The sequence below is a fragment of the Eretmochelys imbricata genome, chromosome 1 (genome assembly GCF_965152235.1).
Source record: "Eretmochelys imbricata isolate rEreImb1 chromosome 1, rEreImb1.hap1, whole genome shotgun sequence".
NCBI classification, from domain to species: Eukaryota; Metazoa; Chordata; order Testudines; family Cheloniidae; genus Eretmochelys; species Eretmochelys imbricata.
Genome location: NC_135572.1, coordinates 259,992,613 through 260,468,687, shown reverse-complemented (window position 1 = coordinate 260,468,687; position 476,075 = coordinate 259,992,613). Strand labels below are relative to the sequence as shown.

Here is a 476,075-nt window from a genome sequence, read left to right as displayed (position 1 = left end):
TATTGGTTTAACAGTAGAAGGTCTGCCGCAGCTCCCCACAGCCGCCCGCCTAGCTCTTACCATGGCCAGGCTCCAGCTCCGAGCTACCCCAAGCCGAGTCGGAGAGAGCCACGCTGGCAGTTGTGGGGAGCCTGGGTCCCTCCACCTGCCCTGGGTGGGGAGCAGGGACACGAACCGGAGGCTGCTCGGGCTCCCCACCCAGGGCAGGTAGCAGATCTGTCGCGGCTCCCCACTGCTGCCAGCGCGGCTCTCTCCAGCCCAGCTTTGGCTGGCGAGGGAGGGGCGAGGGGGAAGGGCAGAGGGTGTGGCTTGGAGCCACAGCCAAGCCAGGGTAAGAGCCAGGCGGGCAGCTGTGGGGAGCCATGATGGACCCTCCACCTGCCTGCAGTGCAGGATGGGACTGAGAGCAGCCTCCGGCCATGTTGCCGACACCCAGGCTCCCTGCCTGGCTGAGGGCAGGTGGAGGGTCCGCGACTCTGTGTATCTGTGCAGGGCTCTAGTTGTAACTGTAGGGGTCCTGACCCAAAGGAGGTTGTGTAGGCGGTGTCACTGGGTTATTGTAGGGGGGTTGTGATACTGCTACCCTTACTTCTGCACTGCTGCCTTCAGAGCTGGGCCCTTGGCCAGCTGCCACCGCTTTCAGGCCACCCAGCTCTGAAGGCAGCAGCGCAGAAGTCAGGGTGGCATGGTATGGTATTGCCACCCTGACTTCTGCACTGCTGCTGGTGGGGTGCTGCCTTCAGAGCTTTGCACCTGGCCAGTAGCGGCCGTTCTCCAGGCACCCAACTCTGAAGGCAGCATGGAAGTTAAGATGACAATACCATGACCCCTCCCCCCCCGCCCAACCCATTTTTGGGTCAGGACCCCCAGTTTGAGGAACACTGGTCTCCCCTGTGAAATCTGTATAGTATAGGAGGGTAAAAGTATACAAAAGACCAGATTTTACAGGGGAGACCAGTTTTCATGTATTTTTCACAGCTGTGAATTTGGTAGGGTGTTACTGATACTACACTACAACTTGTGTGTGAAATGTTTTTGTACCTCCCCATAATTAATCCATTTTTGTCAAATAATGTCATTATTCTTCTTCATTATTTGGTTTACTGTAGCACCCAGAAGTCTCAGTCATGGCCCAGGATCCTGTTGTGCTAGGTGCTGTACAAACAGAACCAAAATACTCCTGCCTCAAAGAGTTTACACGTTAAGTATAAAACAAGAGACAACAGATGGATAAAGACAGACTACTGGGGGGAACAGCAGGAACCAATGAGACAATATTGGTCAGTAAGACAGCCAATAGTCTCAGCACACCAGCAGCCTAACTGGTGTAAGTTTCTTGTAGGTTCAGTATTATGTAATTGTGGAATAAAATACCACATAGTCTAGGTTCCACAATTATTTGTCCACATATGGATAAATCTCTGTGGAACCTAGGCTATGCAGGATCAAGGCATCTTTAGAAACATAGAATATCAGGGTTGGAAGGGACCTCAGGAGGTCATCTAGTCCAACCCCCTGCTCAAAGCAGGACCAATGCCCAACTAAATCATCCCAGCCAGGGCTTTGTCAAGCCTGACTTGGAAAACCTCTAGGGAAGGAGATTCCACCACCTCGCTAGGTAACCCATTCCAGTGCTTCACCACCCTCCTAGTGAAAAAGTTTTTCCTAACCTCCAACCTAAACCTCCCTCACTGCAACTTGAGACCATTACTCCTTGTTCTGCCATCTGGTACCACTGAGAACAGTCTAGATCCATCCTCTTTCGAACTCCCCTTTAGGTAGTTGAAAGTAGCTATCAAATCCCACCTCACTCTTCTCTTCTGCAGAATAAACAATTCCAGTTCTCTCAGCCTCTCCTCATAAGTCATGTGCTCCAGCCCCCTAATTATTTTTGTTGCCCTCCGCTGGACTCTCTCCAATTTTTCCACATCCTTCTTGTTGTGTGGGGCCCAAAACTGGACACAGTACTCCAGCTGACGCCTCATCAATGTTGAACAGAGGGGAATGATCATGTCCCTCGATCTGCTGGCAATGCCCCTACTTATACAGCCCAAAATGCCGTTAGCCTTCTTGACAACAAGGGCACACTGTTGACTCGTATCCAGCTTCTCGTCCACCATAACCCCTAGGTCCTTTTCCGCAGAACTGCTGCCTAGCTATTCGGTCCCTAGTCTGTAGCAGTGCATGGGATTCTTCTGTCCTAAGTGCAGGACTCTGCACTTGTTCTTGTTGAACCTCATCAGATTTCTTTTGGTCCAGTCCTCTAATTTGTCTAGGTCCCTCTGTATCCTATCCCTACCCTCCAGCATATCTACCACTCCTCCCAGTTTAGTGTCATCTGCAAACTTGCTGAGGGTGCAGTCCAGGCCATCCTCCAAATCTTAGGAGAAAGAATTAAAGATGATAAAGGAGTGAGTTGGAAGAGAGACAGAGAACAGAAATTTAGGCAATCTCATCTAGTAATTTTCTGATTTATAGCTGTATAAATCAGATATTGATGTATTTTAATATTACATGAATTTATTGCATTCATTGTTAACTTTATATTATATTAGGTCACAGTGTCTTGTATAAGATATTATAGTGATCTGGGATTCAAATTTATCCAGGTACTGCTGAATGAAATACCTACTCCGAGGCCCAGATTAACCACTGTGCACTTCCACTGGGCCTGCATCTGAGAAGGCCCCTTGACTACCAGGAAACCCCTCCTCCCCCACATACACAACATAAAATAATAATGATTTTAAAAACTCTTAAAACGTACATGGCACGGGCCGGGACAGGGCATTGGAGGGGAAGGCCCCACCTGCATGCTGACACTATGTCGATACTGCACTTTCGTTGGTAAAACTTTTGTTGGTTAGGGGTGTGAAAAAAACACACTCCTGACTGACAAAAGTTTTACCGACAAAAAGCACCGTTGTGGACAGCACTATGTTGTCGGGAGACGCTCTCCCACCAACAAAGCTACTTCCCCTTGTTGGGGGTCGTTTTATTTTGTTGGCAGGAGAGCTCTTACAGACAAAGAGCGGCTACATGTCGTACCTTACAGCGACACAGCTGTGGTGTGCAGTGTAGACATAGCCTAAGGCAAGAGATATCAGGTCGGAACAGGGAGCCAGGCCAGCCCTGTAGGAAAGGAATCGCTGTGGGGTGAGTGGATGGACTCCCTTACAACCCCATGCCCTGGACCCTCTCACACCCCTTTGGGGGAAGGATCTGTCCACCCCCCTGGACCTCCCGCCCCAGGGAAGATGGGAGGCCCCCAATTTCCATAGTGCATGGGCCCCAAAATTCTTTAATGTGACTCTGAAAATTAATTACAGTATACAACTCTTGTAATTTTAGATTAAACTCTTCTAGTATACAGTTTTAAACAGATCAATCTCTAACGCAATCTGAATATTTCAAAGACACATGACTGGTAATCCAAACATAATTAAGTATACAGAAAAAGAAAGAGGTTTTAATTCTTATGAGTCTCCTGGTATTCTAAGCGAGCAATTTTAAAGGGGTGTAGTACAAAATTCCCTGATGGAAGTTATGTATTTCAATCAGCTTTATTGTACCTGAGTACTGCCTCAGAACTTTATAATAAACCATTGTTTTTTAAACAGTAATCTATAAAAATAGATTACAGTGAGTATATTTCTTTAGCTCACTGGGGAACCCAGCTGTTTTACCACTCCAAATCCAGAGTTTCTACCAAGATTTCAGGAAAGCGTAGTGGCAAATAAACAAATGATCTCACTGTGCACGTCAAAAGTGGAGGAAGCTTGGAAATCAAATACATACAGTTTTCATAGTTTAATATAACACCAAACTAAGCAAATAAAGATGAAACAGTATTTCAGGAAAAGGAATAAAGGATAGAATAGAGCCATTAATGTTTCATTCTTTGGGTTGTACATTACCCCAGGTTTGCAGGTGGTGGTCCCATCAATGTCATTTTAGAAAGTAACATATAGCCCTCTAGGCTCATGTAAATCAGAAGTTAGAAATATGAGGAAAGGGAAGGAAAAAAGCAACAAAAAGCAAAACATGTTTGGTATGCATTTCTGTGATTCTTTGGCATGAAAAATTCATCATTTTTAGAAGAATTTCAGTATTAAACTAAGTGGCTAACTGTGCTGGAAAGCTTAGCAGCCAGGTGACTAGCTACTATTTTTTGAAACCTTTCCTATGTTAATTGTCAAAATCTGGCAAGTGAATCTGACATTAAATTTTGGCCCCTGAGAGAGCTAAATTATCTTTTGGAAAAGCAACTCACGCGCTTGCCAACTTTAATTGACTCTGGCCAACCTGTTATACAGGATTTGCTCTGCAATTTTTATTGCTGTCTAGCTATTACAATTTAAACCTTGAAAACTGTAAAGAGGGATTGGATCGTTCAAGGGATTGGCAATGGGATGTGGACATTTTACTTCTAGATCACTCAGGCCAGTCCAGTCCAGTCAGTCATGACAACATGTAGTTAACCCTCTAAATGCTGTATAGTAGTTTATGTGAAATGTGGTTTCTGTTCAATTTCTAGTGGATACATGTTCAGATCACACACACACACAACAACTCATAGAATTAAGGGACTCAGTCCTTAACTTTTCTACTAACTTGGAGAACTGTCTTCTCCTCCCTAAAAGTGTTCCCTCAAGATCAGGGACTGACCAAAGCAGGGGAAGCTTCCACTGCTACTGCCACCCGTGCTTGACCTCTGTATATTCCACAGTTCTGTAGCCACTGAATTTACTGCAGAATTCACTCTTTTCCATACAGTTGTGCTCCAGAATCTCAATTTTCATTTACAAATATATATAGCTATCTCTCATGACTGTGAAAATAACTTGGATAGCATGGACCAGGTGTAAGTCTTTCTGAATTTTGCAAATGGCCTAAACATTAGGTCTAAAAGGTGTATACTGTCCCATTCATCTCAGTAGCATGTTCACTCTAAAAACTAATTATGGTGACATGAATGTCAACACTGTTAACTAGTTCAGTGCAAATGATTTTGGCCCTGATCCTGTGAAACACCTGCCAACATACTTAACTTTAAACTTTTATACACATGCTCACAGTATTTAGCTCCAACTTGTTGCAAATACTTGGTGCTTTGGGCACGCTGTGTATGTTCTGTGAATTAGACAGGGAAAAACAGGTTCCAGAGTTGTCACCCTGACAGATTTCATCATTACTAAATTCATGTATAGATTTTTTTAAAAAGTTTTTCCACTTCAGGTTTCTCCATTGCTATGAAGTACATAGCATCAATGTAGGAAGTACTCTTTTAGAAAATAACAGCACATGTTTTCAAAGTGTTGTACAAATGTAAACAAACTAACTGTAAAAATTAGTAATTTTAAATTTAATATTTATGTTTATCAGCACAAAAGAAATTAGTTGAACTTCACCTCTCTATATCTACTTTAACAAATAATCCACATCTGTATCGTAGTTAGACTCTGAACCTGCATGTGCTTAATTTTACATGCATGAGTACATTGAGGCTACTCAGAGGGTATGTCTACACTACGGAATAAGGTCGAATTTACAGAAGTCGTTTTTTTAGAAATCGGTTTTATATATTCGAGTGTGTGTGTCCCCACAGAAAATGCTCTAAGTGCATTAAGTGCATTAACTCGGCGGAGTGCTTCCACAGTACCGAGGCTAGAGTCGACTTCCGGAGCATTGCACTGTGGATAGCTATCCCACAGTTCCCGCAGTCTCCGCTGCCCATTGGAATTCTGGGTTGAGATCCCAATGCCTGATGAGGCTAAAACATTGTCACGGGTGGTTCTGGGTACATATCGTCAAGCCCCCGTTCCCTCCCTCCCTCCGTGAAAGCAAGGGCAGACAATCGTTTCGCGCCTTTTTTCCTGAGTTACCTGTGCAGACGCCATACCACAGCAAGCATGGAGCCTGCTCAGGTAACCGTCACCCTATGTCTCCTGGGTGCTGGCAGACGCGGTACGGCATTGCTACACAGTAGCAGCAACCCCTTGCCTTGTGGCAGCAGACGGTACAGTACGACTGGTAGCCGTCATCGTCATGTCCGAGGTGCTCCTGGCCACGTCGGCTGGGAGCGCCTGGACAGACATGGGCGCAGGGACTAAATTTGGAGTGACTTGACCAGGTCATTCTCTTTAGTCCTGCAGTCAGTCCTATTGAACCATCTTATGGTGAGCAGGCAGGCAATACGGATTGCTAGCAGTCGTACCGTACCATCTTCTGCCGGGCAGGCAAGAGATGAGGATGGCTAGCAGTCGTACTGTACCATCTTCTGCCGAGCAGCCATGAGATGTGGATGGCATGCAGTCCTTCTGCACCGTCTGCTGCCAGCCAAAGATGTAAAAGATAGATGGAGTGGATCAAAACCAGAAATAGACCAGATTTGTTCTGTATTCATTTGCTTCCCCCCCTCCCCCGTCTAGGGGACTCATTCTTCTAGGTCACACTGCAGTCACTCACAGAGAAGGTGCAGCGAGGTAAATCTAGCCATGTATCAATCAGAGGCCAGGCTAACCTCCTCGTTCCAATAAGAACAATAACTTAGGTGCACCATTTCTTATTGGAACCCTCCGTGAAGTCCTGCCTGAAATACTCCTTGATGTAAAGACACCCCCTTTGTTGATTTTAGCTCCCTGAAGCCAACCCTGTAAGCCGTGTCGTCAGTCGCCCCTCCTTCCGTCAGAGCAACGGCAGACAATCTTTCCGCGCCTTTTTTCTGTGCGGACGCCATACCAAGGCAAGCATGGAGGCCGCTCAGCTCACTTTGGCAATTAGGAGCACATTAAACACCACACGCATTATCCAGCAGTATATACAGCACCAGAACCGGGCAAAGCAATACCGGGCGAGGAGGCGATGTCAGCACGGTCATGTGAGTGATCAGGACATGGACACAGATTTCTCTGAAAGCATGGGCCCTGCCAATGCATGCATCATGGTGCTAATGGGGCAGGTTCATGCTGTGGAACGCCGATTCTGGGCTCGGGAAACAAGCACAGACTGGTGGGACCGCATAGTGTTGCAGGTCTGGGACGATTCCCAGTGGCTGCGAAACTTTCGCATGCGTAAGGGTACTTTCATGGAACTTTGTGACTTGCTTTCTCCTGCCCTGAGGCGCATGAATACCAAGATGAGAGCAGCCCTCACAGTTGAGAAGCGAATGGCGATAGCCCTGTGGAAGCTTGCAACGCCAGACAGCTACCGGTCAGCTGGGAATCAATTTGGAGTGGGCAAATCTACTGTTGGGGCTGCTGTGATGCAAGTAGCCCACGCAATCAAAGATCTGCTGATATCAAGGATAGTGACCCTGGGAAATGTGCAGGTCATAGTGGATGGCATTGCTGCAATGGGATTCCCTAACTGTGGTGGGGCCATAGACGGAACCCATATCCCTATCTTGGCACCGGAGCACCAAGCCGCTGAGTACATAAACCGCAAGGGGTACTCTTCGATAGTGCTGCAAGCTCTGGTGGATCACAAGGGACGTTTCACCAGCATCAACGTGGGATGGCCGGGAAAGGTACATGACGCTCGCATCTTCAGGAACTCTGATCTGTTTCAAAAGCTGCAGGAAGGGACTTTATTCCCAGACCAGAAAATAACTGTTGGGGATGTTGAAATGCCTATATGTATCCTTGGGGACCCAGCCTACCCCTTAATGCCATGGCTAATGAAGCCGTACACAGACAGCCTGGACAGTAGTCAGGAGCTGTTCAACTACAGGCTGAGCAAGGGCAGAATGGTGGTAGAATGTGCATTTGGACGTTTAAAGGCGCGCTGGCGCAGTTTACTGACTCGCTTAGACCTCAGCGAAACCAATATTCCCACTGTTATTACTGCTTGGTGTGTGCTCCACAATATCTGTGAGAGTAAGGGGGAGACGTTTATGGCAGGGTGGGAGGTTGAGGCAAATTGCCTGGCTGCTGGTTACACGCAGCCAGACACCAGGGCGGTTAGAAGAACACAGGAGGGCGCGGTACACATCAGAGAAGCTTTGAAAACCAGTTTCATGACTGGCCAGGCTACGGTGTGAAAGTTCTGTTTGTTTCTCCTTGATGAAACCCCCCGCCCCTTGGTTCACTCTACTTCCCTGTAAGCTAACCACCCGCCCCTCCTCCCTTCAATCACCGCTTGCAGAGGCAATAAAGTCATTGTTGCTTCACATTCATGCATTCTTTATTCATTCATCACACAAATAGGGGGATGACTACCAAGGTAGCCCAGGAGGGGTGGTGGAGGAGGGAAGGAAAATGCCACACAGCACTTTAAGCACAGCACTTTAAAAGTTTACAACTTTAAAATTTATTGAATGACAGCCTTCTTTTTTCGGGGCAATCCTCTGTGGTGGAGTGGCTGGTTGGCCGGAGGCCCCCCCCCCGCGTTCTTGGGTGTCTGGGTGCGGAGGCTATGGAACTTGGGGAGGAGGGCGGTTGGTTACAGAGGGGCTGCAGTGGCAGTCTGTGCTCCAGGTGCCTTTGCTGCAGCTCAACCATACACTGGAGCATACTGGTTTGGTCCTCCAGCAGCCTCAGCATTGAATCCTGCCTCCTCTCATCATGCTGCCGCCACATTTGAGCTTCAGCCCTCTCTTCAGCCCGCCACTTACTCTCTTCAGCCCGCCACCTCTCCTCCCGGTCATTTTGTGCTTTCCTGCACTCTGACATTATTTGCCTCCACGCATTCGTCTGTGCTCTGTCAGTGTGGGAGGACAGCATGAGCTCGGAGAACATTTCATCGCGAGTGCGTTTTTTTTTCTTTCTAAGCTTCACTAGCTTCTGGGAAGGAGAAGATCCTGTGATCATTGAAACACATGCAGCTGGTGGAGAAAAAAAAAAGGGACAGCGGAATTTAAAAAGACACATTTTATAAAACAGTGGCTACACTCTTTCAGGGTAAACTTGCTGTTAACATTACATACATAGCACATGTGCTTTCGTTACAAGGTCGCATTTTGCCTCCCCCCACCGCGTGGCTACCCCCTCAACCTTCCCCCCTCCCTGTGGCTAACAGTGGGGAACATTTCTGTTTAGCCACAGGCAAACAGCCCAGCAGGAATGGGCTCCTCCGAGTGTCCCCTGAAGAAAAGCACTCTATTTCAACCAGGTGACCATGAATTATATCTCACTCTCCTGAGGATAACACAGAGAGATAAAAAACGGATGTTGTTTGAATGCCAGCAAACATACACTGCAATGCTTTGTTCTACAATGATTCCCGAGTACGTGTTACTGGCCTGGAGTGGTAAAGTGTCCTACCATGAAGGACGCAATAAGGCTGCCCTCCCCAGAAACCTTTTGCAAAGGCTTTGGGAGTACATCCAGGAGAACCGCGAATGCCAGGGCAAAGTAATCCTTTCACATGCTTGCTTTTAAACCATGTATAGTATTTTAAAAGGTACACTCACCAGAGGTCCTTTCTCCGCCTGCTGGGTCCAGGAGGCAGCCTTGGGTGGGTTCGGGGGGTACTGGCTCCAGGTCCAGGGTGAGAAACAGTTCCTGGCTGTCAGGAAAACCGGTTTCTCCACTTGCTTGCTGTGAGCTATCTACAACCTCATCATCATCATCATCTTCTTCGTCCCCAAAACCTGCTTCCGTATTGCCTCCATCTCCATTGAAGGAGTCAAACAACACGGCTGGGGTAGTGGTGGCTGAACCCCCTAAAATGGCATGCAGCTCATCATAGAAGCTGCATGTTTGGGGCTCTGACCCGGAGTGGCCTTTCGCCTCTCTGGTTTTCTGGTAGGCTTGCCTCAGCTCCTTCAGTTTCACGTGGCACTGCTTCGGGTCCCTGTTACGGCTTCTGTCCTTCATGCCCTGGGAGATTTTGACAAAGGTTTTGGCATTTCGAAAACTGGAACGGAGTTCTGATAGCACGGATTCCTCTCCCCAAACAGCGATCAGATCCCGTACCTCCCGTCTGGTCCATGCTGGAGCTCTTTTGCGATTCTGGGACTCCATCATGGTCACCTCTGCTGATGAGCTCTGCATGGTCACCTGCAGCTTGCCACGCTGGCCAAACAGGAAATGAGATTCAAAAGTTCACGGTTCTTTTTCTGTCTACCTGGCCAGTGCATCTGAGTTGAGAGTGCTGTCCAGAGCGGTAACAATGGAGCACTCTGGGATAGCTCCCGGAGGCCAATACCGTCGAATTGTGTCCACAGTATTCCAAATTTGAGCCAGCAAGGCCGATTTAAGCGCTAATCCACTTGTCAGGGGTGGAGTAAGGAAATCGATTTTAAGAGCCCTTTAAGTCGAAATAAAGGGCTTCATCGTGTGGACGGGTGCAGGTTTACATCGATTTAATGCTGCTAAATTCGACCTAAAGTCCTAGTGTAGACCAGGGCAGAGTGTGTAAAGTTAAGCCCATGTGTAAGTCTTTACAGGATCAGGACCTTATATTATTAAAGCTTTCTGGGCATATCACAGAGTACTTGGGCAAGGACAATTAAAAAATCAGCCCATCTAAAGAGAAAAGTTTTCAAACAGCAGTATACATTTTTTATTTCATTGAACCAATTAATGAAATCAGTTGACTTCTTAATGAAATTATTTTCAATCAAGCTAAAAGAAAGAAAGTGTTCAAGTGCATTCTGTACAAGATTCTCAAATAAGTAAAAATTGTTGAGTCTTGTGTTTTGTTGCCAATAAAGCTTTTACAAGTGAATGCAAAAGCATTGCCAGGAATACATTTGGTGCTTACTCTGCTTTCCATCCTTTTTTGATTTTCATACATTGCAAATCTATAGCGTGGTTGGTCAAAACAGAGAAGGCCACCTACCCACTTTTAATCAACGAAAAACCAGCACTTGTGAAATCAGTATTGGAAATGTGAAAACAGGAAGAGAACAGCGTGTCATTGGCAAGTCGAACTGTGGGGCAAGGTTTAGCAAGTTCATCTCTAACTTTCCCTCAGAGCACACAGTACCTCATGAACTCACTCACTAGACCTGCACACAGTAAATAACTTGGAACTCCATTTATCTATCTGGAAGGGATGAAGAATTGAACCAGAACTGCTGGGATTTAAAATTATGCTTCCTGGAGTCTAGGTAATTCAAACCAGAGACTTTCCTGGAGGTTTTTTTTTTTTTTTTAAATACAGCATTGAATTGCAAACTGGATGGTAATTATGTGTGACTTCTAGACCGGGCTGGTTTAAATTATTTTCAGGATTGATTGGGCATCTTTCATTGTGGTGTGGAGGCAGGACTGCACCAAATGGAAACTTTTTTTTTTTAAAAGGTCACCTTGCTAGAAAACTATTCGGTTTTTCTGAGGGGATAATTGGGGTGGGAGCTTTCTCTGTGCCTGTAGCTTTCCCTTTGCTGCTCTTCAGGGTGCTGGGGAAGGAAATTGTCATCACTCTGATCCTGCCCTTCCCCCTTTGGCGTGTGTGTGTTAAAGTTCTCCTTAACCTTCCTCTATTCCTTCCACTAGGATCTCTGGGTGTATGTGCGTGTGGGATCACTGCCCCTCTTGTACAGCCCCTTCCCCATAGGGAAGCTCTCCCTAGCCTCACCCCATCCGCTCTTTGTGTGTCTGTGGGAAATGTTTCACTGCTCCCTCCCACCCCCCGTTTGTGGGGGATGTAGGGAGTATCACACCCCAGCCCTAACCCGTCCCCCTTAGGGCTGGAGGCATCAGTCATTAGGTGACCCCCGTACGCCCCCCCACCATACGGCCGTGACCAAGTAACCGCCCCCCTCAGCCTCTCCTCTACAGCCCCCTATGCCCGAGGGGAGGGGGCTGCTGGGGAGAACAGCGGAGCGTTCCCCTCCCCTGTGCTTAATGCGCGCAGCTTACAACATAGCCCCCCCGGGCTGGCTGCGGGTGCTTGGAGCCCGCGATGACGGTTGGCGGCAGCTCCTCGCGCTCAGCCCCTTCCGCTGGGGGTTCCCCGCGAGCCGAGCTCACCAGCAGGTCAGCCAGCGGCTGCTGCGCGCTCACATCACCGGCCACATCATCAAGGGGCTGCCCCGCCCCTCCCCTCCGCGCGGGCGCTGCGCCTGCTCAGTGCGGGCGCCGCCGCCGCCGCCGCTCACCCTGCACGGGAGCTGTCAGCGCTGCAGCCGGGCTGGTCCGTGCGAAGAGCGGGCAGCGGTCCCGGGCGGCGAGCGGCCATGGCGAGGGGCGGCGGGCTGCCGGCGCCATCATCGCCCAGGTAAGGGTGGGGCAGGGTCCCTGAGGGGCAGGAACGGAGCCGAGCACTGGCAGGAGATGCCCGGGACCCGCCGCGGGGAGGGAGGCGCTGCCGGGATCGGGGCCCGGGGAGGATGCTCCGAGCAGGAAAGTTTCTAAATAAGTGATTGAGAAGAATAACACAACGCCCCAGACCCCCATCTGCTCCCCCCCCCACCGCCCCCTCCGCTGCCCATCTACTTCCCCCACCGCCCCTCCTCATCCGTCACTCATCTACTCCACCCACCGCTGCCCATCTGCTGCCCATCTACTTCCCCCACCGCCCCTCAACTCCCCAGTCTCCCCCAACCCTCTCCCCATCCACCGCTCATCTGCTCCCCTCCCCACACTGCCTCCTCCCCCATCGGCTGCCCATCTACTTCCCCCACCGCCCCTCCTCATGCGCCGCTCATCTACTCCCCCCACCACCCCATCTACTCCCCAGTCTCCCCCCACACCCCCTCCCCCATCCACTGCTCATCTACTCCTCCCACAGCTGCCTCGCCCAGCCACTGCTCATCTGCCGCCCCATCCACCACCCATCTACTTCCCCCCTCATAACCCTCTCCCCACCCATGGCTCATCTACTCCCCCATAGTCCCTCCCCCATCCACCACCCCTCTAGCTCTGTTAGCCCCTCCTCCATCTACCACCTGTCTACCCCCACAGCGTCCTCTTCCCCACACAGCCTGTCTACCCCCCACTCTCCCATATCCTCCACCGTCTACTCCACCTTGTCCCCCACATCCACTGCCCATCTACCCAACACAGCCTCCTCCCCTCATCCACCGTCCCCTCCCCTCATGTACTACTCGTTTTAAACCAAAGTATTGTTTAATACTAATAGTAGGAATAAGCCATAGGAGAAAGGATTTTGAAACAACAAAAAGTCTGTTTGCATGTCTGCTTTACCTAGAGTCCTACCATTCTCACAGATGCCCTAAGCTGGCCTTGCTCTCCCACTCACCCCAAACCTCTGAGCTCTGGGTGTCAGTCTGTTTCCCTTAACTCTCTTTCCCCCTGCTTGCAGGAGTGTGCCTTTTAAAAACTAGTCCAAGTTCTTTGTTCTCTCAGTTTGCAGACTTTTTGGCTGCACTAGTCCAAAACCAGGTTGGTAGACTCAGTGGGAAGTTGAGCCTATTCCCTCAGGGTCAATTGCTCTCCCATTGTCCTGTAACAACCCTCAAGTGTTTGTTGGGGTGGGAGGGTCTTACTTAAAGTCATTGTTTTCACCTTCCTGTCCGTTTTCCAACAGTCCTGTTGATTTAACCCAATGTCCTCTTACAGTAAACATCCCAATAGACAGGTCATGACACATAACAATTTACAAGCCTTCCAGTCGTTAGTATGATTGCTATATATACAAAAGCACAAAACAAATAGAAATACATGCATACAATCTGCTTGATCTTCTGACTCCTACAAAAATATGGGCCTAGTGAGTTTAAGGACTGTTGCATTACTTAGTGTATGAACAGGGGATCACTTTCACTTTCTAATATTATACTTGCTATAACTTAGCTTTGATCTCATAATGAAATCAAACAATTTTTATGATATTTGTCTTTAGCCGTGGAAATGACCATATGGTTGTATGCAGTGTTGTTGTAGCCAGGTGGGTTCCAGAATAGGTGAGAGACAAGGTAGGTGAGATAATATCTTTTATTGAACTAACTTCTGTTTGTGTAAGAGAAAAGCTTGCAAGCTATACAAAGCTCTTCCTCAGGTCTGGGAAAGGTAACCAATGTGTCTGTGTTAAATACAAGGTGGGATGAATTGTTAAGCATAAGGGGTCACACATGCTGTAGGGCAGTGGTTCTCAACCAGGGGTCTGGGCCCACTGAAGGGCAGGTTTAGGGGGTCCGGTCTGCCAAGCAGGGCTGGCGTTAGACTCACTGGGGCCCAAGGCAGAAAGCTGAAGCCCCACTGCATGGGGCTGAAGCCCGGGGCCCTGAGCCCCGCCACCTGAGGCTGAAGCCTGAGCAGGGGCTTCTGTTGCATGGGGCCCCGGGCAATTGCCCTGCTTGCTATTCCGTAATGCCAACCCTGGCTTTTATATGCAGAAACCAGTTGTTGTGGCACACAGGTGGGCTGAGGAGTTTTTATAGCATGTTGAGCGGGAGGGGTCTCAGAAAGAAAAAGGTTGAGAATTCCTCGTGTAGGAAACCATTTAAAATGAAGTGGGCAATTAAGGGTTAGCAGATAATAAGGTGTATTACAAATTGTTGTAATGATCCATAAAACCAGTCTCTGTTAAGTCTGTGGTTTTTAGTATTCCACAAAGTTAATAATTTAAGTTCACAGGCTTATCTTTTGACGGTATTATGGAGGTTTCCTTTGATGACAGAACTAAGAAGTCAGAGATGGAACGATCACTTTGTGAAGTGTTCGCCGACAAGTGATATGGAGTTTTTGTCTTCTGTCATTTTTCTGTGTGAGTTCATTTGAGAGTGTAGTGATTGTCTGTTTTCTCCCACATAGTTGTTGCTGGGGCATGTGATGCACTGGATGAGGTACACTGCATGTTGGGATAGGCATGTGTACGACCCCTGGATCTTGGGGTTATTGATCATTGTAGCAGTGGAGATATGTCTGCATGTTTTGCATCTGTTGTTCTGGCAGGATCTCATGCCTCTTTGAGTTGGGGTGTGTCCTGGCCTGTGGGGAGCTTGCTTCTAATGATAAGCTTGGTGAGGTTGAGGGGTTGTTTGAAGACCAGAAGAGGGGGGAAACTGTCCTTACCAAATGTAAGAGGCCAGTGTTTACTACATGGAAAACAATACACAGTAAACAACATACCCTGATTCTCATCAAACTAACTGATCCTTTTTAAGACTGGCAAATTAAACCCTAATTTAGGATAGCTTTATACTTTGGCAAAAATACTAAAATTAAACTTTTCTTTTGTGGGTCCCATATGTAATATTTAGATACACTTACATAGGCTAGATTTTGTGGTTTGCCGTGGTAGAGTTTCTTAGATAGGTATGTTTACATTACTGTGTTTATCCTCTTGTATGTTATTTATTGTTGTGTTACAAAGCACATTCAAAGAATATATACTGTAAGAGTAATACAAACATGTAGTATAAAAGTACTTACTTTGTGATCTGACCATTACTTTTAAATTACCTGTAAACTTTATTTTAAAAAATTGGGCCTGTATCCATCTTCGATTTTTTTAAACGATGGCTCAAGAGAGACTGATTCTAAATTTAAAATGTTAAAAAAAATGTAATTTAGGCCCTGATTTATCAAAGTCCTTTCAGAACAAGTTAAAATACTTTGAGGAATAGGGGTCTTAATGCCTTATGTATTACCTGTAATACAGATAAGTTTAATATTCTTATTTTACCAATGGGAAACTGAGGCATGGAAAAGTTAAAGGCTGATCTGTCCTTGGTGGTCATACACGGGTAAAATGCCTTCGAGAGGCATGCTAAGTGTGAACTCCTTGAAACACAGTGCAGTCAGAAAGGCTTGTGGAGAACATTGTATACTATTTACAAGGCTATATTATTAGATCTACTCCTTTGCATTTATTTGCCAAAAACTATCCTCCTGAAAATTGGAAGGCTTGCTTCTAAGTGCCGGAGTCAACACAAATCTCATATTTCAGAGTAACAGCCGTGTTAGTCTGTATTCGCAAAAAGAAAAGGAGTACTTGTGGCACCTTAGAGACTAACGAATTTATTTGAGCATGAGCTTTCGTGAAGTGAGCTGTAGCTCACGAAAGCTCATGCTCAAATAAATTCGTTAGTCTCTAAGGTGCCACAAGTACTCCTTTTCTTTTTACAAATCTCATAGTTACACTAAATCTCCACTTTTATTTTGTGTCAGAGAAATATTTTAAAAGCAGCAGGTTAGTATATGGCAATATGATGCATTCTTATGAACTGGTTTGTAAAGTGGCTCTACAAGTTTCCCTCCTTTCCAATATGAAGTAGTCTGGGCACTTTCTGATAGATGAAAATGTATCAGGTTCTGGCATAAGTGAGTTTGTCTGAGCTGTGAAGAGGTGACTGCTACAAAAGTCCAGAAGATCATTCAATATGTGGTCTTTTAATTTTTATTAGCCAGACACTGAAAAGGACTGGTATTTTAATTTATCATAGTCTTTGAGTTTGAAAAATATTTGTGTTAATGTGTTATACTCCATGGGATCTACAATTGTTTCTTATATTGTGAGCCCCCATTTGGTGGACCCTCATTTAAAAAAAGATTAAAAAATAGTTAAAATTACATGGCAGTTTGATTTCCAGATGTCTTCTGGATTTCTTCAAGGCTTTAAAAAAATCACCAGATCACCACCAACTAGACAGAGGGATAAACTTCTTAGCTATAGGGGTCTGCATGAAAAATTAACATGGGAGGCTCTCTGGTAAGGTGCAGGTGCAGCACTGGCTTTCAGTTAGCTTCTGGATATATTTTAAGGTGTTGATAATGACGTACAATTACTTCATTGCTTTGGGACCTGGTAGTCTGAGAAATCACCAGAAATAAAGGTATGACTTACAGGAGTGTTTGTAAAAGTCAGATTTTGTTCATTGCCCCGGGGCACATGACGTTTACAAAAGTTAATACCCCTGCCATATGGCAGGGATCGGTCTAGGCACTAATTCCTGTAGCTCTTGTTATAACTCTTCCTCTACTTTTTTTAATTATATGCAAATAAAATGTTAACAAAAACAACTGCTAAACAATACCATCAATTAATAAGAGACTCAATAAATACAATATCAATTAAGACAAATAAGACATCAATTAATAAAAGACTCAAATAGAGACTTGAGGTAAGGGTAGCTTGAACCCCTTGACAGATAAGAGGATTCTTCTTCTCACTGGATATCTGTCAGTAACTCTCTCTGAACCTCAGTGGCTTTCTGATCACATTGCCACTTCAAAACAGTACCTTTTTTAGTGGTCTGTTGGAGGAGAATTATCAAAATGAGCCATTTGTATTGTGGTCTATTATTTGTTAACCCATCTGGAATTTCATGGTGAGCAAAGTGACTTACAGTATGTTGCTACTCAATGTGCTGTGCATAAATTTAGGTTAAAAATGTTTAGTAGCCCACTTATAAGAGAGATTTTGTCTCATTTAGTTCAAATAGTTCTGCACCAAGTTGGGATCTGTTACTCTACCTTTTACCCACCCCCTAGCGTTTCTTCTCCTTTTTTAGTTTCCAGTTAATGTTTTTAAACAACACCTACATAGTGGTACTGTTTGACTAAAAGTTTGAGATGTGCTGGTTTAGTATTCTGTCCTTCATCATTAGTGCAGCCTTCATTACAAAAGGCCAAGTATTTTGTTAGGATAAAGGTCTGCGAATATTATCCAAACTATTTCACAAAAGTTATTTAAGCTCTTAGCCATCCCAGCCAGACTCTTGTCCTTACCCTCTGTTTCCCATTGGTCATCTGGATTCATATTTCTGGTACTCTTCCATACCATTTTAATTTCTAGTTGCATTAACACTTTACTCTATGAAATAAAATAACTCCCTCCCTCATATAACAGTCTCTTACATAACAAAACAAAAACATACAGAAGTAAAAAGGAAAAATTATGTGGTTTGAAAAAAAATTTAATCAAAGTTCTAGAGCTGTGAATCATTTTCATGAATCATCATCATCGTTTCTTCACATTTGTACTTGTGGTAATATGTTTGAATCATGTAATTAAAATACATGCCGGAGAAACCACAACCTTATTCTGTCCCACTGTAGCAGCTGGGAAGTTTCATTATTAATTTCATTGGAAGGCTGATAAAACCTTTTATTTTTCAGACCCTTGTAACTTAGTGGTAGTGCTTATGGCCTTTTCCAGTGTTCACTTTCCATCATGATTATTTTGTTAATCTCAATAATTAATTTAGTATAAAATGTGTAGGCAAATAGTTTCCCAGGTTTTCTAATTATATTAAAATTGGATGGAGAGATCAGTTACATAACTGAGCCTGAAAACATGTATTTTATCAAAATAAACTACAGATGTTCTGGTCTGAATTGACTTGTACCTCTAGAGATAATGGCTACAGTGAAAGTGAATCCAAAACTTAATGTGGGTAGAATTCTGCAAGTGTGTGTGCTCATGAGGCTGTAGACATTAATATTTAATTTAGTGGCAGACATTGATCATGAGCTATGGTCATCTTTAGACGTGATGCATTCCACTATTCAGCAAATAACAGTACTTTGCTTCTGGATCAGCCAGGAGCTCTGTGACTAGCATGTGGTATGCTTTGTTTGTTTTGTGATCTTGTCCATCTGCCACTCTTCCTTGTCTCTCACCACATTCCTCTTCTATATCATAGCATCTGTCTTCCTCCTTTCCCTTCCCCCCCACCAGCTCCATTTGCCCATGCTAGTGCTCTCACCCCGTACAGTAAAAGTTCCCACCATCTAATCTCCTTTTCCCCTTTCCACCCTGATCGTCTCCCCCCTTCCTCCCATTCGTACATTTTATGTTCCACATCTGCAGCATTCTCCTCACCTCTGAAATTGGGCCCCCTCCCCCCACGCCATTCCACCTACCACACCCTTCCCATCATGATTCCTACCCTCACACCCATGCCCCTCCCTCCTCACTCTCCTCCTTTTGCTATCTCTGGAATTCCCACTCCATCTCCAAAGATCATAGCCATCCATAACCTCTGTATATCTCACTCCCTCCAGCTCCTGGCTCTCACAGAGACCTTGATTCCTTCATCCGACACTGCCTCTGCAGCTGCCCTCTCTTATGGAGGTCTCTCCTTCACTCATACTTCCTGCCCTGGATCAGACGGTGGTGGGGGTGTAAGGCTTCCCCTCTCCCATTCCTGCCCCTGCTAATCCCTTCTTCCTTCCTCTTATCACTCTTTCTCCTCCTTTGAACAGCACTGCACCCAACTCTTCTCTCCTCTCTTCCTCCATGTTGCTTTCATCTTCTGTCCACCCAACTCCTTCCTATTAGCTTTCCTCTCTGATTTCAACTCCTGGCTCTCTCTTCTCACATCACAATCTCCCATACTCATCCTTGGTGACTTCAGCTTCCACGTTGATGACTCACCTGACTCCTTAGTTACACATTTCCTCAACCTCACCCCTTCATTCGACCTGAATCTCTGGTTCCGTTCTCCCACTCACCGAAAGAGTCGTTCACTTGACTTGGTCTTCACCAAACATAGCTCTCTTGCTATTTCTGTTGATGAGCTCCCCCTCTCCAACCGTCCCTTGGTCTCTTTCAGCATCACACATCAGCCATCCTCCCCACCACCTTTCACTTGGCTATTCCGTCACTTCTAGTCCATCAGTGCTGATGACTTCTCATCTATGCTCAGCTCTCTTTTTCCTTTCTGCCATTGATATGGTTGTTGATTCTTTCCATATTTCACTGTTCATCCTTGACTCTTTTGCCTCATTCACATCTCAAGGATCATACTGCCAGCCCCTGGGATCACCTCCAATGTCTGCTACCTCAACTCCTGCTTTTGCATGGCAGAACATCTCTATAGAAATCCTGTAACCACGTTGACTTCCTCTTCTACTACAAACTCATTCTCCTTCAGTTCCGCCATCTTTCTTGCTAAACAACTTTACGTCTCCAACTTAATTGAATCCCACACTTGCAATCCCCACTGCTTTCTCACCACCTTTGACTCACTCGTCAAACCCTCCTCTTTCTGCTCCACCCTTTCTCAGTACAGAATCTCACCAATTTCTTCCAAAAGAAAATGGATAAAATACAACATGTCTTTCCTCCTCCCCTTGGCTTGCCTTCTTTTCCTACAACTCTATCTCCTACTCTTCCCCTGTCACATTCTCCTCTAACCCTTCCACTTGCCCCAGTGACCCTCTCCCTTGTTCCCACTCTTATTTCCTGCCTTACTCTTCTACTCAACCGCTCACTCTCTTCTGACTCCCCATAAGTATATGCATGCTTTAGACGCTCTCATTTTAAAAAAACCAGAAAACTCCCCAAACCTAGCCTTGACCCCACTTGCCTCTCTAATTACTGGCCCAACTCCTGTCTCCCTTTCATCTCCAAGCTCACTAAACACACTGTTTACAATCACTGGCTGGAGTTATTCTTCTAAATCTGTCCTAGATCCTTTCTAATCTGAATTCTGACCCTTGATCTCCACTGAAACTGCTCTCATTAAGGTCTCTAATGAACACTTCCTATCAATATTTCAGAACCAGTATTCCATGCTCCTCCTCCTATATCTCTCAGCCACCTTCAGTGTAGTGCACCATGATCATCATTTTCTTGATATCTTTCCTGGCCTGGCTTCCCTGACTCTGTAGTTTCCTGGTTCTCCTCCTATGTCTCTAATCACTCTTTCAGTGTGTCCTTGAGAGGATCTTCCCACTCCCCGCCCACCTCCAGCTTTCTGTGTGGGGTTCCTCAGGGCTTCCTTCTCTTCTCCCTCTACATCTTATCTATGGGTAATCTCATCTGCAAACACAAATTCAACCACCATCTTTATGCTGAATTCTCTCGGATCTCTCTCTATTCCAGACCTGTCTCTTCTATCCAAACTAAAAATCTCATCCAGTCTCTCTGACATCTCCTTGTGGATGTCTAGCACCAGCTCTTTCTCCCATGCTGCCCCTCACAGTTGGGAGCTGTTCCCCATAAAGCTCATTATCCTCCTTTAAATTTCTCCTTCAAACTCTCCTTTGTCATCATGCCTACAGAAAATTTGACAATCGGTATGCTGCTGGTGTGCTGAGACTACAGCCTAGCATGCTCTCTCATTGTTTCCTTGTAGTCCCTCATTTTTCTGTATCCATTGGTTGTCTCTTATCTTATATTTAGATCATAAGCTCTTTGGAGTAGGGACTGTATTTTTGTTCTGTATTTGTACAGCACCTAGCACAATGGGGTCCTGGTCCATGATTATGTAGGTGCTACAGTAGTAATAATTATTTAATTGCAAATATTGCCACAGAAGCCAGTTATAGTGCCTAGACATTTTTACATATGTGGTGTGAAGTGTACAGCTTAGTATGGCTGACATGACAAAAACAGCAGAGTATATTAGCAAGTATATTATTGTTGTTACTACCTTCGCACCTAGGTAATCATGGATCAGGATCCCACTCAGCTAGGTGCTGTACAAATACAGAACAAAAATACATTCCCTGCTTCAAGAACTTACAATCTAAGTATAAGACGAGAGACAACTGATGGATACAGACAGACAACAGAGTACAAAGAAACAGTGAGAGAATATTGGTCAGCATGATAGGCTGCAGTTTCAGCGCACCATCATTTAAGTGAAAATATTTCTTCTCACAGAACCTCAGCTCTTCTTAGGTACTGAAGTATCTGACTCAACTGTTGTTGTCTTGGCAAGAGCCACCTTGCATCATAGAATCATAGGGTTAGAAGGGACCACAAGTGTCATCTAGTCTAACCTCCTGCCAAGATGCAGGATTTGAAGCAGTTAGAGAGACAATCCTAAATTTGAGTATGACCTGCCCTCTCACCCCTGATAAAACACCCCAACAAATCCAATCTGCTCCCACTTCCCTGTACTCTGTAAAAACATAGTTTTTGTCCCCCTGTTATTGACATAATGTCTTGATGCTGTAGAACTGCATATGTAGAACTCAATAGCTCTTTGGGATAAAGAGCTGTTTTCTAACAGTCAGGATATGTTGGAGATGGCTAGAAAGACTCTGGAAACATCTGGTCTCTGATGTTTCTGTGATCAGAAAACCTGATTCCTTATCCCAGGTTCCTATGGAGGAATTGAAATTATTTCTGTACCTCAGAGTCATTCAAAGTTTCTGCTCCAAGTGAGAAATCTACAGCTAAGAAGGTGACTTTGGCCCTTGGGGTTCTAGAGTCCCAGTAATTGAATTTGTTTGGATCCAAGGAACATATCTGGCTTTGAGAGGCAGTTATGTCAAGGTATAACTTCAATCTGGTTATAAGATGGCGGAGGGGGAAGGGGCAGAGAGAGGGGAGTGCACTTCTGGTGAAATTTTTTTTTTTAAGTTTACAATCTCATACCCTCCCATCTGGGAGTCTAGTGAGCCTTGAGACTTGCATTTGATATGAACAAAACTCATGGAATATCCCTTGAGAGTTTGCACTTCTCACTGAAGGCCTCATTTCTGGTGACCATTATTTCAGCCAGGAGGGTTTCAGAGCTTCAGACCCTGATGGCCTTTCCAATTTATATTATACTCCAGAAAGACAAGGTGGCACTTAGGCCTGTCTTGCCCCCCACCACCTCAAATTTCTGACAAAAGTAGTATCAGATTTTCATTTTGATTAGCCAGTACAACTGCCTGTCTTTTAGACAAATCTCCATAGTCATCCTGAAAAGATTAGTTTACATACCTTTGATGTTAAGAGCTGTTTAGAAAGTTAGTATTTGTGGGATCTGGAGAAACATTTAAGGGTGAAGTCATCTTGGCTCAAAGGATGTATAAGTGTCATGTCATAATATGACTGCTGATGACCTTGTGTTTGAGTGTCCAAAGGCTCACTCTACTAATGGCGTGCTGGCCTCAATAGCATCTATTTGCACTGTGACCTTATTTTAACCGGTAGGGCTATAACATGAGGTTGGTTCATACTTTTATGAACTACAATTTTCTCAACTTCATCAGGAGCAGATGCTGGTTTTTGGAAGTAAATGCTTCAATTACTGTTGAACTAGGTGAGCTCATTTGCATTCCTCATCATGGGGATGTCTAAAGGAATTCAGTGTAGCCAGGTTTATGGTTTGTATATTAAATGTGTAACTGATCCCTTTGTGTTGTCAACAATGTCAGAAAAATTACAATGTAAAAATCACATCCCTGTAATTGCTCTGCTTATATATAAGAACCATATAGTCTTACTCCTTTTAACACTACATAGTCATTATAAAACTACAATATGGAAGAGTTAGTTGAATTTTTTGTTTTTTTATGTCTTGTGCATAATCAACAGAATTGTTAACTAGTTTCCAACAGCAGAATCTGTTTATTGGTGAGGCTTGAATTAGAAGTTAGAAGAAAAATTAAGCTGTGTTCTAACCTGAAGTAAAGCTTACAGTTGTCAATTAGAATATCATCTGGTAATCTCAGAGAATTTCCACTATCCTCAAATTATACAATGATTAGTTGCCACTGATTTACAGTGAATAAAATAAGAAGATTCAAAATGCCAAGATCTTATCAGTATCTGCTGGAGATTCTTTCTGGGTTTCACTGTTACTGGTTATACATTAATCTTTTTTTAACTGTATCTAATTATATGTATGGATGATTAAACAAATCTTAAAAAGGTAAATATAGAAATGTTGGTATGAATATTGTATGAGTGCTTTTGACTAGAGAGAAATATGAGTCCCCAAAGCTATGGGAGACACAGCACTCAGGTCTCCAGAGGGTACTGGCTGCTTTGAGTGCAGCTGGAGGTTATGATTGTATTTTGCACTTCCGCAGTGGCTTTCATGAGACCATCTCTAAGTGATTGACAAAGATAAGTATTATTGCAGTTTGACAGATTGGGTAACTGAGGTACACAGATGTTAAGGCCCAAACTTTAAAAAGTGTCTGATTCCAGTTGTAGTTAGTGAGAGGTACCGGTGCTCAGTAGCTCTGAGACTAAGGTCCTAAGTGTTTTAAGTTAGGCAAAACTTTGGCCTAAGTGATGTGTCAAGATTAGACAAGAAGTCAGTAGCTGAGTTGGTAATAGAACTTGTAAGGGGAAAGGAGATATAACTGTAAAATGTGCAGCCTCCTTTGTAAATATCTTACAGATGAAGAGAAGTAATATGGAAAAAAAGAGGCATGAGATGTTAGTTTCTTCTCTCTTTTTCCCTGTTCCTCACCCCTCAAAAAAGAGAGCGGGGAGGTAGAATAGGATTTTTAACCTTTCTCTTAATTTTTTATAAACTGCATGGTGAAGTACACTTACTGGAGATTTTTTAATCAGAAAACTAGATTGCCTCGTTGACTGCAAAAGTGACTTTCCATTGTAATAGTACCCAAAGCCATTAATCTTCAACAATAAGTATTCTAAAATCAGGCTGAGCTGCAGTTTGGTTGATGCATAACACTGGTAACATTTGTAATTTTTCTGACCATAAGGACACTCTAAAGAATGGCTTATGTTGCTTCTGAATATAGCAACATTTGTTTGCATAGCTGTTTGTTAAGCTGCAAACGAGAACTAAACTTGTTGCTCTGTTTTAGATCCAGTTGTTGTTACTGGCATATATGTTCAGTTAAACTGTTACAAAGCAAAGTCTGCAACTTTCTTTAAAAAGATCTTCTCTTATAATACATATACTGTACATCTAACATTATGAAAATATGTACCATACACTTACTTATGCATAAAAACATTGAATTATACCTATCTTAATCTGTGTGTTTGGCTAATAATAACTTCAGTAAGTCAGGTTTTAAATGAGCATTGTGTTAAATTTTAGAAATCGATAGTGGTTTGTCATTTTGGCATAGTGGTGTGGACAATCAACTGATAAGGCCTCCCAACTCAAAATGTTTTCTTGAGGCTTACCACCTGAAAATAAGGATCCTTATGGGCTGAACAGCTAGGTCAGGAACTTGGGTTTATCCTCCTGGCTTCATAAAAATCCATATTTTCCCCAACATCATTTCCCTCTCAAGGACCTGCAAACACTGATGATCCCTGCTATTTCTCTCTGATCTTCCTCAATCTCATGTTTGGCCAGGTGAGGCAGGCATGGCCTAGCTTCATTCAGAGCTGCTTGTTGTTATATCTGTGTCAGCCAGAAGGATCACCAGAGGTAGATTCAAGCCATTTGCTTCCCAGAAACAAAGGACCAGGCTAGATATCAAAAATAAAATTTTCCTATATGATAGTTCCTTGACCCACTACTAAATCACTGGGCTGGCCATTTTCCTTCTTCTCCAACTCCTGGTTCATTCTTGTACAAGGTGCAGCACAAGCCATCTACCAGGTATATATCCCTGCTCATCTTTCCACCAGGATGTTGACATAGCTTCTTTTGACGACACAAACCTTCAGCAGGACTGCTTCCCACCCAGCTCAATCAGGCACCATTATAGTAACAGTTCCATGCAATCCAAGAATTTAGAGGTTTATCCTAACCTCTTCCTTCTCATCAGAGGCGACATGTGGGAGGGAGGCATGCGGGGTCATATGTCCCCCCAGATTTCTGCTAGGGTGAGAGTCTGGCTGAGTGCGGCTGAGGGGGACATGCCTGGGAAAGGCACCTGCACCTAGTGCTCCCACTGAGCCCCTCTGTGAGGCACCCAGAGCAGGGAAGTGAGATGGGGCTGGCAGCACAGCTCTGCCAGAGAGAGTGTGGGGAAGCCCTCTGAGTTCCATCCCTTCCTCGCCTGCAGCCTCAGTTACCTGCTCGGTAGTAGGTGTCCAGAGCCCACTCTGGCCAACACCTGCAGTGGGGAGGCGATGGGCGAAGTGAGGAAGGAGCTATGAGGGGAGTAGGGGCAAGGTGGTGCTGGCTTGGACCGGGTGTGGGAGGTTCAGGGGGAGTGGGAAAGGGGCCAGAGATGATGTATGGGGCAGTCACATGCCCCCCCCCCCCAAGAGTTTTGAGTCATCTCTGCTTCTTAGCCTATGAAGGACCAAGCTGGATTCAAATTCCTTCATGTCACTGCCCTATATGATACAGTAGTAACATGAGAATGTAGGCTTTGATATATCTTTTCTATTTGTTTTAATAATAATAATAATAGATACATACACACAATCAAACTACTGAATTTTTTTTTTTCCAGATCCAAACTCGGTTGTGGAATTGCTCAAGATCTAAGATCCATGAAAAGAACATTTTCTACATAACATTTTCCACATTTGATTTATTTGATTTTAAAATCAATGATTGTGTGGCTGTTGTTGACTCATCAGCTGTGTTTCTTCACTGAAGTTTAGAGAACAGTGATCTTCCCCGTAGTATTTTTGTAACACTATGACTAACTGTAAAGGAAGATCTACCACTACCAAAATAAATGGTAAAGCTTATGGTGGAGAAAGTTTTGTAAATTGGACTATAAATCTTAATACAATTCAGTCTGACAAGTTTCTGAACCTGCTGTTGAGTATGGTTCCAATTGTTTACCACAAAAAGCAGGAAGAGCGACATAAAAAAGTGAATGGTGTCTGGCAAGATGGATTACAACACACAGGACACAATTTTAATGTTAGATCGGATCAACACATGGAGTACCATCGCTTCTCAGAACCAGCTTTTCATGGTAGTAACGGACACAGTCCATCTAGCTGTAGTCCAAAGTATGATGACTTTGCCAGTTATAATTATTGTGATGGGATGGACACGTCAGAAACAGATGCCATATTGCAGGATGACAACTTGTCTAGTGATGGTGATGAAGATGCCATTGTGGAAAGGAGCAGAAAGCAGCCAAAGGAGTCCAGTAGTATTATGGCATTACAGATACTTGTACCATTTTTGTTAGCAGGATTTGGAACTGTTTCTGCTGGTATGGTTTTGGATATTGTGCAGGTTGGTATTCACTTTACATGGTTTTTGTTAGATAATTGAAGAAATTTTCCTAATGCATTCTAGTATGGCAGTACATACTGCTTTATTTTGTAGTCACTGACATTCAGCCAATTCTGAGTAGGAAGAGAGTAATACAGTATTACAAATGTTTAACAGCTCTTGTGCTTTAATAGAAAGTGATAGAAATTTGAATTTTGCCAGGGGTATGGTCACTAGGTCACAGCTGTCTGGAGACAACCTATTTATTAGTATTTTTATTTATTTGTATTGCAATAACACCTACGAGTCCTAGTCATGGGACAGGATCTTATTATGCAAGGTGCTGTACAAATGCAGATATTGGTTGAATCATAAAGGTTTTAAAAATTATTTAATGCATCTTGTGACAATCAGGGTCCAGACACCCCAAGGGAAGAACAGGAGATCTGAACCCAATGTAAGCAATTGAATCAACTGGTTGCATACAATGTTGTTTGTACAAATATGTCAAGTCGTGTCTTTTATGATAGTGTGTGGTGTTCTGAACTTGGTGGTCATTGTGAGATATGTATACACACTGTGCTTATTTATGTATATAGAAAACCGTGCTCATAATTTGCGCTGCAGCATTCAGCTCCACCTCACAACAGGGCGCTGGTCAACTAGGCAGGGAGGGGTTGCCTCCCTAACCAGGGGGGAATAACTCAAAGCACATAACATTGTAAAACCCAGGAAAAGAAAGATGGTGGTCCATAAAATTTCTCCACTTTAAATAACCATGAGTAGTTTGACTATACTTCCATTTTTGGTCGGGACAGTCCCTTTTTTAAGCCTTGTCCCAGCCGTCCTGACTTTTTTGGCAAAAGTGTGTGTTTATCCCATTTGCTCTTGCCAAAAGAGTTTGCATCATTTTTTTGCCCCAAAAGTGGGGTGCACACCCCTAGCGGGGCACAGAGGAATGTACAGGTGGGCAAGTGGTAATGCCAGCCCTGTGGGGTGGGGAGAAACAGGGCTCCAGTGAGCAGCGATGCCAGCCATCTGGTGAGAGTCAGGGTTTGAGAACGCAGCAACACCAGCTGCACAGGGGGCAGGCAGGGTTTGAGTCATCAGCGATGCCAGCCCCACATAGCGAGTAGGCTGGGCTTGTACGAGAGCTCTGGGCATGGGGGAAGCAGGGCTCAGGCCAGCGACTCAGATCAGCCCCATGTGTGTGGGAGGGGGGGGGCAGGGCACGAGCCAGCCCATGTGCCGGCGGAATAGAGGGAGCTGGGAATGGGCCAGCCCCACGCGCAGAGTGGGGAGATGGGGCAGGGCTTGGGAAAGCAGCTCGTGCCTGCCCTGTGTGGTGTCTCATTTTCCCTTTGGGAAATGTGGTCACTCTAACTATGCGTCACCATGCTGGAAGAGAGGAGGGGGAAGAAAAAAAGGGAGAAAGTCCTTTTTAAAAGGAGGCTTCAAACAGAAGTCTTCATCCAAAAGAGAGGGACAATCTTGAAGGCTGAGGGTTGTCTGTGAATGCTGGATCCCCTCTGTGGCAGAGTGGAAGCAAAGGTTAGCTAAATATTGCAGCTCGGATTATGAGCAGAGTTTATATATAAATAAAGACATAAGCACAGAGTGTATACATATCTCATCATGATCACTAAGTTCAGAACATCATAAAATTTTATAAAAGACATTACTCGACATAAACACAATAACATTGTATACAACCAGTTGATTCAATTGCTTATTTTTTGGGATTCAGACTTCCTGTTCTCCCGTTAGGTTGTGTAGACTGTGATTGTCCACATGGGCATTGGTTCAAAATTCTCTTGGTATTGATGTATGTTTGCACGTATAGCTGAGTGGAAATTCTCATTCAGTGTTTGAATGCTCAGTGTTCCCATAGGCTCTGTATGTATGCATGGTAGTAAAGTTGAGTAGAAATTTCTCACTTTACCTAGCTTTATTGTATGACCCACATCAATATATGTGAGATTATGTGGAATATGATCTGTGAGGATATATGGTATGTAGAGATCAGTATTAAAGCCCTGCTTCATTTCATACAATCTATAAAGGTACATATGGAATGATACGGATCTCGTTCCAGGGCTCTTTAGAGCAATGGTTCTCAACCAGGGGTACGCATACCCCTGGGGTATTCAGAGGTCTTCCAGGGGGTACATCAACTCATCTAAATATTTGGCTAATTTTACAACAGGCTACACCAAAAGCACTAGCAAAGTCAGTGCAAAATAGAATTTCATATTGACAAAATGAGAAAGTAAGCAGTTTTTCAGTAATAGTTAAAGCTACGTTTTAGGCATGGGTATTTTTAGTAAAAGTAATGGACTGGTCATGGGCAGTAAACAAAAATTCACGGACCATGACCTGTCCATGATTTTGTTCTATATATCCTTTACTAAATCTTGGGTGCTCTGGGGCGGGGGGCAGCCCAAGGGCGCTGCGGGTGCTGGCGAGGAGCGGGAGGCAGGGGGTGGCCTGGGACCCCCGCAGCTGCTGGGGTGGAGAGGCTGTGGTGCATGGCCCGGGACCCCCACTGCTGCTGAGGGAGGGGTTTGGTGGGGCAGGTAGGCTCCCTACCTGGCTCTGTGCAGCTCCCTGTGAGTGGTGACATGTCCCTCAGCTCCTAGGCAGTGGCGCGGCTAGGGGGGCTCTGCATGCTACCCTCACCCCAAGGCCAGCTCCGCAGCTCTCATTGGCTAGGAACTGCCTGGCCACACCTCTGCCTAGGAGCCAAGGGACATGTTGCCGTTTCCAGTTGCCCCCCGAGGTAAGCGCTGACCGGACACTTCACCCCCTCACATGCCCCAACCCTGAGCCTCCTCCCGTACACAAATTCCTGCTGCTGTTGGGGGAGGCGAGACGTGATGGCCTGAGCAATGGCCAGTGCGACTGGCCCTTGGGCTGCCTGAGCTGCTCAGGCAGCCGCCGGGCCAGCCCCCCTGGCCGCTGCAGAAGTCACGGAGGTCCCAGAAAGTCACAGAATCCGTGACTTCTGTGACCTCTGTGAGAGACTCACAGCTTTAGTAATAGTGACTGTGACACTTGTGTATTGTCTAATTTTGTAAGCAGTAGTTTTTAAGTGAGGTGAAACTTGGAGTACTCAAGACAAATCAGACTCCTGAAAGGGGTACAGTTAGGGTGACCAGATGTCCTGATTTTATAAGGACAGTCCCAATTTTTGGAGCTTTTTCTTACATAGGCACCTATTACCCCTCACCCCGTTCCGATTTTTCACACTTTCTATCTGGTCACCCTAGGTACAGTAGTCTGGAGAGGTTGAGAACCACTGCTTTAGAGTATTTGAAGTATGTGGAGGTGAGTGTATGGTTCTTAAGTAATCTATTATTGTGTGCCTGTATCAAAACTACACACTAACTTTAATAGTATAGACAGGGCCGAAGATTACACCTCTAGTACTCTGCACTTGATGGAATTATATCAGGATTAACCAGGGCTAGATCCCACTGATTTGAGGAAAGAGCCCCAACTGATGGTGGGTGTTCAGACTAAGATAAAATAGACTGACTCTCAGTTTTGAAAGCTGAATTTCCACATAGCTTCAGGCTCCTAATCTGAAGTATTCTTGTAATTGATGATTACTGAAATAGATGAAGGTTGTAAGACTGAACCTTAGTTTTGCTCTTGAGTTGAAGATGTCACCAGCAGCACTTCAGTGGAATTATAGTCATGTGGTTCACAGCTAACTGTTTGTGCAATGTTTCTTTGTACATTAATATTTGAAAAAAGTTCACTGGAAGCTAAAACCTAAGAAAGGACTAGCTCAGTTCCTTGTCTTCTCCTCTTTCCTTAAGGACTATTTTGTTTTATTTTCTGTCGAGTTTCTTTGCGATAGAGTTTCAGAAATTCTTTATAAATAAAAATGTAACCACTTCCCTCTCTTGCTCTCTCTCTGTGCAATTAGAGTTCACAGAAATCTGTTTTAACAGATATGAATCCACTGAATTCCTTACCTCCAAGGGAAAATATAGGTTTATTTGTATTTGAAACTAAGTGTTGTTTGAGAATCTAGAAAGTGCACATAATGACAAAGAAAAGGATACTCTGTTGTTCAGGGTCTCAAAAATTAGAGTAAATAAAGCTGAGAATCAAAAGTTCAGTCAGGATGTAATTACACTAAAGAAAATGACAGTCTTGTAAACCAGTAAAAGGAAACCAAAACTGGTATGCAAATACTATTGCTTCCTTATACTGTGTCACTGCAATATATAGTTTAAACTCAGTCAAGTCGTTTTTAAGTAGAGAACACATTTTCAAAACAAAATTTATACCAGAAAAAAAGACTAAATCTTTGCAAGATCAGGGGTCTAATCTTAAGGAAGGCATTGTAGATATCTGAGTTTAAACAAAATTTAAACATGTACGTAACTCCACGCACATATGTAGTCTTAGTGTTGTCTAAACACAAAAGTAGCCTTAGTTTAATTAAAATTGTACCAATTTAGCTAAATGGATTTAAAAAAAACAAAGCCCTCTCTGGACACACACAAATCAGTTTACAATTGGTTTATGTTGATTTAGCTCAAATAAGTATATGAACTGGTTTAAATACATGGATTTAAAAACCAAATTTAGTTAAACTGGTACAACTTCCTTGTGCAGACAAGGCCCAAGAATACTCATTTGCATAAAATTATGCACACAGCTTGAGTCTTTGTCAGACTGGAATCTGAGTGACTTAAAAGGATGTCATAACTGAAAAGTTATGCTTCAGGCTGAATATTATACTTATTGTTATGAACCATACCTAAGATTACTATAATTGACAGAGATTAGAGGATAATTTTTTTTCAGTTTCAGAGTAGCAGCCATGTTAGTCTGTATTCACAAAAAGAAAAGGAGTACTTGTGGTACCTTAGAGACTAACAAAAGCTTTTGTGAGCTACAGCTCACTTCATCGGATGCTTATGCTCAAATAAATTTGTTAGTCTCTAAGGTGCCACAAGTACTCCTTTTCTTTTTTTCAGTTGTATACTTGGTGCACTTGATGGCACTTTCTAATTCATTAAGTTCACAAAGAACAGGACAGACAGAATGTTCTAATTACTTCAGTTCAACCTTTATTTTTTTAAAAATGAGAAGACAATGTATCAGGCTCCAGGTGGTGCTTACCTTAAGCAGTTCCCGGAAGCAGCGGCATGTCCCCACTCTGGCTCCTACGCGGAGGCACAGGCTGCTTGGCGTGCTGACCCTTCCGCAGGTGCTGCCCCTGCAGCTCCCATTGGCCATGGTTCCCAGCCAATGGGAGCTGCGGGGGATCATGGACACCAGGTTTATATAATTTTTGGTGGTGCCCAGAATAGGTCCAAGCAGAGCTGTGCCATCCATAGGACAGACCGGGGCAACCGCCCCAGGCCCTGTGCTTTGGGAAGCCCCATGTTACAGGGCTATGCGGGGTCCAGGGCAGCCTGCGAGGTTAGTGGGGGACCTGGTGCCAGCAGCAGCGAGCAACCCGGCCCCAGCCCGCCCACCGCCGGCTCCTAGCGTTGCTTGGGGGAGGGGGCAGAAGCCGGAAACAGGTGGAGCGGGGATTTGGGGCAAGGAGTGGAGTGGAGGTGGGGCGGGGTCAGAGCTGGAGCGGGAAGAGGCGGGGCGGGCTGGGGCTGGCACCCTCACTGCTGCTGGAGCCAGGCCCCTCACAACTCCCCCCCAGATGCCCCTGAAGCGTGGGGCCCCGAGAGCATGGGGCCTGGGGCGGTTGCCCTGGCCCATCCTATGGACGGGACGGCTCTGAAAATATAAGCCCAAACATTGGTGGAGCCGGGCCTACATTCCTGAATATTGGTGGAGCATGGGCACCAGAGGTCCATATAACTCGCCGCCTATGGCAGGGGTGGTGCTTGGGGTGGGGGCAGCATGCAGAGCCCCTGGCTGCCCTACAGATAGGAACCAGAGGGGGGATATGCCCCTGCTTCCGGGACCTGCATGGAGCCACAGCACGCGTGGAGTGGGGCAAGTCCCTGGCTGGCTCGCCGGAGTGGGGCAAGCCCCGGATCCCACTCCCCAGCGGGAGCTCGAGGGATGGATTAAAACGTCTGAAGGGCCGGATGCGGCTACTGGGCCATAGTTTGCCCACCCTTGCATTAGCATCTCCTTTGGGTATATTTGTAAATCTTAATACTCACGAGTAAAGTTACTTAAATTGTTGAATGACCTCAGTTTAGTTTATTTTGTACATCCTGTTATATCTTTAATTTGATGATCTCATAAAGCTTTACAAACATTAATTCATCAACCCTCACAACACTCTTTAAGGGAGACTGATATTTTTCAGATGAGTTAGGTGACTTTCCCAACATTATATAATATGTCAGTGGCAGAGCCAGAAATAGAATGTAGGCTCCCAATCCCCTTCTGTAATCACTAGACACACTTCACTGAAAGATCAGCTTTGCCTTTCCCCGACTATATTAAGGCAACTCAGAACCGATAAAGGGAGACAGACCTTGATTTTTTGTTTTATTATTTATTATTATTATTTTATGTTGTTATTACTTCAATGCCTTTCATTAAAAGATCTTGATTGGCTTTCAGACACTAACTGAATTACTATTTGGCCAACGTAAGGTTTTACACCCTTAATCCTACAATAAGAGTATGTCTACACTATGAAATTAGGTCGAATTTATAGAAGTCGGTTTTTTAGAAATTGTTTTTATACAGTCGATTGTGTGTGTCCCCACACAAAATGCTCTAAGTGCATTAACTTGGTGGAGTGCTTCCACAGTACCGAGGCTAGAGTAGACTTCTGGAGCATTGCACTGTGGGTAGCTATCCCACAGTTCCCGCAGTCTCCACCGCCCATTGGAATTCTGGGTTGAGATCCCAATGCCTAAGGGGGCAAAAACATTGTTGTGGGTGGTTCTGCGTACATGTTGTCAGGCCCTTCCACCGTGAAAGCAATGGCAGGCAATCGTTTTGCACTTTTTTTCCTGGGTTACCTGTGCAGACACCATACCATGGCAAGCATGGAGCCCGCTCAGATCACTTTGGCAATTAGGAGCACATTAAACACCACGCGCATTATCCAAGAGTATATGCAGCACCAGAACCTGGCAAAGCGAAACTGGGCGAGTAGGCAACGTCAGCGCGGTGATGAGTGATGAGGACATGGACACAGGCTTCTCTCAAAGCACGGGCCCTGGTAATGTGGGCATCATGGTGCTAATGGGGCAGGTTCACACCGTGAAACGCCGATTATGGGCTCGGGAAACTAGCACAGACTAGTGGGACCGCATAGTGTTGCAGGTCTGGGACGATTCCCAGTGGCTGCGAAACTTTCGCATGTGTAAGGGCACTTTCATGGAACTTTGTGACTTGCTTTCCCCTGCCCTGAGGCGCAAGAATACCAAGATGAGAGCAGCCCTCACAGTTGAGAAGCGAATGGCAATAGCCTTGTGGATGCTTGCAACGCCAGATAGCTACCGGTCAGTCAGGAATCAATTTGGAGTGGGCAAATCTACTGAGGGGACTGCTGTGATGCAATAGCCCACGCAATCAAAGATCTGCTGATATCAAGGGTAGTGACCCTGGGAAATGTGCAGGTCATAGTGGATGGCTTTGCTGCAATAGGATTCCCTAACTGTGGTGGGGCCATAGACGGAACCCATATCCCTATCTTGGCACCGGAGCACCAAGCCGGCGAGTACATAAACCGCGAGGGGTACTTTTCAATAGTGCTGCAAGCACTGGTGGATCACAAGGGACGTTTCACCAACATCAACGTGGGATGGCCGGGAAAGGTATATGACGCTCGCACCTTCAGGAACTCTGGTCTGTTTCAAAAGCTGCAGGAAGGGACTTTCTTCCCAGACCAGAAAATAACTGTTGGGGATGTTGAAAAGCCTATAGTTATCCTTGGGGACCCAGCCTACCCCTTAATGCCATGGCTCATGAAGCCATACACAGACAGCCTGGACAGTAGTCAGGAGCTGAACTACAGGCTGAGCAAGTGCAGAATGGTGGTAGAATGTGCATTTGGATGTTTAAAAGTGCGCTGGCGCAGTTTACTGACTCGCTTAGACCTCAGCGAAACCAATATTCCCACTGTTATTACTGCTTGCTGTGCGCTCCACAATATCTGTGAGAGTAAGGGGGAGACGTTTATGGCAGGGTGGGAGGTTGAGGCAAATCGCCTGGCTGCTGGTTACGTGCAGCCAGACACCAGGGTGGTTAGAAGAGCACAGGAGGGTGTGGTATGCAAAAGAGAAGCTTTGAAAACCAGTTTCATGACTGGCCAGGCTACGGTGTGAAAGTTCTGTTTGTTTCTCCTTGATGAAACCTCCCCCACGCCTTGGTTCACTCTTTCACTCTACTTCCCTGTAAGCTAACCACCCTCCCCTCCCCCCTTCAATCACTGCTGTCAGAGGCAATAAAGTCATTGTTGCTTCAAATTCATGCATTCTTTATTAATTCATCACACAAATGGAAGGATAACTGCCAACGTAGCCCGGGAGGGTTGGTGGAGAAGGGAATAACCGCGTGGGGTGGTGGAGGAGGGAAGGACAAGGCCACACAGCACTTTAAAACTTATTGAATGCCAGCCTTCTGTTGCTTGGGCAATCCTCTGGGGTGGAGTGGCTGGGTGGCCGGAGGCCCCCCCACCGCATTCTTGGGCATCTGGGTGAGGAGGCTTTGGAACTTGGGGAGGAGGGTGGTTGGTTACACAGGGGCTGTAGCAGCCGTCTGTGCTACAGCTGCCTTTCCTGCAGCTCAACCATACACTGGAGCATATTAGTTTGATCCTCCAGCAGCCTCAGCATTGAATCCGCCTCCTCTCATCTTCAGCCCACCACTTACTCTCTTCAGCCCGCCACCTCTTCTCGCATTCATTTTGTGCTTTCCTGCACTCTGACATTGTCTGCCTCGACGCATTCGTCTGTGCTCTGTCAGTGTGGGAGGACAGCATGAGCTCAGAGAACGTTTCATCATGAGTGCGTTTTTTTCGCCTTCTGATCTTCGCTAGCCTCTGGGAAGGAGAAGATCCTGTGATCCTTGAAACACATGTAGCTGGTGGAGAGAAAAAAAGGGTACAGTGGTATTTAAAAAGACACATTTGATAGAACAATGGGTACACTCTCTCACGGTAAACCTTGCTGTTAACAGTACATACATAGCACATGTGCTTTCGTTACAAGGTCGCATTTTGCCTCCCCTCAGTGCGTGGCTAATCCCTCCCCCATTCCTCCTCCCCCCACCACGTGGCTAACAGCAGGGAACATTTCTCTTCAGCCACAGGCAAACAGCCCCGGGGGAACGGGCACCTCTGAATGTCCCCTTAAGAAAAGCACCTTATTTCAACCAGGTGACCATGAATGATACTCTCCTGAGGATAACATAGAGAGATAAAGAATGGATGTTGTTTGAACGCCAGCAAACATACACTGCAATGCTTTGTTCTACAATGATTCCCGAGTACGTGCTACTGGCCTGACGTGGTAAAGTGTCCTACCATGGTGGACGGAATAAGGCTGCCCTCCCCAGAAACCTTTTGCAAAGGCTTTGGGAGTACATCCAGGAGAACTTTATGGAGATTCCATGGAGGATTTCCGCTCCATCCCCAGACATGTTAACAGACTTTTCCTGTAGCTGTACTGGCCGCAAATGCCAAGGCAAATTAATCATTAAACAATCTTGCTTTTAAACCATGTATACTATTTAAACAGGTACACTCACCAGAGGTCCATTCTCCACCTGGCGGGTCCGGGAGGCAGCCGTGGGTTGGTTCAGGGGGTACTGGCTCCAGGTCCAGGGTGAGAAACAGTTCCTGGCTGTCGGGAAAACCGGTTTCTCCACTTGCTTGCTGTGAGCTATCTACAACCTCCTCCTCCTCATCTTCCTCATCCCCAAAACCTGCTTCCATGTTGCCTCCCTCTCCCTTGAAGGAGTCAAACAACACGGTTGGGGTAGTGGTGGCTGAACCCCTTAAAATGGCATGCAGCTCATCATAGAAGCGGCATATTTGGGGTGCTGACCCGGAGCGGCCGTTTGCCTCTGGTTTTCTGGTGGGCTTGCCTCAGCTCCTTAAGTTTCATGTGGCACTACTTTGGGTCCCTGTTATGGCCGCTGTCCTTCATGCCCTGGGAGATTTTGACAAATGTTTTGGCGTTTCGAAAACTGGAACGTAGTTCTGATAGCATGGATTCCTCTCCCCATACAGTGATCAGATCCCATACCTCCCATTCGGTCCATGCTGGAGCTCTTTTGTGATTCTGGGACTCCATCATGGTCACCTCTGCTGATGAGGTCTTCATGGTCACCTCTGCTGATGAGCTCTGCACTCACCTGCAGCTTGCCACGCTGGCCAAACAGGAAATGAGATTCAAAAGTTTGTGGGCCTTTTCCTGTCTACCTGGCCAGTGTATCTGAGTTGAGAGTGCTGTTCAGAGCGGTCACAATGGAGCAGTCTGGGATAGCTCCTGGAGGCCAGTACTGTTGAATTGCGTCCACACTACCCCAAATTCGACCTGGCAAGGCCGATTTCAGCGCTAATCCCCTTGTTCGCGGTGGAGAAAAGAAATCAATTTTAAGAGCCCTTTAAGTTGAAAAAAAGGGCTTCGTCGTGTGGATGGGTGCAGGGTTAAATCGATTTAACGCTGCTAAATTCGACCTCAACTCCTAGTGTAGACCAGGGCTAAGTTGATGCATGCTTTAATGATAAGACGTAGCGAGGAACTCAGATTTGTCTCATCCAAAAGACAGCAGCAGAGAACCCTCAACCTCATAAAAGAAAGCTGGTTCTGTACTCATTCAGAGAAAAGGGTATCATTATCTGAACTGCCAACACTTATCCTGAGTTTTTAGTGGAGGTCTCTTATCCCAAGTACTAACCTAGGAAAAGTTTCCAAATGGTGGTTGACTTTCAATGAGACTTAGGTGCCTGTCATTTTTGGAAATGGGACTTAGATACTTTTGTTAACTTTACCTCTGGTATTCTGAAATCTGTTGAGATCAGACTACTATACCACCCTTAAAACAGTGTTGTGGAATGTGAAGGGATCCTTTTTTTTTTTTAACTATTTTTTTTCTTTACCTGTATTTTAAATAGCACTGGGAAGTGTTCAGAAATGTTACTGAAGTTTTTATCTTGGTTCCTGCACTACTTGGTCTCAAAGGTAATTTGGAAATGACCTTGGCATCTAGACTATCAACTGCAGTAAGTAATCTTATTTTTTCCCCTCTTCTCACATGTCTTGTAATATAAAAAGGACAACATTATTTTTCTGTAATAGAGCCTGGCTTAGTTTATTTACCTGTTGCAGGAGGTCCCCATAGCAAGGGTTGAATTAGTGAGGGGAAAAATTGTTACTCTTCCAAACTCCATCCACAAAATAATCTTTACCATGTGAGTCACCAAAATTAGACACTGCTCACAGATTGAGTAGTGTTCCAGATATGATCATGCATGTTCTGTGCTCTACTGGGATCCTTGACCTTGGCTCCCCTTTGGTGGGGTTTGAATATGCCAGTGGGTTCTCATAGGTTTCATGAGGGGGGAGGATGGGAAAATGTGTTGGTATCTCCTGAACATCACCCGTTCCTGGTACCAAAAAAAACATCACTCAAAGTAAATTATGCAGATCTATGATCCTCTCTCTCTTCTTATGTGAAGAATGAAATAGTTAACAATGTCAACATTTAAAGTATCATTGGGCATCTGAATTATTATCTCACTGAGTTTTATGGGACAGTTGAGACCTCTCAGAGCAATTTGTTGCAGGCTCTCCGTAGACTCACCAGGCCCTCTTTGCATTGGTTACACTTAGTTTATATTTTGGAAGCTTTCTTCACAACCATAACAGCTAGAGACTGACATTATAAAAATATTAAAGCTAAGATTCTGGAGAACAAGATAGGAGCTTCAGAAAGGTACCTGAATATTGTACCTTTGTATACTGACCCAATCCAAGCTCTGGCTGGCAGAATATAGTCATTTAGGAGACTGATTCAGAGAAGTGCTGAGAACCCAAAATTCAATGTGAAGTCAAAGGAAGGTGACTTAGGATATGTCTACAGAGAAAAAAATAAATAAATAAACCTCTTTAGCAGTGAGTCTCAGGGCTCACACTGTGGGCTAAAAATAGCAGTGTAGATGTTCGGGCCCAGGTTTCAGAGCCCGGGCTCCAGTGCAAACCCAAACATCTGCAGTGCCATTTTTAGCCCTACAGCACGAGAGGAAGTCAGTTGATCTGGGCTCTGAGACTCTCCACCATGGGTCTTTTTCGCTGTGTAGATGTACCCTTAAGCTCTTAATACTTTCTCTGGTTTACGTGTGTAATGTTGGACTTGAGAGGTAGTGGAAGGATTCTTCCACTGATAATTTGAAAACACACCGAAAAACCCCCAAACAGGCTGAAACAGGAGACTTTTTTTTAAGCATATTATTTCAGGTCCTCTAAAATCTGAGTAGATTTCACCTCCACTTCATCACTTGGCAGTATTCAGGCTAACTAGATCTAAGGCCATGTCTACACTAAAGCTTTTGCCGGCATAGCTCTGTCAGTGGGTGTGGATGAAGTGTGATTTGTGATTGACATAGCTATGCTGGCAGTAGTCCCTAGGGTTTTGCCAGTGTAGTTTATTCCATCAAACCACCCTCCTTCTCCTCTCCCCAAGTGAAATAAGCTGTACCAGTAAATGTGCAGTTTTGCTAGTATAAGCTGTTCCCACACTAAGAACACTTTTTCAGCATAGTGTACTGGTAGAGCCATACTGTTAAGTGTAGACCTGGACTAAATATAGCTAGGGTTCTGCATTAGAACACAAGATTCTAGGGAAAACACCTATATTAATTAAAACTGCTAGAGGATGTTAATGTCCACTCAGACAAACCTTGGTGTTTTTTAAGGACTCCTACTAAGGAAGAAACTCCTCATGTTTTACCAATAACTCATTATACAGCTGGTTTAGCAGAGGTATTTATTAAGAATGCCAATAAGAAATAATTGGGAGCTCTACTTCTCTATGGGATTATTTATGATGTTTGTTGCGTGCACTTTGAACACTAACGTATTTACTTTGTATTGTAGGTAGTGATAAAGTACGTTATAATTAACTTTTAGTGAGTTTAGCTCGGTGTTCCCTCTGATCTACAACATTCCTCCTAAACCTAAAGCAAGCAGCATAATAGCAAAATAGAAAAGAAACAGCACTAAGAACTTAAAAAACATTCTGCTGGGAAAACCAAACAGCAGGGCTTTAATTTATTTAGAAATTTTTGTGATATTTTATCCCATGTATATAAATTAATGAACTTCAAAAAAAGTTTAAGCAGCATAGTATCTTTGCTAGAAAACATGACCTTCTGGCCAGTTTGCTCAAAAGTCTTTAAAAATGTCCTCAGATAGTGTTCAGTGATTGCATGAGTCCTTTTGCTCTGACCAAAAAAAATAAATATTAAAGAAATATGAAGTATATTGTGAAAGATCCTGTATGAAGGGATTTGTTGTTTTTTTTTAAAAAAAGTTTCATTTGAAATATATTGGATATTCTCAAGTCCCAGCCTCAGAACTGGATTGTGAAATTATTTACAGCAATGTAGTTGCATTGGTGTAAATCCAGAGCTGGGAGGTCAAATTCTGCTCTTAATTATAGAACCTGATTTTGTAAATGTATTTGTATTCATTTAGGTAGTTCTGTTGAAGGGAAGTTGCATGCATAAATGTTTACATTATGAGGCCCATGGAGTGTAAGCTCTTGGGGGTATTTTAGACTGACTTTGTCCTTAAACATTAAACACTGACACAGTTCTTTTTTCTGCCAACTGATCTGATAGCTGGCGTATTTGGGCATGTTCGTGGCAATTAAATAGCATTCACTATGTAATTGGCTAAAAAGTGTGTGAGAAACACTTAATTGGCAAGACTTTTGTTCATCAAACCCCATCAGTTTAGGGTAGTTTTGTAGATGCTATTTTAACTGAACAGCAGCCGCATCACTATATAAATATGGTTAATTTTTAATTCTTTTAAAATAGCTGAATTTAGGCATTAATCCTCTTGAAAAACTTTTCAAGTAAAATATTGTTCGTATCTTATATCTTATTACCAATTGTGTTCAGTGAAATTATACAGGCATATTATTGACTTGTATTAATCTAAAGACTAGGTACTGTTTTTCTAGTATGACAACTGAATGATCATACACATCTTATGATAGAGGGGATATGATAGAGGTCTATAAAATCATGACTGGTGTGGAGAAAGTAAATAAGGAAGAGTTATTTACTCCTTCTCATAACACAAGAACTAGGGGTCACCAAATGAAATTAATAGGCAGCAGGTTTAAAACAAACAAGAGGAAGTATTTCTTTACACAACGCACAGTCAACCTGTGGAACTCCTTGCCAGAGCATGTTGTGAAGGCCAAGGCTATAACAGGGTTCAACAAAGAACTAGATAAGTTCATGGAGGATAGGTCCATCAATGTCTACTAACCAGGGTGGGCAGGGATGGTGTCCCTAGCCTCTGTTTGCCAGAAGCTGGGAATGGGCGACAGGGGATGGATCACTTGATGATTACCTGTTCTGTTCATTCCCTCTAAAGCACCTGGCATTGGCCACTGTCGGAAGATGGGATACTGGGCTAGATGGACCTTTGGTCTGACCCAGTATGGCTGTTCTTATGTTCTTACCTTTACTTTACTACTAAACCTTAAAGTTAATAAATGGTACCATAAATTTAAATCCAAATGTCTAAAATTCACTTTTCTCATTTAAAGGTAAATGTTGGGAAAATGGATTCTCCCATTGAGAAGTGGAACCTAATAATTGGCAATTTGGCCTTAAAACAGGTAAGTACAATATAATCATTTTGGCATACTCTCGCAAGAACAGTTACTTAAAATTCTCAGCACAAATTTTGATGCTAACAATAGAAAAATAGAGGATACAACACTGCAACACTCAGTCAGTTCAGAGTTAACTTACTTCACTTTAATTCATAATTTCAGTATACAGTCTGTTTTTAAAGTAATACAGACTTGTAGCAGAAATAGGGCGGTTTTATCAATAAAAGGTATAGTACAGGTAACATCTGTGTAAATTTTCCCATCCTGCCTTGTCAAATATATCTCATCTCTTTTTTTGAAAGAGACTTTCTAGGGATGATTAAAAAATAGCTCCATCGCCAGTAAAGTCCATTTAATCTTGACCTCTCAAATGCTTTCTATACTGTACTTTCATGGGTTAGAATATTTAAATAACTTTGAAGTGACTGCTAGTCACTTTAATACTATTTATTGTCTATAACATTTGAGTAAATGACTGCCTTTAAATCCAGAACAGCTGCTCCTTAACTAGATTTTGAATAACTGCTTCATATTTATACATACATACAGTGCTAAGAACGTGTATAAAATACCCATGTTTTGACTCATTTATTTAAGTATTAGATGTAGTCTACCACCCGCCTTCAGACATAGCTTTGTTGTGTATGTCTTTTTAGGCTCCTGAGAATCCCCCAATTTTTTTTTGTTATGACTAGGGCTGTCGATTACTCACAGTTAGCTTACATGATTAACTCAAAAAAATTAATCATGATTTAAAAAATTAATCGCGATTCATCGCAGTTGTAATCGCACTGTTAAACAACAGAATACCATTTGAAATGTATTAAATATTTTTGGATGTTTTTCTACATTTTCAAATATATTGGTTTCAATTACAACACAGTATACAAAGTTGACAGTGCTCATTTTATATTATTACACCTCTACCCTGATATAACGCTGTTCTTGGGAGCCAAAACATCTTACGGCATTATAGGTGAAACCGCGTTATATCGAACTTGCTTTGATCCACTGGAGCGTGCAGTCCCACCCCTCCCCCGGAGTACTGCTTTACCGCATTATATACGAATTCGTGTTATATCGGGTCGCGTTATATCGGGGTAGAGGTGTATTTATTTTTTTACAAATATTTGCCCGGTAAAAATGGCAAACAAAAGAAATAGTATTTTTCAATTCACCTCATACACGTACTGTAGTGCAGTCTCTTTATGGTGTAAGTGCAACTTACAAATGTAGACTTTTTTGTTACGTAACTGCAATCAAAAATGGAACAGTGTAAAACTTTAGCGCCTACAAGTCCACTCAGTCCTACTTCTTGTTCAGCCAATCGTTCAGACAAATATGTCTGTTTGCATTTATGGGAGAGAATGCTGCCCACTTCTTAATTACAATGTCACCTGAAAGTTAGAAGAACCATTTGAATGGCACTTTTGTATCTGGCATTGCAAAGTATTTTCATGCCAGTTATGCTAAACATTTGTATGCCCCTTTGTGCTCCATTCCAGAAGACATGTTTCCATTCTGATTATGCTCGTTAAAAAAATAATGCATTAATTAAATTTGGGACTGAATTCTTTGGGGGAGAATTGTATATCTCCTACTCTGTTTTATCCACATTCTGCCATACATTTTGTGTTATAGCAGTCTCGGATGATGACCCAGCACATGTTGTTCATTTTAAAATACTTTCACTGCAGATTTGGCAAAACACAAAGAAAGTACCAATGTGAGATTTGTAAAGATAGCTACATCACTCAACCCATGGTTTAAGAATCTGAAGCACCTTCCAAAATCTGAGAGGGACTACGTGTGGAGAATGCTTTAAGGTGTCTTAAAAGAGCCTCACTCTGATGTGGAAACTCCAGCACCTGAACTACCAAAAAAGAAAATCAGTCTTCTGCTGGTGGCATCTGACTCAGATGATGAAAAGGAACTTGCTTCGATCTCCACTGCTTTGGATGGTTATCGACCAGAACCCATTATCAGCATGGATGCATGTCCTTTGTCATGGTGGTTGAAGCATGAAGGGAAGGGACATATGAATCTTCAGTGCATCTAGCACAAAAATATCTTGCGACGCCAGCTACCACAGTGCCATATGAATGCCTCTTCTCACTTTCAGGTGATATTGTGGACAAGAAGTGGGCAGCATTATCTCCTGCAAATGTAAACAAACTTGTTTGTCTGAGCGACTGGCTGAACAAGAAGTAGGACTAAGTGGACTTGTAGGCTCTAAAATTTTACTTTGTTTTATTTTTGAATGCAGTTTTTTTTGTACATAATTCTACATTTGTAAGGTCAACTTTCATGATAAAGAGATTGCACTACAGTACTTGTATTAGGTGAATTGAAAAATACTATTTCTTTTGTTTTTTACAGTGCAAATATTTGTAATAAAAAATAATATGAAGTGAGCAATGTACACTTTTTGTATTCTGTATCGTAATTGAAATCAGTATATTTGAAAATGTAGAAAGTCCAAAATTATTTGAATAAATGGTATTCTATTGTTTAACAGTGCGATTAATGGCAATTTTTAATTTTTTTAATCGCTTGACAGCCTTAGTTATTACTTTCACGATCTTTGAGGCGTTGAATCATTGTTAAAGCCTTTCTTATAGAAGAAGAGTGAACAGTTCTTCCTTCAGACTCCATAAGTTCTGCTTCTTAATCATCCAGGGAGATCACAATTGAGCTATACAAATTCTCCCTTTCCATAGTGGCTGAGCGTACTTTCTCTGATGCCTCCCAGATATGAGACATGAGAGACAGGGAATGGTGGCAGTTGGTTTATGTCTAACAATTATTTTAAGTTGGTAAAGTTTTCTGATATTAATGAACTCTTGTTTTGCTCTCCTAGGTCCAGGCGACGGTAGTTGGTTTTCTAGCAGCAGTGGCGGCAGTCACACTGGGCTGGATTCCAGAGGGCAAATATCGCCTTGATCATTCAGTCCTTTTGTGTTCTAGCAGTGTAGCAACTGCCTTCATAGCATCTCTTCTACAGGGTAAAAAATATATTTGTAATGTTCTACAGTGACTATGAAATGTGCATATGTGTCACAATGTTACTTAAGATATAAATCCCAGGAGAGTACAATCTGTCTGAAGCAGACAGATGGCAGTTGGATGCCCTTTGCACTCTTCAGGCTAAAAACTAGAATCATAGTAACGAAATTGGATCAAAAAAAGAACCTAGGCATAGATTTTCCTGGATATCCGTCTTTTCCAAGATGTTTAATTTGTGGCGAAACAGCTGTGTTGAAATTTGCTCCCTCTGTTTATTATTGCTAAACTGGTTTTGAATTATGACCACAATTCTGGCCCACTTCTTCATTATACTTGCCCATAGCTTGTCATATCCTTTAAAGGAGTTTTAAATAAAACCTTACACCATATCCAATTACCCATCTAGCATTTATACCTTTTATTGAATCTCTTAATGGAGCCATGTTTAAGTTTAAGTTTGAAAAAGTATGGTGCTAATTGTGTCCACAGCAAAAGAAACATTTAAAAAAACAAATCCTAGAGGGCTTTAAGTCAGACAGTGTGATGGGATATGATATCCAATCACATGGCACTACGGTCATGATTCTCTGTGAACAGAAAGAGTTGGTTTTAGATTCTAAGCTCTTAAGATGGGAGATGTCTTTATTTTTTAATTTACCACTGTACAATATACATTGTCAGTTCTTATTTGTGACTGAGTGACCAATATTAGCCTTAATAACACACACTGAGGTGGGTTTCCAGCAAAATGCCAAGCCTGAGACAGCTTTCTTAGACTTATATGCCACCTACAAAGCTGTATGGAGAAACAGCCTTTTCCCGAAAGCCAATACAATTATCCCATGCACTGTGACAATAATCTTCTTCAGAGAAGTTCTGATCAATCATAGATTTCACCTTTTCTTGGGTGACCCGTTCAGTAGATCACACGCTCTGTACGGTAGCCCACTACAGCGATCAGTCTTAGCGCTGATCCTGTTTAATATGTACCTTCCCCAAACATAATTACAGAAATTTGTCTTTGCTGATGACATTGCTCTAACTACACAGGCAGAAAATTTATCTATCAAAGAACAAATCCTAACTAAGGACCTGAATACCAGGAAAGAATATTGGTGGCTAAAACCAGACCCCACCAAGACTGTTGTGCCAACACTTCATCTAAATAATCAAAAGGCTAGGGTGGAACTGCATGTGGACTTCTGTGACCAGCAGATAACACACGATACCATCCTGAAATATCTTGGTGTGACATCTGACCAAAGCCTCACATACATCCAGCACCTAAAAAATATTCATGACAAAATAAAGATGTGTGTAAATCTCATTCAGAAACTGGGAGGAATGACCTGGGGAGCTGTTGCAAAAACTCTATGGAACGCTTCATTGGCCCCTTTTTATTCTACCACAGAATACTGCTCAACCATATGGATACATAGCTTCCACATATCACTTGTCGGCTTTCAGCACTGCCACTCGCATCATTACGGTACAGTAAAATCAACACCACAGCTGTGGCTTCCAGAAGTGGCGTACATCCAACCCCCAAAATTTATTGCGATGTGAGAATCCTTCAGAAATCGTATCATATTCAAGGAAGCAAGGATCTTCCAGTATATGAAGTCCTAAATAACATATCGAGATTCTGACTCAAATCCAGAAAATCCTTTTTTGGCTTGCAATGCAAGAGTTTGAAGACTCAGACTGAAGTTCAATGGCAAGCAAGGTGGAAGGATACCAAAATCCCAAGCAAACATCTCATCAGGGACCCAACCAGAGAGAGGCCAGTGGTTTTTCATTCCCACAGAAAATATGGTCCACTTTTGAACCACATCTGCACATCACAAAGCAGATGGGCCTACCTCCTTCATAAATGGGAACTGAGACAAAATCCTACTTATGACTGTGGAACAGCGTGGATAAAAATCAATGATTTAAAAAAAAAAATTAAAAAATCAGATTTTTTTAATTTAAATAGGTTTTTTCCTCAAAAAGCATTTTATCAAAAAAATCCTATCTAAAAAGATAGTTTTAATAGAGATACATTATAGCTCAAAGATATCTCATCATGGAATAGGGATTATAAGTTCTAATTCTTTAGTATGAGACAATATATTCATGTAATGTTTAAGAAAAGTTTTGTAAATGAGTTCCAATAGTTCATGGATTTAGGGACCCAATCTTATGGGATTCCAGGGGCTTCTGTATAGATTATTTAGGTTAATCTTTCTACCTACCCAATGGGACTCAGTGCTGAGTCTAGAAGATACCATCAGAGATGCTTAGTTTTGCAGTTCTCAAACTGTGAATTTGTGTCTCCAGAGATAACATGCTTGTTAACAGCAAAAATATTTTTAAACAAATAAATAATATATAGAGGTGAGAAATAACAGACCTCAACCCTATTGTCCCTCTGCAAATGTGTGTACACAGAGTCAGTCCCTTACCTCTCTCCAAAAGTGCAAAGTTTCAAAAAGTTCAATGAATAGAAGATTGTTGGGGGCAGAATAGATCTGGACAAGGAGAAGAAGTCTGGAGATAAATGTGAGAAGGGAGGGACAGGCAGTAGAAACAAAAGTGAAACTGTTTGAGCAGCATATTCCAGAAGTCTTGAGGTCTTTCAGAGTAGCCTTCATTGATTTGAGATCTACCCTACCATTCTCTCACTAGAAGGGAAAACCTATAACGGCAGCAGGCTGTAAAAGAGACCCAGTATGGGAGTATTTTAATGAAGTTCCTCTATCTGTGGGTAAGACAGGCATGCGTGTAAAATGCAAACAGTGCAACAAAGAAATGCAAGGCCTGGTTGCCTAAATGAAACAACATCATGAGAAGTGTTCCTTCTCAGGAGGAAGCTGCATTGAAGATGATGAAAGGAACATGTCTGAACATGCAGAATCTTCAGGTTGGTAAACTTTATTTCATACTTCTGTCTTAAGGACTGCCTGTCTTCCTTCTGAACTATTCTTGAATTCTCATGTTTGAGCAAAAAATATGGTTTCTCTATGGTACTATCATTTTAGATGCAGTTGTGATAAACAATAAATGGCTAAAATAGGCAGATCTTCCTTTTACAATTTCACCTTTAAAGTAGTACTGAGTGTCAGTGAATGCAATGAGTAATACTAAACGAGCAGTGTGGTAATAATAATTAAATAACTGCATTGGCTTATTTTGTTTAGGAGAATTCATCCTCAACATACAGGATTCTGAAGACTATCCACCTTCAAGTTCACCATCATTTTCTATAGTTTCAGAGTTGTCTGCCAATGATAGTGTTTCAGTCACATCATGTATGTCACATAGCCACAGTCTGTCACCTGTAGCAAAAAGAAAAAAAAATCTCCATCATCCAGAAACAACCATAGATAAGTTTGTGATAAGAACCAGCAGATTACAAAAAGAGATAATTGATGAAAAAATTGCCTGGTTTGTTTATGCAACAAACTCTCCTTTCCGTATGATTGAGAACCCACACTTCATTAACATGGTTCAGTCATTAAGACCAGGATACAGTCCACACAACGGAGCAGATGTCGCAGGCAAATTGCTGGAAAAAGCATATGAAAGAGAAATTGAGCAGTGTGCAAAAGGTCTAGAGGATCAAGTTGTTAACCTGAGTCTTGATGGGTGGAGCAATCTCCACAATGATCCTGTTGTATGTGCTTATGTGACAACAGAAGAAGGGAATGTCTTTCTTACAGAAACAATTGCTACATCAGGAAATGCACACACTGCAGAATACTTACAAGAAGTACCAGGAAAAACTATAACAAACTGTGGAAAAAAATTCAAATATCTAGTATGCAGCTTGGTCACAGACAATTCTGCAAATGTATCCAAGATGAGAAGAAATTATTTAGAAGAGAGTGAAGAGAGTCCCAAGCTAATAACATACGGTTGCAGTGCTCATTTGACGCACCTCCAAGCTAAAGACTTCAGTGTTCCAGAAATAAAGGCTAATGTTGTTGAAATTGCAAAATACTTCCATAACAACCACTTTGCAGCAGCTGCTCTGAAAAAAATGGGAGGAACCAACCTAACTCTCCCACAAGATGTGTGATGGAACTCAGTAGTGGACTGTTTTGAGCACTATATCAAGAATTGGCCTAATCTGATGACCGTTTGTGAACAAAATCGTGAAAAAATAGATGGCACTGTCACAGCCAAAGTTCTCAACATTGGGCTTAAGAGAAGTGTTGAACACATGCTGAGTACCCTGAAGCCTATTTCTGTAGCCTTGAACAAAATGCAGGGAAATAGCTGTTTTATTGCTGACGCTGTTGAAATTCGGAAGGGACGGAGTGAGATCTTAAAAAGAGAAATGTGCAATTACAGAGTTAAATTACAAGCATTAAAAAAATGAACGGGACAAGCACTGTCTCCAGCTCATTTTCTTGCAAATATTCTCAATGCTCAGAACCAGGGTCAAACCTTAACTGCTGTAGAAGAAGAGTTGGCTATGACATGGACATCCAGCAATCATTCCTCCATAATGCCAACTATAATAAACTTCAGAGCTAAGGGTGAAGCATTCAAGAAATATATGTTTGCTGATAGGGTGACCTGATGTCCGATTTTATAGGGACAGTCCCAGTTTTGGGGTCATTTTCTTATATAGGCTCCTATTATCCCCCCCCGCCCCGTCCCGATTTTTCACACTTGCTGTCTGGTCACCCTATTTGCTGATGATGTTTTAAAGAAAGTAACACCAGTGAACTGGTGGAAGTCACTTAAGCACTTGGATTCAGAGACTGTTGAAGTGATAACCTCACTTTTAACAGCAGTATCTTCTTCTGCTGGTGTAGAAAGAATATTTTCTTCCTTTGGACTAATTCATTCCAAATTGAGAAATCGTTTGGGACCTGAAAAAACAGGAAAGCTTGTTTTTCTTTTCCAGATTATGTACAAACAGGAAAATGAAGGTGAAGACGACTGAGTTAGCTGCAGAAGCCAATATTTTAAGTTTCTCATGTTGACCTGGCTGACATAGTCAATTTTAATTTTTGTTTTTTTTTTTTTAAAATTTCATTTAACTATTTTAGTTAAAAACAATTTTAACAAAAACAAACCTGATTTTAAAAAACTTGAAAGTTTAACTAAATTCAAAAAATTCGTATGCTTGTTTTGTTAAAATACTATATGTTTGCTGTTGAAGAAAAAAAATCCAGAATACATGATGTTGTTGTTTTAGTTAAATAAAACAATTTAAATGTCTGTCTGGTGGTGATCTCCTCCTAATACAGCATGGCAAGAAAATCCTCCAAATATTAATGATTAACCTGTTGGAATTGGAGATAGTTCACCTCCCAGTGACTTCATAAATATCTGCTTCAATTATCTTTGGTAAATGAAATAATCAAACAATCATTCATTTTCTGATATAGCTATAAAACTCATCTGAAGAATCTTCAAAATAAATCACTTAAAAATTTATAGTATGTACCTTCTAAAAATGAAACCTACGTCTGTCTGAGTTGTGAAGAATATGTATTAAGGTTATAACTACCAACAAGAATGTATTATTATGTAGAAATCCATGATTAAATTGAGCCTTCCTGACTAGTGATTTAAGGAGTAGTAGAAATTAATTTCAAAAATATGTAAATAATGTTAAAAATAATAGAATAAACACATTTGAAATCTCTTCAGAGCTTCTCTTCTCTCTTAGGTCTACTGGATGATGAGAGGGAAAATTCTTTTCAGTACCAAATAATATGCTAATGTAACACTGTGAATAACATTCTTGACAGGCATTTGAATACTATAGGGAAATTACTCTTAAAAAGAATTTCGGTGTTGCTGTTTTTAGAATGCATACTAACTGTTGACCTCTGTGTAAAGTGTTGTTTTGATTGACTGTGTATCTAATAATGAATTTTTTTTTAAATTACACAGTTCAGTGACTTGTGGCCAAGTTTCTGGTAGGACATCCTGAAAAAAATGTGTGCATCTGATAATAGCTAATGCATATTTATTGAGTGATGAAATCTTTAACAGTTCATTCAGCTAGACCAGGGGTTGGCAACCTTTGGCACGCAGCCCATCAGGGTAATCTGCTGGCAGGCCGTGAGACATTTTGTTTACGTTGACCATCCTCAGGCACAGCCCCCCACGGCTACCAGTGGCCACGGTTCGCCGTTCCCAGCCAATGGGAGCTGTGGGAAGCAGCGCAGGCCACAGGGACATGCTGGCCACCACTTCCCACAGCTCCCATTGGCCAGGAACAGTGAACTGCAGCCCCTGGGAGCTGTGGGCGGCCTTGCCTGCAGACAGTCAACATAAACAAAATGTCTTGTGGCTCACCAGCAGATTACCCTGATTGGCTGCATGCCGAAGGTTGACGACCCCTGTACTATACCTAATTAAATAACCTCATTTGAAAAAAAAAAAAGAAGAAATAAAATAAATGTTGTTGAGTCAAGTGGGAGGAAGCATGATCTTAGGAAAAAGGCACAAGCTTGTAGTTGTCAGGAGCTCTGGTTTTGATTTCCAGTTTTTCCATAGATTTCCTGTGGGATTACGATGTAGATAAAGATTGACATGTTTTCTTCTTACCTTCAATCTAGGCATAATAATGGTTGGAGTTATTGTTGGATCAAAGAAGACGGGCATAAATCCTGACAATGTTGCTACACCTATTGCAGCGAGTTTTGGAGACCTTATCACTCTTGCTATACTAGCTTGGATAAGTCAGGGTCTTTATGATTGCCTTGGTAAGTATGTTCCTAACTACATGTGCCTTTGAGAAGCTCTTCTTTTGTTGTTGTTAAACATTTAAATAGATAGACATTCTTTTTGACACCAAATGATAGATCTTTGGTTGAAACATTAGGCCACAGCTATTTATTCTTTTGAAGATAAACAGTATCTCAAGCCACTAGCTGCAATCAGTTGAAGTCCCTATTTTTCCCCTTCCCAATATATGTTACTATACTAACCAGTCCAAAAGTGTCCCAGTCACTCAGCACATGTACTTGTCACTGAAACTCCTGAACTAGCTCCTCTTCCTGTGAAAAAGAATCTGGCTTTGTTAGAGTTTCTGAATGTCCACTTTCAAATCAAATCTTAACCCTCTCCAGACCATTGTTTGACTTGTCACATCTGCTCTGGTAGTTACTTGTTTCTTTGTTGACTAGCTGTTTTTGGGTATGTCTACAGTGGCAGAGTTGCAGCGCTGGCCGTTACAGTGCCACTCAGAGAGCGCTGAAGGGAAACCGCTGTTGTGTGTTCACACTGTCAGCTTCCTGCACAATAGCGCATACACACTTGCGGCACTTGCAGCGGTATTCGGAGCGTTGCACTCTGGGGAGCTATCCCACAGAGCATCTCTTCCTCTTCTGCCACTAAGAGTTGTGGGCAGGTGGAGGGGAGGTCCTGTCCCAATGCCCCATGATGCATTGTTTCGCATCTTAGCAATGCCTGTGCTTCCATCCGCATTTGGTGCCGTCTTTCAACGGTTTGTGTACTGCGCACTCTGCCTCTTTGGTCTGCAGGAATGGATCCTGAACAGTAGACCAGTATGCTGCTCGCTCTGACTAACACATTATGAGTGGCAGTGGAGTTATTCCTTAAACTACAAAGGCAAGAGGAGTGCGACATTGATCTTGCTATGCATAGTAGCTATGTCACGAGATTGCCTGTGGCATTAACAGAGGTGCTGACCACAATGGAACGCTGCTTTTGGGCTCAGAAAACAAGCACGAGTGGTGTGATCACATCGTCATGCATGTCTGGGGTGACAAACAGTGGCTGCAGAACTTTTGGATGAAGAAAGCCACATTCGTGGGACTGTGTGATGAGCTTGCCCCAGCCCTGCGGCAAATGGACATGAGTGAGAGCTGCCCTGTCCCTGGAGAAGTGCGTGGCAATTGAACTGTGGAAGCTGGCTACTCCAGACTTCTACCGATCGGCCACTAACCGATCGATAGAGCGGAGTGGGAAAGTTGATTGTTGGACTCGTTGATGGAAGTGTGCAGGGCCATTAATCGCATCCTGCTCCAAAAGACCATGACTCTAGGCAACATGCATGACATTGTGGATGGCTTTGCACAAATGGGCTTCCCTAACTGAGGAGGGGTGATAGATGGCATGCATATTCCAATTCTGGCCCCAGACCACCTAGCCACCGAGTACATTAATCGGAAGGGATATTCCTCTATGATTCTCCAGGCGCTTGTGGATGACCGTGCGCGTTTCACAGACCTTAACGCAGGCTGGTCCAGAAAGGTGCATGATGCACACATCTTTCGGAACACTGACCTGTTCAGGAAGCTGCAAGCAGGGACTTTCTTCCCGGACCAGAAGATCACCGTAGAGGAAGTCAAAATGCCTGTTGTGATCCTGGGAGACCCTGCATACCCCTTAATGGCCTGGCTTATGTAGCCATACACGGGGCACTTTGACAGCAGCAAGGAGTGGTTCAACAACAGGCTGAGCAAATACAGAATGACTGTTGGGTGTGCTTTTGGCCATTTAAAGGCCTGTAGGCACTGCCTATATGGGAAACTGGACCTGGCCAATGACAATATTCCTATGCTTATAGCCGCGTGCTGTATGCTACATAATATTTGTGAAGGGAAAGGTGAAAGCTTCTCTCTGGGCTGGACCACTGAGGCTCAGCTCCTGGAGGCTGAATTTGAACAGCTAGAGACTAGGGGTATTAGAGGGGCGCAGCATGGTGCCATAAGGATCAGGGATGCCTTGAGACAGCAATTTGAAGCTGAAAGCCACTAATATTTGTTGCTATGTTCGGGAGTGCAGTGCTTGTAATGCTAGGAAGTGATTGTGATTGGTGCAGACGATGCACTATGAAGGTTTAAGATAGTAGTGTGTTGCTTTGAAGGGCTGTTTGCTTTCAATTAAAAGAATAAAGATTGCTTTCAAACCAACACAATTCTTTTAATAAAAAAATAACAACCGGAGGAGAGAGACAAACAAAAAAAACCACATCAGCACTGAGGGGGATGGGGGAAGGGAAGGTTCCAGGAGGATGGGGGGGTCCCGGGACGCTTAAAGATTTGTGTATGTCCAGGGATCATATCCAACCTTCTCCTTTGAAGTACAATGCAGTGGGCACTGTACTTGGGAAGGGCTAATCTGCAGAGGGATGGGTGTTGAGTGCAGTGGGTACTGGGAGTCCGCAGTGCTGGAGTGTGACAGGGGAGGAGTGGAATGCCGCGGGTACAGACTGGAGCCAGGAGGTTGATAAGAGTGTGTTGGCAGTGTCTGCGGGGGGCATGGGAAAGAGTTTTGCGACAGAGGCTGCAAGGGAGGGTGGACTTGGAGATGCTTGGTTTGCAGTGCTTGTATCGCCTGGAGCGTGTCCGCTTGGCACTCCATAATGTTTAAGATCCGCTCCGTGGCTTCATTCTGGCGTGCTGCGTTCTCCTTTCAGTCCCTCTTCTCACTGTCCCATGACTCCTTCAGTTCCTGTTTTTCGGCCACGGAGTGCATCATAACCTCACACAGAAAGTCCTCCTTAGTTCTTCATGGCCACTTTCTAATTCTGCGCAGCTGTTCAGCCAGCGATAACAAAGAGGGAGGCTGGGCTTCCAAGGTCAACTCTGTGAAGCCAAAAGGCAACATTTTACAGAAGCAGTATTGTCTGAAACACACAGAACACTGATCCAGTGATTTAAAACACAGCCACTATTCACATACCTGTCACTAACTGGCTGTCCCCAGGCAAGCACATATGAGCCACAAGATCCCCAAAATGGTGAGTAGCTGCAGGGGCAGGGGAAATCAGTGTTCCCGGACCCTACTGTTCACTGGGCACGTGGCTCTTGGAGAGAACCAGCAGTGTAGGGGTGGCCTGGTAATCATTCCTGTCCCCACATTTTCCACAGGCTTTGTTCATTATGGAAGATATCTCGGTGCTGAGGGTAAGCAGGGAATCAAAGGAGGGTCTGCTCCAAGATTGCGGCTTCCATCCTGGCCCTTATGCAGCTCACCTGTGTGCAGCAATGGACCCCCCCCACCCAGTGTCTGCAGAGTGGTGCGGTAAAGTTACCCTTAATGGAGCAAGAAACAAAGCAACTCTGCCAAAGAACCTACAGCAGTGGATTGCCCAGTATCTCCATGAGATTTCCTGGAGATCTCTGAGGCAGATTCCTGTGAAGTGAGGGAGTCAATCAACAGCCTGTTCCGCCGCTCAGACTAGGCATGTGGTGGTACACACATCATACAGACACAAGCCTGCTTTCTGCAACCCTCCTGCCCCCAACAACTTACTTCAGTGATTCCCAAAATCAAATCCACTTACCAGGAGCCTCCTCTCCAGTTTGCGCTTCGCCAAGATCCAACAGCTGTGACTGGCTAGCCTCCTCTGGGGTAGAAAAGCATTCCTGGCTGCATGCATCTCTGACCTCCCAGTTGTCCTCTGCCTCTGGGTCCCCCTCCACATCCTTGTCCCAGATTTCCTCCTCCTGGCTCGGTCCACTCTCAAGTGGCACGCAAGCCACCCAAGTATCCTCAGTGGCCTTCGCAGTGGAGGTGGGGTCGCCACCGAGTATCGCATCCAGCTCTTTGTAGAACCAGCAGCTCGTGGGCGGAGCACCAGAGCAGCGGTTTGCCTCCCGCGCCTTATGGTAGGTGTTCTGCAGCTCCTTCACTTTGACCCTGCACTGCAGTGTGTCCTGGTCATGGCACCTTTCTGTCATGCATCGTGAAATCTGTCTGTAGGTATCATAATTCCTGCAGCTGGAGCACAGCTGGGACTGGACAGCCTCCTCTCCCTAAATGCTGATGAGGTCCAGCATCTCGACATTGCTCCAAGCGGGGGATTGCCTGGTGCGTGGAACACGCGTGGCAACCTGGAAAGATGCGCTGAGACCACTGCACGCATCACTGAGCAAACAGGAAGGAGACTTTCAAAATTCCCAAGGAATTTACGGGGTGGGGACGACGGTTGATCACCTGAGGGCAGGGCAGTAGAATTCAAACTGATGACCAGAGAGGCAAGAACAGGCATTCTGGGACACCTCCGGAGGCCAGTTGCAGCACTTGACCAGGGTGTCTACACTGGCACCGTGGCCCTGTACCCCGGGCGCAGAAAGCTGTATGCCTCTCATCAGGATGGTTTTTTACAGCACTGCAACTGTGCAGTTTCTGCGCACTGAGTGGCAGGTCAGTGTGTACACCTCGGAAGTTACAATGCAGAAAGCTGGTTTACTGTACAGAAACTTGCCAGTGTAGACAAGGTCTTTGTGTAGAGGTCTGCTTCTGTTTTTGAATGGTTTGTGGTTTTAATCATCATTAAAGTGCCTAGAGTCAAGGCTATATATTTATACATGCAAATCAAAATATCTTGATAAAATAAAGCTAAAAATAGCATAAACTGGAAAAATTAATCTATTGAAATAACAAAGGACTCTTGCTATTCCCCAAATTGCAACAAAATATTGGGCTTTTAAATTATAAACGAGCTAACTTGTGGGCATCATCAAACTGGTCTTAACTTTTTACTGCTTTTTCCTCTGGGAATCACCACTGCTCAACAGTAGTGATTGTTGCTAGCTGCTTCACAGAATGGTGCTACTCTTCCCTTGTTGTCTGTGTTTTGTCTGTCTCCTGAGGATAGAAAATTATTTTCTGAACCTAAACTCGTCGATTTTATAATAGCCCTGTACATGGCAGCAAGGACTGCTCAACCATAACACTGACTTTCTAATTCAATCTTAAAAGATGAAAAGTGGAGAACTACCATGAGATTAGACCCACCACATAAATGAGGTCTACAATGAGTCCTACTGACTACTAACCTCAAGTGGCAGTGTTTTAACACTGTCAGGTTGTTGGCCAGAGTTGCATTTTGTCTGGCTTCCCGGTGACCCTTTTTTTCCCCTCAGTCATCTAGGAGTTGAGATTAGTAGGCTATGAACATGTGAATCACACATCTATCTCTCCCAACTCACTTTGGTTGTGGACTGGTCATGTTTTTGCCTATTTTTCTACTTTTATGGCAGAACTAGGGTTTTTATGTTTGTATAGCTCTTGAAACTATTACTGTGGATTCTAGGACAGGGTCGGCAACCTTTGGCAAATGGCTCATCAGGGTAATGCACTGGCAGGTCATGAGACATTTTGTTTATGTTGACCATCCGCAGACATGGCCCCCTCACAGCTCCCAGTGACCGCGGTTTGCTGTTCCTGGCCAATGGGAGCTACAGGAAGCAGCGGCCAGCACCTCCCTGTGGCCCACGCTGCTTCCCACAGCTCCCATTGTCAGGGAATGGTGAATCGCAGCCACTGGGAGCTCTGGGGAGCTGTGCCTGCGGCCAGTCAACGTAAACAAAATGTCTTGCGTCCTGCCAGCGGATTACCCTGATGGGCCGAATGCTGAAGGTTGCCGGCCCGTGTTCTAGGACCTGGGCTGCCTGTTTGAGTGAGAGGAATAGAGTCAACTCATACTGAAGAAGGCTCAGTGTCATGATGTTCACCAGACTGCAGATTCCTTTTTACAGGAGCATGCTAATAGCTTAGCGTTAGATTCTTGCTGAGATGTACACAACCATGGCTTTTGAAGTTCTTCTGATTGTCATGTATGGCCAAGAATATAGCAGAACTCTGAAAAAGAAGAATCTTGGCCAAATTTAACTGTTCTTTCTCTGCTTCTGCAGCCATCCAAATCATTTGCTTACTGACATTGAGGAGTAAGCTGTGTACATAAATGCTTGAAAGGATGCTCTAGAATACTCAAATCGCATTTCGTCATTTCCATCTTTCCTTCCTTAGGGCCGCTTCAGAGATACTGCTCTTTTCATGGAACATATAATCTATCTGGCTACTTCTGAGATGACTGCATCTACCCTTGGGTTCTTTGTCATTGTCTTTGTGTTCTCCTTTTATAGGGGATATAGAGGGTTTTAATTTGCTGGTGAGGAATTCCTGTCTGGTACATCCCTCACACTGTTACTCTGTCTAATATGAGAATATACAATAAAGCCCTTGAAAGGATTGCTAGAGTTTAATTTCTCAAGAATAGTAATGTCTCGCTTCTTATAGTTTCAGGCTTTCAGATGTTTTTTTTGGTAGAGCTTTTCTTGAAAAGATTAAGTTCTCTTCTTTCATGGGACTGAGAATCAGGAATGTCTTGGCGTTCTTCATTTCCTATGATTTATTTGTCCACTACTAGCCTCCTGCCTTTTAGGAAATCTTCTCAACATCAGAGCAAGAAGAAGTAGGAGTGGTAACGTGGCCCATTGTAAAGAACCTCATACTCATCAAGGTATTAATAAAGCAGGGTGAATTCACTTCTCCATCTTCCTCTGAATATACTGTACTTCCCTACAAGGCTGACTGCAGAAATTTACTGAAGTGAGACTTAAATTCCTGGCCTCCATTAGCATAGGGAGAATTGCCTCAGGAGGAAGAGACTGTGAGGGGAGAAAGAACTAGTGGTGACTGCATACCTTTCTGTGGAAGGGTGTGGTCCCACTTTTGATTGATCATCCTGCTCTGTGATAGGAGGGACTAAACGTATGTTGTCTTTGCCACGGTGCTAGAGCAAGTGCCACCATGTTTTGGTCACACAATGGTGTTGTGAAGCATGATGAGAATGACAATACAATGCAGAACAAATATAGAGTTGGGTGAAGTCTTTTTGCTTGGAATGCTTCATGGAAACATAATAATAAGGGTGAATTTTTTTGCGTGTTTTTGTTTTCTGAGAATTAATAAACTGAAAAATCTACATGCTTTCAAGATTTCATGAGTTTTTAAGAGATGGACCCATCGACAATATATTTCAATATAAATCCTCTTATATTGGATTTTATGTAATAAAAAAGTTACATCTTCAGTTAATAAGAGGAAATATACCCGTGTGTCTAGACTGATATACAAGGACTTTAAGAGATAATTATCAGGTATTAAAATATCTCGTCAGATGCTTATGCTTGTTAAAGCATTTAATCAGCTTTGGGGTAGCCTTCAGGACCCTGCCACCTTAAATGCTTAGAACCCCTAAGCCTCCTAAGTCTTTGTCTACACTAGACAAATGAGTGGTGTTATAAAACACATTAACTAATATTTTAATTATTCATATGATCAGTTAAAGGTAGTTAAATAGTGCTGAAGATTCTGTGTTCTGCTGTAGAAGATGTACTACTTCACTTCTACTGACTACTAACAGGTTAGATTAGCTGCCTTGATCCTTGAAGTGTAATTTATTTCACATGAGTAGTAGCACTGCCTTTTGGAACACTAGAGGGCTCTGTAGGATCATAATTGGGAATAAAGTCTGTACTCTTTGACTACAAAAGTTTTAGTATGCAAAGGGTTTGAAATTCTAACACCTAATTTATTAAAGTGAAAAGTGTATCTGTGTTGTTGAAGCTCTGATAAAATCATTTTTCAGGATTTGGAAACTCAGTTTATAATCTTCAGAAAATAAGAATTTTCCTCACAGAACTTTGTGTTAATGCCAAAAAAATACATGTACATGTCCTGGTGCTGTTATGAACTTCAAAAACACTGGCTTTTCTTTTATTAAAGATAGAAAATTCAGTAATGTCTCTTAACCTTCCCAAATCTCTATTAAGAAGACAAATTATATTGGTCCCTATTATCCTATGAAGATTTTTAACTTTACTGAGAAGTATAGTATCTCCAATTCATATTTGTCTTCCAATAACGGTTGCATTTTTTTGAGTGGCATTAGATTTATTATTCAAGTCACTGTAGATGAACTGCACACTGGATAAATGTGAAGTGTATGTTTCTTGTAACGGAAGGCTGATTGAGATCACAGTTTTCATGGGGTCGATGAATGAATGCATAGAATAAATGAGGGTTCATATGAAACTTCTTTGGGGTCCTTGTACACCTTTCTTTAGCTAAGACTCATTTCACCATGTAATCTAAGTACTAGACAACTATTTTCTCTATTTACTGTGTGTTTCCTTTTTCTTCTTTCTCTCTGGTGGTGGTACTTTTTTTTCTCCCCCCCCCCGCCCCCGTGGATTGGCCATGCAGGGAAGATGGCACTGCTATAAAAGGGCCTCATAGAAGAAGTGGATCTTGAATTTAGTTCTGAACAAGGTCAGACTCTGTCTGAACTTTTCTAGTAAACTGTTTCATAGCTAGAGTCTCGCAAAGCTCAGAATATTCTGCTCTCCTATTTCCAAAAGTATAAATCTGGACCTGAGTGGCTGCATTGTCATTGTTAGAGCATCACAGACGTTCATTCATAATCCATCATGACAGTCTCTGAGATACTTTGTTCTAGCCTATGAAATGCCTTGTGTCTTTGGACTTCTTATTAAATGGATAGGTAGCCAGTGGAATTTAGAGTATTGGTAGTGGGCAGCCACTTGCTTTAATTTTTGGATGGTCTTTGCCTTTAAGCCCACGTAGGTGAGTTGTAGTAGTCTAGCCTAGAGCTTGAAAATTGACTAATATGAAGCTGAGACCACCTTATCATTTGCCCTTCCCATATTGCTAGGGTAGTCATGGCCTCCTGATGTTTGGTTGTGACCCCGTCCCTAAAGAGAGACTAATGACCTAATGCAGCTGTGAAGCAGAAATAAAAAGTTTTAGGCTGACTGTATGCTATACTAGACTTAATTTTCTTAGGAACTGATTGTATGGTCTTCTCCTTGGAAATTCCTTCCTTTGATGGTATGTATCCTAGTATTTAGTTTATCTACACAGTTCTGTTTATGCCTGGCTATTTATATGGAGTAGGCAAATGACGTTTCATATTTTTCCCCACTCTTCAAGGAATTGAAGTGTGTGTGAATACTAAAAGGTGGGGAGTAAGGGTAGGATTTAAAAAGCACTGGCCTAATTCTATTTCCTTTGAAGACTCACTCTTGACTTCAATGGCAGCAAAGTTAGGCCAGTTTTGAGCACCCTTCTGAAGTTTCATAATGCTTTTCGATTAATTGGATATAAACTTTACATGACAGCCTGTGTCGATTTGTATAGCTGTATATCAGTTCCATACAGTTGTTGTTAACTTCAAAGTTTACTCCGTTCAGCCTGTGAGAGCATTGATCGCCAGCTGTGGGTTAGTTTGGCTTCTTGAGATTTGTGAGGCAGCCCCTGCAGCTGGCTATTTACACAGCATTTTTGAAATATTACTGTCTTGTTGTGTTGCAGAGGGAATCTATATTTGTTTGAACTGTAGTTCATGAATCATTTTGTACAATAGCTTTGACTCTAACTCTAGAGTTTTTCTTTGTGTTGTCATTCAAAACTTGTTAGGGATAAATGTTTTGCCCAAATTCTGTACATGTGGGCAAAATACGGCTGATTGTTTAATACTAAAAAGTGCTTTATTTTTCATAAAATTAAGCATATGCAAAATAGTATTGGGGCATTACAATGTAATTTACATTTATTTGCCATTAAGTGACTTATACCATTATTTATGTTGTTGGTGCATTAGGAAATATAGCATCAATGGGACAACTTATGTGGGGAAGGACTGCAGGACTGAGTCCTAAACTCATTTATGGATGAAAACTGTACTCTTTCTGTGCAGACAGACTACAGTTTGTATAAGCAAATTCTGCTTTATAAATATATTACCTTACTGTGGAGTCCCTGTTCTCTGCTGTTTTTCTATGAATTATGATGCAATTTTGATGAAATTCCTGCTGTTGTATTTTTAAGCATTACACTGTGCAAGCTGGTTATATGTAATTTTAAAAATGAGCTACTCAAAGTAAAAACAAAAGGCATTTTGGTATTCTGCTCAGAACTGTCCTAAATATTTAAAACCTAGCATGAGTGATTCCTATTCATAATAATAAGCACTATGATTTAATCAGTTAAGGCTTGCTTTTTCTGTAGAGCTTACTTTGCAAGCTATTGTTGGGGGAGGAGGAAGACTGTGTTCTTATTTGTTTGTTTAAGTTGAATTAATAAATGAAAACTTGATTTCTACTTCTCTAAAAAAAATTAGAGATATGCATCACAAAGTTTGTTCTGTTTTCCAGGTCTTCTTTATCTTCTCTAACATAGATACACAGCGCAGTGTTTACACTTAACAAAAAAAAACCCCAAACCCCTCCCAAAACAAAACACTACACTGCACACATGATTTGTCCCCTGGGCAAAGGATGAAAGAAGGAATGTATGTGATATTAATCATGTCACGTAATGCTCTACTGGAAGACACTTGGATACTATGGTGATAAGGACAGTATAAAAATGGATAATATGTAGAACAGAATTCCATGTTAAAGTTTAAATTCATTGGGGGGAAATTTGTAGGAACCCCAAAAAGGCTAAATCAAAGTTTTGTTTTTTATTTTAGAGACATATTACTATATATCTCCTTTAGTTGGTGCCTTTTTCTTGGCTCTGACTCCTATGTGGATTGTAATAGCTGCCAAACATCCAGCTACAAGAACTGTTCTCTATTCAGGATGGGAGCCTGTTATAACTGCTATGCTTATAAGCAGGTAAGTAATTTTTTTTAATTGTTTCCTGGTGCTCCCCTATCTGAATCTACCTGTTATTCCTTGTCTTATTAAAAACCACAAAACTTCATTAATGCAGAGTTAAGATTGTCCAGTGATGCCTTGTGCCCTTCCAGAATGTGGAGAGTAGCTAAACTTAAACCTCTGAAAACCAGGATATACTGTACAGAGTTGAGGTACAACTCTCCCCTGCAATGTATACAACCTTAGCTCTGATCTCCTAGAGCTGGCAGTAGCCACTGAGAATGTTCAGTAAGGGTGGTATAAAGATTAAAAAATACTAAAGGAAATGGTGGATTTTTCCATCTCTCTAAGTCTTTAATTCAAGACTGGATGCCTTTCTGGAAAGTTTGCTTTAGTCAAATACAAGTTATTAGGCTCAAAACTTGAAATTCTATGGACTAGATAATCTAATGGTCCTTTCTGGCCTTAAAATCTATGAAGTCACAATTAGCAGAGAAGAGGAGGGACTAAGGGAATTGTGCCCATTGTTTATGTTGTGTTCCACAGATTTGGATTCCAGCAGTTATTTGCATGCATGCCCTTGCATTCACTTTGTTAGGTGTCGCTGTGTTGAATGGTAAAAGGATTAGTTGGAGCGGCTTGCAGATCTGTGACTGTGCTGTGAACAGAGGTACATATGTACCTTGAGGGAGGAAGTGTGCCTCATTTCAGCACTAAATTTTATGGGTTTTGTCAGTAGCAGTCTTCTTGCCATGGGGATTGTCAGCAGTTTGGTGGCATACATCAGTGGTTCTCAACCTGTTTTCATTTGCAGACCCCTAAAAAATTTTGAGTAGAGGTGTGGACTCCTTTGGAAATCTTAGACATAGTCTGAGGACCCCCCAAGGGTTTGCGGACTACAGACTGAGAACCAGTGGTATGCATGACAGTGGTCTCCAAGGCTTAGCGAAGGGCAGGGGTGGCGAGTTATACCTCCATGTGGTGCCTTAGCATCAGCAATATTCAGAGCCCAGGGGCCCAGCTCCACCAATATTTGGGGCCAGGTGTCCCGCCCGGCCCCACCTGCTGCCCTCCCGAGCAGAGCTCCTTGCCTCTGCCTCTTTCATGTGGCTCCATGCTGCCTCCCTGCAGCAACTGCTGCTGCAGGGTCCTAGTGCCCCCCATTTTAACTGCCAGGGCAGACTGAGCCTGCCCTTCCACCTCAGACCCTTTCCGTTTCCGGTGGGACCCTCCACCAGCACAGGGGGTCCCCCACCTGCAGTCACCGCTCCTGCCCCATACTGGGCAAGGAGGCAGCCCCATCCCCCACCCCCAGTGAGGCTACAGTTAGGGGCAACAGCAGGGGAGGAGGCACACGCAGCACCCCCTGGCACCCACCACGGGGGAGGCAAGGGAGATTCCTGGACCTGAGAGGGGCCCTAGGAACACATGCAGTGACAGTGGTGGGGGTGAGTGTGCTGCTGTGGGGGGGAGGGGAAGGGGGGCTCCTCCCCCAGAGCTCGCTGCTGCTGGCAGGGAAAGGGCTGGGGGGAGTCCTCCTCTCTGGCCCCTGTCCCGGAGCAGCCTGCCTGCACCCCAAACTCTGCCCCAGCCCTGCCCCAGCCCAGAGCCCACACCCCTAGCCAGAGCTTTCACCCCCACACCGCACCCTAACCCTCTGCCCCAGTCCTGAGCCCCCTCCAACACCACACACCCCTCATCTCCAGCCCCAGCCAGAGCCCTCATCCCCCCACACCCCAACCCTCTGCCCCAGCCCTGAGCCTCTCTAACTCCCCAAGCCCCCCAGCCCCAGAGAGAGCCCTCACCCCCACACTTCTACTCTCACCTTGAGCCCCTCCCACACCTCAAACCCCTCATTCTCAGCCCCAGACAGAGCCCTCACCCCTATACCCCTACTCTTGCCCTGAGCCCCTCCCATACCCCAACCCCTCATCTGCAGCCACACCCCACAGCCCTCACCCCTGCGCCCCCTCCCTCTGCACCCCCTCCCATCCCCAAATTCCCTCCCAGAGCCTGCACCCCAATCCCCTGCCCCAGCCTAGGGCCTGCACCCCAGACCTCCTCCCCCACCCAAACTCCCTCCCAGAGCCTTGGGCAGATGGGGGACGGAGTTTGGGCAGGGGCGGGTTCTGGGCACCACTAAAATGTCTACAAACCTGCCACCCCTGGTGAAGGGTAAATAAAGACAATGTTTCAGAAGGATTCACCTGGACAAGGGTGAAGGGGTGGTAACATTCAGCAAGACTGGGGTTGTTTGTGTGTTTTAGGCTCCCAGGTATATCTGTACTGTGGTTGAAGGTGTGATTGCATGTTGGGTAGGCCTAGCCAAGGTGAACTGCTAGCAAGGGTATAGGGCTGTTTAGCTGGTGGGTAAAATTGAAGTGCCAGGTCTTCACTAAAAGAAAAGGAGTACTTGTGGCACCTTAGAGACTAACCAATTTATTTGAGCATAAGCTTTCGTGAGCTACAGCTCACTTCATCGGATGCATACCGTGGAAACTGCAGAAGACATTATATACACAGAGACCATGAAACTGTGCTTTTACCTTGGGATAGTTCTACATGTTAGTTACCTCAAGTTAAAAAAAACCCTCATCTTTATTAGCAGTGAAGATAAAGCCTGAGCTGCACGGAACAAAAATAAATGGTGGGAGAGAGGAGGAGCAGCAGCAAAGGGGGGAAGGAGACTCCTTTTCAAGCCTGAGCTGTGGGGTCATGGTTGTAGAAATGGCAAGGGAGAAGGAGCTCAGTTGCCTCTGGTGAAATGGGTACAAACTCCCTCCTCAGGTCCTCCTACTTGTTGCTCTGGCCCTTTTGAACTGCAGCAATTATGGGCTGGATGTTTATGAAGAGGGAACTGAGGGCTGGAGGAAAGACTGTTCTGTGGGCCAAATGCTTGATAGCTCTGCAGGAACTTAAAATTTGCCAGGGATATAGTGCTCAGGTCAGAGGAGAGGATCTATTTTTGTCTACATCTGTGTATTGTATGCTTACAGTTGTGGAGGTGCAGCTTGTTTTGGGAGCATGTGGACTGTGACTGGAACATTCAGAAAATAAAGGGACAAGTCCTCACTGACTGGGCAGGGACTGTCTTATGCTATGTTTGTATGGTGCTGATCTCCATCGCTGCCTCTAGGCAGTCCTACAATACAAATAATAAACGATGCTGGTAATTCTAACGTGTGTGTTTAAAATAGTAATTCTCCATGACTTATAAATCTGCTAAATCTGAAAGGATTTTCACAAGGCCAGTGAAAGGTACCTTTTTGACATCAGGACCTCCCTCTTCCAAATATCAGGTTCCTATTTCAAACGTCTCAGGTGCAAAAGCTGTTTTTAAAAGGAACATTGATTAAACTGTGTGTTTTTCACTAATAATGTCCTCAGGAGCAGTGAAACTATATGCTCAAACTTTCCTTGAAAAAGTGGGGGCTGGCGGGATGGACAGTGAGAGAGCAACATTTTCAGGTCACTTTTTGAATAAGTGTTACTAAGAATTTTGAATACTTAAAGATTGATTGATAGAATTTGAAAAATAAATATTGGTGCACCTGTTCGCTTTCTTCTAAATGTTGTACTTTATATTTTTCAGCATTGGTGGCCTTATTCTGGACACAACTGTTTCTGATCCTAATTTGGTTGGGATTGTTGTTTATACTCCAGTAATCAATGGTAAGGCTGTAATATGATTATTTTATAATAAATATCAACAAATCTCTATACATGTTTTATAAAAGATTATAACACTAAAGTTCAGCTGCAGTGGGTGGGTATCTACTACATTAATTTCAAGTTGTAACTTTGGTGTCAGAAACAGGGTAATTTAAAATAATAGCAGTGACTCTTGGTTTTCTGTACCAGAAACATCGAAGTGCACGTGAGAGAGAGAGAGGAAAAACAGGAGGCTATTAGTACATATTTAAAGTTAGTGTAAGAAAGGGGGAAAGTTGAAAGAAATCATATACAAATACTGTTTTGAAATTATTATATCTGTTAAATATAGGATTCAAAGATGTAATTCTTCAAGGGTTTTCTCTTGGATATATGGGGCAAATTTTCAAAAACAGTCACTTAAACTCCATCTCCAAAATATGCAGGTGCAAGTATTAAGTGATAATAATGCAGGCAAAATATAGAAATCCTAGAGCAAGTTGGGTGTTGGTTCATATGCTTGCCTATATGTGCAACTGCATATACAAATCAAACACTTTGCAGCCATGCAGATATATATTTGTGAACATTAATTAGGTCCATTAATTAAATGTGGATATTTCCTAGATTTTGTCTCTGTGTTAATTCTTTAAGCATAGATGTGGAATGTTGGATTAATTTCTCAGCATATTAAACTATTTTTTAAAAATAAAATTGCTTGTAAGTCGAGCCCTGCGCAGATACAAAATTTGTATCCGCATCCAATCTGATCCGCAAACATGGTCTGCGGATGCGGATATCCACAGATTTGTACTCTATGTAGGTTCTACTTGTAAGAAATATATTTATTTTCTAGTTCTGATTTATTCTTCATTGGTCTACTTTGCAATATGCAGAAAGATCTCATGTAGAAATTAGACACAGGACTTTCTTATTTGCAGTAGGTTTTCTGCTTACTGTGTAGCAAGTGTGGAAGGTATAAAGAAACTTTCTCTAAATATAAATATTGTGTTAAATCTCTGCTCATTTCCATTCATAAAAATATACAAAAGGCTGCCTAAAAGTCTTAGGGCTGGTCTACACTACAAAATTAGGTCAGCTTAACTATGTCGGTCAGGGATGTGAAAAATTTCATGCCCTGTGCAATGTAGTTAAGCCAACCTAAGCCTGGTATAGACATCTCTAGGTTGATGGAAGAATTATTCTCAGAGAGTAAATCCTACAGCGATGGATAATGTTTCCTTTAATTTTTTCCATCTATGTGTGGAATGAATTTTTGTATGTGCACCAATATTGAGGTAATGTGTGGATGTGCGCCACCAGTAGAAATTAAAAACCTAGATATAATGTATATTTTTTAAAAGTTATCATAGGGATAATTACTCCAGCCAGGACAGGTTAGGCATTTTAGAACTCACTACTCAATGAATTAAGTTTAAGCATAAGAGAGAAATAAAATTATGAAATGCATGGACCAGACAAAAAAATAAAATAGCAGCACTTTGAAAGAATAAAATTACAGAGCATATATGTGCATTGCAGGAAGTACCAAGAAGTAAGAACAAAAACGATAATACAAGTTTGTGTTGGGAGGTGAGTGTGAAAGAGACTCTGTGTGTGTGTGTGTGTGTGTGTGTGTGTGTGTGTGTGTGTGAGAGAGAGAGTGTGTATGTTTGTGTGAGAGAGAGATAGTGTGTGTGAGACAGAATGTGTGTGTGTGTGTGTGAGTGAGAAAGAGAGAGAGTGTGTGTGCTGTCACTTTAAGCAGAGCGACACTCACCAGTCTGAAAGCTTGTTCAGACACAGCAGCAGCTGCCACCAGCTCCATCTCACTCCCTGGCGCTATTCCCCCACTCAGCCCCACCGCTCTGTGAGATAGGGTACATGGGGAGTGGAGGGGGACACCCTGACATCAGCACCCCTCCCTTCCTTCCCCACTCTGCACAGAAAGCGGGAGGCTCCCAGGAGCAACTGGCTAGGAGCTGCAAGACAGAGGGCAGGAGCAGCGCAGCAGCGGGGGAAAGGGCACCTGAACACAAGTCGCCATTGCTGAGGATGTGTATGACTGTAATAATCAAGTGTACGGCACTCAATGGACTGTTGTATGGCCGCACAGGCGTGCAGCTTAGAGGAAACACTGTCAATGGACGAACTTTTCTGTTGTTTTAGTAAGTGTTTATGCTACAGCACTGCAGTGCTGTACCATTTCTAGTGTAGACATACCCCTAGATGCCCTTGAATTAATAAACAAGTGAAAGTCAGCATCTATTCTAACCCAAAAAACACCCCAAAAAACTCTATCTTCAACACAACTACCCACCTGAATTTCAGTTCCCCTTACTCCTCAAAGTCTCAAATTAGTATGCTTTGCAGCATTCTGTGAGGGTCAGCAGACCTTAGCTATTTTTGACAAAAGATTGGGAGGAATTGGTTCCATAAACTGTTAGGGAAGCTAAACACTCAGTTACCACTACCAGGTAGTATGATCCTCCCATGTGTGGAACTGGCAGCCCTTTGTTTCTTGTTTTTAACCATTGATGGTGGAGATGTTCTTTGATGCATTAGTTATAAATGTTAGTTCTGAATTCACCTTTCCTCAAACCACTTAAGCTAGGGTTTTCAGAAGAGACTGATTGATACCGTCAAGGGAGCTGACTTTCAGAGGATCATTGCTCAGCATTTTTCTGAAAACCAGTTCTTTCTAAAGGTTTTTCAAGTTGGGCTTCCAAAATCACATCACTTCTGAAAATCTTGGCCTTAATTGCTTTTCCTGTGGTGTGTAGCTGGCAAGCTTCTTGATTCTGGAGCTTTATGCAACAAGATCCTGGAATTAATAAGCACCAGAGATGACAGATTTGTATAAGGCACCCACTGCTTACCGTAGTGGCTTGAAACTATAGTAGCTGAAGGCTTTGAGGCAACTGGACTATCAGCTAGAATTCTGATCAGTATAACAAAACATTTAAGATTCTCCTTGCAGACAGCCTTGTGTCAAGTGAAAGTCTTATTTCAAAGAACTAACATCCAGCTTCATCAAGCTTTCACAGTCTTTGCAAAAGTACTGATGGAATACTTCCAACTATCTGTGTAGGTCAGTGGTTGATTTTGGAATGGTGAGGTGGAAAACAGGCCATATTTTTGTCTTAGATACATCCTTGCACTGAAGTGGAACACTGCATCAAGACCGCCACAGATGAGTCCCTCCACTAATGTGTCTCTACACTGGGCAGAAATGCTAAAGAGCTGCTAACAGTGGTTGCCAGGACAACCTCTGTCAATGCATCAAAAGAACACTAAGAAGAAAGGCCAGTAGGTCCCCATGGCAACCTCTCGTGTATCGTGAGGAAGATTTGGCAAAGGTTTTTATGGCAGTTTCCCTCCTTTGGCAAATCAGTGTTCATTAAGGAGAAACATTGGCCTGACAAGAAACCAATGATTGTTTAAATTAGTACTGAAAGGCATTAGGTAGCAATTTTCTCATTCAGCCAATCTCTGAGACTTGAGCATACAGTGTTCCAGATGTGCGATGTGAACTGAAGTTTCCTGCAGCTGAGTTTCCAAGCTGAACAAAGTGTAATTGGGGAGTAACACAAGCTTTCATGGTGTCAAAGTGGCAACCTATATCTGAGATGCACTGGCAGGGAATCAGTCCAAAATAGTAAAATAAAAAGTGGATTTCTAAATTTCTCCGATTCGGAATTCAGCATCCAAGAATGTGTCCTCAGTGGTACTGTGGACACATACTAGGTGGGTTGATACATCACCATTGTTTGTATCAAGGGTGGCATCCCATTAAATGTCTTTTAAAGGCTATGGGCTGTCTAAGTAAAACTATGCGTCTATTTAAAATGGTACCTTCACACAAGTTGACTGTGTGAAACCTTCATTTCTTCATTTGCTTTTCCCCTTTTTAACATCCATGGAGTGGTGATTGGACTTCATAGAGCTTTTTAATTGCTAAGAATGAGTCTGTTATAACATCTCCCTTCAGAAAAAGATTATGTATAATTCTTGTTCTCCTGAAGATATTGGGTTCATTGATTTTCTCATCCACTTCCCCAAAGAGTTGGGGGAATATGTTTCTTAAAACTTTCTACCGCGTCCTCAAAAATAAATAAATAAATAAATAAATAATTACTACTACTACTGTTCACCAGTAGAAGTACCAAGGGCTGCTGGTTTCCCCTCCTCCCCCTTAACCAAGCAGTGGAGAACATAATATTTGCTGAGAGGGTATATGCTTGGCTACCCTCAAATTCTATAGCTAAGGGAATTTCTGCTATCCACATATGGGACACAGAAAGCTAAGAGCAGTGGTTCTCAAAGTTTTGTACTGGTGACCCCTTTCACAGAGCAAGCCTCTGAGTGCGACCTCCCTTATACATTAAAAACACTTCAAAATATTTAACACTATTATAAATGCTGGAGGTGAAGGGTATTTGAGATGGAGGCTGACAGCTCGTGACCCCCCCCCCCAATGTAATAACCTCACGACCTCCTGAGGGGTCTCAACCCCCAGTTTGAGAACCCCTGGCTAAGAATGTGGCTATATTATAATATGCTTTCTAAAAGAGGAAATTACAGGTAAGTAATTTGCTTTTATTCAATGTAGGCTCTCCTGTGCTTCATAGTTGCTCTGGTGCCTCTTGATTATTGCTGTTGTCAGTGTAAAGTATAAAATTGGAATTTAGAAAATCCTTTTACATAAACATATCTGCACATACCTTATTAATTATCAAAGATCCTACGTGTGAACTACCGAATAGGTAGCTTTTGAAATATCACTGTTGTTGACCAATCAAAAAACAAAACAAAACAAAAAAACACAAACTTCCCCTACCAGGGACTTTTCTTCTCTTGTCTTTTTCTGAAGATGGCAGGGCCCCGCATCAGAAAGTCTGACACTGCTTCAAAGTCTATCTTACGGCAGGCCCAAATAAGTAAAACCTAAAACTGCTAGCTTATCCTGCTCGCTCGGTATGGTACAAGAGAGAGACTGTGTGGGTATACCCAGCACCACCTGAATCAGCCCTACTGAGGGGATTTCCAGCCTTCCATACACTTGGAATTCTTATCTTGGGCCCTAAACAAGGACAGCAGCTGGGAGTTTCTCCCTCAAAATCCCAAAATGCTTCCAGGACCCCTTCCTCTTGCTCAGTCCTTGTCCCACAAGACTTTTCCCACAAAATCCCTCTGAATGTAGTAATGCTGACCCTGAAGGTTTTCCTTACCAGCTTTCAAGGGCTGGTATGTCTGGTACCTCATTATAAGTATTTGCCAAAAATAATATAATTATAATAATATAAGGAAGATAATAATCTGAACAGTTTGCTTCAGACTGTGCTGCAGATATGAAATAAAGTGAAGCTAATGGAAATAGATACTTTATGTTTAGGTTTTGGTATAATTCTCAAACAAAACATAATCTAGTATTTTAGAAATAGATGATGTGTAGAAGTGATTTTATATATAACAGCAGTGTATACGTAGATATTTTGTCCATTTTCTGTGTTATGCAAATGTTTCTACAAAATCTGGAAATTCCTGCAAATCACAAATGCTTTGCAGGATTAGTTAATAAAACTTTACTATCCAGATGGCATAAAACCATCCTCTTTAATAATAAAACAGAGCTATACTTCGTATATGCCACTAACTTGTTCTGCTCATTAGCTGGTTTGTTTTATTATAAGATGGTCAGATACCTGGGGAGAAAATTTAAGTAGGGATCAAAGTGACTGCGAAAAGGTTTGCAGAAATCAATATGAGAACCGTAATACAAAACTGTAATTGTATTTCTTTTGTCAAGGAGATGAAAACTAAGATCACATATATGGCATAAATATATATTTTCTTTCATATTAGTATGGTAAGTTGAACAACAGACCCTCTGTTTTTCCACAAATATTTTGTAAATGGCCATTGCCTGTTGTAAGCACTTGTTTTCAGGTGGGATGGTGGTGATGTGTATGTGTGGGGAATATATGAGGAAAATCCCCTGCAATCATTCCCCATTTTAAAAATGCAAAATATTCCCCATTAGAAGAGTAAAGTGTCTTAATAAATACATATATTGCTCTAAAATAGAGTAACTGTGCATGGAGCTCTCAGACAACACGAAAATGCTTTGGCTATTAGGTAGCCTCAGACTATTCAACAATGAAATCTGATGCCGCTATAAATCAGAAAGAAAATATATTCATAAGTTTGTATGGTAGCGGAGAGACTTGGTTGGGCAGCGAGTGGACTGTTTTGCATCCTCAATTGGAAGAAAGTGAATTGGCCTCAGAATGGCACCTATTCTGTATGCGTAAGTGCATAGTTCAATCTTTATTTTGGCATATATAGAGGTTGAGGATCCTGTTTATGGATATTTAATTCTGATATATTTTGGGTGATAGTTCTTACTTTTTCTTAGTTGTTACCTTGTACAAGTAAAATGGTGTGTGCTCTGTGCTGTTTTGAGTTTTCTAAAAGTCTTTCTTTTAAATTTTTTACAAGATTATTTCAGGATTTATTAGTTTCCACATCATAATTTGTTAATTATATCCAAAATATTCTCACAATTTTAGTAAAATGAACCAATTTTTAAAATACATTATTTTCCTGGCTACATGCGTTAGCCAAAACAAATATTGTTCCTATAAAAAAGTAATAACTTGCTCATACAATGTTGGCTCAAAATTGTTTCTGGAAAGACAGCTGTATAGGAGAACCTAATAGTTTATCTAATTCTGCCTATTTCCCCCCAAACACGAAACTTTTAATACAAATGCATACAACATGCATTTCTGAAGACAAGAAATTTGTAAGAAAGGACAATGCATGTAGGTACTAAGATAATAAGGGAGCTAATCTAAGCACTTCAGTTCTCTAAAATGTAAGTTTATGAGATCAGTGGTCAGATCTCCATGGCAGCATTTCAATTTGAAGTTTTGGAGAAATAATTTGGTTGTATTTTGTTAGTGGTGTCCCTTGTTATAGAGTCGTGGAGCTGCATTGACTATTGTAATTGAGAATATTTTTCTCCTTTTTGTGTCCTTGATGGTTATTTTTATTATAAAAACTGCATGAGAAATCAGACTATTTGGTTGAATGCCAGATGGACTAATCAGCACAATTCATTGTTTGGAACTGTGGATTGTGCTGATTTAAAATCACTGCTCAGAGGTCGGAATCTCCTCAGATCCTGTACATATTACCTTTATATTATTTTATACCCAAAATCACATTTCATTGGAGAATTGTGTTGAATTGGTTCTCTCCTTATTGTGTTGACTTCATTTAATCTTTGGCCTGTTGCACAAACTATATAGTAGGTATGACTATAATACCTCTCATACCCTGTGATTGGTTAACTCTTAGCTCAGAAATGTTCATAGATAGTATTGAAAATCTAAAATATTGTTCATCTAAGTATCATAAATATTAGGTTGCTTCTAGAAGGAGAAAAGTTGAGGTGAATTGTACATTACTTATATTCAGTATGCCTACTGCTACTAACTGATATTATAGGCAGAGCTGATAGGTACACCAGTAGTTAAGGTTGACTAATGCTTCCTATTATAAGGCTCTGTTTTCAGTTGCCTGTAACTTTGCCCAATTTTAGCCATTAGGCTGAAATTTTCCTTGCCAGGTGTCTGCTTTAGGCTTATCTGTTTTGGAAAGTTTCAGCTAAAATGGTTTGCCCATTTCTGAAGCAAGGAAAGTACTTTTTTTTTTTTTGGCCCATATTAGAAATTTTTTACAGTGATTTCGCTGAGAAGTTCTAGCACCTCCATGCAGTGGTGCAGGGACTCAGCATTTGGTGAGGGAGTTGTTCAAATGTCAGAGATGTGCTTTTTGCTGTCCCTGTTTAAAATCTGCTCAAATTTGGTCAAGTTGGTAACCGTCTGAAAATCTCAGTACATGTTCTATAAAGATTTGTTAAAGTTCTGCAGCTAAACATTCTGAGGGCTCCATCTGCATTGAGCATGCCTCATCCCCATACAGCTCCTATAAGCTGACCAGACTGCAAATGTGCTGTGTCCACAAAATGACCTGGCATGTTTCATCCCAGGCCTGCAGGGGCCGAGCAAATTTTTCCTTGCAATTTCTTCTCTTGGATGCTGGGGGCCACTGTGGCACTAGGCGCCACAAATGAGAGCAGGTGGGCTCTCTCTTGTGTTCTCAGGGTAGGTCTATCCAGCAAAGAAAAGCCTGTGGCTGGCCTGTGCCAGCCAACTTAGGCTTGCAGAGCTAGGTCTCCGGCACTGTTTCATTGCTGTGTGGACTTTCAGGCTTGGGTTGGAGCCCGAGCTCTGGAACCTTGTGAGGTGAGAGGGTTCTAGGGCTCGGACTGGAGCCTGAGCACCTGGGCAAGGCATTTGAACTAGACTTTCCATTGGTTGCCATTAATTATGTGTACCTTTATTTTTTCTGGGTATCCAACTGGAGACCCTGGAGTCTGATCTGCAGAAGTCCTGAGCATTCACAACTGAAACTGAAGTCAATGGGAGCTGTGCTTTGAACATATATCATGCTAAGTACTGTGAAAAATGTGGTCACAGGTGTCTCAAATTAGGCATCCAAAATTACTGGACACTTTTAACCTTAATCTCTCTGTGCCATCTGTAAAATGGGAATAACACAACTACCTCACCTCACAGGGGTGTTGTGAAAATAAATTTATGAATGTTTGTTAGGCATTCAGATACCATAGTGATGAGTACCTTAGAAAAGCCCATGAGGAAATTAATAATGCTGTATACTTTTAAGCTTTTGAATAGTGTCCTGTAAATAAGATATGGGGCACACATTGGACAATGAGAATAAAATGAAATATCGAATAGTTGCTCAGTTGGTGACCACAATTCATCCTGTGCACTGAATGAGGCAGGGAGGGGCCAATGGAAGAAATAGTATGTGATCATGTTAAAGACTGTATCATAATGGATACCAGCTCTACCTACAATAGGTATATGTTTTTGTATGTGTATATAAAAATTATCTGCTCTTGGGATTCATCGTAACAATGTACATATAACTTATTTCTCAAATTGTAGATTAAAAAGTTATTGCAGCCTTGATATAGCAAAAGTCATCAGCATTTGATTAGACATATTGGGTTGGGGAGATGTGCACACAACTAAAACTTTTTAAAAATATTGAACATCTTTATATAGGTGGAGTCAGATTCTACACTATGCTGAATGTCTTCTGTGAATTGCTAAATGGCCTCAACTCCCATTGACTTGCAGGTGGTGCTCCGTAGCTTGTAGGATCAGACCCTTGAAGGAGGGAGGTATATACATTAAGATTTCCCAACTCTTCCCTTTATAAGACTCTGTTTTCAGCTGTTTACAACATTGCCAAATGTAAACCATTTAAGCTGAAACTTTCCATGCCAGGTGTCTGTCTCTGGCTTCAAAGTTTTTGGAAAGTTTCAGCCAAAACAGTTCAGTCATTTCAGAGAATACTTGTGGGGAGGAAATACTTTGTTTTGCCATGTTAAAAATATTTTAAAATGGCTATTGAGAAGCTCTAGATCTCCATACTTTAGAGAAGGGATTTGAAATTTAGCAGAGGGGTGATGTTTGTGTCAGGTCTGTACCTTTTGCTCTTCCTATGGAAATCTGCCCAAATGTTCCAAGAAGCATTTGAAAAATCTGTTTGCACATGCTAAGTAGAGCCTTTAGACCTGCATGGCTAAAATCTTGGAAAATTCCATTCACGCTGAGCATGCACCAGTATCTCTCAAGTCCTGTGTATGTGGACTGTGCATACACCATCTGCATACAGCAGCTGAGTGTGTCCATTCCTAGGGTACAGAGGCTCAGCAGGACTTTCCCTGAACTTTCAGCTCTTGGCTGCTCTGGGCCGGGGTGGGACTGGACACCAGAACTGAGAGAGAGCAGAGAGACTATCTCCCTTGTGCTCTCAATATCCCCACCCCACTCCCTGCAGCTGGTGCTCAGGCAGCATGGAAGAAGAAGGTGCCTGACTCAGATACAGGGAGCCAAGAGCCAGACCAGGGTGAGGGAAGAGGAAGGAGTAGATTGGGAGAAGGAACCACAGTGGTTGGGGATGGGGGAAGACTGAGAGTGGACGCTGCGAGACAGAAGGGGAGGAAAACCTGTGACTGGGACCTGAGGGGTTGGCACTGGGAGACAGGAACTGGTTGGGCAAGATGGCTGGGGGGAACTGGGAAGCAGTTGGTGTGAAGGGTGAAACTGAGATTGAAGGAGGAGCTCAGGGAACTTGGACTTGCTAGGCAAGCAGCCTATAGTTGGGAATCAGTAAGGTGGATAGGGGGAAAAGCAAATCTGATGAGAAGCTGTGGTGCCTGGGAAGAACTGGGACAAGGAGCCGGTGACAGGGGCAGACAAATGGTGGAAATGACTGGAAGGGTGAGAGACAAGTTGGACCGGGGTGGCGGGAGGGAGGGAGCAACTTGGGTCTGGCTGAGTGCTTGACTTCACAATTTTAATATTCTTTTAACATAATCTCTGACTGTGCATGTGCACAATAAAATGATGATGGGTTGATGTAAAAATATATAATTCTCTCTCTCTCTCTCGCACGCACGCACAAACTAAATATATATATATATAATGTGCTGTAGAGCAACTTATTTTTTTGTAATCAAATACAGTGAATCTGAAGATGGGCAAATATATATTAGTACAACACGTCAAGTATACTTAAAACACCTCAAATACTTAGAACTATGCTATTAACAAGCATAGCCATAGCATAACATTGTTTCCATGATAAATTAGGACAGGTGTTTTTTCTTTGAGAAATGTTATATCCATGTTACATAGCCAAGCTAACAGACTAACTCAGTAAAGTCTGTAGCAAAGCTCCTTTAACACAGTTCTCAGAAAAAATTATTTCCAGTGCTAGACACTGAAATTATGTTAGCCACCATATTCACAGAGATAACTGGTGTGATTTTGGTTGTACCATGGACAGGGTCTTATGTGTTGAGAGTGTTTGTTAAATGACAATGAACAGGGCTGACAACCTTTCTGTAGAAATATTTATCCTAAGGAAAAGGGCTGTCTTTTAACTCTAGATTGGTTCAGTGAAGTGACATGTTTTTTTTTGGTATTTTTTAATAATGAAGTCAGGGATGGCATCCTTCTCTGCTAGAGAGCTTAACTTCTGTTATCCTTACTGACAATGTAGTATTCTTATGCAGAAGTTAAGCACATCTGCTTTTCTGTGAGGAATACAAGTCAATTTTTAAGATTTTTACTTTCAAAGAAAATGTCATTATATATTATGGTTCCCATGTGACTAAAAAGAAACTAGCAAAATTAGTCTTTATAATAACCAGAATGCTATAGCAAGATGACAGCAATAATTTTTTTTCACGAAACATATTTCTGATTTAAAATAAACATAAATTTGTGCTTTGAAGCAGTACATAGGTATACCTGCAGATAATTTCTTAATGCTATCAATTACAGGGCTTTTACAGCCTCAGGCACTAAAAAGGAGTCCATTCTAAAGCTAAGGATTCACACCAGTAATTTGGTGAATTGACAACCTGTTGTTTTTCTAATGTTGTTAATCTACACAATTGTATCTTTTAATGGTTTTCTGCTACCCTCGGTGATGTAATTAGTCTGGTACTGCCTGAGTAATTTCATGGGCATGGTAAAAAAAAGCAGCTATGAGAAGAAACAAATTGAATATTACTACAGAAAAATACCTTTCCATTTGGGAATGATACTCTTAAGGTATGAATAACTTTAAAATCCTTAACTCTGTAGCTGATGAGAATTTAGATAATTAAATCTGAAATATTTTCAAAACTGATAAATATGACTTGATGATCACCAGACAAATGGAAAGACTTTGTGACCAAAACCCCCACCTCTCATGTCCTGTTTGGTCCATCAGCTTCTCCCCCTTGTGTTTGCCTGAAGAAGCCTAATGACAACACAAGCCGCTGGGATAGGACACCTTTGTCCAGGTCCCTTGATCAAGACTGAGGAGGAGGTGTGTAGGTTCCAGAAACTTCTTCAGTACTTCTCCTTAGAGTTCACAGAGTTCTCTGCATAAAATTAACTATACATCAGTCATCTTAGCAAGATTTATTTAAAAACAGAGAAATAGTATTAAAATAAAAGAATTACTTTAACATCTAGTTTTGTATTTCTCAGAAGCTAACAAGATAAGACATTCTCAGCTTACTTGCAGAGAAAACAGAAAAGTGAACAGCTTACTTTTTTGAAAAGAGTCTCTGTCTAACCACTTTGGCCATACTGTCAGCTTTCCTTGATAACTGGATACCATTTCTTTGCTCTTTTCATTGTCCTGGGGGACTGTGTCAATTTATAGACTCATAGACTTTAAGGCCAGAAGGGACCATCATGATCATCTAGTCTGACCTACACATTCCTGGCCACAGAAGCTTACCCACTCACTCCTGTAATGGGCTCATAATCTCTGGCTGAGTTACTGAAGTTATCAAATCTTGATTTAAAGACTTCAAGTTACAGAGAATCCACTATTTATTAGTTCAAACTAGCAAGTGACTCAAGCCCCATGCTGCAGAGGAAGGCAAAAAATAAATCAAAACAGGGTCTCTACCAGGTTTCCCTTAATCAAAGGCCACTATTTCCTCTTTCAAACCAATTTTCTGTTTTCCTCTAAGACATGGCTCATGGAGGATGCAAAGACACTTGATGATGATAAATAGCCATCTTTCAAAGGCTTAACATCTGAGACCACATTTCACAAACCAGTCTGCATGTCTATCCCCTAGTCAGTTGTGTATTATCCTTCCAAAGAGGCAGAAAGTCATTTTCCTCAATATTAACCTTGGCCTTTCTCATTTTCCATTGTTATTAATTAGGGACAGAGCTTCAGACCCTCTATTACTCTTTCTTTTTAATAAATTTGTTGACGCAAGAGGCAATCAATCACAATGCAAGATTTTTATACCTTTCAGGAAGTTATTTATATCCATTTCCTGTGTCACCCTGGATTTTACATCTCTAGAAGCAGCAAGATAGAACTGCCTTTCAAAGGCTAGCTTAGATTTTTATTCACAGCAATCTTCAAGATGGCGGGGAGGGGAGGAGATTTTGAAGTCTTAAGCAGCCTCTCCGAACACACACTGTCTTCAGATGTTCCTCTCCTGTTCCCACTAAAAAGGTGTCTATAAATATTCCCGGAGAGTTTCCCAGCTCTTCATGTGGTCTCCAGAGATAAGCTTTTCTTCAGCCCTTAAGACCACTACAGCAACATCTTTAGCCTCTAAAGATCTAATTCTCTTCAGGTGCTCATTTTCTTTTTCACCCCTTGATTTCTACTGGCTCCTCCCAAAATGGGGAAATAGCCTCAAGCTCCAAGATGGGATTTTAAGCCTCAGGGACTCCCTGAAGGGTTTCTCCATAAATTTGGAATTACATTGCAGGAAACATTTTTCTTTGTAATGAAACATGAAGGTAAGAAAAGAAGAATTTCCAGGGCTTTTCCTGTTCCTGGATGAGGGCAGACAAGGGAATAACTTTGTTTATTTACTCCTCTGCTCACCAGATTATGGAACTGGCCTAACTCTAGAGATCAAACTCCTATATCTGCTCAGAAGCTCTACAGATTCCCTACAGAAATAGTTTGTCTCCTTCCAAGTGGATTCAGCAGTAATAGCCTGATTGAAAAACAAAACAAAAAAACAACAACCCTACCCTCGCTTTGGATGTGTCCTTGTGGAATCCCATTAACAGAAATTTGGAATTGGGGAAATAAGAACATTTCTGATTGATTAATTGCAGCTCAGTTTTCTGTTGTGTCTTGTCCTTTCTATCTCTATCCTGACATAACTTCTATCTTCCTATCAGAATTGTGAACATCATCTACATTTTTTGTTGTTTGCTTACAAACTATTATTTGAATTTAGAGCTTCAAAGAAACATCTTAGTTTTGAATGCTATCCAAACATTTTGAGGTTCTTTATTTAATTTCAGAAGAAGTCATTTTCTTTCCTATGACTCTTATTTCCATAGATTTATTTCAGAATACTTTTTTAAAAAACTATTTACCATTTTGAGGCTATGCTCTTGTGGTTTATTAACACCAGAATTGTTGCATAGAAATGTGGCATTATACTGGTATGGTGCAGCTACTTTGTTTTATACTGACAATATATATACACTGTACACTATTCTTATATATAGTGGCTTAACTTCAAATGTGTTCTATTTTAAAATATTTTGGCAAAATACTACTAATAAAATTAAGTTCAGAATAATCTTACAGAGGTGAGCCATGGGCCAGTCCAAAGAAGTAAAGTGTGTGCGCGTGGTTGGTTAGCCAAGAGGTTGATTGGTATCAGAGGCAGTACGGGGCAATGGTTGGAGTTCTCGCAGGGGTCAGTAACTGGAAGATCCAATCCAAGGGACTGGGTTAGCAGGTTACAGAGGCAAGGCAGCATGGCAACAAAGTGTCGTCAGACAAGACTGGGTGAGGCAGCAAGGCAGGGTCAGGTGAGGCAATCTAGGCAGCAGTGAGCAGGCAGTGGTTTGTTGCTCAGACAGCTTCCTCTTCCTCTTGGGGCCTTTGTATTATCCAGGCTCCCAATGAGAGGACTGCCTGTCCATCCAATCAGAGGCCTGTTGTTTGGTTGCTGTGGCTCTGTAGGCCTTTAGGACTAAAGCTGTTGGTCCACGGTAGTGTTTAAGTGCTCTGTCATGGTTCAACAGCTAAGTATGCTGCCTAAGAACCTCGAGAGTCTAGGTTCAGTATTGATATCCTAACAGTATTCCATGACAAAAATAACTACATTAAAATAGTTACGTCTGAAAGAACTTACAACTTAAGGGTGAAAAAATTTAGAGATGTTGTCTTCATCTCTAAACCAAGTACTGGAAATTCAGCATTAAGATTTCACTTAAAAGAATTCCAAACATGTTAAAGTACAGATATGCACAGTTAATGCAGCCAGACAACCTTAACGTCTGCCCAGTAGCAAAGCTATGCAGTAACCATCTGATTATGCTTAAGACATCTGGGGTGTGTGGTCCTAGATTAGATTAAGTGTTTTTTTAAATACAAGGTTTTTCTCATATTTTTCCCTTTATAGTGTCCTTAGCTCTTTAACTATTGTCCAGAGCCTCCACAATAAATACCACTCTCATCAGCTGCCTGCTGTTGGAATCAAACTCTCTGCCCCCTCCCTCATTTTTAGTTATTATCCTGAGCGGAGTGATCTTTGATGGTTTAAAGTGGTACATTCTACTCTATTGTCCAATACATTAATATATTTATAATAGTCAAGCTTTCATTCCTTAAGGGAAAAGTGATGAAAAATTAGATCATTTGGAAAAATTTAATATAAAGATGGATAATATAAAACTTCTCTATTTACCTATACCTGATTTCCAAAGACAATTATGGATTTAAAATTCTTGAATCCAGGCTTCCAGCAGATGAATAGTCAGAATTCTCTGACCATAGAATTCTGCAACCATTAAACTGCCTTACCAGCATGCAGTCCTTTTCATGCTTCTAAGGGTATCATGGCTCTCTTGCATTGGTTCCAAAAGCAATTTAGTCTTTAAATGAAGACCGGATATCTTTTTAGAGAGATGTGGTATAGCTTAAACTGAAGGTATGGGCTTGATATAGGAATTACTGGCTGAGGTTCTATGGCCTACGTTGTGCAAGAGGTCAGACTATATGATCATATCGGTCCCTTCTGGCCTTAAATATCTATGACTCCATGAAAATCAAATCTGGGCAAAAGCTGAGTTCAATTTTGTTCTGAGTCTTCCAGTCATATTGTGTTTAGTGTTGGCCTGAGTAGAAGCAGAATCATAAATTTCCATGGTGAAGATGTTTTCACCTTTTGACCTTTGTACCGTGTGATGGGTGTAATAGCAGTTGATAAAAGTTTGATAAATTGTTATCTGTCTGAGAAGAATCAGTGAAAGATGTCTTCTTTTTCCGTTTCAGGTATTGGTGGTAATTTAGTGGCAATTCAAGCTAGCAGAATTTCTACCTACCTCCATTTACATAGCATTCCTGGAGAGTTGCCAGAAGAAGCAAAGGGTTGCTATTACCCATGCAGAACCTATTATGGTACAGGTATGTGTTGGTGGTTGTTAATTGTTGCAACTAGATTGTTGCACTCTTTTTTGCTTCTGTAGACCGACCTGTACACCCAATGAAAGTAGGCACCATATTCAGCTGTTGCTGTGATAGGTAGACAGTAATGAAAGATTCCTCTATCTGTAACAATTGGGCGGTAGGGAGGTCGTGTATAGGGCTGGAGTGGGAGAAGTGTAACTGGGTTTGAGGGGCAGAGATGGAAGTCAAGAGGGGTTAAAGTCACTCCCCAAACTGCTGCACTCAGAGCTGCTTTGTCCTTTTATCCTCCAGTAACTCATTAACTTCTCTCCCATCCAACCTCAGAAGTTCACTCCCGTTCCCTACCAACACCCCGTTTACCCTCGCTGTCAAGTCCTGGCTGGGAGTCAACGCACATGCACACAGTGTCCTTCTCTTTCCAGTATTTGTGGAGAGTGTGCTGATTAAATACTGGGTTCATTATAAATAATCTCTGCTTTCTCTTCCCAAACCCACCCACTGACTCTCTTGGACCCTCTTCTCTGGGTCCTTCCTTCTTTATCACCACCACCACTCCCACTTCGTGATCCCTGCTTCCTCACCATGACCACTGCTCCCCTCTAGAATGCTTGCTTACCTCCCATTCCCAACTCCACTTCATCACCCACCCACTGGCCTTCAGGTGTCTGCTTCCCCCTCCATCCCCTAGTCCCCACCTTCCCCTCTCACCCCCCCCAAAAACCCTTCCCCCCATGCTTTCATGTCTGTTAGCCTCCTAGCTACTCAGTCTCCCCATACAGCAAGTTATGCTGTTTCCTCTGATATGTGTAGGCAGCAGCAGAGATTCCGTTGCCCACAGCACCAGGTAGTCCGACTTTCCTCTAAGCTGAGATTTTCTGGTTTTCCAGTTTTCCCCAAAAATCAATAAGGTTCTGTCCACTCCCTTAAATTTTGGAAATGATCAGATGTGGTATTATCACTTTATGTACAGAGAAGCAAAGAAATGCCATCAAGTTGAGTGTAGAGCCTTGCTTTGCTTGGCTAATAAGGAATTTCATTCATTCAAGTGTAAATTCTGTAATATGTCAGCCTATCCTGTAGGAATTGAATCATATTAAGACTTGATTCTCCCAGAACTTGTTTTGTTTCCCGACTCTCTCCACCCTCTTTACTACTAATTGGGAAAAGTATCCTTCAGCTATCTAGTACTGTTCTATAAACCAGCAGACAGTGTTGTAGCTGAAACTTTACCCTGATGCTGAGAACTTTTTATTTCCTGCTTCACATTGTTAGCCTAAGTCATAATGGTTTTATTCCATCCAGGTGATGATACTGTAATGGGAAGTTTCGAGTCATGTTGTTATCAACCACACAATGGTTGCTCTGACTTCCACAGTTTTTCCTTAAATTTAAAACAGAAGGTACCATTTGTAAATGTGTGATAGCTTTTGGTAAGAGTTGATTTTTGAGTAGCTTCTGTTGCTCTTTGATATTTATTAAATGTACTTCTAAATAATAAATAAAAAAATAGGTGAATGTGAAGTTACTGCTTAGCAATATAAAAAGTCCTCTGAGGGACTTATGTAAAAGGTAAAGGTAGCCAAAACTTTGCCTCTTCTGAGGGAACATATAGGGGCCTACTGCAATTAAAAGTGGGTGGTAATGTTTAGGTAAGGAACCCAGTCAAGGTGGCCAGGGGATGGTCTGATTCAGAGCAGACTGTCAGCAGCCTCTGCTGGCAGGGGTCCTGTTGATCCCCTGGCAGACACTAAACATAGAAGAAACTCTGAGGGAATTTGATGGTGAAAATCATGCATGCCCTACCAGAAGGGTACAATTTGCACCCCTTCTATTATTGATAAAAATATTTTCCAGCTTTCAAAGGGCTAAACTGCATTTTTTTTGTATTTACAGGAATAAATAACAAATCAGCCCAAGTTCTTCTCCTTTTGGTGATTCCTGGGCATTTAATTTTCTTGTACACCATCCATTTAATGAAAAGTGGTCATACCTCTTTGACTCCAATTTTTATAGCAGTATATTTGTTTGCAGCCCTGTTACAGGTAAGAATAAAAAATGGGTATAGTATGTTTTAGTTCTCAAAGAATACCGTGTTTGATACTTGCTTTTAGATATGTAAAGAGTAGAAGCAATAGGGAATGTGTGTCCATGTTATGGATTATCGGCACACACCCTCTTTGTAATAAATTATTCTCACATATACCCAACAGCTTCTACAACTGCATTTTGGGTGTTTCTCATCAGACACCTCACTGTATCATTTTCCCAAGTAAATGCTGTACTTTTTCTCTGTTTCTCATGTGTCAGCACCATTAAAGCCAGTAAGCATCATGTTAAACAATGGGAAAGGAATATGGCCTTTATTAATAGAAAGTAGGCCATGAAATTTCCTAAAAAAGGCTCTCATCTTGGTTTCATTCAAATAAAATGGATCACAGTCTTGGTTAACATAACCCACAGACGTAACAGTCTTACCTATATGCTTGTGTGCATCTCTTAAACACTCATTAAAGGTGAAGTCAGTTTAGCAGTAACCAGAATAATAATTAAGTGCATCCATTGTTTTTATTAAACATTTTTGCATCACTTTTGCTGGCTTTATTTAAGTCTCTAGCCCGAGCAATATCAGCAGTTGAAAGGAGCCTTTGAAATAGTCATAGCATAAGCTGAAGTCACTCCAAAAAAAGAAATTAGCTTATACATTTAATTGTTTCATTTACAGTCAAGTTTTAGTTAAAACTTTGCTGAGCTGAATAAAACATTTAGTTATATTTAAAAAGAAAAATGAAGGACATACTTGAAAGATCCATATGTGGAGTGTAGGTCTTACTTCTAAAATAACTATTACCAAGTTATCTTTAAAACTAACATCATCATAGTCAACAAATCTGTTACATGAAAAAAACTATAATTCAGTGTTCTGAACTCTGTTTTTCTGTGTTTATTGGAGTGGTGGTGTTTCAGTTTAATTGTAAATGGGTAAAAAAATCATCTGGATTGTGTATTTTAAATATACTAATTTTTTTGGATATGCTGAAGTTAGAAATTCAGTGATAAAAAGATGGATTTTGCAAACTGCTAGCATTTGAATTTTATATGAGAACCCCATTTTTCCACCTAGTATACAATTGGAAAACTCAAGGCCTTGCATATAACTGTGCCATTCCATTATTTTTAACTCTTTTCCTTCATACTTCTTGTTCTTTCCCATTATATCACTTTGATTTGTTTAATTTCTCCTTCTCCATCCCCTTCTCATGGACTTACTTTACATTGTCCTGATGCAGATTTCACTCAAAGCAATGGATATGTCAAGAACTGCTGGAAGAAATTGATTTTATATTTTTCTGTTATAATTATATTAATATAGTATTGGCATAGTTGCTATCATTTCCCTCAGTTTTGAATTGGCATTTTGGAAAGTCTCAGGTTTCTCTTGCTGCTACCTGCAGATGCTAAGAGGAGACAGGGCTTTTTAGAATGGCATGGTAGAAAAATCTTGATTGACATCAGCATAAGAATACATTTAAAGTCATGTTCAAAAATGCAAGAAAATTGCAAGGCCTGATTCACCTTTCACTTATGCCAGTTTTACAGTAGTAATATTCCACTGATATCTGTAGAGTCCATCCTGATTTTTAATCTGATATAAGCAAGGGGAGGCTGAAGCTTGCAGCTTTTCCTTTTGTGGATGATTTTCCCTTTACCACCATCTATCTCTGGCCATGACAGACGTTTTGCAGTTGTTCTTTAGTAGTTGAATCACAACTATTGCACACTATAATTTTTCAGGGGTCTTTTGCAAAGTTACAGTCATGAACCCCATATTTCTAGTCAACTTATGAAAATATTCCACTACATTGGTGGTTTCTTTTCTCTTCCTTTATTCCCTTTTTGTTATACCAGATATAATCACATTTTTATAATGCTGGTATATAGAAAGGTTTTGTATAGCTTTAATTAGCAGAATTCAGATTTTCATATAAATGACACTTCCCTGTCCCTTGAGTATGATTACATCTTCAATTATCTGTACCACCTTAATCAGTTATGCTGGTGCTCTTTCTTACTGCCTATTGGGACCTTAAGAGAGTGGGCCTCCCATGCAATTGCACATTTCTTAGTTTTCTTCTGTTTTAACATGAAACCACTTTGCTTCTTGCCTTTCATTTTCTGCTTAGCACCAGTGACATAATCTAGACACCTTGATAGTAATGAGAATAGTTTGAAATTACAAACTCAGTGCTTCTCTCTGGCCTTTCTTCAGAGATATGCATAGATCAACTCTAATCTTGTTGTAATTCTTTTTTTCCTTTGGGACTTTTATATTTTGTCCTCCTTCAACAGTTAGCCTTTTAAAGGATTTAGTGTTTTGCCTACATAGTAAGATTGGAAAATCTCACAGCTAATTACTGTCATTTCAGTTATCAACCAAATCACAATCTCTTGAGCAATGAAGAATCTGCAAGCTAGCCCCTAGTCCATACTGAATTACAGAACTTGTAGTTGTTTCCACTTTGTGTTTAAATCATCAGTATACATCTTGTTTTATGAAAGACCTACATTTTAACAGGCTAAAAGTGATTTTTTTTATATCTGAGGTAACAAATGAATATCGATAGCCAGAACGCAATAATACCCAAGGGCAATAATCAGTTATGGGTAGTCTAAACTGAGCAGGTTTGATATCCTATTGCTTTATTCATTATATTCGTTTAGGGCAAAAATCTGTTGTAGAATATTTGCATTTTCTTTCTGTTATGGTGATCATTGCCACATATTGGATCTATTTATAGTCCCTTTGGTATACTAAAATTCTGCTTAATAAATGAAAATGGATGACTTTTCTAGCTCTAAAAACCTCTTGACATTTTCAAGATGATGATTATAAAGGAGAACAGAGCTTTGATCGTGATGGGAACCGCCGGTTTAATGTAACTAATCTCTCTACAGCAACACCCCTGTATCTTCCACCGAGTAGCCCCCCAACAATACCTCATCAAATTGTCTTTTTATTCTTCTTCATCACCATTGTGATGTCTCTCTTCCTGTTTATCGCCCCTCCCTGGGTGTGATTCAAAGCCCACAGAATCAGTGGCTTCTGTTAAATTCAGTGGTCTTTGGAGCACTTCCATGGGGTGTTTTCTTTCCCTATCCTGATCCCCTGTTAATTTTGTCTTCATCCGTTCCTTTCTTTCTTATTTCTAATACCTTTATACTCTTTTCCACTGCTACTTTATTCAGTCCACTTCATATGTCTCTGCTACTTGCTCACTCCCAGATGTTCCATGCCTTCTCTGTGTAATATAGGTTAAAAGATTTATGGGAATGGAGTCATTATGATACGTTTACATTAGGGCTGTCAAGCCATTAAAAAAATTAATCACGATTAATCGCACTGTTAAACGATAAGAGAACACCATTTATTTAAATATTTTTGGACGTTTTCTACATTTTTCAAATATATTAATTTCAGTTACAACACAGAATACAAAGTGTGCAATGCTCACTTTTTATTTATTTTTTATTACAAGTATTTGCACTGTAAAAAACAAAATAAATAGTATTTTTTAGTTCACCTAATACAAGTACTGTATGCAATCTCTTTATCATGGAAATTGAACTTGTAAATGTAGAATTACATACAAAAAACTACATTCAAAAATAAAACAATGTAAAATTTTAGAGCCTGCAAGTCCACTCAGTCCTACTTCTTGTTCAGCCAGTTGCTCAGGTTAAACAAACTTGTTTGTATTTGCAGGAAATAATGCTGCCCGCTTCTTGTTTACAGTGTCACAAGTGTTCTCTTGGCACTGCTGTAGCTGGCGTCACAAGATATTTACATGCCAGATGTGCTAAAGATTCATATGTGCCTTCATGCTTCAACCACCATTCCAGGGAACATGCATCCATGCTAATGATGGTTTCTGCTCAATAACAATCCAAAGCAGTGCAGACCAACACATGTTCATTTTCGTTATCTGAGTCAGATGCCACCAGCAGAAGGTTGATTTTCTTTTTTGATGGTTCGGTTGCTGTAGTTTCCGCATCGGAGTGTTGCTTTTTTTAAGACTTCTGAAAACATGCGCCACCCCTCGTCCCTCTCAGATTTTGGAAGGCACTTCAGATTCTTAAACCTTGGGTCCAGTGCTGTAGCTATCATTAGAAATCTCATATTGGTACCTTTTTTGCGTTTTGTCAAATCTGCAGTGAAAGTGTTCTTAAAATGAACAACATGTGCTGGGTCATCATCCGAGCTGCCATAACAAGAAATATATGGCAGAATGCGAGTAAAATAGAGCAGGGGACATAAAATGCTCCCCCAAGGAGTTCAGTCACAAATTTAATTATGAGCGTCATCAGCATGGAAGCATGTCCTCCGTAATGATGGCCGAAGCATGAAGGGGCATATGAATGTTTAGCATATCTGGCAAATAAATACCTTTCAGTGCCAGCTACAAAAGTACCATGCAAATACCTGTTCTATCTTTCTGGCGACATTATAATTAAGAAGCAGGCAGCGTTATCTCCTGTAAATGTAAACAAACTTGTTTGTCTTGGTGAGTGGCTGAACAAGTAGGACTGAGTGGACTTATAGGCTCTGAAGTTTTACTTTGTTTTGTTTTTGAGTGCAGTTATGCAACAAAAAAAATCTACATTTGTAAGTTGCACTTTCATGACAAAGATTGCACTACAGTACTTGTATGAGGTCAGTTGAAAAATACGATTTCTTTTATCATTTTAACAGTGCAAATATTTGTAATCAAAAGTAATAAACACTTTGATTTCAATTACAACACAGACTAAAATATATTTGAAAATGTAGAAAAACATCCAAAATATTTAATAAATTTCATTTGGTATTCTATTGTTTAACAGTGCCATTAAACCTGCGATTAATCATGATTAATTTTTTTTTAGTCAATCGCTTGAGTTAACTGTGATTAATCAAGAGCCCTAGTTTACATAAATATAAATTAGTATTAATATAGATTTAGTTATTACTAATCAATAGTATGCTATGTGTATGTAGTAACAGAAAACTTGTAGAAAGTCACTGAATTTACAATCACTTTTTAAACATAGTCATTGACTTCTGTAAATACTGGGTTTGATTTTGAAAATAGTGTGAACTAGTCAGTATTATGGACTAATGATTATTTTATAAACAAAGCTGTTTTGATTTTGAAAAGATGAAAAAACCCAGCAAACAACTTTTGTTGTTCCTCTAACTGTAAATTACCATGTCTTTTAAACTAAATAAATTATTTGGATCTATTGCTTGAAATCTTGGCTCTGTTGAACTCAATGGCAAAACTTCTGCTAACATCAATGGGGTCAATATTTCAATCATTTTATTTACATTACATATGAGAAAATGTATACCAATTTTCATTCAGGGATACTTTTTTCAGATTGAGTGTAAAACCTCAGAAATAGTTTTATAATATAAAGTCTAGCACATACTTATGTATGGCACCATTCTCAGGTAATGCAAAATAAGTACTATAATTATGTCTACACTATGTACAAATACCTACTGAAACCTATACATTACTTCATTTTATGAAAAACACAAATAATACAGCATACATTGTCTGGGCAAACAATTGTATATTGCTGAAAATCAAACATGACAGCAGATTGATTTAAACATGGCTTGGGTTTGGTGTGTATTGTATTGTTGAGGGGGAACATATTTGTTTTCTGAAAACTATACAAAGCCAAGCTTTTGATACCTTCTTCATGAAGATACAGACTGGCTACGGACCAACAATGCATATATGATTGAATAGCTCAGGGACATGCAAAAGGGGGGCAAGCAGGGACACAGGGCTCCCCCTCCCCCAGTAATTGGCACAGAACTCCTCCAGCCCCAGGGCCGCAGCGGGGAGAGAGAGTGAGCTCCTCTGGCCCTGGCTGGAGGAGCTCTCTCCTTCTCTCCTCCGTGGCCCCAGGGCCAGAGGAGCTCTGTGACCCCACCACAGCCAAGTACTTGTAGATACATTTATTCAGAGGGCTCCATGGCGCATGGATTTTCGTTGAAATGGTGAGTGCACTGCTGTTTATTTCTATACATATAATTTATTTGTGTATATTGATGTGGTTTAATGCAGGGGTCACAGCCCATCAGAGTAATCCACTGGCGAGCCGTGAGATATTTTGTTTACATTGACCGTCCACAGGCATGGCTCCCCACAGCTCCCAGTGGCTGCAGTTTGCTGTTCCTGGCCAATGGGAGCTGTGGGAAGTGGTGCAGGCCGCTGGGATGTGCCGACCGCTGCTTCCCGCAGCTCCCATTGGCCAGGAACAGCGAACCATGGCCACTGGTAGCTGCGGGGGCATGTCTGCGGATGGTCAACGTGAACAAAATGTCTCGTGGCCCACCAGTGGATTACCTTGATGGGCTGCGTGCCGAAGGTTGCCGACCCCTGGTTTAATGTGTATGTGTTTGTTTAACGTGCCCCTCCAAAAGCGGTCAAATTTAAATTCCTCCACATGCCCTTGGAATAGCCATATGGTCGTCATCTCTTTTTTTTTTTTGAGGCACAGCGTGCTTTAACTATTTGCAGCTAGGCATAAAGAATAAGGTTCATTTTCAGCCTTGTCATCCAGCAATAAAATGAAGGCAAAACTGGAGTAATGAAACCATCAGTCTTACAGCAAACTGCTTTGAACATTCAAAGGCTGCCTCTGTGCTTCAGGTTCCTGCTGAGCCAATAAAGAGCCCTCTGAGGAATTTTCACACCTACCAACCAAATCTCAGCGTGCAGCTGTGTTATGGACTCTGGAAATAAACAAGTAATAGGAAACTCTAGAAGCCATCACCCAGTAAATTTGCCGTGATAAAATACAATTACTCGTATCAGTAAAAATCAGAACAGTATTCTTGTGGAGTGACATATTTTGAACGTTCCACAGTAGTTTTCTTTTTGACTGCAAACTGGAGAATTCAGTGGTGTTTTGATGACTCCTTTCTTTACAATGAAAAGGTGTCTTGGGCTCTACAATAGCCTGAGGCCATAAAGAACCTTATTTTTATCATTTGGAAATGTATACTAATGGCCCTATTCTGTACTAGTTACACAGGGGGAAAAATACCTCGTGAAGTTCAATGCAGTTTTTGTCTGAATAAGGATAATAGGTCTATATGGAAGGAGAATATTGCTGAATTTTAAAGACTGCTTTTTATATTATCCAAAGATGACTTCCAAAATCTACAGCATGTACTGATACCAGAAGTTCTCATGATTCAAGAAAATGTTAAAATAAATGCCCAATCCTGGCCCTGCTTCTGCCAGCTTTGTGCCACTCCAACAGCACAAAGAAGCTGGAAAGCCAGTTGTGGATTCCAGGTTTACATTGATATAAAGGTGTCCACACACAAAGTTGCACTTGTTTAACTAAATTGAAACATACCTTTAGTTAAACCAGTGCAACTTTGTGTTTAGACCAGGCCTTAGTTTTTGTCTGTCAAGGTTTTTATACCATACTCATCTAGATACTCGGATACCATGGTGATAAGCACTTTACATAAATATCATGTAATTATGCATGTTGCTTAGATACATTTTAAGAATTTTAAGGCCTGATCCTAGCAAACCCAGAAATCATCAAAGCACAAAGTAGTCTTAAGCAATGCCTCCTTTTTCTTGGCCTTGCTCCCGACATATTTTCTGTGCTGGGATTTGGGGGGGGGAGGGGCACATAATGCTGGTTATGCTGTCAATGCCACTTAGAGATTTTCCAACATTTATCTTGGTTTAGCTTATGCCTGTAAATTTACAGGTGCAGGTTAAACTGATATTATAACCAGTTTTAAACAGATATGATTATACATACACAGAGTCACACCAGTTTAACAAAATTAGGTTGATGCAACTTCTGTGTGTAGACCTAGCCTAAGTGTGTAATGTATCTGTTTGTTTACCACTTTGAATTTGGTCCAGAAGTAAACAAGGAGCAAGTGGAATATATCCATGCTGGTGTCTGTTGCTTAAGAGGCAGGTTGTTGAATGATGAATGCATTTTAGCTTGTGCGTTTGGTGTCCACATTCACCCCCAAGCAGTGTGAATTGCACTTTTCCAACATGGAAGTAACTATGGCATGGCTGACAGTGGCAAGGTCCTTCTTAGAGAAGAAAGGGGATAGTATTCTTTTGGAGAGCCAGAGGTGATAGAAATTCTTTCCATATTTGGTGGAGGCAGTGGTTTGATTCCTCTGGTTATGACATGGAAAGAACCAGGACTGTTCACATGGCCACCAGAGAAGACTGGTTTTTGTTTTGTTTTAAAATGTAATGGAACAGTCTACCTTTCTGGGAAAATGAGGTATCTGCAACCAGCAACTATATTCTCTGAGTATTCAGGGCCTATTTTGCAAGTAATTTGAATGCAGAATTTTCATTGCAGTCAATGGGAACTCCATGTGTGGAGGCTTACAGGATGAGACCATTATAGGTACTTTACAGTTACTATTCAGACAAGGCCCATAGGGATGCCACGAGGGGGAAAAATCTGAGAAACCTAATGTGTAATTAAAAATCATTTAAATCTCATCCTGGACCACAGACAACTAAAATGCTTTAATCATAATCCTGTGGTTATTGCATGACATCACTTACAGGTCAGAGTTGTGGTTGTTTTGGTGCCTTAATTGTGGATTTCTTATATTAACATGTTTGGATTTCTTAACTGTAAACTTAACTCTGAAGTTTCTGATTTATAATAGTTGGTTTTGAGATAATTACTACATTTTATCCAATATGACGCATACGACCTTAATTCTACCTTTCTCTCAGAATTCATACAGCATGCTAGAAGCACTGGATAATATGTTCATCGGATGCATTGAGTTGTAGCTCACAAAAGCTTATGCTCAAATAAATTGGTTAGTCTCTAAGGTGCCACAAGTACTCCTTTTCTTTTTGCGAATACAGACTAACACGGCTGTTACTCTGAAATCTTCCAGTTTTATGTTATATACACTTATGTATTATTTACTTCATGATCCCGCCTTTCCATCGTTAGTACAGTGTGTAGGCTGAACAAGATTTGTCTTCTCAACAGTCTCTTTTTGCCACCTCCATTATACTATTTCCCACTGTTCTATGTCCTCAGCTGCCAATATGTTTTTATCAAATTGAGTTTTACCAGCACCATCATACTTGCTAACTTTACATACTACTTTTTATAATGACGGGTTTCAGAGTAGCAGCCGTGTTAGTCTGTATCCGCAAAAAGAAAAGGAGGACTTGTGGCACCTTTAGTCTAACTGTAGCTCACGAAAGCTTATGTTCAAATAAATTTGTTAGTCTCTAAGGTACCACAAGTCCTCCTTTTCTTCATACTACTTTTTGTGACACTAAATACAAAAGCCTTCTTTAAGTCCAGGTTGATTATGTCTTCTGTTTCACTTCTGTCAGTTTCTTTTGTCAGTCACATCAAGAAATTAATCAGATTAATTCAGCCTGACCTTCCTTTTAAAATCTATATTGCATTCTTTAACCGTCTGATTCTTTCCAAGTATCATCTTATCTTTCCCCTGATCAATGACTGTAGAGTCTCTCAGTTCTGAGGTCAGTCCTTTTATGTATGCAGCTACTCAGTTACTTCTTTGACATTTCTGAAATACGTTGGTCAATTTATCCTCCCTTTAAGTCTTGTAGAATTCAAGGACTACTTTTCTCCCAAACCTACATCAGCCAGATATTTTAGAAATGGAAATATATAGGGACAATTTGGAGTTTTAAGTCTTTAATTTTAAAAAAGTCACATTCTACACTACAATTTAAATTTTACTGTGTATAGTATTTCTTATTAATCATGTGTCTCTTTTCAGAGTAAGTAATAATATTGTTCTTAAAAAGAGTTCCCACATCATTAGATTGATAAAATTGTATAACTATTGTCTTTTTAAGTTACGGAGTCTGGTATGTAGGGCCTGTAAGGGAATGTTTATGTACAGTATCTCTATATACAGACCTTTTTTGTCTGTGTTGGAAGAAGGAGCTGACTGAAAGAATCTGACATAATCTTCCAAAGAAAACATCTGCTTTTAAATATATTTGTTTGGATTCCAGTAAGCACACCTAGCACATGCATAATTAGCTTAAACTACAGAGTTGCCTATTGAGAGGATGTGTTTATTGAAATAAGTTATGCATATTTCATAAAGAGAAAACAGGGACAGTGTTTGGTAATTTTTTTTAAAATCCACAAGTTTAGATTTAAAATATGCTTTTGTAGTTTAAAGCATGAATTTTTTAATTTTTAAAAAACGAAGTGTTGAGAGGAAGTTTTATAATGTATTTAATCATTTTAGTATATTTAACATGGTTTTTTTCTAAACTTGGCTTTAATCTAGAGATCATTTTAAAAAAATCTTATGAGCACTGAAAATGTTCTAGCAACTGATAGCGTTTGGAAAGATAATGTATGCATTTAGTTTTAAATGTTCTAATTTAAAGAATTAATTCGGATCTTATTTTTTAACTTTTACCATTTTTCTATTACATATATTTTCTTTAATGTATATAGTAAATCTTCTTTTGTATGTTAGTAAGGTAAGAACTATCCTTAATTCAGACCTCATGTTATAAATCTTAATTCCTGAATATCTGATTAGCTAAAAAGACATTGGGGTGTATGAACATTTATTTCAGCCTAGGCAGTCCCATCCAAAGAGACAAGAAGAGATGGAGACTCAATTAGTATGCTTTTCCCCCCACTCACGCTATGCCATATGATTGAAGTGAGCCAGAAATTCTTATACAGCTGTGGAATATTCAAAAATGAATCCCTACTAGTACTGGATTACTCGTCACATGTACCTTCAGCATTAAATTCATATTTCTTAGGTGCTGAGACAGTCACAGCTGGGAATAAAGTCTGTAACACAGCACTTTGAAGCAAATTCAGACCTGGTTTTAAAAATGCAGATCTCATAATGCCCATGAGAATTGGGCCTGGGTTGAAATGGATACTTCATGGTTTCTAGGCCATTTACATTGGCTCCTGCTGTCTGGGTGAAATTATTTGAGATCTAACAAGTGCTCCTGTGCATCACACTAAACTTGGGTTTATTCAGTACTGCTCCCCTAAAGCCAATCTCCTCACTTACTCTCCCAATTTCAATCAAGTTATGTCTTGTGACGTTTGGTTATTTTGATAATAATTAACCCTCAACATTTCATTGTTTCTTATATTTTTGTTTTGAAAATATAATTGCACTGTAGGACAAAGTATTGGGAAAGAGTACTAGTGGTGTGGACACCAGGGAGACAGCTTTGGTTATTGGAAACTAGGAGGTAGTTGAGATTTTACATATTGGGGAGAGGATGTATCTTATCTTTCCTTCTAAAGGACATATCAAGTGGGGTCCCACAGGTATCAGTTCTGGGGCTGGTTCTGTTCAATATCTTCATCAATGATTTAGATAATGGCATAGAGAGTACACTTATAAAGTTGGCAGAGGATACCAAGCTAGGGGGAGTTGTAAGTGCTTTGGAAGATAGGATTAAAATTCATAATGATCTGGACAAACTGGAGAAATGGTCTGAAGTAAATGGGCTGAAATTCAATAAGGTCAAATGCAAAGTACTCCATTTAGGAAGGAACAATCAGTTGCACACGTACAAAATGGGAAATGATGCCTAGGAAGTAGTACTATGGAAAGGGATCTGGGGTCATAGTGGATCACAAGCTAAATATGAGTTAACAGTGTAACACTGTTGCAAAAAAAAGCAAACATCATTCTGGGATGTCTTAGCAAGGGTATTGTAAGCAATACATGGAAAGTAATTCTTCTGCTCTGATTAGTGCTGATTAGGCCTCAGCTGGAGTATTGTGTCCAGTTCTGGGCGCATTTCAGGAAAGATGTGGACAAATTGGAGAAAGTCCAGAGAAGAGCAACAAAAAATGATTAAAGGTCTAGAAAACATGACCTATGAGGGAAGATGGAAAAAAATTGGGTTTGTTTAGTCTGGAGAAGAGAAGACTGAGAGGGGACATAACAGTTTTCAAATACATAAAAGGTTGTTTCAAGGAGGAGGGAGGTAAATTGTTCTTGTTAACCTCTGAGGATAGGACAAGAAGCAATGGTCTTAAATTGCAGCAAGGATGGTTTAGGTTGGACATAAGGAAAAACTTCCTGTCAGGGTAGTTAAGCACTGGAATAAATTGCCTAGGGAGGCTGTGGAATCTCCATAATTGGAGATTTTTAAGAGCAGGTTAGACAAACACCTGTCAGGGATGGTCTAGATCAGTATTTCCCAAACTTGGGACACCGCTTGTGCAGGGAAAGCCCCTGGCGGGCTGGGCCTGTTTGTTTACCTGCCGCGTCTGCAGGTTCGGCCGATCACGGCTCCCACTGGCCGCGGTTTGCCACTCCAGGCCAAAGGGGGCTGCAGGAAGCAGCGGCTGGTACGTCCCTCAGCCTGCGCCGTTTCCCCCAGCCCCCATTGGCCTGCAGCGGCAAACCGTGGCCTGTGGGAGCTGCAATCGGCCGAACCGCCGGACGCGGCAGGTAAACAAACCGGCCTGGCCCACCAGGGGCTTTCCCTGGACAAGCGGTATCCCAAGTTTGGGAAACACTGGTCTAGATAATACTTCTGAGCACAGGGGACTGGACTAGATGACCTCTCGAGGCCCCTTCCAGTCCTACCATTCTGATATTCCACCTTTTAGGCAAGGATGAAAGCGATCTTGAGTTTTTGGGGAGAAGTGTTTGAATTCTTCATTCCCCACACTAGCAAGGCACTAACTGCTCCAGTTCACCCAGTTCTACCATTACACCCACCAATACACACGCAGTATGACTTCCAGAGTTGCTGAGCATCCACCATCTCCTGTTGAAGTTCAGTGGGCATCCCAGATGCTCAGCACATCTTAGAAATCAGGCCTGTTAGCTTAATGTTTCTGCTAAAATAATCAGCAGGGAAATAGATCAGTGTTAATGTTTAGGGTGGGATTTTCAAAAGTGCTCTAATTCCACTCCCACTGATTTTGGATTATTTTTTGTTTAATGTTCTGCCACAGGTGTTTACTTTGTTATGGATTGCTGACTGGATGGTGCACCACTTCTGGAAAAAAGGAAAAGATCCTGACAGTTTTTCTATCCCTTACCTTACTGCATTGGGAGATCTGCTTGGAACTGCCTTATTAGCTATGAGTTTTCACTTCCTATGGCTCATTGGTGATAGAGATGGGGATGTTGGAGACTAATCATTCAGATGGACATATTAATTGTTCCCAGTAAATTCAGAAGAAAAATAGGAGACAACTGCTTACCATTCCAGTCGAAGGATTTCAAAACAATTCTTCAATTTAGTATGGGTAATTAAGGTGGCACTGATATTAAATTACCTTAATTTTTTGTTTAAATGAAAGGTGGAACAGGAAGGATTTTATCTGATTTTTACCCTGAAAGTGAGGACTGTTGTCAGTTGAAAACATCTGACCAGATACAATGAAGTATAGGCTGATTGTTTGACAGGTGTTTTGTATTAGGAAAAAAATGGAGCATTTAAAAAAGGAAAATCACGGGATATAATATAAACCAGAGCTTTCTTTAATGACAATAAATGAACAGTGAAGAAGGGAGATGAAAACAGATCAGTGGCTTGTCTTAACTTTTTTGCCCTCACAAATTGGGTATGTATTTCAAATCACAATGCAAAAAGGGTTCATTGAGTCAAAATAGTTTCCTTCTCACAGACACAACTACTTAATTGATGATGTGTCTTTGCCATTTTTAGGATTTCTCCAGTTGCCACAAGCTGAATATCAATAATAATAATAATAATAATAATAATTTTAATGATTTGAGCCCTAATCCTTCAAACATTTTGACACATGCTTAACTTTACACACATCAGATGAACTATTTGCATATACTGTTAAGCTCTTCGAAAAGTATTTGCACGATTGGGCCCTACCACAGGGTAGCAAGAGAAGCAACCTACTTCTTTTGCCCTTGGTACCTATCTAAATCAATGGTGTAAGCCAGGGCTTCTCAAACTTCATTTCACCATGACCCCCTTTTGACAACAAAAATTACTACACAACTCCAGGAGGGGGGACTGAAGCCTGAGCCCACCTGAGCTGCCCTGCGCGTGGGGGCCAATTCCAAAACCTGCTGAGGCCAAAACTGAAGCCCAAAGGCTTCTGCCCCAGGCATGGGGGCCTGTAACCTGAGCTCCGCCATCCAGGGCTGAAGCCGTCAGGCTTGGGCTTTGACCCCAGGTTGTGGGACTTGGGCTTTGGCCCTGGCCGGTGGGGCTCAGGCTTTGGCACCGAGCCCCAGCAAGTCTAATGCCAGCCTTGGCAACCCCATTAAAACAGGGTCATGACCACCTTGGGGTCCCAACCCACAGTTTGAGAATCACTGGTGTAAGCAAACACATTTAGCATGATGCTGCACTAATCTATATTAATGAGGATAAGCTAGAATGAAGCTAGTTTTCTGTTGAAAAATGTACTTTTTGTTGGCAACTGGAGAGGCTTCTAGTATTAATATTAAAAGTACCATCACAGCATTGACATTTATTATGTACTTTAAGGTTGTGTCATTGTTTCCATTACAATCATCGGTTTTCAGGTATTTCAGTTGTAAATATTTACCCTGATCAAAATTTGGGGTGTATAAGATTATGTTGCTTCTTAGACTTCTAAAATGTATTTGAACTATTTGAAAGTTTATGTAAACTTTTAAAAATATAGGGCCAGAGTGTACCATCCACTTTTAAGCAGAAATCACCATTGTTGTTAATAAGGTTTTCTGTTTAAAAGCTGTGGCAGAATATGGCCTATAGAGAAAGAAATTACTGGCTGAATGCTTTCTTATATTTGTTTAACTCAAAGCTTGAACCATGAAGTTTGGCAAGTGATTAGTCTAATTAGTAATTTGAAAAAAATATATTAAATTGTACAGATGATATTTTGAAAATTGGCTACAATTCATGCACAGCAAATGTATCTAAAATTTAAAAATCCTGGTGGACATCCTAAATACATAATTACATGAATCATTCTGTTAATTGTGTAAATACTATAACCAAAAATTTCAAATTTGGAGACCTAAAATTAGACACCTAAATCCACAGATAGACTCCCAAGTCAATGTATTTCCTTATCCTGCAACCATTTATGTATGTGATTTTATGCATATGAGCAGTCTCTCTGGATTTAATGGGACTACTCAAATTCATGAAGTTACATTTGTGCATAAGTTTTTACAGAATTGAGGCATTAGACACTTTGCCTGACTTGCAAAGAGCTGCTGAGCATCCTCATCTCTGTGGAAAAACAGGGTGTTTGCACATCTAAAAATAAAGCCAGGTCCTTGGGTGCCTAGACATGGATTTCGATGCCTAACTTTAGGCACCCTCATTTGAAAATTTTTACTTGATCTTTTTTCTTAAAATTATGACTACCTAGTTGACAGATTGGAAAGGATCATAAACCTGTTATGTCTTCTACTTGTGTGGTAAAGATGAATATCACTTTAAGTTCCCTGACTTTTGATAGTTTGTATTAATGTTATTTAAATTAGTTTATTGTCATGTATATTGTGAGAAATATTATAAATTGTTTAAAAATGGGATGGTTATAATTCACTTTTTGTTTGACTTCTTTAAAATGCTATTTTTATTCTGTGCTATAGACCGAGAAATAATTACAGAATTTAATTCTGGTGGAACTACCTTGTTGAACTACATTGTCGTGGCAAACTTTTTTATTGGAGGAATTACTGGATTTTAAAATCCTAACAAATGAACTGCAAAGCTCTTTAAACAATAAAAAATAGTTTCTTCACTGCATTGAGATACCTGAGTGAATAGTACTTATATAATGTATGTTTGTACTGTAGTATTTATTATTTGCTGATGGTAGCACCCATGATGTACTAAGAGTTTTCCAGACAAACAAGAAGGAAAGATCCCTTCCCTGAAGAGTACACAGTCTAGGGAGACACAGAGAAGGTATGTATACATACCAGTCTGGGGAGACAGCCCTGTGCTAAAAACAGCAGTGTAAGTGTTGCAGCTGGCTCTCAAGTGGAGGGGGTTGGGTGATGAGGTAGGGTGTGTAGGTCAGAAGCAGTGAATGGACTTGGCAGGAGGGGAGCTGTGGAAGCAAAGATGGTGGAGGAACTCAAGCATGAAGGCAATGAAGAGGGAAGCTAGGGGATTTGAAGCGGAACTGAGAGAGACAGAGGAAGACTAGGTACGCTGACAGGGGAATTAGCTCAAGTGGTAGAGTGCATGCGAGAGGCAGCGGGATCAATGCCCACATTCTCCAGTGGCAAGGGAGCGACAGTACCTTCTCTTTGATTTAGTTGGGGATTGGCCCTGCTTTGAGCAGGGGGTTGGACTAGATGACCTCCTGAGGTCCCTTCCAACCCTGATATTCTGTGAGGGGTGGAGGGGAGGATATTGGGTTGATAGAGCAAAATGAGTATCTTGTGGAGGCAGTGAGTGCAAGGTCCAGAGAGGTGAGGTAGTGCCAAGGAGCAACAAAGCCCTTGCTGTAGTAAAAAAAAAAAAAAAAAAAAAAAAAAAAAAGGCAGGTATTTGCAGAAGAAGAAAAGTCTGGGGGAATAAATGGTGGGACCCCCTGCACTGTTTTCAAGAAAGAAAAAGGGAATGGGCTTGGAAGGGAAGACAGATGGAGGAGGAGAGAATGAGGGCATTGGGAGAAGAGGGAGTGGGGGATTTGGAGGGAGCATGAAGGGTGTAGGGTGAGATAGTAAGGGGGGACAGATGGGTGAGGAAAAATGAGGTCGTTAGGGGAAAGGGAGAGGAGAGTGAAGGGTTAAGAGATGTTTGTGCTGAGAGGGAGGAAAAGTTGGAGATCTGGAAGCAAGAGTGGGGGAGGAAGTGATTGTGGTGAATGGGAAGATGTACGAACCGGGTGGGGTGGGGTAAAACAATATATAGTGTGGGGGCCTCAGGCAAGCTTGTGGTAGTTTTCAGAAAGAATCTGTTTATCCCCATTCTCTGCTGCATGGGAGCAGTATGGAAGAAGAAACAAAGGAGTTGTCGGAGTCCATACCATCCTTCATCCACACAGGGACCGTATGCATGAGGTCCAATTTTGATTCTGGCATTGTTGAATTCTGTGGTAGGAAACTGACAGCTCTGCAGTACCCTACTATTACAGGCCCAACTGGCCACTCACTAGGCTGCTGTGAGGCAACCCAGCCACTGGGTCCACAGGTGTTTTAGGCTTCGGAGCCTGGATGGAGCACACCCAATGCCCCACTCTGGGGATCACTGGGCACAAGCTAGGGGTATAGACATTCGGTCTAGCACCCTTTCCTGAAGCACTATCCTGCTGCCTAGTCTCTGGGCTAAGTGCTGGCCCTTCAGACTCTCCCATGTCTTACACACACCCTCTTTTGGAATCCCACTGAAGGTGAATGCTCTCAGAAGGCATGTGGTAGCTGCAGCATATAGCACAGAAACGCTTTGCCTCGGATGCTAACACCATTGCTCTTTTACTTAACAGATGAAGACTACAGATTGTTTGGAAAGCCATAAACAATCCTAATACATGCCCCTCACTAGCTCACCCTTCCCTGGTGGGGGGACCATCTGTATTCAGATGCCTCATCTGGCTTTTAGGTGCTGGATTGTTCTCCCTCATCTTGAACTGGAGAAAAACAGCCAGGGAAGACCCCAAATAGAGCAGCTCCAGTCCTATAATCTTCCAGGAGATTCCTGGATCAGCTTTCCCAGGGGATCAGAGACCTCCAGTCGGTGACTTTGTTGCCAGGTGACTACTCCTCTGATAAACCAGTTTGGGATGGGAGTCAGTCAATTGTTCAGATCTGTTCCATTTCAATGGGAGAGCAATCCGGATTTAACAACCTGCTATAGTCTGTCCTGTACCACTACCCTGTTGGAATTTCAGGCCAATATGGAGGGAAACAGCCATTAAAGAAGGCCCAAGGGCTACACATTCAACTTGTAACTTGGTAAAGATACATTCAGAGAGTTCATAATCTCACACAATTCATAAATTGAACAGACAAGTCCCCTAAATCATCACACAACCAAACTTTTTGTTTAACCACAGCCCCATAATAGTCAAATAATTTTTTTAAAAGTATGATTTTTTGCTGCTACAGTCATCTTGTTTTTTATATAATTTAATATGGGTCTGTTTTCCACAACTACTTGCCTGCCAGCCAGTTCTCCTACCTCACCTCTTTCTCTCATCTGGCCTACAGAAAATACTTTGCTGTAGCTCCATTTGCCTGTCCTTTTTCCTCTTTCATTCTTCTGGCCTCTTACATAGCATAGCACTGCTTTGCTCTTGGTAGATGCTGCAGGTCACTCTAGTTTGGTAGAGGATTGAGCATTTCTTGAATGCCCAGAGAATTGTGGAGAGCCCTGTACACTTTATGGCTATATATGTACTCTGTTAAGTAACAGGTTTCAGAGTGGTAGTCGTGGTAATCTGAATCAGCAAAAACAATGAGGAGTCCTTATGGCACCTTAGAGATTAACAAATTTATTTGGGCATAAGCTTTTATGGGCTAGAACCCACTTCATTAGATGCATGGAGTGGAAAATACAGTAGCAGGATAAATACACAGCACATGAAAAGATGAGAGTTGCCTTACCAAGTGGGAGGTCAGCCTAACGAGACAATTCAATTATCAGTAGGATACCAAGGGAGGAAAAATCACTTTTGTAGTGGTAATGTGAGTGGCCCATTTCAAACAGTTGGGTCACGCTGGAGTCTGTTTTTGAAGTTTTTTTGTTGAAGAATTGCCACTTTTAGGTCTCTTATTGACTGACCAGGGAGGTTGAAGTGTTCTCCTACCAGTTTTTGAATGTTATAATTCCTGATGTCAGATTGTTTCCATTTATTCTTTTGTACCATCAGGGGCTCGTTCACCTGCACATGTACCAATGTGATATGTGCCAGCAATGCCCCTCTGCCATGTACATTGGCCAAACTGGACAGTCTCTATGCAAAAGAATAAATGGACACAAATCTGACATCAGGAATTATAACATTCAAAAACAAGTAGGAGAAAACTTCAATCTCCCTGGTCACTCAATAACAGACCTAAAAGTGGCAATTCTTCAACAAAAAAACTTCAAAAACAGACTCCAATGTGAAACTGCACAACTGGAATTAATTTGCAAACTGGACACCATCAAATTAGGCCTGAATAAAGAATGGGAGTGGTTGGGTCATTACAAAACCTAATTTTCCCCATACTAATTTCCCCCTACTGTTACTCACACGTTCTTGTCAATTGTTTGAAATAGGCCACTCTCATTACCACTACAAAAGTGATTTTTCCTCCCTTGGTATCATACTGTTGATTGAGTTGTCTCAGTAGACTGACCTCCCACTTGGTAGGGCAACTGCTATCTTTCCATGTGCTGTGTATTTATACCTGATACTGTATCTTCCACTCCATGCATCTGATGAAGTGGGTTCTAGCCCACAAAAGCTTATGCCCAAATAAATTTGTTAGTCTCTAAGGTGCCACAAGGACTCCTTGTTGTTTCTGTTAAGTAAAGGAATACAGATCTTTTATTTTCTAATTTTAGTTTATTTTGCAAAAGCAAAAATTAAAAAGTGGGATATTGCCCCTTCAAGTTACTTTCCTGTTGGTTTCTGTAATTCCCCATGCACTACTTGAAGTCACAGCTATTTGAAACTGCAGAGAATGCTGTCCTAGCAGGTTGAAGTTGTGTTATCAGTTGTGTAGTAAGCCTCAGTCAAATAAGTGAGTCCCACCTGGTTTTCTTTTTCATAAGGCAATATGATTCCCCTTCCAGGTGTCTGTATTTTTACTGACTCAGCTAAAACGCAGTATCAGTCAGCCATTCATTTTACTCAAACAGCTAAATCAATAAACCAAATGAGATGAAATTTTGTGTCAGTATCCTCCGGGGCCAGCTATTTTTTTTATTCCAATAAACTTTCATTTCCAGTCTTCCATATCCACTGATCATGTTATCAGGACCTATTTGTTTCTGCTGACAGGGTTAGAAGCACAGCTGCCCACTCTCAGCCTAATAAACCTGGGACAGAAGGAACACAGCTGTATTTCCTTAACCACTCCCAGTTGCCTGCACCTTTTCTGTAGATCTAAGTTATTCTTAGTTTAAAAAATAGGTGGATGGGTGCTCAACTGATGTGAGTATCGCTTGGAGCTTTGAAAGGGCTAAACTCTGCTGTCATATAACAGAATCTTGAACTCTGATGATCTTGGTAAGTAAAGGGAAAATATTTTGTTTTTAAATGTTAAATGTTTAAATATAGTTTCACATAACCAACTTTTGATTTTAATTTTCTACTATCGGGATTTACTTCTTTAAAGCTTATCCCTAAATACTTTTCAGGAATTGACTTGCTATTGTTTATTTTATGGTAATAATGTTAACTTTGTAATCATCTAGTTAGGTCAGTTCCATGTATTGTGCTACACTGAGACAGATTTTATGTTTTGACTTAGTTGGAACAGCCATCCCCTTTTGCCATCCTAGGTATGGGCTTTGTTTTTACTTCATGATGTTTTGTTTTATTATATTCCCCTTGTTTTCTCTTCCAAATTGATAATAAAATATTGTCCCATCTTTTGAAGTTAGTGTATTTAAAAGTATGAAAAGAGTGATTTTCTTGCTTTCATGTCATTTCACTACCTAGAACAAGCTGAATCTGTATTACAAGGATTAAAACTGCCACCATAGTGGAGGTTTGTAGGCTTGGGGCCCAAAATGGTAGCCAGTTTCTCAATTTAAGTGTATGTGTTGTTTAATCTAAATCCTGAAGATACTTGTATTAACTTAAATGAAATAAATGGGCTAAAAGTGTTAATGTAGTCCTGTCCACTGTCACAGTCCAAAATTCAACCATGCTAAAGGTCCAGAGATTGGCGCTTAATGCTATGGCAAGCACACAATCAAAAATCCTTTTAACCTTTTATTAAAGATACAAAAGAAGGAAAAACAGTTAAAGCGTTTGAAATGTAAAGCATTAAGTAAGGCTTTTATTTTAACATCCTTTGTTTCCTTTCCCTTTTTAGAAGGAAAAAACTCTCTTGTTTGACAGTCCCTTATATGGAATCAAAGATAGTAGTGACTGTCCTTTCGGGTAAAAGACAGTAAGTTAGTTGATGTGATCTGGAGCTGTTGTTGCAGCTGTTAAGGTCTGATTCTGCTTCATCTTCATCCTGGTGTTTGTATTCAGCTCGTAGGGGTGGTAATTTTATCTGGATCCCTCTCTCTGGCCTGGCCTGGTCAGGACATCTCTCAGGATCAGGATGACAGAGGCTCAGGGTCTCAGGAAACAGTGGGAGTGGCAGCAATGGTGGTGAAGCTCGCTCCAGTAGCCTTCGTCAGTTCTTCCCTTCTTTCTCCCCAAAGTATCTTTCTTTAAAAACCCAAAAAGGGAGTGAGGGATGGAATAGCCCATTCCCTCATTATTTTGTCGTCCAATTATGCTTAGTATTTGACACACCAATTTTGGTTCATTTATTTCCAGTCGTACATCTTCTGTTTTTATCAACCATGATTTCCATATAGTCCTTGAACCATATCAGTAGGCCATTTTTGCTTAGACTAATTTAGTTTTTCTGTCTCCTTTTCACATCAAGATTTGTAGGATATTGTGATGCTTTATGGACTTTAACATACTTTGTACAGCTGAGCTCACAATTAGAGTAAATTTGTATCACAACAGATAGTAACTGGTTCCCTATACTTAACATTTTAAAATACAGCACCTGGATGCATATATGTGAGAACTCTGAAATGGAGTATTTAAAAAAACCTTGTTATAAAGAAAAATTGCTCTTACAAAGAAGAGAGAGCATGTCACTGGAGGTAGGAAAAATTGATATAATACCTTAATTATTGAATGACTATATGGTTCAAAAGCTACAGCAGTGGTTTTAGAAAACAGCAAGTGCTATATATTTGTTAGTAATGCAAACTCTGTTGTGAAATGACTGTGCTTCTTTTTGCTGGTGTTATGTAACTGATGATTTTTGTATGTGGTTTTTTTTATAAATGAGATTGAGTTCTTTAAGTTCGAATGAAAACTAGTGTTTGCTCTCCAAGTGTCCTTTTGATTAGCAGTTACCCACACATGTTCAGAAAGCTACAAATCACTCTTCTGTAGTTATAAGTGGTGGGTACAAGATTTGAATCAGAATTGGTGCATTTCAGCATGAAGAGCTCTTATCTAATACTCATGGAGATCTTTTCATTGATTTAATGGGTGTTGGATCAGTCCAGTACTGTTCTGAACTGATGTTCTACTGTAAGATACAAGTAGAAAATACACTATTAAGATAAATGTGAAATGTCCTGTTACTTGTAATGGATAGGTTTCAGAGTAGCAGCCGTGTTAGTCTGTATTCGCAAAAAGAAAAGGAGTACTTGTACTCCTTTTCTTTTTGTAATGGATAGGTATACTATTAGCAGTGCTGATTAATAGTTAGTTAAGTAAGTGTGTGTTCTTTAAGTATGTCCTGGAATTATGATGTTCCAATATTTTTATCCCAAAGAAGCACATCTGCTCCGCACACTAAAGTTAGGAAATACACATCCCTAGGAAATTTGCAAATTGTAAGGGTATGAAATATTTTCTGTGATTTGAACTATAGCTATCAAGAACCACTTTGTTCAAATTGCATACCTTTTTAAGAAATGCCAGGCAAGAAAAAGCCCTGAATAGAGCCTGAGGATTGTTTTATTTACTATTTGACAAGGCTACTAAAAATAACTGTCCCTTTGGTCATGGCCTTTACTGTCCTTTTTGAATAAATAATATTAGGTTGCATATGGAAGGAAAATATTATGAATGCCGCTAGGACTGTTTTATGCAAATTATTGTTGAAAACCTCAACTGCATATAAAACAGCTAAAGGAAATCTAGCTGGTTAATAAGTGAAGTGGGAAGGAGCATATCTATTGGCTTCAATCATAAAATAGAGTGATCATTACTGATTATGAGTGCTTTGATTATATTTTTTTGATGAGTTGATTTAAAAAAAAAAAAAAGCAATAGCAAAATCTTAAGTATTGCAGTTTACCTCTGAGAACTGAGAAATACAGTAGAACCTCTGAATTACGAACACTTCAGGAATGGAGGTTATTCGTAATTCTGAACAAAACATTATGGCAAACTTTTGAAAGAACAACTTAACATTGACTTAATATAGCTTTGAAACTTTACTATGCAGAAGAAAAATGCTGCTTTTAACCATCTTAATTTAAATGAAACAAGCACAGAAACAGCTTTCTTACCTTGTCACATTTTTTTTTAATTTTCCCTTTATTTTTTAGTAATTTATGTTTAACACACAGTACTATACGGTATTTGCTTTTTTTGTCTCTGCTGCTGCCTGATTGTGTATTTCCAGTTCCAGCTAAGAAAATACTGTGGTTGACTGTCAATTCATAATTCTGAGGCTATACTGTATGAAGATGCACTAACGAATTCTGGATAACACCTTTTTTTTGGGGGGGAGGCATGGGAATGATGGCCGCTATGCATATTCCATGCTTGATAAATCTTAGAAGTACATGCAATAGCTCTTGACCATAGTTCACCATTTTCTCAGAATCCAGCTGTATGCTTGCCATCCTGTGATCTTAACTTTAATGGTTAGAGTTTTAAGTTGTAATTTATTTCCAAGCTGTAATTTACAACTCTTAAAAAAAAATCCTTTTCTGAGCTTTATAATGCATTTGTGTGGTGTAATTTTCTTGTAAAATATTATCTACTATGTAAATTTTATGACCAAGTTGCACCCTGAATTTTTACCTCTGCTGTATACGCAAAAAGAAAAGGAGTACTTGTGGCACCTTAGAGACTAACTCTGCTGTATAGTTAAGCTGCTATCTCATTTACTATAGTATTTCATTTTTTTTGTTTAGAAGTTTCACCTTGAAACATCCAAAACACATGTTCAGTTTCTCCTTTTGTTGAGGCAACCAGCTTTCTTTTATAGGATCCAAGTTATCACAGTAGAAGAAGACATTACATAGCAATTGTACAAAGACTGAGCCAATTTCCACTCAATTGTGTAAATCTGGAGTACAGTGAACATACACGCAAAATTAATTCCATTCTAAAGATGCTACTGATACTACTCCTGTTACATACAGGGAATAACTCTGAAACCTGGAATGTCTTTAAAAGAGGAATCAACCTTTTACATGTGCTGCTTTATCTCCACTTAAGTCAATGGAGTTACTCTGGATGATCTGAGGGTAGAATTTGGTTCCTTATTTACACCAATCATTAGGCAAGGCGGTATAGTGGGTAGGACACTGGATTGGAAAACACGATACCTCTTATCTATTGCCAGCCTTGCACTGACCTGCTGTGTGACCATAAGCAAGCTACTTCACTTCTCTGTGCCTTTCTTTCCCCTTTCACCCTCTGGTTTGTCAGTTTAAATTGTAAACTCTCTAGGCTGGGATTTTCACTTAGGTTGTAGCTTCACAGCTCATTGTGGCCTCTGGGTGCTACTGCAGTACAAATAATACCAGGCACATGCAATCTACATCCCTCTTATGGAACTGAAGCGAGGCAGTGTAAAGAATCTGGAAACACTTCTACAGCAATCAAGATAATGGAGGTCTTCCCTTTCAGGTTTCGTTGCCAAATGGCCTTTGAGTGCTGCTCTAGAATGCTGATTCACTTGTCTCTTTTACAAAGTCTTCTTAAAAGGCATTACAAGCATAACACGCCATGTAGCATTAAACTCTGCCCACTTACAATATCATGTCTGCTTGTGCCTGAAGGTATAGAGCAAGGGTGGTGATGAAAGGATTAAACTGAGCTATTACTATGTCCTACCGCTAGTATAGACTAAATCCTGGGCCTTGCACAAAGCTTGGAATAAACAGGCTTGGCACTAAGGAGGAGAAATGGAATTCTCCACCTTAGGCAACTGACCAGCTACTGCTATAGAATCAAGGCAGGGGCATTTATACCTATTATGTTTCTGGTATGGGGTCACTGGAGTCTGTTCCTGACTCCAGAGACCTCTTGTCTCCAGGCATAGCTATGGACAGAGAGTTCCTGTGGAGTTGTGCTCTACCACTGCTTGGGCTTTCCTATACTGTCTGCCTCCTCATGTGAGGGAGGGACACTGATCCCACCGCTTTCAGGGCTCTCCATATCCTCAAGTGCAGCGTCTTATTGGATGTAGTGAAAGGTGTTTAAATGTATGCTTGCAGTTTTGGTATTAAAACTGTATTTAAAATATTTATTAAGATGTGTAAATATTTAAAAACCTTTTCAACTAGGAGACCATTACATTACATGTTTAACAGCTATGGGATCTACACTCAGAGTGCTCATATCCATTACTATACCTTTTGGGATAATGCGTCATCTTCTGAACAGTAATGAAGCAGCTCTGAGCATTTCTGGCACCCATAAGCCCAGCAGCATGTATTTATTTTGTACAAATTAAACTAAGTGATAATTCAGCTAATCAGATGGCTGGTTGGCCGTTATTAATTGAGATCAGTGCTAACAATAATTCAGCCAGTCTAAACCCATCTTACATGCAGTACTGCAGAACTTGTGGCACCTTAGAGACTAACAAATTTATTTGAGCATAAGCTTTCGTGAGCTACAGCTCACTTCATCGGATGAACTGTAGTTATTAAGCTAGTCTCTGATTACATGACTTTCAGAGGTGTAGGGAACCTGTGAAAACTAGGATATGACCATCTGAGGCACTCAAATATGGTCTCAGACAGTCAAAATGAAGCTCTTCAGTATGGACCAAATCCTGTAGTCCTTACTCAGGGCCCATTCTTGTCTATGCAGTGACACTCAACATGAGGGAGAAGAAACTCCCTCAAATTTCCCTTAAATTCTTCTATTGGGAAGGCAGGGCTTGCAGCCGTGTGGATGGGGCTAGGGATCTTGCCTCTAAATCCAGAAAGGTCCACTGTCTCTGTCTCTCCACAGTGCTTTCTGCTGTCCCTGGACAGCTTGGATCCTTTCTACCCTTCTCTCACTCTATTCCCCAGAAGCTGGAGGAGATCTATGGTAATGTGGGTGGGAGGGGGCATACTTCAAACTCTAGTCTCAGTATATGGCCCAGTTTACCCAGTGGATTTTGGGGAGGAAGAGTGTAGCAGTTATAAGCTCCCCATGCCTTCCTCACCTGCAGATCTAGATACCTGGAGAGGGGCTTCCATAGAATCATATGACCTCTCAATGTCCCTTCCAGTCCTCTAGTCCAGTCCCCATGCATTTGGTGTGGAGAAGAGAGAGCATGCCACAGGGCCAGTCTTCTCCATACCAGCTTGACCACATTTTGATTCCTTTCATGGAAAAGATGAGAAATGTGTGGCCTTGACTCCTTCATCAAAATTGCTCTGAATTCAGTAGTTTGTCTGAGTATAAGGACTGTGGGATTGGGGCTGCTAATACAACAGTGAGCCACTCTTGCTCTGCTACACCTGTAACAGTCATCTGGTAATATGAAGTAGTTACAGAACTCTCACCTGCTTTTAAAATGATTCCCATCTGTGAAGCAGCTCTTGAAAATATGGAACATAGAATCATAGAATATCAGGTTGGAAGGGACCTCAGGAGGTCATCTAGTCCAACCCCTTCTCAAAGCAGGACCGATCCCCAATTAAATCATCCCAGCCAGGGCTTTGTCAAGCCTGACCTTAAAAACTTCTAGGGAAGGAGATTCCACCACCTCCCTAGGTAACGCATTCCAGTGTTTCACCACCTTCATAGTGAGAAAGTTTTTCCTAATATCCAACCTAAATCTCCCCCACTGCAACTTGAGACCATTACTCCTTGTTCTGTCATCTGCTACCACTGAGATCAGTCTAGAGCCATCCTCTTTGGAACCCCCTTTCAGGTAGTTGAAAGCAGCTATCAAATCCCCCCTCATTCTTCTCTTCCGCAGACTAAACATCCCCAGTTCCCTCAGCCTCTCCTCATAAGTCATGTGTTCCAGTCCCCTAATCATTTTTGTTCCCCTCTGCTGGACTCTTTCCAATTTTTCCACATCCTTCTTGTAGTGTGGGGCCCAAAACTGGACACAGTACTCCAGATGAGGCCTCACCAATGTCGAATAGAGGGGAATGATCACGTCCCTTGATCTGCTGGCAATGCCCCTACTTATACATCCCAAAATGCCATTGGCCTTCTTGGCAACAAGGGCACACTGTTGACTCATATCCAACTTCTCGTCCACTGTAACCCCTAGGTCCTTTTCTGCAGAACTGCTGCCGAGCCATTTGGTCCCTAGTCTGTAGCAGTGCATTGAATTCTTCCGTCCTAAGTGCAGGACTCTGCACTTGTCCTTGTTGAACCTCATCAGATTTCTTTTGGCCCAATCCTTCATTTGTCTAGGTCCCTCTGTATCCTATCCCTACCCTCCAGCGTATCTACCACTCCTCCCAGTTTCGTGTCATCTGCAAACTTGCTGAGGGTGCAATCCACACCATCCTCCAGATCATTTATGAAGATATTGAACAAAACTAGACCCAGGACCGACCCTTGGGGCACTCCACTTGATAAGGCCTTGTTACTAGACGTGGAGCCATTGATCACTACCCGTTGAGCACGACAATCTAGCCAGCTTTCTATCCACCTTATAGTCCATTCATCCAGCCCATACTTCTTTAACTTGCTGGCAAGAATATGCTTCATAACATGTTACTACACTGTCACTAGTATCCAAACCATGTGAGTAGGCTTTCTTTTTCAGATGTGGCATGAGGCTATTCGTTGTAACTACGTTCTTTTCAATTGGTATCTTCAGTTGTTCGGGGTTTTGTTGGTTTTTTGTTGTTGTGTTTTTTTTTGTTTTTTTTTAAATCTTCCTGCATTATCATCACTTATTTGTGGTTATCTAAATTTTTTTTTTATTTTATTTTAAAGCGTGAGTACACACGTGGTTGAACTGTTCTAGTGGAATGTTCTGCTGGAAGGCAAGTTATCCTTCCCCCACTGACTGGAAATCACCACGAACCCGAGAGGAGAGTAAGAGCACTTCAGAATTGTGGTGAGGGAGAAATGCCAATAATACCTAGTTGGTGCCTTTGGTTAGTACACAAGGGTCTGGCTATTGGTGTGGGGTTTTTTTTTAATTTATTTATTTATTTATTTTTCTCTAGAGATGCAGAGGACCCACAGCTCCTATTGACTTCACTTGGTCCCTTGACAACTGTGAAAAATCAAGCCCAGGAGCCCGCATCCTCGAAGTCATTTAATCATTCCCATGGGAGATACGTGCTTAAGTGCATTTTGAGAATCTGGGCTAAGGTGTCTTAAGTTGGGCACGCAAAATTAGTGAATGTGTTTAAAACATTGGCCCAAGTGACTTGCCCAAGGCCATACAGTGAATCTGTAGAACAGATATCTAGAACAGATGTCTGTTAATTGAAGACCTAGCCTACTCGGCTACTGAGCAGCTGCAAACCTAAGAAAGAGGCACTCTAGACAGTCTTCTTTAGCTAGAGTGACGGTAACTATTGCAACCCCCCTGAGCTGGAAGACTCTTATAATAGAGCATAGCTCTCTACCTGCCACAGGTATAGAGATACAGCTAGACTGGTGCTGAGCAGAGTAGTGCAGGGTGTTCCATCCCTGTGGATGAGGCCACATTGGGGAACACCCCCTAGGTGAAGGGGAAGCTGGAGACAGGGAGAGGCTTACATGGACCAGAAATGTGGGGATGGACAGTGGGTAATGTAGGGGAGCACCAGACTCAGGGCTAGGGGAAATCCAAGTAAGGGGAGCCAAAGATCAGGAGGGGGAGAAATTTGAGGGGGGGGAATATGGGGATGGGGGAACGAAGAGGAAACTCTCTCTCTAGCGGGCAATAACAGGTTTTGACAGGGAGGAGAAAGGGAATTAAAGGATTTCATAGGGATTTATGTAAACAAAGTAATGCATATTTAATATACAAATCAAGATATTGCACCACTTGCACAAACTGTCCAGCTTTCCAAATGCACCGACTGAAGAAGTATGGGACAGAACCCTGATGTCGTGACTCCTAGGCCCCTGCACTCGCCCCTCAACACTCTGCCTACTCTTCAGTCTCAAAATGCTTGTATTCCAATTAATAGTGCTTATAAATTTCCAATATGGCTGGAAAAAGACTCCTCGGGTGACCTACGACATGTTCTAAAGGTCAATGCATGATTATTCACTTCACTGTGTCCTGAAATGTTTTCTCTAGTCTTATTTTAAACCATCCAGTGATGAAGCTTCCAACACTTCTGATGGGAGACTTTCACAGTCTAATATTTCTCAGAGCTTGAAGGTTCTCCCACCTCCCCCTTATTATTCTAGTTAATTTTACTCGGTTGATTTTCTCTCTCTTGCTCCTGTTTCTAACCCATAGGCTGCGAACTTCAATTTAAAAAAATAATTGGGGACTTTTCATTAAGAAAAATAAAATTACAATGGGGAGTTAGAAGCATCTGCTATGGAAGTGATACAATTTGCATATAAAATTTACTGCATATATTGTAATAACACATTTATAGTCATGTATTAATGTACATCCTTTATTTAATGCATGATGGCTGAGCTGTTATATCCTTCCATCTGACTAAAGGCAAACATCTTAATCATGCATGGCTACATGAGAGAGCACCAAAAAAATCCTATTTGTAGACAGAGCTCATCGCTATGTGGCTGCACTATGCTTTCTGACTTGACTTTTTTTCCTGCATGTCTGCTTTTTTTTTTTTTTAATTTAGAAAAATAGCAAAAGTTAAACTGACTGCATTGATGGAACAAAGTAAATAGAAAATAAGAAACATACAAGTTTAAGCCTTGAACTACAAAGGACTATTCACTCGATCCACTAAGCTACAGTGTGTTTGGGTAATGTGTGGGTGAAATTCTTCCTGATGTAAAGGGCCAGCACTCTCCTTCATTTATGTTTTTACAGGATGTAGCACAAGAGGGCATTTTGTGGATTTGGGATTCTGGGTGCTACACTAATATAATTATCTAATAGCAACATGGGACCCCTCTTTCTAGTTAAACACCCCTGAATTCCCACAGTACAATGTTATTTTGTAAACACCAAATATAGCGGTGTTTGGTATAGTCTAGTGGATAGCTCAAATCCAAGTAATGTAGATGGTTTTATTTGAGCTGGGGGAAGGGGGCAAGGCATCCATGAATAAAGCTGGGTGAATATTTTTAGTGAATAGTAAATTTGCCCCAAAATGCACTTTGTGGGGCACCAAAACTATTTGTGAATTCAGTGACTAGTTCTGGCTGGTTTAAAAAGGTGGGTGAGATTTCAAAAAAGTAATGTTTTGGCCATAACAAAACATTCTGGCCTTTTCTTTATTTAAAAAAAAAATCAGCTAAATTTAAAGGGGGGGGGGTGTGTGTGTGTGTGTGTATTTGTGTGTAAAACATTCTAAAATGACCACACGTGAAAAACAAAAACATTTATTTTGGGTGCAGCTGACTTGTGGCGGGGGAAAGCGAATCTTTCAGTTCAGGGGCTAAACGTAAAAGTCAGTTATTCACTCAGCTTTGTTCACAAATGTTTCCTGAAATTATTTTCTGTTTGTTGTGATTTTTTTTAACTCAAATTTCATCAGAGTAAAAATTTCAGAAGTGTTTATTCCATTTTCAGTAGTGATATAGGTATTTAGGATCCTGCATCGCATTGTCAGTAAGATGTCTTTGAAAATTTTATCCCAGAGCTCTATTTGGCCAAAAAAATGAGGCAGAAGGAACAATTCATTTACTCTTTTCCTGACCTTTTCCAAATTTATTTTCAAAAAATTTATTGAAATGTCAAAAGTGAAAATATTTTGACACCTCTTGTTGAGTAAATACATTTCCATATTATTTATTCTCCTCAAGTGGATCATTATATTTTTCCACCCATATCTAAAAACATTCCACAATTAGCAAAACCAAACAAATTGTCAAAAAGTCAAGTCTAGCTTTCTCGAAATTGAGAGCAATAGAGCAACACAAAATATTTCCACTAAAAAGGGGGAGGCTATCATTGTTGGCGGGTTGTTTTGTTTTGTTTTTTATTTTCTTCCCATTTAAAAAATCTTGTTTTGATTCTCAAAAGCTGAAATCCTGAAACTTTCTGAAATTTAGTGTTTACCTTTGAAACCATTTTTTCTTTTTTGCCAATGAATTTAATAAACTGTCTATTTTCACATTTTCTTTTTAGAACTTTTTACTTTTGTAAGTTACTGCACATGAACTGAGACAATAAGAACTCCTAACACAGATGTTTATCCTTATTAACATTTACCTAATAAATTGACACTTCTATGTATTATAAATATCCATAATTACAAAATAATTCTTTTCATTTTACAATTCTCTGCTCTCACTTTTCATAATTTCTCTACCTTTTGGGAAAAGGGGAATTACACACACACACACACACACTCTTCTAGGTTATAGGCAGTGTGCCTAATGAACAGAGCACTGGACTGGCACGCAGGAGAGCTGGCTTGTTGGGAGCAAGTCGTGTCACTTCTCTGAGGACCATTTACAAACAGGTGAACTGAGGCAGCCTTCCTTTATAAAGTGCTGTGAGACCTGCTGATGACCAGCACTATATAAGGGTATTATTAAGAGTATTCCAGTATTATTACTAAACTTTGCCATTCGGTAATTTTTTTCAAAAGTTGAGAAATTATTGTAAAATTGCAAAGTTAGTTTCACCTTCCCTTTTTTCTACATCTTGAGGTTTTGAAAACCAACTTGAAATGAAATTTTTTTTTTTTTAGTCAAATTTTTGTTGGGAAGGAGAGGGGCTTTTGACTAGCTCGAGTGAGCATACACATATTCATATGAAGAAGAGAACGTGCTTTGTTTGAACTTTGCAGTATTTATATGTTGTTTAAATAACTTCAGATCCTGGTACTTATCAATGGGTGTAGCAGCCTCGGAATGGAGCAAAACCCCTATAGTTTTCACACTTCCTGGGCAGTGCCCCACATCCCTGCCTCATGGCAGTGCAGAAGAAAGGCTATGGAGATGGGAAGATCAGAGGAAGGCTCTGGCCAGTGGACTGATGACTAAGTAGAGCCACTAATCAAAACACTCCCCACCTGGGGCAGCAGCTGATATGCTGGAGTACTGACTGCCCGAGGGTATGCTGAGTGGAGGTTAAGTAGTGCATTGACCTACTGCTGGCCCTCGGCACAGGGGTGAATTGCACGCTATATGACAGTAAACGTGTTTAGCCATGAGGGGTTTTACAGAGTTTTCCTCTAATGAAACAAAAATGGAGAGACAAAGGGACAAATGCTCATCCCTGCTTCAGAAAAGCCTGGTTTACTTTGTCCTGCAATATCTTCATGGAAGTCCAGGGAGCAGAATCTGCTTTTCCTATTCACTGCATGGGAGCAAGACAGTCCACGTTCTAGCCCATGGGTTATAAGAGAGGCTATTCACATTATATGGGGAGTTTTGATCAGGGATCCACATAGCCAGGGGCATGTGTGGGGAAGCGGGGGCACCCCCCACAATCAGTAGGGGTACAGAACTCCTCCAGGGCTAGGGCAGGGAGAGTGAGTTCCTCAGCCCCTGGCTGAGGCAGGAGATGAAAGGTCTTCTGGCCCTGGGGAGGAGGAAGTGTAGGCCAGCGCCTAGCTCTTCTATAGCAGGGAGGGGGAGAGCAAGCTCCTCTGGCTGTGGGGGGCACAGAAAGTGCCCCTCCAAAAGCAGCCAAATTTTTATTCCTGTGCACACCCCTGCATGGAGAAGAAGGGTTTCAAATTGATGGCACGTGTTATTAATTCAGCATTATATCCTAGACTGCCCTATCAAGTTATGTCTTCCACAGATGACGATTGTTTTCCGAATTGCTACCCAAATCCTCACTATGTAGGGGATATAAAGCAAATTATGTCCTTAAACCAATGTACCAGACTGACAAAGTTAAATGAAGACTCAACAGGTGATCTAGCAGTCAGACACAGATCACCCTCTACATTATTAGTAACACGCAATTGAACTGCGCCTGTTTATTTTCTGTGTACGTATTGTCTCATCTGAGCTTGATACAGTGCAAATATTTTCCTACCTCTAGCTCTGTGTGATACTGCAATTTATCTTTGACTGCAGATGTTGAAAGTGATAGACACTTACAGAGCTGATTGGTGGTTTCTTTGACCTTTATACTGACAGGACACACAGATGCTTTGTTTTGTAATGTAATCCATGCCATTCTTAACTGCCAAGAGAGATTGGGCAAAGTACTTGGTATAGCAGCTAGAGCTTAGGTATAGTTTATTGTTACATTTTTCACAGATCAACTAGATCACCTTAATTATTTCTCTTCCTCACAGAGGCTGCAGCGAAATAGAATCGTGGTATTTTGCAAGTTCAGTATTAAAATTTGTAGTGCTACAGCTGGAGAATTATATTGCCATACTTCTGCTGTTAATGCAACTTTAAAAGGTGCACTAGAAAACTAAAATGAAAATTATTATAGGTCCCACTAACCAGGCTATGTGGGGTGGCATTCAGCATGGAAATTAGTTTTGAAGTTGCCTTTAAAAATTGTATAAAACCCATTTGGCACTTTCAGGTTTGCTAAAGTTATCTCTGAGTGCATCACCCTAGGATATTGCATCTATTTATTGTGTTTTTCTTTGAATGTATCAGTCATGGGCATGCTTTGGCCCTCACCTCTGAACAGTTCATAATACAGCCAATCAGATCTTGCTCCTTTTAACAACACCATAAGCGTAAGGTTGCCTCTTTCCTTAGTAAAAGAGGAACATTCAGTGATGCATAATAGGAAACAGTCTTTCACTCCTTTCACTGGTTCATGACCAAGAGCAACAAATGCCCACAACACTGTCTGTCATCCACATGGCCTTTCTCCGATCTGGAGCACAGATCCCTACTGCAGGCTCTACAGTCTTTCCACGTACATTACTATTTTTATTATAGTATTGCCAAAATGCTCTAATCTTTGTGTTTGGCATTATACATACATCTATTAAGAGGCAGTCCTTGCCCCAGGCACAGACAATGTAAATGACAAGACAGGCAAAGCATGAGGGGAAAGGAAGTACTATTATCCTCAACACACAGATGAGGAGCTGGAGTAAGAGACTTGCCCAACGTTCCACAGGAAGTTTGTAATGGAGGCGGAAATTGAATCCAGATCTCCTGAGTTCAGTGCCTTTAACCACAAGACCATCGTTACTCTGGTACAAAATTACTGTTGATGCCAATGGGAGTCCCATATGCAGAGTGACTGTAGAGCATACACAATAAAGATCTGCACTCAGAGTTCAGCTGCGTGGCATAGAGAAGATTTTACATGGCATTTATTGCTCTTTATCAGCCAGTTAAAGGATAGCCAGGTTGTTTTTTAAAAAGAAACACAGACATCTGGAAACTTCTGGATAGGATATTTTTTTCTTAGCTAAGCAAAGGCACTTTTTAGGCTTCTTGAGCTGTGTCCTTTGAAGTGCTAAAAACCAGAAAGTGCTTTCTAGTGGTTGAGGTGATTGTAATAGTACCATCCTGGTGACTGATATACCCAACACACACTCTCTCTCTTTCTCTCTCACTTAAATCTGGTGGGGCCTACAGTGATGGTTGCTATAAATACCTTCAGTGAACTCTTTGTGTTGGTTGAGCTCTTTAAAGCCCTTGTACCACAAGGTGGGGGGGGGGGAAAGGAGAGTGTGGTGGTCAGGCAGAGGTTATAGAGCTCCTCTGGGCAAAATCAGCCCCAACCTGATGCATCTGTGAGGCCTGTTGCACCTGGAGAGGGGTGGCTCCTTAAAAGGAAGGACCCAAGCCCAGAATGGGGGGGTACTCCGAGGGAAGCAGAGCTAGAGCTCCCTGCCCCCACAGAACAGGGGCTACTTACACAGATAGCTGCTTAAGAGTCTCTTCTGCTTTGGCCCTCTGGAGAGGGTAGAGGGACACCATATTTGCCTTGCATCTCACTGGGTACCCAGTCTGGGCCCACAAACACTCAAGGGGTTAGGAACCAAGCCCCCTTCACAGGAACTTTTTGCCTTTTGAAGAGCGTGCCCTTGCTTGGGGGGGGGGGGGCTGCAAGATTATTTTGTTTGCTTAGCTTTTGTTTTGGACTGCTGTTGTGCCTGAGGGGAGGTTATAGGCATAGACCATCTCCTCCTTCTATTTCTGCTTCAATGCCTGCCCCACTTACACATCCTGGGCATTCTAAGCAGGCATTTTGATAGGATGCTCAGGATGTACCAAGTCCTAAGATGCCAAACCCTGTTTTTCCTTTGTTTGCAAACTGCTTTTCCCATTTCCTCAGTGCTTGGTCCTGTATCACCATGCACCATTGGCTGTTCAGCACTGTAGAAGTGGAATACACCCTCCAATGTATTTCTCCTCAGGGACCTTCTCATGAAGAACTTCTGGTCCACAAGGTTCAATTTCCCCTTTAGATGGGAGCCGTAGAGGAAGTTCTGCAGAACTTAAGAGGGAAGTGTTTCTACTCCCATTATTTCCTAATCCAACAGAGATCTCAGGCTTATTTTAGATCTGCATTAGCTCAACAGCTCTCTCCAAAGTATAAAGTTTCTCATGGTCACTCCAGCATCCATTATTCCCTTTCTGGATCCTGGAGACTGATATGTTGCTCTTGTTTTAAAAGATGCCTATTTTCATGTATCAGTATACCAAGGACACAAAGTTCCTCTGATTTGTAGGAAAGAGCTCACGTTACCAATTCACAGTGCTTCCATTTGGGCTACCTGCAGCTCCTCTGGTGTTTACAAAATGTATGGCCATGGTAGCAGTGTTCCTCAAGAGACGAGGAGTGCAGCTATACCCTTATCTGCATGACTGGCTAATCAAGGGCCAGTCCAAAGCTCAGGTTATAACCAGTGTTCAGCTTCTTCAGCTTTCAAGGCCTTAGGACTACTGATCAATGCAGACAAGTCTGTCCTTTGCCCAGTACAGAGGATAGAGTTCATAAAGGCTGTGTTGGACTCTACCCAGGCCAGAGCATTCCTCACAGAGTTGAGATTCCAAATCTATTCAATCTCATGTGACAGACCTCAAGTTTCATCTGATCACAAAAACTTGAAACTGTATGAAGCTCCTAGGGCACATGGCTTCATGCACCTAGTACAACACACAAGGCTGCACCTCAGACCCCTTCAGACATGGCTGGCCTCAGCGTACTCCCCAAGCTATCTGCATCTGGATGCTGTGCTCTTGATACCTTCGCAGCTTCTAATTTCACTGAATTGGTGGTTGAATCCTCTCAATGTTTGCATAGATGTTCCCTTCTTCTGCCCTCAACCATCCATGACTCTGGTCTCAGATTCATCAGCTCTAGGGGGAGGAGCTCACCTGCAGCCCTCTAAACTCAGGGTCTTTGGTCCTCAACAGCATTTGTTCTTCATATCAGCATCACAGAGCTCGGGGCGATTCGTCTTGCCTGTCAGCCTTTTCTACCTCATAGCAGGAGGAGAAACCGGTTTGCAATTATGGATAATATCACAGTGAAGTTTTACCTCATCATGCAGGGACGAGCTTGATCATCCCTCCTGTGTCAGGAAGCAATTCACCTATGGGAATTTTGCATAGCCCATTCAATCAACCTTGAGGCCTCTTACCTTCTAAGGGTTTAGAACAAGGTAGCAGATCACCTGAGAGGTCTTTCTCTAGTCACCATGAGTGGTCTCTTTGCCCAGATATAGCCAGATGCATTTTCCAGTAGTAGGGGACTCCCAAAATAGACCTGTTTGCAAACAAGTACAACAGAAAATGTCACCAATTCTGCTGCCTGCAAGGCCACAGTCAGGGTTCCATCCCAGATGCCTTCCTGCTGCCCTGAATGAGAAAGCTATGTTATGCTTTTTCCCTAATCCCATTGCTACACATATTAAGGGGGGGCATGGCCCCACCAACACTGGTTCTCCACTCTTCTGGCTCACTCAGTGGTGACTCCAATCTCACTCCCATTACACCCATATTTGATCTCCTAGGACTGTAGTCAGGTGCTCCACCCAAACCTGCAATCCCTTCATTTAACAGCCTGGAAACTCCATGGTTAAATCCCAAGGAACAGGGTTGCTCAGAGCAAGTTCACCAGGTTTTTCTAGCTAGAAGAAAGCCATACATGAGGGCCACCTACCTGTTAAAATGGAAGTGGTTCCCTAACTGGGCTTGTCAAACTGGAGTCTCACCGATGCATTTGTCAGTCAAGTATTTGCTGGAAGATCTGCTGCATCAGCTACACCTTGCTGTTTCGATTTCCTCTATCAAGCTTCACCTGCAGCAGTATCAGATTTCCACCCTCATATGGATGGATAATTGTTTTTGTTTCTGTTTTGTTGCCGGCACCCAGTGCCGAGAGGCTGAACAACAGCTTGAGTTGGTTCGTTACCCGGTGTGCTACACCCAATAATCACAATGGAGTGGAGAAGCAGAAAAGTTTATTTGAAGCTTCAAAAAGGTACAGGGAGATTTGAATCTCAAATCCTGTACACAGAGCAGGAAGTTACACAGACTTTTATACATCCTTTTTCCCAGCATACTTATCCAATAGCAAGCTGCCCTAAGTATCCATATAGCCAGCCAATCCAGTTCCCAGCTAGTTCCCTGGTTCTCTGTATCATTTGTTAAACTATACATAAAGCTGCTTTATTCAGCATTGTTCTTCCATATCTCCCCTGTGTGGCCTTGCTTAGTTTCAGGCAGTCTGACTCTGCAACATAGTGTTGCAGATTCTCAGCATAACTGCTGTGTGTGGCTCTAGGCGGGGCGGCCAAGGACACTTGGGCCTAGTACGCAGAGCTGCTGTGAGTGCTTCCAGGCCGGGGGTGGGGGGGGATGCCAAGGACACCTGGGCCTAGTGCGAGGGGGCTTCATCAACACTCATGGTCTTCCATCTCCTCGAGTTACCTAGTGGCCATGCCCCAGTGTCCCCAACAGTTTCCTAATGACATAATTACTTTCCTTAGAGCCTGGAAAGATTGTACCCTCAACTACAGGAACCCGTTTCCCCTTGGGACTTGAACTTAGTTTTGCCTAAACTTATGAGACCACCATATGAGCTTTTGCTTCTTTCCTGGAAGGTGGCTTTCCTAAGTGCTGTCACTTCTTCTGCCAGACCAGTCTCTGAACTGCACACCCTCACATCTGAATCACCATACACAATCGTCTTTAAAAATAAGGTGGACTTATGGCCTCCTCTGAGGTTTCTCTCTAAGGTAGTTTCAGATTTTCATATTAATCAATTTACTTGCCTGTATTTTACTCCAAACCACACACACATAGGGATGAGCAATGGCTCCACACACTGGACATTAGACAAGCACTGGTGTCCTACATAGACAGGACCAAACCATTTCAGTGATCCACCCAATTGTTCATGGCCGTTGCAGGCAAAATGAAAGATCTTCCAATCTACACACAGAGAACTTCATCTTGGATAACTTCTTGTACCCACACATTATGATCTGGCAGACATGTCTCCTTCAGACAAGCTGCCTGCCCACTCTGCAAGTTCCCAAGTATCCTTAAAGGTATTCCTAGAGCAGATCCCTATTCTGGACAGTTACAAAGCAGCAGCCTGGTAGTTGGCGCACACTTTCTCTCCCATTACTCCACCACTTTGTATTCAAGAGAGGATGCCAAATTTGCCTGAGCTGTACCCCAATCTGTGTACAGGAACTCCAGTCGCTCTACCTATTTAACTGCTTGGGAGTCACCACAAGTGCATGTGCAATCGCTTGAAGAAGAAAAAAACTAGTTACTAACTGTTTGTAACAGTTGGTCTTTGAGGTGTGTTGCACATGTTCATTCCAGGACCCGCTGTCTTACCCCTCCGCAGCGGAGTTTCTGGAAAGAAGGCACTGAGGGGACTCTGGGTCGGCTGGGCCCTTTAGACCAACACTAATGGCAGCAGATGGCTCTTGAGCCACTCTGACAGGTGACACTGAGGGGGAAAAACATTTCTGGCACCACCAAGAGCGGAATGGACCTGTGCAACACATCTGACAGTACAACCGTTACGCAAGGTTAGTAACTGGTTTTCTTTTCTGCTCACCTGAACTCTTTAACTATTCATGGGAAATAGGCCCAATGGCCTGTGATGGGATGTTAGATGCGGTGGGATCTGAGTTACTGCAGAGAATTCTTTCCTGGGTATCTGGCTGGTGAATCTTACCCATATGCTCAGGGTTTAGCTGATCGCTGTATTTGGGGTCGGGAAGGAATTTTCCTCCAGGGCAGATTGGAAGAGGCCCTGGAGGTTTTTCGCCTTCCTCTGTAGCATGGGGCACGGGTCACTTGCTGGAGGATTCTCTGCTCCTTGAAGTCTTTAAACCATGATTTGAGGACTTCAATAGCTCAGACATAGGTGAGATGTTTATCGCAGGAGTGGGTGGGTGAAATTCTGTGGCCTGCGTTGTGCAGGAGGTCGGACTAGATGATCATAATGGTCCCTTCTGACCTTGATATCTATGAGTCTATAAACTCACCAAGAACTTTCAGTTGGACTGTTCTTCAGTGTTTTGCTCTAAAGGTAGGTGTTGTGTTGCCGTATGCTCTTAAACAGCTGCTGTGTTTCATCCTGGAAGTAGTTTTGTTTCAGTAGTGGAGTTAGCAATTCTTCTGTAAATATAGGGCCTGGGCCTGCTCCCAGTGAAGCAGGAGAGTTTTGCCAATGGGCTCAGAAGTAAACATACTTTGAGAGACTTCAGGATGAAGCATGGTCTATCACTGTAGAATGTTAATACATTTCAGACCCCCCCAGTGGTACTTCGAGAAACTAAACCAGTCCTGGAAACAGAGGAGGAAGTAGACTGTAGCAGAGGCGACTGAGCTATGGAGCTCAGTCAATACCTGCCTTCAATAGACTTTACCAGTCCTCATTTTAGCCCAGCCCCATGTGTGTCGGGCTATTTGTATTGATTATCATATGTTGCTTTTATTTATTCTCGGCAGTAACTTGTAATTAAAACATTTACTACTAGTTCATTAGGGCTAGAAATGTTAAATTGCAGGCGGTGTTATAATTATCATATTAAAGAAACCTAGCACTGATTTAAGTGGGGTGATGTAAAGCAGGGATGTGTTTGCGTGCATTTTCTATTCCTGATCCGGGCCCGCCAATCCTGTCCACATTGCATGTTGTGGGGATGGAGCCTGGCACTGAGCCCAGACATTTGCTGCATGTACTATCAGTGTAATCTGTCCTTGAGGTGATGTTGCTGGCTTCCATTCAGTGGCCAGACCCTTTGAATTAGAGAAGGAACTTGAAGAATAAATTTGGGAGAGTCAGTTAACTTTAAATAACTACTGGTGTGAATGCTAGTGCATTCCTGCAGCTAAAAGCCCTTGAGGGCTGAGGGGATGGGTCCATCCATACATTATCAGGAGGCTTAGTTGGATTTCTGATGAAAACTTGCCATACCTTAGGTTGACTCCATTATCTTTTAACACTGAAATGGCTCCCCTCCAGGGAATGTTGTCATGAAGAGGATGTGTGGAATTTATTAACATTAGTTGAAAGTACATTACGCAGTTCTTGTGTGTGCTGTTGGATAGCTACTGCTTTTCACCGCAGAAGTGAATTTAAGGCAGTGTGGCCCTCTGTGTATAGTGTAGCTTGTAGAGTGTTCTGAAATGTTCACATCGCTGATACGTTACCTGTGGTTAAGAAATGCACTTGCTTAATCCCCATTAGTGTTTTCTGTCTGGGTATATGTATTCCAGTGGTTCTCAAAGCTGGTCCGCCACTTGTTCAGCGAAAGCCCCTGGTAGGCCTGGCCGGTTTGTTTACCTGCCACATCCACAGGTTCAGCTGATCACGGCTCCCACTGGCAGCGGTTTGCCGTTCCAGGCCAATGGGAGCTGCAGGAAGCGTCACAGGCCGAGGGACATGCTGGCCGCCCCTCCCGCAGCCCCCATTGGCCTGGAGCAGCGAACTGCGGCCAGTGGGAGCTGCGATCGGCCGAACCTGTGGACGCAGCAGGTAAACAAACCAGTCCGGCCTGCCAGGGGCTTTCCCTGAATAAGCGGCGGACCGGCTTTGAGAACCACTGGTCTACACCACAATTAGATGCCCGGAGCTGGCCTATGCCAGCTAACTCAGGCTTGCAGGGCTCAGGCTGCAGGGCAGTTTCTGGAGGTAGCCCAAGCTCTGGGACCCTCCCATGCTACTGGCCAGGTCCTAGAACCCAGGCTCAAGCCAAGCCCAGAAGTCTACACTGCAATGAAACAGCCCCAGAGCCTGAGCCAGGTTTTTAATTGCAGTGTAGACATGCCTAATGAGTAGTTTCATTGTATGCCATTGCACAGTCTCTCAAATAGAATAGTTTTAGGAGGCTTTACATTTGGGCTGCTGGCACAGGGTCTTTAGCATACCATCTCTCCCCTCAGCAACGGATGATATAGACCAAAAGTGGGCCTAAGAACAAAGCATTGGCTAACTGTTATCTGAAATATTAGTCTTCAGGGTTTCTGTTGTTTAATTTTTCCTTTTATAGGTTTGGTTTGTTGTGTGCCTTTCCTTTCAGCTAGAAGCCCTGTGTGTTGGTTGAAATGTCAGGACTTTTATCCCCTTCCCACTGCTTTACATCCCTAGGGCCTTCTTCTGATTTAGACTAAGGCCATGTCTAATGTCTAACAATATAAACTTTTGCTGGCATAGCTGTGTCGGTTAGGGTGTGATCTGTGACCAACTCAGCTGTGCCAGCCAAAGAGCCTAGTACAGATGCAGTTATATCGGCCAAACTATGCATTTAGCAGTATAACTTGTTTTTCTTGGAGGAGCTGGTAAAAGCTTCGTTCACTATGCTACTGGCAAAGTACACTTTCCTGGTAAAGCACTCCTAGGGTAGGATTCAGGTACCAATCTAACTCCTACTGATTTTCTTTACACTGCCAGAATGGCGCAAAGGGCCTTAGTGAAAATGAGAACTGGGCCACGAGCGTGGATCCTTTGTAATGCAATCCCTGGTTTCAGAACCTGTCAGTGTCAAAAACATTGCAGTCCGGCTCTCCTCCCTGGGGGAATTACCTTCACATTACTCCTACCCCTAATTTAGGGGTGAAAACTAATTTAGGCCTTTGCCAACAGCAGCCCTATTTTCCATGCTGGAGACCAAAAGTCTACTTGCAATCTTGAAGGCCAGACTGCAGATCTTTCTAAGAGATTGGCTGTAGCCCAAACACAAGTTATGGGGTTGGTGCAGGAATTAGTGTGTGATTCTATGGTCCGTTATGCAAGAGATCTGACTGACTAGATGAGCATCATGGTCCTGTCTGGCATTACTATCTGATACAATTTGTTGCTTACCTCAAAGTGTGTGGGTGGGTGTTTTTTGTTTTTTTTTTTGCTTTAAAAACCCCACCCTAATCTGTATATTAGAATGCAAGACAGAAATAAAACACACAGAGAAACTCTTTCTTCAATTTAATTGAAGTTACTTAGAAAAATAATCAGGCTTGAATGGCTTTTTTTCTCTTCAGGGAAAGATTCATGAGCAGTTCACACTTTTGTTGGCAATGTATAAGTTAGCTTTTTTTTTTGTTTGTTTTATTAATAGTATATTCAGATATGAGGAGATACTTTTCTACAACAAGCCTTCTACTGCATACAAATAGGTAAAAAAAAAATCAAACTGCACATTGATGTTAAATTATATATACATGTATTGTGCATGCATGTAAGAAAATAACACTCTCTGTAACAAGAGTAATAGTAAGGACAGTCCCTTTTTGTACCTGAAAAGTGCAGCAGACTACAGTAAAACAGCAGGGGTCAATTTACTTCTAAAAGCTCTTTGCTGTTGCAGTGTGTAAGACTTGGTTAGACAGTCTCGGAAAAGGTCTCTCAAAAAGTTTCTTAGGAGGCTGAAGCATGGAGGAAGTCAGATTTCTGAGAACTCTAACTAGATGACATTTCATGATGTGGACTAAGTATAGTTTGGAGTCCACAGGCTTACAGGTTTGGATCCACTGTATCTATCAACACTGATAACTACTAGAGCATGAAGACATGGACTCAGGATTTGTATGTACTGTTTGGGATCAACATTGTGTACTTAGTTTTATACTCTCATTTTTCAGCTTTGGCCACTTTGCCCTGCTCCCTCCGAAAGTGCAAGCCTTGGGCAGGCATGGATTTTCTCGCCCCTGCCAATGGCCCTGTTGGCCTGACCGAAACTGCTTCCCCTCCACCAAAATATTTAAGTCAAACTACACTTATGGAACCTCTGTTCTGTGAAGTTTGCATTGGTCTTAACAAATATTAGTTGAGAGTGGTGTGGTAGTGGAATTAAGGATCAGAACAGTTGACAACTCTACTTTCACTGGTACCTTATGGAGGAACTAACAGCATTACTCTAAAAGGCTTCTTGAGACAAGATAAATGGTTGCGAGGCAAGGGCTAGGGGCCTAGTCCTAGTCCTAGCTCTGTCATATGGATGCTCTGAATTCCACTGCTGGACTCAATCTTTAACCTTGGGTTTGGGAAATTGTGGGAGAAAAAGAGAAATCTTGTTTTCTGGCAGTCTTTTCACTGTGAAAGGATGGTGCCTTTTTGACTATATAGGAAGATCCTCAGAGCCGTATCTCTATGGGTTCAGGCAAAAGCAAATTTGGCTCAGTCAAATCAATTCAGCCCATAGTTTTAAGTAGATCCTCTTGTTTAGTCCCAATTAGGAAGCAGGATGTTACCATAGTCTATTTGTCAATTGTTTTTTTAAAAACTTGTTCTACCTTATTTAAATCAACACCCTGTGATAATCTAGGCCCAAGACTTTCAAGAACAAAAAGCAATTCTGGGTGCCCCATGCAAGACACCTTTTATGAGGATTTTCAGAAGTGCTGAGCATCTGGCTTCTGAGATCAGGCTTTCTTAAAGTGCCTCAATTTAGGCATCTGAATCCCCAGCTGCAGTTGAAAATCTTGGTTCTTTAAATAGGATGCAATTTCCTCATTTTCCAGACTCCTTCACCAAGCGCTTTTTACCAAAAACCATGACATAAAACGTGTCCACAAAACAGTCAAATGAATGAGAATATATAAGAACAGATGAAATTGTGGTGATGACAAGGGATGAGTAAAAACAAAAAGACAGGGGGAAAGTGCATCATTCCTTAGTTTTTAAAAATGTACTGACCAGCATTTTCTCTTCCATGACAATTTTAAAATAACGTCCCGTAGAGGGGGGGGAAAAACACCCAATGGATGATAGAGAAAATTGGACCAAAATACTAATACTGCCAGGCACAACTCTGAGCAAGCAGATACAACCGATAAATAACTTGTAGAAAAAATCCACCATAAGTGTAGATGGGGTTTTAAAAAAGCAAATATATAACCATTGAACTACATAATAAAAGAAAGACAGGGCACACACTGTGATAGGCACTTGCACCAGATCCTCACACACACTGTCCAAGACAAAACTGCTTTCAAGTAAAAAATGAGTAGGCAGTCAGAAGCCACTTAGGAATTCATAAATTCAAACAGCCAATTGCATACTATCTAGCCCTGCTGCTATCCTCTCTCCCAAATAGTATCTGGATTTTATATATAGAATGTCCATTTTAGAATTGACGAGGGGGACTGGGTTTTTTAAAGGCCAAATTTCAGCTGTGGAAGTATGGTAGTTGCTTCTTGTTAGCTTTGTTACTTTGTCCTTTGTCTTTATCTGAGATTTTTGTCCAGCAATAGCTTTGCAAAATAAGACCAAGTCCTATTTCCTCGAAGGCCTAGTCACCTTTAAAAGTCAACAATGTCTGTGTGGGTCCTGGTGCCTGACAATTGTAAATCTGTGTAATTCCAGGGTCTAACCCAGAGACTGATAAATTGGATTAAGAGCAGCGCTGTTTTATCTAACCCTCCTCACAACTGTTTGAACGTTGGGAATTTGATTATAGTGAGAGATGGATATGGACAACTCGAAGTAAAAAAGCATCACATGTAGGCTCCTAAATCACATAGGCACCTCTGAAAGTTTTTTACCCATCACTTTGTTTTTTTGCAAAACAAAATGCCAGCCCAATGAATGTTTGCAAAAATCAATAGCAATCTTTGATTTTGTAAAATATTACCATAAAGGCTATAGAATCTAGGCTGCCACTTTGACAAGTAAAATGTACTTTATCAACACCTGATTCTGACAAATTCCTCTGTTCCATTTTCAGCTACAGGAAAATAAGCCAGAAGAAAGTGGTAAAGCAATGTATTGAATTAGTTCACTCTGCTGCCTCTCCAGGTCAAGACAGCTCGGTAGTGAGTACATAATATTTCATAAACAGCATGCCCACTGCCATCTTAGTTGTAGATCCCATTTACATCCAACGCAGATAAAATGAAACAAATTTTGCAGTTGGAGAAGTCTGTATTCTTCTCACTGAGTTTGCTGATAGGACTAGATTAGAATACCATTTTTTCTTATTTATAGTGACTAAATTATCCATACTTTGTTTATTTCGTTATCTGGAGAATGTTTTGAACAATCTCCTCCTCCTAGCACAATATGCCATTTCAACAAACATTATATACGGAGCAACTGCTACTGAAACATTCACCTTACATCAAAGGGTCATGTTCTCATACTAGACTTAGCTCAGGTGCAATATTAAATTGCTGGAAATTAGAAACACGCTCACCACTGGTGTTTAATATTGACTAATAAATGGAAAACAACGCTACCCCTGGAGGCGAGAGGCCATGAAACCAACATGTATTAAGGAAACAGGAGTTCTTTTATTGCCCCGTATGCTCAGATCAATACGAAGGTGATCTTTTTGGATGCCTATATAATATATACAAACTTATTATTGCCAAGATTCTCTGAAGTGCCTAGTGAGTTTGGGTGCCCAAAGTGAGATCGTTTAAAAGGGCCTGACATTTTAGGAAGTGTTAAGCACCCACTCGCTGAAATCAGGCCTCCATTAAGGTGGCTCAGGTTGGGCATTCAAAATCTCAAGTTAGTTTTGAAACTCTTGGCCCATATTTTGTTGGTATGTAATATGGACAAATCCCTGTCAGCATTCATTGGGCTGACAGGCTTGGAAATGCCAGGCACTGGGACACAAACAATATTGGTGATATTACCATGTCCAGATAAGAAAAATGTATGCTTGCTTTCTTCAAGGGATACATCCAATTTCTTTTAGTCCTGGATTTTAACTATTGTGTGTAACAAAACGTGTTTCATGTTTTTCTTTCAGGTATGGGAAGATAACTTTCTAATTTTGCTTTAAGTGCAGAATCACCTTGGAAGAAATTATTTCTACTAGGGTTTCCAAAACATCTGGCTAGTAACAATAAACTAATAAATTCAGCTGAGGAAAGCATAAACCAGATTCCCTTTGTCCAAATATTGTCGTATTTCTGCTGCTAAAGTGAAACCTACCAAGAGACCATGTTTTAAATAAGTATAAATAACATTAATTAGAATTTGTTGAATGCAAAGATAAATGAAATTCACCAGAACACAATTAACGTTTATAAACAGTGTAGCAGTAATATTCATTTCTAAAGCGAGATCGTCACCATCCTGTTACCCCGCAAAGAGAACTGTCCTTTCTTACAGATGATTTAAATAATTTCGACTGTGCTGCTCGCAGCATCATTCAAAAAGAAAATATTAATTTACAAAATAACAATTCTCCATATTTATTATGACAAATAAAAATCTTAAATAAAACAGGCTTTCTTTCCTCCTTCTCCCCCTCATTCCGGTTTCAGGTAGCTTGGCACTGAGTAATTGAACATTAAAAAATCAAGTTTGTAGACTTCGTACAGTTGTGTTTGGTGTTCCAAGCTGATGTTCTGGAAGAACTCTGTGGTCATTTCATCAGTAGTTCTCGTAGACTTTGCATAGGTGGGGAACTTCAGGTAGCTGCCTACTCCTGCAAGTTGAAGGATGTAATTGGAATCATCTTCAAGTGTCTCATACTTTCCTATGAGGTCATAATGGATATGGCAGGGGTGACAGAGGGAGTAGACAGTTTGCCAGTGCTCATTGAAAGGTTCTTCTCTTTGGGTATGTGGGTCAATGAGATATGCCACAAACTCCTCGAATTTCACGTCGTCACCTTTACGCAGAGCCTCCTGGGTGGCATTTTTCCTTTGGCGCCTCACGATTTTGGTACCGTATCTCTTGTGAAAGGAGGTGTTGTACTTCTGGGTGAACTTGTTCCTGTAGGCTGACACCAGTCTCTCAAAAGGCTCGCGGACAAACAGGAACTTCATGTAGCTTTTTAAACGGTGGTTGATCTCTGGAATGCTGTACTGGTTGAGGGTCTTCAGGTTTGAGGATATATGGGCTTCATTGGCTGGTATTTCCATGGGGTCACTGTATTTGCCCCTTCCTGTCAAGACCATCATGATTCTCTTCCAGTTTGTACAGGCCACTTTGGGCACATAACAATAGATCATTTCATTATCTTCATCCACCACCAAATGTTTGAGATCGTTGGGTGTCAGCACACGGCGTTTCCTGCTAGACATGCTGTTGGCTCGACATGTATCTGTGACTTGGTCTCTCCTAATCTGATGAAGGATTGCTGTATTAGACAACTCCAACTGGAAAGAAAACATAGATACAAATAATTCAGTACACATGGGAAATTCTTGTTGTTTTTTTACTTACTAGGTTAATCCCCACTGCTCCATTTGTAGAAAAACAGACCATTGCAAGCACCATATTTGAAAGACTTATTTCTTTGGCTGAATGCAGTAATTCCAAAGTTGCAGGATAACCTTTTACCTCCAAATTTCTTGATTTGAGCTGGTACCAATGTGGTCATTAATATTTTACTGCTTTCCCCTTCGGCAAGGGACTGTGCAATCCTATGTTTCTTGGCAGCACATTTATTTGCCATGCAATTTTCCTGAAATATCATTTTTTTCTTAGATATAGAAAAAGAATCTCTTCTGACCACTGCAGTCAGACTCATTTCTAGAGAAGTACAGAACCCAGCCTGACCTTTACTGCTAAGACATGGCTGGAGAACACCATTGTCAGACAGTTTGCCGAAACAAAAACAGCATGTGATCTTGTTGCAGATGTCTTTCACACTACAGAATTAATAATCTCAGCTCATTTCTTGGTTATAACCTTGTCATGTGAAATAAAACCCAGGGAGATTTCTGCTTTTCCAAGGAGAGTAGTCACTAAGTGGTATCTCGAGGAGCAGGAAGAGAATTCTAACTATAACTTCCCGCCTATTGATTTGTGTTTAGTAGAGAGTGGTGAAGAGTATGCAGCCTTTTAACACACTAGTACTGCGAACACGTTATCCTTTATTATTTTGTTAAGTTTCTTAATTTTTTAACTGTTGTGGGCAGAGTTTTGTTGTGGGTTGTTGATGGGGCTAGCTGCTATTGTCAATTAACTTATGTCATACACATAGAATGCTATTAGGTGCCTTTCTGGCATATTTAGAAGGAATATCCATCTGAAGATTTCATAGAGCTTTACAAATCCTAATTAACTGAGCCTCCCAATGCCCTCCCCTCCCCGCGCTGTACTGTAGTTAAGTATTAATATCTCTATTTTACAGATGGGAGAAATACGAGACACTTGGGTTAAGCACTGAAATCTCACCCAGCTCACAGGTGCCTAACTCCATTGACAGTCGGCACCTAATTCCCGTAGGTGCTTTAGAAAATCCCGCTCAGTGACATTAATGCTTTAGGGTATGTCTACATGGCAGTCAGGAGGTGTAACTGCAGCAGGCATTGACATACCCAAGCTAACTTGAATAATAGCGGTAGTAAAGCCATGGCAGAACAAGTGGCTGCACAGGCTAGCCCACCTGCCCACAACACAGGGCACAGGCTTGAGTGGCCACTGTCTGTGCATGTCTACGCATGCTGGAATCACAGCTCCCGATTGCAGTGTAGACATACTCTTAGTTCAACTAAACCAGTGCTAGTTTGGATCTATGTCAGTTTAACTAAATTGATGTAGCTGGTGCAATTCTCTTTAGGTTGGTTTAGGAGTGGGGCCTTTTTTTTTTTTTTTCTTTGCAGTTTAGTTCCTAGTCAATTTTATTATAGGTTGAACTAGGTTTGCTTTATCTGATCACCCTTACAGGTTAAAAATCACACCTTTCATTTAAACGGGTGCTGCTCTGCATAGTACAGCAGTGTTATCAATTCTTGCGACTTCACTATAACTTTTACAAACTTTGGTACTTATATTGACACCCTGGTTCCTGGCGTTATGCGTGAGATTCTCAGCTTTCATTAAAAACATATCTAGCCTTCATGGTCGGGGAGAAAAGGTTGAAAATGTGACCCAAATGCAACCTAAAGGTTAAAAAAAAAAATAATCAGAAGGCCAATAACTTGACTTTTGGCTGAATCATGAGAATATCTTTAACATTGAATATTTGGGGGTGGTGATACTGTTGTATACAAGGCCTAGCTGGTGAAACTCTCCCCAGTGCAGAAGGCCAGCACAAAGGACATAGTTAGGCTTCAGTGGTGCATAAGCTAAGTGGTGAATGGGCCTTATGCTAGCTCTCTGCAAAGGGGAGAATTTCCCTCCCTCTCAATTGCTGCAGGTTGGAGAGGAAACTGTCACAATCGGGACTGGAGCTCTGATTTGGTACGTCCCAAACTTTTTGCATTTAAGGCCCAGTTGAGCAAAGCATTCACATATTTGCTTAAGTCCCATTTAAGGTAGACAGACTCCTAAATAGAAGAACTATTTAAAAGTCCAACTAAACCTCCTGTTTTTGAAAAACTTGACCCACACTGTTAATGTGAGAAGGTCTGGCTCAATGTCCCTGGTTAAGCATGTGCTTAAGGGCTTTGTTGAACAGGAATGGATTTAAGCATCAGGGCCTAACTTTGGCACAAGTATATTTAGCCTCTGCAAATGTAAATACATAAGGAGAGAGAAAATTACTGCTTTTTGCTAGAAAGACCATCCTAGCTACTGCAGGACAAGGTAACTTTCTCAGAGTTTATCATGTCATTTGGGTGACCCTACACTGCAATTCCAGTTGATAGGACATTATTACATTTACACAGTGAATTTCACCCTGAAGGATCCCCAAGCACCACTGAAATGCTGTCACCTTTGCAACATGGGTGGTGGCAACAACAGGCATACGGCATGCTCCACAACAATGGGGAAAGGAGGGGCAACCTCCTCAGGCGACCCACGTGTTTCAAAAATAGGAGGTATGGATGGGCTTCTAAATCCCTATTTGGGCACCTTAAGTGGCCTGTTTTCCCCCCCAAGTGCTGAGCCACTGAGATTAGTGGGACCTGCTGGGTTCTTGCCGCTTTTGAAAAGCGGACCGCTCATTTAGTTGACTAAATTGCGATTTAGGAGCCTAACCTCCTACTTCTGCAAGGCTTGGCCCTGATTAATATGTCAATGTTTGAACATTTAAGTGCAGTTGGTGATCCACTTACAGAGTACTATGGAATCTTTAGCGTCTATGGAGAGGAGACAAGCTGGTTTTGTGATTCATTTAAAATATTAATGATCAAGCAAACAACTATTTAAATATTTCAATTGTTTTATTACAGGAAAAAATCCCGGCTTTGCAAAAAATTACAGAACTAGGTAGGAGACTGTTGTTCTAATCCTAGCCCTCCTAATCCACTGTGTGACTTGGGCAAGTCACTTCACTTCACTTCTCTGCACCTGTTTCTTCTCCTACCCTTTGTATTATCTGTTCAGATTTTCAGATGTCAGCCAGAGACTGTTCCTGGCCCCTGCCCTGTGTGTCTGGACAGTGCCTAGCACAATGGGTCTCTGATATTCATTGGGGTCACCAGGTATTACTGTAATACAAATAAAATGAAAACCAGCCATTCTACCTTCTTTGCCTCTTTCCCAGAGTTTTAATCCATACACAATGGCCTAACACAAGCAGTGTAGACAATCTGGATCATCTCCTGTGTGTGGCATTCCTCTGAATGTTGGCCAGGCGCATTTAAAGGGCAGTTTGATGTTACAGTCCTGGAGATGGGAAGAACAATCTACAGTTGGCTTCCCATGTCCTATGGAAGTCGACTAGCAGGGAATTTGTACGTAGGATGTCTAAATGCTGTTGTCCAGGATCACACTGCTGTTTGAAGAAAATGTCTTTTCTGAGGGTAGGGGGGAAAGAAATGAGAAATTCAACAGTTGAAATTGGTATTCTCTTCACAAAGCTACAGGAGCAACATTAAATTAACTGGAGTTACACAAGGGATTAATTTTGCCCATGGTACAGAACAAAACACTGCTCTTCATATGGGTAGAAACACCCCTGTTTTAGTTAATGGCAAAATTGACTTCCGTTGACAGCAGTAGGAGCAGGATAGGGCCCAGTACCTTATTTTACTTCCAGATTCAGAACAACTTCTAAAGTTTGCAATATTCTAATATGTGTGTTTTCTTGTGGCTCTGTTTTTGGACTATATAGAGGAATTACTGGGAGATGTTCCATGGCCTGTGTTATATAGGAAATCAGTGAAGATGATGTAGTGGTCTCTTCTGGCCTTAAAATTTATGAATGAATCTTTGCAGTGCTATACTTTGTACTTCCCCTTCCATATAATTAGTCCTAGAGTTTCTCCTCTCAGGGCATATGCACATTACCATTAATGGGAATTTCATCTATCCAGGCAAAAGAGAATAATGTCCCATTTTGGTTTGCAACTAAACTGGGTTGCCCACCATTGAATTCACTCTTTAAAGGGCACATTCCAAATTGGTGCTTATTGTGCCTTTTGCTCTTTCAATATGAAGAAACTACCTGGGCACAGTTAGGTCCCAATTACCACATAGACTAAAAAGACACAAATATGTCAGGCCTAGCTACATATATACCACTGCTCTGGGTCTGGCGGCTTCTAAACCACAGAATACAATGAGCACCACTAGAGGGCTCACTAACTATTTAAAAACCCACTCTATTTAAGAAAAAGAAAAGGAGGACTTGTGGCATCTTAGAGACTAACAAATTTATTTGAGCATAAGCTTTTGTGAGCTACAGCTCACTTCATCGGGTGCATTCCGTGGAAAATGATGAAGTGAGCTGTAGCTCACGAAAGCTTATGCTCAAATAAATTGGTTAGTCTGTATTTGCAAAAAGAAGAGGACTACTTGTGCCACCTTAGAGACTAACACGGCTGCTACTCTGAAACCACTCTATTTAGTATACACTCTACAGCACTTGAACTATTCAGCCATCCCCAGAGCATGGAAGACAATCAACACCAAGCAGGAGACCTGTGACTGGGAGCTTCACTCTAGACTTTTGCCTATTGGGTCAGATTTCTTGAAGAGCGCACTAACTTCACTGCTGTTGCAAGGTGGTGTAACTGCGGTGAAATCAATAGTTGTGCTACCTTTCATAGATATTAAGGTCAGAAGGGACCATTATGATCATCTAGTCTGACCTCCTGCACAATGCAGGCCACAGAATCTCACCCACCCACTCCTGCGATAAACCTCTCACCTATGTCTGAGCTATTGAAGTCCTCAAACCATGGTTTAAAGACTTCAAGGAGCAGAGAATCCCCCAGCAAGTGACCCATGCCCCATGCTACAGAGGAAGGCGAAAAACCTCCAGGGCCCCTTCTGTCTGCCCTGGAGGAAAATTCCTTCCCAACCCCAAATATGGTGATCAACTGAACCCTGAGCATATCAGCAAGATTCACCAGCCAGATACCGAAGAAAGAATTCTCTGTAGTAACTCAGATCCCACCCCATCTAACATCCCATCACCGGCCATTGGGCCTATTTAACAAGAATGTTTAAAGATCAATTAATTGCCAAAATCATGTTATCCCATCATACCATCTCCGTAAACCTATCGAGTTTAATCTTGAAGCCAGATAGGTCTTTTGCCCCCACTGCTTCCCTTGGAAGGCTATTCCAGAACTTCAGTCCTCTGATGGTTAGAAACATTCATCTAATTTCAAGTCTAAATTTCCCTATGGCCAGTTTATATCCATTTGTTCTTGTGTCCACATTGGTACTGAGCTTAAATAATTCCTCTCCCTCTCCGGTATTTATCCCTCTGATTTATTTATAGAGAACAATCATATCTCCCCTCAACCTTCTTTTGGTTAGGCTAAACAAGCCAAGCTCCTTGAGTCTCCTTTCATAAGACAGGTTTTCCATTCCTCGGATCATCCTAGTAGCCCTTCTCTGTACCTGTTCCAGTTTGAATTCATCCTTCTTAAACATGGGAGACCAAAACTGCACACATTATTCCAGATGAGGTCTCACCAGTGCCTTGTATAACAGTACTAAAACCTCCTTATCTCTACTGGAAATACCTCACTTGATGCATCCCAAGACCACATTAGCGTTTTTCATGGCCATATCACATTGGCAGGTCATAGTCATTCTGTGATCAACCAATACTCCAAAGTCCTTCTCCTCCTCCCTTACTTCTAATTGATGCGTCCCCAGCTTCTAACTAAAATTCTTGTTATTAATCCCTAAATGCATGACCTTACACTTCTCACTATTAAATTTCATCTTATTACTATTAGTCCAGTTTACAAGGTCATCCAGATCTTCCTGTATGATACCCCGGTCTCTCTAAATTGGCAATACCTCCCAGCTTAGTATCATCCGCAAACTTTATTAGCACACTCCCATTTTTTGTGCCAAGGTCAGTAATAAAAAGATTAAATAAGATTGGTCCCAAAATTGATCCCTGAGGAACTCCCTGAGGTAACCTCCCTCCAGCCTGACAGTTCACCTTTCAGTATGACCTGCTGTAGTCTCCCTGTTAACCAATTCCTTATCCATCTTTCAATATTCATATTGATCTCCATCTTTTCCAATTTAACTAATAATTCCCCCTGTGGCACGGTATCAAATGCCTTACTGAAATCTAGGTAAATTAGATCCACTGCGTTTCCTTTGTCTAAAAAATCTGTTACTTTCTCAAAGAAGGAGATCAGGTTGGTTTGGCACAATCTATCTTTTGTAAAACCATGTTGTATTTTGACCCATTTACCATTGACCTCAATATCCTTAACTACTTTCTCCTTCAAAAATTTTTTCCAAGACCTTGCATACTACAGATATCAAACTAACAGGCCTGTAGTTACCCGGATTACTTTTTTTCCCTTTCTTAAAAATAGGAACTATGTTAGCAATTCTCCAATCGTTCTGTACAATCCCTGAGTTTACAGATTTATTAAAAATTCTTGCTAATGGGCTTGCAATTTCATGTGCCAATTCCTTTAATATTCTTGGATGACTATTTAATATTCTTGGGCCCCCCGATTTAGTCCCATTAAGCTGTTTGAGTTTCACTTCTACCTCAGATATGGTAATATCTACCTCCATATCCTCATTCCCGTTTGTCATGCAACCATTATCCCCTAAGATCCTCATTAGCCTTATTAAAGACTGAGGCAAAGTGAAGCAGGTGCATTGTTCTTGGCATTTATAGGCAGGTTCGCTCCCCACTAGTAAAGCAAATGCTCTTCGATGGCTGACCCGCATATCAAATGAATCTTAGGAAGCAGCTGTCGTCTTCTCTATCCACAGGAAGAGCACACTGCTGGTATTCACCTAGTGATAAGAGGTGATTATAGGTCTCAAACTGAAGTGGAGGGAGACATCAAAGGACTCTCACGGTGCAGCCCAGAGGTCAGTTAAGGTAACGCAGCCACTGACTGAATTCATAGGGTGATACCAAGCAGTCTCCTGCCAAATTGACCTATACCCCAGGACTTATTAAAATTGCATGTATATTATCCTAAGTGTGCCCTGACTCTTATTTTAAAATAAGTATATTAAATATTAACTCTGAAGTTTCTTGTGCTGTGGCCCAGAACCAGCATTTCATTCTATATTCTGTGCAGGGACAAAGTCACTTATTGACTTCATTGGCTCAACGTGGAAAAGAGACGCAAATCTGCTGCTGATTCTGAAACTGCATCTTCTTAACTTAGGGATGAATTTGATCTTGCAGGTTTGTTTTTTCTAAAGCTGCACAGTTAGTCTCCTTTAAAGACATGCCTGTGATTCTAAGTTTAGCTATGTCAGTGCAAAGCAAAGGAAAATATACCCAGAGGCTATTTGAACAATTTACTCTGGGTGCTGAAATAACAAGTGGAATTGGATCTCACTCATGGATTGGGTGAGAGGCAAATCAAACAGCTAGTACGTGCTCATACTTCCCACTGAAGTCATTATATGCTGGGCTTCAGTAGCAGTTATGGAAATGTAACTGAAAGGATAACGTGGACCCTGTTCTTAGGTTTGGATAAATTCACTGCTAGAGTTAATTAATTGCAGCCTTGATTGAGGAAAGTACTTAAGCAAACACTTAAATCCATCCTTGGTTAGGATAGCACTTTAAGCATGTGTTTAAGTCCCACTGAAGTCAAGAGTGGGGATGGGGGGGGGTCAGCAGGAGAGGAAGACCAACACATGTTTTAGTTTATTCACTAAGTTAGGCCTTGATTCAGGAAAGTGCTTACAGTTTTTGAAGACATGCTAAAATGCATTTGTTTTACCCTAATGAGACTGACCCTCAGTCACAGTTTCTTTCCTGTTGGCGTGGTAACCTTTAAGACAGATAAAAGACCATATAAAAACGGAAAAGTTTCTCACTCTCCTGACGTGGCATCAGGGTGAAGCAGGACAACACACCACAAATAGTTTCTTCAGCTCTCAATCTCAGGTCCAGCAGCAACAAACAATTAGCCAACAGTCTGATACCAGAAATAGCTACTAATAGAGGTGCTGGCCTCATTTAGACCTCAGATGAAATACAAAGGAAAAGAGACCTGTTTGTTTTTTTAAGGGTTCTGCTCACCTGGGGATGTGTGTGTGTGTGTGTGTAACATAGATGGATCCTTTAATGTTTTGAGGGTTAACAAATCAGCTGCTTTCCATGCTATTGACTTCTGTAGAAACTGTCAGGTAGGGTACCTGTGCTGAATATTAGTTTTAGTTATCTTTAAGTGACATTAGATGGAATACCTAAAGCATGGCTAAATTCAAAGAAAAGAGAAACTGTGTGTTATTGCTAAGCTCATCCCGTGCCTTGCAATGTCAGGGCCTGATCCAGGGAGGGGCTGAGCTTCTCTTGCGAGTTGCTGATCATCATCCATTATTTTTCTTCAGGACACTCAGCTCTTTGCTGGATCATGCCTATAGCTAGGCATGTGTCATGGTTTTGTGCTGTTTCTCTGCAGGGGCTTATGCTACTGGGACCTGCATTTGCTGACAAATTGACAGCCATCAACCTTCAACACAGAGAACTACAGATTTATTGCTAGAGGATAAATTACAGTAATGAGCTGGGAGGTATTTTCTTCTGGCTACATAAGCACAGCAGGGTGAGCTAATCCTTGAGGGCCTTTCCTGGCTTCGTGGTCAAGCAGCATCTTCAGAATCTGACCTGCTAATTGAAAACATTTCCTTAAGTAGTGTGTTATACTTCAGGCTTTATGGGTATTTGGCTTGTTCCAGTTCATTTAGATATCTGCACTTAAGGCATTTCTCTAATGGGGGAGTGAGGAAATACCCGTATGTCACTAAAAAGAAAGAGATTTTCCTCAAATACCTCAGCATTGGTTAACCTCCCAATTTGCCCTTCACAAAAGAATATCTGTTGTAGTGAAGACTTTACGTTATTTTGGACCAGAAATGTGTACTGTAGGTCAATAATTTAGAACTGTGCCTTGAAATAAATTTAGCTGGGGGTTTGATTTTAAAGGTAACCCAATAGATTTGGAGATATTGTCAGAACTCTGCTTTATTTAGTCCCATGACAAATCTGTAAATATTAGACACTTAAAATCCATCTTTTGTAGCTAGACTACTAAGGTTTAGCTCTACTAAAGTCAAGGTTGAATTTGGCTGCAGCCTGAGTCTCTACAACAGGGTGGGCAAACTATGACCTGGGGGCTACACCCGGTCCTCCAGACGTTTTAATCTGGCCCTCGAGTTTCCGCTGGGGTCAGTGGCTTGCCCAACTCCGTGCAGCTCCCAGAAGCAGCAGCATGTCCCCCTCTCCAGCACCTACACGTAGGGGGACATGCTACACGTACCCACCCCAAGTGCTTCCCCCGCAGCTCCCATTGGCCAGGAACCGTGGCCAATGGGAGCTTCAGGGGCAGTACCTGCGGACAGGGCAGCGCACAGAGCTGCTTGGCTGCGCCTCCGCATAGGAGCTGGAGAGGGAACATGCTGCAGCTTCTGGGAGCTGCTTGAGGTAAGCGCTACCCGGAGCCTACCCCCCTGACTCTCTCCTGTGCCCCAACCCCCTGCCCTAGCCCTGATCTCCCTCCCATCCTCTGAACCCCTCGGTCCCAGCCTGGAGCACCCTCCCATAACCTGAACTCCTCATTTCTGGCCCCACCCCAGAGCCCGCGCCCCCCAGCCAGAGTCCTCACCCTCTTCCGCACCCCAACCCCTAATTTTGTGACCATTCATGACATGCTATACAATTTCCATACCCAGATGAGGCCCTTGGGCCAGAAAGTTTTCCCACCCCTGCTTTAAATACAACTTGGAAATAAGCATTCTGGCAGTATCCTAGACTGGCAACAACAGAGAACAATGGCGACAAAGGTGCGGTTAAAATAATCAATTTAAATACAGTATTTTTGGAGGACAGACGGGAGCCTCAGGAAGGACAAAGATCATGAACCCAGGATAATTTGAAGAGGAATATTAGTGCTGCAGCATTTCTTGGGACCTAACATACAGAAGGGAAACTTGGTGTCTCAGGTTGCATGTACTAAAAGCATGTTGTATAATATTTTCAGTGTTATAAAGTGGCTGGTAGAAAGGAAAAGAATTTAATTTGGCAGATTTCCAATTCATTGTCTCATAAAACAGTAGTGAAACCAAGGCAACCAAAGGCTAAACCCTTAGTGTAAACTGGTGTCGCTCTGTTGTAGGCAGTGGAGCTACACGCATTTATACCAACTGGAGATCTGGCTCCAAAAGTCTAACAATCATGTGACTTTGATCTGGTCCTTCTATGACAAAAAAAGACAGTATGTTTGATGAATTTGTCCACTTTTGGCTCATACCATCATAAATCACTGTTCATATTAAAAACTAAAAGTTCCTACCATTTACGAATTTAATTTAAAATGAAAAACCTTCCTGCTGTCTCACCTGCATTGCTCGAGGTCACCATACACTTTCAGTATCTGTTATGACACTGCTAACACATTGCTGATTTCCATAAAAAGGAAGAGGTTCTCAATGCGGTAACTGGAAAGAATCAAGGGGAATGCAGTTACGTTGCAATCTGCCTAGATTCATCCAAAGCTGTTCGCAGCAAGGGCTTGAGAGTTCCCATCATTTCACTTTGGGGAATATCCCCAGTAGCCACTGTATATTGCCCCCCTGATGGTATGACTGCCACATTGTTTCAGACATGCTGTGGACATCTATCACCAGTTCATGTCTATGGTACACTGCAATATGAGGAGTATGAGCATCCTGATACAGGAGTCAAATCCAGGACCTAATGGGTGAGTTAAAACAGACCTTTCAGTTTGATCTTGTAAACCCCCTGTGTGCAGAACTCTCACTAAGGTCTATGGTAATTTGACAGGTGGAGGGCTTGCAGAATTGGGCCTTGAGTCATTAGACACTGATCTACAAAAGCCACAAGCTTTTGAGCAGCTGACTTAATTTGCCTTGCAGCCCTCCCACTTATCTCTTAAATAACTATGAGTTATTATAAATTAATGTACAAAGCACTGATAAGTTCTTTGGGCTTGGGCTGACATGTTTTAAGATAACTACAGAGAAGAAAGGATGTGCTAGGACACCAAGCAGAGGGAGTAACCTGAAGTTTTGTTCTATGTTGTTAGCTCCCTACTGTAGCCTTTCTGAAAGAAAAGTGTCTTGAGAGTCTTGAATGAGGACTGGGAGGGGGCGAGGGAAAGTGGGTGTGGGTGAGCATTTCATATATAGCAACACCAAAAGCCCAAAATCCTGCTTTTTCACCTTCCTACTTAGGTAGCAAAAGAACAGTGTGACTCCACACGTTTAAAAAAATCTCCTATTAAAATGCTATCAGCCATTTATAAACTTAAAGACAATAGGACTTTCCAGCAAATATTTCTGCAGTAGAATCTACTTGCACAGCAATATCATTTACTAGGTTAGAGAGAAAAGTGGGCTTCCTCTACCTCTTTCTAACTTTTTGTTTTCTTCTGATTAAAGACAAATATCAGAGGTTCCGACCCAAAGCAGAGTTGGGGTTTCTCACACCTCTCAGGATGAGCCCCAAAGAGAGAGCAAGACAGGATAATGACAATATGCAATGAAGAGGGGTTGTAAATGAAATGAAAATTTCCCTCCAAGCCATCTCAGTTCCTGTGCACAAAGAGAAACCCACTGGCAGTAGTAAGCAGCAAACAACTCCACCGCAAGCTTCCTTAAGTAGCAGCTCTGATTGGCACAATGCTGTTGCAACTGCTTTCCTTCAGTGCCCCTTCCCATTAATGCCAGCACGAGACAGCAACAATGCCAAAAATACACAAGGTACCATTTTAATGCTCTGCAAATTTGACCACCAGGCACTTTCTGAAAAAGGCTGCATCTCCCTGGGTCTAAGCACAACAGGAAAACAATTGTCACACAAATTCCCAAATAACCATGTGAGAACTAATTCAGCGAGTTCCTTGTTACATTTTTAAGCCCCTTAAATTGCCACATAAAGCCTTCTGACATTAAAATCTATGGGAAATTTTAAAAATAATTCATATGAACTGTATAACATCTTGTTACCTTCCTGTCTGTCTGAGTTTTGTCTCACCTGATAACTGATATAATAGTTCATCTATTTTTAGGGCAGGGTGCAAAATTTTAATTTACAGTAAAATCAACAGATTTTTCCTTTTAAACTAGTTTAGGGTGTGTTTTTTTTTTTTTAAAAAAAACCTACTCGCTCCTTTCTATTTTTTCAAAGTTCTCACTCTTAGCTCATTTCCTTGGGAAAAGCTTACGGGGTGGGAAGGCACTCTTACGGTTTGCTTTCTGTTTGCTCCTGAATTGTCAGGCTGCAGCCTATGGCTGCTTGCCTTGCATTATGCTCCTTTCATGGATTCTGAACACTTGCCAGATTCTATTTTTTCCCCTCCACTGATCTGGTTAAAACGCTGACTCCCCTTTTGCTGCTTTCGCAGCCTTGTCCTGCTCCGCCGGCTGCCTGAAGACTCCATCAGGAATGGGAGGCAACAGAGCTCCAGCAATAAGTTTTTCAAATAAGTGCCAGGCTGTAGCTGTCAGGATGTAAACCCTTAAACAGCTAGGTCCTTCCTATCTCCTGGCATATTCCTTTTTACATTGCCTAGCTCCTGCTCACTGGCTCTGTGGGGTCATAGGATTTGGGAATGTTGCCCTCTCCCCATTCCCATGAAAACAGCAGGGCAGGACCCAAAAAGTGGTAGGAGAAGGGGCTAGCTACAATACAATGGCCCAAGAGAGGCACAGTCTGTAGCCAGGGGCAAGTCTAGACACTCAGCTGTGTGTATGGCTGGGGTCAACAGCATGCACTTGATGGAGGTGCACTTGCCTTCTTTATAATGGTGCAGCAAGGTATGCCTGGCATAGCCTCGAAGCTGCCCACCTTGAGCCAGCCTGCCCAGCCCAGGCATAATGGCTTCCATCCCAGATGAACAGCCAGCACCCTTCCCTTCATCCTCTGCGTGGTTCTCTAATGGGAGGGTGGTGCCTGTTGCCGTAAAGTGGTACCATCTGGAGCTTCTCCTTCAACGCAGGTGAGATTAGTATCATGTGGTTTAAACCCGCTGCACTTTCCCCCTACATTATAGCCTTGGAAAGGGACTAGGTTAAGAGATCCTTCAACATGACTATAATTCTATGCGTACGGAATGGGTTTTCTTTTTACTTGCTTGTCATTGTTTTACAAGGGAAACGGCTCTTTTTCTCTTGGTTTAACAAGGAATGCTAGTAACATGGAAAAGAATGAAATTCATACGCGATGGATAGGCTTTGAAAGAGCAGAAGACCATATTTCAGATCATGCCTAAGGACTGAGAGGGCAGGGAGGCTGACCTGCCTTCTCATGCCTGGAGATGGTCCTTCCAGGGCAGGACTGAAACACTTTGGTAGGGCAGGGTGGAGGCTGCACCGGTAAGGTGAGTGAATAGAAAATGTCCTTAGCTAGGGCTAGCAGTATGATACTTTAACCCAGCACTAAATTCACACACTACTTTACAAGATAAAAAGGGCAAACCGTGAAGACGTGGTCCATCTGCTAGCAGAGGCCACACTTTAAATTACTGGCTGCAGCTGGAGGACGTGTGCCTCTGTACCCTCCATGTAGGATTTCCAACCGCTGGATTCACATAAGTAAGGAGCCAGTGGCAACTTCTTCTGGCTCACTTGCACTGTCCCTCTCTGTGCTGCTGAGTGTGGGATCCCTCCTGCCCAGTACACAAGGAGGTGCAGAGGCCCAATGAAACCTCTGTAAGGGTCCCACAGAGTTGCTATGGCACAAAGCACGGTGAATTTCTAGGCGGCGGATTTGCCCTTTGAACACTGATGCTAATACATCTACTGTAAGGTGGCTGACCTAGCAATATAAAATAACAGGGGCATAAAATGCCTCAAGATACCTTTCATGTTTAATTTAAAATGCAAACAGATTTACTGGCAGGATGTTTATCCTTTCTTGTTTAAATTATTGATAGTGGTTTAGACTGGGTGACCCTATTACATTAAAATAAATGCATGAGCTTAGACCAGGAGTTACAATATCTTTCATTGCTAGAAAAAGAAGCCGAATGCATGCTTGTATCGGAGATGCAGCAGTTCCAGACCAAGGGGCTATTGTACAGTTAGTGAATTCTGTGAAGACACAGACTGTTTTAAAGACAGCAGCAGGGCAAGGCATCAATCCTTCCCTTTGCGAGCATTTCACAAATGGGGGTTGAGTCCAGTTGAGCTCTCTGTCGGTCGGACATCTCACGCTGTTGGTCTGGAGACACTTTGGATACTGTTTTGCTCACTTTCCGTTTTTGACTTAGGGCGAGATGAGACTGCTTACTCCCCACACGAAAGGTGGGGAGGGCACCAGGAGACTTCTCTTCATGCAACCAGACAAGAACCAGGCACAACAGCTCTCCAGCATGCCAGGGCTTCTATGCACCACTGTTGCTGCAGGAACTAGCAAACCCAGAAACATGGCTTTCCAGAGAGGCTGCCTTGTCTGCCCCTGGAGACATTGTACCGCAGGGCGGCACAAGCTTCCAGGAGTTCTAGCTAGGGAGGTGTGACTCTCTACCCCCAGTTCCCTTTGAGCCCTTAAAATATGGCTCCACATTCAAGAGAGACCAAGATGATGGCATTGGAAGGTTTCACCCATTGTCATGTCTCAATGTTTTCAAGAGCAAATATTCTCAGGTGACAAGTAGAAATAGCTAACCCCTACCCCTGACTTCCAGCCCTGCAAACTCCAGCTGGAGCTCTAAAAGTCACAGCTTGTTAGTTTTTCCATTTCATGCATTCTCACCAGCAAGAAGGGTTGTGCAGGCCAGATCCACCTCCTCTCAGCACTCCCAATGATTTGTTCATTTAAAAAACAAAAACAACCGTCCCCAAACCCCTTGTTTTCCTAGCTAACGTGAAATGTGTGCCGCATGTTCGGAATAGAAGAGCCTGCCCGCATTCCAAAGCTACAATGATACAAGTGTGGGAGCTTCACAGTATATGGACTCTGGTTTTTATTCATTTTTCTCTTTTCCCTCTCACTCTTTTCTTCACCCATCATCTTTTTGCCTTCACAAATAAAGCAGAAACACTGTATTGGTCCAAAGCACTTCCTCTCACATTAGCAATCCCACCGTGTTTTGGCTGCACTGGAAGAGCCCCAGCACTTCTGTCGGCAGAGGTTGGAGGCGTGCCCGGAGATCATTGGAATTCTATAGGATTTTGATAGTTTAAGGTTTGCATTTATTTTTCATTCTGCCTATTGTCTGCTCTGACTTTTTTCACTGTAGTGTCTCACTAGCTGTTCTCACTCTGGCCTCTGCTGCTCTTTTTTAAAACTTCTCCTGTGCAGAACTCTACCAGTCCTGGGTTCACAGTCCAGTTGAACTTTCAATCCCACAGTTCAAGAAGAAAAAAAGACGCAAACGCTTTCCAAGGAAGGCACAAATATTAAACAGAATGGATAAGAGGCTGCTCCAAAACATACATACTATTTAGAAGATTAAGATAAAGCAACTACCACACACTGCTACTTTAAACCTGATACAGAACATCTGCTCCTGTTTAGCTTTTAATGATTCACAGTCTCTTGCCTGCATCTACAATGAGAAAAGAAACACTTGAGTGGAGCTAAACAGCAGGTTAGTTTATCCCATTGCGAGGAAGAGAGAATCCTTGCCATGCTTAGCTGAGCCGAGATGAGCCACTAAACAGCCAGCCAGGAGACTTAAAGCCCACACATGGAGAAAAGGGATGCCCTTTTTTGCAGCTCAGAGTTGGCTCTTGCTGAATTTTCTTTTGACCCCTGCAGCCTATGGACCTAAATTAGTCTCCTCTTCACTCCACACAAACACTTTAGATGGAATTATTACCTCCCCCGCCACCCCTCATTGATTTTTCTATGCGAGAGTCGATTGTACCAATAATGCTTAAGAACCCAACTATGGGCCTGACCTAAAGCCCACTGAAGTCAATGGGAGTCTCTCCATGAATACAGTGCACCTTGGATCAGGCCCAAGAATGTTAAAATCTGGGCAGACAGTAGGTGTGAACTGCAATATTAGGGTCTGAGGTAGCAGATATATACACACACAATAGGAATAAATCCTAGTTGCAGTTTTAAATTCCAGTAAATAGACCTCTGGCAGGAAGCACAACAGGTGGTGACAGGATGGATTCCTCCTCCTGAAGCTGCATCTGCAGCCACTCTTGCAGACTGAGGGCTGGGATAAAAATAACACTTAGCTTTCATATGGTACTTTTCATCTGGAGACATCAAAGTCCTTGACACTTCCCCTGCTTCCAGATGTGGAAACTGAGCCACAGAACTAAGCCACAGTTCTTGTCAACTGTCTGAAATGGGCCACTCTGATTACCACTTCAAAAGTTATTTTTCCTCCCTTGGTATCCTGCTGTTAATTGAATTGTCTCGTTAGACTGACCTCACACTTGGTAAGGCAACTCACATCTTTTCATGTATTTATACCTGCTCCTGTATTTTCCACTCCATACATCTGATGAAGTGGGCTTTAGCCCACGAAAGCTTATGCCCAAACAAATGTGTTAGTCTCTAAGGTGCCACAAGGACTCCTCGTTGTTTTTGAGCCACAGAGAGGTGCTCTCACACTGCTGCACTCCCCCTCCTCTGCCAGCAGAGCCACACTGCCATAGTGCCACCCAGTCAAGCCCTGCCCCTAGCCTCTCTCTCCACACATGCCCAGCAGCACGGAAGAAGCCCCTACAGAGCACAGGTCTGCCTTGGGCAAGGCATGCTAACCCAGTGTGGCCCGCTCTCCCAACTTGGTTATCTGTCTTGACTCTGGGAGCTGGGACTGTAAGACAAAAACCATGTGTTTTGTGTGAGAATTTCAGCCTTTTTTTTGGGTGAGTTTCTAGCTCTCCTGCTTGATACACCCCAGAGACTGGGTCCTAACTCCTGATTATTGAACTCTTGGGATTGGCAGGACTGGCTGACCACCCGCAGGGGCTCCTCGCATGCTGCGACACACTCTGCACAGAGAAACTGTTCTACCGGTGGGGCTTGTCAGGCCCTCCACAGCAGCAGAGACTGGGGAGTGAGACCCTGGCAGGATTTGCCTTAAAACATTGCCAAGGCTGCTTCCACAGTATGGCCCCAATTCAGGACAGCACTTAAAGCACATGCTTAGAGTGCTGTTGAAATAAGTGGGTTTTAAGCACATGCTGAAATGCTTTCCCGAGTAGGGCTGCTTTAATGAATCAGAATCTGTGGTTGAAATGATGCTAGTTACATTGGGCCTATGATAGATGTGAGCAGGGTTTCAGTGGTCGTAGACAAGGGGCCAAAAGTTATTGCTTGGATGCACATCCTACCTTCATTGTCACTTGTTCATTTCTCACCACAGCTCTTGAGAACTCACCTCTGGGTTTAATTGCCAAGCTAAATCAGTGACACTGAAGAACTTAACAGGTCGGCAATTGGCATTATCTGTCTGTTAAAATGTACAGCGCCTATTCTAGCAGTACATATACCTGGTTTGATAGATCATAAACTTTCTGAATCACTGAGATCTGAGCAAACCCTTTAGTTCAGTGAAAGTCGTCAGTGCCCAGATGTTTTGCAATGGAAGAAAATCATGGAACCTTGTACGCACGAACAAAGAGCAGCTTCATGTTTGTTTGTTTAAATGTAAGAATTTAAATGAAGATTTAGCGCCTCACTGGAAATCAACCAGTACGTTACAGGGAAAATAACTGGCCCATGCATGTGTACTTACCAGGCTAAATGTAAAAGGTGGTGTTGTTTTCCTGGAAAAGTACTACATGTTTCGTAAGAAGCAGAGACACACAAGAGGGATACAGTTTCTGTGGAATAGTAGGGAGAAACATTGTGCCAAATGCGGCCAGCTTAGAGAACCAGTATTAATTATGAGAAACAAAGCATGTCGGTGGGTGAAGCCAAAATAAAATACTACCAACAGTCCAAATTAACATGCAGGTTTTTACTAATCCAGACACCAACATCTCTAAATGGGTTTAAGGCACGGTATGCATTGTAGGTGAGAAGGCGACAAAGTTATAGTGATCCAATTGCTCCCAGGCAGCCTGTAACTATCTGGCTTTAAATGGCAACTAGCCAAAAATGTCCTTTATGTCACTTTGATGCTGGCACATACCGTGAAATATTCTGAAATGCTGGCCTACTAGACAGGATTTGGTTAACTGATTAAAAAAGCATAGCAGTCCCCTCCAAGGAAGCAGGTGAACAAGAGCCTCAAAGGGCAGATGGATGGATGCATTAGAAAATGAAGGGAAAGAACCATAAAGAACCACAATAAATAACACGTGCAATAAAATATTGCTCCTTTATCTCTGGGCTGAACAGCTTCTTTTGAAAATGCTCATGCTTTTGATGGCAGAGAATGACATCTGTGTGTGACAAGAAAGCAGAAATGCCTGTGATAGATGTGAACTATTAAATAACAGGGAATATTTGGGGAATTAATATTTATGAAATGTAAAAGACTATGGTAAAATAAAAGCTGACACAAACTTATGAAAGGAGGATGATTTCAGTGAAGGCAGATGTAAAACCTGCAGTCTGTCTATTCTGTCAAGAAAGTGATTCCCCTCTCTGAGGTCTCTGCACCAAGCAATGTCAAACGAAGAAGAAAAAAATATATATTATAGGCCTGATCCAAAGTCAACAGAAAGATTCCTTGACTTCAGAGGGCTTTAGCTCCAACCCTATATGAATTTCAGCTTCTAATAGGATTTGGGGGCTAGCACTCTCCCCCATGCCCTCAGACAGATTGTCCACAGCCTGGATGCACAATACCTTTCCATAACGCCACAGATTCAGCTGACAGTAGTGAGCTGTAGCTCACAAAAGCTTATGCTGGCTGTTACTCTGAAACCTGTCAAATAAATGTGTTAGTCTCTAAGGTGCCACAAGTCCTCCTTTTCTTTGTGCGAATACAGACTAACAGGGCTGCTACTCTGAAAGTAGTGAAACAGGTACTTGTCTCAACAGAATGGAATCCTGATGGGTGGTGGGGGACCCTTGATAGTGTGAGAATGGATGCTTTAGAAGTGCTAATAGAATCACTGGGGGATTTTTTCAAAGGCACTCAACTTTCCATGGGAGTTAGGTGCCTAATTGCCCTTTATGCCTTTGAAAATCTCCCCCATAAGAGACGGAAAAAGCCCTGTTTGGTCACCCAGTCCAACTCCCTGCCATACCGCACTGCTCCCTGCACTACTGTACAATCTCTAGCATGCTGATTAGTCTTGTTTTCAAAAGTCCCACTACTTTTCTTGGGAGCTCATTTTACAGCCTAATACATCTCACTGCCAAGAGATTTTTTTCCCCAATATTCATCCTAAATGGGCTCTTTCCTAATTTATTTCCATTAAAGAGCGAGCTCTGTGGATAGAAGTTCTTAAATGCTGGAATGGCTCAGATAAAAAAGGGCTAAATCAAAACCACTGTGAGAGCCTCAGTTCTGAATTTGTTTCCTTGTGGGTGCATTTCTTGGATGTGACTTTAGTTTGAGGCAGGGTTATGTTTAGTTTCTAGACATGGTTTCCTCTTGTTTTGACCCTGCTGAATTGCAGCAGCATAATCATAAGGCTACTGTGAGAGAGCTGTATATATGGATGCTAAGGATCTCAAAACTTCAGCTGATGGATTACATTTCCTCCCTCACAAAACCTCACTGAGAAAAGCTTCTTGATAATGTCGTAGAAAATAGGTTCTCCAGACCCATGGCTCAAGGAACAATGTAAATCACTGTGTTCTCTGCACCAGAGCATAGATTTAGAAGAGTGTTTGATCTTCAAAGGGAAGAATGTGTTTCAGCCAAAGGATCCTGTCAGCACACACACTGGCAGCTGCTGCAGACAGGTTGAAATAGTTTCTTCTCTGCAACCCTTCCTCATGTGAGTAGTCCCTACTCTCACAAGCTGTCCCAGTGACTTCACTTGGACTAGTCTCGTGAGCAAGGGTTGCAGAATCCAGTTCAAAACTGTCTAAGGAACAATGGCATCCTTGTCTTTGTTTTCCTATCAGCTATTGCCCAGATTTCAGCCTATTCTCTAGTGGCGTAGGTGATTGCAATGCTAGTTACGTTTACTGGCTGACCAGCTGGTTTGCCTGGAAATGATCAATCTTTATTGCAATTCAGAATGAGCCCTTAGTCTGGGGACTGAGTCTGCACTTCACCCATCCCCAAATTGAACCAATCCAGTTATAACATGATACAGTTATAAACCTGCTTTGAAAAAAATATGCTTCTTCTCTAAGAAGAAAGACCCCCTCACGCAGCATCTCAGGCTTTTTAATATAAATTCAGAAGGAAAAAAAAATCCACACAGGGACACTAGCAATAACCAGGCGTTGGAGTACCAGGGAACGTGAATAAAACACAGCATTAAGCTGCAGCCATTCTGCTCAACCTCAGAACATAAAGTTTATTGAATGACTCCCAGAAGAGGGGGAAATGTATGTGGCCCTTAGTAATAAAGTCTATAATTAGTTTTTATAGAAAATCCACAAACTGTACTCAACTCCTCACCAAAGTGTTTTTTATTTGTTTTTTGGAGTTGGGTAATGAATGCTTTACACCTCTGCACACTGATAGGTGGACACCGAAATGAACGCTTAAGGCAGGTTTTGTTTCAGCTCACAGGCCTATCCATCTGGTCTAGCAAAGAAGGAGAAAGTTCTCAGTTATTCCTGTTTGGTCACAATTGGCCAGCTCCCACCACAGCTCCTTTGTGCCACTTTGGCTGCCCAGCCAGCTGAGAATTCCCATAGTGTGGCAATCCCTGATGGCCCTGAGTTAATTCCACCCCTCCTACTTTCACATATAGCATGTGGCTCAGGAGAGAGTATGACCAGATGCTGCTGCATGCTGGCGATCCCTGGCTGGTGTCACGGCCCCTTTAGGGCCACTCTCAGTCAATACAAGTTAGAACAATCCTGAGGCTGCTCTAACTTGAGCCAGAGGCTGAACTGGCCTCGAGCTAGCCACAGGATTGGCGGAATGGGGTGTAACAACTGATCCCTTCTCTTCAGCTAAATAGGAAGGACTAAATGCTGTGCAACCCCAGTAGTGTTCATGGAGAAAATCAGGGCAGAAATTGACTCACTCTCTCTTGCTCAGTTCTACCATCTGGCTTCTTCAGCTCCTGTCAATCTGACTATTTTGCTTCTGGGTCTGAAGTCTCCATATTAAACCAATTACTAAAAAAAATAAACAAATGTATGGGTGTGTAAATCTGTGTGACTGCAGATGGATAGATCATGTTTATTTGAGTTTTATAAGGTTCTTAAAACTCAGCACCATAGAATGTAAAGTTTAAATAAGTTCAGGACTAACACACTCTACAAGCACTATAACAAGCTGCTTGTCTGCAATAGTCAATGAAGCAAAGTTTTGGATGTTAAGGAAAAGTTAGCACATGGAGAGGAGGACACGGGAGTCATTCAACAAGTGACTTAGTTATTCTGGGTGCTACGAAGAACGGGATGTTATTTTGGGTGAGAGTCTGCACGAATTGACTTTAAAAACTTTCTGATAAGTTCATTTGACTTTTCATATGGTCCCTGTTTGCTGTTTATTTGTGGCTTTATTGAAGCTGGATGCAACATTCTGAAATGTCTTGTAAATCAGTTACTGCATGGACCTTTAAATAGCAACTGATTAAAACTAAAAGCAATCTCTAATTATATAAGAGAAACCACTCAACCGGTTATAGCTGTGGTCACCACACATGATGTAAATTCTCTTCCTCTGAGGCTCAACAAACTAGACAAACCACAGACTGTTCCCAGCATGGATCCTTAATAACACAATGCCACTCCACACAACACTCACTTACCCTAACACATCAATGTATTTATTTTTATAATTTCAGATTCTGGAAAAGACATCCTTCTAGTTAAGGAGTAGCACTCAGCATGGAAGTGGACGTTTCAGAAAAGAGTGTACCAATAAGAATAGAGCCAACTTCCACATAATCCAGTTTGCTCGTGTCTTTATATCATGCTTTCCACTCAAATATCTAAAAGCAACAGACATTCTATCAAGCAACGTATATGGTCCTCACCACTATGGTATCTCAGTGTCCCCGTGGAGTAGGTAAATACTATCCCCATTTTACAAATTGGAAAACTAATCCGAAGTGAAATTGACTTGGCCAAGCTCCCATGGTAAATTGGTGGCAGAGTCAGGGGCTGGTTCCATTGTTTTCTCACTTCTAGCAGTTTAAATCAAGAGTAACTTTACTGAAGTCAAAAAAGCTACACTGGCATAAAGTGACATGAGAATCAGACCTACGAGGTCCTACCTCCCCATCCTGTGATTTCACCGCAGGCCATACTCTTCGGTTTTCTTATCTAGCTTACCATTTAGCGTAACTCTTTGGTAGGGCTGGTCAAAAATCTTATGTCAAAATTATTTTTGACAGAAAAATTGGATTTTTCACCAAATGAAATTTTGCATGAAAAGTGTCCCCTAACTTCAGAACGTTAACTTGGTCAAAAACCTCACCGAACACCAGAAAACAGAAATGTTTATGCCCCATGAGGCAGCTCATAACTCCCCAAGAGGACAGACTGTGATGCATCATGGGAGATGTTGTCTAGGCAAAGAGTCTGCCCTATTGAGAACAATGGGAGCATGAAGTGCCTGAACTACAACTTCCATGAGGCGTCATGATAGCATTTCCGAACCAGAATATTTGAGTTTTCAGCCAAAGTGCCAAATATTCTGGGGAAGAAAAGCCCATTTTCTGAACAGTTCTACTCTTTGATCCACCTCCTTCCCTCACATGTGCACTTAATTCCCATTGAATTCAATACAGGGGGATGTTTACACATCCAGAAGTAGACTTTGGCCCTTTGTGTGGTAAACAAGCACTTCTTCCCTCACAGCTCATCTTCTCCTATTTCATCCTGCCATTAAATCATAATGCTAAATATATGACATCATGGAAAAGGTGGTGACAACAGATGATGCTTTCATTATCAAAAGGGGCCACACCTGGCATTTTTACTGAGACAAAACTCCCAGTGGCCTCATTAGGAGTTTTGTGTGAGTAAAGACTGAAGGGTTTGCTCACAGGATGTAATTTCACCACTGGATCAAGAAGATGATGGGTGAGATCCTTGCCCCATTCAAGTCAATGACAAAGCTCCTATTGACTTCTATGAGGTCAGGATTTTGCTGTCTGTGTGTGTGTGCGTGTGTACGCAATAGGGTGCTAATCCCTGACTGGTGCTCCTAGATGCAACTGCAATACAAATAATAAGTAAAGGAGAAGCTTGGTTGTGTAGACCCCAATTAAACAGCAAAGAAAATGAACAAGATAGACAAATACTGGCAATGTGCATTTCTTTTTGTGGAAATGTTTCCCTTTTAAGACTTGCTACAGGATGAAAATTCATTTCTAAAAGGCTTCAGCTTGTGCATCAGCAGTAGTTTGTGAGAACAGCCATAACTTTTGTAGTGCTGAAATACAAAGGGTGCTCTATTTTATCTACAGATCCTCCAAGACCATGTGCTTTGGCATAATTGCTTCATTTTATCATCGTTGCTCATATGATTGTTCTGTACATCTGATTAAAATGTTCCACTAGGATCTGGATTTGGAAGCTGTCTTTTTGCACCATACTCTGTAGTGCATGGTCAAACAGATGATCTCCTAACCTGAATGGAGAATGTAAGGTCAGAGGTATTTTTTTCTTGATTTATTGGGCAGTTTTCGTGCTGTTCAGAAGGATTTAAATGTCTGGGGAAAGGATTCTGCTTTCTAAAAGTGGGCCTAGTGCTGGAATTCTTATTCAGACAAAACTCATGTGAATTCAAATGGTGTTTTGCCTGAGTGAAGACTGCAGGGTTGTTTTTAAAAAAGTGATAATTTGTTCAACAGACTGACACTGATCCCTGAATGCATCTAGCTCAGCTGCAATTTCTTTTATTTTTTTTTTTTTCTTGGAAGATCTGAGTGCATGCAGGCAACATGCATACGCACGCACAGATTTCGATGGTCTGGCACATTTCTGAATAGAATATATTTTTCCATCCTCACGTGTCATTTTTTCTGTCTGCATGAGAACAAAGGGGACATCTGGGGTCAGCACAACATTTTTGTACCTGTGTCAACAACCCCATTTCTTTACCCAGCTATCTGGAGCGAGTCTGTATGGGGCTTTCATTTTGGGCGGTATGAGGGGATCCTCCCTCGCCCCAATTTATACCCCACTCTCCTAATTCTCCTAGTTGCCACAGACTTTTCTTTGACCAGGGATGGATGGGACTCCCTTTGGAGCTCTTCAGCACTGCTCCAAGGGTAGCCAGAAGACTTACTATAAAGCAAGAAGCGGCACCTTCCTTTCTCTACGCCCCCCCATCAGAAGCAGCGTGCTGTCTCCAGAACTGCTGTAGTTGATTATTTTGTATTAGACCCAGGACTGGAGTGCCATCGTAACAGGTGCTGTACAAACATAAGACGATACGTTTCCTGCCCCCAAAGAGTTTAGTCTAAAAATACAACTGACATAAAAGGCCGGGGGAGAAGGATAAAATTGATCAGGGTGCTACCATATCTGAGGATATCCTCAGTGAGTCTCCTTCCATTTACTTCAAAGGGACTAAGTACTCAATCTTGCGTCCCTCATATGGCCACGCAGACCTCTAATTATAGGGCAAGGAAGCCAACAACCCAATATGTTTTCGTTTTAAATCATTTATGCCCCGCCCCCCTTTAGCAGATTGACATGTGCTTTTAACTTACTGTTATAAGGTGGACATCTGGTAATGTAGTCGATTGCTATTTGTGTCACTGCACTTCATATACTTCAACGTAATTGATATACTGCAGCACCTTGTAAAATACCATTCGAAAGTATGCAATTTTTTTAAATTAAAAAGCAATTCTCTGGAACATTTTAATTTGGACTTTGGAGAAAATAATGTAAGTTGCTTGGCCTGTATATTTAGATTCAGATGAGACAGAGCACTTACACATTTTTTTAAAAAAGCAGACTCTTCAACATCCACAACACACAAGGAAAAAGCTGCATGGCTGGAAATGTCCATCTTATTACACATAATTTCTTGTTCTACGGATTATTGCCCTGGGCATCTCATCTAAGAATGTACAAATCAGTCTGGTCTTTGATGACCACATCACATCCACTGGATGGCTGATCAATGGCGAACCAGAATCAAAAGGCTATTGATTTTAACATGGGTTTTTATAAAGTCGTGTTATACTATCATATTTTCATAGCTACATATAGCCTTAGAATTTGAGGCAGCAATTACAGTCCAGGCAGCGTTCCCTCTGATGGGAAGGCCATTCAGACAGAAAAAGCTGTTTGAAAGGACAGCTGAAGCAACAACTAATTTCTGCATTTAGATTCATAACATACAGAATATCAGTGAGTATTAACAGGAATACCACCTGGGGAGTGAATACAGAATAAGGATGAGAGACTTGCACTTTCATTTGCAGTGCAGATCGGAGAATAGAATTTTGCCCTGACGTTTGAAAAGAACTTGATGAGAATGATTGGTTGATGCCATCATCAGTCTCTTTGCTGAATATTTCATAGTCGTGGGGCCTGATTTCAGTGGTTAGATCTGTGTCAAGTGCTACCAGATCAGAATGACAGCGTTTTATATACCCACTTTGCAAAGGCAGAAACTACTATACAAGGTGCAAAGCAATGAAAACTCAGGCCCAACCTGTATACTTGTATACAGTGATGAGCTGCCAAAAGCTGAAGAACCGGTTCCTTCAGTCGCTCCAGGTCTTTGGCGGCAGGTCCTTCACTTGCTCCGGGTCTTCGGCGGCACTGAAGGACCTGCCTCCGAAATGCTGTGGAAGACCCAGAGCGAATGAGGGGCCCACCGCCGAAATGCCGCCGAAGACCCGGAGCGCCACCGGGTGAGTAAAAATTAAAAACAGATTCTCAGGGGAGCCTCCCCAGCTGACAGCTCAGGCGGGCTGGACAGGACCGTCCCGTGGGCCGAATGTGGCCCTTGGGCCGGAGTTTGCTCACCCCTTTAACAACCGGTTCTAAACCGGCTTTAAAATTTAACAACTGGTTCGCTCGAACCGGCTCCAGCTCACCACTGCTTGTATATCTCTATTAAGTACATAAGATCCCTATTGCCAGATTACCCGAGTAGTTTGCATCATAGCAGCTAACGTATTAATAGGAAGTATGTAGACCTCACCTATGTATTATTTATATTAACACCCAACTGCAATGTTAAGAGGAGAGAGAATAAGTTAATATTACTGCCGTTAATATGACCAAAAATCTATTGAGCGGAAAAATCACCAGTGACTTCAATGACCTGTTATTAGCAATTCCTATCTTGCTCATATTACTTAGCAACAGGATTTACCGGCTGATTTATGTAGTCTTTAGAATATGCCATCTCTGTAGGCAAGATTTTCAAAAGTGCTCAGCATTGGCCTAAACTCTGCTCCCACTGAAGTCAATGGGATACTTACCATTCGCTTCAGTGGACGCAGTATTAATGCAGTGCTGAGCCCTTATGAAAATCCTACTCTCTCCCTTTTCGTAGGTTTGCTCCATTACCGTTTCAATTGAGGAAACCACGTATGTTGATCTTCAGCGATAATAAAGCAAGTCCAGGCAGCGTTCCCTCTGATGGGAAGGTCACGCAGACAGAAAAAGCTGTTTGAAAGGACAGCTGAAGCAACTAATAAATGCTGGACTTTTAATGCAATAGCTCATTGAGCTAGTGGCACGATTCATCTGATAGGACTGACCGCTTATTCCACTTCCACTCATTTGAATGGGGTCTGTAAACAAGTCCTTGGCAGATATGTAGCCTATTTGTTGATTTTTATTTTTGTTATAACAGTTAAAATCACACAGATTCATAACAACGTGGGTCTTCACTCCACTGCACAAATGGCTACCGCCCTCAAGCATCAGCACTTATTACCTTCCAATAATGCACTTAGCACTCGGCGTACAAAGTGTGTTTCCATCTATTTTTTTTTTTATTTGCACTTGAGGCACAGAGCATTTAGTCTTTGACTTTGTCAAACTATCTTGGCATTCACTGAATAAATATCCTGAATGAATAGTCAACAAACAAATATCTTGAATAAAATATTAGGAATCGTGAAACTCCTAATAAAAGACTGAGAAGGCAGGTCACAGTTTTATATTAAATGTGACATTTTCCACAATGCTTACCCTGCAAGGGATAATGACCTACATTTTCAAGAGTGACTAATGATTGTGTGTGTCTAACTTGAGTTATATTAAAGGGACTTGAGTTTCAAAAAGCACCCACTGTCCGAAAATCAGGCCCGTTAAGGTTGTCCCAAGTTCGATACCTAAAATTGAGGCATCACTTGTCACTTTTAAAAAGTTAGGTCAATGTGTCCAAGATTAAAATCTCTCTAGTCCATCTAAAACCCAAGCAACATTTAACAGTCAGTCTCATCTCCTGGGGGACTCAAGATCTAGTAAAAATATGAATCCAGCAGAAGTTGTCGGGTTCAAATGGCGAAAGCTAAATATAAATGTGCAGTCATTTCAGTTATCTAGACATATAGCAGACACAATTTTGATTATTTTAAGCAAAAACATGTTGGAATAGACACCAAACCATACTCCTGAGAGCACATATGCAACTCCTGCAAACGTTAATAGGAACTGTGTTTGCAAAAATCTCGTGAAACTGCTCCAACCCTGGTGCAACCAACACAGATGCAAAATCTATTCACCCACCGTTGACATGAGGACAATGAAAGGAAACACTAATTATATTTTGCTCAGCTGCCTAAAACATTACTTGCCAAAACAGGTAGGCAAACAGACATTTAAGTGAAGGTGGTTTTGGTAGGAAACTCAATTAATTTGCAAAGGGAAGAATGAGAAAAAACAAAAGATGAGAAACAGGCAAAAAAAGTGGAAATGGACTCCCTTAAATCCCTTTTTCTTTAGAGCCAAATAGGTCAACATTCAGTGGACCACAAGAAATTATTGAAACATCAGTGAGATGTGATGGCCATATTGCAATGTTTGTGTTCATTTATTTTTGTCTCCTTCTGGCTTAGGTTGCTGTGCCCTAAGTCTCCCCAGACTTAGCTTTGCTAGCTGTTTTTATCAGAGTCTTCTCACCAATATAACAAAATAAATCTGTCTGTCATACGGGTTTATACTGCTGCCCATCACTATAGGAACTGAGTGCCTGATCAAAAACTGAACTTTTCTTTCAACTTTTGATTCAAGACCACTTGTATTCATCGTGAATTTCAGCTGCTTGAGCACAATATTGAACGCTGTTTGTAACCGGTTACGTGTATGTTTTTAGTATAAATAGGTGGGTAGAATGCACACACTACATGCCTGTGATATTTCCTTATATTAAAATGATGCAGTAATATAAACAAAATTGAGATAAATGGAGAGTTACAAACCATTTTGCTCTTCCTATGAAAAGGAAAGAAAAAAAAATGGTTGGAAAGGTACTTCCTGACCAAAATGCCATATAATGCATGGCCACACCACAGGTATGCTAAAAGCATTACTGTTTTAAATATGGTAAAAGTTTGGTGGAGCTGTGTAATTCAGTAGATTAATGTATTAATCTTTCAGTTGTGGACCATTGGTTCAAATCCTGACTGAGTCACAATTTGGGTGGTCTCCGTTCCCTCTGGATACTTATCCACATGCCAAAGTGACCATTCTGTGTGGCAGGACTGGCAATCTTTGTTCACAAAAGGCCCAGGACTCTAACAGCAGGCACACTGTAGATCAGGCGTGCGGGACTTTGACCAAGGTGTGCAAGAGAACCTATGTAGTGCCTCCCACTGCAGTGAGTGGGGCAGCCCTTGCCTTATTAAGCACTAAGTGCACCAGAACAATTTTAAAAGTTTGTAAATAAATATCCAAATCTGCTCAGCTTGCTTTGTGTCGAAGTATAACATATAAAAATGATCTTGGATTCAAGCTCATTGGGAGTTGTAATCAAATTATTCCATGCATGGGTAAAGTATGCGGAATCTGCAAAAAGCAACTCGATTACTGGGTTAAGCTGACTGGACTGTTCTTGAATTTTTAAAAAGTAATTAATTTGGTTACAAAATAACTAGAGTTTACTGCAGGCTTTAGGCTCTGATTACCTCAGAATCCAGCAGGTTTCCACATGAATCCTGCTGGGAGACACGTCAGCTGCAGGAATGCAAGAGAAGTTTTTAACTTTTCTGCCTGCCTGCAAATGTCAGGTGTTAAGGAAATGGGTGGCAGGGAGTAAGTGAAGTATTATTGGAAGGCCTTTGAGGACATAGGACTGGAATGGCATGATTTATGGAGCATTGTGAATAAGTCATGGCTGTAAATCACTGCCGGTCACACTGCTGGGAATGATGTCAAGAGAGTTACTGAAGCATTACCTGGAATACTTCCCTGGTTCCAGCTAGTTAACCCCAGCATATCGCACTGGAATACAAACCCCAATGACTTATTATCCAAAGTCAATTTATCAAGTCTCAGCTTTTGAGAATTCTTAAATAAATGAGGTGCCCAGAGTCCTTTTTAAATCACAACCTCAAAATGCAAAATCAAAAATGCTGTTTGGACATGCTTGGGGAAGCTGGCATTAGCTAACTCAGACAGCATTTCTTTAGAAACAGAGTTGTAATAAAAATCTTTCCACACTGATGTGGAAAATTGGTACCTTGTGTCCATTTAGCTAACTTCAGAGGGGTCACTAAACACCAGTAACTGTGGTGTCACAACACTTATTTGAAATTAGAAACAACTTGAAAATGACATGCACTGTGCTGAACTCTGAAATAAATGCAGAGATGTTCCGGTGTAGCCATAAATGCAGCTCAGTTCTGATGTAGCCATATCAACTGAGATATCACTGATACTGTGAAACAAGGCATTCTTTTCTAAATATTACACTTGATCGCCTTGACAAAGACCTCTGACACATACAGCATGGAGAGGATTTCGCTGCACTCTTCATAACGCTGCAGCGTGATGAGGCTGGCTCACCGTGAGTGGCTCCAGTTTCACTTCTCAGATAGGAAAGCCCATTCATTTTGAGAGTGTATAATGTAATGGCATGAATGCAATAATTCCAGTATTTCATTAGGTGTCCATTTTGGGATTGCCTTGATTTGTCCTGCAAATCAACAATCAGTTTTTTAATTGGACACACATCAAAAAACGTGACCAAAATTACAACACACATTGGGAACTTTTAATGAACAGGCCAGGTACAAGCAACATGGTATTTAACTTCAACAAAATGTATTTGGGACTCTAGCTATATGTGGTTTAAAACTTGGGAAGCCCTCCATTTGAATTTGTTAGGCCTGGTCTAGCGGTTGGAGCACAGAACTGGTAGTCAGGATTATTCATGAGCTCTGAATCCTACTCTGATTGACTCCCTGTGTAGCTTCAGGCAAGTTATTTAACCTTTGGTCACAGTTTTTTTTTATGTATAAAATATAGTTAATGATTCCTACTTATTCAACACAGGAATTAATCAATGTTTGTCCAGCTCTTTGAAAATGAAAAACACGCTCTATAATTACTATTACAAATAGTTCTCAGTTGCTTTTTCTGTGGGCCACACAAAATTGTTAATCCTGTTTCAATGCCAGATTAAATAGTAAGGTTCTGATCCTGCAACTGGTTCCATGCAGGTAGGGCCCCGAGCCTCTGCAAAGCTCCGTTGACTCCATCAGATGTCCACTTGCACAGATGCAGTTGCAGGACTGAGGCCTGGGATGTTAAAAAGAATCCCATGTAGTAGGCAGTCAACAGTCTCTTGCACAGTGTGTTAATATGTAGTAGAATGTCTCAGCCCACTTAGTCAAGTCAGAGACTTCCCATGCTACTTGCATTAGATCTCTCACACAGATGTGACTTTGACTGCAGTGACCTTGTTACTGACTTGGACAAGCTGCCCTTGGGAAAAAAGTGTTGGGACATCTCACTGCACCGCCTAAGGCGCTACATGATATAATGATCCAGATCGGCTCATGTTGCTCTCTAGTCCCGGTTTATTTTAAAAACTGTCATGACCATCTGTATCAATCCATGACAGTTACATAACACTTGCTGACAGAGCACTCTCCTTTCTGAGTGCTCTTCCAAGCTCTGTTTCATCATTAAAAAATGCCTCAGCATTACCGCTTCCTTCTGTAGGCAGGTGGAAAAGCTAACCACTGACGTACTGCAATCGAGAAGCTGCAATTTACTGTATCCAAGGCTTACTCATGCCAGTGAATACCAACGAGGACTGATCCACAACTGCTGAATTGTAGCTTTCCACCATGAGTGTTTATTTTTAAACTAAGCAGAACAAAAGGCCTGGTTTTTGCTGCTTTCCTGAGTTTCATTGTGCCAGCTTGTCAAGGTTCCTTCCCCACTCTGAACTCTAGGGTACAGATGTAGGGACCTGCATGAAAACCTCCTAAGCTTACTTTTACCAGCTTAGGTTAAAACTTCCCCAAGGTACAAACTATTTTACTTTTTGCCCTTGGACTTTTGCTGCCACTACCAAACGTCTAACTGGTATTTATTATTATTAGGAAAGAGTTCGTTTGGAAACGTCTTTCCCCCCAAAATCCTCCCAAATCTTACCCCCTTTCTTCTGGGGAAGGCTTGATAAAAATCCTCACCAATTTGCATAGGTGAACACAGACCCAAACCCTTGGATCTTAAGAACAATGAAAAAAGCATTCAGTTTCTTAAAAGAAGAATTTTAATAGAAGTAAAAAAGAATCACTTCTGTAAAATCAGGATGGTAGATACCTTACATGGTAATCAGATTCAAAACATAGAGAATCCCTCTAGGCAAAACCTTAAGTTACAAAAAGACACAAAAACAGGAATATCCATTCCATTCAGCATGGCTTATTTTCTCAGCCATTTACACAAACAGAATCTAACGCATATCTAGCTAGATTACTTACTAAGTTCTAAGACTCCATTCCTGTTCTGTCCCCTGCAAAAGCATCACACAGACAGACCCAAACCCTTTGTTTCTCCCCCCTCCAGCTTTGAAAGTATCTTGTCTCCTCATTGGTCATTGTGGTCAGGTGACAGCGAGGTTATCCTAGCTTCTTAACCCTTTACCGGTGAAAGGGTTTTTCCTCTGGCCAGGAGGGATTTTAAAGGTGTTTACCCTTCCCTTTATATTTATGACACAGCTCATTCACTGCTCCTGGTTTGTCACCCCACTGTGATGTCTGATCATTCATATTCCTCCTGCGGAGTATCACAGAACTGACAGTAGCCCAGACCCTGAACCTGGTGAAAAGCCAGAGTTAAGTGGCTTTGCCCAGGGATTCTCTGCAGAAATAGGGAAGGGACAGAATCCTCCACCCCAAGTCATGGAGCATGAAGCAGTATCCACAGCCCACTACTATGTGCCTTGTCTGGCAAAATAATGCATGTGAAATGCTCCTGATCAAAATGGGTTCTTGTCCACAAAAAGAAATATTAAAATATATTGGCCAGTGTGAGAGCCCTGGATGGCTAATGGAGAGATCAGAAGGGGAAAGGGAGGAATCCTCTGTCATGCAGTAGCAGAGGACATGGTCACAGCCATTAGACCAGAGTAGCCCAAGGGCACCTCCCATCCACAAAGGTGAGAGAAGGCTGAAGGATGAAATAGTGGCATATTCTTCACACCTCGCCTCTAAACCTACTGTACAAGCAACATGCAGGGAGCCCCCTAGTACTGAGCACTGCCTCACATACGGAGAGGAACCTTTTGCATGGCTCCTAGATCTTACCCTCATGTGCAACAGTGTCTGTTCTTCTGCAACAAGGCCCTCCTTACCTATAGGATGGGGAGTAGTACTCGTCCCACTTCTGTACTGAAGCACCCCTGCTGCTCTGAGATAATTGAAGTGAAAAGAATGTAACAAGAAGTTTAGAACAACCTACTGGGTACAGCTTGGAAAAAATATACAGTCTACCATTATGTGCCTTGTCTGGCAAAATAACATATGAAATGCTCCCGTTCAAACTGGATTTTTGTCAACAAAATTTAAAAAATTGAATTTTTTCTTTTTAAATTGCCCTAATCACTGTAACATTTAGCATACTATATCAACCTTACAGACTAATCACTTTACAAGCTGTTTGTGTTTTTTCTGTTCCCAGGAAATCTCTGCAAATTGTAGACCAATCAGTACAAATTCCATCCAAGCCCTCACAGGGAAAGCAGCCATCACTCCAAGATTCAATCCTTTACTGCTTATGCTTCTGTTTCAGTCTTACTTACAAAGAGCAATTATAGATTTTCATTTAGAGTCTTTATCTGAAAGGTAAATTGTTTCAGTAACTACTGATTTAGAACCAAATCAGAGGCGCAGTCAGTCACACAGCTCCAGCTTAGACGTCCATTGCTCCAATTGGCATCACCCCATAAACTGAAAGAGACGTCTCCATTCATTCAGGAAAGAGAAGAGAGTTGTTTGTATGGATGGATTTTACAGGGTGAAGTCTGTTTCAGAACATGCCTCCAATGCTAGATGTTCAATTGATTTGAGGTATGGTTTGAACAGATCACATATTAAAAGAGTTTCTCATATACACCTATTTTATATAATGCATTCAGGCCCCAATTCAACCGACTAGCTTTATTCAGCAAAGCACTTAACAACATAGTTAATGTTAAATCCATGCTTAAGTACTTTGCAGAAATGAGGCTTTTTGCTTTTGAAACATCTGCTATATCTACACATAATATATTGAGCAAATAATATATTGGGAAAGTAAAGTTAGGACAGTATTTCATGAAGCTTTAGTTTCTTTTTAATGCCCCTTTAACAGCCAGAAACAAGGGCAAAGCCTGCACCACGTGACCAGCGAGCTCTCCATGGCTATTAGCAAGTGTTCCACAGATCAGTGGTGCTCTGTGGACCACAGATAGGGAGCCACTGCACTAGACAAAGCTGCTTTGTTAACAGCTGAGAGAGGAGCTGTGGCTGCCCCCCTGCCCACACAATTGAATTCTACATAGAAAAAAAATTCCAAGTTTAACACGAGAATTAATTTCCATATGTAGATCAAGAGTTAGCTTCCTCAGAGGGAAGGAAGCACAAGCAATGTTGTCAGTTTCAAACAGATACATGTTTCAGATGCGTTTATAGCTCACCAGTTTCTCTAATTTATAGTTAATCTTAGATTCATGCTTGTGGGCTCCGAAAGATACTGGATATGGATGAGATGGGGTAAAATTCTCAGTTATTAATGGGTTACCCTTGTCCTAAGGTTCTCCCTAAACACTAAACTTGCTTCATGCTTTACACATTATAAAAATAGGCCTTGTTGTTTATCTGGAGAAGGAGAAAGGGATAATGCTGGATGCTGTTTTCTACCCTCGCTGTTTGGCATCTTCTCAATACATTCAAGTACAATGGGGGCAGATTCTCAGGACCCACAAAGGGAGCAGACACCTCCCATAACTCCCCTGCAGGGGAGAGCCCAGACGTGGAGAAATGCCCACGAGGCGTACAGCTGGCAGGGCCAGGTCCCACAGCTCCCAGCGCAAGGGGGCACGTTGGAGGCCGGGAGGTAGAATAGCGGGAGCACATCATGTTCTGTTTAGCTCCCTAAACCATATGCTAGCTGGCTCAAGTTAGATCAGCCCCTGTTCTGCTCTCATCCCACAGCAAGCAGAGACACCTGATGTGGGACTAGAATCAAACGCCAGTACAGTGTGGGATGGCCAAAAATGGTACTGAAATGTCCGACTGTGGCTCCAGAAAGGAGCATCATCCCCTTAAGACTAGCACATGCTACACCCACACCCCGGGGCAGTATTCACACTAGCCTGATGGGGGCCTAACTATACTCCCCATCTGGAACGCTCCTTTTTGGGCTGGGGTGCACTGGCTAGGTAGCTGGTACACTTTGCAACTGAGCTCTCAAGAATTATAGCAATCCTGCCTGCCTTTTGCATGGGACAGTGGGTGAGTACGAGGGTCTCTGTCTCTGTGCTTTGTTCCCATGACTAACACACACACACATAGCACAGGGCAGGAGCTGGTCCTTAGAGAGAACAGACCAAATTAATGCCTAGTGCAACGGTACTGGCTTCAATCTAGTTATCTCAGGCACCGGTTTGGCTCAATGCAGTATCCTACGAGTCTGAGGGCATGTCTACACTGTCCCACAGTTCCGCCTACAGGGGCGTGAAGAGCAGTGCACACCAAAAGGCTATGCTGTAACTCCCCCAGGTGGATGCTGTGGGTGCAAAGTAAAAGGTTCCTACTTCATATGTACGTAATCCTGTTTGAAGAGGTTTCCATGAATGTGAACTAGGAACCTATTTGTTCACGCCCACAGTGATCACACGGGGGAGTTACAGTGCAGCACTCTCATGCACACTACTCACACCCCCATAATCCAAGTTGCCGGGGAGCATAGACAAGCCCAGAAAGAACTTTAAATAAAGCACTTGAAGAAATTACACAGAGACACACTTGAAATAAAGCACAGGCACAACCCTGCAGATCTTACCCAGGCAAACTTCCATGAACACAGAAGCCAATGAGAAATTTGCTGAATAACCATTGCAGGAGCAGGCTCTACACTGCCTCTGTGCATACCAAAGAAATGGTTCACTTCCTTTTTCTTCATTATAATTTCTTGGATGTTTTTTATGGTAGCCCGCTAAATGCCTCTTTGAATTTATATCACTGCCTTTGTGTGTCTTTTCTGTTATTCCACTGCAGTAAGACAATGAAAGCCCATGTGATTTATACCTCTAGTAAAAATGCTATAATCTGAAACACTTAACAGCAAAAAAGTTCAAAAAGAAACATGGCCCTTCTCTATGGGTGTTTCACTTCATAAGTTATATTCTAGCTTCCATGTTCAGAGCACTAGAGTGGGCTGCTTACTAAGGAAGATCACCAGGAAGTAGCCTCACTGGTAACTGTATTAAAATTATTTGAATTTTAAATGACTGTTTTTAGGTTACCGTGTATACAATATGGAATCATTCATCTAATATACATGACTCAATTTTCAAACTTGGGTACCTAAGTCAGACAAACAAATCATGTATATTGGTGTTTAAATCTACATGAAGGATACATCTTGCAGTTTTTACTCATGCAATATACCCCTCGACTTCAAAGGAACTTAGTCACATTGCACATATAATATGGAAACGTCCAAATTTGAAAAATTGGTCCCCCCCAAGTTAATAATTATTATAGCGTGAGTTGATAGCACTGCCTATTTTAAGACCCTGTTTTCAGTTGTTTATAGTATTGCCAAACTTCAACCATTTGAGCTGAAATTTCCATGCCAGGATGTCTGCTTCAGGCTGAATATTTTTGGAAAATTTCAGCTAAAACAATTCAGCCATTTCTGAGAACGAGGCTACGGAAAATACGTGGTTTTGCCCATATTCAAAACAATTCTAGAGACCCCATATTTTGGAGCAGGTACTTGAAATTGGAAGGGACATGGCCTTTGTGCCAGGGATACGCCATTTCCCATACCCATGAAAATTCACCCCAATTTAACACAGACTTTGAAAAACTGCAGTTCACACATGCTCAGTAGAGACTTCTTAGATTTTAGCAGCTAAAATTCCAGATTCCGACCCTACAGAGCATGCTCCAGCCAAAAGCTGAGCAGGACTTTCCCTGCAACTGCAGCTTGGGCTCCTGTGGATTGTGCTCAGTATGGAGCTTGCACTGGGATCAGGGAGCCTATCTTTCCTGTGCCCTCAATGAGCCCACTGCCTGTCCCAGGCAGCTTCCTCCTCCATGCTGCTTGATTGGAATGGAGAGGGAACAAGAATCAGACCTGTAGGGGAGAGAGAGAGAGGAATAGATTGGGACACGGAACCTTGGTGCAGGGAAGAGACTGACTGGAGGCTGGCAGTGGGCAAGACTGAAACTGGGACTGGGAGTCAGGGTGATGGGGAAACTGGGACTGGCTGGGCAAGGAGACAAACTAGAGGGCTGAGACTAGGACGTGCTGGGCGAGGAAACTGGGATTGGGCTGAGAGGCCTCAGGAATGGAGACTGGGACTGACAAGGTGAGGAGACTGGGACAAGGAGACAGGGGTGGGGAAAATGACACGAATGAAACCAGGATAGGTTGGAGAGGATGGGGCAGAAGGTTCTGTATCCCCCAGAGCACACGCCCCTCCAGAGCTTGCAGTGGAACCCAATATTCCTGAGTCCCACTATTCCTTTGCTGTTAGCAAATGGCTGTGAAACCCCCTGGCAAGGTGTTCTCTTCCCCTCTAGTGCTAATTCGCATAGAGGATGACAACCTCTGACAGCTATCTATTCTCTGTTAGCTCAAGTGGCAGAGGGCTGGGCAGTAGAACTAAAGTTTCTGAACCTGCTGATGACCCATGTAGGTTTCACTATGATGCCACATGATGGATCTTCTGCTTGTTCAGTTTGCTTTTTTAAAACCTAGGTAAATGACCCACAAAAACCCACTATGGTAAAGAACATCCCTAAGATTTCCTAACTTTTAAGTGCTTGGGTTGGCAATGCCAGAATTAAGTTTGCCCATGCACATGAATATTTCTAAAGAGCCCTCATTTTGTTGTTCTCTCTCAGTTGAGCTCACTGTGTTAGAGAGGTTGGAGACCACAGAGTAAATCTCCAGTTCAGTATGTGCATATGTTAAAGTGTTCAATGGAACATTTACCCGCTCTTTAGGAAAGGATCATCTCCATTGGAAGGTAGCAGGTGTTAAACTGCTTGGACTGCCCCTACAAGAGAATAATGTCTTTCCATGGGGCCTTGAACACACACAGGTTGGAGATCGTCGGGCTAGGCACAATATTACAGTCAGCAATAAAACCTAACCCAAGCAACAGAAACGGCACGGGTCATCAGTTCAGTGAGCCAACAAAGACATAAACCAAGAAAGGATTTTTAAAAAGAAAGCTGCTCCACACTGCCCCCACAGGAATGAACAACAACATGTGTCACAGAACGCAAGTACACAAAGTTACAGTGGGAAGCCTGAGCTATATTTATAGCATCATGGAGGATAGGTCCGTCAATGGCTATTAGCCAGGATGGGCAGGGATGGTGTCCCTAGCCTCTGTTTGCCAGAAGCTGGGAATGGGAGACAGGGGATGGATCACTTGATGATTCCCTGTTCTGTTCATTCCATCTGGGGCACCTGGCATTGGTCATTGTCAGAAAACAGGACACCGGGCTGGATGGACCTTTGGTCTGACCCAGTATGGCCATTCTTATTTGACTTCATATGTGGCATTTTTACTAAACAGCAGGCAATGGTTAAGAAAATAAAGCAGTAGCTAATGCATTCAGTCTCTAATGGTATGTCTTCACTGTACAGTTAATCAGCAGTAGGTGATGGGCACCAGGTGTGAGCACCTAGGTTAGTCTAGCCTAGGGGTGAGCAGCCACACTGCAAAGCCATGTCAGAGTTACTGTGTCCTCACTGTTGCGACACTCCCCCTCCCCCAAGTGCGTTGCTAGGACTTCTTGTGCTGCAGTAAGCAGAGCCTCTTGATGTCACTTTGTGGAAGAGCTTGTCTGTCTTTCTGGGTTCATGGCACGGGGTGTGGGGAGAGGAATAGTGGGAAGATGTTGGAAGACTATCAGCACTCAGTGGTTTAGCCTGTATCCTCATTGCAAAGTTGGTGCAAGTGAAAGCAGCACCCCAGCTCTAGCCTGTACCCCAGCCGAGCCTGCTAGCTTGGGTTTAAAGCACCACCCAACTTGGGTGAGATGGCTTTGTGTTTGGCCAACAGCAGGTGCTGGGTTAGGGCAACAGATGAGTAAGAGCCCGAGTTAACGGCACACTGAAGACATAACCTCAGCCTACAGTTTGTACCCTGCTTGCAGTTCTCGGTTACAGTAATTCAATGCCGAAAACACAGACGCAAGGATGATATCTCCCACGTAAATGGGGACTATTTAGTGCAGCTGGCAGGAGTTGTTAAGTGGCAGACGAGTAATTAAAAACTACATCTTATCCTGAGAAATTGGTTTTTCAGGGCAAGGTTGAGATCATAGTTAAGGACATCTCTCTGCATGTTCCTTCGCCTCAACACATGGACACAGTCAGTCTTGTAACTATGCTGCACAATGGTGCTGCGGAGTCATGATTTATAAGGCACTTGCCTTTCATATTTGGTAACAACTCTAGGGGAACTTAAATGTGTGTTAAATTAGACTGAAATGTAGGGAAAAAAAACCCCTCTGCTTACTGTTGAGATATCATCGAACGGAGGCAATAGATTAGCCTGGTTCTTCTGGACATAAAATGAGTTGGGTTCTGCTAGAGCATTTTACGGGTCCCACACTGCAAACATTTAATACTGACAGTAGTGCTTACTAGTGTAAGAAGTAAAATAAGAACATAGGGCCTGATCCAAAGCTCACTGAATTCAATGGAAAGACACTTATTGACTTCAGATCAGGCCCTTACAAAAGGCCAGATTTTGTTATCTATACTCACCTTGAATACCTCCTTATTCTGCTCTACTAATCATACTATTTTCAATCAGCCTACTCCTAGAGTAAGGTACTACTCAGTACACATAAGGTGGCAGAATCCACCCCTTAGCAAGAAATGGTGGCAAAGAGAGAAGAATCAGGAGTAGAAAAACTCAGAACCAGTTTGAACCAAGTCAGGCTTGCTGCTGGGACTGAGATGGGTCATTCTCCTTGATAGGTGCTCGACTCTGGCTTCTCTTCTCTTCTCTTGTTCAATTGCCAGATCCCGAGCTGACTGATGGAGCTTGTGCACCACTTTATGGTGGATGGGGTCAGGCTATGTTTCCTAAGCAGAGCCTGAGGAAGCCCTTTCTGAGTGCAGGGAGTGTCTATTGATGCTGCCAATTGCAGGGAGCCTGGCATCATTTGGTTGTTTGTTTTTAAGAAAGAAAGAAAGGAAAGAATTGTTGCAAAAGGAAGCCTGTTAATAAAATTAAAAATGGGACATACAGGAGCATGGTAGAGGTAGACATTGGCCATGGACAGTCTCCCTTCCCAATACATTACAGCCCCACTCCTGGCATTTCTCATGGACAGAAAGGGGTTGAAGTTATTCCCCACCTCCCATTTTCACATCAAGTGGTGAAAAAGAAAACAGCTCAGTAAGATGGGGAGTTCTAGTGAAGGAGATTGTGAGCTGGTGGGTTGGGCCATGTGATCCAACAGCAAAATTTTTTACCAAGTGAATTCCCTCCACCCTCCCAAGCTTTATTTTTGAGCTCTTTGACACACAGAAAGGGGGCAGAAGCATCTATGAAACCAGAGAAGCAAACAGAAGACTCCCAGCCCAGGCTACATCTTGGTCTTCAAACATGAGGATTTGGGGGCTCTGCCTCCTTAAAAGCTCTTGTCCTCTCTGGGAAATTCCTTTATGCAGCGACATTTTCAGATGCGCAAGAGATCAGCACATGACACATGCACCATTTAAGTCACACAACATAGGGCTTCTGTGGGTCTTAAATGGGCGTAGGCATTACCTGCACAAGGGGGGATTTCCCGCACTGAGTTTCCTGGCTTTCCTTTGAATACCTGATTGGTCTTCAGTCCCCATACCAGCTTAATTAATTATTCCTCTGCGGTATCAGGGCTGGGAATTAACTCCTCAGCTGCTGATTCACAGAGGGCCTCTGCAGCCTCACCCAGAGATATAATCCCCTAGCAAGGCAACAGTTCAGCTCCCTCAGCTTCAGACACATTTAACAAGGATGAACTTTTCAAACTTCAAAAGCGACTGATAGCATTCATTATAAATGTTGAGGTATGATTTTATTTCAAAGCCTAGAAAGGAGAGCAGAGAGGCCACGCTGCAGGGTGGTCATTTGCAAAGCAAACTCACTTTCATCAAGGCAAAGCAGAGAGGAACGCTACACACTACCAGTGCAACTCAGTGGGGCATTTGGGGAAGAAACAGGAAAATGCAGATGGCTATTTAACATACTTCCAAGGGATTCTCAAGGAATCTAACATTACATTGTGCCTATTCAGAAGGACTTATCAGGCAGAGGCAAAACAAATAGGTTTCAGATGATTTCTCTTCCTCAAGTGTTTGCTTTCTCCAGAATGAGAGGGATGGATCATTCATTTATAGAGTGTCTCCCCCGCCAACTGTCTGTCTCTCTCTCTCACATACACATAAAATTAAATGAATAATTTGATTGCATCACAGCAAGACAATGCTCCGAGCAGACTGTAACTACGATTTCTTCATAAAACGATAATTTTAGCTATATGTACATGGAAAGGCCATAGCACACTAAGTGACAGGCAAAGAAGAATTGTATCTATTGATTCTGCCTGGCTTCAGGAGTCAGACTGAGGGCTTGTCTACACTTGAAATGCTACAGCAGTACAGCTGCAGCTATGTCGCTGTAGCACTTCAGTGTAGACACTACCTATGCTGATGGGAGGAGTTCTCCCTCCGAAGACGTGGTAGCCAGGTTAATAGAAGAATTGTTCTGTTGACCTAGCACTGCTTACATGGGGACTTAGGTCAGCGTGACCGCATTGCTTAGAGGTGTGAATTTTTCACACCCCTGAGCAATGTAGCTGGGTTGATCTAATTTTCTAGTGTAGGCCAGTCCTGAGATGATACTTGATGTTACCTCTTATTAGTATCTTCTCAGGTGGCCACATCTGTTTCTGTAGGACTAAGTTTTCGTTTAAGAAACAAATAAAGCTATTAACCCATATGACTGGGCATAGTCTGTAGTTGCATCCATTGCTACCAATCTGTATTGTAACTCCCAGAAAGTTCAGATGCAGTGGTGGTGGAGGGTGTGTGTGTGTGTGTGTGAAGGTACTTAGCCAGCAATATTAGGATAACTTGATGTTTCTGCTTAAATTATTAGCAGTGACAATTACTATTCCTATTAATCTGCCATCATTATGTTTCAGAATCAACAACTCTATTCAAATAAGTAGAGGCAGTTCACAGTTTTCAGAGATATTTGCCAAATTCTCTTTAAGAACTATAAGTCCACCAAAGTCAATGGAATTGCAGCACAGATGAATGTGGGATATTGTTTCTGTCTGAGTATCAGCAGACAAGAAAACAAAGCTGCATCAGTTTCCATTCAGAGGGCTGAATGCTGCTCTGATTTATACCCCCTTGAGATGCCAGTCTGTAACAAGAAGAATGGGATATGTTAAGGAAGACCTATGTCTGCATTTTCTGCTTTGTGAGCCTGATCCAAAGCCCACTGAAGTCAATGGGAGTCTTTCCATTAGCATCAAGGACTTGGGATATGGCCCTTCATTGGCTTAAGTCTGAATCATAATACATTTTTAACATAGTTTTTCATACTTTGAGCAATATGCTATATGCAAATTTGTGGAGGAAAGCATAAAAAACCCTTAAAAGCCTCATGTAATGCTCTTGTGCATTGAATCCTTCACTCAGTGGCTCATCAATAGTAAGAAGCCATCATTATCTTACCACTTAGAACAGAGGTGGGCAAACTACAGCCATGGGACCGTGCTGCCCGGCCCCTGAGCTCTCGGCCGGGAATGCTAACCCCTGGCCCCTCCCCTGCTGTCCCCACTCCCCCACAGCCTCACCGCGACGCCAGCACTTTGGCCCGCCGCTCCTGCTGGGCAGCGAGCTCCTGCCGCTCTGAGCGGCATGGTGAGGGAGTGGGGAGCAGGTTGCATAAGGGGCAGGGGATCCCGGGGGGGGGGGCGTCAGGGGATAGGGAGCAGGGGGTGGAGGGCAGTCAGGGGATGGGGAACAGGGTGGGTTGGAAAGGTGTGGGAATCCCGGGGGGCCTGTCAGGGGTGGGGTGTGGATGGGGTCGGGGCAGTCAGGGGACAGGGAGCGCGGAGTGGGTTGGATAGGGGTGGGGTCCCAGGGAGCAGTTAGGGGCAGGGGTGTGGATAGGGGTCAGGGCATTCAGGGGACCAGGAGCAAGAGGGGTTGGATAGGCATGGGAGTCCCGGGGGGCCTGTCAGGGCATGGGGGGGTCCCGGAAGGGGGCGGTCAGGGGACAAGGAGCAGGGGGGTTGGATGGGTTGGGAATTCTAAGGGGGGCAGTCAGGGGGCGGGAAGTGGGAGGGGACAGGGGTTAGCAGGGGCCAGGCTGTTTGGGGAGGCACAGCCTTCCCTATCCTTTCGCAACCGTGATGTGGCCCTTGGGCCAAAAAGTTTGCCAACCCCTGACTTAGAAGATGAAAAATCTTACTTTTCTTTACTTTCTGATTCCTCCTTATTACTAGAGTATTATGAAGGAAATAACTAATATTCCCAACCAGCGCTAAGTTTCTTTCTATCTTAAAAAGAATATAATAGGCCCAATTCTCTCCTGCCGTAAACCCACCTGTGACATTACCGCAGCAAAGAATTTGGCCCAATAATTGTTCTGAAGCAAAGCTGTAAAAAGTCATTCAAAGCTGTAAAGCAATGCTCATTTGCCTCCTAGCATTTCATGTGCTCATGGCATCAGGCAGCTGCTTCTTAAATTATCCTCCATAAAATTAGCTCCTGGCTTGAAATGGCTGAAAATTAAATTATATCATTTCTTGAAGCATGTGATCCAGATGACTTGCTTAGACACAGAATCTTCTTAGATGGGGATAGGTACATATAGAGGCAAATCTGTTGCACTTTAATGGCTCTAACCCAAAGTCAACATGGAGAGAGTCAAAGACAAGGACTCTATATCCAGTTTCAGATTGACCTTAATTTTAAGGAGACAAGGATATATTTTTCTTTCGGGTTTATACAAAATTGTCTATACTGTGATGTGCATAGTCCAGGCTCTTTGCAAAAAGCAAATTATATTATACAGTACTTGTCTGTGTTTAATATCATTTCACTTGTCTAAGGAAAGCACCTCAAACTACACACGCTATTTGATAGAGAAATTAGAATAATCCACAATGCAACTGGGCCGTAGCCAAGAGCAAGAATTATACTTGAGATGCAGCTGGTACAAAACCAGAGCCGTTTACTAATTATACCTGGGGCAGACAGCTAAGTAGGTTTTAGCTGCAGCACAGATGACTGAGAAGCTATACTGGCCTGAAAGTATAGTCTATAGAATCACAAGAGTCTAGGAAGTGACGTGCTGCATTCCAAAGCCCAGGACTTGGACCTGAAGTGATGCTGAGAGAGCAAAAATAAAATAAAAAATGATGCACTAAGTAAAGTTAACTTTTTTTTTTTTTTAGAGATACAAAAATGTGCTGAAGGGAATGGAATATTTACTGCCCTACCTACGCTTTTTAAAAAACAGGTAGTGAAGTGTCTCACAAAATACAGTTTTGCAGGGATTACAAAAGAGGATAGAAGCTCAATTCGACCCTGTTGAAATGAAAGGTGTGGAATTTCACAGCTCTGATTTCTTCTCAGCTATATGTCTGCTGCAAGCTGCACAATGCTGTAAACAGTTTACAGAGCCATTGCTCTTATCTTTCAGCCTTATTCCACCCAAGGCTTGCTGCTGTCAATGGGAGCTACTTGGAAGTAAGAACATGGCATCAAACTGCAGCTCACAGAAGATTTAGAGAGATCAGATAGCTGATCAATTTACTTTGTTTCAGTGCCTTCTCTGCTGGGGTTTCATTTGTCTGTGTGTCACATCACTTTAGAACAGAATGGAAAAGCATTCAGAAAAGAGGATAAATGAAATATAATGCAAAAATTGGATCTAATTTTAATGCTAACACTTGATACATCTCCATGGAAAAAATGAACAGCTTTATGGTGGGCTAAGTATCAATTATCATCTTTTTACTGCATCACTGTAGCAACTCTGTAGTTATTCTCAATGAAGCACTTTCATACTATGGTGCTATTTTCAGAGGCTTTTAACTTTCTACAAGAATTACTCTTTGGGCTGCAATTGATCATGTTTGTTTCTCAGCCCAAGGGTGAATTTTAGTGTCACACCACACACACACACACACACACACACACACCCTACATTTTTCCCCCAGACATTTTTGCACTCTGTTAACTCAAAATATCCTAATTTTAATAGTTCAGCCCTGGCATGTCTCAATGAGGAATGAAAAATTAGCTTCTGGAAGTACGTAAAAAAAATAACAATCAACCACCAGAAAACTGGAAAATAAAGACATTTTTAACTAGTGGAAGACTTGGGGTGGAGGAAAAGGGTTGTTGGTTGAAGTGTCTGTGGTAGCCTAGGGTTGGGGAGGAAGTTCCTTGAGCCCAGAGTTAGGAGTTGAAGCGTGGAAATAGGCCTGGAATAGCATGCCTGTGTCCAGTGCTTATTACTATTAGCTCCACCTCTTTTGCCCTGTGCCATTAATCTTCCCTCTGCTCTGCCCCATGCAGGAGTCAGGCCAGCTCTGTTTTCAGCCTCAAGGGGCCCAAGCTGCATCTTGCACCCTGCATTTCTCTCCCAAAGGCCATAGCTATGCATACCGGGGGCAGGGGGGTGCAGGGGAAGGAGACACTTCAGTCAGCCAGTTCAGTTTACCCTGCTTGTTCTCTACCTCAGAACCAGGCGGTCTTGGACTCGAGTGGCTAGCCTGTGCTGCAATGTCCACGCTGCTATTTTTATGCTAGCGCGAGCCCGTCACTGCCTGCCCACCATAAGTTGAGGCTCACCCAAATTTACACTCCTAGCAATGGCACTGGTTTGAGATCTGATAAGACAGACTGAAATGGTTCTTTTATGGCACAGCATGTGACTGTATATATAGGCACACTCTAAAGAAAAATATTGATACGGTGAATTGTTGTAGCTAATTGGGTAGACACATGTCTAGGGCTACATGGCCAAGAGTTACAAAAGTGACTCAATGATTTTTACATACCTCATTTTTTTGGGGTGTCAAACTTGAGACACCTGAAAGGAGTCTGATTTTCATACTGTCTGAAAATCCATCCTCTTTAGGACATCTCTGGTTGAGTGGCCAAGAATTGAGCTACCCAAAGTCACTTGTTGCTTTTCCAAATCTTGGCCTTTCTGTTCCAGGCACGTAGGTGGGAGATGTAGAATTCAACATTTAGGAAGTTTTTAAAAAATGAATTTTATTTATCCAGCAAACAAGTGCAGACTGAGAGTGCCACATACATGCCCCAGGCTTGTAACACATAGTAAGAGCACAGAACTTATGCTATACTCGTATTCTCAGACATTAAGCACATGCAGTCCATAGTGATAGTGCAAATGGTATACAGGATATGGCAAACTGCACATAGACCTATTTGAGATTACAAATAAGCCCTCACTTCACTGTTATAAAGCTGTGATCTTGTGTCTACTGAAGTCAATGACAACCCTCCCATGGACTTCAATGGTGCAGGATCAGACTCTATCCTTAATGTCATTGTTGGACACAATGTAGATTTAGTTCACATATATATATTTGTATTTTTAAAAATTACACTTGTTGCCCATCACTAATAAACCTGGAATCTCTACATCAGTAAAAACAATCAACGATGAATCCCAGGCTCCCTTTCTGCTTGTAAAATTCTCTCAGTATCAATGATTTTAATGTTTTTTCACCCAAAACATCAGCATGTTGTGAGTCATTGCTTTCCAATTTTTGGTTTTTGAAGGATGAAGCAGTACCCTTGGTTTTGTACACATGTATGCTCAACAGATTTTTAATACCTTCTGGGGTTGCACACTGAATGTCATAGTTTGGATTTTTTTTTTTAAATGGAAACTTTACCTACTGAGCCCTTTGATGGGCTTAAACTGAATGACCTAAAAGTCCTTAATGTGATTTAAGCAAATACACTTTTATTATATTTTTCTGGGGATCTTTGAGAAAGGCTTAGAATTAAGGTCTAGAAATGTCCAGGTTTTAATGTGCAGCAACAACATTAAAATAGGATATTTCCCATATCTACTGCTCACTGAGCTAGACATACTGAAACTTGTTAACGGTTTGGGTGGAATTTTGTGTTTCTCTGATAAGACTGAAAACTGGTTGGGGGGCTAGGCGAATGCCTGATTTATACATAAAAGTGGTACCACTTTAATTATATTTGTCTTGGTATAAAGGCACTTTAAACTCCTAAAGCTATCCCCATACAGGAAGGGGAACAAACAATACCAGTAAGGCCCCTTTATATTGGTATAACTGCATCCATACGAGCAGGGCCATCCCTAGGGGGGTGCGGAGCCCGGGACAAATCAGCCTGTATGGGCCCCCCTTAACATTTTTTATACAGACGAAATCTGGTGTGGGAAGGGGACACGAGTGCTGGGGGGTGAGGGAAGATGGAGAGTCACAGGGTGGCATCTGTGCTAGGGAGCCCCTTCTGCTGGCAGGTCCTGGAAAAGGGAGGGGTCCAGGGTGGAAGGGAAATGGATGGAGTCAGCCTGGCGCTGGCGTGTTCCGGCGGCGCTAGGACGCTGGCAGCCGGTGTGGTGGCAGGCGACACCGGGAGCTGGCGGGGTGGGGCAGGCCGGGTTGCTGCTGCCGCTGCCGGAGCCTGAGCCTGAGCCCCACGATGCCAAGCAAGAAAAAGAAATACAATGCACGCTTCCGCAACTCCTTCTGCCAGCACCAGGCCCCCCGCTAACTGCCCGGGCCGGCCTGGCCCCTTGAATCCTTAACCCCAACCTCTCCTGGGCCGGTATAGCGCCCCCACACGACACATGCATGGGGGCCCCCCAAAGTGCAGGGCCTGTAGCGGTAGCCCCGATTCGCCATACCCAAGGGACGCTCTGCATACTAGGGGTTGCACTAGTAGAATAGTCTGATAAAACAAAACAAAACCAACACACCTCCCAACTGAAATAGTTATTACTGGTACAAAAACCAGTAACTAGACCAGACCTAAGTGTTCCATCTCTTTGGGTGCAGGGACTGTCTCTTTGTTCTGTGTTTGCACAGCAACTAGTACAATGGGGTCATAGTCCGTGTTTGTGGCCCGTAGGTGCTACCACAATACAAATAAATAGAATAGTACGATATTCACACAACATAGGCACCAAATTAAATTGCCAGGCATGCTGGGAAAAGTGGTAGAATTATTATCTGTCAAGCCCACACGGTGTGCTTGGCGCTATATAAAACCTAAAAGACGACAAGGCACATGCTCTGTTAATCCATATACAGTTTGCTTGAATTATTCCAAGGTGACCACAGAGCTGTTAACATTCTGACATATTTCAGCCCTCAAATCATAACATTTCTGCAGCACAGGGGGTTGCTGTGAAATATTAACAGTGCAGGGAAAAGGTTAAACATAAGTACCTGACCAAGCATCATTTATTCTGCCATGCTGTAAGAAGTGGACTAGGGGCACTGATCTGTATAAACGCAGGAACAATCTCCTATTCATATTGCTGAATCATACTCTTGTCCAAGGTGATAGTCTGTTTTGGGGCCTGAAAACATGTCCCAAGTCTCATGGTTTGCTTTCTCCTCCCCTTCCCCTCACTAAATAGGGCTTAAAGTTTAAACCCTTGGCAGAATAACAGTTATAATGTGCACTGCTGGTCATCAGAGCAGCGTTCCTTTACCCCCTTCTCCCCTGCCCAAGATTTGGTAGCAATCCAGAACTTCTCACCCTGCAAAGGAGCAGTCGTTTTGAGTGTTTTACAGCATTGTGAACTCTTACAAATTTTTCACAAGTATTGTGATATTTGATATTTTACTTAAAGCCTCAGCTCCAGGAGGCAAGTGATTATATGAGAATGTCAGCTTTCAGGGGGAAAAAAAAGGTTTCTAGCCCTCTTGGTTATAGAGAAAGGCCTGAAAGGGAGACCAGTGTGCACCCTAAAAGCTCAAAAAGTGTAAGGCAAAGAAAAACAACTCCACATTTATTATTTTAAATTTCATGGTTTTTAAGTCAGTCAATCTCAAGATTTCAGGGGCTTGACTCATGATTTGTGTGTGTCTGGGGTTGGCAATACTGGGTTTAACTCTGAACTTTAAACCACTAGTTAATTTTCCACTCATTCTGGTGCAATCTTTACATGAAATGGTACAATGCTGGATTTTCTGAAATAAGTACACTTAATAAATCTAATGGAAAACTTTCACTTATAGTGGGGGCAAAAGTGTCAGAAGTTATGGAATAGATGATTTTGTCATCTTGAGAATTATAAAACATTTCTTTTTTCAATGCTTAGCCTACAATGTTAGAACTGTCCTTCTAAAATGGTTAGTTTTTATCAATGGAAATAAAATGAAATAAGCAAGGCCCCATGTCCTATGCCATACAATAGACTTAAATTGAGCTGGTTGGAGAAAAAAGACAAGATACAATATTCACAGAAATTACATGCCTGAATTTTTGGGTGAAATTTTGAATTTCAATTTTTTTAAACCAGCTTCCCATCTAAATTATGAAGCAAGAAGCCCAGAATTATGTGGTACATCACCCACCACTCTCCCTTGCATCAGTCCACTACAATTTATATAGTATCCCTTGTTGCTTTTTATTTTCATATTAAATTCAATTTATTGCCCTCCACTCCACTTCAAAGCTTGCTGATTTTCATGCATCAGCATTTACACAAAATATCTTTCATGAGAGCTCTGAGCGTCTCTCTGCATGTACTATATACCTTTTCTTTTGTACACTCCACAAGAGGACAGTCACTCACTAAAACACAGATGAACCAGGGGTATTGGAATATCAATGTTTTATTCTTTTTAGCAAGCAGGTGGCATTTTTGTTTTTTTTTTAAAGGGAAAATATTTAAGTTTCTAATCTAAATAAATCAGGTCTTAAAAATGATGCAGTGCCTCCCCAGACACGCTTTGGAAACTCTTACAGCGCTAGGATTATTTAATCAACACTAAGGCCTGATCCTGTAGCTGGAGCTGTGCAGGTGGACCTCTCAGCTAATAGAGAGAACCACTGACTTCAGTGGGAATCTGGGTTGCACATATTGGCTGTTCATTGTTTTAAATCCACAGATGATAGAAAGGAAATGGTTCAAATCCATCTGTATCCTCTCATTAAAGAGAACAGCCTGGACTGGACACTGAACGCATTATACTTTCCAGGGAAACAGAAATGGCTTGAGAATTCCTAGTACGAGCTGCTCCAGACCTAATCTTCGGCAGTCACAAGTGAGTAACATTTCTAATTTAAGGTTTCTGAGCAGTCACTGGCTGGTGACAACATGCTGGTTTTTGTAATGCAGCCTACATCTTTCACACCTGCCAATATTTCGTAAACTAAAAATATAACTCTTTGGAGAGTAAAGCAGGGACATACCTTTTAACTCTAAGGACATACGTTTTAACTCTACTGGACTTTTTTTTTTTTTTTAAACAAGGGCAGAATGGAAAAGTGATGAGTGGATTTTAGGAGACAGGGATGTGTGGAAAGGCTCTTCTAAATAAACACAGTTGGTGTGTGTGGTAATTCTTAGGGCTTTGCTTATTGTTTCCTGTTCAGCAGGACTTTCCTCTTACATTTGTGTGTGTGCATATAAACAGCTATGACTCCATTTGAGGCAAAAGAGTTTTAAATTTCCCCCCATCAACAGCTACCCTCCCCTTCCAGGTCTTTTTCTTCTGGCTCCAGCCCAGCAAATCAGTTAAGCAGATCCTTAACTTTAAGCACGAGACTCGTCCCAGTGAAGTCCATGGTTAAGTGTCTTGCTGATTTCCTGGACTGAGGTACTAGAGCTTTTTGCGTTTGGTTTTCTTTCCTAACTTGTGGCCAGTTACCTCCTTCCAGAACTTCTTCATTTTTGCTTTTTTCCACTTGTAGGTAAGTGACTTTGATTAGCTAAGAATTCCTTGCAAAACACTTCCACAGAATTCAAATGCCTGGTCAAAGACTCTGGCCTTAAACTTAAAAATCTTAGCTAATAAGCAAGTGTCAAAAGAGAGGTTTGGCAACCCAGATGGTGCCCTAACACCAACGTAGAAATGCCCATTAACAACATACCAAACTACTTACATTCTATCGGCAGCTACTTGAGCTTCCCAACCTTTTCCCTGGAGTACTGTAGCTATGTTATCATCCCAATTTACAGCTGAGGAAACTGAAGCAGAGAGAGGGTAAATGCAGACGCGGGCATGGGCTACATAGTTTCGATCCACATGCCGATCCAAGCTCTCCAACATTTGAGGATAGTCAGATTTGGCCTGTATTAGAAAGGTTATCTATGTAGGCATGATTTCAGAGTAACAGCCGTGTTAGTCTGTCTTTGCAAAAAGAAAAGGAGTACTTGTGGTACCTTAGAGACTAACCAATTTATTTGAGCATGAGCTTTCGTGAGCTACAGCTCACTTCATCGGATGCATACCGTGGAAACTGCAGTAGACATTATATACACACAGAGACCATGAAACAATACCCCCTCCCACCACACTGTCCTGCTGGTAATAGCTTATCTAAAGTGATCATCAAGTTGGGCCATTTCCAGCACAAATCCAGGTTTTCTCACCCTCCGCCCCCCCCACACAAACTCACTCTCCTGCTGGTAATAGCCCATCCAAAGTGACCACTCTCTTCCAATGTGTATGATAATCAAGGTGGGTCATTTCCAGCACAAATCCAGGTTCTCTCACTCCCTCACCCCCCTCCAAAAACCCCCCACACAAGCTCATCTCCACGGTAACTGAGGACCTGAGAAAGGCCGGAGACATGATGTTTAGATGTGGATTTCCATTGAATCCAAAGAGGCATTCAGAAGTGATTCAGGCTCACCTTCAGGTAATTGCTTTGCCTGCAGTCACAGAGGGAGTCTATGTCAGAACCAGGGTTAGAACCTAGGGTTTCCTCCCTCCAAATGTTGGGCTTAGACCACTAGGCCATGCTTCCCTCTAGTCAGGTAACCTCAACTGGAAAAGAAATCCTGAGCTAAAAGCCAACCAGAATGTTTTTAAAAACTACCCAGTGTTACTGGAACAAAGATTAATATGGGTCGGTCAGCCCAAAAGTAACTTTCATTTGCTTTTTTGTTTCCCAGCTCTGCGAAGTGCAGCCCCCCCTACTCCACCCGCAGTCAGAGATCTCACTTTGCTCCATTGCCCCAGCGTGCACTGTGCTGGTGACAACTGAAGTCACCGTTAGTCCTAGAGAACGAAGTCTTGACATGGGGAAAGTCAGACCCTTTGATTTAAGCTACCTTTCCCCCACAAGCAGACCCCATGCTCCAGCAACACTGACCACAGTATAGAGGTCACTCATTTACCCAGCAGGGTAGATGCTAGGTCAGCTGAGTGGAGAAAAGATCTGCAAAGTTCTGCAGAGACAACGCAGGGCTGTGAGCTTTAAAGGGTTAAGCTTCAGGAGGAAGTTTGAAGTTGCCATGCAAAGCGGAACACTCTGTCCTGGGGCTCTCCCACACACCCAGACAGGGAACAGAAGACAGAGTACAGCCAGGCTTAGGGTGACCATACGTCCCATTTTGGCTGGGACAGTCCCTTTTTAAAGCCCTGTCTCAGCTGTCCTGACACCCCCCGCCCCTCCCAAAAAGGAGACATTTGTCCTTGATCAGTTGGCAAGAGTAATACGGGGCAAATGCCCACTTTTGTCAAAAAAAGTGGGGTGCAGTGCAGACGGGGTGAGCGGAAATGCCAGCCTCCTGTGGGGGGAGCAAAACTGGGGGAGGGAGGCAGCGTTACAGAATGCAGGGGGTCGGGGGTTCCCACAGGATTCCAGCCACGGGCAACAGCCTCCTGAGGTGGGAGGGGCCTTGGGCAAGCAGCTGGGGGTGTCCCGTTTTCTCTTTGGGAAATATGGTCACCCTAGTTCAATCGTTACAGCAATCTGTTTACTTTGCTATTTCTTGTTGTTAATTAAACAAGTAAGTTATTCTAAAACCTGCATCAATCATCAGCAAAAGCAAACAAACAATGTTTTACTTACAATATTAATGCTTTACATTCCTGTCACAGCCTCTGACCAAGCATCTCAAATCCCTTTAGCAAGCAATGATTTATTCTCAAATCACTCATGTGAGAATTTTTTTTAAAAAGTCTTTATTTTACAAAGGAGGGCAGTGTGGTCTAGTAGAAAATAGAACACTGGATTGGGACTCAGGAGATGAGTTCTAGTCCCAGCTCTGCCGCTGGCCTGCTGGGTGACTTTGGGCACGTGGCCTCTGTGCCTCAGTTTCCCCATCTGTAAAATGGGAATAATGGTGCTGACTTCCTTTGTGAAGTGCTTGCGATCTACAGATGAAAAAAGTGCTGTATAAAAGCTAGGCATTATTAATACTAACAATACAGTTAGACTATTCAAAAAGCTTCAAAGGCAAATAGAAGTATAAAAAAAACCAGACTATTTGGACACAATGTGGGGCCAATCCTCAACTGTTATAAATTGGCACAGTGCATCCATAAGAATGTACAAATGGCCATACCAAAGGTCCATCTAGTCCAGTCTTCCGACAGCGGCCAATGCCAGAAGATCCAGAGGGAATGAACAGAACAGGTAATCATCTAGTGATCCATCCCCTGTCATTAATGCAGCTATGTTACTTTACACTGACTGAGGACCTGGACCTGCAGATATCTATATTCAGTAGGCAGCTTTCAGTTTTGAACAACCATGAGGGAATTCTTTGTTATAGACTCCCCCCCTTCTGCCCCCCGCATTATAAAACAAAAAATGTATGTCTAATTCCTAGTGGAAACATTACATTACCTCGGAAAGCCTGATCAAACAGTCTTGCTCTTTATGCCCTGTCACTGTTGATAGGTACAGTAATATATCCTGCCTTTTTTAATATAAACTCCCTTCCAATAAACAGGTTTAATCCAGGGTGTTTAAAATGAAATACTGTTTGACATGGTTTCCACCCAGTGCCCCCTGTGTTTGCACCTATCACCTGGTCAGCTGAATAACTCTTTGTTTCCCCCGTCTCCATTTTTCTAAAGCAATTCTGTACATTTTCTGGCTTGCTTTCTGTAACCACTATTTACTCCTCCCGCTGAAGACTCGGTCATTTGTTTAACACAACACTCCCTAAAACAAAACCCTCATTCTTTGTTGTTTCATTACTATTTTTTGGCTAAGAGAGACTCTGAGGTGTACATGCTATATATTAGAAAGGCAGACTGAAGCTGCAATTCACAGGTCTTGCTCAGGAGAGGCATAAGAGGGGAATAGTAGGGATGTTGTAGGCAAAGCCTGAGGTGCTTTGGCTGAGCTGCGTGAGGAAATCTGCACAGCGCTTGCCAGCACTGTGCCTGGCTGTACTCAGTGCTACTAGATGCCCGCTTTCGTGAGCACTAAAATACATCCCTTTTAAAAAGAAGATAAATAAATAGAAGCAAGACTGTCTGAAATCTTTCTTCTCAGAGGATTTCAATGGGTCACTTGTTTGAATCCAAATGATCAGCAAATGCCACTCCATCAGCACCCAATACTCTGCAGTACATTCATGTTCTGATGCATCACTCTGTAGTGTCTGCAGCCCCATGAGAGCCTGATCCTGCAATGATATCCATGCAGGCAGACCCCTGAGCCTGCACTGAGCTCCACTGGCTTCAGCTGAGCTCTGTGCAGACACAGCAATCCTCTTGCAGAGGTGTAATTGCATGAACAGCCTCTAAATCCGTATTAAACCTCCCACTGACTTCAGTGGGTGCAAGATGGATCTCTGGTTCTCTGTTTCCTTGACCTTGTCTAGGGTTGCATACAGAATGTGTTTTTGTGTTTGGGGAATTAAAGATCCACCCATTTCAAACTGGGTCATTCTTTCACATAGCCTGTCCAGACCAAAAAATAAAACCAAATGTAACCCTCCTGAACTCAATACTGTTGCTGAAGCTCGCTGTGTGGATAGGTTCAGAAGAATAAGCTGTCGTAATTTAGCACCTAGAGCTGTGGGATTCCCTCTAAGTTCCAGCCGCAACAGACAGACTATTTCTCTCCCGGAACCAGTTCATACGTGCTCCTGAAGTCTGAGGAAGTTGGGTTTGAATTAATCATGCAAAATGCAAGTCTCACTCTGAATCCCTAAGTGATGGTCAGGTTCACACAGGGAACACAGCATTGCCAAATCTTGCGATTTATTGGCGAGTCTTGCAATATACCACATTTTCCTTATAGCCCCAGTGGCTGAGTTAAGTGATGACTTGAGTACTTCAGCTTTCATTAAAAAAAAAAAAAAATTTAGCCTTCGGGGTTGGAGTGAAAAGTTTGAAAGTGTGAAGAAAGAGCACCCTAAATGCTTAGAAACTAGAAGGCAAAGACAAAGAACACAACATTTATTTAAAAAAAAAATCTAATGATTTTTAAATCAATCATGATTTTTGAACACTTGGGTCTAACAAAGCTAGGAACGTGGAATGGGAAGCTGGAGTAAGAGGCTATCTTGGAAGAGACTGCTGGAAGGGCTGTTGGAAGATCAATAGAGAACCCTGGAAGAGGCAAGTCTCCTCATACCAATTACAGAATATTTTATGCAACAGATGCAATATGTGACTCTACAGTCTGCCCCTAACCTCCTTGTACCACAGCTTCTTGTTTTTTCAGAGCCAACAGAGCCTCAAAGTATATTTAGGCACCTCACTCTCATTGAAATCAGTGAGAGTGAGGTGCCTAAATATCTTTGAAGATCTGGGCCTGAGGTTACCTGACCCAAAGAAGAATTCAGCGGGCAAGGAGAGTTAGAAAGGGAACTCATGAGGGATTCTCCTTCCCACAACAGCCTTCTTTATGGTAAAACCTCTTCAGCTTGCTGGTGGAGAATTTCCCCAGCCCAGGCAATGCCTGGGACAGCTGTAGGCTGTCTTGCCCAACCCATACCCCTCTGCCCCCAGTAAGATCTGGTATAGGATGAAAGAGGAATGTCCCTACAGCATACACAGCTGCATGGATTCTCTGTTGTGGCTGTCTGCAAAGCAGCCCAGAGGAGCTCGGGGGGGGGGGGGGGTTGGGGGGGGGAAGAGGCCGGAAACTACCATAAATTAGGGCAGTTTCTGCAGCTACATTGGGGAAATGACTGTCCTATACAATAGGAATTCTGGCTTTTGGCTAGATGAGGATTGATTGTATAGTATTAAGACAGCATGAGGCTAATTTGTGTGCCAGACAGAAGGAGGCAAAGTGCTTGCTCACACTACACTTGACTCGAGCCAGCTATTAAAGCATAACTCCCAACAGCACTGAATTCACGTACAAACAGAGAAGGAGGCAGTAGGGAGTGATTCAAGAATGCTGCCGCACAGCTCATTTCCCCAGAGAGCAAGTGAACACTGGAGTGAGATAAATCTTCTATTGGTTTCACCTCTGGAGAGCTCCTGAGATGGGTACCCTAGGAGATGCTTACAGCACCTATTGTACATCTGCTACCACATCTCCTAATGCCAGAGCTGTGACAGCCTGGCTCAATCCACGTTTTATTACCGTCACAAAGTTAAGGTGTGTGGGGGGGGGAAGAGAAGCAGTAAAAGGAGAGGAGTACTAGTGGCACCTTAGAGACTAACAAATGTATTTGAGCATGAGCTGTAGCTCACGAAAGCTTGTGCTTAAATAAATTTGTTAGTCTCTAAGGTGCCACTAGTACTCCTTTTCTTTTTGCGAATACAGACTAACACGGCTGCTACTCTGAAACCAGTAAAAGGAGAAATGACCATTGTTACCATGCCAATATACACAAATCAGAACAACCGGATTGCTGCACTTCTCCAAGGAGCGGTTTAAAGTGGCCTTTGCCCAGAGCTAGTTTTGTACATGGCAACATGTTAACCAGAGAGAAAAGCTCGGGAACTGATAAATTTATCTGTAAGCATTTTGGGGCAGAGGCTGTTCACTATATATACCCTTGTGGTTAAAGGAAAGGACCAGGAGCCAGAAGCTTTGGGTTCTAATTTTTGGGTCAACCAGAATTTTCAGTGGGACTTGGGCTAGTCACAACCTCTGTGCTTCCATTTCCATAGCTATAGAATCATAACCTTTGCCTACCGCTTCATCATTCATCAATATGGGTACAACTCTTTCAACTCCTCTCATTATGGTGCTATATAAACGATATATAGCATTATTACTATAACATCCTACTGTCTGATTAAGAATCCACTAGGTGTTTTGCCAGTCTCAACCTACAGACCTTCCTGATTCTCACCAGTGATGAGAAACAATGTTACTTTCGAAATCGGAAAAAAAAAAACAAAACCATAAAACTTCATACAATTTGCTTGATAATGTATTGGGAAAGTCAATTTAAGACTTTCATAATAAAATAATACCTAGCACATACACAGAATCATAACATAGTTAAAGCTCAGAGGAGTAATACCTAGATAGCATCTTTCAATTTCAGAGAACTTCACAAACATTAATTTATTCTCACAACACTTCCGTTAAGTTAGATATTCTTATCCACATTTTACAGATAAAGAAACTGAGGCACAGAGATTGCTGCCCAAGGCCACACACACTAAAGTTACTGCTGGAGCTATGGTTAGAGATCAGAATTGGCGCAGATCACTAAACAGCAATGCCTCCCATGGGAAGAGACCTGTTACTCCCCTGCCGAGGAACTGTCGGATATTACACTGACATTGACCGAGATCTCAGGCAAAAGTACAGTCCCGCCCGGGGAGGCAGGGGGGCAGGGGCTAGTTTCCAACAGGGAGACCATGCTTCAGGACTGCTTCTGAGGACTTTTTCTAACGTGGCTTAAACAACTCTATCAAAACAGAAAGAGCGGACACAAATCCCAGAGAATTTCTAATATTTATTAGTCAGGGATAGATCTGGTAAACTGGAGGGATGCTGAAGTCCACAAATGAAGACAGCAAAGGACGTTTCCAGACTGCAGCTTTCAGTAGAGTTGGGCAGCCTGCCAGTGCCATTTTTGCCAACAGCAGCTAAACTCTGATTGCCCCCAGAGCAGCGGGTCAGTGAGATAAATGTTTGAACAAATCCCTGCAAAATCTGATGCCTGGCAGGCTTCAGTGACATTTCCAGACTACAAATGAGAGGCAATGACTTCTCAGTTCAACAGTTTCAATGGGAAAGCAAACAGGATAGTGCACAGGCTGAAGAGGAGGTAAAATATGGTATTAACAGAGTGGGAGAAGGTACTTCCAAAACTAAACCATTACTAATTAAAAGCAATGTGACTTTTAGAAAGGACAAACTGAAATGGTGGAAAAACCAAATAGCACATAGGTAGTTTGCAAATTCTTTGGCTGACCTTTGTTCTGTGCTTGCACAGTGCCGAACACAAGGAGATTCTGGTACATGACGGGATATGTAATATAAAGACTAAATTATATAGTCTGAGAACAACCAGGGGATACAAGCAGCAAAATAATTCCCAAGCCCTTTTAGCTTGTGGTAGATTTGTATGTTAAGCTACATGATTTCAAATGTGAAAGACTCTGAAACCTGATGCCAGTGATGGTTATTCACATAACAGTAGCCCCAAGAGGAACCGAACCATCATCAGAGCTCCATTGTGCTAGGTGCAGAATTCCCACTCATGAAAGAGGTTGTGGGATTTCAGAGTTGTGGTGAGAAGACACTCTCTCCCACTCACCACTCCGGTGACATACAGGGGCTGGAGCAGTATCCCCTTGGCACAGACACAGCATAGAGCTGTTGTGGGTAACTCTATACTGGCCACCACAGGAGGGCAGGGAGTGTCTCAGAAGTGGGACGGAGGTCTCCATGGTGCACACAACTATGGAGCTCCTAAGTTGCTCCAGACTGCCCAAGGCTGCACAAAAAGCTCCTGATCCAAAACCCACTGAAATCAATGGGGGAAAACAAGACTCCCATTAACATCAAGAGACTTTGGATCAGGCCTAAAATCAGTGTTAAATTCAGGACTAGGACCCAAGAGTTTCTGGCATCTAGTAATGTATTCAGACCACTAGGCCATGCTTCCGTACCAAACATATAGGACCTGATCCAAGGCCCACAGTAGAAAAACTCCCATTGACTTCAGTGGGCTTTGGATCAGACCTATAAAGAACATATAATGTTACAAAAGTAATAAACAGAAGAATAATCAAAAGTATTAGTGTATTCTGGCTAGATCAGAGAGCTGATGTAAAACCAATAAAATTTCATAGAAACAGAAGTACAGTACTTGAAAACCACACAGAACTTATGCATGAAATAAGTTTAATTATGGAATATTCTCAAAATCAAATTCCAAATACAGAGAAAAGAGCTACGCATAGAGTTTTACATGTCTATTTACTCACTGAAAAAAGAGACTACATGAAAGTGGTGATTTAACTGATGGCACAGTAAACAAGATTTCAGATAGCAATATTAACGTCATTTAGTGCCTTTACCAGAGAATTGATGATAAGCCATCTGCCACAAAAGGAAATTAAAAGAAAGAGGATTCAATTCCCTCTCACACATACATGGAAACACTTTTGCATTTCAAAGAAACTCAATCTTTAAAGATTAGCTTTCTGAGGTGAATGGTGGAGGGGGCAAGTGGTGGGTAAAAGGTTTGTTGAGACAAGGTCACTAGAGTTTGTCCAACAAACAGTTAAATATCGGCTGCAGTGTGGAAGCCATAGAAAGGGAAGACTGGCTCCAGTGAACAGAACAGGATTTTATTATTCTCAAATGTTTACGGCCAGATTGATTTTTCCACTGAAATCAACAGGGTTACTCCAGATTTATACTGGTAAAGTTGAGATCAGTATGTGACTCCCTAAGAAAAAAAAACTTAGTTCTTGGATCACGCAGTGGATCTCCACTCCAATATTTTGCTTTCTCCATGGCTCCAATCATGCAATGAGCTTGTGCAACTTCTGTGCCATGGAGAGCCCCATTGACTTAAACAGGGCTCCCTGCAGACACAGAGACCAGCACAGAGCTCACTTCATGATTGAGTCCGTGTTGTAGAACTGAGGACTGACAGTCCTGTACATGTTAGGAGAACAGAATATGGGATGCAAAAAGTCCTGTGTGAACCTTTCATCAGAACGTGCTCTGATCTCAGGTGAGCATTTCCAGATGCTGCACATTATGGTTACAGAAAAAAAGAGAGAATACATTTTTACACCTTTTTTAAATCTGAAAAAGGAAGCTGTCCCTTCAATTCCTTTCTAGTGACGTGCCTTACCCCAAGCAGATCAATAGATAAACAGACTGATCACTACAGAACAGGAGTGGAAGGAAAATTTCCTCATGTATAAACATTTTAAAAGGTTTCCAGGGTTGAGGTTTACATGCTCTAGTAGACAATGATTCATCTATCAGCTCCCTTTTACTGGTACTGCTTTTCCAGTGTTTGTGCTCTATTATACATTATAAATGAGTGCCAGATATTATTCACACAGTGGTTGCTTTTGTCAGCTTAGATGTGCACATGTCCTCCCATGGCTATACATCAAATGAGATCTCTTACTCAATGAGATGATTTCTCCATTTTCCTGTGACATGGTAGAGCATTTTATGAGGGCAACTTTAAAAACAATACAAGTGCAAAGCAGTTTCCAACAGTAGTAAAGCAAAAAGAAAAGGAGTACTTGTGGCACCTTAGAGACTAACCAATTTATTTGAGCATGAGCTTTCGTGAGCTACAGCTCACTTCATCAGATGCATACCGTGGATGAAGTGATGAAGTGAGCTGTAGCTCACGAAAGCTCATGCTCAAATAAATTGGTTAGTCTCTAAGGTGCCACAAGTACTCCTTTTCTTTTTGTGAATACAGACTAACACGGCTGTTACTCTGAAACCTGTCAAGTAGTAAAGCAGTGTTTTCTGACTGTAACATACTGTAAGTTACAGGATCTGATCCAAAGCACACTGAAGTCCATGCGATTTTTTTCAATGGATTTTAATGATCTTTGGATTAGGCCCATAGTGTGCTTCAGTTTATGGAGGGTGTCAGAAAGGCAACCAATGCAATATAGAGAAGTAAAAAGCACCAGCTCCTGTCTGATGTTAAACCAAAAGGTTTAAATGAAGCATAAAGTCATGAAAGTCATTCTGATGAGGAGTGAAGCTCTAACTTTCCAGTATGGACAAGCACCCAGACGTTAAACGGATTATCAGTTTCATATACGTTTCTTGAATGGACTTAGTTCTTGTGAGTGGTGCAGGGCTGGCTAGTCCTGGAGACCGAAACCCTCCAATTTCCTACAGTAGAGGCCCAAGAGCAATGCAGACTTCCCTGCACTACCAAGCCACTGTTTTTCTACCATCACCTGGAGGCATTAATTCTAGAAATAAGTGGGTAATTAAGTTTCCATACCTATTCAGTCCTTGGCCTCTCTGTGATTAACAATAAAAAAAGGTCACAATGGGTGTTTTAGTTACACACATTGAGATCAAAACTTCAGTTCTAAACCTCTCTAGACCACAAAGCTGCCAGTCATGCCAAATTCTGTAGCAGCTTTGGTTCGTGCACGAATGGTGACTAAATTGTAAATCCCAAGCTCATTTTCCTTGTGAGCCAAATCTGGATTTAAACTTGGTTTTCCTGAGGCAAAGGGCTTTACACCACGGTACTTTCCAACTCCCTAATTTTAGTACTGTATACAATACAGCTTTATCTGCTCAATGACAGTGCTTGCATAGCTAACTATTTTATTTGTGAGCGTCTTGCAAACTAAAAATCAGAGGTGACCTGCACCTTTTCTTGGCGTCATGCTCCTGACACGAGGGCAGTATGACCAAACGTATCTTTGAATCTTAATTCATGGTCCACAGCTGTCCTCGGTTAGTCACAACTGTGTTTGCATAAAGCAGTGATGAAAATTCCATTGCCACTTTTGCACCCAGAGGTGCAGATTGTGGGAGAATAGGGGGCTTGACCACCAGGAGATACAAATGACAGACTGAATCTACCAGCCCTAGAGGTAAAATGATATTTATTGCATACAGGCATTACTTTTAACATACTCCAATAGCAACTGTTTGCTGGTTCAGGAAGAAGGCCCTGAGCCTGTTTGGCTATTTATCCAAAAATCCTTTCTTTGTCTGTTGGCCAAAGCCGCAATATCGGGACAAATGGCCCGGTCAGGACGCAGGACAAAGACCTAAAAATCAGGACAGTCCTGATTTTATCGGGACGTCTGGTCACTCTAGGTAATGGAGGAATTATATTAGCATCTCCCTCTCTCCTCCTAGAGGACTTACATATAATTCCACAGTAACAGATACACAATTGCATTTTTAATACAATAGTCCCCAAAGGTGTTAAGCTAATTCTGTAAGGCTTAACTGAATTCAGTAAAGTTTATCTTAACTCCATAAGGTTTGTGCAGGATATGGCTGGATATTGTCAGTCTGTCACATTCTGCTTATGTGGTTTAACTCCTCCCTTTTAAGCCACTGTCCCTTATTGTGAAGGAAAGCAACTTTCGTACTGCATATATTCACAACTCCTGGATTTTGAGATCCACATTCTCAGCGATGGTTAGGGGTGCAAACCCTTCAGGATTCTCCTGGAGTCTCCAGGAATTGAAGATATAATCTTTAATTAAAGATTATGTCGTGTGATGAAACCTCCAGGAATACATCCAACCAAAATTGTCAACCCTAGCGATGGTAACAATGGGTGTGCAGGCAAATTCCTGCTTTTGCTTACCCAAGGTAGGTAACTTCATGCACTGTAGAGGTTGCAGTGACTGCAGCAGTGTAAATGAAGGAAGAAGTTAGTTTACACTGTATATACCTGATCAGCAAAGGAGGCCTATTTTGACACCCCATCAAGCTATTTAATATTCCAAATTTATACAAGTAAATTTTACAGATCTTGACTAATCCAAACAAGAAGCATCTTTTCCTTGGATTAAGCTAGGGTTGCCAACTTTCTATTTGCAGAAAACTGAACACTCTTGCCCTGCCCCTGCCCCGCCCCTTCTCTGAGGCTCACCCCAACTCACTCCATCCTCACTGTCCCTCACCCTCGCTGACTTTCACCAGACTGGGGCAGGGGTTTGGGGTGTGGGAGGTGGTGAGGGCTCCGGCTGGGGGTGCAGGCTCTAGGGCTCATGCTGGGACTGAGGGGTTTGGAGTGTGGGAGTGGGATCTGGGCTGGGGCAGGCAGTTGGGGTGTGTGAGGGGGTGCGGGGTGCAGGCTCTGGGAGGGAGCTTGGGTGCGGGAGGGCACTCGGGCTGGGGCAGAAGGTTGGGGCATGGGAGAGGGCTCGGGGTGCAGGCTCCAGGGGGTGCTTACCTCAGGCAGCTCTTGGGAAGCTGCTGGCATCTCGCTCTGGCTCCCAGGCGGAGGTACGGCCACGCAGTTCTGGGCCCTGGCCCTGCCAATGGGAACTGTGGTGCTGGCGTTCGGGGTGAGGGCAGCGCGCAGAGCCCCTGTGGCTGCCCCTATGCCTAGGAGCCAGAGGGAGATGCTGGTGGCTTCCCAGTAGCTGTGCGTAGCTGGGAAGGCACCCTGCCTGCCCTGCTGCAGGCGGCCAACCGGACTTTGAACAGCCTGGTCAGCAGTGCTGACCAGAACCGCCAGGGTCCCTTTTTGACTAGGCATTTCAGTCAAAAAACTGGATGCCTGGCAACCCTAGATTAAGCAACCATTTGCTGTATAAAAATAACCTAACCCCTTCCTCTACCCCCACCTCCCAAATGTTACTTGAAAAACCAAAAGGAAGAAAAAGAAACTAAAAAAACCAAGCAAACCTGCAAATAATGCTGAATATCTAAAATTACCAAGTTAATTTTAAAGATCACACACTGAACTTTTTCCGACTTAAAAACAAGCTCCTGATTGTGGGGGTTTAGTACCAGCCCATTAAAAAACGTAAAATGCGCCAGCAGCATAGGAACATTCAGCACAGCTGGCCTAATGTAAAAACAAAGTATGTAATTGTATGCCATTAACAAAATTGTGCCTTCAAGAGTGGCTAATTTATCTAAGGCTTGACTCTGAGTAGTGCTCAGCAGCTTAACAATTTCCACTTATCCAAAGCTTCTCATGCTGCAGAAAAGTTTCTAACAGTTTGGTTTCTTACATTGTTGTTCCAGGGTCAAATTTGTCACTTGGATGCATAAACTGGGCTCCTCTTTCAACCCTCTCGCCCTCCCGTTCACTGTCAGCCTGTTCTTTTCTCCTCTATCCCAGCTGTGAGCTACCTGCTTCCTAGGAAAGAGGGCCAGCAGATACCTAATGGCACAAAAACATTCCTCAGAACAGTTATGCAGTATGTGTTCTCTGTGTCATTTGAGAGCCATGACAAAGAAAACGACGTGCCCATGAAAAGTCATTAGAGACAGCTTAAACCCATGGAAGTGTCCAGAGGGGCCTTGCAACTGTAACAGAGGGCTAGGATGCGCAGAAATATGTGGTGGGGAATTTCAAGTTCCTTGAAATCTAGGATGAAAATCACAGTGTTTTCCAGTGGCATCTGCATTCAAAGCAGCCAGCAAGACATTTCAATAATGTACCACCAAGGGGTCAGTGTGGTTACCAATAGCAAATTACTGCTGCCTCTAACTTGTTGCCCTTTCTGTAATGAGTTACTTTGTATATAGCAACCTGGCTCTGATTTGGCTCATCCCATGTTCCCATAGGCCATACTCCCACTTTGTGCTGTTTACCAATCATCTGTCAGTTACAAGTATTGGAGGAAGCAGGAGGTTTGAGCCGGTGCTCACATGTTTGAGGCTGAATCTGTAGCAAATTGCTACATGTTTTGTCACTCACTTATGAAGCTCACAGAAGTACATACGCCTTAAGTCTGTTCCTTCCCACTCTTAAATCAATGGGAGCCCAATTTGCACATCCAAGGGCAGAATCTAGCCCTACCATAGGAATATGAGAAACCAGTTGCTCTGCGTAAATTGCTGGAAAGGGGATAATCATTAAGCAGCCAAGCCCTGCTCAGAAGAAATTGCCTTAGGTGAACTAAACGCTCCTCAAGGCATGATTATCTTAACCACATACAAATTGGCCAGCTGAAATCATGGGAGCCCTGCGCCTGTATAAGCAAGTGGATCTGGCCCTTGTTATTAATACAGAAACAAAGTTAACCATTCTTTATTCTGAGTGCTATAAAACTGCTTTCTAAAAAGATAAAGATGATATTCTGAATAAAGCAATTCTGGAACACAACTGTGACAAGACTGCTAGAAGATAAAGCATCCCCTAAAGATTAGGTAACTGAGTATCCAGCCAAAGTAACAGCTAGTCTTCCAGGTTCCGAAGAGTCAGAGACTTCAAGTAGGGTGACCAGACATCCCGTTTTGGCCGGGAGAGTTGCCCTTTTAAGCCCTGTCCCAGACATAATGATTTTTTTTTTTTTTTTGGCAAAAATGGGCATTTGTCCTGTTTCATAGTGAGGATCACGAGTTGGCAAGAGGAAATGGAACAAATACCCAGTTTTGTTAAAAAAGTGGGGTGTGCCCCCTGGCAGGCACAGAGGAACATTCGGGGGGGGGGGAGTGGCGACGCGAGGCACCGGATGGCAGAGCTTGAGCAGTCAGCCCCAGCCCTGGGGCAGCATGGGGCTCAGGCACTCAGTCCCAGCCCCGGGCAGCGCGGTGCTCAGGCGATGCTGGGGGGGCTCAGGTGAGCAGTGACACCAGGTGGCTCAGACCGGCCCTGCGCAGTATCCTGTTTTTACTTTGGGAAATATGGTCACCCTAATTTAAAGGTCAGTAAAGATCATTGTGATCACTTAGTTGACCTCCTGCAAAGCAGCGGGCACAGAATTTCACCAAGTGTTTCCTGCATTGGGTCCATCAACTTGTAGCTGTGTATTTTTACTTTAGACATGTCAGGTAGCCATATCCTCAGCTGATATAAATTGGCATAATGCCAATGAAGTTAGCTGAACTATGATAATTTATTTCTTTTGAGGATCTGGTGCTGTGTCCTTTCCAGTCTCATCTGCACAGAAAGTAAAAAGAGTAAGGGTATGTACACACTTTCTTTTTTTTTTTTTTTCTTTTGTAGCATTTGGCTTGTTTCAGAAAAAAATTCATTCTAACCCCCTATTTACTCTCACTCATAACTTTTGGAAAATTATCTTTTGAGGGTGAAACATACCAGGTTTGTTCCCTGAAAACAGTGGTGGTTTTTCAAGCTTGACTAATAAAGCATTCACTTAGTTGCGTACTATGACTGCATATGTTTTTCCCTTGCTATGAAAAAAATTCCAAATTTTTTCATGTGGATAACTCAAACTGCTGAACGTGATGTGCGATGTGAGAACGTTTCTGTCTTTAAAAAAAGCTGGTTGGAAATTACCAAAGCTGTGGACATTTCAAAACCACACAGCGAGAGCTCACAGTTCGACTTTCCCAGTATATCTGAGAGCTCACACTTGTATAGAGGTGTTCTGTGTGTGTGTGTATGCGTGTTTTCCCCTCCAGAAGCAAGCACTTTTCAGTGTTTTATAAGATATCAGGAGACACTAATGACCTGAAGTGGGTGAAGCACATATGCTGCATTACATCCTTAAAGTGCTATCAGTAGAAGTGTTCATCTCAATGAGTTCCTTCAACGTTTATCCATTATGACATGGTTGTTTTGCTTCATTGCTCAGTTAAAACTGTTCAGGTGTTAGAAACTTTATTTTTTCACGCATTAAGCTCCTGATCCCAAAGTCACCAAACAAGCAAAATTCCCACTAACGTCAATAGGAGTTGTGCATGCACAAGAAATGCAAAACTGGGTCCTTACAGAAGGATTTTCAAAGGAGTCAGAGAGAGAGGCACCCAAATCCAGTGGAAATTCAATAGGAATAAAGTGCCTAATTTCCTTCCGCACCTTTAAAAATCCCAACCTTAATCTTTATTTCATCATGATATTTGATAACGTCATCAGATATTAAAATGAAAAGCTCAACTTCAGTGAAACAAACTCAATTTATCCTGATCAGCAGAAACACCTCTTTATTGTCATTACTCCCCACCCCACCCCCCCAGGGAACAGTCTATTTTTGTAGTTGCTTTGGCTGTGGTTAGCATCAGCAGTATAGTATGCATCACATTAAATATATTAGTGGTTCCTGCATGGTCATTCTGGCACCACTGATGCTTTATACAATGCCTCCAGTTTTTCTGTTTAACCTAAATCGTTTATCAGTCATTCACCAATGCCAATAAATCACAGTGTCTGGGGACCCTTAAACAGGAGCTGTAAAAAATATTAGTGTAGCAATTAAAGACTCAAGTAGTAATAAACTCTACTGGCATTACACCTTTAGAAAGCCTTACTGAAATTGAACAAACATTGCATATCAACAATTTGAAAGGAGCTTTTTCTTCTAGTTTAGAATAGCTACTGGTTTAGCCAGTGCAGGGGAGATTCAGGGTTATTTTTAATTGATCGTATAGACTAGAGTAAAAGAAGAAGAATGTGGGGTGGGAGGGGGAAGAGTTGGGGGGAAATGTGAATTTAAAAAACTTTTTCTTCCAGCAGATTGAAAGATCACCCCCACGACTCCAAACAAAAAGGGTTCTCAAACTATTCAGCAGGTTAATGCCAAATTCTGTCTGAACTAGTGGTAATGCCATGCTTCAAGAGCAGCACAATGGCAGGTTACCTAAATGTAAGATGAGTTTAACATCTGGCATGTCCTCTGTTTTGTTAATGGTGGAATAATTTTTCGAAAGAACTGCTTGGAATTTCATGAATAGGGACATTTATATTTAGAGTGAAGGATGTACTAGAAGTTGTAGTGCAGGGAACAATCTTGCATTAGTAGGAAAAGGCCAGAGGCCACTTTAATGGAATAGTGTAACCCCAGTAATATAGCTCTTTAGAAGCCAATGGAGCTACGCTGGCGTACAGTGGAGAATCAGGGTCTAGATCTTACCCCATCTTTAAAGTTCTGTGGTTTTGTCCAGGGACTATACCTTGCAGGGGATGGTTTCTATGAAACATCTCAGAATCCCATTGTAACCCAGGCAGTTACTTTGAACTGTTGGCTAAGCTGGACTGCAGATACCATAGTTAACACTATCTCAGAACACCTTGGGAAGGGTCAGCTCATTCGCTCAGGTCCATACCTACTACTAGGAGGAGCCTTTATAGACATGTTGTCTACTAAACAGTGCCTCAAATCCCAGCATCTCCATCTGGTCTGGAAATGAACAAGCTTTACAGTGATTTTTCAGCCATCGCCAGCTGTTGTTCCCAAATCAAAGAGAATGAAGGATAAAAACAAACAACAGAGCTTTGCTACCTAATATTCTCCGTACCCTCAATGCTCCTCTCCCTAGGATTGGTAGTCTTCATCCCATCAATAGCAGCTCCTGGGAGCAGAGAACAACTCTGATACAATCTACAGAACACCAAAGGGTTTTCAATCACAGGCATTGCCTGTGTGGAGCCTGATGAGTCACAGAGGCTCCTGGGCTCAGTTCTGCAGATATTGGTTCACCCATGCAGAATGGCTGCCCTCTTTGCACTATTCTGAGCTTGACCCCGGGGGCTCAGCGGCCAAAGTACCACAGGGTCTTCTGCTGCTGTGTTTCTTGCACCTCAGCCAAGGAGCAGCCGCGAATGCTGTGCTGGTCAGCAACAGCTTCCAGGTAGACGCCTGCAGAGAAATCTGCCAGTTCCCTGGGGAGCATGACACCCTTGGCCCTGTGCTCATCGCGTAAAGAGAACTACACATGCCAAACCAGTGGAGCCCCATTTCATGCTGGACACTCTCTACCTTGTGTCATTTTAGCCTTTCTTCCCTTTGGCGTTTCGGCTCTTTTGCTCCACTCCATACCAGCCGCAGGTGGGCAGGACAGGACCCTGGGCAGGTAAATGTACTGGGTCGAACGCTAAAAAGCTCCTATTTTGTGTCGCTTATCCCAAGAGAAAACTATACTCCTGGTTTCTTGTATTTATCAACAACCCCCACAGCCTCCTGATTTTAAAGAAGAAACCACATAAATATTGACCATTTTTTAAAAAATTGCAGTGCAGAACAACATGCTTAAAGGCTGATACCTAGATGGGCTCATGGAACGAGTGGAAATTTCCTTCATGCTCTTTTTGCAACAGTATTCTCTTTCAGTCGTTTCCTCTCCACTATAAAGTGTTCTTTTATTATATCTGTGTTGAGCTGGCCCCAATGACGCACCGAAAATAGAAGAAACTACCACAGTGTGTTTTCCTCCCGCTAAACAGCAAGCTCCGCTGTCTGAGGCTGCAGCAGAGGCATCAAGACCATCCATTCAGCAAAGTGCTCACCTGTGCCAAACACAGGTACTGCCAACATCACCAAGAAAACGGGGCCAATAAATCCAAGCACACCGTGCACCCCATCTGTGCTCCGAGGAAGCACTCAAAGTTCAGGCACCTCCTTTCATACACAAAGATGTACAGCAGTGGGTAGTGAGCTATCTTGCAGAGCCCAGAGAAGCTGCCAATCCATGTGAGGAAGAAGAGCAGACTTAGCACCAAATGCCTTAGATCTGCAAAATTAAAACGAGTGCTTTAAGTAATTTGACGAATTAATTGTAATTGATGACAACTGCTACCTAAGAGAGACGATCAGATTCTCCATGGACTTCAGTGGAGTGACACCCATTTACACAAGCTGAAGATCTGGCCCAGAAACTGAAATTACATCACATATGCATCCAAACTCCCCACTGACATATAAAGATGCCTGGACAAGGAAAGGAGGTTAAGGTTACATACAGATCATTTGTACTAAGGTAAAGCAAATACAATGCTTGAGTCTGACAAATTGTGTCCTTTACACATTGCTGACCAGGGGACTCAATGTATGGCATAGCATGGAGACAAGCCTGGTAGCCACTCCCTAGCCTTATTTTCTTTAGATACTTGATTTTTTTTAAAAAGCTTACATCTCCTCTGCAGATTGCTCAGCCAATTCTGCCTGGGTGGAAAACTACCAATGGGGAGGTAGTCTGGTGTCAAAGAACACTGTTAACTTTGTTCCACCATTACCTTCCAAATCAGACTCTCCAAACTGAGGACGAAAGAAAGAATGTCTTTATTTTGCTACAGCCTCACTTGGATACTAAATGTTACCTTAAGCCAAAGCAGTCACAGATTGCTTATTGAGCAAGGTTCCCACACGTTTCCTACAGGTTACAGTGGAACCCTCCAGACCCTTGACCATGAATAAATATCTAAAAATCCCAAATAGCTGTTGAAACGTAATGGATGGCTAAATCTTCCTCAGTTACGTGGTGCGCTAATTAATACAGTGCATTTGAAACTTTACTTCGTTCTTTCCTAACATAAAACTGAACAGTATTGAGCCAGTTGTTTATGTCAGTTGTATCTCATGTATCTCTAACAGTATCACCCGTCAAAGAAGAACCTGTAAAATACTAGTAGGTGTTTGGGGCTCCTGTTAAATTACACAGGTTACTGTCTACACCAGCATCAAAGTGAGGATTGTGTCTCCAGCTACAACAGCTCGGTATCTCATTTATTCTTTATCACTGGAAACTGAGCACTATGGGGAATGTGTGTTAATGAATACTTCTCTCCTTTAACAGCTCTTTCCTCCTCTAATCAATCTCGCCATCCACACAGGAAAATTAGCTAAAACTCTTTAAAAATACATAGGTTTGATCACAGCACATCCGTTTTTTTTTTTTAAGATGATTTATGTAAATAAATAATTAAAAATAAATCCAAAGCAAAGAAGCTGTTGTGGGAGCTGCAGAGTGGACAGGTTCTCTCTCTGGGGGAGAGAAGAGAGGAGGGATGAAAGACTATCCCAAGAACGCTAAGTTATCTAAGGCTCTGCTCCATGCCTATCAAATGTCCCTCAGTTATAAGGAAGTTTCTCATTTGAGTCCCAAAATTACCCATGTTCCATGCAAATTGGGTGTCTTCTTACTTTACTGTTGAAATTATTTACACCAGAATCAAAGAAGAAAAAAAGCAATTTATTTACAGCTTCAAAAAGTTACTGACAACGAGGGAATGAATCCCACAGCATTTTAAATTTCCTGTATGTAGAATTGTCGTCATTTCCCTAATTTGGGGTCTTCACTCCTCGTTACTTCCAACATTCAGGCCTTGGAAGGTTGAGACATGCTCTGCCAGTAGCAGAGGCTTCATTGTGTAAGCCTTATACAAATAGACTAGCCACATGGAGAGTCCCAAGGGCATCAGTGGGGCTTCTAGTTTGAATAAGAATGAGAGCTGGGCGAAAGCGTTACCATAACAAAGATTGGGGGGGTGGGGGAGAAAAAGGGAAAGAAAGTGGAGGAAAAGGTACAGGGGAAAAAAAGTCTGCAGAAATTATGAGTAGTACTGGTGCCCACAAGGAGCCCTAGGAGGGCTGGAGCAGTGTAATTTGACAGCCCTGAAAGACTGAGCAACCCAGTATCTGGTGGGTGAAAGGACCTTACTTCCCACTTCTCCTGCATTGGGAGTTCTGTGCAGCACCTACCCCTCAGACCACAGAACTGAATCTCACCCCCAGATTCCAAGGATGTATGTGAAGCGTTGTGTCTAGTTTCTCACAGTAGTTGCTGTTGTTAGCTCTCCATACACATCCTCACTCTTGTGTGGGATGCAGAATACCCCGGCAAACTGAAATCCACTATATAAATTAAGCTTTTTAATAAGCTACGCTGATGGTCACAAGCTAAAGACAAAACCCACCTTTAAAAGAAGTAAAAGAAAAGGAAAAAAACATGGTGGGTACCTAAATATATTTAAAAATCAGGTCGTTAGGGATTGGGGGCTCACTGATTTGTCTAACATCACATTGTGGCAGAACTGAGAAAGGAACTTAGACTCCATTTTCTGATCTAACCATTAGATTACACCCTCCTCATGAAAATTCAGAGAGAGAAAGAAAAATGTAAACTTATTTTCACCTTCACAACATTTCCTAGCACTAAGCTTGCCACAGCCCAAACAAAGATGAAAAGGAGAGACCCAAGATAAACAGTGATGCAGGAAACTTTAAATGATGTAGCCTTTGTTAACATAAGTATTGCCTCATATCTCAGTTTTATTATATAACATTCGTTTTATTTACTATTTAACATTTCCAATACAAAGGCTATAAAGATTAAAAGAGACACATCAAGTATGCATGGGAAGGAGATAAATTTGGACTTAAAACAACTAACCTCACTTGTAAAAGTCACACCTAAGAAAAGTTATTGAATTTTTTTTCTTGAATTTTGACCTCTCTCCCCGCACCCCCACAAGAGTGTCAATGACATTAAGTGTCTTTTCCCTCTTTTTGACCATAACCACAGCTGAGAGATATGAATGCAACAGACAAAATTCTGCTCTGCCATCCACATTCCAGATCCCATCTGTGGTACTCTGTTTCTTCTGCATATTAAAAACCATCGCTATTAAAAAGAGTTCCACACACATGTGGGTGGAGAGAATATCCAAGTCAAGATCAACAAATTGGGTGGCTGAGATGTTGCCTGCAGTTTGTGCTTGCAGGGAAAGAAAAATACACCTGCCTTTTTTGGAATCTCAGGTATAAATCTTGACAGTTCCATTGTCTAGCTACCTGATTTGTGCCCGCACGCACACAAATCTTTATGGCCACTGAAAATTTGACCCTAAATGTAGCACAATCATGTACTCAAGTGCCTCCTGACTGTGCGGATTCATAACCTTGCTGAGAAGCAAGTTCCAGGAAAGCTGAAGCATTAAATAAAGAACATTTTCTGCAGTAAGGGGTGAGGTTAAAAGCACAAGAAATGTGAGGAGTTGTTTTTCCAGTTAATTTATTGTGTGGGCAAAGTAATAAACCCATTTGCATCAGAAAGATCTACAACATTGTGATGCAGATTGGTGATGCATTTGGTGATTTTCTTTGACCCCAGAGAAACTTATTGGCATGTTTTATGGGGATCCGGCTAGTAAAGCTACAGCATCTGTAGCACTCCAGGGGAGGCAGTCTCTCTAGCATTTTAGCAGACAGGAGAATAAAAGCAGCCTAAGCATTATTTCACATCTACCCACACACTGTGTTGAAACACAATACAAAATAAACTAAGTCCTATATTTATGTTTGTTGAGTGTATTGTTCCCAATACCATACAGGGCCTATTCTTCTCTTGCTAGGTTGTTTTCTATAAAATAATAGTAAACTCATTTTAAAAGAAGTTGTGCTCTACTGATGAGTTTGCACCTGATTTCTAGCTTGGTCAGAACTGGACTTCCATTTTTAATGGATGCAAACTAACGTGGCACAATTTAGGTTAGTTAGATGTCTAAGTACTTGATTTGGAGACACCTACAGGACCTGAATTCCACCTGCAATTACTGGTGCCCACAAAATACAGGAGCAAAAAACATGAGCACCATTTAAAAAATCTGACCCTAACTATGTATTTAAATGATCTTAAGAACAGGCACTTGATCCAAAGCCCATTAAGGTATATGGAAAGATTCTCATCAACTTCAGTAGGCTTTGTATCAGGCACTATCTGCTCAGCACTATTTTAAATCGTGAGTGCATAATTCTTTTGGCCTTCCAGCAAAACCTATTCAGAGCCTCCATTTACAAATGTGGGCCCCATAACAGGTCATTCAAATGCAACTAGCAGAATCTCAGCTCAGCACTTAGACTTGTAAAATATACATTTCGTTTGCCAAAGTGAGCATCCAGTTGCAGAATTTCTGTTCTATTACAGCAATTATATTTGAAAATTGGTCCCATGGTCTGTAAAATACAAAAATATGTCATTGCTTGTGACTGAAAAATGTCTGACACAGGGCAGGTACAATCAGAGAAAGGTGAATCAGAAGTAAAAGCTATGTGACCCCACTCCTTTGTACCTCACACTGCTCTCTGTATACCCTTGAAAATCAAAGCCTGTCTGTTTCAGAGAAAATGGCTGGCCGTTTTCCAGATAAATATGTCTGAGAATGAGACAGGAATTCATTCAGAGTCAAGGAAAAAAAAATCTAAGGTACACAACAAATGTTCAAGAATATGTGACAGCAGAAGACAGGAAAGAATTAAAAGATGTTTTATGAGGTGGAAGACAGTATAAAGAATCAGTGAGGGGCTATGTATTTAAAAAAGGAATTTGAGTATAGCAGTCAGAAAGTTGCTTACAATAAAGCAAGTTCTTTCATCCAGTACAAGAACTGACTTGAAGGAGAATCAGTTAAGGATCTTTGTGTCAACTAATCTGAAACATTTACTAGTTTCCCAAAATATCATTGAGATTTTGTACACACCGGTAATTTGCAATGCCTTTTCATGTTTCCTTTTGAGACTGAGTGCTTAAACAAGAACAGTGACAACACTATAGAAGGGTAAGGAAAGTGTAAGACTTTTAAAAAAAGATAGCTAACAAGAAGCTTTTATATTTAATGAAGAACCCAAATCACCTATAAAAAAAATCATGCCCGTGTAATCTGCCAAAACTATTGTCTCTCTTCCTTTTAAATAAGTGAGAATCAACGTTTAAAAGACTGAATCTGGCTAGCAACTGGTACAGGGTTTTCAGAACTTAAACAATACCAATTCAGGAAGTAGATGCTGCCCAGGTTCTACCCTCCTTTGGGGTTGTCAACCCTCCAGAATGTTCGTATTTTTCTCTTTCCTCAAAGGCCCTGGATTATGGAAATGTACCCTCCAGCAGAAGAGGGCTGTAGGCAGCTCCTTCCAACATCATTCCATCAGTAAGTCACTACAGAGCATAAGGAGGCACTTTATCCCCTGGATATGCATCAGTTGTGTTGTGCTGCCAGTCTCAGAGAGCCTGGAACATACACACTGTGAGCCCAGGTGCCAGATCTACCACTAGAATGGTGGATGAGGCCCACCTTCTCTATTTTAACAACAATTCATAGTTGTTAGAGCTGGAGAAGAACTATTACAACAGGGTAATGAACTCCACGCAAGTGCATTGCGTAGTTCCATACACAGAGGATGGATCAGACATTGAACAGTACTACGTCAGGTCTCAGACAGAAGGTGAAAACTTCCAGGGGCAGATCCTCAGCTAGTGAAAATCAGTATAACTCCACTGACTTCATTGGAGCTACGCTAATTTATATCAGATGAGGATCTGGCCAGCAGACTCTCCCAATGACCCTACAGCTGACTCTTGGCCAGGAGTGGTGCAGTGAAGCCACTGTGTAGCATTTTCATGATTCCCTAGCAAGCTGTTCAATTAAGGTAGCTGGAATTACTTAAATTTACATTACAGTAGTGCGAAAAGACCCACAATCTGGAAGGGATCTCATTGGGCTAAGAGCTGTACAAAAACATTACTACAATGACATCTTGGGTACTTGTTTTAAAACAGACTTTCAACCAGGACTGACCCTGTCCTTGACCTTGGTCATGAAAAGGAAAAAGATCGGGAACAAATTAAAAAATGAATCAGGAATTTCAGTCTCTCCCTGCCCTGCAAACATATTTGTATGGCAATACTCAAATACCTGCTGCATTGATACAAGAAAATCAGAAGGCATGTCCCCTCCACAAAGGGGAGGAGTTCCAAAAGACACATGACTAGCAAACCCCTACATTCTGCTGACTTAGTGCTGTGTCATTTCTATAGCTTGTTGCTGAATTCATAATGCAAACACAATGACTGAGATTATGCTCTACTTTCTCTGGCAGTGCATTTGTACTGGGTGGCTATGGATCACTGGAAACTGACAGGCATGACATAACCGAGGATACTCATTTGAGCATCTTTCTACAGTTTTTGGGCATAGGAACTCTATTTTCCATAGCATTCACTTGTTTTTAAAAAGAATACATTTATTATAATCCACTCCTTTTCCCTGTGGGGATTCTTTCTAGGACATCAGGAACTAACTTTCAAGGCACTGCATGGGCAATTTGGTCATTCAACACCCATTTAAATCAGTTAGACTTGCCCCACATATTGCTTTGAAAATTAACACATCAGTATATAACCTTCCCTTCCCCAGATGCATCATTCTATAGTTGCTCTGATAGGCCCCAATTCAGAAAAGCACTGAAGCATAGGCTTCAAGAGAAGCACCATGCTTAAGTCCCATGTAAGCCAATGGAATTTAAGTATGTATCTGAAGTTAAGCATGTGTTTAAGTTCTTTCCTGAATATGAATGGACTCAAGCACCTACTTACATGCTTTGTTGCGATTGGGTCCACAGATCTCAAGTCAGGCAGCAGTACACAACGGTGGTGTAAATCTCTTTGTATCGACCCAATCATGGGATTGCTCTTCGCATGCCCATCCCTTCTCTGATAGATTAGAGCATCCGAAGGGCTGTTCTAATTCACACCAACTTTTAGCAGCCAGGATTGTGGCTTTGATGAGTCCTGCTTGTGTCCGCTCTTCTGTAGCAACTCTCTCGTTTCCCTGCTATGCAGGCAGCAGGGAGTTGCACAAGTTGAGCTGGTGAGAAGACATTTTATTTTCTGTGATTTGTTTTTTAAGTTAGCCTTTTTGTTTTTGTCCAGTTTTTTTCCAGAAATGTTTTGGCTTTTTTTTACAAAACTTTGGGGGTGGGGTAGAGACGGGGGAGATGGTTCAGCTTTTGACAAAAGCCTGAAAATTTTTCCTGAAGATTTCTATTTAGTCCAAAACCCATTTTTAAATCAGAAAAAAGTTTGGAATCTCCCCCCCCCTCCCCCCAAACTAGTTCCAAGTGCCAATGTCAGCTCTGCAGCACTGCATGATCAGCATTTAATTAGGGTGATTCCACATTGGCTGGGTAAGGCCATTTTAGAGTCAGAATATGCCAGAGGTGCTGTACAAAGTAAAACTGTCTTGCCCACGTTGGTCAGTCTAGGGTGGAAAGAGAGTTACAGCTGCATCCATGAGTTTTTTCATCCCTTTCCGTCTTCCGACCCTCATCTCACTTCCCCAGCCAGGAGGATGAACAAACAGCTAGTCATTTAGCTGCTGTTCATGGTACTGGGTGGCCTTGCAGTGAGTGAAAAAGGTCTCCATTTTGGCTTTGGAGACTCTGCTTAGGTCCGTTCACACAGAAGGTGAGTGACCTGTTTTATTCTAACTGAAGATTCAGGATGGAAATCTGAACTTTCCAACTGTTTGGGCAGATTGGTGTTGGCCCTGCAGTTATACCCAATTTTGCTAGTAATTTCTCTGAAAATCCAGTGCACCGTATGGGCCAATTTTTGCCCTTAGATACACAAAGCCTGAAAAGTTTTTAAAGCTACCATGGGAAATTAGATGCACAACTTCCATTCATTTCAATGTGAACTGTCCAAATCCTCCCAGAATATCCAAGCCCAATGGGAACTGTATATCTGAGGTTAGAATTGGGTTCAGACTCTGGCACCACAGCTTTCCACAGAAAATAGAATCTGTTGTGGTCACCACCTCGCAAATAATTACAACTTTCCACACTAACTAAGCCAGGTGAATGGGCAGCTCGATGGTAGATGAACTTCAAAGTTTATTAACGTACGATAACATACAGTGGAAGAAATCGTTAGAACTATTCATACACAGGGCCTGGTTCCAAGGCAACTGGAGCTAATATGCAAGAAAAGACAAAAATTAGCCCAAACTGCAGTAGTTTAAATTGATTAATTTTAGCATTCATTTTTGTTCACTCATGTGGAAAGTATTCCTGAGCTAGAAAAATACCAAAGTATTTGGGCATTTTAGACTTCCATTATCACACATGATGTATGGTTTTTTAAAATTATTTTAATGGAGAAATCTGAACAAACAGGATGTTTTTAAACCCCAAATTTGTGATTCCTCCCCCCACCCCATGGAGATTTGACTCAAAAGGCATTCCTGTTCCTATTGCACTAAAACAGCGGCTCTCAAACTTTCCAGACTACTGTGCCCCTTCAGGAATCTGATTGGTTTTGCGTAGCTCCAAATTTCACCTCACTTAAAAACTACTTGCTTACAAAATCAGTGTCGGGAAAGAAAATCACATGGATACAAAAACAAAAAACCACAACATCCCATGACATACCAAGAAAAAATAAAAACAGTCACACCCCAAAAAAATCTCTTGGGATGTTGTCTTCTGAGAAAAACAGAAGATACAAACTGCAGAGACATAGTTTTGAATATTTCAAGAGATATTAGGAAAGCACATTGTGCCTTCAGCCCTCTAGTTTACATCAACCACCTACTGTATCTGGACAACTGAGAAATCCCACAATGTGGGACCACTGACTTCCTGGCATGTTTGCTATCAGAAGCAGCCATCACGACTATAAAGACTGTGAATCTGGTTTCCTAAATTCCTCAGTAACACATCAAGGGCCTGATCCAAAGCCCACTGAAGTCAGTAGGAGACTGTCTATAGACTTCAACCGGATTTACATCAAGCCTTTATTTTTTGTCACCAGGTTAAAAACCCTGCAGCTCTGGGTTATTCTCATTTATGCTTTTAGGGCCTGATCTTGCAAAATGCCAAGCTGACCTCTTGAGAAGCTAAGAAAATCCTTATCACCGGGGTCTCCTTGAGCAACCTGGTGTACCATGCTTCCTGACCTATTTGGGTGGCCTCCTATTCACAACATACACACAGTCTGTTCTTTTCCCCATGTGCTTTAGATTCCAAGCACTGCAGAACATAATACAGGCATATATGTTGGGATGAACCTTCTAGCCAGCTCTCTCTACTGCACCCAGCTCACTCCCTGAACTCCTCCTTTCCTTCCTATTCCTGCCAATTATATATCTTCCCCAACTGAGCTAATTATCTCATTAGCTCAATCATTACCTTCAAGTGTCAGCAATGCCCACCATTACCCTCCAAGTGTCAGCAATGCCCACCATTACAGGTTAACTGATTCCAGTTAAAGCCATGATTTTATCTGTTATGCAATTACCTAAATGACTAGGGTGCTACAGCTAGCACTGTCCCAAAGCCCAAACCAGGAGTTAAAGTTGCTGAGGCCCTCTCAGGATTTGCCTCTAGTTTCCTTTTCTGTCCTGCTTATTTTTGTATATTACCATTTGTGATAAATGAGAGGGGGGACAGCTCCCTTTTGTGGACACCCCGCCAGCCAGTTGGCTATAGAATCCCTCTTGGTGGTGGTTCTCTACTTGCTTTACCTGTAAAGGATTAACAAGCCCACATGTAAAAGGAAAGGAGTCGGCACCTGACCAAAAGAGCCAATGAGAGGGCTAGAACTTTTTTAAAATTGGGAAAAAAAGTCTTTCCCTTTGTGTTCTGTGGTTGTTCTCTGGAGAGAGAGAACAGAACAAAGTCAGGGCTGTGCTATGCTGTAAAAAGCTTTTTGCCAGGTATGGAAATCATCAGATTATACCTAGAGCTACCCAAAAATGTAAGTAGATCAGAAAATGTGTAGAAAGAAGCAATTACGTTTATTTCTTTTATTTTCTGTAAGGCTTGTGGACTCCTCTGTGCTAACCCCAAATGCTTTTTGTTTTGCTTGTAACCTTTAAGCTGGACCTCAGGAAGGTTATTCTTGATGTTTAAATTTTGTAAGGGTTTTTTTTAAATCTGGCAAAAGCCTACATTCCAGATGTATTTCCTTTCTTTTTGGTTTTAATAAAATTTACCTTTTTTAAGAATAGGAATGGCTTTTTGTGTCCTAAGAGGTTTGTGCACATTGTTTAATTTAGCTGGTGGCAATAGCTGATTTCCTTTGGTTTTGTTTTTTTCCCCTCAGCTCTCCCTTGGAAGGGGGGTGAAAGGGCTTGGGGGTACCCCACAGGAAGGAATTCCCAAGTGCACCTTCCTAGGCTCTCAAAGGGGTTCTGCACTTGGGTGGTGGCAGCATCTACCAATCCAAGGTCAGAGAAAAGCTGTAACCTTGGGAGTTTAATACCAGCCTGGAGTGGACAGTATTAATTTTTAAAATCCTTGTGGGCCCCCATCTTCTGCACTCAAAGTGCCAGAGTGGGGAATCAGCCTTGACCCCATTACTCTTCACTGACCTAGTCATACAAGAAGTGTATGTGTTTGAAAAACCAATACAAATTCATTAAGAACATACTGCATGTCTGATTTAAGATTTAAATTGAAACCATGAAAGTCAAGATTTTTAAAATGCTATGACCATGAAATTTACCAAAATGGACCATGAATTTGGTAGCATCCTACTTATCAGCCTCCCCTGTTCTTATATGCTAAGAAAAAGCCAGAGACACACAAGGGGACCTATCCCATAGCCCTAACACAGGCTATCTCCCTCTGAAATCAATTACTAAGTAGTGCCTAATGAAGCCCCAGCTGTAAGGATTACTCTTCATACAGGCAACAGATGATTCAGCCTTCCTGTTTCTTCTGTCCTAAATGTCTCTTTGGACAAGACTGCCGGTCATGCATGGAAATGACACACAGTGGAAAAGTTGAGTTTGAAGAGATGGCCCAGTGGGTATTGATTGAAAAGTCTCGGCTCTTTGCACCTAACAAGTCAATATGAAGTTATTATTTATATTATAGTAGTGCCTAGAGGCCAAAGTGAGAGCTGGGTCCTGTTGTGCTAGGCACTGTACAGTAAAAGATTTGTCTTGTAAAATTTTGGGGGCAGGGACTAACAACAGAAGTCTTAATCATCAACAGTTTACAGGTGGGAACTGAGGTACAGACATGCAAGAATCTGTAGCAAGGCCAAGAACTCAGCTCAACTCCTCTCTCCCAGCCCAGCTTTACCACAAGGCCATCCTACATCCTCATCAGCTGAGAAGTTAGAAGACTGCAGTTTTATTGGTGCATAATCCTCCTAAATTCATTCCTTCTTCAGTGCCAGACTAGAGATACCCACTTTGCAGTACAAACCTCTGCAAGCATAACAATGAAATGGTCTTCTAGAATCAATCCATCTTCAACTGACATGAGCTGTAGTACATTTTTTTTATTAGCATCATACATTATAAATGATTACATTTTATTATACTGACATTAATTGCCTTTTTTATTTGCCTTCTGGCGTGAATATCAGCCAATCCTGCTGGTGCCTACAGTAATATTTAAAAGACAGGACAATAAAATAGACCAAGTAGCCTATTAACATGTGTCACAAAAACACACTTAAAATCCAGCAGCCAGTTCCTCTCTTCACCCGCTCCCATAGCATCATCTTTATGAAATGCTAAATGCCAAACAATGGTGCCAGTTCACACAGATCGAGAATCAGACAATCCGAGTCTAGCCCCGGAGGGCTTGAAAGAAGTTGAAAACCCTCTCAAGTGACCAGAAGGGTGGTGTTGAGCCTCAGGGTATGTCTACACTGCAGTCTAAGGTATGGCTGCAGCGTGGGCAGACATACCAGCTCGGCTAAAAACAGCAGCATGATTATGGTGGCACAGGCTCCAGCACTGGCTGTCCAGGGAACTCTGGGTATCCCACACTGACAGCTGTGTCCCCCACGTCTCTACATTGCTATTTGCAGCTGTGCTAGGGTAGGTAAAGCTAGCAATAGGTATGCCTACCTGAGCTGCAATCACCCCTCAGATTCCAGTGCTGACATACCTTAAGTGGCATCATCCCCACAGTACCCACTAGCCTCACTGTTTGGTCAGGGCTTCTTGCCCTTTTTTTGGGGTGGGGGGAAGGGGGGAGGGAGAGGGAAGAGGGTGCATAGCCAGGGAAGAGCTGCTGTAGACTGCACTTGTACATGCTCTCATCATCCACCCACAAAGCCATAGGGAAATGACCTTCATTTATTCTCAGTCAGAACAACAGAAACATTCCATTCTCTTCCGTTGCTAGATGTAACATTTGTTGCCAACACAATTAGTTTTGTGTTCAGATACAGAAAGCCACTGAAGCATGGTTAATAAATTAGTAGTAACATTCATGCTATAATTGAATAAGGTGATAACTTCCGCATTTTCCCACTACATTGAATATAATTCTTCTCCCTCAACTATTTACTAAGCTCCTTAAAATAATTTCCATTTATTGTGTCTTTAAACATCTCACAGTTCTGTTTTCTCTTCTGGACATCCCTCCAAAGAGGAGGGGTTGGGAATGCTTTTGTACTGGTACATCATTTAGGATGCCACCACTTTTTTCTGATGCCTAATTAGAGATGAGGGACAGACTTGTGGTTAAAGCTCTGGGCTGAAACTCAGGCAACCTTGGTTCAGTCCCTAGCTTGCCACTGGCTTCCTGTGTGAGCTTGGGCAAGTCGCATAGTCTCTCTGTGCCTCATTTCCTTTATCTCGTCTACTCAGAAGGTAAGATCCTCAGGGCAGGGAATGTCTCTTAGGGTACCTTGACAAGGCAGCTGCAAGCATGCTACCCAGCATGAGTAGACAGACACACACTAGCTCTGCTTCAGCTAAAGCTCTAAAACTAGCACGGTGGCAGGAGTGGCGTGGGTGTAGAGCTCGGGCAAGCTGCCTGAGTACATACGCAGGGTGTGAGCTGGGACTGCACTCTGGCGGCTAACCCAACTGGCAGGGGCTGCTGCAGCAACCACATTGATTTGTTTGGAGCACTAGCATGAGCAGAGCTAGAGTGCGTCTGTCCACCCGCACTGGGAAACGTGCTCCCAGCTGCTGTATACTCTTAGGGCGGGTCTACACTTACCTCTGGAGCAATCGATTCAGCAGGGGTTGATTTATCGTGTCTAGTGAAGATGCGATAAATTGACTGCCAAGCACTCTCCCGTCGACTCTGGTACTCCACCAGAGCGAGAAGCGTAGGCGGAGTTGACAAGGGAGCATCAGCAGTCAACCTACCGCAGTGAAGACACCGCAGTAAATAGATCTAAGTACGTCGACTTCAGCTACGTTATTCACGTAGCCGAAGTTGCATAACTTAGATCAACCCTCCCCCTGAGTGTAGACCAGGCCTTAGTAAGGTGTGATGAGCTCTTAGCACAACAAGGCCCTGATCTCAGTTGATGCCTGGCTGCTGTTGTAATATAGAGAACAATACACAGATGAGCAAGTCCACAGCATAGGATCCATGTAGGTCTCTTCAAAGTCATCTTTACAGCTCAGTAACTTAGTTTAGACCAAAACGTGACCTTCACATCCTCTATATCCTTCCATTATCATCCCTGACCACCTTGGCGCTCACCATCTGCCTGCTTCTTCCACTCTATTCCTCACTCAGCCTACCACTTTGTAATGATCATCTGGTTTAATTGCCATTTTTGTCTGTTTCCTGGAGGGGAGGTTCTGATTTTCCCCTATAATTTTTGGGGTGGGGTAATGATGGAGTTAATTTGCATTTCTCCCCCTTATTTTCAAAAGGGACTGTTTGGGTTATTTTTCACTTTTAATTTTGTTTTATTATTGATCAGGGAAGAGGTAACCATGCTTACCAAATCTGATTATTTTTTCTTATTATTTTGGGAGACTAATTATCATTTTTATTTATGGTTTTTAATCTTTCCTAGGTTAGGGTGGGGGAAAGTGGTTGGATCTAGGACAGGTGCCTGTAATTTTTTTTGATCATTGTCCATTCCACCTGCTGCATTTCAGCCTCTACTAACTTTCAGGAAGACTTATAGGAACTTCTCCTTTTGAATGCCATAGCCTCAGGACATCTAAAAACCATGGACCCATTTTGCTCCCACTGAAGTCAACAGCAAAACTCCCATTGACTTCAGTGAAGGCAGGTTTCAGATTTATGTGGCTCTTCTGATCAAGAATATATGAGCAATCAATAATACAACTCTCAGCCAGGAAAAGCACGGCAGATTCCTGCTCTAGTGTCTCCTAAACAAGTGTTTAAATACATGAGTGGAGACCTAAAGCCAACCTTTTCTTCAGAGGCATGTTTTAGTCAAAATCAGACTTTTTCTATGTGCTCCCTTTGAGTTTTTATCCTATGGTTTTCTTATATGGTTGCTCTGAAGGGCAGTAAATGGTCACCCTCAACAGCAGATCTGGACAAAAATGAGAGAGGAGACTTTAAAAGTGCTTTGCGTTAACTCCTGCAGTTTTACCAGTGTCTATAAAGGCGCATATTAAAATGAAACAGCTGCCAGATAAACCAACAAGCACATGCTTGGACTAAATGTTTTACGCAAATTTAAGTTCAGCAAAATAGTTAAAGCCCAAATTTCAAAGAATCCTCTAAAATTTTGCCTGCCACATCACATGTGGAATTTGCTCTTGCCTAAACTCTGATTCACGTGTGTAATGCAACATTTTCCATGATTTGAGCATGTTTCTACCTGATTTCCATCTGAACATTTTAAGCACTAAACTATTATAATGTAACTATACCTTAATAATAAATCAATAAACAATAAAGAAGACAGGCAGACAGCTCATGTTAAATGCTCCAAGTTCAGGGATAGAGGAGAGTAGAACACGGTCTGGGGGAAATTTAACATAAAATCAGAAGTCAAATTCTGCATTCAGCTACACTTTGACTACAATGGAGCTACACTGATCTATGCCAGCTGAGCATGTGGTTCTTTATTCTTGACTCTTCTGTAATTCCACTGGAATAGGTTGTTGGTGGTTGCTGGACACACACGACCCTCATAGCAGGTGTTGATTGTGCTGGGAAGGAGTTAAGAGGAACTCCTAGGGGGTCTCATTACCCCACTTTGATATAAAGGCAATAGGAGCTGCTGTCTTTAGACAGCAGCAATGGCATGAGAACAATCCTCATGCTGGAGTAGGGCAAAGGCTTGAGCTGAGTTTTTATATTACGTTAATGTTTATCAAGAGAGAAATTAAGTCAAACCTCAGGAAGTGGGCGAGTTTTTGATTCTACACAGGGTGTGGAATTTGTTTTAGAACTGATTGGGGAAAAGCACCTGCTCCCAACAATGCACTGATACCCTGCCTTCTTAGAACCAATCCCGTGAAAGTAACAAAGTAGCATATGCTATGGATAGCAATAGGCCAATCAGGGGTTGAAACAATACACATTTGGAAACGGGTGGGCACCTCATTTGCTACTCACTGCATTTTCCAGAGCAAATAAGGGGCAGCCCTGTTTGGAAGCCCAGGAGAGGCATTCTTAATTCTTATGCTAAGAGAAACTGCAAGAACCCTTGCTACTATGTCTGTAGCAGCTACAGTGTTCCACAGTAGTGAGCCATTACATTCCATGTGACCTAACAGGATGAGTTTCCTGAAGCTGCCCCTTTTTCCTTCATGTTTAAAATCAGAAGAAAATAAAATCTCACATGATATAAAACAAAATCTACCTACTATTAAGCAACAGCCTTGAAGAACCCCAAGTTAAGCAAGTGTCTGGACTGGTTCCTAGCTGACATCTCTTGCCTTTATTTTCTTCCAATGCATTAGGAAAACCAGAATTCTGAGATGGGCATCCAACAACATGACTGAAGAACAGCACACCCCAGTGGCCATGCTTATTCTAACCAAAACAGCCTGCCTGCCTTTCCCTCTGCCCAATGTAGAGCATGTCTGATGCATGTCTGGCTGTTTTCCATTGGTTGGGATGAAATAACATGGCAGCAGTGTGAATTTTACTTCAGGGTCTAAGCCAGCGGTTCTCAACCAGCGGCCCAAATTAGCACAGAGCTGCAGCCCAGCTCAGCTGTGTGCTAACAGGCAGCCCGGGGTCCCACCAGGTTCTCGGCTGCCTGGCGCAGAGGGATCTGGGCTGCCACGCTGGCCAGTGCGGTGGGGGCAGGGCTGCCAGCCTGCCCCATGTGGTGAGAGTCTGGGGTTAGGGCTCCTGGCCCACCCCATGAGCTCCAGGACAGCCAGCTGGCCCCGCAAACTCCAGGGTCTGGGGCAACTGTGTGGCAGGGATCACACTCCAGGCTGCCGATGCCCTGCCACCTGGCCCCCAGGGCCCAGGTAACATATTATGGGCCGCAAATGCGGCCCAAACTGTGTAATAAATTCAGAACCACTGGTCTATGCTCTCCTCCTCTTTAAGCTGCTGCGATCTATATATTGGATAGGTGGTATGCCCCCAAACTTAGCATATGTTACCAACATATATTATGACTTCAGCACATATCCTGTACTTGTTCTACAGACAAAGCTCTCTCCCCTGACAGGAGTCTTGGCTACAGAACAAGTAATGGTATAGACCAGAGGTTTTCAAACTGTGGTCTGCGGATAATTCCCTCTAAGGCAGCCACACACGAGAGAATGAAGGGCCGTCCACCTAATTAGTGGAGCCGTGCAGGCGCGGCTGCACTAATTAGGTGCCTGGACCCTGGAGGAGATGCACATGTAAAGTGAGGTGGTGGCCTTGGTGAGAATAGAGGGTAGGTGGGAGGGGGCAGTGGGGTGAGAAGAGAGGGTGGGGGAAATTTGGGACATGCAGGGCTGTGGCAGCCAGAGAAAGAGGTGACTTTCCCCAGCTCCAGAGCTGTGGCTGCCGGGGAGAGACTCCCTCCTTCCCAGCCTGAGCTCGGGGGCTGCTGCGGCGGGGGAGAGATCCCCCTCCTTCCCAGCCCAGCTCGGGGGCTGCCACAGCAGGGGAGAGAGGGCACATCCACACATTAGAAATGTAAAACTACTGATATTAAAATATGAGTTGTGTGCTTTTATTTGTAGAACAAAAAATGGTTATTAAGTTTTTTTTGAATATAGCGCTTTTATCCAAAGCGCTTTACAATAGTTAGCTAACGGTACAAACAACGTTTGGAAAGATCATTAAGTGGTCCGCCGAGACCCTCAGCAATTTTCAAGAGGTCCACGAAAAAAACGTCTGAGAACCACTGGGACAGACCCTTTAATATTTACTCCTCACTAATGTATATTAGTTTAGCTACTGCAGTAACGCAATATAACTATGGGAGGATGAGGGGAGGCAATTCTGTCCTCACATGCACATGTGTTTCCATTGACATCAGGGGGACTCATACAAATGCATCCAAAAGGCAGAATTTGGCCCACAGTTTCCAGGAGATTACAAAACCCAGTGTTAAAGCAAGAGTCATGCATACGTGTGAAAGGAAAAATGATAACCCCTCCAGGCACTGTTTGGTTTTGCTGTGAAACCTCCACAATAAGGAGTTTTTATTAATGGTAATTTTATTTTACTTGTATCTGTTTTGGTGAGTAGCAGATTTATGCAAAACTGATGACAAAAATAGAACTACAGTGACTTGTACCTTTTACATTAAGGTTTGCCACTTACAAAGTGTTTGCTGGGGTTTCTTTCAGAACTCAAGGCAGCTGACGAACACATTTCATTTCAACTATTTTATTTACAATCACATTTTCCTTTCATGCACAAGACTTCCAGCACTGGAGGAAGGCAGTCATTGCATTCAGCTTCTGCTTCTATACTATACAAATCTGCTGTGATGGAACAGTTTGTGATGTCTTCATTTAATATTGTAGGAGGTTAAAAAAACAACAACACACAAACCCCAAACTCAGCACTGGGACATGAACAGGGTGACCAGACAGCAAGTGTGAAAAATTGGATTGGGGATAATAGGCGCCTAGAGAAGACAAAGCCCTGAATATCGGAACTATCCCTATAAAATCGGGACATCTGGCCACCCTAGACATGAATACCAATAGGACGTGATAGAACCCACATCCATAATTCCTGGTGAGCAAAATCCTGGTCCTTGCAGGCAGCCCATGTGAATGGGCGGCAGGGGGTGGCTGAACCAGGAAGTTTCACTGGGATTGGAGGGGACAGAATTGTCTCTATACTCAAGCTAAAGAGGGCTAGTGGAGCCACTATGGGGTCACCACTGCAGGTTTATGGCTACAGCAGGCACATTTTAAGGGAAGGATTTGGCCCTTGGAGCCTAATCCTGCAGTCCCCTTGACTTCAATAGGAATGAATGAAGAGTTGCAGAATTAACCCAACGAGTAACAGGAGGATCAGGCTGTTAGCCACAACCTCTTCAGAAAAGAAAACTATGAAGTAGTGATAGCTCCCGTGTGAAAATGGCAAACAAAAACTACAGGAAGTACTTGAACTTTCCTAGGTTATGAAAGCAGCGTGCGGGGAAGTGCAGAGACACATATAATAGCTGAATGCAGCACCCTTCTGATAGGAAAGTGACTGACATTTACAGTGAAGATTACTGACATTTTCACCATACCTATTTCATCAATCTCAGAAAGGGCTAGTGAGCAACAGGCATTTAATGAATCACTATATGCATCCCCTTGCAAACTGACTGTGGTCAACACCAAGAAGATGGGGATATATCTCAATAAATGTGACATCAGAAAGTATCTTATTTGATTAAGGCAACTCTAAGATTTGTATGAGAGTAGCATTTAAACTGTCATGCAACAGGGCACTGAGCAAAGGTTGCTGCAGAAAAAGGTGAGGCAGGAAGGGAAATAACAAGATGGCACATTCATTTGTACAATATGTGCCTCTAGAAGGAAAAACAGCAAGGGTCACCATAGAACGGAAGTAAAATGTCAGGTGGAGAGGCAGACAGATTATTCACCAAACTCTGCTCTCAATTAAGACTTCTGTAAATCCAGGGTACACTCTCCTGATGTCACTGGAATTAAACTAGTGTAAACCTGGATTCGATATAGCAGGCCAAATTCTATGCTGGGGTGAATGACCAAAACTCTATTGAACTGAACTCAGACAGTCCATATATAGTTTCTCACTGAAGTATGAGATTATAATCCAAACCTATCATTAGGCTATATGGCCCTTATCCAAAGGCCTCTGAAGTCCTTAGAACATTTCCCATTGACTTCTGTAGCTATTGGAACAGATCCTATATTCCCACATTACGTAATAATCAGATATTTAATAATCAGATATTTAATATTCAACGCTTTTTACAAACTTTAACTAATTAATCCACAAATCATTCATAGGGAGGGATGTAAATACAAATAGTCAGGCAGAGAGGTTATGACTTGCCCAATGCAATAAAGAGAAGAGAGGCAGTGACAGAGCCAGGATTAGAACTCAGGGACTTCTGGTTTCCAGACCTATTCTCTGCTACTGGATTATGCCCCTCCTGTGGCACACCAGAAATTAAATCCACACAACAGCCACATCCATTACAATGGAATGAGTAGCTCTTCTATAAGAAAAACCTGGATTAACTCCTCCAATACAAACTCCAGTTTTCAGGCTTTAATATCTCAGCTATAGTCATATCCTATCAGCTGCAGTTCAGCACTGTACCGTATATAAAACTGATCTAAATTGCAGGGATTTTTAATGGTTAGAATTTGCTGGGCTTCTTTCTCACCTGTGGATCTCATCTCAAAATATAGAAGTTGGATCCAGCTTTCTGGGCTTATTAGATGAGAAATGAATTCATTAGAATGACAGCAGGTATGGTGATTAAATGAGGAGACTATGAGCAAAGTCATGAGGCAGGTCTAAGTGAACCTTGTGGAGTCTCAGCTGGTGTAATTTACACCTTCTTCCGGCCCTCTCAACATGTAAATTACACTAACTGGATTCTCTTAGATTCAAATCTCACTTACAAGTGTGTAACATAAACCCCCTTATACATAACCTCTGAAATTGGTCCACTGGGCCTAACTGAGCCTAAGGGAATTTAAGATGGTGTAATTTACACACTGACAGGCTAGAAGAGAGGGGTGTAGGAGGAAAAACAATTAACAGGAAGGTGCAAGTGTAAGACTTTAAACTTAGAAATCTTTCTTTTTGGTCTTGAAGCTATTTTGAAGCTCCTCAGTTAACTGCATTTCCTCCTACACCCTTCTCCTCTAACCTCTGGTTTATAAATTACGCCCATTTAGATCCCATTGGACTTGGTTAGGGACAGTGGACCAGTTTCAGAAGTGATGTGCCAAGTGTGTAAATTACACATTGGTAAGTGGGATTTGAGTTTAAAGTGGAGTGGTTTATGTTAGCGTAACTTACGTCCTAGAAGAGGATATAAGTTACGCCACCTGAAACTCCTTTAGATGCACTTACTAAATGGATTTCAGCCTAAAGGAGCCAACCCACAACTGCTATACCCCGTGCAATCCCACTGTCGTCAGACACTGCACCAAAAGTATATCAGCCCAGAATTAGGTATAGGGGTGTTAATTCATTAATATTCAGAGAGCACTTAGAGATCCTCTGATATAAGATTGTAGAGAAATGTAAATAATTATTAAATGACTGAAACAACAGCTTCAATGAATATTGAAACTCAGCAAATTAAGGATGAAATACTTGATAGTTCAGTCACTCTAACCATTGCATCTTCGGCATTCACCCATACAGCCAGAGACTGGCAGACAGGACCTCTAACATTTTATGTAACAGATGGAACCTCAGAGGTATAGCATTCCCCTTCCAGGCCCAGACTCAGCAAGGAACTTAAGCATGTGCCTAACTTTAAGCATTTGCTTAAGTACTTAGCTGAATCAAGGTCCCATTGTACTGTACTACATTAGGTACAAATCAAAATATTTTTGAGGGAGGTTAATTTATAAGCACCAGTGCCCTCTGAATTCAGCTAAATGTTCAAAATGGACTGACTCAATTTCCTTGCTACTTGTTTCAGCTTAATACAGCATCATGTGTTTAACACAGGTACAGCACATTAGCCACAAATCTATCCCTTTTACACTTCATAGGACAACATTAAAATGCTGTGCTCTTTTTTTATAGACTGACACCTTTTTTTATTATTTACTGTGACAGAGTGCAGGGTGCAAACAGGGGAACCTGCACTCTGATCACTCTAATATTAATTAGTTCTCCTGAAGAATGCTGACGGAGGTAATTAGTCGATCAGGATGGCCGGCTGAGTCAATTACCCTATCAGCCCAGGTAGATAAGAGGCGGCACAGGAAGGCAATGCAAAGGGCAGAGAGAAAGAGAGGAACAGGGCTATCCCACTCCAGCCCAGCCCCGCCACACAGAGGCTCAGAGCAGGGAGATCTCTGTTCCCCTAAGGCCCTGATGAAAGGGCCAAAAAGTAGGTTAACATTGTAAACAGAATGCTGCACAGGAACTGTTGTGAAAGTGGTGGAGGGAATACATAATAAAAGGACATGGTAAAGGCACAACCATGGGAGTCTGTGCAGTTTTTGCAGCAAGAAGGCAAGAGAGGAGCCATGCCCCATGACACTTACACATTAATATAGATCACAATAGCTCTGTAGTGCACATACCTAATCACCTAGTGGCACATCTCCAAAACTTCTAATCTGTTAATATGCACCCAGGCTCTTGAAAGAACAGTAATTGCCAGTTGTCTTACAAGCAATCATCTCATCAAAAAAGGGGTCAAAAAAGAGACTTCAGGAAGCAGACAGCAGAAACAACACCTGGCAAATCGAATCCCATTTCTATAATGTGAAAAAACAAAACAGAAAATTACCACACTGCACGTTCAGAGCTTTCTTGACATTTGGTGGAGAGACATAACTATAAAACTTGTTTATGACTACAGCTGCCACAATGGATTCTTTTTTTAGGTTTTATTAATCCCTTTCTAGTCTCACTTTTAATGTGCAAGGATCTCAGCACTGCTGGTTTAATTTAAAAGTGATTTAGGATGAACAATTTATTGCAAACTGCTTAAATTTAGGGGGTTAGCTTGGTAGTCATTACTTACAGTAGCAGCTGCCAATGATAAAAGAAAGCTATTGTACTCCTGTGACATGGTGGCTGACAGCATAATACAATTTTTAGGAGTTCGATTTTATTTTTGCCAGGATGTCTGCAGTCCTGGGGGGGCAAAAAACAACACAGCCAATGACATGCAAAATGGTATCCAGCCAATGTTTTTACAAGGATTTTCATCAAAATTGTCATAATAGAGAACTCTAGATAAATCACACATTGCCAGATACATGTATTTAATAACCTACAAACATCACCAGATACCAGACAACAGTATTTGAGGTGCCACAATTATTTCATGTTCTGCAAGACAACACTGCAGTGTTTGATATCACTGTGAAGTAACAGTTGGTAAATGTAAGGCTCTTTAACTGTGATCACTGTATATCACCCCAATCATGGCAATATCTTGATGCATTTACAAAAAATAAAAGCAACCAATTCCTAGGGTAAGGTGTTCCCTTCTTTAAAATGTGCTGCTTCTATGCAAAGTGACTATGTAAATATGGCACATTATTATAAAACAGATCTGCTCATTGCATGTAGTCAAGATTTGCTGGCATTAGTGACAAGAAAATGCTTTTGCTGCTTTTTACTCCTGTTATCCCTGCGCATCCAGCACAGATAGAAAGAAACAAGCTGGATTCTAGTCCTCTTTTTTTTTTTTTTTTCCATCATCAGCTGAACTGTTCATGGAATTTCAGGGTTGAACAGTTGTACTTGTGCAAACACGCTGAAGGCAGTAAGTGCATAAGTGTCCCCGAGGTCATAATCTGAAGAGAATACTATCTCATGAGTGAAGCTAAAGGCATGATTTGAAGACAAGCGGGTTGTAGAGGTGTCACTGAGGAACTAGTTTTGCCCTGCTGGAATGTTGATTTCTGATTATGTCGAGGAGGAGGAGGAAAAAGAAGTAAAGAGACCAGCTTGATTGTCAGAGCTCAGGCTGAGTTTCAAGGATGACATATTTTTCTTTGTCAACTGAACTCAATGCCAGGGAACCCCACAATGCATTTTTACCGAGTCTCTTTTTCAGAGTAGAGCCACACTTTCATATTACACATTCCAGTCTTTCGGTTGGAGTATTGTTTGAGTAATCATACAAACATAGCTGGAAAAAGTGGTCAGGACCTTGGCTTTCTCACCTGAAACACAGCACTTGAAGCATCTCAGTGTTCTCCAATCCAGTGCTGGGACATTGGTTCAATATTGACTGGAATGTACAAAGAACAATGCCACCTGCTGAATCAACACCACCACCAGACATCTTTTTTCCTTGGAGGTTTCCCATCCAAACACAGATTAGCTCATGCCCTTTTTAGATTATAAAAGGAAAAAGATCATTGCCCAAAGAATAAGGGTGCAGCCATTAATGCTACAGACACTTGGGCCGGACAGAGTAATTTGCTGGATTTAAAAAAATTAAGCCGAGTGGTGCTAAAACTGTCATTGCTGACAAAACGCAGACCCTCCTTGCAAGCCTTAGCGCCATAGACTACATTTTCGCTGGCTGGTGCAAATCCCTGCAGCTTAGAACTTTTTAAAGTCTAGGGAGACCCAGATAATGGCAATTACAATGTGCTTTGGAACAGCAATACTTACCTAATGCATAAATCACTGTTACCACCTGCCTTCTTTTGTGTGCAAATGAGGGAGGGGATAGAAGGGAAGGGGGGGGGAAAGATGTTAGACTTTACAAACAAAAAATAAACACATTTGATGTAGCCACACAATTCATGAAATCAGCAGCAATAAACTCATGATGACTTTGCCACCAGGCCTGACCCTCCAGAAGCTGCAGAGGTTGAGAGAAAATGCTGCCATGAAAAAAATCATAAAAACATGTGGACAGTAATTATAGATGCGTCACAAACAACCTGCCACTGAAAACTCTCAAATTCGAAATCAGAGAGTTTAAAAAAATTGATATTAGCTTCCAAAACATAATTAGAAAAAATTATGTATTGCTTTTCGACTGATGCACAGCTCAGTATAATTTTTTGCTTGCTAAATAGCAGGTAGTTAAGACACATGTTCTGAGCCCTGAATTATTGCCATTCAATAATTATTTTATTATTATTTTGTTATTTTGCAGGGCAGACTTATGAATCACCATCAACAGTTCACTTATAAAAATTAAACCCTGGAGATTGTGGAATTGTGAAATATTTCTCCTCATTAAAAATAAAGATGTTGGTGCTGGATAGTCAATATTCAGATACAACAAGAAAAGGAGGAATATTTATGTGCCCCATTCATTTCTCTTAAGTTTTGTCTTATTTATAGATGGACTACGGTTTTGTACAATTCCATAACCTGCCCTCCTTAACCTACCCCTTCAAAGATTTATGCACCTATTCTACAAATTGCTCTGCGCAATAACTGTACTGTGTCCACATGAAGGACCATTGGCTTCAATAGGCCTCTGTGGTCCACCTGTTCAGAGCTCATTATACAACACGTAAAGGAGGTTTTACACAAACACACATTGTGCTAAAGCAACAGTTGCATAAAATCCCTCACAATTTGAACACAACACTTAACTAGAGAGAGAGAGAGAGAGAGAGAGAGATGCCACTTTCTTCCTGAGGTTTTTCTCCTGCTGTAAGTCATCCAAGACTTTCCAGATTTGAAGATATCTTTATTATCCTTAAAATGTTACTTCAGCTTTCTTGGGAGCTGTCAGCACTCAAGTGGGTTCATTCTGATGCAGCTGTCAATGGTTAAAATATAAAAAAGGATCTAGAATTCTTGATAGCAAAACCAAGAGGCCTACATGGCTCAGAGGAGTAGAAAGGCCTTGCACCTCATTACATCTTTAGGCCATCAGTTCCAGTCCACATCAACAGTTATCTTTTGAAAGCCACGCAGTGGCCTGTGTAAAATAAATTGGGCAGTTGCAATCCAGCTCCCAATGGACATGTGTCCCTATCACAGAAACAGAGCACTAACTGGCACCCTTTAAAACACTCCCAGAAAAGAAACCTAATTTTGAAAGAGGATGATGAGTGAATGGGTTTCTTTCCCCTGGCGGGGATCCCCATAGCACAGGAACATGTAGGGGGAAATTTGAACTGACACTATCCATTTTGAGGATAAATCCAGGGCTTCAGTTTCCAGTGCTGTCGAATCAGCACCTTTAACATAAAATTTGCTAACAGACAAAATAATCTTTGGAATTTAGGTGATAAAATAAATTCACACACAAAAATATCAGTGCGGACAGTTTGCTCATTCGTGTTTCATTCTTCCCCCCCAATGTGGATTTCTTCACAGTCCCACCCCCAAAATTACTCTGATCTGAGATGGAGTACAGGCAAACTTTAGTCCTGAACAAATGACGGGTTTAAGATCTGATACTTCATCAGGACTAGGAATTGGCACTTTAAATGACTGAAAGGGGAGATTTCTCAGCTTTCAAATGAGAACCACAGCACTTATTTCTAGCTCTGGCTGTTGCTGCAATATTGGACATCAAATTCCCAAATTTGCCATTTATGGACAAACTATTTTAGGTGATTTGTAGTTGTTTCTCACAATTTTATTAGTTATAATTTTTCTCTCCACCCCTCCAAGTCTCTACAGGTGAAACATTATTGACTTCAGTTGTGAGCAAAGTGGCAATCCCAACTCATGCTGACAAATCTTTATACCATTTAAATAGGTGGAGCAGTACAAGTCCAACACTTCCTCTTCTCCAATACCATCCCAAGAATGGTACATTAAAAATACATGTCTATACATGGCTTTATTTTGGAATACACAGTTTACCTTTTCCCTCACTTTCATAAATGCACGTGTTCAAACTAAAGATTAATACTATTGAATACATACAGCAAAATACAATTAATCATACCTTTATTTCCCAGGACTTCCATTATAAATATTTATATAGTTTGTTACTAAGAGATTAAACTACTTTCTTGTTTGGGTCTATTTACGCCAAAGCATTTTAATATCCTATTGTTTAGAACTATAACATTTTACATGTAGCACCTTTTATCCTAATTATCCATGCAAAATGACCTATGGCTAAGACACTATGTTAATAAACTAAACTTGAAAGTGTAATGACCCCCAAATGCTTTACAGATTCTTGTCTATGCACAGGGATTGCATCTACCTAGATATGGTTAAACTTCAACGGTAGGTGAACACAGCAACCAGTTAAACAGCATGTTGCAATACGTAAGAGTTTAGAATGGCAAGTGAGGAAGAATAATAAATTGAAATGGAAGAAGGAATTTAAGTAGACCGGGGTAGTAATCCAGACTGAAATTTAGCCAGGACATATGGGGTTAAATACCCATATTCTTGACAAAAGTACCACAGGCTCTTAAAATAACCACAGATAGTCAATAGCTCAGCTTCACATCGCATCCAGAGAGACAGCCCTACACCACAATGTAGAGATTTGCCGAGTAGTGACTCAGAGTGAAGAATGTAATCAACACTATTTGGTGCAGGTTGTCCTTGGAGTTCTTCCATTTAGGTACTCACCTTTTCCAATTCTACGTAGTATGTGGGAGCTTTCAAGGTCAACAGCTCAAGAGGATTTGGCTGAAACAGGCAACAACAGGAACTAATGTCTTCAGAGGACTAACCCTTTTTGCAAGTTACATTTGAAAATTTGGAAGAAATCCCTTTCTAAAAATGCTATTTCGGTACTCACTTTCAGCATGACTACTACTACTCAGTTCCTGTTAACATAAAATGACAGTTCTCTGGCTAATTCCTAAGCCATGTAATGAACTTATTTCTCTTACCATCTGGATTTGTACCATCTTGTAAGAGACACACTGAAGAGATCACAACTGAAGCACAGACCATTGAATAAGATCAAATCCCTGCATCCACCATGGATTTTGGAAGAAATCTTTATGTACAAATTATAACACATGTTGCACATCATTTTGATATTAGGTGGCTAATATCATAGATAAAAATATTAATGAAAATAGCTAATGGTTATAGGAGAACTAAATGATTCACTTAGTTCGCTCTCTATAGCTAATGTATTCTTCATATGGCAGGCATTTATTAGCTTTCACTGATGATTCCAGAGACCCTCTGCTATGCACAGAGAGTCTGTCAACACATTAAAACTTAATAGGCAAAGCAAGAATTATTGATGTTAGCTCTGTTCTAAAAGGGTGCTTTAGCAGGATTTTTACTGTCGTGCCTGTATTTTCTTTAGCTACTGAATATCACAGATTTTTAATTTTATCAGTAGCTAACAGTCCAAGCATATTTTAACATTCTCATAGTGTATTCACTCAAAACTGTTGTCTTTGTGTGTGAATTTTTTCATGTACCTGCAGGGGCATATTAAAATAAAGCATGTGTGATAGTTCAGATAATGAAACAGTCTTGAAATCTCAGTTATTACAGATACTCTTGTATCTTCTTATGCTTCTGGTTATTTGGATACAGAAAAGTAAATCTTAAAGGGCCTTTTGTTCTCTTCAAAGTTTTGGTGCTCATAAAAGCATCTAAATGTTGGTACTAACTAGAACCATGTGCCGTATCTGGCCAAACACTGCCCTCAATACACAGGTAGGTTTCCCATTGCTGTGGATCAATGACAGTACACGTACTATAGTATGGACATGTCCTATATACTCTACCCCCATACAGATCTGGCAAATATCTGAATCTTATCCTGCAACATCCCTGCTAGTTATGGGTCTCATCTAAGTAGACTGCTGCTAACTGTGCAAAATTATAGTGCTGGTTGTATATTGTTGTTGGGCATCATCAGGGACTATGCTGAGGCTAATGCATTAACGAACTCTGCCACTCAGATCCACTGAGTAAAATTTTCAAAAGCACTTAAATGACTCAGAATCCTAAGTCCCATTTACATAACTTAGTTACAGGTTTCAGAGTAGCAGCCCTGTTAGTCTGTATCCGCAAAAAGAATAGGAGTACTTAATTTGTTAGTCTCTAAGGTGCTGCAAGTACTCCTGTTCTTATAACTTAGTTAACTTAGGAGCCCCGGAATCATTGAAAGTCAACAGGTCTTGGGTGCTTTTGAAAAAATTATGCACTTCCCCTAGTTAAAGTTCTTAAACCCCAAAAAGATTTAATTTTTTTTCCCAGACCAGGCAGATGAGCCACAGACATCACATATAGCCATTTTATCATATTCAACTATTATAAATGGAGATTCCCTATTCTGTTCTATTCCATTCAGCTTCAAATTGATACTGTATATAAATGTCACCTAAGAGCTGTAAGGTGTGTGAGGTAATATCTTTTATTGGATCATCTTCTCAATAAAAAAGCTATTACCTCACCCACTTTGTCTCTCTAATCTCCTGGGACCAACACAGCTATAACCACCCTGAATACCTAAGGGCTACAGCATGTAGTGATGGGTCAAAAGCAAAACCCCAGATTCAAACACTTCAAACTCTGAAGACATGGACCCGATCCTCAGTTAGTGTAATCAGCATAACTCCACTGACCTCACTACCACATTTAACACCAGTTTAAGGATCTGACCCAATGTCTTTGGCTCTCCCACTGTTTTACACCTATGAACTCCTATGGATAACCTATCAACTCTGACGCTGAATCAGGATTACCTTACAGTTAGGTCCAACATTCTAAGAATGAATGTATCACTTTCCATTTCTGTACCTTTTCCAAACTCTTTATTAAAAAAATCCAAATTTTTTAGAATTATGGGTAAATTACTTACATCATTTTAATAGTTAAGCCACCTATAATCAAAATTCTTAATACTTCTTCCTGACAGTGAGGCATTGCAAATCCAGGATTAAAATATTACTATTGGGCTGCTCAAAGTTTAGTGCTCGTGTGATGATTTACTATGTTACCATGTGTCTATAGCAAACTACAAACTCCACTTTATTTTCTGAGGACCATTTTGATTCTAAGACTGGATCGCACCTTTCCTATTGTCTTTTTACCTCCATCTTGGACTAAAATTCCAAGGGATGTTGACACAGCGCATACAATGAAGGGTCATTATCTTTGAATGACTCTAATCTGGCAATACAACGTGTATGCTAAAGAGTGTGCCCAGAGCTGCAAGAAACCAGTTTTTCCAGCTTGGACTCCAGGTGGGCAGTACTTGGGTCTCCTGCACCCCAGGTGAGCACACTAACCACTAGGCTAACAGTTATGGGGTGTGTGTGGTGTGACAGATTTTCGTTACCAATCTGCCTGGGGCCACAGTTGATCAGGCTGGGGCCACAGGATCTTTTTTGGGGAGGAGATGACAAGGCATACTAAGTGTCTAAATTTTAAAGCTTTATTAATATAATAATAAAATAACAGCAGAGAGTGCTGGGAATGCTCCCACATCACTCAGGGGAAGAAAGAAAGCGTTAATGCCCCAAGCTCTAACCCACTTTCACACTCACGCACGCATGACCCAGACTGGACATGTCTGGGTGTAATGTCGGAAGAAGAGTGGGGGAGAAGGTGGACGGGAGTGCTGTCCTGGGCCCAGGTCGTCCAAGGATCCGCTGTTGATCTCCAAATTGCATCAGCTCACAGGAGGGTTTTAAGTCCTGGGCTCCTTGGGGGGGGGTGGGGGTAGGAGTGTGGGGGTATTCCACTCAGGGACCTCTGCTTCTGGTGCTTTTTGTGCCAGTCCAAACCAGCTTGCTGTAACCTCCTCTGTTTCCCAAAACATCCCGGCTCTGGAGACTTTGTTTTTCCTTCTACTGGCTTTTGCTGTCTCCGTCTTATTTGCTCTCACTGGTTTTGCTGCTATCTCTGCAGTTCTGCTCAACTTAGTTCTTCTCTTCTCACGGCTGGGCAGCTGTTGCTTTCTTGTCGAGCCCATGACCTTGGGCCGGGGCCAGTGTCTTATCTTCAAATGGAGCTAGCTGAAGTGTTGAGTTAACCCGTTCTCTGCTCTTCTTCTTTCTCTCCCCCCGGCCTCTCGTATTCTGCAAAGGAAACTTCCACTCTCCACTCACACACCTTTGACCCTCCCCGAAATGCTTTGCGATGCTTGCAATAGTGTTAGCCACATACAGTGCTGATCTGCCTTCCCCAGGGCAGCCTCTGGGGTTGTGACAGTGGGATGGGGAAGGGCAGCACCACCACTTCTTCTGGCCATTTTGTAAATGATTGAAATTATTTGTGTCAAAATTCACAGTTTCAAGATGACAAAATGCATTTTTCATCAAATAAACTATTCAACTGAAAAGTTTCACCCAGCTCTATCCAGGGCAGCCAGAATGCATGGTCCCATTCCCTTGAAGTGGCACTAGGCAGTCAGTGCCAGGAAAATGGGCCTGAGAGGCCAGAGCAAGAGATTGTGGCTGGTGCCACCTGATGGAGGGGAACTCAGAAGTACATGGATCCAGCTGCTGCCTGGTGAGCATTTACAAGGTGGAACTCAGCCAAGACTGTGACAGCCTGATTCTGCATTGGCCTGGACCATGGTAGAAGTCCTTTACACACCAGTGTAAAGTGAGTGCAAAGTGGATTCAAAATACCACCATTTGGATTTGGTCACATTTTACGCCCTTTTCCACAGGTTTAAATGACTACAACAAGACCTAGAACAATGGAGATTGGGTCCTAGTGTTTGAGCAGCTCAATAGTATTAGATGTGATTGAGCCTTCAGTTTCCTTTGACATGGATGCAGATAGAGGGGGAAACATTTTCAAAAGCGTTTAAAGGACTTAGTAGCCAAAGTCCATTTTCAAAAGTGACTTTTAAGTCCAAGTCTTACTGAAAATCACTTTCACTCCTAATTGCTTACATTACTGTTGAAAATGGAACATAGGCCCCTCAGTCATTTAAACTCTTTTGAAAATTTTACCCACGTCCTTATTCATATTTATAGTAAGACCCCTTTATATTGCCTTAATGTAAATGGTAATCCAGCTCATATGCTGTAATACCTTAAAGCGTATGTAATCTTTTATCTCTGCTTAAATGAAATTAAGGCAAGCACAAATAAGCCAATCATAACAGATTTTTATGTTTCATATCCAGTTTTATCACAAAAAAATAAATCAAGCACTTTTTTTCCTTTATGATCATTAAATAATGGTTCTAGATTGCCAACCATATTTAGGGTATCCCCTTTTTTGAAAATATTTTTGGGAAAAAGGAATAATTCGGTGAATGGAAATATTTGTTAATGAAATATTAATATATTTTTCAACAATAAAAATAAAAGAATGATATTCCAGCTAGTCATTTCTTCCCATTTTTATTACACAGATGTTGTTTGACTGCAATTTGGGGAAATGAACTGAAAGAATACATATAAAGCTTTTTGACTGGTAATCATTTGAGGGACGTTTTACAAGGTCAAGAAAGGTGGAAAGCAGGGTGTTCAAGGAAACACTGGAGACTGATATATGAACAGGGTATATTTGCACCCAGAGATACTAAACAAAGGATGACACAGAGAATATATCTCTTCAAAGCAAATTAAGATGATGTATATTCTATTTCAGAGACCTGTCAAAAGAGTCTGGGGAACTTTGTGCATTTGGTTTGAAAACGCAGGAAGATTGGAATATTATTGTCAGAAGTTTTCCAGTATAAGCAAGATTCAGTGGAAGGGTTGGGGCCCCACTGGCCAAAAAAAAGTCCTGTCCTTTGCTGGATTAAGAAGGCCAGTTTAAAAGCCCTTTCTTTATCTGTTGGTCTCTGGAAAACCCAGTCTGAACCCGTCTATGCAAGCCTCCTCTGGGAGTCCTACCTCCTGAGAGGTGTTTACAATCTGAATAATTCACCTTTGTTACACTCTCCCCTCCCCCACTGTTAGTTGCTGGTACAGCGAGGGCAACTCTACCCCTGCAGTTGAGTACAATCCCTGACCCAGAGTGACACACAAACTATTCATACTCTTCATACAATATGGTTCCAAAGATGCTGCATGAGGTGGCAATATGTCACAATTATTACTGTTAAAGAATAACAAATAATAATTACTAAAAACATTTGTGTTATGTCACCCATATTTTCAGTAATTTACAACAGCCTGCAAAGAAAATGTTTTGGAGTAGTATTGTCAGGAGCAAGAATACACAGAACGAGAGGAAAGGAAATATGTACCTTCAATGCAAAAAAGATAAAAAACATACTAGATGGTATTATTTATCAACTCAGAGCTCACCCAGCGACATGGAGAATGATACGAAGTCATATTTAACCTTAAATTTGATACAAGTTTCAATTGTAAATATAATAATTAGTTAGTGTTTATAGTGCAGTTGTTGTAAGAGAAGGTTACTCACCCTTTATAGTGCAGTAATTGTGGTTCTTCGAGATCTCTCTCCCTACAGGTGCTCCACTCTAGGTGCACTTGCACCCCATGTGCTTCAGATCGGTGATTTTAGGTAGCAGTATCCATTTGGCACCACCTGCAGCCTTGTGCCCTGCACTGCAGCTATATAGAGCTGTGTGGGCGAACCAGCCTCAGTTCTTCTCTAATGTGGAGCCCATTGTGAAGAACTTCAAGGCAGAGGGGAGGAGGCCGGGTAGCACAGCACCCATAGGACACTCATCTGGAAGAACTGCATAGGGTGAGTAACCTTCTCTTCTTTGAGTAGTGTCCCTATGGGTGTTCCACTCTATGTGACTATCTAGCAGTACTCTCTATGGAGGGTTGGGGCTTTGGAGTCAAGGCTAAGATTGAAGATTGATTAGGAGAGCCAAATATGGCATCAGAAACTGAGGCACAAGTGACTGCATAGTGTTCAGCAAATGTATGAATGGACATCCAAGTCACAATTCTACATATTTCCACGATGGGAATGTTCTTAAGAAAAGCTGTTGAAGCAGAGAGGGATCTCATGGAGTAAGTTAATACTCTGGGGAGGCTGAAGATCATGAGACTGATAGCAGTAGATAACGCAGCCAGATATCCGTCTAGAGAGTCTTTGCTTGGAAATTGGAGATCCCTAAGTTCTGTCCGCAATGGAGAGAAATAATCTAGGAGATTTCCTAATGGGCTCATTCCTGTCTAAGTAAAAGACTAATGCCCTCCTGACATTGAGTGTATGTAATGTCACACCTCCTTTATCTGGTGTGGCTTAGGGAAGAAAACTGGAAGGTCGATAGGTTGATTTATGTGCAAGTGGGAGACACATTTGGAAGGAACTGGGGATGCAATTGCAGCGTGACCTTATTCTTAAAGAAGACTGCAAAGGGGAGGTGTGCCATCAGAGCCCTTATCGCACCCACTCTTTGAGAAGAAGTAATGGCTTCTAGAAATGTAGTTTTCAAAGACAGGTGTAGAAGAGAACAGGTGGCCAAAAGTTCAAAGGGAGGCCTTTTAAGATATCGAAGTACGAAGTTGAGGTCCCATGTTTCCAGCACATAAATATGTTCTCATGTGAAGATCCATAATTGCACATATGCAAGATTCCCCCAAACTTCATGTGACCAAAATCTAATCCACCAGAATGCTCATGAACAGCAAATCAATGCAGTTCATTCATGCTGTTAAATCGATTTAACTGTTCTGTAGGGTCCCCCCCAAACACAAATCTGCAAATTTTGAAGGACTCAATTTGTTAGAATTTGGCAAATAAATAAAAATGTTTAAAAATTATTTTTAGAAGGAGAGAGAATGAAAGGGGTCCAATCCTGCTCTATTTACTCTGGAAAAATTTCCATTGATGTCAATGAAAGCTTTGCATGAATAAGGGGGGAAAATATTTCTTAGGTAACACCATTATATATTGCACAAGCTGTCTGCTGATCCTCCCTCTCTCTGTAGGCACAGAGCATAACCACACTGACCACAGATAGTCTATGATTCTACCATCAGCTGTTATATGGCAGTTGGGTTCCAGGTGAATTATGAGGTGCACAGGGGTAACTCTCCCCTCCCCACACAGCGTCAGAACTGGCTAACATTTCCAAACCATTTCCAATTTCACCTCCTTCTGAGCATCTAAGAGTCCCAACCACAGAGTAGCCAGAGTGTACTTAGATTAGGACAGTCTGATGTTCCCCTCCTTGAGAGTAAGAGATCTCTGTGGCACATAGGATTTGGCCCCAGGTGTTTTGATAAAGATTAATGAAACCAAAGATATAATACACTGGGGTTAATCCCCCAAGATGCCTAAGGCTACTGCTTTCAAGGCATGTTTCTCATTTTACAAATCAAACTGATTCAGTAACAGCTGCAATGTAGAAGAAAGCAACTAAGTGATCTTCTGTAACAAGTTTCTGAAACAGACATTTGAGCCCATTTTTCAAAAGTGACCTCTAATTTGGGGTGTATCAATGTTTAGGTGCCCAACTCTTGATTCTACAACCTGATTTAGAACCATCAGACATCCCTCTGAAAAATCAGAGCCTAAAAGTCTGTCTTCATGAGGCAAACTACTTTTCCTCCACCAAGATTATCCTCTGTGGCCACCGAAATCACAAGCCTCCATGCAAGATAAACATGAACAGGGCAGTCTCTTGGGCCCCAATTCAGGAGAGCACTTACGCATTTAAAGTTAAAGGCTGTTTTCCTGACTCAGGGCCTTAGCCATTAGTACTCTAATCTATAATCTCACAGCACCAGACATTTCCACATTTTGCTGAACAGTATCCAAGGGTTGAACAGCTGTCTCTTAACCTCACAAATAACACTACATACATTAATTAGCAAGTTTTAATAGAGCACGTATTACATTCACATTAATGAACAATTCATTTATGGTGATTAACATTATTGCACTTCATACCAAATGAATGAATATCGATTAGCCACTTAATTTTAAAATTGAGACAATTCTTCTCTCTTTTCAGAAGTATTTCTCCAGCTCAAAGCTGGATTGCTGGAGCACTACAAGAACAAAGCCAGCCTGTATACCCAGCCAGGTGATACGTGTTCTGTTGTTAAACAATGTCAGGCTCCATTTAACACACATTTTTGTGTATATATTAGAGCATTGTTTTTGACATTAGAACTAGACATTTTAACTAAAGGAGATGACAAAAATCAAAGGTAGATGAATACACTCAAAAACCTATTTATTTTAGGAACTTCATATCGCTTTACATCAACCTATGTCAGCACAAGCTGAGTAGAGGCTGCCAGGTTTCATTCAAGAATGTCCAACTTGTTGATATTTTCCAGTCTGGACACAAATGGTGCAAAACCTGTAGGTAGGTTGAGTGTATTCCCTTATATATCCAACTCTGTAGTGCTTGTCCAAGTCTTTAATAATCACAAGATTAATTTTGCCCGCCTCAGAATGTTACTTAGAATAACATTTATCTCAGCCTCTTCAGAGACTGATTGGTTGGTGCTATGACATTGTTATGTGTCCTAATATAGAAGAAGGCACCACTTGACATCTATTCATGATGCCAAGTCCCACATGTTTGGCCTTCATTCAGGCAAATAAGGTACTTAGAGACACACCCAGAGGGCAGTCAACTGTTGAGTTTTGGTACATATGCACTTTATACCCAGAACCATAATTAGACATGCATTTTAATAGTGCTTTCTAAGTTCAAAGCACCGTACAGACGTTAACTAATTAAATCTTCACTGCTCCCATGGGAGGCAGGTGAGTAAATAGTATTATCCTCATTTTACATACGGGGAAACAGACACAGGTGAAGTGACTTGATAAAGACCACAGAATGACTCAGAGGCAAAGCCAGCATTAGAATCTCATTCAGATCATCTAAATTGCCATTTGTGGAACCCAATCCCATGCAGTAATATCCCAGCTGAAATATTTTTAAAACCTCCTGACACAATTAAGGACAAATTGTTTTCTCTCTTCACCTCATTGTGTCATTTGTGAGTTTATTCAATTAATTTTCTCTATTAAGCCCTAAGACGAGATTTACACTTATTTATTCACAGTAACATTTTTGGTAATATCAATAACTGATGACAGCCATAATTAATAATAAGATGCATAACCGCACTGTACTCTGCTAAAAATGCTTTTATTATTATTACCATAGTTGAGAGTCAATTAAATCATTAACATTTCAATACTAAAGGATTTAGATTACATTACATATGACTAAACCTGAGTGAACGCCCATTAGTTCTTAAGGATCAATGCAGCAGCCATTATTACATTATAAATACAAACTACACAAATGGAAAACTTCCTCAGCTGTGATCATTTTGGGCGCAAAACCCATTTGAATCAATTGGAATCTTTCCAAGGACTTCAATGGCCTTTGCATAAAGCTCCTGTTGCACAAGGCATGAAGGGCCTGACCAGCATCCACTAAACTCAGAGGAAAGACCCTACTGACTTTCATAGGACTTTGGATCAGACCCAATGACCTATACCTTTGCCAGAATATAATTTAGCCTTCGTGCCTCACAGTGAAAACCTTCTAGTAGTGTAGTGTATGAGGAACAGGGTACTATCCCTTTAAATAGTTTGTGAGCCATCCGATGACGCTCACTGTTCTATGCTGTTGAAGCTGCCAGGATGTACAGACCATTACAGATATTTTTGTGATGCCTCTGAGACATTATCCAAAGGAAAGTCATTAATCAGCTCTCAGATGTAATTTGTAACATGCTGCACATTTAGTGCTGGTGGTACTGATAGTAATACATTTATAATTTGTTCCTAAATGAGCGGTTTACTGACAGTCCCAGTGGCAGCAGATTCCTTTTAGTTTCACTTGGCCTCTCCAGTCACTCTCTATTCCACTGCATTCCTGATTTAGCATCCCATCCTCATTGGCAAAACTCAGAGGTTTTCTGGCCTCTTTACACAACAAAAATAATAGCAAGAAACCATGCAGGCACAGTTGGGTCCCAATAACTATGGTTTCTAAAGATACACAAACATGCCAGGCCTAGCTCCATACATACTGCTGCTGCATACATTTCTGGTGATTTATACAACAGAGAACACAATGAGCATCACAGCAGTGCTCACAAACTATTTAAAGGGACAATACAGTATTCCTATACACTATCAGTATCATGGAATGGAAAGTACTCTCACCATCCTCTTCAAATCCCAAGCAGCTGAGGCCTCTTTAGGTCTTAGAATCTGATGTCACAAGCATGCTATATCCACAAGTTTTCGTTTGTTTTTCTTTAATTTCCATTATGCTAACAGAAGGTAATTTTAAACATGCTTTTAAAATAGCAATGACTGACTGACGTACAGGGCACTTTCCGGGGAGGAGTGACTGACTGAGCTTAATGACCCTCAGTAGCAACTCAAGCTGTCTAGTCCTCTGAACCAGTCATCAGTCTCTTGCAAATACCTTGCACAATAATCATTTTTGCTTGATTAGTCACATAAATATGGAGCTATACGTTGTGTCCTGAAGGACCTGACTGTACAAACTCATAGTCTAGAGCTATTATTCAACACAATTGTAATACATAGCTCCTGAACAGCCAACTACCCAAGACCTTAGTGAGTTTCTTTTGGGTTTCGTTAAGTTCTGCATTTTTGCATTCAAATAGCTGGATGCATATATGGATTTTTATTGCCTTATTTTTTGTGTCACATCAGCTTGTTAGCAAAAGATAGAATGTGAAGTTGCACATCAGTAGGCTAGTTCCTAATAACAAATGGCAGTATTTTGCCACTGGCTGTTTAGAGAGATTCAATATCTTAACAGAAGATAGAGAGTATCTTATCACTTCTTCAGCCACAAATTTAATTACATTGATAATGTCAGAAGGAGTAGGAATTAATAATTAATTAAACCTGACTAAGGATTCAGGTCTTTTTAGCCTGCGTATTTTGTTTCAAGATCATTTATGCTTCAGTAAGAAGGTAATTATTTTCTTTCACATCAATATTTTTTGTCCCTACTGACACAAATAGCCCAAATTAAAGTGGCACTGCCAGTCCTGGGCACTATGATTGTCAAAACAGGGCACAATCAGAGTGCCTGCAAAATTGTGAGTGTACCCAGCAAATGTAAAAAGAAGAAAGATGGGTTTGTGGAGAAAGAAGAGGACCGAGAGCCAGGTGTCCTGGAGTTTATTCACAATTCTGCCACAAGCTTCCCCTGTTTGACTTCGGTTAAGACTCTCTCCATGTGAAATTCACCCATCTTAAGAAAAAGACAGTGTAGTTGAACTTTGCCTAAGTGACTAAGCCAAGTTCAGGGTAGAATTCACCCCCTGAACTCATGTGACAGAACAGTTCTGTAGCCTGAAGCCACTCTCCCACATAAACATACGAGTTTGAGCTACTGGATTCACACAAGCACAGAGCCAAAAGCCCATCCATAAATCTACCCAATGTCCCCCTCCAAGCTGGCTTATTAAGGCTGATTCAGAAGGGTAAGGCAGTGTGAAGGACCTTGTGCAGGGGCCGCTTTGCCTCATTAACCTCATCCGCAAAATGAGGACGATAATAATGATCTACCACACAGTGGTGGTCTGATTCTCAATTCATTAACATGTCTAATCCCATTTGATTTCCTTAAATAGAACGCACTACACAAGCTCAACGTAGCTTCAGTAATACAGGAAAAAACTTGCATTTGCCCATGCAGTAATTGCAGTCATTTTCCCTTTTCTGGTATTTACACATAAGGGTCTGATCCAAAGCCCATTGGAGAAACATTGACTTGAGTGCGTTTTGGATCAGGCCCATAAATACCAAGTTCTATGTACAAACTCGTGTGCATGTTTGCAAACGTGGGGTCGTGTGGCCATAAGAGGGCTGCATACAGAACATGTGTTGTGTTGTGTTCTCTAACGTGCCTACATTTCCGCTCTCAAAACTGAGTGTTCAACAGCCACCTCCAAAATGTGGAGCAAAGTCACAAATTGTATGCAGGTCATTTTTCAAATTCCACTACATTTACGGAAAGGCAGGTATGATGGAATATACTCCTGTATTCACACCCTGCACACTGTAGTAATAACGTTTGTTCAATAAACTCATAATTTGCTAGTCGATATTGTCCCGATAAAATATGTGTGGCAATATTGTACTTGAAGTTACAAGATTCCCTTGTATGATGTTATTAACACATGTTCCAAACCCAACAGCCCTGCCCAGGCAGAAGTCAGGATTATCCTAAACAAAGGAAAAAAATGTGTGTTTGCCTTAATTTGCATTTAAGCAGTAAACAGAGTCATCAAGCAGGGAGGGAAAACAAAGGAAGTTCAAACAGGTGAAAAAAAACCAGCAGGGAATGTCCCTCTACACTGATTCTTTGTCTCCTGGTTCTCAGCTGGAAATGTTTTTCAAGAGGAGGACAAAACTATAAAAAAGAGGGACAAACACCTCAAGGCTCCCCTCTCACTCTCTCTCTGCCCACCTCATTCTCCACACCTGGGAAGACAAAAGGAAACAACCATTTGACTCTCGTGGGAGGGATCCTGACCTGAGAGTTTGGTCAGTGAAATGCTGGAGCATGGGGTGAGAATGTTTGCTTTGTAACTAAGATAGTTTCTTAAACAGATCCTAGTAAATGTTTTCATTTTTATTTTTCTTGTAACCATTTCTAACTTTTATGCCTCATAGCTTTTAAGTGAGTATAAAGTAATCTCTTTGTAATTAATAAACTTGCTTTACTGTTTTATCTAATCCAGTGTGTTTAAATTGAAGCGTCCAAGTAACTAATTAAGATAATAAAATGCCATATTATTCCCTTAAAGAAATAATAGACTTAATATATTTGTACAGTACAAGAGAGGGCTGGGCAGTACAGGACATACATTTCTAGGAAGGATCCACAACTGGGGGTGTGTTGGGGGTTACCCTGCAGCATAGCCAAGACTGGTGAGAGCCAGTGTGTAGCTGTCAGGCTGCAGTTACACACAGATACTCTGGGTGTAGCTCACCTGCTGGAAGGCTGTTTGTGAGCAGCCCAGCTGGGAACTGCTACAGCAAGGCATTGTAAAGCACCACAAGGTTGCAGGGCAGGGGTGACACAGCCCTTCACTAGTCTGAATTATAATCCTGGTATGTCACAGAGAGTCAAACTATAGTTAGATTCTTGGCATAATTTTTGCTAGATTCCCGGTAAAACCTACATCATTTTCCACAAGCCACAGGAAAGGAACAGGGGACAGAGAGTGGGGCAGAAAGAAAGTATGGTGCACAGCTCTATTTACGCAGCAGATACAATAAAAACTGTGTGTCTGGTTTGTTCTTGCACTGGTGGATTTTAAAAACCCAAGACCATCACATTAGAGAAGGACAATCCCCTCCTTCCCCTACTTGATTTGACATTGTCAAAAGTCACTCCCTCATTGGCTGCTTGAGTATTTTGATGATGTCCACCCTTATGCACAGCTGGCATCTCATTAGCGGCAAAAAATAAATACAAAAAAAAATCTACTCCTAGTAAGCTAAATGGTTGGAGAGAAAAAAGTTAGGGGCTGGGGACAATAACAGAGGCAGCGTTCAAAGTAGAGGGAAAGAGAGGCAGGGGCCAGAAGGAAAAAAAGTGACCTTTTTAACCTGTCCCCTGCCACAAAGCTGCCTATTCAACAACAGTCTGTGGCCTTCTTGCCTCTTTTAACGCACCATCTACTGCAATCACTACAGTCTAGCCCTCAGCTGTGTAGGTCAGTATAGCTCCATTGAAATCAGTGGGACTACTCCCATGCTTAGAGTTAAGCATTTGCTTAAGTTCTTTGTTGGGCACTAGCAGGGTATTTGTGTGTGTCTGATGTAACTTGGCCTTGCTCCTCATAATACACCAATAGCCTATTAGTGCAAACCCTGTTGTGGTTTATTAGGATGTTATTTACCCTTGAGAATGCCACCTGTAATACTCATATGCATTAACGCACAGACACACATCTATATGTACAAACCATTTATCTTTTACACACAATGTGGTGACACGTGTCAAAGGCAGGTGCTTGATAAGGCCTCTCCATCCTGCATTTGGGTTCTCACATAGGTAGCAAGCCATTTGTAAAATGGAAATATACATGGGAAAGGTCTGATGCGAGCATCCAAAAATATGGAATAAAACGATCTTATTAGGGTGCCCACGTTTGAAACATGGGATGGGGAAGGGTTTTTTGTTGCTTGGCTATAAATATGTGCACTGCAGAGAATGTTTAAAAGTGTCTGTTAGAGTGTATGAAAGTGTGCATGGGGTGACTTTTTTAGGTCCAAAGCGATGAAAATAAAATTATGCTCTTCCTATATAAGTGACTCAGAACAGTAAATTCTTAGTTATGATTTTATAGAGTGATGTCACTGGCAACGCAATCCATCAAAGACAGCAAAGCAGCAATTGTAGAACGAACTAATATTGCGTCTCACCTTCACCGCAGGGACCTTCATTCAATTTACATTAAGTAAGATGTTATACTTTGGAAATGTTCCACGGCTTTATCTTTCAATGTACCAGTCCAATGAAACATTTCTTTTCTCCCTCACCGGTGCTGATTATGAATATTTAATGTATCAAAACGAGCTGAAAGCTAACACTGTGCATCTGTTCTCTAGCATTCCATCCATCTACTGACATCAAGGCTTCAGTCCCAAAATATGACATTTAACCATATTGCTATGTAAATAGCCAACTGATGTTTCACAAGTAAAATATATGCATGGCAAAAGCCAAGCATGACTTGAATAGATGAAAAAGTCTTCTCCCAGATATAGAACTCAATTCTTGTTTCAGCAACTGATGTCAATTCCCCATGGCAGCCTGTGTATTTGTCTTTTATCATCTAATTGAATTAACACCCATTTCCTTTTACTTATCCCCAGATGCTTGTCCAAAATGATCTAAAGGTGGCATTCCGCATTTACAAGAAGGAGGAGATATATCTACAATAGGGTATCAATTTGCTAGTTAACTTCAGAGTCCTTGCCAATCTGCTGTGTGACTGTGCATTCCCTTAATGTAATTTTGGCTGCAGTAATACTGTATTTCTTTAAATGCATCCCAAAACTTGAACATAATGTTTTGATTTGCTGTGATGGACTTTAGTACTTTCCAGTCTGAATGTTGCTCAGAGGTGATTTAAAATTTGAAGGAAAGTAACACCCCTCTGTGTGTATTTCTAGTGCCTGGAAAAACCCATGACCGTCAGAGCATTGTAAATTGCCAACTCTTTGGTTTGGCTATAATAATCTGACTATGGGGAGGGGGTCTGGGAGCCTTTTCAGCATCAGAATTAAACTTTACAACATTTTCTAGTGCAACAGTATGTCATGAACTGTGAAAAAGAAAGGCAAAGTAACTGCTGTAATGAACACCCATTAGTCTTTAGTGTTATCATGTGTCAGATGGGAGATCCTGATTAGATTCTCTGGGTGAAAGGCTGGCCCCATTGAAGTTTTGCCACTGATTCAAGTGGGTGAGGATTTCACCCTCCATTCCTGTCTCCCTCTCACTATGATCTGAATAGACAAGTTGGGAAATTAAGGTTGCAACTTGACTGTCCCCCAATTAAAACATGGTCCTTCCTTGGAGTATACATGAGACTATCTTGTTTTAACAATGCCACTAAACTCCACTACTACCCTATTCTGTCCAACACTGTACCATAATTTGGTGACACAGATAAAACATGATTAGATCCCATCCCAGTATGGGACAGAACTGTGTTTTAAGCATGTTGGGGACAACAGTACTCTAACCAGGTGCCCTCCTGGTTGCTATTGTAGTATAGATGAACCTTTCATTTCAGTCAGCATTTGCAGAGGAACCATGTTTGAAAATCTTGCTAAATCGGGTTCACACATAGTAGAGATGGGCTAAAACTAGGTTGAAACAGATTTTTCATCTCACTTTTCTAGTTCACTAGGAATCTAGATCTGAAACTCACAAAGAACAATGGTTCTAACATGGTCCACGTTGACCCTGGAAACCTTGGTAGAACCTGTTTCAGTGGGAACAGCGTTTAAAATGACTGTCAGTTAAGTAACATGGAGTAACAGCTTCTGGCACCCCACTCTGGTTACTTCCCACCTCTTCGGTAGAACAGGCTGCTGGAAAGATGGGGATGGATAAATATGGAAAACAAGGTAATTGTTGTGTATTCCTCAAAGAAAATGATTCAGCAGTTTTAAAATGAAATCAATGAAAACAGACATCCTTCTGGATGCAGTCCACCCCAGACTGATACCACCTATTTCCATATGACAGTACTGCCAAATACACAGCAGCTTCTGCAGCCATGTAGTTTGTGGGGTCACTGACAACAACATTTTAGCTTGGTTGTGTCCACAGTGTTTACAAAGGAGTGGTCATATATTTAGCGCTTCACATTTACTGTAGAGATCTTGAGTCAGACACAGTTGGCTATATTACTGAGACAACTGATGTTTGAAAGAGCTAAGAAGTCTATCAATTAATCTGAAAGGTCAGCTCTCAGCCCCTGGGGTTGCACATTAGTTGTGACACATCTGTGAAAAAAAAAAGGGAATTGGGGAATCAGACATTGTGGACAAAACTGCAATTTTAACCTTTAATGTTTTTAATCTTTAATACCAAAATTCAGTTAGATAACTGCAAATTGCAAGTCTCAGTAGATAGTTTTTGAATGTCTTTCTTCCCTTGTTTTCTTAATAGGGCCTATTAGGACACATTACAGACCATTAGGGATAGGTAGTTTGTAGCTAGACTCCCTGGAGCTAGAGAGGATTGTTTTTCCTTGTTGCATGAGACTTATGAATTGGCAGCATAGAGTTAAAGCATCTGTCTAGCAAAACTACAGAAGATTGAAGATGTATTGACAAATGCAATTCATTTCCCGGATACCATGGAGAACATTGCCAGAAACAAACCAGGAGAGGTTATAGTATGAACAGTTAAGAGATCTGAGCTGGGAGATGGGCTTGGGATGCAGCCATTTGGCTGGCGGTACTGGAGCACTTATTACAGAGCAGAGAGGAGGATGTGACAAACACCTGTCTTCATGTCAGCAATTGGCAGCTTTTGTGTTTAGGACATTTGCAATAGTCCCAAAGGTAAATCAACCCAAGAACGGCCATACTGGGTCAGACCAATGGTCCATCTAGCCCAGTAGCCTGTCTTCCGACAGTGGCCAATGCCAGTTGCTTTAGAGGGAATGAACAGAACAGGGCAATTATCAAGTGATCCATCCCCTATCATCCAGTACCAGCATCTGGCAGTCAGAGGTTTAGGGACACCTAGAGCACAGGGTTGCGTTGCTGACCATCTTGGCTAATAGCCATTGATGGACCTATCATCCATGAACTTATCTAGGTTTTTTTTGAACTCTGTTAATGTCTTGGCCTTCACAACATCCTCTGGCAAGGAGTTCCACAGGCTGACTGTGAATTGTGTGAAGTACTTCCTTTTGTTTGTTTCAAGCCTGCTGCCTATTAATTTCATTGGGTGATTCCTGGTTCTTGTGTTATGTGAAGGGTAAATAACACTTCCTTATTCACTTTCTCCACACCATTCACGATTTTATAGACCTGTATCAGATCCTCTCTTAGTCGTCTCTTTCCCAAGATGAACAGTTCCAGCCTTTTTAATCCCTCCTCACATGGAAACTATTCCACACCCATAATCATTTTTGTTGCCCTTCTCTGTATCTTTTCCAATTCTAATATATCTGTTTTGAGAAGGGACAACCAGAACTACACGCAATATTCAAGGTGTGGGCATACCATGGACTTATATAGTGGCATTATGATATTTACAGTCTTATTATCTATCGCTTTCCTAAGGGATCCTAACATTGTTAGCCTTTTTGACAGCCACTGTGCATTGAGCAGATGTTTTCAGAGAATTATCCACAATGACTCCAAGATCTCTTTCTTGATTGGTAACAGCTAATTTAGACCCTATCGTTTTGTATGTATAGTTGTGATTGGACTGATAGAGGAGAAAGCCCAGGGATCCGGGCTGCAGATAAAGAGATGTTACAGAGGGCACTGAAAGAGACGCCTGTTGGATTTGTAGCACTGGAAGGAGTTTGTTTTTTATTTCAATATACAGACTATGTGAGACTCAGCCGGAGGGCTGAGTCGCTGAAGACTCACTGCTAGGCAGAGAGAAAGCACTGGCACATGTGCTCTGCCAAGGGGAGGTGTGTGCAAGAGGTGTGTGCCATTACACACACCCCCCCAGTGATTTCCCTAACTTCTAAAATGAGCTCTTATTTGTAATCTGTAATTAATAATAAAGTACTTTCACGAATGTTATGCTTATGCTAAGGTTAACATAGTATTTCATTGCCAGCCAGCTGTATTCTACTACTTGCAAGCATGACAGTAAGTAATATATTTGCATAAGGAGTCATCCTTGGAGTAAATCAATTAATTATTCTTTCATTGGTGGACATCTGCTACATCAGCACAGGATAATTAGATGTACTGCTATAATTTACCTGATGGTCTGTAGCGATAGGATTAAGCGACCAGCGTTTGGCATAGTATGCTGTCTGTTTTTATGAGCTCCCCATTCTTGCCCCGTGTTGAATTTTTATATGTTCTCTATCAACAATAGCTATTATGAGCTGCTTTCACCAAGTTACTGTTATTTGCAAGAGCAAATCTGCATGTAAAAACAGGAGTAAGAGGTTGTCCTGTGTCTTATGGGCACGCGTTGTGATTCTACTTACTAGCACTGTTGGTAAAAAGCAGGGCATATAAAAGCTTACACACAACAAATTCATGTGCACATTTACAACAATTTGTCTTTGAACCTATTGATGCGCAGCACCTAATTTCTTGGTTTTTAGCACACATTGGAACTTCTGTAATCTTCTGCATTGCACAGTACCCATCTCTGGGCTTTTATAATAAGATTTGACACACAGTTACCCATGGGGTGGAATATGGCAGCCAGCATGTGCACAGCACGCCATAGCCAAGTGAGGAGAGGAAAAATTTTGGCTGAGGGCATGGACACAACTCCATCCTCTCACCAAAAGTACCAAGAGATCTTTCAAATATCACAAGCACTTTGTGGGGTGGGGGGTTTCAGATTCCAAACCCTGCTTTTTAAGATCCCAAACTCATCACACACAGTAAACTACATAGGGTAACCAATGCATCTACGTCAGAAGTATGATGAGCTGAGTTGACATCGCTGGGATTTGAACCCGTAGTTCCAAGGCAACTTGGTATTACTAGAAATGAAGCTTCGATCACTAAGCTATCATCCATCCAGCAACAGGTATGAGTGCCCATGGAGTCACCTTATGGTGGGTGGGCCAGAGAAGAACAGAAAATTATCAACTCAGATGGAAGTGACTATGGCTGGTCTGGGTTGACATACACTGATCCTATGCAGAGAGCCAGATCCAGGGGTGATGATGTAGCACCTCCAGAAAGGGAACACTTGAGGTCTGAGGTAAGCGAGGCTGCATAATCACGGTATGGTCTCAAAGGCATCAGCTTGCTTTCTTTGGGCCATTGAGCAGGATGTGATAAAAAGAACAACAAAAAAGAAAAGAAATTGCTCATCTCTACCAGTAGTCCAACAAAATGTCAGGACACAAGGCAGTGTGGGGTCCACGTTGGGACCGCTGCATAGCTTCATCAGCTTTGGCTAATGGTTGGGCGCTCAGCTCAGGCCTCACCAAAACATAACCTCCTAGCAGTCCAGCTCTTTAATGGATGGACTCATCTTTTGAAAACAACAAAAATCACTGAAGGTTTGACCCATGGTTAACTAGACACGTGATTCTCAAATGAAAGTTGGGAGATTTAAGGTTAGAAATTGAAGCATGGAAATGTCCAGGACCTGATCCTGCAGCCTCTACGTAGACCAGTGCTTTTCTCTGTAGGTGAGGAGTAAAGAATAAATACCGATAGCGGGAGGAGATTATATGCAGGCCAAACTCCCTTAGAATTCAGTATGAATTTTTGCCTACACAAAAGTGCAAGATCATGGGCCCTATCTTGCATTTTCCCCTCAATTAACACTTTGTCCATTTTAGCTATTAATTGCTCACAATTTGGTACTGTTTTCAACTGGGCTGAACAGATCAGTGTCACCCACTGATGTGCTCAAGCCCAAATATGTTGTTGGCTCATTTTGAACTTTCAGTGACTTGAGCTCAATGGGCTGATCTGCAATTAACTGTTATTTTTAGAGCACTGGGGCTGGACAAAGTCATGTAATTACAAGACACTGTGGCATGTAACATTTTTCTAAGAATATGCTTTGCAAATATTTGTTTACCCATGTTTTTAAAAGTCCTGGGGTTTGAAATACAAAGAACAAGCTACAAAATGAGTTTATGCCACATTCATGCAAGGCTCTTAGTCCTTGTTCAGTTACGCCTATGTTTCCACCCCCACCCAGACACACTCATAGTGCAGCAACTTACTCCTGGGGGTATTCTGCACCAAAAAATTAAATTCTGCACACAATATTTTAAAATCCTGCATATTTTATTTGTCAAAGTAACACCTAATCATGCCAGTTGCAATTATTTTGGTAATTTGTTTCAAAATACCAGTTAGCAACTATATCTGTAATACAGACACACACAAAAAATTCCCCCAGGAGTAGAGAGTTAAACCCCTATGACAACTCAGTTCCTGTTTCTCTGCCCTTTTGCCCCCCACCAACAGAGCCCAGCTGGTGGGCCAGACACACACACCCTACATCTCAGAGCCCAGCCATGGGGCCCCACAGACAGACACTTGCACTCACTACCTCCCAGAGCCCTACTGTGAGCCCCGCAGCCCAAATACTTGCATCCCCTTATCACCCAGAGCCCAGGGATCCTGAGGGAGAAATAGCCTCATGCTGGGTTCCAGGCTTGTGTGGAGTTTCTTGCACACCACCTCCTTCCTTCAGGACATACCAGGAACTGCAGCTACCCGGAACCTCCAGCTCCATTTCCCTCCCCCCGAACAATGTCTTCTATTTATGAGCTGCGCTCTGCTGGGTCCAACAGCCTCTAGTGGTGACCAGCAGCACAGCAGCCCATTTTGGGGGCGGGGGGGGGGGAGAGGAAATTCTGCGCAGAACAATAATTTCTGCACAAATTCGGCATTGCGCAGTGGTGCAGAATTCCCCCAGGAGTATGCAATATCACTAGTCATCTGACGCTGGACCCTCTCCCTCTTCCCTTTGGAGCCATGTGACAGAATGAGTCTTTTCTGTTTTGTCAATTCATCAAAAGTTTGACTATACTGCCTTAATGTGGTACTCGTGAATGTGAAAGTCCTTCACTGAAAGCCCCCCAAAAATGAAGTCCTCTGTCCACAGAATACGTACAGCACAGGGAGGGCAAACTTCCCACATATAGCCCTCCTATTATACTTCAAACCTGACACCGAGGGACCATGTGTCGGGGCAAGAAGCCTGTTCCTATCTGTGGGATTGCGCAGTGGGACCAGTACAAGGCTGTGCACCCACTTAAGTAAGGCAAGCACTTTGAGCTGGTCCCTCTACTGAGTGGTGAATTTCATTCTATCTATATCCATTCAATCTTTTACTTTTCTTATGAAGCTATTAACAAAGGATGTCAATTAAAGCCCACTACGGTGGCGATCTTCTGTGATGAGGGCACCTATCCACTGAGCACTGGACTGAAACATCTAAACTCAGTTCGCGTAGGCCACTGGACATCCATTAGACAACAACAAAGTTTGGTCCCCTCTGGAGTTGAACCAGCAAGATAAAGATAAACTATTTTTACAATCATTTATTGAACTGAAAGATTCAACAGAAAACACAGCATCTGCTAGCAACTCCATAAAAGAAGAAAAGAGCAGACCAAATACACTGGTATATGTTTGAATAGCAGATACTACAGGCCAGACCCTCACCTGGTGTAAATCAATGCATCTCCATCGGGCTTTTTAAATACAATCTCTGTGCCAAACATATAACAAGAAAACTTTCTTGAGAATGGCATGATTGTATTAGCTACGGGAATATCACTCTCATGGATTATGATGCTATCTAAACCCAATAGTAAAGTTATCGCTCTTATTACCAGAGGGCTCAATCCTGCTTGCTTCTGTTTCCATTGACGACAGCATTCACACCAACTCTGAGAGCAGTACCAGGTACAATATTAGCTAACAGAGGCTGGAAAATTCTGAGAGCTGCACTTTAGCATTCTGTAGGTGAAGGCAGCAAACTAGCCAGTGGGTTTCTCTGATTATTAGAACATGCAGTTGTAATAAAAACATTAGTTGGACAAACTAAATATTTAAAGTTGCATACACTGAAAGAATTACAACCGTATCTAGCCAAAGCCAGACTGCTGCAGGGGCTCTTTCAGTGGTTTAGTCTGGTGTTTGAATTGAGTAGATTCCCTGGAGCTACAAGTACCTATAGCCCTTCATCTTACAAAGGTAGCTAAACTGAATACCAAACAGATTACTGTGGTTTTGTGTGCATGTGTGTGCCATTTTCTGGCTGAGCCCTTAACACCTGCAATCCTTTATGATATACTTGGACAGTATTAAACATCCAATGGTATTTTTCATAAGAGAACAAGGTTTGTTCTGCTGTCCTTGGCCAAAACTTTCTATTCCCCCAATTATCATGACTTCTGAGTTGTATGTCAAGTATCAGAGGGGTAGCTGTAAAAGTGGCAAAGAGTCCTGTGGCACCTTATAGACTAACAGAAGTATTGGAGCATAAGCTTTTGTGGGCGAATACCCACTTGTGAGTCACTGATCAGCAGAGGACTGGAGAGAAAGGATAAGAGTACGCTCATACTCCCCTGACAACGGTTGGGGGACCTCCTGGGGGATTCTGACCCACAGCTTGAGAACCGCTGCTCCAAACCATGATCTGCCTTCCTATCCTGCTACCTTCTAGGCAGTAGAGAGTATGTTTTTCCTTCTTATGGATACGAATGTAACTGTGACTTAAGGGGAGGGGGGGAGAGAGGGGTGCGTGTGTCAAAGAAATAAAATAAAATATTTCAGTGGAGACCCCCAAATCAGCTTGTTGTTAATATCTCCCCCTTCACCCACTGTCTCTTACTGTTATCATTTCCCTGAAATATATACATCTGCATGCTAACAGTAAAGTGTCTACTGGAATACTCTTGAACCATGTGCCGCACATAAAATCCAGTCCAAAAAGCAGTGGAATATTCTGCCTTTTTTACATGCTAAGAACAGAAGAGGCCAAAGTACTGATGGAAATTTTTTGCCTGTGAAAAACGTCATCGGCTTAGTTCAACACTGGCTGCAAGAAATGCTGAACTCATTCAGACGTTCACTTTTCGGGCTCCCTCCAAAAGAGAGATTGGGAAGGAATTCTAATGCTTGACAGAATTCTTGATCAAGACGTAGAAAGGAAGAGGGGGAGCTGCCAGCTGGGTTCACTGCTTGCAAAAGGTTAGAAAACCTGTAGTTCACCAAATTTGCAAGGCATCAGATTAACACCCTATGAGGTATTCCTCTGTTCTTTTCTTACGGGATGACCTCTGGCAATGGGACCATTAAATGGCAAGAAGATTTCAATTGCTGCACAGCAGACCCCAGACACAATAGACAAAACTTTCTTCTCCCCACTAGCCCTTTTGTAAAAGCTTTTCAAGAGTTTATTATTTTTCCTTTGCAGCATCTTTGTTCTTATGGAGCATGCACTTTCCATTTAGCACCATTGATTGTACATCACTTGTATCAAGCATTATTACAAAAATTGGTAAATTCGTGTTCTCTGCCACATGTAGAATTGAGATTTAATTAGGAAACTAATGTACGCTAATAAATACAAGATTATTGGATGCCTGCACTTTACTCCTTTGCATAACAGATATTGTATCTTTAGATTGTTGAGAATACTTTATAAATGTGTTAAAATAACTTGGCACTTATTTCGTGTACTGTATACCGATTCTTTTCGTAATCAACAAGTATTTGAAACATTTACTGCCTTGTTAAATCTAATGAGTTAACCTCACTTTCCTTAATAGCTAGCTCTCTTTTACAAAATGTATTAACTGGGGTATAAATATAAAATAGGCAGCTATTAAACCTTAATAAATACTGTATGCTTAAAAGTCAGCTGCCATTTTCTCGCAATGGCTGCACTTCCTCTCAGTTGCCAACAGGAAGTGCTGTGCTTGAATAAGCCAATTCAGCACGCACATGGGGACTAAGTGAGAAGCAGCAGAAATTGGAGACCTGAAATTGAGATGCTTTTTCGCTCTGGGTGTCACAGTGAGAAGAACTCCGGATATCCTTACTCACATTGAGTAGTCTCTTCCCTCACAAGTAGACTCAATGATTTCAGTGGGACTAATCATGGTATGACGTAGCATTCAGTGTAAAGATATCATGATCTGCTGCTCTATAAAATATTCAGCTTGTTTGGACTGCATACCTGCAACCAGCTGTGACTGAAAAGCCATCTGGGCTAGCTGGAAGTCCATCCACATTAGAACTCTAAAACAAAACTGTCTTACAGCAGTGCCATTGTAACCCACTGTCACCTGATCTACAGAGGACAAAACTCTGCTATAGCTTCCAGCTAGAAGACATAGTCCTTTAGCTCAAGCTGTGCAGGTCCCAGGGTCCACCCCTTCCCCTCCCTGCAAGATGAACACGATTATGCTGTGGGGAAGAAAAACCCGAAACTCTGCAAGTAAATACAGGCTGTGTTTGTTGGATGGGCTGCGAAGTTGATACACTCACCTGGATGGGACTGTACAGTTCCTGGAGCGGGCTTCTTGACCCCTTCCGACAACAGATGTCCATTCCAAATGGATTCCTACGTATTACTACAAGGTAAAATGGAAATTAATACAGGTTAGCAAAGGCTGAATTAAAACAAACAGACAAGAAAACAGAATACATATACGGAAGAGAGGGATTTCCAGAAATACCAGGGAATTCCAGAAATGATTCTGTGTTTCTTAAAACATCCATTTCGCCTGCCCTAGCAAAGATCTAAGAGCAGAGTGCAGCTGGAATATTCTGGGCTTGGATCCACGAAAACGGGGTTCATCCCTTTCCCTCCCCATCAAATAAAAGCGTCTGCCAACATTTCTCTGGGTGCCTAAAGTTAGGTTCTTAAACCCATATTTAGGCCCCTAAACTATTAGTCAAATAGAAGAAATAGTGTATGCCTTCACTATTCTACTTTCATTTATATTTATAATACAGGAGCAGAGGGGAAGGGAATGTTTCAATGTATCCAAGTGATCAGACTTTGATTAACCAGCGTTTGAGACACAGATTCTTTGTTCCAAAACCTTCATTCGCACTGGACAGAAAAAAAGTGCAGTGTGCTGTTCTTTAATTTATTACTTCATTTTTCATTTCCATTAATTATGGTTAACAGTAAAACACATGCAAGTCGCCCTGCCTGGTTCACTTAACAGGCAGATCTTAACACAGCAACGCCTTATAGGAAGCAGCAACAGTCATAAAGCTTACAAAAATTATTCACACATCATACAAGATTTGATTCCCAGATGCATACAAACAACCACAAAAAACTTTGCTCCCAAGAAACTGCTAAATGCCAGTGGGGTTTCAGCCACTGAAACCCATTAAATCTTTATTTTGCGAGTCCCAATATTATTTAATTGATTTATTTTTCCAATAAAGTCTTTAAACCGAGGCTGAGGAATTAGCACAGCAACGTGGCATCTTAAACACAGGGCTTAACTCCCTGTTTGTCAGTTTCAGTAACAGGACATGCTCATGCTGAGTGGGATTATATACACACCTGTTTACGCGCACCTTGGACATACCTGTTTGGGATTGGTCTTTCACATCTGAATCAACAATTCGCTTCATAAAATATTTCCTTTACCAAAAACAGAACACACACTTTTTGTAGACATGTCCCTACCAACTTTGGTAGGCTACTATGGGACTAAAATAAGCAATGTGCCTCCAATTTGGTGTCCCTTTCAATTTTATTGTTGAAAAATATTAACAACAGAAATAAAGAATGACAAAACTGAGCTTATAGAAAGAGTCCTTGGCACTAGAAGAAGAAATCCCCACTGGATTTTAAATTTTAATTTTGTGTGTCCCTGTGACCATATAAGCCTCCTAATGCCAGAGGCTCACTGGTATCATGTAATGAGTTTCATAGAATATCAGGGTTGGAAGGGACCTCAGGAGGTCATCTAGTCCAACCCCCTCCTCAAAGCAGGACCGATCCCCAATTAAATCATCCCAGCCAGGGCTTTGTCAAGCCTGACCTTAAAAACTTCTAAGGAAGGAGATTCCACTACCTCCCTAGGTAATGCATTCCAGTGTTTCACCACCCTCCGAGTGAAAAAGTTTTTCCTAATATCCAACCTAAATCTCCCCCATTGCAACTTGAGACCATTACTCCTTGTTCTGTCATCTGCTACCACTGAGAACAGTCTAGAGCCATCCTCTTTGGAACCCCCTTTCAGGTAGTTGAAAGGAGCTATCAAACCCCCCTCATTCTTCTCTTCTGCAGACTAAACATCCCCAGTTCCCTCAGCCTCTCCTCATAACTCATGTGTTCCAGTCCCCTAATCATTTTTGTTCCCCTCTGCTGGACTCTTTCCAATTTTTCCACATCTTTCTTGTAGTGTGGGGCCCAAAACTGGACACAGTACTCCAGATGAGGCCTCACCAGTGTCGAATAGAGGGGAACGATCATGTCCTTCGATCTGCTGGCAATGCCCCTACTTATACATCCCAAAATGCCATTGGCCTTCTTGGCAACAAGGGCACACTGTTGATTCATATCCAGCTTCTCGCCCATTGTCACCCCTAGGTCCTTTTCTGCAGAACTGCTGCAGGTCCCTAGTCTGTAGCGGTGCATGGGATTCTTCCATCCTAAGTGCAGGACTCTGCGCTTGTTCTTGCTGAACCTCATCAGATTTCTTTTGGCCCAATCCTCCAATTTGTCTAGGTCCCTCTGCATCTTATCTCTACCCTCCAGCGTATCTACCTCTCCTCCCAGTTTCGTGTCATCTGCAAACTTGCTGAGGGTGAAATCCACACCATCCTCCAGATCATTTATGAAGATATTGAACAAAACCGGCCACAGGACCGACCCTTGGGGCACTCCACTTGATACTGGCTGCCAACTAGACATGGAGCCATTGATCACTACCCGTTGAGCCCAACAATCTAGCCAGCTTTCTATCCACCTTATAGTCCATTCATCCAGCCCATACTTCTTTAACTTGCTTGCAAGAATACTGTGGGAGACCGTGTCAAAAGCTTTGCTAAAGTCAAAGAACAACACGTCCACTGCTTTCCCTTCATCCACAGAGCCAGTTATCTCGTCATAGAAGGAAATTAGATTAGTCAAGCATGACTTGCCCTTGGTGAATCCATGCTGACTGTTCCTGATCACTTTCCTCTCCTCTAAGTGCTTCAGAATTGATTCCTTGAGGACCTGCTCCATGATTTTTCCAGGGACTGAGGTGAGGCTGACTGGCCTGTAGTTCCCAGGATCCTCCTCCTTCCCTTTTTTAAAAGATGGGCACTACATTAGCCTTTTTCCAGTCGTCCGGGACTTCCCCCGATCGCCATGAGTTTTCAAAGATAATGGCCAATGGCTCTGCAATCACATCCGCCAACTCCTTTAGCACTCTCAGATGCAACGCATCCGGCCCCATGGACTTGTGCACGTCCAGCTTTTCTAAATAGTCCCGAACCACTTCTTTCTCCACAGAGGGCTGGTCACCTCCTCCCTATGCTGTGCTGTGCTGCCCAGTGCAGCAGTCTGGGAGCTGACCTTGTTCGTGAAGACAGAGGAAAAAAAAGCATTGAGTACATTAGATTTTTCCACATCCTCTGTCACTAGGTGGCCTCCCTCATTCAGTAAGGGGCCCACACTTTCCTTGACTTTCTTCTTGTTGCTAACATACCTGAAGAAACCCTTCTTGTTACTCTTAACATCTCTTGCTAGCTGCAACTCCAGGTGTGATTTGACCTTCCTGATTTCACTCCTGCATCCCTGAGCAATATTTTTATACTGATCCCTGGTCATTTGTCCAATCTTCCACTTCTTGTAAGCTTCTTTTTTGTGTTTAAGATCAGCAAGCATTTCACTGTTAAGCCAAGCTGGTCGCCTGCCATATTTACTATTCTTTCTACATATTGGGATCGTTTGTCCCTGTAACCTCAATAAGGATTCTTTAAAATACAGCCAACTCTCCTGGACTCCTTTCCCCTTCATGTTATTCTCCCAGGGGATCTTGCCCATCAGTTCCCTGAGGGAGTCAAAGTCTGCTTTTCTGAAGTCCAGGGTACGTATTCTGCTGCTTTCCTTTCTTCCTTGTGTCAGGATCCTGAACTCGACCATCTCATGGTCACTGCCTCCCAGGTTCCCATCTACTTTTGCTTCCCCTACTAATTCTTCCCGGTTTGTGAGCAGCAGGTCAAGAAAAGCTCTGCCCCTAGTTGGTTCCTCCAGCACTTGCACCAGGAAATTGTCCCCTACATTTTCCAAAAACTTCCTGGATTGTCTGTGCACCGCTGTATTGCTCTCCCAGCAGATATCAGGGTGATTGAAGTCTCCCATGAGAACCAGGGCGTGCGATCTAGTAACTTCTGCGAGTTGCTGGAAGAAAGCCTAGTCCACCTCATCCATCTGGTCCGGTGGTCTATAGTAGACTTCCACCATGACATCACCCTTGTTGCTCACACTTCTAAACTTAATCCAGAGACTCTCAGGTTTTTCTGCAGTTTCATACTTGAGCTCTGAGCAGTCATACTGCTCTCTTACATACAGTGCAACTCCCCCACCTTTTCTGCCCTGCCTGTCCTTCCTGAACAGCTTATATCCATCCATGACAGTACTCCAGTCATGTGAGTTACCCCACCAAGTCTCTGTTATTCCAATCACATCATAATTCCTTGACTTTGCCAGGACTTCCAGTTCTCCCTGCTTGTTTCCCAGGCTTCGTGCATTTGTGTATAGGCACTTGAGATAACCCGCTGATCGCCCCTCTTTCTCAGTATGAGGCAGGAGCCCTCCCCTCTCACACACTCCTGCTCGTGCTTCCTCCCGGTATCCCACTTACCTCAGGGCTTTGGTCTCCTTCCCCCAGTGAACCTAGTTTAAAGCCCTCCTCACTACGTTAGCCAGCCTGCTTGCGAAGATGCTCTTCCCTCTCTTCGTTAGGTGGAGCCCGTCTCTGCCTAGTACTCCTCCTTCTTGGAGCACCATCCCATGGTCAAAGAATCCAAAGCCTTCTCTCCGACACCACCTGCGTAGCCATTCGTTGACTTCCACGATTCGACGGTCTCTATCCAGGCCTTTTCCTTCCATGGGGAGGATGGACGAGAAGACCACTTGCGCCTCAAACTCCTTTATCCTTCTTCCCGGAGCCATGTAGTCTGCAGTGATCCGCTCAAGGTAATTCTTGGCAGTATCATTGGTGCCCACGTGGAGAAGCAGGAAGGGGTAGCGATCCCAGGGCTTGATGAGTCTCGGCAGTCTCTCCATCACATCGCGAATCTTAGCTCCTGGCAAGCAGCAGACTTCTCGGTTTTCCACTGGCCTGACCAGTTCAATATACCCCAATTCATTGATGTTAACATCTGTATCTAATATATAATTGGAAAACTAATAACTCACTGATTATTAACATCATTGTGTGATGTGTGTATGGGGTGTGCATTACGAGTTCTGGATATATGCTGTAATTATGACTAAAGTGTATTTAAACCAGGCATGTCAGGGGGAGTTGGCAATCAGGTCTGCCCTAGATAAAGGAATGTGTTTTGCTTCTCTGACTCAGGCAGAGACAAAGAAAGGTCTATTTACATATCAGGTCAACAAAGCTATCAAGCTAACAAGCATGGGAAGAGACAGTTTGGTGTCTACACTGCAGCAGGGAAGAGAAACTTTATCTAAGCTATAAAGACAGGGGATCTGAACTTCAAGTGATGAGCAACTGAATCAAATGATTGTATACAATATTCCTGTGTTATAAAAGTATAACGAATGTGATATTTTGTATCATTGTGAACTGTATGTATTAACACTGCATAAGGACAGGTTTCAGAGTAGCAGCCGTGTTAGTCTGTATCCGCAAAAAGAAAAGGAGTACTTGTGGCACCTTAGAGACTAACAAATTTATCTGAGCATAAGCTTTTGTGAGCTACAGCTCACTTCAATGGATTGTGGTGGGGGCAGCTTCACCACACAGGGAGAAGAAGGGGTTAAAAGCAGCACCAGGGAGGCTGCGCAGAACCCATGAATCAGAAAAGGGCTTATTGAGCCCACCAATAGAAGGAAGGTTTTCTGGAGCAACCAATCAGGGCCAGCGAGGGCCATATATAAAGGGCTGAGAGGTGCTAGGGCTATGGAGGAAGTGGCCCAGGGAAAATAGGCAGCAGGTTGGAGGAGGGCAGTAGGTGGCTGCCAGCTATAGGGTTCCTGGGTCGGGACCCAGAGTAATGGGCGGGCCTGGGTCCCCCCTCCCCTTGCACCCCACTTGCCAATGAAGAGAGTGGCCAGTATCCAGACTGCAGTTTGCCCCTGAGGTGAGGGGCTGGACCTTGGACTGCAGCTGGCTGCTGAGGCAAGTGGCGGGACTAAGGACTGCTGGTCCCCTGGAAGCGGGGAGATACCAGCGTGGAGGCACAGCCAGAGGACACTGCAGTCTGGGAAGTGATGCAGGTCCAAAGAGTGTAGACAGCAGTGACGGCAGGCATGACACCACTAGCTGAAGGTGCACTGGAATGGCCGAGAGCTAATTCCCAGGACAGCCAGAGGGAGGCGCTGGGTGGTGAGTTGAACCCTGTTACATGGATACTCATTAATATTATGCTTTACAGTCTTGTCTCCAAAGAAAGGGAAAAACAGGTCTCTCCCACACAGGAGAGAAAGCAGCTATCTGTCTGCCTCCAGTGAAATTAAGCAAGGTATGACCAAAAACAATAGAAGCCCTATTTACATTGAAATCAGCAAGAGGGTGGGAAGACCACAGGACAGCAGGAGGTCTTCCGGCCTCTTGAAACAAGGCCTGTACCTTGCTAGATTAAGTTTTAGACTTTTTAGATGGTTTCTCTCACCAATCATTCTTCTTCCCAATCACGTCTGACTTTCCCATAGTACGGACCTTCCACTGGAGTACAAGGTGCTGACCCAGATGAAAGATCTTTGCCTAAGCAGCTCCTCACCTATATGCAGTTCCTAGAGACATCAGAGCCCACCCCCCTCCACCCCGCCTTGGTTGAAGGACCCATCTTTCTGAGCTTGCAGGAGCTTTGGTTCCTTGCGTCTGTCTAGTGATGGATACCAAAATGTATGTCTGTCTAATTATATCTGAAAGTCCAATGGCTTTGATTGGGATTGCACCCCTGAAGTGTGACAGTACCCCCTCAGTTTAGGTCTTTGTCCCACATTTGGACAGTGGCAAAATGGGAGTTGCTCTTATAGCTACAAATATATTTAAAATGTTTCTTTTTCACACGAGGTGTATTTGTACCAAAAGCACAACAAGAAATTGGAAATATAAACATGGTTTACCCCAAGTTTAGCTGTTATCTCCCAAAGCAATCACCCCATCTATTACAGGACAAGTCCATCCCTGCTGTAGTTGGCACAACATGATCAAATACACATATCTACTACTGTGTATAACATTATAATTTCCTTGATGCAACATTTCTTATGATGTGTGTCAATCTCTTCAGGCCTATTCTCATTTACACTGTGGCCTCTTTACACAGCTCTGGAAGTGCAAAGGGGACTTAAATTGGGTTTAAATTTCTGTTACACCCTTTACAGTCGCAATAGTATAAAGAGGCCTTCGTGTAAATGAAAATAAGGCCCTTAATCTTTATCAGGTGTTTTGTTGATTTACTAGATATCTTTCTATAAACTGCACTAGTTACAGCTGGAAGCTCGGATTAACAAGCAAAAGCCGATTCAGTAGAAACTGATATCTCACAGTGCTCTAATAAAACACCAGATGAAGACAAAAAAAACTTGCCAACTGCCATAAAAAATACTAACCAAAGACAAACATTTTACACTGTAGAGTACGTAGCACATGGTTTACTCATGATTTTTATCCCAATGGTCTATTGCACTAACATTGTCCTCCCTTTCATCCTCCTATTAATGAGCCACAAGATAATTTAACAATAAATCCTCAAAACAAATTTCCACTTGCCCCTTCTACACAAAAAACAGCATTACTTTGTCCAGCATATTACATTAAAGAAAGCACTGTTGAATATCAAGCACCAGGCAAGCTAATGCATTTGTTCATAAGGTTGTAATTTTATCAGTATAACCCCAAATCTGCAAAGCATGTGCTAATTTTAAGCATATATTTAAATCCATCTCTATTCAGCAAAGCCCTTATGCACATGCTGAAATCTCACTGAACTTAATGAGACTTAAGCATGTGCTTTGCTGTTTAGGGGCCTCTAATTACAGATGGGTCCCAACTAAACCTCAGAACCAAAGCTTTGTGGAAATTCAACTCTTCATACACATTTTATAAGCTGTTTCACAAGAACAAGAACTGAAGAATGACCACAATGGGTCAAATCAGTGGTCTATCTAGCCCAGTATCCTGTCTTCTGACAGTGGCTGGTGCCAGATGCTTTACAGCAAAGGTCTCCAAACTTTATGAGATGAGGGCCATATTAGATTTTTGAAGGGGCTTCGTGGGCTGAAGCGACTGTGAAAGAAATTAAATATATGCAAATATATGCAAAATCATTAAAAAAAATGCTACTCTACTGTGTCAGTATTCCATTAAATTCTAAATCAGGCTCTCCTTTTTGGGTCTGCTCTTCTCCCTGTGCCTGCTAGGCGTGCCTGTTCTGCTGAAGAAAATGACAAAGGATTGAAAAAAGAAAAGGACTTGTGGCACCTTAGAGACTAACAAATTTATTTGAGCATAAGCTTTTGTGAGCTACAGCTCACTTCATTGGATGCAAGGATTGAAAGTTTGGCTGCACTTTGGTAAGAGAAGCTCCAGGTTCCCATTGTTGGTTGGGACTGCTTGGTTCTATTAGTGCTGTAGTTAAAATTTAACCATTATGAAATTGTTAATTTCCATCTTCTTTATTCCATTTATTGGAGATGTAATTAAGCATCTGGCTTGTTTTTTCACTCTAAGGCAGGGGTCCGTGCCTGCTCGGCTGCAGCAGCAACTCTCCCCTAAGTTGGCTCCCCTTTTGGGTGGGCACTGGCTCCCAGAGGCACTCACCCTTCTGCACAGCTCAGCTGTGCTGTTGCCCTGTGTGAGCTGCTGCCAACGGCCCCTCCCCCTGCCTGCTTGGCATACCTACTCAGCTGTTCGCTTCTCCCCTGTTGGTTGGAGGGCCGGACAAATGGAAGCCCTGGGCCAGATCCAGCCCGTGGGCCATAGTTTGGAGACCCCTGCCTTAGAGCCCTGAACAGAACATGGCTATTATCAAGTGATCCATCCCCTTGTCATTCAGTCCCAGCTTCTGGCAGTCTGAGATTTAGGGACACCAGAGCATGGGATTACATCCATGACCATCTTGTCTAATGGCCATTGATGGACAAATCCTTCACGAACTTATCTAATTCTTTTTTGAACCCAGTTTTACTTTTGGACTTCACAACATCCACTGGCAATGAGTTCCACAGGTTGACTATGCATTGTGTGAAGAAGTATTTCCTTATGTTTGTTTTAAACATGCTGCCTATTAATTTCATTGGATAACTCTTGGTTCTTGTGTTATGTGACGCGGTAAATAACACTTCCCTATTCACTAGCTCCACACCATTCAATTCCAGGCAAATTGGTTGAAACTATAGTAAAAAACAGAATCATCAGTCACCTAGATGAACACGATTTGTTGGGGAGGAGACAACATGGCTTTTGTAAAGGGAAATCACGCCTCACCAATCTATTAGAAGTGATTGAGGGTATCAACAAGCATCTGGCCAAGGGTGATCCAGATGAGAATGCATACTTGCTCATTCAGAAAGCATTTGACAAAGTCCCACACCAAAGGCTCTTAAGCAAAGTAAGCAGTCATGAGACAAGAGGGAAGGTCCTCTCATGGATGAATAACTGGTTAAAAGATAGCAAACAAAGGGTAGGAATAAGTGGTCAGTTTTTGCAATGGAAAAAGATAAATAGCAGGGTCCCCCAATGATCTGTACTGGGACAGTGCTATTCAACATAGTCTCTAATGATCCGGAGGTGGCAAAGTTCACTGAGGATACAACATTCTCAAGATAGTTAAGTCCAAAGCTGACTCTAAAGAGTTGCAAAGAGATTTCACAAAGCTGGTTGAACAACAGGACTAATGAAATTCAGCATGGGTAAGTGCAAAGTAATGCACATTGGAAAAAATAATTCTAGCATCACATATATAATGACAACTTCTAAATTAGCTGTAACCACTCAAGAAAGAGATCTTGGAATCATCGTGGATACTTCTCTGAAAACTTCAGCTCATTGTGCAGCATCAGCCAAAAAAAAGCAAACAGAATGTCAGGAACCATTAGGAAAGGGATAGACAATAAGACAGAAAATATCATAATGCCACTGTACAAATCCATGGTGTGCCCACACCTTAAATACTGTGCCCAGTTCTGGTTGTCCCATCCAAAAAGGATATTGTGGAACTGGAAAAGGTTCAGAGAAAGGCAACAAAGATTGACCAAGGATCTGGAATGGCTTCCACACGAGGCAAGATTAAAAAGACTGGGACTGGTCATCTTAGAAGAGAGATGAGTAAGGGGGGATATGACAGAGGCCCACAAAAACATGACTGGCGTGGAAAAAGTGAATAGAGAAGTATTATTTACCCTTTCCCAGAATACTAAAACCAGAGATCACCCAATGAAATTAACAGGCAGCAGGTTTAACCCAAACAAGTAGAAGTACTTTTTCCACACACAATGCACAATTAACCTGTGAAACTTGTTGCCATGGGGTGTTGTGATGGCCAAAAGTATAACTGGGTTCAAAACAGACCTAAATAAGTTAATGGAGGACAGATCCATCAATGGTTATTAGCCAAGATGGGCAGGGACGCCACCTGTTTGGGGCAACTCTAAACCTTTGACTGCCAGAGGCTGAGAGAGTGGATAACTCCAACTACCCTATTTTGTACACTCCCCCTGAAGCTCTGGTACTGGCCACTGTCAGAGACAGGACACTGGGCTAGATAGACCATTGCTCTGACCACTGTGGCAATTCTTATCTTCTCATAAACAAACCTTATCTCTGAGTTGAAAGAGCACCAGTACAATAATGACCCCAAAATAGTGTCTCCTTACATTATTTCAGACTAGGAGAATTCATTGATAGTTTCTAGGAAAATATATCCAGACATGTTGGTGTTAAAAGCAGCGATTTGATCTCAGATATCTCTCACTGAGCATATATAGATAGATAGTACTCCTCAGCGTACCAGCATGCTCTAGTATCTATGCAGAAAGCATGCAGATATTTAATGTAGCAAGGTTCTGCCAGAATGACTGGGAATTAAAATTTACATCCCTCAAATAAAAACACACTTTGGAAGACCGACTTAGGGAGAAGATTCAAAGCTTTGATATACCATGGTTCACATGCCAAGCCAGCTGTGGTCCTTGGACTTGCTCCTATAATCCTATAATTAATGCTTTTACCAGCCAGTCTCCTCCTCAAGTTGGAAGGGTGGCAATTTACTTTGCTTCCAAATTACTAGGCCACATGATCAGCTCTCAGCAGAGGGTGCTAAAAGCGCTCCAGGTAGTACCTTCGGTGGGAACCTAACTGTGTCGCCTCCAAGATGTATCCAATGTTCAATTAGCTCTGAAACAGCTGAACTTAAGAATGGTTAGATGAACATAGGGAGAAAATTGGCAGATACTTGGGTGAAGTAATACTTTTCTTTGCTTCATGCAATCTTCAGACATTTTGGAAAACTGAAAATTATTCATATTGAAGTATATGAAACTACTTAGAGTGTAAGCACTTCATGGGACCCCCCTGCCCCCAGCACTTTCCACAATACAAATGATGTGGAAATAAAACAAAAAGCCATGTCAACTCCAAATTTCACGCTTATGCATTTTAGAAAAGCTAGCAGAATCAGAAATGGCAGGTGGTGCCTTTCCAGAAAGACTACATGGCCTATAGGATGGAAGCCCAGAACTTCTGAGTTCTAATCCTACCTATGCCAGTAATTGGAATGACAAACAAAACGAGAGAGAAAGAAAATCTAGAGATGAAAAGAAAAATGATAAAAGGAAATGGAATAACAAGCATCTTAAAAATAAAATTAAAAGTCCACCTCCTTGTGAAATGTCAGAAAGATGGGTGAAAATAATGATGTGTATTTGTCAAAAGCCTTTTGCAGATCAGGTGATAGAAGGATACCATCGCAAAACAACTGAAAAAGATCATTACTGTTTCTACCATTGCAGTTATAGAAATGAGCAACTGACATTTCAAATAGTGTGCTCCTGCATTCAGAAGCCACTTATGTTGCCCCCATTATATAGTACTGTAAATGTCAAATGTTGGCATTCTCAAGACTTCTGTGGAGTACCAATTCTCATACTACTATCTAGTGACTTTTTTCTACTGAGTAATGTCTGAGTAATTTGTTTGCAACGTAAAGCAAAACAAATGTGAGGAAGTTATCACTATTTGAGGTTTCTTAAATTAAGTGAATCTCATATTACAAACATTTGAAAACAGTTCAACAAAATATTAATATTTAAATTTTCATTAAATTGGTTCAAAGTACAATGTCAAAATATCCTAAGACAGCATTGCTTAAAACTGATATGCATAATTCATTCACTTATTAAATCTGTATTGAATACAAGTTACTTCATCTAGTGAAGGAAAATTATTAAATCTAGTGTGATTATCTACAAGGGGAAAATGCATCCTCAACACAAGTTTGAATGAACAGCAAATAAGTGATGATTCAGTCTGATCCAAAGCCCATTGCAGACAATGGAAGTCTTTCAGTGGATCTGAAGAGGCTTTGGATCAGGTCCTACTGTCAGTTTTATAGGGAAATAATCAAGGTAGGCCAATTTGAAGGATTTCTTTACTGCATTGAACACTCTACAAATACTGAAAGTTAGCAGCACTTTTTATTTAGTAGCAAGGAGGTTCTCTTCCCAGCTATCATTACTGCCTTAGTCCCTTTTCTTCATGGTCAGCGTTAATGTCATTCTGTGGAACAGTCATTGACAGCTGCTGAAGAGAAGGTAGGTTAGTGTTTTAGCCCTGGAGATCAACTATCTGGATTACTGGATTTCTACCAGTCCAGGGGTTCAACTTGTTGTTCCTAATTTGGGCTTCACTAACCAGGGGCATTAAAATGTTTATAGGAATCAAGAAAGTAACTGAAGTTTTCAGCGGCACAATCTACATTTATTCATCAATTACTACCAGGTTAAACATTAAAAAAACCCAACACCCAAATTACACCAGCACTGATGGGTCAGGGAGGAAGGATGCTCTTGTGGTTAAGGCATGGAGCTGGTTTCTATTCCAAGTTCTGCCACAGGACTTCCACTGTGACCTTGAACAAGCCAAGGCAAGGTTTTCAAACTTGGATGGCTAAAGCAAGGTACTGAAATCCACATTCACCTACTGTATAGTGCCTTGCACAATGAGGTCCTGGTCCATGATTAGGGCTCCCAGGCGCTATTGTAATATTAATAATAATTAATACTAATAAGTAGACAGATTCTTAGATGCTGACCACCCACAACTTCCACAAGTCTCAGTCTCTCTCTTGGAAATGGTATTGACAACTCTGCTGTTCGGTTTACATTAACTGTTTTCAATACAGATTCAAGGGCCATCCATTTAGCTTCACAGTGTGCACAAAGTGATGAGTAGGGTTGCCAGGCGCCGTTTTTTGACTGGAATGCCCGGTTGAAAAGGGACACTGGTGGCTGCAGTCAACACAGCCGACCAGGCCATTAAAAGTCCAGTGAGTGGCGCAGCAGGGCTAAGGCAGGCTCCCTGCCTGCCCTGGCTCTGCGCAGCTCACGGAAGTGACTGACATGTCCCTGTGGCCCCTAGGCGCGATCAGGGAAGCTCCACGTGCTGCCCCCACCCCAAGCGCCACCTCCTCAGCTTCCATTGGCCGGGAACCGCAGCCAATGGGAGCTGCGGGGGAGGCACCTGCATGCAGAGCCACCTGGCCATGCCTCCACCTAGAGGCCAGACATAGCAGCTGCTTCCGGGAGCAGCATGGAGCCGGGGCAGGCAGGGAGCTTGCCTTAGCCCCGTTGCGCTGCCAACCAAGAGCTGCCTGAGGTAAGCACCACCCAGCCGGAGCCTGCATCCCAAACCCCTGCCCCAGGTCAGAACCCCATCCTGCACCCTAATGCCAAGCCCGCACCCCCAACTGGAGCCCTCACCCACTCCTGCATCCCAGCCCCCTCCCCAGTCCAGTGAAAGTGAGTGAGGGTGGGGGAGAGCAAGTGATGGAGTGAGAGGGGCTGGAGTGTGTGTGTGGGGGGGGGGCAGGGCCTCAGAAGGGGCGGGGCGGGAGTGTTTGGTTTTGTGCAGTTAGAAAGTTGGCAACCCTATCGATGGGGCTCAATCCTGCAGTACTCTGCATGCATAAGACCCATGACATTTGAAACTGCACAGCTGAAACTCAAAATGTTTGAAAAGAAGTCTCACAGGAACTGAAATTTTCCCAGAAAGTTTGTTAGAGCCTCAAGGGCTGAATATACTGCATTTTAGACAGTTCTGTAGATATCTTCTGTCTCTCAAATTAAAATTGTGCTGAACAAACGTGCCATTAGTAGCTGGCTCTCTGCTGCAGCAAAATACAAGTGTTCCCTAATAATTCACTAAACATGTCAAACTGTTCTGTAAGATTTCAGTCTAGTTGGTTGGTAGCCAACTATAAAGAATTTTCTGAAACTTACCAGTAAGGAAGTCAGGAGCTAACCAATACAAAGACCACCTTCATTTCAAGCTTTGTTACTTTCCCAGGGCCCACTTACAAACACATGATGTTAAGGATTGAACATTTTAAAGTGTTTATTTTGTAACAGGAATCTCAAGCATTGTGACCGAATGTATTAAGTATTGCTACTGCACATACATTTAATGCTTAAGGTAACATAGCTTTGTATTGTTTTTCCCCCACAATGAATTTGAGCACTTCATAATTCAGCAGTGGTTTGCTAAGATTTATTAACGATAAAATCTTGGGTCTTTGTGATTTGTTACATTTAATCACCGTTTTTAGTCAAAACTATTGGTCCTTGGTCTGGAAACTATAGCTGCTAGTATTTATGATTAAATGCCTGTCTAGCCGGTTTTTTTTTTTTTAAGGCAGTACTATAGTTGCTTCTTGGGGCTTGAGAGACGTATTTGTAGAGCAAAGCATTTTTTATTGTATGCATTGCATATAAAAGTGTTATAGGCATACAGTGAGTGTGACGGTGCCCCGATAAGGTTTTATGGAAACATGCTTATGAATATATATGACATAACTGGAATATATTCTATGCTACATATGTCATGCATCCAATGAAGTGAGCTGTAGCTCACGAAAGCTTATGCTCAAATAAATTGGTTAGTCTCTAAGGTGCCACAAGTACTCCTTTTCTTTTTGCGAATACAGACTAACACGGCTGCTACTCTGAAACCTGTCATTAGTTAAGGAACAATGCATCTTGAAATGCTCCAATCCACATAAGAAGTCTTTCTGGAGACATTCAAGATACTATGTGGGCAATGGCTTCTGCCTGTAAAAACTGTGAGTCATGCATGGGCATGTGACTTGCCCAGGTGACTCCAGAACTCCATCTTGGAGCTGGACTTTGCATAGGAGAGAAGAGGGGGTCTCCACCCACAAGAGAAAGTCTATTTAAGCCTGTGGGAGACCCCCCATTTTGTCTTCAGCTGGCTAAGGAGATAACCTCTCCACCCCCAAGGATACCTGAAAGACACTGGAACAAAAGACAATAACTACAGGGGGGGTGAGTGATTGCTGGACCCAGACTAGAAGGACATTAGTCTGTAAAAGGAAGCTTACTGATGAAGTGAGCTGTAGCTCATGAAAGCTTATGCTCAAATAAATTGGTTAGTCTCTAAGATGCCACAAGTACTCCTTTTCTTTTTGGAACTGGTGAGGTTTTGTCTGTATTCAGTTTTATTAAACATAGACTTGCAGGTTTTATTTTATTTTTCTTGGTAATTCACTTTGTTCTGTCTTTTACTACTTGGAAACACTTAAATGTTATTTTCTGTATTTAATAAATCACTTTTTACTTATTAATTAACCCAGAGTATGTATTAATACGGGGGGGCGGGGGGCAAACAGCTGTGCATATCTCTCTATCTGTGTTATAGAGGGCGAACAACTTACGAGTTTACCCTGTATAAGCTTTATACAGGATAAAATGGATTTATTTAGGGTTTGAACCCCATTGGGAGTTGGGCATCTGAGTATTAAAGACAGGCACACTTCTGTAAGCTGCTCTCAGTTAAGCCTACAGCTGTTAGGGGACGTGGTTCAGACCTAGGTCTGGGTTTGCAGCAGGCTAGCGGGTGTGGCTCAAACCAGGCAGGGCACTGAAGTCCTAAGCCGACAAAGTAGGAAAGTAGGAGCAGAAGTAGTCTTGGCACATCAGGTGGCAGCTCCCAAGGGGGTTTCTGTGATCCAACCCATCACAGTGAGTTTATACTTTTAATCTGCATTTATATAGAGACAGATTCTGCCATCCTTACTCACAATGAACAGTGATTTACCACCCAAGGAGTAAGGTACTACTTACTGTAAGAATGGGGGGCAAAAATATATCAAAGTACTGCCAACATTATTTATTATTATATGTATTGCAACAGTGCCTAGAGGCCCCAATTAGGGACCAACCCCCCTTGTGCTAGACACTGTACATCCATTTAACAAAAGAGACAATCTCAAGAGTCTACAATCTTAGTGTATGACAAAAGACAACAAAAATGAAGGAAGAAAAAGGAGTACAAGGTACTAGTGAAATAGTTATATTTGATATAAGTAGCAGGGTCATTAAGTTTGGTTTGCAACCTGTATATGAGAGGGGCATTTATTAACTCCAATTTATAGACTGGGAACTATGGGAAAGAGGTTAAGAGACTTGCCTAAGGTCATTCAGCAAGTAAGTCAAGTAGGCCCTGATTCTCAAAGGTATTTAAGTACCTAGCTGCCATGGAAATCAATAGGAATTAGCTGCCTAAATACCTTTGAGGATCTGAGCCCTATATACCCTATTAGCCTTGAGTGCCAGTTCTGACCACTTGCCAAAGAGCAAAGCATTGTTTAATTGCTTTTCACCCTCGCCGCTTTTCCAGAAATTAATTTGCATTTTATCCTGTGTTGTTCTAAGATTTGCATGGGGGTAGATTTATTTAGGCACAGTGGGAAAGTTCATTTCTATGGGTCAAATTATGCAGCTTTGCATGTGGTATAAATTAACACAGCATTTGTTGCTAAATGAACAATGACTCCTGAGTAAGTTTTCCAGTAATTTTTGACCACACACACACACACACACACACACAATGTTCAGATAGAAGAAGAGAGGGACCTAAAACAGTGCAACATTCAGGCTTTATTCCTGCCTCCACACATACAGTCCTCTCTTATTAGTCAGTCCTGAAAGTAGAGTTCTCTGAGTTCCTAATGGTTACCCTGTACATAAGCATACTATCATCCTATAAAGCCCTCTGTTGGGAAGCTATATATATATTATAGGCAGGGATGGTAACACTATTAAGGTTGTCTAATACATCCTGTTGTAAGACCTGTTTGCAGTTGCTTTTTATTTTGCCAAACTTAAATTGTTCAGGCTGAAGATTTTCCATGCCATGTGTCTGCCTTATGCTGATTTAATTTAATTTATTTATTTATTTGGAGGGGGGAAGTTTGAGCTAAAATGGTTTAGCCATTTTCAAGAATGAGCTTAGCAGAAAAAATGTTTTGCCCATATTAAAAAAACAAAAAAAAAATTTCAACTGTATTGTTCAGAAGCCCTAACGTCCCCATTCTGTGGAGCAGGGATTTGAAACTCTGCAGGGGGAGTGCTCTGGTGTCAAGAATGTGTCTTTTGCTGTCATCATAAAGAAACGGCCAAATTTGGACAAGTTACAGGCCTCAAAAGGTCTCAATTTGCACACAATTAGTAGAGACTTGTTTGAAAGTTTGGCAGCTAAATTCTCCAGAGATTCTGTCTGCACTGAGCATGCTCCATATCCTCACTGCTCCTATGAGCCACCTGGACTGCACATGCAGCATCGCCATAGAGCAAACAAGCATGCTCCAGCCCAAGACTTGAAGGGCAGAGCAGTTCTTTCCCTGTAATTGCTCCTCCTGGCCACCAGAGAACTACGAATAGAGAGAGTGTCAGAGCTCTCCCTGCTGGCACCCCGGCCGTGTGGAAGGGGAAGGAGGAAATAGCCTCACTTAAATGCTAAGGGGTCAGCAATGGGGGTAGGAGTGGGAAAACAGGTAGAGAGGATGCCTGGAGCCAAGTGATAGGTGGTGGATAGAAGTGGAAGGGGAGTGCACCAGCTTGGAGGGAGAGGGATGGATACAAGCAGAGTGGGAAGGAGGTAGGAGCTGAAGTGGAAGAATGGAAGGAGCAGAGGAAGGAGTAGGAGGTGGATAGAAATAGAGGACATGGGTAGGGAGCAGAATGGGACAGACACAGACTAGGGTAGTGGCTCTCAAACTGTGGGTCGGGACACAAAACCCCTTTTTAAAGGGGTTGCCAAGGCTGGTGTTAGACTTGCTGGGGTCCAGGGCTGAAGCCCCCCAAGCTTCACCACCCAGGGCTGAAGCCTGAGCATGAGCCCCATCACTCAAAGCTGAAGCCCAAGCCCTTGAGCTTCAGCCCTGGGTTGCCGGGCTCAGGATACAGGCCCTCCGCCTGGGGCTGAAGACCTTGGGCTTTGGCTTTGGGCCCCCCACTCCTGGGGTCGTGTAGCAATTTTTTTTGTCAGAAGGGGGTCATGGTGGAATAAAGTGTGAGAACTCCTGGACTAGGGCATAGGAACAGAAGGGTCTATACCACAGAGCAGACACATCCTACCTTAATTTGGACATTTACTAACTACTGAGTGCTTGACTTGGTCACAATGTTCTTCTAATGTAGTTTTTTGGATGTAACCTATATTAGAGCAGGTCACAAGTTTTCCCTTGTAAACACCAATTCATTGAAATCAACAGGTTTTGTGGGAACATGTCGACTTCATTTAAACTTTCAGAAACAGAAAACGGCCTGCTTTTCTGTCCACTCAACCACTAACATCCCCAACTTCTGTGGATGCTGCATCCTTGGGGCATAAGGCAGCGCAGAAGCAGACTGAAAATTTCTCTGTTTTCCCAAAACAAGTCAACTTTTTGACCTTTCGTCCCTGTTCAGGATAAAAGTTTTTTCAAAGATTCTATATTTTTCATGGCAGGGAAAAACTATTTTCCAGCTAGCTCTCATCTATATATTATACAGACAGACACAAAATTATACAAATTTGCAGTCAGAGTACTGCTGGTATATCAGAAGTATAAACTAAAATTCCCTTTCTGTTCCTTATAGTTTGTCTCCACTTGCTCAGTGCAAGCTAGCACAAGCCAATTTTTTGTTTTGTTTTTCTGCACAGAGGTCCAACAATACAGACAGGTATGAAAATTTCTATTGGAGACATATAGATTTCTACACATTTCTTTCTAAATTTCCCAGGTATGTTTTACTAGCAAATGCAGACAAAGGTGCCTGCAGAATCTTTTTACAACAAAGTGCTGAATATTTTGTTTTGTTCTTATCATCAGTGATATCCAGCAAGAGTTTTCAACTCCATAAAGAAACATTATACAGCATCTTGGCAACGTCAATTCCAAAAAACATTGTGAGCCAAGTTCTATGCTGGTGTAGGACAGAATTCATCTGAAATCGGTAGCGTTGTTGCACTCACTTTTACAACAGCTACATTTGGCCCCGGGTCTTTGAAAACACAGAGAGAAAGAGAGAGAGATAGTGTTTTGCAGGTTTCATTTCCCCCTTCCCCAGCAATCATTAATCACCATGAACTACCAGACTGGCTATAAAATATAATGAGTGGAGCTCACTTAAGAAGAGGGGAGGGAAACTTTAAAGGAAGAGGGTTTCTTTGGTGAAGTATAATTTTAAAAGCATTCATCCTGAAATGCGGTCCAAATGAGAAAGATGGCTGCTCCAGCTGCATCCTATTTGAGTTACTACATTGTGCTCTCTCTCAACAGATGTGAATCCAAGATGAAACCGGAAATCATCATATTTGACACGGTGATACTAAAAGGCCCAGCAGGGCTTCTCCTGAGTCAAAGAGAAAAGGGAATAAAGCTGCACTGGCAATTTTAAGCCAGAGCCAGGTCCTCAAACTTTTGGTTTTGGTAGGAGGTCCAGGGAGACAGGATCTCTAACCAAAGTGCACATACTGCTCATCGAACGTTATTGTAAAGCAAAACGAGAAATGGGGGCACTAGAGGTATCTTCAATAATAATGGCACACCCACAATGTATTCAGATATACAAAGGCATAGCAAACATAATGTTGTATCTCTGGTATTTTAGTGCACTCACACCTTTCCATGTTTTACTGTAGTAAAAAAATAATAATAATAATAATTTTCTTTTAAAACAATGAAACATTTCATGAGGCAGAAAGATAAAATATTAAATCCTATAGTAATCATTTCCAGAGCAATCATTCATTATGTCAAAGACGATTATGGCTGCAGCTTGGGGAATAAGCAGCAGGAGCAGATGAACTCTTAAGAAACAAGGATCCTATTTTCCTCGCTAATGTTAGAACCGAATGTAGATATCAAAGAATTAGAAGAGGGCCGCAGAAATTAAGATCCTGATCCTGTGAGATTCAGCACCTTCCATCTAGGAGTTTAAACCATGTTCAGCCCCATGGGATAGCTGAACACTTAAGAGGTGCTGAGCACAATCAACTTCCATTATCACCAAGGAGTCAATAGACAGTGAGAGACACTCGGCTCCTTGCAGGATCAAACCCTATATGAAGTGAAGACTGAACTTTTTTTCTATACAATGAGGCAGAATCTCAGTTGGTGTAGATCTGCATACTTCCATGGACTCAAAAATGGTGTTACATCTATTTACTCCAGCTGAGGGATTTGACTTAATATGCTTTTCTTTTCCCCCTTACAATACACCAGAAGCTCTTTAATTCCCTTAGTTTATTCCAGTAGATCCTGAAAATTCAGAATTTGAGATGAGGAAGATGTTTTTGCACTCTCCCCTGTCTGCTTTAACGTCCAGCCATATACAGAATGATATTGTTTTCATATGTAAGATCATGGATTCCCCCTCATGCAGTAGCTTTGAAATATTCCAAACCACAGATTCTACATATGAATAGCACATTGTCAACTTCCCTAGATTCACAGTGCACTTCAGTGCATAAAAGACTAAAATAGACATTAGCACTATAAAATTTCATCTCACTGAGCATAATTTGTATTTCCATTATGGGACACAGCCTTATAGCTGTACTTGGATGATGGAGTTAGCACTTAAGATCTGTTTTTCTGGGGGGGAGGGAACCCTGCAAAAAACACAGAAAAACCATTCAGAGCTACACCTTCCCAGACTGCATTAGCTTTCAGTGCCTGCTTATCTTTCAGCAATTCTATTTCCCTTCGTTATCTACCTCCCCTGCCCCCTTCATTTCAATGAGTTCAATTAAAATCTTGTGATGTGTTTCCTTCTGGACACAGATGCCACACTATCATATATCTTACAGGCACATAAATGGATGGGCCAAATACATCATTCTGTGTCCTGAAGGCACCACTGAGATTAAATAAATAAATGAATGAGATCTGAAAGCATTTCCAGCTATTTTCCTTTCAACGTGACCATTCACAAAAGCGGCCATCACGAAAGGCCCATTTTCTGCTATCAACCCCAGTTGGGTGCTGGATAGATTCTGAATTTGACACTGACGGAGGGCTCTATTCTGCACCTCAGATACATGCTATGTATCAAAGTTCCCCATGGTAATTTAGGCAAGGGAGTTGCTTAAATACAGTGGCTTCCTGTGCATTAAATAGCAACAGAGGAACCTCTCTGGGTTTTGGAGGCTCAGTTTGCTAATCACTAGAAAGTATGGGTACCAACCAACCCAAACCTCATTTGAATTACTCACATCTCATTATTAATATACTTTTGTCATGTTAACACACACAAAAAATCATTAAGTGCCTCCAACTTGTGAAACACCTCTTTGCTATGATGGTGGGGTGATGGATGACTTTGCTAGATCCAGGAATTACTAGAGGAGGTTCTATGGTCTGTTTTATGGAGGAGGTCAGACTCGATGATCATAATGGTCCCTTCTGACCTCAAAATCTAACTAGGCCAGATCACCTTTCTCTGATCCATATGTGGAAGAGGCCTTCAGATGTATGGCTCTCCCCCTTTGGCACTGAAAGAAGGCTCAGCCTCTTCTGCAACATCGCCTCTCCACCCACATGCCTGGACCCTTCAAGATGCCTCTCCGGGCATCTAGGATCCATGTATTGGCAGTGGGAGGAATGAGTGGATCTGGGACAGACTCGCATTGACCTCCATCCACCCCCATTAAAAAAAAAGTTTTTGGAAAAAATAGCACAGCTCTGCCCCTCATTAACCTTTCCATGGAGTTTCTGTTTCCCCATAGTGAATCCTGAAGCATTAAACTGCCAGGTGAGTCCCTGGCAATTTGACTCCAATGGAGCCACGCCACCAGGGGATTGAGTAAAGCTGCTGCTTTGCCAAACAGTCTCTGGGCAGATGATCCAAGCCTAGCCAGGATCCTTCAGGTTTGGGCCAGGCCCTCAGGCTTTTCCCATGGGGGGCAAACTCTACCTATTTAGTGTGAAAATGCTGGGGGGAGGGGAGGGTGGATGGGCGGAGGGGATCTCTGCAAGGAGATCCTTGGGGAGATTTCCTTCCAAAAAGGCCCTTCCTGTGGGTTTTCACAAGCAAAGGAATGATTTGGTTCATTATATATTCCTCACTCATCCAAAAGGATTACCCACCCCAGGCAAGCAGAATTTTGCAAAACTAACAGTAAGACATAGCACTTAAAATATAAATTGCTATATAAAAGTGTTGTATAAACTTTAACAAATAAATCCCATGGGAACAGGTGTGCATTCTCTCTCCTCCTCCCCTGTATAAGATTATCAGAAAGGACTCCTTGATCCCAGTCAAGCCAGATGTACTATGAGACTAGTCTCTCTTGTGACCTTCTTGCATTTTTTACATCCTGACAATATGCAGGAAGTGCACAGTGAATGAAAAACAGGGAGAGGAAAGGAAAGGAAACTCAATACTTTCAACCCTCAGGAAGGTTCACCTTGGGTTTTTTTTCATCTCAGCTGGTTCATCCGTCCTAAATTAAGTTAACACAGACATGAAGACCACTACAAGATAGTCTAGAATGCATGCAAGTCCAGATCCATATGTGTTGAGCCACTGCAGAAGAGAAAGGAGAGAACAGGTTCCCTAGAGGTATGTCTACATTGCAGCTGGGAGGTGGGATTCCCAGAATGGACAAACAGACCCGTGCTGGCTTAGCTCAAGCTACCACGCTAAAAAATACTAGTGTGGATGTTGCAGCACCCGCAGTGGCTTGGGCTAACCACCTGAGGTTGGACCCAGTGGGTCGGGCAGGCTTGGACTTGGATGGCTAGTCCAAGCTGCCACCCGTGCCACCACATCCATAATCGCTATTTTTAGCTCATTAGCTTGAGCTGAGCCAGTAAAAATCTTTCTACCAAAGCTGGAAATCATACCTCTAGCTGCAGCGTACAAGTTCCCCAAGTATAATTTTCCTATTACTTGGGATCATTTAAGTCAGCTTAGGATTGTGGGCTCAGTTCAACAATGCCATTCACCTTGTGTAGTCATGTAACCTGTGCAACATGCCTGTAAAACTACACCAAATCAGAAGGGGTAGCAGAGCAACAGTGATTTGGACTGTATCCATCCACCATGAGCACCTGTACACATCTGCCTGCCTTATTTCTTTCAACCTCACCTCTATCCTCACTTTAGTGGCTAAACAGTTGTATCCTGCTCCTCCTCACGCTTCTTCTTGCGTTTTCAGTGCTTGCCGAGCCACCTGACAGCAGCTTCATCAGCAGAATGAAGGGCCCTAAAGCCACCAGGAAGTCTGGCTAGGTGACACCCATTGACAACGTGCCCCATTGACTAAAGGAGGCCTCATTGACAAAGTGGATCTTCGAGCGGACCCCAGGTGCAGAGTTGGCTGCACTTAGTGTTGGCCAGTTTGGAACCTGTTCAGAAGAGCCTAAAGGAGATGTGACATGTCAAATGCCAGCGGTAGAACAGTCGGATCAGTGACAAGGAGTCCACAAAGAAGATCTCTCTGTCAGCCCAATCACTGCAAAGCCCTTAGCAGTTGCAAAGCCCTGTTTCTAAGTGTTTAAGTACATGCATTTGCCAGCTTCACTTTTGGTTTCTTAAAATACTTGCAGACTTCGAAATTTACCTTCCACAACCATTTACATTAACACTCAGCCATTCAACTATTCCAGAAACATTAACACAAAGAGGGATACAAACAAGGGAAAGGGGAATTCATTTTAAAATGTGAGTGAATACTGGGTGGAAAAAAATGTTTTGCACTATTTACCTGTCTCTAAATTTCCAAGTCTACTTATGCGTGGGCAGGATTTTCTCCTAAAATCTTATGTGGCATAAGAAAACCTTGCAGTGCTCTACACTGGGGCTGATTTTGTCCATAGCCCTTATGAGTTGAAATAAGAAAACTACATTTAATTTAATAGAAGTGTACAGTTTTATCTCCAATACATAAAACATAATAAAAATCACTCTTTAATTAGTGCTTTATGTCAGCCATTGACACGAATGGCAGGTATAAATGACCTTTGAATAGCAGTCTCATAAGTCTATCACTTCTGGGCAATCTTTACATTTTATGCTGAAAATTCCATTTGTCTTGATTAAATATTTATCAGTGGTTGTCAGGGAGACACATATGAAAGGCTGTGTTAGGCGTTATTTCTCAAATGAAAAAAATGTATTTGACTTCACATTATAAATTATGGACCAGATCCCCAGCTCATGTAAATCAGTATAGCTCCACTGAAGTAAATGGATCTCTGTTGGTTAAACAAAGACAATCCAGGCCAGATTCCCAATTTGTCAAAGGAGGGATCTGTTGAGATTTCCCACATAAGTCCTCAGCAGCAGCATGACTAACATTCACATTGGGAACGATAGCACACATGCTGATGTGTTGTTACAGTGGAAATTCTGAAGGGAATGTTGATATTATATTGACATTAACTTAACATAGTACCATATTTGTTTATTACCAGAGGCCAAAATTTTTAAAACTGATTAGTGATTTTGGATGCCTCAATTTCTGAGGCACCTTAAAGGGGGATTTTTTGGGGGCAGATGCTCAGCTTAAAAAGCTCAGGCCCCTTAAAAAATATCTAAAGATGAGTGCCCAAAATCACTAGTTACTTCTGAAAGTTTTGTCCAGAATATAATTCTGATTGAGTTAATATCTATTTCACCATAATATTTCTATCTGACAGCTGGTAAATACTACAACTTAAAGTGACACTTTAGTGAGAGATTTCCTTTTGAGTGGCATCCGTATATACCATAACATATTTTGTCTTGTCTATATATCTGAAATCAAACAATTGTATTTTATCATTCTATTTTTGCATCATTTTGAAATATACATTTTAATGGTCTCCTTTGTTTGTTCTCTCCCCCCCACACACTTCTTTCAGTGTATTTTATTGCAGCTTTTCCCAGGCTCTTTCACCTCTAACTGTTAGTACTCTAAAAAGGTCATGTTAATTTTTCCTCTAACACCTTTCTTTTTTCAGATACTCTTTCATTTCAGAACCCATTTCTTTTCCAATTCTTCCTCCCTCTTCAATTTAATAAAATTGTCACCATTTCTCTCCCCTCCCATCTCTAAACTTTTCTCCTATCTTTTTCTTCTCCATCCCCCAGTTCCTGAATTATTCCCCTTAATCCTCTGGTCCTACCCTTACACACACATACACCTGGACACACACCTCTATCTTTCCTCGGTTCTCTGCTGCTACCTCATGTTCCCTTGCACCTTGTTGTACTTCTGTTCCCTTCATCTACTTTCCTGATCACCATCCCCATCAAATCCCCCCTCCACCTAGCTCTCAAGAGTTTGGAGAACAAGGGTTGGGTGAGACTGGTTAGCTAGCATTGCCAGCAGTGTACCCAGTGCTAGAGAAGTAGAGAGCAGCACAATGGTCCAGGGGCCCATGCAAGGATGGCCATGCTAAAGGAAATGCTGGCTTCAGCTGTTCAACAGAGGCAACAAGTGGTGCTCTTCCATGCAAGCATCCAGAGGAAAAATGCCTCTCTCAGGCACTGCTACTCAGTGAACCACCTTCCTCCCCTCCCAACAACCTCATCCATGCTTAAACCCGAAATGAGATAGAACAGATGGAAAAAAGGACGAAGAACAAAAGGGTGAGAGAGGCAGCCGGGGAGGACAAGATACAGTACAGACACCATGGGACATGCCTATCGTTAGGTGTCTTGTTAGTGTTTAGTTGCTGCTTTGTTTTTATTTTAATTAACAAGGACTTGGGAAAGAGGACAGGGTTGGAGGTCAGTGATGGAAAATTTTGATGAGCATCACAATCACAAAGAGGTACGAATAGAATAGAGACAATGTGATATGGCAATAAAGTGGGGCCATTTGTTTTATTTCTCAAGAAGCTATATAAAAACTAAGGGGAGAAATTACATTTGGAAGATCATTTGCTATATAACTGTACAGCTTCTGTAGCCTTTGCTGAGTGTGTTAACCACAAACGTGAATCTAAATATTCATTAAAAACTTACATTGATCTCGACTACTGTGATAATCTTGAAGTCAGCGGTAGGCAGTGTATAATACAACTATCTAAACATCTTAACACATTGCAGACATTCTCATAAATATAAAAACAATCCCCCTCCATTACAAATAGACCAATTCAGGATCAACACTGCATTATTCTCGATTTAAATCAGGGTTGTCCTGCATCACTAGTGAGCGGGATGCTAACGAACCTGGGCTTGATTTAGCCCTGAAGTGCTATTACAAGCGTATACTGTGACAGGGTGCCAGATCCCATCCCTGGATTGACAGGGAAATTATTATTATTCTTCTGTCCAGAAAGAGCCACAGGTACCTGCACTCTGCACCCAGACACTCATGTGGAACATGTGACTGGTCGTACATACAAGGTAGGAAATAAAAAGCAGACCCTGTTGCTTTATCAAGGGAAAGTGGGGGGCTGGGGAAGTCTGGTGTGGGCTTCTCCACAGCACCATGCAAAAGGATCACTGCCTGCAATGGCAGGGTTCCCCGCTGAAAGGGAGCTAGACATGAGCCCAGGAAAACAGATTAGCAGTGGCCCTGATACAGGGGAGACGGGGGAGTCATGAGCAGAGGGTGAAGGGTTGAGCAGTCTGTGGCGTTTATTAATATACCTGAGGTGATTCTAGTTTTGAAACACCAGTTGTGTGGTGTGAGTGTCTCCACGGACACAGAAGGGGAGAAAAGTGAAGTGTGAAGAACTAGGGGCACAGGTGGGGTAAACTAATCCTAAAACAAGCAGGCAGATGCCTGAAGAAGTGACTTTTCTGGATGAAGCTAGCTAAGCTGCTGCTGACTGAGCTGGAGTTTCTTTAGCCAGTTTGAAGGGAGTTGGCTCTTGTGTGTGAACATTTGAGCAGCCCTCCTATTACAGAATTTTTTCAGCATAAACTCACTGGGCAGCTTGCAGAAAACTGACGTGGCGCCCACGGCAAAGAAGTGAGAAGCATCCTCTACTTCATTGCTTTGAGACAAAATGAGGTAGGAAAGGGACCAGAGTTTCAAAAATACCTTCCTTGTAGTTCGTGTTGGCCGTGAACCAGGGAGAATATTAATTTGCAATGCTAGCCAGAAACAGAATCAAGAACCTACTGCACTTGCTTCTGACTCTTCTCATGGACTGCACTCGAGTATCAGAAGGCAACGCCTTGACGGGGCTGTGCTGAGCTCAGCAGGTGGCAAGAGAGACCGAGGAAGTTTCTCTACTAGAAAGTAACATTCCACAGCAGAAGCTCCCTGGGCTACTTCGAAGGCAGGAGAAGGGTCCCTCACTGGCCCTGAGTCTCCTTCCAACACCAGTGACTAAAAATTTAGTCTTGCTGTAATTGGAGTGAGGTAGCAGGATATGAAGCCTCAGGTAGGGCTCTGCAGAGGCTTCATATGCTGTAGCACCGAGAAGGGATTCAGGGGCAGGGGAGAGGAGGGCAAGGCTGATAAACATGCCACTCAGCAGATCCCCACTGATGAAAGCAGGGGCAGTGCAGCAGCCACAGATCCTTTCTTCAGAACGGAGTTTGGTAACAGCTCTGCTGCTACTCTGAGGCGTAGGGGAGAAGATCCTTTCCTCCTCTTCCAGGACCTTCCTTGGTTACGGCCCATTTGCAAGAGCTGTGGCCAAGAACCCGGCTTTGGCCCCAAAATCATGGCAACAGTTTCATTGGCTAGATTGTCTCTATTTTTAGAAAACATATACTTGGGGGGGGGGGGCTTCCTTTGCAACAAATCAATATGCAGAACAGCCAAATCTCATCCACTCTTTACATGAAATACCATATCACTAACAAAACAGCAGTGAGTTTAAAACAGCAGCAAACACTCTTTATACTTCTGTAATGCCTTTCCTCCAGGAATCTCAAAGTATTTTACCAACATTAATTAGGAAAGCCACCACCCACACACCCCTTGAGGCAGGTTATTACAATTTTACTCATTTATATTACAGACATGTGTACAACAAACCAGGGACTGTATGTCTGGCATGTATAAAATACACTTTCAATTTATCTGCCTTCAAATAGTTCATACAAACTGATTCAGATATGGGCCATATTAATACCTATGCCTGGAGTATAGTACAGTTTAGGAGATTGTAATCAGTATTTCCACTACAATTTGACCACAGTAAAGCAAATCTGAAATCAAATCTTCATTTCATTCCTGAGGTATAAAATGATTCTCATAAGCTGATAAGTGACTCAGCCTAAATTGATCATCATACCTAACAGGAACCATTCCAACACAGATCTGAGATTTACAGGATTATGACTTTGTAATCAGCAGTGCCTTGACAGGGCAGATGCCTATGGAAGGGGCAAAAATTGTGATGACCAGCAGTAATCTCCATTGAATCACAGCAGTTGCTAGTAATGCACACAACTGCTAGAAGAAATAGGTATGCATTTTCCATTCTAAGCCCCTTTTTCAATTGTTCATAACCTTCTTAAACAAATTCTTTGCCTGCTGAAATAATGGACCTACCAGCCTTGATAGCACAATACCCAGTGTTCTGTGCATCACCTGCTGCAGACTCATTCTTCTCTTGGGATCGTATCTGTTTGTGTAACTTAAATGTCTTTATGGAACAGAGGCACCCTCACCAGACTATTTTAATTTGCTGAGTGATTCCCCTGTCTTTCAAATCCAGAGAAAGGCGAACACATGTAATGCGGTCTCATCAGCAAGGTTCTTTTTATTTCTTTAAAAAGTATTTGTCACAACTTTTCTGTAACTGTCAAATATTCAGATACTTAGCAAATTAATGAAAGGAGAGCACTGACAGGGCATAATTTTACTGCCAGAGAGATTAGTCAACCCCACTTTTAAAAAAATTGTTCCAAAAATAATAGAGAATACATAGGTGAGGATAAAACAGAATCTGAAAAATCTGTGTCTTCAAGCATAGCAAGTTAATTGTAATATGAGAACAGAGACGGTAACCAGTGATTGTATTTAGATGCTCCTACATGAACTGAATTATTTCCATGCTCCACAGATGTTCATTTTGTATTCTACTTATACTATGGGGAAATTAATGTGTAGGATGGCTTGCTATGTACTCTGCTCAATATGTCAAGACAGTTTAACTGTTTCTGTCTGACCTCAGCTACTTCATTCTAAAACACAGTAGAACAGCTTTGATGAGTTAGCATTCGGAGAGCTGTACCGCGAACATAAGTACTTCAGAGGCTTCATTTAACTTTTGTCTGGCTGAGGAATGTTCCTTTAAGAAATGCTTCCCCCCCCTGTTTCAAGTGGAGAAAGAGGTTATTTTAAAGCAGTGGTTCTCAACCAGGGGTACGGTACTCCTAGGAGTAGGCAGAGGTCTTCCAGGGGTACATCAACTCATCTAGATATTTGCCTAGTTTTACAATAGGCTACATAAAAAGCTCCAGGGAAGTCCATAGAAGCTAAAATTTCATCCAGACAATGACTTATTTATACTGCTCTGTATACTATACACTGAATTGGAAGTAGAATATTTATATTCCAATTGATTTATTTTATAATTATATGGTAAAAATGAGAAAGCAAGCCATTTGTCAGTAATAGTGGCTGTGACACTTTTGTACTTTTATGTTTAATTTTGTAAGCAAGTAGTTTTTAAGTGAGGTGAAACTTGGAGATATGCAAGACAGATCAGACTCCTGAAAGGCGTACAGTAGTCTGGAAAGCTTGAGAGCCACTGTTTTAAAGTTTCTGCTCTCCACACCTACCAGTCTTTACATTGCCTTACTGCCATCATCTTACCATGTGTGTAGCACTCTTACTATGGCCATCACCATACTATATGCATAGCACTGGTATTCAAATAAACTATCTCACCTTAAACATAGTTCAAGCCCCTGGAATTAACAAACAGTTACGTATTTGGTGTCAGTTTATCTGAATGTTTTCACTTGCTGTTTTCTTCTAATTTTGGAAATAAATATCATTGGATTGTCTTGCACTACTCAGGTTCTATTGTGTATGCATGGCATGTGCATTTCCCATTTTCATAGAATTTCAACAACAAAACCATTGTTGCTAAGCATCTGTCTAGCTGGATTGTGCAGAGTCAGCAGTCTTTTTCGCAGAACCTGCTTTTGCCTTTGAAAAGTCTCTCCGTTCTGCAAGAGCTGCATACCCGTGCAGCCCAACCCTGACAGGTGCAGAGAGGCCTCCAGGCCTCTACATGCCATTATGAGCATCAAGGCTTTCCGGAGCCTTTCTGAAGATGTGCAGCACCTCAGCAAAGTGAGCTTTAAGAGAAAAATATGAAAGAAAAGAGCTGGCCCAAATGAGGAAATCCCTAGTCAAATATATTTTGAACTAACCGTGTCTTTAGTTAAACTCTTCTGCTTTGTTATGCAGACGTTTCCTGATAAACAGCTTAGTCCCAAGCCACGGCATTGACTTTATATCTCCCAGATTGCAATGCACAGCTCACTTGGTCTGAGATCATTCAGGGGAGTGAAAGGAGTGACATGCCCAACTCCCATCACCAAGTCAACCCTACCAAAACACTTTGCTGATGGGGGAGACGGAAACAAAACAAAATATAATAAAAACTAACCAAGTGTAAGGAGCTCTCTCCTTCATCCTGGAGCCATTCTTACACCCAAGACATAAAAGTAAAGTTATACACATGAGTTAGTGTTTGCAGGAGAAGGGTTTTGCCAAATAATTTCCCTTCTCAAAAAACCAATCACCAACCAACCGGTTACATAATGGTTTTGTATAGCAATGACAGCGCTGGAAGAAAGCCACATGACTTTCAAAAGATTATGGGAGACAGTAAATAAGGAATAGTTACTGTTTCAAGTAATGTCTGTTTGCTCAACACAGACAAAAGCATAACAAACTTCTCCTTCCCTCCTTTAAACAAGAGGATAAAATATTCAGACAGATTTAATATTACCAAAGTGATGATACCAAACCCAAACAGTATTTTTCCAACCAACTGTGAAAGTGAATAGTTATTACCATGGGCGGCAGGGATAAGAGGCCAGGGAAGGCTTAAGCCTCCCCAAACAGCAAGCCCGCCGCCTTTGGAGTGTGCTGAAAGGGCACCGGGTCCATGGCCTCGCCCACACTCCACCCCAAGGCACCATTCCCTCTCATCCTCTTCCTCCCGAGGCCCACCCTCGCGCTGCGCTTCCCGTCTCCACTTTGCCCACGGGGAGCCTCAGGGGAGGGAGCAAAGAGGTGCAAGCAGCGGCCAAGTGGGACCTCGGGAAAAAGGGCATGAGAGGCTGGGGGAGAGGAAGGGGGTGCTCATGACGGGAGAATGGTCTGAGCATGCCCAGCCTCCCCAGTGGAGGAGTCACACACCACCCATGGTCATAACATGGAAATAGCTGAGCACCAATTATCCAAGCCAGGGAATCTCACTCCACAGAAACAGCCCCTTTGTTCTACCACACACTTCCAAAATAGCACGATTTCCATCCTAAAGACAGGTTGTGCAGGAAATAACAGGAAAAACTGTTTGAGGCACAAAATGGTTTGTACTGGCCACATCAAGTTCAACATACAAGGCAGAACTGATGATAAAAATAAGACCCACCACAGTTGCCCTTAGTGCCTATTGAAATGCATACCAAAGTAACCATGCGCTTCTTAAGATATTCATTGACTCCCCCACGTTTTTTCCCCCCAATGGGGGAAAAGAGGAAGAAAACCAGTTTAAAAAAAAAAGTGAGGACAAAAACATTGTATCCACTTATACTCCATTGATCCCATTGTTTTTCTTCTCACTTTTGTTTTAAACTAGTTTTTCTTCCTCTTTTCCCACACTGGGGAAAAAAGGGAGGGGGAGTACAAAAGCAAGAGAGAGAGGAAAAACAAGACAAAAATGTAAATATTACTATTCTAAGTGAAGACTTCTATGCCATTTCAAAAATTTCCATTCCTTCTGATTTTTTTGCCAAAATATAAACAAAAAGTAGCACCAAATTTTGAATGAAATGAAAACTTAAAAAAAAAAAGTTGTACACCTCCCCCCCCAAATTTCAACCAACTTTTTACTCTTTAAGGCAACTACTGTACTAAAGAATCACCCACTCTCCAGGATATTCTTTGTCACTTAGCTTTGTAAGTCACGGAAGTCATTGGACTGACATTATGCAAAGTCATTGAGTTTATCTGCAGTTGTACAAAGGAGGTTACCTTAGTTATCCAACTTGTCACCGAATGAAAGAGCCCTCCTCAGTTAGGAGCCAAATGCATGTCATCTGCAAAAATGAGGATGTCAATCCATATAGCAGCTTCAACAACAAGAGTGACAAAGAGGTACTGGGAGTACATATATACTCAACGCAGATTTTGAGTCCAGAGAAGATTTTATCTCTAGTCTTTCTTCGTTTTGAGTTACACTACAAATAAAAAAGTGCCAGTCCAATACCTTAGGTGCTTTGGACAAAAATGAAATGCATTTTCCTTTACAATACTCAACCTACTTTGATACAAGATGCTGTCAAAGTTCCACTTGGCTATGTTGACAAGTGGCATCCAACTGAATTGAAGAAGTAATTCTGTTGCTCTAAAATTCAATTACTTAGCAAGCAGCAGCAGCATGCAGGGTCTTCTGTCATATTATATACAGAGCCACAGTCTTTAAAGTGAAGGCATTTACTAGAGACAGTAGCAGAGAACAAAAGAAAACAAGCTGGCTTCTATCTTTGTCTGTTCCCAGAGACTACTCCCTTTTCCAGAATCCTTAAACACAGCACAGGGATAAGTAAGTACCAAAAGATCACTGCTGCAAACAAAGATTATCACAACTTTCCCTGAAGCTATGACATGCTTGAGTCAGTCGGCTTCATACAGAATAGGACCACTCAGATAATGAAGTGGGCCCAATGAAGCAGAGTCTGATAGGGACACGCAGTCTCACTGGGGAAAAACAATGAGTGCATGACACTGCAGCAATTGGGACTGTACGTGCCAAGGCAGCTACTGAGGGCACAGCCAAATTCCTTAGTGTCTGCAAATGTTCTTAGCCTTGTTCCAAAGAAACTGGTTGAATGCACAAATTATGTCTAGAATCTGACTCAGGGCCAAAGAAATCATTGCAAAGACCTGAGATGGCATTAAAAAAAAAACCATCACTTTTGGTGAGGGACGACATTTGTACAGAATGCAGGAGCAATTTACTTTGGTGAAAGTCATGATCAAACTTAGTCAGCACATTGATAAGTGAAAATGAAGATTAATTGGGTGAGCGTAAAATTACCTGTCAATTTGAAATAATTACATTCCTTAAAAAGTTACTTGTTGCAATAAGATTAATCCAAAAATCAAGATACCTTACAAAATTAGCGTGGGGGGTTACTTCTAGTAGCATAGGCAAAAGCACAGAACAGAAACCCACCACTAGGTATTTCTGGCTGTCCCTCTGATTTTTTGTGGGGGAGGATCACAACCTTTCTGTGCCTCATGGGAAAACCTAACTACATCACAAGGGGGCTGAGATGCCCAATTCACTGTTTGCAGAGTTCTTTGGGATCCTCAGATGGAAGGAACTGAAGAAGTATCAAATAACAGCAGCACTATTGTTATTTTACTTTCACACCTATTTAGATTACCCCAGCGAAACGATCATCGCTTCACTTTTTTCTTAGTCAAGTGAAATTAACACATTTTATTTTGTGTCAGTAGAATTTTGCAGTAAGTTACTCTATTGAAAAGTATCTATGAAGAGAGATTCCGGCATTTAAAAATATAAAAGAATATGGTTTGTTTTAACTCTGTTTAAATTGGAGTGTTCACGAGCAGCTTCAACAGCAGCAACTCACTTTAAAGCACTTTCCAGGTGTTCTATTTTTTAAAACAATTTTAATAAATTCCCCCCATCATTTGTCTGTTCTTTATTCCTACAGAAAAAATCCCGATACGTAAGGCAAGATTTAATGATGGAAGAAAAGGGGGAGAAAAAAAACCCAAACTTGTATGTTTGGCTGAATTAGAGTTAAACGTTTTATAAAAGATAAAAATGAATCCAGAGAATAACGTATAGTGATTTTAATCTGTACACATTTCTCCAAGAGTTAGTGGGCCTGATGCTCAAGGCAAAATTTCTACACAAGAAGAAAAGGCAATCTCATGATTAAGGTACTAGACTGAGACACAGGAGAGCTGAGGACTGTTGTGGGTTCTGCCACAAATTTCCCAGTTCAGCAAAGTACTTAAGCATGTGTTAATTTAAGAATATGAGTTGCCCTTAATGAAGTTAAATACAAGTATCTTGCTGAATCAAGATCTAAGTGAGTTATTCTGGGTCACCCAGCAAATCAGGGAGAAAACTGGAACCAGAACACAGATCTCCTGATTCCAAGTCTCGATTATTAACCACTAGACAATACTCACTTGAGCTAATACACAAAGTTATTAATCTGCAAGCAGCCAAGTCTCTGAATCAGGGGTGCTGGAACAATTTTTATAGTGGGGTGATGAGAGCCATTGAACCAAACTGTAAACCATGTATATGATGGAAACTACGTCAAGCCAGGGGGTGTGGTGGCACCCCCACAACCATTTACTTCCAGCACCCATGCTCTGAATCATCTGGTAAGGTTTATAATTTGTTTTAGTGCTGTCATTGTTTGTTACATTGTTGGCCAAAAGCTCATATTACAATTCCTAGCCTCTGCCCTCCATATCATTCAAAAGCACTGACTATAGGAACAAGTAATCAGATATGATGGACAACTGTAATTAGTTTAGTATACAAACCAGTGAGCTTACAGGAGAGAAAATATTTTAATGCAGAGAGTTAAAGTGAGAGAACAGGGATAATCAGGGAATAGAAGCTTTAGATAAATTGGATATGAAAATGTTAAGCCCAAATTGTGAGAAATGATCATGTTATGAAGCAATCGGCATTCCCTTTACATAAATGACCCATTTACATTTTTAAAATGCTATTTCATCCTCCACGGAAATAAATTTTTAATATCTGAACTTCTGTACCCTGACAAAAGCATTTGTACAATGCATTTAGCCCAGTCAGCCTTATTTTGCTCTCCCAGGTGAAGGCATGAGAGAATTGATGCAGACCAGCCAACGTAAGACAAACCACCTGACTCCTATCAGGGACCTTTGGTACGTTACCCATCGAAGTAAAATCACTTGCAGTGGGGGTAAAAGAAGATAGTCAGATGCCTTAAAGGGACTCTTGATAACAGCAACCAGTTATGAATTACATCACATTAGTACCACTTTTGTATTTTAAGGATTTTCTTTTACCAATATATGTGTCTATCTGCAGCCATTATTCACCATTAAGCAATCACTGGTCTCTTAGAAGGATGCCAACCTTCAGTATTTCTATCAAACAGACACTTCCCAAAGATACAAACAGTCCACATTTCTAATGATGCATTCCCTTCTGTGTGCACGACAGTATAAATTATTGCCAGCAATACCTACACAACTAACATAAGGGTCAGTGGACTACCCATATGCAAGAGAGACCAGCTGAAAAGTACAGTGAAAGGATGACAATAATCACTTCTTAGTACCTACTTGTAAAGGATGGAAACCACCCACTACAATTATGTATGTCTCATAGGTATGTCTGTTTCATTAGTAATAAATGAGGAGGTAGGTAGGTGGAGTTGTAGGGAAAAGATCTTGATTGAGTACAAATAGGGGCCTGCATTAGGTTGACCCTTTGGCCCAAGAAGTTAGCCAGTATTTGAGATCTTGCAAAGCTGTTTCTATAAGAAGAGATATGGAGGATTAAAGGTCTAGAAAACATGACCTGAGGGAAGGTTGAAAAAATTGGGTTTGTTTAGTCTGGAGAAGAGAAGACTGAGAGGGGAGATGATAACAGTTTTCAAGTATGTAAAATGTTGTTACAAGGAGGAGGAAGAAAAATTGTTTATCTTAACCTCTGAGGATAGGACAAGATGCAATGGGCTTAAATTGCAGCAAGGGAGGTTTAGGTTGGACATTAGGAAAAACTTCCTAATTGTCAGGGCGGTTAAGCACTGGCATAAATTGCCTAGGGAGGTGGTGGAATCTCCATCATTGGAGATTTTTAAGAGCAGATTAGACAGACACCTGTCAGGAATGGTCTAGATAATTAGTCCTGTCACGAGTGCAGGGACTGGACTAGATGACCTCTCGAGGTCCCTTCCAGTTCCATGATTCTATGACAAGCCACGTGTACTGTTGATGTAATCTTAATTATTTACAAAGAATGTACACAAAGTCCTCTTTCTCTGAACACAGCAGAATCAAACAGCAAGCAGTTTGCTGCTCAGAAATTCCCAAATATGCCTCTCCAGTGAGCTCTATTCCCAAGCAGCTCTGTCCCACTCCCTTTTGTCAACATCATGCTCATAATTGCTTGTCCAGGTTTTCTGCCTCTAACACACATAAGCAGCAAAACCAATATCCTAGCCCCTGTCTCAGCAATCAGAGAAACCTCTCAGCTCACACAGCTTATCTCTGAGCTCCCATTTGTCTTGCACCACTACACTGGGAAATTCATCAGCATAGCTATTCCAGAATAACTCCCTTGATAGATACTATTCTGGAATAAAGTCATATTTTGGAACAGTGACTCAGCATGAGGAGTTATTCTGGAAGAGCTATTGCAGAATAATTATTTTGCAGTAGCTATGCCAGTGAATTTCCAGTGTAGACAAGCCCTAAATCTGTGGATCAAAGACTCACCTGATTGCAGCCATTAGCCCCTTTCACCATAACAGTTACATTCCGAGAGGCCTGAGTTGGCAAAACTGTAGTATTTTCAAGTGTTCTAAATCAATGGCTAAAAGTTCACTACATCCTCGTATCTTTACACCCTTTGTAAAATCATATACAATAGGTATATAGTCTCATGCTGATATAGGTGTATGTTACTTACAGATTGTTTCAGAGCAACATATACCAAACCTATGTAAGCTTGGCTGATCTAGGAAAAACAATTTCTCCCTTGCAATATTGGTGTCGGCTAAATTTGCTTAGTGCACTAGCCTTCCAGCAAAAAAACATACTATAAATCTGCTTTGGTTTATACCCTGATCAACTCCACTGAAGTCAACAGCATAACATAAATAGTAAATCATGGCAGATTTCCCTTCCCCCATACCCATCTTGTTGAAATTTCTTTAGCAATACACCACCAAAGCAATGTGCATTTCATTAACACACATTGTGTAAGGGCTAGGAGATAGTGTTGGGAGCAGTGATCTGATAACGCTGCTCAGATGGTGTTTGTTAACCTCTCACTGGAGCAACCTTTGCTGAGTGACCTATGCTGCATCAACAGCCTTACTGGCAGCTTCAGGAAGAGCCATTTGCCAAGAGCTCTGCCATGATACTTGTTTAATGGAACAGCAGAGTAACTCCACTGGCAGGGTAATTCTGATCATCACTGCAGGGAGCAAAGAACTGTTTGAGCTTTCTGTATTTTTGGTCACTTTGGGCACCATGGGTCAACTGGGTTTCTGGCTGGTGAGTCTTGCCCACATGCTCAGGGTTTAGCTGATCGCCATATTTGGGGTCAGGAAGGAATTTTCCTCCAGGGCAGATTGGCAGAGGCCCTGAGGGTTTTTCGCCTTCCTCTGCAGCGTAGGGCACGGGTCACTTGCTGGAGGATTCTCTGCACCTCAAAGTCTTTAAACCACGATTTGAGGACTTCAGTAGCTCAGACATAGGTTAGGGGTTTGTTACAGGAGAGGGTGGGTGAGATTCTGTGGCCTGCGTTGTGCAGGAGGTCAGATTAGACGATCGTAATGGTCCCGTCTGACCTTAAAGTCTATGATTCTAACTGCAAGGAATTGTTTCCTTTTAATTAAAAAGTGAGCAAGTGCTTGTATTTGTGTAGGAAAAAAAGGATTTTTATTTTTAAATATTCCTTTCCAGGACTATCTAAAAACAAAGAGCATCTAAAAACATCCTCACTTCGTGTAAATCCCACTGACTTCAACACAGCTATATGGATTTACACCGAGGATCCACCCCCTAAATTTTAACAATTAAAAATTAACATTGTAATTTTTACATCCCATTTCAAAATCAGCCAGTACTGCTCCATGAAAATACTGTCCAGACTAACTTTCCTTTATTCTTACCCGAGTGTGATCAAAAGTATCCCTCCCCCTACTCCAACACGTACATCCATGTGTGATATGGCATAAGCAGACAAAATATTTATTACTAATCCCTTTCAATACTGACAACATATAGTTTGTGTATCTTATCTTGTGCCTACGTTTCCTTGGAAAATTCTAAAACATAAAATGAGAGAGAAGTTACATATGCACACAAGCCAATTAACATTAGTTTTTAGTGATTTTGGTGTTCCTGATGGCTGTGTAATCAAACACCTATCAGGATCAAACTCATCCATCCAACAAAGGAATAGCATGGCCAACAGAAGCATAAGCTTTCTACCTACCGCCCTGTGAAAAAACATTTCAGCCCTATCATTAAGAGGCCAATGTAGAGAGGAGGTAGTTCAGTCTCTATGCCCATTTCAACCTTGGACCCTCTGTTCAAGTTGTCAATTGTGGCAACTGGTGTGGTAAGAAGGATAGCTGTCAAACAGGAATTAGACTGAGGCCACCAACCTGTTTCTTGGGACTGCCTAAAAGCAGTAAAATGGAAATGATTTTCAGCTACTACATGGAGTTTAAACTGGTATCCTAGCATTAAGAGACTGGCAAAGATTTTCAAAACCCAGTGCCTATAGCTGGGTTCCTAAATGAATGGGTCAGACTTGCAAAGTGCTCAGCATCCACCAGCTCCTTTTATTCTCAGCAGGAGTTGCTGGGTGTTAGCACTTCTGAAAACCTAGCTACTTCACCTAGATGCCTAAAAGGGAGCTGAGCTCTCTTGGAAAAGTCTGGTCCTCTTGGGGCTTCTGAACACTTTTGAAAACCAGGACCTTAGAGCCCAATCTTAGGCAGCCAAATTTTGAAAACCTTGGCCTTTCTGCCCCATTACCAAGCCCACCCATCTAGCTTATAACATCTTTACTTAAATAATCCATTCGTTTCACACACTCTAAACAACCTGACTGTTATGCTAACATGAAAAACAAGCACACTGATGCCATCATTATGAGACAAACGGGCGATAGGTAGAATACATGACAATTGTCTTTAGAAAATATAACATACATCAGGATTTGGGTTTTTTTTTAAATTTGGAAGGCTGCAGAAACCACGATGACAGAACACACATGATAAGGCGAGGGTTGCACAGCTTCTCTTGGAAGTCCCACTGATTACTAAAGCTTCCAGTATGCAGTGTAAGTTGTAGTCACGTTGGTCCCAGAATATTAGAGAGATAAGGTGAGTGAGGTAATATCTTTTATTGGACCAACATCTATTGTGAAAGACAAGCTTGTCTCTCTCACCAACAGAACTTGGTTCAACAAAAGATATTCTCACCCACTTTGAAATTTCCAATTAATTTCCATAAATAGGATACCCACAGTGAATTAAACACCACAAAAAAAAAATGCCTCCAAAATAACACTAAGGTTGTAAGAAAGTGACAAAGGCAAAAGTTACAATTATAAACTTGTTCTTAATGCCAGCTTTCCTAGGTATTACAGCATCACACAGGTTATGTAAATCATGCTTTTATCAGGATACAGCGTAACAGTTGAAATCTAATCAATGAAAACACACATGTACAATGGAGGGTAGAACGGTCCTTCAAAAACTTATTTACGTTGGAATAAAATTCTGCCCACTCCTCACAGAGAGCTCATAGCACAGTGGAACTGCCGGGGTTCTGCTGAGCAGAGAGGTATAGGATGTTAGGAGACCTCTCATGGGGTGAACATCACCTGCATGGTGTGAAGCCCAGCTCCTGGAGGATCCTGGCACTGCCATACACAATAGTTCTTTGGGGATAGGGAAGGAGGGTAGGTTGCAGCAGGGATCCTCTGTACCTCCCCTTCCCCTCAGATGGGGTTCCAAGATCACAGAGCCATCAGGCTAGAGGTACAGCTACGGAGTAGTTCTACTTCCATCCAAAAGACTTGGGGTCAGGATTTTTTCCCCACGGAGGGAGTCTTGATCCAATGCTCAATGAAGTCAATGGGACCCATTCCGTGTGTGTTGGACAGATCTCACAGATATTGCCAGAACCCAGCTTAGTAAATCAGCCGAGGTGCTGGAGGCAGGATATATATCAATAATGTAGTTGGATAGGCTAATGGGACACTTAACTCAGATTTGGTCCAAAATTTAGATTCTCTGTAAACAAGCTTCTATAAAACCCAGGATCAACAAAAACGATCCACTTTGTTCCAAGACAAACACATTCTCCTTTAGCCTGCAAGCCAAACATGGAAGCACTACCAATTTGAAAAGGAAAATGACTAAGGCCTTCATTCAGTACAGCACTGAAATGTGTGCTTCAAGATAAGCGTGTGCTTAAATGTTGTCTACTCTTTTCAGTCAGGGCCTGAACAGAAAGAAACTGACTTTGTTGACTTCCAAAGCACAAACTGAGAGAAATGTAAAGAGTAAACCATAGCATAAGCAGCAAAAAATAAGATTTTTAAATTTCTTACAATTTTAATAATCTGAGATGTTACTAGTAATCTAGGTAGGAAAACTCGTGTATTAAAATACATGATTTTTAAATTTAATTTCTCTTGTCAAAATCTGCCATCATGTTCATACGGGTTGGGAAATAGAAATATGTAGGATTTTGCCTTCAGCATGTACATGATTGGAATTGGATTAAGCTTTTCCACAGAAATTGTCTGACTAGACACACGAGTCATTCAAGGAACTAGACCATGAAGGATCTGTAGCATTAACTAACTAATGAGTCAAGCTCTTTAGTGGTCTCTATTAAAAAGTCAGCTTTTACCAGAAACGTACTACTCCATAGCATGAGAGATACCATTGTTACTCATTTTGGCTTAACTGCAACTACTGTGAAAGAGTTTATGAAGAGAGTCCAGGAAGAACAAATGACAAGAGGCATCTCTTTCTCTCTCCCCCTAACTATTTTAAAGTCACAAGAAAGCCTGTGAGAAAGATGAAGCAAAAGAATGAAGGCACAGAAAAAGAGAAGACAACAGTCAAGGAGAATAAGATGGAGTTAGCTAGCATACAAGGAATGGACTGGACTGTAAATGTGAGCAAGTATGTCTTCAAATTGGTGAACAAAGCTTACAGTAGCAAAGAGAAGAGATGTCCACTGAGGTGTATGTAAAAAAAAAAAAAAAAAAAAAGGTAGGCAAGGACAAATTCAGTGAACATACAGAGATCAGAGAAAGGGAAAGTACGTTCAGTGTCTCTGAATCACAACCTTTGAACAGAAACAGGAAAAAATAACCATGGAAAAAAGCCCTCTGTCATTATGATGGAATGAAATGACATGTTGAGACATCACACCAGAGGAAGCAGAGTTTGAATGCACAGATGAAAAGGAGACAGGCAATAGACACACACACAGCTACAGTACAATAGTACAAAGGCAAAGGGGTCTGGGGAGCCTGATACTGTACATCAGGACAGAGGCTGTAAAGCAGAGATAAAGAGGAAGACTTCTATGATCCAAAAGGCCTTTGAAACTTCAAAAGAAGGCTTTTGAAGAAGAAAAGGACACTCACTAAGATTCAGATTGAGAATGTAATCTCAATCACTCATAATTATGGCAACCCATAACAGGGACAGGAGAGCTACACAAACATACAAATGACCCGCAAAATTGTGGCTATGGATATAGAATTTGCCATAGAAAAGCACATTATTAGTCCGCCCAATTGGATATCTGTGGCCAGCATCCGATGCTTCTGAAGAAGGTAAAGATATCCAATTATGCACCTTGCCAAATGGGCAATGCTGCACATTTCTAATGCTTCTCTAGCTCCCACCACAGTCTTTCAAAGCACAAGAACTGACTGACCTTATCATCTCAGCTTGCACAGCTACAGTTGTTTCTAGTGATCATAACAACCCTTTTAAAAATCTCGCAAAAGTATTTGACTACACAACCTCCCGGGACAGTGAATGCTAGAGATTACCCTTTAGAAATACTTCACATAAGATTTCTCTTTGCCAGGAGAAAAGTGACCAGCCTTCAATGTGACAGGTCACATTCATGATCTTTAATCAAGTTCTTTCTATTCCCAGGATTTTTTTTTAAAATTGCCCGTGCTCTCTCTTTCATTTGTATGTCCTGTCATACCTTTAAACCTCTTTGCTGACTCTCTCTTCCTCCGTCTCTGGATCATTTCTGTTTCTGCTGAAGTTTCTTACAAATCAGTGACAAGTGGACACACAGTGCTTGATATAATGTCACAATATTTTCTGTATTAAATTCTGCCCTCTTTAAAAAAAAAAAAGGGGGGGCGGAGGGGACACCCAAGCATCTTGCTTTGTTAACTGCTGCTTCACATTAGCCAGACATCTTTAGTGAGCTACTCACGATTTCCAAATCTTTCACTTCCCCCCAGATATTGCTGCAAGTTCAGAGCCTAATTGTATCCATGAGAAATTTAAATTATTTGTTGCCTGCAATCATTACTTTATCCCTGTTCAATTTAATCTACCATCATGATAGATACCATCCTTTGGGAAGCATTTATACCATTTCAGAATTTCTCACAATCCTCCAAAGTATTGACTAGCCAATCCAACTTTTTGCCATAAGCAAACCTGGCCATCTTGCTGTCTGCTTCCTATTTCAAATCTTTACTGTATCAGGGCATGACCCAGTTTCCATGAGAATAAATGGAAATATTCCCATTGACTCCAAAGGAAGCTGGATCAGACCTTTAATGAGCACTGGCCCGATATGGACCCCTATGGTAACCAACCATTAACATCCCTAGTTTGTTTGCTCATTATGACTTTAATCCCCTTATCACTTAAGCAATTCATAATCTATGACAAGTCTTTGCCTCTTTACCTGTGATTATTTATTTTCTGTAATAGCCTCTGCTCAGGGAGCTTTGCTTATATAAAGCTTTTTGAATATCCAAGTAAATTATGGCTACTGGGTCAATTTTAGCTATTTTATTAACTTTTTCAAATTAATCTTCCGGGTCTGAGAAGGGCTTTCAGAAGCTTTCAGACTGAGCAAGACTGTACACTTCTCTCAGGCTTCTGAGTGCATCCCAAGCCTGCACTCCTACTTAGCTGTGGGGAACACATACAAATAAACACTCATTTTAAATCATATTACAATGTTTTACTGATGGAAAAAATACATTCAATTCCTGAAGATAGAAACTGGTTTGAAGAATCAACTTTCCACTTGCAGCATATCTCCGTGGGGCTTTCACTCCCAACTTTGCCAGCTTGGCTAGAGTGAATATTTTGTTTTCCTTTCTCTTATAAAAAAAACTAGCAGTGTTTACACATCCACTTTGTTAACCCTAAAGGCCCTCCAGCCATAGACAGACTTAAAGCATGTCAAGCCCTTCTGCAGCATAGTCTCTCTAAAACAAAAACACATTGTCAGCCTCTCCTTCTGATCGTTTTTCTGGTAAAGAAATATCCCTGTTGTTTCCCCTTCAGTTTTCAAACACTCAGTCTCTGTCTCTACAGAACCGACACAATCATTACTCTATTTCTGCTCCTTCTGTCTTTTTTCCTCTCCTCTGATTCCTCAGCCCCTTCGTTTTAATCTCTTTTCCCTCTCTTCTCCCCTCTTGTTTGGCTGTTCTCCATTCATGGACAAAAGTGACTTTCAGATTAAATAAATGGGCTAAATCCTCAGATCATATAGGTCAACATAGCTCCACTGCTCACTATTTTTAGGAGGTGTATTCCTATTGCACAAAATAAATAGTCCTGAGACCACGAAGCAAACCCTTCCCATGCTGGGACAGTGCATCTGCGGTGTCTAGGCAATTTGTAGGTCTAGTTTTGGAGTTCTGAACAGATGATTGGCCTTCCCATTTACAGTGTGAAAGGATAAAATGAATAAGGAATGAAGAGGTATAAACAAGGTACAGCCAGGGTGATCACGCACGTCTGACAGAATTAAAGGCACTGATGATTGGGTGAGGTTTATTAATGGATTAAGACCTAAATTAAAGGTTATCAAGATACATTCTCTTTGTTTTGCTTGTACTAATAAATACCACCATTAGGAGTTCGGTGGATAAAGCCATTTGGAGAACCCATCAATCATTAGCAGACATTGGACCACAAAGAAAGGAAGCAGCCTATTGTACATGCCCTCTGGCAGAAACCCCCATTTTCAGAAGGGCCCCAAGTTTGTTCATTAAAAGAAAGCAAAGAGTGATTTTTTTTTTTCCTTCCACTCATATGTACTGAGGAGGATTAGAACTCTCAGAGTTAATCAATGGTTGCAAATTTTCCGTCTTCATCTCAAATGTTTGTAGCAGACTGATAACTAACCAGAAAAACGAATGCCGGACTCATTCTATCGGATACCAAACGAGTACCTCAGCCCCAATACAAAAAGTGTTATGCTCTGTTTGCCAGAAGCTGGGACTGGGTGACAGGGGATGGGTCACTTGATTGATTGCCTGTTCTGTTCATTCCCTCTGGGGCACCTGGCATTGGCCACTGTCGGCAGACAGGATACTGGGCTAGATGCACCTTTGGTCTGACCCAGTATGGCCTTTCTTATGTTCTCTGCTGACTACCTGGCAAGAATCTATACTTTGGTAATGCAAAGTGTTGTATGAAGCATACATATTACCAAAATATTGGCCATTTGGTTGCATTATACTATATACAGAATGTGTGTGTGTGTGTGTGTGTGTGTGTGTGTGTGTGTGTGTGTGTGTGTGTGTGTGTGTGTGTGTGTGTGTGTGTGTATTATAGAAGCATATACCTAAATATACATATAATATTTTATTATGGCAGTGAGTGACTAATGGCCAACCAAAGGAGAAACCCCATTGCAGTAGGCACTGTTCAAACAGAGTAGTAGACAATCTATGCAACGAAGCATCTAATCTAAGTAGTCATGAGGGACAAAGAGATAATATCTATTACATACACACGTTCATACACTCCAAATTTTTCTTTTAAGCGGAGATCTATCTGACTGACACCAGGTATCAAAAACCACCTCTGCTATGAGACTGTAGTACATAAAATGGTAGTATGCAGTGTATGAAAAGATAGGACCTCGTTAATAAAGCTGGGTGAACGCTGAAAAAAAATAATCCATGACAAACGTGCTTCGTCTGCATTCATTTTTCACAAATGTTCTCCTGAAGGAGATAACAGCACATTTTGAGGAGAATGCTGCAGAAATGCACAATCTGAATTCATAATCACAAGTATTTGCACCTGATTCTATTAATTAGGTCTGGACACAAACATATCATGTGATCTATCTGTCCAAACAAGACAGAACATCATAGTGACAGGAGAGCAGCCCTTTGGGCTACCACTCCCTTCTGTGCAGCTAGGGGCAGGGGAGGAGTGGCTTAGGAGACAAACAGGTGGGTGGAGCCTTGACAACCCGCAAATGTGCTAATCTGTGCAGATGAGCAAACATGTAGGGGAAGTAAATGTTGTCAGTTGGCTTGAACGGGGTGTTTTCTTTCCGGGTGCTGTCCCCAGCTCTGCACAGAGAGCTGGTTCAGCTGGAACATCCTTGGCTTGGTGGCGCTGTCTAGGCTGCTCAGTGCTTCTATCCTTTGAGTTTCAATGTTATTAGTAGCAAACAATGCAGCTTGCTCATTCAGCAGACTTCAATCTTACTCATAACACGAGACCACAGGCACGGTTCAGTGACAAAGGCACTCAGCCAGGTTAATTGCCCCCTAACCACAGTATTAGTGCCCTGGCTCTGTTGTTACAAGTACAATGACACATGAGCTCCTAGTAGCATGGAACGGCTCAGTCAGCAGCGGGAGTTTCTGCCGTCCCCAGGCCAGGCAAAGAATAAAGGCAAAGGACCCCTACATTTATAGACTAAAACAAACAAATTACATACCACCTTATGTATATCATGACATCTGTTTGTTACTTCCCCTTGTTCCTGATATCTTGGACAAAACATCCTTATTCATTGTGTTGTCAAACCATTTTATCTTGTACTAGATTGGGATGTATCTGTACTAGCTGTAATATTTTTACGTAAATATCGAGTGCCTAGTACACTAGCAACAACTTTGCCGAGTTCATGTACTGGACAGTGAACTTGTAAACAACTACTTGAATACATGGCCTGACTTTGGTTCACAGCCTCTGGTTCAGGCCTCAGATCTTGCACCAGGCCCAGTGCTCCAGGCTCTCTCTACTACAGTAATCTACACCATGAAAAGGGAAGGCACTGATAATTTGCCCCTGGAGTAAGAGAGGAGTCAGGGACCAAATTTCAACTGAGTTACAATTTGGTCCAGGTCTGCTCAGTGGATAGCACAAATACACACGGTCCCTTACTCAGAGCTAGTGATAAATCCACAATTTATCCCATTGTGTTCAGGGAAAATATGCACAGTGAGCCAAACTGACACACATGTTCTTTCTGCTCAGGAAGAGGAAGAACTAGTGTAATGGGATTTAATTTCTCAAGGAGACTTTCCTCACAGCTTTGCGCATGCTTCTATAATTCAACTCTAGCCATCTGGCTCAAGCAGCTCTCTCAGCTTTATAACCCTTACATTTAGGGTGAAAGGAAATTGAGATGTCTACGATATTTAGCACGGTGTAAATGAATCCTCATCATTTAACCAAATACCACATTTTGCCTTTTTACTTTTTTGGGTGAGGGCAAAAAGAAAAAAAAAGCAGTCAAGATAAATCGTTATGGGATCTGTAAAACAGAGTTGATCTTGGAAATCTTGTGCAGTGAAGTTCTGAAGACTTTATCCTGGAGAAATATGTGAAATTGTCTTTATTCCATCATGCCTCCCAATTCTGATACTGTACTTACAGACATTAAAAGAACACCACTGCTAAGAGGAATAGGCCAATTTATTATATTAATTATAATGAACTCGATCAGTGGTTCTCAAAGCCAGTCTGCTGCTTGTTCAGGGAAAGCCCCTGGCGGGCCGGGCCGGTTTGTTTACCTGCCACGTCCTCAGGTTCGGCCGACTGCGGCTCCCACTGGCTGCGGTTCGCCACTCTAGGCCAATGGGGGCTGCGGGAAGCAGCACGGGCCAAGGGACGTGCTGGCCGCCCTTCCCGCAGCCCCCATTGGCCTAGAGCGGTGAACTGCGGCCAGTGGGAGACGCGATCACCCGAACCTGTGGACGCGGCACGTAAACAAACCGGCCCGGTCTGGCCCACCAGGGCCTTTCCCTGAACAAGCGGCGGACCGGCTTTGAGAACCACTGAACTAGATGACATCAGTCTGACTTGTCCCTTTTTATTTTTAAAACTGCACGTTACCTGTTCAGATATAAACCCGTATCTGGTGGTTCTCACTTGGCATTAACGATACAGAGGAATGCAATGGAACCCACTGCAACATACTGGGTTTTTATTTTTAAAATGAAAACTTGATTTCTTTCCTTTTCCTCCTCCCCATCTGACTGAAAACCAAAAGCTTTAATCATGGTCTCATGTATTTCCATTGGAACAAGTCTTTCCTTGCTCTGTGGACTAGTTTTTCAGAATGCTCAGGTTCTTTTCCCTGTGTAGAAACATGGTGATTCTGAAGCGAAGAGCCACAACCTTCTAGTTACTTTTCTTTTTCTTGCATTTCCTAAATATTCTCTTTATCAGCAGAACTCTCACAGGTCTTGAACAGAGCTACAAATGCTCCTGTATAAGGAAGCGGCTTGGGAAGATTGAGGCAAATATGTAGTGTACAGGATCTGTACTTAGTCAGTCAGGGATAATTAATTTTGATTTCAGAGATTTTAGGGAGTATTATTCTGAAAGGAAAATGAAAGATTTCTCTTTTTCCATAGTTCAAAGTGCCCAGCTCATTACTTCAGCAGGGAACTGTTAATCATTATTTATACAGCACCATAAATATACATGGCACTGCATAAAACAGACAATATCCCTGCCCTGAACAACTTAAAATCTTTTAGCCTGATTCCACACCCTTTCCTAATGCTGAGTTACACTTTCTCATACAAGTAGTTCCACTGACTTCAGGGGGACTACTTGTATGAGTAAGTGCTACTTATCATGAATGCAGATGTAGACCTAGGCCTGTTAACATGAAGTCCTCCGGTAACATAGGCAGAAGTACTTGGAACATATACTCACTAGTTCTTCTGAAATGTGTGGCTCTTTTCTATGGAGATGAATGGTCTCTTCAGTTTCCTTAATGAGGACTTCACTCAACTCAATTAAGCATTTAAGCATACAATTCATCCTGATTATTCATGTGCTTAAAATTAGCTACATACTTAAGTCCTTTGCTGAACCAGGACCTTGAAGTTGTTTGTTTGTCAAGATTCACCAGCAAGAAAAGAAAACCTACATGCTCCATGCTGGCCACCCTCCAATTCAGAAATCCATCTCCCACCGAATACATGGTGAAATGGGTTGCCGATGCTCCCAAGGAGCAGGGAATGTATTTTTTTCCCTAGTCCCACCTACGCAACTTGAGGTTTTTCTAGCCCTGCCTCTCTCACTACCCTTTCCGGAGGGTGGCTTTGGGGCCCTACATTTTTGATCTACTTGGGTTACATCCAGCTTTAACCTGTGCTTGTTTGAATACTCCACGCTAAACATAAACATTAAAATCATTCTTAGCACAGAATAAATGTTTAATATCTTCTATCCAGAGATGAAGAACTGTGCTCCAAGCACTGTGTTATTTCTAGATCTCATGAACCAGGCTAAAGGGATAGATTGGGAAAAAGCACTCCAAGGTATGCTGATAGGAAATTGACAGTTTCAAGGAATCTGGAAGACACTATAGTGGGGGAGAGGAAGCTAAACCAAATTAAAACCACTTTTTTTAAACATTTTGTTTTTTAAAAACTCACTGCTGTCTCAAAGCAAAAAATGAACTGAATAAGTGAAAGCAGGAGGGCACTGAACTGCTGTTTCCATTCTGAATGCAGGCAGAACTTATGGTGGGAATTCCTGGAGGTGGGATCCTTTGTTCCACCAGCCCTAGATTGGCATCTCCCACACTCTTAGCAACTGTGCATGACACAGAATAAGATCTTTACAAAGGGTTTTCCGCCCTTTCATTATTTTTAATTTCTTCGCATCTGCTTCCTTAGATTCCACTCTCTTCGCCCTATAAATGGCTTCTCCCCATCTTTCAATACCTTATCAGAGGATCTGTGTGAGAACAACTGTAATGATGAGCTATTACAGATGCCTGCTTGCTGAAGGCAATAGGAGACACTGTACCTATCTTTCTGTCCTTCTAGTCCCCAGATTCATTTTCTCTTATTATTCTCCCAGTTGCTCTCCTATACAAAGAATCAAATACTGTACATTGAGTTAGGCTCGTAAATAGCTGTTGGAGATTGTGGTTCTCCATAAGCCTTTAAAAACAGGAACAATTTGTGCAACACTTCAACAGTCAGTTAAAGCTACCTAAATGCTTCCTTACAAAATAGTTTCAAACAACAATTTTCAGAGGAAGAGAAAATGCAGACTTCAGTGCTAAGCAACTAAATGCACTGATAAGATGCATTTGCATCTATTAGTATGTTAAGGGGAAAGCATTGTGAAAACTTAGGTTTTGTACATGTAAAATTAATGAAATCTTAGAGAAAGGTCCTTGCTGTCATGTATTAAGAACCATCATCTAAATAGTCCTTTAGAGTCATTTGTAATTTGAATGAAATGTTAGTGCTATGTTAAATCCACACAAATTTGGTACCCGCATCCCTCCTTGTTGAAGGTTGAAAATTATTTATGTCAGAAATAAAGGATCACGAAACTGATGTAATAGAATTATTTACACTTCAGGAATGAGTTTTGTTTTCTGCGTGTGTCATCGTTGTTGTCTCTCACACCCCATTAAGCTAATAGTGAATCTGATCCAGAGTCTCTGTCACACATTGTGTCCCACATTTAGGCCTTTGCAGGTTGAGAGGTATAGATGGATATAAGGGATGGGAAAAGAACTACTTCTAGTTTTCAGTCCATGTTACAAGAGAACTCTCGAACAACTATTTTACAGATTTACAAAGTGCCAGTAGATGGCACTCAAGAACACATAGCATAGTTCCTGTTATGGTAGACCCAATAAAAAGTATTGTACACTACCAATGGCTTCCTCTGTGTACCTTATTACCTAGCTTTTAACAAGCCACACACAAACATATACACACCATTTTGTAAAGCAATACATAAAGACCATGCTGAGAGCCAAAAAGTTCACACTTGTAACGATAATTCAGTTTTCATCTGGACTAATGTGTCCCACAAGGCTTCTGGCCACTGAACAGTATTTACTTTAATACGTGATGTGCAAGAGGAAAAAACTCAGTCACCGCCAAGGATTCTGACTTGTTCTACTGTTGTACCCTGCAACAGCTGGTTTATCTGAGCCCTGCAAGCCAAATTCTGTATGCCTTGCAACCCGACAATTAGCATCCAGCAAGGAACCAATGGAGGAAGCGTTCCACCCCCATCCTTGCTGCCTTAAAAACCCAACCTACAAGCCATCCACAACAGGAGGGGGCACTGCAGGGTTGGATGTAAGGGCCTGGAAACATGGTCCACATATTTTGGGACTTCAATGACCCAGCAATGTCACCTATAAATGCAACCTATTGTTTGTATATTTCGGGAATGAAATCAGGTAGCCATCTGCACAATCATTTAGGACAGGAATATTTTTTTCAACTGAAACTGCAGAGAAAATGTTTTTAGGCTGAATTTAATTTAAATCACCCTCATTAGACTTTGGCCAGTACACCAGGGTTAGTATGCTTCAGGCCCTGGGCAAGGCATTCTCCTATAAAGCACACCGTCTGATCTACAGTGTCCAGAGGAGCCACTCTAATGCACCTCGCTCATATTTTCTATAGTTAACTATTTGGGCTGAGATATTCAAAAATGCCTAACTGACTTAGGCATACAACTCCACTTGTCGCTCAATGGGACTTGTGCTCCTAAGTCACTAAGATGTTTCTGAACATCCAACCCTTGATAAGGTACAATCTGTGGCTAAGGTTTTCAAAAAGATGTACCTAGAGTTAGGCTCCTAAATATATATTTAGACATCTAAATAAAAGTGGCCTGATTTTCAAGAGTGCTGGGCAACCCAGCAGTTCCCACCTACTTTAAGTCTAAGTACAAGTCACTGCCATGGCTTCCATGGCTGCTCCTAAGGGATCAGCACTTTTGAAAAATCAAGCAGCTTTCAGGTAGGTGTCTGAATCATAGAAATGTAGGGCTGGAAGGCACCTCCAGAAGTCAGTCATCAAGTCCAGTCCCCTGTGCCTAAAGTTAGATTCCTAAATATACATGTGGATTTGGAAGCCAAATTTAGGCACCTATTTTTGAAAATCTTGGCCTACATATTTAGGAGTAGATAATGATAAACTGGAAGCAAGACTAACCAGAAACTAGTTGCCTGGGCTAAGAATAATTAAGAGCTAAAGCAAGAACACATTGGAGCGGGGGCAGGCGGGGGGGAATCAAGATAGACCAAAATACAATTAAATTGACAAAAATCTTCAGAATCAAAACATAGCCTGAGTTATGTCATTCAGTTCCTGTAGATTTTGCAGATCAAAATAGAAATTAAATAAATCCAATAAAAGGGATTGTAATCTAAATGTCCCTTTATGGGGGGGGGCGGGGGGCAGGCGGGCGTTTTGGTTTTAGTTTTTGCTGCTATCCAAAGCTGAATCCACTTAACCATTACTGAAGTGTCATCTTTATTATGATGGAATGTACCTGGAATTGTTAAAAACTGTATTTTTGTGATCATAATAGAAATTCAACCGAGCATTAAAATAGAAAAATTATAAACCTTACTATATTGGTACCTGGAAAAAAGGTTATTTGACAATAAGAAAAGGAGTACTTGTGGCACCTTAGAGACTAACCAATTTATTTGAGCATAAGCTTTCGTGAGCTACAGCTCACTTCATCGGATGCATACTGTGGAAAGTGTGGAAGATCTTTTTATACACACAAAGCATGAAAAAATACCTCCCCGCACCCCACTCTCCTGCTGGTAATAGCTTAGCTTTCATGCTTTGTGTGTATAAAAACATCTTCTACGCTTTCCACAGTATGCATCCGATGAAGTGAGCTGTAGCTCAAAAAGCTTATGCTCAAATCATAGAATCATAGAATATCAGGGTTGGAAGGGACCCCTGAAGGTCATCTAGTCCAACCCCCTGCTCGAAGCAGGACCAATTCCCAGTTAAATCATCCCAGCCAGGGCTTTGTCAAGCCTGACCTTAAAAACCTCCAAGGAAGGAGATTCTACCACCTCCCTAGGTAACGCATTCCAGTGTTTCACCACCCTCTTAGTGAAAAAGTTTTTCCTAATATCCAATCTAAACCTCCCCCACTGCAACTTGAGACCATTACTCCTCGTTCTGTCATCTGCTACCATTGAGAACAGTCTAGAGCCATCCTCTTTGGAACCCCCTTTCAGGTAGTTGAAAGCAGCTATCAAATCCCCCCTCATTCTTCTCTTCTGCAGGCTAAACAATCCCAGCTCCCTCAGCCTCTCCTCATAAGTCATGTGTTCTAGACCCCTAATCATTTTTGTTGCCCTTCGCTGGACTCTCTCCAATTTATCCACATCCTTCTTGTAGTGTGGGGCCCAAAACTGGACACAGTACTCCAGATGAGGCCTCACCAATGTCGAATAGAGGGGAACAATCACGTCCCTCGATCTGCTCGCTATGCCCCTACTTATACATCCCAAAATGCCATTGGCCTTCTTGGCAACAAGGGCACACTGCTGACTCATATCCAGCTTCTCGTCCACTGTCACCCCTAGGTCCTTTTCCGCAGAACTGCTGCCTAGCCATTCGGTCCCTAGTCTGTAGCGGTGCATTGGATTCTTCCATCCTAAGTGCAGGACCCTGCACTTATCCTTATTGAACCTCATCAGATTTCTTTTGGCCCAATCCTCCAATTTGTCTAGGTCCTTCTGTATCCTATCCCTCCCCTCCAGCGTATCTACCACTCCTCCCAGTTTAGTATCATCCGCAAATTTGCTGAGAGTGCAATCCACACCATCCTCCAGATCATTTATGAAGATATTGAACAAAACCGGCCGCAGGACCGACCCTTGGGGCACTCCACTTGATACCGGCTGCCAACTAGACATGGAGCCATTGATCACTACCCGTTGAGCCCGACAATCTAGCCAGCTTTCTACCCACCTTACAGTGCATTCATCCAGCCCATACTTCCTTAACTTGCTGACAAGAATACTGTGGGAGACCGTGTCAAAAGCTTTGCTAAAGTCAAGAAACAATACATCCACTGCTTTCCCTTCATCCACAGAACCAGTAATCTCATCATAAAAGGCAATTAGATTAGTCAGGCATGACCTTCCCTTGGTGAATCCATGCTGGCTGTTCCTGATCACTTTCCTCTCATGCAAGTGCATCAGGATTGATTCTTTGAGGACCTGCTCCATGATTTTTCCAGGGACTGAGGTGAGGCTGACTGGCCTGTAGTTCCCAGGATCCTCGTTCTTCCCTTTTTTAAAGATTGGCACTACATTAGCCTTTTTCCAGTCATCCGGGACTTCCCCGGTTCGCCATAAGTTTTCAAAGATAATGGCCAATGGCTCTGCAATCACAGCCGCCAATTCCTTCAGCACTCTCGGATGCAACTCGTCCGGCCCCATGGACTTGTGCACGTCCAGCTTTTCTAAATAGTCCCTAACCACCTCTATCTCCACAGAGGGCTGGCCACCTCTTCCCCATTTTGTGATGCCCAGCGCAGCAGTCTGGGAGCTGACCTTGTTAGTGAAAACAGAGGCAAAAAAAGCATTGAGTACATTAGCTTTTTCCACATCCTCTGTCACTAGGTTGCCTCCCTTCAGTAAGGGGCCCACACTTTCCTTGGCTTTCTTCTTGTTGCCAACATACCTGAAAAAACCCTTCTTGTTACTCTTGACATCTCTCGCTAGCTGCAGCTCCAGGTGCGATTTGGCCCTCCTGATTTCATTCCTACATGCCCGAGCAATATTTTTACACTCTTCCCTGGTCATATGTCCAACCTTCCACTTCTTGTAAGCTTCTTTTTTATGTTTAAGATCCGCTAGGATTTCACCATTAAGCCAAGCTGGTCGCCTGCCATATTTACTATTCTTTCGACTCATTGGGATGGTTTGTCCCTGTAACCTCAACAGGGATTCCTTGAAATACAGCCAGCTCTCCTGGACTCCTTTCCCCTTCAAGTTAGTCCCCCAGGGGATCCTGGCCACCCCTTCCCTGAGGGAGTCGAAGTCTGCTTTCCTGAAGTCCAGGGTCCGTATCCTGCTGCTTACCTTTCTTCCCTGCGTCAGGATCCTGAACTCAACCAACTCATGGTCACTGCCTCCCAGATTCCCATCCACTTTTGCTTCCCCCACTAATTCTACCCGGTTTGTGAGCAGCAGGTCAAGAAAAGCGCCCCCCCTAGTTGGCTCCTCTAGCACTTGCGCCAGGAAATTGTCCCCTACGCTTTCCAAAAACTTCCTGGATTGTCTATGCACCTCTGTATTGCTGTCCCAGCAGATAACAGGAAAATTAAAGTCACCCATGAGAATCAGGGCATGCGATCTAGTAGCTTCCGTGAGCTGCCGGAAGAAAGCCTCATCTACCTCCTCCCCCTGGTCCGGTGGTCTATAGCAGACTCCCACCACTACATCACTCTTGTTGCACACACTTCTAAACTTAATCCAGAGACACTCAGGATTAATTGGTTAGTCTCTAAGGTTCCACAAGTACTCCTTTTCTTTTTGCGAATACAGACTAACATGGCTGTTACTCTGAAACCTGTCATTATTTGACAATGTAGGTAAGGGGCCAGATCTTGCTCTCATTAAGGACAACAGGAATTTTGCTACTGACTTCCACAGGAATAGGATAGGTCCCATTTTGCTTATTTCACTGCACTACCAAAATAAGATGTAATTGTTGATTGAATAAACTGTACAAGCATAAAAACTGCCTGGTATTTTTATCTCTTGAACTTTGTTAACATGTCCTGTATGCACTGCTATTATATATTTACACAGCTAACAAATTATATCTGTAACGGATATAAAGTTACACAGACTAGCTCTCACAACCTATTCTATCACGACCAATCTCCATAAATATTAATTAATGTTCCATACTAAGCTACTTAATCTGCCACGGGGAATCATTTCATTTTCATTGAGCGATTTGCTTTACCCCTAAAATTTCCATGACAATTACCTTCCATGGTTTATGGAACAAATTAGTGCAGTTCCACAGAAGAAATATTGCTAATCATCTGAGCAGGAGTAAAAGACGCTATATTTTTCTCTCCCAGAGTTTACAAAAGGTCCTTGTTTTCATGACAAGGACGACATAACAGTTCATCTAGAAAAAGCAAATGCGTCTCTTTTAGGGGCAGATCTTGAGAGATGCTAAATGCTTCTCTGTATCTATCGGAGATACTTGCATGGTCCACGTTACTGTATCTGGCCATGGCAGCGCTTTAATGTTATTGCCCCTTTTGCACACACACCCCCACGTCGGCGGCCAGGGGATGTGTGTGCAAAAGAAGCAGCTGCCCCGCGGCTGGCGATTTAAAAGGGCCAGGAGCCCCAGGCCCTTTAAATTGCTGCTGGAGCCACAGGCAGTGAGGAAGGGCTGGCTGGGGGACACTGACCCCCCAGCCCCACCCCTTCTGCCCAAGACCCCTCCCCTTGGGGAGGGGGCATGGAGCTGGCTCCATACAGGTAACAGTACCATTTTACTTTCACTCCTGGCTTTGTTAATTATTCTCTTTCCCTCTTTTAAGAGGAATTGCCTTGACGTGTGAAGGAAGGTAAATGATATGGTCAGAGTACTATTGTATTTTATATAAGTTGTTCGCTCCGCCCAGAGGAGGGCATCAATATTAGTAGCTTGCTCTGAGACATTTATTTGAGACAAGAGAGGAAAAAAGCTTGATGATGAAAGTGATGTGGGTTAATTAAAAATAAAACAGTAAATTGGTTGCATATGGTTTTAGGACAATGAAAGTGACAGTCACATAATCCCTTCTTCACTAATTATTATTTAATATTTGTATAAAGCAACAGGTGTGCATGGAATTATTTACAGAGAAAAGAGACAGTTCCTGCCCTGAGGAATTGCCATTTTAATGAATGAGTCCCAATCCATTTTAATTTTTTGTGAGATAACAGCACCATACAAGAGTTTTCTCTCTAGATCATTAAACTCCAGACTCACTACTTCCACAATGAACCTATCAGATACGTCACCTCTTGCTGTGGGTGTTGGCTCTAGGCACTTCATTGTCTTCTCTAGCTGCATTGTAAAGGTGCTAGGGGATTGTTGGGCAGAAGCTTGCAATTTGGCCTTATGTTCTTCATAATTAGGAAAATATAGGGGGGAAATACTAGCATGTGACATCTCTGTCCCTGTATTTAGGCAGAGTTTCACAGAGGACACAACAGGTTAGCACAGAAAGTAAATAAAACCTTTACCAATGGAAGCTGCAGGGAGAATTTAGGTAAACCAAACGTAATCTGGAGCATGGCAGGGATACTCATTCTCTTACAAAAGCTACTATGAGATCTGACAAGGACTCAGTAAAGACAAAGGGGAATAAAAAGAATTTTTACCCCTTGGACACCTGTTACTTCAGCATCTAGGTGCTTCTTGGAAGGGTCTCCTCTCAGAATAGGACTCAAGAGAACCTTGCTTAACTTGGGAGACCTGACGTGATTACAGCAAAAGGCACTATGCATGCAGGCATATGGTAAAATTGTCAATGTTCAAATCAACTATTCTACAGAGTACGGTGAAGACCAAGCTGTTTCAACTAGCCTAAAATACCTTCAGCATCTAACAATGACTTGAGATGAGACCTTGGGCGGGCAAGCAAGCTCGGCCTCAACTATAAAACCCTAGCCTGGCCTACAAGACCATTAATCAACACAAGTTTAACACTTTTTTCTGTGCACCCAGGCAAGAAAAAAAAAGTGTTATATGCACCCCCAACTGTGGGCAACCATGAACTAGCCCAACGGTTCTCAATAGGGGCCCTGGCCCCCCTTGGGGGCCACCAGCAGGTTTCAAGGAATCTGCCAAAATAAACCAAAGAGCAGGGCTTGGGCCCAGGGCAGAAAGCCCAAGCCCCCCTGCCTGTGGCTGAAGCCGAAGCCCAAGCAACGTAGCTTCACAGGGCCCCCTGTAGCATGGGGCCCAGGCAATTGCCATGCTTGGTGCCCCCTAATGCAGGCTCCTGGATAGATGCAGAAAACCAGTTGCTGTGGCATAAGTGGGCCGTGGAATTTTTTTTTTTTTTTTTTAAACATGTTGCGGTAGCCTCAGAAAGAAAAAAATTGACAACCTCTGCACTAGCCTGCTTGTTTTGGTACTCTGTTAAAGGTGCGTGATTCGCTGTAAAATGGAAATATTTGCTTACCTACCTCACAACAATGTAGTGAGAAAGTACTTTGAAGATGTAAAGCACTGTATAAATGTATGTACAGCCTGTCTTCACAAAGCCAGTGAGAAGCAGAAATAATGACTAGCTAGAGAGGATGGAATCAGAGAGGAGCGCATATGCATTTTCTAGATTTTGGAATACAGAGATTTTAAGGCCAGAAATGACCAGGATGATCACCTAGTCTGGCCTCCTCCATAACACAAGCCACAGAATGTCATTCCCACATCAAGTCCAATAACCTGACACAGAACTGTGGTGTATCTTAAAAAAGGGATCCAATCTTGATTTAAAGCCAAGTGACAGAATTTACCACATCCCTTAGTAAGCTGATCCAGTAGTTAAGATTTTTTTTCCTTAAGGGGTTCTTCTGTTTGGTTGGTTTTTAAGGGAAAGTCCACATTTCCTTTCGTCTTTATGTGTAATTCCACAGGATAATGTGAACTGCTCCGCACATCCCAGAGACAGACAACCCTTCCGGGTGGTGTTGTAGTGTGTATTTGTTTTTATTTCTCTGCTTTCTCATTATGCACACATACTCCTTTTACTTCATATTCAAGTGTTTGGTTTCCTCCAGCAGCTGGCGTTTGATGTGCCTGTGTTTACTGTCTGACCTGTGGCTCTGATGTGTTTTCCAGGCTGGGCACTTGGCTGAACTATTGTTTATGCCTGTCATGGTTCTGAGAAAAGCAAGAAACAAAAACAAAAAATGGCATGGGGGAAAAAGTATTTAATAAAGAAGTATTAAGAAACTGCATATCACATGCATATAAGCCCCCATCACTAATTCTTCCTTTCCACAGATTCTGGGTCTGCTACAAAATCCATTATTACTGCAAATGAGTAATTTGACATAACCACCAACAAAACAAACAAACCAGACTTCTACATATAGACACAACAGGAGCAACAACCCTGGCAAGCATTGGGAATCATCCTCTAACTCCAAAAATCGTGGAAGTTAGGTGGGGATATATTAACCTAAGCTCTGGGCTTTAACAGATTCATCTCCTCTGTGGTTTGGGTACAGATGGAGACATGTACCACACATTGTACAAAGGATTACATTCTTCACCTGGACAGAGGTAGCTCATCCCCAGTGCCTAATACCCACAACAGTTCAAGTATGGGAGAGGCCCCCGCGTTTTGTGATGACTGCCATGGCTAGTGACTGAACTGGGGACTTCTGCAGCTAAAAGTAGGACCTCCTAAATTAGCACACAGAGTTCATGATAGAAAAGACTCGAACCTCTGATTAATCTAGTTCAGGGATAAATTCAGAGCTTATGTAAACTGGTGCAACTATGTTGGGGACAATGGAGTTACAGCCCTTCTGGCCTCAGTGTACACTAAGAGAAATACTTGGCCAAAACTGTAACCCTCAGTTACACCCATGCAAATTCCACTAGGGTCAGTGAAATTTGTACAGGTATCAATGAGGACAGAATGTGATCCAGTGTGTGTATTGTGTCAGACTTCTGAACCCTAATCCTCAATGTATTTATGGTAAAATAACCTCCGATGTTTATAACGTTTAACGTTCACATATTATCTGTATTGTGCTAGTGCCCAAAGACCCCACAGAGATTGTGACCTTATTGTATTGGGTGCTGTATAAAGAAAATCATAAGGCACAGTCCCTGTCCCAACGAGCTTACACTCTACATAGACAAGACAGACCAAGGAAGTATTGTTATCCACATTTCTCGGACAGGAAACTGAGGCAGAGAGATTATCTTGACCAAAGTGTCAAAGTTTGTGGAAAAGTCAGAAATTCAACCCATATCTCCTAAATCCAAGACCAGTGCCTTAACCACTAGCCTCTCTATTCTGCATTGACATATGCAGTATTGTATGCCTCAGTGCCCAGATGTAGTTCCCAATCTTATAGCAGCTGTTCCTGTAGAATTGCTGTGGAGCCTGTTCCAGTATAAATCTCACTGGCTTTAGTGGGGTTTGCATGGGTGTAACTGAGGGTTACATTTGGCCAAGTTTCTCTCACATTGTACTATATATATTTGTGTGTGTATACCATATACAAAAGTCAGTAAAAACTACACTGTTATACGAACAAAAGATCCAATCCTGCAGCCCCACATGAGGCACATAACTGATTTCAGTAGAAATTAAGCCTGAAGCAGCAACAGGATCAAGCCCAAGATTCAGCTACATGTAGCAAAGATTGTCAGAAGCTTGATTATTAAGGGTCTGTATCAGTGTTTTAAGAATTTTCTCCTTCTGTGTTCTAGGCTGTTGGATGTGTCTGAACAAGAGAGACTCTTTCACAGCAATTTTTAGATTATTACAGAAACTCTCTGTGGATCAGGGACCAGCTAGTCTGCTTTCTGTTCTGGTTGTAAGGTATGTGGCAAATTGCCAGCACTACTTTGATGGGTCTCGCACTTTCTCTTCTTGGGGAGGGTTCAGGGCACCGTTTCTCACCCCCTGAACTGGGGTATTAACTGCCCCACTAGCGTCCTAGAGGAGGGGAGTGGAGAGGGAGGGCCCCGGGCCCGCCCTCTACTCCAGGTCCCAGCCCAGGCGCCCTAGGGATAGCAGTAAACTGCTTGAACTAGCAGTTCCTTGCCCTGGGCTACTTCCCTCTCCTGCCCTTCAGCTTGTGGGGCTTCCTGCCCTCCCTCTACACAAACCAGGTGTCCCTTTACCTAGGGTCTTGGTCTTCTTAGCCCACTGCAGCACTTCTCCAAACTCTCCTCTGCTTCCCTCCCAACTGCTCTCTGCTCCTACACCAGTCCACTCTGCTTCAGCTCCTTCCCTTGTCTCATTGAAACAGGGGGGGGTTATCATGTGACTGGCTTCAGGTGCTCTAATTGGCTTCTGGTGCTTTAATTAATCTATAGCAAACTTTCTTTCCTCTACAGGGAATAAGGCTCCCTTCTAACACTCTCCTGCTGCCCTCTGGCCATGCTGTATCACAGGTATTAAATACTGACATATTATTCTCCTTCATCAAGAATAATCATTTCTACATCAGTGTAAACATATGCAGCAGTTATAATGTGTAAAATGAAAGCCATTTCCTGGCTTTTGAGAAAAAAATTAATAGTAAAGATTGTTTGGTGAAAACAAAAATAAAAATTAAGACTACAATTTTCAAAAATGGATGTCCACATTTAGAACTCCAAGTCCATATTTAGGCATCTGAAAGAAGGAACGTCACCTGGCTTTCAAAAGTTCTGAGTACACAACAGTTTGCATTGACTTCACTGAGAACTACAGATGTTCAAACATTTCTGAAAATCAGGCCACTTAGTTACCGAAATATAGACTTGGGGTTTCGTTGGTTTTTAAATTTTAACCTTTTGTAATAACACTTGAAGATAGTAGCATCCTTTGAGATTCTAGGGGCTGCATTGCCAGGTCTGTAGGTTTTTTGTTTTTTAAATAAAGATAAGAAAAAGATCACTATTACCGAACTGGTGCTGAATGTTCACTGATGACTTTGCCTTCCTAAAACATTACAGTTTAATTCATCAGTCTTGATGCATCCAGAACTCCAACAGAGTTCAAGATCTGCACCACTGGGCTCTTATACTTCAAAAAGAAAATAGCAGTTCTGTTGCAGTAACTCCACTCTCTGTGTGTGTTATACTTTACAAGTGTTTCAGCCTAAGTTACATTCAACTTTATCAGAGAGAGAGAGAGGCACTGATTCCTCAGGAGTCAGAAAAGTCACTGTAGAAAATAGTTAGGCTTCTGTAGCTCTGCTTTTCTTCTTGATTGATAAACAAGGTATCTTTAAGTATTTAAAAAGCCTGTCAAATCAATACAACTGATTAGTTCAGTAACAATACATGCAAACACTCACTGTACACTCCATGACTAAACACACATTTTTGCATATCCATGTTTATCTACTAAATGAAAGCAGCCTGATTATCAGAGATGCTGAGCACCCACTGAACTCAATGGCATCAATAAGTCCTCATGACCTTCAAAAAAATCAGACCACTGGTTTACCAGCAGGTGCCTCGCTTTACACACCCATACTTGAAAATTTTGGCCACAGCTTTTTGGACATAGCCCAGAAAAAATAAAAAATGTGTTATTTCACCAAACGGTCTTCAGAATGTTCCTGGAAAGGGAATGCATATGAAAATAGAAAATAAAACTATATATGCTAACCCTTCATCTTATAGCTATCTTTGGAACCTAGCATTCTAAGTATTTCAGACCAGAGGCTGCTATATTTTTCTCTGGGGGGAAAAAAAGGCATCTAAGTTTTGTTAGATTTGTTCAAACAATGTTCAAATACACTAGATCTAAACAAGGGGCCCAAATCTGAAATCTTTACTCATTCAAATACTCTAGTCACATTGACTTCAGTGGGACTACCCATGTGAGTAAGGACACCTTGCAAGAATTAGGAATAAGGGTCTAGTGGGTAAAGCACTTGACTGAGACTCAGCAGATCTGGGTTCAATTCCCAGCTCAGTCACATACTGCTTGTGTGGTCTTGGGCAAAAACATCTAATGCTCTCCCTGTGCCTCAGTTTACCCATCTATTAAAAAAAAAGGCTATAATACCCCCTCTCACACACAGGGTTAGTCTTGGTGATTGCTTAGGAGCCCCAGGCTTTGTCTGAAAAAAAACTACTTTCTACCGACCTTGAACATGATCACTTGGTATAATGTTGCTTGGAGAGCATGGGGGAGAAAATTCACACCAAAACAAAAGACATGTTTCTTCATGTTAAAGTTCTGGGGAAAAATCAGCTGATAAAAACAATTCTAGAAAATCACAATTTTTTTTTTTATGTTTTGGTTTTCCCCTTCACGCCCCACCCCCGGCCCAGCCAGGCCCCTTTTTTCTATTTTGTCACGGATATGGGGGGGGGGGGTGTGGAATGGAGAGAACAAATCAAAGCTTTTTGCTGTTTTTGTTAAAAAACAGGAAAAAAAAATATTTGTTCATTAAATTTTCATAGGGGGAGATTTTCAGCCCCCCCACAAAAAAGTATTCAAAAATTGTCTGCCAAAACTGTCATGGTTGCTAACTTCAGAACTGAAACTATTCTTCTATGAATGGAGCCAAACAGGTTGGTGTCATCTGAATGAGGGTAGGCCCTCCTAACTTGACATTGCTATTCTCTGCGGGTTGTGGCCCTCTTCTAGGCCCCAAACCTGCAAATGCTTAAACATGCACTTATCAAGCATGCGAATTATCCCACTGAGAGGAATGGGAAGCATGCATGGGAGGATCTGCAGGATTGGGTCCTAGCCTTCTGCTGAGTTCTTTTTTACTCTGAAATTTAGGCAGAGGACTGAAAGCCAGGGCAGACACAGTGTATATGCTGCCTGCTCTGGATCAGCCACTTCTCACTAGGCATGCCATTTCCATCACCCAGGATCATCATCACCATCAATGGAGTTTCCAGATTTACCACATTAACTGCCTTCACAGTCTGGGCAATCTGCTCAAGGCTGCCCTGAGCTGTAGCTGGTCTGATCATTAATAAATAAGCAGGCGTCAAGCAAGATAATCCCCCAGTACACTGCCACCTATCCCACAAGAAAAAAAGCAAAACCCAAACCCGTTTAGTTATATTCCTAGAAATCTCTGAGGCTAGGGAGGGGGCTTGGTGAAAGACCATTTGTTCAAACGTGACTAGCAAATTTTAATAATCTCAAAAGAATGTTAAAATGTTGTGGCTAAACTGTCTAGACCAGCTCTGAGTTGTAAAATATTCCATTCAGCTGAGAAAATGCACCTCAGAGCAACTACAGTCCTAAACAGAACAGCTTTCCACTGAATTGGGAGTACAAGAAATTACTTGTGTGTTTACAAGTGTTAACTTCAGTTTAGTCAATTTGTTATTTCCCTTAGCCTGTCTTTATTACCTTGTGCCTGTTCTCCTACATCAGCACATACCACTGAAGGACAGATCCTCAGAAGTTACACCTATGTGAGAATCTGGCCACCTATTTATTAGCCTTTCCCCTTAAACAAGAACATACTGGAGTTTGCAGGGGGAAACTGCACTGCTAGAGCCTGATCCAAAGCCCACTAAAGTCAGTCGGCTTCAGGAGCAGGCTGCTAGACGATGTCTCTATTGTCCTTTAGCCCTTTTCTGTTAACAAGCAGTTTTATCCTCATAAGATTCAGCTAAATGAAAAATCAGTAACAAGAACTGCTGCTGTGACTGGGGGGAAGAAAAGATTGATTTTAAAATTGGTTACAAACTTTCTTTTCCCCTAAACCACACAAACTAGACTGAATGCACCTGATTCAGACCTCACATACCCCAGCATAAATTGGGAGTAAGGCAATGAAATCAGTGGAGATACACCAGGGGAGAGGAAACCAAGATAAGGCTCAAAGTCTATTACTTTCAGAAACTCAATAATAGAGCTCAGGGAGGATAGGAATTTAGGACCACAATCCAGCAAAGTCTTATGCACATGCTTAACATTATACCCTGTGAGTAGTCTCCCTGACATTCATGGGACTATTCTTGGTGTGTAAAGTTAAGCATGTGCTTAGATCTTCATAGGATCAGGGCTCAAGACAACTGGGGCCCAATCCTACAGTTGTGACAAGGACAAAAACCAAGAGTTGCAGCTAACAGGAGTTTTGAGAAAGACAAGACTACAGGTTAAGGTCCAATGTGTGTAACGAGCTGGTTCTTCACTGCATGAATATAGACAGGAATAAGTCTATGACATTTAAATACATATAATCATAACAACTCATTAAGAAAAAAGAGATTTGCAGTATAAAGAATATCACGTTCACCATAATAAAATAAATAAATAAATAAATACCAACTCGCCATTATAGACATAGCACAGTCAGAGTAGGAGAGAAGTTGGAGTCAGGAAAGGATAAACATCACTACAAGGGCCAATAGTGTAAAGAAAGTTAAGCAAGTGTTGTACATTGTTAGCAAAGTGCTCACATGATCTTGACAAACTGATCCCTTGCTAGTACAGGACCAGACACTGATTGTTGATTACAACTGGAGTGACCAGATGTCCTGATTTTATAGGGACAGTCCTGATATTCGGGGCTGTGTCTTATGTATACGCTCATTACTCCCCACCCCCTTTAGCCCCATCCTGATTTTTCACACTTGCTATCTGGTCATCCTAATTGCAATCAATCATCTCAAAATGTGGAAAAAACAGCCTCTTTAATTTACACACACACACACACACACACACACACACACAGGCAGTGACTCCAAGCAAAGAGCAGGTGACAGGGAAAGGTTAGAGGATTTAAGGATGAATAGAAAATAAAAGACAGGAAGATTTTAACAAGGAAGAGGTAAGAAAGCAAACAAAAGAGTCAGTCTAAAAACAGTTCCCAAGGGGAAAATACTGATTCCTACAACAAATATCTGACAACTCCAAATTTGTTTGCTGTAAGTTTCTTGAGCAGAATTCTTAAAACTCTGCAGCATTTTAACACAGAGAAATATTTGGAATAAATTATGAACCCCACTACTAAGAACGCCCATTTTCCTTGGTGGTTAAGTAAGGAGACTTACTACAAGAAGAGCTTCAGAAAAGTGTTTTGGCAAAATGCCCATGCACACTACAGGAGGAAAATATTCTTTGTCATTTTCCAGACATGGACCCACTGACAGGTGGAGCTGCTTGAAAATTTTCCAACCGACATTTTTTCTGTCAGAAAATGCCAATTTGTCAAATTTCATTGAAATGTACCATGGGAACACACATTATTTCAATGAAATTTCATTTTGGAAAAAAAAATAAAAAAAACATAGCATTTCAATAATGTTTTAACCTTATCAGAATGGAATGTTTCCGGTTTTTCATCTTTTGTTCAAAACAATGTTTATTTTTATATTATAATTTAAACACAGACTAAATGTAATTTTAAAAATATAAAAAACAATCTAAATGAAGTGTTTGGATTGACCCAAAATGAAGTTTTTTCAGAAATTTCACTTTGTGGGAAGATTTGAAATTTTGACTTTTCTTTCTACTTCATAACGATGGTTTCCCCTCAAAATTTCAGAATTTCCTATGGAACAAAAATTCCATATTTCTTTGCTTCTGAGAGGGAAGCTGCAAGAGCAGTCATGCACCACTCCCTAGCAGTGCAGGTACATCGTTTCAGGCACCAGGAGCAGCCGGTGGAGAGGTAAATCACTGCAGGGCCGGGGACACCCCAGCTAGTGGCTCCTACCCTGAGCCGGGATCAGCTGCTAGTCCCAACTAGGCTGGAGGCAGAAGGGGACAGGACTTCCTCTTCCCTTGCAGGGAGTGGCTGGGGCTGTGTCAGACCCACCTCCACAAACCTCCCCCAGCTGCAGGAAGCTCAGCATCCTCCCTTGCTTCATGCCCCCATCGCTCCTCAGCTGTGAGGGGAGGGGTCACTATATGGGAACTGCTCCCCCATCTGCCCAAACCCAGTGCATCTAAACCTCCCATACCCAGACACTCCTGCCAAGCCTCACCAGGTACATCCAGAACCCCGCCAGCCCTCCATACCCAAACCCCACCCCACTGAACCTCAATCCCTGCATCTGGATCCCCCTGCACCCAGACTCCCTTCTTCTAGACCTCCACCCCTGCACCCCAGACCACCCCCTCACTGACCTCCCTGCACTCAAACCCCATCCTAATGAGCCCCACCCCCCTGCACTACCCTGAGCCCCCAAATCCAGACCCCCATGCCACTGACCCCCCAACTACCTGCACCAAGACCCCTACCCCACCAAGCCCCATTCCCTCAGCAGCCAGGCCCCGCTGCTAAGACCCACCACACCCACACTGCTGAGCCCCAACCACCTTCACCTGAAAGCCTCTGCAGAGACCCCTTGCCCCTGTACCTGGAACCCCCCACAATGAGCCTCTGTGCATCCAGATCCTCCCACACCTAGACCACCTACTGAGCTGCCTGCACCCAGATTGTCCCACACAGAATCCTCTCACCCCACACCTGGATCCCCTCCACAATTGAATCCTGCCTGGTTGAGCCTGCCTGCCCCACACCTGGAGCACCTGGTGCAGAGGGGCAGGGCCCCAGGGTGTTTCTGGGGAAGGCCCAGGCCTTGTACTGTGTCAGGGTCAGATGCAGGCTCACCGCTGAGTCAGTGTCCTGGGTGGGCTGCAGGGTGATCTCCCACCTTTGTGCAGCCAGTGGCCTGTGCTCCCCACTGCCATGCTGGAGCCTCTGCATTTATTGACAAATAAAACTTGCAGAATTTTAAAATATTGTGTGCAGAATTTCTAATTTTTGGTGCAGAATGCCCTCAGGAGTAATAATCAGCGTGTTTGTTTCCCTGAATTACTGACACTAGATGTCAGAGTCAGAAATTGAACACACACACACAAAAAGCCACTAGCATCATAAACCACAGTGACCGGGCAGACAGTGGTCGCAAGTGGAGGCTGAAAAGATTTCTGGCTTGTTCTTTGTGTTATCAGAATCTTGTTCTGTTCTTCCTAGAACCCAGAGGTTACCATAGCAGAACGGAGCACTGTAAATATCTGTCAATCAGATATTTCAACTAACCAGTGATGACCATGTTATATGTATATGTTAGGCCTCATTCATACAGGTAAATGAGGCTCCTCTCACACAGTTACTTGGTCAGATTTTATCTCAGTTGCACTGATGCAAAAGTGGTGTAAATCTAACAGCAACAGTGGAGACACTGGATTTATGTTGGCATCAGAGTAAACAACTTGGTTTATTTTCTTTAAATTGCAAAGAGATATATGCCTTCCTGGTGTAGTCAAACTTGGCTATAGACTGTTCACATTGGTACAACGACCGCAATATTTAGAGTTAGAAACGCTGCAGAGCACACAAATTATATTTGGGCCAACATGACACGCTTGGCCCTTAAGTGCAGTCTGATATTTTTTGTACTGTGACAGGCTGGCAGTGTTTCCTATCCTGTGAGACAATGTTCAGCCCACTGGGAAAAGAATTAAGTGGGTTCTGCTAATCACGGTTGCTGGTGGCTTTTTACCCTACTTGGGTATAATGAATGTGGGAGTGGTTCTCTAGAGGAGAGAGGATCTAGGCGGGGTGTGGACTGAGTAGTCATGAGGTAAGAGGTGTAACAGCAGCAGCTGTCACCACACCTGGGAAAAAGGAGATTTACTTCCTGTGTTAATAAAGTCAAACACCAGGAATGGGACGAGTTTTAAACTCTATATAGTGTGTGGACTTTCTTTTAGGAGGAGATTGAGACAGGCACTTGCTTGCACAAACCCCACATCAAATGCTGTATAGCAGAGAGCATCACACATGTTATTTCTAGATCTTGGTGACTATGGAAGCCTGCCAAAGAGCAGTAGACCAACTGTCCAGTGCCTGCAGGTCTGTTCAGATAACAAATGTCCTGCCATAAAACCTGCCACTGTTGCTAGCAGTGATCTCTTCAAAGGGGAGAATGCCCTCACTGATCACTACAATTTTCTAAGTTCAGTTTATTGCTTCCCAATTGCATTTTCATGCAGCACTGCAGATCTTGATGAATGAAGGTGTATCTATTTGGACCAAGCACTATGGGCCAACACTGCATGAGAGCAGGATGAAATCAGAAATATGACAAATGATTGTCTATTAAGAATGAGACTTACAGTGGGGAGTTTTGGGTAGCTTGTAATTTATATTCACGGACATCTAAGTAAACACACGTGACATGCAGATCTGCTGGTAATGTGGCTTACTGTGAGAAAATCTGACACTCACTGCTAATACAAGGGATACAAAGTCTTAATAGGAGATTAAAGAACAAATAGGCATGTCCAATATTGCTATGTCTGAAGCACTTATACTGTAAATGCAGAAAAGAAATGATTATTCTGAACCCTGGACTGTTGTTGCTAACTATGGGCCAGACAGAAATCTGTTTCAGCATGAAAACTGACTATCCATGGAGGAAGGTACCACCTATTGTAAGTAAGGCTCTCACTCTGACCCTATATGACTCACGGCCACTTAGGCACAATAAGCTGTAGCACAGCTGAGGCTAGAATGAATGCCAGACTGTTGAATCAAGGAAACAGCTAAATCTGCCTTAAAATCTATGTCAATCACATATTAGATTTGGAATACTCCTCACTTTTCTATTTTTAAACACACATTTCCCTCACAATTTTCTTTGTAAGTTTAGGACAAAAATCCAGCATGATTTTTATTTCACTGTAATAATATGCAGGCAAATGACAGCTCTAACAACATATGTTTTTTATTTTGCTTTTCAAAGGAAGTAAAATAAGGTTAATGTTCCAGAAAGGTGTTTCCTTTAACAGACACTAAAATTAAAATTGCAGTGCATTAAACTCATGAGCAAGTTGCGATGCAGCTTCCCATAACTTCTTAAAAAGTCTATAATGTGTAAAATAATAAAATATCAAGCTCTATGTAGAATTTAAATAGAAGTTAGTTCTTAGGGAGCCGAGCTCTTAAGAGACAGTTAAAGAAGCAGTGTGGTCTAGTGCACAGAGCACTAGACAGACTCAGGAAACCTGAGTTCTATTCCCGATTGGCACTGATCTACTGCATCCCCTTGGGCAGGTCACTTTCTCTCTCTGTGCTTGTTTCCTATCGCAGCCTCTTCTGTCTTGACTACTTAGACTGTAAGCTCTTTGGGTCAAGGACTGTCTCTGACTATGCATTTGGTACAATGCTAGCACAATGAGACCCCAATTTCTGTATTATAAGTCCCAATCACTAGCTCCACAGTAGTAAAGAGCACCGAGTCTACATAGTACCACATAAACTGGCTAGGTACTGGGACAACCACCAGTTTTAAACAGGTCAAGGATGGAACTGGGGTGCAATGCCTTTTAACTAAGGGTGAATAGGAAAATCATGCAAATGAGTTCCCCCTCCTAAAAAGCCATCTGCAGATCTTTGTTCCCCTCTCCCTGTTTTCTTTTTATTCATATGGGTCAAGAACCTTTTACTATTGGTTTTAATTCCCCTTGCAAGGTCCAACTCTGCCTGGCTTTTGGAGTTCTCACTTTGTCCCTACACTTTCTGACCTCCAAGAGGTAACTTTCCTTACTGATCCCTCCCGTCTTCCATTCCTTGTAGGATTTCTGCTCTCTTAATAACCTGTTTGAGATGCTTGAGAACTTGCCTGGTTACAACACTGCCAGCTGAAGCCAGAACCCCCACCCTCCACAAACCAGCCCACAGTGCATCCATGCCCTCAAGAGCAAATACAGTGCTGGGACACACGCAAGCTGGCCAGGCACTCACAAGCAAGAGAGACTGAAGAGCGTAGGACATGATCTCTAGCATGGGGAGTTGCTAGTCTGTAGTGCCAGCCCCAGCCTGAGGATTTGGAGTTTGGGTTTTTTTCAGGGCTGGGGAGGAGGTAAGAACCACAGATAAAGGAGAAGGAAATAATGAGGAAAAAAAATCCTGTCTGGCTGGTGGGTCTTGCCCACATGCTCAGAGTCCAACTTATTGCCACATTTAGGGTCAGGAAGGAATTTTCCTCCTTTCAGATTGGCAGAGATCTTGGGGGTTTTCACCTTCCTCTGCTGTATGGAGCACAGGTCATTTGCTAGTTTGAACTAGAGTAAATGGTGGATTCTCTGTAACTGGAAGTCTTGAAATCATGATTTGAGGACTCCAGTAACTCAGCCAGAGGTTTGGGGTCTATTACAGGAGTGGGTGGATGAGGTTCTGTGGCTTGTGATGTGCAGGAGGTCAGACCAGATGATCATGCTGGTCCCTTCTGGCCTTAAAGTCTATGAGTCTAGCACAGACCATGGTGTAATGCAATGTCATTTTTAACTTCTCCTTGATGCCCCAGAGTAGACTCTGTCAACTGAAAGTGACGCTATGAGTAATTCACGTCTCCTTCCCGTCTCCCATTACAAAGGGACTTTTCTGCCTCCAGCACAGCAAGCAATGACACTACATGACAGCCACTCACTTCAGCCTCCCGCTATGTAAAGAAGCGATTTAAAATGGATAATGTGCAAACTTGTAGATTTACGGCTCCGGAGGATTTCAGCCTCAGCGTTATTTCTTGAACATGGCTCAAAAATAACGACGGGGAGAAACGGAGCTCTCTTTCCCACGCACTCCATTTGGTCAGGCTGAGCGTAGAGCAGAGCCTAGCGGAGAGGCTGTCAGAAAGACGACATACGGTTTGTCACACTGAGAATCTGGGGGACTGGTACAATTAAAAAATAAATAAAATAAAATAAAGTTAAAGACAGACAGACAGACATTTCACTACATGTTGGGGTTCCTATTGGTTAGAACAGAACCCTGGGTCCTCTTCTCAGCTTTCTGTCCCGGTTACTATCTAAAGATGAGCCAGTTACTTTGTGCCTCTGTTTATCCATCTGTAAAATGGAGCCCGAACTACTTCCTCATTTCGCAGGGTTATTGTGAAAAGTGCTTTGAATTCCTCAGATGGAAGAGACTCTAAGGCTACAATTTTCAAAAGTGCTCAACACACCCAATCTAGGCCAGATTTTCAAGAGAGATCAGCTCCTATTTAGGCATCACAATAAGTGATCAGATTGTAAAAATAACTCATCATGCTAGGAGTTGCACTCTTTTGAGAATCTGATCCTTTTGAGAGAGGGAGAGACCTAAACAGGAGCTGAGCATTTTGAAAAATATGACTCCAGTTCTTGGTGCTGAACATGTCAAAATCTGGCTTAGAGTGCATTTGAAAAATTTGACCCCACATGTATTATGTATTATCGTATTTCCAACAACTATTATTTTGGATGTACTTTTCTCTGGAGATTAAGAAAAAAAGGAGGGTTAAGTTTTTCAATGGCAATTATAAATTAAAATGGATAAAAGCTGCACCTGAAACAAAGAAGATCTTACACCGATATGTGTTTAATTAAACAGAGAGAGACTCAAAAGAAAACTAACTCCTAGGTGAGTTTTGTGGGTGGGAGCGGTTCATTTCTAAATAAATGAACAAAAGCCCTTAAGAAAAAAGATCAGGATTAGTGAAATGATGCAAGGTTTATGTACGAAAACTCAAATTGAAAAACATTTAACTTTGTGAGAACTAATCTGACATGTAATAACCATGGAGTTATAAAAGTACTAAAGTCAATACCACATTACAAACCTTAAATAAATCAGCTATTGATTTGAAAACAAAATTCTGTCTGGATGAAGTGGACAAGAAAATTACTGCAAGTAAGGATCATCTATCTTTATTGCACAAACACTTTGTTTTGTAAGGTGGGAAAATACCCTATTCATATAATGAAAGAAAGTTAACGATCTAGGAAATAGTTTAAGGCACTCCAGTCTGAGAATCAGAGCCCTATGGAGTAGGAAGGGAAAGAGGTTTCAAAGCCAAGAGAGTCATCTTCACTGTGTCAACAAGCAGTCACAGTTCATAGATTGTTCCACTTCAGCACCTAATCAGAAGCAGCGCATCAACCTTCACAGCCTGAATGAAATCAGCCTATGCTATTTTACCTTGCAGTCTGTTCTGATCAAGTGGAAAAGTTGTTCCAGTTAGAAATCCTGATTTGTTAGAAGGTACAGGACCAGCATCCATGCTCCCCATTCCTGTTTAAAAAGGACAGTTCCTATTCTTTAGCAAAGTATTCACCATTTTCCACTCTAGCCTTCTCAAAGCTTCCTCTGTCTAGACCAGTGTATTTCAATGGAGCTAAAAGGTGTGGGGTAGACTGTCCCCTGCATTGCAGTTGCTTTGTGCCATGATGCTGGTGCAAAACAGTCCTAAAGACTTATTGGCCAGCTATGGGAGAAACAAACCAGCACAGGATGGTCCTCCAGCAGCAGAGCACCACAAACAGGCCATCATCAACCCTCCTACCAGCTGCCAGCCTTGGCAGGCAAAGCCAGGGGACAAAGGACATAGCCAGTCTTCCCTGTGCCCCAGAGTACTTTGATGCATGGTCAGGAATTTTTGACTAAACGGGGTGGGATTTTTTGTCCAAAAAATCCTGTTTTGTTGAGGCCAAAACTGTTAGCAAAACAGGGCTGACCTCACCAAATCTCCCAATTCAAGACATTTTCAATACAAGTTTAGGTCTTTCTAGTCGAAATGACTGTTTCAAAATGTTAGTGATTTTAGACTCAAAAAGGTTAAAAGAGGGGAAGAAAAACAGTCTAAAGCAAAACAAAATGTTTTGATCCACCCAAACCAAGATTTTTTTTTTCAGTTTGTCAGTCCATGAATCTTTTTGAGAGTTTGAATTTTTTTAATCCTGATTTGGGACAGGAAAATTAGTCAAATGCATTAAAATTCTTACAGGACAGGAAATCAGTTTCTTGACTAGCCCTAATTTCGACCCCAAGAGGTTAATGGCAGCCAAAACAAGCCCTCATAGACTCATAGATATTAAGGTCAGAAGGGACCATTATGATCATCTAGTCTGACCTCCTGCACAATACAGGCCACAGAATCTCACCCACCCACTCCTGCGATAAACCTCTCACCTATGTCTGAGCTATTGAAGTCCTCAAATCATGGTTTAAAGACTTCAAGGTGCAGAGAATCCTCCAGCAAGTGATCCGTGCCCCATGCTGCAGAGGAAGGTGAAAAATCTCCAGGGCCTCTTCCAATCTGCCCTGGAGGAAAATTCCTTCCGACCCCAAATATGGCAATCAGCTGAACCCTGAGCATGTGGGCAAGATTCACCAGCCAGATACCCAGGAAAGAATTCTCTGTAGTAACTCAGATCCCACCCCATCTAACATCCCATCACAGGCCATTGGGCCTATTTACCATGAATATTTAAACATCAATTAATTGCCAAAATCATGTTGTTATCTCATTATACCATCTCCTCCATAAATTTATCGAGTTTAATCTTGAAGCCAGATAGGTCTTTTGCCCCCACTGCTTCCCTTGGAAGGCTATTCCAGAACTTCACTCCCCTGACGGTTAGAAACCTTCGTCTAATTTCAAGTCTAAACTTCCCGATGGCCAGTTTATATTATTTGTTCTTGTGTCCACTTTGGTACTGAGCTTAAATAATTCCTCTCCCTCTCCAGTATTTTATAGAGAGCAATCATATCTCCTCTCAACCTTCTTTTGGTTAGGCTAAACAAACCAAGCTCCTTGACTCTCCTTTCATAAGAGAGGTTTTCCATTCCTCGGATCATCCTAGTAGCCCTTCTCTGTACCTATTCAAGTTTGAATTCATCCTTCTTAAACATGGGAGACCAGAACTGCACACAGTATTCCAGGTTTCCTCGAATGGCTCTAATTCATGTTGGGGCACCCACCCAGAACACAGGGCACCCAAAAGGGTCTTAAAGCCACCTTTGTGCACACCCTATGCTGAGCAGCACTCTGGGCCCCTTAACCACAGCTCAGCAACTGGGTCTGAGATTCCATTTTTCTCCCTAGATTCACCTATTTTTTTTTATAGCTTGCCAATAACAGCAGGTCCATGAAATGTGACAAACTGAAGACGACTAGATTGATTCCACCCATCTGGTTTATGTTGGTGTATATAAAATAAACAGTCATATGCATAAAGGGGAAGGATAGTCCAGTGGTTAGACTGAGATCCACGTTCGAGTCCCTGCTCTACCACAGACTTCTTGTGTGACCCCAATGTAATTTCCAGCTTGAGAAGATATACCCATGCTAGTTCTGATCAAGCTAGAGCGCAAACAGAGTGTTGCTGTGACAATGCGAGCCATGGGAGGGGCCAGCCACCCGAAACATGTTCCCATCCCAGCCACCAGGTAAAGACTCAGGGTGGCTACCCCTTCCTGTCGCTGTGGTTACACTTCTATTTTTAGCACGTTAGCTCAATCCGAACTAGTGCAAGTACGTCTCCTCAGGCTGGGAATTACACCCCCAGCTCCTAGTACAGACACACTCATGGTGTCTCTCTGTGCCTCTGTTCCCCATCTTTCCCATCGTGAGAACACCACTCCCCTAGCTCACAAGGGTGTTGCAAGGCTAAACACAACAAATATTGCAAGGCATAAACCAGCTCTCTGTGCTATTTGTTAGGTGAAAAAAGTAATGCTGGTTTTCTTTTTCTCAGTAATATAAGTAAAAGTGGGGTATATTGTGAGTCATTAGGAGGTAGATGAGTCAGTGTCTCCGCTGCTCTAGTGTTTTGATGACAAATGACAAACCTCTCTGCAATCTGAACTCTGGAGTCTCCTCAGCCTAGGCATGTAGCCTCCAGTATACAAGGCGAGATCCTGCAAGGTGCTAAGCAACTCTTAGTCCACTCAGATCCTAATGAAGCCTAAGAGTTCAGAGAGGATCCCAGAACCTCTAGGAATTGACTCAGAACCTAGTAGGACTGAACCCACAGTCACCATGATGAAATTATACACAGATCAAATTACATTCCATTTAAAGTGACAGGGCATGTCTGAAATCTCCTAATCTCACTGGAAAAAACTCCAAATTCGAATGCAAAGGACCCAAGCAGAGGAAGTGGGGTTATGAAAAGATGCTTACTTAGTTTTTACAAGAAGGGGGGCAATGAAATATATTGTCTATAACAAAATCTGATGTAGAGCAATCTGGAAAAAAAATTCATTGTTGGCTCTTTACATCCCTATTTTATGATATGTAATTCTGTGACTACATTTTTTTTAAATGAATTTCACTTTATTGAAATGTTTCAAAGATACACAGAACCGGTGACCATAAATAGGCAAGAAGGCTGTAACTGTAATTCAAGGACTAATAAACTGAAGTACAAGACTTAAAATATCCTGTTGTAGCATGAATTACATACTAGCTGTGTTGCCATATGGAAAGGGAAAGAAAGATGAACAGCAATTTAAAAAACTACTCTACTATGCTGCAGTCTCACAAGACTCAACTTCTTAAGCTCTATCATGCTGAAATGGCCAGTCACAGACAAGTTGACAGTGACATAAGATGGTCATGTATAAGCAGCTATTATGATCCAAGAAAACAGAGTAACTATAATTAAATTTAAAGAATAAAGATTCATCCCACCAAAAAGGCTGACTCCGGAAGTCCATCATTATTATTTGTATTGTGGTAGCACCTAAGCACCCCAGTCAGACCCGCACCAGGGCCACACAGGGCTAGGTGCTGTACAAAACCCAGAACAAAGAGACAGACCCTGCCCCAAAGAGCTTACATGCCAAGGATCAGAACTGAGAACTCACTGCAAAGCAGAGACTTTCAAAAGCAGCTTTTTAAAAATTAGGTCATTTTAACAATGTTAAAACCAAGTTTTATAGTTGAGAAGAAAATCAGTTCAACTGAACAATGTTGAAACCAACTGTGAAATTAACCAGTTTTAAACCTAAAATGCTTTCAAGTGGAATTTAAATTCTCGCAGTCCTACTTCTATTGAGAAGGACAATTCTCTGTTATTAAAACAACTGCCCATTGAGGACTAGACCAGACCCCTAGTCAATGGGAGTCTTTTGACTGACCAATTAGAAAGGGATCGAGGCCGTGAGACAGACAGAGAACACTAAATACAAACAACTAATAAATCCTTTTTTGAACTATCAGAGATAGTATTATATTTATTTCTTAGTAAGTATTTATTTAGCTATCTTTGTAGTAGCAAAGAATCATTGTTGTTTCCCTAATAGCCATTTGGAACCCAGGGCTTAAATTCTCAGAGTATTTCCTGGAGCCCCCCAGCAACATGCTATAAAAACTCGGGGGGGAGGTGGGGGGGTTGAAAATATTTACCGGAGCTCCACTCTGGACAGCTCCAGCTGAATTTAAGCCCTGGTGAAACCTACTGTTACAACCAGACCTCTGAAAAGAGCTTTGAGATTCTGGTATACTCCAAAATGTGCTTAAGTCCATACTCATGTTCTGCATCTCAGGGTATAGCTACACTGCAAACAAACAAACAAACAAACAAACAAACAAACAAAAACACAAAACCTACAGCAGCAAGTCTCAAAGTTAATGTCAACTGACTCAACTGACATAGGGCTTGCGCTACAGGTCTAAAAATAGCAACGTGCAAATGACTCCACTCAGGCTGGAGCCCAGGCTTTGAGACTCTCCCCTCTTGCCAGGTCTCAGAGCCTGGACTCCAGCCTGATCAGAAACTTCTACACTGCTATTTTTAGCCCTGTAACATGAACCCCGGGCATCTTAGTTGACCCAGGCTCTAAGACTCCGTCCACGGGGGTGTTTGTTTTTTGTTTTTATTTTTTGTTTTGAAGTGTAGACATATCCTCAGATGGCAGAACCCAGAAAGGAGCTCTGGTTTGGCCAAAGAAGGCCCCTTTCTGCAACGACCATGGACTCGTGCCAGCTTCTTGTAAAAGATCAGATTTTTAGGATGAGCACAATGGGTAACGTTTTCCTAAAAAAATTTAAACATCATGCGTGTAAGACCAAAAAAAGAACAGATTGCTTATCCAGAGTGAGTATTTTGTGGCATGCATGTTATAGGCATGGAACACATCTGCTTTTGGGATGCGGCACACCACAAGCTAGCAGTGATGTGGCATAGATTGACAGAATGCCAAGGCTGAAATACTGGCATGCAGACTGCATTTTCATTTCAGGTACATGCACACAAAATGATGCAATCCCTGCTGCTCGAATTTAGACTACAAATTAAGGTTGCCAACTCATGATTTTATTGTGAATCTCAATATTTGGGGGTGGGGGTGGAGGGTTCAGCTCCTTCAGTTACGTAATTATGTGAAAATCTGTGTGTACTCTAAAAAGTACATTTCTAGCCCTCATGGTTGCAGAGAAAAGGTTGAAAACTTGACATTAGTATAAGCTAGACACCAGAAGGCAAACATACAGAACAGAACTTTACCAATATTTTTTTAAATCTCACGATTGTTAAGCCGACCATGATTTTTGGAGCCTAACTAATGATTTTTGAACACCTGGGGTTGATACTACACCAAGTATGCCAGCCAGTTTTGCAGACTAGCAGCATAGAAGGGTCTGAATTAGTTAAAATTCTCTATTTGCTGCACACTGGTGCAGAGCAAAGAATTGCTAGCCAGTTGACCAAAGGCCAGCCACAAAAGGACGTGGGCCATCTTACTTAAAGCCAACACTGAGAAAGAGGCCTGGTCGACTTACATCAAGTAGTTCAATCCTTTTAAAGCAACCTGGTACGCAAAGGAGGCTGTCATTCTTTTCACTGAATTCTTTTTGAAAATCCACAGCTCTTCACGGTGCTTTTGGCTTGGGAAATGTAGAGCAGAGGCTTCCTCCCGTAGTTCCAGCTGGCTGCCCTTGGAAGAGCCAGTCAGCTCCGCCTTCACTGTCAGCCTTGGGAAAGCCAGCCAGCATATGCCTTCAATATGAGCAGGGATAACATGGCAACACTCAGATTGTAAATACTTGGGGCAAGGGCCATCTTTTCCTTATGCATGTATGGTGTCTAGCACAATGGGACGCCAATCTGATTGGGGCCTCCTAGCACAATCTCAATACAAATATTAAGCTATAAAATGCTCCAGGTTTGGGTGAACAAGGCGTAGTGAAAAGTCAAGACCTCCATGTATGCTAAGCTTTGGTTCAGCAACTGTTTTGTTCCACCAGTTTTTGGTAGACAGAGAGTTCTATTGCATTCCAAATGAGCAAGACACAAAGACAACAGAGATCCAGGTCCCATGAAACTAGGCTCTGCACATACAAATAGTAAAAGACTGTCCCAGCCCCAAAGAATTTAATCTAAATAGGCAAGACAGAATGGGCGTGGAAACAGAGAGATTGAAGGTGACATGGCTTGTCCAAGGTCACACAGCAGCAGGTTAGTAGCAACGCAGGGATTAGAACCAAGGTCTCCTGACTGTCAGCCCAGTGTTCTATCCTCTCCCATGCAGCCTCTCTGGAAGTCAATATAATATTCCTTGGATCAAATAGCAAGCTCTCTCTGTTCCTGCACCTGAGAATTCCCATATGCCTGGAACACATCCCTAAGTTTAGACAGAGTAGCAAGACTGATATCAAAAAAGTGTGCTCTCATCTGTGAGAAAAACCAAGTTACTGTTTCCTATTGCCCATCCCATCTCTCCCCACGTATTAGTTTCACCTTTAAATTAGTTGGTTCTCAAACTACATGGGGATGACATATAGTGCACAGATCCTCCGTTCACATAACTCTTATTATTACCTTCAAGCCAATCCAAATCTTTTTCATTTATTAAATCGGGAAAAAAAAAATGGTCTGCACTTTGGTATTTTTATTTCAACGGGAGCCTTTAAGAGTTCTGCTGACATTGTGGGAGATCCAAATGACCCAACATTTCAATGGAATGGCCTCATAAAGCAGTAATAGCAAAATACATTCCACTCCCTTTGCTATTAGGTTGCTCTCTTTTATAATGAGCTCTCGCCTATAACATAACAATAGTTCGTTGGCTGAAGATGTAAACACTGTGGTTGTGGTTATTAATGGTGGTGGCTGATCAATGAGTCTCCAGTAACACCTACAAGACCACAAGAAGAGCCAAATATAAAAGTGACAAAGTAAGACTCCTTAACAGCAGCTACTCTCATGAAAGGATGTCACCTGAGGGTGTAGGATACGAAGGAATAGGGCTGGGGAGACCTTTACAGTTAAAAGGTACCTGTCTTTCCATGCGGAATGGAAGTGGGCCCATAAATGAAAATACTATTGTGTTAAATATGCTGTTAAAATGTGAATCAGAATGTTTGCTCCCCAGCAATTAAGGGCCTAATCCAAACCCCAGTGAATTCAGTAGAAAGGTTTCCATTGACTTCAATGGGATTTGGATCAATCCTCAAACATATTGACTCTGTACTATGCTTGTTTCTCAATGTATACCTTCCCCACTCTGCTTAGGCTCCAAAATTAATTGGTACAGTGGGACCATCACTGTGATGGGCCCTTTGGTATAATCACACAAGGCTACTGGCTCCAGTATACCTCTCGCCTATATGACATGTACAGAAAGCTCCCAGAACTGTGCAGTTTTGTAGAAGTTACATTGATAGGAGACAGGTTTCAGAGCTGTAGCTCACAAAAGCTTATGCTCAAATAAATTGGTTAGTCTCTAAGGTGCCACAAGTACTCCTTTTCTTATTGATAGGAGAGCATGTAAAGGCGCTGTAGGCCCAATATGCTATAGGATGGTTAGGCTGGGGGTTATTTAGTTTTGCTTTTTTATATTATTTATCAACACACATATGTACACACACACACACACCACTTATATAAAGGGAGGTATTTTCCCCTCATTTTTTGATACAACCATTAAATAAAGGCTGAAAAATTAGTCACCTGCTGTTTTGAGAGTTCTGAAATAGTTCTAACAGGGCATGCTAAGGAGAGACCCTTTGTGTTGCATTCTGTTTCTTTGCCTGTATGTTTTGGGCCTAATCCTGCCATTCTTGTTCAAGAAAAGCTCTCATTGGCTTCAATGGAAGTTTTACTTGTATGGTAAGCAAGTAACTAGTCTCCAAAGAACACAAATGCCAGAGGGGTCGCCTGCCCAGCTGGATCCATTTACAGAGTGTGTGTTTGTTTTTTAAATAAAATAAACACCTTCCCTAAAATACATAAACATACACTGTTTATACTTTTGATTCAGCAGTACATAGTGTGCCTCCCTACTACTAATCATCCATCCCGGGAAGGATCGGACTCCAACAACTATTATAAGCATTCATCATAAGGATGAAGGATCCTCCAACGGAATCTGCAATCAATAGACTGGGAGGGCAGCATCCTGAAGAAATAGCCTTAGCACTGCTTATCAAGAAGTAAAGCAGAAACTAGACAGCATTTATTCCACAGGCTATTCTCAGAAATCATTTAGGAGATGAGGTTGTGGGGTTTTTTTTAAATTAAGATAATGCACCATTTCCGAGAGTTTATAGAGATATAGCACACAACACCATGAGCATAAGGACACACTCCCTTGCCTTCAATCTATCATAGGACAGGACTTTGCCACAGAGCTGTGGTAAGACTGCGCTCCCCAGTGCAATTCTAAGAGACCTACGGAGCAGCTTCCTTAACTATGAGGAAGCATCTATCAGTCTTTTAGCAGTGATACCCCAACAAGAGGTATGTCTACACCTCATGCCGGGGGAGCGATTCCCAGCTCAAGGACATATACTCACATTCACCCAGCGAGCATGCTAAAGATGTAGCCACAGTGGCACGAGTGGTGAGAGAGGCCAGCTACCCTGAGTACTTGAATTAGGGTGCCGGGGTCCAGTTTTCAACTGGAAAGTCTGGTCAAAAAGGGGACCTGACAGAGTAGGTCAGATCTGCTGACTAGACACCCGAAGTCTGGTTACTGCAGCCAAGTGAGTCCGGGAGGCGTGAGGTCATCACTCATGCCAGCCCCTAATCAGTCAGGGCCGCCTCCCACCTGCCCTGGGTGGATACAGCTCCCAGCCCGAGCTCTACCAGCAAGATTATCCTGACCCAGGCAAAGGGGAGGGAGCAGGAAGAGGGGAAATCAGAGAGCACCTATAGGAGGGGGGAGGAAGAGGAGCAAATGGAGGTGGAGAGTTGGGAGGAAGAGGCGGGGCAGAAAAATTTCTGGCACTCCTCCTGGAGTGTCCAGTTTTTAATTACAAAGTTGGCAAACTGGAGTACTTACCTAGTGTCTCAGATGGGTGCCTACTCAGGACAGCTAGCCCCACCTGGCACTTACACCTCCCCAGCTACCCTCTGCTTTTAGCATGCTTGTTTGATCAGAACGAGGGTGAATAAGTCTCCTTGAGCTGGGGATCACACCCCCAACTCAAAAGTACAGACATATCCTTAGTTGTAGCACCTGTGACAGTTTGGAGAGCTGCCTGTGTCAAATTATGAAAGCCATTTTGTTTGGTGAATGCCATTTGTGATCCACAATCTCTACTGCAGATTAGAGTATTCATTTTGTAGCAGGGTTTGACACCTAGTGGACTATGTCTGAGAAGCTGTGGCAGAGCCATCAAAGGTCATCAACAGTGAATGACTCTCCTCTACTGGAACAATGGGTTTTCCACCAGCAGGGCCACTGACTCTGAGAAGCCAACAGATATCAGGGAAAGGTGGAAGCCTAGACCTCCACCTAGCTTGCAGCACTTGGAAAGCAAGGGACAGAATATGTTTTAAAAGTGGTGCTTCTCTAAACAAAAGATGCTGACACAAACATCGGAAGGAAGGAGACCGGGCCAAGCAGGCAGGAAGAGCTAGAGCTCCTAAAAAACTCAGGCCACACCCAAGAATTTCCGGAGTGAGATCAGACCAGTGGATTGGATTTGCCACAGATCTGTAACTCTGCTTTGACTAACATGTTTGTAGACAAGAAATTATTTTGCTAAGCCTGGAGTTCCTTGCTTTCCTGCCATGTTGTCTCTCAAGGTGGGACCGTGGGGGAAACATATCCAGGCAACTGGGGACTCAGGAGGGCTGTGGCACCGGTTCTGGGGTGTGAGGTGGCTGAACTGTGGGGTCCACTGCCCCAGATGGGTGTCAGACATAGGTGTGCACCTGGGAGTACCCTGACAGTCACTATCCAGGATCAGGGGGCATAGAAGCATATGGGATCCAAAAGAAACATGGGTTAGGTCCACTCACTACAAATTGTTGTTCATCCAGAAAGCAGGACCAGGCCAGGCTGTGACTGCACCACCCAGGACTCTTTTAGGGCTTCAAGGGTTTGTGGAGGATTGTCTAACAAAACCCAACTATACCATGCACAGCTCCACATACCATGTGGCTGCCGAACATCTTTCTTTGTCAAGTACTTCTTTTTGTTTTAAGCGGAGGCTCAACTACAATCAAACTTGCAAATGACACCAAAATGGATACAGCAGCAAATACACACAAGAACCAAACTGCAAAGTGACTCAGAGTGATCACAGCAATGAGAATGGCAGGAAACAAGGGCAGATTTAGTACTCATATGTAAAATCTTAAATCCGTGGAGAGGAAATGATCAGTTCAAATACAAACAGGCATGTTCTTAACCAAGCACCCACAGCCATCACACTGAAGAGTTTATTTTCATCTTCTTTCCTGAACTTTGTCCTACACACTATAGATACTATGAGGCAGGCATGAAATTTGGAAACAAGCAGGGGGGTCCACATGGAGAACTTAATCTGATGTGGTCCAAAGTTTGAGAATCACTGCCACTGAGCAGTATAGATGTCCAGCATCCTGTTGATCCTATATAAAGGATTAAGTAAAAAATAATGAACTATTTTACTTAGTTCTGTGCTGTATCAGATATGGGAATTATTTGTAAGACCCAACAACAAAATTAACTTGCATCATATTTTAGTTCTTCATCACAACCTCATTCAATGTAATTTACTTTACTTATACTAAGATATTACATACTAGAGATTTAAAACAAAATGGAAGATATTACACACAAGAGTAAATTTACACACATGTGTAAGCATTTCTCGCATCAGGCCCTAATCTAGTAATTCCTAAGCACTCTGAATACCTATATGTACTCACTAATTTTACAACACCTAGGACTTACTGTCTGGACCTCATCAGCACCATTAGACATCTAACCCAATACTAATTTAAATTACTTCATTTAATTAATTACTTTGATCCGTTCCGTTTGTGATAAACATGTAAACAGGCTTCTGGCACTTTGGCAATTAAGTATTCAACATAAAGAGGAGTCCTGAATGCAAGTTCATATGTTTCTTCAGAGAATGGGTTCAGCATAGATTACATTGCGTCACAATGTGAATTTCACTAGTCCACTCCTAGTTTAACTTCTGCTGTGCCTAGCAACACAACACACATCCAGCAAAGGAGGCCAGTAAACGAATGGTTTTAAAAATGTTCACCATTTGTCCTGACAGTTCAATGTATTTCTTTAAAATTTTCTTTAAAATTCATGTAGCTAGATAGTAGAAAGGAATGGCACAGGGAAACTAATGGTCATCCCGGAGCCTAACACACTTGTCCATCACAAGTATGGGGGGGGGGGGGGGGAAGTATGAAGTTCTCAAATTTCTCCAAATACTCAAGCAACAGGCCATATTCTATCAAAGTTATATCCTTCTGATCCCACTGACGTCAACAAGAGAGCACCCATGATTTGGCCCATTGTGTAGAGAAAGAGAAAAATCAGAAGTGACCAGATGCCCTCCAACTAGGCATTTTCCCATGGCAGGCTGGTGACTTCCACAGGCTGCTGGATTGGCCTAATACTTCTGTCACAGCAGCCCCAGGGCCACGTGGCTGAGCAATGGTCAGTTTCTTCAGCCTAAGAAAAGGCCAAGAAGTTGGTCCAATAAAAGCTATTACCTCACCCGCTTTGTCTCTCTAATATCCTGAGATTGACACGGCTACAACACTGCGAACAAGAACAGGCCAGGAGGAGTGAGGTGAATACAGATCAGAGTGGGGGAAGGAGGGTAGAGAAAGGGAAGAATAATAAATATTGAAGAAAAAGTACTATGCAGGAAAAGACAAAGAAAAAGGCAGAGGAAAAGATGCAGCAAGATATATGTCATAAAGGAATAAAAGTGGAATAAAGGCAGAGGAGAGGAGGGAAGAACAAGCACAAGGGAGACTTGCTTTATTAACTAATAAAAGCTTTTGATGTCATGTTACAACAAAACACTCAAATATTATAGCTATTAAACAATACAACATACAAAGCTGCCCATTGTACTAACGTCCCTTTGTACTGCTGGAGAAATGCAAAGGGACCTTAAGTCTGACCTGCAGGGGATAATGAAAATTCCCTACTATCAACACATGGGATGTGTTGCAAGTAATGCATGGAGAGCATAAGATGGAGCCTAAGAAATGTGGAGTGCACTCCAACGATCTCTGGATTGCAGAACATTCCCTAGGAGGTTGTTCTAGTTGATGCAAGCAAAAGAGCTCTGTAGCTGCTCCAACTTGAGCCAGGAGTGGGTTTGGCCTCCAGCTTCCTACCCCCAACCTCCACCAGAATCGGGGGAGATGTACAGGTGACCCTTGTTTCCCCATTTCAGCTGCACTGAGTTCACGGCCAATATCTTTGCATAACCTACAGAATTCCAGGACTCTCCTCAATTTACTCGGGCCACTTCTGAGATACCTCTCTCTTCTCCCTCCCGCCCTTGCAAGAACACACAGTTCTCATAAATTGTGGAAGTGCTGGGATAATTTGGGTCACTCATCATGTTTCCTGGGCAATTTGAGCCTGCCAAGAATACATAAGGGAAAAAAAAAATCAATCTTTCACCCACAGCTGTTCCTTACCCTGAAATTTATAAACAATCCTTACTTTCTAATTAACCAATATGCAACATGCTTTGTTGTACTCCTCTAGTTTACAGTCAGCGTAAAGCTTCAAAGGAGACAATAACTGTCAGAATAAGTAAGAACCCCATTCTGAGAGATACCGGACACGCTCAACTTCCACTGCGGTCAATGGACTTCATTGAAAATGAAAAGGAGTATTGGTGGCACCTTAGAGACTAACCAATTTATTTGAGCATAAGCTTTCATGATGCATCCGATGAAGTGAGCGGTAGCTCACGAAAGCTTATGCTCAAGCAAATTGGTTAGTCTCTAAGGTGCCACCAATACTCCTTTTCTTTTTGCGAATACAGACTAACACGGCTGCTACTCTGAAGCCATTGAAAATAAAGGCGAGCATCTCACAGGATCAGCGCCTAACACGGAACTCCCCAGGGCAGGGACCTGTCTTATGTGCCTGTACAGCAAACTCTATGCACACACACTGTACATGGTGCTGTAGACATAAATATCACAAGATATTAATAATAAAGAGCAAGAGAAGGATAGAAAAAATGACCTAGGGTAAACATTTCCAAAAGCTCCTGAGTGACTTAGGCGCCTAAAACTTTTATAGTTTTACCCAGAGTTTACAAACAGATTTGTTTCTAAATAACAACAGTTAAGAGGTTCTGTATTGGATGCTCCTTGAGCATTTACTAGCTAAATTTCTTAGCTGTTACCCAGTTCTGGCAACAAGGTACGATATCCTTCAGTTTCTGCCAAAATACTCCCCTTTTTACTTCTCCTGTTCTTCTCTTAAATTCGCATCTGCTGTCTCCTCACAAGGGCCAACTAATTCTATCATAACACCCTTCTTACGTATTGAGACTATGCAGGCTAGCCTTACCTATAACTACTACCACTTCTAATTAAATATCCCTCTTCTTCAAGCTGTTCTCTTCTGACCCACGCACCCAGCTCCCCTGCCAATCTTTCACTGTTGCAAGAATTCTCTGTGGAACTTTACTCACTTCCTATTCCCATGAAGGTCTCTTGTTATAATGCTTATGGATATACATCCCCTTTTATCTTCTCTGGCAGTCTTTTTACACCTAAGACACATGGTGGGGGTTTTAAAACAATGCACTGGAAATGACCATTTGTGTAGATATCTGCTTTAGCTAGAATCTCAAATCTGAGTCCCAAAATGTCTAGAGAAGTGGGATTCAGATTCGAATCCCCAGATCCAAACATACAGGTCTGTTTTGGGGTTAGGTCCGAAACAACTGAAACCTATTTTCTGGATCTATTTCAGATGTGACCCAAGATGGCCAAAAAAACCATCTCCAGCAGTTCCCACTCTAAAAGAGGACATAAATCTTGCAAAGCCACATGCGTGTTCCTAATTTCTAGCATTCTGTGTCCCAATCACCCTGCAAGATTTCAGTGTTCACCCTAGCCCTGATTTGGCCTTCAGCCAGAACCCCAAATTCCAACCTAAACTTCTGAACCCCATAATCTCTGCCCATTTCTAGTTTGCAGGGATAACTATCTTGAGGCAGGCCCTCCAGGAACCTTGGGTGGAATCTTTTTTTATGCTACAGGATGATGAACAACAAGCAGTCTCTTCTTTACATGGGTAACAGAAAGGGGCGGCTCTACCAATTTTGCCGCCCCCAGCAGTCACTGCCGAATTGCCACCGCCGCAACACCGGCAGAGCTGTCGCCGAATTGCCGCCGCGCCCCTGCAGGATTATGACATGGACGAGGTCCATGTGAAGGGAAGTGCCAACCTGATAGCAGATGCCTTGTCCCAGAGAGAAGGCCCTGAACTTCCCAGGTCAACGGTCAGAGTGACCCCGCTTAGTTCAGTCTCGAAGTGGGGAGAGATGTGACGCAGTAGGGACGGGGGAGTGTTGACCTGGGAATGTGGCAGGGGAGTTTACAGGTTCTCAGGTATCCCATCCCCAGTGAACCTGAGCCAGGAGGGGGTGGGGGGAGGTAACACCTCTGCCTAGGAAACTGGACAAAGGCTGCAGGAGAACACTGGCTAGGGGGGTTTAGGTTTCAGGTTTTGTGCTGGGTGGTGGAACGCAGAGAACCCCAAGGCTGGGGTCTAAGCTCCCTGCCCCCCAGAAGGATTTGACTGAGGGGTCCTGGTTGTACCCACAAGCTCTGTTTTAGACTGTGTTCCTATTGTCCAATAACCCTTCTGTTTTACTGGCTGGCTGAGAGTCACGGTGAATCCCAGGAAGAGGGGTGCAGGGCCTGGACTCCCCCACACTCCGTGACAACGCGGCGGGAAGAGCGGCGGAGCTGCCGCCGAATTGCCGCCACAGGACACAGACTGCTGCCCCATTCTGAATGCCGCCCCAAGCACCTGCTTGGAAAGCTGGTGCCAGGAGCCGGCCCTAGTAACAGATACCTACTTTTGCTGCTCACCTCCCTTTGACACGACAGAGCTAGTATCTTCAGCAGATTGCAGTTGCCTCCTAGGCAAGTACTTCTCATCGCCAGGGCAGATGATGGCATATCATATAAAATAGCAGTGGTGTAGACAAAGTAGGGGACATCTTTTTGCAACAATTTTTGCAAAAAAAAACAAAAAACCAACCACCACCAACACACATCCCTTTTTTGGACCAGTCCCACTAGGTAAGAATCTCAGTCAAACAGACTCTCCTGCAAATTTTTGGTGCTCCCTGCTTTTGGATAAACTGAAAATAGCTTGAGAGCTGCCCATATTCCAGTATGTTGGTTCTTCCGTTTCTCTCCTCAAACGAGAAATACCAAGGCTATAACATGAAATGGGGGTAGGGGAAGAGATATCCAAAAAAAAAAATTAAACTCCAAGACTTGTGTTAGTTCTGATTTTTATCCAATCTTCCTTGCCTATCCTGACAAACAAGGCCATAGTGGTTCTTGGAAGCACCACAACTGCTGAGAACAGAAAGCTCCGACCGGTACAAATTGTAACCAAAATCCCAAAATACAATTAATTCTATGAAGTTCACTGCAACCCACTTATCTATCGAGATCAGACAATTTTAAAGATCAAAACAACTAGAATTTTATTAGTGACATAACCATTCGTATGTTTAAAGCAATTTAAAACAACTAAAACTTCCTCTTGAAAGAGTAAGACTGACTTAATTTAATGATCAAAATCAGGGTTTAAAATGTGTGTGTGTGGGGAGGGGGGGGGAAATCAGATTACAATTCCCACACAGTGAAATTCATCTCTGTTCTGTGGGCCAATACAAGCTCTGGAAAGCACTTACGTCCCACTTAAGGCCACAGTAACAGGGGATGTTAGTGGTTAACAAAGCATTTTCTGGCTCTCTGCACGGGGTGAATGTTATCCCTAGAACACAGGTAACTGCCATTGTAAATATAGTCTTTTAAAGAAAGAAAAAAAAAAGAAAGAAAAGAAAGAGGTCAGGTGCCAGCACAATAGAGTTTAGCCAGCATTTCATCCAAAACTTGCAGATTCAGAGAGAAGTGGAAAGTAAACGGTAACATACAAACAATAAGTAGTAAGATATTGTGAAATGAAATATCTAACAGTGGTGACTGGTCAGGTATACTTAACTGTGCATAATATGGAGGTTAATTATTTCCTTTATGATGTGATTTATGGTGAGCAATGTGGAACTTTTTCTTACCACTGGAAATCAATGTATTTAATCTCTCTTTGTACTATTGCCTCCAAATTTTATTTGAAGCATTTGTTAACACTGATAATCCAACATTAAGATTGGGACTGAAAGAGAGAAAAATCTGATAGACCGCCAACACTCCAAGCAGAGGGTATGGGATTACTATGCATCCTAATTAGTTACTAAGTTAAGTAAAAGGACATAAAACACAAATTATTGAAGATTTCACAACTTCTCTGTCGAGTACCCTAATACACCCAATGGATTCTGTTGGTGGTGAATTTGATAGGTCAGGGGGTCACCCTGACATACAAATAAAATCAAAATAGAAAATGTGGGGCTGATTAATATTCTTCCCTATTTCCCAGCTTAGACAAATACGATTCTCATGCTTTTAACCTTGTGTTTTGCACCATTATCCAAAGCCCTCACTGTACCCACCCTCAAGATTTTTAGTGTAAACCCATGTACATTTATTTAATGAAAGCATTTATATTACATTGCATTTTGCAAAAAGATGAACACATACCTCACCAAGTAACTTCAATGGGAACCACGTGTCTGCACATTAGGGCAGAAGTTACTTCACTGTATGTTCCAGGGATATAAGTCTTCATCTAGAGGACAGCAGTCGCAACTGTAGTGCATTTATTCTAAGGAGACTATTACCATTTAGCTTCTACCAAGGAATGTGTTCTCACTCTTCCTTAAAGGGAGTGGGGGTGGGGGGAGTTAACACACCTCCTTACTGTCATCTCTTTCCTAATTCCCTCACATAAATCAGGGTTTTACCCACTTCCATGACAATGACAGCGTCGTGCAATTCATTGGATTATGCCAACCAACTTTGCTTCCTCAGCTCTGCAGAAGCAACCATTCCACATACAGTGTTTACCACCAGCTTTAACAGCTGGAAATGTACTCCAGTGTTTCAGGACAAGGTCACCCATGTGTGCCTCTCAAACATCTTAACATTTAGCTGCCAAAAATGAGAGATTCTAAAAACACAGCAGATTAATGAAAATACCTTATTCTCAGAGAAAACCTGAAGCTGTGCAGTTGATGACATGTTTCTAGAAAAGATCATTTACACAGCACATTCCTTCCTGTTGTCCAATGTTCATCACCTTTAGATTCTTTTATAAGCACAAAGAGATGTACGGCGCCCTTCAAAAAAAAGTTTCCCTTTTTTCAAAAGCTGATGAATCACTGCTATACAAGTAAGATATATGGCGTTACAAACATAAGTTCCCCTAATATAAAAAATAAATGGAAACCAAGCCCAGACTAACTTATATCATGAACTTGTAAGGAACACATCAACCACCGCGAAATTCTGGCCAGGAAGTGAAAACTCTTTTGGCCCAAACATGAGCGAAAGCGAGAAAAACCCAGCTACCATGTTAACGATTTATCGCTCCAACGTAATCACAAACTAGAGTACAGGTTGGTCTCAATACTAATCTGCTTCAGATTCACAACAAGGTTTGTTCAACCTATCAAGCCTGGAGTGTTTCAGTCAAATAGAGTAGCTTTCAGGCAACATCAGCAGTCAGGGGGTGCTAACTACAGGAGGAAGGATGGTTTTGTGCTTCAAGCACAGGATTGGGGATACTGCCATACTGGCGAAGTGGGTTCAGTTCCCACCTCTGTCACAGGCTTCCTGTCAGGCCTTGGGCAAGTTGCTCAGCAGGGAAATCCACCCCTACATTTTGGCCACTTTGCTCCAGCTTAATTTAAATTGGCCACAGAGGGAAGTGTTGTGGTGTTCCAAGGCCCCCTGCCAGGAGCAGAGATGATGATACGGCTGTAGCACTGTTCTCCTCCCCACTCAGTTGACAGAGCTGGTCCCATTTGGGCCAGAGCTTGTATTCCACCCTGCAGTGGGTGTAACAGCTGCCCTGGTTTAACAGACAGATCCAATACCCCAGGGAGCAGCAGTGAAAAGTGCACCTCCACACCTGCCCCTCCCGAGGGTGGTGGTTAAAGCCACAGTTTAGCCATGGAGGCATAAAAAGAATACAGAATAATGTGCTTGCAGAATGTGACCCCATGCCGTATGATGTGAATAACTCTTCAGCGTCTGTGAATTCTTGCATCGCTTGGACACAAACTACAGAAGCTACAAGGAGTGATCAGGCTGATAACTGTTTAACATAGGAGAGGGAGGAAGGGACAGAATTCCAAACAGAAAAATAAAATAAATAAATAAATGTAGACCAGGAAGACAGCTGATGAAAACTTTCTGCCTTCCTTGAGCAAGGCTCTTCTCCACTAAACTCCTCCTTGCTTATTGAGCCTCCCAAAGAGGACAACAAGGGAGAATCCACCTCTGACTCTCTGCATTTAAAAATATGGGTTTTTTTGGGGGGGGGGTTGCCTTTGTTTTGGAGGGGGGAAGGTTTGTTGCTAAAAATGGTAAACCCACTTGCCCTGGGGCACAAGAACAGATGGAGAATGAAAAAGGCTACTACTTAAGCTAGAGGGGTAAACATCATTTATCTGCTCAAAAGCAACTCCTCTAATTTCCACATACACAGTGTTTGATGTGGCTGTAGGACAGTTTTTATATGCCATCACTTTAGAATGGCAGATCTACATTTTTCAAGTTTGCTATGTAACTATATAGCATTTACAAATGCCTGCAGCTACAAGAGAAGACAAACACGACACAACCCTGCTATTTTCAGCAAGTAAGTTTAAAAAAATCTCCATGTATTTTTAGGCAATAATTGAACATATGAAGTGGTCCATCTTGACCATTCAAATTGTAGCCATGGAATAATCCTAGTTGGAATTAAAGGATGAAAGAGCAAGGAACTGATAGCAGAAATGCAAGAGATCTATAGGCCCAGACCTATAAGAATAGCTTAAGCAGTTACCTTATAGCCTGAGCAGGAGCAGTTGCTGAATAAAGCTAGCATAAATAAGTAAACTAACAGTGACCTTAAGTCACAAGATGGCACAAGGCTTTGTTTATTATTTTGTAATAATCACAGGTGTTAAAAACTGCTGACAGGTGACCACAATCTGTACCAATTTACAATATTTGTGGAGGGGAACATCAGCAGATGCCTAACTGCAGGTAACCATGTTAATTCACTTGATGCATATAATGTAATTAACGTACTAACCTATAGGATAAAGGTGCCCTGACATTATGAGGGTGAGGAAGTTAAGATATGGTAAAGGAGGAAAGAGCTATGCATGTGTGTGCATGAGGGACACCAAGGCCTAATCAACAACATCTGGTCTCAGGTACAGTCATTGGAGTTCTTCGTGAGCATGCCAGAGTCAAACTGGGCTCCGTCTCGACCCTTAGAGCTCTCCCCAAGGATAGAGCGAGTAGAGCGTAATGGTGCTAGTCGCTCTCAGAACGCGGCATTATCTCACTTGACTCGTTTCACTTATTGGACTAATCACTGTAGTAATAAAAACTTTACAGTTACAAAAGGTCTTTCTGGAGTGTGAGTGTTGTCATTGCTGTGCCCTACAGAGCTCCCAAAGCAGTAATTCTGAGAATACTGGGCCTGATCTTGGGACAAGAACCTACCACATTTCAGAGTGTTAATTGGGAACATTTAATCAATATTGAATCAATAGATCATGCAACAAAATGCAACTACAATATACCGGCAATCCAGTATCAGCAACATCTCAAGACACTCAGAGCAAAGTTCTTCACGCTTCTGGGAAGAAGCCAACTGCTAACTGATAGGGGAGGAGTGTGGCTAGGAAAAAGCTTCTTTTCTAACAAGTTCTTCCACAGCTGCCCACTTCCCAGCTTCAGGGTTTCTTGCACCTTCTGCTGGCACACATGCAGAGGGTTTTTCAGCTGCCTTTTCAGGAATGAGGCCAAAAGGTTCTCCATTTGTCTCATTAGTTGTAATTATAATGATCAATTTCACATCTTGGAATGGCATTACCTGAAGTATAATTATGTTTCTGCTGAAGGCCAGTAAACTGAAAGATTTTTCCACAATACCCGATTTAATTTGTGTTGTTTTCAGCTGGTAAAAAAATGCATTAGCAACAAGGTATGTTAAGAATTTGTCTTAGCGCATCCGCTTAGAAAGCGCCAACATCTAAAACAAGCCAGAGAGGCAGATCTGGTGGGCACAGCTGGGAGAATGGAAGAATCTGTAAAAGCATCAGTCAAGTCTTTCACTCATAACATACTTAATTAATATTACCTGTCTGACATCAGCAAGTGCAACCTAGACAGGAGACTTTTGCTCTTAACTTGCAGAAAAGCTGAACTAGCAAAACTGCAGGGATTTTACAGCAACCTGTCATCCCGTATCAGGAATGTTTTAATTTATGGTTAAGTTATCTATTATGCCTGGCATGGTAATACACATAGTATTACAGAATCAGTAGCAAAGTGGTACTAGGAGATCAATTTCCTCAGGTCAAGTCTACACTTAATGGTTTCACTGTCTAGGGGTACCAATTTTTTTTTTTTAAATGAAATAGCTTTGATGCCAAAGCCCTAGTGCAGATGCAGTCATGCCACACAAAGAGTGTTTTTGCCAGCATAGTTTCTTCTACTTGCCAAATCAGTATAAGATAGAGTGGCAAAAGTACTTTTTTCTGGCATAACTGTTTACACTAGGAGGGTTTTGCCGATCTAGCTATACCAGCTGAGCTTTTAAGCATAGACAAGGCCCTAATCTCAATACACTTCCATTTCCCCATCAAGCCCTGCACATAGCAAAAGACACTGAAGAGTTTACCATCTAAATAGACAAGCCAGATAAAGGATGGAGAGGAAACAGCAGAAGTGAAATGACTTGGTCTAGGTCACACAGCCGATCACTGGCAGAGCTGGGACTACAGACCAGGTTTCCTAATTCCCAGGCCCATGTCAGATTCACTAGATCATGCTGCAGCTCCAGTAATAATGCACATGTAACTTTTTAAGTCTTTTGAAATCCTGAGATTAAAGGCACCATCATAAGTGAGATGTATTATTTGTACCCCCCTTGAAAAGATTGATATTTTGATGCTTAATTCTAAGCTTCTTTCATGGAACTTGACTTCTAGAAGACTCACTTTTTTTTTTTTCCTGTTCTGCATGAAGTTGTTACCTAAAAATCTACTGCTTCCAACTATTTAGAGAGCTAAAAGTCTTGATTTTTCAAGGGTAATGCTTACTTCTGATCCAAACAAACATATTTAATATTAGCCAGCATGCATACAAAACAGACCACAGTGGATTTGACTTTCAAAAACCCAAATGTAAATATCAAACAATGAAAAATTATGAACTAGAATGGTTGGTTTGTTTCCCTTCTCTACGACATGTTTAAGCAGTTTGTCCCAGTAGAAGGGGCACGGATTGAGACTCAGACAAGATCCTCATCCCTTCTCCAGCTCCTTTGTGTCAGAGCAGTGTAACAGGGTCCTAAAAGCCAGCCAGGGGAAGATTCTCCTGGCACAAACACTGCAGAAGACAGCCATCAGGCTGCCCTCCAAAGACCCCCTCACAAGGCCCTAGCAGAAGCAGTGTGCCAGAGGAGGCACAGCATTCAGCACTGCAGAGACTCCAGACAGCACTGGCCCACAGAAAGTTTTGACTCCAGGACTCCCTACTCCACCCATAGAGACATAGCACAGAATCTCACCCCAGGTTCTATTCCCAGTTCTGCCACTAGCCTACTGGGTGACCTTGGGCAAGTCATTTTTTCCTTTCTGTGCCACAGTTTCTCCATCTGTAGAAGGGAGTGATGGTACTTGTCTGCTTTATATAGTGGTTTGAGATCCATGGATGAAAAGACTAATTATTAATTATTATTAAAGAGCCAGATTGTTGTTCAGACTCAAGCAAAACTATCAGTGAGGATTTCTAAAATGGTTGCGTCCTTCTTAAATGGGCATGTTTTAGGACCAATGCCATGCAACAAGTGGCTACGAGAAGGGAATGAATTGGAATAGTCACTAATAAATACACGCATTGTATTACATGTAGCAACGTTTCCCAGCCTCATAGAAATACACTGGGGAGAAATCGTTTTGTAACAGCAAAATTGGTTGCAATAATAATCTTAATTAAAAGAGATTCTGTAGCTGGAAAGGGGGGGTTTAACAAGACACCTTCAGATTGTTTTCACACCATGCCCCAGTGAACGTGGAGGCATGCAAAGGGTCTGAAAGGGACAGAGAAAAGAAAGAAGAAAACTCAGTGCAGAGACTGGTGATTGGTAATGACCCAGGCTAGTGTGGACAAGCAAGAATTATTGCCTGTTCCCATAGGTGCCAAATCAGACAGAAAAGGGGACTAGGGCACATTTTTCGCTGTACAAAGAATTCTCACAGTAATGTGCTACCACATTGGCTATATGGCATTCTTTAGATAGTTCATTCTAAGTGACTTTCAGCCTCCTGTAGCGCATACACTTTGGGTATTACTAACTTGTTTAGACACAATGGCCTTGTGTATGTTTTTGTTTTGTTAAAAGTGCTGTTGCTAACGTTTGGCATCATCTGCAAAATTCTTCCTTCTCCACTCTGGAACGTTTTCGGAAAATGTTTAGAAAGCATGAAATAAGTATTGAAAGACTCACCAGAAAATCTGATGCATTCTGAAAACCAAAACAGGATCCAGACTGACAAATCAGAAACCTTGTTTTAATTAAGTCACATCTGTCTTACCATTCACCATTTCAGTCTATTTAATATTTTGAAATCGTAGCCTAGGAAGATTTTTTTGTAATTTTTGCTAAAAGGCAATTAAACTTTTGCTGTCATACCAGAAATATTAATAGCTTTTTCTGCTGGAGTGTGCAATTTTATGGCAGGACCAGTGGACTGTGATAATATGGATGGCCTGTGTGCAGACTTTATACATATTCTTAATCTATCAGTGTTATCTCCACCAAAATGAATAGAGGACAGTGCAACTTTCAGTACTTTAAAACACATACCTCTATGGAAAAAGCCACGGTTCACTTTAATGTAGAAGGGGTCTAATAAAAAGTATGTTGCTGAAAGCAAATTAAACAAGTCACTAGAGACGAAGCAGCAAGAACACAAAGGGACAAATTCTGCTCTCAGTTATAGTGGTGTTAGTCCAGAATCAATATACTGAAGTCACTGGAATTTTGCCATATTTACACCAGTGAAACAGAACAGAATTTGTCCCAGTCTTGCAGTTTACCCATTACAGTAGATATGTGCCCTATACATAATTTAGGAAACATTTATTCCATTCCCAAAGGCTTGACCCCATGCCCACAAAACTCAATGGGTGTCTTTCAATTGGACTTCACTAGGCAATAGTCACCACTCTAGCAAACTCAACCCTCCCATCAATATACCCCTTTCATGACAGCCCTAAAATCTTAGGCCCCTTTTGGGTGAAACTGTGCATAGGAGTGACAAAAAAATAAATCAAAACCATATAGCTGCAAACTGCTGGACAGAATGTGTCCAATCTATTTCTGTCTTCCAAACTCAGGGGGGCCACTTTGTAGTACCTCCACAACAGAGACTGGAAGGATGCGGAGGGGACATGTAGGATAAAGGTCAGCAGGCATGTTCTGCATGATTACCCCTGATCAGGCAATGGAGATTTTGTTCATACCCTGGAATATTATTTCTCTCCCCTGCAGGAATTATCTGTCAAAGGGAGTGATACATGGCAATGCTTAGAACCAGATCATATGTGAATATTAACACTGATTTTGTAACACATCTGTGCACGCATTTGAGATATTTTTCCACTTGTCCCTCCCCCTGCCCTATCTCCCCTACCCAAAAAACCCACTGTTCAGACTTTAGCCCCTAACTTAAATATAGTTTGATCCTCATCTAGAAACATACAAATCTAATTCATTTTTCAAAGCTAACCATGCATAACCAATACTGATTGCACTATTAAAAATGGCCCAGCTTTACCCTTTCATGCCTAAAACCCCAAAGCATGTAAGTTATTATTAATTATCATACTTAATATTTGAAACATTTCACACACACACACACACACACACACACACACACACACCCTTAGCTCATACAAAATTCTCCTCTCCCACATCCAGCAAGGGTTGTTTTAGTATGGATTATCAGAACGGTGTATAATCGCTTCCTAGTACTACAGTATGTGTGCACAACATGCAATTCCGTTTAGGTTTACAGACACAAAATTGGCCCAGTTGCATACCAATAAAAATTGGAGTACAATAGTGCAAACGGCATTTAAAGGATTTTAAATACCTAGAGCTCTTTGTTTTAAGATAAGGCATTATAGTAGATATTATCTGAGGGATCCTATTATAAATACCTTATTAATTATACCACTATCTTTCCATAATCCCCAAATCCCTACAAGTTAGTCATTTTAAAAGCACTAAATGCTTTCTGCCCACCTTACAGAATCCAGATTTGTTGGCAAAGATGAAGTATGTGAATTACCAGCTACAAAAGAATACCATCTGTTAAGGGAATTAAAACCCTTAAAAAAAAAAAAAAAAAAAAAAGTAACCCTTTCTAAAAAAATCCCAATTTTCATTGTTTAGAATAGATATATTTTAAGCACCAGTAATAGGACCTTTTATAAATGAATGGCAAATGCTAGTTTTTAAAAAAAAAAAAAAAAAAGTAAAAGAACATAGTTCTCTGCTTTGTATTGAACACAATGTGTTTGAGAAATGGATTAAAACCACAACAGAGCCTTTTATTCCTTGTATGAACTCTACAATTAAAACGATAGTCTCCCACAGCCCAGCTAAGTAACATAAAAAGGCACAATCTTTTGATATGAAGATTACGAAGAACAGCATCTTTCAGCCCGAGACAATGATTGCCAGCCTGTGCACAGGGTTCAAAGGAGAAGTGGTTTGTCTGCAGAACTAGCATGGCTGAGAAAGACTGAGCCCCTTTCTCACATCCTGGAGGAACCAGCCAAGGTGCTGCAAACACAAGCACACTTAACTTCAACCACATGAATATCCCATTGAAATCAATGGGACTACTCATCGGAGGAAAATTAAGAACAGACCTAAGCATCAGCAGAATCAGGACACGTCTATTCTTCCATGGCCACAGTCCAGTCCCCTTTACGCTACACTTTGGACACAGATACTGTCTCACAAAATATACCAGTGGATTCACAAAGCAGTGAGAAATTCTGCTCAAATATATTGTTTGCACTTTCCATTTCTCCCATTATGTGCTGCTCAGTTCCTTCACACAAGTGTGAAAACACAGCACCACTGATTGATGGCAGAAGGATGCGAATTCATCCTTCACTGTCTATAATGTGGCACAAACAACATTCATACTACCCTGAAAGACACCATCTCTTCTTGCTTAAGCTAATGTCATTTACAAAACTGCACTCTCATTTCTTGCCTTGGAAGAATTTATAAACACCTTTAATTTTTCTGAGCAGCTCATCTTCAAATATCTACATATGTTGAGATGGACTAGTTGAAATTTAGCTTAAAAGGAACATTGCTGAATAAATTTCTTTCAGTTAGTAAAATGGCAAGTCTAGTCAGATGTGACAAATATTTTTAAAATACAATACAACCAAAAACAACAGGATCTTACCAAAGAACAAACCAGCATAAAATAAACTCCATTTTCCCTGAACACCTCATGCCTGAACAATATTTGCTTCGTCGGGAGCCCTCCTAAAAAAGCGTGCACCTTGAAGGTTGGCAGATTGGGCTGCGTCGGCCCAAATTATAAATTTCATATGGAAAAAACGAACGAACAAACCCAACCTTTTACAAAAGATTAACTAGAATTGACAATTTCTGGATGTTTTTAACAATTCTGGTAAGGTTTTGTCATCAAAATTTCAAATTTCAGTGAAAAAAGGTCAACGTTTTCAACTATTTTTTTCCTTGCAAAAAACCAAAAACCCTCCAAACCATTTTGTCAGCCAGTTCTAATCTCAGCAGAAATATCATCAGGAAACTATTGTAAAATGTTCAATGGAAACAATGTATACAGTCATTCATGAATATTCCTTTCTGGTGCCTACAAGCTAAACATTACAGCCTCACGTTTGGGACATAAGAACCAGCCTACAAAAGTAACTAATAAAAGGTGAAAGTGAACTGATAGTCTGTTTTTATTGTCTAAGATGAGTGCAGTGCAAACAGCAAGCAAAAAGAGCTAAAGGGTAAAAGTAAGTGAGGTATTAAAAATTCTTTGCATGTTAATCTAAAGTAAGGACATTTGTTTATTTAACGCAGTAGAACGGCTCTGATTCACACAGACAAGCAGTTCATTTGTATATCAGAAAGTAAGGAGGCCATTCTCAAAGCCTTCCAGCCAACTCAAGCTCTGCCTTGGGGCAGTGTGGGATTAGTACCCCATTTAAGACCAGTGTAGGGGATGTGCAGAGAAAATGAGCTGGAGCTATCCTGTCTGCCTGTGTAACCCCGATATCCCCAGAAAGGGGCTCTATACCAGGCCTTCACTGAGTGGGCAGAATACCACAAAGAAGACCAACAGAGGGGGAGGACAGGGGATGAACATTTACATAGATCCAATGGCCCAAAACCCACTGCAACTGATGTGGTGACAGTACCCCAAGGCAGCACAGCAGCTGTAGGGGAACTGCATGTGGAGAGTGAGTTATATTTATAAATCAGTAGAATCAGGGCAGTTTATTAGCCTAAAGTCACTATAACCATTTTCATTAAGTTAAATCCTGTAACAAGTTTACAAAACAGAGCCCTGATCTAGAAAGCTTAGATTTAGCTTCAGTGGAAATGGGGAGCGGAGAGGAAGGAGAGGAGAGAGAATTGAAGTTGTTCGTACAGCAAGTCATACTGAATACTCATGTTAATGACTCTACAGTGGAGTTCTGATGTATTCATTAAGTCTTGGCTTTCAGATGCCAAAGTAAACAACTAACAATAAAAAGGGTCAGAGCATATCCCCCCATGGTTATATCCACAAAAAAGGGAACAGAGAACCCAGAACACTTGCTCTCTTCAGGGGTAGGAGTGGAGGAATGGTGCAGAAGTAACTGGGGTCTGAAGCCTTCCATCTGTCTGTTTTATCATCTACAACGTATACTGTGAGCTCTTTGTGGCATTTTTTCACTCAATGTGTGTACAGTGCCTAGAAAATGAGGCCATGATCTTTGACTAAATACAAATAAGAAGAAAACGGGAATCAGCCAAACCGCTGTAATCTGAATAGCCACCATAAAGGATGAAATCCACTCCACCCACAAAGAGACGGGACAGTTGAGCTACAAAAGGAACAGGAAAAAAAGACCGAGTACTTGTGGCACCTTAGAGACTAACAAATGTATTTGGGCATAAGCTTTTGTGGGCTAAAACCCCAGGGAATGTGTTTTCTAATGGACTTTATCCTTATAAATCAATGAAGTATCAAATCTAAACACCCTAGAAATGTCTGTTGGCCTTGAACCCTGGGATGATGATTTCCACAAACCTTTATTCTAATTAAAAAAAATATTTTTTTAGAGTCAGATTCAGCACCCAGTGAAGTCAATAAAAAGACTCTTTACCTATATGGGCTCTGGACAAGGCTCTTAAATTACATACACACTATTATGCTGTATACATAAAAAATATTCATGCTTAAGCTAATCAAATAAGAACCCAAACAACTGCCTTAAGCCATGTAAACTATCTACAAATAAAACTGTATCAAATTTAAGATGCTGTGTCTCCATCCCCAACCCCATCTTTCTATTTAAATGTCTCGGGATTACCTTCGAGTTGATACATAATACATATGTTTTAGCTCAAAAGACTTCAGAGAAAGGCAATCGTGATACTATTATAATGACATTCACACAAGGACGAATGAAGCGTCCTCATACACAGGGATCTGATACAGTATCTCAGGCTACATATAAAAATCAAGTTAAATACTGTACTGAAGTGCAGGCTTTGGGAAAGCCAACAGGGATCCAGCTTCTTCCACTTCTCTGAACTGCTTTTAAAGTTACATGTCTCATACAAGATAAGCCACTCTGTCACTGCGAAAAAGTAATGGAAACAATTTAAGCATTCAGAAAATATGCCCACCCAGCACAGACATGAAGTTGTTGACACACTGGTTACACTTAACCAAGCCTATAAATGTTTTTATACACTGCACTGTGCGTTTCTGTTTTAGACATCTATTTATATGTCTATTTCTTACAGAAAAAATAAAAGTTTAATGTGAATGGAATTTTTTTGTGTCTTGGAAAAAATGAGGTTTGAGCCAAATCTTGACAGGTTTAAGTCTGTAGTGCAGAGCATTAATACTATGAAAGTCAGCGCAAACTTCCACAATATTTATAAGGTGTTTTGCAAATGTCTGTACTAATGAGAGCTAACATTTTTAGACCATTAAAATTTTTTAAAACTTATACCATCTACCTTTTGGAAATAGTTATTATGGAGTAATAGATGTTCTGACCATTTAATGGAAAGTAGCCATGGGTGGTACCCTGTAAGTTTGGTTTCAACATTTCCAGAAATAACAGACAATTTTTTTGGGGGGAGGTTAAATAGGAAGTGTTTTTTCCAAAAAGCCATATTCATAGCCACATATATGAAAAAGTTACCCTCTAAAAAGTGAGGGCTAATATTAAAGAGGGAGATTCTCAAAAGGCACAAAGGACAATTAGGTGCCCAAGTCAGTGCATTCCCAGACTACAGGTGTTCTTGACACACAGGGTCAGCCTGACAAGCTTACTCGCATTGAGTAGTACTAAATTCTTCAAGTTGTCTCACTGAAGTCAATGGAATGGCTGAAGGAGCAGGGAGCTACTCAGTGTCTGAAATCCTGGCCCCACTGCAGTCAGTCAATGGAAGTTTTGTCACTGACTCCAATGGGGACAGGATTTCACTCCATGTGATTGCACTAGAATCTGACTCTTAATTAATATATGCCAGATAAACATGCTCCCCCAGTTGTTCTGACTACAAAATAGCCCAAGTAGAACAAAATCTGAGTCTCTCTGCAGAGTGGCACATTCCCATCCCTTCTACTGCTAGAGACCATCATGGACCTCATTCCACTTCAAAAGCAGGGGAGAAAAGAAAGAGGGACTATTGCACAACTGCTCAGAACCCACCATTGAAACCAGTGGTGAGTTTGGGATTTTTTTTAAAAAAGCTCTTAAGTCAGTCAATCAGTGGTACAGGGTGGGCCAGATTTTGACATTTAAAGAAGGAAAGACTGAGCATTTGTTCAAGCAAGAGACCAGTACCAACAGTAAAGTGTGACATTAATAACTGGGCAATTGGTGGTTCAGATACTATGGTGATGGGCAGCAGTAGAAAACCCTAAGATCAAAAGATAATACACAGACAGAGCTGCAATGAAATGCAGCAACCTCATGGTTAGAGAGCAAAAGTCAACCGACGTATAGTTCATTTAACAACAATAGAGAAAGGAGACATTTTTAAGAAGAAGGACACTCAAATAAACCCTAAACAGTTACAAAAGTGCCCTGTGATCTTCAATATCCATACAGAACAGTCAGGAGAGCAGACGGCTCTGCTACATAGAAAAATCCATGTAGGCAGTGGGAAATTTCCCAGATTTCCCCTCAGTTTCCATCAGATCATTCCATCAGGGACTGTAGTTTCCTCCCAGAGGAACAGGTAGTGGGTTCAACCTCCCTAGAAACCACACATGTCAGGAATCCTCCAGAAACCAGGGCCATCTGCATTTTTGCCTCCGCAATGCCCTACAATCCCCTGCAGCTATTCCCCAGCCATCAGTACTGCTCAGCTTCCCTGGCCAGCAGCTGCCCTGGGAAGCTTCATTAAAGGGCACGTTCCACAGCAAGGAGGGATTTTGTGCCGAAGTTAATAAAACCTTGAGTCACCATGTATTAACTTGGAGCAGTTTACTATTGACTTCCAAGGGTGGAGAGACCTATAGAGCAGAGAGTGATGAGTACAATGCACCCAGTTCCCCATGCACATGGGGACATGAACTGCATTCTTCCATGGACAAAAGAGACCAACCTACTTACCTAGGGTTTGTTTGTTGTTGTTTTAAAGCTCTTGTTACTGTGGTAGCTTTCACATACTCATCCTAGGCAAATGATCTGTCTCATGACCTTGATTTTTAAAATGTCTCATTCAAAACCTCCACAACTAAACATCACGGAATTCAATGTATCTATCTTGACAGCTTAAGGGCTGATTTTTCCTGCTGGGGTTTGGGCTTGTGGTTCCAGAAAATAGAGGTATTTGAGACCTGAAATTTAAACTCTATTTAAACTCAAAAAAGAAAAATTATATATGCTAGCCTTTGCTGAGTAATTGGAGACTATTATTGCTGTCACCCCTATACTTCCCCAGCCTCTTCTCCCTCTTTTGTATCACATCTAGAATTCCCTTGAAAGCCCCTTAGGATAAGGAATGTGTCTTTTAATATGTATTATGAGTTTGTGGGATAATGGGTTCCTTCTCTCCCACCCCCAGAAAATTTTGATATTGGGAAGATTTTGATGAAAACTCACAATTTCCATGGAAAGACATTTTTTGTGAAAAAATGGTATTTAGCTGAGAACCCAATTTTCCATTAAAAAAAATGTTTCGGTGGAAAATTTTTGACCAGCCCTAATTGTGAGGTCCCTAACATACCAACTGCTGTAATAATAAAATAAATAAATAAGTGACATGAGAGATGAACCATGGTGCAAAGAGACATGTCACTTTACTGTTGGCTTCTCGTTGCATGAACTCAGGCAGACGGACTTTCGCATAAAAAGAAAAACCTTGAAACAGAGAAAATGCCAAGACTTTGAAAGCTCCTAATACCTTCAGTCCCAACTCCCCACACATACTCTCCAGAGCCATGCTCTTTGAGGACTCCTTGAGCCAAAATTCATCCCTGGTGCAACTCCACTGAAACTCGCCTCATATCCGTATCTCTAGAATATGATATTTGTGTAATTACCCAATGCCCTTTTGCTTAACAAACCAAACTTGCTGGAGTTGAAAAACTCTCATCACAAGTTTATATAAGAACTCTAGGCTAGTATGCACATGTATCACAACATAGACATCTGGTTATGTTATGGTAAGGTAAGGTAACAAATAGATGGTAACTCTTGGAACAATAGATTTTTGCACATTACACTTTCATTTCTCTACACCTGGCTTGGAACCTAGTATATATGGTCCTAGTTTAAAGTCTATGAAAGTTCTAGAGTAGTTTACATCACAGAAATATACCACACAAAGTAGAACCAGTTGCACTCATAAAGGTACTTTAGAGCAGTGGCTTTCAACCTGCGGTCTGCGGACCCCTGGGAATCCACAGACTATGCTGAAGATTTCCAAAGGGGTCTGCACCTCTATTTGAAAATTTTTAGGGGTCCACAAATGAAAAAAAGGTTGAAAACCACTGCCTTGGAGACAGAAGGTTAAATTCCAATTGCACTTCTGCTCGTGTAAATCAGTGCAACTCCACTGATATTAATTCAGTTACAGCAGTCTAAACCTGTAAGAAACAGCAATCAGGTTCACATTATCCAATCAACAGTGATTCTACAATATGACTTTCTTCTATTAAGTCTCTAAATTAAATCCTTTGTACTGCTTTGAAATCTCAACTTAAATGTAGTTTTAAAAGAAGTTAGAATATAAACAGTAATCCTCAACAACTGTCCCTACAAAATGCATTTAGTACTTTTTGGAGGTATTCAAAAAATGCATTCCAGAAAGCATTTTCATCTCTGGCCTATAGAGTTCAGATTCCAGGTTTTGATACTATATTTTATTTGAAGCTCGGAAAAATAAATCTGTGACCAATTATCTTTGAATAAACCTACTAAATATACTGCCCACTGGATATAACCACTGCAAAAATTACATTTGTTGTGAATGACAGGCTACAGTGTATTCTGAAGCCTTCCAATACATGATTGGCAGTTGGGGTCCCAATTCTGCTATGTGCTGAGCACTCCCTGTGAAGTCAGTGGGAGTGGAGAGCACTGGGCGGATAGGAAAAAAATATGATACAATAAATTTGTATTAGTTAAGGGAGATTGGCGGGTATGAACCCAGATGGGCGAAGAAATGGAATACATTCAACAGGCAAATATCAAGTTTTGTGAAGCCAGCAGTTGAGTTTGGAGGTAGGGAGGTATTCAGGAGAACCAGGTATCACCACAAAAGCCGAGATCAACTGCATCATAAAATACTTATCAGTTCATAATGTAAAATGCTTAGTGACCCCAAGAGCCTTAATGAAGGTCATTTTGACCAACCTCAGTTTAGTGGCAATGTCAAAGGTGGGCGGGGGGGACGGGACGGGACGCTGAATGCATGTGTTTTCATTGAACTATCATTCAGTGATTCTTCTAAGTATTTTAATGTCAGCTTCCCCATCGTTTCTCATGCTGGGGGGGGGGGGAGGGAATCAGAGCACAGTGTGTGCAAGTGATGTTCTTCTGCCCGCCCCAGTCACTCTGCACGTAGGACGGTCACTGGAGCCAATGAAATGTCTGTTCCTGGAGCAGCTGCAGAGCCACACTCCGTACTAATGTCCGAGGGCTTGATCCTGCTTCCACTGAAATCGGTGGCAAAGCTCCCAATCGACTTCAGCGGGAGCAGGATCAGCCCCCTCGCCCCCCAACATACATCACATTCCTACACTTCACTGAAGGGTGCATTTTTACTGAGGGTTTCCACCAGACGCTTAACTACACAGAGCTGCAACACTTTGGACGTGCATTAGTTTCAAGGACCCTATCACCAAATTAAATAAAGTCAAGCCATTGTCCTGCAAACATTCCAGCCTCATCTAGAGCACTGATGACTTTCTCTTTCAGGTCCTGACCCAAACCTCAGCCCACTGAAATCGCTGGAAACCTTTCCGCCGACTGTCATCGACTTTGGATCCAGCCCCACGTACAGAGCATTTCACTCCTCCAGCCCGTAATCTCCAAAATACTCTTCTCACTGCGGAGTGAGAAGAGTAATTTGGAGTCAATCTCAAATACTTTTTTTCTGTACTGGAGCACGACCTGAAGTTAATTTTAAGTTTTTAGAATGTCAAGGCAAACACTTTCACTCCGCTATTTTAATCACAGGAGTACAAGCCCCATTTATAAGGCTATCTTGCAAGCTCTCTTTGCATTCAATAGCATTGGTTTGGCTACTTAATGGTCGCAGAAACACCAACACGTTACACATAAAGGGTTCAGGAGGACACAATCTATAGTCGAAAGAGGAAATCATTTCTCTTCATGTTCTAACAGCGGAACTTTCACTGTCAGTCCAAAATTCAAGCACCACGTCTTTCAATTCCTTGAAAATACATTTGTTCAACGAACTTTAAATTTATTTCCTTAAAGGATCCCCCCATATTAAGCGCCCCCCCCATCCTTCAGAGATTTAGGCAGGTACGTAACCTCAAATAGTGCTTAATTCCATTGATTTCAGTGGGACAATTCGCGTGTTTAGAATTAAACACCTGCCTACATTTTAATGGAATTGGATCATAAATTTTTTCTGCAGCTATTGACCAGATTCTGCATTCCTTGCTCAGGGAAAACCAATGGATCTACTGATGTATAGGCCAGAGATTATGTATGTCGCCCCAGTAAACCCTGCATCGAGAAAAGAAACTGGCAGATGAAAGAAAAGAAGGACTTGTGGCACCTTAGAGACTAACAAATTTATTTGAGCATACGCTTTCCTGAGCTACAGCTCACTTCATCAGATGCATTCAGTGGAAAATACAGTGGGGAGATTTATATACACAGAGAACATGAAACAATGGGTGTTACCATACACACTGTAACCACAGTGATCAGGTAAGGTGAGCTATTACCAGCAAGAGGGGAGGGGGAAACCTTTCGTAGTGATAATCAAGGTGGGCCATTTCCAGCAGTTGACAAGAACCTCTGAGTAACGGGGGGGTGGGGTCGATAAACTTGGAGAAATAGTTTTTCTTTGTGTAATGACCCATCCACTCCCAGTCTTTATTCAAGCCTAAATTAATTGTATCCAGTTTGCAAATTAATTCCAATTCAGCAGTCTCTCGTTGGAGTCTGTTTTTGAAGAATTGCCACTTTTAAGTCTGTAATCGAGTGACCAGAGAGATTAAAGTGTTCTCCGACTGGTTTTTGAATGTTATGATGAATAGATATGTGGACACAGTTGGCAACGGGCTTTGTTGCAAGGATAGGTTCCTGGGTTAGTGGTTCTGTTGTGTGGTGGCTGGTGCAATTCAGGGGACACCATCATAGGGCCTAATCACATCAGCCACACTATCAGAGGCTCATTCACCTGCACATCTACCAATGTAATATATGCCATCATGTGCCAGCAATGCCCCTCTGCCATGTACATTGGCCAAACTGGACATTCTCTACGCAAAAGAATAAGTGGACACAAATCAGACGTCAAGAATTATAACATTCAAAAACCAGTCGGAGAACACTTCAATCTCTCTGGTCACTCGATTACAGACCTAAAAGTGGCAATTCTTTAACAAAAAAAACTTCAGAAACAGACTCCAACCAGAGACTGCTGAATTGGAATTAATTTGCAAACTGGATACAATTAACTTAGGCTTGAATAAAGACTGGGAGTTGATGGGTCATTACACAAAGTATAACTATTTCCCCATGTTTATCCCCTGTTCCTCAGACTTTCTTGTCAACTGCTGGAAATGGCCCACCTTGATTATCACTACAAAAGGTTTTTCCCCCGCTCTCCTGCTGGTAATAGCTCACCTTACCTGATCACTCTGGTTACAGTGTGTATGGTAACACCCATTGTTTCATGTTCTCTGTGTATATAAATCTCCCCACTGTATTTTCCACTGAATGCATCCGATCCAGTGTAGCTCAGGCAAGCTTATGCTCAGATAAATTTTTTAGTCTCTAAGGTGCCACAAGTCCTCCTTTTCTTTTTGCGGATACAGACTAACACACTGCTGCTCTGAAACCTGGCAGATGAAAAGGACTCCACTCAAAACAACCGGTAAAGCGTCGATGAATAAAATACTGAGCCCGATCCTGCGCTCACCGAGCTACATTAGTAACACTTCCAGTTGACTTCAGCAGCAGGATCGGGCCGATTGACAGCACGGGACACTCAAGGGCTTTTCATATGCACATTATGCTATAACTTTTGTAATCCACTGTAGGATCTTCCCATCTGTTCGCTCCACTGTAGACAGGAGAGCGAGGATTAAACAGGGAAGCCTGTTTTACTTCACCAGTGTAGCACTAAACTGTTTACCTAAAACCCGGGGAGGGGGAACGGGAGGTGGCAGGCCGAGGGTAGCAATTATTTCTCAGGCTCCCCCAGTTCTGATGCGTGGCTGGGGGGAGCGGGGGATGTAGGCAGGCTGGGGGAGCCTTTCCGGAGCTCCGAGTGGAGGGAGACACGGACATGCTGGCTTCAGCGCTAGCAGGACATCTTGAGGGGGGTTGATGCCGCAGCGAAAGGCTCTGGAGAGGAAATCCCCGGCTCGCTCGGAGGGCAGCGGCTGGAAGTTCAGCGCGGGGGCGCCGCAGCCCCCGGGTGCCCCCGCGACCCAACCCCTGTACTCTTGACTACACGCCCTGCCCTGGGGTCACCGCCAGCCGCTCCACAGAGCAGGGCAGCATCGCTCCCACCCGCCCCTCTTCTTCCCCAGCCCCCGCCCCAGCGCTGCGGCTGCCGCACCCTGGGGATAGAAAGCGAGGGGCGAGGAGCGGCCGCAATTGCTGCGCCCCAGGCACGCGGCCCACCCGCGAGCGGCGCGCTGCCAGCGCCGGCCCCAGCTGCAAGAGCCGGCGGCGCGCCCATCCCGGAGCGCCCCGAGCCCCAGCGTAGGCTCGCCCCAGGGAAGCAGAAGCCAGGACCGGGGCTAGCAGCCTCAGAGCACACTCGGGAACAGCAAAACCTCGTCCCCGTCCCCGCCGCCCCAATCCTCGTGGGCTAAGGAGAAGCGGGGAGCGGGGCGCCCGGCCCCCCAAACAACAGTCCCGGTAGCACCTCAGCCCCCGAGGCAAGGCGGGAGCAGGGACCGCGATCCCGGCCCTTCTGCGGCAGCGCAACCCGGAGCTGCTTAACTCCCTGTATCCACATGGCAAGGATGGATCGGAAGCGGGGAGAGCGATTCGAGAGCCCGCGGGCCTGCAGCTCACCTTCCCGGGCTGAGAGGCAGCGCTGGACCCGGATTTCACAGCATCGGCGCCCGGCGCTGTACACAACCCGAGTTGATCCCCCAGACAGACCGACCAGCCCCACCCCCCCAGGCCTCTGTCACTCTCTCTCCAATCCCAAATAATCTCTCCTCCATCACAACCAGCGTCCACCCAATAGCTCAATCCTCAATAATGTCCCTCCTCTAATTCCCTAATAATCCCCCAATATCTCAATCCCCTAATATCACCCCTTTTGTAATCCCCTACTAATCCCCACCTCTCCCCCCCCATATCCCAATCCCCTACTAATCCCCCGTCCCCACCTCTCCCCGCAATATCCCAATCCCCTGCTAATCCCCCAGACCCCCCAAAATCCCAATCTCCTACTAATCCCCCGTCCCCACCTCTCCCCCAATATCCTAATCCCCAATCATCTCTCCTCAATATTTCAAACAGCCCTTTTCTCTAATCCGCTACCAATTCCCTCCCCACATCTCACCACCCCCCCCCCACCCCTCTCCTAGCAGCACCACTCTTCTCCCCCCCCCTTCCCTCTCAGACACAAAAAGAATAAGAACTATCGCCCATCCGGGCTGCAGGAAAGAGAGTCATTATTGCAGCTTGAATCCCGCGGCGGGGAGCGCACCGTCCGCCAGCCCGAGTCCCCCCGCCTGGCACAGCCGGCGGACCAGGAGAGCAAGTGACGGTGCCCTACCTGGATGCAACATACTTTGGAAATAGAAGATGACCAGGATAAAGGATCCGAAGCAAGTGACCAGGACCATCCTGCAAATCCTGTTCATCCTCATGACTTCCATCAGAGCCTGCTTCATGGCTTGGTCCCGGGGCTGCGGGGCAGGAGCACAGGGGATGGGGAGCCGGTTCGCGCTCTGCTCGGAGCTGGGGGTGTGGAAGGAGCTTGGAGCGCACGGAGATGCCTGGAAGCCGGCCGGCCGGCTGCCTGCCTGGCGCCTCCTCCCGCGGCTGCTCTGGGTGATGCCTGGGTAGCAGCGCACAAGGGCTACTTCATGGAGCTGGGTGATAGTCCTAGGCTGGGCTTTACCACTCTCCGCTCCAGGGCCGGGGAGGGCGGAGGAGTTGTCTGCGCAGAGGGAAGGAGAGAGCCGGAGCGTACTACCCTGCTAAGAACATGGTCGCTTCCAGCTGCTCCTTGGCAAGACTGCGGGCTCCCTCGCGGTCCTAAAGCCACTCCAATCTGCGCCTGCTCCATAGGGTTCAGGTCAGGTTCCAGGACAAGTTAAACAGGAGCCCGTTCCCCTACCTTTAAAGAGGGGCTTTTTTACCCTGAGGGCGGGGCAAATCAGCTTGACAAACACTTGGCAGCTTCTAGGGAGAGATTAAAGGATCTCCAGCGAGAGGGAATTTGGAGAGGAGGGGGAAGAAAAGGACGATTCGCTATGGGGAGTCCCTTATCACCCTAGAGTGGAAAGAGGAGACCCCCACATACGGAAAGGAAGTGGTTCCCTGCCCAGAGACCCGCTGCTCTTGGTGGAGCGGGAGGTAATGGGAAGATTCCTACTTAGGAGCTATTTGCCTTGACAGCTGATATGGGATAGTGCACTTGGATACACCTGCAAATAAATTCCCACCGCGACAGACAAGCTAAAGTGGAAATAAAATTCCAGGGTGTGGAATCCAGATACGATGATGATGGGCACCATACTGAGAGGGGGAGAGCGTTCCAGATTCACTACCCCTCCCTGAAAGAGGCCTTGCCATCTCTTCCCTGGACTTTCAGCAGTGCAGCCCCTAAAGACTTCAAGGGCAGGAAGGGAGGTAGGGCTAAGCATTACCCTTTGTTCCAGGCACTTCCTTTACAGTCTTTATTTTGATTAAAATTTCCTGGAAATGTATCAGATTATTACAAAAATTTAAAAAAGCAAAAAAGTGCAAAAAAATAACTAGAGTTTTCTTGGTAAATACCAGGATTAATAGTGACAGGTTTCAGAGTAACAGCCGTGTTAGTCTGTATTCGCAAAAAGAAAAGGAGTACTTGTGGCACCTTAGAGACTAACCAATTTATTTAAATAAATAAATTTAAATAAATTGGTTAGTCTCTAAGGTGCCACAAGTACTCCTTTTCTTTTGAGGATTAATAGTAGCAGACAGGAGGACAGAAAAAACATGTAGAAAAAAGTAAGAGTACTGAAAGTAAAGCAGTTTAATGCTGTGGTTTATTTCATGAACTGTACATTAACAGTCAGGACATACACATGTGTCTTCCCCTACATTGCCTTACTTTTTAAACCTATTTACACAGACTAACTTATTAACATAACACATCTACTTAATGTAATGGATCTGATTTCTTAAGGTAAGTGATATTTTCATGTACATGAGTGGTCTGAAATTTAGGTGTGAAAAAAAATCAGTAAAAACCAAATTGTAGCTTTTTTTTTTTGGTAAAGCCTGAACATTTTTCACTAAAAATCAGTAAACTGAAAATTAAGGGCCTCACCTCTGTTACATGCATGCACACTCATTGGCATTTGAAGAGGAAGGCACAAATCCTGCCCTCTGTTATACAGTGGCCCACTGAAATCAGTAGAAGTGAAGAAGTGCAACAGAGCAAAATTTATAACCTCTTCTATAGGAAGTGCAGCCAGCTGGGGTAGAATGTCAGATTATGTTTCAAACTGGATGCCCACGAACACAAAAATCACTCACTCACTTTTGGGGCTCTCTCACCAAAAAGATAAATTATTTTCTATCAGATATGGTTGAGGTACTCCTATTAGAAGTCCATTTTCTCCCAATGATTTATATTGTTTATTATTTCTTTATTAAGTGTTCAGTTACACAAATGAAAATAAAGTATTTTATCACCAATGATTGAGGCCTTTTTGTGCATGTGTGGGACGGGGGGCACTAGCTTTTTCTATTTTGTGACACAGATTTTCCCCCCCCTTTTTCCAAGCTTTTAGATCCAAGATAAAATGTAATCGAAATATCCTACAAAAACAAAGTACATCCTAATCTGCAATAGATCAAAATTACAAAACATGAAGTCAGCTAGCAAAAATTAAACCAAAGCTTTCAGGGTCCTGACTAAGCAGCTGCTTAACTCCATTGACTCCAATGGGGGGCCACTATGGTGCTAAAAAGTTAAGCAGGTACTGAAGTACCTTGCTGAATCAGGGCCAAAGTTCTCCAAGTTTAAGTGCTATTAACATGCTCTATGACAACATTTCCCAGCACCATCACCTCCCTGAAATTAGATCTGTAGGAAATAGAGATCAAAGCATTAGAAACAGATGGCTAAATTCTCAGTTATACCAGTGCAGCTCTATTGAAGTAATTGGAGGTTAACACAGATTCATGTGAGAGAGTTTCGGCCCAGCATGCTTTCCAGTTACCTAAATGTGAAGATCCATTGCCTATGCTTAGTTGCTTGGCTGATGTGGTTATGTTGAACATGCATTTGCACACTAGATAGCCACGCTCCAGGGCCCACCCACAGATTATTTTTGTGTGTTTGTTCATACACATTGTAGATTGCACAGGGCTACTTCTTGAAAACATGCCAGAGCCATGCCCTCAGAACAGAAGGAAGAAATTCATATTAAGATACTACAAATGGCCACAGCAAATAGCCAGTGTGGCTTTAAAATATGCACCTATCAGTACATGAGCTGCATTATGATATCAAGTACAGTACACTCACAGTGGGAGAATTGGACTGTGGCCAGGAACGTGGTGGGAGGAGGTAGCCCAACAGAGACACACTCTATGCTTTCTCCCAAAATTGAAAGCAAACCATATGGAAAGAGAGAAAATTAATGTGGCTAGAGGCAATGATAAATTGCTTTATGGGTCTTTAAAACCCCCATTCAGCGGGTAGGGTCCAACACACGCATCTGTTGGCAGGCAGCATGACAAGCTATGCTGCCAGTGCTGGGGGGCGGAGGGGGGGGGGGGGAGGACAGTGCACAGGCAAAGGAGACTCACTCATGCTAGGACTGTCACCACAAGATTTCAAATGCCTTTACCTATGTGTAAATTTCAAGCCTTGTCCATGATCCCTTCTGGCAAGAAGCCGGATGTACAATTATAGTGCAACAAGGCAGCGTAGTCTCTGGCTTTTGATGCCAAGGATCTCTTTGTGCTGGCGCTCTTACAGAAAAGCATATGGAAGGGGAGGGGGAGCCCATGGTCCCGAGTATGCAAATGAAACTGCACTTCCAGTTGGATTCAGTTACCTGTTGTGCCTGAGTTGCATATGCCCATCTTTTTGGAAATTTACCATATCATTAGGAAGGTTAACAAATGCAGAACAGCTAGAAGAGCTTGGGCTGCACTGTGGATGCTGAACACCCACCATTCACACAGAAAAGTACAGGCGCTAGAAGTGCTGAATACCTTTGAAAAATTAGACTAATGGCTTTAAGATGCTCAAGAAGATAGTAACCCAAGACATGATTCAAAGCCTACTGAAATCAGTGGGATTCCATAACAATCACCTCTTTGAACTACAATAAAAACCAAGATTCAGGGAAAAGGCCTAAAAATAAAACCACAGGTGAAAACCGAGAGACAAAACTCCACACAGATGGAAGTAAACTCACAGAATAGTCTACCACAGGCAACAGCAAAGCAGCTAATAGAGGCATATTCAACAAAAGCAAGGAAGGGTTATTAACACCATACAAATGTTTGATTAACAATAGATTAGAATTCTTTAGTTATAAATTAAGTTACTTGGCTTAGTATTTGTCAATCTCGCCTACCTTTCATGGCAGCTATTTAGGTCAATGGATTGGAAGGTCATTCTGTGCTAAAAATTGTTGTTTTATTTTGGGGGGCAGAAAGGGTGAACTTCCTCCAGCAATACTCCCCTGTAAATCAGAACAGACATCCTTCTGCTGCCTCAGCAATCATACATTAGTGAAGCCACGTCTCATTTTTTCCACTGACAGAAGTAAATCAGTGTTTAACCCAAGCCAGTCTCTGATCCCCCCCACCCCCAAATGCCCTATCAGAGCAATAATGAACGCAGTGTAAGATGAAAATGAAAATACACCTCTGTGCACTTCAATGGGTAATGTACTTTCCAGGGAAACCTTCCATACCCCCTCCCAGGCCCTCGATCCCTTTCCATGCCCTTTCTTTATGCCACCCAGTTCCCTGCACTCCCTTAATCCTGCATCCACACCCCACCAGTCTCCTGCCTACCCCAGAGATGCCCCTCATTCCAAAATTAGTAATCATGACTCCATTGTATTGCCCCATTATACATACCCAGCTCATCACCTTCCCAGTCCTCTGCTTCCCTCTCAGATTCCTGTTCTGTCCCCTACCCATGACACCTGCCCCACATTTCTCACTCAGTGCAGCAGATGCAGATTGCACCCTGGAATCCATGACAAGCCAATCATCAGCCCTACTCTGTATATGTGAGAAAACACCTCTTTACTGGGCCTGATCCCATTTCCACAGATGTCAGCTAGAGTTTTCCCATTGACTTCAGTAGTAGTTGGAGGGGGCCCCCTATATCTTTTAATTGAATTCCCCAATAACAATCCATCTGTATGAAATCCACTACGCCAACAACATTAAGCACATCTGGAGATTGTAAACTGGTTCCTTTTGGAGATATGACCACCCCAAAATGCTAGGAACACTTTCGAAACCTGAATAGACAGGCACATTTTTGAAACACCTTAACATTTGTATAACCTCTTTAAATACTGATCCTGCCAGGGATTCCACATGGGGTGCAGGGATCCATCACAGGATTAGGGCCTTGCTGATCTCTTCCCCAAACACACACATACTTCCCATTAAAGTTCTATCCTGGGATGAGATATGACAGGTAAAGTGTCCAGATGATGTTTCTTTTGGGAGAAGTTAGAAGGGTTGAAATTCAGGCTTATTACAGGAAGCTCAACCTCAATTATGGTGCAGCTACCATTGCTCCCACAGTGCATACTGCGCCTAATCTATGGCCTAGGCTTGGTCTGCATGGAAGAGTTACATCAATGTAGCTCTGTCGGTCAGGGGTGCGAAAAAAGCACAACCTTGACTAATGTAGCTATTCCAGACCACCCCACACACCCCAGTGTAGATGCAGCTGTGTCAATGGAAAAGAGCTTTTGTTAACATAGGTAACTGCGTTCAGGGAGCTGGTGTTCCTACACTGACAGGAAAATGCTTTCCGTTGGTGTAGGCAGCATCTGCGCTGCAGGGCTATGCTGGTATAGTCTTCATAGCGTAAACATATCCTTACTCTACACTAGAAAAGAGTATCTATACCAGTACACCCCCTAGCGTAGATGGAGTCACACTGCCAAAAAATGCTTTTGCTGCTATAGCTTATACCAGTTCTGCAAGCAAAATAAGCAATACCAGCAAAAGTGGGTTTTTTTGTTTTGTTTTTGCTGGTATCACTGCATCTACTCTAGGGCTTTTGCTGATGTCACAATATCATGGGCAGGGCTGGCCTTACCATGAGGTAAATGGAGGCAGCCGCCTCAGGTGCCAGACTGTGGGGGGGGGCGCCACTGGGACCCAGAGTGTAGAAAATTGTGTCTGCTGCTGGTGCATATGTATTCTCTCTGCTCTAGATGCACAGAGATGGTGGGGTGCTGTGCTGGAGGAAGGAGGGCACAAGAGACCTAACAGGCAGGCAGGAGAAAAGGTGAGAGGGAATAACAGAAAGCAGCAGGAGCTGCAGGGAGAGAGAGGAGGAGGAGGAGGAGGAGCCTCTTATGTACCTCTCTAGCACCCCCAGGAGCCTGGACTGATTAACACCAGCTTCTCAGGGAGCTTCCTGTTTCCTGCTGCTTCCCTGAACCCACTTGAGGGGAACAGGCAGTCAACTGAAGTAGTAGGAGCCAGTTAGGCCCTTAAGACACTGATATCTTCCCTCACTCAGACCCTGCTACCAGCCTGCTTTTTTGTCCCCTTCAATTGAGTGAAGAGAGCCACACTAACTGGCATAAAACAGCAGTCATGAGCGAAAGAAGAAAACACCCCTCTGGGGAAGCATTCAGGAAAAAGAAAGAAAGCTTTTCTATCTAAGCATGAAGGAGCTCTCCTGAGATACATAGACACAAATGTTCATGGTGAGCTTTCCGGCCCCAGTGAGGATGTGAGTGGTGAGGAGATGCCTGATCTTCCAATTAGTCAGAATGCAGGTGACTTGGCAGCTACTGCAGCATCCATATCTCCATCTCAAATGGATGTAACAATGCACATTTGTAAAGAAAAGCATAGATCAGAGAAGAGAGTGGTGGAGGCGCAAGAAACAGCTGCTGGTGAGTTTAGTTCCTTAAGTCTAGATGATCCAGGATTGTGGACCCACTTGAGCACTAGCAGTAGTCCCTGAGAGACTTCCTTGTACTGCATGGGCCACAGCAAGTGAAAAACTTCATGTTCCCCAAAGACAATGAAAATAGAAATTTCCATCCAACACATTACTGGCGTGAAACCCCCAATGGTGAGAAAGTGGAGAGGGCATGGCTTATGTACTCAAAAAACACAGAATGCTGCATACTGTTTTTGTTGAAAAAACTCTTCCAGTCTAATGTTCCAGCCACATTGGGTTATATGGGAACAAAAGGACTGGAAAAATCTGGCTAGAAATCTGGTATGCTCTGAGAAGGCAGCAAATCACCAGAGAGCATTCCATAGGTGGAAAGAGCTTGAGATGAGACTAAGGTTAAAGGCCACCATAGATGATCAGCATCAAGAGAAGATTGCGTCAGAGTCTCTTTACTGGCAAAATGTTCCGAAAAGGCTCATTGCCATTGTGAGAATGCTTGCTACCCAAAACCTAGCACTGTGTGGCACTTCTGATCAGCTGTATGTGCCAAACAATGGAAACTTCCTTAAACTTGTGGAGCTGATGGCTGAGTTTGATGCTGTACTCCAGGAGCATCTAAGAAGAATCACCACCCAAGAAATGTACGCACACCACTACCTTGGAAAAACAATTCAAAAATGAGATCATACAGTTACTGGCAACAAAAGTCAAACAGAAGATTGTGGCAGATCTGAAGTCAGCAAGATATTACTCAGTTATTCTGAACTGCACACCAGACATCAGCCATATGGAACAAATGACTTTAATGGTGCGTTTTGTAACAACAACAGAACATAGTGAAAATGTCCCTGCAATTGTGACTGTCAGAGCATTTTCTAGAATTTATTGACATTGATGATACTACAGGAGCTGGTATGATAAATGTACTTCTTAAAAAGCTGGAAGATATGGGAATTGCGATAGCTGACATGAGAGGTCAGGGCTACGATAACGGTGCCAACAGGAGAGGAAAGAACAGAGGAGTGCAGACACGGATCTGAGAGTTAAACCCTTGAGATTTTTTTGTCCCATGCAGTTCTCATTCATTGAACTTGGTGGTCAGCGATGCAGCATCAGCTTCTAGTGAGGCTGCTGAATTTTTTTAAAATGTAATTCAAAGCATCTATGTATTTTTCTCTCCATCAACTCATTGATGGCAAATTTTGAAGCAACATCTGGGAACATCCGCTCTGACACTGAAACCACTGAGTGCCACACGATGGGAAAGTCGAGTGGAGGTGATAAAGCCTATCAAACACCAAATTGGGAAGATAGATGATGCCATAGTTGCCATTATGGAGGATAATGCTATGACAGGAACTGTTCGTGGGAGAACAGTGCTAGAGGGAAATGGAATCACCAGAAACATACATAACTTCAAATTTCTGTGTGGCTTAGTGTTGTGGCATGACATACTGTTTGAAGTAAATGTTGTAAGCAAGAGACTCCAAGGTGTTGACCTTGATATATCTGGAGCAACGGAATAACTGGACAAAGCAAAGTCATACCTGCAGTCTTACTGGTCAGATGAGGGATTTCAAGATGTTCTGAAGAGTGCACAGAAGTTGGCAGAGGAACTTCACATTGAAGCTGTTTTCCCACCCATTCAAGCATACAAGAGTCACTGAAGACGACGACATTTTGATTACGAGGCACTGGATAATCCCATAAGAGACGCCAAACAACAATTCAAGGTTGAATTCTTTAACCAGGTGCTAGATTCTTCAACTGACTGTATTGCACAATGTTTCACGCAGCTCAAGGAACACAGCATTATATTTGGGATGTTGTATGATATTCCAAAACTCCTCACTATACCTGAAGAAGACCTACACCAGCAATGCAGGGCACTAGAGACATAATGACATGCGTGATATTGATGCGAGTAATTTAGGTGATGAACTGAAAGCCCTTTCAAGATACATTTCAGCAGGATCAACTCCAAAGGCTGTTCTGGAATATATATGCACAAATAAGATGACCACCCTCTTTCCAAATGCTTTCGTTGCTCTACGCATACTTCTAACACTTCTTGTAACAGTTGCCTGTGGAGAACGGAGCTTCTCCAAGCTGAAGTTAATAAAAACACATCTATGTTCCACAATGACACAGGAGAGGCTTGTCGGCCTTGCAACCATCTCAATAGAGAATGAGCTGGCCCAGACTGTGGACCTTCAGGAAGCAGTTCAAATCTTTGCAACCAAGAAGGCTTGAAAAGCACCACTTTGATTATTCAAACAGATAAAAATGCCAGTGTTTACTATTCAGACAAGAAAAGTTAACTTCAAACTCCTGAACAGAAAATGTAAGTGTTACTTAAAAATTTTGAACAAGGCATTTCAAGTTGTTAGTTCTCCTTTATTGGGGTAGGTAGCAGAGCAGTACCATGAGAGGAGCAGAACAGGAAGAAGGCAGAATTGAGACCTTTCAAAGTTTTGGCCCAAGCTAGGGGCCACGGGGACGTCATTTGAGCTCCTCGCCTCAGGTGCCAAAATGTTGTGGGCCAGCCCTGATCACGGGAGGGAGGAAACACACACACACCCACATGCCAGCAAGAATTTCTAGTGTAGACCTGGCCTATTTTAAGAGTGGCAGAAGGTTCGGTTTTCAAAGAAAGATATATATGGCAAGCATTGTATTCAAATGGTTTAAACAGACTCCTATGGGGGAAGAAGGAAAAACATAAAATAAATTATACAGATAATGTACTAATGCTAGAAAACCCAACATTGAACACCTGCAAGATTGTTAAAATATCACTTGCATGTTTATTAGTTTCAGGAGTAGGAGGAGAGGGGCACTGCAGTATTTTTAACCGGGCTTTGGTTGAGTTGTAGATTGCAAGGATACTTTAAAGCAGTGGTTCTCAACCAGGGGTCTGGCGCCCACTAGGGGGCCTCAAGCAGGTTTCAGGGGGGCTTCCAAGCAGGGCCAGCATTAGACTCGATGGGGCCAAGGGAAGTAAGCCGAAGCCCCACCACATGGGTCTGAAGCCCAGGTCCCTGAGCCCCGCCACCTGAGGCTGAAGCCAAAGCCTGAGCAATGTAGCTTTGTGGGGGCCCCTGTGGCATAGAGCCCCAGGCAATTGCCTGGCTTGCTACCCCCTAATGCCGGCCCTGGCTTTTATATGCAGAAAATCAGTTGTTGTGGCACACAGGTGGGCCATGGAGTTTTTAAATAGCATGTTGCGGGGGGCCTCAGAAAGAAAAAGGTTAAGAACTCTCTGCTTTAAAGGAAGTATAAAAATTTCAAATAGCCTGATTTTTCACACCCATAACTCTTTCCACTGTAGTCAATGGAAACATAGGAATTGCCACCAGTGGTCCATCTAGTCCAGTATCCTGGATCTGACAGTGACCTGTACCAGCTGCTTCAGAAGAAGGATCAAGAAACCCTGCAACAGGCGGTTATGGGATAGCCTGCTAGAAGGGTATCTTTACGACCCCATTACTTAGAGTTGTACTGCAGGACAGAAGCCAAAGTAGCTGCAGGTGGAAAGCACCTCTGAAAACCATGTCCAAGGAAAGTTTTGAAATGGCCAGATACCACAACTAAAGCCAGAGCAGCCAACACAAATTCCTGGGGCAGGGCAGAAACTAAAATATCTGCCAAGCTCTGTCACATTTCAGTTGCCTCTTACTTCATGTGCTGTGCTTTTGCCATTTTTCCATTGCCAATCCAGAACACCTTTTATAAAGTTAAATTGTTGGAGTAGAGCTTAACCAATGAGCATCTTTGTTGAAGGGGCCAAGCCAGTGCTCTGCAAGCTTTTCTGACCATGCCAGCTCCATTGTGCATTAAAATTACTTTTTTACAAGTGTGAATGCAACTAAAGTAACTCTCTTCCTGGTGATATTATTGTATCATCAACTGAACTTAAGTTCCAGGTCTGATTTCTCCACTAGCCATGGGCTGTTGCCATCTCCTGACTCTGAAAGCATATTCCATACTAAGGATGAATTATATCCGACTGCTCATCCTAATTTTACTCTCACTCAGCAGGGTTTACTCATGCTTTTTAGAATGTATCACTGATGTTTCATCCGTAGCGTTCTTTAGTCACTAAAGCAATATGCACCAGCCAGGAAGACAGGATGCTAATATCAATTGACTAGCAGGAGCAGCTCGCCACCAGAGCAGTGCAAAGCTCATTCCCATTACAAGAGCTAAACATTTTAATTCTTACACACCCAGATGAACAGAAGAACAAGTGTGATCATCCAAGAGTCAAAGTAAGATTTGTCTTCAAGAGTAGGGTGACTAGATGTCCCGATTTTATAGGGACAGTCTGGATATTTGGGGATTTTTATATATGTGCTCCCATTGCCCCCCACCCCATATCCTGATTTTTCACACTTGCTATCTGGTCACCCTATTCAAGAGTAATGAATTATATTTTACCCTTGGTTTATTCCCGTTCCATCTGAATCTTGATACGTTTACAAATTTTTAAAAAATTAAATATATTTATTGGGGATTGGTAGTGAAAGGTAAAATGGAGAACTTCCATTTTATTTTTTTCTGTTCTACTTAGTGAAGACATCCCTATTCAAGAAAGTACTTAACTTTGTATTTACATATGTACATTAAGTCCCATGGAAGTCAATGGGACTAAATGCTTGTTTGAAGTCAAGAATGTGCTTACGTGCTTTCCTGAATTAGGCCACAATGGGATGGATATGTGTGCGCGCATGTATGCATGCCAAGTTTAGTTGCCATTAATTAGTATTTTGTTGCTACGTGTAAACCAGAATGAAAGCTGCACAGAATATGTAATTTTTGTTTGACAAGGGACTTCCCGTTGTGACTATTGACTTCAATAGACTTCAAGTCCCTAGTAAAGTGACCTCTTTTTTCAGTGTTAGAAAAAATAGATTTCCTGGTAGAACGTGTGTATGTTTATGTACTGGATTAAAATCTACTACGACAATCCTGAGGCTCAGGTTAGGATTAAAAGTTATAACCCCAAATTTCTTACACTAATAAGAGTTACTCACCTGCGTTTCCCATTCCTACTTGCAATAGAAGCACTGGGAACCAGTATGAGACCAAATTGAGGATGGAGGGGAGAAAAAGAGGATAGGAATGACAGTAGGGAAAGTTTTTAGATAAAATTTCCCTCTATATGTCAGTGGGCCTGATCCAAAGTCCATTGGAAAGATTCCCATTGCCTTCAAAAAGAAAAGGAGGACTTGTGGCACCTTAGAAACTAACAAATTTATTTGAGCACAAGCTCTCATAAGCTACAGCTCACTTCATCGGATGCATTCCGTGGGCTTTGGATCAGCACCAGGATGTTTTATAGTACATTTTTAATCTCAGAATTATTCTAAACAATAAAAGAATGTGACTCACTTTTGGATTATAAGGTAGAAGACATAAAAACAGATGTGGTGATGCTTTTGAGACTCTCTCATATGACCGTCTCAAACAAACTAGGGAAATGCAACCTAGCTGGAGCTACTATAAGGTGGATGCATAAGTGGTTGGAAAACCATTCTCAGAGAGTAGTTATCTGCGGTTCACAGTCATGCTGGAAGGATGTAACGAGTAGGGTCCCGCAAGGATCAGTTTTGGGTCCGGTTCTGTTCAATATCTTCATCAATGATTTAGATAACGGCATAGAGAGTACACTTATAAAGTTTGTGGATGATACCAAGATGGGAGTGTTTGCAGTGCTTTGGAGGGTAGGATTAACATTCAGAAGGATCTGGACAACCTGGAGAAATGGTCTGAAGTAAATAGGATTAAATTCAATAAGGACAAATGCAAAGTACTCCATTTAGGAAGGAACAAATCAGTTGCACACGTTCAAAATGGGAAATGACTGCCTAGGAAGGAGTACCGTGGAATGGGATCTGGGGGGTCATAGTGGACCACAAGCTAAATATGATTCAGCAGTTTAATGCTGTTGCAAAACAAAAAGCGAACATCATTCTGGGATGTATTAGCCGGAGGGTTTTAAGCAAGACACGAGAAGTAATTCTTCCACTCTACTCCGCACTGATTAGGCCTCAAATGGAGTATTGTGTCGAGTTCTGGGCGCCACATTTCTGGAAAGATGTGGATAAATTGGAGAAAATCCAGAGAAGAGCATCAAAAATTATAAAAAGTCTAGAAAACATGACCTATGAAGGCAGATTGAAAGAAAAATGGGTTGGTTTAGTCTGGAGAAGAGAAGACAGAGGGGACATGATAATTTTCAAGTACATAAAAGGTTGTTACAAGGAGGAAGGAGAGAAATTGTTCTTCTTAACCTCTGAGGATAGGACAAGAAGCAATGAGCTTATATTGCAGCAAGGGAGGTTTAGGTTGGACTTTAGGAAAAACTTCCCAACTGTCAGGGTGGTTAAGCACTGGAATAAATTGCCTAGGGAGGTTGTGGAAATTCCATCATTGGAGATTTTTAAAAGCAGGTTAGACAAACGTGTCAGGAAGGGTCTAGATCAATGGTTTTCAGATTTTTTTTTCCTGGCAACCCAGTTGAAGAAAATTTGTTGATGCCCATGATCCAACAGAGCTGGGGATGAGGGGTGGGGCCAGGAATGGAGGGGTTCAGAGTGTGAGAGGGGCTCTGAGCTGGGACAGGGGGTTGGGGTGCAAGAGGGGATCAGGGCTCTGCGGACGGGGTGCAAGCTCTGGGGTGGGGCCTGGGATGAGGGGTGCGGGGGGGGGTGTCAGGCCTGGGGCAGGAGATTGGAGTGCGGGGTTGGGGTGTGGGCTTACCTCCGGCAGCTCCCAGCGAGCGGCATAGCCAGGGTGCAGAGGCAGGCTTCCTGCCTGTCCTGGCACAGTGGACCACGCAGCACCCTGGAAGCGGCCAGCAGCAGGTCCGGCTCCTAGGCAGAGGCGCACAACCGGCTTGCGTGGCTCTCACCTGCAGGCACTGCCACCCCCAGCTCCCATTGACCGGGAACTGGCCAATGGGTGTGCAGAGCACCACAGTGCTCAGAGCGGGGACAGCGCACAGAGCCCTGTGGGCTCCCCCCCCCCAGCTAGGAGCCGGACCTGCTGCTGGCTGCTTCTGGGGCACAGCGCGGTGTCAGAACAGGTCAGGACTAGCCTGCCTTAGCCAGGCAGCACTGCCAACGGGACTTTTAATGGCCCGGTCGGCGGTGCTGACCAGAGCCGCCACGACCCAGTGCCTTACATTCCGTGACCCAGTACTGGGTCACGACCTGAAGTTTGAAAACCACTGGAGCCTGCCTGCCTCCCTGTAGCCAACCAGTCTTTTAGCAGCCCAGTCAGCTATGGTGACCGTAGCCACCAGGGTCCCTTTTTGACTGGGCATTCCAGTCGACAACAGGATGCCTGGCAACCCTATGCCTTTGGGACCCCTTTATGATATCTCTAAGCAGAGTGCATTGGTGTAGATTATCTTCCTTTTGAAAGCCAACCAGAAGCTTCTGCTAGCACATAATGCAGAAACCCATGTTCTGAGTGGCATGGACCATTATGAGCACACCACACTAGTGTGCTCGAGTATCTCTGTTGGCCACCTATTCACTTCTGGATGCAGCTTAAGGCATGGGTTTAAAGTTTTTAAATGGGTTGGGTCTAGGGTTGCCAACCCTCTCGGATTGTACAGGAGTCCTAGATGCAGGGGCAGCCAGGAGATCTCTGCACACTGCCCCTGCCCTGGGCACCGACTCCACAGCTCCCATTGACTGGGAACCATGGGTAATGGGAGCTGCAGGGGCAGTGCCTGCAGGCATGGGCAGTGTGTAGAGCTACCTGACCAACACTGTGCGTAGGAGCCAAACATGCCAGTCGTTTCCAGAAGCTGTCCAAGGTAAGCGCCACCCAGCTGGGCCTACACCCCCTCCCACACCCCAACCCCCTTCTACAACCCTGAGCCCGGATTGCAACCCCCTGCCCCTGGACCGCAACCCGCTGCCCCAGCCCGGAGGCCCCCCCCACCCTACAAACCCCTCAGCCCCACCCCAGAGCCCACACCCCATCCTGCACCCCAACCCTCTGCCTGGGGGACGTGGGGGGGGGGGGCTGAGTGAGCAGGGCCTTGGAGAAGGGGCAGGGCAAGGGTGTTTGTGCGATTAGAAAGTTGGCAACCCTAGTTGGGTCCCAGATACTCGCTAAAGACCACCTCTCATCCTGTGGCAGCAGTGAAGGTTAGTATCAGATATTTAGGGTCCGGCTGACAGTTCCCTATTCTGAACTTTAAAGGACTGGTAGGAAAAGCTCTCTAGAAGGCTTCCCCTTTGCAACTCTTCTTCCATACCATGCCTCAGAACCCACGTGGGGTAGTGTTAAGAAACAAAAGGAATGCATCTGAAAACACATGGTGCTTGATTGTCCCCTTGATGGCATGGATTTTATGATATCGTGACTCCAGTGAAGTCACACTGAAGTAAAACTGGTGTAAGGGAAGGAGGGGGGCATGCGTGGCAGGAGGGGAATCAAAACAAAACAGGCCCATTATCTTGATACTGACAACAAACTGGCTGCAGATTCTTCCTCTAGCAGCACCTTTCGGGTTGACTTTTTAGAAGCGTTATGTTATTTTTTATAACTGGCTCTAGCTGTCTTCAGAATATCAGCAGGTGCTGAATATATTTTTATATCTCAAGATTGGGCTGACAAGTGATTTAAAAAAATGGCAATTACCGCCGATAGAAGAAATAAATGTGTTTGTCTGAGCGATTGGCTGACCAAGAAGTAGGACTGAGGGGACTTGAAGGCTCTAAAGTTTTACATTGTTTTGTTTGAGTGCAGTCATGTAACAAATAAAATAAATCTACATTTGTAAGTTGCACTTTCACCATAAAGAGATTGCACTACAGTACTTGTATGAGGTGAATTGCAAAATACTATCATTTAACAGTATAATCAAAAATATAAAGTGAGCACTGTGCACTTTGTATTCTATGTAGAAAAAACATCCAAAAAATATTTAATAACTTTCAAGTGTTATTCTATTGTTTAACAGTGCGATTAATTGCAATTAATTTTTTGTAATTGCGATTAATTTTTTTTTTAGTTAATTGTGGGATTAACTGTGATTAATCAACAGTTCACTTAGATGTAACAAGCTCAGTTTAATTTTCCATGCTGGAATATGAATAGCTGGAAGTGGATTGATATGACAGGGAGATAGCTGCTTTTACAGCAAGGCAATGACTGAAAGGATTTAAAAGTTATGCCAAACCTTTGTGACTTTTGAAGGATTTGACATGTCTCTCTGAGCCTGCTTGTTATACCTGGGTGACACTCGGATATTGAACAAGGACTGGTACCACTGACCATTTGTAAAGGTAAGGTTAAAGGCAGCTAATTTGGAACTGAACCCAAAGCATTTGAATTGAGCAGTTTCCAAAGCAGGTGACCTAACTAAGCCACTTAAACTGTGAGGAAAGAATTGCCACTTACAGATGTGGCTGTAACAAGTGTCATGGGCCCAGTCCTGCACTTCTTGACCACTCAGAACTCTCATGAGAATTGAGTGGGGCTGTCCCCTTCCATCACATGGAAGTGGGCAGCCAAAAAAAAAACAAAACCCAGAAGCCATCAAGAACCAGGAAGTGCACTCAATCAAGTAAAAACACAAATATTAGAAAGCCAGGGAAGCACAGTTACAGCAATTCCTTCCACACCACCTTAACTCTGCCCCATGGAGATGGCAATAGGGACCAGGTATCTAAACAGAGCCCTCATCCATCCTCAATAAAGCCTGCTCTTTTCTCAGTGCCCACCATAATTTCAAATCACCACTCTTATTCACGTACTCGCTAGCCGTCACTGGGCTCTGGATAGCAGTATTGATCTGGAGAGCATTTGCAGCTGGCTGCCAGGCACCGCTTTGCCACCACAGCAGGCCCAGAGCTAGAGCTCTGCACTTGGAGGAGGCTCGCATCCCCCATCGGGATGTCAACAGCAAATAGGAATATAACATTACCTTCCCACCACCACCGTCATTTTCTCTGTGCCCTCTATCATACTTCAGGGCCACAGCACCTGTATTTCCTCTGCCCCCACATGGTCCAGTAAGGGAACTCACACTAGGTTCCTGGCTCCTCAGCTGTCACCTCTCTTGGGTAGAGAGACAGACACACTCTCTCTCTCCTCCCAAGCTGGGTTTTTCCAGGCTGCACAGTTCCCCACCTACACTGTGATATCCCTAGCACAGTCAGACTACCTAACCAGGCCAGCATCTACACTTTGCTTTCTCTTTGAAGGCTTATGAACAGCATAATTGCCAACAGTTATAAATTATGACTACACTTTATAAACAAGTACATTTATTCTTAAGGTGAAAGCATTACAGAGAAAACAATAAAAGTTCTTATATACATGCTACAAGCTTACCAGAGATCCCATAAGGCTGATTGGTGGTCTCAGTAGGCCAAAATCCTTCCAACCTTTTCCAGGAAGTATTGGAGCCCTCTTTGGGCAGAAGGTCTTGTGCCTGTGCTGATCAGAAAGAAGGTCCTGAGCCAGTTTAAACTCAAGCTGTTTATCCAAAAGTCCTTTGTCTGTTGGTCCCAGTTTGAACTAGTATATGCAAGTCTCTCCAGGTGGTGGGAGCTCTCTGGAGGTGTTACAACCTGAGTGAGTCTGCCTAACCCCTCTCCCGCCCATCACTGTTCTTAGTTTCTGGAGGAGTTGTAATCACCTGCCCGCATGGAATTACATATACTCTCTGGCCTACAATACAGTATGATCTCCCAAAGATAATCACACCCCACACAACTCCAAGTCTGCATTCCCAGTCATATACTCCCAGGGTCCCTCACTGTGCTTAGTGCAGCACCATTGATCGAGGGTGGCAGACATCATCCAGGACAATAAGTCTGAGTGAAGGGTCAGGAAATACAATATCCTGGAGTCTCATTTGAGCAGGGACCAGAAGGTAAGGAATTGCAAAACAGTTCTCTGGCATTCAAATTGACCAGGGAAGGAAACAGATGAGGAGATGGTATTTCCTCAGTTATATAAAGGAAACAAATGTATTTGTGAGATCTGTTTTATTTGCTCAGGTCATCTGAATCCCAGAGAACTGTCTGAAACATCACAATCTTCCTAATACAGTGTCAAGACTCAGTGACAAACCCATGTTCACAGTTGCAAGAAACCCTGTGTCTATTTGGAAAAGTCACAGGTTAAACCTGAGCATAAATGGGAACTACCAAGATCTGATGGGAAGACAGTATTCCCTGAAAGGCAAAAAATGAGGAGATTTAGGTGAAATGTCAATTATGATGCCTCATGCATCCTGGGGATGGAAGTTTAAATAAAAGTGGTAAGGAGTAAATGTTGGCAAAGTTAAATCTTTATTCAACTGATCAATCAGAGCACGACAGATTCAGAAATGGCAGAGATAAGATTTTTGGATGCGCACGTATCAAAAGACACAGAAACCCAGGCTTAACAGGAAAGGAGGGGAGTGGTCACAATGAATTGCAGAATAGCCAAGTGAGTCTGGGAAGATTTCTGACACACCCCCAAGACCATTGTAAAAGACTCATTAAAGGTCATCAGCTGAAGAGAACAAGGAAGATAAATTTGGTATAGAATATAGCCCTATTTTAAAAAACTGTTAAGATTTTGAGTATGTTAATCACTGGCCTTACCTTAAGGGGAATGAGAGGGATATGGAGCACCCCCAGAATTTTATCTGTGGGGTATAGACAATGCAAAATTATTGTGTTACTTAACCTGGCAAAACAACAGTGGTAATTGGATACCATCTGAGTCTCAAATCTAATGGACCCTGACGGGCTGCATCTGGCCAGGTGACATTTTGAGAATCCCCGTGTGGAGATGTGTATTGGTATAACCACATGAAACAAACTAAAAGCGTTCTAGAGTTGGTACCATTCAACTTAAATTTCAACATAGAATGGTAATCAGTTGATACCACTGCAAATTGGTGCTTCAATGTCTGTAAAAAGTGAGTTCCCAGAAATGCCCCACAGTAAAGCCAGGACCAGAAAGTGGATTAAAAATCCCAGTCAGAAACAGAAATAGTGCACTATATCGTAATTGTTTCCATGTCCTCATGATTCTTAACATTTCCCAGTGGAATGCTGAACATACTGAAGTATGTAAGGGAAGCCAAGTAGGAAAAATTATATAGAGAAATTTATAAAGGAATTCTGAAATAGTCCAAAAATCTATGACAGCACTGGGGGAAAAGAATAGAAACTCTTCATGGACTCTTTAAATTAGGAATGTCCTTAATAAACCAGGGTAATTTTAAAAAATTATAAAAACCAATTAAAATAAAGGTTTGAATCAATAAACTTGAGTGTCTCAGACATGAGCATGTAGCTCTCTCACCTAATACAGAAGGGTCTCCTTTGAGCATGGACCAGAGTCTTAAACAGTTAAAATTACTTTAAAAGCTTCTGAGCTATTCTCTTCTTCATGCTTCTTGCTGACTTGCAAAGGTCTCAGAGTAGTACGGCAGCGTGATCTGTCTGAGCAGCAATGAAGGGGACAGAGTTAAATTTGTGTGGGTATGTGCTGTGGAAGGCATGATCTTAACTATACATTATCTAGCTTTCTAATGTTTGTGCTTTGTTTGCTTGAGTGTATTTCCTGTTCCTCTCACCATCTGGACCAGCACAAGGCACTGCTAATCAAGCTGACCTAACAAAAATTTTTGTTAGCAAATTAGAACTCACTCAAGAGTCCAACAAGTACTCTCTTATTGCTGGTGGTAAAAATGTGCAGAACCCTTTATTTGAAAATATGGAGGGGGGGGGGGAAACCAAAGAAGAGAATACAATCATTCCCATTTGATACCAATGGTTATTTTGTTGCTTGTAAAACATTTAAAAGCAAATACTTAAAAGCTCTTTAGTCAATTGCAATTCAGTTATTTTATTTAAATAAAAAGATAGATTTAACATACAAACCTACATGCAGCCAGAACTATTGATCGGTCTGCCAGTTTACACTAAACAGAAATGAAATAAGTATCAGTTTTATTATGTTTAATTGCTGTCTGGCATTTTAGTATAAAAACTTAAAGCACCACAGAGGAATACGTGAGGTGCAGAGCCTCCTTTCCCTGTGTGCATGCATACTGTATTGCTGAATCCGATACCAGTTCTGGTTAGTCTCTGGTCAGGCTGGAGAGTTGGTTCCTCATAACACAAGTAATTGGGCCCAAATCCTGAACGGTATTAAGGCACCTAAATACCTTTGAGGATCTTGGTGCTAGATCATGACTGCCCTAAGAGCAAGATGGTGCATCTGCACAAGGCAGGGCACAGAGTCTCTGCGTAGCCCGATTCCCCTCTCCTCCCATGACGCAGGTAGCCAGAGCAAAGGTGTAGGGGGTATTAAGATGGCATCTTTACTCTCTCTTGCCATCATCTAAAGCTTGGCCATGACTTGGCTCTTAACACTGTAAAAGGCTTTGGAATGCCATGTGGTGACACGTGGTTGTATAGCAAAAAGTAGCCTTTAATATGAGTTTTAATATATGTCACTTTTTCTACACAGTAAGCGAAAAGCCCTTTATGTAACCACAAGAGTTCAATTTGCCATTGGTAGAGCTAAAGGGATGCCTGGGATTATTGTTCATTTACCCTTGTTTTGATCCCCCGGTCCTATTAGACACAGATGTAAATGCTTGGGCCCATACAATGAAAAGGGCTAAAAAAGAGTTAGAGGCAAATGCCATGAAATGTGTGTGTTCTGCAGAATGCAATTATTGTGCCAAGGGAAAGGAATCCACTGGGTATTTTTATCATTATTTGTAAAGGAGTAAATTTATAACCCATTCATCTTTCTAATGGCTCTTTAGACGCAAGAATGCCAAGCAGTAGTTAGCTACACAAATTATAGGAATAGGATTTCAAGGTCAGACAGCTGGAGGAAAGGATGGTAGCACTGGTGCTTTGTCCAGGTTTCCCTGTTGGGACGACAATTGGAAACATTGCCCTAACATAGAAATGGTTGAGCAGGGTGAAGGAGTACGCTAATGAAGGAATGGCGCCTCCCCAAATGCTCAACATCAGAAGCAGTGCAAGCATCCCTCATTTCACCACTGGGACAGAGGCAGTATTGGACGAGTGGAAACAAATGGACGATACAGACATTAGAACAATATATGGCAAAGCCACATAGCAACCGCAAGGACACTAGAATATAGCATTCCCCAAAAATGCCATTAAAAAAACACCCACCACACACAACTTATGGACTCATTGGGCAAGAGTAGAATTTAAAACCTAGAGAGGAAGGACATAGGAGAAATCATCCCATGATTCTTGAATCAGATCATTGAAAAAGTAGTATTTAGATTATGCCAAGAGCTTAAAAACGATTGGATATTTTGGGTTGTGAAAATCTGAGATACACTAAAGGAGAACATTGGGAGAACAGAAGAGATGTAAAAGATTGGAGCAGAAAATATAATCCTTGAGTAGCAAGGTTGAGAAAGAGACAGCCTTCACCCAGGAAGAGCCACAAAGCAGCTGTATTTTATGGGATCATCCACAGAACACCTGGGTGTTCACATGTTCAGGCTTTTGTCAGAGACAAAAAGTCTTGCAGTCTATTCTTGTTGTTTATCATGGAGAAAGTGGTCTGACAGTCACCCAATAAAATATCAACTTTAAGTTGATGTTCTAATAAACCAACTCTTCTGGATTTAGGGTCCCAGCTCAGCTGCATACAGATCAGGGAAAAAACTCTGACTACAGAGTGTAACAGCAGGGTGAGATCCTAGACATCCACACCACCTCAGCACACCTTCTATGTGATGCAATGGTAGAAAGTTAAAAGTTCAAGCTGGCTACCTGTCTAAAACACCATCTAAAAATGGTATATTCCATTCTTTTTATAGCTTACAGAACACAAGTGAAAGAGTCCAAAATAGAGCTACCATTTATGTTTGGACATGAGCTGGGCAATTCTAGCACGTCTCTTGTTCAGAGCAGGAAACAAATCCGCAATGGAGAAACTGAAGAAATTTGATCATTTGGACTACTTTGAGTCTCCTTGATCCAACAGAGAATGAAAGACCACATACGTTTGCTAAGGACTTTGGGAGGGGGGAAGCTCCTGAAAAAGAGAAAAATGTGTGGATTTTTAAATACGCCAATCTTCTTGTACCTAGATTCTTTATGAGCCAACGTCACGTTGGAAACATTTTAAGAAAAGACTTGTGGTTTAGTTCTATAATTTCTGAAGAGAATGAAACTAAACCGGTGGGCGGGGGGGGAAGAATTAGATTGGCCGTATGCAGAATAGGAACAGGAATTCAAGGACACACCCAGAATTGGAAAGAAGCATGGTAGTGCAGAAGCATATAAAACTGCTCAAAACAATGAAGAGTATCAGCAGCCACTAGACAATGGACACTGACCCCTGTTTTATGACCTTTTGTAGCCCTGACCTCAGTCAGATAACTGGGCTATCAATTAAAATTCAATCTCATATCAGTACAATGTGTTACAACATTACTACTACTCAATAGCTTTATAGGCTAAAGGCGTGCTACTATAATACATTTAGGACCAGGTTCCTTCCTCCCCAAGAGCTCAACTCCCAGTGAGACACCTAAATGAAGCAGCTGGATTTTCAGCCCCCACCCATTGTCCTCAACAGGAGCAGAACACTTCTGAAAATTTGGCCACAGTGTTTAGGTGCCTACATTGAAGCTGTCGGCTGCACAGTGCCTTTGAAAATGTGGTTTTATATAGTACAGTACACACCTGTTACAATACACTTTGTGAATAGAGTCTTCCTACAAGGTGACAGATGTTAGATAATTAGTTGAATACTGCACAGAGTGCATGCCCTTTCAGGATTACAGGTGAAGCATAGGAATTAACTGGCCCAGAAATCATTTAGATCAGTACCTATTTGAACTATCTATTGAATAGGTACTTATGAGCCACAGACACACATACCATTACCAAAGTATCTAATCCTCTCACAAGGTTTAATGCATTTATCCTCACCTCTGAGAGGTAGGGAAGTGCTATTATCCCCCATTTTACAGAAGGGGCACTGATACACAGGCAAGGTAAGTTGCACAAGGTCACACAGAAAGTCTGTGGCAGAGTAGGGAATTGACCCCAGCTCTTAAATTTCAGGATAGCAGCCTAACCACTAGACCATCCTTCTTCTACTTACTGGAGCCAACAGTAAAGAGATGAATTTCTAAACTGGAATACAAATTAATGTTGATCTCTTTGGATATTTTAGGGAAAGGACTGCCTGCGTGGTTACCAAGTTGTTTCACTGAACTACCATAGAGGAACACACAAGAGATAGTTTTCAATCCATAAATATTTTAAGAAATACATTTTATTTCAATGTCAAGAATCACCATTACCTTCTAAAGAAGATCTTTATACAACATGTGACTACAGAAAATAATGGGCCAACTGATAAAGAGTAATGATCTGAATTGTTCTCCGAAGAGCCAACAACAGATTTGACTTTGATTTCAGATAAGCCACTGCACAAAGATATTGACAGTCTGAGTTGATAAACTGATTTTTCTGCATCTGTGTTTTGATAAGGAAACTCAATTTTGTAAAAAGTTTAATTGGCTGTTTATTTACATTTTTCTTTCAGGACTACTCATGTATTGTATTTGTTTGCAGGATTAGGACAGAAGAGGTATTAAATCAGTGGTGAATAAAGTGTTTGCAGGATCAGGCCCTTAAAGGCTAGTAAACATGTCATGATTTTTTTTTTTGTTTCCTCTGCCACTAGGCAAACACTGTGTTTCCTTCCCACTGTGATTAAAGGAAACTGAAATTAGAAAGTCATTAATAAATTCTAAATTCTTTACCAGAAACCTTTTCCACAACTTCTTATTTAAGAGGTACTGGAACAAATCCATTCAAAACTTTGCAAGCTTACCTTCACCTTTTCCATTAATGATTTCTCCTGTGCCAGACTCTACTAGCTTCTACTGTTGCAACACTTGTTCCCGTCTTTAGGATCAGTTACTTATCAAAAACATTTAGCAACCTAACAAGAAGGCTTTCCTGCTTCAGCTCAGTTCAACCATAAGGCCTCAGTCCTGCATGTGAGTAACTTTACACATACATAAAATTTCCAGTATTAAGATCCGGAATCTCACCCTATTCTACTGTTTCAAAGCAAGTTTTCTCCATTTTTCTTTTCTTTGCTGGAAAGTTACCCACACATGTAATTGTAATTATAGTTCCAACCCCCAAAGCTCAGGATAGTTTGCTCGCTGCAGATTACTTGCCTGCAAAGCATCTGTTTCACCTGGGTCATATCTTTAAAGGGGATTTCCCTAGGCTGAATTTGCAGTGCTCCCTTACTGACATTTCTTACATTGCTATTCTCTAATGAAATCCAGACTCCATATGAGTTCATCTGCTACAGTATAGCTGCTTCCTAGACATGCTGCTATGCCAGCAGTCCAGTTCTTACATCCAGTTTTCCCCACCTTGGCACCAGTTGTCACAGGTTCCATCTGAGATTAATTCAGTAGTTCAATTTTAGAACTCGTTACTCCCAGCAATGCTAGCAGATCTGGTCTAAGAACTGTGATTTTTTTGAGCAGGTTCTACAGTTACTGTGTGATTCATATTTTCAGCCTCATAGTCAAAAGCCAAATCCTTTTATTGATGTTTAAATGTCCAGACTTTAAAAAATGGGGCTACACTGCTTCACTCCAAACCTTCAGCTTGATGTCAGCCCATCTCTTCAAGGGCAAGGCACTACGGTCATATACTTGTAACACTGTTTTGTCTTTCTTAAAGAAGAGACAGTGTAATACAATGGGCAGGGCACTGGCCTGGGAGACTTCAGTTCTAGTCCCATCTCCACTATTAATTTGTTACTTAATCTCTGTGCCTCAGTTTCTCTATCTGGAAAATGGGGATAATAGGAATTGCCATACTGTATCAGACCCCAGGCCCATCTAACCCAATATCCTGTCTTCCCTCAGTGGCCAGTATCAGATGCTTCAGAGGAAGATGTGGGAACCCCCTGACATGCAGACACAGTATAATCTGTGCCCTCCCTCATTAAGTCTCAGACTGATTTTATAGGCAGGGAATGTCTTAAACCCAGAAACATGAGGTTCAATATCCCTTTAAAAAAAGTGTTATTATTGATAACTGAATGTTCTCTATATAACCCTAGTTCCCCTTTGTAAAACATTTTGAGACCTAGAGGCACTAGGTATTATTAACAACCATATGAGCAATCTTTGTTTGTGTAGCCAATCTCCTCACAATGGCATATTTAATGGAATTAGTGCCTTTCCTGTCTGTGCTATTGCTAACAGGGTTGGTTGTTTTACAACAATTAATAGTTATTTGTGTTGTGGTAGCATCTGGAGACCTTAAAGACAGATCCATGCCCCATTGTGCTTTGTACTGTACACATGTAATGAAAAGATGGTCCCTGTCCCAAGAAGCTTAGAATGTGAGTGTAGGACAGGAAACAATGGCTGGATACAGACAGATGAGGGAACAGTACAATTATTATGATTTGCAAACTGAATTTAATATTTTTTTCCAAACATGCCATGTTCCTGGTTAAATCCCTCTTTCTCCTCATGTGTATCAGACAGATTTATACATGCAAGATTCCAGATAGCATTGTCCCTATCTTCCTTGTGAGGACCTGCTTCTTCTGAGCACAGCTAAAGCTCTCTAACTGCTCACCACAAGGGAGGAGCTTGCAGCACCCACCAATGGTTAAAGAAGATTGAAACAGGAGTGGGAGTTCTGACCATACCAGCCATGGAGAAGGGGGAAATCTCCTATTTTTACCTGAAGAAGGGGAGCTGGGCTCCCCCAACCCCCCCATGATCTCCTAGTGACAGTTTGAGTAGTTTCCTACCCTCAGTTGCAAAATGGTATGTGGTTCTTTCAGAAATTGAGAAACCACTGACTGTTGGTTCCTGGACCTCAAAAGCCAACACTGAGCAACTGTAGGTGAAACCATAAATAACTGATGATCTTTAAGAAAGATAAGTGCTGAACTCCCAATCTTAGCAGTTGGTTTATCTTAATAAAGAGATCTTTGCAAGGAAACAGTCTAGAAATAAATAAAGGGGGGGGGGGAGGGCGAAGCAGGGGGAAAGCTCTGGCTTTTCTAAATCTCCCCCTCAGATTTGGGGATTTTGTAGGCCCCAGATGCCAGCTCTGCATGTAATGTGTGCAACTAAAGGAAACCAGAGAACTTTAAGATTAATAACGACAAAATAAGGCCCTAATCTTGCAACTGAATTTGTGTGGGAACCCCATTGAAGCACAGATATGAGTTGGCCTGCATAGAACCAATCACAGGATCAAGGTCCAAAAAAATCACAGCTCACCCTTTTGACGGCAACTAGTTGTTAGCTCCTCTGTCTCATGGTTAAGGAGGCAAGAAGATGTTTGAAACAGAAATTATAAACAAGCTGAGCTGAACCCACCCACAAATGGAGCCAAACACTACTGCTAAGGGCCTTTATTTAGTTTCTGTGTATCTACAATTAAGTTTAGAATTTCCCTCCTAGGCTAAATGCAGACTGAAATCCCCTCTTCATTTCATTCCTTAGCAATAACAATTGCTCTTTGGCTTGCATCTTTTCCCAGTTTGTAGTCCTCCTTTGGCCAGGGCCAGCTGACTGAGTAGATACCACAAAAGGACAGACACAATAAAGTCAGACTTCCCAGAGGAACCAGATAATAGACACCTCAGCTGGACAACAGGGGCAGATGTTTTAGTGGGAGGAGAAACTACTGCAGCTTTTTGCCTTGTTCACTGTTGCAGATAAAAGAGCAACCTCTGTGCCCTATTTGTTTGAGAGAGGTGTTCTTTATCCACCTTTCTCCTATTCCCACTGACTCTGTTCAGTGCAGCTTTCCTTTCTTTTGCTCACTACAAAATTTCCTCTCCTATGATATCCAAAGGAGCCTCAACACTCTTCCTTTTACAGTTCAGAGGCCTAGCTTCTCTGTTGCAGGTATTTAGGAAACACCAATCACTGTGATATCTAGGCACAAATCTGTCTCTCCACATAACTATAGATTTACAGTGGTTATCAGCACAGCACAAAAGATACTAGGCACCCTCTACAAGCATGTTATAAACATAACTGGAGGGGGAAATTTCCCCTTTCTTACTGACAGTTTATAGATATACACGGTTGTGCTCTCTGCATCAAGGCTAATGGGCCTCATTTAGGGCTCCTGTGAAGACTCAGCCTGACAGGTGAAAGTAGTAGAAACCTTGCAAACCTGAGGGGGACCATTCATCTGAACTCACTATGTGGCAGAACAGCTCTAATGTATGTTTGGCTGTTTATTTTTAGCACCATATGTTTCTCTTTAGAACAAGCCTCTCCTTTTAAGCTGATTTTTTTCCTAATTGAGCCTCCCACAGGGCAGAGAAGGAGCTAACCGTTTGTGGGTTACAGGTGAACAGGGGCATAATAGAAAACCCACAGGCTTCATGAATTTAATCTAATTTCTCATCTTTTTAATTGGATAAAGTCTGCAAAGATGGAGTGCAGTGTCCATCACGTTTTCTGTCAGAGACCCACTATCTCAGGAACAAAAAGTACATTTGGAGCGCCACCTGGTGGGAACATACATACAATATGCTTGTGCTAGATGAAGCAAGCTGGATTCTGAGGGAAAATGTACTTTTGTCTTTAATAGAAATATCTTTTCTCGATAATACTCTGATGCTGTATATACCTAGTAGAACTCGGCAACATTTTTGAGCCAAACTTCCCACCCTCTTCAAAAATAATGCAGATTCCAGTTCACTGGAACATTTTGCTTCTTCGTGTCAACTTTGGCTAATTGTTTTGGTTAAACTAAAAGAAAAGAACAAAAAAATCTTTATAAAAAATCAACATGTTTTGTTTCAGCATTTTAGAAACTCAATATTTTGACTTTTTGTTTGAAATGACTTTTTATTTGAAAATTTGTCAATTTTATTTAAAAAATTAAAAAACAACAAAACCACTTGTATTCAAAACATAATGTTTTGTCTGATTCGAACATTTCCTTCAACCCAAAATGAATTCTTTTGACTTTTTAATTAACCAAACATTTCAAAATAATTTGGGGTTGGGTTGAACTAAAAAAACACTTGTCCAGATTTTTTGCAACTGCTAGTGAACCAAAAAAAACCCCAAAAAGTCAGTTGTTTGCCCAGACCTAATACGTAGCAAAGGACGAATAACAGCTGTGAGTGTGCATGGGTTGGAAGGGTACATTTTTCTCTGGCCCTAGCTTCTTTGTCTTTCTTACATGTTGATTGATATAGAGCCTGATCCCAGGAGGTGTTGAGTACTTACAATGTCTGCCAAACTCAATATGCTCACCACTGTTCAGGCTCAGTGGGAGACTTTTGGTAATTTATTAGAGATGGGCTCTAGTGGCCAAGATCAGAGCTGAATTTCTAACACTCTAAAGTTATTATTAATAATAAACATTTATATTGCAGTAGCACTGAGGGGCCCCCTCCAGTCAGAGATCTATTGCACTCATCATTGTACTAACCATTGTACAAACATAGTAAATTACAGGCCCTGCCACAAACCTCAGTTGGGGGGCGGGGGGTTGTTTGTCTGAAAGGGAAAGGAGGGTTAAGTTGGTCCAGGGTTTTGAGTCAGCCCATTATAAAGAGAGGTAGATAGAGCTACACTATTTTTTGCATGCTAGCTTGATGAGATCAGAATCACACCCCCAATTTGAAGTGTAGTCATACCTCAAGAGGGAATATGACACAGACTGTGTCTATACTATGGAGCCTACGTCAGCCTATTATTAGGCCTTGGAAAAATTCATATTGTACACTCAGTTACCTGATCTGAAATTATATTAGGCAATTACTTAAATGAAGTAATATTTCAGTAGTTGTCTGCAACCTCTTGGCTATGTTCTAAGCTTAGAGAAATAGAAAGACCACTTCTTACTAAGTATCATCTCCATATAATGGTTATTCACACAAAGGGGGCCTGTTAATACTAGGTGGTTTTTTTTTCATTGCCTTACAAAGGGGGTCAATATCATCATCCCATTTTACAGATAGGGAAACTGAGATGAAGTGACTTGATCAAGGTCACCAGCAAGCTAATAGCAGAGTTGGGACAGGAACTTATATCTTCTAAATCCCAGGCCAGCATCCTAGTCATAAATCCACCCTGCCTCACCTAAGTCACTGGGTGCGTCTGTATTAGCTTCTATCCCAGGGTATGTGAGAGCAGCCTGGAGCCAATCTATTGGCAATGGTCTTCCAGCCACAACCCCAACATACCTCTCCTGATACCCCATACTGAGGGTAGGTGTGTGTGGGGGATGGCATAAGAGCCAGGTATGGTAGCTCTGCCCAAGCTGAGTGCTCCCCCACAGAAATGTAGTTCTCAGCTGGATAGATCCAGTTGGTTTCCAGACACTTTGCACTGCTAAAATAGCACAAAGGGATCAGAACACACCAGAGAATTGAGCCCATATTCTTTAATTCTACAGAAAATGCTAACTTCTGCTTGAAAAACAAAAGGAAAAGGAAATGTTTGGATTCTTATTTTTCACCATTCATTTAAAAACAAAAAACAGGTCCGGTCCTTAGCTGGCATAAACTGGCATATGGCCATTGGTTTCCTTTTTTTAATTGTTTCTATTATAGCAGCATCTAGAGACCACAACTGGCAAAGGCGTTCCCAACCTGGATACAGCAGCCGTGGCTGCCAAAAAAATCTATAAAAAACTCTTCTGCTGGTATGGCACTCCCCGAATTATCAGCTCTAAGCAGGGGGGAGGGCCATTGTCCTAGGCACTGTCCAAACACATAGTGAGAGCCAGTCCCAGCCCTGAAGATCTTGTAATCCATTTAAAAAGCAGACAAACAAATGATTATTATCCCCATTTTACAGATGGGGAATTGAAGCACAGAGAGTTTAAGGCCCTGATCCTCAAAGATAGTTAGTTGCTTATGTTGTTAGTCCAAGGTGACAGAGGATGGTTGTGACAGACCTGGAACTGAACCGAGATCTCCTCACTCTTAGACCAATGTCTGAATTCCAGGATCATCCTTCCTCTCCTGGCAGCTACACTGATTTACACCAGCTGAGGAGATGGCCCAAAAAGGTGTAAATGGGGATGTTTTCTGTGTAACTTTTAGGGTTCTCTGAGTGGAGGAAGTTAGATCTTGTCTAACATCTAGCCCATTGATAAATATGCCTATAATTGGTAAATAGGGCCTTAGATTAATGATCTACTTCTGAACGGAGATTAACTTCTGGTTCAGACATCCATCGTTCTTTATGACTTCAGCACCTTTTCTCTACTAGACATCAATGTTACAACCCCTTAGAGGTCTGTTATGCTCAGTCCTACATGGGTGTTTAAGGTAGGGAGGAAAGAGGGGTGAAAAAGAGGGCAAGCAAGCTCCTCCTACTCCCCTCTAGGTAATTATATGGCTTCCATCATTTATAGTGTCTGAGCACCTTGAACAGCAGCAAGATATATTGGCACTCCTTGCCAATGAATGTATGAGGGTGCCACTGCTGGCAATATCTCCCCAGAAATGATGCCACCTTCCACCCAGTACAGCCAACAAAGGTGACCCTGAATAAGGATGGTGCAGTAGCTGTGCTCCTCTAGGGATCCCGGATGCATTGTGCTTGCCTGAGACATGTCTGCAAGAGTCCTCTGCACTTCCCTTTGCCTACCTTAATGCCATAATTGAGCCCTTTATAGACTGTAACCCATAATATTTCATGGTTCCAAGAGGCTGTCTATACTACAGTTACAAATGTGTCAAGGACTAAGTTACAAGTCTTTGGATGCAGTTACACAACACTTACAACTGATTGGGTTAGGATTCTGTCTACCCTATTTACCAGCTAAATTAGAGCCTAGGTTTTAACCTGATTGACAGTTGTTAATAAATAACTACATACATACATACATACATACATGGCTCTTTTATGGTGTTTTTCCTCAGTTGATCTCAAAATGCGTCACAGTTTTTCATTTGTTTATCCTCACAACACCCCTGTGAAGTAAGACGTATTATTGTTCCCATTTTACAGAGTGGCAAAACTTTTAAAGGTCAACCTACCCCACAGCGTAACAGTGCTTTTAAACGTGGTTTTAACAACTACTGTCCTTGTCCATCATGACTGACTAAACCATTTCAGAAAGCTCTAAAGCTGGAATCATATTTAACCCCACTTCCTTAATCTGGTTTGAACCCCCGCATTGAGGGATCCAAAGAACCAGCTAGGAATCTGTAGGCCCTTGTCTAGATTAGCATTTTTCTTCTCGTCTCCCACTATTCCACAACCACAAATGCAGCTATAGTTAGACCTTGCCACAAACAATTGTGTTTAAACAGGCTTATACTGTACCTAGCACAGGTCTGTGCCCAGTGTGGACAGGATGTGAGCTTTCAACTTTAGTCCTCAGAGCTCAAGCTGCACTTTGCTACTGCTAAAAACAAAACAAACAATAACAAAAAAGTAATAGGCTCTGCTCTCTTCCCTAATGTTTGCATAAGTGATACAGTCAGGTGGATTATCACTGCAACCCGCTAAAACCACTTGAACTTGTTTATCTAATAAAACGAGGCCAGGCCTCTAATTAATTTTACAGCAAGCATTTTCCAGAAGGAAGTCAAACAAGCCTTTTCTGTTACATCCCATTTCTGTTTACAGAAATATATGTAGGAAGGAGGCAAAGGTATCTCCTAGCACTACATCTGTTAAGGAGAGCAATTGTAAATATTTCCGAGGGAGAAAAATATTCAAGAGAGGCACAGCCTTCACTATGGGTAAGCTCGGTCTCTTAAAAATGGGCTGGAAATAATCAAGGTAATTATATGAGGTCAATTTTGCCCTAAATGTGTGGCTGTCCAAGTCAAACAGAACTGCATGCATGTATCCAAGGTGCAGAATTGGCCCCTGTAAAGCCATATTTGCAGAGCTTGGTGCATCAGAAGTAGGCCTAATAGACTGCAAATCACATAAATGATGGCCCACATGTATATATAATTTCCCATTCAATAAGCACACACTGAAAAAGCCTTACCTATTTAGTATAGAACCACATTTGAGAAGGTATATCTAATAAGAACTGGCTTACACATCTGGTAGTTTGGTGTGTATTGTTCATAGGAAACCTGATTTTCAGAAGTGTTGAGCATCCAAAGTTTCCAGTGACGTCAGTTGAGTAGGCAGAATATCAAGGTGGCCACTAAAGGTTGGGTCACAGGCCCCAGGGTCAGAAATCACAATGGAGATGTTGGGTGCTTCATTAACTCTTCCATTAACTCCCACTAAGCAGGAGGGCAAGTTTGTGGCTGGGCACGTCATTTTTAATGGGCAAATGTTTGTCAGCACCTAGGTTTGTACATCTTTAAAACATTCACACAAAAATTAGAAGAAAGTGATAGAAACGGCAACTCCCTCTTTTGTTGTTTGTTTGCAATTGTCACTGTGAATTCTGAGGGCAGCTACTAGTATACAGTACTTAGGAAGGATGAAAGGTCGATAGAGTAATATTTAAATGCATGAAAAGTGCCAAGTTGATAAGCCTACGGACTCAAGTTCTCCCTCTAGCAGCAGAACAAGTACAGCAGCAATGCAAGCTTCAATTTATGGACTTCTGGAAAGCCAGCAACAAAGTATATGAGCACCTCCCAAGTGTTTAAAAATATAAATAATATTTTAATTCCCCTCCAGCCTGAGGAGAAATAGCTTCATTAACAAACAGCTTTTTTATGCGTTTGCTTGTTGTTCATGTGTATTTAGAAATCTGGGCCCCCTCTATTCATCTCCCCTCATGTACATTATTATCCTGAAGGGAGAACGGTGGAAGTCCACAGCTTGCATTGTAATAAACAAACCCAGCTCAGAATGGAGGGACAGGTAAAATGCCTATCAGCTTCTTCTGTCCTGGCTGCCTTCCCTCCACAGGGAGGGACGGGAAAGGAAAGCAGCACATCCTGTAATCAGATGTCCAGTTTGGCTCTCTTATTTGCCTAATAAATTCATATACACAGTTTAGGAAACTGGGATTGTAAAACAGATTTGCACAAGCCAAAGAAATTAAATTACATATGCCACATGAGAGGCAAGACTACTGCATTGGTAATTACTTTCGTGTCTCCTAATTCCACCATAACACATTCATTTCAATAGCTATTATACTCCAAAAATAGTTGCAGTGCAAAGGGAATTAGGGAATAGCACACATATCCATAATGTGATCACTGCCAATAAACCAGTGCATGAAAACAAATGAATGCATTTTCCCTCTAGTATCACACACTAAGAGCCCACATATCTAAACCATTTGACTCCAGACTTGTGAAGAAAAAAGCATTTTTTTTTTTTGAGGAATAGCATTAAGAGGCAGAAAAGCAGAAAGAAATAACCATATGATCACTTTTGGAATACAATAAAAAAATGTTCAAATATAAGCATTAATCTTACTAGCAAGGGCTGGTCCTTTACAAAGGTGAACTCCAAAGGAAAAATGTGTTAGGTTTCCCCATGCTATTTCTTTATTGTGTATATAGAGTCTCCATTTTTTTAAAATAGAATTCTGCCCTCGCTCCCCTGCTTGTTTTCTGTGCGAGAAATATTAAGCCTTGGCTGCTCACTCTTTGCTGGAGGACCCTGGCAAGCTCTTTGGAGCAGATAATCATGATGTCATATGGGCCTGTAACCTGAATGGCAGCTTTCCCCTCCCCATGAGCTTCAGGGAGGGAAGTGCTGAAATTTAGGGCCAGATTTTGGCCCCTTCGGCACAATGTGGGTTTAACCAGCTACCTCCGAATCCCATTTGTGAAAGGGGAATCCTGCGTGGCATAGAGCAGATATAGCAGCTCCCCCCCACACACCTCAAAACTCCCAACTTCTATGGAGTGGGAGTATCTAGGGAACACTGGGTGTAGCTGGGGTGCCGCATCTCTCAAAATATTCCGAGCTGAAACATTCACTCTTCCAAATCAGCTTGGACGTTCTGAACCCCAGATATAATGGAGGTTAACAAGCCATAAATTTTCTTTTCTTTTGAAAGCTGTAATAGCAGTAGCACAAAAGAAATCTCCTCTACTAGTCTCCTCTTCAAAGGGCCAAGTTGCAATGTACTTTCATGGAAGGTGCTCAGATACTATGGTATTGGGCAGCCTTCTAGAAACCTAGATAGGTAGGAACTAACCAACAGACGTGAAGATGACAAAATGTGGAGGGATAATGCTGGAGAGCTTGTCAAATCATACAAAGGCACAAGGGCAGAACTAGTTCATCTAGTGCAGAGAGGGCAAGTTCTAATGAGACCAGTATTTCACCATACATCCATCACTTCTGAGACCTCTAGACTCCCACTATATATGCCTCATCTCCACAGGGACATCTGATACCTCTGATCTCGATGCTCTACTTCGTGAGAGGAAAAAGCTGATGAGACTAAAACAAGTCAAATGGCAGAGTGGTGGCGCTGGGGGCATTTTCCCAGGAGAAGTTGCAATCTGCAATCTGCAAACTCAATCTGCAGTTTTAGGTTGGGTCCCCATCTATAAAACAGCGAACAGAATGTAAACCAATTTAAAATTATATCATTCCGTACTGAAGAAAGAGATTTGTCTGTTCTGCCTCAAAAAGAATTCTAAAATGTTCTTTGAAGAAAAAAAATTACATGATTATCTCTATACCACTGCATCATGCTGTAGTCTTACTGCCTGACTATTTTTGCTATGGCCAAGACATTTTTAGTGTGTCTTGATTGATGCCAAGTTAATGCACATTTAAAATCCTCCTCATGCCCTAAGGCCTCTTCTGACTGTTTCTGAGAGTAATTGAAGAATACCGTGGGTGGAACCTAAGCTTTGTGCTTTTCTTTTCTCTGATTCTCTCCCTCTGGTTAGTAGGTTTTCAGGAAAAAGAAAAGGAGTACTTGTGGCACCTTAGAGACTAACCAATTTATTTGAGCATGAGCTTTCGTGAGCTACAGCTCACTTCATCTGATGAAGTGAGCTGTAGCTCACGAAAGCTCATGCTCAAATAAATTGGTTAGTCTCTAAGGTGCCACAAGTACTCCTTTTCTTTTTGCGAATACAGACTAACACGGCTGTTACTCTGAAACCTGTCATAGGTTTTCAGGGTTTTCCACTGTGGAATTCAGTGTGGAAGCTTTATCCCCAGTGAAAATTCTCACTAATGCAAATCACTTCCTACACTGAGGCCAGTCTTCCATTAATTGCCTCATTACCATGCCTTATGTCTAGGATTTTCTGTAAGTCTCTGTCATCGGGGCAGGTCCAGTGAGCTTCAATGATAGACGTTCCTAGGCAAAATCCTGTCCTGGTTTTACTGAGGAGATAGGCCCCAGCAAACAAGTCTGGATCTGGATTTCAAAGCTCTAAGTCTATAGATGTTGTTCATAACTGGGGGTTTGGTTCATTTCTAGAGAGCAGCCAGCTGGGAAGTTCAAATCCAGATCCTGAAACTGCAATCCCCTCCAAAGCTCAGGGACAGAGGGACATTGGATCTGGGATTTTGGCTCAAACCCATCTCCCATTTCACCCATAAAACCCTATTGCCTTCAACTGGATTGCACAGGTGCATATGATGAATTTGGCCTGCTGTACAATTGTACATCATAATCCTGATACCAAAAAAGTAAGCAAGGTCACAGGCAGAGAAAAGGGGGACTTAAAACTGCCATTAAATGTCAAAGAAATAATCTGTCCTGATGCCAAGAACAGTGCCTCCAGGTATGTCCTGTGTGACCTTATTAATAGCTAACTAATTTGAATCCCTTTCTTCCAAGTCTAGTCCTGGAATGGGGGAATTTATGGAAGATGAGTTGGATCACAATGTACTTCGCTTGTGTCCTTGATTCATAACATTGGTTAGGAATCCACTTGTATAATGCCACAGTGGCAGCATTCAGTGTCAAAGGTAGGTTTTAGTATTTGTGACACCAGTCCTCATTCATCACTGAGGAGCAAATGAAAATATGCTAACGAGCAACATACTCCATAACCCTGGAGCTAATTACGCATCTTTCTTCTGAAAATGAGTGGAAAACATGAGCTTGGAAGACATCCTTGGAGCAATTAAAACATGCACTGTCAACATGTCACAAATACTGTGTTTTTACAGCTGAAATGAAAACACAAAATGCCATCTGCTCAAACTGCAGAATAATTAGCACATCATAGCACACATCCATGACATGAACCTGTCAACAGTCATCAGCATAGTAATGACATTTTTCATTCTGAATAGCAATCGCTTTTTTTTTCCTTTGAAGGCAGTTTGTGATACCGTTATTTAAAAAAATGCACACAAATAAGTCCTCTATGAAACAAGATTTAATTCTACTAAGTTAGCATTCCAGCTGAATTGGTTCATCCATTTTGTAGCAGAGCTCTAATCCCATGCCCAAGAGGAGGAAAGTCTTGTCCATGGGAAGTTGTTTTTAAAGAGGTATATGTACTATTTTGAATGGAGTACCGGTGAAAGATGCCTTATTGGCACCCCTGGGCACTGGTGGGAGCCAGATCCTCAGCTGAGGATTGACTTTAGTGGAGATACTCTGATTTACACTACCTGATCTGGCCTGCTCATTGCCTTCCCCCTCACTGCCTCACCAGTATGAGTGGGAGTTCTGTTGGAAGAGAAGGTATTTAGGCTGGTAGGGGCAGTGTGCTGAGAGAGAAGCTGAGCCCTGATTAGGGGGTGGGGCTTCTCTGACTAGGGGTCCTATAAAGGTAGCCAGCCAGTCATACAGCAGTACAGGAGCCAGCAAACAGAGCTGTAAGCAGGGGAGTTTGGGTGGGAAGACTAAAAGAGGCAGGCAGAGGATCAGACAAGCTAGTGAAGGGAGTGTGTGTGTGGTCTGGCAGTGTTTTGGTGCTTGTTGGGGGTTTGTTTTGCTGTGGGTGGCGGTGTTTTGGTTTGGGTTTCCCGGACTAACAGGATATAGGTGGGAAGGTGATGACAGATACAGAGGCAGCAGTGGGAGTGACCCAAGCAGTGGAAGATGCAATGAAGATGACTGGATGTAGAAGCTTTGGCATGTACATGATCCCGGAGGAGGTACCTGAAAAAAGTTTTGTCTGCATGAAGTGCCGTCTGATAGAGCTGATGGAAGAAAAGATCTGACGTGTGGAGATGCAGGTGGAAACTCTGGTTGAGTTTAGAAGGGGGTTCGAGCAGATGATGGAGCAAAGACATGAGGAAGTTGAAGGGAAAAGCTCAGACTTGCAGATGGAAGGAAGACCGAAGAACTCTGAGGGGAGACTGCTGGGTGAGGAAAGTGGACAGTGGAAGCATGTGATTAAGAGAACCAGGCAGAGGAAAAGATAGGCTAGTGATGGAGAAATAGAGCTCAGGAACAGGTTTGTGGAGTTGGAAAATGAAGAAGGGGCACAGCAAGTGGTCACTGAAGGTGAAAGGGCAAAGAAGAAGAGAAGAGCAGCTAGCCCTACAGTGGGGGGGGGGCAAACTTTTTGACCCGAGGGCCACATTGGGGTGCAAAACTGTATGGGGGACTGGGTAGGGAAGGGTGTGCCCCCCAAACAACCTGGCCCTGGTGCCATATTTATCCCCTCCTACTTCCTGCCCCTGACTGTCCCCCTCAGAACCCTTGACCCATCCAACCCCCCTGCTCCTTGTCCCCTGACTGCCCCTCCTGGGACCCCCCTGCCACAAACTACCCCTCCCCGGGATCCAACCCCCGCTGCTCCCTGTCCCCTGACTGCCCTGACCCCTATCCACACCCCTGCCCCCTGACAGGCCCCCTGGGACCAATGTTCCCTCTAATTTTTGACAGGCCGTGTGCACAAAAAATTTCTTCTGTGCAAATTTTTGTGCACGCGGTGTCTCGCTGTGTGCATGGGGTTTAGGATCTGTGTGCGTGCGCACAGCTTAGAGGGAACAGTGCCCGGGACTCGCATGCCCTATCCAACCCCTCTCACTCCCTGTCCCCTGACTGCCCCCCGGGACCCTCAAACCCCCCCCCCCAACGCGCCACCACCACCCCCTTACCATGCCACTCAGAGCAGCAGGAGCTCACAGCCTCGCTGCCCGCATGGCGGCATAGCTGCGGGAGGCGGGGGGGGAACAGCAGGGGAGGGGCCGGGACTAGCCTCCCAGGCCAGGAGCTCAGGGGCCAGGCAGGACAGTCCCGCAGGCCGTAGTTTTCCCACCTCTGTCCTATAGGAAGAGGGGAAGAGTCAATGGAGATAACAACACCAAATATGAGCCCCAGGAGGATACGGGATGGGTTGCAGAGGTTTGCAAGGGACAATAGGAATGGAGAGGACTTGCAGCCAGAGGGAACAGGGGATAGACCAGAGAATCGCACCATCACCAGGAAAAGGCAGGTCTACATGACTGGGGACTCCTTACTGAGAAGAATAGATAGGCTTGTAACCGGAGCTGATCCAGAGAACAGAAGGGTGTGCTGTTTGCAGATACTAAGATACAGGATGTGGACCTGAGGCTGAAGAGGATCCTAACAGGAGTGGGAAAGAATCCACTGATTGCCCTTCATGTGGGAACAAATGATATGGCTAGATTCTCGCTGCAATGTATCAAGGGAGACCAGAGGTGAAAGTAAGGCGGTATGCCCCAGTACAGAGTACTGGCAAGAGCCGGTGCGCAGTACCGGGACCGGCTTTCCTAGACAGCAATTTAAAGCCCTGGGGTAGCGGTGGTGGGGATTTAAAAGTCCCAGAGCTCCAGCTGCTGCTACCGCCCCAGCCCTTTAAATCCCCACCGGAGCCCTGCTGCCGAAGCCCTGGGGTAGCGGTGGCGGGGCTCCAAAGGGGATTTAAAGGGCCAGGGTGGTAGTGGCGGCTGGAGCCCCGGGGCCCTTTAAATTGCTGCCAAAGCCTGGCTGCTGCTACCCCAGGGCTCAGGCAGCAGGGCTCAGGTGGGGATTTAAAGGGCTCAGGGCTCCGGCAGCCGCTACCATAGCGAGCCGCAGGCCCTTTAAAGCTCTGCCAGAGCCTAGAGCTCTAGGGTAGCAGTGGCAGCCGGGAGTCCCCAGGGCTCCTCAGTGATTTAAAGGGCCCGGGGCTCCACTGCAGTAGTGGCAGCTGGAAACCCGGGTCCTTTAAATCTTGATTTAAAGGGCCCGGGGATTTAAGGTCATGCCTCTTCCAGTTGAGGCCACGCCCCCTGCTCAGGACTCTGGCGTACCGGTAAGTCCTTTAACTTACTGTCTCCCCTGAGGGAGACTATGCCAGACTGGGGGAAGATGCTTAAGGAAATCGAGGCTAAGGTGATCTTCAGTAGGATTCTGCCTTTTCCTAGAGAAGGGCAACAAAGGTGTGACAAAATTGTGATGATCAACAGATGGCTCAGGCAGTGGTACTATAAGGAGGGCTTTGGGATGTATGGCCACTGGGAGGCATTCATGGACAGAGGACTGTTCTCTCAGGATGGACTTCATCTGAGTAGGGAGGGAAATACAATTCTAGGATGGAGGCTGGCACAACTGATTAAGAGAGCTTTAAACTAGGAGTTTGGGAGATGTCTAGGTAATCTCCACACCGGATTTTAACATTGAGAGGGAAGAAAATGAAGTAAGAAAGGATACAGCTGTGGGTAGGAGAATGGACATAAGGAGGAAGGGTAGCGTAGATACTAGTCTAATAGGTGATACTGGCAGTAGAATGTCCGTGCCTAATCCGGTAAAGAATGTGAGAGACGCCAAACAGCAAAAGTTGATGTTTGTAAACTAATGCAAGGCGCCTAGGTAATAAAATGGAGAAACTAGAGCTACTGGTGCAGGAAGTGAAACCAGATATTATAGTGATAACAGAAACATGGTGGAACAGTAGTCATGACTGGAGTACAGGTATTGAAGAGTGCTGTTTAGGAAAGACAGAAATAAAGGTAAAGGTGGTGGAGTAGCATTGTATATCAATGATGAGGTAGACTGTAAAGAAATAAGTGATGGAATGGATAAGACAGAGTCTGTCTGGGCAAAAATCACATTGGGGAAGAAAGCTACAAGAGCCTCTCCTGGGATAGTGCTTGGGGTGTGCTATAGACCGCCGGGATCAGATTTGGATAAGGATAGAGACCTCTTTAATATTTTTAATGAAGTAAATACTAATGGGAATTGTGTGATCATGGGAGACTTTAACTTCCCAGACATAGACTGGAGGACAAGTGCTAGTAATAATAATAGGGCTCAGATTTTCCTGGATGCGATAGTTGATGGATTCCTTCACCAAGTAGTTGCTGAACCAAGAAGAGGGGATGCCATTTTAGATTGGGTTTTGGTGAGTAGTGAGGACCTCATAGAAGAAATGGTTGTAGGGGACAACCTTGGTTCGAGCTTAGAAGGAACACTGCAAGGAAACTTAACCTTTTTGATATTTCCAGTCTCATTATTATTGATGCATGATGTCCAGATAATTTGTATAAAGATCCAAATATTGTTGTGCTTATTGGAACTGAGGCCAAACATCCAAATGCTCACCAGCACTGATGATAGTGTCATACAGGGGACTGAGCATCACACAACTCAAAGCAGTTGGGCATGACAGCTGCCTTCCATTCAGGCTAAAAGAGGGAACAGTTAGATGCCCCTGTGTTTAGTGATAGCTGAAACAATGTAAAATCACCACCCAAGGATGAGACCACATGCAAGCCTGGGTCATGAGGTCCATAGAACTTCCTGGGGGACTGATAACAAACAGGGGCACAGGATTGATTGGATTGCAGGTATGAGTGTCTGGGGGTGGGAGAGAAGCACCAGACATACTATAGAAGGCAACAAGAAAGCCAACCCACAGACAGAGAAGCACTGGTAGGGTGACCCTGAGACAAGCTAAGAGAAAGAGGTAAAGCATTGGCTGGAAGGAGGATTGTGGCTGTGAGCAAAGAAACTGTCTCCTGCTGTGTTCAGGCAACCAGGAATTTGTACATTCTTGATAAATTAACAGCATTGCGTCAAAGAAATACCAGATTGCATCATCTGTGTCTCCTCCTAACACACAATCCCCTGAAAATTAGCTAGCCATTTGGGTCAAAAGGAGCAAGAATAGGTTACTGTCTGGCATGTCCTTCAACATGTTCAAGACTTGGACGGGGATTTTGAAAGGGTGCTGAGGGCACCAGTGAACACCTCTAATTGGATTTCAATGAGATTTGAACACCTGACTCCCTTAGGCTCCTTCAAAAATCTCAAACTTAATAACTGCCAATTAATCCTCTGAGATCCACAGTGGGTGAGGTAATATCTTTATTGGACTAACTTCTGATGGCAAAAGAAACAGGCTTTCAAATTCACACGGAGCTCTTCTCTTAATCCTCAACACAGCCAAAATTGAGGAGTTGTTGTTTTTTCAAAAGGGCAATGGCTCACATCACTGACTCAGCAGGATAACTTGCTGCCTTTGAATTAAGATACATAAAGAGAAACACACCGCAATCACAGTTTAGTCACAGGAATATTGGTTTAAGTATTTAAAAGAACTTTTTGAGAAGAGCAGTGGAGACAGTGAGTGACAAGCTAAGAATTCACATCTGCTAGCACATTCTTACTTGTGTATAACAGATTCCTTATTGCACTTCTGAGTAGAACTGTGTGAATAATCGATTTCTCAGTTTACTGGCAATTCCTGCAAGAGTCCTCTGCACTTCCCTTTGCCTACCTTAATGCCATAATTGAGCCCTTTATAGACTGTAACCCATAATATTTCATGGTTCCAAGAGGCTGTCTATGCTACAGTTACAAATGTGTCAAGGACTAAGTTACAAGTCTTTGGATGCAGTTACACAACACTTACAACTGATTGGGTTAGGATTCTGTCTACCCTATTTACCAGCTAAATTAGAGCCCAGGTTTTAACTTGATTGACAGTTGTTAATAAATAACTACATACATACATACATACATACATGGCTCTTTTATGGTATTTTTCCTCAGTTGATCTCAAACCGAAAACAAAATTTTTTGAATACTTGGAAAATTAAAAGTCAAAATAAAAAATTTGTTTCAGGTCAAAACAGATGTTTCATTGAATCAAACTACTAGCTTGTTTCAATTTCAGCCATTTTTACAGGTTTTTATTTAAAAAAAAAAACAAAGAAAATTTTGAAGCAAAAAGTTGTTTAAACAAAAAATGGAAACATTTAATTTTGAAAATGTCAAAATGAAACATTTAAACTTTTTTGGAAATGTTGTTGTTCCCCCTCCCTAACACACACAATTTGGAAAACAATACACATGTGTAAAACAGTTCTGTCACTGAATCAGTATTTTTCACTGGTTCCAGAGTTCTTCTGCATCTGTTTCAGAGCCCCAAGAATCCTTTTCATTTTTCCCTATCAAGAGAAGCTGTCAGAGGACAGACCTCCATTTACAGCCTATTATCATCATTTAGACCCTGCTTCAGGAAAGCTCTTACACACATACTCAAAAAGAAAAGGAGTACTTGGGGCACCTTAGAGACTAACAAATTTATTAGAGCATAAGCTTTCGTGAGCTACAGCTCACTTCATCAGATTCATTGATATGCATCCGATGAAGTGAGCTGTAGCTCACGAAAGCTTATGCTCTAATAAATGTATTAGTCTCTAAGATGCCCCAAGTACTCCTTTTCTTTTTGCAGATACAGACTAACACAGCTGCTATTCTGAAACACACACTCAAAGTTAGGCATGTACTTAAATGCTTTGCTAGATAGGGATGGACTTAATCATGTGCCTAGGCACTTTCCCGAATCAGGGCTTTAATCCAAAGGACTGATGTGGAGTAATACAAGATGCTCCCTTTCCCACTAAGATTTGCAAGAAGCTGCACTAGTAAAAATCTCTCTCTTATATGGCAATGCAGAACCACTACTAGGTCATACACTAGTAGTCAAATTCTGCCTTCTCTTATTTTGAAATCAGTGGGGTTACACAAGGACCAATTTTTGCCGGCTATACCTTGGTACATGTTCTCCATTTGTTGCCAGATTGTTTAGAATCACATTCACTCATTCTGATTTCTAAAAAGGCACATATTGAAAAATGTAAGCACCTGTACAAATAATATGCACAAATATATTTAACTCCAATTGGCCCAATGCCCACATTATAACCCTCTTGGCACACCAAGTGCTTCCTTTGAACAATGGAAAAATATATCTTTGCCAGATAAAAGTCTTTCAATTTTCTGAGACCTAATTTTTGTTTCTTTTCTAATATTCTCTTGCTTCTTTTTCCTGTTGGAGTAACGCTTACATAAAAGGGGGGGATCTGTAGAGAAAATTCACCAAATTAAACATCAGATGGGTCCGACACAGCCTGAGGAGAAACCAGCCCAGTCCAGCAAGATGCCTATAGTGTGCTCAGTGGTCAGTAAAGCTCATGATTTCCAACATCAATTGCCCTCTAGCATCTATTATTCTCCTTTTGTCACCTCTATAATTTAGGTGGATGACCAGGATAGATATGTGGAAGGACTTTTGCACAAATACAGCTGCATAAAAGGGGAGCTATACAACTATCTTGGCTATATGGTCTTACTCTGCTTGGACTTCAAACAATATTAGCCCCCTCCTCATTGGCTGGTAAAATGTAACAGGAAAAAAACAATTCTACAGAATAGACTGTGTGGCATGAATCTGTCTTTACACAATCCCAGTTTTTGTATGCCAATATAGGTAATCTAAATGATGATGTCACTGGTGGAGAATATCCATTTGTGTAATAACACACTCTCCATGATTGTACAGAGTGGTCCATTCAGTTGCTGCACAATATTAGACTGGGCCCTAAATCACCTGCAAGAGTAACTTAACCTCTGTTTAGAGAGGGATTCTTCATTAAAATGAAGTACCTTGTTCCAAAATGTTTCAGTCACTAGATAGTTTTAGAAAACGGAATGTTTTGTCTATATTCCATGTTGTACTGGTTTAACTAAGGTGTAATTTTAAAACGATTTAGTTCAGCTAACCCCAAACTCCCCTGTGGGCCCTCTGTTCAATTTAAACCTGATGTATTGACTTGGCTGAACACAAACACTGCTCCCTGAGAATTAAAATTGGCTCAGTAAGGGTGAGCCAAGACACAGGCTCAGCTGCGGTAGAACAAGGCCGATGGTGAGCTGGGGCAGTTGAAGCAGTCCCAAGGAGGAGGGCTGTGAAGTCACAGTACTGAGGTCAGAAAGAGTTGAGCTCAGGGACAGGGGCTAGGAAGAGACCTGAGGGGAGTGGAGGGGGTCTCTCCAGAGAAGACATGGAGTGTAGAGTGGGCCCAGCAGAGCTCCCCTGATCAGACAAGAAAGACACAGAGCTTGAAGCCCAGGCAGAGGAAGGAAGGATTTGAGCCTGGAAGGGCTAAAGGAACTGTGAATATATTTTGTAAGCACTTAATGAATTAGACCCCAAAAGGGTGGAATAATATATTATAAACTCCTGGCTGTGAAGGAGTTAATTAGAGAACCAAGATAGTGAGATGGGGTCACTGCAGTGTCATGCCAGGGTGCATGCTTGTCTGGGCCACACCCTGCAACGGTTTTCATGATCTCCCCAAATAATAGTCAAAAACCACCAAGGTTTTATTAAAAAGAAAGCAAGTTAGATTAAAACAAAAGAAATGAAACATATAACATATCTAGTCTTAAACTCTGCAAGGCAGATCTGTACCTTCCATGTTGTTGCTAGAAAATGAGTAATATCGTTCATTTCTAGAGTGTCTTTTCTTTCCTCTGATTCTTGGGAGGTAACATGCAATGACACAGCCTCCGTTTTTTCAATTGTCATAAATCAACTTCTGTGCTACCCTCACTCTCCACACGCCCTTTACTCTTTACCGGATACTTTGATTTGCCCACACCATGACCTCACCCTCAATGAGGGTGAGCAGGTCGGGTTGGATGGTTAGGAGGTTCTGGGGGTGGGGTGGTCAGGGGACGTTGGATAGCGCGTGGGAGTCCCGGGGAGCCTGTCACGGGGCAGAGGTGTGGATAGGGGTCGGGGCAGTCAGGGGACAGGGAGCAGGGGGGTTGGGTAGGGGGTGGGGTACTGGGGGTGATTAGGGATGGGGGCATCTCTGGAGGGGCGGTCACGGGACAAGGAGCAGGGGGGCTTAGATAGGGCGTGGGGTCTTGGGAGGGGTGGTTAGCGGACAAGGAGCTGGGGGGGTTGGATGGGTGGGGGGTTCTGAGAGGTCAGTCGGGGAGGGAAGTGACCATTAATAACGGAAATGCTCAAGGCCAAAGCAAGTTCGATGTAACGCGGTTTCACCTATAACGCAGTAAGATTTTTTGGCTCCTGAGGACCACGTTATATTGGGGTAGAGGTGTATTTAGATAGAGAAGAAACCCTGGTGACTGTGTTCCTGGTATGTAACACAGATCCATTCAGGATTTTAATCTTTGTTCTGGATATACGGTTTTAACTCCAATTTCCTATATCATCTTTACAATTTAAAAGGTGTGAAAACACACACTCTCTCTCTCTTCCCTGCCAACCTTTGCATCTCATGTCCTTGTTCTAGCCCAACCACTATGCTTTTACATGCTGGTGATCTGGAGGTGCTCTCTTGAAGCCAGCTGCTGTCTGTCTTCCATCTGAGCTTAAAGAACACAGAGCTCACATTTTTTCCTTGTTCTCTTTTAATATTATTTTGCACTACCACAAATATAAACTGACAGACTAATGCCAGTCTGTCACACATTACAAATAAGCACATTTAACCAGGTTAACAACATTCTGGCATTCCCTAACTGCAGTAAAAAGCCAGGGGAGGCAGCTATGGGGGAAGAAGTGTTCGTGGCAGTCCCCTTTGTAGAGTTTCTCCCACATTGCTCCTTCGCAAGGGGAGGCTTTTCCCATCCCCACCCCTCAAACAACTTCCCTCACGGCCCTCCTCCTAGAGTCTGTACTGGTAACTCAAGCCAGTTGTAGCCCTCAACAATTCCCAAGTTCAGCCCTCAAACCCTTAGCCACCCAGGGCAGAGTCATTCATGTGAAAACCCTTGTGCCAAGCAACCGTCCCCCAGGATTCCCTCCTTGTGGCACAGTGTGGCCACGCAGGTGTACTGTACTCTGCTCCCTCTGTCTGCCTCTTGTAAGAAGCTACTCCCAGGCCAGAACACTTGGAACTGAGATTGTCTCTGCGGGTACATCTACACAGGGATAAAATACCCGTGGCATGGCCGCAGGCAGCCAAGGTCTGCTGATTCAGGTTCATGAGGGCTAAGAGTCCCTGTGTAGACATTTGGGTTTGGGATTGTGAGTTACTTTTGGCAGACTCCCAGAGCACAAGTCTAGTGGGGCTGAGTCTACACTGCAAAGCAATAGAGCTTGAACCCTGGGTCCTGGCTTGACTCAAGCTCTGACCCCTACACACCCCGTAGGGTCCTGTGACTGAGCCTTGGAACAGCATGATTTTTGTGTAAACGGAAGAGAGGTTAGGTTTGAGCCTGAGTTCAAACCCTGGGCTTACACTGCAATGTAGACATACCCAGACTATAGGACCCTGTGAGGTGGGAGCGTCCCAGAGCTCAGGCTGCACCACAGTTAAACAGCCCCTTAGCCTGACGACCCTGAGTCAGCTGACATGGCCCAGCTGCGAGTTTCTAACTGCTGTGTAGATGTACCCTAAGCATCTTACAGTACATCAGATTAGTCCTCAGCCCCTCAAGCCAACCCTTGTTCCCCTTGATGTGGGGTTCCCACAGCCCACCTGCTAAAGTCTGTGCTGGTAACTCACATAGGCTTCACCTCCTCTGGTCAAATCTCATAGCCCTCCTCCTAGAGTCTGTACTGGTAACTCAAGCCAGTTGTAGCCCTCAAGCATTTCCCTCCCCACCTCCTTTTGGGTTGCTGGAGGCTTCTCTTTTATTGCTAGGCCTGGGACTGATTTAGCCATAAGACCTACCTGTCACACAGCTGCAATGACTTTTCCCACCTGGGAAGGAGAGCGGAGGGAAGCTCTTGTAGGGCTGGACCTATTACTCTTAAAGGGGCCAGTCACCCTGTGATTGCTCTGTACATCTGGGAAATTGCTGCCTTCCCACCCTGCATAACTTGACAACAAAGCTCCAAAGGAGTCACATTCTACCAGCGCCTCCCCTGTCAGTGGCTGCCCCATGGGAGGGTTGCCACCTGACCAAGTTTTCCCAGCATTGTCCCCTTTTTTGAGGTAGCTGTCCTGGGCAATCTGTAAGGGCTCTCAGTGCACTCTGCCAGCTATCCAGTTTTATGGGCTCCGGATCATCCTGGATGTCCCAGCTTTTTGTGCCGCTGAGGTGGCAACCCTAGCCCCATGCCCCCTTAAAGAAGAGCTGGCTACAACACAGGGATCTCTTCAGGAAGAGTAGTATCGCTCCATTAACAAAACTGCGTAGATACAGAAGAACTGGGTAAAGAATGGGGGAAAAGATAGATTTGTTGAACATCATACTTGATAAATGAATTGGATCGATATATTTAAATTATTCACCCAGCTCTCTAAAAATATGCCATGAATAATATAGTCCACGTGTGACATTCTTTGAATACAACTATTTGATGAAAATTATTCGACCAGCTCATTATAAAGCCTGAGGAGAAAAGGTTTTGGCAGTGATAGGATGAGGTGGTGTATATTTACCTCAGCGGTTAATGATTGTTGCTGGAAGCAAACATTCTGAATTGAATTACAAATTTTTTCTTCCCAGTCCATGTGCCTTGCTAGCGAGGAGTGTGAAAACAAATTTGCCAAGATTTTCAAAAATGGGTACATAAAGTTGGGCTCTTCGGTCCATATTTAGCCACCTAAATAAGTGACCTGATCTTCAAAAGTGCTGAGCACACAGAAACTTCCACTGAAGCCAGATGGAAGCTGCTGTCCTCTCTGGACTTTTTTAGACCACAGCTGAAAGTTGTATGGGGCAGTGGGGAGGGAGCGAGGCCGCAGCAACAGGCCAGAGGTAACAGCCTGGGAGCTGGTTGGCACCTAAATATGGAAGAAAGAGCCACCTTTGAAAATCTCACCATTCCTTTTGGAGAAACAAGTACTAATAATTTGGAAGCTCTAACATCTGAATCATACGTGTTAATATTTTTTTTAAATAGAGTTTAATATGGCCTTAAGGAAAAGCAACAATTATCATTTACAAAAACATTTAAATCCATGTTTTGGACCTGACATCTGCTGACAGAAAAAGCAAGACCACATCTTAGAGGCAATTTTTTTAAAGCTGTAAATGTGCAGCAAGTGGTTGTTTCTGTACAAATTGTCAGAGTGACCAGTATAGGTTTAGATCTAAATGTTATTTGTGGATAAGTTACTAATTTGCAGGTTGTTTTTAACACTCACGAAAGTAAGCAGACTGCTGGCACTTAACATTAAAACAGTTGCAGAGCAGTTTTTAAACTAAGAGATGGGGGAAAGCCGATGGCTGCAGAGGCACACGTAGATCAGACAGAGACTTCTCTTAGAGGAAAGTCTATTGATAGAGATTCTCTAGGTTTTAGTCAGGAGGAGGGGATGGAAGAGGATAAAGTATGGGCCAGATCAGACGAGAAACATTCACATAAAGAATCTGACACATCAGAAAAGGGCAGACAAATAAACAGTGACAAGTTTTTAAAAGTGCTTGTACACAAATGCTAGAAGTCTAAATAATAAGATGGGTGAACTAGAGTGCCTCATGTTAAAGGAGGATATTGATATAATAGGTATCACAGAAACCTGGTGGAGTGAGGACAATAAATGGGACACAATCATTCTGGGGTACAGAATATATCGGAAGGATAGAACAGGTCGTGCAGGGCGTGGGGGTGGGGGGTGGCACTATATGTGAAAGAAAATGTAGAATCAAATGAAATAAAAATCTTAAATGAATCCACATGTTCCATAGAATCTCTATGGATAGTAATTCCATGCTCTAATAAGAATATAATAGTAGGGATCTATCATCGACCATCTGACCAAGACAGTGATAGTGATGATGAAATGCTAAGGGAGATTAGAGAGGCTATCAAAATAAGGAACTTAATAATAGTGGGGGATTTCCATTATCCCCACATTGATTGGGTACACGTCACCTCAGGACAAAATGCAGAGACAAAATTTCTCAATACTTTAAATGACTGCTTCTTGGAGCAGCTGGTACAGGAACCCACAAGGGGAGAGGCAACTGGTAAGTCTAACATCAGTACCGGGCAAATTAGTTGAAACAATAGTAAAGAATAAAATTGTCAGACACATAGAAGAACATAAATTGTTGCACAAAAGTCAACATGGTTTCTGTAAAGGGAGATCATGTCTTACTAATCTATTAGAGTTCTTTGAGGGGGTCAACAAACATGCGGACAAGGGGGAATCCAGTGGACATAGTGTACTTAGATTTCCAGAAAGCCTTTGACAAGGTCCCTCACCAAAGGCTCTTATGTAAATTAAATTGTTATGGGATAAGAGGGAAGATCCTTTCATGGATTGAGAACTGGTTAAAAGACAGGGAACAAAGGGTAGGAATAAATGGTAAATTTTCAGAATGGATAGGGGTAACTAGTGGTATTCCCCAAAGGTCAGTCCTAGGACTAATCCTATTCAACTTATTCATAAATGATCTGGAGAAAGGGGTTAACAGTGAGGTGGCAAAGTTTGCAGACTATATTAAACTGCTCAAGATAGTTAAGACCAAAGGAGACTGTGAAGAACTTCAAAAAGATCTCACAAGACTAAGTGATTGGGCAACAAAATGGCAAATGAAATTTAATGTGAATAAATGTAAAGTAATGCATATTGGAAAAAATAACCCCAACTATACATACAATATGATGGGGGCTAATTTAGCTACAATTAATCAGGAAAGAGATCTTGGAGTCATCGTGGATAGTTCTCTGAAGACGTCCACACAGTGAGCAGCAGCAGTCAAAAGCAAACGGGATGTTAGGAATCATTAAAAAAGGGATAGAGAATAAGACGGAGAATATCTTATTGCCCTTATATAAATCCATGGTACAACCACATCTTGAATACTGCGAACAGATGTGGTCCCCTCACCTCAAAAAAGATATACTGGAATTAGAAAAGGTTCAGAAAAGGGCAACTAAAATGATTAAGGGTTTGGAACAGGTCCCATATGAGGAGAGATTAAAGAGGCTAGGACTTTTCAGCTTGGAAAAGAGGAGACTAAGAGGGGATATGATAGAGGTCTATAAAATCATGAGTGGTGTGGAGAAAGTGAATTAGGAAAAAGTTATTTACTTGTTCCCATAATATAAGAACTAGGGGCCACCAAATGAAATTAATGGGCAGCAGGTTTAAAACCAATAAAAGAAAACCTGCCTGAGGAGGTTGTGAAGGCTAGGACTATAACAGGGTTTAAAAGAGAACTGGAAAAATTCATGGAGGTTAAGTCCATTAATGGCTATTTGCCAGGATAGGGTAGGAATGGTGTCCCTAGCCTCTGTTTGTCAGAGGTTGGAAATGGATGACAGGAGAGAGATCACTTATGTTCTAAGGGACAGATGATGCTGGGCAGAGCCAGGAAAAATACACATGAGAGCTGTGTAAGCTTCCCACCCACAGCTTTGTCACTGTCATCTGAATTCTGACTTTCAATACCCTCTGCTACATCACTCTTGGCCTCCCCTCATCAACTCTGGCACAGCACCTCCGTCCTCTGCGCGGATTTGCAGATACTGCCAACTGTGCAATTACACTCAACTATGCAGGTGGTTTTGTAATAACCGTGTTGATAAATATGCACAAAGAACATGAACTGGAGAATACTAAATAACTTTTGGCTATGGAACGCAGTGTATGTGGTTGTCATTATTGTTTTGGGTCTTTGTTTGTTTTGCTCGAATTACTTATAGGCCACAAGCTGACTTGAATGAAGAATTTAACTGGAAAAACCTTTAGCTCACCTATGCCACAATTCACAAAGTGCAATAAAAACCATGGCCAAAGAACCAAATGGAGTAAGAGTCTCAGAGAGTGAAGGCCAACCTCATCTAAAACCAGGCACAATTCATCATTCTTCTTTCTATGTCACACGGTGTGGCATACATCAGTTCTCAGCATGGGTAATGTTGTTCAGCGAGTGCCTTATTTACACTGATGTTCTTAGGCTAAAAATGTTATGCACAGTTTACTCTTTTAAGCCAGCAGCAGGTACAACTTGATTACACTACATGCAGCCTAGTGTAAGTCCTGCTTAAAAGACAAAAATATAGTGCTAAAAGAATATTAAACTAACAGTAGATTGTAGTATGTTACACTTTTAATTGAGTGGGCTTGTCAATGGCTCTGACGGGCCCAATTCAACGCTTAGTAAAAATCGATGGGAGTCCTGTGAGTGACTTTAATGGGAGTGGACCTGGCCCTAACTGAATAGATTTCTATGGTTTTACATGTTGTCCTTTTAAGTTAAGAGGTGCTCTGCCATTTCAGACAGTGCCAATCGGCAATAGTGTTCTACTCAGGCAACAGCTACCTGCAACTGCCAAACTTTCAACTGACACGGTGAGCTAGATTGGGAGTGATCAAAAGCCCTTAGTATGGGGCAGCGTGTAGCTCAGATACCCGAGGGTCCTTGCTTATTCCTTGTTTTATAAGATAAGTAGACTGCACCAGCTCTATATCTGGCACTGCCTAATTTCCCTCTTCACCAGCCCAGCTGTGCTGGCTGGTGAATGGGAATGTGGAGCCAATAGTCTGTCCCTTCCCCCCTCTTGTTTGTACACTCCTTGCCCATCTGCGTGAGTGAGACAGTAGTAGCTCTGCCAGCAGCAGCTGCTTCCCACCCCAACTCCAGAAAATGTGAGAGTCCGTACAGGGGGCTAAAAGAGGTCACAGGGCATCCGACAGTTAAGCCCAAGAAAGCAACCTTCTGATTACAGAAGAAAACTGTAGTGTTTTGATCTGAAAGAGGGAGGCATCCCCATCAGCGAATCTCTCTGAATACCACAATCATGTACAGGTTAGGGTTGTTCTAACAGGTCACACCGGGATGAATAAAGAGAAGTGGAAGAGAATTAAACAATAAAAATTTTAATCTCATTAGATAAAGCCTGCTAATTAAGCACTGAAACTTTACAAAATGCTGAATCTCTACATTTTTTATATGAAATACCTTTGGAGAAATTTGGCTTGTTTTCATGTAGGAGATCCAAAAATGTTAATGACTGATAAAATAAAGAGCTGGACATGAGTGGAATATAAATAGTTTAATTTATTACATTTTCTAGTATATGTCCAATGATTTCATAATAAAATGTACATTTAATTTTATATGAATTCAAAGGATTTTGTTTTGGCCTTTAACGTAGTCTTATATGAGGTCTTCATGAATTATATGCCTCTTTCACCATGCATAGACCCACAAGAAAAATAATATTGGAGAGAAAAAATCTGGAGAAAGTACTAATGTTTTCACAGTTCAGTTGTCTTATTTAAAATATAAAAATCAGCAGCTTTGAAAATGTACACCAAAAATTATTATTTAGCAGATCAATCAGTAAAGAAGGATTTATAATCTATAGCCCAGTCCTGCAAATGCTTGAGTACACATGGAACTTACTCATATACTTAAATGTCTGTCTTCAGGGAGACAATGCATTAAGTAGTTGCCCGTGTGTTTAAATGTTTGAGTTCGAGGGCCTACCTAGTGTGAAACTCTACTCACTGTATTTTCTGGTCTTATACATGTGACATCTAGAGCATTAGGAACACAAATGCTCCTAATGTTAGTGAAAAATAGGCCCCTAATTTTTCATTCCTTACATTTTAAAAACTTGTCCTTATTTGTTTGATATGCACTGGGGAAAAAAAACCTACATTTTTCTGAAAATATCTAACATATTACTCAAAAATCAAAAGATTGAAATAAATGACACAAAGGTTTATGATCAAAGTGGCCTTTTCTGGTCTTAAAAATGTATGTCTCGCTAAGCTATGATTTCTTCACTCAGGAGTGCATCAAAGGGAGTAGCACTTCACGCAAACATTCTATTTGCTGCAATAAACTGGCCAGGGAAAAATACACATTGTTTTATGTGGTATAAAGCATAAAAAAATCCTTCAGTTAAGTATATGACTTTATAAAAATAATTTACAACACTATTGGAAGCTTCTCAATAGAAAATGGTGATATTCACCCTGTGCAGAAGCCCAATGCACCACTTATATAGTCTGTTTTAAATATATAATTTTCTTAATCAGATATAAACAATGCACATATGGAAATGAGGACAGTTTTAGGTCTTGTCTACACAGGAAAGATTGACAGGGTGTGTTTTTTTTCTTTTTATTTACTCAATTATACAAATATAGCTAACTTGAAAGAGTGCATTCACACTGCTTTGTCTAAAGTGGCTTAAGCAACTTCCTTTGTGAATCACAATGCCCACGTAGCACTGTGTTTTTTGAAATACGCACACAAGCTGTCTGAGCAGGTGTCCCAGGGTAGAGTGTTCTGTTGCTAGGCTCAGTACACTGTGGGTTGTTTATTGTTTTGGACTGTGGGATACCTATGGGAATCTACGGGACTACTGGAACATGGTAGTTGATTCCTTCCACTGTAACCCATAATTTGCTTGTTTTTCACTAGCCAATATGATTTTCAAACTGTTTCAGTTTCAAACAAGTTTTCAAACTGCTGTCAGGCAGCATGGAGGAAGCCCTGCTGAGTACAGCAATCCTGACCATCATTAATACAAACAGGGTGCTCCATATGTGTTAACTGCGTAGGCAGGTGGTGTTGGAAGAGATGAAGGATCACCACAATTGTGACACCACACGGATGCTTCTAGAGCAAGAGGATAAAACAGCAGTTACTTCAGTCCAGCTCCTCATAGCATGCACATGTGCTGGGGGCATTAACAGAGATCTTTGTTTTTGTAATTCTGCCACTGCTCCTTGGTTTTGGTGCCACACTGGCACATGTCCTGGGAATACCCCTTTCACCTGCATTTGCTCTGTTAGCTGCTGGTAAATCCTGGCATTCTAGTGACTCCTGAAAAGATGAGACTGAATGTACTTTTCTCCCTGCAAGGCCAGGAATTCCTCAATCTCCTGATGCAACCACATGAGGGTGCAATGGACTCAGGGTCTGTGAACTTGCCCCGAACTGAAGACACACAGATGCGCTTGTGTTTCTGCCAGTATACAAAAGAGATAGGGACGTCCAATCAAGATGCAGTCAGTGCTTAAACTGGTCTGAAAGAGTGTGTGTGGGGGGGTCCACCACAATCAGGGAACAGCAGCTTTGGTAAAACGGTGCTTGAGGTGTGCCCCTCAGCAACCTAGCTCGGTTTTTTTAATTTTTCTTTTTTCCCCCCAGGTCTGCAACCCCTTAGACCACCATGTCCCCCCTCCACTCCCTCACCAAGCACATACACTTTAAATACCAGATACAGAAGAGGATAGGGCTGTGCAAATAAATCATTTTTTAGTTTTGTGGGTGAACCGTAAAGTCAGGGGGGGGAATTGTTTCAGGTTGAATGAAATGTTTTGTTTGAAGATGTGGTCTGGGTTTTTTTCCCCAAAATTTTTAACTAATTTTGAGGTAAAATTCAAACTGCAAAATAATCTTGAATAAAAAAAATGAAACCCCTCATTCAGAAAATGTTGAAACAAAGTGTTTTGATTATTTTAGAATTTTTTTGCTCCTGACCAAAACAATTCAGCGAATTCAACATGAATTAGCAAAATGTTTCGGTTGACCCAAATCTGCATTTTTTGGACAAAAAAGTAGTTTTGGTCCCAGTTCTAGTGGAGAGTGCACACGTAATCAGACAAGCCAATCCAGATACAAAGTAATGCAGTGTGGGATAGCAGTGGGAGGACTACCTGATGCGATATAGCTATTTCAAAACAGGGATATGTCCACACCAATCTTACAGCGGTATAACACATTCCAAAACAGAATTATGTCACTTCCCAAGTGGGTTAATTACAGAGGGATAAGATGCAAGATAATGCCCCACAAGATCATTTGAGTCTGGATGGAAAGCAGTTTATGCCAAAAAACTAAAGATACCCCAAAAAAGCTTTCCCAGGTAGACAAGGCCTTTCTGAGATAAACATTTTCCTTTCTCAGAGGCTAGTACAAGGGGCAACCGGGGTAACAAGTAGTCGTCTCTAGAATAACAAATTATGAGGGATTAATTTTGGTGTTAGGATTTTTGGAAGCGAAAAAAGACTTGCTATTCTGGATATTGCTAATTATGGCTAAATGTATGTGACAGGCTATTTTGCAACTCAGAATGAAACATGAGATAAGAGCACTCCTCTATACTCATACTTTACCTGCTGCATTACTGTGATCTGATGATGATATGCAGGCTCACTGAGGAAAAGTCACCATCATACTGTTTTATAATGCAATATATCGGAGATACCATAGAACTATCAGTACTTGTGGTAACACATTTAAATTAGGAAGCTCTTCATTTAGGGGAAAAGGGTTATTCTCAAACTGTGCCAGCAGTTCTTCCATCGCTGCCTACCAGAAAACTCTGGGTTTAGGCTGCGACATCATGGAAGCATCCTGTAGATGCCTTGCCATGCAGCAGCTTGATGTTAAATACTCCCACTGTTTTGCCGATTGCCATCCAATCATCACGAATGACTAACAACTCCCAGTGTGCTTTTCTCATTCAGTTAAGTGAACGCTTTGGTCAAGGGGGTGCCCACTGCTGCTGAGGATGATGATGACGGCTTGTGTGGAGATGTTTTCTTCTGCCTTGCACAAGTCAACCGGGGTGATGAAAGTCAGTCTCTGGCAAATGCAGCAACAATGGGGGTGATTAACCTCAGCAGCCAGACTGAAGGACATTTCCACCAGAACGCTTAGTCTCTGACAGCGTGGTGAATATCTGAGAGGAAGGAAGCAAGAATGTTTTCAGTATATTGAATGAATCCCAAGGAGGATGGCACCCAGATATATAAGGAATAATGCTACAACAATAGCATTTCTTATTCAAAGTAGTACATTGTAATGGCAAAGATTCATTTAACATCCTCATTGCTTCATAGTGCACACCTCTTGTCATCACCACTTTTCTTAGGGTTTTTATTTTTGTGGTCAAGAAGAAATGACTGAGGGAAAGTCACGTGGCTTGCTACCACTTTTATCTTAATATGGTAAATAAGATATCACGTTAATTAAGATATCACGTTGATATCACGTCAAATATAATTCTGGAACCAATTCCAGCTCTAGATATTATGGATTCGGATTTACAGCACTTGTGCTGACCAGGATCTGGTGATTGGAACTCCTGCTTTAGGAAGTGTGGCTACCATTCCAACACATACACTGGAATTCTGTGCTATGTCTCCAGAAGTCCTTGGCAAGGGGAAGAGAATGATGGTTTTAAGCTAATTTTGTGTCTGCCTGGTTCTGGGGCTAAAATGCCAACCAGCATAATTTAGAACAGCCCTGGAGGCTGCTTTAAATTATGGCAGCATACCTTGGGGTTCCTATCGTTTGCGGTACAAGCCAGAATGGCCATGGGAATATACACTAAGGCCTCAATGTCTACTGCCCATGGCACAAAGGTTTGTCTGGGGAAGGGCCAGTATAGGGACACCTATCGTGGCCCAACATAGTACCTGCAAGGAGGAAATTCTTCCCCAGCAACTTGCCTGTTGAAGGCCAAGAATGATCTTGGCACTGGACAAGGACTCCAGGAAACCTGTGTTCCATTCCCTACTCTGACACACTTTTCCTCTGTGACCTTGGGCAAGTCACTTAACCTCTCCATGCCTCAGTTTACAATCTTCTGCTTTTATGTGTCCCTTTCTCACACTTCTTGTCTGTCTTATCTACAAGACTACAAGCACTGTGGGGCAGGGACTATCTCTTACTATGGGTTTATATAGTGCCTAGCACATTGGGCCCCTTACATGCTACTGTAATACAAATAAAATAATAATTGACTTTAATGGAGGTACCCAACCTCACATTTCAGGACCAGGCTCTTTTTAACTATATTCTTTGACTGAAGGAGCTCAAAGAGTTCCCCCAAAAATGAAAATCCATGAGCACAATTCTTCCCATGTAATTCTCTTGGATTCAAGCTGCTCTAACATGAGGCTGAAGGAAAAATATTCTTAATGCACTTTGTAAAGGTTTTCTTCCTTCCCCCCAGACAATAGCTAAGAAACCTTTGTAGATCTAGTCTACAAAGTGAGGACTCTTGGTGCTTTCCTGAAACTTACATTAAAAATAAAGATGTTCAAGAGTAGTTTTTGTAAAATGAAAAAATACTGAAATTCTAGAAGAAAATTAAGTTGCATGAAATCCAACAAATTATCTCAGTTAGTAGTTAAGGTTTACTACACAACTGACGGTGCTGTTTTGCACACATATAATACAGGAAGGATTACAGGAAATCAAAACCACTTCTATCTAAATGGTTCAAAGCTACAGTAATTAGCTGGCATCAAAGTCATCTCTGAGGAAGAATAAACTGAGAACAGAACAGAGTAGCTGCACATTTCAGCCATGCAAATAAGATTGAAATGTCTGCAGTTAATAGAGATCTGAAGCCTTAAAGTTCAGTAAGTTGAAGCCTTGCTGTATACAGACTGCAAACAGCTCTTTGGAGAATAGCATCAATAAATGATACACAACCTCCTCCCTCTGTAAGCAAATAAAACACTACGTACCAATAAGGAATTCAGATACATGCAAGAAACTACCTTAATGTATAGTGAAAAGAAAGAGGATATATTTAAGCTAAGGGACTGGGTTTGAAATAGGGCTTCTAATATTCCAATGCAATATGTGCGCATCTTAATCTTCATTTTCATTTCAAGTGGACTTTGATTGCACTGCATTGTTGAAGTCACTTTGAAATGAAAATAAAGATTAAAATGTGCTAGCTTTATCTGTTTTTCCTTCTTGGTCTTGACCCCAGCTTCTGGGTGTACCGGCCAGCTCTAGCTGCTGTGCAGTCTCTGCATAGCTTCTTGACTAAAGCAAACCAGCTGGGATCTATCTGAGAGTTACTGGAAATATGATTTTTTGATTGAGAGCTTGTTAGCTGTACAAGTGAAGACAAGGCTATAGATCCAATAAATGGAAAGCACTCATTAGTGAACTAGCTGAGTCATGCCAGTTTTTAAAAGGAAGATTTGCCTGAATTGTAAATACCAACATTTTTAATTACTACAATTCAGTCTTTCTTAAAACCAGGTCTCATTAAGACCCAGTTTCTGCCACCTATACTCACGCTGAGTAGCACTTGTCTCTGCAAACAGTCTCATTGATTTCAAGAGCCTGTTTTGTAGAGTGAGTAAGAGAAGCAAAATCTGGCTCTAATTTATAAAGCAAAATATTCATGCTGAATACCACTGTACTTGTCAGAAGACCACTTGTGAAATGAGATACTACTGGAAGTCACTGAGAGTGGCAGTATCTGGTCCTAAATAAAGATGTGATACATCTGTGCAGGACAGTGATAGTAATTTCTTTTCCTTTGGCATGTTTATAAATATATAACATAGAAAGCATGCTGAGGTCATTCATTGTTCTATTTGTCCCAATGCACTCAGTACCTACAAAATGCCAACAGATTTTTTATTTTTTTGTTCTTGTTGGCGGCTGAATAAGAGATGAGATTAAGTAAAAGGAGCAAAAACCTTTTGACTACAAAATTATCACAACCCTCTGGAGCTTTTAATTTGCATCTTCCTCCTCAGACGATTCTCTCCCCCACTCCTCTCCAAATAAACATGATTAGCTGAAATTACCACACCAAATTATGTCTAATCATTCTAATTCATTTTCAATTTTAGCAGCTCAGATGTCCAAAATACATTATGATTATCATTCTATCTTCACACTGCATATGCTAATGCTCCATTTGAATTCACAGGTGTGAAGACTCCCACTCAGCCGTCTACCAGGAAAAGGCCTCTGATAAAATGAGAACTTGTTTTCCTTTCTTTGAGGGTCTATAAGAACCCCATTGTAACATGATGTTACAGAGAAAGGTAAAACCTTTCCTGTGGATGCTTTGAAATCACTCGGGTATCTGCCAATCTGTTACATTCACAAAGGCTGTCATCTTGACCTACCTTGCATTATGCTGAAAACACAACATACAAATAGCACAGCAAGTGGATGGGGCTACTTTTGCAGATCTCTGGTATTTTATAATATTACAGCTTGTAGCTAAAATACGTACTGAAGGACACAGATTCAGTCCAAGACCCACTGACAGATTCAAGAGTTAAAATGGCTTAGGGTATGTCTACACTGCAATTAGACACCTTTAGCTGCTCGTGAGTAGATGTTCATGATCAGGATTCTCGGGTTTCAGAGCTCAGGCTACAGCCCGGGCCCAAATGTCTACGCCGCAATTAAGCAGCTCCTTAGCCCGAGCCCAAGTCAGCTGGCACAGGCCAGGCACAGAGTTTTAATTGCAGCGTATGTCTAGTCTTATAGGAAATCCTCAGCTGGTGTAAATAGGCACTCTTCAATGGAACATCACTGATTTACACCAGCAAATGATTTTGCTCCTTTTCATGCTTCTTTACTTGGAGTCAGACACGTGAATTGAGTAAAGACAAAATCTCCAGAGAGGCAGAATTTAAGAGAAAAATCATTAAGTAGTTGCTCTCTCTCTCTAGAATACCACTTTATAAGCCTATTTTAGATCAACCTGAAATGTTAGCCTTGATAACCAATTAGCAGAAATAAATATCTGGAGCCTCCATATACAGATTTCTGAGAGTCAGCATGTGAGGAGAATTCTCTACTCTCAGACAGAGGAGACACTACATCATGGCAGACCATTGACATTAAATAGTTAAAGAATTAAACATATGTGAAGAAAAACCCTAAGTCTTTATATAAAGTCAAAACTTTAGTATCTGAAACTCCTGGTCATCCAAAATTCAAATCAAAACTGTGCAGAAACCAAAATTCATTTTTATAAACTCTAATTATTTGAAGATTTCCAACCTCTTCCCCTGAGACCCCAAAATAAAAGGCCGTGAGACACATTCTCAGGTACGGCCAAAATGTGCCTTGTGCAAGCTGGGGAGTGTAAGGGTGGAAGTAGCTATGGGCAGGCTTAAAAGTTCACTCTTGAACTATCCCTGATCCTGCTGACACTATATTAGACTGGTCCCTGTGCTCTGAGTTAGAGCATCTTCGGGATGCTTTGATTTACGACGGCTATTAATGTTCACAAGGTTGAGGATCAGAAAGAGGGATCTTCTGGTGGAGTACAGCAGGTATGGGAGCTCTTACATTAGCCCTCTTCCCCCTCATGTGCTGGCAGCAGGAAGAAGGGAGATGCCTGCTCTCCTCTATCAGAAGATCCCCTTGTGTTGGCTAAAGCAAAATGGCATAATCTGGTGTGATCCCCCTGGGGCTGGATGTGCTAGCTTTATGATCACATCATCTGGCACTGCAGTGCAAAGGGGCTGCACTGCATAAGAAAATCTAGCCTTGTGTATTTTTTGTTTAGCGATACCACACAATAATAGACTGTGAAAACTCTGACATCACATACACACCTCTGCACAAACTGGATGAATTCCTATTGTGTTGTCCAACTGCGCTTTTGTCAGTCCACATTTGATGGCTGCTGAAAACCCCTGGGTAACTTCTCCAGCATTTGGACCAAGCACATGGAAACCGATAACCCGCTCCTAAATAAAGAAAATCAATTCAAGTAGCCTTGTACATTTATTCTCTTCAGATAGTCTTGAAGATTTTCTTCTTATTAAAGACAGTGTGTTTAACTTTTACTCAGATGAGTTGTTCCACTGACTTCAATGGGCTACTCACCAAAGTGAAGATAAGCATATGTGTATATCAAGCATATTGCAATACCAGGGCCAGTGTTAGTTGTTCATTTACTGTGTGTTTGTTCTGAATCATCTCAATAAAAATTAAATTTTACAAACTCCCAGTTTAGCAGTTAAGTAACATTAAGTGTAACAACACAAGAAACGCTTATATATAATTCTATTTAGCTTTTCTAATTGGATTGATGTAATTGAATGATTACTGCTGAGCAAATATATTCACCGACAAGTAATACATACTCTGTGCAAAAGGTCATAAATCAAAAAATGGGCTCATGGATCTGCTGTTGGGTTCCTAGGAGACTGAAGCCTGAGCCTCACCACCCAGGCCCAAAGCCCGAGCCAAAAGCCCGAAGCCCTGCTGCCCAGGGCTGAAGCCTGAGCTCTTCTGCCCCTTAGCTTTGTGGGGCCCCCTATGGCGTGGGGGCCCAGGGCAATTGCCCTACTTGCTACCCCCTAATGCCAGCCCTGTGTTCATTTCTGTGATTTTATTGTTTATTGCCCATGCCCTGTCCGTGACTTTTAATAAAAATACCCATGCCAAAATCTTAGCCTTAACTACGACCAATAGATAACATCTCTGGTGATTTCTGAAACAGACAAGGCACATAGTCACAAGAAAACAACTATCACTGCATACTCTGTTTCTCTAGCATATGCTAGTGTCCAAATGAAAAATATCTAGTAACATTTTAGTATAGCTCCTTTCCATACTACCGAGAGAACAACAAATCTGATTTATAAAATATTTTACATCCTGAGCTGGTGTAAATTGCCACAGCTCCATGGACTTTGATGGAGTTATGTGATTTATGCTAGCTAAGGTTCTGTCTCTTTGTTTTCATGCCACAGCAATCCTGTTGGACATCAAAGGCTATCTGCTTCTGCTAACTACAGGACACAATTTGTGATTTGAGTTTAAGATTATTTTTCCTCATTAGTGAGCACCTATGGGCTAGTTACCTATGAGCTATTTCAAGGATAAGATAAGTAGTAAAACCTAAAGTATATCTATTTTCAATTATCTTTTTTTTATGATATTGTATTAATAAGAGTTTCACGTACAAACTTAAATATTTAATGCAGTCAATTTTCATCCTGGATAACCTCTAACCCTATAGATATTTAAACTCATTTACAATTTTCAGGACAATAAAATGTGAACAAATTAAGGACCTGATTCAAAGTCCACTGAAGTTAATGGGAGTCTTTCCATTTATTTCAATGGACTTTGGATCAGGCCCTATAGCCCCAGTTCTACCACAGGATCCACATGGGTGTAAAGGTGATCTCCAAAAAGTGGAGACTAAATACTATGGTGATGGTCACTTTAGAAATGAAGTAGTTATTTAGACACCATAAGTTTGTGGTAGGATCCTTAAAATTACCATAGGTACATGAGACAACATGGATAAGAGTAACTAGATAAAATAGATTTTATAGACATTTGCTCATATTGGTTGCTAGATGCCAATATCTAGTAACAAACATACTGTCACAGTAGAAAAAGTTAAAGGCGAGAGAGAGACTTGTTAATAATTAAAGTCCAACTCAGCTCTTATTAAACAGATCTTGCTCACTTACAGCTGTGAATGCTGATTCTTCTAAATGGTTTATAATCTACTTAATGGTTTAACAGCTTCTGTAGAGGTCTGTAGTAGCAAAGGGTGGTAGTTTTATCCCTACTATGGCAGGTTAATCTTAGCATTATCATTTAAAATAAGATTTGTGAGGGCAAGACACAGAAATCCTGTTATAGTCATCTCGAGGGTTCAAAACTAACCCATGGATTTGTAAGGGGAAGAAATTTGATGGATTCTGGCTGACCTTGATTTAAGGGAGATGCATCTCCTAGAGGAAGAACAGGATGACTTTTTTAAAAAGTGTAAGAGCTATGTAGCATTACTAATAGTTTATATACCTACTTTTGAAATATAATGAACATTTCTAGTGATAACTACCAATATTTTTATCCTTATTGAAATCTACTATGTACAAATGTCAGTCATACAGTCTGTTAAAGGGCCATTTTTCTATAAAACATAAATCTTTGGTACATATTATTAGAAATGTTTAATAATATTCAAAAGGTAGATTAGTGACAAACTGAAGGATATTAATTTTTAACAAATAGGAAAAACAACTACTTATCCCTTTCACTGTGGCCCCTAAAATGACTAGCCAGTTCCTGTTTCCCCATGAGGAAAAAAATGCACTTACATTATCTTGAATATTGCAGATTATCTTTGCATAGCATTTGTTGTTGTCTCTAGATGGGACAGTCCACTCCAGTGGCCAGAAATAACTATGGTAAACCTAGAAATACAATAAGGACTGTAAACAAGTTTTATAAGTTTATGGTGCTAGGTAGGCTTTTCAAAAGCGCTCAGCATTGAACTAACTCTGCACCCACTGAAGTCAATGGGGAGTTTTACTGCTGACTTCAGCAGGAGCAGAGTTAGGCTGACAAGGGGCACTTTTGAAATTCTCACCCTTATAGTCCTTAAAAAGGAGTACAAACTGTGATGCAATGCAAGTATAAATCATTTACTAATATGTTAACTGACAATTATCCAAGCACACAAAACTTGGAATACTTTAAGTCATATAGAGACAAGATTTCCTAACAAAAGGTCTGAGGGGAGGCACACCAGGTACAAGGGAAAGGAATATTCAGAGTCCTGTGCTTGGGGAATGCACCTTCCGAGTCATCTGGGTGCACATCAACCTGAAGTGGGAAGGGTGGGGGGCAGAATGGGCCATGATCCTGTCCCTCCTCTACAACTGTCTGAACTGCTGGTTGAGTTCTAAGAGGGATCAGGTTTCCCAGTCCCCTGGAAGCTCTGGGAGTGGTTCCCTCCTGGAGTTCTCTGTGGAGCAGTGCAGCTCTACCATCAGCTAACTGTAAATGAATTATTAGATGAGAAGAGTTTTTAATTAACTGCAGCTTACTGAGAAAAACTGAACATATGCCCCTCAACAAATCAGGAGAGAACTGATTTAATGCATTTCACATAAGTAAGGTTCTAAGGCACTTTATAAACTACATATATAGAAAGATGATGTCACCCAACACTGAAATTTAGCCATTTCAGGGGTGAAAGGCAGCTCAAGACCACAACTAGAAAATGTTTAGAGGACAAAGAAAAGGAGAATACAGGTGCAACTAAGTGTTAAGGAAATTGTAATTATCCAAATTAGAAGTCAGCCAGGTTACAAATGACATTGAAATTCTTTTTGCCTCCTTCGATCAAATTTTCAAAAAAAAAAAAAAAAAAAAAGTCTTCTAAAACTGCAAGTGCATTTTTCAGTTAAGGGTCCAAGATTCCACATCCAGTTTGGGGGCTTGCACAGACTGGGTTTTGTGAACATAAACTGAAGGTGTGTGTGCAAATGAGAATTTCAGCCATCTTCTAGTGGCCAGAAGTAAGTCCATGTAAAAAAAAAAAAAAGGGGGGGGGGGCATTGTGTGTCAAATCATAATTCTTTTTCCACATAGCTCTCTTAAAAAAAAAAAATCTTCTTAGCTTTACTCTATTAAAAGTTTGCTAATTTATGAACCAGTCCTTACATAATCATTCACCCAGGTCTTGCTCCCAAAACGATATCAATGAGAAGACACCATTCACTGCCAGATTCTTGCAAAGATTTTTTTCTTTTTTTTTACTCTGTGGTTTGTAAAATATTTTACTGTTTTAAGGCCCAATCCTACAAATTCTTACACATGTTCAATTTCACTCCCATGAGCAACCTCAGTGGGACTACTCCCCTGAGTAAAATTAAGTATGTGTGTGTTTGTACAATCAGGGCCCTAGGGCTTGTCTATAGAACCATCTAGCTTACAGCAAGCTGAGGTGTAAATCCACCTCTGATCAGCCTTCTACATTAAGGGTATGTACACTTACTGCTGATCGATGCTGTGGCGATCAATCTACTGGGGGTCGATTTAGCGAGGTCTAGTGAAGATCCGCTAAATCAACAGCAGATCGCTCTCCCGTCGACTCCAGTACTCCATCGGAACGAGAAGTGTAAGTTAAGTTGACGGGAGAATTTCTCCCATGGACCCAGTACAGTGTAGACACCCCAATAAGTCGACCTAAGGTACGTCGACTCCAACTAAGTTAGTCACGTAGCTGGAGTTGCGTAACTTAGGTCAACTTAACCTCATAGTATAGATCAGCCCTAAGTGTCCATGCTGACCCTGATGCCATTTCAAAGCAGGGTAGATCAAAGTGCACTAAACAACTAATAGTGCATAGTAGCAGGGTCCACACTGACAGTGGGTGGCAGGCTAGTGCAAGGTAGACTTACACCCCAGCTTGCCATGAACTACGTGTTTGTGTAGATAAGTCCAAACAGCCTAACAGGAATAATAACCATGGCAGAGGAGTATATTGCCATACTTTGTAATTACACCAATAGTTCAGCTTTGGCACTAAAAACGATTTACTGCCTTTCAATGCTCCTCCACTAATTGATCCCCTTATTACATCTAGAGACAAAGATTACATTTTTACAACTATTTCATGCACAAGCCCCGTTTGCCAACAAGAAAACACATCTGCAGCTAGGTTTACCAGAATTGCAGACTAAGGTTTACACCAGGTTTTAGGATCTAACCAAAGCGATAAAAATATTCTTAGTATCCTGTTGCCCTTAAGGGTAGGTCTACACAGCAAAGAAAAACCCATGCCTGGCCTGTGCCAGCTGACTTGGGCTCACAGGGCTGTTTCATAGCTGTATAGACTTCCGGGCTCAGGGTGGAGCCCGAGCTGTGGGACCCTCCCACCTTGCAGGGTCCTAGGGCCCAGGCTCTAGCCTGAGCCTGAAAGTCTACACAGCAATGGAACGGCCCCACAACCCAACCCCTGCAAGCCTGGGTTGGCTGGAACAGGCCGGCTGTGGGTGTCTACTTGCTGTGTAAACATTCCCTCTTTCTGATAGAGGGTAGGAAGTTAAAATTTAATTCAAAAATCTTTCTTTTAATGAAAAAGAAGAACTAAACAGTTTACCTCAATATTTTCCTCCCCAAACTTCTCCAGCGCTGTCTCTTCTGAGAATCCACAGGCTCCGTATTCCAGTGGAGTGAACACTGTGGTTGGAACATTCACATAGTCGCACTGTATGGGATTAAATTTATTTATTTTATGTCAGCATGTTTAGCATCATCAATATACCAGTTATAAACCAGTGCATTGTTAACATTTCAGGTAGATTTGGAACACAGGAAGAAAAGATGGGAAATTCGTAACTCTGAAGGTATCACTTTGAAAGCAACAAGACCTAAGGGTGTTGCTCTAGAGTAACACCACTGGCTTCAACAGTTATACTGATGTAAAATGGAAATACGCAGTGGTGATCCAGACCCTATAAGTGAAAATATGTTGCTCCACTAATGTATCAGACCTTTGTTCTATACATATTTTAAAATGCCAAAGAACTTAGAGTTATGTATTATAATGAAAACACAAAGATGGGAAGTTAAAAATATTAGTCCAAACAGCATCACCTAGGATCCTGAAACCCTATTATTGTCTTATTAGGGACAATAAGCAGATTTACTAAATTGCCTGTGAATGAGAGTTAGTTTAATGAAACTATGGCTTTTGCTGACATTTATAAGAAAGCACTAAAATTTAGTCAAAATGGACTCAGTTCACTTTCTTATTACACTCTCTGAGAGAAAGAAAAAACCCACTTACACTAGATAAAAATCAGACCTTTATTGCATTCTTAAAGTATTAATTTTGTCCTGCACTTTAGGCAGAACACGTCTGCAGTAACATCTTTGCAAAGGAGGGAGACTGAAGAATAAACAAAGTTAATGCTTAAAAAACATGCTATGAGTATGAAGTCCAATATGCTGCATTTAAAGGTTTGAACAATGACAGTGCTTCATGCTAATTGCTTGCTTACCTTTAAGGTTGTTCCAGCATAAAGCCTTCGAGCCAACAATCTACCTGCTTGAATTGCCACTGGTGTGAGCTCCAGCTTGCCCTCCAACACATCCCCAATGGCATAAATATAAGGCACATTAGTTTGTTCCTCATCACTGACAGGAATTTTTCCTGATCTACAAGTTAGATTAACAAGAGACAAGGCATGAAGTAACTCAATATAGGAGACTGGAGGAGTAAAATATTAATAACCTGTAGAAGTAAAGCCCTCTAGCTCTATCAGAAGGATACATACTGAATTTCTCTCAGACACCTCAAGTAGCCAGACAACCCTGTGTTACAGTCTTGGGCCAGAATCTAAGCTGGTGCAAACCAGCATCTCTCCAACCAAAGCTATACGAATTTACACACCAGATAAGGACCTGGGCTCTTGAAGCAGTAGTCAGGCTTCTGAATTACAGAGTCATAGGGCAGGACCCAGATCCTCTTCTCAACACCCACCCCCAGTAGCCGCATTGGGTACAGAGAATCTCCAGGACCCAAAACAGGAGATATTCTCCCACACAAGCTTTGGAGCAGAAGCAGAGCTTCTCTATTGCTGATAATCCAACCTGATGGCAGAAGTTGCTACTGTGGCCCTAACCCTCGGTCTTCCACTTTAAGTGCCAGACATTCAGTTCAAGCTTCTAGACCAGTGGTGGGCAACCTGCGACCCGCACGCGGCCCATTAGGGTAATCCGCTGGTAGGCAGCCAGACACTGTTTACATTTGCACAGCCACCTGCAACTCCCAGTGGCTGCGGTTCACCAGTCCCAGCCAATGGGAGCTGTGGGAAACGGCGTGGGTCACAGGGACGCGCTGGCCACCACTTCCCACAGCTCCCATTTGCCGGGAACGGCAAACCACAGCCACTAGGAGCTGTGGGCGGCCATGCAAATGTAAACAAACTGTCTGGTGGCCCGCCAGCAGATTACCCTGACAGGCCGTGTGCGGCCTGTAGGCCGCAGGTTGCCCACCAGAATTCTAGAACATCCCATCTAAGGGCAACTAACAAGAACTTTTTTAAATGTTATATTTAATGAGTTATTAAAATATTAATAATTCTCAGGTTGCTAATAAGTCAATAGCACAGTTGGCATTACAGGGAGGGGAAAAGGTAGATAACAAGGAATTCTGAACAGACGTTCATCTCATGGTAACAACCAACAGTATTGACTGAAGGAATTATAGTGGGACCACTATAGACTCCTATACAAAGGTCACTTCACACTTCCCATTACAAAAATTCTGTAACTTTTTATTTTAAGAACTCTACCACCCTCCATGACTTACACAGGGACTTTAGAATGTGGCTGGGGAAGGTCCTGGTGTCAGGGAAGTGTCTTTTGCTGTTCCCAAGAAAAACAACAAATGGAGACACTATAGGTGTAGAGAGACTCCAACCAGTTCAGCACATCTCCTCAGCAACCTGGGCTACTGTGAGCACATCAGAGCTGTTTTCTGCTCACTGGCTTTCAGTAGAATATTGGTCAAATTCTAGGCTGCGGCCCTTCTCTTCAAGGCGATCCATAGCCTGAGCCCAGACTATCTAAAAGACCAACTAAAGCTTCAGGATGAATAGTATGGCCAACACCACCACTCCTCTGGCACAACATGCTCCCTACAGTGAGAGAGAAGCTTGTCTGTGCAGGAGAATGAATATTGAAGGGGTGGGGGCGGCCCCAGACTGTGGAAGGAACTCCCCCAAGAACTAAGGACCATCACACACCTCATTATCTTCCACCTGAAGTGCAAGGTGCATTTCTTCAACCTTGCTTTCTCACACTTAAACACACAGTGGCATGTACTTTAAAAAAGAAACAAAAAACCTAATAAACACATCCCTACTAAAACGCGACAGTGCAGACACAATTCTCCCCCCGGGGAGAGGATGAGAGGAAGAATGAACCATGTGACAGATGCTAGTCATGCTGCTTAATGAATTGCTGGAAGCCAGTGAGAGATACCATGGTGACAAGGGCAGTCTAAGAACCTAGGTGAAACAGACTATGTTTGCATTACTGTCGTGTTTGTCCTTTTCATGTATTTAATAAAGGGCGGCTATCTGCTAAGAGCTTTTCTACTGCCATATAAGTGAAACGGAAAGAAAAATAAAGGTCTCAAAAATTAAATTTTATGTCTTATATAACTAATGTTGCAATAGTAAGTCATATCCACACAATCATGAGAGCTACAAAGAAGTTTGTCCTTACCTTTCATTGATCTTCACTCCGACTTTGTCTAAGCCGATTGTTCTTGTGCATGCATCCCTTCCTACTGCTAACAACACCTGAAAAACATCAGTGCATGGTATGAGTGATCTCCTAAGAGCATGGAAGGGCATTTGCCTACTTACCTGTTATTATACGTTATTACGCTATTTGTATTATGGTAGCGGCCAGAGGCCCAATCAGAATCCCACTGTGCAAAGCACTGCACAAGCACAGCATTAGAGACAATCCCTGCCTCTTCCATGAGCTAATGGTGCCAGCTGATGTTTTTACCATTAAGCCCAGTTAAACATTTTCCCCTCGAGAAAACATCCCCAAATGCAGATCAGATCCTGTCTCTCCACTCTCTCATCTGTGACACAGAAGTATTACGACACTTTTTTTTAAAAAAGCAGGACGTGAGTCTGCAACAGTTCTTTAATGAAAGGCTTCCTTAATTAGGAAACTCAAAGGCACTGGCAAATAAGAAGAATGCAGAACGGTCACCTCTTTTTGTTTTAGCTCTGGAACCCCAAGTAGGATATGGCTGGATATGTCCCCTAAGCAAGATGATGGTCAAAGAGGACTTATCTCCACACAAGCATTTGCTCAGAATGTTGGCCAGGCCAGGAGAAATTCTTCACCTATCCCACCAATTGGCCACCTTTTTGAGCATGGTAGATTCCCAAAAAAGGGTCCCTCAAGATCTGCAATTATGGTCAAGGAGTTGCTTCAGCTCTCACAATGCCACACATCCAACCACTAAGAACTGTTGAAGATATGTTCAAAAACTCCCTCTCATCCCTGCTGGGTGACTGAGCACTTCAGAGCTGTAATACTACCAGATGGTTCAGCTAAATTTAGTTCTCCAGAAGAGTAACTGATTACATTCTTAACTGAGCCGATTCATCAGCTCATTGGTCCTAAATGGGATGACAGCCCTTGGGAAGGCGAGGTCAAGGTGATATAGTCAGAGGACGGGTATTGGTGGTGGGAAATCAGCAGCTTTCTTTATGAAGAGATGGCTCAGGTTTTGAGACCTGGGGCCTCCCACTAGCATAAGTCAGGAAAAAAAGGGTAGTACGTAATTAATGTCACACAACACAATTATTATTAAACATTTATATTATGGTAGTACCCAGAGGCCCTGGTGTGATACACTGAGATACACAGAGGCTCTATACATACATTGAGGTGGATAAGTCCGTTCCTCCAAGCACTTACAATCAAAGGCCCTGATCTCACAAGGCTTAACTTTATGCACTGTAAGTAGTCTCACTGACTTTGTGTGCATAAGTCTTGCCAGGATCAGGGCGAAAGAAAATGAGTGGCATGCAAAAAGGTGAATTGAAAAGTGCAAACAATCAAATATATATAATACACACACACACAAAATATACCATTTCAGTTTTGTCATTAAAAATAAGTATAGCTTTCCCTAGCTGTCCTTCAGCCTAGCCATTAAGCCAGAGGTCCCAAAAGTGTGGAGCATGCCCCCCAGGGGAGTGGAGAGGAAAGTTCGGGGAGGTGTGGCTGGGGCCCGGGGTCAGTCCTCCACAGGGGGAGAGGAGGGAGCACCATCTACCTCCACTCCTGACCCCAGCACCAGCTTCTGGCTCCGCGCCCCACTGCCGGCCCCGCCCCACGGTTCTGGCTGCAGGCCCTGCGCCCAGGGCTCCACTCTTGGCCCCACCCTGAGCTTTGGCCCCAGCCTTGGCCCCCTTACTCCTGTCCACGTCGTCCCCCCCGTCGCAGCTCTGCTCCCAGTCCTATGTGGGGGGTGAAAACATGGACAGGCGCCAGGGGGACGTGTGAGGTAAAATGTTTAGGGACCACTGAATTAGGCATTGGGTGATTTCATGTAAGTATTGTTTCACCAGTTGGTCTTGAGAAGGGATTATCTTTATTTGTGTCTGATTTTTAGAGAGTCCATCTGTTGAATGCTAATATTGCAGTAGCATGCTGCAGCTGTAGTAGAAGCCATTATGTATCCTCCTTTGCCAATAGTTTATCGGGGGTAACTCCTTAGGGCCAAATCCTGCAAATGGCTCCATACGTGCAGACCCCTGTACTCCCTAATGAGTAAAGTTTTCAAAGCACCTAAGTGGCTCAAGGAGCCTAAGTTCCCTTGAAAGTCAGTAGGACTCATGCTCTTATGTCATTTATGTGCTTTTGCAAATTTTACTCATTGCCTGTTGCAGATACACAAGAAACACATCTTGACATTGAGGCCATGTCTACATTTACTGGGCATCGATGCTGCTGCAATCAATGCAGCGGGGATCGATTTAGTGGGTCTAGTAAAGACCCACTAAAATCGGCCGCAAAGCGCTCTCCAGTCGACTCAGGTACTCCAGGAATGAGAATAGGTAAACTGATGGGAGAGTGTAGACACTGCGGTAAGTTGACGTAAGCTACATCAACTCCAGCTACGTGACTCAGTCAACTTACCGCGGTAGTGTAGACAAGGCCTGAACAACAAAAACCACTTCAATCTCCAGAAGATCTCTCCAGCAGCACTAAATCTTAATGTTCACTCAAAGGTTTTTCCATGCTCTTCTTTATCAATGTGAAGGCACCATTATGAATTACTTACAGTGTTGTATTCCCCTTCAATTATTTCCCTGCCGTCTGTGGACTGGGCTATGACTTTCAATTTGCCAGGAGTTCCTTCCTCAAGCTGTTCGATCTACAATATTTGAAAATAAAGCTTTACTTTCCGAATGGGAGATATGCAGGAGTAAAATACTAAGGCTGCAGCTGTTTTCAGCAGAGCATAACAGAGCGAAAGACAGAAATTTTGTATCTAACTGCAGCTACGTCTTCATACTGAAAACACTCCTACGGACACTTTGAAAACAAGATATACCACAATCTTTTCCATGGAATTTTATTTCCTTTGATGAATACACAGGATCTGCTCTCACCAAAGAGAAACTAACATTTAATCAAACAAAATTAAAGAACAGACTCTGAACCTATTTAGGTTGCAAATCCGTGCAGTCGGTTCTCTGTAGTGCCACACCTCCTTTTCACTGAGCCATGTGAATGAGACTATGCCTCCTAAAGTACAATCCCTTACTGTGTTTCCCCAGAGGCATGAGGCTCCATGCTGCCTCTGACCTGGGGCGGTGTATAAAACACAATCTAGCCCTTGACAAGTAAGTTTATCATGATATGAAATTTTCAGGGACAGTTTTACTGCATAATTACTAAGCAACCCAAAATAATAAACTGTAACAACTGTTCTTGTGATTTTTTCCTAACAATTTCTTAAAATTGTTGTGCCACTGGACCCATTTTACAGGTTGCATTGAATCAGCACAGTGTTATTTAAGGCAATGGTTTTCAAACTTTTTTTTCTGGCGATCCAGTTGAAGAAAACTGTTGATGCCTGCAACCCAACAGAGCTGGGGATGAGGGGCTTGGAGTGTGGGAGGGGCTCAGGACTGGGGCAGAGGGTTGGGGTGCGGGGGTGAGGGCTTCAGGGTGGGGCCAGGAATGAGGGGTTCAGGGAGGGGAAGAGGCTCTAGGCTGGGGGTGAGGGTGTGGGAGAGAATCGGGGCTCTGGGCTGGGGGTGCAGGCTCTGGGCTGGGGCTGGAGATGAGGGATTTGGGGTGCAGGAGGGGGCTCTAGGTTTGGGGGGGGGTCAGGGCTGGGGCAGGGGGTTGGGGCATGGGCTTACCTTGGGCGGCTCCCGGTCAGCAATGCAGTGCGGCTGCTAAGGCAGTCCTGGCACCATGTCCTGGCACCATGGACCACGCCGTCCTGTCCTGGCATCATGGACCATGCTGCACCCCGGAAGCGGCCAGCAGCAGGTCCAGCTCCTAGGCAGAGGCGCGCAAGCTGCTCTGTGTGGCTCTCGCCTGCAGGCACTGCCGCTCCCATTGGCCAGGAACCAGACAATGCTCAGGGCAGGGGTAACGCACGAAGCCCCGGAGCCCCCCCACCTAGGAGCCAGACCTGCTGCTGGCCACTTCTGGGGTGCAGCACAGTCTCGGAACAGGTCGGGACTAGCCTGCCTTAGCTGGGCAGCACTGCCGATGGGACTTTTAATGGCCCGGTCAGCGGTGCTGACCAGAGCCGCTGCGACCCAGTGCCTTACATTCCGCAACCCAGTACTGAATCGCGACCCACAGTTTGAAAACCACTGATTTAGGTTGATGCATCTGCTGTCTCACAACATTCAACACAAGGCTCGATACTAAAATGGAATGTACGTAACTTCAAACCCAGTGCCAAAAAGAAAAACAAGGAAGATGGCTGCTGAAAATCTGCCCAGCCATCTGAGACTTAACGTTCAAGTAAATTCCTGAATGGATACAGGGCTGAATCCTGCTCCTATTGAAGTCAATGGCAAGGTAGCAGAGACACAGTATGCAACAGTCAAAAGCATATTCTGCAAGTAATGCAGAATGGGCTCCCTGCAGTGTGCTAAGCACTTGTGAGGTGCTGAGCATCCTCAGCACCTGCTGTCTTCAATGGGAGTGGAGAGTACTCAGCACTTTGTGGGAAGGCTCAGCATCTTGTAGGATTGGGTCCAATAAAAACCTGCTGCACTAAATATGGAGCAATTAGAAGCTAAACATTCAGCTCTCTCTTTTTCATATGCATTGGGATTGCTACAGTTTTTGCATGAATAAGAACAGAAAATTCCTTGCAATCTCCACTCTAACCTTTCAGTATAAATCTTTTATCCTTTATGAGAACAGAGTGAGTTTACACAATAGAAGTTAGCAATCCCCCCCTACATACACACACAGAGTTTTTTAAGCCTACCTCCGGTGTGCTAAGAGTGAAAAGAATGGAATGCATTTTATTTATTTTTAATCCTTGAACACCTAAAACATTATAATGTATTGGCTTAGCACCTAATGGAAGTTGTTTTGTAATTCCTTTCTCATTTTATAATAATTAAACCCTAATCATTAAGCAAAATGCTGTTGGCATCCGCCCTGGTCTTTGATAGTAACTTTACATAAATGACAAAAAAGGTTTATATGTAGTATAATGGGTCCTTTTTATGGCCCTAATTCATCTAAGAATATGCTTAACTTTAACAGGCTTACTCATATGCACAAAGTCAAAGTTAAGCATGTGCTTAAGTGCTTTGCCAAATCAGGACCTTTTTGTTGCCTCATTTTAGCCATTATCTTACACTGTAAAGATACAATTGTATTTTTTACAGTTAGGCCCCAGTCCTGCACTGGGATCTCAATTCCCACACATAGTTCTGTTAAAGCCACAGGTGCAGGAGTCCAAGTCTGGGGATCCCCATCCTGCAAACACTACATGTGAGCAAAGATATACACGTGTAATTATTTGCACAATTGGGGACTAAACTGCAAGGTGGTTGGTATTTGATTTTTTACGCTATTTTCAATAAAATAATCAGATAAACATTCTTCTTATTTTTATTGCACAGTGAAAAGAATTTTGTCACCTTGCAAAATTTAAGGCATTATGCTGCAAATACTTACTACCGTACTTAGTGGTTAATATCAAAGGATAGCTCCCTTGACTCTACTGGGTAGTAAGCATTAGGTACTGCAGTAAGCATTTAGAGGCTCAGAATGTTACAAACTGAAACTGGCATTCAGTTTATCCTCATGTAATATGAATGCTTACGATGCATTGGCCTCAGTTCTGCAAAAACTTATGCACATTCTTAACTTTCAGTATGTTAATAGTGCTGCTAACGTCACTGGAACTATTCACATACTCAAAGTTAAGCATGTGCATTCAATGTTTGCAGAATCAGGACCTTAGTTTTTAACAATATTTTTAGCACAGGAGGCTAAAGACTCTAATTCTTATAAAGGATTTTAAAACCTCAGGCAACTTAAATAATAAAACTAGATTGTAGTTTTCAATTAGACAAAGTTTATAAAATCACACTGTTACAAGGCAATAAAAAATTAACCTTACATTTTAGCAGATCCAATAATATGGATTCAACTTTTTGTTGCCACTAAGATAGATAATTCATGTTTCTTAAAATACTATAATCTGAAGATTGCTTTCATTTATGTTTATGTACCACTTTCAGTTGTTCCAATGAAAAGGCTTACCTTAGTTGGAACAAACTGTTTAATAAACTTGACTCCATGTTCTTCCATATGTTCCCCAATTTTGTTCGCCATTTCCTGATCAAATCCTCTTAAAAGGATGGATCGCACCATTACAGTTACGTCTAAACCAAGACCGGCAAGAAATCCAGCACATTCAAGGGCAACGTAGGAAGCTCCAACCACCAGGGTCTTTCCTGGACAGTAAGGTAGAGAGAAGAGATCGTCACTGAAAAAAAAAAAAAAATTAAATTAGACTATTTAATACCATTCTTTATAATTGACAGCTATTTTTCTATAGAGGAAATAGGAAATCTTTAGAACTAGGAATACACTATATACATAATTGGCATCTGAGGTCAACACATGGCAGAGAAGTTCTAACTAGGAGCATCAAAAATGAATGTGGAATACTCTAATTTGCCTTTCAGTTTGTCCAAATTACCAAAAAAAATTATGGATTTTCTACAATAAAGTATAACCAGCTGCGCAGATCTTAGTGCCTGCTTTTCTTAAATTTGAATCTCATTGCAAATGGTGTTGTAATGAGTTAACTCTTCGCAAGGAAGAGGGGTCAGTATGTAGATAAATGTACCATCTTGACTTTTTTGAAGATTTTATTTTAATCAGTGTTGTACAAAATATTAAAAATACAACCAATATGCAAATAAAACAATATAACAAATGTGCACAAAACATAACTATTGGTGGGGCTATTAGGTCCACACGTAATTAAGGTTTCCTGATGCTTCCTAGTAAAAGCCCCTATTTACAATTATATATAACTTTACTAAGCTTTAACTGTTTGGGCTGAAGTTTTCCAACATGAGTGTCTGCTTCAGGCTGGATTTTTTTTAAATGTTTCAGCTAAATACAGTTCAACTGTTTCCAAGAAGGAGAGTAGGAAAAAATAAATTTTTAACATGGGCAAAACAACTTCTTTCAACTGTTTTGTGGAGCGGCTTTAGCTCCACCATGCTTCAGAGCAGCGGTTCTCAAACTATGGAGTGGGACCCCAAAGTGGGTCATGACCCCGTTTTATGGGGTTGCCAGGGCTGGCATTAGAGTTGCTGAGGCCTGTGGCCAAAGCCAAAGCTTGAGACCCACCACACAGGGCCAAAGCCCAAGCCCAACCACCTGGGATCAAAGCCAAAGCCCAAGGGCTTCAGCCCTGGGTGGCGGGGCTCAGGTTACAGGCCCCCTGACTGGGACAGAAGCCCTTGGGCTTCAGTGTTGGCCCCACCAGGCTTTGGAACTGCCCCCCGGCTCCCTGGGCGGCTGGGCTAGGATGGGTTCAGGCTTCAGTCCCCACTCCTGGGGTCATGTAGTAATTTTTATTGTCAGAAGGGGGTCATGGTGCAATGAAGTTTAAGAACCCCTGCGTTAGAGCAATGGCTTGAAATCTGGCAGTGGATGCATTCCACATGCTTAGTAGAGATTTGTTAAAGTTTGGCAGCTGAATTCTCCAAGGATTCCATCTATAATAAGCATGCTCCAGCCCAGGACTGCAGAGACTCAGCAGGATTCTCCCTGAAAAAGCTACTGTAGAAAAAACAGAATATGATCATGTAATTGAAGTCTGTATTATAATGCATGCACACAAAGGGACCAAATTGAGATTGACAGACAAACTATTCCGGCGTTTCCTAACTTCTGAGTACTTGCTTGACTTTGCAATCTTAATGTACTTTTAACAGTTTTTTGTGTGTTAATTTATATATAACATATGTCCACTTTCACCACTTCCTGTTAGTAGAGAAGTGTGAAATTTGGCTGTTTCCATTCATAGGCGTTTATTTAAACCTTTTATTTGTTTTGACTCATAGGTTTACATGCCCATAATTTTTGCCTTTGGTTCCATGCTCCAAAGAACCTAAAAGTTAAACTCAGTTGAAACCACTGCATTTCACCTGGATATGTGTTAAAAACTTGCAAAGCCACAAGTTTTGTATGGCTTTCATGGAGTCATAAATCAGTCCGCGTTTACCCATAAGATTCATGAAATTTTATGAACTTCTTTGGGAACCTGGATTGAGTTTCAAAGTTGTAACAAGACAAGACAGGCAAATTTCATGTGGTTTCACAACAAAAACTCTAGTATTTCTTTGGTCAACAGTACTTCAGCTCACTGTATGTGTTTATACAGACTGCTGACTTGTGGAAGTGGAAATGCTTTCAGACTCAGGATTTCCTCAGCACTTGTGCAGAGAGGCTTCCTCAAAGTGCACAGTGCTCCTCAACTTGAACAAACCACCACAGCTGCACTGAACCGGTCGCAGGCGAATAGGGAGGAAATGAGTGCAACGGGCATGGAGATAGGCCTGATGAATTAATGCAAATTCTGGGCATTCTGGTATTCTCATTTATGGCATTCTCAATTACTGCTGCTGTCACCCTGAAGTAGTGCTACTAAAGGACTGCATGAAACATGTCTCATAGCTAAGTGCTCACAGCCTCGTGATGTATGCTAGGTCTGGTGTTCTTGCAGAACTCATGCCGTAAGAGACCATTTTAAAATAGGCATAGTGGATTATTCTGCATTCCTGCCTATGTTTACCTGCTAATGCAGTATTCCTTGTCTCCAGGGACACCCAGGTAGCGCGGCCTTTCACCGGTGGCAATCAGAAATTTCTCCGCTGTGTAAAATTTCTCTTTTCCTTTGTTATTTGTTGCCTATATGCAAAGCAACAGGACATAGTTTGTATTTCACACTCTTACCAACAAGAAGATTGTTGTGTCAGAAAAGCATCTTTGTCCAAAAAGAGTAAAGAAGAGATAGAGGACACATTGCTATTTGGTACCTTAATTGTGTGTGGCCCAACAAATTCTCCGTACGCATTCTCGTACGTGACCTCCTTCTCTCTCAAAGACACCCTGTAGCCCCAGTTGAGAGAGCCAATATAATTCTGAACAGCTTCTGTCATAGTCTCCCAGCTGTGTTTGACTGTTGAAACAAAAAGATGTCCAACTTTTAACCTGTCTATTCCTCATTTTCCCCAGCCTTCCAGCGGGATTCTCACATCACAGTAGTCACACAGTGCCCGATTCACCACTGTGTTGCTCCTGTTTCACCCTTGTGTACCCCCTGAAATCTAATGAGTTACAGCAGCAAAAAGCTGGAATAAGGTAGTCTGACCTACAGTGCTTACCACATGGCTGCAACAACAGTGGCAGGCAAGCATTTTGTTATCAGTGGGCTCCGACCAAGCCATTCAAGATCTTGTCATTTCCTATTTTTTTAACCCTTGAAGCTTGTAGCTTTATCTCAGTATCAGTATTATTCTGTTGACAACTGTGAGCAGGTGTCTGTTAAAACATGAACAGGTTACGTCTCTTTGAGAATTGCCTCTGCATATTCCCACTTAGAGGGCCATGCCTCCACCAAATCCAGACCCACATATATGGACATGTAGGGTTCATGATATTAAACGCTAGAAGGAATCAATGGGCTATAAAAATGCACACTACACCACTGAGGACCTGATGCCGAGTACTCCAGTCCTGATCCTGCAATGCACTTAACCATGTGTGTCATCCCACTGAACTCAATGGTACCACTTTATGCTCTTAAGGCTAGCACAATCTGAATTGCTTTGCGGCAGAGGTCCTGAAGTGCTCAGCACCTTGCAGGATAGAGTTCTGAATGAGGTACATGAAAATTAAAAGATATATATATTTTTAAATTTCTATACCTTTCTCCTCAAACTGCCATCCAAACTTGCGTGAATCTTGTAAGGCTTGTCCTAGCAAAGCTGCCTGGTGCATCAGTTTTTTAGGTATACAACCCACATTTACACACGTCCCTCCAAGACCTAAGAGGGAAACAAAATGTTTTATGTATGAATGTGCTCTGTCCTAAAATAGAATCTGAGTTTAATAAGAAATGCCCCTTTATAACAACATGACTGTAGTCATCAGAAATTTACCCCATCTAGTTCCCTGAGGAGTAGGAGTAACGTAGTCCAGCACCATCACTTTCTTGCCATACTTGGCAGCCTCCTGGAGAGCAAATTAAACACAAATATAGAAATATTATAACTTCTATCCATACTACATGATAGCATCATACACTGCTGAAAATCAATATCATTTTTAATTATGTAATAACAATTGAGTTGCAAGGGCATGGCCAGACGGTCATTAATCTTCAGGATTAATCTGCATGCTCAAGACGGAAAAGAGGGGGGGGAAAACGGGCATATAGATTTCTACAAGTGATACAGTTCCACTTGGTAGGTTGAGGGCACTGCTAAAGAACTGATGCTCTCCACTTCAGCCAGTCATATTGCTTAAATAATTTCTCAACATTCCATTTGTTTTAAAATCCTTCTAACAAACGTTATTTATCTGGTTCTCCCTTTAACAATGTGTTTCTACTGCATTGATCTGACATGTCCCATAACAGCATAAAGGCACCTGGCACCAAATTCTGCCCTCAGTTACATCTCTGCACATCCCCTGCATTTCAGTGTGGTCGTGCTGGTATACATGAATACAGAATTTAGCCCACGATCTGTAGATGTCAAGAGTGGCATTTGTTTTTCAAACTAGTAAACCTGATATCTTGAATGACCACAACTGGCTCATGCGTTATTAATTATATTCCATCATATGAAGGGCTCACAGCTAGTTAAGCAAAACTCCCACTGACTTCAGTGAGGCCAGGATTTCATTTTATGAAACTTTGAAGTTATACAACTTCTTCCATTAAAAATAAAATGACTGATCCCAAATTTTTTTTTAAAAATGTGCGCGCAGGCACGTGTATGTACGTACATATGTACATACACACACACACAAAGATTCCCAGGTGGATATTAATCTCAGACAAAAATTATAAACAAGTTTTTATAATTTCAGGATAGTTTTTAACATACTCTCAGCAATTTAATCCAAATGCTAAGAAAACCTCTTGAGATATTTTCCCAGTGTTTTCTAACAATATCTCTTGAAGGGAGGTGGGAGGAAAAGGTCAAGTTTTATTTTATATTCACTTTGTTACATTTTCATACTTTTCATCTTCAGAGCAACTGTCTCTTTAAATGAGGATACCATGCCACTGGGACTAGCACCCAAAGATCCACAAAAGAACAAGAATTAATTTGATGCCTCTACAATATTAGAGATATTCAGACCTGAAATGTTCAGGATGTATTCTGCTCAATTATCAGTGGCTCATACATCTGCATTTTGTCACCCATACCTTGGAAGCAGCCAGACCTCCAGAACCCCCTCCAATGACGATTAGATCATAGTCATAAGAATCCTGCATGTGATCATGTCCCTTTGTTTCAAGTAGTTTTTGAATCTTTCCTTCCTTATGTGCCTGAAAGAAGAAAACAAAAAGACAAATTTATTCAAAGAAAAGTATTATCCATAGCTCTCAAATCTGAATCAATGACAAAGTGAATACTTCCAATGAGAAACAGTTGCTGGGGGAGGGGGAAATGGGTGTTTCTGGAGTTTGCAAACACTGCTCCCCATTAGCTTCTTAGAGTTGTATCTTTGTAATCCTTACCCCAATAGCTCAGCTTCCTGTATAGACACAAAAATATGAACCTGCTGCTTTTGTGCAGGTTTGGTCTGAACAGTTCAATGTACTGTATTAAATCAGCCCTAGTCCCTGTTCATACTATATAATATGCTGACACAGAGTGAATGCAACAGGTCTATAATCTGTTGGGGTTTTTTAAATAATTATTCCCCCACCAACCGCCACCCTTTTCTAGAATTGTTTTTTCCACAGCATGTCTGAGCAGGAAAATTCAGCAATGCCATATTCCCTGAAAACATCCCCTAAAGTTTTTAAACAAACTTCATTTACCACTTTACATAAACTAGTCCCTCTTAGAAAACAAAACTATACTTAATGTTTTTTGCATGTGGCTTTCCCTGATGTCTTACATAATAGTTTTAGCTTTCATTCCAGAATCATAAGCCCAAATGAAAGAAAGTCAAATGAAGTCAATGGAGTTGCACCAGAGATGAATTTGCCTCTGATCTCTTTTTGTGGATTAGCTGTTGTTATTCTGCTCTAACAGTCATGCATTTGGACAGTTGTAGTCTATAAAGCACATTCCATTAATCTTCATATCCCTCTGTTCACAAAATCAGCCATTGTATTAAATGTGTGGGGCCCCACTTCATTTTTTACTCTGTCTAAATCCCAATGAAGGATTTTTCCCACGAGGCCTGATACTTGATGTTGCAGGCAAAACTTCCATTGACCCCAACGGCACAAGATAAGTCCTCTAGTGAGCAAGGACCAGATCCTCAGCTGGTGTCTATGGGCATAGCTCCAAATGACTTTCCATACTAAATAAACATCCCCGTATGTTAAAGGGACACAGCCACCTTTGAAACCACACAGCTCTCTGAGAGCTTGTCAGCTAGTGGAAAGAAGCTGGAAGGAAATTTTTCATCAAAACTTTTGACAGAATTTTTGTTGAAACCAAAGCATTTAGAAAAAATGTATTATTTCGACAGACATTCCCACAGAAAAAAATGTTTGAAACTAAAAAAAGAAAAAATGTTTTCAGAAAATTTGCATCCTGTAATTCTGAAACTTCATTTCATAACATGGACCTCCATGGAAGAGGTAACACAGCCAGGCTGGGGCTGAATTACTTTCTCCAGATAAATTCTGCAAGGTCGGAGGGGGAATGACAGGCATCCTCCTATCCCAGGGGTGGCCAACCTGTGGCTCCGGGGCCACATGCGGCTCTTCAGAAGTTAATATGTGGCTCCTTGTATAGGCACCAACTCCAGGACTGGAGCTACAGGCATCAACTTTCCAATGTGCCGGGGGGTGCTCACTGCTCAACCCCTGGCCCTGCCACAGGCCCTGCCCCCACTCCACCCCTTCCCACCCTCTCCCCCTCCCGTGAGCCTGCTATGCCCTCACTCCCCCTCCGCCCCCCCAGCCTTCTGCATGCCACCAAACAGCTGATCGAGAGGCACAGAGAGGAGGGGGAGTGGCTGCCGGTGGGCAGGAAGTGCTGGGGGGTAGTGGGACACTGGCGGAGCCGATGGGGCGGCTGCTGATGTATTACTGTGGCTCTTTGGCAATGTACATGGGTAAATTCTGGCTCCTTCTCAGGCTCAGGTTAGCCACCCCTGTCCTATCCCATTGTATACATCTGCATGGACCCCCAGACTGAGCAGAGCAGCCTCTGCAGTGTCCAAAGCAGGGGAAAGTGCACAAATCCCTCTTCAGCACAAAGGTATTGAGAGCCATGTGTGGATCAGGGTGGAGTGGAAAGAAAGGAGAAGACGTAGCTCACTGTCTGTTGCTGTCTTCTTTTGTTATTCTGTTTCTTTCAGACAGCAAGGAGAAAAAATCATTGAAAAACAAAAAACGAACGAACACAGGAAAATTTGATTGCAAACCCCTCCCCCACCCCAATTGGCAGGGGGATTCAGGGAACAAGAAAAGCACTTGAAAATACCTTTAACTCACTTCATTGAGCTGACTAAATTTCAAGACCCCTTCAAGCATCTATTATAATTACATGCCAAGCACATTTTTGTTGATTTAGCTGTTTGCACTGCACTGCGAGGTTATTATCCCCATGGATCAAGGTGTGAAAGTACATGAAGAGAACAAATGCGTCAGATAAAGGAACGTATTAAGAAAATGCTAATTCATAGAACAAAATCAGGAAGTAAAGAATGAACAAACCGGGCAATACTCCACCCATCTCTCCGCCCCCCCAAAAAAACCCACACTAAGCAAACAACATCTCAACAAATTATGGTGCTGTTATTTATATCACAAATCACACATACGATAAATTCGCGAAAGCATCCTTATGCCCTAAAGCCGCACTGAAATCACTACAAACTTCTCTCTATTTGGAGTTTCATTCAATGAGTATATCATATCTTCCAAAGAGTCAATATTCTACCATATATGATGTACTGTGACTCTCACACCGAACACATATCATGTGTAGTGCATTAAGGAAGGATGATGATGCTTCCATAGCGAAGGTTCACAGTAGCTTCTGATTTTAAGCTAGATTTTTCAACCTCCTAGCCCCAGCACATGTCAACCTCACTGAAATTCCACATGCAACATCTCATTATTTAGACCAGGTCTGCACTCTGAAGGCTTTGCCAGAATAGCTATACTAGCAAAGTGCTCTTTGGGTGGACACAGCTTATACTGGCAAAGCTGCACTTTTATTATTCCAGTCACCCCAAGCGAAATAAGCTATATCATGAAAGCTATACCATCTACACGAGGGGCTTTTTCCAGCACAGCTCTTTAAGTCACAGATCACACCTCATCCACACCCCTGACCAACACAGCTATATTAGCAAAAGTCAGTAGTATAGACTTGGCTGTAGAAAGCTAAATCAGAAGCATTAATCACAGACTGCTTTTTAAAAATGGAAACAAAACCCTGAAAGCATCAGAGACATCAGTAGCTGGGAACATGTAACCACACACACAAACAAAACCCACAGAAAAAAGAATATTGCATCTAAAACTTTGGATTCGGTTCCCCTTTTGCAACATGGCCTTTGCCCTATGGCTAGGTTCAAGTTCTATTTCTGTTAGAAGAGCTTAGGAAGGAAGCATTTATTGTACTCTGTGAAATACCATTCATATTGTTCAAGTTTATAGAAATAAGTTTAAAAAGAAAGCGTGCTGTTTCTCTCCACCTCTCTTCCTCCCCAAAACACATCCTTTTGTTTGCCTGATGGCAACAGCCCTGTCTGAGACTAGACAGCCATCACAAAATAACTACCAGATAACCATCAAACATAATTAGTGAGAAAAGATACCTTGATGAAGCACACATCATAAGAAGAGACTACAAAACTTACTTATAGTGTATCTGGAGAGGAGACGATACTTTGTAAGTCATGCTTTGAAAATTTTAAAAAAAGAATGTTTTACTTTGCATCACACAAGTTACGAAACTGTTTAGAGTCTTTACTACATCAGTAGTTCTCAACTTTTTCCATATCAAGATCCTTCCCCTCTCCCCCTTCCCAGCCCCCCTTCAGAGCACTGCTCTGATTTAGCTGGGATCTTGCCAGGACCTGCTTCCCATTCAGTAATATGGGAAAAGGGCGACTGTGACTCGAGGCTGAAACAACCCCCCGAACTACATACTGTTAAAAGGAAGGCTGCATCTGTACTGATTCTTACCTTCAAACCTAAAAAGTTATAAAGGTCTGCTCATGTTGTTTCTTTTCCTACCTTTAAAATTTTGTCATAATCTCCTATTTGCTTCTGTTGCACAAATACAATTGGTACTGAAGTTTCCATGGTTAGTTCATACAGTGCGTCTTGCAGCTTCTGCCCATCCTCTGTGAAATAAAGTACAAAAGAACACAGTCTCAAGTCTTCCTTTATGAAGGCTACTATGTGAAGTGAAATAACAGAGGGGTGTGGCTTTCTGTTTCTCAAGAAAGATCACTCACTTCCCCATGAACTGGATTACACTTCAATGCAACCTGTTTCCTAAGGCAATGATGAGTCACATGCAAAGGTAGAATGACTTGCTATATTTTAGTCTGCTGAAATCCAATAAACTGATTGGCTAGGGTTCCTGCCAGTTTTACAATGTATTTAGAAAAAAATAGGGAAATTAGATTTTCTGTGGTTAAGTTTTTAACAGTTCTAAAGAAAATAACTACCAATATTTTTCACTCTCAGCTCTCCAGAAAAAAAATCCCTCATCAACCATTAGTTTTTCATGCTAATATCTTATGAAAATTTATTAAAAGTTCGGGATGGTTCTCTTTTGGTTAGTTTCTTCAGAACTCTGCCTTCAATTGCATCTGTTACCATGACTAGGGTTACCATATTTCAAGTTCCCAAACAGAGGACACTGCCAAGCGGGGGGGGGGAGGGAAGAGTAAGAGGGGAGGTTAAGTTGGGGGTGCTGGAGGGGTATTTAGGGGGTGGGGTTTCCCTGAGAGAGATATTTGGGGGTGCTGGAGGGAGTACCTGTGGCCTCACACTCAAGGTGGGGGTCAATGTCACACTCCCTGTCACAGTGGCAGGCCCGCGACATGGCACCAGCACGTCAGTCAGTGCTTGCAGGCTTTTCCCCATACCCAGGGCAGGGAGCCTCAGCCTGGCCCGGTCACTCTCCTGGCCAGGCTCAAAGGCGCCGCAGCACGGCAGGCGGCATGACTGAGAGGCACTTGGCAGCTCTGCTTACCTGGCAGGCCGGGGTGGGGTGGGTGGGATCCAGCAGCTGCGGATGCAGGGGAGGGACTGATCGAAGCACACAGACCGCCCTTTCTGAGCTGCGGCATCTGCTCCACTACCCCCCAGACATTTCCTCTTATTTGAAAAATCCTCCCAGATGGAGAGCAGACTACCAAAAAAGAGGTCATATCCGGGAAAACCCAGATGTATGATAACCCTAAATATCACAGAAATTTTTGACTTCATAGAACTCAAATGCCAAAATTATTACATGCAGCACGTTATATGTGAAATCTTAGAATGCCCAACTAAAGACACAGATAATGTGACTGATTGAAAGCCAGTTCTGTGGAGTACTTTATCAATGTGAAAAAAAAATCTACCCACTTATGTTCAGAGAGGTTTGTATAACAAATTAGTAGAAAACAACAACTAACATTCTCCAAGCCTGATGATTTATGATCTGGCACAGCACTGAATGAGGAGAAGAGGCAAGGTTTGCACACAACAGGTTCTATGACCAGCTCTGCTCCTGAATCTCCATGTAACTTTGGTCAAGTCATGTCGGGCCTGATTTTCAGTAAGTTGGTCAGCACGCACTTGTGTGTATTTAGTTGTGCGCATACTTCTGCTTACTACAGGATACACAGTGCAAATTCTCGTTTGCACATGCACATGGATAGATACACACCTGTCCTGGATATGTGCATACATATCTGGTAGTAAGCACACAAAGGAGAAATGCAACTGTGCACTCAAATACAGACAGACCAACTTACTGAAAATTAGCCTTTAACTTTATTATTTCCATTTCCTACTCCGTAACTTAGGGATAATACTCACCCGAGACACCAACTTTCTAATTTCCCTGGGAGCGCTCAACCCCCGCTCTACCCCAGGCCCTGCTCCCACTGCAAACCTTCCCCCAAGGCCCCACCCAACTTCTCGCCCCTGCCACACCTCTTCCTGCCGCGCCCCTGGGAAGGAAGGAGTCAGGTAATTGCCTGATGAGCACCCGATTCCAATCAAGGCTGAAAGAGCTCTACTCAAAGGGAACACTCCAGGCAGCAGGTTGGCTCATGTGGCAGGGGGACTCCCAGGAAGACAGTCTATAGTAGGGGTGGCCAAACTGTGGCTCACGAGCCGCATGAGGCTCTTTTACAGTTAAAGTGTGGCTCTTGGAGGACCGCACGATGCCTCCCCCATTCTCCACCTACCAGACTCAGCAGCGGGAAGAGGAAGGGTGACCGGGCCTTACAGCAGGGTGGTGGAGTAGGGCCTTTTGCCCAGTGGGGCTTCAGCCCCATGGGGTGCACCTGCCGGGGCTTCAACAAGAGCTGGGCTGAAGCCTTGTGCCTGGCAGGTGCCTCCAGCAGGGCATAAGCCCCAGGCCCTGGCAGCTGTGCCCTAGCTCTTGAACTTCTGAAGATTGTTATATGCGGCTTAGAGGGTCAGTAACTTTGGCAGCTTCTGGTCCACAGGAAGACTGGGAAAGAGTTGCCTGGCAGGGGCACTGGAACAATTTATATAGTGAGGATGCTGAGAGCCACTGAACCAAATGGTAAACCCTCTATATGATGGAAACCACTTCAGGACAGAGGGTGAGACAGCACTCCCAGCACAGCGCCAGGTGCTGCCAGGTGCAGAGAGGCTCTGGCAAGAAAGTCCTTGGGTTGTGGGAAGGGTGGCTGCTGGATTTATGTTGAACTGTTTGATTTTGGGGTTTGCTAAAGATTGTCAGTGCAAACAATAAATGGTGCCCTAAGGAAAGGGACTGAACAGACGCCGAGTGTGGTGTTTAATCCTTCCTGAGCGGAGGGGACAGGACAGCAGCCTACCCCAATACATGCTGAGGAATACTGAGACACAGTTTTTGAATACCTCCCAGGATTTGTATTGAGGGAGAACATCCCCTCTGCTAAAAAAATATAAAAAAAACCCTACAAAAAGTCAGAGTTCTATGGACCTTAAACAAATGAACCTTATGTTGTATTCCTATAACAAGTTTAAACAGCTTCAAGAATGTTCATGTAAAACTATCCTCTGAAATGAGATAAAAATATGTTGGTTGGAGAAGGCAAATTGTACACAAATAACTCTAGTCACCCCAAGTATCTACCAGGAGAACTTAGTCATGAATTCATAGCTTCTTGGCCACTCCCTTGTTGCACTGGGCAAACAGCCAGAGATGAATGACAAAGCAAAGAAGCTATCCTGTTTGTTCTGGCAAACACTCAGTAGGATCTCTTCCATTAATGGTAATTACAATAATGCAGAGAGTTGGTGAATCTATATTTTCCCTCAGATACCCTGAGGAATATGCTAGTTTAACATCCACAAGCAGGTCTTGGATCTCACATCTAGCACATTTAGATCCTTCTCTGAGACAGAGGGCATTTAAGGCCACTCTCATAGTTGGTGTAAATTAGCATCACTCTAATGAAGTTATGACTTCAATGAGGGTGACCAGACGTCATGATTTAATAGGGACAATCCAGATTTTTGGGTCTTTTTCTTATATAGGCTCCTACTACCCCCCACCCCAACCCCTGTCCTGATTTTTCACATTTGCTGTCTGGTCACCCTAACTTCAGTGGAGCTGTGCTAATTTACACCAGGTGAATATATGGCCCATAACATTAGGAAAACCCATCAAAAGCTGGTTGGACCACGATATTGGACTACATCTGGCACACTGTAACATTAAAGAAAATATGAAACTCCCCCGCCCCGTCACTAAATATACACTAATGTTAACAGCGCTATGAGATGGATTGTGTCTTAAAGGCACAACCCTGCACTGAATGTGTAAGGAGGGACTATGCTGCAATGGTAGCCCAGGAGGAATTCTTTCTAGGGTTTCCAGGAAGTGCACACTGCAGCTCTGCCACCCCTGAAATGGATGCAGTGTGTACTCTCCTCACGTCTGGGCTCACCTGCTGGCCCACGCACAGACTCTACCCCCGTGCCTGCCCCCTTTGTGGAAAAAAGCATCCTGTGATAGCTCAGTGGAGCAGGATAAGGGGAGAAAAGCACAAAGAGCTTTGACCCCAGCCCTTGTGCCCCCTGCACAGGGTCCGTTAACAATCTGATACTATAAAAAAACCAAGAAACTCTTTGCAGCATTAAAAAGCCAAACAAAATTCAATATTAAGTGCAAGAGTAAAATGGAGGGCCTGATTCTCATTTACTCTAAGGCCCCACCTGAGAACTTCAGACTAATGTTTGTGTAACTTCTAGTGCTGTAAGGAAAAAAAAGCAACTGTTGCTTACATAAGAAAGTGTGGTAGGTGTAAACCCTTAAAGTACTCGCCATGCAGATCTAAGAACTGCACTTCAAGACGAAGGTCTTTGTTGATTTAAGTAAGAATTTGCTCTCCATATCACAAAGCAGAAACTTTCTGCTGATTGACACTGGCGTGCACCAGCAAGAGAACCTTTACACAAGAATGAATTTGATTGAAAAATTAGCTGTCATTACTACTCTAACAATCTGGAAGAGACAACTTAAAAACAAATGCCTCGTTTTAACAATGATGTGCCAGTTGCTTTACTCCTATCACCTAGACCCTCAGCAATATGAGTTACATTAGTTTACAGTTCAACAGACTCAGGTCCGGGGGGCAAATTCAAAGGTAATGTGCATAAGGCTCTTTTGCAGGGTGATGAGTGGGGGTAAATCATAAGACTAGATCTTTGCCCCAACAATTTCTCTTTGTGATCTTGCAGAGGGCAGCTATGCTGGCTTTATGCCAGTGGCTTCTGCCACCCCTCAACCCCATTGCAAGAGATGTATCAGGGCTGGCTTGGGTGACCCTGCACTGATCCCTGGCCAAAGGACCATTGTAGCCCAAATTACCATAAAAATTAAAGCAGTCCTGTGGATAGTCTGTGTCAGGGGATGACCCAACCCCTGGCCCTGCTGAGATCAGAGGAAACATGAAGGTGGTTTAGAGCCACGTTTGCCTTCACAGCCAGGGTTCAATCGTTGGCTGTGCCAAAGTGAGCAAGTTGGTCAGTCAAAGATAATCTAAATGGGTATAATGTACACACAAGGGACTTTCTATGCCTCTCACTGACATCAGTGTAAGCCAGGAATGACCCATTGAAGACAGAGGAGTTACATTACTGTAATGTCGTAAGTGAGATCAGAAGCAAGCCCTATAGGTATGGATGAAGGCGTACGTTACATGAACTTACAGTCTCACTAGCCTCACCTCTCAATTTAGCTACTTGTGTTTAATGTGTTTGAAAAGCATCGTACGTATAAAAGCAACTTCACTACAATCTCACCTTCTCTCATAGGGGCTAAAACATTAAATAAAAGCAGTATAGGATGAAGGAAGCATCACTATCATTTTCAGATACCATAATGCATATCCCAGCCATAGCTATAGCAGAATGAAACATAACAGCAGTGAATCCCATTTGGTACAGTCGCTAGATCAACCTCACACTTGGTAAGGCAACTCACATCTTTTCATGTATTTATATCTGCTCTTGTATTTTCCACTCCATGCATCTGATGAAGTGGGTTCTAGCCAACAAAAGCTTATGCCCAAATAAATTTGTTAGTCTCTAAGGTGCCACAAGGACTTCTCATTGTTCTTCCATTTGGTACTGTAGTTTTAACAGGTCAGGCAGAGGTTACTCTCAATAGTTGTTCTGAGGAGGCAGGTGAGGAAATGTTTCACCTGTTTTACAAGAATATCTATGCTCTCCATGAGGAAGAGACGCAAAAAAAATTTTATCTTTAGACTACAAGGAAGAACTGCAGTCTCATTGTTTGCAGATACAGCCAACGAGGAAGTAGTCACAGGAAATATTAAGAAAGACTGTGGTGCTCACAGACTGTGAGTATATTTATTAGCATACAAGAAACTCAACTGCAAAAGAGCCTTACCTGTCTTGTCTAGTTCAAGTGAACAATAGGGAACGCTCATGGATTTGAACAGCTCCTTCACCTGCATAAAGCACAGTGTATAAATATTGACATTAACACAAAGCACTGAACACCGAAATTTTCCGTTCTTCCCTCTACTAGGCCACGCATTTATCCTCCTATCTGCTATCTACATTTAGCCCATAAGAATCCTCCCACTGAGAGGCGTGTAGATGAATGGCCAGGGAAGAACCTCACAGGTCATAGGTTCTCCTCCTGGCTCTGCCACTGCCTCACTGTGTCCTTGCGCAAGTCACTTAGCCAGTCTCTGGGAAACACTGGGCCTTACTCCCAATGGTGAGCAGTCACTGTCTTGCACAAGAAATTCCAATGAGTTCTCTTAGGGGCCAGAGGCCAGTGGTATAAGTTAGAGCAGCCTTGAAACTGCTCTAATTCAACCAGCGGCTTAGACCTAGTGATGAGCTGCCAAAATCTTAACTGGTTCCCTCCTCACCCCACGAGGGGGTCGTTGCCCACCCCCGCCCCCCGGGACTCCTGCCCCATCCAACCCCCCGCGTTCCTTGACGCCTCCCCCAGGATCCCTGCCCCATCCCCCTGACTGCCCCCAGAACCAGGCAGGAGGGTCTTGTGGGCCACCGTAGTGGGTGCCCACCCCACCCCTAAGAGCCAGAGGGACCTGCAGGGGGCCAGGTTGGGAGTCCCGGCAGTGCTTACCTGGGGCAGCTCCCAGGAAGCATCCAGCAGGTCCCTCTGGCTCCTAGGGGCGGGGGAGTGTAGCTGGGTAGGGAGCAGGGGGAGCGGCCGCTCCCCCCACTGATCACATCAAAAGTGGCACCTTAGGCGCCGACTCCATGGGTGCTCTGGGGCTGGAGCACCCACGGGGAAAATTTGGTGGGTGCAGAGCACCCACTGGCAGCTCCCCGCCCTGCGCCCAGCCCCAGCTCACCTCCACTCTGCCTCCGCCCCTGAACGCGCCGCCCCGTTCTGCTTCTCCATTCCCCCCACCCCCGGCATCCCGCAAATCAGCTGTTCGGCGGGAAGCCAGGGAGGGCTGAGAAGCAGGCGGCGGCTTCCCGCTCAGGCCGAGGGGGGCAGAGGTGAGCTGGGACGGGGAGTGGTTCCCCTGCGCCCTCTCCCCCCCCCATCCCCCGGTTACCTGCTGTGACACGGGTGGCCCTCCTCACGCCCCCCTGCCCCAGCTCACCTCTGCCTCCCTGGGCCTGAGTGCGAAGCCGGCACCTGCTTCTCAGCCCGCCCCAGCTTCCCATCCGAACAGCTGATTCGCAGGAGGCCTGGGGGGGCGGCGAAGCAGAGCTGGGTGGTGCGTTCAGGTGAGGAGGTGGAGGTGGAGTGCAGGTGAGCTGGGGCAGGGAGCTGCTGGTGGGTGCTCTGCACCCACCAAATTTTCCCCTTGGGTGCTCCAGGGCTGGAACACCCACGGAATCAGTGCTTAAGGCGCCATTTTTGGCTGGTTAAATTTAGAAACCTTTTTAGAGCTGGTTGTCCCTCGCGGAACAACCGGTTCTAAAAGGGCTTCTAAATTTAACAACCGGTTCTAGCGAACCGGTGCGAACCAGCTCCAGCTCACCACTGCTTAGACCACTGTAAACTGGCCCACAGGATCAAGGAGCTGGAACTGGCTACCCAAAGCCCTTCCTCCATTACACTTACCTCCCTAAGCCAAGCAGAATTCAGATGCAGGGTCAAATCTACCCTTCAGTTTTTGTTGTTATCAATTTAATTTTGACAAGCCCTCTAAAATCCATTAAAAAGGAGTTATGTTAGCCTCATAACTAGTAAATCAGGAGTGAGGTAGATTGTTATGCCATATTAGAATTTAGCTGGGCAAGGAATTCATTAATTCTGATGCCTTAAAAATAGAGGTGAACACCAAAGTTCAAAATGTCTTATATTTTCCTCCATTTTTGCCACTCTGTCCTTATAATCAATGCCCTGAGAAAATCAGACACTCACACTATCTTATCTATCCATTACAAGTTTTATTTTACTACTGACACAAGAACTAGAATTATTTAATCTTAGTTGTGCTGTGGTCATTCTGCTCTGCGGCTTTTAAAGTCTTAGGGCCCAATCTTGCTTCCATCCAAAGTTAAGCTTGACTTGAGTGAGAGCAAGATGTCGGATGATTTGAGCTAGAATTCAGTTAAAAATACTTTACATTAACAGTAGGGCTTCTGGTTTTAAGTTTTAACTGATAATACCAATAAAACACTACCAACTTAAAAAAAATGAAATCGGTGCTTATTAAATAAACACTGGAAAAACTCTGGAAATGGTTACTTGTATTTAAGGGCTTGTCTACATGGAGCAGTAATGCACACTACGGCGGTGATTTCTAATGCACTCTAATGTGTTGAGCATTAATTGGTTCGTGTAAACCCTTAGATTCCATAGTGTGCTTTAATATAGTGCTGTTTGAAACAGTACTACATTGAAGTGCACTAGGGAACATTATGAAGTGATTATTTATTACAGTATATACAAAGAGAAAGCCCCTTAGTGCCCTGATTTTTGGACATCTACATAAAATTGCTAAATTAAAAATAAATAATGAATCAAAAATTGCTAAAAATAAATCCTGCAAAACAGAAGCCCTAATAACAGGAACAATGGGGCTGTGCTCTAACACAGATCCCTCTGCTAATGTATAAAATCTTATTCCAATTGCCCATCGTTTTTAAAAATGATGTATTAACTTGAAATAAAACTTCTGTTCCCCTTTGAGAAAATGTAAATTATTTTTAAATTACATCCATTAGAGTACAAATGTACAATTAATGTGTAGAGGCATATGCAGGTAGTTACATAATAAGTGGGAAAATATCTTTATGTAGATGTGAATTTCCTTCTGGGAACTTCTCAACCTGAATAAGAGTTAAACACGTTATCCATAACAGAAAGAAAAAGTGGTCATCTTTTAACAGAAAGATCATGCTTATTTAATCAAACCCAATGAATACGTGAAAAAGGCAGAAACTACTCTTCACAGTTCTGTTTCTCCGAAAGGACAAACTAGATAAATTAATAACTTTTCAAGAAATCTCTAAATAGCAGAGCAAGGGTATTACAGAAGCAAGGTAACTCAAGAATTGGCATTGACAAAGGGATGATAAATTCTGCACCAGAATTAATAAGAAATCTCATCTAGGTCATCTATCTGAGAGCCTGACCCAAAGCCTTGAAGTCAATAGGAAAACTCTAATTTAGGATCAGGCCCTGAATGAATGGGCTGGGATGAAGAGCCAAAATTTAGCCCTTGCAACTTAATTTCCAGGTGGAGAACATCCGGAAACAGAACATTCTATGGCCCTCACTCAGCAAAGCACTTCAGCATATGCTTAGGGTTCAGCACATGCTTAAATATGTCCCACTGAAGTAAACATATGTTAGGTACATGCTTAAGTACTTTTCTGGATTGAGGCCTGTGAGCTGGAAGGTGAGGACCAGATATTTGTCAGGGACAGTGGGACGGGTGCCAGATGTAGGAACAGTCTGCAGCTAGGATGAGAGACCAGACATACACTTTTTAGGGGGGAAAATAGAAAGACGGTTCTGGCCATGGCTGGACTAGGAAAAGTAGAGGAGACAGCAACCGAGACCTTGATCCTGAAAATGACTTCACATGGACAGACTCCTGTGCCCATGTGGAGCCATGCTGAAGTCAATGGGATCTGGCAACTCAATTACGTTAGTGAAATGAAGGACACTGAACTTGTAAGATATGACAAATCCTGTATATCTCTGCATGAAAATTAACACATTACCTTAGCAGAGAGACTGCATGCTGTGTTACTGAAGATCATAACAGTGTTTTTATCTATGTAGGCCTGTATTTTAAACTGCAGGTCTGTATCTTTATTTTTGCAGGAAGCTGTAATGGCTTGTCCATTGTTTGCATTCTGAGCTGCATGGTGATAATCTTCTGCTGCTATAAGAAATTAAAACAAAGTGGAGTAACCAAAAACCAGACTGTAAAATGGTTTATGACAAAGATGACATGCTGAGAACAGGTTCAGATGAAATTAAAATATTAATAATTTATTTCAAAGGGTTTTTTAAAACAATTCCCTAATTTTAGTCACCTGGTTCCATTGTTCTTTCTCTGTCCCCGCTCACACACCAGCAGGCAAAGTCTAAGGGTATGATTATACTTGGAGTTGGGGGGTTAATTCCCAGCTCACATAGACATACTTGTGCTAGCTCGCATCAAGCTAGTGTGCTAAAAATAGCTGTGTAGTCGCAGTAGCAAGTGGCAGCGTGGGGTAGCTGCCCTGAGTACCAACCCACCTAAACCCCATGAACACATACTTAGCATGGCTAGCCTGTGCTGCCACTCACCGCTGCCCATGCTACCGCAGCTACTGTTTTTAGTGTGCTGCCTCAAAGAGAGCTAGCATGAGTATGTCTACACGAGCTGGGGGGACTCACCCCCCCCCCAACTCCACGTGTAGACGCAGCGTAAGAGCATGAAATGCTGAACTCACGGAAGCCGATGGCAAAACTCCCACTGACTTCAATGAGGCCAGGATTTCATTGCATGACATTTTATGAAAACGCCTTACCATTCACATTTTTTGCCCTACAAATCATAACTGAGGCAAGCTTTCAGGATTTGGCTCTGTTCCTGCAATCGGATCCATGCAGGAAGATCCCTTCATCCTTGTAGAACCTAATTACTGGGGTCCACCTATTCAGATCTCATTTCAGAATTGGAGCCTTCAGCATCATCAGCTGAGCATCAGTGTTCCAAGAGAGGCTCAAACCTTTATCATATTCTTTTCCCACGTGACTGTGGCACGTTTTCAGTAAAGCATATGGGGATTTAGTCATGAGGCTCTAATTAATATTAATGGTGATGTTTTACATGAGGGTAAATAGATTATGTGCTAATCTTAGATGTTTCCAGAGCATTCACAATATAAATTACATAAGCCTAGTATAGAACAAGGTTGAAGCAATTAATTCAATAGCTCCTAAACTTTAATAATACCCCTCTTAATGACAGAATTTACTACTAATTATTTACTAATACTGATTTACTCCAGTATCTGAACATTTCCATCTCCCATTTTATTTTAAAGTAAATAAAACCAGTTAAAATAAACAAATATAAAACTACTGTAGCTTTGTAGTATAACAAATGTCAATAATAGGTCTCATAAAAAGCTTTATATGACACATTTAGTTATAACTTATAAGAACCATCCTATAGGACCAACAATAATTCTTAGCAGTTAGGCTCTGATTAATCAATTTCAGTAGCAGTTAGGAGCCTAAATACCCTTGTGGATCTGGGACATTGTATGAAAATAGTCTAAAAATAGACTAACATTAACTAATTATACCATTTTTCCTGTCTCTCCATTACCTCCCTAATATTTTTTATTTTTCCTTGTCATGTCATGTTTGAATTTAGAATAAAAATCCCACAAACTAAATGGGATTACTTGTCTGTGTAAGAACTGCATAAATGAGTAAGGGTTTCCAGGATCAGGTCCTGAAATTGTGAACTCCTCATGGTTAGAACTGTATTTTTTAGTTATTTGTAAAGCACCACACCCATGTACAATGTAATAGAAAACAGACTAACATAGCTGCTACTGTATACATCATATGGATACAAATAATAGTTAAAATATAAATATATTTCACATTTAATAAAATTCAAACCATTATATAATCTAACATTTCATAATCTTCTGGACATATCCATATCAATTACTGAACAGTAGAATATCATTTTAACATGACTAATAAGATGCAGCATACTGTAAGTGGCATAAACACACTATGTGACTAGTCTCTACAAAGTCTCTATTGTCACTTGTTTGAGATGACCTGCATATCTGGGCTTCCTGCCTTGATGCTCATAGTTATTGTGGTCAACACAAATCTGGGGCAACCACAATAATAACGACTAGCTCTTATGGCAGACATTTAATGGATTAAAAACTGGCTAACTAAGAGCTTTCAAAATGTAAACGAGGAATCATCATCAAGCCGGTAGTTCCTCCCAGCAGTGGGGATCCCCAGGGGTGACAGCAGAGCCCCACATAAAATGGAGGGCTTCGCTAGTTCCCCGGGTAAATGTTTAACCGTATAACTGACAGAATTTTAATTGGTTACATGGTTACTGTTTTTTACAGGTTATTTACATCCCTAATGTAAATATCTAGGGCCAAAAAATGTAGGCCATACTTACTACTTCCCAGATTAGTCATCCATCCTGTGACTCTGAAAAAAGATTTGGGGGCTACGTTAGATAATCAACTGAACATAAGATCTCAGTGTGACGCTGTAGCCAAAAGAGCTAATGCAATCTTGGAATGCAGAAATGAGAATCTTGAGTAGGAGTTGAGAGGTTACTGGTGCAACTGCTGCTTGAATACTGTGTCCAGTTCTGGTGCCCACAGTTCAAAAAGGAGGTTGATAAATTGGAAAGGGCTCAGGGAAGAGCCATGAGAATAATTAAAGGATTAGACAGCATGCCTTGTAGTGACAGACTCAAAGAGCTCAGTCTATTTAGCTCAACGAAAAGAAGGTTAAGATTACAGTCTATAAGTATTTACCTGAGGAACTATATTTAATAAAGAGCTCTTCAAACTAGCAGAGAAATAAATATATAACACAACCCAATGGCTTGAAGTTGAAGCTAGACAAATTCAGCCTGGAAATAAGGTGTAAATTTTTTTAAAGTGAGAGTAATTAACCACTAGACCAAACAGATGTGGTGGATTCTCCATCACTGACAATTTTAAAATCAAGATTGGATGTTTTTCTAAAAGATCTGCTCTAGGAACTATTTTGGAGAAGTTCTATGGTCAGACTAGATGATCACAATGGTCCCTTCTGGCCTTGAAATCTATGGATCTGTTACCCCCTTAACTCTTTTGCAGACCTTTATCTACCCTTAGTCATCCTGTTCCCTCTGCCCCCATTCTTAACTGCTATCTTGGTCCTATCAAGAAAAATCCTGCAAAATTTATAATCTCTAAATACACTGTTTAGTGGCAATCTCTTGTGAACAGAGATTTTTCTCATCATGGTGAAAATATAAATAGGCTTAAAGATTAGTGAACTGGTTCTGGTTCATAGGCACCAGAGATGGTCAAGATGGTGTGCGTGAGGGTGAGGTGTGAGAGGGGAAGAGGAGGGTCAGGCTTGGGTGGGGGGAGAAAGGGTATTCCCTCCACGGCTCTGGGAAGGAACTGTTTTGGTTGGTTGGCCCGCTCCCACCACCTCACAGACACACGCATGCACACCCTTCTCATAGAATCACAGAAATGTAGGGCTGGAAGGGACCTCAAGAGGTCATCTAGTCCAGTCCCCTGCACTGTAGCAGGGCCAAGTAAACCTAGATCATCTCTGACTGGTGTTTGTCCAACCTGTTCTTAGAAACCTACAGTGATGGGGATTCCACAACCTCCCTGGGAAGCCTGTTCCAGAGCTTAACTACCTTTATAGTTAGAAAAAAACTTTCTAATATCTGACCTAAATCTCCCTTGCTGCAGATTAAGCCAATTACTTCTCCTACCTTCAGTGGACATGGAGAACAATTGATCACTTTCCTCTTTATAACAAGCCCTTAACATATTTGAAGACTCTTATCAGGTCCCCCCTCTGTCTTCTTTTCTCAAAACTAAGCTTCCCCAGGTTTTTTTTTAAACCTTTCTTCATAGGTCAGCTTTTCTAAACCTTATATAATTTTTGATGCTCTTCTCTGGACTCTCTCCAATTTGCCCCCATCTTTCTTAAAGTGTGGTGCCTAGACTTGGACACAGTACTCCAGATAAGACCTCACCAGTGCCAAGTAAAACGGGACAATTACTTCCACGTTTTCCACGACACTCCTGTTAATACCCCCCAGAATATTAGCCTTTTTTGTAGTCCTTCTGGCACCCATGAGTGGTGGTGCCCACCTTATAACTTTTAGCCTAGTGGTTAGAACACTTGCCTAGGCTGTGGAAGAACCTTTTTCAAATCCTTTCTCCCTTTCAGGCAGGGGAGGGAACTGAACCTGGGTCTCCCACATCCCAAGCAAGTACTCCTGCCACTGGGCTAAAAGTTATAAGGTGGACACCACCATTGGCCAGATTTTAAATGGGACCCAATCTAATAAGCAGCCCCTCAGCACACTTACAAGATCAGGCCCTGCATGCAAGATAGGTGCCTATCTTCCCCGTTTGACAATCCTTCTGTGGCTTAGGCAGGAGACAGGCGTCCAGATGCCTAGAGGGAGGCAGCAGCGTGCTTGTTCAGAGGCAGAAATTTAGGTACCAAGGGAACTTGTACCCTGAAAATATTGGTGTCAAATTAGTTTAGACGCCTACAGAGTTCAATAGTTTTGTGGATCACTAAAGAGCCTAAAACTGGGACTTAGGCATCTAAAAACTTTTTGTGAATCTAGCACCAAGTGCTTAGGAATTCGGTATCATCCTCCTCATTTTACAGGTGGGGAAACCAAGGCACAGAGGATTGAATTGACTTGTCCAAGGTCACGCAGCAGAGCTGGGATAGAATCCTGAGTCCTAGTCCACTGCTCTAACAAACGCCACTGCCTGATGCACACCAGTAAAACTATTCCTTTCTGAACCGTCTCTATCTATTATTTACTATCAGGTCTGCATTTTAGTGACACAGAACATCACAAGCAAACACAGGGAAGTACTTTGCATTAAAGGAAGAGTACCATCAACCAAGTATCAAAAGTGAACGTGGTGGTCAAAGGAAACCAAGCTTTCCTAAGCAGCATCCCAGCATCTCTGAAAGTGTAGAATGAGTGGGCAGTAGGAGAAAATCCAGATCCTAGAGATTTGCGGTCTGGAAGCTCTCAGGTGTTAGCAGCATGACAAAGGTAGACCTGACAGTTCTAGAAGGGTGGTATATTATAACTTTACTAAATTCAAGACATGACACTATTCAAAATAAAACAAAGTGAATAAAATCCTTTCATTCAATACTGTACACATGATGCAGAAATATCAGTGAATTTCTATAGCATGTATTTCACCTTCATTTAGTTTGTACTAAAACACAAAAGTAAGCTTTAAAATAGCTCAAATATCTCATTCAGCAATTTGAACTGTAAACAGCTTGTTCATTTCTATTAGAAGGAGAGCATTATAGTAATGCTCCATTAATGAGCACCTCTTTTCTTGTGCTTATCTTTAAAAGGATAAATATGTGGTTGAAGGCAGGTATATCAGTCTTAGAATGTTTAAAGACCTTTTAATATGACCTGGAAAAGGTTACCTCAGGTTAATTATAAACACCTGAGTCTAATTAAGGACAGCCTGTGACCTTTAGAAACCTCTTCCAGATAGAGTGAGAGAGAGAGGAGAGGAGCAGGCAGCAAAAGGGCTGTGTGCAGTGAGGGGGGGGAAGGTTTTTCCAAATAAAGAGCTGTTTTTCTCAATAAGAGAAATGTGTTTATTTCTATTTTGGGAGCGGGCCTTGGTTCCCAGCATAGCTGGGCACAGAGTGGGTTAGAGGGTGGCTGGCAATTGATAGCCAGCATATGAAGAGGCATACTCCAGTGAGAGGTAGGAAATGGACTCGTTTGTTTAAGGAAGCTCTTGGACCAAACCTAGGGCCTCCTCTAATACACCAACATGAAGAACTAAACTTCTAGAGTAGGACTGATTTACCTCACACACGCCCAATGCCACTGGGAGAAACGCTGCGCCCTGACATGATGAAAGAGGTGTATTGTCACACATGGTATTAGGGATGGGATTTGGCACAGCTGACTTTTCCCAGGGAGAGGGAAACCATTTTGGAGAATGGAGGAAGTGGTGAGGGTGTGAACACAGTAGGAGACAGTCAACTGCTGATAAACCAGGCAACACAAGACCAAGTCACTCTATGCAAAGTAGTGAGACAACTAAAAGCCCTGACTCAGATGGGAGGTGGCCACAAGGGAACTTAATCCCTGAAGGCTAACAGTTATCTACAAAAAATGACAACAGAGGTATGACATCAAGGCATATCTCCTCACATTTGAAAGAACAGCCCTATAGGAGGCCTGGCTCCGAGAGCAGTGGGCCAGTATCCTCACTTCTGGTTCCTTTTCCATATTGGAAGACCCAGAAGGCATACTATGACATGCCAACAGAAACTGCTGAAGACTACTTCCAGACAACTACAGCCATAGGGGCCCAGAGATTCCACTAGTGGAGATACCCAGAGACAAAGCACCAGATCACAACTGTTCAACCTGATCCATCTGAGACAGGAGTGACTGCCTTCCGGGACCAACCGCATGGAAAAAGATCATGGAACTCTTGGTTTTGGACAGATTCCTGAGAAGACTACCACGAGACCTCTGAGGGTAGGCTGGCCAAAACGACCCTTCCTCTTATGATGATTTAGTCACCCTCATAGAGGGGCACTTAATGGCCAGAAAGCTTTCTCAGATGACCAAAGACGTGCCAGATGACTAAGCCAGTCTCAGTCCTAAAGGCCCAGACCTCAGAAAGTTTGGGTAGGACTATGTTGGGGAGGCGGGATGCTGAAAGAGAGCTGACGCCAAAAAGGGCCTTTGGGAACCAGGGAGAGAAGGCAATGGGATAAGACCTAATAGCTCAAAGAATGAGGGAATATCTGTACACAGTCCAGGGTGTTATGCTTGTTTTGTTCAGTCTTGTTAAAGTTCCTCAAGAATTTAGGTTATTTCACATTTGGTTTTGGGTGTCTTAAGTTGGGCTCCCAAAATCATTGGCCACTTTCAAAAATGTTGATCTTTGTTTCCCCTTTTGTTCCTGTGGGTCTCTCTCACAGCAACCTGGGAGATATTTTTCTTTTTCTAATAAAGGAATATGATTGTGAAACCACAAAAACTGTCAAGAGACATCAGGGCAGGTGCAGGATCTTATGCTATTTTTAACTTATTTATTTTCAAACTGATGAAATGTCCATTTGATGGTGTTATGCTTGTGGGGAACTAGGGGATATAGCAAAACACACAGGAATAAAAAAAAAATGCATATTGAATGAGCATTAGGCTGGCAAGGAAATGTACTGGCAGTTCATATACTAAGGGATAAGTCCTGCTCTCAGTTACTACTGAGGTCACTAAGGGTATGCCTACACTACAAGTGCTGCAGCTATGCAACTGTAGCACAGTAGTGTAGACAGTTGGTACAGCAATGGAAGGGATTCTTCTGTTGTAGAAAATCTGCCCCCTCGAGAGGCGGTAACCAGGTCAACCTAGTGGTGTCTCCACTGGGGCTTAGATTGGCTCAATTATGTCTCTCAGGGGTGTCGATTTTTCACACCCTTGAGTGACATAGCCAAATCAACTTAAATTTTGGGTTAGGCAGACTAGGCCTAAGATTGCACTGATGTAAGCGAGGACAAAATTGAACCCAGAGTCTGCAAGCTCGCATCCGTCAACAGTAATGCTATATGAACACAGCTATGAAGCATTGTTATACTTTAAAAGTCCACACGCACAATAATATGGCAGAAACATTTACAGGAAACAGCACAAAGAGAAATAAAATGAGTTTGGGCCTAATTTGTCACTGCTTTACTCCAGTTTCACGCTGATGTAATTTCATTGATTTCAGTACAGTTATACTGGCATTAATGTAGAGTAACACAGCAGTGATTTGGGCCCCTTCTCTTCATACCATGAAGTTGTGTTGGATTTTGGGGCTCTGCCAGCTATTATTAGTAAAAGAAAATGTGCAAAAGTGATTTTTAATAGTAACAATATTTTACAAGTCTACCCACGAAGGGCCTGATACTAAACTCACTCCAAGATTCCAGTTAGAATCTTTCCATACATGCCAGTGACAAGGAATTGCGTCTCAAGAGCCCAACCCTCAACTCCTACTGAAGTCATCGGAAGTGTAAGGCACTCAGCACCTCACAAATTTTGACCCAGATGTGGAGTTGGGGGAGATGAGGACATGGAGCTGGGGGAGGGGAGGGGAGATTCTATGGACTATATAGTATGTGATCATGTATAAAGCTAAGATTTAATCATGGGTATTTTTAGTAAAATTCATGGACAGGTCACGGGCAATAAACAAAACTTCACAGCCCTGTGACCTGTCCATAACCTGTACTATATACCCTTGACTAAATCTTGGGTGCTCTGGGGGGGTTCCAGGAGCAAAGCTGCTGCTCTGGAGGGGCGGCTCTTCTCTGCGTTGTATTTCTGGGGAAGCTGTATATAAAACAGATGTAAAGTGGTTTACATTATCTTACAGAACTACAAAAGTGTTTTAGCCCTGACAATTCTTCAAGTATCATATATACAAAAATGCTCTATGGCAACAACAAAACAAAAAACAACCAACCTGTATCCAAATTTGAGGGAGTGAGGGCTGTGTATTAAAAACTTTCCATAATCCAAAAATACGTAATGTTTTAAAAGTTTCCTTCAGCCTTGAATGCCCTATTAAAATATTACATATTTTAAATGGCTTTTGGTTTACTCTAGATACACTTAGTTTTTTTTTTTTTTTTTTTTTAATCTCAGCCATTCAGCATTTCAAACCCTTTACATTTTTAAATCACTTTTTACAGTTTTTTAGTGAATGTATTCTTCATGCTAAGTGCCAAGCTGATAGCACTGGAGATGGAAGTCCTGACCTTGATTTATCCATAGAACAAATACAAAACGGACAGCTGAAGTGCAAGCTTCTTCACACTGTACTGCTAGTTGCCTTAGTCCTAACCTGGACTGGACGGACTATCTCTATGGGTGAGAGGACAATTCAGTCTTCATGTCACTTCAAAATTTGCCCTCTCTGCTGTGAATGCTACCAGGGTGCCATTTATGGTGATAAGAACTTCTGTGATATGGACACCTACTCAAGGAATATTGCACACAGTGACTAGTGCTACCATGCTGGTAAATACTAATCACTAGATTTTGATGTCCTTATTCATTGGCATTCTACTCCCTGACTAGCCCCACTCATTTAAGTTAGTTTATTAACGGAGTAAAGTACTACTGAACATCATCATCATTATTATTAATTACTTGTATTATCAAAGTACCTAGAAGTCCCACTCATGGACCAGGTCCCTATTGTGCCAGGTGCTGTACAAACACAGAACAAAATGACAGGTTATCAGAATCTGGCCATAAATAGATAGGAACTGAATCAACCACATCATCTTTGTTTCACATAAACCAGATCAAGATTTTGATAAGTATAAGCAATCACAGAAACCAATTCAATTTCTCAAGTTGAATTTTAGAAACATATTATTACTGAAGCCTTGTCTGCAGTCACACATTTACTTCATTAAACAGGTCTACCTTTTCCGAAATTACATACACAAATACCTAAAAAGTCCCAGTATAAGAAGTCCTGAGTCAGGGTTAGAAGAGGGAATTGAAGCAGAAAGATAGCTACAGAGCTCTCAATTTTATGTTGCCCCCCCACACACACACAATTTTTAGCTTCAGTTTCTGAGACTTATGAATTCTTTTACCAGAAAATCTAAGTGTTTCATTGTCAGTTTATGGACCAGAGCTATCGATTAATTGGCATTTGTCAAGTACTTTGAGTAAAGGGCTGCCAGTACTGTGTATTTTTAGGCAGATATGTAGAAAGATGGTCTATACAGTTATCTATTTCGCTGCAGAGACTCACACCTGATCTACGTAGGAGGCCGACATTTTCAAGAGCAACTAGTGATTTGGGGTGCTTTTATTTTGGGGCACCTAGCTCAGTTCGGGCACCTTAAACGGGCTTGATTTTCATGGGGCAGGCACTTGGCACCTTCTGCAAATCAGGCCCCAATCTATGAAGTTGGGCACCCCAAATCACTAGCCAGTGGCAGGGCTGCACATCTTGGCCGATACCCACACAGAAGAAAAATCGCAGGCTCCCACTGCGGAAGCCCCCGCGCTTGGCAAGGCAGGCCCCCGGCAGGGAGAGACGCGAGGAGGTGGGGAGGCGCTGGGGAGCGGCTGCCACCTGGCACGGGCAGAGCGAACTTTCTGCTGCTGCGGGAGCCGAGCCCCGCTCCCTGCTCCCACCTGCCTGCCGGCTGCCGCCTGGTCCCCGCGCGAGGGGCGGGCTGCCTACCTGCTCGCTGGGGCTGCTCCCGGCGGGGGCTACTGGGGCGGGCAGCCTCTTCGGCCGGCAGCACCGCTTTGCCCTTCCTCACCGAGCTCCCCATGGCGCGGGACTGAGCGCATCCTCCTCCAGCGGCTCCCAGGGAGGGGCCGCGCAGCGCCCTCTGCCAGGCCAGCACCAGATAAGGACGCAAGGGAAGCCCGGGCTGCAGGCAACGGAGCTGCGCCCTCCCCTCCTGCGAGGTGAAGCTCCGCTTGCAATAGCGATAGAGCCGCCGGCAAACCCCGCCCCACATGCTTGCAGCGCAGGAACGGGTTTCCAGGGCGTGGGGCGACCCCTGCCGGCGGACGCGCCTCAGCTACTGAGTGCTGCGGCCGATGCCGGACCGCCTCCTGGCTCCCAAGTGATTCTTTTTTACCCCAGGCTGTTTAACAAACTGAGCTGCCCCGGAGGGAGAAATGTGGAGGGGGAATCACAGCAGCTGTTTAGTGAATTGGCCTGTGCCCCAATCCCCAGTCTTGAGGAGCTGATGAGGAGCAGCTCCCTTGTGACTTTATTAATTAATGTCTTAGCCAGTGGCTGAACAAGAAGTAGGCCTGAGTGGACTTCTGGGCTCTAAAGTTTTACATTGTTTTGGTTTTGAGTGCAGTCATGTGACAAAAAAAATCCATTTGTAAGTTGTGCTTTCACCATCAAGAGATTGCACTACAGTGCTTGTATGAGGTGAATTGAAAAATACTATGTCTTTTGTTTATCATTTTTACAGTGCAAATATTTGTAATCAAAAATAATAATATCAAGTGAGCCTAGTACACTTTGTATTCTGTGTTGTAATTTAAATCAATATATTTGAAAATGTAGAAAAACATCAAAAATATTTCAATTGGTATTCTGTTGTTTAACAATGTGATTAAAACTGTGATTAATTGTTATTATTTTTTGAGTTAATTGCATGATTTAACTATGATTAATCTACAGCCCTAACTTTTAGTCAAGCATACCTCAAACTACTGTACATAGCATAGACACTACAGATGAGGTGTCTTAGAAGTAAAAGATATTACTCAATTTCCTTGGAAGACCTATGCAGCTAAAATAAGGCATTGAGTAAAGGTGGGGGGGATTTTCTTCAATATAAAGATATGCAGAAACTACTACTAAAACTGGAGCTTTAGCAGGTCAGCTCAAGAAGCATATTGCAAACTGACATGGAATTAGAACAGAGCACATGGCAAAACATATTTTAAAAGTTAAATATCCCTACTTTTTTTTTTATTATTATTATTTTTATTTTGGAACCATGCTCAAAGGGACACTACAAAGAGGTTAAGTGAAAAATTAAAAATATGACCTGTCCTTATTGTAATCCTACTTGCAAGCATCCACCCATATGGGAATGCAATGTGGCCTAGTGGATAGAACAGTGGAGTGGAATCAGGTGACCTGGTTCTATTCCCTGCTCTGTTGCTGGCCTGAGGGCTGACCTTGGACAAATCATTTCACCTATCAGTGCCTCAGTTTCCCATGTGTGAAGCGGAGATGATACTTGCCTCCTTTGTAAAATGCTTTAAGATCTACAGGTGAAAAGCACTACATGAGAGCTAGATTATATTTATCTTTTTCATTTCTGATTTCAAAAATATTAAAAAGGGGTAAAAGAGGACAACTTTAACTATAAGTAAATCACAAACAGTAGCACGTGTCCGCATATGCTGTCTAGCTTTTGGAAACATTTGAATTAAAAAAAAAACCAAGGATGGACTCTGAAAGTAAAGATTCTACATATGGGACAATTTTCAGCATGTCTTTTTTTTCCAAAAGCAATAATTTCCAACTTAGAAAGTATTAAAGAAAGAAACATTTGACTTTGTATGTGTCTCACTGAAATTCAGTGGCCTTAGCTATGGAGGAAGTCAGACTAGATGATGATAATGGGTTTCTTCTGGTCTTAAATTATGAGCTACTACAGTTCTGCTTAGAGGCCCCAACCAAAATTGAGATACCCTTATGATAGATGTTGAAGGTACACATGAGAGAGCCAGAATTTACAGTGTAAAGAGACAAGGCAAAAGATGGGAGAGAAAGTCTATGAATCTATAAAAGTAAAACAACAGCATACATGTGATGTGGTTTTCTTACTGTTTCGTTGAAATTGTGCATTTCCTTTCTCTTTGTATGGAAATATATGATTGGCCAAACCAGCTCAGACAATAAGTCCATCAAACCTGGTATCCTATTCTTGCTTATGGCCAATACCTGATGTTTAAAAAAAAAATTCTTGTCTTTGTGAACAAATCATCTCTTCCATTATGCAGGTTGATTATATGCTGGGGGAGGGGAGAATGAAAAGAAGGATACATGCTGAGAGGAAGAATGACCTTGTGGTTAAAGCATTAGACTGAGATTCAGGAGATCTAGGTTCATTCTGTAGCTTGGTCATAGACTTTAAGTGATCATGGGAAAATCATTCTTGTTATCCATATCTCAGTTCCCCAGCTGTAAAATGGAGATAATTATCCTTCTTTTTTCCCCACCTTTATACCTGTCTTGTCTACTTAGATTGTAACCTCTCTGGGGCAGGGACACTCTCTCGCTATGTGTTTGTACAGCACCTAGCACAATGAGACCCTGATCTAGGGTGACCAGATAGCAAATGTGAAAAATCGGGACGGGGGTGGGGTGTAATCGGAGCCTATGTAAAAAAAAAGCCCCAAATATCGGGACTGTCCCTATAAAATCGGGACATCTGATCACCCTACTCTGATCTCACTTGGGGCTTCTATGCACTACCATAATACAAATAAGAAACAACACGAGGGATCTCTATAGAAAGGAAACCCGTTTCTCTACTCTCACAGTGGTGGTGGAATAGCCTCCATGCTCAAGGGGTATAACCTCCCAGAAACCCGTTCTGTTTGCACGGATGACTTGTGCCAGTCCCATTACAAATGCTGTACAGTGCTCCCATCCTACAATCCAATCTCCACCATTAATTGGAGTTTCAAGTACCAAAAAATTACACTTGAATTTCTGAAACACTTTTGTTGACTAAGGCCATGATCCTGCAAACAAATATGCATATAAATAACGTCACATTTGAGTAGTCCCATTGAACTCATCAGTACTCACATGCATAAAGATATTCACGTGCATAGGCATTTGCAGGATTGGGACCTAAATCTGGTATGTAAGTATACTGACCTCTATCTAATTTAAAACCCCAAGGGGTAAAGCCATTTCATTTTGTACAAAGTGGATAAACCAACAGGCAAAATATTTTTACCAAAGCCATATTTTTAAATGGAAACCTCTGGCCCACCCTGTTAAATGTCTTCTAAGGCAAAAGAATAATAATTTGGAGTTAAGATAATTAAATCTATAAATGCATAAACTGCTATCTTCATTTAATTAAGATGACTTTATTACAGTGCACTTATAAATGAAGCAGTGCTCCTGATCTAGCAATGAGAATGATCACCGAGATTTTGCAGTTAATATCTGCATTCACTCATCTATATAGCAATAATTATTATAATAGAGGGTAATAACTAGAACAGTCATTCAGGGACTATGGTTTCAGACTTAGGGATATAACATCATTCTCAGGATAGGCTGTGGGAAGTCATTCTACTCCACCAAGCCCCACAAAGTCTTCAAAGGGATACCATCAAATGGACATTTTGTCAGTTTGAAAATAAACAAGGTAAAAGTAGCATAAGATACTGCACCTGCCCTGGTATCTCTTGACAATTTTTGTGGTTTCACAATCACATTCCTTTATTAGAAAAAGAAAAATATCTCCTAGGTTGCTGTGAGAAAGACCCACAGGAACAAAAGGGGAAACAAAGATCAACATTTTTGAAAGTGGCCAATGATTTTGGGAGCCCAACTTAAGACACCCAAAAACAGAGGTGCCCAAAATCAATGAAAATGTGGCTGCATCTGACCATAAAGGGGGGACGGTGAAAGGGAACTATACACTGTCCAGTGCACAAAATAAGAAAACTGAAAATATATTTTCCTAATGTCTTTCAGTTATATTTATTGTAGATGTTACATGCCACAAGAGTAGGTAAGTAAATTTAAACAAAAGTTCCTGCTGCTACTGAATAGAGCCCTGTCAGTACAGCCAAATAAGCTACTGGTCATCTTCAACTTCTCCCTCTCCCCACACATCCATGGGTTGTCCAAATCTGCTGCTTCTTCCTACACAATATTTCTAAAACAGCTTTTCCCCTCTCGCCTCCTCTGTCCCAACTTCTAAAACATTTTTTTGGGACCACCCTATCTCTCCTTTTGACTATCGTAGCCCCCTCCCTAGCCTCCCTGACTTCACATTGCTCCCCTGTCCCCTCTAGTCCATACAAAATGCAGCTTCCAAGGTCATGTTCTTTATGGTTTTGATCATCTCATGCCCCCAATTTGAATCCTGTCACTGTCTTCCCATCTCTATCACAGCAAATTCATTGTGGTCAACTCCAAGGCGCTACATAACTCTGCTCCTCCCTACTTATCTATCCTTGACTCTTATCTTGCTGCCTGTCATCCTCTCTATTCTGCCAGTTAGGCCAGTCTCATCACCTTGTTTGTCTGTTTTTCCCACAAGTGTCTCAAAGTTTTTTCACACCATCCCCTACACATCAGATACTTCTGAGCTGATGCCCAAAGCCACTGTACTCTCCTCATTTAAATCCCTCCAGAAAAAAACTATTTTTTCTGTGATACCTATAATAAAGCAAACTAAAGGCACCTACTTACCTATTTAAGTTGTTCTTTGCATGAATGAACTGCTCATTTTCATGAAGGTAAGGGGCCAAATGTTGAGATGATGCATGTGAACATTGGAATTTAAGAACACTGGAATTGTGGGATAAAAATGAGAGAGCTGAATTGTGGAGGGAGAGTGAGGGGAAGAAAATGTGGTGTGTGAAACTTATTTTTTTTTAAACTACAATCATGTAACTAATAATCAATGTGAGTATCACCATCTTGATCCCTTTGACTGTATGTTGTATCTGTTTCTCCCAGCCTTTGCTCATCTTTGCCTAAACTGTACACTCTTCAGGAAAGGGACTGGTTTCTTTCTCTGTGTCTGGAAAATGTCTAGCATATTATGAGCTCTACTTCAATCTGCATAATAAATAATAATTGATCGTGTCTCTTTTTTAAATAATAAAATAGGCACAGAAGAGCATTGCATGGGTATTATAAAAGTCAAAGGAGAACCAGTTGGATCCTGGAGCTTTTCCTGGACACAGACTCTAATTTAAGGCCCTGATCCAAACCTTGCTTATTGAAGTCAATGGAAAACTAGAAGTCTTTTCATTGACTTAAATATGCTTTGGAGTCATCCTTAATTTTTATCAGTGTGAAAAACTTGTCCAGATGTTGAGGACTGCTGTGCAACAACAAGCAATCTCTTATTTTGAACATCAGATAGCATTCTGCAGAAAAGGGAGAAGAATCAGAGGCTCCATGAAGTCCACTAGGATCTTCATTATTGCTAACCACTTTTACATGGAAGGCACTCATATTACAGTGATAGTCAGCAGTATAAAACCATTATATATATTGTTCTCTTTTTTTCTGTGATGCCACAGCACTCTCAAAGGAGCAGGACAGGAGGTTGTATCCTTCAGAATTTCTGTAAAGCAAAAAGAAAGGTTGCAAATGCATCATACTGGTTGGTATTTTGGGCTATTACATTACACAGATTGCACCAGCATCATGAAAACAAAGGAGGGAGATGGGGGGGGAATAAATTCAGTAACGTGTAGTAAGTCTATGAAGTGTCCTAGTCACTAATAAAAAACTCAGCTTCTATAAAGGTGAAATATAAGAAGGCATTTCACTCTATGTTGAAATCTTGGTGAAGGTATTTTCAAGTAATTTTACCCAATGTATGATCCCTGCTGAAGGACCCTAATAAAAGAGTTGCAATCATCTAAGCTATATGGCCCAGGTCCACAAAGTATTTAGGCTCCCAACTTTCACTGATTGCAGTGGAAATGAGGAGCCTAAATACCTTTGTGGCTCTGAGCCCACCACAATGCTATCTCAATGTTTTTTAAGATGATTGACTCCCAAACCAGTGACTGAGCTAGTGGGATCATTAAAATAATATTAGAATCCTTTTTCCCACCAAGTATCTCATTAAGAACGTAAGAATGGCCATCCTGGATCAGACCAATGGTTCATCTAGCCCAGTAGCCTGTCTTCTGACAGTGGCTAGTGTCAGATGCTTCAGAGGAAATTAATAGAACAGACAGTCGAGCAATCAACCCCTTGTTGTCTAGTCCCAGCTTCTGACAAAGGTTTAGGGCAGTGCTTAATTTGTGCCAGGGCTGAGGCCTGGCACCTCGAGGCTTGACAGTTCATAGCCCTGGCACCTCTGGGCTTGCTGCATCATTTATGAGTGTAAAATAATTGCTTGAGCCCTGGCATCTCTTTCATTACAAATTCAGCACTGGTTTAGGGACACCCAGAGCATAGGGTTGCATCTCTGACCATCTCAGCTAATATCCATTGATAGACCTATCGTTCATGAAATTAACTAATTCTTTTTTTATACAGTTATACTTCTGGCCTTCAGAACATCCCCTGGCAATGAGTTCTACAGGTTGAGTGTTCAGGGGTGAAAGTAACTTAAAGGACTTACTGGTACGCTGGAGCCCTGAGTGAGGGTGTTACCTCAATCGGAAGAGGCATGGCCTCAACCGGAAGAGGCAGGGCCTTTAAAGATTTAAAGGCCCAGGGGCTCCAGCTGCGGCTAGGAGCCCTGGGGCCTTTAAATCACCCCTGAGCTCCCAGCTGCAGAGGTGGCTGGGAGCCCCGGGGCTCAAGGGCAATTTAAAGGGCCCAGGGCTTCAGCCACCGCTGTTAGATCATATTAAAGAAGTTCTGTATTAAAATCAAAAATGAGTTTGATTCCCCACAGTTTAAATTCCAGGGTATTACTAATTAAGAGGTCTCTTGGGTTTTGGTACTGTTTGTCTCCCTCTATGTGTGAAACTTGCAAGCTGCTAATTGTGTTAGTACATTCTAAGACAGAGTCTGTTCTCAAAGCAATTCTTTGTAATAACAACTTCTCACAGAGAGAGAGACTCTAAGCAATACTCTGTAACAACAGAAACAGCACCCAGAGACTCCCCGCCCTTTTGTTGTATTCATCTTGCTTTGTTAACAATTGTGATTAAAATAGAGCTAGAGGATGTATGTGGATGGATGCTTGGTGTGGATAATAACTGAATGATCAGGGAGGTGCCAGCCTAAGAATCCAGTGTCCATCGGCTGAAGAAGGCATCAAGTGGAAATAACCAGAGGACCCCCGGAGGGCAGACTGGAATCCACCCAACAGCCTCAAGAATGGGAGAACCAAAGAACAAGATAACATCTAGCAGCACGGAGCCATCAGGAATGTGCTATCTGCTGATTGATTCAGTAACAGCATGATGAAGCAATTCCCATAGACTGGCATAGGAAGAAATTCCTATAAAAATGGACTCTAGAAAGTGAGAACTTTGGGGGTCTGATTATGCAAACCAACTTCCAGGAGCATCAGATGTGCATCTGACAAGGCCCTGCTCCCTCCTCATGTCTAGTGGCTTGGCATGAGCAACTCTAAGGCTGGTAACTATGATAACAACCTTGCAGAACCTGTGTGTGTGTGTGTGTGTGTATGAATGAATGTATGAATAAATATGAGATTGAATGGAATATTATAGCTATAACTAACTGCTTACTATGATTCTTTATATATTCACAATAAATGTGGTATTTTGCCTTTTCCCCTTTAATAAGATCCTGCTGGTTTTTATTTTATTGGTATAACACCGCTACCACAGCGGAGCCCCGGGTCCTTTAAATTGCCGCCGGAGCCCAGCTGCCAGACCCCCGGGGTAGCAGCGGCAGGTCTCGGGCGGTGCTTTAATGGGGCTGGGGCTCCCTGCAGCGGTGGGAGTCCCAGGCCCTTTAAATCACCGCCAGAGTCCTGCCAGCGTTACCCCAGGGCTCCAGCAGCAGGGCTCGGGAGGCGATTTAAAGGGCCCGGGGCTCCAGCCGCTGCAGGGAGCCCTGGGCCCTTTAAATCACCAGCCTGGGGAAGTCGGTCCGGTCCAGCACCGTGTACCGGCTCTTGCCAGTACGCCGTATCGGACCACACCGGCTTACTTTCACCTCTGTTCCTTATGTTTGTTTTAAACTTGTTGCCTATTAATTTCATTGGGTGACCCCTCTTCCTTGTGTTATGGGAGGGGATAAATAACATTTCCTTATTCACAAAAAGAAAAGGAGTACTTGTGGCACCTTAGAGACTACCCAATTTATTTGAGCATAAGCTTTCGTGAGCTACAGCTCACTTCATCGGATGCATCCAATGAAGTGAGCTGTAGCTCATGAAAGCTTATGCTCAAATAAATTGGTTAGTCTCTAAGGTGCCACAAGTACTCCTTTTCTTTTTGCGAATACAGACTAATACAGCTGTTACTCTGAAACATTTCCTTATTCACTTTCTCCACACCATTCATGATTTTATAGACCTCTATCATATCTCCTCCTCTTAGTCATCTCCTTTCTAAAATGAACAGTCCCAGTCTTTTTAACATTTTCTCTTATGGAAGCTTTCCATACCCCTAATCATTTTTGTTGCCCTTCTCTGTCCTTTTTCCAGTTCTAATATATCTTTATATTAGATTGGATGACCAAAACTGCATACAGTATTCAAGGTGTGGGCATACCATGGTTTACATAGTGGGATTATGATATTTTTTGTTTTATTATCTATCCCTTTCCTAATATTCTGTTGGCTTTTTTGACTGCTGCTACACATTGAGCAGATGTTTTCAGAGAAGTATCCACAGTGTCTCCAAGATCTTTCTTTAGTGGTAAGAGCTAATTTAGAACCCATCATTTTGTATGTATAGTTGGGATTATGTTTTTCCCATGTGCATTACTTTGCATTTGTCTATATTGAATTTCCATCTGCCCTTTTGTTGCCCAGTCACCCAGTTCTGTGAGATCCCAGTGCAACTCTTCACAGTTAGTTTTGGACTTAACTATCTTGAGTAGTTTTGTATTGTCTGCAAACTTTGCCATCTCCCTGTTTATCCCTTTTTCCAGATCATATATGAACATGTTGAACAGCACAGGTCCCAGTACAGATCCTTGGGAGACCCCACTATTTACCCCTCTCAGCTGTGAAATCTGACTATTTATTCCTACCCTTTGTTACCTATCTTTTAACAATTTCTATCGGTGAAATTAAGATCTCTCCTATGTGTAAACTAGAAGAGAAAAGCTTGTCTCAGTAATGTCAAGATCCTGTAATGCCAACTGGTTTAAGGTTTGAACTCTCAGCCCTGAATGCAAAAGCAGCTATATCTTAGCACTATTAAAACCTACACAGTTCATGGATGTCCTGGATTTTAATTTCATTAAAATAGGCTGTCAATTTTGCAAGATTTGTGTCTAGGATCACAGGGAGAAAATAAGAACACACTGTAATCTATGGCTCTGTCTACACTACAGATACAACCATGTCATACAACCTACTTAGGGGAGACAGTTCAGATCCAGTTGATGCTACTAATTGGAATCATATTTGTAGCTGGTTTAGGGCACAACTTTGTTTTTACTATGTTGCTAACATGGTTGTACTTGTGCAGACAGACCCTGAATTCCTTGCATCTCAGTGTCCCACACAGTAACCTGCGCGGGATGTATATTACAAAAGATGACCAACACCAGAGGATGTGGACAGCTCTGTCATTTTGTAGCAAGTTCTGAATTCCTTCAATGGCATGAACAAAATAAAGTCCTCAAATCCATTACAAGGATGAAATTCAACACCATCCACAAAGTCTGAGAAAATTGGCTTTGGGCAAGGAAACTATGCAGGGACTGGAAGGAGATGGAATCCCCACTTAACCCACAAGCAGGATGTGGGACAGCTCTGCTGCCCTCCATGGCTATTACTCCACAATTCCATTGCACCACATGTGTAGAGTTCTGTGATCATACGATCTTTGTAATTCCTGACCCAGATCACAGTCCATGCCCCCTTCCTCACCTGTCCAACCCCCAGTACTTCCTCCACACTGGCCTAAGTATAGCTGGTCTGGAACCCAGTTCCACCACATGTAGGGAACTTAGAGTTCTCTGCACTGCCATTAAGCAACTGTCCATCCTCCAGAGCAGTACAGCATAAGCTTTTCACAATTCTTATGCTGCTAGATAAATTTCACTCAAGTGCAGCTGAGAATGTCCAAAAAGCCAGTGGAATACAAAGAATTAGAAACTAACCACAACAACACAAAATTCCTACATGGTAAGAGATCTTTATTAGCAAGTGCATAATAAGCATAGTTATAAAAATTAACAATTAAAAGTACTATCAGTTTCTAATTTCATAGTCATTGTTTGTTATATTCTCACAATGCTTGAAAATAAAGATGCTTTTATCTTTTTCCATTTAAGATCAGCATTGATTTTTTTCTGTGTTTAAAATGGAGCTAAGACTAACACAAGTTATTTTGTTCAAATTATTTTGTTCAAATTATGCTACAGTTGTAGGCTCCCACACAGTCACAAAGCAGGGCTCCTGTCAGAATGTGCATCAGTAAAACTGCAACACTGCTCTGCTGAATAAAAGATGGTGAGGACATCGCTACTGCACCACCTCCAACTGTTGCTTGGGCAGAGTGGAGGGGCTCCATTAATATAGTCTCTCAAACTAATCTCTCTACACCTGGACCTTCTTCCTGCAGATGTCCTTTAAAGTTCCCTATTGCTCTTGTGGTAGGTCTAAACTAGACTTTTTAGTCATCTTTTAACATATTAATTAACCCAAATAAGTCAGTTTTAGAGCAGACACAACACAAAGCATTTGTTGCTACCCATGTTTAACCCTGGGCAGCCTAGGTTTAATTAATATGTGTTAAAACATGACTAAGTTTCAAGTGTAGACATACCCTTGGTGCTGCTGAGCTAGCTAGCTGTTCCATTGGTGAAACCAAGATTAATTACCATTTCGATCTATGGTACTTTTATACAGCCTCTATTACCGTAATATCTGGCACTGCACAATCTTTTAGAGTATGTATCCCCACAACACTCCTAAGACTATAGAGGTACTCATACCCATTTTACAAAGGGGAAACTGAGACACAGAGCAA

At 42.3% G+C, this 476,075-nt stretch overlaps 3 protein-coding genes across 7 annotated transcripts; 1 reads left to right on the top strand and 2 right to left on the bottom strand.

The window, feature by feature from the left end:
* The first annotated feature begins 12,063 nt into the window (after positions 1 to 12,063).
* Positions 12,064 to 111,922, top strand: SLC41A2 (solute carrier family 41 member 2). Of its 2 annotated transcripts, none has more exons than XM_077828686.1 (11): positions 12,064 to 12,168; positions 25,929 to 26,674; positions 37,731 to 37,838; positions 41,402 to 41,473; positions 44,331 to 44,475; positions 51,046 to 51,192; positions 61,746 to 61,893; positions 65,468 to 65,547; positions 81,478 to 81,609; positions 83,506 to 83,654; positions 111,529 to 111,922. In XM_077828686.1, the coding sequence occupies exons 2-11, from the start codon at positions 26,120 to 26,122 to the stop codon at positions 111,547 to 111,549; spliced, it is 1,557 nt and encodes a 518-aa protein (XP_077684812.1). In that variant the 5' UTR covers positions 12,064 to 12,168; positions 25,929 to 26,119; the 3' UTR covers positions 111,550 to 111,922. The 2 variants fall into 2 exon arrangements, with proteins under 2 accessions (XP_077684812.1, XP_077684801.1); XM_077828675.1 differs by lacking the exon at positions 111,529 to 111,922 and adding an exon at positions 96,652 to 99,434.
* An 18,392-nt stretch (positions 111,923 to 130,314) lies between these two features.
* CHST11 (carbohydrate sulfotransferase 11) lies at positions 130,315 to 361,339 on the bottom strand. 2 transcript variants are annotated; one of them, XM_077807544.1, is made up of 3 exons: positions 361,222 to 361,339; positions 251,963 to 252,048; positions 130,315 to 131,169 (listed from the first exon to the last, which is right to left on the bottom strand). In XM_077807544.1, exons 1-3 carry the CDS (start codon positions 361,337 to 361,339, stop codon positions 130,315 to 130,317), a joined length of 1,059 nt encoding a protein of 352 aa, XP_077663670.1. The 2 variants fall into 2 exon arrangements, with proteins under 2 accessions (XP_077663670.1, XP_077663672.1); XM_077807546.1 differs by having other exon boundaries at positions 361,237 to 361,339.
* A 51,452-nt stretch (positions 361,340 to 412,791) lies between these two features.
* Positions 412,792 to 465,007, bottom strand: TXNRD1 (thioredoxin reductase 1). Of its 3 annotated transcripts, XM_077828645.1 has the most exons (17): positions 464,914 to 465,007; positions 454,624 to 454,787; positions 450,839 to 450,899; positions 444,976 to 445,085; positions 440,965 to 441,087; positions 439,688 to 439,760; positions 439,454 to 439,573; positions 438,563 to 438,705; positions 438,319 to 438,434; positions 435,765 to 435,990; positions 432,289 to 432,381; positions 429,696 to 429,772; positions 427,463 to 427,619; positions 426,559 to 426,666; positions 423,767 to 423,862; positions 421,253 to 421,387; positions 412,792 to 416,592 (listed from the first exon to the last, which is right to left on the bottom strand). In XM_077828645.1, exons 1-17 carry the CDS (start codon positions 465,005 to 465,007, stop codon positions 416,530 to 416,532), a joined length of 1,959 nt encoding a protein of 652 aa, XP_077684771.1. In that variant the 3' UTR covers positions 412,792 to 416,529. The 3 variants fall into 3 exon arrangements, with proteins under 3 accessions (XP_077684771.1, XP_077684781.1, XP_077684787.1); XM_077828655.1 differs by lacking the exons at positions 450,839 to 450,899; positions 454,624 to 454,787; positions 464,914 to 465,007 and adding an exon at positions 445,200 to 445,242; XM_077828661.1 differs by lacking the exons at positions 450,839 to 450,899; positions 454,624 to 454,787; positions 464,914 to 465,007 and having other exon boundaries at positions 444,925 to 444,987.
* Between the last annotated feature and the right edge of the window lie 11,068 nt (positions 465,008 to 476,075).

Coding starts and splice junctions, on each gene's coding strand:
- SLC41A2 (XM_077828675.1), top strand. CDS start 26,120: ATGACTAACTGTAAAGGAAGATCTACCACTACCAAAATAAATGGTAAA. Junction 37,839..41,401: donor CATCTAGACTATCAACTGCA/GTAAGTAATCTT, acceptor TCTCATTTAAAG/GTAAATGTTGGGAAAATGGA. Junction 51,193..61,745: donor GGGTCTTTATGATTGCCTTG/GTAAGTATGTTC, acceptor TTTTTATTTTAG/AGACATATTACTATATATCT.
- CHST11 (XM_077807544.1), bottom strand. CDS start 361,339: ATGAAGCAGGCTCTGATGGAAGTCATGAGGATGAACAGGATTTGCAGG. Junction 252,049..361,221: donor CCAAAGTATGTTGCATCCAG/GTAGGGCACCGT, acceptor TTTACCTTGTAG/TAATACGTAGGAATCCATTT. Junction 131,170..251,962: donor AACTGTACAGTCCCATCCAG/GTGAGTGTATCA, acceptor TTTTCTTTCCAG/TTGGAGTTGTCTAATACAGC.
- TXNRD1 (XM_077828645.1), bottom strand. CDS start 465,007: ATGGGGAGCTCGGTGAGGAAGGGCAAAGCGGTGCTGCCGGCCGAAGAG. Junction 438,706..439,453: donor ATGGCAGTTTGAGGAGAAAG/GTATAGAAATTT, acceptor TTGTTTCAACAG/TCAAACACAGCTGGGAGACT. Junction 435,991..438,318: donor AAGGAATACTGCATTAGCAG/GTAAACATAGGC, acceptor TTTTTTTTTCAG/TGACGATCTCTTCTCTCTAC.